Consider the following 521493-nt stretch of genomic DNA (forward strand, 5'->3'; position numbering starts at 1 on the left):
CTACTTAGTAACTGTCGCACACTGGGAGTAATGCATTTTACATTACCTGGAGCAGCAGCTATAGCTTTTTTTTAACCTTTAATACCTCACAGAACTCATAAGTGCAAGAATCCAGAAGATGACACCACGTGCAACTATTCAATGAAAAACTAAACCACTGTGTAATTCCCCCTCCCCACAAAACAATAATAGAACAAACTCCTTAACCGTCGCCCTGAGAATGTAATAGGATTGTAAAAATATCCAGATTACAACTTTTACGTATTGATCTGTTTACAGAACTGCAATTGCACCGTTGCTGCATGTTTGTAACATGGAACTGGGTCCCCTGTCTTCGCCTTTTAGTCTCAAGGAGGAGAGGAAATAAAAGGAAATTTGATTTCAGGCAGGTGTTTTACCCAGGAACCTCAGAGGGGCCCCTCCTGACAGTGCTACTTCAAAACAGTTTGCAGAGAGTGAGATGGGCTGTCACCAGGAAGTCCCTGCTGATGTTTCATAGAACTTCAGCTTCTCGAGGATTTATTTATTTCACCATATTTGTTTGTTTGCATATTTCTTATAGCTTTTTGTCTTTTTTTTTTTTTTTTTTTTTTTTTTAGCTTTTTAGTAATAAATAGCCACCCTCAATCAGTATCCGTACATCAGTCCTACAAATCTTTTCAGGAGTCATTGTATATCTTAAAAGTATTTATTTGTTGAATTACTTAGAATTTTGATCATCACTCAAAATGATTTCACTTCCGCCAAATATTAAAATAAAAACTATCAGGGTGTAATAATCCGGAATTATGTTCTGTAGGTCTGGTCAGATGGTTCCTCAGAGACCGAAAGGTTTTTGGTTCGGATTTAGTCTTGGTGATTCTTGACTTAGGAATTGAAAGTCGGTGATGTGAAGAAAAGAAAACACACCCAGACTGGTTCCCAGGAAAGACAACATGTACAATCTTGCTGAAAATTAGATAAGATAGGTGTTTGTTGTGGCTGAATCTCAACAAGTTGATCAAGCTTCTTGTTGGCTTGGTTGGACAAAACTTTCCACTGGTTTTCTTCTTCCGCTGCTGAAAAATAGATTGCAACTTTTCATTACTTCTCTTTATTCTGCCTCTGTAATGTGATTTTTGTTTTGTTAGTAGATTGTGCTGTGATTTTATTAGCATTTTGAATGGTCGTGATGTTGAAGTGTACAAATAAACTTGACTTGAATTTCTAAATGCAAGACTCTGAACTCAGCTGTTTCCTGGAATCAGTTGCCATAAGGTGCTGATCAACCAAGCAAATATTGATTTGGGTAATGTGACAGATAAATCACATTTGCCACCTGATTGAATTTTTTTTTCTACCACATTAATTGTACAAGATTGCGGTCAAGAGTGTCAACAAACTGTCCTAGGAAATAAAAATCTTCCGTTCCTGGAGTAATTTGAAAATTCAAGATTTCAAACATGTATTCTAATATTTTTATTTTATTTTACATATATATTCATTGTTTATTATTAAATAAATAATTATCTAATCATTCAGTGTTTTAAAATTGTTTTAGAATTTCTACTTTAGCTAAAAAAAATTTAATTACGCATACTTTGACAGAATTAGTAGACAGTAAGATGAGACTTTTTGAAGAGGGCATTTGCTGAGGTGAGAAAAATGCTGATATTTTGAAGATACTTAAATCCATCAACAGGGGCATTTTAAGTGTCTATAAGATTAAGATGTATGTCTATGAAAGGTCAGCTGTGTACACGACAAAGACAGAGTTATAACTGGATGTTGTTGATTTCTCCAACTATAAAATTTATTGACACACCATATAACTTAAAGTTTGCCCCCATCCCTCAGATCAGTTGCCCCTTCTCGGGTTTTTCATGATTGCATTTTGATTTGTTAGCTTGATATACTGGCTGCTGGTGCCAGCCAAACTCATTTTAACATTCACAGACTGACTGAGCGCAGTAATTAATCCCCAACACTGTACTTACGAGAATATTAATATCTCTGTAATAGACAGTTAATTCTTACATCAGAGACAGGATATCACACAGATTTCTTCTGTATTGCAGTGGCTCATTTCTCCGGCTGCAATATATTGGCTGTCTTGATATTTCCTCACCTAAAATTACACCTGGTGCTTACAATATTCCCAACACGGATAGATCTTAATTATTTTAGTCATTTCCTCTTGAAACATCGTTATCTCTCCACACACCAGTTTGACTTCAGTCAACAGATTAGTTTCCTCTTCCCAGTTTTTTTCTCTTCTATCATTTCTGGGTTTTTTTTCTAAATCTTTCTCTCTCTTGGTCTTCCTCACCATTTTCACGCATCAAAAGAGCTTGATGGTTTGACAGGATGGGCCCTGGAAACTTGCTTCCTCCCTCCAGACCCTTCCAGTCTCTGCTCCCTCATTGAACTGTTATCTGCCCCATTTCTGGGCTTTTTCCATGGCAACTGCGTGCCAGACTGAGAGTGAGTGAAAAGACTGAAATCTCCAGTGGAAGCAGCATCTTGTCTCCGACAGCTGTCTACTAGAAAGACAAAGGAAGAAGAGAAAAAAAAACAGAGGAAAGGGAAAGTTTCGGAAAGTTGTACCAGGCTTTTGGTAATAAAAACAATTTATGTGGATGCAATTCAGAGCAATTCCTGCAATCTCATTCTTTTAAGCCTTTTGGACAAACTCAGTACTTGACTCATTGGAAAATTGGAGATGTTAAATTTTTGTTGAACTTATGTACATATAGCATCTTCAACTTGATCAATTTCTAAGGAACGTCCTCAAACGACAGAAGCTGCAGCTGATGACTGACAGGTCTCAAAGTTTCATCCATGGGGCCCCCTCTGTGGAAGTAACCCACATTTCACTCTATTTTGAGCTTAATGTCAGATATAAGGTCTCACAAAAAAAAGACACACAGACATATGGGTCTCCTCTCAACATGTATTAGATACAGACTGGTTCCCAGGAAAGACAACATGTACAATTGATTTCTCCCTTCATTCTCCGAGCCTCTCCTCTCCAGGTTCCTCACTTGGATGTAGAGCGACAGGGCGACTTTAAAGTCAGGTTACGCCTGCATCTTCTGTAGGATTACAGAAGAATCCCAGTGGTTTTAAACAGTCACACTCTGCCACTCAAAGCCAGACATTTTCGTTTGGAGCGTTTATTAAAGGAGCTTGGGAGTCTGTGGTGACAAGTCAAGCGTTTTGTAAGAATGGAATAAGGAAAAGGGAGCGGAACTGAACTCGGCAACAAGGGTTTTCCTTTTTAAAACTTTTCACTCTCGAGACATTCATTTCATGTGTCACTCAGTTTAGAGATACAGTCACTAGCATAACTCTGGGACACAGTAGCCATGAAGACAGAGAAAAGAGCGAATTGTTTGCGAGGGGAAATAGCCGTCATTATAATGTTCCCCATCATCTCTTTCCTCATGCAGCATAAACAGAAATCTTAACAGCCCTTCCTAAATTCAGAAACATATCTTTTGATGGTGTTACACTAAAACTCATAAACATGTAGACAGAATTGATCAGGGAACATTGTTTTCACCAGCAGAAAGAACGTGGTTTAAAAGTGTTTATAATCATAACAAAAATGCAATCCATTCGTCATATATATTCACAATTTATTTAAAGTCATAGTAAATATACTTACAAGAAACTCAACATAGGTAGCATTTTAATGAAAATTGTGGAAATAATAATAAAAAATATAATAATTTGATGATTATTCTTACAGAAATTGCTTGCCAGGGGAGAATGAAGGATTTCTTAAAACATGAATGAAAAAAATTAAAGCAACAGTCCAGATATGTTCTTGATGAGAATAATGTAATAACTTGATATAAAACTCAAAAAAGTTGATTTTAAATACCTCCTCCAAACACCTTTTAAATCATAGACTTCTGCTTCTAGTGGTCTGTGAAGAGATAAAGCAAATAAATTGGTTGTGTTAGCTAAGATTTTATTGATTTTAACCTCGAAATCTTAGAATTTTTAATAGTTGTAGGGAGCAAAGTAAAAAAAAAAAATCAAGAACATCCAAAGTGTAGCTTTGTCAGAAACCAGGCACCCTACTGCTGCAGCTGTGTGTGTGTGAAATGTTTCTATAAACCACTTTGTGTTAGCTCAATTTATTTTATATCTGATTAAGTTACGTGTTTCACTGAAGTACTGAAGCATTTTATTATTGTTTCAGACTGTAAAAAATGTCAGCTATATGATTGTAAAATAGAGGATTCAGCAGAGCTCTTCGAAAATCCTGCCACAAATGCAGTAAATGGGAATGTCTGATCTCATTCAATACATTTGAAAATGTATAAAACCCTCATCATTCCCAGTTATCTGGCAGCTGTTGGCACCAAATATGTTATCAGGTTTGAAGTGCAATTACTTGTTAGGATTGTCTGGAAATCTTGAAAATAGGATTTTGAATTTATTAAGTTTGTCTTCATATTAAAACTCCTTTAATAATGTAAAACATTCAAGTGTAACCGAAAATGATGTAAGGGGGAAACACTTTTTCACTGAACTGTAAGGATTCAGGATATGGAAACAGGTTTTCCCAACAAACTGGTCCACTTATGTCACCTTGGTTTGTTTGTATTATGGATTATTTTTGAGCTACTGAATGAATGGAGATGTTGTCTGCCATGAAAGAGCTGTGGCAGCAAAACGAGACCAAAACAAGCAAGTCTTAAGGCAGACAGCTGAACAACAGGCCAGAACTCTCTCTAAAGCTAAAAGAAATGCTGCGAGGAGCAGATTCAGGTTGATCATCATGGGAAAACTGTTTCAGGCTCACAAGTTGTTTTCACACAGAGATTTTATACATTTCTCCTGAGAATAATATTGATCAGAGTCAATATGAAGCAGCAAAGCAAGTACCTGTAGTAGCAGGGTGCAAAATAGTTTTCCATCAGCAGAGCTGTCCTACTTGTTCTGTGCAGCTAAACAACAGCAAGCACTTCACCTTAAAAAATCTGTATCTAAACTTGATGAAACAAATTAAGCAAAATCATTTTAACTTTGGGTGTCATCAGAAGATGTCAGCAGTGTCATCCCAAAGGTATAAACAAGCATTTTTTAAAGGAGCTGTTTTGTGTGCTGAGGCATTGTTAGTTTGATAAATATCTTGTGATTATTTGCTTTCACAAGTTTATTTTTTACAGCTTAACAGGTGGATAATAAAATCCTGGCTGACAGCATTTAGTGCCCTAGAAGAAAAAGCAGCTTCACAACAACATCTTCTTCTGTCCATAATTCTGAAACTCTTGGAAACTGCCTCCTTTGTCAGCTTTATTGTGTTTATCTATTCTCTCTGTCAGTCCCATCAGTGAAATGGCTGGTGTGAGTATAGATCCACTTCATTACAATCCATCACTTATGACAAGTATACACAGTAATCTATTTTAAACAGCAGGGAAGGATGCTGATGATGCATGGCAGAAGAGGCTGCAGAGTGTAATGGGTGTGCGTATTGATAATCAATGTTTTTTTTATTATTAATTTAAGCACAAAAATAATGTTCTTTTGAGATTCTCTTTGTTGGGGTCTTTGGAAAAAAATCCGAAAGTGATGAAATGTCTCGGCATTATTTAGAGTAATGTTAAACAGCATAAATTAAACCCTTATAGCGGAGACATGGTCAATAAAGTATTTCTAGCTGACATTAATCCTGTTAGAGCTTTCCTTTTTTAGTTAAACAAACAAAAATCATCTTGTATATAGATCTGTCAAGTCTAAGTAAAAGCAAGATGGTGAAATAAAATTAAACTGCAACTGCGTAATTATTATTTTGCAATCAATCATAGAAGTGACAATATTTTCCTCCTTGTTGACTTCCTCGGTTTGATGCTTACTTGAATTTTCCTTTAAATATTAATAAGTGGAAAATATGACCATGAAAGTTTGAAGGCAGTCCCACGGCACTGTGTGAAGGTTCTTTCAAAACTCCTTTTGTACAATATGTATATTTTGAAATAATATTGTGAATAAAAATTCATTTGTACTTGTTTAGCATTCATTTGTGTTTCAGTCCCCTCTGCTGCTGCTGCTTTCTAACCGTTTTTTTTTTTTTTTTTTTGCACCTTTCCTCTCTGTAGCCAATCATCTCACTCATCTCTTCTCTCAGGGGCAATAAGCCTCTGAATTCCAGGCCATTCTGTGGAGATATCCATGAGCTTTCTTCCTTCTCCCAGCATAATTTCAAGGTGCCTGCAGGTTTGAAGAGGCTGCCAGGTGCTTCTTGCTCAACCATATGTGCCACTCTGATGAAGGAAGAGGAATGACGGAGGTGGGAGGGGTTAAAGATGAGGCTATCTGGAGCTACCTCTGAGAAAAAGTCTTCTGAAGACAAAGTTGGCTGACGTGTGGCGAGAAATACAGCTCACCAAAAACTAAAACCCCTTTTTACTGATTTCTTTTTCCACGCGCCCTGAGAGGAGTTCAGAAATGGGAATGGCAGAGAGCTCTTCATTTGGTCCCCACGGGCTCAGAAAAACAGAACTTGTCTGAGCGAGCCAGTTGGCTCGGTGTGGCGCAGTGACCACATCGCCATCCTCGCCTCAGAGCCTGTCAGTCAGTCACAGTCTGCTGGGCTGCAGCTCCAGTGGTCAGGCAGGAGTTCACTCCATTCTGGTGACTCTCTCACTGTTTTTCTGACAGCCAAAATGAATCTTTCAAAGTTTGAATCCAGTCTGTCCTTCTTTGTTTCCGATCCTGGAGTGCCAGTCTGCACCAAGCTTGTCACATTTGTAGTTCAGTGTTTTGCCTTCAGGTAAGGCCTGGGAACCTGCTGATAGTTCTTCTTGGAGAAATATTTAGAACTGGAGCCAGCAAGTTCACAATTTAAAGATCCATTTTTGTCTTGGCCTTGCAAAATAAAATTGTGGCGGTTGGAAAGACAGAGAGCTTATCTTCTTTTTTCTACTTCAGTTAAAGTAATCACAATTTTCATTCAGTGAAATAAGTTCTTGATTTCCAAAGTTTGTAGAAAATACAAACGTTGGGGAAAAGCATGTAGTTGCCAACATAAAAAAAAGGACTGAACTCAAAAAATATTTCTTGAGTGAATGTTGTCATCCTGTTGTGGAAATTCCAAAATAAGTCAAAAATATGTTTAATTTTTGTTACTCTGTTATAATTAGCTGCACTTCCATTGACCATATAATTGCACAATTTAACATTTTGAAAATATATTCATTTAATGGACACAGCGAATTTGGAAAAAAACAAAGCTAAAAAAATATTGTTTTGATTGTGCTTCTAATTTAATGGAAAATTTAATTTAATTAGTCCAAAAACATGACTGTCAGGTTAATTGGTCTCTCTAAATTCTCCCTAGGTGTGAATGGTTGTGTGTCCTGTATGTCTCTGTGTTGCCCTGCTACAGACTGGCGACCTGTTCTGGGTGAACCCCGCCTCTCACCCAGAACGTAGCTGGAGATAGACACCAGCAACCCTCCCAACCCCATTAGAGACAAGGGTGAACAGAAAATGGATGGATGGATGGATGGATTTAATGGAAACAATGCAATTGTGACACTATTTTTTGACAATAGTGGACTATTGACATCTTGACCACATTTGTAATGAAAACACAGCTGCTGCTGACCAAAGTTTTGCTGGACATGGCTCCAGAGCTGCAGGTCTAAAACAGGTTGCTTGTAATGTACATCTTGATAGTCCTCAAAACAAAAAACAAAACCTGCACACCCAGTTTTTAGCCTTTTTCCACAGGCCAGTTCAGCCTAGTGGTGCCCTGTAGTCATGAGGGCTGCAGAATATATTGTGACAGACGTTAAATGTGAGGAAGAGCTGCTCTCATCACCCATCACCTCTGTGAGATGAAAGGCCCTGAAAGCAGCCAGCCACCCTGCTGGACACAGCTCAGCTGTTGGAGGAAGTGTTTGACAGGAGTGGCAGGTACTTGACCTTCTCCCTCTCTGTTTCTAACTCTCACTTTCTCTCCTTTTTCTCTCTCTTGTCTCACACTCTCTCGTTCAGTGTCACTGCTTCGCCACTGGCGGACTACTCTCGCCCCTTAACCTCTCGGGTGTTGTCAGAGAGCTAACAGTCCCCCCTCCACCTCACCTTTCTGGCTTCTCTTGAGTGATAATTCCAGCTTGTACAGTTTCCCTCAGCTGCATTTTTGCTGAGGGAAAATTCCAAGTTTTGCAAAAATTTGTTGGTTAGTTGTCAGAAATCATGGGGAAGAGAAATTCGTATTAGCGGATAGGTAAGATAAAATCTAGGGGGGCTTAACTTTTATATGTTTCTGATGTGGAGTTACATGAAGACAATGGGATTACAATATCACCTGTCGACTAAATCCGGGGAGACTTGAATTGGTAAATATGGCAGCTTACCGACTGTATTCCTAGCCTAGATTTGCATGTCTGGCTGGGGAATAGTTGAATTTTTAACAGCCTTGATGCACATTTTCATTTCTCTAAGCAGACAGTGTGCCATGTATTCGTCTCTCCCAACAATGGCAAAATGTCAGCATACTTTCAGGCAGCGCTAAATTAAACATTCATTCCCTCTGAGTATCCAGCTATAGAGCTGTTCTTGCTATCTCCTCCCACTCTATTTTTCTATTTTTCTATTTTCATTTTAAATAGTTTGTTGAAGTATGGAAGAAGAGCATCGCTGTCTTTCTGGAGCAGATGATCAACTTATGCCATTTAAACCATTTTAATATCACAGCAAACAAAAATCGGCTGCCAGTCTTTCTTGGTCTCATCATGGTCACTTTGCAAAGATCCCACGTGAAATGGCCAAGAAAGTTAAAGGCAAGTTTTAAGATGGGGAATGGGATATTTTATTAATAGGACCTATTAATATTCTATCGCAGTGGGACAATGGGGTGTTTCTTTCTGCAGAAGCATAATGAATAACTGAGCGCCTCCGTGGTGCCTGATTCGTCAGCATGAATATTCAGCCTGTGCTGGCGTATGATGGGAGTGCTGAGAGACCTCCTCTCCACTCAGCTGCGGATCACACCCAAGCATTTTGTCTCACTCCTCCTTTTATTTCCTTTTTATTCGTCTTCATTTCTTGCGACTGAGATCAGTTGGAGCACCTTGGGACCGATGTCTATAGATCTGAAGGTTGGCTCTCAATAACACCTCTCCGCTGAGGCTGGATTGATTGATTACGCCACTGCGGTTGTGTGTGGGTTTTTTAATTGATCGATTAATTGCAAGGCTGGAGCTGGGATGTGATTGATTATGAGTAGTCAGTAGCAGGTCAGAGTTGGGCTGACAAAAGCCCCCAGGGTGAGAGGTTAGCTCCTGCGGCTCCAGTAGTATGTTTGTGTACTTATCTGATGAATCCCGCGTTATGCTTTATTTGATGCTTGCAATAGCCGCACTTTGTCCTTGTCTTGCTCACATCTCCAGAGCCATTTCCCCACCTTGCTTCTCCAAACAGGGGCCTGTCACATTAGTCGCATATGCCGTTGCCTCGAGCTCCGTCTGTCCTGTTCTTGCCACAGAAAGTGTTCAATAATGTCTAATCTGTTCCATATAGCAAATGTAATTAAGATTTCCTTGAAAATCTGGATTACGTATCTCTATAAGAGATGAAAAAACCTCACATGTAAAGAGTGAAGAGGAAAAGAAAAAGCATTTGACTGTGGTGAGAAGAAATTAAAATATAACTTCTGATATTAAATTAAAATAGTAATAATATTATATATTATAATATATTATTGAATTATAATATTAGTAACCTTCATGAGTCCTCAAGTGACTAATGAGGATAATAAACAACTGAAAGGTGATAGATGTAAGAATCAAGCTGACAAGCTGATAGCATCATCAAGAAAGGTCAAACTGCTAACATTTAGCAAAAAATATTGATCAAAATATATTTTCAACTGAAAGCCTCATTCAAGACTGAGGGAACATATAATAGTAATAATAAAAACGGATCTTGATATTAGTATAGAAACTATTTTAAAGCCATAATTTTGAACAATATCTTTGTGACATTTCTCTAAAAGTAAAAACATTCATTAGGGAGACAGATGAATCAGCAATAGAAGCAAAATCAGAAAAATAAGTTGTAAGAGTAGCCTGAAGGAACAATTATCAGAAAAATTAATTAAGAAATGCTGAAATCTACCACTATACTCTAGAATAAGAAAGGATAAAACATAATGTTACTATCATCTTGCTGTGAATCTTTTTAAAATTAAATTCAGAGTTTTGTTTGTTCTTAATTGTTTAAAACATGATGAGAGTCTAAATATTTTAAGGCTCTATTAAGTGTGAGAATGCTTTCCTTTTAAATATTTGATAATCAATATGATACTAAATTAAGATAGTATGTTGTTCCTGTAGCATTTTACAATGGCTATTCACTGACTCATAACAATTACTACCAGGAGGAAGGAAAAAACAGAAAGGAAAACAAAAGCCTTCAAAACATAAATAATTAACAAAATTGGGAATGAAGATAAGAGGAATGAATGAAGAAGGGAGCATGTATTGGTAAACACAACTCTTGATATTGAAGATAAATTTTTAGACAAACTGATGGGAGAGAGAGAGGATGCAATTGATAGAAAGCAAATAAATCAGCACACCACATAGGCAGCCCCGCCCATAAAAGATAATCAGTTTATCAAGTTTATCAAGACAATGTTTATCAAATAAATATTTCGCCTTTGCTTTTACCGTTTATTCTGCGGTGTAAAGTCCAACTAAAACGCTGGATTTAACTGTGGAAGAAACAGCAGTAGTAGCGGGTAAATTAGCAGTAGTCCAGTAACTACAATGAGTAGAAAAACAATTAACAGGTGAGTCCAATTGATCAGGCATTAGCTGCAGGGATTGCGTACATAGTAATCCCTACAGAAAGCTCTATTACTACGATATAATGCTACTTCAAAAAACTTCACATAATTTTGGAATTAATTTTCTCTGACATGTTCTAAAGGTCTGCTGTTTCTCCTCTAAGATTTTCCAGTATTACAGATTTCTTCTTTCTGGACAACCCAGGGAGAGATTTATGAGTGGGCTGCATATCACAGCCGTCTGCCTGCCACATAATCCCCAATGTGCTTAGTGATATTGAAGGGGGCACCACCGTATGTCAAATATTTTGCAGCGGAAAAGACAGAAAACAAACAGAGTCAAAGATAATGTAACATAATAAACATGTCCTTTATTTAGTAGGTATCCTTTGAGTCAACCCGTCGTCAAACAGAACAGTAATAAAATGTCTTCCATCTGTGATACGTCCTATGGGTTCCTGCTGGTTCAGCAGATGCACAGACTGATGCTCAAGAACAGCATGGAGTTAAGAATCAGGGCACATGGTTAAATACTCCACTGTTAGAATTGAAGTTAAATTTCCCGAGCATGTCACTTTAAATCCCAAATACTTCTGAGTTGGATTAGATGCACTTTGTTAATGATCAAAAGTGCGAAAATATTAGGTTGTCCTTCTTGCTTTCTAGATAAAAATTGCCAAAACCCATGTAGTATTTTTAACTTCTCAAAATATCACATTCAATAAAATGATACAACCAGTCGTATTCAATGTGGACAGCTATACGATACAATAATTAGCAGTTAAAAGAGATATAACTCACGAGCAAAAACAACCATTAATGGACATTTATTACATTTCTTAGTTTTAGTAGGTGGGTGGAGAGAAAAAGCAGCAGAGAACCATGTGACAATGTGTGGACATTAACTTTCTCATAGTGTGCCAACATTCACAGTCAGTGGCTATGTGAGAAAATAAGCTGTTCTCACCTTTAAACTAACCCATCTCTCACAGCTGGCTGCTCTCCATACATTGGAAGTAAGTGAGGGAACTAATTGCCTGATCACATAGCTGATGACAGATCTGACCCACCCTTCTACCCCTCTGGATGCAATTTGCACTTGTCACAAAGTGAACTGTGGGTTTCATTGACAACTTATGGACTTTTTTCAAATCTGTATGCAGTCAGTCATGAACTGCAACTTAACAAATATTACCAGCATTTAGATTTAGTTTATTTATGTTTACCTATCAATAAATATAGGTATACACCTACATAGATAGATAGATAGATAGATAGATAGATAGATAGATAGATAGATAGATAGATAGATAGATAGATAGATAGATAGATAGATAGATAGATAGACAGACAGACAGACAGACAGACAGACAGACAGACAGACAGACAGACAGACAGACAGACAGACAGACAGACAGACAGACAGACAGACAGACAGACAGACAGACAGACAGACAGACAGGTGCTGGTCATAAAATTAGAATAGCATGGAGAATTACCGTATATTATTTTCATCCACAAATTCAGAAAAAGTAGAATATTACTTAAGATCAATCAAAAAAGGGATTTTTAGAAATGTTGGCCAACTCAAAAGAGCATGAAGAGTATGAGTATGCACAGCACTCAGTACATAGCAGAGGCTCCTTTTGCCTGGATTATTGCAGCAACGTGGTGTGACATGGAGTCGATCAGCCAGTGGCACTGCTCATGTGTTATGACCTGAGAAAACACAGTTGACCTACACCAGCAGAAGACGTGGCATCCCAAACCGTCACTGACTGTGGAAACTTTAGACGGAACCTCAAGCAACGTGGATTATGTGCCTCTCCTCTCTTCCTCCTGACTTTAGGACCTTAATTTCCAAAGGAAATGCAAATACTTTCATCAGAGAGCATAACTTTGGACCTCTCAGCATTTTAAACTCTACAAGAGCTTTAGCTGTATAATATAAATATCATATATTTACATTGTATATGTATATACATATATTATGTATATATATGATATTTTTTAGGCAATATTTTTACACTTTAGTTACTTGTCTGGAAAATGTTTCTGAGAACAAAACTCCCTTATTCAATAATTTAAGGCTATCACTTGTTTGCAAGACACTGTAATATAGATTGTATATTTTCAACTAAACAATTTATTGCACCTTTGGCAGACTTTAATCAAGCTAAAATAGCTAAGTGACCTCTTCCTGTGTGATATTATTATGAACACAAAAATCACCAGTAAAAAGAAATTGATATATGGTATCATTTTCACTTTGGTCAGCAGTAAAATAATCCTTCCTAGATTCTGAACTTAATTTGATTTTATTATGTTCTAAAACTTAAATGTTTTAGAATGTAATAACCTTATAACCCCTTCACATAACTAATGCTAATTCAAGCAATGTCCAGTTCTCATTTGAATTTATTAAGTTACGTAAACTCAAACTTTTAAATCCTCAGCAGGACGTCCTCTTTCTGTAAAGTGTTATTGAGGATCTTCCTTCATTAGCCTGCTCTGATCAGGATTAAAACTTGAAAGATTGTGTGTAATTTTTCCTGTAATTTATTTCTACAGAGTTCAGATGGATTGAGCATGTGAAGCAGATTTGGCCTGCAACCCACTGGTAGACAGTTACTATTTTTTAACCTTCAATTCATTGAGACTTAAAACACTTAAGCAGCACTTTTAAGCAACTTGGTTGTTTTACTAGCTTTTTTAGTCATGTTATTATCTAAATAATATTGCATTGTTTTTAACTCGTTTGCTCTTCCTCGTCCAATTCCTCTTCAAACAAACCTAAGTTACATTTTCACTTTTTCATGCTTGATTATTACATAAGTTATTTTATGATTGTAGCAATAGAAGGAGTTGTGCTTGAGTGCTGCATAGTTATTCATTAAAAATCTTTATTTTGTTTTAAACAATTACTTTATCTATATCTCTTCAATTTCAAGCCTTTACTAAGATAATAAAGTCAAATGAGAGTAAAATCTTCTGTTTTTCATGTACTCCTTTGCACTAGAAAACAGCAAGGTGCGCAACACTTGGTTGTGAACAGCCTGCAGGTTTGCTGTGAGACCAAGCTAATGTAGAAACGAGTGAATTTTACCTCCTACTTCCATTAGAGACAGAAAGTAGCGGATTACCGCCAGGGGCAAGGCTAATGACTGTCATGGCCACAGAAAGCCGATTTACAGAAACCGTGGCAGGGAGGCGTGACGCCAAAATCTCCCTCTAAGTCCCAGTTGTGGGAGGCCTTAATAAAGGAAACACTCTGCCCTGTCTACCGTCTTCTGTGAAAAGTTGTAGAAATCAAAGTTAGGATATGTAATATATGCTTCCCTCATGGTTTCAAAGCAGAGAGCAAGGAAATAAAAGCACACAAGAGATAATTCTGAATAGAAAGAAATCCACTGATTGTATTTCCCAACAGATCAATAAACTTGATTCACAACTTTCCTCTGTATTCACAAATGTACAATTTCTTCCCATGTTTAAAGTGGGAACAAGCAGAGAGATAAATACTCTCAGCATCATTACTCACCCTTATGCCATAAATCACTAAATATTTTTGGATAACAGTTTGGTGAGATGAAAAAAATTATGCTTTATTACCACAGTCAGAACACAGCAGTGGGGCAGATGTGATGCATTACCCAAAAAAATTAATAATAATAATTAAAAATCAACATGTAATTCCTGCACTCAAAATTAAGGCATATTCACATGTAATAAAGATGCATCATGCTTTTGTTTTTAGATGAGAAAAATAAAGAGAAATGCAACATTTACCACTGTTATAGCTTACAAAACCGGTGACATTTAGGATATCTGATGTGGAGAATTTCTTATCGTTTACTTCCATCCATCTTTTCACCTTCCTCCATCTCGGTTCTGCGTTGTCGTCCTCCTGCTCTCCTGCTCTGTCAAAATAACACGGAGGTGCACAAAGACACACATGCCTGGGAATTGATTTGACTGGTTCAGAACTTACAGGGGGCAAAGGAGAGCACTCATGGAGAAGTTTGTACAATTGATTTCTGGAGGGCTTGAGTTTCAGGACCCACTGTTTTCGCTCACTCTGGCTCACCAACTCACAGCCCCACATATACACTCTTTTAGTCTCTTTCCTTCTGCCTGTGTGTTTCCTGGGGCTTTAGATATGTACTTTCAGGATAACAGTGGAGATAAGGTTATACTGAGTCTGTGGTGTCTCAGCTGTGAAGTTTTAAAGGGGTAAAAGGCAACAAAACCCCATCAAACTCCTATGGAAGATGTTATAGTTGAGTTAACTAAAAGACTTAACACAATGTTAAGTCTTGCGTTAACATTGTGCAAGACTTGTGGACAAGACTGTTTATATGAAGATCAGAGATTTTGCCTGAAAAACTCAGCAGTCCAAGAGTTTCTAAATTAATGTTCCTGTTTACCCCAGCTTAATGTGTACCAGTTAATCACAATTTAAAGTTTCACCTTCCTTGCATCAAAAGTAGATTAAAACAATGTTTGTCAGTAATTAATCAGCATGTATTGAGCTCATAGACAATTCATAAGGCTGTTACTTTAAGGCCATCTCATTTACTGTTTTGATACTTTATCATAATGTCACTTTTCCATCAGACAGTAAAGTGGAAAATGGACTGTGCTGTAAAATGACTGTAAATAATTACCCCAACCTCCAAAGACCCTTGGATCTTCTCTCCAACAATGGCCCAATTCCAAAAATGATAATAATAATAATAATAAAAAGAAAAAAAAAAGTTTTGTTCTCAGAACTCAGAATTTACAGATATATGAAGGGTTTGAAAAGCACTTTAAAGAGCTTTTTTCATGTAATGGGAGGAAATTGTCCCATCTTATTTGTATGAGTTGAACTATAACTGATGAACAACAGGCCATGTTATGGTTTCTGTGCACCATTTTACCAATAGTTGCCAGTTTTATCCGGCGAGAGTAAATTTGGCAGTATGCCAACCAGCGCTGGGAAAGTCTGCGAGGGAATGTGATTAGAAGGCCGTTATATCTCATTAACTCCGGGTTTTAGGAGTTTTATTTTGCTTTTGTTGGAATGATATTCAGTTTAAGTTGCTTGTTGACTTAACTATTCTTTGTTCACAAAGTGTGGGAATTGAGGTTAAAGTTGAAACAATGCTAAGCTAAATTCTGTATTTGTTTTGTAAGTCTTGTAATTTTATTTTTGATCGGTATTCAGTTAAAATCAGTGTACATTTTAATGATTATACCAGTTAACATAGAGCTAAGTGCAGTAGAGTTCTAAAACGGTTGATTTATTCTGTTTGACACACTATACCTTGGTTGTCTTCATTGTGAAGGATGAAAATGTGAAAAGGGTAATGTGTGAAGTTAATTATTACCTGTGACAAAAGTAAACCAAGTTTATAAGACAGTGGTTATGTAAAACTTTAATACTGTACACTGTAAAAGGTTTGTTTGTAAACAAATAAAGAAAAACGCAATCTGGATGCTAACCGCAGCGCTTTGATCGTCATTGCTGACTTCTCTTTTATTATTCTTCAGATTGTGCTCATCACTGTTATAGCAGTCCTGGCACTCGGGAACTGTAACACATGTGCAAAATGTGGATTCATGGCAGGGCTTACTTTTTCAATTGAACCCATAGTTAGTGTGTTTCCTTGGTGATCATTCCAGGCAGTTGTGGCAGATAATAGATCAATTTTAAAGGTTGCAGAATATATAGTTTGGATATTTCAATCTGTCCTGGTTCTCCTAACTCACCATACTCATGTTTTTTCCCCAAATAACTGGGAAACCTCAGCAGATTTCTTCCAAATCAGCCGGAATAAGAACTAGTCAGCCAGGTGAAAATGAATTAAGCCATGTTCCATGTGAACTTTCTGAACTAAGTTTCCAGCTTCAATTAGCATGATTTGTGTGAAATATTCTTTAAAAATATATAGGTGAGTCAAAATGTTCCTGCTTTTTTCTGCTGCATCCTTTGCTCATTGCAAAGTGGGGTGCAAAACAAATCAGTTGAATCTGTTTTCAAATAAAGGGGTTTATGCACCACACAGAGTGTCCTCTCTTCTTACATGAAGTACAGAACACAAGCAACTCCTTTAAAGAGTAAACATAATTGAAAACCCAGAAAATATATTGCAAATAGTTCTCCTTTCTACACATTACCCTTACTTAGCTTGCAACATACTACCTTCTATGAGAAATTTACAGAAATTATTTTATTGGTAGGTTTATTTTATCAAGTTAAATAATGATTAGAAATAAACTGACATTGTTATTTTGTACTATAGCAAGAGTATGTTTTCCCCCCATTCTGGTTAATGTTAAATACAAGACAAGCACAGATATGGTTTGAATCAGAACTTCCATTTAACTGAAGAGCTCACTTTTATTTTAATCACTTATGAACAGTATATAAGAAGCTGGAATCTGTTTCTGGCCATCTGATGTCTGACTGCACTTCCTCTAAAATCCTTGTATATTTGTGAAGGAGGAAAGTCTGGCAAAGGATTAGGGGAGAACAGCTAACTGCCAAATTCTGCACAGCCTGTCAAGAGTTTGGAAAAGAAAGAGACAGGAGAGGGAAAAAATGTCAAGAAGGAGACTGCAAATGAGGCTTCTTTCAATAAGGGGAATCGATGAGATGCAAGAAAAGATGTTGTATGCATTGATGAAAAGTGTCCATGGGCAAACACGGTATGTAGGAGAGATGTTAGGCTGTGAAGAAAGTGAAAATGAGAATAGAGTGTGGCATTGAGGATGCTGAAGAACACTGTTTGTTTTTCCACCATATTTCCAATGCAGTAGCTTTTTTTTTTGTTTGTTTTGTTTTTATTTTTTAACATTGTTGCAAATTGTGGCTAGAACAGACTGCATTGAACCAGCTCAAAAAATAGAATGGTGGATCATAAAAAACAAAGATTTGCAACCTTTAGAAGTCAGTGTAATCGTCTTCCTATTGAAGCCATGATGATTCTCTTAAATAGCCAAAAAGGCATCTACAGGTTTTGTAATTATTTTCTAGCCTGCTGCCATTTGTTGTATTTAGTTCCCTGGTCTGGGCCTTAAAAAGATGTAATTGTTAAGGAGAAGCTTTCCGCAGTTGTCCATGTCACCAGGCCTTGAGGGGTGTGCACTTTTTTACCATCAGCCCCATCATGGCAGATGAGCGCCAACAAATGCATGCGCTGTAGACAAAATAACCTTCCTCTTAGATGTATATTAATATTTAATTTGCATTCGCATCCAGTGTGTTTAAAGTGGAACCTTGTGTTAAAGAACAAAATCTTTGTACTCATTCAGCCTTGATGTCAGTGCTCTACTAATCTCCTTTCTCAGTTTTGGCAGGACATATGTTAAGAACACAATGACCCTGAGGTTGTACATGATCTAGTGAGAGGTTTGTCCTCATGTAGTCATGATGTCATTAGTCACTGATGGCCTTTGAAGCTGATTTAACAATGGCTGTGTGCAGAAGGAGAAAGCTTAGAGACTAAGGCATTCATTGTGTCTTTTCTCCACCTTTTGTTTTGATAATGTAATAAATACAGCCAGACAAATCCCCCAAAGTGATGCAGTATTGACTGATTGGATGCTATCTTTTGTAATCTGAACATCCATAAATGCAGAGTTCGCTCTTTGAGGATTTTAGTTGAATGGACGTTTCATTGAGATGTTGGCAGTCAAAGTAAAGCTGAGAGTACAGCAGTGGCTTGCAATATCATACTTTAATGGGTATTCACAGTATTCTGACAAACTCAGTCAAAATCTGCAAAGAAGTAAGTTTTTTCCATACGTTTTTCTTTCAATACTCACAGGTACTAATGTAGTGTATTTTTAGCCATTTCTTGCAGAAGGACATCAGCTTAAAGTTCCCTTCAGCTTGCCAGTTTTTCATTCAAACAGTGACAATGAGCCAGTGTGACACCTTATTTTTGGTACCAGCTGTGTGCAAAGAACAACGCGAACCTTTCTGTCTCACCATCAGTCAGAGGAGGTAAAAAGTTACGGTTCACCTCATTAAGGTTTGACCTGGGATAATTTTATGAAAACAATAATAATAATAATCTAAAGAGCACATCTGAGGTTTGTAACTGTAATTTTAATTATCTTTACATGCCATATGTTTCCAGATTGAACAGAACTATACAGCTCTACACAGCTCAGGTGGGCGGCCAGGTCTCGGTAGTTTTGCGGCTATGCCATATTCTTTCCATTCTCAGATGATGCATTGAACAATGCTGTGTGAGATGTTTTAAAGATTGGTTTGATTATTGCCTTAAACTTTAATACATGTTGACCGTGTACAAGTCTTGTGTATTTCTTGACCTTTGTGATGCTGTTTGTTCATTAATGTAATGGCTATGGCGTTGGATGCTTTGTAATTTGTTTCTAGGGTGTCAGAGTAAAGTGAGCTGAACACAAACGAATGGCAACATTTTCCGATTATTATTTGTAAATCATTTTAAAAACCATGTGGTCTATTCCTTCCATTTAGGTTTGTGCTCTGCTTTCCATTGGTCCATTGCAAGAAATCCCTAGAATACGTAGTGGTTTGTGGCTGTAATATGACAAAATGTATGAATTCATCATGTCCATGTTAAAACCTTAAAATAGTTTCCCTATGCCACCTTGTATTTTTGGCTGTTTCTCATTATCTAGAAAGAGAAGAGGCAAATGATTTGTGACCAAGTATAACATTGTCTGTGCAGGTAACACCACCATCCTTTAAGGTAAAGTGTATAGAATGAAAATGGGAAAAAAAGCACAAAGAAGTCCCAAACCCAAAGGTCCTCTACTCTCCATCTACTGTCTGCTGTAGGGGCTCTTGAGCATGTTGTTCACACAGAGGCACATCCATCTTCTTTTTATCCCAAATTACTTGCCGTCTGTGATTCTCACTCCCCGTATAAATGAAGTGGGTGTAAGAGGGGGGGAAAGTGGAGGGCTGATGGATGTTATTAAAGGTGTTGCATGGCTAATCAGTGGAAAGGAGACAAGACTGTGAGAGAAAGAGAGAAAGAGGGTATAATCAGAGGTGGCTGTGTTAGTGAAGGCGCAGTGTCTTTGAGGGAGCAGAGAAAGAAAAGGCAAAACGAGGCAGAGATAGGAAAAGGGAAAGAGGATGTTGATCCGGCTCAGATGTTATGATGTCAGTTTGGTTTATCTCCATCAGTGGCTCTGACTGACCAGAGAGCACATGCCACCCCTGCTAGCTGAGTGAAACTCCATGTTTATGAAAAGGTAAATGCTGGTAGCTCCCCTCTTGCCCTCTTCTTTTCTCCATTTTTGTCCTTGGCTGGCTTCTCACTCTCCATTTAGGGAGTGAGAAAGTGCAGATCTTTATTTATAAATCATTGTACTCCCAAATATTCCACTTGGCCTATTTGGTTTCAGGGACCACACCATGCATTTGCTTTACTCCCTATATGCAATCCTTTCATATCTTTCCCAAAATATGTTTATCTTCATAATTATACATCTTTTTAGTGATGTAAAGCTTCATAGTACAGTAAACATTTACCAACATGTTCAGTCTTTTTCAAATATATTCCCTTTTAAGTCAATGAAGTGTTGATGTCTTAAATTCCTGAGTTCTTTTCTAATACTGTTAAATAAGGATACTTAAATGTGCAAACTGTAAACTGTTAACTGTTATTTATCACCAAAATCTTAAATACCATGTGAGAAATAATAGACATGGAAAATCAGAGTAAATAATGATGCAAAAATCCATGAAGGTTTAATCTGTGATATTTTTGTGCTCCTCATGGTCACTGTTTTTATTATTTCTTAACAAAAACAAACTCTGGATTGGTAGCTTTTGAAATCCTGGAGTTGCATTTGAAGTAAAGTGGATCAGGCAGAAATGAGAAGCAGTGCCGCTTGTAAGTGTAGCTTTATACACATCCTGCTACTCAGCATTGTAGAGGAAGCAAACTCAGTCTAAGAGGAGGCATGCACAAAGTGATGTCACTCCCAGATGGTGTTAAGACCTCAGGTAGTAAGACAGTTAGACAGCTATAATTAGACCCTAAAAAAAAAAATATACTACCCCTGTCATGTTTTATAATAATTACCATCTTACCTTTACTTATTAACATGTTAGGTTAATATAATTACGGTACATTTACAGAATGCACAAAAATGTAGCCATTCATGTGCATTCTACCACTTACTGCCCATTAGTGTTAATTGTTCTCCTTCACAAACAACATTTCAAATTGGAGAACCGGAACGATCAAGGTTAATCAATTTAATTATATATTTATGTTATTTCTAGATTCTTAATTGTAAGCAGGCTCAAATGTTGACAAAACCCCAAGTGTATGGTTTCAACTAGACATGATTGTCCCTTGGATTTTTTAATTGCTAAACTTTTTTCTCCTTTGCAAATCATTCTCTAAATTCAAGCCCAATATATATATACCCCATCAGAGGTTGTGTAAAATGTTCTCTCTTCTCCAGAGCTGGAAGAAAGGAATGAAGTCATTCTTTTGTTGCAGTCCTGGTTTGAGAGTTCTTGCAGCTTGTTCTTGACACACATTCTGGCTAGACCATTTTTTTGTGTGTTTTGTGGTGTTAATAAACTGCTGTGTGACTGGACTTCCCAGGAGCTCTGCCCTTGAGGTCTTGTTAGGTAGGAACCTTCCCGAAACAGCCAGAAAAAAAAACTTTGTTTCTGTTTTTGTGGAGTACATAAAGTCCTAATTTTCTCTCCATTTGTTTGTAGTTTATTGAAATAAGGGCTGTGAAAGAAAACACAAAGGCCTGTTTTTCACCGATCAAATGTTGCTTTTAAGAGGTGAAGATTACCACAAGGCAGAAAATGGCTTGAAATGCTCTTTTCTCACAATGTGTGCTTTTAATTATATCCCATGAGAACCAACATAATTTAGAGAAAGAGACTTTTCTGGCACTAAATAAATGTTGAAATATGGGGTCATGATATAATTGCTGACTACACCTGAACAAAGAAATTAGTCTATCTGTTGTTTTCTGGCTGAGCTTCTATACTAGCTTCCTGCATCTCTTTTTCTTTATTTTTTCTTTCTTTTCATTTATTTCCTACAAAGGATTAAATAACAGCAGCAGTCATAAGGGAGCTGTTAGACAGATTTAACTCTGCCATGTGGCTTGGTGATTATTTCTTTCAGAATAATTCACAGGTTAATCATGATGCCTTTGAGATAAAAAACAAAAGATAACAAACTGGCTCCCGTTTGTTTCAAAAATATAAATATGAAGCCTCAAAGGTCAGTCGTAGTGTCAAATTATTATAGTACAGCAGTTACTCAGTTGAGCTCTAATTTATTGGCAGCATAGATTTACATTAATTTGTCTTAAAATTCTAAATTTAAAAGCCACTACTCCATTTAAAGTTAAAAACCTTGCCATTCTTGACTTGAGTGAAATTTATATCATTTTCAAATATTTACATCTGCTGACAATACATTTTCTGTATAATTGAAGCATTGATTTACAACAGTTATTAAAAGCTTACTATTTTATTTAATTTTTTATTTTACTTTGATTACAGTACCAAATTTAATAGCCTGAAGAAAGTTATTAATAAAAATCTGTGTATATTTAAAAGCCAAGTCAGTAATCCTTTAATATTGCCACTATTATAGTTTACAATTGAAAACTTGTGTCAGGTATCCATTATAGTATATTCAATGACAAATTAATTGTATTAATCTGCCTTTAAATTGAGTTTTAAATTTTCATGATCACAGGGTTTTCTTTAAAAATGTAGCAAGCCTGACTTTTGCAACAATTCTAATGTTCTTCATAGCTCTGCTTTAGGACCACTTGCAAATGTACATATACTTTGGTCCAGCTATAATTAATAACTTTGAATGATTCGAGTTACATGATTTAAACTTTTACCTGAACTACTGCATCATAAAAAAATTAGTAGCAATCTATAAACAAACATTGGTTTTCAGTACTATCAGTAAATAATTAATTTTTATTTATTGTCAAAGTAAATGTTTTGATGTGTCTTTTTGTTTTGTCGTACAAAACAAAAAGCAAGGTAAGCCTTGCATGTGATCTATTGGATGTATTAGAATAAAAGAGAGGTAGACTTATGGTATACTTTTAGCCCTTTTTTACACATTTGTTGCAAAGAATCTAATTATAGGATGATAAAGCAGATACATTTACCACTTTAATATCTATAAAGTTGATTAATGAACATTGTGACCTTTCTATGTGGTTGATAATGAAGAGCATCCTTAGATGCTGGTGAGTGAAGATGTTGCCCGATTGAACATGCTTATTTAATCTTCCTGTCACCTCAATGCCTAAGAGTTGCCCATTAAGTTAAGCACGAGAGCAGGCGTTCTCAACTCTATGGACTGTGACTGTGAGTTTTGTTTTCGGAGCAGACTAACAGCGCCTCATGAATCAGCGGAGCGTGATGTTTCAGTATGGCAGCCAGACGGACACAAATCCTGCAACACCCTTCTCTTCAAATGTCAGTCCCATCCAATTACATATTTGAGTGATGTCATTGCCCACAAGGGGATGCCACCAATAAAGTTCTATGTTTGTCACTGGGCTTTTGTTTTTCCTTCCTGCGTTTCTGTTTTTTCAAATATAAAAGCTTCATGGAGAGCTTATTGTGGGCGCCGGAACAATGCATTTGATGACAGAGAAGACCTGTGAGCTGTTCCGGTGTCATGTTCCATGCTGCAGAATCCTCATTGTGTTTCTTTGATCTTCTTGGGTCATGTCTGTAATTGGTATTCATTTGCCAGCAGTTTTGACCACCTGCACACTGGCTATATTTACAATAACGTCTGCACGCTGTAATGGACTTTGTTTTGAATATTGGTTGCTCTACTCACTGTCAAGCACTCACAAAATCTGCTTTTGTTGCAATATTAAAGTGAGTGCATACTCTTCAATAGCATGCTGTGATCTTCAAAAACTGATAATTGGTCAATAAACAATGAGCTCACAGTGGTGTTTCTTGCTAATGCAGTGTATTTTGCAATCTATTTTAACTCAGACTGTAGGCAGTAAAAACATAAATCCTTTGTTGCCTTGGAAATGGATCTAAAAATGAACTTAACATTTGCCAGTTGAGTTATGGTGTATAAATATGCATGAGTTAATTCAAGTTTTGCCTTTTAGAAATATCTAATACGGGAAAGTTGTATGTCATAGTGTTACCCATTATGATTTTATGGGACACATAGCTTGGGGTTGTATATTTTGATTGTAATTTACAACTAAATTAGCATCTTGTCAAAACAGATTAAGCAAAACTAACAGATTGATTAAGTTTGTCATGTCACAGTTACTTACTACATTATAAAGTCACTAATAATTAAACAAAAAAATTATTTAAAATCAACATTTTGGTAAGTTGCGAAGTGTAACTTAAAACTAGCTCATCCTTTAGGTTATATGAGTTAATGATTTCTTTGGTAGTATAATGTGGCAAACAAAAAGTTTCCTAAACAAATTCTGGACTGAAGGCAAGCCAAGAGTGAAGAACAGTTTAGTGCATCCCTCCCCCCCACATTTACCAAGGGAAATAAAAAACAGCAAGAACTTGGACTGTCTTTGTGGGGTCTTGGAGAAGCATCAAGAACACATTGTGCTCCCCATTATTCATGATGAGGCTTGAGGATTTCCTCTTCAGCTTTTCCATGCGGAGGTTCCGGTTGTCTATTGTCATTATAGCAGCAAATCCTCCTTGCGCATTGTTGTACAATCTGTGGGTATGTATGTTTTACATAACGACCCCTCTTTAACTCAATGCCAGAGTTAAGAAAGCCTGCAAAATCCTATATGATGTCCTGACATTATCTAATAGTTTCAGTTAAGACACCCATGCTGACGTATTTTAAGGTGACATCTCAATCTTCCTATCGTGACATCATGCCAACATCTTTAGAAATCAGCCAAGATATCAGAAAAAAATGTGAAGTGGGTCTTATACTGGGAATGGGAAAGGCTGAAAGACCAATGACAAAGAAACCATTGCTTCAAAGGCAACATAAAAAGACGACTACTCTGAACAGCTTGTGGACCCACATCCCAACTGATTTTACCCATAAAATATAAAGAACAATTTAATGAAAAAAGACAATGTAAATGAACTTCTAACTCTTAAAAAAATGTGCATGTTTCTGTTTAGTTCAATAATTGCATAAAAATATAAACCAGGCAATCTGTACAATCTTAGCCAATGTTACTAAGACAATTAGTCTGCACATTTTAGCTGATTCATGCCATTATCTTTGGTTTCCCCAGACTAATTTGTTATATTTGTGTAATACACAGTTTTTATGCCTTGATGCATTAAACAAAGCAAGTTAAAATAGTCAACAGACATCTGAAGAACAACTCCAAAGTCATGTTCTATACAAAAAATAAACATGAGGATTATTGGTTTGTCTTAACAGCCTATATTATTATATGTATTATTATTGTACACATAATCTACTTAAAATGTCAACATTTTTGAACATCCAAGAATGCGGACGTCTTCTCCTCTAATTTTTACTAGGAAAGCTAGACCCACAAAGCTTGTGAACTGCGGTCTATTTCTTCTTGGCTGGCTGTCAGAGCAGAGAGGGGTTATTGCCCAGGAAGGAACGTGTGCTCATGCAAATCCATACTTATCTGCCACAACATTTCCATGCTTTAATTAAGCACACTTACAAACCTGCTTCTAGCATTAATAGTGCCAATCTGCCTCCCCAAGAACAAGGAGATAAGGCATGGGAGAAATATGCAGACTTTTGCTGCCTTTTAACAGAAAAGTTTTTAATTGGTGAATCTCATAAATAGCAGAAGGTACTAGTTGGTAGTCGAGACAGGTTGTACAGATGTTAGACTGAGTCCTGACCTTTTCTGCTGGATGCATGTTTTGCACCATTTTAAAACTTATTTCTCCAAACTCTTAATTCCCAACCAAGAAGGAAAATGTACAGCAAAAGGGTTTGACCTCTGGGCTGTACAGTTTCCTTCACTGGGCATGGGTTACATTTATTCCCAGTGAAACCTTTACTCAGAAAGATAGTGATTAAAAAAGGGCACAGGACTGCTGGAGGTTTTTTGCTCCTTAAAAGGAATTCTATGTTCATTCCACCATGTTAACAGACCCACTCTGCAAAGGCAGAGAAATGTTTTGTGAGTGGGGCTTTTCTGTGGGTCAGTGCTTGAAAACAGGAACAAGAAAATTGAGAGTTTCTATTCAAGCATTGTAGCTTTTGGGATCACACTTAAACACATTAGACTGATTTGGCAAACGGTCAACAACATCTTGAATTGCTCCATGTAAATGAAGCCATACAATAATAGTTTAAACGGTTTATATATATATAATCCCCATATCTCAATATATATATATAGTGAGAAAATAGTGGATTATTTAAAACATTTAAAGCTGAAAAGCAAAACCCAATTATATTACACTATCTTTTGTGCATCTTTACCAAAAATTCCAAGCACTTGAACATTGAAGCAGAAGTTTCATGAACCATTTTTTTTACTTAATTTTTCACATTCTCACAAACCTCTTAAAAAAACTTTAGGAGATGTCACGACAAGCACACCATTTCAATACACACCAAAAGAAGCTTATGTACGAATCACTCGCAGAAAAGAAACTATATTAGCCCTGACTTTGGGACTAAAAAGCAGTGACTTGTACAACAAGCTGAAGTAGACAAATGCAAAGAGTTCCTGAGGGGTTACAATGTGTCCATCATCTGTCTGTCTGCGCCTCCACCCCCAAGCCCTTCCCATCCTCTATCAACTCGCCTCCCTTCAAAGTGTCAAGTCAGTAAAAAGTTTCTTTAGACAGTGGAGAGTCTACCAAGTGCAGTTGTAGCCCGAGGAAGATATATTAAACTGTAGTCTTCATTTCTCAAAAGATTAAATGAGACGTAGCAGTGAAAACACAACTGAACTTGTTAGTCTAAAGTTAGACAACTAGATGTCTGTAAGCTTGTGATGTCATTCGCATGCATAAATATAAACACGGGATATTTTTTCCCCCTTAAAACCAATTCTTGGATTCAGCGCTGACTCCAGCACCGAAAAACTAGCATAAAATCTGCAGCAAATTTTTGCAGGAGCAGAGCAAAAAACACTCAATCAGGAGCTATCGTACTTGATGATCACTTTGAGTCGGTCAGAACAGGTAGTCGGCATTGGAAAGAGTGTCAACAAATAGAAACGAATATTATGTGTATATTTTCCCACATAATATACACATATAAACACATAATAGGTGTTTACAGTATATATTATGCATTTACACATAATATGTGAAACATACATAATACACATAATTATGTGTTTCACATAATAAGTGTTTACAGTAACACATAAACATAACATATATACATAATTTATCATGTATATATTACACATTATAAATAATGTGTATATATTATCTTGTAATATATACACATTATAATATACACATATAATGTGTATTTTATGTGGGAACTTTTTTTTTCTAAAAATGGGTCTTTTTTGAAAGACCCTTTTGTTCACAACTTTTAACTTCTTGGTTTCTGTCTTCAGATATTTATTTTATATTTCCACATAACCTATCAGTCCCTGACTTATTGCCAGGATGTTCACAATCATTTTGCTTTTGTACTGGGGTTGATGCAGTCAATTTGCAGAAAGAATAAACACGTTCATTTATGAGTCAAAGAACCTTCCTCCTTACAGTGACTGGATACCTACGACTAATTACTTGAATGAATGAACGTGACATCTTCTAATATGTGGACATTATACCCAAGGAATAATGTGCTTAGGCAACAACCTGGCAAGGTTGAGTTAGCAATAAAATTTAACTCTGACATCGTTCTGGCTTTCAGAAAGAATAAATATGTTTTGTAGTTCTAACTGACTTACAGCAAGGAATGTTTAGCCTGATTCAATAAGGCTGGTTTAAATACTAACCCTAATCACATTTTATCCATCTTAATTTTGTCATCTGAGAAACTTTTTTGTTCAAATAAACAGCAGTCATTTTCTGCTGTTATGAATACAACTAGAAAAAGCTTAAGCATATTAAAAACATAAATTCCTGTTCCAATATACCTTGTGCAAACCTTACTTGTGCTGAATTCAACAGGCAGTTAACAGTAACAGAAAATTACCTATTAATTTAATAAGTTTATTTCCCAAGGTCTTCAAAAAATTGTTTGGCACCCTCCGCAACATCAGTGGAGGTCAGATTTGATTATTTCTTTCTTTCATGGATGAGAACTGTGGCCTCTGCCTTGAGTGCTTAATATTAAACCTTTTTAGTCCTAAAATTTTTGAGAGTGAAACCTTGAAATTGGAGGCAGCACTTTGGGATCTTTTTGAGTGGCATTGTTATTCTACTATACTTTATACAAAGGCTACTCTCTAGAAATGTGACTATTTTGGAGACTGTTTACATGCATCGTTTGTTGTTTTTTTAGATTTATATTGTTGATATATATACATACTTTTCTGCAATTTGCGCCATGAAAAGTTTTTGAAAAGTTGGGGAGTGTAAATAGGGACTGACACCGCTTGTAACAACATAGAAACAGTCCTATCTAATCAGCTGTGAGGAATCTGTGGGTTTTTGCTACAAATTCATCTCGATCTACACAGATTTCATGGAGCTGTCCCAGCAATTTGCTTGTCTGCGTTTTACACCCTGTTACATAAATGGCTGCCCGACTTCAGAGGCTGTGCCGTGCCGCTTATTAAGGAGTTCAAAGTCTAAAAGTGTTATCGTAGTGGTGCATCACTTCTCACAGAAGCACAATGTGGTTGCAGAGCGAGATCAGATGTTTGATAGAGAATATTGTAAATAAATAAACCCTTGGCGAAAACAGTGGCAGCAAATTGTTTTGACATACCTGCTATTTTTATTTTTTTATAATTATTATTTATTTTTTTATTTTTTGCAAAACCAGTAATGTGTAGCAATTAAATGATATAACAGTTTGAAGTTTTCCATTCATTTGTGAGATCTGAAAATGAATTGAACAGTTTAAAACATCAGTGGCTGTTAACTATTTACACCAGTGGAGTAAGTTTTGGCAGCGTTGTTTTCATCCTTTTTACTGAATTATATTTCTTGAATGTGTGTTTGTGAATATTTTCTTTCAGTTTTTCATAAACATACCTGGTGTTGCTCATTAACCCTTAGTACTGACCCCTCACTTCTATGTAGTACAGGGCTTTGCAGAAGCTTTCAAACTCTTGGATGTTTACAGCATTTTGTCTTATTACACAAACTTCATTGTAAAAACAAAGTCCTGCAGAAACCCCTGTCAAACGTGGCAAAAGACTTGAGTCAGGAGCATGGTTGTCCCCTTCCACAGGACGATGCTTTAAGGTCCAGTTCAGGGTGGCCCAAGTCCAGTTCTTGAGCGCTACCAGCTTTCAACTTCTAGATTTGGTTTTGGTCCAACACACCTGCGTACAAAGGCTGGATTTTCTGGCATGGTAGTGAGCCACTCATTTGATCCAGATGTGTTCAAGAAGGGATGGATCTAAAAGTCGAAGGGTAGTAGCTCTCAAGAACTGGTCTTGGGAAACCGCTGGTCTAGTTTATACCACCAAGTTTGCTCCATTATGACGACTGTGTGATACAAATATAATCTTTGTTTTTGCTCTCTGCAGACAATAATGTGCAGCGTTGGTATTTGGGACTGCATTGACTGTGTGCAACATTAGCGTCAATACAACTCTAATTCAGAGGGAGGTGAGGGCAGAGACAAACACACAGCAGATAAGGACACTGCTCGTTATCAGAGGAAAACTGATAACAATGATGCTTGTTTTTCAGAAATACTGCCTTAGACTCTCTGAAACCGTAAGCACACAAAACTAATTTGTTTTTTCTGATTTAAAAAAAAATCAGTTCACTAATTTTTTCAGTTATTTTTTCAGTTATTACTACCGTTAGTAAAACAGAGCAATGTCATGGATCAGCTGATGACGGTCAAAGTGTCTACAATAACATGTACAAGGTTTGTAACTTAAATTGCAACAGAAGGTTATATATTTCAAAATACAGATTCAGTGAAGAATGACTTTTTGCTTCACAGTTAGTATAAACTACTTTATATAAATCTATTACTGTAAGAAATACATAGAGGTTGACTTCACCTCTTGAGTTACATGGCACATTTAACATAAAGTTAAGCCAACCTTGTTCTCTGTTTGACTTAGGATCTGACCAGTCACCTGGCCAGCTTCCTCTGCCTGCCAAGGACTGGTCTGTAAAGGATTCCTGTTCAGTATTCAGCCCAGTTTATCTCTATAGAAGCAGTGTTGTGTTAGCAGTAAATGACAAGTATTTTATCATCTTCCTGCCACTGAATTCAAATAAGCCTTTTGGCAAACATTGGTAACTTAGCAGGTCCACTTGTAGACTGGTCATTCAAAACAGCTTTGCTCTCTCTCTTTCTCTCCCTCTCTCTTCCCACTTTGTATTTTATTTCTCTGAAAGGAACAAAGATGCATTCAAAAATCACTTGACTGTTTCATACTGTTACAACTGAGCTCAAAGGTCAAAGAACATGTAGAGTGCTGAAGTCGCTGGGAAAAGCATTTAGGTATTTAACAGGATTATAAGAATGAGGCATGAAAAATGGGTGCAAAACATGGCATCAGATAGGAAGATGTTTGTCTGCTTTACTGTTTGCAATAAATAAGAGACTGTTGTGTTTTCATACAATGTACATTGGGAAAAGTCCAACAAGTTGCTTATTAGACTGGTTAGCTCACATTACCCTGTAATTATTTTTTGTCATGAAGCTATAAATATAGCTATAAAAATAATTTGCTATCTTTATTTTTTTTTCTGGCAAATAGATAGCAGCCTTGTATTTCATGAGTAATCTCACAGCCAAGGAGTGACACAGCAATCCTTAAGCAGAAAAACACGATAGAAAAGCAAGACAACAATGAGAAGAAATTGATAGACATGGCCTAGATAACGAAAACACTTTCGCATGTCACAGTAATCTGTGTAAAATGTCAGTCTGTTTTCTGCTGAGGCGCTCAATGTTTTCCCAATTAAACTTTGGTGTTAAGGCAGCTTTTTTTTTCTTAACTTGTGAACATAAAGTAAATTAGTCAAGGAGAATATCCTGCTGTAGATCACAGCATGGTGATTGATGGGGCCATGTGCTGTTCGGCCTGTGAAATTTCAACAAACTCTGCATCTCCACAAGTGCAAGACTTATGCTGAGAACAGTGGAGAGGGATAATGAAGTTGTCATCAGTAATGAGAGTCACTCAAAGTAGTCTTAAAGGACTGCACATATTCAGAGATCAGATAGTTCCCTTTTTTTGACCACATGGACCGATTCCAGCAGACATCGAGGAAACCGCCTCATCTGAGTTCTTCATGCTCAGTAGGAAAACACTTGGTGTGTGCTTTGAGTTTTTAACTGAACCATTGTCGGGGATGCTGCAGAGTTCACAGAGCCCAGCCCTTTAGCAGTGCTGCTGTGGAGCGGTGGTACAGTAGGTGCTGAGTTCTACCGTGTTTGGCCAGCTTAATGAAACCCTTATTTCCCAGACTCCCTCCCTGTATGTTTCTTTTCTCATCTCTCTGCTCAAAGTCTCAGTGTCTCTGACAGTGCCAGGAACTGCCATTTGGTTTTGTTTGTAGAGTGCTCACAGCCAACTGAATCAACAAGCTGACTGATTAAAATGAAAATGGGCGCTCACTCTTGGTCCTCTATTCCTGGCTCTTGTTTCTCTGCTTGGCTAGAGGAATCTTGCTCCATAGATTTGCTCCTCTTGAATGACCCTAATTTAGACTGTCCTGCCACTTGAAATAAATCTTGATGACAGATAAGTATTGTGTGCCTCTGAAGGAAGTAGCTTCAGCAGCACTTTATCGTGTAGGTGTAAAATTGGGAATTAATGCTGAAGTAAACAAGTAGAAATATGTAAAAATCAATCAACCATTGTTTGTCCAACAAGAGACAAAATACAGCCTCCTGATGCTGCACATCATTCACTATATAACATGAAAAAGCTTAACGTTATTTTAAAATTAAAATTAAGACAAAGTCAAAATTAAGTTAGAAGTGAGAAGAAAAGTTACATCCTCCAGGGACGGAAGCCAGAAGTGACAATGATCAAGGCGAGTAAAGGAGGAAGCTAACCCAGCTAACCGAGAGGAGGAAGCTAACCCAGCTAACCGAGAAAACAACTAGTGGAAAACGACGCGTTGGATTGACAACAGGCAGAGGTAAAACTCTGCCTTGTCCGTAAGTACCGCTATCCACCACAGTCAGCTGAATAGCGAGAGATCGGCTGTGCTTGGACAACACGTCTGGCCCAGGGTGTCTGTGTTCACAGAGCGACAGTGCGGCTAGCTTGCTGCGGCTAGCTTACTAACATCACGGCTGCTAACCGGGACGAGGCCAACGTCCGCAGCTAACCGACCTAACAGAGAAAACAACCAGTGGAAAACGACGCGTTGGATTGACAACAGGCAGAGGTAAAACTCTGCCTTGTCCGTAAGTACCGCTATCCACCACAGTCAGCTGAACAGCGAGAGATCGGCTGTGCTTGGACAACGCGTCTGGCCCAGGGTGTCTGTGTTCACAGAGAGACAGCGCAGTGGCCTCCAACTGCTGAGCAGGAGCCTTAAGGAAGCGACAGGCAAAAAGAAGCGAAATAATGCCTCCAAAAGGATCCAAGACCGACGGGAGACAAGATGAGGACTATGTATCACTCACGCAAGTCAAAGAGTTGCTGAGCCAGCAAAAGCAAATGTATATGGAATTACTCCAACAACAACAGGACAATTTTAAGGGTTTTGTTAAAATCATTGTGGATACTACTAACACCAGAATGGACGCAATGACACGAGAACTACAGGACATTAAAACCAGCCTGCAATTTACACAGAAAGACATTGACGACATTAAAGTAGAAAGTGCTAAGCACAAGGACCGAAATGACACGGTGCAGTCAGACATATTTAAAGTATGTGAGGGTATGATGACTATCACGGATAAAATGGAGTACCTTGAGGGGCAATCAAGGAGAAACAATCTGGTTTTTGATGGAATTACTGAATCACCAAATGAGACTTGGGCTGAGACTGAGGAGAAAGTGAAAACTATTTTAAATGAAAAGCTAAACTTTCAACATAAGGTTGACATTGAGAGAGCTCACCGCGTAAACATAGAGGAGACAGACCCAGGCCTATTGTTGTCAAATTTTTACGATACAAGGACAGATCAACTATTCTGCAGAGCACCAAGGCACTTAAGGGATCTAAGATTTTCATTAACGAAGACTTCACGGATGCAGTAAGGAAAAGGAGGGCGGAACTAATGCCGGACTTAAAAGCAGCACGTCAAAGAGGGGACATTGCTTACCTACGTTATGATAAGTTGATCACCCATCCACGTACTAGTACCCCTAAATTATCCAACAATGTATGACAGACAGCCAGACATAGCTGACGTTCACTTCTGAAAGAGAAACATGCAACAGATCATGGCCTATGAGGATATAGAGTTACCCGTATTCCAACACAGAAACTATCATCAGCAAGATATTGAAACTGACATTGATCCTGATAACAACTTCTATAATGTCAGCAATGATAGTTGTCACTATTACAGCGATGATCAGTTCAACAACAGCATTAAAATGGAACAAAAGCTGTCAATAATTCACAATAGCAGAAGCCTTTATGCAAATTTTGACAGCATCAAACAATACCTCCAACAACTTTCACAGACATTCAATGTTATTGCCTTATCAGAAACTTGGCTCAATAGTGATAAGGGCATAGACTTTGAAATCAATGGTTATGAAATGGTTTGTAAGAACAGAGAAAACAAAAATGGAGGGGGAGTAGCTTTATATGTTGACAAGAAGATTAATTATAAGTTGATCGAAACAATGTCAACTGTGATGGACAACATGTTTGAATGTGTGACTATAGAAATACTCGTGGAAAAAAGGAAAAATGTCTTAGTGAGTTGCATTTATAGAGCCCCTGGATCAAACATTGAAGTATTCAACAACTGGATAGAAGAAAAATTTATAACAATTAATCAAAAAATAATATTTTTCTGTGGGGATTTCAATATTGACCTTCTCAATCCAAATAAACATAGAATGACTGAAGAATTTATTAACACCATGTTCAGTTTAAGCCTGTATCCTAAAATCACCAGGCCCAGTCGCATTACATCGCTACTGCTACCTTAATTGATAATATTTTTACAAATGTGCTGGAAAATAATTTAACTAGTGGAATATTAATGAATGACATAACCGATCACTTACCGGTGTTCATAGTCTACGACTGTAAGTGCAAAACAGACGATCAAAAAATAGAGACGCATTACAGGCCGGGTTACGTCTGAAGAGACACTAAAAGCTCTAGAAGCTGAGTTGTTGGCCTATGATTGGAGATTAATATATAAAATGAATGATGTGAATTTAGCATATGAAGAATTTCTAAAAATATTTAAAATATTATATAACAAGCACTGCCCAATCAAACAATATAACAGGAAAAGCAATCAAAAAAATGAACAGTGGATCACAAAAGGAATACAAAAGGCATGTAAAAAGAAAAACAAACTTTATAGAGAATTTCTAAAACATAGAACGTCTGAATCAGAAAACAAATATAAGAAATATAAAAATAAGTTAACTAATATTATAAAAACATGTAAAAAGGACTATTATCATAAATTACTGGATAGGAATAAAAACAACATTAAGGAAACATGGAATATTTTAAACAGAGTTATTAGAAAAGCTAACAATAACAAATATCCAGACTATTTTATAGATAATGAACAGAATATTACTGATTTGAAAAGTGTCACAATAAATTCAATAGATTTTTGTGTTAATATAGGACCTCAATTAGCAGCAAAAATACCGACTACAAAAACTGCAACTCAGCAATATCTAATTGAGAATAATCCCAGCTCCTTATATCTCAACCCTGTACTAGAAGAAGAAATCATAAACATTGTGAATAACTGTAAAAATAAGACTTCCACTGACTGTGATGATCTGGACATGAAAACTATTAAAATAGTAATTAAAGGAATCTCTAAACCACTAACTTATATTTGCAATTTATCATTTCAAACAGGATCATTTCCCAACAAAATGAAAATAGCGAAGGTCAAACCAATGTATAAAACTGGCAACAAACACCTCTTCACTAACTACAGGCCTGTTTCTCTTCTCCCACAATTTTCTAAAATCCTGGAAAAACTCTTTAAGAAAAGACTGGAACAATTCATAGAAAAACATTCGCTACTTATCAGCAGTCAATATGGATTCAGAGCAAACCGGTCAACATCGCTGGTCAGAACTGACTTAATAGAAGAAATAACCAACGCAACAGATAGTAAGAAACTGGCAGTAGGGATATTTATAGATTTAAAGAAAGCTTTTGATACAATAAATCATGAAATCCTACTTAAAAATTAGAACGCTATGGAATTAGGGGAGTAGTTTCTGACTGGATGAGGAGTTATTTAAAGAGCCGGAAACAATTTGTGAAATTGGGAGATGTGGAATCTGATTGGCAGGAGACTGTCTGTGGAGTACCACAAGGATCAGTATTGGGACCAGTTTTATTTAATCTTTATATAAATGATATCAGTAAAGTGTCCAATGTATTAAAATTTATCTTATTCGCTGATGACACAAATATTCTAGCCTCAGGAGACAATTTAGAGCATCTTCTCTCAACAGTCACTTCAGAGATTAGTAAGTTAAAGATATGGTTTGACCATAACAAATTATCCCTAAATTTGGACAAGACGAAATTCATGGTCTTTGGGAACTGTTATAAAAATACTGAAATCCAAGTTCAAATAGAGGACGAACTCTAGAAAGGGTTTTTGCTAATAAGTTCCTCGGTTTAATAATAGATGACAAAATCAGTTGGAAACCTCATATTCAACATTTACAGAGTAAACTCAGTAGAAGTATATCCATATTGGCTAGAGCTAGACATGTATTGAATGCTAAATCACTTCATATTCTATATAACTCTCTGATTTTACCATATCTATCATATTGCTGTGAAGTGTGGGGAGTTAATTACAAGAGCTCTTTACATCCGTAACCGCCCTACAGAAACGAGCCATTAGAATCATCCATAATGTCGGTTATTATGAGCATACAAACCCGCTTTCATAATATCCAGAATTCTCAAATTTGAAGCTGGTAGAATTTAAAATGGCTCAATTTATGTTCAAGGTATCTAAAATGTTGTTACCTGAGCACATACAGAGCACGTTTTCTGAAAGAGAAGGGGGGTATAACTTAAGGGGTCACTCAAACTTCAAGATCCGCAATTTTAGAACAACAAGAAAAAGCTTCTGTATTTCAATTAAAGGTGTAAAGTTATGGAATAAGTTACATGAAGATTTAAAACAAAGCAATAGTTTAACTCAATTCAAAAGAAAGTACAAAGAGGTAATTTTCAATAGATACACACATGGGGACAGAAAGCAATAAGGTGTGTATTGAAGATAACAACTTGGTGTCAGGGTTTAGAAAGATAAACCAGCATAAAATGGGAAAATGTATAGGTAAATATTAGTAACTGTTACTTCTGACTGCCACTTTGATTTTGATTTTTTTTAATGACAGTAGGACTCTAAAGTCTCAAGTGTTTAGGGGTAGGAGTTTATAAGTTCTCACTTCTTCCTACCCCATTTTGAGCATGATATGTTAACTGAAACTAAAAATCTGTATTTTCTCTTCTTTCTTATGCACTTCTTGTTACTGTGCACTATTTTATTTTTATATTTGTATCATGTTCGAATAAATTTCAAATTTCAAATTTCAAATTTCAAGTTTAATTTTGTGTCAGAAAAACATTTTTTTCCCTCTGCTGGTTCCCTCTGCAGATATAAAAATCAGTGGGATGTAGTATGATGAATTTCACACATGCTCATCATGTTAGGGGGGTTAGTTGTGGGTTGAAAATTGGCAGCATTGCTCTTAAAGTCTTACCAATGAACGAAAATGAAAAAAATGAAACCTTCAATTTCAACTAAGAGACTGGTAAACTAGTGAACAAATATGAAACTTCAGTCCTCGATAGCAGGTGTCTCTAGAGTTTCAGGTCCTTCTGAGCTTCAACACCTGAATCAAATAATTAGCAGGATGCTGTAAAATTTGACTGCATGTTCAAATATGTTCAGGAATTTGATCCAGGTGTATAGGACAAGGAACACATCAAAACAGAGCGTGGAACTGAGTTTGATACCTCTGAACTAGAGTAAAGGGATAAAAAAATTTCACATTAGCTTTTTACTTTAGATGAAAGTTTACTTTATTTCTGTTATTGTTTTGGCAAAATTGAGTTCAGTTGCTACACATTCCTTAAATATAGAGTTCTCTTTTATTTGACAGATTAGGTTTTTGTCCCATATTTCCGAGTTCTCTTGAACTCAACATATCCTTATCCTCTCAGTGTGATAAACTGCAAGGCTTTCATGACTCAAATTGGTTAAAGTGTTATTGGTCTGATCCAGTCTGTGGAGGAGGGCATGTGTTTTAGTAAAGAGTCTGTAAAAAGCGTCAATGACTTTCTCCAAAACATTTGAATGCCCCCCCAATTGTTCATTATTCAGACACAGTAGAAGCACCAATAGGCCTGGCTCTCCTTTATTTTAAGCCTACTTTATTTTCCTGCTTGAAATCTGGCAGCTCCAATTTCATCTGTCGTTGCTTCTGGGGAGTTGGAAGAGTTTTGGAAAGCAGTTGCCCTGGCATGTTTTGTAATAAAGATGACTTGATGAATTACATTGGCCAGAATACACAAAGCGGCATTAACGCCTTTGCCAAGTAGACATTATCTGTCATGTTTAAGGATCATAAATGCGTGGAGCTGAAAGATGAAACACGCAAAAAATATCTAATTTTAACAGATGGTTTAGGGCCACTTAACTAAACAGAGTCTCTTCCTTGCTTCTGAGTGGTACCTTTAGAAAATGAAGGAAGCCATTCCATTTTTTTCTTTGACACTAGACGAGGCAATACAACCTGGTTCCATCAAACTACTGCAGATTTCTGCTGTGTCCTGCACAATTGACTCCAAGGTTCACAGCTGGATGTTTAGTGGTGCTGAGCACGTCTCTGTTCCTGTCGTGCTCGCCTACAGGACTGACTCCTGCGCTAAACTCCCAAATACATACAGCAGGTAGTAAATAAATATGCTTTTTTTCTCCGCTACATCATTGTTAACGAAGATCCATACTTAATGTATTAAATAAGTTGAGCATACTTTAAGTCAGACTAATCATGAGTATACTTCAAGTTCACTTAGGATTAGTTAACTTAAGGTGTGACATTTTGGAAAAACTAATTTTGTGCTTAGTGTACTTTAATAGTATTTAAATTGTATTAAAATACAATTCAAAGTGTACTAACCATACCTCAATGTCCCTTTTTTTGGACAACTGACATTTCTCCTTCCTAAGAACAGTTAGAGTTGGTAACACTAGTTTTTGCTGTAGAAAATGCAGCTAGCTGCTCAGTAAAAAAAAATAAAAAATACTTACACCATGAAGAGGATGTGGAGCTTCATCCTCAGAACTGGCTGGTGATCTGGTGGAGCCAGAGCCTCTTCTGAGACAGGAAAGTCTTTAGGTTTAGTCTGTTACCTTCTATGGCTTCATGGCTTTTCTTCTTTTTATGGTGCTTTTCAAAAAAACTGAAAGTGTACAATACCGCCACCATCTGGTCTGGAGGGTAAACTGGCGCCAATGTCGTCTTACATCATACATCTGAAAATGGATTGGGTAAAGACAGCTTCCTTGTTTTTGTTAAAAAACTGAAAACAACAGATCATATTCGGAGAGATGTAAAACTGAAAATACCTGCTGCATTTATTGTTAAGGGCAAGTATTGTTTTTGTTGTAGTGCCTCTCTCACTAAAGTGACAATTTTTGATATTTTGACATGAGCACATTAGTTACTTTGTTAAACAACATTACATCAAGTTCCACTATAAGGATTATTATTTTTTTATTCTTTGCCATTTTAACAAAAATAGTAAAAGATTGTTAAGGCACCTAAAAAGGCATACTTTATTAGCCTACACTGAGATGTAATTTAAAACATACTGAAATTAATAATTTAAAGTAAGCGTTAAGTGAATTTAAAAAAATTCTATTTTGAGCATATATTTTACAATATACACAAAATATCCTTGACAGACATTTTAAATATATTTTAAATATACACTTGAGCACGTGTATATCTACACATGGGCAAATGCATATTTTGTTAACTTAAAGTATACTTTTATTTAATATATTTCTTAAAAGGGTATTTTGAAACAATTATATTTAAGTGTGTTTAAAGTTTTAATGTCAAGATTGGTACAAGCATACATTCAGTATACTTCATATATATTTATAGGTAGTAGATTTAATACTTAGCATAGTTAAAAATGTACTATCACAAATGTAAGTATGTTTGAAATATACTAAAGTACGGTGTACTTTTTTACTAGGGGAATTATGACTTTTGCACTGTAATGGGACCTAGGCTTTAATGTGTTTAAAGGTGTGAATATTTTATTGTATGCAACAGAAAGCATTTCCCACTAAAAGTCCCATTATCTTAATCCATTATATGTAAAATAACTTCTCTTTGGCTAATCCTGGCTAAGTTGCATTCGGCTTACTCTGAGTTTTCACACTTGTCATGATCTTTGTGGGATACCACAGGCCACAATGGGTGACATCCTTAGTAATCAGCACCTGCTGCCTGTGACAACAGAGGTATATGGGCAGATGACATGTCATGCAGTCTCATACTGAGTCATCATGTGTGGGTTTGATAGAGGACAGGATAAAGGTGTGAGCCTAGACATAGGAGAGAGGAGATCACAGTAGGAGACGAAGAGGCAGTAGCTCACATGCAGAGCTGGTGGCTTGTGTGAACGGCTAATGACGAACAAAGTCATCCTCAATTCTCATATGGGATAGGAAGTCATGGGTGTCAACTCGCACCCTTCCAGATGCACTAAGGCGTGAATGTCTCCTGTTGGCAAACTGTTACAACACCTCCCACAGTTTGAGATGATTTGGCTTTTTATGTTTGTTAGCAGGCTGTGAATGAAGGTTACTTATTTAGGCAAAGCCTAATCACGTTGCCCTCTTAAAGAAATTTTTTTCTTACTATTTGAGCTGTCAAGCTAAAGATTAACCAGGTGTACGTATGGAAAATAAATGCTGTTTTCTTCAATTTGAGGATTTCTCTGTTTGCTTTCTGCTATCTCATACAGTTTCAATTAAATCCCTTCATTACCATCCTCTGCTTACATTTTAAATAAACATCAGCCTGAAAAAAGCCTCCCACAAGGTGAAAACTGATAGTCTTCAATATGTAGAAACTACTTTGTGCTGCATTTCTGCAATGCTCATTTACTGAGAAGAGGCTGGAGTACCAGATAGCTTTAGAAAGCTTTCAACCTTTGATACTCTATATTACTGAGTGGAAATGAAGTAGTTGTTTGAGCTCTGAAGGAGTCCAGACACACACTCAGACACAAATTTTCCCTCAGACATCATCTGTCCTTGAACATTTAAAATTGCATCTCATTGAGCTGAAAAAAGATCTCTTTTTTTGCAACTGTAAGATGTTCACAATAACAGCAAGGATATATATATATTTTTTTATGCCTTAAAATCTCAATTGTTTTTTTTTTTTTTTTGTTGCTTTTAATTACATTTCATTTTCAAGCTTTGAAAAGTGTCTATATATAGCTGATAGCCAAATAATTGAAATCCTTCAAGGTCTGTAATGCAATAAAGGAACTGAAGGTTGGATCGTAAGGTCAAGGCTCCCGTCAAACATGATAAAAGATAGACAACACTTCTGAGAATTTAGCCATCAATTCTGGTATTTGAAATCCCAGTGCACAACTGGACCGCAATCTTTTTCTAACATGGCAACATAATGAACACACACAAAAGCAGGCACCTTTTGAAAATACTGGTGCCACAATTTGAGCTTCCAGAACAGCAGCTATTATTCTGTAGAACAAGAAACGCCTGGAAATCGGGGTTCAGAATGACCCTGGGAAAACACAGCAAAGGCTGGAGGGAGGCAACGATTATCTGGAGCCACAATAAGTCATAAACCTTTGAGGCACAGAGCAATCCCAGCAGTTCGAAATTGTTCCAGCAAAAATTCTTTCAATGAAGCCAAGAAGATAAAACTTCAACATCTTTAAGTCAGATGGGGAAGTATTTTTAAAAGGTTCATAAAACATATCTTAATTTTTAAAGCTATATATTAAACATATCTGCATGTCTGCAATGACAGCTGTTCTTCTGTGATACCAACTGCAGTTGGTATCCCATTGCTTCTATAAGCAATGTTCTATTTAATATTTTAGACAATTATGGCTAAAATATCATAGACTCAATACAACAAACAAACAAAAAAGACCACACTTTAACACATTCAGAATCAAAATTTTTGACTCTCTTATGATTATTTTATGTAGGGTGGCATTTAATGTTCAGCTATGAATGTGATATAGGGAGCATTGTGGACATTTTGTCTAGCATAAACCTCTTTCTTTCCCAACATTATCCTCTATTCTCTATGAAGACAATTTATAGAAATCAGAACCGACCTCCTACTGTTTTAAGAAATATGCAATTCTTTCAAATCCCCTCAGAGCACAGAGAACAGAAACGTAGTTTCACAGTTATTGCCAAAGTAAAGGTGCATTCTGTTCCCAGATGGGAATACAACAATAATGTCCCCTAAGGTCAAAATTCTGACATGTAAAGTTAAACCCAATATGGTGGCAAAGAAACAGAAATGCAAGTTGTAGGTATATACCATTTCAATCTGGAGAGACTCACAAAGAGAAGAAATTTAATGGTACAATTCTTTGGCGCTCGGACCCGGCAGAAGACCACGAGCCGAGGATCGCCGTGAGCAGGCGGTCTGCTCGGCGAGCTCAGATAGTCTTCCCCCAGGGACCGAATCTGGTGGTGGAGCGGAGCCTGGAGACGGGAGAGCACGGAGGATCCTAGAGTATGTCCCTCATGGTGAAGGTGGAGATGGGGAGGAGGTGGGTCGAAGCACGGCTGACGAGCAGGAAGCCCCCAGGGTAGCTTGAACTCTTGAAGGTGTCCTTGGACGACGATTGGCTGGAGCGGCGTGGAGCTCCGTTCCGGACTGGCTGAGGCCAGGCGTGGTGATTAGATGATGTGGTGAAGCTGGTCGAGTCTCCCAGTTTGAATTTTCGCCTAAGCTCCATTTGTAATGTAAAATTTATTTCCAGTATATCCCACAATTTTTTTGCCATAATACTTTTTTTATTCGTTCTAAATGGTGCCAGTTTTGACGGTTAGCTAACCCGCACTTTCAAAAGCCTTTATTGCAAATACTAGACAGTCATACACATGTTACATAAGTGTATGACTGGCGGCAATAATTGTGAAGGATATGATGACAGTTTTTACTCTACAATGATTTATTCGCATTAAAACTGAATGCTGTGCCAACGTCTCTTTTTGGGGAAAGGCTTATTAACAAAGACACATGGTGAATAACCATTATCACCCCCCAAAAAGAGTACGGTAATTAATTTAAACCAATTGCTTGTCCATAAATCCTATATGGAACCTCATTGCACAAAATGAACTTCATTAGATCAATTGTCTGTCATATCTCTAATTGTTAGCAATCATTTTATTTTCAAACTCAAAATTATACTGACTTGTAATTTTTTTTGACAATCTAATCAATGCCTCTTTTTCATTTCAGTCAGTCACACATTTAGTGCTATGTTAGCATTCTGCCGTACTGCTCTGCTCTCAACATTAACATTTTCAATTAAAGTAAATCCTTCTGATACATCCAGCCATAAAGATGTAGAGCATCTTTAAGCAAAGGCGTGCTTTGTTTCAGATGGGTTCTCAGCAGCTTCACTATTACTGTGATACGTGTGGAGAAAGCTACAGCTGTCAAAAGGCCAAGAGGAAGAACTAAGTTCAGTGCAAGGTCAGCCTTGAAACAAGTCATTGGAAAGTGACAGTACCGTCATTACTGGCGGCATTTCGGCAAGGCATTAGATAGGATCATTAGGGAGTCATGGTAAATGTCATATTAGCAATGCTTGTGTTGAAAATGTATTGCTGATGTTGATGATGTTTCTACTACTGTTTTTGTACTTCCATCATGTTGTTGATGGTTGTACTGTTGTTTGTTTTATTTTTTTCAAGACATGTACAATGACTTGTAAAAGTAGAAATACCCTCTGAGCAGTTTCACATTGTGTCACAGTACAACAAAATTCAATGTATATTATAAAAAAAAAGAGGATGGTTTTATTTTTTTCCACCAATTTAGAAATCAGACTTTCAAGTGCTTTTGTTTTATGATCACTTTGCTCTAATACTCCTAAATATAATCAATGCAATAAATTGCCTTCACAAGTTATGTAATTAGTGTGGCGTCCATCTAAAAGGGAATTATATCTCATTATTAATAAATTGATTCCGTGAAGTATTCTTCAAGAAAACTGTGGTTGGAGAATACATATGATTCAGCAGCTTCGTGAAAACTAAGAATCATGTCAGAGTGACCAGGGAAAAAGTTGCAGAAAAATTTGACACAAGTTTGGTTAATAAAGTCATATCCCAAACATTGAACTTAATATAAAATCTGATTAAAATACATTGAACTTTGTAATTGAAACATGCCGAAATGAGTAAAGGCTCAGGCGTTAAGTGGCGTTGTAAGACATGCAAAATTAAATATAATGTAGAATGAGATAGGTGACCATGCCAAACAAAATTTTACTGACAACAAAAGCTGGTTTCAGGGTTTCCTTTTAGACTGCACAATAGATCCCAACTTCTCCTCAATCTTTACAAGAAAACTCCTTTTTTTTCAAACTGCTTATTAACAGTTTAACAGACAAGTATCCATGTTGGTAAGACAATCTGCTTTTGATTACTTATTGGATTTGTGGCACAAAATGTGTTAAAGCTCCCTCCTGTTTTTGCTGGATGGTGTCACCAAGCATTTCGGCTCAAAAACACTTTGACTTATATTTAGACATTTCCGTTCAGCACTCAACATATGTTGCCTCTAACAGAGACAATAAAACAAGGGGTTTAAAGATAACCAAAAAGCAATCAACATTTGGCAGCACTTGTCAACCAGTGAATGATTTATGTCCGATCGAAGCTGCGTTTTACCCCTCTCCCTGCCAGTCAGCGGCTGGTGTGCCGTTGTGAAGCAGAGGTGCTCCTCGCAGTTTGATTGGAATGGCGTGGAGTTGCAGCACATGAAAAAAGAGCCAGTGTCACCTTGTCACTCTCAGGCACGCCGCCAAACTGCTGGCGGGGGGTGGGAGCGGGCGTGTTGCCGAGGAGGGGTGTGTGTTGAGGACTGTGGTGATGAATCATTGTGCTGTTCAACTCTCTTTCCTGATCCCTCCTTCCCCCGGTGCTTCACCCCACCCTCCGCCTCACCCCATCACTAACACTGTAATTATCCGCCTGCAGAGGGTGGGACATCTGCAATAACAATAGAGTTTGGTCATTTGTATGTGTTGAAGACAAGGGTGACTCACTGAAAAATAAAAAAGAGGGTGATGGAGAAGGTAATTTCAGGGCAAATTGTGATTTTGTATTTGTGATTCGATACGTCCAACTTCTTTTTATTCATTCACTGTCATAAGCAATGCTTGCATGTTGGCACCAGGTGCGCTATTCTTACATCCTGTCAACCCGATCCATCAGAGGACCTGCATGGTTCATCTGAAGCCACACTACAACCCAGAGCTCTACCCATTAGAGGCCCTGTCCTGCTGGACTCTCCACATGCTCAACATCTAGCAGCTGATCTGTCGGGGGTTTATGTGTGGCACATCTGATTAGAGACTGAGGGCCGAATGTGAAGTCACCCAAGATCAAGGCCCTGCGCTGAAATAGATGCTCCCATGGCAGCACGGCTGTCACAACAGCCAAAGCTCTGTGGTGGAAACGAGAGGTGGGTGGAGGTGACCCTGAGGGTCTCTGGGTATTGCAGACTCACATGCTCAGTCGCAGCGATGGCTGTTGGGGATGGGGAGTGATAGTGATGGGTTCTGATATTTAATCATCCAGCAGTTAGAGCCATTGGTTTACTAAAAGAGAAAAACAGACACTGATTTTTGTGGATGAGTTAGCCATTAAGTTTTACCAATTTTTTGGGAGAACTTAAACAATTTTCATACGCTGTGGAGAAAGGTATATTTGTTCAATTTGTACAAAGATCAGTTTATACATTGAAAACGAGAACAAGCTCTAACTTGAAATAAATGTGTTAATTGGTTACAGGTGATTGAATGTTTCAAATTCAGTTTATTTAAATGTAGATCTTTTAAATTCGACTTAATTTGTTAGTTGATAAACTAACTTGGATTAACTTAATTTGATTCCTTGTGACAAATTAACACAATATATCTAAGTTAGATCTCTTGTTCTCTTTTTTCAGTGTAACATGAAATTTAACTACACAATGCGCTGTTAATTTTGTATAAATGTGTTTCACAAAATCACCCTGACATAAAATTATAAGTAAAAGAGGAAGTAATTTGACATTTACAGTGCATCAAACAAAGACAAACAAATGCATTTTAATGGGACTCCTATAACACTTGTATCAATTAAGTAAGCATACATAGTGATGGTTGCATATTGATGATTTATTTAATTTTCTCTTATGAATTATGTCTTTACTATTTTACAAATTAATTTATCTGATGCTTTTATTTCCAAATCAGCTAAATCTTACTCGATAAACAAAAAAAATGTTGATTATTGTTCATTCTCCTTCTGAATATTAAATGAAAACAAAAAAAAAAATCTAAAGCTGAAGAATATTTTTTGCTTGCACAGTTAGAGCTGGTTTGGAAAGAATATCATTTCAAAATGTCCATCTTCAAGTATGCTAAGATAGTGGAACCATCCTGACAAAAGCTTTGCAGCTGTACTCGGAATAAAAGGTGTAAGTATTAGGTCAGAAGGGCTAATGACACCTGCATGCCACACTTTTCCAGCTTCTATTTGTAAAATAATATGAAAACTATTTGTCACTTTCCATCCATTTTAACAATTTTCAAAGAACTCAGAAAATAGAGATTGTCAAAGAATACTTTTTTGTTGATGTGCCTCACAAAATCCTACTAAAACCATTAGAAATTCTGGTCATGGAATTATAAAATGTAAATAATTTCTAGGAATATGAATATTTCTGCAAAGTTGTCGAGTGAACAAAAATTACAATCTCTCACTATTAAAGCTTGACTTTTAATGATCAATAACTGCAATTCCTGCCCCAAATTTGACAGTTGAAGCTCATTTCAAAACAGAAAAACTCATTACTTGTTTGTATGTTTTTTTTGTCTGTATTGTTGACTCGGCAGCAACTGTTTCAGTGTCACGCAGCTATTCAGATTTTATGCGGAAAACTGTGTGACTGACATTTTCTGGGCTCTGTCTTCTCCAGGTCAAACCCCGGCAAGGTCACCGATCTGCATCTCTAATTATCACCTGAGGGTGCTAGTTCTCCTCTGAGGAGTGGGAACCCCAAAGTACACATCCACTCCTCTGTTATAAAACCCATACCTGCCCATCTGGCTTGTACATTTTGAACCGGAGGCCACTGTTAGCATCTGTGTGAGTTGCATGCATGCATTTACTTATCTCTTCTTTAATCGTGGCACTTATCAGTGACTTTGCTCTGTGTGTGCGACAGTCTATGGCTGGATGATCCCTCTCAGTTCAACGTGGTGCTGAGGTCTAGTTAAGCACTTCTTAAGACAGCTTTGCTATCTGTCTTGCCCCAGTGGATTTTCCCTGATTTCTGTGAAATGGGACAATATGAGGGACCAGCCGACATCTCATTTAAAGACTAATTGGGTTATTCAGAGGGCGACTGAGAGCGTGCTTTGCATTAATGCCTTAATATGTGCTCTTTGAGCTGGCGAACATTAAGTCACGTCTTCATCTCATGGCTAGGTGAAGACAAATTATGCCGGGTGTTACCGAAGTCCTGCAGAAGCAGCCTGCGCTTCTCAGATGTAAAATTCTCACTGTATAATTAGAGGGATTGACTGTATGTGACTGCACAGTATGTTTGCTTGCACATTGATGATTTCACAGAATGGGAAAGCAGCTGTGAAATGTGTTTAGACGCAAGCGGCAAGAGACATCTGTGATGTCAAGGAGAGTGAAGATATGGGGGGGGAAATAACCTGTTGTCTGTCTCCCTGACTCTTCCTTCCATAGTTTTAAAAAGCTGTTTTTTTGAAACAATCACAAGGTTAGGAGAATGTTAGACATTTAAAGAAGCTGTATAAATTCCCTTTCTCTCTCACACACACAAACAGACACACACACGTTTGCACGGCTATTTTTGTGGGGACTTTCTATTGACTTCCATCCATTTCTACAGCCTAAACCTTACTCCTTACCTTTACCCTACACCAGGGGTCTCAAACTCAATTTCCCTGGGGGCCGATGGAGGTAGAGTCTGGGTGAGGCTGGGCCGCATCGGGTTTTCCACAAGAAAAGCTCTTACAAAAACATTCCAATGTTAGCAAATGACTTTATTTTTATTTTTTAAACACAAAATAAGATGAAAAAATAAATAAATTAACAATTCATAAGAAAAAAATTAATCAGTAATAAATAAATAAAATATAATAATAACACAGCAGCTATAGAAGACTAGATAAATGTAATTATTATAATTCAGATTCAAATGGCTGTATTAACAGTTCTTTAACCTTTAACTTTCTGAACATGAATGGAACATTGAACATAAACTGTTATGAATATAACAGTTTATAAACTGTTTCTTCTGCCTACTTCTTACTGCTAGAGGTCTGGCAGCGCTTCCTCTCGCATAGCCGAGCCACATTTGGCTTAAGGGAGGCAGTTGAGACCCTAAGGAGAGCCTGAAGATGCTCAGTAAGTCTGGACCTGTACTTGGACTTATTGAAGTTCAAGGTAGAGAAGAGCTTTTCACAAGTATGTGCTCCCAAAAGACACATGGTCCGCTTGAACATTTGGGAAAGCTCAGGGAAGCTGGGTGGCAATTCTCTCAAAATTGCCCAAGCTTGTCTTTTTCCACTCACCTCCCTGAACTTGGCTTTGAGTTCAGAGTGGCACTGCGGGTCAATGAGCTCCATTTGAAGCACTGTGATTGGTAAGTTAGTTCAGCTCCGCACACAACACTGAAAAGTGCCAATCATATCAAACTCGCGGGCAGTGTTGGTATAGTTACTTTGAAAAAGTAACTTTAATCGGACTACTGATTACTCCTTGAAAAAGTAACTTAGTTAGATTACTGACTACTTGATTTGGAAAGTAACTAAGTTACACTAAAAGTAACTTTTTAGTTACTTTCAGCAGGTGCTGACAACACTCCGCCTCCTGTGAAAATCACATTGAGCTTTGCCAATACTTTTTTGTAAGCTATTTTATAATGGTAACATCAACAATGTGTCTCCACTGATAAGGTTGAACTGAAGAGGAGATTGTAGAAAAATAAAAAACGTGAGTAGTTTGTGTGGTCCACTGTTGTCTGGAAAACTCTAAGAAGGATTTTAAAGCCACCCCCCCTCCACTCCCCCCGGCCTCCAGGTTCTGCGTTACGGCCCTGCGTTTGGTGTCACTGCGCACAGAGCTCCTCCTGCAGCTCACAGCTCAGATGGCTGCACAGATTTGCGACACTTATCTTAGTATTAATAATTAGAATTAAGTTGCCATTATAATTATTGGAAACTACGGACACGTTCATTCGTGGCTGTTTTCACGTTTATTGCGCTGTTTAAATTAGTCTCGATGTTTGCAGTTTTCTGGAGCGCAACGCGAAGCTCGACGTCATTCAGAGGTAATATATTAACTTGACATTAACAAAGACACAGCGGGACGGATCATCTGAGAAATGATGAACAGGGAGAGATGGAGTAAGACTACCTTAATGACGAACAAATTCTGGGATTTAGCTATTATGAGTCTCTGCTTATTTCTAAACCCAAATGAGTAACTTCACGTTCAAAAACGAGCCCAAAAAGGCGCAACCCGCCGCTCATTAAATCGGCAAGCAACTTTAAAAAATGAAGCCCAAAGCCGCTTATAATAATCGGACTTGTCAGCAGAATCTCAAAATAGTTCCAGTTTTTCCACCAACAAAATGCGCATCTCCCTCCATTGTTTACATTTCTGTCGCATAGAGACGTCGGTCACTCGACAAGACGAGTAGAGGAAATACGATTAAATTACAAAAGAAGATAGTAACGCAAAAATGATTTTGATAAGTAACTGTAGTCTGACTACTGGATTTGAAATAGCATATTACTCGTTACTGAAAAAAGTGGTCCGACGTCAGTAACACGTTACAAATTAACGCGTTACTGACATCACTGCTCGCGGGCCACACTAACATTAAACTTTCATATTAAGGTGGGGGCCACAAACTATCGTCCCGAGGGCCGCAGTTGGCCCGCGGGCCGCGAGTCTGAGACCCCTGCCCTACACCTAATCATTACATACCTAACCCTAACCCTAACCAAAACTCAATTCACACCTTAGTCCTAAATCTGACCCCTGACCCAAAAACAGCATTTCTTCTTGTGGGGACCAGGCTTCAGTCCCAACAAAGAGCAGTGGGTCCCCAAAACTTAGTATGTGTCAGGAAAATGGTCCCCACAAGGTATTAGAAACAAACGCACCCCCGCACACACACTTAGAGATGTTAATTGAGCCAGCATGAAAATGGAAATAACACTTCATGCCATAATTGCAATCTTTATGCAGCTTCACCATTGTCTCTTTTTTTCAAGAAGAAAGTCATTAGTGCACTTGATTTGCATGTCAACACTTACGCAAAAAAAGGGGAAAGAGATTAAAAGAGACATAGATATTGAAAGAAAATCCCCCACAGGGCCAGAAGAGACTGGGAAGACTAAAGAGCCTTCAAGTAACCTCTGTGAGCATCCATGGGTTCTACCTGGAGGCACAATGGCTTTCAGAGGATTTGAAAATTCACCCTTGTCACCTATTATCATTTATGGCAGTTTGTTGATTTTAACTTCCAGTCTGCTGAGATTGTCTGTTTATCCAAGAGCACCGGTGAAAAAGAAGAAAAGGCAATACCAAAACCAAGCCAATGATGAAGAGAGAAAGAGAGAAACTGATAACCTCATCTTTTACCCTTTTCTGTTAGACTATCGCTCTTTGTGACTCATGTAATTAACACACAAAGCACAGGGAGTGAAAGAGCCAGCTTCAATTGGTCCCTGTGAGACTCTGGTCTCAGTCTACAAATAAGATATTGCCACATAGACAGTATTTTACTGAAAGCAGAGGATAGATTTGTCTCCTGGCAGACACAGCAAATATTTCATCCAGCATACGCCTACGGCGTAAAGCCTTACTGGTATTAGTGTGCTTAAAACTTGTTGGGGACTAGAGTCCACATGGGAATATTTTCACGGTGTCTGTTACTTCGAATATGGACTCAGCCGCTTAAAGGGATTTTCATGCTCATTCTCTCCCTGTGTGACAGCAGTGAAAACAGTTCATAAAATGACATGGCAAACCTGCTCCTTGTTTCTCTAATTGGGAAAACCTGTAATTCCATTTTCCTATGGTGTGAAATGGTTGTGATGCTGCAGGGAGCTAGCAAATCCACACAGCAGCAGCTTCAGCAGCTTCAGCAGCTTCAGTGGACGAGTCTGATGACTAAAAGCAGATCACTATTTGGCTCTCTGCAGTTCATTGGCTATATGGGAATGCTTAGGCAGCATTCCTGGGTGTGAGCTTTGCAAACATTGGATTGTCTGCAAGCTTGTTGAAGAAAATCAGAGCTTTGCTGAGAATGACTTGTACTTGTCTTTTCCTCTCATAATGTAACGGTAGGGGATAAAGGAAGAGGTGGTGTAATCTCACAAGAGACTACTTTAACATCCTTTCTCAGTTCCTCTTATCATATTTTGAGCTTAATGACTTTAATAACTTGTAAGAGTATTTTCAAGGGTTTCAAAAGTCTAAAGACTCTTGTAGGGCAGGGAATATATATATATGTATATATATACATATACTTTTTTTTGTTCTTTCTGCAGACTAAATTAGAAGGATGTACCCTCCAGTTTGTGTGTCCAGTCAGGCAACTCTTTATTCTTGTACATGTTCTGAACAGGAAGTGTTTTCAAGTCAGGAGGAACAAGTTTACTTATTCATTGGCTTTTCAAGTTCTATCAGACACAAGGTTTCCCTGAGATGATAAATGGCATTCAAACCAGCCATTGGATGGAAAAAGGGAGGAGGTAAATAATGGAACAACCTGACAAACAAAAGATTCTTTGTGATGCATAGTCTGAACGGAAAACAAAGCCACAGGTGCTTGTGTGTATTTGCGGGAATGTGTCTGCGCGGAGAACTGATGGTTGGAGAAAGTTTCCTTGTCTCTCTGTGGCTGCCAGACCCCTGCAGGAGTCTTTTGGCTGTTTTGAAGCACCACCTCTGTGAAGTGACTGCCTGAATGAAGACAGTGCATTTGAGCAAGGATAAAAAAAAATAGAATAAATAAATATATAAAAGGAACCCCCCCTTTCCCCCCAGAGTGGAAATGTAACTCTAATGCAGCAGGAGAAGGCGGATGGGAAGGCTATTAAGGCTAAGCGAGGGCCTGGGGTCCACTCAAGTTTTTACACTCCTACTCCAACCTGCACCGTGTGGATCCCCGCTACATTTCCTGCCATGCACATACACACGCACCCGCCCACAGACACACACACTGTCAGCTTCCTGTTCCAGCTCTGTTCCATCTGAACTCTTTTTTAGCGCTGAGCTGAGCAGTCGCAAGGAATCGGTTCATTTAAATGTACATAATTTGCTCTCGGAGGCTCACTCTTGGTCTCACGGCTCCCCTGTGGCGCTGCAAAGAAACAGCCTGCAAGAGACAGACATGGAGAAGAGGTTTTATCTGGGAAGAATCCAGTGGCCTGTGCAGAAGAACAGAGGGGAAAAAGCCAAGCAGAGTGAGAAATTCAGGTACACTGGACATTTATTCCCTCAAGATTTTAATGCCAACACGTGTTTTTATCTGCTCCCGCCACCAGATTCGTTTACTGGAAAGACACGATCAAAGACACAATGTTGAACATATTAACTCAGTAAAGTGGAAAAAGTAAATACATTTTGACAGTGTTAATTGTACATGAAATATGGAACAGGTTACCTAAAAATGAAAAATAGAAAGCTTTAAAAATTGTGAAGGAGTATTTGCTGATGTACAAAACAAAACAAATTTACCCTTAATGAGATCAATACAAAGCAGACACAGTTTTAACCATTTTTTACACAAATTCCCAAACCTGCATCATACTTATTTATTTAGTACAACAGAGTTAATACTTTGAATAACTACCTTGAATAAATATGTCAGCTGCAGGTGACATATTTTAATACATATTTAAGGAAGAGTCAGGGAGACAGACAACAGGATTTTTTAATTGAGGAGAAAATCTGCATGATTGTAGACGATAGACAGCTGGGGATGAAAAGACAAAGACAGAAATGATGGAGGATTGAGAGAAAGTGAAAAGCAATTTGCCCTTTGTCAAATTCGACACTTGGCCTTTTGCTGATCAGTTGGTGATTGTGTTGACAGTGTTGTACAAGACGGAGAAGAGTGTGAGATGCACCATGTGTTGGTGGTGCAAGATGTCAGACATTCAGTGGTCTGTTTGCTTGTTTCTCTGTGTGAGGGGTTTCACACTCTGGGGATTTAAAAGGCGTCCGTCTTTACACAAATCTGTATTAGCCAGGTTAGCAGCTGAGCTTCAAACATGTCTGTTTTCCAAGAACAAACAAATAGAGCAAACCTCCATAATTGATTCCGTTTAGGTGGACACAGCTAATTTTTAAGTGCTGAGAGAAATTAAAAATGTGCTTTTTATGAAAATTTCCAAACTGATTCCTCTTTTCTTATAGAGAGGTGAAAAAGAAATCATGCTTGTTCAGTATATCTAGTTTAAATTGCCAAAATTAAGTTTCTTTATTGACCGTTTTGCTTGTTTTATGTTGTTCTTTTAAAATTACTATTTTGTTTTGATCTACTAATACAGACTTAGTCCACAATGGAGGACAACTATGTTTTTATACAGTCTAAGGTCCACAGTAAACACTATAATATGCATACTTCCATTCCTTTGTCCATCAGGGGAAAGTTTTAGGTGGATATCTTGCATTGACAGAATCTGAAAGAAACGATAATCACTAAAATATTATAAAAAGAAACTTTCAATATCAAAACAGTGAAGATTAAACAACGAACAGTCATCTCTTTCTGATTATGAAGCTACATGATCCAGTGTTACTAAATTTGATTTCCAGAACTTAAATACAGACTTACTCTTGTTATATTTTTAGGCTTTATATGGAAAATAAGAAACTCTTAAATGCTCATCGCTAAAGGCTGAAATATGATATGACAGGTTATGCTTTAGGCTACTCTGCTCTGTGTCAATAGATCCACTCTACCTCTGCACTTTTTACATTATTTGCTCTCTAAAATGAACGAGGTGGTCAGACAGCCCAGTACAAGAAATTGTTAAATTTTCACTGCGGAACCATTATTTCTATGAAAAGAGAAATAGTTAAAATTATAATAACGTCTGTAATCCTCTTTAGTTCTTGGCATCAGGCTGAAGATTAGCATAAAGCATATGTTATTGCTTTTGTTTGTATTTTCATTTAGTTTCAGTTTTAATGTTTCATCTTGAGACTGTACCTCAAAAGTACCTGTTGTGTATAATTAATAGTTTTTGTGTTATTACTTTCTCTGCTTTTCATGAAATGTCTCGTGTTAGATACTTTCCGAGACATATTTTTATATATTACTTTGCTGTTTATAGTTTTTATCCTTCACAATGAGCCATGATCTGATCTTCAGACTAAAAAAAGGATAAAGATTTTAAATGTCAAAAAAAATTAATGCAATGGTTTTGTGCTATTGCTGAATGTCAAAACCCAGTGTTCAATAAGTTACTTGGTGCTTATTGAATACGTATTATATAGATAAATTACACACAGATTGATGTTTTCAAGCCTTTATTTCTGATCATTATGGTGAATTTCAACTGGCAGCCAAAGAAAACATAACATTAAGATTAGAACATTATATTAGACCAATTTAAAATCAGTTTTAAAACAGAAATGCAAACTTTATAAAAAATATTTTTAATAACCCTTTAAAGTCTATTTTCAAACAGTAGTTTGATAATGAAGGCCTTTCTGAATGCATCGTCTAATTTATTTAATATGACTATTGTATGGGGTCACATTTTTGAGGTATGAAACCTTTCCAAACATGTTAAACACATAAAACTAAAGATCAGTTTCAAACATGAACCACTAGTGCTGTGTTGTACAGCTCATGCTTTTGTTGACACCAGATGATGGGCTTACTTCTCAAGACGGACACTCAATGTTTGCTACACTAGCTTTCTCCAGCCTCTGTCCGCAAACTCCCAGCTGATTCTCAACAACACTCAGGCTGTGAAAATATGTTCTGCAACAACCTACTTTGATGTCTGACTAATTCTTTCGTAATGATTACGGTCACTGGCAGGATCTAATTAAGACGTGTAGGAGTGTTTTTTAGATTAATACAGAGTGATGCTGAATTTTTCAGCCTCTTTATTTGCCACACTCCTGTGTGCGGTCATGCCAGAAACACACGCTCAATTAGCTGTAGCAAATAATCTGGCCTTTGGCTGAAACAGTCTAGTTCTTGGCAAACTTTGCCTGCTGTCATGGCAACAAGTGACACTTTGACATTTTCAGTTGGGTGTGTTTATCACCTCACTCTCTCTCGATGTATGCCTCTGACATTTTGGAGGGGGTGAATCTGGCACTCAGTGCAGAAGCAGCTCCGCTTCGTGCTCAGGGTCCTCGGTTTGTGTTGGGTAACAAACAGAATCTACTACACGTTTGGATGGTCATGTGTATATGTGTTTTCATTCAGTCAAGAACAGATATTTCAATTGAGCTGCTTAAACCTCATTTGGTGCCAACAGTGAAATTAAAAGCTGAACAATTGGTGATTCCACGTAAATGGTCTTTTATGGGAACATTATAAATAACTGCCTTGTTTGCATGATTCATTTTAGCTCATTTTTATGCATGTGTGAAAGACATAACTGTTCTATTAATGCCTGTTCGCATGTTTAGATGTGGGTGTGAAGTCGTTGTGCTTAAGTCTCAAGTAATTGAAAATTGAACAGAACAGTAAAGTTGTGGGCTCATGGCTCATGGCCTAATTTGGCAGATGGCTCAGTCAATCTCTCTGTGGAGCCATTCCCTAAAGTTTGTGTGTGCATGGTACATGTATTTCTGCTTGTGTAACTCCTCAGAGACAAAGCGTCCTCTTAATGATTCAAGTTTACATTAAGATCCGCACAAGAAATTTGAAGCCAGGAAATGATTGCAAATCATGGTGTTGGTTTAGTTTTTGTCCTCGCTGTTTGGCCTCTGCCCTCCCTTGTGGTCCCCTTCACCTTGCGAGGGCTCATTACCTCCTCCAGCCAGTCACCAGGTTAATGTAGTCAGTTAACAAGGCTATCCCCTGAACATTTGACGCCATACGTTTATTTTATATTAGTGAGTCTCCCCAGTGGAGAACCGGGGATTACTTTATCCCCACTTTGGAGGTAGTTTGACTTTAATGTGATTATGCGCTTTAATATAACCGTAGAGGCATCTTGTAAACTGCCAATACAGACACCTGGAGGTATTGTAACACAGAGGAGCTTCGTTATATCCTCAAATAAAATCTATATGAGCATCTCCTAAACAGAGGAGTGGATTCTTGAACAAGCTGCAAAGTCTTTGTGAAGGAGAATGAGGAAATTAAAGTTTTGCATTCTGGCTTAAACAATGGTAAACCAGATAGGTGATGTCATTGTCGTGCCTTTGGTCATGAAGGACTGGCTACTGGAGGCTGGTGTAAGGACTGTTAATCCCATAATGCATTGCATTAAACTACTTTCAGTTTCAATGGAAAGAGGAGACATTTCACTGTGTGAAATATGATGCCATGTAACAAATAGGAAACACTAAACAAACTTTGTCTTTCTTTTCACTCGTCATTTGTGATAGCAACATCAGGGAAAAAGGTTTTCTATCTTAAGCCCCTTTTCTCTTGCTGGTACAGATAAAGCCCACTTTGTTGTCCAGGAGCTCTGGATCAAAAAATATACAGGTTACAGTTTTGTGCATCAAATACTTCTCAGCCAAAAGAACAAACCTGGACCCTGGTTTTATTCGTAATTCTGCAGAAGGAACATTGGAATTGCAGGTTTCCAAATATTGCCATTGACCACTCAATGCTGGCTGCTAATCCCTCCGTGCTTCCATATATGAGAAGAGAAAGCAGATAGATAATCATCAAATAGATGAGAAATGCACTTTTACAGAGGCTGGCAACTCACTAGCCAAACACTGTCGATGTTGTGCAAATGAGAGCTAAAAAGATGCATCATTTTACAAGCTAACCCTTGCTAGTTTTATTAAATAGCCCTGAAACATCCTAAAATGTTCAGTTCTGTCAAAGGCAATGACAGCTCAAGCTCAGTGCAGCTCTGGGCTCTAGGATTCCCAAAACACATCTTTTTCTGCTCACACTGATGCTGATGAAAAAAAAAAGGATTCACCAAAACATAATCCACAACCAGGAGGTGAAAAATATTTTTAGAAATGGGTGGACAAATGTATTAGTACACAGGCACTTAAATTGACAGCAAAATGATTGTCAATGATTGTTTTGTTTTTTTCCTGAATTCAACAACTAAACTGTACATCTATATTTAGAAAAATCAAACTGAGATTAATTTGCAATTTTTCTGGCCATTTCACAATAGCTTTCATCTGTCTTTACTGAGACAAAGTCGCGCCATTAGCAGCAGGTTGTGTGTGAGCGCTTCCCAGCGCACCTCCCAGCAAATGCTTCACGCTGACACGTGTCTGTACGTGTTAATCACAGATGTCTATTTCTACCCCACTCTGGCCTCCTCCAGACCTCCCATGGCTCTCCCCCTGTCTTCCTGCCCCGAGCAACGGCAGCACAGGTGACACGAGGCGGCATGAGTGGTGCACCGCACATCCATCAGATGGCAAAAAGCAGCAGGAGAGAGCAAACTGAGCTAAATTTGGGGGTTATTATTCCGCAGACTGCTACAAGTTATGCAAGAGTTTCTTATATATTTCCTAGAAATTAGTTAGTTATTTCTTTTATGCTTATCTTTATGAGATATCTGGTATAAGTTTCACGTTTCATCCACATTGTCATTATTTGAAAAGTTAAAATTACTGCTTTTGACTTGTCTGTTTTCGTTTTACCTGTATGTTAATACTGGATACCAAGAAATGTAATGGCCTATCTTGTTCAAGTGGGAGTAATGTGGAGGGTAATATCTTCTTTTTGACTTATGCCCTCTGTATTTCTGTGCTCATCTTTTCCCTGCTGCAAGCCCTGTAGCTCTATCTGATATCCGCTCACGCAAACACTACGACTCTCCATGCACACAAGAGAGCTCACTTGCATACATGTATGCACACATAGACTTGCTGCAATTAGAGTCATATGGTGTGAGCTTACTGCTTCCCACGGCTTCACCCGATAAGGTCATTTTGTTAGATGAAGACGGCAAATACATCCAATACTGTGAGTTGCATATTATGAATTTATTTTGCAGGCATGTCTTTTCCTCCCACCAAGCTGTGAATTCATTCTGTTTCATACTATTGCATTCACAGCATCTCTTCTTTTTCCTTCTGTGAAACTGTTATTTTTCACTGTCTGCGTTTTATTTCCCAATTGTACAACAAATAAAATATGAAGGGCATTAATGCAAACAGCTGCAGATGATGAAATGGGACAATGGCATTGTGAAAATTGCCAAACAGAAATGAATGTGGCACTCTGAGATACATGTTAAAGAACACCATTATTCTTTCACACAATTGGCCTCTGTTTGCCTGCTAATAGGTCTGTTAGTCGTGTCTGTATAACTGAATACCAATAATGTACCAAGTGCTGCCTCATAGCAAAAAAAAATGGTTTGATCCTTGTTTAAAGTGTGTCAGCTTTTTAACCCTATTAGTAGTTGATTTCTCTTTGGGATGTGTGTGAAGCACTGGGGAGGCTACACTTTAAAAGGTCACTAATGCACTCAGCTTGCTGAAGGGGATAAAAGGAATGCTGGATGTTTGTTTTGGGTTTTTTTTTATCTGTCTTTACAGCCAGTTACCTGAAGATTCAGACCATAATATTTGAAGATAGCTTGGTACTTTGACTATGAGGAAAGTGGAAATGGAGAAGGTGTGAAACATTAACAGCACCTGTATCCTGTCTCTGTCTACTGACAGAATAGTCATGCTCTGACCAGGAGTCTATGAATACTTGAATAACACACTAGCAGATGTCATCCTTCCAAACCGGCAAAAGAACAGTCTGAAGTTCTAGGCGGTATACTTTGCTGCAGTTTCACACAAGCGGTGGGCCAGTGAAGCAGGGAGTTGTGGTCACTCTGTAACACTGACTCGGTGTGGGCCTGTAGATAAGAGTCTGGCCAGCTCAGCTCAGCCAACATCCCCAGCTCAGCGAGTGACTGCAGAGTACACCTGGGCTGGCAGCTTCCGACCATCCAGGGACAACTGGTAAAGACTTCTTCCTCAGCTGCAGCCCAAACTGACAAAGAGAATCATGTGCAGTGGTAGGAGCAAACAGAGCAAGAGTGGCAGTGTTTAATGTGTGACTATATTATACAGAGGCTTGTGTGTGTGCAGTTATGCATGTATGCGTGTGCATGTGTTAGGGACTCTAGATCCAAAGGAATCTAGTCTACTAAAAGTTGCCCACCATCCTAACCTTTATATATGTCATACAAAGTTAAAGGTAGTGCACAATAAGAGAAATATGTTTTTAAAAGGTCAACTTATAAGAAATAGTGGTAAATGTGCACAGATCACAATTCTAGGATGTTTACATAAGGAGCAAAGAAAACTGCAAAAACAAAGAACAAAGCAAATATAAAAATGCATAATCAGCATTAGACACACATTGAAACATTAGCATTCTTTGCCCTGGGTACCTTGTATTGAAATATCAAAATATAGTTTTATGTTTGAATACTTTGCAAAAACTACCAAAAGGACAAACCGAAGGTATTTCACATGGTAAACATTTAAATCACATCTCCTTATGTTATAAAAATACAGTGAAAGCTATTTCTATCAGAGTACATTTAGAACTGTGATTTATGGTGTTGTGAAAGTAACACATCACATGAGCTTAGCCAATGACAATGCTGGTCTTCAGCTGTTAAAATTGTCTCCTCAATTAACATCCGGTCGGGTGTATACTCAAAGGGCTGAATAAAGCTGTGAAAATGTTTCTAAGATGGTTCAGAAGCTGTAGTGTTATCTACTGCAAATAAATCGAGGACTAATTTAGAAACAGCGGAAAAGAGAAGCAAGTGAATCATCTGTGAGACAAGTGTGTACCTGATTATGTGCCTGGAATTTTGCTAAATTATGTTTTCAGATTGTTGCAAATCCCAAATTTCTTCGGTTAAACTGTGCAAATCTGATTTCTAGTGCCAAACAAACAATGTTAGAGCATGCAGTTTTCAGTTAGTACAGTACCAGGACATCATTAATTACAAAAAAATCAATAAATCAAATAAAAAAAGCAAAGAAATATGTATGTTTCTGGTGATCTAATAGCTTTCCACAAACCAAATCACTAATAAATACCCAACACATTATCACTAAATTTGAGTTGATTTTATTCCACTATGAATTCTGTTTGTATTTTATATTGGCAGTGACAAAAAATATTTATTATACATCCAGAAAAATTCTTAAGGTCCTGTAATTGGTGATTGGTAATAACTGAAAGCCTACTTTGCTGATGTTGACAAAAGAATAACTGACACACAGATACAAATGTAAAGTGTATCTGTAAGGTATTCACAAGTCTTCACTTCCCTAATAAATCTACACTCACTCTCACTAAAAGGCAAAGTGGAGAAAGGTTGTTTGAAAATTTTAAATATTGTTTAAAAATATAAATAAAAATGAAAAACAGGGCAAAAGCTATAAATGCTTGTTTTTTTATAAATTAGTAAATTTTCTCTCTGTCATTTTTGGGTATTGTGTAGGAAAAATAAAATTATGTTGTGGAAGAAGTGTTCTGAAGGTGTAAAACAAATTGTCTTAAATTTCATGAAACATACTGTTTCAGGACCACAACTCTGAGGAGGAGTAAAATGAAAATATTCACATGGTGCATTGAACTTTTCAGATATGTTAACATGCTTCCTTCTGGGTGATTTAAGTTTAGCAAAAAGCTAAATGGTGATGAATGAATAAATGGTAAGCTACAGAAAATAGTCAGATTTTTGATATTTCTGCAGTGCTCAAAAATCCATGAGGGACGGCAGAGTCCCTGTTCGAAATTCCGTGAAAGAGGTGTACGGAGCCTGGTGCCGGAAGCCCTTTGAAAGGCCGTTTACATCGTTTTAAACTGTGTGATTGTGAGCGTGAGTGGGAATAAAAGTAGCAATAGGTATTTTGTTCCATATAACACAGTGTAACAGGTAAACCTTTTATGGATGCAAACTCGACTAAAAACCAACCTGTTTAGGATTGTATTTGAAACGTAATCAATTACAAATTTATTGACGGAACTTGACTCATTGTTGTGTTTTGATTATTGATTCTATGTTGCATTGTGTTTCTGTGTTTGATATGATGTAAATCACTTTGAAATGCCTTGATGCTGAAATGTGCAGTACAAATAAAATTTGATTGATTGATTGATTGAGTGCTGGTAGCCACCAATTACACTGTGAAAGTACATACAGTTAATTCTCATTGCTGTTTAAGTGATGAACTTGTTGAATGATTCTCTCAGGATCAAGGTAGGGCAAGCAGTGTCACATCCCATTCCTGGCAGGTCTGAGGAATGTCCAGTCCTTGACACTTGTCCAATCTAAAGCTATCGCAACCTCTCCCCTCCAGCTTCACGCTCACTAATCTCTCCTGACACCTTACAAAGTCCCGATAGGGAATCAGTCTACCCTGAAAACAATCCGGCACTCCTCCCTCGTCACCCCAAATCGGCACCAGCATGCCTCGCTCTCTGTCTGTCTTCCTTAGATTTCACTTTGCCCTCCTCCTCCACCATCCCCATTACCTCCCTCTATAGCCCACTCTTTCTCTCACATTTCCATCTGTCTTTGTCAAACTATATTCTGCTCCTCGCCTATCTTTTCTCCCTCCGTATATTCTCCTCCGTCCTCACTTTCTCACTGGGTATATCTTGCCTCTGTCGGTGGGAATCTGTTAAAAGACACTGTGATTGCCAACTGAGGAATAGTCTGCTTTCACTTAGGGACTCATTTCCATTCAAAGACGGGGGATTTTTTGTTGTTTTTTTTTTTTTTAAACTCCACAACTTGCTGTTGCTATAGTTGGAAGGTCATTATCTCCAAGTGCACCTTTATTTCCACAAGTAGGAAAGCTCCAGGAATAATTTTGGGTTGGATAAACAGAAACATCTCTCCCCTGATGCCCCTCACCCTAAATATACTTCCCTCCTTTGAGGCAAGAGATAGACGAGGGATCTGGAGATAGAATCTTTTTTTATTATTATTGTTTGCTCTGTGCGTCCATTATTAAGATGCTGTGCTTTCACAGGACAAGAAAACACAATTTTCCAGTCATAATATTTGCTTTAGCTAGTTAGTCTCGCGGAGTGAATGAGATCCTTTGAAAATCATTTTCACTAATTAGTGTATTTGGGATTCAAGAACTCTCTTGAGACGAGTCACTCAAAAAAAAAAATCCCATTTATTATTTAAATGTATTCAACAGTTCCAAAAGATAAGATAAACAAGTCATAGATTTCAATTACAAGCTGTTTGTTCTTGTCTCCGCATCTATAGAGGCTCCACCCTACAGAGCACAATCTCATTGGCTGCCGAGTTAAATATCTGTCATTGGTTGTTGCACAGAATACTGCAACTCTGAAAAAAAAAAAAGGAAGTAGTTGTGGCGCGGCACATGCTAAAAGGCAAACACACACTGATATGCACGCGCACTCCCTTCATACACATACATAAACACGCACTCAGGCGTGCAGTCATGAGAGGCAAATTCACCCATCCAATCAGTTTCATTCTCACACAAGCTGTCAGGCCACTATGTTGAACAGATCTTACCATAATGCCTTTATGTCAGTGTATATGCTGCAAATGAATGGATGACATCCAGCAAAAAACACTGAAACAGAAAAATTACGCACTCACTGTTTCACTGCTCCAGCGCCTTCTTTACCACCCCATCTGGTGGACTCTTCCTTCTGCCCTGTGCATCAAAAGTCAGATTTTTTCTTCTTCTTTCTTTTATTTTTTGTTGCCGAACAAAGCTCAGAGATCAGCACGGCACAGAAGAGGAAGGGATCAGTGCTGTGCGACCCCTATGAATCTTAAGATTTAACTTCTTCACATGGCTTGTTGTGCCAATTGGAGCATCAACACGGAGCCAGAACAATGAAAGGATTATTTAAAGTCTGCTTTAATCCAAAGAGAAGCAGGACATTGTGTGACAGTGCAAGAAACAGTGTGAGGGGGCATTATTTATACGAGATGTTACCTTTTCCATATATATTGGAAGTGCAGAATGTATAATTATTCTCCACATGAATAAAATATAGAGTAGATACCTTGTAATACCCAATGATGAAGGAAAAACACCCACTGCAATAAAATACTTAAAGTCTTCATTTAAATATTTCTTTTTCCAGCTGTTAGATTTCTTATATGCATCACAAATAACATCTCTCATTCAAACAGGATATCTTCACAAGGGACAAATATATTCTTTTTTTTTCTAAATCTCTTTTGTGCAGAATAGTATGCATATCAACAAAATAAAAACACAATCTAGGTTAATTTGCACGGAACAACACTACAAGTTCCAGTCAGTCCAGTCCTCTGAAGTGACAGCTGACTGATGCCGCTGTGGAGTAAAGAGGTGAAATCGTCCACTTTTGCAGGGTTGTCGTTTCTGTTGATATCTCTGTGCAATGGAGCAGGGCTAAAGAGGAGAGACACTCTAAGTGAGGAGCTTCTGACACATCGGTAATGTGGCAAGGGGTGCAGAAAACCAGCCCATCTAACATCCCACTCCTCCCACGCCACCTGCTAGCTGGTCTCATGTGTCCTCAGGGAGCTTTCCATCCCGGCTTGGCCGCGGGAGCCTGGATGTCTTGGCTGATGGATATGAAGCAGAGGTGACTGCGATGATGGAGAGAATTAGGAAAACTAGAAAGCATTCTGGCTTTTTTTAACACACACAAGCCTTCCCCCTTTACCCCCCTTTTGTCATGAAACTCTCTGAGTATCTTCCGGTTTGACAGCCTCTGTGACTGTTTGTTCTCAGTCTGCGTAGAGGATGAAGCCAGAGAAGGTGCTGTACTTATTGTTGTTGCCGCCGTGGGCTTTGCCTCCGTCTAGTTTGATGTACACCTCATCGCCAGCATCCAGATGGAGGATGACACTGTTTGAGGCGTAGTCATAGTTCTGGTCAGCGTCTTGGGCAATGGCACTGGCACGAACCTGCAGGAATGGGGGGGAATATGAAGAGAAATGGATAGTCTTGTTAGTTACACCATATGTACATATATAGCTCATTTCACACAGCATATGTTCAGAATCAGTTGTCAGTCTATCATCCTTTTCAGACAGCTAGGTACTAAATTTGGAGTTAATTTCAATTTTAAAACTGAACCACAACACTTGGCAGGACATTCTTGCGAAAGATAGTTAAGATACCATTTATAGAAAGATACAGGGATATATAGATGGATGGAAAGATTTAAACTTTTATATCCATATAATTTTTGCCCTCTTGTTTATTGAAAAAAGCAAAAATATGTAATTAGAGTAGAGCCACAGTGATACATCCAAATTAGAGGCTAGTGCAAATACACACACGGTTAAAGGAAGTGGACATGGAGGATTGGAGGATCATGTATAATTGTTATGTTGAGGGTGCAAAAATGATATAAACATCTAACAATATTCTGCAGTTTGAATGACAAAAGATGACCAAATAATATTTTACAACAAAAGCCTGCTGTTATCTGCAGTTTGATTATCCTGAGTCACAATTAACACGCTTTCCTAAAATAAATTCAAAGTTCTACTCTCAAGAAAATGAGCATTGGTTTTATACAAAATAATGTCATATCTTATTTAAAATCTGTTTATTGTAGCTAAATTAACTTGCAAGATACATTGCATAAATAGTCACCCCCTATTCTTACAAATTTTATCACATTACACCTATAAACCTTAGTGTATTTATCAGGATTTTATGTAATAAGCTAAGGCTAAGAAAACTGTGAAATGGAAGATGGATGCAAGTTTTCAAAAACATTTTCACAAATTACAATATAAAAAACATGTTGTAAAACAACCTTTTTTTTGTAATTACAGCTCCAAATCTTTTGTTGTATTGACTGATTTCATTTAGGATGGAGTGTGTGTAAATAAAAATGTACACACTTTTCAGATATGTATTTGTTAAATTTGAAAATAATTGCTCATTTTTCTGCCATTTAACAATTATCCACGACTTTGTTTTGTTCTATGACATGAAGCATCAATAAAATACCAGCATGTTTTTGTCATTGATAAAATGTGAAATAGTTCCTTTGGTGTGAATAATTTTGCAAGGCACTATAACCAGATATAAGCAAGAACTCTTTAAAAGGGATAAATATTGTCTTGAATAATTAACATTTTGTTTTATTTTGTCCTTACTTCCTTAAATTTAAATCACACGTTTTACTGAAATGTTTAGATACCTGTTGCACATTTAAAAACATTCAGCATATTAGCCACAAATTTTAACTTGCACCATGTGGTAAACAAATAAAATTTTGAAAATTTAAATTCATTTATTACAAGGAACCAAAGTTGGCTAAATTTAAAATTTAGGCATTAGACTTATTTTCCTGTTGGTGCTTTATTTGGACATTTGTTGTGGATTTGCAGTTTTTCAATAAAATAAAGAGTAAACTGAATTAGAAACTTAGAAAAATAAATACATTAATGATAGCTTTAAAGTTTTCTCATTTGTTTTACATGAAAGTAATTTCAGAAACAATGTTTAAACAAGTTTTATGCATGGTCATTTACAAATGAAAGGAAACCAGTTTATATCAGGCAGAGACCACATACAACAATATTTTAGTGACTGTTAAAATAAAATTAGAAGACGGAAAATATTCATTTTCTTATGGTACAAAAATAAATGTATTATTCTTTCAGCTAATTACAAAAGCAATCAAATAACTGGGCCTAGAAGTGTAGCAAAAATAAGTAAAGCTCTATATTTGGTGCCTCTTTAAAAGTTTTAAAGTGTGAAGTTAAAAGAATAACTGGACAGAGCTGACATTTCACCCACAGGACCTACAAGAGGGACAGTCAAACCTCAGGCCGTTCTGTCAAGCAGATTTATGGTTTCAATTGAGCCAGTGGTCTTTCATAAAGAAAAGAAAAAAACAAGGAGAGAAAAAATACTAAGGTTTCACCTTGGAACAAAAGGTCCACAGAACAAAAAGTCTCAGAAACTGCACAGCAAGGCACACTCACAAGGTTTTATGATAGAAACCACTTAAAAGTACAAAAAAAAGGCAAGATATCAACAACAGGAGATCTCTTTCAAGATAAGTAGGAGTGTCTGGTAACAACTGACAAGACCCATGGGACTGATCTGCCTAATAAATAAGTAAAAGAGAAGTATTTTTCCATCTGTGTTTGTTCACAGACTGTATTTCTGTGACAATGAATATGTGAGTCTGACTTCAGGGCATTCACTGCAGCTTCCCAGTATCCTGTCCTGGGTAATTAAGAGCTCCACTACAAACACTCAGTGTCTCTCTTGAGAGGAAGTTTCAGTGCCACGCAAGTTCATAAACATCAGCTTATTTTTCACACATGTGGTTCGTGTGTATAAGTGATACAAATGAAAACTACTGGCAGATTTCAGAGATGACAGCTGCTGCATGAGGCTTTTATATTAGGCTGGAGTGTCAGAGGTAGTATACAGGATTATGCCAATATGATTCTCTAACTTATAACTGCTATGGGACAGAAAACACAGGTTATAATACGGTTATGTTACCACTTTCTTTTTCAAATTAGAGAACATAAAATTTTATTTAGCTCATATACAATTGCTTTTGAACAAAGTGTTTGTAATCTTGCAAATAAACTTTAAATTGAGTTGAACTTAAACCAAAAAGATCGTCACAGAATTCAAATTTTCTGTAGTTGTTTGTGCCCATTAGAGGAAAACACTCCGTGTTTTATTTTATTCCTCTTGGACAATGGAGATGTCTACTAAAGGACAGATATAGATAATCAATTACATTCTGCAGGGCAACAGTGCCACTTGATCTCAGTCCAGCTCAATATCAATATATAATGAAAACCAAACTGAAGGCAATAAACTTCTGGAACAAGTAAGATGTGGATGTGCTTACAGTGCAGACCTGGCAGAGTTAATGCCTGTGCTTCACGAACTGTCAAAATAAAGATGTTTAGAGCTTTATTTAACTGCATTTCACACAGATTTTTGTCACTTTGGCTGTTTCTGATGACAGCAGAAGAGAGAGATACATCTGCTTGTTCCTGTGTTGCTGTATATTAATTTACCTATAACTAATTATGCAGTACAGCAGAGTCCACCCTTAAACCAGAGCACTGACGAGAGATTCTGTGTATTACCCATGTTTATGTCTTTATCTTATTGTGTCTGTGGTCACTACATGTCTGCTCCAAATGAACTTTCCTCAGAGGACTATAAAGTATATCTTACCTTGTTTGCAAGATATTTTGGTAATGACATTTACCAAGACCTAGTTAAATTCACTTCAAATAATTTAACTAATTGAGTTCAGTTCAAATTAATTAAAGCAGAATTAATTTATGTTCATCCATTATCACCTAAACCTTTAAAACTTGTATGTGTTAAATAATTATTGCTCCTTCATAAATTTCCTAAAACAAAGTCTGTGATAATTTTCAAATTGTCACCTTAGTATTTTGATTACATCATTGTCTATTCACAAGCTGCTCGTCAGAAAATTTGCATCCATTCAATTTTCTACGGTTTTCTTTGCATAAATGATATTACAATAAGGCCAAACTCACGTAAATGCTGATATATTTTTTGTGTTTTAGATACATAAAGTAGAAGATTAAATAAAATGTGACACTGATCATGGATCTATCAGGTTGCTGCAAGATATTTTCTTTTCTTGTTCCAGTTAAGGTACTCTTTTTATGTTCTTCCCTCTTGTGATCAAGCACCATTTGATTCAGTTTAATTTGTCAGTTTATTACAAAACACAACAAGTGCCATCTCTGAGGACTTTTCAAGAAAGCCAGACTCAATTCATATTCAGTAATACAACTATAAAAATAATTCTGTACAGGATGAGCAATGAACATTAAAAAGATGAAAAATGATAGAAAGAAACTGGCCCTGATAGATAGATAGATAGATAGATAGATAGATAGATAGATAGATAGATAGATAGATAGATAGATAGATGATAGATAGATAGAGATAGATAGATAGATAGATAGATAGATGAGATAGATAGATAGATAGATAGATAGATAGATAGATAGATAGATAGATAGATAGATAGATAGATAGATAGATAGATAGATAGATAGATAGATAGATAGATAGATAGATAGATAGATAGATAGATAGATAGATAGATAGATAGATAGATTTAGATTTTGTTTAGCTAATTTATCTTGTAGTCTGTTTGCTCTTTATTTTATTATTAAAAGTTTTAAAGTTAACCAGAGGGCTGCATGGTCGTGCATTTGGACAAATGTACCTTGTATCAAGAAGGTCTTGGGTTCAATTTTTAGCCAATGGTCTTTTCACAATAAGTTTAATAACATTCTTCCAGGCATGTGGGGGTTCTCTCCTCCCACAGTAAAAAAAAAAGAAAAAGAAAAAGAAAATTAACTATTTGGTAAAATCTGTTAGGTTACTCTAAGTTTCCCTTAGGTGTGTGTGTGTGCGTGTGTGCGTGTGTGTGTGTGTGTTTGCATGCCTGTTTGCCTTGTGTGATTCTGTGTTCCCCTGAGATGAACTGGCAACTTGTCTAGCGATCTCCTCTCTTTCTCATCTCTCTCCTAATGACCAGTGGAGATACGCCATGTAAGGATAAGCTGGTATAAAAAATGGACGGACACGCTAACAGAAGACATTGTTCCCGTTTCCATAAAAAAACAAAAATGTTTCAGATCCTTTTGTTGAGGATGAAAGAGAAAAGGCTCAATGGAGGAAACGGCTTAGCTCCACTGTTACACCAGAGCAGGAGGGAACTTCTTTTATTTCAGAAGTCCCTGCTGAACTTCTGTAACTTAGAAAAAACTTTCTAATAACCACATGACTGGTAAGCTAAGATTTGATCTTCCAGTCATGTGGCCGGCTGTGGCTCCACAGTCTGCAGCAGGACCCCTCACTACGTGTGCAAAATACCGGGCACCATGTCCGTTGTGTCTTCACTTTTTCCTTCAAATGAATTCTTTTAAAAGCTAATGCTGAATGCCCACATCTAATAACTCAATAGTAAAATTAAAAGTTGAGTAGAAGCATACATTAAACCAACAAATCTGTTCACCCAAAGCTCTCAACTTTAGAAATTTTTTGTAAAAAAAACAAAAAAAGTTAATGTTTGTCAAAAATATTTCAAGTTTAGCTCAATGCCAAATAGAGCTGTGTTTAGAGTTGTAAGTCTAAGCTTATGATATGGAAATTTGCATCAGTATTCTCCAAAAGGCCTGAGCTCTACTCATGAATCTGTTCATGCACAACACTGATTTTCACAATCTCCACTTGCTGCCTGCGTTACATCTCAGGGCTGTTATACAGCTACTAACTAAGAGAGCTGCAACATTTGCTGCTAAATGGAGTAGAATTGAATAAAAAGATCATTATTTTCTCCAGAGGGAAAAAAGTAAAGCATTGTGCATCATTCGATGTAGTCAGTGGGTAAACAAGCCTATTAGTCATGTTGTCCAGTAAGGCAAAATTGAGATCAATAGTTTCCATGCATCTGAAAGTTTTTTCTTTGAAGCTCATTACTGGGAATTCTGGTGTCCACTTTGGCTTTTCTGGGGTGGGAGTGCAAAGTTCCTCAAATAGGTTTGGTCGAAAGTAACTGGACCATCTGAAGTCATGGAAGATTCCTAATAATGAGTTGGTCTGCTTAAGAAGTTAAAATAGCAATTGAATTGACAAATAAAAGTGATTTGTGTTAAAATAAGGTTATTCATTTAAAGTAAGAAGTTAATCTTAAAGTAAGAAAATCAACCTGAAATCAATCCCACCTAGTTCCCTTTTTAATTGTATTTTTGCTCAAATTTGTTTCTTTTCTACATATCCCTTCAGAAAGGTTTATCTAGGATAGTAACATATTTCACTTTTGACCTTTCTTTGTCGATGCATAGAGCTTTAAGTTAATCTTCTCCAGTTTTTTTAAGTGCAGCTAGAACATTAATATGTGCAGAGGATGTGCAGAGGCATCAAAATACTTATTAAAATAGCAAACACAAAGATTTGCTTGCATGAACTCAGCAGCCACTAGTTTGTTTAGTTGTCAAATAAGAACACACAGTTACTGCAGCCTTTTAAATTGGCACCAGCATTAAAACAATTGCCTTTAAAATAGAAAAACCATGAGGGAGTCTGTTAGTGCTCTTTTTTCTAAGGAACACAATGCAAAACTCACAGAGTCGGCTGCCGCAGGTTACAAATTCAAACTGGTAATGTCTGCAATCCTACTTGTGTTACAAGTAGGATTTTCAAACGTAACATAGTAGTTTCAAATGTACCACTTGCAGCTGTGCTTTTACACCTCTCTGCGTTTTGGGTTATCATCTTAGTTGCTCATGATAATATTCCTTCTCTTAGGTTTCCGACAAAAGCCTTCTGACAAGTTATCTGACGCTTATTTCTCTGTGAGATTCAGAAAGTCTCAGCTGGTCTTTGCTTTACTTTCTGCTCACTGAGTTGAAAATGCGTCATCGCGAAGCAGGGCTGACACCTTTTCTGCATTTTAAACAGTTTCTCAACGAAGACAAACGCACATGAACAGAACCGCGGCCACATAAAGCCAGGAGATCATTTTAGAGTTGGTAAGCCTTGGCCTCATCCAGAGTGCCCTCCCACACACTTTTAAGCTTGAATAGCCTTTTTTTTCTTTTTCTTGCTCATAAAGGTTCCTAACTGTGTAAAAAGATCCAGAAGGACTTCAAGTCTTACCTTGATAAGAGCCAGCCAAATTCTCGAAGTGTTAGAATAGGGAATGGATTTTATCAGCTTTTTGAATAGAAGCCATTTTAGGCCCTCTTTATAAAAAGAAATTACAAAAAGGATCTTTTGTTACTCTTTGAAAGGAGAAAGACATTTGCCTTTTTTAAAAATCAAATATTTAATGACATTTAAAGGAATGTTTGACATCTGCTCATTTTTGGGTCTTTGTTGAGCAAGTTATGTAATTGCAAGGACATTTTTTTTCTTGACCTTCCTCTTAATGAACTCTGCAAAGTTCACATTTACAAGAAAGCCTTCAGGCTTAGTTGTACATTGAACCTTGACAGTCGCGACAAAACTGTGTTGGAGACACTGCAGGGTTCTCAGACTCCTCCAGAGCGAGTTCTGGACAGCAAGCGGAGGCGTCACTTTAAAAATCCACACTGTGCAAGTCTTGGAAAAGGTTGTGAGATGCCGGAGTCATATATAGAAAATAGTCATTTTATTTTATTGTTTATCCACATGATTAAATCTAGCACAGTTCATATCGATGTGCAAACAACGCCTCGCACTGTGACTCTCAGACACAGGCGTCCGGTGCATATTAATATGATACGTCATGCCACAAGCGTGCAAAGTCAACATCATCTTATTAGAGGGTTAGTGCAGTGGGAGAGGCAGCTGATGATGGCTCTGGAGGATTTGTCAGCTGGGATTTTTAATGAAATTTTTTCAAAATATTTGCTTTGCAGGTAGGCTCACAGGAACCGGCTACCTCTGGCAATGTCACAGCTGTGTCACATATCTGAGAAATCCTCTTCATTAGGCTTTTAAAGAGATACATTTGGGTGTTTTTTTTGGTTGTTTTTTTAGGGTTAATTTATTTTTGTTGTGTGTGGCAAAGAATAATTCAGAACAAGCGAAAAAAGTAAAACCTCAGTAAACGTGAAATCCCATAAAATCTGAGCTCTTCCACGGCAGTATTTCTGTTTTATTTTGGTTGTTTTGCTCTAATGGTTTTCACGCCCATCTGAGGCTAACTGCTGCAGCCCCCTCCCTCCTTTGCTTTTAGTGACACACATGCATGAATAAAGACTCTATTTTTGAAATAATGATGAAGAGAGCCTCTTCTCAGAGCTTTTATTTTCTTTGTGTGTTTTTGTTTTTTTCCACGCCGCGCATAGAACTTGTTAGGGATACGAGCGCTGGGTTCATATGCAGGCAGCGTGGTGATGAGCAGAACAAACAGCCGACTGGCACTGCATGACCTTGACACAGAATATGTAGAGGAACTTTGACAGGACAAACAAAGCGTGAGGCCGCAAGCGCCTGCCTCAGCGATGGCAAATGAGGTGTCAGCAATGTTGTCTTCCTTGTGGCTGCTCGTGCATGTTTGCATCCGTCACATCATCAGCCTGATGGCTTTGATTGAATAATATTCCGTCTGTGGACGGAAAATTCAAGGCTGTGCTTTGGATTATTAGTTAATGCACGCCTGTAGAGGGAAACTGCGGATTCTCTAAACTTCCTCTAACTTGTGCAATCTAAATGTGAACGTCACAGTTGCGAAAATTAAGGCACTCATGCGAGCAATATGTGCCATGCAAGACTTCATGTCACTCAGCCTCAGTCTTAAAAGACTCTATGCTCAGTAAGTGTAGCATTTCACAAAGCATTAATTATATATCTGCTTATGAAAATCATCATAATTTAATGTTTGATTTGTTGTTTGAGAAGTCTAAAACGTCTCAACGGGGTAGTTATCTTACAAAAGGCTTTGTCTCAGTGACAAGGACGTGTCTTGTGGCTTTCCTGATGGGGGATTTGTTGACTTGGTGTTGAGCCTCCATTTTGGATCAACGAGGCTATTCTTAAATCAAAGTGTGCTGCCGTCTAATTGTGTTTGAACATTCCAGCCGTGAACTGCATGCCTAATAGCAGCTTAGATGGCTTCGCCTTCGCTTCTGAGCCCTGATCCAACATTTCCCAGCCACAGACGTATAAAACGTGCATAGTAACAAGGATAAAATCCAGAGACAGGCTAAACATTCATCAGCATTTTTCCCTCTTCCTTTTCTTGTTTTACACAAATACACCAGGGGTGCAATTTCACTAAAATAATGAGACCGGGTAGCTATGATGATGTGCAAGAGAATTGTTGTGTCACAAAGCACCATGTGTTACAGGTTCATTTGCTGGAGGACACGTAAGTGAAAACATGATAAGAAAAATGAGATGGTAACAGGAGATTTGCCATCTGTCAGACGGGAGTACTAAAAAAAATTCCTGAATTAATTCCACCAGCTGTTCGACTCGTACCTGCATACGCAGCCTACTTTAAAACAAATCAGCATTGCTGCGCAAATATCTCTCCCTTCTGATAAACTTGCTTAAAGTGATTCTAATACTACGCCTGGTGCAATATTTCATAAATTTACGGCATACATCTTGAACGTTTGCGCCTAGATTTCGACAAACAGACAGAATATGAGCATCACAAGGCAGTAATGGGAATGGAAAGCTCTGCTGAGAGAAAACAGGGCTGGATAAAAGGGCATCAACTCTGACCTACAATCCAGCCCCTCTTTTCTTTCCCGTGCCTGACTCATCCCACTCAGTTAATTACTAAGGCTTTCTGCCACCAGCACCAACACCAAACCCTTGATCACTCCTCACTGAACTGTCTGAGCTGACTCTTCAACACAGAGCCCATTTTTACAGTTTAGTTCCTTGAAAGCCCCGAGGCACACCGATCATAAAAATAGAACTATTTGAGATGAGGGTTTCTGTATTGGATTGAAGGGGGATCCTGCCAGGTTGCTTATGATGTATGATTTTCATATAGTGGCCAATACTCTGTGGGCAGTTTCAGCTGTTTTAAATTTGAGGAGGGCAATAGGTGTTAAGCACTTTGAGTTATGCCGCAGACAGCGAGGCCATTTTAGGTCATTGACTTGCAGCCTTCCCGTTAAGGGGGAGAGGATAATTGTGGGTATCAGTGAAGCCTGAATTCAGGGGACATCTAAATGTCAGGGGCGTGGGGAGAAACAGAGAGCGATATGTTTGCATAAGAGGTTCAGGGGCACTTGTCGATCTCCCATATGGCCCTCATTATAATGAAGAAGCTTTGTGAGTCAACATCACTGCATCCTTGAGTCAGCCAGTCACAGGAGACGAGCCTATTTTGGTTTGTATGTTTTGGCTCGCTCTGTACACGAGACAATACACATTAGCAATATATCACGAGCTTCTTATTCACATAAATGATTGCATGGGGAGTCTGTGTGCTGTCAAGGTGCGAAGGCTCTTAATTTAAAAAGATGTACAGGTGCGTCTTTTTAAATTAGAACACCTCTGAAAAGTTCAAATTCATAAAGTGAACCTGTGATATTACAGATTGTAGACAGTTTTACTTTAATTTTTTTCTTTCTTGATTTTATTTAAAGCTAAAGAAATTATAGTGTATAAGATGAACTAAAAAGAAAGACTATCAAAACAAAAATATGTTATGTAAAATATGTTTTATAGACTGCAATGGTGCAGTCTATAAAATCATGACTTGACAGCAGACAGTCTTTGAAACCTTGTACGAGGATGATAAGACACAAAAGGACATTAGTAAACAAGCAGGTTGTCTACAGAGTGCTGTATATTACTCAAAAGTTGAGTGAAAGGACCAAGTGTGCTAAAAATGGTTCTGAAATAACAGTGAAATCCATAGCTTTGTTGTGAACCAAATACCAGTCTAAGGTCTGTGAGAGAGTCACAAGTTGTTTGAGGCAGATGGAGGAGTTTTCAAGAGCCACAACACAGACGTATCCAGGACAGGGGCGTTCAGACAGTTTGTGAAGTCATTTTAAGAAGATCACAGTCTCCTTAAAGTAAATTCAAGTTCACAGATTTTGGAGGGAGATTGGATAAGCACATAATCCAAACCGCTTAAGAACCATTGTGAAGTTTCCACAAGTGGTGGGGATTTGGGAATCAGTTTCATCTGCTGGTGTTGGTCCAGTGTGTTTCATCAGCCAGTTCAGCTTTCTACCAGGAAATTATAGAATATTTCATACTTCTTTCTGCTAACGAGCTGTATGGAGATACTGATTTCATTTTCGAGCCCCTGCACATACTGCCAATGGTATCATTAACGACCATAATATTATGGTGCTTGATTGGCCTGCAACCTGTCCTGACATTAACTCCAGAGAGAATCTATGGAATAGTTATTTGGGTAAGATGAGAGACACCAGACCCAACGATGCAGATGAGCTGAAGGCCACTATTATAACAACCTGGACTTCGTTAAGAACTAACCAAAGCCATAGATCAATTATCCATATGCCACACTGAATTGATGGTGTAATTTGTGCAAAATAAGTTCCAACCTAGTAAATTTATTTAGATGCAACTTTGCAGTATGTAAACATTTTAAGAAGAAATTGAAATATAACAGAAAAAATGTTGGGCAGTTCTGAAACATTAAATCTTCTCCAAGAATGATAGATTTTCTTCAGCGTGCTTCCAGATGACAGCTCGATGTCATCTTGACATTTCCAATCTGTGTGGTATTTTCTAACAACGTTGGCCAATCTTCATTTAATAGCTCTCGCACCTAATTAGGCCAGCTCTAATGTTCCACTCGGCAGAGTGTCAAATCCAATGTCCAATTACATAGAAGATCAAGGCCAAAGGTCCGCCTCCGCTACGTCTCAAGCTGATTATAGAAGAAGTGCCATGATATACACACATCGTGGAAAGAAGCAGGTCTCTCAGAGGAAGGAAAGAAAAGCATGTACTCTCACACATACACTTGCACATAAGGGGATCAATACCACAAGCAAAAAGGCTGAGGGACTAAGGGTGGCTTTCTCAAACCCCGCTTGTCTCTTTCAGACAGAGTGCCTCTGTTACACCAAGCAAACACACAAAGGCTCCTCAGTGCACAACGGAGAATCGTAGGTCCAAACAGTACCAGAATGCTAAAATCAATCAAGCCAAATCAAGTGTTGCTGTAGTGTGGATACTTTGAGTTTTAAGGTAAAGACAAACTGTCTTTTGTCATGTTAATAGGTTTACTGACATCTCTTTTTATTATTAACATCCTTCTGACATTCAACACAGCATACCCAATCCAGATGGCTCAGTTCCCGTGTTTAATGTTGGAATTGTGACCAGATGCTAAACACTGTGCGTGGGTTTCACCTGGATATGCAGCAACAGGATAAACAATCTGTGTTCATGTGTATCAGAGCTGAAGACGTCCAGGAGACGCCTTTACGAGTGGAGATGGTCTGCGACGAATGGTTTGACAAGGAAATGACATGTGACTGTACTAAAAGCCAAGCAATGTTTAATGGTTAAAAGGGGGAAAAAAAGTTTTTCTTAAAAGCGAAGTTTGAGGGAAGACAGCATACTTTAACTCATTCTGCTACACAGCAATGCATCACTTGAGAACAATGAACAATACAAAAGGCGCTGCGCTTTTAGTAAATCGATTTTGAGGTGTCACAATCCACTTCTCCCTGGCTCCCATTTTTGGAGCAAAACTTTTTTCTTTTTTTGCTTTTAAGATAAAAACTTCTAAAGAGGAGTGAGCATCTGTGGACCATAGAGGTGAGTTGGAGGGCACTACACCGCTGGGCTGGGTCGAGGCAATGGGCTAGAAGGGGGTGGCAAAGCATGAGGGTGTGTGTTGGGAGATTGTGTGTAGGTATAAGGAGGAGACTGCAGTGGTAATTGCAAGGGAAGAGGCATGTGCACGAAGGACGTTGAAGCTTATTAAAGGAGGAGACAGAGTGATTATTCACTATGGTTCTCTTGAGAGACTGACGCTGAAGTCATTGCTTTTAATTAACTTTGAAACGGTTTTGCGGATTAATAACAATATTAAGAAGGGAACTGAGAGGAGAGGCGCAAACACATCCTGGATCTGGTTCAAGCTTTTTAATTACAATTAAATAGACAAGATGGCACAATAGCACAATAACCATGTCTTTTCTGCCCTCCTTTCTTATCCCCTCCACTTAGAAATTATCTTCATTGTCTCTGCCAAGTCCCAGAGAATGTGGCATTATTACAGCAATGCATTGATTCATTAAGGTGAACTTTAAATTTTAGGCTTAGTCCAGAAGTACAAGCATTGAAGACAACAGCAACAACAACAACAACAACAAAATTAATTAAGTGGGGTGAACTACCATGTTCAAGTTTTCCCAAAAATTACAAAAGTTCAGGGGAAAATGCTTGAATTGTTCTGTTGCACTGTACCAAGAGAACAGAGGCACAAGTAGAAGCTGTGAAGAAAGAAGGCGACCTATAAAAGTGGAAGAAGTACATGCTAAGGTGAAAACATCACTACACAGGCCCTAAAACTCCCAACACTTGGCTGAATCCAAAAGATGATAAAATACTGGTATTGTTTGCAATTCCCCAGCCTCCTTCATCCCCCCACTCACAGTACAGCTTTTTGCAGCTTTAATGAGCTGAGTAAAGCACCAGCGAGGCCATAGGAGCTTGTGCTCGACTTTCAGCACTTCATCAGTGATGAAGCATAAGTTGGACAAATATTTATAACCATTCACAGTCATTTACACAAAGTAATACTCAGGAGGCTCTTCCATTAAACCAGGCTCACCACCTAATAAAAAAGTGAGAGGACTGCTCACTTATGCATTAGCTGTGCTTGCATGGGACAGAGGAGGACAGAGTCAGAGCAGCAGTTGCCACTTTGAAAACGTTACCCGGGTCTCAGGAGATGAACACTGTGCTGCTAACTTAAGTACCTCCACACCTTCCTCTTGAGAGTGGAATGAGGCAGGAACAGAAGGCGTTTTTATGGCCACATATGTTCTCTACCCCCTTCTATATATCAATGCTTTTACACTCACCCATAAACATTACTGTTGAGTAAGGCATTGTACATAGAAGGTGATTGCTGTAACTCCCTTTTCATTTCTAACTGAGCATATAGTTGGGGGTAAAGGAATTACCTCTGGCTCCTTTGGTGAGACTGAAGGTTCACGCTGATTTTATCTCCACGTGTCATGGTCTTGGCTTCTGAAACCACTGTGTAATCTGTTGGAGCATCTTCCTAAAAAGCATAAGCCCTTAAAAGGTTTTGATTTAAAACCTGCTGTCTGGAGCTGTTTTGTTTGTAATACGACTTATCTCAATTATCTTTTTGACACTTTGTTTTTTTTTCCTCCACAGACAGCACTCATTTCTGCAAATTACGGTCATCTAAAATGATTAAGTAATGTGTTTTATTTATCAATTTATTAAATAATTTATGTGTCACAAAAGATTGAATGCTGAGTCTCATCACATCAGTGAATCTCCTTGTGCATAATTCACTGTGATTTTATGTGACAAGAAACTAAGTGCATCTGAGCTTGTTAAGCATCAATTTGTACATTAAAAATGCATTTTGGGAAAGGCAATACAGTAAGACATCTTAATTTGTCATTTCTAATAACTTCATATCATGCTGACCAGAAACTGTTAGAACTAAACATTTATCTCATTTAATATGTCTGTAATGAGGTTTTTATGATTACATAGCTGCAGCAAATTACTGTTTGTCTTTACGCCCGTGTTTTTCTATGGTTTTTAGTACTAATATAGAAATAGACTGATATTTACTTATGCGTGCTTTAAATATACTTACTCAATCGAATGCTACTGTCGAAAACGTGTGCTGGCGCCACTTTGAAGAGAAAAGATCTGACGGATAGCTAGAAGTTGTGAAGTGTAAGAGGCGCGTTAGGAGAGGACCCTTCAGGGCGCACAATAATATTAGAAAACCAAGCATCAAAGAGGACAAGAATAAATCACATAAACGCATTTAACACGACTTTGGAAGTTGATGAGTGCAGGAGCCGTAACGCAGCGCATTCCGCTAAGCTTTCACACTGGATGTGGCGCATTATCTCCCCTTTCTGCTGCGGCGTTTACAAAAGTTCATTTGTCAGGATTAACTGTGACTCCGCAAACTAATAATGGTAATAAAATAATAATAGTTATTATTATTATGGCTGATTAGTGTATCAAATAAAATAAAAGTAAATACAGAACGAGAGAAAATAATATTTGTAAGCTTAAAAATTGTCTCCATTCATTTCATTTCCATCCCCGTTCTGAAGCGATACAAATGGTAACTTGCCACAACTCCCGTTCAATTACACTAATTTTATGAGAACGGACTGTGAAAGAGAGAGAGAGAGGAACAACGCGATTGTCCAAAAGGTTTTCCGAGTCAATGAATCAAGGGTTCACTTGCTCTGCGCGTTCAGCCGGTACCATATTCTGGATCTGGACGCGCGTATATCTCGGGACGCATCACTCCAGGAAAAGACGCTTTGGAACCAGCCGTCACTTTTTTTCATCTCCCGGTCTGGATGTGCGCTACGGCTGTGCGCTTTTAACCGGACTACAGATGCCCCGTTTGTTTTCAGAATGCTTCCCTTTTATTTCGGGTCTTTCTGATATCTTCTGGCAAAACATGGATCTTTAAGCAGGCGCGCTGCAGAGGGAGCGCTAAAGGAAAAGTCAAAAAGTATTTTTAAAGTACTCACCTGACCGTTCTTGCAGAGGTCTGCCCACATGCTTGTGCCATCCCCTCCTCTCATCAGCACATGGTAGATGAAGAAGTATGTACCCGGTATGCTGCAGATGAACTTGCCCGAAATGCCATCATAGTTGTTGCCAAGGTTGGTGACCACATCGTCAAACTTTAGGATCTCATAACCTTCATGGGGGTTTTTAAGCCCGGCATAGAAGGCCACCCGGGGCACTGTGCTGTAGGTAGCTGTGCTGATAGCTCCATTATCCCCCAGACCCAAAATCCCAGTCCTTCCATGATCCCCTCTGTCACCTGGGGGCCCAGCTGGTCCTGGTGGCCCAGGTTCACCAGGCGGTCCGGGCGGTCCAGGTGGTCCAGGCGGTCCGGGCTTTCCTGGCCTGCCAGGCTTTCCCTGTGGGCCCTGCTGCAGAGTGGACGGTGGAAGAACATTGCTGTGGTCAGTCAGTGCCTCTGCCTCACCCTGCAGACCAGTGGAGCTGGTGCTGCTGGCCGGAGTGCCCTTGTTTAAGTAAGGGTCGCACACCATACGACAGGTGCCCAGCATCTCGTAGTGGCTGGCATCTGTACTCACGGAGCTGACAAGCACAGGGATGAGTACCACCAGCACCAAGACCAGCATAACCCCCACAGCAGCCGCCACCAGGGTCTTCCTCCCGATGCTGAGTCGGGGAAGGGGCTGCGCAGCCAGCGTGGGTCTCCCGGGGGCGGAAATGGTGACTGTTTAGTGTGGGGAGCCTGTCACCGAGGAAAGGGACCCGGAGATCCCAGGAAGAGTTGCAAGAGGAGCGGCGAGTGTGTGAGGGTGAGACAGAGACCCACATACACTTAATACAGCTCACTGCTCCACTCAGTCACACTCAAGTAGGCAAGCAGTCACTCAAACATAGAAAAAGACTTAAGGAAACCCAAGCATACACAGGGAGACATTCAGCGCGTACTTACAAACACAATGTGACTTGTGAGAAGAAGCAAGAAGTATGCAGAGCCCAGAGGAATGGAGTGAGAGACAGAGGGAGCGAGACAGAGGGAGGGAGAGGGAGAGAATAATGAGAGTGGGTGAGCATGAGAGATACAGAGCAGCCTGTGTGCGTGTGTATGTGTGTGTATGGTGAGTTTGTGGTGCCGTGTTCTCAGGCTTGGCTTTTTATACGGAAGCAGCTCCAGAGACCCCACACCCACCCTCTTGCTCCCCCGTCGCGTGAAAGGTTGGTGCGGTTACGTCCCCTTTTTCTCTACTGCTCTCTCGGACGAAGGACTCTCCAACATGCAGCCTCCTGAAGCACAGAGGAACCAACACAACGCCCTGGCCACCTTGCTCTCCCTCTTCACTTTTCTTTCTCCCTCCTTCCCCCACTTGTGATGTTATTTCTCACCCTCTTGCGTTGTCTTCTCTCTCATCAACATCCAGGCTCTAAAAATAAAGATGGAGCTGTGGAAAGACAATCCTTTCTCTCTCTTTTTTTTCCCTTTTACTGGAGGTGGGCTCTAAAGATTTATGCATATATGTGCGGAGACACAACACTTAAATGTACTGTGCCAGAAAATGCTAGCAGCTTCTCAGAGGAATAATAGTGCTAATTGCAGAGCTAAATGCCAAGAACAAACTTATAACCCAGAAAACTCTTAGGTTAGACTGCTAAATCTTGAATCACATTAAAAAGCTTAAAAAAAATCCTGTGCACTGCAATGAGAAGTGCCGCTCCTGATTTATTTTTCTCTCTGTCGATAAGGATGTTTCTCCAACTGAATCTACCAAAATGATTTTTTATTGGTGTCTTTTTTGGAGCATCGATTTCATGTTTTTTTTTTATCAAATCAAGGGCTATGTTTTGAAGGGGGGTGAAATCGATACAGAGCAATAATCTAATTTGTTTGACATTTTCATCCTTTAGTGTGATGAATGGTAAAGTACAAAAGCAAATGACAAAGTGTGTAGATGGCAAACATTCATTATGAAGGGTTTGTTAAGTTTACAAGGGCTTAGGTGTTCTATGGTTGAGGTCTAATTGTAGAAGCAATACGGATGAACATAAGATGGATGGACGTAATATGTTATATTGATGGTTGGGGAAAAGAAATATCACGATTGGAATATGAAGCAATTTCATACAGTATGCATTCAAATGTTTGTTTTTTTCAGGTGCAGCTACAGTAGTATGTAAAAGCAGCGTGATTTCCCCTAACAGAGTTTGTCTTTGTTTGCTTTATTTGCACTTACATATTTCAGATTTTCAAATACATTTTTATATCAGGAAAAGATAAAGTAGAAAATGCAGTTTTCAAAATATGCAATCTAATCATGGCCCTGTTGGAAAATGTAAGAACGGAGCTTGTTAAGGCATGAATTAGCTGTGATTGACTACATTCTACATCGAGAGCCATTACTTGAGACTTATCCATGACGTCACAAAAGAAACCAAAAACAACCTCTAAATAACTGCCAGCTCTGCTTTATATATATATTTATATAATTCACAAAAACTTTCCTTGCTTGTGAAGTCAGCTTGCACGGTCATTGGTCTGTGAAAATCTGCCAGCTCTTGGATTTCTCAGATAGTTGCCCATTTCTGGCTTGGGACAGTTTGTCCCTGAGCTGGACAGAGATCTTGTGATGGATTTAGATGGATCAATGAGCAGGATGGCTGATTTAAAAAAAAAATATAATTATTATTTTTGCCACCACTACACATAACATATTGCCAGTTATTTTGCAGCATTTGCAAATCTTCATCATCATTAAACTTCAGCTGCACATTCAAAGAATCATCGGGTGGCTGTCTAATTTATTATCTTGTAGAGTTTGATTCTCAAATAACTGGCACACAGGTGTGACTGGTTGCATATTTGCCTGATTTGTTTTTACTCCTCATAACAGTCATCGAGATTGTCTATATGAGGAAGCACACAGACCTAAATTGGTTTCGGGGGGTTTGTTTAAGGGGGGTTTTATTTGTTCTTCACACCTGCCATCAGTAACTGCTGGTCATATCACTGAGATCCAAATATCTATGAACCACAGAGATCAAAGCACGTTGGAGAGGACAAACAGCGAGCGATTGTGATGAAACTGACATGAGGAATGGAAACGAAAGCAAATGGAAAAATAAAAAAAATGCACAAATGCGACGTTAAATGTTGCAACAGCTGATCTTTAGATCAGATAATGTGGTTTGTTTTGCATGAGAACGTAAGTAGAAAAAATAGAGATTGTGAAAACCTGAGGAAGATATCTGCAATATCTGGCATTTTCTTGCTGTGATATTCAGATCCAAAAGTTACACTTGGATTATGTTTATTCAGTTTTGACAGCAAATAGGTCCGTTGAGACCAAACAGGACAGCGCATTCATAGTATTTACAAACTGTTTGTTTTGACTTTTGTGCTTGAGTCTGTTGGACATTTGTCAAAAAATGTGAATATTGTGAACTAGTTCAATATGTTTTTTCACTCATATCAAAACATCCATCCATCCATCCATTTTCTGTTCACCCTTGTGGGGAGGGTTGCTGGTGCCAATCCCCAGCTACATTCCGGGCAAGAGGCGAGGTACACCATGGACAGGTCGCCAGTCTGTCGCAGGGCAACACAGAGACATACAGGACACACAACCATTCACACACACACACACACCTGGGGAGAATTAAGAGAGACCAATTAACCTGACAGTCGTGTTTTTAGACTGTCGAACGAAGCCGGAGAACCCGGAGAGAACCCACCATATCAAAACATAAAACTCGTATATCATATTATGTACTTATAGTGTGGAAAAAAGTGAAGTGTTTTTTTTCTGTAATTTCAATAATCATGGCTTAGAGGTAATAAAACTCAGTGTTCAATATTCAGTGAATATTACATAGCAGCAATTAATTAAAACTTTTTGATGGATACATGTTAAGTTATAGCCATATCCAACCTGCATAACCAGAGGGAAGACTGTAGACAGATGTCCATAAAACAGTGACTGACACACTCCACAAAAGGTTCATTACTGTATAAGTTGATTGTTCAGACTGCTGTATGCAGGCAGAAAGTTTATTGGAAGGAAAAATTGTGGTTGGAACAGAGATTATCACAGCTATGAGAGGAGTTTAAACTGGAGCAGCCTTTTTGTTTAATCAGCGTATTAAGAGCCTCTGTACACAAATAACAACTTTCTTTCTATTGTTGTCTTTTAATTAGCTCCATCTTTCTCCACATCAAGTCTGACCTGTTTCTTTTTGTCACTGCCACTACCATGCAATCCCGTCACTCTTCTATAAATGTCAGATTTGTAGGGTGCACGTCTGATTAATGTTGTTGTTTGCTAGTCAAATCCCATATCTGGTTAAAATCTTTCTAAGATGAGCTGTTTCTCATTATGTTCTCTTTCTATAGATATACAGAGCCAGAGACGCTAGCTGCCACATTGTCTCTCTTCTGAAATAGCCATTGAAGGTGATGCTGCTGGTAGTCTACTCTGTTTTCCATTCCATGAAATATACAACTACTGCAGAGTTTATCTATTGTGTTATGTTTTTTCACCCAATTAAGTCACAAAAACCAGCTGCTGTTGCTAATAACTCTGTGTATTTTTTCTTTATGATAGAGAGCAACCCCTGAGGGTTCCTTTGTGTTCTTTGTTTCTTTTTCCTCCATATGTTCTGTCCTCTCAAACCCCCAGTAGACAGCAGCAGATGGATGCAGAATGTGAGGCTGGTGCTTCTGGAGATCTCTTCCTGCTAAAAATTTGTTTCTTTCCACTGTCGCCAAATACATGCAGAGTGTCAGCGGTTGTTGACTTGATCCAGTCAACAATCCACTATTCCCACAAGCTTTATTAGGAGATGTAGAAAAATTATTGATTCAATTCAATTGACTGTTTCACGTGAAACAGTCAATTACAATTACAATCTGAAATGTATGTATGGCACTTGAATACATCTAACTTATGATAGAATTTGGGGCATAAATTGGAACTGTTTATCTTCTAAAATGTATTCAGAAGACGTTTATTGTGATTTTCTGCCATAAAACATCTGAGTAAAGGTTTTTGGTTGAGACATTGATTTTTACATGATGGATTGAAAAGTGTTTTGTGAGATGTTCAAAATTGGGGATATTGTTTTATTACCTTACTCTACTTTAAATCCCCCCACAACTTTATAGTACAGCAGTTTTTGTGCTTTCTTTATTTGATCTGGTATGTCACATAAAACTCTAATATAATTAAATTAAGGTTGTAACATTGTAACATGTCAAAGTGGTAGGAATGTTTTTATATATATTTTATCTTTACAAAGAAGTGCACAAATATTGGTACATTTGCAGAATCAAGGCAGCAGCGTAAACCCTGAGGTGCATCTGAAAGATACCACTGGGTAAGAAAATGTCAGGTTTTAAAAAGCTGGGGACAAAAACAGTTTTTTTATGGCACTTAGCATGCTTTTAGTGATGTGCTTAAAATCGGAGACACCTGTGAGCAGGTCGGTCAGTGTAAACACTTTCTTGGTCGATGGTCCTATTAAAATTAGAAAATCTGAACATAAAGATATGTTTAAAATCACACAACCTTTTTTCTGTTTAGCTTTATTTATACAAATGCAAATCACATCAATACTCAAACAGTATATGCAATCAAATGAACACAAAAGTAATTCTGTTCAATTCGGTTCATTCCAAAAGAGTTCCATCTAATTTGTCAGATTCAGATTTCTGTAGCATATATTAAAAGTCCTGCAAGTTATGTAATGACAATTAGTAACAAGCTTTCTAATACAAGCAGCAGATTGCACTGAATACTAACGTTGATGCTGTCACTCATCCCAAGCAACCACAAGGTGAAGGTTCATGTCAGGTGAATTTGCTGGCCAATCAAACACAGTGATAATTAGTAAAGAAGTCTGTGTGTGTGTGTGTTGCAACACAGTGGTACATCACCAGCAGAAGACGCAACTCCATAAGTCCTCACAAAGTTTGGAAATTTCACCTTAGACCTCAAGCAACTTGGATTATATGCCTCTCCATTCTTCCTTTGGGGTGTGGGACCTTGATTCCTAAACGAAATACAAAATACTTACTTATTTCTGCACCCTATTATTTTCTACTCCACTTTATTCTTCCACTTAACTTTCTGCAATTTTTCCAAAGCACTAAGTGAAAAACAATGACCTTGTGTGTCTTAATCTCCTCATGGAGAGTACAGAGACTGTCTGCAGGACAATTCTCAAATCAGAAGTCAGTCTGGGTCATATATGTCATCATTTCAAATATTTCTGTAGTAAAACTATTTTATTAATCTCACCTACCTTATAGAGCGCACCTCACTATAAGCCGCACCCGCAGTTTTAAAAAAAAACTGAAAACGTACATATAAGCCTCACCGGTCTATAAGCGGCTGGTATTTCCGCCGCTCTTGGTTTTTCACAAGGACGCAGCAGAGGACTGCGCCTTTAATAAATCTGCTATTAAGGACGCAGCCCTGCGAACCATGGATTCATTCTTACGTGCAGCTGCTAACCATCTGTACTGCCAGATCGGTAGCCCTCAACTTAAAAGCGGCATCATATGAACTTCTCCGTGTGGTTTCTATGATGAGGAGGTAAGAGTTTGAAAACATTTTTCCGTTGTGCCTATTGCTACAATGTGCTTGTTCTAAATGAAAATCGGCGCTTTCTTCTTTTATTTCCAACTTTGACTTCCAATTATTCACTTCCTGCTAAAGAGCCCCCTGGCGGTTGAAGGAAAATCCACAGGAAAGTCGCATCGGGCCATAAGCCGCATGATTCCAAGTATGAGGAAAAAGTAGCGGCTTATAGTCCAAAAAATACGGGAATTTTCCTGTTTGTAAGAGACACTGATTTTTTATTTTTTATTTTCTCTGCAAGCCACAACAATCAAACTTACAAGAACAAATAGTAAAATTCATGAGTCTGTGAAGCCATATATTTTCAAATTAATTACATAAATAAATAAATTTTCCACTGGTATTTTATTTAATGAAGATTCACCTGTATGAAAATACACTAGGATACAATTTACCTTCAACTGACCAAACACGATGTAGATGGCAAAAAAATAATTGAGGATGAAATCTTATTCTAACTGTGCACTGACAGCCATAAAGTCAATTTCTCCAAAGAACGGGAGCGAACAGGAAACCACAACCTCAGTCATGTTGTGTCCACACATCAGCCACGTCCAAAACCCACCTCAAAAGATTTTAATCACTTTGTTGTTCTCCCCCTTTACAAAGAGCTGGAGAAGCACAACAACTGTGCTTCCAAAGAGTTTCAGAGGCTCACAAGGGAAAACTGCAAAACATGAAAGCGTTAAAAAAAATACAAAAAAAAATTCTTTCAGGTTTTTGATTGTTTTTTTTTTCTCTAAAGGAAAGTTTAACAGGTCAAAGAAACAAAAGAAACAACATCACAAACACACAAGCAAACACAGTAAATGTCTCATCTCCAGTTGAGTTTGTGTCTCTGATTTACTTCCCTTGTGTTGCTCCTAGCCGAGGCTTATCAAAGAGCTTCTTTCATAAGTGCCGAGATCAAGGCACTGCTGTGACTGCTTGGCACCCACTGAGATGGTTTGACGATGGCTGGGCAGAGGTGGGGGTTGGATGGTGGGGGCTTCAAGACATTGAAGCAGGCCAAAGGAACTCAAAATTGAGGGTAGTCATCGAAGGGAGGTGTCTGTTTGTGTGATTGAAGAAAAATGGGTTCAGACGGTAAATATTCCCCCAGCTCTTCAGGAGAAACCTGTTTGTGTGTCGAAAGAAAGAACTGGCAGAATGAAGCACTCCTTTGGTCAAGCGAGGGGTGTTTTACCTTAAATGTGCCGCAGAAATTAATATGTATTTCCTTAAAGCCATCTCTGCCTAAGCAATTTCTTGCTGACGAACACTGTAAGGCAGCAGGTGAATGCAGACAGTGAAGGACACGACTCCGGAGAAAAAGTGCACCACGCTACCACACACAAACATAAAACACCCCGAGGCTGTATATTCCTCGCTACTGCTGAAGCCGTGGTTCCATCAAGCCTGACATCTGGCCTGTTTACTGAAGCCTGGCACTGCATTGCAAATTTACAAAATAATTGTGACTGGGAAGAGCAGAGCACATTGTCACAAAGGAAAGACAGTCTGATGTGCCTGCTTCTATAGTAAGTTATGACAGCAAAGTTGTTACAAAATGTTGTCACCTTCTTTTTTTTATTCCTGTGATGTCACATTTGTTAAATCCCCCATACAGCTTGAACTCTTTACGGCAATCAGCTGATTATGGCGGCATGCTCTCTGTGCAAGATTATGCAATATTTACCAGGTGATTACACAGACAGAAAACACTTAGAAGCAGGATAGAGACTATTAAAAGAAGTTGTTTTGAGGCAGCATGAGAACAAGGCTTCAGTTTCAGTCTCTGTTTACTTGTTGTCTCGTTTCGCTTGTTTTTTGCTCGACTGAGCAGCCTACCTCTAGGGCAAACTCTTATTTAACTCTTCATCCTCCAGCCAGTAAAATAAAGTGCAGCAAGAAACTGCAGACTTGCTCTTTTGACCCCAACTGCTAAAAGACTGAATATTATATCCAAGATTCCTAATGAATGCAGTAATGTGATGTATTATGTGTGTGCGTGATTCATGTGTGCTCTGCCTCGGTCTGCCTCGCCTGCAGTGAGACGGTCGTGCCTTCACTCAGTCTTGACTCTTCTCCCCTCAGGCACCCAAATGATGGGATGACCTTTCCACCTCAGCCGGGGCTGGGTTGTCACACGCAGCATGAAATGAAAACTCATCACCTTGCTAAACTCTTCACATCACTCTTTGCTCTTCTTCCCCTCTTGTTCCTGCATCTGATTTGTATTCTGCTGCTCATGAAAGGTCAGACTTCTATATTCTTAGGATATGTTACATATACAGTATTTATTGGCCATGCTGTTGGCTGTCATAGCTCTATAGAAAGAAATACTTATTTTGGTTAATTTGTGTGTATTAGGTGGGGATTAAATCGCAATATTAAAGATGTATTTAATTAGTACTGTGTACATATAATTATAGGGTTACTCTCTTCTCTACCGCTGATTGTTTTCTGTCCTTGTCTGGTCCACAGGGACGCTCCAAGGTGATTTCTTTCATCCAGGCCAGGAAGCAGAGAGGCTGTCAAAACCACAGTTTGAGTCCACAGAAGAGTCTCTCTGGCCCGATTTTGCTCCCAGCATGGGATGACTGTTGAAATTGAAAAAAATAAAGAGTATTCAGTATGAAGGAAGGTGGATCAAGCATGTACTTAGTTGATAACTTCCCTACAGGTGTGATGACAGAGTTGACAAAAACATTCCTCCTGTTGCAACAATCAGACACTTTAATTGACTTAAATGTCCGTAACTCACCCAGACTTACTGGTTATCAAAATCAAATGCTGACGTGAATGAAGCAAAGAACTAAATCTCCTCTGAATCATGAATTGGATATTTTCACTCAGCTTTAACAACTGCGCTCTTGAACGAAGAAAAGGATTGTTTTAATTTGCAAGAGTGTTATGTGAAAAAGAACAATATAAAAAGTGTAACACAATAATTGATGCTATAGAGAAAGAATAGGTTAAGTGTTACTAATGAACAAACAACAGATTATACACAACCCTGTTACAAATAAAGAGAGATAAGATTCATAGAAAATACACAAAACAGACACAAATACAAAGCATCACCTAAAAAGGAACTAACAGAAAATAAAATCAAGCACTAGTAGTTTTGGTTTTGATCAGAAACTCTTTGTTCTGTTAATGTCTTTATGGTAATAGTAATAAACTTTATTTGGTTGTTTAAATTCAGTTTTGCATCCATAATGGGATCTAAAGTTTGTTTTTTTCTTGCTTTGTGGGTCTTGCTGAATGTTGATTTCGAACTTTACATTTTCAGAACAGACACACTTAAGAACATGGTGTTCAGAATGAAATATTTTCCAGTCTTCTCACTGCTGTAAGATTCACAAATATTTTTGTAGACAAGTAAAGAAGGTTTAGACATAAAGTAAAATCACAATAACTGCAGGAAAGAGACAATTTCAGATATATGCATTGTACTGGACAATAATACATGAAAGAGAAATATACACACATCACTCACTCTTCCTTCAGATATTTCACTGTCTGAATTTCTGTGACTATAAACAATATTCAGTAACAGTTCTTCATTTGTAACTGATATATTGAGTATTTGGTATTAATGGGGATCTGATGAATTTAATCAATATCTCTGGACTTACGGCATTCCATATATATGACTTCACAAATAAAATTTCATGGTGTTCTGCTTTTTTATGAACCGATATTAAATTTGTTATTTGAGAACTGACTTGTAGGCACTTCTCTAAGTCGAGACCTTTCATCAGTACTCTTAACCAGACTTAGGTTTGAAATTGTGTCACTCCAAAATGAAATGAGCTATTTGACACCAAAAAATAAAGAATTTTACTTGAAATTATTCTATTATTTTACTTATTCTGCTTTGTATTGCAGGGACTAGGTTTGCACTGTTTGTACATGTTGATTTTTTATTGATTTGTGTTGTATTTTTTCTCCTTGATAGCCCAGAAGACCAACATTTCAGTACGTGAAACAAATATTATGGTACATTTGTTTAGAGTCTAACTATATTTCTGCAAATATAGCTAGACTCTAAATTACCAGCTGTGTTTATTTTGTTAAATTACATGTTTTCTACTTCATGGCTTCGTTTCATTGTCTTAGTTTAAATTTTATTTTTGCACCCTTACAACGCTACTGTTCTTGAATGACTAAAACTTTATTTTTTCTACACTATGCAAAAAATTATGAATGCATCGGCTTGTTGAGATATTAATAATAAAATCTCTAAGTTATAAGGCAGTAATTGCATCTCTTTTTTTTTGCTCCACTCCAATACTACTGCACAAGAACGCTAAAAGGTCAAGGCTATATGGGTAACAGATGCATAATGAAACCACCCCATATTTCATTGCGAGCGTATTGAGTCTGCAGGAGTAAATCCAGAGTTATGTGCATGTGTGTGTGTTGGCGTGTGTGTGGGCATGGTTGCGGGTGCACACACTGGTGCAATGTGCAGATGTTTTGCAGGTAGCAGCAATAAAGCTGCTGTTTAAGCATTCATCATTAACAAAAAGTACTAATGCAGCAAATCTAAACTGTATTCACATACTTATCTACTCTTAATTATATTAAGAAATATACTCTATGCAACTTAATATTCTAAACTCTTCCTTTGCATAAAATCTAAAAAAATACGTATATATGTTTTATTCATCAGGATGTCACAAGGAATCATTTACCGTACTTGCTTTACACACAAACCTCCCAAACTCCCACCCTCCTGCTATCTGTCCCACCAAACAGACTTTTGTCTCTTGGCGCAAGATGTCCACTCCATTATGCAGTGAAAGTCTATGGATCCATATGAATTTGTCGGTTTAAATTATGTTCAACATTGAGCGTCTTTCTCATAAACTCTAAAGAAGTTTACGTCCTTAAGCTACAATGTCCTCTACCTCAGTTGTGCATCACATAAGCAGCAGGGGGGAAGAGAGCAATACAAAACATAATTAATATTAAAATCATTATTATAGATCTGGGAGCAGGTTGGTACATCTTGAAATTTCCCCTGCAACTAAACTCACACTTTCTCATAAACCTTTCAAAAATAGCTGAACAAACCCTGTGTTCATATTTTGCTATTAGAAGAGCTTTGGTTACAGTCTGTACAGATGTAGGTGTGTCCACCAGCTTTTCTGTCTCCCCTGCAGGAGTAGTTGCTGACCTTGACCTTGAACACTGCTTCATTTCATGAGTTTTTCTTTTTTTTTTTTGATGTGGATGAGCATTTCTTCCAGTGAAATCTCACCAGATCCTAGAGTGAGTCGACCACCTGACATCACACCTGGACACAAAAAAAAAAAAAAAACATCCCTAATTTCTCCCATGAGACTACGGGAGAGCAGGGCAGAGAGAGACTGAGAGGTGGAGTGTAAAGGGGAGCAACCCAAAATGCAGAGGTACCCTCCCTCTGTACGGCATGGCAGTTAATTTAAATTCTGCAAGGAGACAACCCATAAATCACCTCCATTCTGACTAATGGCTTCTGCACTGGGGGAAAACTCTTGCCTTTCCACCTGGAGACTTTGTGCACTGCAAAAAGCAAAACGAAAAAATCCAGGCTGTGTTGAGTTTGTGTGCATGGTGTATGTATGCGGGTGCACATTGCGAGTGTGTGTGTATAAATATATATATATATATATATATATATATATATATATATATATATATATATATATATATATATATATATATATATATATACAGAATATATGAGTGCTTCACTCAGACAGACAGGTTCTGAAAGAGTCAGCACCACAACTAACCTCTCTGCACACGAGCAGCTTTCACTGGAGGCAGAAATCCCCCCGTGTTCGTCCATAATTAGCCTCCATAAATGCAACTGTCTGACGTCAGAGATTGTGACTTAAAACTCACCTTGGACTGGATTCCAAATTTAAAAAAAAATTAAAAGAAAAATAAATCCTATGTTGGTGCAGATAAACACTGCTTACTCACATTTCTCGGTCTGTCATGAGGCATAAAAGCTTCTCTACGTTTGCTTTGTCACATTTTTATTATCACACCACTTGAGTTTTTGCTTTACTAATTGTTTCACAACAAGCACTTTTTAGATTTTCAAGCTCTTCTGATTGAGTTGAAAAGCACTTTGTTAATTTGGACCAGAACTCAAATAGGATAACTACTTGAAATAAAGAACACAATTTTATTTATTTGTATTTTTGTACTATCATCACCAAGTACTTGTATGTGACTAAAGTAAATAAAGCATGATGCACAATTTTGTGACTGAATAGTTTAGTTGATTGCATTTTTCCTTCCTGTAATATTTTACTTTGCTTTCCAGTGAACATTACCACGCTGTAAAAAAAGTCCATAAAATATTGTATTGGCTTGATTTTAACTGCACAGCTCTGATTAAATAGATAAACCACGCATATTGAGACTATAACAAACAGGATGTTGACTGTTTGCAACTTTGACCCTCTATTAAGCTGCTGTCTCATTTCTTATTTTGCAGTGTTAGATGCCATGACTGGTCACTCCTGGGATGGTTGGCCATTACTCCATATTTTCTCTATTTGCTGATAATACTTCCACTTTGGTTTGGTTATTACTTTAAATCACATAATATTTTTAAAACAGTAACAAGAGACAGATTTAACAGCATGGACAAAATGAAGAATTAAGATTCAGAAAAACAAAATTTTTTAACTTTCTTTCATCTTTTAAGAACTTTATGCTTTCAGAAGAGTTTTAGGAAAAGTGTGTGTGCATGTCGTTGCAGACACTCAGGTGGCTCTGCATGTCGCTCTACAATTTCAGTGTTGGGAGTGCTCTGGTCAGGGCTACACCACAGACTGCGACAGTGTGTGACTTTGCGCCCGTAGTCACTAGCTTGAATCAGTAATCTAGCTCATTCCTGACAGCAGCTGACCTTTGCCCTGTGCTGACAGACAGAACCCCAAGGCCCTGTTGCTTCTTTGTTGTCCGCTCATCATTTATCACTGCATGCATTCAGTTATGTATACAGTCAGTTTACATTCAGAAATCCACTGCTTAGATGGAAATTGATTCAACTGTTTGTCTCACCTTGTAGAAATTAAAGTAACACTTTCCAGATGAATTGGGACTAAATGTTGCTGTAAGCTTGTATAACTGACTTGAGTCAGCTCTGTTTCTTCTTAGCTCCCTGCAACAAATATTACCTCTGGCTATCATTTGGTCTTTTTAACGCTTTTGTAGTTCTTATATACGTTTCAATTCTCTCCAATATTCTTTACTTCCCTCACATTTTCCCTCAATCTATCTACCTTGTTTTTCTTTTTAACCCTCTCTCCTGGACTTTGACTCACACAGGCAGACAGGCAGGTTTCCTGCTGAAAAGAGCTTTGAGCGGAGATATAGAACTGTGAGGTTTGACACAGATCACCAAGCTGTGGGGGAGAGTTCCAGTTCTCTGCACCAGAAAAGTCCCAACTTCCCTGATGCTTTGGTGTCCAGCTGTGCAGGGGGGGAAATGTGGTGCAAGTAAAGCCTAAAACGCCATACGCACAAACAACCTCAATTTGCTACATTGAGAAAAAAAAATTAAAAGAAAAACTGAAGATGTCCCAGCAAAAAAGTACCAATGCATTATAAATGAAGTTATGGAGAAGCGTACAGACATTTCCTTTCACACTATAGCAGAAGAAATGTTGTATTCTTGGTGTGCAGACTCTTCTGGTTTTTCAAAAATGTATCATTTTATAGTTCTGCATAACACTATTTCCTTCAATATAAAGGAAGAGACTTCTGGCAATTCAAAGTTGTATGTAATTTATGTTTTTATAGTATGTTTAGCTATTAATTCATTGATTTACAATTTACTAACCATACATTTGCACCAAATCTTCTGCTTGTCCATGGTTAAGGCATGTCAAATTTTACACAACTGTGACTCAAATATTTCAGCAGTTATCAAATAACATTTCAGAATCTTATGCTATGCAAGTGGTCTCTCCAGTGAGGAAGATTCCCTCACCCCAACCTGCTGAATTCTTGAAACTGAAAGAAACTAAGGAACTAGACCTTCTTTTTTTATACTCTGCTAATTATTTTGAGGCAATCTGAGAATTGTCAGAACATAAACTTATAAAATGTTAACATACTGTCACAATCTGTGTTTTTCTGTGTATTTATTTCAAGTTCTCTGTGTCTCTGAGTCTCGGTGTTGTCCTGTCTTCCCTTGATTATTCCCAGGTGTGTCTCATTCGCTGATTACCTCCTGTGTATTTAATGTCACCTCTGTTTCAGCGTCTCTGTCGGGTCGTTGTCGTATGTGTGAGCAAGTGTGTTCATGTCCATTCGTGTAGCCAGTTGCTACCTGTGTTGAGCCCTGGCTTCTGCTCAGCAGTGCTGCCTGGTTTTTGGATGTTTGGATGTTTTGGATTAAAATCATCATTTCATTTCTATTTTTCATTTCTATTGTGTTTCCTTCACCGCCTACCACACCACTTCATGACACATATGGTATATTAAAACAGCATACCTCATCTTTATCCAGCAGAATGCCATGAATTCCACACCCTCCACCCTACGGCCCCATTTACACCGAGCTGTTCTTCATTGAAAACATAACAGTTTTATTGCAATCCAACTGCTCATTTCCACTTCTCCAGTAGTTGGAGTCTCTTTTGAAACCAGTTCTAAAAGTGGATCTTTTTGGGAACACCCTCCACTAAGATGTGAAGTGCTACTCATGCATGGACCAAAACAACAACAATGACAGATAGCTTTGTGCTGTGTGTCCTTATTGGCCTCTTCAGTTTATCTGTAAGACACACTACATAAGTCCTTGGTTCAGTAGACATGGGTTTTGTGGAGCTAAGTGTCAAAACCACATGTGCCTTTCAAAGAACGACTAAAATCATAACACCACATAGTGGCCTGGCATTGCACCTGCAGCGGATTCAATGTATTCTGGCGGTCTCATTTAACATTAGTTTTTCCCCCAATCATCATCTGGAAATGCAGTCAATTTTCAGACAGTGGTCAGATATAGAAAAAGACCTAAGTATTCACACACTATTCAGAAGAGCAGGGCATTAAAGCAACACACATGCTTGTTATTTTATTTTATCCACCTATTTCTGGTCTCTAGTTTGCATTTGGGTCTTTCCCACCATCATCTTAAACAGCTTTGTGAGGATCAGCAAGAGAAGATGCAATTCAAGGTCATTCTTTACTCATTGCCCCCAGATTGTTCTCATCATAAATTCTTTTTTTTTCGTATAGCTTTTTGCCTCTTGTGAGAATTCCCTCTTTTCTCTAAAGCCACAGTCCTTTGGTCCAATATCATTAGCCCCATGAATGGGAGGCTCTCTGTGTGAATCCATTTAGAAGGCTTTTCTGCAGCTCCCTTTCTGTAATCTCTCTAACCCTGTGGGATTAATCACCTATAGAGAACAGAAATCGATCCATTTAATCACTAAAAGATGTGACAAAAACGTTGTAACTCTGGGGTATGGTGGGAAATTATTTGCCAACTCAAATTCATTGGACAGAGAGGTGCAAAAGACTTGGAAAAAACAGTTCTATAAAGCACTTTAATAAGGCAATCATTCCATTTATTTGTGCCATGTATTCACAGATGGAATGGTTTCTTTTTATTTTTTATTTTTTTGGGGAAACTACCCCCTAAAGGAAAGCATTTCACAAAGCAAATTAATGATTGAGGATAAAACGACTCCGACAACGAGTTTGACCGTGACAACCTTGTCAAGCCTAACAAATAAACATGAATCTCCTGTAGGAGTAAATCATGTTTAGTGCCAGTCATATTCAGCTTCTTGTTAAACAGATGTATTTGCAAAAGGAGAACAGGCTCTGCTGAGAAGTACTGTAGCACTTAGGATTTGTTGATGCCTCCATGAGCCCATAATGAGGAGGAATGAGGGTCGCCCAGTGATGTTAACCTGCTAATAAAATCCATCTTCATTCAAAGTATGTTAGAAAACCACAATTAACCCCCTGACATTTTTTTACTGCATGATTTATGAACTGAATATTGCATCCTCCTGCTAACCCTTATCATGGCTGTGGAGTAATAAAGGGATGTTAGGGGCAGTATTGATCGGCAAAAAAGAAGGCTTTGATATACCACAGACCCTTGGAGGTTGAGGGGAGGAGAGAAGAGCTCCACAACTGATGAGCTCTTCTCTTACACAGACCTCCTCCATGAATCCCCTGGTCGTCTGGACACCCACCACGTGTGAACAAGCTTTCAGCTCACATCATCCTCTCAACTTCCACTTATAATTGGCCATATGTGTCACCAGCACCCTGCTGCTGCTGCTGCTCCTGCTGCTAGGGGGAAGGAAAAGGAGATCACAGCTTTGACAAGGTGATTGTTGGATGAGGGTTGCTTTGACATGTCAGGTGAAGCTTAATTCGGTAAACACGTGAACTTTTAATGCCCTACGAGACCAAAATTAGTAAGAATGTTTATATGTTTAACAGTGCTGATTTGGAGCTGTGGCTTAACAATTCTGTCTGGCAGTGGAAGTTTCTTCATTACAGCGAAGCATCACTGAGGGTGTAAACTTTAAGCACTTATCCCTCACATTTGAGCTGTATATAATGAGGTATTTATAATGTCTCCAGGGGACATTTCTAACAATTTACAGTGGATCGTCATAAGTGGAATACAAAATGGCCCAAAGCATCCTGATCCATGTGGCATTCAATAAGCATTCATTAACCTTTTCTTCAGCTGCAGCAGTTGCTTGAATTAAATAAGGCATTTAGATATAGTACTTAGATATATTACCTGGTAAAGATCACTGAAATTAAAGCTATTTAAAGAACACTTAAAACACAACCAATTCTGTTTTTAACCTCTGAAATGTATTGTCACTGATTTGGCTCAAACCATGTTTATGGAAATCAGAATTTGGATAGCCATTCCTTTCCCCAGCTTCTAAATGGTAAATGTCACACAAGCCGGCAAAAGGGCTGCAGAATCGCTTCAGAGAGCAGGAGAGAGGTCAGTGAATGGGCGGGCAAAGTGGCTATGGAGAGCAAGCACAGGTTGAGGAGGCTGAGGAGACACTGGCTGAGAGGGGAGGACATAAAATGCTGCTGAGATGCCTCTGGGCAGATGCTGAAAGGTGAGTGTCGAGTGGTGATAGCGATCGCGCCAAACAGAATCGCAAAGCAGTCTGTGAAAAGCAGCTGGGGCTTTGCCACAAGGGAGACAGGGGGTAAAATGCATATGAAGTAGTGATATGAATATACAGAAGCCTTAATGCTTGTTTCCTGGGGATGGCCATGTCATTTACCTAAAAAGCAGTTAAATAAGTTATAAGCTTTAGCACTTGGGAAATGAGTTTAAAACAGACGCACAAAAAGAAGAAACCTAAACTACATGTGCATCTCGTTCAGTGGCATTTAAATGTAAAACTGTACAATACTGATCGATTACTGCTAATGGTAACCCAAACATTGGTTCCTAAGAAAATTTTAATTTGGATTTCTTACCAACAGAAAAATGTTGTAGCTTAAGCAATGATGAGAAACACTGTTAAACTGGCAGAAGTCTGATCCATTTACCTTTATCTTATGTTGTATCACAAGAAAGGCAAAGAAGAATTTTGTGAAGATAAAACTTTTTTCAATAATAGCAATTTTTTATATAATAGAATAGAATTGGTTCATTCATGTTTGTTATTTGATTTTGTACTAATAATATGCTGCAATAAAAATGGCTTAAAACCATTGCATTGAATCTGTTACACCTCTTTTCCTTCCGTTTCCTTCTCATTTAGCTCACATTACAAACCAAACAGATTATTTGCATAATCTGAGGGGGAAAAAAATTTATTTTTTCCTCACAGACGGAAAACAGACCATCACTATATCCTTGCTTATTGAATACTTTATCAAACCTCTTGCTGCGGCAATCCTAAATTTAAATTCATTTTAATTTAGAGAGCTCAGATGAACAAAAAACATGTGGCCACGATTATATAGTTACCAAAAAAAGAAAAGAGTGAAAAAGTAGGTCAGTTTGACCATTTGAAAGTACATTTGTACCATCAGTTGTCTATAATCAGTATGCACAGGAAAATATGTTTAGAATCATATTATCTTTTATTTCTTTTAGGATAGGCTATATCAAGAAATCTGTTATTATCTGTCAGTGTGAAATGTGGGATTTTAAGCTTGTACTCATGATTCTCTCATGATCCTCCTCTAATAAACGTGTTGTGTCCCAAAATATGAATATCAACTGCATTAACAAAGTTAATGAGCTATTCACTGTGGGATGTTATAATTGTGTTTTCACCCTAAGACTCAATATGTCAACAGAGCAATGTGTGAAGAGCCAAACGAGTCAAATAGCAAGAACGTGCTAAACAGCACAAATTCTCAATCGGCTCTTTCCTGTCCAAAGACAGGACTTTTACTGTTTTCTTAGTGCTAATGGATACCAAAATACAGGAGAGCAGTGCTGGGCTCAAGAAAGGGTAGTTACATCACATTTAATAAATCTGGATCCAGAGCATCGTTGGATGGGTAAACTTTGAAATGCTGATTTGCTTGCTATTTCCTTCACTGTTATTTCTCAGGAAAAGCACATTTATTTATCATTTTAGTTATTTTACTATCAGCTTTATCTTTTGAAAAGAACAAAATTTACCTGTACTTCTTATTCAGATGAAATTCATCAAGTAGTGATGGTATACAGTTGAACACATGAAGTTGTTATTTTAGCCACAACCTCTTATACTAAGCAAGTATGTGGCAGAAGTGGAGAGCATTGAGTCCCTTTCCTTAGGAAGAAACCACCAGCAGAACTCGACTCTATGTTACACTCCTACTGCCACAACTCATTGGGAAGGATGCAGCTCACCAGAAAGCGAACAAGTCCTGGTTGAAGAATACTTTAAGTTCATGGTAGCAGTAGCTCATTTAGTGGCTTCATCTAGTACAAAATCCCCAATTTCCAGTCCATATAGGGGTTGTCTACTGAATGACCATTAAGCCAACATAATCTAATCATCAGCAGTTTAATAAAATATAAAATGTATCACAAATCAAACTATAAGTCCCTATAGTTTGTGAGTAAAATGTATGCCTATTAAAGGTTTAAATATACTTTCTCTTTCATAGTCATAGCATTACAGAGTCTTGTCCTCTTGCCACTGAAAGATAAGAAAGATTTCCTGTCCATATGTTTTTTTGAGTTGTTTATGAGTTGTATACATTTTTTACAGGTTGAAAAATTTGTGTCAGCGACTAATTGTGGAATCTCAGAAGAAATGCTGAATCTATTTGAGGAACAGGTCACTTCTCTGCGCCAGTGTGGCTATGAAATGAAGCCTAGGCGTAAATTCAATCTGGAAGACTCTTTTAGCCCCACCTGCATCATCCAGCCGGAACTTCCGGCTCATCACCGTTGATTGCTCAACGCCGGTCCAAGACTCGTCACGTCCAATCACCGTCCAAGCCCCAGCTGATAAGGACCGCCATCCATGGCGTCGTGCGCTTTCCAGCAGAGCTCAACCCACCTCCACCCCTTCACCTCCACTCGCTCAGCATCAGGCCACATCCTTCATCGCCTCCACCACCAGTGCCGGGTCCCGGGGGGATGACGTTCCTCTCAGCATACGGAATGCTCATCCAAGCCCATCGCAAAGTTTGCGATGATCAATGTCCTTAGCCGGGGCCCAGGCGCCAAAGATTTAAATCATATTGTCATTAAACTTTTCTAATGGTTACCCTTTGTCTGTCTGAGTCTCTACAGATTGAATTATAGTTTGTGCATTGTGCCAACTTGATTTAAGTTTATTTTAAATCAAGTAAGCACAGAGCTTACTTGTGCAGTGTGCTTACTTACACAAGTCTTAAGCACAATGCACAAGTAATAATATGGATATTTAAAGTTTATCTCTTTAAATAAACTTTAAAGGTTTGCAGAAGGTTTTAGCCTCAATCACAAAGCTATCTGTTGTTAAGTTCCTTAAAAAGACAAATCTTTAAGCCATACAATAGTCAGACATAACAATATGATCATCTGCCTAAACATTCCCCCCCATTTTGTTGCCAAAACGGCTGATGTGATGAAGCATGGACTGCACTAGACCCCTAAAGGTGCGCTGTGGTATCTGGAACCAAGTTTAGCATTTAAAACAGACTCAGGGCTTATCTATTAAGAATATGTTTCCCTAAAATAAATCTTCTAAGGGAACAATCGCTGCCATTAGGCACTTACTGCTTAATAGTAATACATAAATACTTCTGGATCAGTGATTCTGTTTCTTTTTAGTGTATCTGATCAGTAGGTGGTGCTGCTGGGGGATTCATCCTGTAAAATGAGTCTTTCCTCTCCACTGTCTCTATATGCATGTTCAGCAAGAGGACCTGCTGCAAAGTCAATGACAATGTGAGTAATTGTCTTCTGTCGCTACATGCTCATGAATGCTGCAAATAAGTGAATTTATGCAATATGCAGGGTTTCCTTAGATGGAAAACTTTTTTTTTTTTTATCAGTGTGAATAATAAACTGAACTTGGTAAGGACCAATTGGAATGTATGTATGATTTGACTGAAGTTGCTTTTGAGATGATATAAATTGGCACTATGTTAATAAAATAAATTTAATTGAATGAAAGTTACAAGCAACAAATCTTTTAGACCTAGTTGCCAGGTCGGGTCTCCTCGAATTTGATTTGTTTGCCAAGCACATTCCACAGATGCTTGAATGGAGTGAGATTTGGAGGATTTTAAGGCTAAATCAACATTGTTCTGATCCTCACACATTTCATGAACTATTTTTGTTTTGTTGCTAGCACCGTTATCTTGCTGAAAGACAATACCAGGGATTGCTGTTTCAATGCATTTAACAAACATTGACATGGATGAATGGTTAAACTATTATAATCAGTATAACATTTTGTTTTTGATACGGTTGTTTTTCACCAATCTTACATGTTGGGCTATGATATTCTACACATTTTTTGCCATGATTTTGTAGAAATTTGTTAATCAACTCAAATCTAACAAACACAATTGCAGCTCAGCTGCTTATATAAACATAATCTACATGAATGCCGGTAAATTAGGATAAAAATTTTTATTCATGGTCAGATTGATCGTTCTACTCATACCGCCAATGTTTTTCAGTGAAAGTTAGTTTTTTTTTTTTTTTTCATGTCACCCAAAGACCAAAATATGTTTGGTTTGGGCCTTTTGCTAATTTTTATTCCTTGTAATTTCTCCTGTGGCAAACAGCAACTGGGAGTCCAGCTTCACAGTGTTACAACCAGGCCAAGGCCTCAGGGAACTTGACTGAGAGGGCTTCACCTTCTAAAGGAATGGCAGAGGAGGGCAGCGGCGCTTGGTCTGGCCTCATGACTTAGTGAGGCCCAAGTTACCTCTTGTGACCGTGTACCATCTGGTCTCTGCCATTGAATTAATTTGATGTCACAATGAGAAATATGAAGGCTTTCTGTCAGTTTGCATCCACGACTTGAAAAGAATAAGGCAGATAACTGCTACCACCCCTACTTCAAACCACCGCCCCCCTTCACTCATTTGTGCTCCTCTTCTTCCTCATCTCTCTCTGTATGTCTCAGTCTGGTCTGGAAGATAGACAAGAATCTGCCGTGGGATTATGTACTGTGGGCTACTAATAATGTTGAAGAGCCTCCTGGGCTCCCACTCCCGAAGCAACAGAGCAATAAAGCCAGGGGCTGGGAAATACATGGCTATTTAATAGAAACCGAAGCTTTAGAGCTGTTGTGCTATATTTACAGGTCGCCTCTCTGCCTCAGTTTTTTTTTTGCATCTCGCACTTGTCTGCCTTGCCTACCCTCCCGTCAGCCACCTAGGAGGAGACCTGGCATCTGCTGCTGCTTGTGACTCCCCTGCAACCACCCACGCCATTGCCACTAAAACACACTCAGCTCGCACAGGCACTAATGCAAGAGATAGAGTGAAATTACTGTATTTGCTACTGAAAGTGAGTCTGGGCTACAAAGCACAAAAAAGGTGACAAACATGGAAAAATGGTGGCAAATTTCACATAGTGTGGTGAAAATATGCAGAGTAAGATCCTCTCTTAATCACAGTTTATTGTTTGTTGTGCTCAGTGCTGCTGCCCAGTTTCCCAACTATTCAAATCTTGCCATTTAGTTTGCACCATCTGTCTCACACCGAAGTCAGAATGGAAATGACACAACAGGGCCACTGTTTTGTTGCCTTGTTCTATTTATTCCTCGATAATGAGAAATCAGCAGAGGTACGGCTTGGTGCTTGCCGGCACACATATACAGCCATGAAAGTCTTCTTGGGCCATATGGCTTGTCTACAGGGGGCAACTCGACTTCTGACTCTGTGACACCAGAAGTACTGATCTTTATCTTTCTTCTTCAAAGATTCCTCACTCTCATGCATGCCATTTGAAACAGAATAACTTTGTTTTTAATGTCCTCCGTTCCCATGTGTGTTACACAGAGACTGACAGGTGATTGGATTTCAAAGTAGAAGCAGTAAAACCACTCAGACAAATGTTGTGACCTAAGATGCACCGTGTGCTTTGAGGACATTCTGAGAGTCAAGCCAACATAATGGTTCCTTCTCTTCATGGAACACATTGTTCTTAGTTGCCATTCCTGGTTTTTGCTTCATTTGTGTTCAGTATATTACTTTTTTTTAAAGAAACGACTGCACTATGCAACTAATTAGTCATTCTTAAACTGTTTGAATGGCTGCTGATTGAGAATGGCATGCATGCAATGTTTAATTCATCGTCCTGACATGATGGCTTTTTAAATCCACAGCCAGCCTGACTCAACAGCAGCAGGCTCTGGCACAGACCAGACATAGTTGTAATCCCCAATGTCATAAATGATGATACTCAACCTTTTTAAATGAGGAATTCCTCGCTTAAAATAAAACACATTTTGAAATTTAATACATTGAAGCTGATCATATTGCTGATATTAGTTTTTTGTAAACCCAAAGGGATGCTCTTCTTATAGCCTGCTTCTGTCTATTGTTGTGCAGTATCTACTTTATTGACTGCCTACTATACTTGCTTTTAACTCAGCTGTGTCCCATTTCAATAAAGCAGTTCATTTTCTCCCTTTACATTGCTTGGTTGCCATAAAATAATGTTCTTTTGATGATGTTTTTTTTTTTTAGTTAACATGTAGTTTGCACTATATCCAAGTTTTGCAAATTCACACATTACTCCCAACATTTAGTCATTTTTTGTTTTGCACTGAATGTGTTAAACATGTACAAGTTAAAATATAGTTGTCTTTGATAATTATTATAATTTCCTCTCACATCTTGAAGCACATTTTTCACTTAGTTGGATTTGTTTTTCACAGATTATGTAGCAACAAAACATTTTGTGTTCATTCTTACACCCTAGGAATACTGTCAAATTGATCAGGCATTAGCACAAATTATGTAACATTACTACTGTAAACTAATGCAACAGTTTAGAAACTGTACAGTGTGTGATAAATTGTCCAACACCTAAGTGTTGCTTTAAGAGGGTAATGTACACTGGAAAAATGTTGTGAATTCTCTTTTACATTTGAATAGGCATGTACTTTAAACTGGGATGCCCTCATCTGATTACAGGTTAATTAGATCGAAACCTGATTAAAACATTTTCTTAATAATTAGTATCTTTATCTGATTAATGATAAAGATATTGTGCTCATTGCTGCTGCTTACAACAATTTTTTAAAGCTGCTGTAATATTTTGCAAGGTCAGATTTTAATGCTTATTTTCATATAGCCAGTTTGCTAATCATAGTTCATATACTTTTTCCAATTCAAATTGTTTTTTAATGAAAGGAAAACACTAGTCATTAATCAGCTTTTTGAGGCATGTAAAATATCTCAATGGATTCAGATGATATTTCTTTAAGTTCTTCATATCACCAGATGATTTGTTGTTTCCCCAAAAGTAAGAAGTACAAGCAGGTATCACTATAAAAAAATGTCCTTTTAAAGTGAAGGCTATCTCGAAGATAAGTTGGAAAGATTAGAATATGACTTAGAGCTAGCATTGAATCTTAGCTGCAACTTAGCTGTACTGTTTCTCAAGCTTTTTATTTTATGAGTTTAGATTTAATGGATTTAGATATTAGCGCTAGCAAAAAGAAGATACATTTTCAGGACATTTTACATCTTAGTGTGCCACAAAAGATAAGGTATTAATTATTTGCTAATATACTCTATCCATTCTACATACATACAAAGATACATACAAAGTAGGCTGAAGAGTCTTTGCATATCTCAATTTTTAAAATTAGGAGTTGGTGTTGTGCAGCTTTCAGAGAAGCCACTGACTCACTGGCAGGGAACCACCCCGGGCTGAGCCATGCTAAGCAGATGCGCCAGTAGGACCAAGATCATAAATAAGATTGCAGTTTGTTACTCCTTGGGATAACAAAACCCACCAATTATTATGATTCATTACACATCTTTGAGCACATTTTTCTCACCTAATAAAAAATGACGTTTTAAGAAATGCAACATTTGCAAACAGTTACAAATTACGTTTTGAATTAATTTCAATCTTAGCATGCATTTGCACACATCAATGCAATAACATCATTGTAGACTAATATAACAGCCTAGATGGCCATGAGCTACAGCAGTAGCTGAAAATCCAAGAGGAAAACAAGAAACACAAAGTTAATTATTTTTAAAAAAATCAAAAAGGGACTCAAACTTTATTTAAAATTATTATCAATAATAATACTGATATTTGTCATATCAACCCGATTGAAGAAGGGTCAAAATGTAGAAGCTACTTCAGAGAGTCATGTAGAAGCTTTAATAAAAGGCCAGAAAATGTAAACATCTTGAGACAATGTTAACAGAACAGAGCACATGAACAGAAAAACAGAAAGAAGAAATGCTGGGGTTGTATCAAACTTTCAGACCTCACAGGTTTTCTAGTTCTGGTCTGCTCTGCATCACCAGAACCAAACATGGAGGAATAGCATTCAGCTTCCACGCACCACAAATCTAGGACACATTTACAGATAACTGCAAAACAGTCAAAACACTGAGTGCCTTTAAACCAGGGGTCTCAAACTCCAGTCCTCGAGGGCCGCAGTCCTGCAACTTTTAGATGTGCCTCTGCTGCAGCACACCTGAATAGAATAATTAAGGCTCTGGAGAACTGATCTACACAAGGTGAAGGTAATTAAGCCATTTCATTCCAACGGTTTGTACCTGTGGCACATCTAAAAACTGCAGGACTGTGGCCCTCGGGGACTGGAGTTTGAGACCCCTGCTTTAAACCTTGACTAAAAACCCAGCTGTTTAGAGTTGCTTTTGAAACATGATCAATGAAACATTAAAATAAATAATTAAAATTAAAAAAACTAGAAAATTAATAAAAACATAGACACAACATGAGACCTTGTGTGTCAATGACATTGTCTGTTGAAAAGGTTAAGCTAAAAAAATAATTAAGAAATTAGAGGAACAAATTTTAAGATTGACAATTATTGTTGAGACTGAGGTAGTAATATTATCACTTGTCAAGTTTTATTTTAGTCTAGCATTAAAGGTGAACTCCAAGTGTATTATTTGCTTTGAATGTCCTATTTCTTTAGGTTTCTCACTTTCTGATTTCTTTTTAATAATGTGAACCAGCTTTAAAGTTCATTGTGTACCAAGACTTACTTATTTTTGACAATCTTTTAAAAAAAAACCCAAAGGATTTATGTTTCAGCTGCTTAAACTTAAAACTGCATCAAAATGTGTTACATAAAATATGTGAATTTAATTATTGAAAAAACTATTTGGAATGGAAAGCTCATATTTCAATAACTGCCTACATTGCATATCTTTTACCAGATCACGAATTGCACTACAATTTCTAAAATAAAATATGGTATTTCTTTATTCACTCTTATTACAATTCCCATGAAACAATTTCTACAAATTCAAACTAATCACACATGGAGAGAACAAAGAAAACAAGAGAGGATGTGGGCTGTTTTTAGCCAACAACAACAATAAACACCATAATCTCTCTCACATCTGGAAGAGTCCAAATCCTAGCAGGGAGGCGCCCCAGGCTGAGCCTTGCTGAGCGGCTTGCCCCAGCAGGACCAATACCACCACAAACAGCAAGCGAGATCCCAGGGAGATCACATGTGGAGAGAAGGTCACAGAACATGCTGAACCAGCCCAAACCAATGGCATCCTTCTCCCTGTCTGAAACCACCACTTGTAGAGCTGACACTGCTTCACATTCTGGGCACCTCCTGGTTGACCATGCCTGTCTTGACTTATCATTGTCATGTTTTCGCTTTGTGAACTCATGTTTATCCAAATAAAATAGGGACCTTTTCAGTCACTTAACATCCAGTACTGTAACCATGTATATTTCTCTGTCCATTCACGACTTGTGTTTTTAGATCTACTGAGTGCATTATTTGTTTAACTGATTATATGTAATGGTCACTAAGGATGAAACAACTGGAATGTTACATTTCATTTCTTAATGAAATTGCTCCCAGCAATGCTGGTAAATCTTATTTCAAAGTCAATGTTTCTTGTCTGGCAGTCCAGTTGTAGTCCAACTACAACACTGTATAAAGGTTTTCCTCCAAGAACTTTTTTGCTGACAATGTGACAGAAGTATTTGCGGTTTTATTACTCCAAATTAAGATTCTTTAGCTAGATTCGTCTTGGTAATCATCTGTTGCAAGACATATTCTGAATCACTGTCCGCAAGGACAAACAGGTCACTAATCAGTTACAGAGAGATTCATTTATTGCAGTCAACTAGAGTCACTCATTCACCTAAAATATGTTTCCAAACCAGAACATTTTATTAATTCTGTTTGTAAAATCCATCCTAAAACTTTTGTCGTCTTTGTTAGAAACTGTAGTTCTGCCCTTCAACCAACTATTGAATTATATTTGCTTTGTAACATGACACATTATCCAGCAGAAATACACCACAAACATCAGGAAATACCACTTCTACTTATATAAAAATATCCCACTCTAGAAAACTAGTTAAAAAAAAGTGTACAGTATATCAATATGAATTTAAATATTTGGATTTCTTCAACAAATGCAAATATCATGTTTTTATACCTCTCAATAAATTGCTTTTTATCACTAAACATAAGCAGCATCAAAGGAGAGGAGAACCTGTTCTACTCTCATTCACACCAGAATTTCTTTTTATGCTCCAACTTGACCAGATTCCAGTTTGTTTTTCATCAAAGAAGGAAGAAATCTTAAGGTCAACTGTGTTCGGCTTTATTAAATGTAAATGTGGAAAAGTTCTCCTTGTTCCAGTGTGCAGTTGTGTAATGAAGTGTCAGGTCGCTGCAGACTGACGGGGACGAGATGTGCATCCACTCAAACATAAGCTATGCTGATGCTTGAATGCTATACACCCAATCAACCATCCCTGCTTTTTTCATAAGCCATTTGAGACAGGTGCTGTTGTGTGCTATGTCATGGGACTGAATGGCATTTTAAACTGAACTCGCCACTCTTACCTGCAACTGCATTGTGTCTCCAGAGCATCCGCTTTCCCATTTAGCGCCTGACAATATCCAAGCTTTCTATTCATTTCCCTTCTTTCAGGGAGGAGGAAATGAATCACAGGGCTGTCAAGGAGAGGCACAGGAGCAATAACATGGGTGTGTGAGAAAAAGAAACTTTGATATGTGAGGTTTACTTACTTTTTATTTCTTGCAGACCCTTGGGGCATGTTGCGGGACATCACACTGCAAAAATCTGGCCACTAAAGCTAACAGACCTGTGTGTGTAATTTCATCTGCCCATCTTTTCCCTTCGTGGTTCCACCTGCCTTCCACTTTCACTCTAACTTTCTGTTTTTATCACCTGCTATTCTTTCTCACCAGCTGCCTGACAGTCTGTCCTATGTCACCTCCTTTTATATCACAGAACACATGCAGCAGATTCTTTGCTGCAACTATAGAAAACAGACATTATCTCAACAATCATTTACTCATGTATGTACACCAAAACAAATAGGGCATATTTTTAACTAATTGCAAAAATCAATGATGTGGACACACTTACAAACACATACCTGTTTTCTGCAGCATATTGCAACAGATTATGCAGTAATATGCTGCAATATGTCATGTGACAGAAACAACGATGCACATCACTGTTCAACAACATTGAATAAAATAAGAATGGATTATTTATTTTTTTAAAGTTGCATTACATCTAAAGATTTAATAAGTGTACAATATTGTAATAAAAAGTTAATGAAACCTTTTCCTTGGTGACCATATAAAGTCAGGACCATCCAGCATACTACATAAAATTTTTCTGGGAAGCATCAATATGTTCATCAGATAAACCACTTCCAAATATTTTACTATTTTTGTCAACTGACAACCTAAAAGATGACTTTTTGACTGTACACCATTCACTCACTTTTTCTGTCCACAGAAGTTATTGTGCATCCCATTTGTTACCACATGAACTATGCCAAGAGTAGTGATAAAACTCCCATTCAGAAGTTACTGAAACATACAATAGATACAAAATACCACAAGATCCACCCAAATAGGAGAAGAAAAAACAAGAAGTATGCTAGTTGTAAAGAAATCTGCTATATTTCTTAAATGTCTTTTGTACTGCTTTATTTCTGCACTGCATTCAAAAAGCAGATAGCACTGAATACATGCAGGCACAAAAACTTCCATCAAATCCTACAGACAAATACATAGTGCAGAAGAGTTGCACAAAAATTTGACCTAAAAGAAAATTTTAGGGACTGACAAAGTACCTAAAGTACTTTAGGTAAAGTATCTTCTCAAGTAGCTTTTGAGAAGGCTACTTGTTTCACACCAAATACAGTTCAGATTTGAGATACCAAAGCTTTTGGTTTGACTCTAAATTACACTGATATTCACAAATATAAGCAAAATTCAGTTTTTCCCTATTATATAGAACCAATAAAGCCAATGGACTCTATAGTATGCATTCAGTACTTAGCTGAATGATTTAGTACACTGTGGGGTGACTTGGAAACAACTACCTTGTCATCGTGTTTCTGGTGTTGTCTGCATTGCTGGCTCTATTGCTACTGATCTTCATAGATTCTCTGTAGGGTTTAGGTAAGATCAGTTCACTGGCTAATCAAGCACAGTGGCACCTGATTTAATACTAGGGTCATTAAACGAGGTAACAAGTCCTGCTGGAAAATAAAATCAACAACTCCATGAAGCATGTCACCAGAGGAAATGTGTGAAACGTCAGTGTGTGTTGTACATGTGTAATCAAACATGTTGGGGATATAAAAGAGACAGCAATGGGTATGCGCCACCTGCCTGCTTTGGGATGTGTGAGGGTAAGGCACAGCTCATCACTGTCTCACATCACCATTTGTCTTATCATCGTTATGTTGACTGTTATGTTGATCTGGGGCATTTTTTAAATCTCCATAAAGACATAAAGAGTCAATATTGGTTTGATAACCTGGCACGCTGTTACATCAGGTCATCAGGTCTACATGCTGCATCAGGTCATCCTGAAGTAGCATGTGATGCAAAGTGGTAGTATTACTTTCATGTAATATCCGTATGCTCCTAACTAAATGTAAACGATCCACAGATAATCATTGAATTAAACCAATCCTTAGAGAAAGCGAGCCAGTGTGAATCGCTTACATCAGTAAATTCTCTAGAAATTTAGATGTCCCCAAAAAGATAGATAAGAAAATCATTTGTACTAGTGGGTAAACATTCTCTTATGCTTTATGGCCTAAACAAATTGCATCTAAAAGTGCCTCTGCTTTGCATTGCACTCAGGCCCTCTGCATTGTTGGTTTTATAATGGAGGCTTTTGCTTCACATTGTCAAGATCTCACCTCTGTGATGAAACGGGTATTTTAAGGTCTGCCATCTGCACATGTGCCAAGACGGTGCGGGAGTCCTACTGGCTGCCTGTGGATCAATCTGAGATTATTCCCCTGGTCCCTTTCCTTAGAAAGATGGTCTGTCAGGCACATTTACTCATGCACGTACACGCCCCCTCTCCCTGTCACTCTTACACATACACATGGGCAAATACTTAATGATTTTTCTGAAGTGAACAAAACAATTAAGTAAAGCCTTCAGCATCAAAGTCTTTTAGTTAAAGCACAGAGGCCTAAAGGGACATGTAGTGGAAGCTGAAGAAAGTCAAAGAAATAAAAGAAAATTATGGAGTAAGGAGGCACTGGGTGTTCTTTTAGTCTCAAGAGTCTGATTATCTATTATGAATAGCTATATATTTCTTGAACCCTTTTATTATCTGACAGGGGGTGAAGTCTAATGCAGTTAATGGAAAGATTATTGGCTTGTTTTTGCTTTGAATTAAAAAATCAACTATCGACTAAAATATGTAGCATCATTTCATTGTTTACATCCCCATTTTAAATAAAAAGTAAAAAATAATATAACAAAGTTGTCAGACCTGGACACCCCAGAGATAATTTCTCAAGACATGTTAGATTTTCTGTGTTTTTGAAAAATATGTTAGATCCCTTTCAGCAGGTCATTTAGGTTTGGTGTGCAAGCAAATCGTATCTTACAAACTATTTAACAAAAATTATGCATTGAAATAAAGAGAAGCAACAATTAAAAACAACATATGGAAAATTACAGCAATACTTTATTCAATTTGACACTGAAGGCAACCTACAATCCCGGATTTAGACAATTGCTCTATTTCATTTAAAAATGCTTAAAAAACTATGCTAAGAGATAGATGCATAGTCTTTACAATGCACAGATGAAGAGCACCTTTTGCTCTTTGAGTCAAGGGGGCTCAGCACTGCCCCCTGTCAGTGGGGCACTGTACTCTTGGCCTCGCCTATTCATTTTCACTGCACAATTTATGGCTGCTCAGAAAGACTAAATATGTCAAGCACACTCTTTAAATATATCAGATGGAGTTAAACATATATGGTGATATGAAGAGAGACAGCAATGGGGGTGCACCTCCTGCCTGCATATATCAGTGTTTCTGACAGTGACCCCTTAGGGCAGGGGTGGGCACTCCTAGTCCTCAAGGGCCGGTGTCCTGCAACTCTTTGATGTCTCCCTGGTCCAACACGCTTGAATCCAACAGCTGAATCACCTCCTAAATGCAGTCAAGTTCTCCAGAGTCCTGCTAATGACCTCATTATTTGACTCAGGTGTGTTGAAGTAGAGACGCATCTAAAAGTTGCAGGAGAACGGCCCTCGAGGCCTGGAGTTCCCCACCCCTGCCCTAGGGTGAGGAACAGCTCATCACTGCCTCACCTGCCTCCCCTGACTGCACGTCACTCAGAAGCAGGGATGCATAAGTTGCCAGTCCATCAGGGAGGAACCTCATAAACTGGTAATGTCAAAAATGTTTATGAGTCACAGTGGAATTTCACACGTTTGTATTATAAAAGTAAATTTAAATCAAAAATTATTCTTTTGGTTTCTGTTGAAGCCAGATAGTTACATACTCTTGTATAACATTAAACTAAGCTTTTTATGTTTTATGTTTTAGGTTTGCATAGATTACCCATATATTTTTGCTTTTCATAAATGGCAGAGAATCGTTTTACTTTCTTCCAATTCAGACATTTTAAAAGCCATGTAAGTTTGCACAATGCATACAATTTGTGAAAGCCTACATAAAGATCTAATTAAATGGGTCTTCTAAATGACTCAAAGCGAACCACTAAGTTAGTTATAAGGCTTAAGGACAGCAAAGTCAAAGCTTTTTGTAGTTACAAAGCACCGAGCCAAAAGATGTGTGTAAGCAAGCAAACCTACAAACCTGACTAATTTTATACACATTCTGTCTAGAAGAAGATGGAAGGATATCTATGTTGTTTGTAGAAGTCATTTCAACCACATACTTAAAGCCTTCTGAATATGAAGAAATTTAATATTATTTTTCTTGTGTTTAGCAAAGGAAAATGTTTTTTAATCCTAAATGATTGAAACAAAAAAAAGTCGAACTGACTTTGTAAGTCTTAGTCTGTAAAATAGTTATAACAAAATGTCCACAACTAAACATCAACTAAACTTCAGGTTTTAGCTCAATGTCAGGCTGGGTTGAGGTAACACTTATATGAAGACGAGGTGTTGATTATAGGCTCTGATGTTATGGAAACCAGTTTCTAAAGATTGTTGGGCATCTGCTGCAGGAAGTGGTGAAGTAGCAAATTTTTTAGAGAGTGGGAAAGCATGAACTGAAGCTCCTTTGGAAAAGTTTACAATACAATTAGTCATTAATTTTGCTTGGAGCATACATTTTACACAAGAAAAGCAGAACTAAGTCAAGTTGTCTAGCTACTTCCTGTTGACCAAGAAAGCAATTAAATTTCCTTAATTTCTAAATGAACTTTTAAAAAGTTGAATACGAAAGAGAACATGACCTAATTTTATCACTTGCTAACTAAAAGTGCAATAGAGACAAAGACAAACATTGCGCGGATAAGCCGAAACCCTGATTCCAGTTTTTCTGGTGGAGTAGCCCTGCAGGATAAAACCCAAAGGATCAGCTGCTAATGTACATCAGGAGGTCATATTTATCCAAAGGGAACATTTTTGTTTTAGAAGTCTCACAAAAGAAAACAAGAAAGGGAAATTACATAATTTAATATTGCTAAGACAACTGCAGAATGTTTCTCAGGTAAAGGAAAACATATTTGGATTGTAAAAAAAACAAAAGTAAGTTTTGCACTTTTGGAGGTGGGGGAGTTTGCTCATGGCAATCTAGTTTTGTATTAGCGGGGGATAAGATTCTAATTTCTGACATATTGCATTTTTTTTCTTTCGCATAAGCTGCATAATTACATATTTATTTTTGTCAGACTCAGCCTCTGACTGGTTCCTACAACTATTGGCTCTACAAGCTGAAAGAAAGGAGAAAAACACTTAGAACAAATCTGATACAACTTAAATTCAAAGATTTAGTCAGAAAGGTTGCAAGAGACATCCATGTGTTTTTTTCTGATGGTATAACAAACAATCTGAAAGGCGGCGCAATAAAACAACAATAAAGCCAGGTTTCAGCTGGCTGAACACCCACAATAACACAATATCTAATCATTTCAGATCAGGAGGAAATGTGTTGATTAATCTCCCAGTATTACGCTTTTTGTGCGATAATCTCCTTCAAACAGTGTAGGTTTTGCAAATCTCGTCTTCTCTCTTGCTCTTGAGAAGTAGAAAAAGCACAGTGTGCATAAATAGGAAATTGCTATTTACCAGCAATGTTTAAAAAAAACATATTGCCAGCAATACGTTTTTTAAAAGTGTGTCTTTTCTAAATGCATTTCCACTATGTCAGAAAACATGTTTATCTCTGATATGCATTCTGGTGAGAACTTAGTGCCAACTGATTACGACACAGTTTCATCAGTGGTGTTGACTTGTCTTCATAAGCAAAAAAATAAAAAAGAAGCTTTCCTCATCTCAATCTGCGTTTAAGAAAACCAACAGGGATTTTTTTTCTACATTTCCGCTTGATTGCAAATCAAAAAGTTACTCCTCACAGGGCAGACAAAATAAAAAAAGTGCTCCTAAGACCGCCACAAAACCCAATTTCAGAGGAGAGCAGACCTTGTACTCACTGTGCATCCTCCATGTTTGCAGATATTGTGACACTTTGAGAAGCAAGCCAAAAGTAAGAAGAGTTGGGTTGAACAGAGGCATCTGTAACTCACAGCAAAGGAATGCTTACAGCAAGAGCACACACTGTACAAGCCGACCCAGCACCGCTCTTCATAAACATGCTCCAGGTAATATATGGTAACTCCAAAAAAATCTTTGTAGGTTCTGTGGAAATACTGAGAAAAAGAACTTCACTTTCAGCTGAGTTTTGAGCAGCTCTCTGCACAACCTGTGGATTTGTTTCACAATGTTCAAGCCCATTGGATCAATTTTAAATTAATGGCATGGAAGTGGAGTTTTTATGGAGGCTCACATACTGTTGGTATTGATGAGACATTTTATCCATACAGTTTATTTTACAAGTCAATAGTGCTTTTGACCCTAAAGTGTCTGTTGGTTCCCTGGAATATTCAGCTCACAACACCAACCGTGTTCATGAATGTAGAAGGAAGGATGAGCAAGACCAGCAGTTTTCTGCATTTTTATAAACGTTTGAGCAACTCTGTTTCAGGAACCACTGAGCAAACTGTAGCTAATACTGTTCATAATATGTTCTTAGAATGATTGTTGGAAAAATAAATGAAGACTTTAAGACTGAAGCATTTAGGGTGTTACTCATTAAGGAGTTGCTACCCACCTACAGAAAACACTTGCAACTGAAATTTTTCAGATAATTGACAACTGTGATGAGAATTGTCACTACAGAATCCTTTTGATACTTTAATTTTCTCCCTTTTTTGTATTTTGAAGCTCATCTTGCAATCTGTTAATATCTAACACTGTGAATCGGAAATATTTGAAATTTCTTTTGTTTTAGAATAATGATCAGATGGGTAAACACCATATAATTTAGCTGCAAGGGTGGATTTGGAGATAGAGAGAGAGAGAGAGAGAGAGCGAGAGAGAGAAAGAGAGACAGAGAGAGAAAAAATGAGAAGAAGACAAAAAGCGAGAGAAACAGCAAGGGAGAAAAAAAGTACAGTTTGTTTACTGTAAAAATTCTGAATATTCATTTAGTAAGGCATTTGAACATCAAAGAAAGAATTTAATTCTTAAACAGTTTATGGTTATTCCTGCATATTTCATTTTTCTTCTGCTCTTTAATTATTTTCCTAGTTCAAAGATCCCTCAAAAGACAGATGAATACACTGACCCAGAATGCACATTAGTGCAAACATTGGTGGCATCTCCCAGCTGTGACTGGAGTTGACCTGGGCTGACCCTAAATTCACATTAACAGAAGAGTTAAATCCTGTTCTTAAATGCAGAGGGATTGAAATAACACTCCAAATTATCTTAACGGGAGCCAGGAACATTTCTGATGTTGCATCTTTCATGTAGTTGAGAATAAAAGCTGTGCTCTCCTGTGTTTCATGTTCCCGTCTGGGACACAGCAGCACCCCAGGGGACTGTACGGTCTCTCTCTGTACACTTCAGACTCTCAGTATAAGTCAAAGTTCTTTCATCTGCAGTAATGCTGAGATGACTCCGCAGTCGTCAGGTATATCGGAGATGGACAAGAAGCTGAGCACAGAGAGCTGGTCGACCATTTTGTGTCATGGTGTGTAAGCAATAATATTTATATTTATATATTTATATTAAATGTGAACAAAACAAAGGAGATGATTGTTGATGTCAAAAGAAAAAAGGTTTGGTCAAACACTATTTCTATCACGAGAGAAGAGGTGGAGGAGGTTGAGGAATATAAGTACCTTGGGGTTCACCTGGAAAACTGACTGAACTGGAGATGCAACTGTAAAACATCTACAAGAAGAGACAGAGCGCACTGTACCTTTTGAGTAGAACAAGGTGCTGCATATATTCTCTAGGTCTGTTGTGAAGAGTGAAAAGAAGGATTGTTCATAAAATCGAGGAAATTGTGGAAAATTATTGCATGAGAATGCTTTACAACAACAGAGTGCCTTCAGTCAGAGGCTTCTTTAGCATCTCTGTAATACTGATAGCTACAGAAGCTTCTTCCTGCTCATAGCTTTCAGCCCCTAAAGCAATTCTTTGAAGAATCTTGGATAATATGCATTGCAAATATATTTGGGATTAATGAAGCATTTTGAAATTAATTATGAGCTCAATATAAAAAATATAATAAAGTTTTTAAAAGATCCTTATTTTAATGAAAAGCTGGCAATGTATTAGAAAAATCCTTGTTCCAGAAGCATTGCCAAATGTTCAAAAGAAAAGAAAATAGGAGAGATGTACATTTATTTGGTTAATGCTAAACTGTCATCAAATGACTTTCAAGGAGTTTGGTTTTGCATGTCTGCTTGAACTCTTAGTCTTGCAATGTTGCCAAAGTAGTCTGCAGACGTAAGATGGGGAGCAAAAAAAAAAAAAAAAGGCTGTGAGGAAATTGTAAAAAGAAAAAAAAGCAAGGGAAAAAAATCCATATCCATGGTTGGCTGCATCTGTCTCTCCTGTCGCTCTAAATTCGCCGTCAGTCAAAACAAAAATGTCACACCTTTCAAATGTTCACTCAGAGCTAAGAACTTTTAATTGCTTGGGTAGAATATAGTCCAGGGCTGCAATAAAGTTAGAATCAGTGGAGCCAGGTGAGGGGGCAATGAAGGAGCTCTGCAATAAATCTGATAAATGATGCTAAGACACACAATAGAAAGACCTCTGCCACCTTCAGTCTCCTCAGTAAACCTCCTCAGTACCTACTGCCCCGGCAACACCACCTACCCACCCTAACACCCAGCCAGCCCTCCGTCTCCTCTCTGGAGGAACGGGCGATTCTTATTGAGCACTTGTCTGTTTACAGATCAGCACTTCCCATCGGGTTTTGGATCAATGGGATTATATTTCCCATAAAGCAGGATGGAGCTGGGGTGGGTGGGGCATCAGGGGCATCACAGGCTGTGTAGCATGAGTGAAAAGCAGATGATTAAGCCTTAGAAACACTGAATGACAGCGGCAGGAGGATGCAATGGTTGGAGGAGGAAGTAGGGATGATGGGAAAATTGGGGAACTGAAAAAGCAAAAAAAGCGAATGGCAGATGGGATGGAGGATGAGGAGCTCATTGATCTCCTGTCTGTCTTCTCTTCAGAGGATCAGTAGCAAACAGAGGCCGTGGTGTTTATCATTTAGTCAATGCGAGGATGAGGACGCTCTGTTTGGGAATATGGAAATGAGAAGCTAACTGTGCAATACAGCATGTTTGCACAATGCAGGTATTTTCCTAAAACGTCTTTGAAGGGCGTCGTGAACACAAAGGACAAAAGTCAAGGTGCTTTTCAGAAATCTGAAGCTTGGAGGAAAAATAGTGTTTACCGTACATAAAATTAAGCCGGACAAAGGAAGGTGAACAATCAGGACAAAAAAATATGTATACAGTATCTGTTTTCATTCCATTCTTTCGACACCTTCTTGAAAATCAAAAAGCTATTTGTCTTTTTTCCCTGAAGAATTTCTTTCTGCACTGAAATCAGAAGGTTTTGAGGTGCTTATAAAGTTTGCATCCATTAGCTGCTTGTGTTTATGCCCATATGTAGAGTTAAATGAGTAAGTGTTGGTTTTCAAATAATTACAAAATCAAGGTAAAGTACGGCTAAAAAAGGCTGCTGAGGGTCGAATGCAGAGATCTGAATACCAAAATTAGGCAGCAAGTGTTTACATGAATAATAAGAAATTAATGTCGTTAATACATTTGTATTATGAGTGATGAAAGGCTTGCAGTTCAATCATGAGCGATTACACAATTGGCATTTTGGAATAATAGAACACATTTTAAAACAGGCTCAGCTTTGGGACATACTGTACAGAGAAATTAACAGAGGAAGAAAATCTTTAATTACCTGCGGCTCCCTGGATTGAACCCCTCACCAGTTTTAGTGGGTTTTAGTCATTTTGATGTGCATTGTCTCAACTTGCCTCCTCAGTGTGTTTTCACTTCCTTGTCACCAAAAGGTGAAATAAATGTATTCCTCTTCCACACAGCGCTATTGATTTTTCTTAGGTGGGGGAATTAATCCGCGCTGAGCTCAAATCATCTTTGAAGCAGGCGTTTATTCCCACTCTCACCTCCAGTGCAACACCCTGGATGAGTTTTTGTCGCTTGGTAATTTGAGCGGGTGGATGCGCTGGCATGCTCTGTCAACTTAAAACCCTCGTCTTCAGCCTCGGCCTCTTAAAAGCGCACACACACAGACACACATACACACACAGATTAATGTCAAGGACTTCCCTATTTGAATGCTAAAACATTATAGATGCAGATTAAAACCACATTTTCCCCTATGTCTACTTTGCAGTCGGAAATTCTGCTGGCTTGCCCCTTTATTCCTCCTCTCTTCTTAAAGTGGCACCAAATGTAATCCTCCTTAATAGATGCGTACTATTTACACTTATACCATAATCACTTAAACATTCATTTAGAGAGCCATGTTTGGTTGTTCGAGGCCCTGACAGCCGATTCATCAAAAAGTAAATGTGCAGAACCTCGCGCCCTTTGTAGCAATCAATCAATATGCTCGTCTCCAGGCTACCATCAGCGCAGATACATCTCAGACCAAAATTAATCACTGCGAAGTTTGCATAATCCCCATATACTTCCTCTCACCCATTACCCTACATTTGAGAACCTTTACCTTTGAAGACCATTTTGATGACTGAAGAGATTAATCAGAATCTCCCATCCTCGAGGCTGATTGAATTATAAGAGTTTAAGAAGTGAATAGTGTGATATAACGTAGGAATGTTTTGATTCCATGATTACATCTGTAGATAAAATGATATTCATGATTTTTATATTTTTTCTTTTGAGACACAGAGTAGGCTTTTAAATCCCAAATCCTTGATTTGATATTTTACTAATTTAATCTGACATTGGCGTTCTCTCTAAAAAGTTTAAGGATTCTAATTTGGTTATAACCATGTTTTAGATTTTTGTGGCTTCTAATAGCAGTTGAAGGAGGTTATTAAAACATGTTAATAACCAAATATTTTACAATTTGCAAGATATGACAAAATTCATTAAAGAGAGCATGATGAGACTCTATCTGCTTTGTATTTCATTTCTATAAAGAGTGTGCGGGAGTTTACCACACGGATTTCATTTTATGTTAATTAATATCTTAGTGATGCTTTATATCTTTTGCATAAAATATTGTACACATGAAAACCTGAAAATGATCTCTGCATGAAGGTCATACCTAACTAATGTTTTAGACTGAAATACATTTTATTCACACAGCTGCTAAGACAAGTGCAGACAAACATTTGTCTGCAGAATTTTTTATGATAGATGGCACTATGTTAAAAGCCATATTAAAGCAAGATCTTAACATATAGGTCAAAAAGTTAAAGTTAAAACTTGGACATAAACTTGTCTCTCAAATGTACAGACGACACGAGGCATACTGCAAATGTATTTAAGCCACAGAAAATTTGGATGGCAGGGTTGAAAAGTTGTGGGAATAAGGCTGTCCACACAAACCTGACTCTAGTACATCAGGTCTGTTAGAGAAAATGGACCAAAATTGTGTAAGAACATCCAAACATTCCAGCTTAGTCAGACAGTGTAAAAAGAAAATCTAGTAAACATAAAATAAATTTTAACTTTTGACTTGAAGAAAGAGATAATCTATTGCACTGACTATACTATGCAATTTACCAAATAACAAATGTGTCTTCTTATCGTTGCTGACCTAAACCAGGCAGTTCTTCTTCAAGCTTTGTGGAGTAGCATTATATTGCTGTCATGCATAAGTCATTTGTGTTGAAATGATAGTCCAAAAATAAAAAAGCTAACATGTTATCGTCCAGCATTTTCTTCTTATATTGTTATTGGAAAAACAACTTCTCAATCAAGAACTGATTATCTTGGCAAGACTATTACAATCAACTGCATCACACAACATTGCAAATTCTTATCAACATTACAAATTCTTATCATGACTGAGTATTATGTCTTTCTCTGACCTGAACAAACAAAGCACAATGATTTGACCTTTTCATGTGGACAGATTCGGAGCTGTTTAAATGGATGTGTAGGACCTGAACTTTCTGTGTTTTATTAGAGGCAGAGTACAGTGACAACCTTTCCTTGACTGAAACATGGATCACAAGTGAGAATAAAGAAAAGACATCTGGTTAGCTGAGATGAGTCAGAAAATAATTAGTTTTAATATTTCATAAGTGAACTATGTAAAATAGAAGGTTTGGGTGAACACTGTTTGATATAATTGATCTTAAATGCTGCAATAAGCTCTGCATTAAACACCCAGTTATCATCAGGTTTATCTGCAGAGATAAAGAGATTAAGACAGAACCAAATTGCTCTCTCTGGAGACAGAAATGTCACTGATGTTATGCATCATTAGTGCTGCAAAGAAGGTGGCTTCATTGCTGAGCAGGAAGAGGGGGGGCGGGGTGGAATATGAATAAGACATTAGTGCTTAACTGAAGCAAAACTGTGTTGTGTTTTGTGTATTTTATTTCTACACCAGAACAAGAATATTTGTGTGTGTGTTCAGTTTTGTGGTAAATCTGACACACCTCCACATTTTTTTTTTTTTTTAATGCCATTAGCTTACATGATGCAGTTTATTGCAATGATTTCATATTAACCTAAGACCAGTCTGGCACATCTGTCAAAGCCCACCACAGTAGGGCTATTTATAATGATTTTTGTTTTCACACTTCCTAAGTGGCCAGTTTTCAATCCCAGAGCTCCACACTGTTGACATCATATTTAGAAATGAAAGAGTGATTCTGGGAAGAGATCATAACAGAATCAGACATTAACCAATGGATGGAAGGCAAATCTGTGAGTCTGATAATGGAAATCCTCTGAAGGCTAAAAGTTATAATCTAAAAGTGTGATATATAAAAATAAAACACCTCATTTACTTTTGAGAGTCATATTTGTTGAGAATTTAAAATAGTTCTGACATTTTTCAGCGAACTGAAAATTATCTGTACAATATGACAGCTACATTTTTGTAGATTTATGCAAAATGGTAGGGATAGAAGATTTGTTTGGGGTATTTTTATACCTATAGATAAAGAACAAAATAAGATCTGAAGCTCCAGAAAAAAGTATTTAACCTTTTCAGAATGCTGTACCTTTTATCGCACTGGAAATGGAATATATGTAATCATGAATAATAAATATACTTCATATTATGTGACAAGATTTCATTTATCACAAAATTAAATGTCATTTTTTAGACTCAAATTAAATCATATATTCAATTGTCTCAACATTTGTGGCAAACTAAGTAACAGTGTGACAGCAGCTTAAAAACATGAAATGACTGCCAAAGAAAAATAAAAAGAGATTGGGAAGTAGTGTTGACTAATTTGTACTTCAACAAAGTAGCTAATTAATTAGTTGCAATTTACTACTAACGTTCCAGTTTATTACTAATCCGTGTGAACAGTGTAAGGCCCCTTGGGGTAAGATCATAATCAACCTTATGGCCATGTTATGAAAGAGTTTCTGTCCAAAATGCAGTTTGCATTTCCAAATCTTGTCCTTTCAACTTAATACAATTTTAACAATGCTACAATAGGTCCCTCCAAAAAATGAAGGGATTCAATGTAACTTTACATTTTATTTATCATAAAATTTATGAGAAGCTATGTATGTTGAAGTCTTGTCTTATTTGAGCATTTTTGCACAATTTTATTTAATGTGTCCTCCATTTTCAGAATATCATCACTGATGGCAATTTGACTGAAACCGAAAAGACAGAAGGGTAATTAAGCACTGACTGTAATGGGATTAACGTTAAATTCATTTGCTTTCATTCCACTTGGATCAGAGATAAATGAATAAAAGATTTTGTTGCATTCTGTGAAAATATTATTTCGAATGATTTACAGTGTCAGTGGAATCAAAATCAACAGAAGTACATAAAACATAATGCTGTCAAAAAAGGTGTCTAATGGCCTAAAAGCTGCGACACAAATGGCATGAGGTTGATTTACTGATACTGCAGCCACTGTGATTAAATATGGTTTTGTACTCAGCATACATTTATCTTTGTCATAACACTGTGAAAGTCTCAGCCTCACGCTGATTGCGAGTGCTCATATTATTTCCTTTTGTCACCCTCTTAATTACCTCTTACTAACTATTCTCACAAAGATAACCTGAGTGTGATTAAATTTAACGCACCTACTTCATAAGGATGTAATTTGCCCTGAGATGAGCTCTTGAAAGGCAGGTCATGCAGAATATTGGATGCCCATTGTTAAATCCTGTGAGTGCAGATGAAGAGATATAGTACTCAGTGCAGGTCATTTTCTGTAGGATCATTTTCATCATTAAAAGAGTGATTTGGCAAATGATGAATCTGAAATCCTTAAAATGTGGCCTGAGGGTGGCAGCAGAAGACAGGTCAAACTGAGGAAGCCATTCATTTGTAAAGGTCCTTTTGCACATTTAAGTCTCAACCAGGTAGATTCCAATTTAAGATAATACCACAGCGATTGCATTTCTTTTACGTTTGGATTGTTCTATTTTAACAACATCTAAAATCCTGGTGAATGTGTAAAAAAGAAACTGTGACATAAAAACCTACTATTGTCAATAGATATCAGGGATTTTCTGTTTGTGATATTTGAAATTTCCTCAATGGAATTACTGAGTGTCTAAAGTTAGAAAAGACTTAACCTGACAAACTCTGTGTAGTACAAATGTGTTTTTGCAGATGCATGTTTGGTGCCATCTGCTGACTTCAAATTTTGAAATTGAAGGGTTCTTAGACAAAAAGAGAACAGCTCCTATGATATTATGTGTGCTGCTTAAAGGACCATACTGCAAAACATCTCTCATTGGGAAGTATACAGATATACTTCTGATACTATCGTTAGTTGTTGCATAAGGTCTTGTTTGTGAAATCAACGGGGAAAACGGGAGTGCCTCTTTCACAACTCCCTAATCCTCTGGGAGAAGAGTATGCATTTAAGACCTGGATGTAGACAGTGTGTTGAAATGTGTGAATGATTTCATTCCCACAGGAATCTGTTGCTAGCCCTTAACTGCAGCAAAATAACCAGTTGAGCAATGCCTGGGAAAATGTAGTTTCACTCTAAACAAGATGGAACATGAAGTGTTTCATTACCTGTTAGTGAAACACTTCATTAGTAGGCAGTGGAGGGATTTGCTTAAAATATGTAAAATACAATCAATTAAACTATAAGAAACTATGAAAGACATGAAAAATATTTTAAAGATTAAAGATAAAAAATGAAAGTTTAATGAGAGAAAAATCTTCTATCAATACATCTCATCTGTGATGCACATGAAAACCTGACAATAATAAAGATATGTTGTCTAATTAATTGATATGTTTTGTGATTTACCTCATTAAAATCCTCCATGATGATTACTATGCAGCATTTACAGAATACCAGGTGCCCAATGCGGCACTTTTTTAGCCAGAATTTTCTAATAACTGATAGCGTGGACACGCCTGTGTTTGAACAAGAAGTGCTGTGGAGGTGTAATCACACAAGAGACATTTTTTCCAGGATTTGAGGAAAAGAACTTGACGCTGTCATCTGGCACAACACCGGTGTGAATCTCTAAAAGGTAACCATAGTAATCACATTCAGCAATAGGAAAATATCACTTGATTTATTGCGTAGAAAAAGTTTTCTAAGTGAATTGTTTTTCTCTTCCACTATTTTGATGTTAGCACAACTACTTTGCCTACATTTGTTCTCTCCGGCTAGTAAGTGTAACTGTAAAAGCTTGCTTTTGACCTTTCTTCTCATCCAGCCATCATCTTAAATACTACTCATGTTTTCTGAGTATCTAAATAGAAAACACATACATTTGTTTTGCTCTATTGGATCTACAATACTGAGCTTTCACTCCTAATTTTCTTGCTGTCAAGATGCCTGAAACAGCAGAGGCTGTGTCCGCCACTCTTACAACCAACAGGCACTGCACCATAGAGATAACCAATATCAGTGGCAGCTACTGTCTCATTAACCCAAAGTAAGTCTTCAACTGCATCACTAAGCTTGCAACTTAGAGTAAAGAATACATTGAAAGTACATTTGAGATCTAACCCCAATCAGGTGGTTAGATCACAGCACATTTCCATTTACTGTGTAGTACAGTGATGTTTGATGTTAAATACATAGCAATGGCATTTCAAAACTCCATGTAATTTTAGATTTAACTGTTTAAAATGTAACCACACTTGTTTTAATTTCCTAGTCACTTTAAGATGCATGTTTTCATTTACAGTCAGAACAGTCAGACACAGTTGACCCAGAAACCTGCATAAGTATTCACACCTCCTTGAACTTGATTTTTTTTAATATTACAATCTGGGGCAACTTGGACAGAACAACGAGGAACAATGTAATGTGAAAGGAAAATAAAACCAGGTTTTCAAAACTATTTTCAAAGTCATATCTGAGAAACGTCAATACTTTGTAGACTCACTGTTGACAGCAATTGCAACTGCAGATCTTTATGAGTGAGTTTCTGCCAGATTTACTTATTGAAAGCCTGAAATCTTTGCCCATTCTTGTTTGCAATGTTGCTCAAGCTTAGTCATAATGAATAGAGAGTATTCAAGAATAACACTATAGATTCTCAGTTGTCTCTATGTCTGGACTTGGTTGGCGCATTCTAGTATGTGAATGTGCTTTGACTGTAAATGTTTAAATTCTATCTTTTATGTAGATAAATGATGTCCTGTTTGCACAGCTTGTATTATATACATACTGTGTAAGCATATTTCTTTTGTTTCTGTTATTCTACATGTGCTGTGACAAAACATAATTTGTTGTGAGGAATTATTCAGATATTGATTCTAAACTTAACCTGAAGAAAAATAAATCTAAACTAGGACATTGTAGCTCTGTTTTTATAGTTGTTCCAGCTTCCAAGACTAAAATGTTTTGGAGTTAACAAAAGTTTTTTCTTTCATCAGGATTGTATTTCAGTTTTTCTCATTAATACTTATCACATACCCGATCCCTTTTGAGAAATGTAATCCCAACTCTTTTCGCCTTGTTCAGCGAAAAGAGTAAAATTTTTTGGTCTCGTCTGATCAGAATAACTTTTTTCATATTGTTCTGTGTTCCATATTACTTGTGGCAAACTGTTAATGGGACATACTAGATCTTTCTTTAAAAGTGGCTTTATTTTTGCTACTGTTCTTGTAACACATGCACACGTAGATTATTAGTCGTAAAAAATTAAAACATATCATACTTTGTGTTTTTTTAATAAAATTGCAAAATTTGAAAAGGTTTCAGGAATGTCAATACTTGTAAAAGACACTGGTAATGTAAAAAAAAAAGAGTGAGTTGCACAAAACAGCACCAGAATGCACATCAAGTCTTTTGCCATGTGTGTCATGTTTCTGCATTTGTCTAGATTTGTCAAGACTGGCCATATTTTGGATGGGTGATTTTCATATGTGACATTATGTTGCTGAGAACATCTACCAATCTATCACGCACTGACACACTCTGCCTCATTGCACATCGCATGCAGGTAGAATCACTTTTACTTAGAAGTCCATAGTAGTACACCTCCAGTCATACTCCATCCATCAGTGTATACTGTTTTTCCACCCCAACACTCAGGAAGAGCATCCCCAAACTTTAGGAAACTTTGCAAAGTTTTTTCTCGTTTTTTTCTTTGCAACATTGCTGAAATGTCTTAAATATTAATTTCTAACTTGTTTTTCTTTAAAGGGTTTACATGACAAGTGGCTTTTCGTACCACCCACCCCAGCCCACAGTTCGCACCCAAAAGACAGAAGTGTGCTCCTTCACTAAGGATGACAACACCGCCACTGGTGCGGTCGGCCTGCTAACCTACGACCTGTTCCACATGCAAAGCCGGGTTTGTTCGGAGCGCATGGCCCTCATGTTCTCCGTGCCTTTCGACCACAACATTTACAAGAACCGGCTGGCTGTAGGTGTGGTCGAGCATTCCCGGGCCTGCGACAAACATCTGTACGACCAGATGTATGATGGGAAAGATCTGAGCAACTTCACCCGCTCTGAGGCAAACGGGTGTGGGCTGGAATATAAAGCAGCACATGTTGATTTAAGAGCCACAATGTCTACAACAGGCAAAGCTATTGTTAAAGTGGAGCTGTATGATAAAATGGGCCGTTAGTGTGCAGGTCGACTGGGTGTCGTTGTTGTTTGTTGTTTTTGTGACCTTAGAGTGAATAGAATTTGTTTGATGTGACCACTGTCGACATCTTGAAATAAATAAAAAAAATGCATTCAGGAGAGGAAGACTGATTTTGCTGTCATCTGTATTTTGCGTCTGCTGAGCGATATCAATATCTGACAGTCAGCTCATTGATTTCCCATTAGCTAATGCCTTGGACTCATGTACGTTGTACTCTCTCTTCTCTTTGATTATGGTAATAAAACATTCAGACCCAATGCTTGTGTTGCTTTGTGTGGAGTATGTTTTCACTCTGTATGCCTGCATTATTACTGATGAACAGTAATTATTATTTAATCTCTTATCTGGATCTATTCAACTCTAATGAGAGGCAACAGATGGAAAGCTGGCATAGATGTTTTTTTAATCTGCGCAATAACAACACGGTTCTTCACTGGCTAGGAGACTTTTCATCTTGCTGTTTGTGTGGAACTTGGAAAACAACAGCTTCAGTAGTAGAAAAAAATAAGAGTAAGGAGGCTCCAGAGATGTGTGCCTAGACTTACCTTGTTTACTTTTTTTCTGTTGTTCAGTAAAAAAGGAATAAGGTTCCCAAACTGGTTCTCTCAGATGGATTTCATAAAAAAAGAAAAAAGGACAGGACAGGATAAATCTGCAGAGTTAGCAACAAAGAGATCCAATGGGAAAGTATCAGAGATGGATCCAAGAAAGGGTGGGGTTGTTTGATGATACAGGGATTAATCACATTCATATTTTTACAGTGCTCTTTTGTGTAGGCCCATACTTACTAATGTATGTATGTGGAAAGAGGGTGTGCTTGGTCTAATGTGTGTTATGTTGCAAGAGGGAGGGGAAAAAAAACAGCACCTCCTATTAAGGTGTCTTTTCCGACTTCTCCCATTTTGCTTTTGGAATACTTGGACTTTGTTCACCGGTAAGTTTCCAAAAATCACTTTTCCTTACAAAATTCCTTACAAATCGCTTTTGCTTGATAGGTATTCTATGTGTTTTAAAGAGCATCATTATAAAAAACTAACAGAAAAACTGATGCATTTATTACATCAGTATTTGTTATCTTGTTAACTCTTAAGTGTGACACAAAGACTTAACAGAGTAGGAGCTATAAAACATCCTCACAATACACCTGAAGCTAAATTTCACCGACTTTCCATTGGTCTCAGGGTTTTTTTGGGGGTTTTTTTGTACTTTATGTTGATAAGATGAAAATTGATCAAAGTATTTTAAAAATCGCCAGTAGCCATGTCTCTCACGTTGTTTGACTCTTTCTGAAATACTTTTGTTTCCCAAATAGATTACATAATTGTTGCAGCATGACGGAGTCGGCTGAAGCTGTGGCAGCTGATATAACCAGCAAGAGAAGTGTGACTATTGAAATCTCAAATGTCACAAATAACTACTGCCTTATCAGTCCCAAGTAAGCAATTTAGTAAGCAATTTGTTGATTTCTCATAATATATTTTTGTTATATCTTTCAGGCCATATTGGTAAAGGAGTTTTTTCATTGGTAATGATGATGATATCTTACTAACTTTAGCCAACATATTTGCATGATCTAAATATTTTTCTTTTTGGGGGTGGGGGAACATAATGCACATTTTGCACCAAACCACACAAAAATCCAAGACAAGATGTCCCTATAACGTTTATCCTTACATGCTATGCAATAAGGACCAGATTTGTTTAGGCCCACAATTCTCTTCTTAATATCTTGCAGAATTTCTTTCGAAAAGCGCAATATATTAAGAAAGAATGTTGGAGACCTTAACATACATCCCTGATATATGTCATTGTTAACATTTAACTCAGGTACTGTGTATTAACCTATTGGAAGCTTTAAAAGTTATCATACTTCATCCGGGCTCCCCTGAACTTTAAAAAAAGGATATCCTTTGTATACAAAATTTTGGAAGTGAACGGTATCATTTAGTAAATAATTCTGGTAATCCTAACTGATCCAATCAGGACATGTTTATTGTGATTCAATGTTGTCCAGTAAGTAAATAGATTTTGAGTTTGCTGTATTGTATGTAAGAATCTGTTTCAACAGTTTGTTCTTATTTTTGTTATTAGAGCTTACCTTGACAATGGAGAGGTGTTCAATCCACCTCAACCGACAGTACGCCCCCTAAAGACAGAGGTGTGCACCTTCACCAAGTCTGGTGGAAAAGCAACCGGTAGCGTTGGCGTCATGACCTACGATCTCTTTGAGAGGTCCCAGAATGACTACATTGAGACCCTGGCCATCATGTTTTCAGTTCCCTGGGACTACAACCTGTACAAGAACTGGTTTGCGGTGGGCATCTATAAAAAGGGTCGCAACTGTGATAAGGATTTATTCAAAGAAATGTACTATGAGAAGAAAGAGCATGAGCGTGGTTTTGTCAGAGGGGAAGCCAATGGCTCAGGAATCAATTACGTGGGTAACTACCTTGACATCAAAGCAACTATGTGTCCGATGGGCAATGCCATCATGAAGGTTGAGGTATGGGACAAGCTTTTCACACACATGGAACAGCAGGCTTACTAGAACCCGTCCCAGTTGCAGAATCCTTCTTCACAGTCTGTTTTTCTGCAGGCTTCTTCCACTACAATGAGCATGCACTCTTTAACAGATGTTGTTGCTGACATGTGTCTCTATGGCTTGGTATTACCCTCTTGCTTATAATCTTATAATCTGTTTAAGATCTGAATTTGTTTGGGTTTTTTTTAGTTGTGCTAGAAATATTTTTCTTTTTATATCAAGAGCCTTTTTGTATTTCTGTGCTATTCAGTTTTAAATGGGCATCTTTAGGAAAGGAAATCAAAGGATGACTCAATGAAGGATGAGGGCACATAGCTTAATAAAATACCCAGAGTGGCTGTCTGAATTCACCTTGACGTTATCCTTTCAGGAATAAAATAAATCTTTTCTCCAAAGCTTATTGTGTGTCTCTGTCTGCTGATTGGGGTTAAAAAGAGTGCATAAAGAGGACATTGAAATATTTTAATGCGAAAAGATTATTATTATTTTCTTTTTTTAGCATGCATTCCATCCAAGGCATTCTTTGTATGTTTACAAGGTCTTGATTACTTTGAGGTGGGACTGAGTTTTTAATAAATTGCCTGGATGCCTTAATCTGCAGTACGTCATGGTCACAGTAAAACCTTAATAAAACTGTTCAAGATTTTCTGTTGAAAGCAGAAAGACTAAAGTTAAGGAGATGTTTTGTAATTATTAACAATTAAACGCACACATTTACTCTGAAATCTACAGCAAAAATCAGAATAATTGTGTTCTTTATTTTCTTTTCGAAGTTATCATCTTAGCAGGTTGAAAGACACTTAGATTGATTTGACCGCCCAATAAATTACCTTATCTCAACACTAAGTATTTGCTGCAACATCACTGCCAGTTCTTTAAGCGACTGCCATTAACCTTTAGATGTATTGAGATTTAATGCAGGCGGTGAAACAGCTGCTCTTCATTTACATCTCATAAGAAGATATCAGGTTTCAGCAGATCTATTTGAAGTCTCCATGCTGCCGTTCTGGTTCTGGTTTCCCATTATGTCACAAGGCTTTTTGCAGCATCAACCCTTGCCTCAACACAGAGGCACAGATCAAAGGTTTCAGTTGTTGCTGTTTCATTTACATAAAAAGCAAATAATATAGAGGAGGAAATTGGGCCTGTGTAGACTTAATCCGTAAAGCTTTTTGAGTGACATATTGAAGATATTGACACACATTTTAGCTTTTAATCTTTTCTTTGTGTTTCCAACAACTGCTCCTAAGACTACTTTCATTTTTTTCTATTATGTATTTTACCTCAGAAGAGCTTGCTTGTTTGCATTCTTTGTTGTGGGCCTCCCAGGTTAGAAAGACACACAACTGCACCTGCAGATATGGATATACTGGATAAATTCTATCATGCATTGTGGGCTTTAAATGTTGGGATGAAGTCAATCGTAAAAGGAGCATAGAATTAGAGATTTTAAATATGAAATAGAAAGAATTAAGAAAGTATCCCATCCTCTTTGAATGAAGGAACTGTTTGTGAATTGAAGCAGGTGCAGTTTACCTCGAAAGAGGAAGGAGGTTAGAAAAAGAATTAGGAGAGCACAGGTGTAGAAATCTTCTACCTGAACATAATGCTGAAAAACAAGCTGATCTGAACAGCAAAGAACCACATGTGAGGTGAAATCTTAGAAATTGTCCACCCAATTACCTGACAAACAAAAAATAACCCCAACTGTTGTTTGTGTGTGCTGTGTTTTGCAACAGACATTTTGACTGAATGTGCACATAGAAGCAAAAACTAACAAACCTCCCTGACCTAATATTTGAGAATAAACTTCAGAACTTAAATCATGCATGCAAAACCACATTTAGCTTCTTTTTTTAAAAATTTCTTTTTAAACCTTTACAATTGAAGTGTGGTTGTCCACTGCACAAAATGCTCTCGAATACTGCCATCTAGAGGCCTGCTACGACAAGAAGCGTGGTTACACCCACAGATAAATCTCCAAATCAAAATGATATCTTTGAAAAGCAAAGGGTAAAACATATTAGATAAAAAAGCAATACATTAAATGTATTCATTTAATCGGTCCAACTAATGATGTCAGACACCTTCCTGATCAAAGCTTCTTTCTTTTTTCTTTGTTGTTTCTGAAACTACTTTGTCACTGTCTTCCTGAGCTGCCACCAGCACCAAACATGTCATGACATCCAGCAGGGTCTGGTTGTCTTTGATAGTTCACCATGTGTCTGACCTGATGGGTGACAGCCTAGAACAGAGGGCTGGCAGCCTTCCTGTCAGTTTCAGGCTTCCACTGTTAGTTTAATCTCTAAAAAATCCAAAAGTTTCAGGGCAGAGCGGGGTTTCACTGACCCGCACGCTTGTTTCCAAACACATGCAGGATCTATTTCATGATTTCTTCAGCTAAAACACAGGGGCCAAAAGTTATGTTTTTTCTGGCTAGGTATAGAAAACAGCTCAGGTTAGCTTGTTGTTTTGAAATCTCTCAGCATGCAGAGAAACACAAATATGTATCATGTAACAGTACAGATAACGTGGGGAGAACCTTTCATTGATTTTCCTTCTCAACTTTTTTATGCATCTTGATAAATAACTTGGATCTTCAGAACCTCTTAAGTTTGAGCTACATTTTTAAATGTATATGAGACCGGACATATTATTCAGTTATTTTCAACCGCTGTGGTGCAAGTTAAATATTTTGTAATATTTTGGTTTTGTTGGTTAATTTTGAATATCCATTTCCCATTTCCCACAAGATATCAAATGGATCTGTTTTTTTTTTTTTATCTGTTATTTTTCTTTATCTGTTCTTATTTGTGTTTTTCAGTCTAACTTTGTGTTTGGGTTTCTGACCTATCCTGGAGATATGAATGCTTTCCTTGACAATTTAGCAGTCATAGCTTAATGTGAGGATGTGTCAGTGTTTTGTTTATCACTTTAACACTTTCTCCTCAGTTCCAGGTTGTTTATGAAATATTATTTTGCACATTTAAGAGCTGCGCTCTGTCGCTTATCATAATGCTGTCTGTCCACTAACACATATTCAGCTGTGAAAAAACCTCCTACAGAAAAACAGAAAAAAGATTTTATTTCCCTTGGTTTTTTAGTCTTTATTTTTTCTCTGAATCAAGAAATGAGACATTGGCTGTAGTTGTTGATTTGAATTGTAATTTACTGGCTGGGGGGAATCTTAGACAAGAAGTACATAAAATACAGTACATCTAGTCCACAGTAATTCAAGTTAAAAAGGTTGGTTATTATGCCATAAACTCTCAGAGCTTCCCAAAGTACCATCTGTACGCTACCAATTATCTGTGTGGCTACCTCTACAAAAGCAGCAATAAAATCAGAGAACTGTAAGTTAAAGTTCCTTGTTCTACATATTGAAAAGTTACTTACATGTGCAAAACATTTGAGATAGCTGCCAAACTTTTCGGAGGGATGGGTGTGAAGTACTGTGCCAACCTCAGAGTAACTGCAAGGAACCAATGAGATACATGTCAGACTTTCTTGGCCTTAGTTAGCAAGGTAAATGTTAAAGTTCATAAAAGTACACCTTAAGTACCAATAATAATACTGAAAAGCAAAATATTACATACATACAGTGATAGTCTTATGTCTCTGTTTACATCCCAATGATCTGGTGAACTAGCCAGGAAGGACTGCAGTTAAATCTGCAGCCGTCCTTGCATTGACTGCAGTTTGATTGGCAAACATAGCAGCATAGAGAGACTTTGGCACTGAGGCTGACAATGTCAGGTTCAAGGCTTTATGGAGCATCAGTAAAAATAAATAAAAAAGAAAGTTATATTGGAGACACTCTGTCAAGTTACTGATGTGTTATGGAATAATGAATGCTACTTTAGATGCTTTTATATAGTTATATAATCAAGTTTCAATCTGCTTTCTTCCAGTACACATTTACGAATCTTTACACATCCTTCACATGCCAGAAATAATAAATTTTAAAAACTGCACTCTTTGGTGTGAGTTATTGAACGTGACATAAGTAATTAATTTTTCTGTTGGTTTGTGAGCCAGGAAGCTGGCTCTGCTGTGTTGGAGCTGACCCCTCAGCTGGCTGACATCCCGCTGGCAGCTGATGATTGGACATTCAAGTGGGTTTGACATCAGAACTGCTGCCCGATCAGTCAGAATAAGCTGAAAGAATTGCAGAGCGGGAGCAGCCTTCTTTCTACACCAGCTGAAAATTTGAGTGAAGTGGAGCAAAAATATTCCCAAGTTCTCCAATGATGATGAAAAAGGAGAAGGTCAAGCTTAAGGTCAGCTTCAATGTTTTGGCAAAGGGATTTAGAAAAGACTGTCACAGACATGCAAAGAGAGAGAGGGGTTATACAAATGAGGAGTTTTAAGAAGTTTGAAAGATCTTAAAACTGCCTTTGATGCTTATAAATCCAAGTACTCATCTGCACCATTGTCATGGAGGAATTACCGTTTTTTAAGTAACATTGATTAATTTGATTGTGGTTTACATGTATTTATGTCTGCAAAGTTCTCTTAAGATCCCTCTTAAGAGGGAAACTGCATTTTAAAAGAAAAAGCCACATTATTTGTTCCATTTTATCTATAAAACTAAGATGTGCAGCTATATTCTTCTTAAAGAAAAGAGGCTTTGGATCACTTCCAAACAACCAGTACACATTGAGTCTTTTTTTAAAGTTCTAATTAAACACTGCTTCATGCAGATTCCCACTGCTCCTCTTTGCAGAACAATTACCTGGTCAAATTATGTTTTCAGTTTTCTGCCAAATACTGTCAGACAGTTGTTAAAAATGTCTAGGTAAACAGTTGTGTGATCTAACATCACCTGCAGTGATTTTTCACATATTCAACCCTTTGTTTTTCACCAGACAAACCAATCAACTTTTGAGGGGAAGGTCTTTTTCCTTGCATGATCTCCAAGTAGCCAGCAGACATAATGTCTAGTGTCTGATGAGGAGACACATTGACCCTCTTTGCACCAGTTCTAACTGTGAGGTTGGTGTGATTGTTTTTTTTAAAACTCACTCTCTTACTGTCCTCCTTTCTGTGCATGACACCCAGACAAACTTAGGCAATCGTTCATCATTGTTTGTCACAGTTTCCTTTTTAACCTTTTAATAGTTGGTCTGTCCATAGATATGTACAATATTTTTCCATTATTGTTATTTCATGACATATAAAGTTCAACACATACCTACCTCACTTTGAATCACATGTTTTCTTGTTCTTACCACTGTAATTGTCTCAGCAAAATGGGCCTATCTCACATTATACATATACCTCAATGAAGCAGGGGCTTAATTATTATTATATAACTTATAACCTACATAAAATAAAATATAAATCACAGAATAATTAATTTATTACATTTATTTGGGGTATTGAGGAGCATGGCACTGAGAATTTTCTTAAACTCTTTTCTTCCAAATGGTTTGTTACTATAGTAAAAGTTACTTTATTTTTTAAGACTTCTACACATTTTTAACAGGGGAGCCAATGAAAATAATCTAAAACAGGACTCATCACTACATATGTACTCAAACTAAACAGCTTGTTACAATTTTGCATAAAGCCACAAGAGGGCAAAGTTTTGCACTGGAGTTTTATAATCCACTTGGGTGTCGTTGGCTAAGCTGTGAAAATCATGCAGATACTGTTCTATAATGACAATAGATGTATATACCCTAAGATATAGATATACTCACATCTTTCAGTATAGTATAAAGCTTGTTTTCCAGTCTGCTATAACAGTAGGGAGGGACACAAAATGGATGAGATCAGAAAGAGGGGGATGGGGTGGTAGAGGTGGTGAGCATGACCCTATATCTAGAGAGGAAGAAAGGTCACAAAACACACTTTCCCACATAGCCCAGCCCAGACACACAAGGACACACTCACAGGCGTTAAACAGAGGCTCTCAGTGCACTGTGTGTGTGTGTGTGTGCCAGATGAGGGTGTGATGCATGGCTGCTGTCATGGCTTCCTTGACTACATCAGGGCTCACACAGCACAGAAACTGTAGAACCATGTACTCCCCACTGAAGATATCATGAAGGGGGGGAGACATGGCCATATGTGGTGGTTCATCAAACTAAAGTATAGTGGAGAGGATACTTTCAACAGAATGATGCAGCAATCCTCTTAGTTGTCTTACGACTGAGTTGGACTAGGGTCTTTCCATTGAAAAAGTTGTATTCCTATTATTATTTTCCAATTATTTTCAATGCAGCACAGCCAAATAAACAAGCAGTATTTTTATGATCAATTTATTTGGATGGTAAAATATCCACTTAGATTTAATGTTTTACAAAACAATAAAAGTATACATATATGTCCGCAGTACATAGTGGGAATGAATATATTCCTTGAGGCTGCGAACTACATCCGTTTGTTCTTGACAACAACAAAGTTAAAGGAAAGTATTTGAATACACATTTTGTTCCAAATCTGAAAGCACTTACTGTGGCTTTACTGTCATCCACAACTGAACACATATCAACACTATCAGGTTACAAGCAAAGAAACTTAGATTGGTCTTCTTGTCATCACTCAGTGTATATAACTAGTCCGCACAGACAGATAAATGTCTTTTGTCTGGGTCAGGTTAAACTACCAATTATTTACTTATGAGTTGCTAATATTTAGACAGAAGGACAGAAAGCAGAATCCTTGCTGCTGAAAGAAAAACAGCATGGGGACCTCTAATGCAGTGGTCACTCTTTTAATTGAGCTCCAGTTGCTTTAACCTTTGAACCTCCTTAAGATAAATACATTCAACAATTCTTAATTGTCATGTCAGATTAACATGGTTCAAACATAGATCAAACTTATCATTGATCCGAGTTCATTTTGAGCACCAAAAAATTATGTTGCTAATTTATAATTAAACATAATTTTCAGAACAGCCAAGGCTAATTCCAAACATCTGGACTGTCACTGAAAATTTTATTTTTCTTTTACAACGGCAAGCTCTGAAGCTTTTGTCATCTAACAACACTAAATATATGTTTTTGGTTTATATTAGAGTTTGATTCCAGAATATTGTACTAATACTGGTTGAGTCAATACTTATGTTGCATCCTATTTGTTTTGGAGGCTGGAGCTCAGAATGAAGTCACATCAGGAGTAATCGTGTTCCAGTTACAATTTGGAAAACCCCTGGGATTTTTCCAATTGTAGTGCTAATGACTAGCAGTAAAATGATTTAATAATGTATTGAAATTCTGTATTGAAACATGACATGTCCACCACAAAATGTTGTACAGCACTATGTCACAACAAAAAAGATTACGGTAATTGTTTTTTGTTTTTTTTGTTTTTAAAAATAGGTTTTCATTGCAAAATTAAATATATGTGCTATAACCATGTCTAATGAACCCAGGACTCCTCAGACTCCTCCAACTTTCCAAGTCAAAATTCCAACTTTATACAGATTTTTGTTGTATTTCTGTATGGAAAATCAGAAAATCCAACTTTCAAATACAAACAGAATGCAGCATTGTAACTAGGTCAGTTTAAAAGCAACACACTTTTTCACAGCCTTTTCCTTAAAGTGAAAGTTTGGGACATTGAGGTGGGATTCTGCAGAGTAACTATCGGCAGTCAGTGTTCCAACAAAGTAAAGCTCAAAGCATCCCTTCAGTTTAAGAAAAGGAAAAGAATTTTTGTAGGCCAAGTGGAACTAGGATAAAAATTGATCTTTTTCATCCTAAAACAATGATCTTATAATGAAAAAGGTAGTTCGCTGGAATTCTTTTTTCTCTCTTGCATTATTTTATTTGACCTTCATGGTTAGTAGTTTGAGAAAATCCAGTCTTATGGCTATTTTACATCCTATTCCATTAGCATCAAATCAGATCTCACTGATCGGTTATATCTTTCTTCTGCTTAGAATGTCACAATGTTACTGTTATGGATCATTAATCAATATAGTTTTCATCATAAACAGCCATAGGCTTTTATGTTAAATAACCACCTAAGTAACTCTTTTGAAAAACTGGAGTGGATTCAGAATGATGGACTCCACTTTTCTGTCTTCCTGGATCTTTAAGAAGTGTTCTAAGCATTGTCCGTTTGAGGTAAGGTACTGACAGCTGATGGCAACTCTAAAGAACCCCACCTTCAAAAAACTGAACCATCCCTATAAAGTGTAAATACAGTAAACAGGAAACTGTTATTCCACAGTACATTGATCATTTCATTGACAAAGAAGACACTTGTCATTCAACAGACATCATTCGAAGCAGCAAAGCGTTTACTCCATTAGGTCCTGAGTCACTGAGACATCTGCAGGATTTTTGGAGATTTGAAGGAATAGGATCAGTCTAAGCATGGTAAAGTAAATGGACAAAAATGAATATAAAAGGTCATATTTAGTGTTAAAATCAGGATGTGCCATCCCCATTTTTGGTCTTGATCACCACCAGGCTGACCATAACTGGTATCAGGCAGATGGGAGTGATGACCAGGGCAAACACGATTCCTGGTGGTGGGTCACTAAACTCCTCTGTGGGGCACGTTTTGAAATACTCAGAGTGGATGTTGACAAAAAGTTTTTCCACCAGTGAGTTCGGCCATGGGATCCCCAGACAGTCAGATAGGTGCTCAGTACAAGTGCTAAAGTCACTGTAGAAGCTGCAGAAAATAAAATAAAACAAAAGAATGTTTTGGGAAAGGACACTTGATGTCAGCATATGTTTTGAAATATCTTTGATGTAAAAGTTAGTGACTTGTAAATGATATTACCTGCTCACTTTATCCCAGACACACCAGTCAGTTGAGTTTAGTGATCTCATTTGCTCACTGAACAAATGCAGATATTCATCAAATAAGAAAGAAAGACACTCCACTGATGGTTGGCCATAACGATGCTCGCATATATCACAAATACTTTGGCAATGGAGACCATTCACACAAGCTGCAAGAAGTGGAATTAAAAGGAGCGTACGTGAGAAAACATCCAAACAGAATAAGAGCAGTTTAAGATGTAACAACAGAGTGACTTGCAATTTTACATTTTTTAAAGACTTATGTTACATTAGTATTGTATGTAAGAAATGCCACCTACGATATTGCAGTTGGTGTCCTGGGATCTCTAAATGAGAGATATGGAAAAACATTCTATGAATAAAACATGAACTTCTGACAAGAAAAGACAGAAAACACAAAACACACAATCTTACTAAATTAACTCGAATCACTGTGACATTTCTTTGTCTGTTTTAGCACACAAATTCTTCTAACAACTGTTGTTGAGGCAACTGCAGCTGTGAAAGGAAGACCACACACTCACCAGAGAGAAAAGAGAGGAATACCCCAATGAAACCAACAGCTCCCTTCATATCAAAAAAAAAAGAATAAAGGTGTCTTTTCCCCAAATGATGAAGCTTCCAAAATGTGTATAGCGAGGCATAACAGGAAACACGACAGGGTTATCTTTGGTTACCAGATGTCCAAACAATGTTACCCGCGGATAGCAGATGTTCTTCGAAGATCTGTCTGATGGCCCTGCGCCTTGGCAGCAGCTCTTTGCCTCTTCAACACACTTTTTTTATTTTTTTTACTTTTTCTTCCTTTTTTTTAAAGGGGTGGAGGCAGCAAAGATTGTCCTCTCTATTCTCCCAAATAAAAAAGAGCACACCCAAGCTGGGGCTGGACTCACATCTGAAAACCCTTTACTCTTTAACTCTTGTTCTGCTTTTTAGTCTCAGTTTCTCACAGTCAAAAAAGCCTGGCCAGCTCACAGCATGTGATTTATTTGCCGTTTGGGCTGCCTCTGCCAAATAGGAAACATAAGTAAACATTTAGGGCTTAGCGTTTTGGGGTGGATTTAATCATGACTCTGCAGGGTGTGCTGTGCAGACAGACACGATTTCATATTTAGGTTAATTTAACAAAAGATGGAGTAAGTTATTATTCTGAAACAATCAAGAGACTCAAAAGACCATTACACATCTATTCTGGCAAGGAATACATAACATTTCCACATCAGATGTAATTTTTAATAATTTTATTTTTTTTTTATCTCATAAAGAGCTCATGATTATTTTAAATCTGCTAGGTAGTTCCTCACTGCCGCATCTTGGAGCCTTTAAAAGCCAAGCGAGGGAGAATCAAACACAAAAAGAAATACATTTATAAATCTACGGTTTACATTTCAGAGCTTAAATTGATTTTACAGAAACTATATGTTCAACCTCATGTAACATCTGTTTGCTGAGGAGCAGCATTTTGATTTAGCAATGACATCAGGAAATGTGTCTTTTCAGCAGAGGAGGAGCCCACATTCGGAAGTGTTGGCAGGGGAAAGGGGTGGGGGGACAGTCAGGGAAAGAAAAAAATAGTAAGGCACGGGATGAGGAACAGCGAAAGGGGCTCTGCTCCAAGTTCCAGTTGTTTCACAATTTTGAGTTCATGCGTTGATCACTGACGTTGCATGGGGCGAATGACGAACAAAGTCAGGAAGTTGATCCAGGTGGGGGGTGTTGTTATGAGGTTTCATTTAACCTCTAACCCTGAAGCTGTTTGGGGCCTCACGTCTACTGCTGGTGACCTCTCTAGTGGAGACCTCCTCAGGAGTTTATCTTGGATCCTTTTGACAAAACACACGGGGAGATGTCCCCTCGGAAAACAGAGTCTGCAAGATCTGTTTTCTGGGTTCTGTTTGTTCCAGGACAAACAAATAATTTCAAAGAAGTGATCCCAAACAAGCCCCCAGGACAAATGATTCCATGTTCACCATCTTTGACTTTACAAAATATAAATTTCAAATCATATTGAGCCATCCCTCCTAAGGTTTCTACAATGTATATGTATATATAAGCAATATGTCATGCAAAAAGTTGAAAAGTCATGTTATCTGAATCCCATTTTATCTGGTGTAAAATTAGTGTAAAACATTTTTTTAAAAGAACATCATATCAACCATTAAACATGGTGGGGTGATAATCTGGGGCTTTAGGTTTCGGAAAACTTGAACCATCAAGTACTGTATGTGCTATGGCAAAAAAAATAAAATTAGATAATAAGGTTGTAATCTGATCCCTCAATAAAAACAACAAAATGAAGGTTTCTGATTGCCTTTGTCAAAGTCTACACTCAAGTTTGATCACAAAACCATGGCATGACTTTAAATTTATGCTCAAAAACTCTCCGGTGTGACTAACTTGCCAACAGCTCCCGTCAACGGTGACAACCAATTACTAGGTTTGGGAGGAAAATACTATTTTACATAGGTTTGTATTTCTTTTTTCCATTAATAAATGAAATGATCTTTTTGAAAATTGCATTTTGTACTTTGAGAAAGTAGCAAATGTTTTTTCACTGCACTTGAATTGATTAGAGTCGCACAGCTACACAATAAACATCTCAAAGAAAACAAGTTCAAACTCACCGTTATCCATTGTTTGTGTTTCATTATACCCTATATAAAGAAATTCATCAGTTAAAAACATCACGCAATATACAAGAGGATTTATTTTTGATTTTTTTTTTAAATCCACACATACTTGTTGTTTTCACTGTTGTTGTGACCAGTTGCACTGTTGCTTTGTCATTATCCAGACAAATTACATTTGTGCATCCTGCAACAAGGAAACTCAAATTTCGGCAGTGCAAAGACATGCAGTCAATTTAAGATATAAAATTCTCTGTTCTTCAACTCATATTTCATCAACAGCTGTTTTCACATGTTCTTCAATGTGTGAGAAAGTGTGGAGGATGAAGGAAATAGCGAGATCCACACTATGGGGAGTCAGTGCATCCTCCCTTTGTCTCCCACTTCTTTAAGGAAGTCTTAATATATTCAACTCAAGGACATTTAAACATATTGACAGCAAATGTTCTGACATTAGGAGGAGCCTTCATATTCATATGACAGAAATCAAATTATTTCTTAAACAGTATTAACAATTTTGCACATGATCAGAAATAATTACTGAATTCTTGTTTTGATATGTATTTGGTCTATACATTTAAGAATAACCTTCAACACACCAGTTGTTTGGTTTCTTTCCAAATGTAATTTCCCTGCATAAAGTGAGAAAGATTTCTTATTGAGAAATTAGATGAAGAGTAAACATTGCTTCACCCTAATACATAAATGAACGATGAAAATAAATGTCACTTACCCCAAATGAGAAGAGTCACTAAGCAGCCAGAGAACACAAGAGAGAATCTGGTGACAGTCATTTTGCTGAACAATGCTCTGTTCATCTTCACTAGTGGGTAGGGATTACATTTCTCAACCTTTGCACAGGAAAGCTTAAAAAAAGAAAAAGAAACAACAGGAAAGCCTCATTTCCTAGTATGGGCGGATTCACCAGATGGGGTAAAGAGTTTCTGCTAATGTTACAACTGCTGTGCTCCACTGGTAAAAAGTCATCACCACTTTCTCTCTGGGTTTTGATTCGGAAATTGTGAAAGCATAAAGCATTTCTGTTCATGTTTATTCTGCCCTCTTTTCTTTGTCTTTTCTGTTCCTCTGATAATAGGAGAACAAACAATGATTTAAGTTTAAGAAAGGTGTTCAATGAACAGCTAATTGACAGAACTGTGATTTACAAAAACAATTTAATTCTTTTTTTTTTCTTCCATTTGTTTTAATTTTCTTCTTGTTTCAATTTTAATCCAAACCTAACTACTGTAAACCTGGACTTAGGGTGTGGGGGGGTGATGATGCATTTTATTTCTACTTCTAATACACAAAAGCCATGGAAGACATTTACCCTGGCCAGACTAATTGAAAAAAAATAATAATAATGAAGGAGGTTCTCCTTTTAAAATTTCAAAGTAGTTTAGTTGGTTGATTTGCATAAGCTATAAATTTGTGGGGTGACATTAGAGGAGCAGAATGCAAGAATGTGAAATTGGCCAATCAATAAAAGGGGAGGAAAGAAATTAAATAGGAGAAAATTAAATGTGGGAGAAAAACTGCTCTCTTATTTGTTTGATAAGAGAGCAGAACAGCAAAACCGAACTTGAACATAATTTGTCGTCACAGCAACAGTTTTCAAGATTAAAGTTGACACATATTATTCAATCATACATCAAATCTTTTCACAAATATATCATCATCAAATTTATTGCCACTAATCTTAAGAGCATCAGAAGCAAAAGTGTTGAGACTGCACAAACTGAGATCCAAAATTAGGTCCCAGAAATAGGAGACAAAGTTTGATTTTGAGACAAACTAACGAATCCTCTCATCAGTTTTACTGTGACAATGTCAATGCTGTTCAAACTGACAGGCCAAAAGTGGCTCACCAAGAGTTAACTTATGCTCATTTTTGTTTATTTCTGTTTTATTTTAGGCATTTATGTAACTAATTACTAAAACATATTAATGTGATCTTCAGTAACTTAATCATGGATTCTACAAGTGATGAGTTTCAAAATAATCATTCAATTTCAACAGAGCTACAAATGTGAAAATAGTATTTATTCTAGTCTAATTTCAATCTTTTCTGTACCATGTAATCTAAAGATAATTGATTACAATTGTTAATTGTTAGAGTTGAGATTGACATCTATTTTATTCTCGAAATAGAAGTTAAACTAAGATAATATTCATGGGCAAAAGGTGTGTGAGAGACATTGATCAAGTGAGCCAACCATAATACAGAGGGCCCAATCAAACAATCAGTCAGTGAAGTTGGTTTGTATGGGACATTTCAGCAACCAAATGCTTTACATCATAAAAACATACAAAAAACAAATCTGTATGTAGTCAACAATTACTAAGTGTCATTGTCACACATAAAAATGTTGATTAACATTTAATTAATAATGTTTCAAAAGCAACTCTACTCTTCCAGGCCACTTTTCTGAACTCGTAAATACAGAAAAGTGGAGTTCCCCTTTAATTTCTCGTTTGGTGGCATATTTGATTACATTTTCAATTTTTTTGTTGCCTTAAATCAAGATTTACTCTGCATGATTTACGTAAGAAATGTTCTTTCTTTATCTGTGGTGTGGTGTATCATCAGTGTTGAAGACAAACAACCCCCCTATTCCCGTCATCGTTAACATCACGTTAAACTTCTGTGGTAAAAGAGAGATAGCAAGGGGACTTAGTCTGAAACTAAAGTGTTTCTCTGTATCGCTGAAGAATAAGTGCTCTTTCTCAGCTGCTGGGCTTGGAGCAAAGCCACATATTGCTCATGCCAAAATTGCTCCCACATTTCATTTCACTTAACATTGAGAGCACAGTTTCATCTAAAGGGTAGAGTGTTCAAAAAAAGAAACATGCACTTAAATATCAAAGCCGTTCTTGTGAGCACCATTACATGAATGAATTGCCTTTTTAAAAAGGAATAACGTTAAATAGGTTTTAAATGTTCCAGAATGCTAAAGCAAATGTAGCTTTGTGTAGCTTTTTTTCTAATTAGATATTTTTCTTGACTACAGAATTATTTGTCTTGGACATCTTTTCATCCTCAAAACCTTTTGTTTCAGACAATTTTTCTTGTAATATTTAGGTCAGTCACAGGCCAACATCAACACATCACGTTTACATAATAAAGAAAGAAAAACTTCCTCCCTACTACAGCCTTTATCTCTAAGCTGTGTGTTCCTGTGAGTGTTTGCTTTTGTTTGACAGTTCAGTATCAATATTGCACTGCCTGCGTCAAACACCACCACATTTGCCATTTTATCTAGAAAAGTTTCTCTATCCTATTTTTCTCTCTAACTGCTCAATAAAAGGTCAAGAATGCTGGATGTAAACATAAGGCAGGAAAAAAACACAGCTTGTTATGTTATAGGGGCATAATTTTAAGTGTACTAATCTAAATAATGTTTTATTATCACAGATTGTGTCATTCTATAAGAACCAGTCATATAGTGCCACCTTGTGTGTTAAACAAGTTTGTTTTTTTTGTTACTTTTTTTAATTACTCAAATGCCTACACTATGTGCAAAACAATTAGGTAAATTGTATTTTTGAGCTTTCATCATTGGACAATTTTTTTTCCAGTTAATTAAAAATGTTAATACTCCTAATGTAGATATTTAGCAACATAAAAGTGAGGTTATGGTTTTCTTAAGAGAATATTGATGTGGGCACAAATGTAGAGGAATTATAAAGAAGTATCACACAAATATATGAAAATTTAGGATTTTCCCTTTTCTAGTGATGAGAATGAAATAATCTAATATTTTACATGTGGGTTAGTAACTATATGATCCTCATTTTCCCAACCTTAAAACAAGATGATTCTGTAAGATTTCCCCACCAAAACTTTAAATTAGTCTTTTGGACTGGTGTTTGTCACCTAAATGTCCTTAATGAATTGCATGGTTGAGCTCTGATTTTCTTTCGCAGTTAAACTACATTATAGTCATATTATTTTGTCTAAATTGCCGTTAGTTGTAAGGAACATTGATGTCAGTTCTGCTATGAACCTACCATTGTTAAACACCTGTAGGCACTAGAGTCCTGGGACTCAAAAGGGATACAGCTGAAATAATATTAGAGGCAATGAAAGGGTAAAAAGAATAAACCTATTTTCACTTAAATTTGATGATTAATTGACAACAGAAGAGTATCAAAAATCATATGTGCATCAACCTGAGAATTAAGTTATAAGTAACTTCAAGGCATCAATTTAATGTAGAATGATGTGTTCATTTCAAGCCGTGTGAAAAAAAAACAATATTTCAGATTTTTTTTTTCTGCTACTTGCAAAAGCTTTTATAGTGAGTTCAGCTATTGCTCTCCATTAGAAATGTATGTAGCCAACCAAGATCTTTCTGGCATCCGTGTTATTTGCACGTAGTCCGCTGTCTATTCCCACAGAGAAGAAAAATGTATCGCGCTCCCTCTGCAGGAGAAAAGCTGAACCGCAGTTATACTGATTTCCCTCTCGACAGAAGTCCGTTGGAATTTTATAAAACTGTAAGCTGGTTTCCAGCTCTTACTTCATCATTATGACCTTAGTCTGTAAACCAGTAATATATATTGTAGGGTTGTTTCTGTTGTAAGATATGCTGGTTTTTTATTTTTCGTTTTATGGGCTATTTGCTGTTTTTAATCATCTTTTTTGTCATAATGTATTTTAATGCTTTTATTTTACACCGACAGACTGCCGAATTTAATGTTTTCTAAAGGGCTGGCCACTAACCGCAGGCCTAAAGAGAATTATGCTTGCGTATGTATATTACCATAACCCTCGGAACAGTTTGTGTGTTCCTGAGTGTGCGAGTAATGGCTGAGCGGCGACTGCTTCGAGCTACTTATGCCCAAAACGCAGAATATGCATAAATCCTGGCTCCTCTTCTTGGAAAGGCTGCATCATAATAAATACGTCACTATCCTGCTTGGGTTGAGCTAAGTGCGTAGCTGTTTGTAAGCTACAACGACAAGCCTCCAGCACCATGTCCGCGGACAACGCTGGGATTTCTCTGACATCCCCACGCATGGAGACCATACCTGCGTCAGATCCAAACCAAAGACAGCCTTAATTTGTCCAGCACGCACACACCAACACACACGCACACGCTCTCTCTTACTCACTCACTCACTCACTCACTCTCTTTCCTACACACACATAGAGAAGGACTTGATCGCATTGCGGGGCTCTTAGTCGCAACAGAGAGGACGCGAGGATTTAAAGGTATTTAATAACCGCGATAGTTGCTGTGTGGATGTAGACGTGCACACGCGTGTGCCAGAATGCCGCGCCGTCATTGTGGAGCTTGGGCGGGCACGTCGCTAAAGTGTTCCCCATTTAAATGGGCACCGTTTAGCTGCCGTGGCTGCACCCAGAGGACGCAGCGCACTTCATCTGCGTTGTACCAGACGTTTGCAAGCTTCTTCCTCCTCGATCAAACCCCGTATCGCTGATTTCGGGGTTAAGTTTAGCCTTAATGCTTATTTCTGATGGGGTTCTGGCGCAAACAGTGATGTAGATGCTCACTCGGGCCATGATGAAGCACAGAAAAACTGTACTACGCACTTTTCTGCTCTGTTGAGGCACGCCCACTTCCTAGCAATGTGTATCCTCCACGCTGTTTAACTCTTAGACCTTATTTACAGGCCACAATAATTGCCCACTGCTTTTGTAATGGCCGCCCTTTAAAAATAATTAGAAAACATGGTGCAGTTTAAATCACCCGGACGGCAGGCTTGTTTTCTCCAGAGGATGGCAGTTTTGTTTTGCCAACAGAAGGGGGCAGTATTTCAAAGAGGGTTACATTTAGGGTAAATGGGGAAGTGCATTCTTCTGGAAAACGAGATTGTGTCATACTGAGGGATTGTTGAAGAATGAATTACTTTAGCAACTTTTTTCACTAATTTGCGATGAACTGACTTTAACTATATTTTATACAATCATTAGGATCATACAGGACTTAATGTTGATGCCCTTATCTTCAAAATGAATGATATGGATGTATTTAAGCCTTTTTAAAGAATAGAATAACTTTATATCATATAAAAAACAAGAATTGTGTGCACAATCTTGTATTTATTGTAGATTTTGTCTAAGGTTTAACATTGAAACTCAAGTGTATGCACATGTTCACACTAATATTTGGTGAAATAATGTCTGTTATGAGTTGCAGATTGATGACATGCATTTTAAGGTTAATTCCAGTCACTTCTATCTTTTCCAGAGAAAGTTTTATCTGCATTTGTGATTGCTGTCCTAATTTAACAACTAGTTCAGATTTCAGCCATCTAGTGTTTGATTTGAGTTGAAATTAAAAAATTTTGGAGTAGTCCTTCTTTTTTATTGTCAACCAACAGTATCTCTGGCAGTTATATACCCTCAGTATGATGCTAGAAAATGTTCAACAAATTTAAACAGAAACACTCAATTCAAGCTGTTTGCTGTAATAATTCCAGACATAAGAAATAATATATTAAAAGCATCACTATGATATTCATGCTGATAGTGAGTGTATGGAAACCTATGGCCGGTGCTGCATAAGATTTGGAATTGAATGGACTGATTTGTTTTGAATTATGATTCTTTTTAAATTGATATTTTATGAATCTGTTTGTCTTGTAAAGTTTATTGACATAATATTTTTTTAATTTTTTCACGCAATGTGAATTGTGTGAAAAAATTTATGAGATGACTTTAAAATTATCTGGGTTATCTCACAAAGCTACTGAAAAAGATAAAATTGTTGATGTGCTTTGGAGGCCAGATAACAGGCTAACAATGCAAAATTTGAATCTACAACGAGGTTCAACTTGCTTGCTGAATACTCTTTTTGACTTTTTAAGGAATGATGGAAGAAACAGCTGCTGCAGCCCCAGCCTCTGGCACCAGTGCTGTCCTATCAACTCCAACTCCTGGCTCCTTTACCCCTTCCCTCAGTCTCCTAGAGTGGAGAAGGAGGGTCAAGTCTGAGTATATGCGCCTTCGCCAATTAAAACGCCTTAAAAAAGTAGACAAGGTCAAGGTGGGTTAAACCAGTCATTGACACATGATTTATAGATTAATGTCTGTGAATGTTGGAAAAAAACTGCTATGTGTATATAGTTTATCCCCTTCATTTCAGTTTTATCTGATTTAGTCTTTTTGTGTTTCCAGAGCTTGTTCATGTCCAACAGGCAAAAGATTGAGCTGCAGACTAATCTCCTGAATACAGAATGGTCCAAGCTTAGGATTCAGACCATCCCTGTCGCAACCTTTAGTGGATCTCTGGCAAATAAGAAGGTATGTTCTTTTAAAAAGAGAGCAGTTAGGATAAAAGGAATCTAAATATGCAGCGACAAAGGGAACTGATGACTTAAGTGAGCTCATAACCCAAGCAGTTTGAAAATAGAGCGGTATCTTTATGTTCCCACATGCTGTTGAGTTTCACTGTAATGTATTTATTTCCCCTGCCTCAGCCAAAACAGCATCTGTGTTAAATTATAATTATCCAGAAGACTCATTCAGAGTATGGTCATGTTCACCTCACCTCTGATCCTCTTCCAGATGTGTGCAGTGGAGTTCGGGTTCCCGGAATTTAATTCTCAAGCCATTCCTATGAAACCTCTGTCTACAGTGGCAGGAATCCCCTTCATGTACTCGTGGTCACCGCTGCAGCACAACTTCATGGTATCGTATGCCATCTTTTGATTTTGTTTTTGGACTCTACGGTTCATGGCTGATGTATAATTGTATTGGTTTTTAAGTATTGGAACACTTAGAAACACTTAATGTTATTTTGTTGAATGAAGCACCAACAGGAGTTTTTTCTTTTAGGTGGAGGATGAAACGTTCCTACACAACATTCCCTACATGGGTGATGAGGTTCTTGAACAGGATGAGGCCTTCTTAGAGGAACTCATTGACAACTATGATGGGGTTCATGGTGACAGAGGTAGGCAGAGCCTTAATCATATATTTATTTCCTATGACATTGTCACAGTTACACCAATACAACCGCAGATTTCTGGAAAGACTGTCTTTACTAGTTTTCCAGATGTAGAGACTGAAAATGTTTCCCATTCTTCTTTTCAAAATAATTTAAACTTAGTCAAATTGGATGGAGAGCATCTGTTAATACCATCTTCAAGTCTTACCACAGGTGGTTTATCCCAAAAACTTACCAAAAATATTTCCAAAGTTTGTGGTTATATCGAGTGTGGAAAATGTATTGATCCTTTTAAGAACACTGTATTTGCTGTGTATGTATTTCATCTGAATTAATAATAGAGGTTTATTGAATTTTTTTTCTATATGAACTCATGACTTAAGATATGAAAAAAGAATTATTTTTGTCCCAGAGGGTGGGTTCATCAGCGACGAGATCTTTAAGGAGCTCGTGGATGCCTTGAGTCAATATTCTGACCATGACGAAGAAGAAGAGGAGGACGCAGGGGTGACGGCAGCAGAGGTTGCAGGGAAGAAAGAGGAAGAGAGGATGATGATGAGGAGGAGCTCAGTGGAAGGCTTGGAAGAGACTAAAGCTGGAACATTAATCAGGAGAAAAAGGAGAGGCACCACAGAGGGTGAGTATCTGTGTTTAGAGTGCTTCAGCGTGAACAAGGCACATACTGTTCTTCTTTTTACACCATGCAGCTGCCACAAGGTCATCCTGCTACAGCAGCTCTTGAACTGACATGGTGGCTTTAAAGCTGCCCTGTTTTTCCTTGTTTAAGGGAACTTGTTTGTTCATGACACTGATATGCCCTGACTCCTATTACAGAGCGGTGTTTGGATTTAGTGGTAACTACACACTTTCCCAACAATTATGAAATGGATCCACTCAGCATGCATGTACAAGGATGCTATAAATTACAGGATATAAGAAAGTACAACCATTAAGAAAAATTATTACTGACTGTTCTTGAGAATAGGAGACAATGTCTTGTTCAGAATTGTGTAAACACCCTTGTTGCATAATCAGCGTTTGTGCATCTGTATAAAAATTGGATGTTTGGTCATATCTGGTTCACTTGTATGACATTCCCTGCTTTGTTTCCCAAAAGTGAAAGATGTGTCCGGCAGCAAGAGGATCCCTAACGATAAGATATTTACAGCCATCGCCTCGATGTTTCCCTACAAGGGCACCACAGAGGAGCTGAAGGAAAAGTAAGAAAAGTGTAGTCAATGGGATCTATTTGCACCGCGGTCATTAGTCTGTTGCTTAGCGTTCACCATGGAGATGTAAGCAGCTAGAGGTGAGTTAAGAATTCTGGGTTCCTCTCTGGCTCTCATACTCAAAGGATAGTTGCGTCAGGAGCTGAAAGACCTTAAAAACATCTATGGTGGTATAAGAAGTATTTGGCCCCTTTCAGATTTGTACTGTTCCTTACAGTCATGTGAAAAAGTTAGTACACCCTGTGGCAGACTGAATGAACAAATGGCTATTTAACAATACTGAATGAATATATCAAAGAAAGAAAGTTAGCCCAAAATGCTGTCTTCAAACAGCTATTTAATTTAAGGAAAACAAAGCTACATAGGCATATGTGAAAAAATAATTGCCTCCTCCAACTGGATGTGCCAACCTTGGCGGCAACAAATCCCATCTAACTTTTGCAATGGAAGACGGTGATTCTTTTACTGCGCTGTGGAGGAATTATGGTCTACTCTGGTTTGCAGAAGAGTTTTTTGAATTATAGCAATCTCCTTTAATATCTAGGTCCAGACTTTGACCTTTTTTGGTTAGTTCTAACCTGATGACCAAGCATTCTCCGTCAGAATTTTTTGATAGAGAGCAAAATTCATGGTCATGTGCTGAAACAGCAATGCAGCTCCAGACCAGGAAACTACTCCACTGTGCTTGTCATATAATGTACATTTTTAGAAAAATGTTGTTTGCTTTACACCAGATGTAATGGGGCATATCTTCCTTCCTTCAAGTTTTCACCATTGAATTTTGCAACTTCAGGGTTCTTTTGGGTCATATATAGAATTTTTTTCAACATCTGGACCAACACAGATATTAATATCAGATCAGTGCATCTTTTATTTCTTTAAAGCTTTGATATATTTTCTATATTCTTCACAGGTACAAGGATCTACAGGAGCCACCAGGCCCAGTAAAACTTCCCCCCCTCTGCACTCCCAACTTAGATGGGCCTTTTGCAAAGTCTGTGCAGAGGGAGCAGTCGTTGCATTCCTTCCACACGCTCTTCTGTAGACGCTGCTTCAAATACGACTGTTTCCTCCACCGTAATAGCCCTTTCTTTGTTTGATTTAAGACTCTGATCAATATATTATGATTGAAATATTTTATTAATGTTTGCATTGAATGTTGCAATTCGTGCAGCAGGTAGTGAGAATGCATTGTCTCTGTTCATGAAGCTTTTCATGCAACACCCAATGTTTACAAGAGGAAGAGTAAGGAGATCCGCATGGAGACTGAACCATGTGGGGAAGACTGCTTCCTGTTACAGGTATACCCAGTCCATGAACTCTGTGCTCAGGATATGTTCTACATTTCAGTGCTCATTGTGTTTTCTCCCATCAATATTTCAATTGTGCAGAAAGGAGCTAAAGAGTTCATAGATCGGAATATGTTGCGGTCGCAGAGATCTCGGAGGCGACGGAGGCAGCAGCGACCCACCGGTTCCAGCGGTTCTGGACCAACTGGGTCTGCTGAGGAAGGCAAGGAGGGTGAAAGTGACCATGAAACCACTTCCTCCTCAGGTATTGCACTCTTCTTACTGAAAAACGGGGTTTTCTTCTGTTTTAAAAAGCGGAAAAACAATCAATAATTGCAGCCACTTGGAAATAAATGCAATAATGTGTTTATAGCTAGGCAATTAAAGTTGTCTACTCTGTGGGTTTGTACACAGGGAGACAATTTGTTTCCAGAAACCTGATGCACTGAGTCACTGAATATATGCATCATTTACCATAAACCTCCACCCATTTTCCTAACTTTTGCATGACTGTGTTGCCTAACTCGCTGCTCTCCGTCTGAAATATGAACATTTGGCTGCAGATTACAGCTTTCAAGTCATAGCCTGCTCTCTCCTCTCACATCTTCTCCCAATATCAGCTGTCTGTTGCCAACCAAAATATACCAACCATTATTTTTGTATGAATCAGTCTCCATACAAAACCAGCCTTCTTCTCATCTCCATGCTTTTCTTTTTTACATTTATTACTTACATCTTAATGTAGAAAGCGGAAAGAACGAAATAAGAGAATCGTCCATTGGCTTTTTTGTCTTAATTTTCCCCCCTGAATCTTTCATCTTCTTTTCAATCAGTTCCTCTTTTGAAGCTGGTGTGGGAAATTGCTGGAGCTTAGCCAGTGACTCAGCACACTTTATCACACGTGTAAGGATAATGTGGAAAAACAGATTGTTCAGCAGACTGATGAAGAGCATGAAGAAGCTGGAGCATGTGGCCACACTAGTGCTCCATTCAGCCAGTTGCCAGGCAACATGCCCCTCTCCAGCTGGTCCTCAGGATGTTCAGAGCATCAGCTTTGAATATCCAAAATCTTCCATCCTATGTGTGTTTGTCAATAGAAATACAGTCATCTTGTCTATAAATGTCAATTGATAGTGTCTAATCTCCACCTCTACATAATTTAATATTCAGAAATTATTCTGCTATGTGAAAAAAAGTGATGAAAAACGAGGTTTTTGGCCAACATGCAAAATTCAACGTGTGAACATGTAATGTAATATAATCTGACTGAATATGAGCTTTTCTGCAAGGAGGAATGAGCAAAAAAAGTCAGTATGTAGTTCTACAAAGCTGAGAATCAGCACAAAAACCTCCTGCTGTTATTGCGGTGAATGTTGGTTCTGGATTCGACAAGCTATTAACCCAACAAAACACAAGACAAATGTACCATTTTCCTTGCAAATAAAATTTAGAAAACTAAAAAAATTTCGTCTTTCACATAAAATCCAAATTTAATACACTTTCCTTTGTTGGTATGACAAGATGCAATATTCAACAATAAAAGAAAGAATGTGTTTTAAAGGCAGGTAAGATCTTCAAACACTTTTCCAAAAAGAATGAAACAATTTTTTTCTTGTCTTTTCACAAAGCCGTGTTTTTGCCGGTGTGTGTGCGTGCGTGTGTGTGTGTGTGTTAAAGAGGGAAATTCTCGCTGCCAGACTCCAACCAAGCTGCGCCCAGGTGAAGATGAAATGGAGCATCAGGAGTGCTGTGTGGTCCAGTGGAGTGGGGCAGAGGAGTCACTCTTCAGGGTGCTGCACGGCACATACTTTAACAACTTCTGCTCCATTGCACGTCTCATTGGTACCAAGAACTGCAAACAGGTAAAAATTTTATTCTCATATTTCATCTAAAAAAAAATTTCTTCATTACAACATGTTCACATGTCAATCGAAAGGGATTTCACTGAACTTGAACAACAAAAAATAACCTTGTTTTAATCATTAAACAAAAAATAAAAACAAAAATGCGTCCAACTCTACTTTAGTTTACTATTTTTTTTTTACAAACTGGCTCCTGTTTTCCCACACATACCGTATGAAGTTGTATTTGGTTTGTGCAACATAAATCTTCTGTTCTAATGGCCAAATAATCCAATTTTAGACTATTTTGTTCAGAGAACTCTAATCGCAGAGTTTTGGTGTTCTCTGATGTGAACTTTAATCTTAATGTTTTTTCATACAGAGCAAAGGTTTCTTTACACTTCCTATTAGAGATAAGCTTGCAGTTTCTTTCTGTATGGCATAGACACACGCTTTCAACAGCTCTAAGAGTTTGCTTTGAGCCCCTTAAAGGCATTTTAGGGTTTTTTATGGTTGGGTACGTTTAGGTTTAGCAATATCATTTTAAGAAAAGCATTGTCAAGCTATCAGTCTGTTTCTCAAGGTTTCTGGAGAGTTTTATGCAATTTGTGATTAAGTGATTTGAACTAAGGAAAACGTTTTACCTAAATTTTATTTTTAAGTGACTCAAGGAACATTGAGTCATCGTTAAGTGGGCTCTGCTTTGATGTATTTAAGCAGCCCACGAATAGAATAGGTAAAATAAATAAAGCCATGAGAAGTATAATAAAGAAACATACTAACATCTAACATCTGTTGCTTCGTAGTAATTGTCCAAGAAACATGTTTTTTTGTCTTATCCTAAAATTGTTTGGACACAAAGTGAGAAACATACTGTAGATGTTTTTTTTTGTTGTTTTTTTGTTACATTTGAGTCAGTTCCTGTGTAATGACAGATGCATAGTGAGCTTGTGGTATTATGGTGCACCTAATTGGACTGACAAGAACATTATGTGGCAACCTGGGGGGTGGATGGATTTTCTTGTTTTTATGAAACCCAAATGTAAGATGTTAAAGTCAATATGGGATACCGACAACGCCACCTGGAATAACTCCAGGAAAATAAAATAGTAAGGACACAGGTAAGCTCTACTGGAAATGAGACAGGATTCAAATAGTTTTACAAAAGTTTATTAAACACTATATGTCTTTTCTTTAAAAAGAATCACAATAATCTACAATTGAATGGTTAAAACAGTGAATGCATCTTTAATTAAATTGATTATAAAATATTTAAATTTCAAAAGGAAACTGAGGCTTACCAGTGGGGGGGGGGAAGTGGTGAGAAAAGGGGCAACATCCAGTGAAGAAAAGGGATCACCCTGGACACTACAAAAACACGGCAAACAAAAAAAAGGTGCTCCAACAAAACACACAAAACAAGACACCGCCACCAGGGGTCACCACCGCCACCACAGAAGCCTCAGTCCCTAAAAGAAAGACAAAAATGAAACAATATGAGTAAAACAGTGGCACAATAGCGCTACAATATTGCACTTTTTCCGGATGGTAGTGTCATCAATGCTCCCGACAGCAGGGGGAAAGTCCAGATAGGTCCTTTTAAGAATTTCTTTAGGCAAAACAGTTCCTTATAGGCAAAACAGCAGCGAGTGTCAAATCCAGTGTTATGGTGGTCAAAGACTCATCAGGAAACTAAAAAAATAGAACAGATCATCAATACAACTGCTGATGAAAACTAGTATTTATGATAGCCGCTTACCTGTTGCATTACCAGGCTGCCAAATAAACGGAGTCACAATTCCGCCTATGCAGCGCAGCTGTAACAAAATGCTGTGTGAAGGCTTTATTTATATGGGGTGGATGTTATCTAGCCACGCTAGCCCTTACCTTCCCAGCACCAAGCAAACACAAACAGATCAGTCCAGGTTTTGGAGGAGCAACGAAAGAAGCTAAACAGAGCAGACCAAACTATGTTAATAACTAAGATTAAAGCTAACAAACAAAGAAACAGCCACGCTTACCCAGCACAGTTCAGCAGACACAGGAACCAAAATGATACGACGTCATGGCGCAAGCAACCGTGGCAGGTGGATACCTGCTTATATGCAGCAGCCGAAATTGCTCTTAAAGTGGCAGCGTACCATTTATGCTGCTACAGTCTACCCCCCCAACTTGCGTCGACGCCCCGACGACGACCCCAAAAACACTAGCACCAAGGTCTAAATAGTGCAGAAACAGCATTGCAGTGTGCATCAGGAGAGTTTGCAGCCCCATGCACTAATCCTGTTGGTCTTGGGAGATGGTGGACATTGGAGTGCTGACCTGCTGTTGAGCGTGCAGTTCTTCTCATTACCCTTGGAGGGCCCTCATCTTTTCTTGAGCTGGCAACACTAGGCGCTTGAGAGGCAGATGTTGAAGGCGCTTCAGGAGGATATATCTCAGCAGCCAGAGGAACCGTGTCATTTCTGGCCATGGGTGGGTTGACTGGCAAAGAAGGCGGTGGTTGGTGGACATTTACCCTCAAAAAAACAAATCGGATCAGTTTCATCCTCAGAGATGAATCCCTTAACAGAGGTTCCCCCAATTGGTGATGCTGGGATGTCACTGCAAACAACTGGCTTCAGTAGAGACCTGTGGACCCTTTTAATTTTGTTCAGCTCATCTGCAGGAGCCACAGTGTAAACTGCTCCGGTGTCACCCAGTACTTTTAGGACCTTATACACCTTGGAGCGCCACAGATCCTGAATTTTGTGTCTTCCCTGTTGATTGGTGTCTCGCAGTAGGACAAGTTGACCTTCATGCAGAGGAGAATCTTGAACATGCTGGTCATTATTCTTTTCTCCTATCTGCAGCAATCTTCAGCTTCTCCCTGGCTTCCTCAAAGCCAGTTGCAAGCGTGTCTGGTGCTCTGCAACCCACTTGTCAATACTGCCAGCACTTGGTTCTGATACATGGCCCAGCAGAAAGTCTAAAGGAAGCCTAGGTTGTTGGCCAAACATCAGAAAGAAGGGACTTTCTCCAGTGCTTTGATGTGGTGTGGTGTTATAACAAAAGACAACTTGTGGCAAATAAGAGGTCCATGCCCTTTTACTGGTGGTGGGAGGTGCAACAGATTATGAAGTGTACGATTAAACCTTTCACATTGTCCATTTCCAGCAGGGTGGTATGGTGGTCCTGGACTTCTTGATGCCATAGAATTGACAAAGTTGCTGAATAAGGAACTTTCAAAATTGCGCCCTGGTCCGAATGAACACGGGCTGGTACCCCAAACTTTGAAAACCACTCGGTCACCAGGACATGAGCCACAGTAGAGGCACGTTGATCTCTGGTTGGTATGGCCAGGGTGTACTTACTAAAACATCAGTTAAGATGAGCACATTCTCCGCCCATCTTGAGAAGGCTCCAGGATTGTGAAGTCCATTGCCAGAATCTCATTGGGTCGTGACGCCAGCAAATGGCCCATGTAGGTCCGTGCACGAGGTTGAGTATCTTTGGCTACTTGGCATCGCTCCCATAACTTACACCAATCAACAACATCAGAGGACATTTTTGGCCAGTAACATCTTGTCCTCAGGAGTGAGAGAGTTCTGTCCACACCTTGATGGCCATGGTCCTGATGAGCCTGCGTCAGGACCTCCTCCTTCAAGGCTGTGGGCAGCAACAGCTGTAGCATCTCCTCAGCACCATCGGGACGGAAGGTCTTGCGGTGGAGGACACCATCCTTCTCCACCAGGCGATCCCACTGCCTCAGGAATGCTAACAAAGACAAAGATAAATTCTTTCGCTCTGTGCGATCAGGTTGTTTCTTGCGGGCCCAGAAGGTCCAAAGTTCCTGCAAAACTGGGTCAGCATGTTGTAATTCTTGCATATCCTTTGTGGTGCGTTCAGGGAGGACTGTAATGGCAGCTTGCGTAGCATCCTGTCTCTCCATCATCAGCTGCAGGGATTCAGGCAGGCTACTCCCTGGAAGAAGAGCACCAACCTGTTCTCCGGTAGATGGATGTTTTCTGGAAAGGGCATCTGCGTTCCTGTTCGTACGCCCTGACCGGTACTGAATCTTGAAGTCAAAGGAGGCAAGTTGTGCAGCCCATCGGTGTTCAGTGGCACCCAGCTTGGCAGTACTAAGATAACTGAGGGGATTGTTATCAGTGAACACAAGACATTTATGGCCCAGCAAGTACTCTCTGAATTTTTCAGTCATGGCCCATTTAAGGGCTAAAAATTCAAGTTTCATGGAGCTGTAGTTATCCATATTGCGTTCAGTTGGCCTTAATCCTCGGCTGGCGTAAGCAATAGGACGCACCACCCCGTCCTGTTGTTGGGAGAGGACAGCCCCCAGACCACCATGGCTCGCATCAACCTCTAGAATAAAAGGCAGAGAAAAGTCAGCGTAGGCTAGCACAGGTGAGGTAGTTAGCCTCCTTTTCAATTCATCAAAGCTCTGTTGGTGTTCTGCAGTCCAGCCCTCTGCGATGTCCTGTCTTAGCCGCTTTTTTGTTTTTGAACTGCTTAACTGTGCCACTAGTTGGTGAAGGGGCGCAGCCAGCTTGGCAAAGCCTGCAACAAACCGCCGATAGTAGCTGGCGAACCCAAGGAAGGACCTCAGCTCTGTGGATGTGCTGGGGCGCTGCCAGTTAGCCACTGCTTCAATTTTAGATGGATCAGTTGCAACACCTTTGCTAGAAATGACATGGCCTAGGTATTTAACTTCTGGCTGAAGAAAAGAGCATTTTGTCAACTTTGCCTTGAGACCCTCTTTCTTCAGGCGTCCAAGCACCATCCCCAGGCGCTCCAAATGCTGTTCCACAGTGGAAGAAAACACAACTATGTCATCAAGATACAGCAATAATGTCTGATTCTGTTTGTCAGAGAAAATACGCTGCATAAGTCTCTGAAATGTACTGGGCGCATTACAGAGGCCAAATGGCATTCTATTCCACTCGAATAGACCAAATGGGGTGCAGAACGCCGTTTTATGACGATCTGCTTCTGCAACAGGTACCTGGTTGTATCCACTTGCCAAGTCCAGGGTAGAGAACCAGCAAGCACCTGTGAGTGCATCCAACGACTCCTCAATGCGTGGTAATGGGAAGGCATCTTTGCGGGTTTTGCTGTTAAGCTGCCGATAGTCCACACACATCCTCAGGCACCCATCCTTCTTTTTGACTAGCACAATGGGAGATGCATAGGGGCTGCAGCTTTCTCTGATCACATTAGTACTAAGTAGCTGATTAATGTGATTCTTTACTGCTTCATAGTCTGACGGTGGTATCGCTTATCGCTGGTTTACAGGGGTCTCATCAATAAGGGGTATGTCATGACTAATTCTGTTCGTACACCCCAAATCACTGTCATTTTCTGCAAAAACTGATGAATGATTCCTAAGAAGGGTCCTCAGCTGCCCCTGGTGTGTACTGGGCAGTTGGGAGAGGTCAATGGCCTCAATTTGGTCCTGCACTGTTGGGGCTACAACCTGAGAGGACACCATAGCTGTATATGAGGGCTCTTCTTTAACACCGGCAGGCAGACTGATAACATTAACATGATGCAGAGTACCTACAACGATCGTGGGTAAAGCAAAATATCTGTAGAGCCTACATTAACAACTGGTATGTAGGCTGTGCCTCGCACCACACGGACCAGGGCAGGAGAAGCAAGCAAACCTCCAGGCAAACCTGCCTCAGGAGGCTCAAATAGTACAGCCTGTGACAGCTGATCAGAGCATGTAGCAGCCACAAGCTTCATAACCCCACCTGGGACCCTGCATGCTGCACGACCTCTGACCTTTACCTTCCCCACACAGTCTGATGGGCCCTGCAGGCTTGCCTGATGGCACTTTTGCAATGCGGGCCAGATTTCATGAGGGGCCTGGGGGACATTGTCCTGACTGAACAACCCTGCGCCATGCTGCACAAAGAGCTCATGATAGCATTTTTGGATTACATTCATGCCCAAAACACCTGGTGTGGGAGCCACTTTGCCAGGTGGATCTTTTACAATTAAAACCCCGCAGTTTGGGATGTCTTTGCCACAAAGTTTAACACTAAGCTCTATGTAGCCAAGGTAGGGGATATTTAACCCATTTGCTGCCTTAAGCTGCAACCAGTGACAAGGGCGTAAACCATCAGGGCCCCCAGACTTGAAATGATCCTTAAAAAAACTTTCTGTCAGGGTTGACACCATAGAACCAGTGTCAATTAGACAGGGCACCTGAACACCTCCCAAACACACATCTAAATGAGGACACGATGCAACAAGCTTTGGCGTATCCATACCATTATATGGTGCTGTAACTGAGCCAATAGTGGCCCCACCCGAACTGCGGCTCAACAATTCAGTGGGCACTAGTTTTCCGAGACCGCAGAGGTATGAGGCAGGGAATTCGAGGGCTGCTGAGGGCCTTGAGTGCGAAAATGGGAAGGGACACGTACACCATCACATTCCCTAGCATAATGGCCTGGCTGTTGGCACCGTCTACAGACTATAGGGACATTACGAGGGGGACGACTCTGTTGGTGAGTTTGACCAAGAGAGGCAATGCTCTGAGTGAGTTGATTTAATTGCTCTTGTTGTTGCGCCAACATATCACGCAGAGACCTCAATTCTGACCCCTGATCCCTTGAACTAATCTGAGAAGTGCCATGGACAGCATACTGAAATCCAAGTGATGGAACTGAAAGACTGCGAGCCCTACTACCACCTGATGAGCCCTCCCGTTCCCACCTAATAGCTTCAGCCCTGACGTCAAGTAAAGTAGCTGCAGGTTTCTCCCGGACAAACTGTTTTAATGCACGCCGCAGTGGACCATCTAAAACATGCTCCACAAACTGATCCCTCAACAATACAGCAGCATTAACCATGCTAGTGGGTGCAGAAACTTTAACCCTCTCCATTAATCCCATTAGTGCAAGGGAAAATTCTTGAAGGGTTTCACCCTCCTGCTGCTTTCTAGAAAAGAAAGCCTCTTGCAACGAGACATAGGAATCGGTACAACCATATACCTCTTTTAGCACTCTAATAATGCAAGCTGGATCAGTCCGTTCAGCACTAGGACGGTATCTAAGTTCCTCTCGTGCCTCACCCTCCAGATGATCATACAAATAAAAGGCCTGATCAACAGGTGATAAGTGGCGTGCCCTCATACAGGCCTCAGCCTCCTCCAACCACTCATTTAACCCTATTCCTGATCTTCCCCGGAACATCGGACATTTCCTGTCACGAGGCACAAACACCAACCTCTCTGACACAGGTGGACCCGGGGCAGGCAACGCACTCTGAGATGTGCTGGGAGTAGAAGGAGCAGTAGAAGTACCTGGGGCAGAGCGTGACTGTTCCTGTCGTAATCGTTCGTTGTCTGCTTTCAATTGGGCAATCAAGTCCCGCATTTCTTGGATCTCCTCCTCCTCCATGACCTGGATCCTTTGTGATTAATGGGCTCGCTGCTGTTTTGCCTGTACACACAACACAATTCTCTTCCAAAGCAAACAAAATACAACACCACTACACAGACAAAAAAAACAAAACAAAAACAACTACAGAATCAAGTCTCACTTTACACAGCAGAATCCTGCCGACAACGCCAATTTGTGGCAACCTGGGGGGTGGATGGATTTTCTTGTTTTTATGAAACCCAAATGTAAGATGTTAAAGTCAATATGGGATACCGACAACGCCACCTGGAATAACTCCAGGAAAATAAAATAGTAAGGACACAGGTAAGCTCTACTGGAAATGAGACAGGATTCAAATAGTTTTACAAAAGTTTATTAAACACTATATGTCTTTTCTTTAAAAAGAATCACAATAATCTACAATTGAATGGTTAAAACAGTGAATGCATCTTTAATTAAATTGATTATAAAATATTTAAATTTCAAAAGGAAACTGAGGCTTACCAGTGGGGGGGGGGGAAGTGGTGAGAAAAGGGGCAACATCCAGTGAAGAAAAGGGATCACCCTGGACACTACAAAAACACGGCAAACAAAAAAAAGGTGCTCCAACAAAACACACAAAACAAGACACCGCCACCAGGGGTCACCACCGCCACCACAGAAGCCTCAGTCCCTAAAAGAAAGACAAAAATGAAACAATATGAGTAAAACAGTGGCACAATAGCGCTACAATATTGCACTTTTTCCGGATGGTAGTGTCATCAATGCTCCCGACAGCAGGGGGAAAGTCCAGATAGGTCCTTTTAAGAATTTCTTTAGGCAAAACAGTTCCTTATAGGCAAAACAGCAGCGAGTGTCAAATCCAGTGTTATGGTGGTCAAAGACTCATCAGGAAACTAAAAAAATAGAACAGATCATCAATACAACTGCTGATGAAAACTAGTATTTATGATAGCCGCTTACCTGTTGCATTACCAGGCTGCCAAATAAACGGAGTCACAATTCCGCCTATGCAGCGCAGCTGTAACAAAATGCTGTGTGAAGGCTTTATTTATATGGGGTGGATGTTATCTAGCCACGCTAGCCCTTACCTTCCCAGCACCAAGCAAACACAAACAGATCAGTCCAGGTTTTGGAGGAGCAACGAAAGAAGCTAAACAGAGCAGACCAAACTATGTTAATAACTAAGATTAAAGCTAACAAACAAAGAAACAGCCACGCTTACCCAGCACAGTTCAGCAGACACAGGAACCAAAATGATACGACGTCATGACGCAAGCAGCTTCGTGGCAGGTGGATACCTGCTTATATGCAGCAGCCGAAATTGCTCTTAAAGTGGCAGCGTACCATTTATGCTGCTACAATTATATTGCATGTGGCCCCATAAACAGGAATTCTTACCAGATGTGACATTTCTCATGTATGCATGTAATGCAAGTCTTAAAAGAAGCAACATCTGCTGTCATTTTAGTTTCTTTGGGGCTGCTATTAATATTTTTGTCTTTGTTTTCTTAGTTGTGTTAGTGGTCAGCGTTTCAGTGTTGATCCATGTCAGAGACATTGATCCAGTCTCTTTATTTTATTTCTACTCCTGGAGGTCTCATTTTTTATCAGAAAGCAACAAAATCTGTATTTGACTGTAATAGCTTTGCTTATGTTGCGGATGTCCCGCCTACTGCGTCACTCTGTGAAAATGCTGAAACCAGCTGCACCGTTATGCATGTCTGTGTCCTGGGGAAGAGGCCAAATCTGGGTTTTGGCAGCCAGAGGTGGTTCGTGTGTGTGTGTGTTTGTGTGTGTGTGTGTGTGTGTGTGTAGATACACTCTTGCATCTGGTTGCTTTGCACTGGTTGTGAAAGCAGAAGATGGAACAAAGCAGGACATTTTGTCACAGATTATTTAGTAGTGTACACAGATTGCACAATATTGCACAATGTCATTCCTATGAGGACAAAGTTGTTGTAATTATGTGTATGTGTGATTGGTTTGTTGGTTAACTTGGCTGTTGTTGACCTTTCTCACAGGTATATGAGTTTGCAGCGAAAGAGGTTCTGATCCACCGGGTTCCTTTGGTAGATGGAGGCATCTCACCCCAAAAGAAGAAAAGGAAACACAGGCAAGTTGCTGTCTGTTATAATTTGGTCACATTTCAAACCCAACTTGAAAAGCAGTTTATTTAAATTTTAGGTAATAAACCAAGACAAAGTAGTGCATAGTCCATCATCAAAGAAAGGTGAAAATAATAATAAAAAAAAAATAGAAAAAAGAGACTGTCGGTAACGGCAAATTTGCAGCATAAAAAAATTCTGTCCAGTTATCAAAAACAACATAATCATTCACCATTAACTCTAGTTTTTCTTTAGTAAGGTTTAGGGGTTTTTTTATGTTACTGATCTGGCCTTTCAAACCCATTCAGTCACAGCCACTGATTCTTACTCTTAAATGGGAGTCTTTATTTTTTACTGGAATGGCATGCATGCTTTTTATGAATGATGACTGCAAAGTTAACAACTCTATGCAATAAACTATCCACTGTCCTTACAAGCCCATTGAGGAAGAGTAAAGTGTCTTTAGATAGAAAGCATTTTACAATTGTTTAATAACTAGAATTAAATTTTAGTATATATACTCTTAATCTGTCTGTTATTTGATGATTGTATTTTTCTATCTATAAATAGAATCTGTTTGTTTTGTTTGTTCTTGTAGGTTATGGGCAAAGATTCAGCTGAAAAAAGGTAAATTTATCTTCACATATGATTTTTTTCTTCTCTTTGACCTGGAACACTTAGCACAGCTTGTAGCGTTGATCTTTCTGCTTTTTCCCCATGTTGCTCCAGATAACTCCTCCAATCAGGTGTACAACTATCAGCCATGTGACCACCCTGACCACCCATGTGACAGCTCCTGCCCCTGTGTGATGACCCAGAATTTTTGTGAGAAGTTCTGTCAGTGTGAACAGGAGTGTGAGTGTCACCGTTTGCTTTTCACCTGTCAAGAGTTTGTCAGAAAATGGGTGTTTTTACTTGTGCTGCTCACAAACAGTAGTTGCATTCAGTCTGCTCTTCTAGGTCACTACCATGGTTATCGCTGAAAGCATTTTTTATTTTTTTTGAGTCCCTCTTGTCACAAAGGAGGAGAAATGTAGAATGTGAAATATAAACTTATCATCTTTTGGTGGGAATAGATGGTTGTGTTTTACCACAAAGCTGCATTTATAATTAGGCTTTCACTACAGCAGGTGTGACCCAGAGAAGCTTTTCCCACAATGTCCGCATGGTGGTGGAATCAGCTTTGCAATTCACCCTCTGGAGGGTTAACAACAGATAAAGAGAAAGGCTTGGAAAATAAACTTTTTTTTCCTTGTTCACTCTCCTCCCTTCTCCATGTTACGCCGCCTTTTCCCGTAGCAGAGGAACACCGCTGCCAAACAGGAAGCAGCCCTCTTTTCCACATGTGTGTGCTCCATAGACTTGGAAAAGAATCAAAGGGATGTCAGAGGCTCTGTGCCTGATATACAGCATCATCAGTATGAGTCAAACTCTTCCAGCCTGAAAAAGCTTGACATATAAAACCCAGAGAGGAAAGGAATGGGGGATTAAAGAGCACCTAAAAGAGATAAAAAATATGTCTGGGCCTTATGTTGTAGATAGTTTTTTCTTATGAATAAAACATTTAGGTTATTATTTCTCAAGGTTTTTCTTTTTCTGCCCAGAGGATGTTGCACTCTTTAAAGTTGTATGTCAGTATTTCTGCCAGTAGAGGGCTCTTATATGGCCTTACCAACCACTTTATTAGGTACACAGGATCAGATACCTTTATCTTTCAGCGCTTCCGTAACACTTTACTTCAACTATTAAACAAGGTATCAAATATTAATAAAATATATTTTGTCTTGCTTCTATAATAGCAGCAGAATATGGGTGCACTGTGGTCACAAAGGAATGGACATGGTCAGCAACAATACCATGCTGTGGTGTTTAAGAGTTGCTCATTTGTTACTAAGTGCCCAAGAATGTGCAAAAAATATCCCCTATATCCTTGTACCCCCGCCCCCACAGGCAAAACAGATGCAGGCTGTTACGTTGTTTATGCCATAGTTTAACGCCCCCATCTGAATGTTGTGGCTAAAGTCAAAACACATTAGTCCAAGCAATATTTTTCCAATCTGTTACAGTTAATTTTTAGTGCTACCTGTTGTGTTGTCTATTGTATTCTATCTGCTTTAAGGTTGACTCATATGTTTAGAGAAAATGTTCTGCAATCATCTTTTTGCCCTTTGTAATCTCAACCTGGTCTGACCTATATTCCCTCATCTCTGGTATCAACAAGGTATCACTGGATGTTTTTTCTATTTTGGACTGTCCTCCATAGACCCCAAAAAATTCATAAAATCCCAGTAGATCAGCAGTTTCTGAAATACTCAGACTAGTTTGTCTTGCATCAATGAAATTGCCACGGACAAAGTCCCTTAAATCCGTTTTATTCCCTTTTCAAAGCTCCTTTGAACTTCACCAAGTCATCCTTACCTTGTTTCTGTGGATGCAATTGACAGTCACTATATGTGTTAACAAGCAATTGCACTAGAACCTGGTCAAGCAGTTTGCTTGTATCTAAATGTTTTGCAGGCCAGAACCGTTTCCCGGGCTGCCGTTGTAAAACCCAGTGCAACACCAAGCAGTGTCCATGCTACCTGGCCGTACGAGAATGTGACCCAGATCTCTGCATGACCTGTGGAGCTGCCGACCACTGGGACAGCAAAGTGGTGTCCTGTAAGAACTGCAGCATCCAAAGAGGCCTTAAAAAGGTTCATGAAAGTTCCAGACAATGGTGCTACACTAATGATCCAATATTCAGATGTTGTGCATCATGAAGGAAAACTCCTACTTATGGCTTCTCTTTCAGCACCTCCTGCTGGCTCCATCAGATGTTGCTGGTTGGGGAACATTCATCAAAGAGCCTGTGCAGAAGAATGAATTTATCTCTGAGTACTGTGGAGAGGCAAGTCCATGCGGTTTAATTAGATTTTTTCACAGTTTCTTATGATTGATTTTAATTCTTTCATTTCTATCTGCAGCTGATCTCTCAAGATGAGGCAGACCGACGAGGAAGGATTTACGACAAATACATGTCAAGCTTTCTTTTCAATTTGAACAACGGCAGGTTTTTTCTATTCTTGCTGCAAGGCTTTACTATTTGTTTAAGTTGGAATCAGAAATTGCTTTGAAAGGTAGTTTGAAGTGATGTTTTGTTTTAAGCTTATAAAGGTAAAACGTAATTGGAGTAGAGAAGACTCAGCGCGCTCACTTAGTATATATATTCAACTTTGTTGCACCTGGACTCTGAAGCTGTTGGCTAGTCAGAAGGAAAACACTTTTTATGTTCCACTTTCAGTTCATGTTTGACCTAAGAAGATCATTTGTGGCATACCTCCACCAACCACCATTTCTAATGTAATTAATAAATAGGTTTCTTCATTAATAATCGTCTCATGCAAATCTCTTTAATTTTACTTAAAAATGGACATAAATTCTTTTGATTTGTTGAGACTTTAAGATCATAGAAGCTCACTTTTGTTTTCCTGTTAACTTTAGCTTTACGGATAAGTACTCTGGCTTTATCTTCTGCTGCAAACATATGAAAACTACTTCTACAATTCTAACTCTACAAGTCTTGAAAAATCCTGAACTAACCTTTTAATTCTGTCTCTACAGATTTTGTAGTGGATGCCACACGAAAGGGGAACAAAATTCGATTTGCAAATCATTCAGTTAACCCCAACTGCTATGCTAAAGGTGAGTGTTTCATTGGCAGAATGAATTCAAGGTTTTCTAAAGACTTCCTTCACTGATGTTGCTCTTATTGCCAATGCAGTTGTGATGGTTAACGGAGACCACCGTATTGGAATCTTCGCCAAGCGAGCTATCTTGCAGGGGGAAGAGCTCTTCTTTGACTACAGGTTGGGTTTTCAGGCCTTTTTGTGACTCTACATTGTCTATGCAGTTTATGCATTTTTACCTGCTCAATTACCTGCTTCTTGACTTAATGTTTCCACCCACAGATACAGCCAAGCTGATGCTCTGAAGTACGTGGGAATAGAGCGGGAAGTGGACATGACTTAGCTTTGTCACTATATCTGTAGACTGGCCTTCATTCAACATCTCTGTACATTATGCAAGCTTTTTCAGCTTACAAAATGTAGATCAGTGAAGTGCATGTGCTGTCTTTTGACACATCACCAACTAAACGTGTTAGCCAAGTGCTTTAGCTTCAGTCAGATGCTTTTCCTGTTCAGTCACATAGTATTGTGGATAATAACGTTATACCCTGACTGTTCCACTGAAAAGCTTGCATCATTAACACATTTCTGCCATGAAATAAGCTTATTTATATCAATGTTCTGCAAAAATAGGCAACTAGATGACAAACCGACTGACTGAATGTAACTTTAGATGGCAAAGAAGAGGTCTTACCTCACAAAATTTCAGAATTGGTACTCAGATCGTTGTATATACAGAAAACATATAAACATCATCATACCATGATAATAAAGTTAAATATTAAGAGTAAATGTCTTCCTTTAACATTTAAAAAATGTGCCAAAAGATTATTCACTAAAAAGCTGATATAATTTGCATGTGATAAGTTGTATAATAAAACAGAGAAAGGTTATTAAGAAAGAAAAAGCTAAATTACCCATTGTGTAACATTTAATTTACCATTCTTTTTATGAGGTCCACATTATTATACAGTGTCTTGCAAAGGTTTTCACTCTGCTTTCATTTGTTCTCCTTTCATTGTTTTGTCACATTAACTACCGACTTTGGGTTTTATGTAATAGATCAATACAAAATAGTCCACAATGAAATGAATAGTGGCCACTTTTGTGGTATTTCTCCAACAGCTTTGGACATAAACAGATTGATATTTTCATCAGTTCCACCCTGGAAAATAGCTTAAGCTGAGATGAAATGAGGAAAATGTTGAACATAAACATTTAAGCATTGTATCTACTTTACAACTGACCTAATGTCTGCTGAAAAGTGAACTTCCACTTGTCACAAGTCAGTATTTTAGATGTTTTAATTTTTCATATTTATTCTGACAGGCTTTCCTGTCAGAATAAACAGGAAAGCCTGTTAAACTTTTATTTCATGTTGAATAAAATAAAGGTTTAACTTTATATTTTATGAATGTTGGATGAATGTTGGTTTTCCTCCACACATAATGGACATCAGATTATCAAAGACACCACTTTTTTTATTATTTGTAAAATTAATGTGTATGTTTTTTCCTTATGCTTTTTGTGTTGGTCTATCACATAAAATCACTACAAACTGATTTGTTTCTGTAAAATTTTAAATTCTTAAAATAAAGTACATGGAGCGTGGATACATTTGCAAAGCACTGTAAATGTACCGTATTTCATTGAAAGCTTGCTAATTTCAAACGAGGTCTCCCTGAGTAGTATTGAACAACATGAAGGTCAATGCCTTGTATAGTGTATGCCTATAAAAATAAAAGTTTAACTTTATATTTTATGAATGTTGGATGCATTATTGCTTCCTGCCTGTTTATTACATCCAGTCAGCTCTTCACTTAACACACTACAATTTTCATTTTTAGGCTTTTTTTTATTGAGATGACAGTTTGCCTTAATTTACACAGTAATGGTCATTTACAGTGAAATCATTACAAAACAAAGCTGGGGAACAACAGAAAGAATCCAAACTATTAATACTTGTTTCAGAAAGCTTTTGTTTGGTGGTGCAGAGAAATCTGAGCTGGTCTTATCATGCCTCCTGCTTGCTTTGGTGTCTTATCATCCGTCTCATGCAAATCATGGCTGACAGGGTGTCTGAAAATGCACTTCTCCCTTTGAAGGTATTAAAATCTGCTTCTGGGAGCCAAATCATACCCATATTACAATTCCTCTACTTTAGAATACTTTAAATGTGTTTTTTTTTTATTGTTATTTAAAGTTTAACTCCAGGATACATTAAATAGTGCTCAGTTAGTTTCATATTTCCAGCATAAAGCAAACACCCTGTCAGTGCTGACATCGGCTGAATAGCTCCCTCTACTGACCATTTTACTGAAATCCTCCTGACATCATCTGTAGACCAAACCCTGCAATCCTGGAGTTGCTGTATTACATTTAGTGGATTGGATTGTTGGCATTTGTGCAGATTTACTCCGTCTTGGTGGCCAAACTGCAAATACACAAACATCAAAAGGTTGGGTCTCACACACATACACTCCAGGGACCACGTATGATTTTTATTATGAGGTGAAAATAATGTGACACTGCTAAGGTGGATGTCCATTTAACGATGGATTCAGTGAAGTGTTTACATTTAGGTAAAACTTTTTAAAAAAACTTATTTTTCATAATAAGCAGCAAAGCACATGTGATCTAAGTTTATCTCACATTTAAACTTTCAGTGGGGATTGTCCATGTAACAAAAACAGAAACCATTCTTTGCATCACCAACAAACCAACAGTTTCATTCCATTTGCTCAGCTTTTGCTTTCAGTCAACGCATTACAACACGTTTTCAAAAATATAGCTTTGCAAATGCAAGCTTTCAGATCTGTACAGCTTCATACATTATTGGCAAATCGTGTCTTTGCTGTACAGTATTTTTTATTTTTTTTTTACATCTACTGTACATTCTTTCCCTGTATAATTTTGCACAGCTCCGCTCTTCTGTAATGGAAGAAACCCATCGATGTTGTGTTCTGTACAGACAGCAGAGCACCGTGCATTCCTTTAACCTGAGCGATCTATGTGATACTTTCAGTACTAAGCAGTCAGTGCAGGTCTTCACTGTAGTGTCTGCTCATACATTGCAGAGTCAAAGGATTTACATTCAGAGCACTCCAAAGCTTAAAGTGTATAAACTCTAGAAATAAAAAAATTTATTTAGTACAGCATTAAAGGTTCACATATACACTTTTACATGACATCCTATCTGCTATTTAACATTTGTAAATCCAAAAAAACTGTTAGTGACTGGAAGAAGCTTATATTATTGCATTTTACTGCAAAGTGCGCTCATGCTCTACATATGCATAGCTACTATGTTTACTTCTTTGACTGCTTATTTCACATACACAATAGTGTTTTAGTGTTAAGGACAGCAGTAGTGATTGATGATAGCTCTAATTTTTGGTTGCACCACACATCAAATAAAATTATTCTTAACATCCATTTGAACTAAAGTTAGGATTTTCTTTTAGTTTAACAAAAGCAGCTAACCAAGCAGTAGCAGCAATGACAGTGTTTTTCTAGAATGTGAAGCAAACATTTCCTTGCAGTGTCAGATAAAATTATAGTTCTGTAATGTGCTGTTGTGGTCCTCTGTAAAAATATTTTTTTGTGTGTGTATGTGCTTCTTGTATGGGCATAGAGAGCAAAGTGTCCCTGAAATTAGTCTATTACTAAACATCAAAGGATTATGGAAGGACTGATTTTTAATATGTATAATTCTGTCAGTAGAGATAGCTGTCAAACACTGTAGCACCAAGCTGCTGACAGATTGACCATAAAAAGGGACCAGAAGACAGAAGGAATGGAAACTTCAGGGCACTTTGTACCCAGAAAGCTTATTTTACACTTTGACTCTGGCGTTATACCAACAATCCACAAGCTTCCACGGTCTGAGGTACTATTTCTTTAAATTCTCACTCCACATCACCATGTGTTGTGAATCTGAGCAGGCTACCCGACAGAACAGCAAACTACCAATGCTATGGCAAATCGGAACCACTTACAAGTGCTATTCTGTATAGGAAATGCACTATTACAGGCTGTAATACAACAAATATAAGCAAAGGTCTCTTTTAAAATCTTTGTATGGATCAAGTCCATAATCATCAGCTTTTTTACTTGGATTTGAATGCTTGCAGCTCACCAGCTCTTATATATGTGCATTGTCAAACTCTAGGAGTACTAGCTGTTGTTTCAGAATTGGCTCATCTGAGATTGTCCATGAAAGGTAGAATTAATATGGCAATCAGTCTATATAGAAAGCAATTGATGAAGTTCATCAGGCTCCAAAATGGCTCAGAAAGGAAATCAATCAATAAAAGTTGGAATATGTTCCTTGAAATTCCTTTTATTTTTTACCCACAGTGTCTTATCTGAACGCTCTCTGGTTTAACTAGTATGCGTTCAGATTAAGCTTGCTCAGATGAGGCACTTCAGTATTTCACCCTGCAATACAGTGTGAGACTTGTTGGCTACTCATGCAACATGGGGCTTGACTTCAGCTTTAAACTTACTAAAACAAGGATTGTGTAAAACAGAGCACCGGGCGTGTTTTATGACGCTCATTCGTCAAACAAAACACAAAACTAAGCACAAAAAATAAAACTAAACAATTAGAAAACTTACTACAGGTATCTGTGGTTTTTTTAAGTGCTAGTTCCCTCGATCCAAACTCATACCAACCCCCACCCATTGTCCAAAACATCCTATGATGCTAGCCACTTCTGAATTCCTCTTCAATTTCTGGTAGGTACTTCTTTTCCCTCCTCAGGGTCTCTGTCAGTGGCCTGGAGCTGCTTGGAGACTCCAGATTTTTGGGTTCATTGGTGTGATAACTGCCTTTTTGCTGGTAAGCATAGACGTAGATGGCATACAAACCTCCCAAGAGCAGCAGCAAAGCCAGAATGACAATAACTGAAGGACAAAAATAGCACAGTTAGGACAGGGGGACAAGGAGAAACCATCAGCTAAATTTTTGACATTATTGAAAATGGGGAGTGTAAATTTAACTCCCGTAATGAGTAAAATTTGCACATCAGCAGAGACCATTGGAATCTTGCTTAAGAATAGAATAGAATAGTAAATATCTATGGTGCTTTCTGAAAGGCTTTAGGCATATTTACAACAATAAGGTATTACTAAAAGCTTATCATTTGATATAAGATTTTACAGGTAACAGCAACAAACAGTCATAGGGTAAATTATATTTGAAACAAGTGTAATTTCCCATTCAGATGTTATCTTCAGCAGAATATAGGGCAAAGAGAGATGTCTGCTATTCTATTGTTTGGATGCCTGAATGGTGCGCCAATCCTTAATACCATGCTGATGTTCTGCATTTGCATAATATCCTAGAGGCTAAGTGATCTATTAAGCTGAAACATCCAATGATGAACAGCAAGCTGTGCCCTTGCTGGACTAAATATAGTCTGATCCGGTGAAGGTCTTAGATAGAGGTGGAGCAGAGGGGGTGTTTCTGCTGTACCGGTAGTTTAATCCAGATACTTCATCTTGGCCTGCTGAGCAGGGAGAGATTTTTGCCCTTTGTCTGTTATTCATTTAAGTCACACATTGTTTGTTTTTGATATTTAACTTGATGACTAGTAGATTATGAATCCCAAGTCAGGCACATGTGTAACAGTGATTCATTAGGAACATCAACATCAAATACATTCTTAGGTTGTCAAAGTATAGGTCTTAGACATATTCAGTGGCAAGAAAATATTTATATTTAAGACAATGTCTGATTAGAAATATGCCAAGATGTTTATAAGTACTTACAAGTTATCCAGAACAGGCCAAGATCATCATGGATATAAAAATATTCTGTAACAAAAAGAAACAGTAAGTTGTAAAAAACATATTCCTTCAATTTACAGAAATGTAAATTGAAAACTCACCTATGCCAGTGAACCAGGGGTCCACCTCCCAAGGCACATAACCCAGAACAGGAGGAAAGGCCCCACAATTGGACTCAGAGACAAAACCTTGCGTTGTTACAGGCGGATCTGTTTCATTTGGACGGAACAGTGCCTTCAGAGGGGCGTAGACGTTATACCTCACTCCAGAAATGCATCCAATAAAGCCTGGAGCATTGTGCCTTTGGATTTCATAGTCTATGTCACCGACCTCTGCAAAACAAGACACAAGCTAAGAAACACATTTATTTGATCAAATATGTTCTTTTTTTATAAGCAGCAAGCAAAATGTTTACCCATAACTCTGCCTAGGAACATGGACTTTGGAGAGTCAAACCTAGCATCTTCCACAAGGGTTATCTTCTCCACAATGGGTTCCATGTAATCCACCTATGGTTGTATAGAACTTTTATTAAAGTCTTCTTACTCATAAGAAGTAAACTCATCTAAGCACATATAATATTTCCTAATAAATCAATTTTCAAAACTGTTAAACAGCACCTAATGAAACCACAACTTGGAAATGCACCCTGGGACAAAGCCCTTAGAATCTGGAGTCATTACATGTGGTTTGATGGAACTAAAATTGAAGTGGTTGGCCATAATGCCTGTTGATATCAGAGTGGTTTTGATGCAGGACGAAATTATGCACATCATGAAATTAATGGCATAAGGAGGATAAATTATTTGGAAATTTTGATAGACCATCTTAAGACATCAGCAAGGAAGTGAAAATGTGAGCATGAATGATTCTTTGGACAATGACCCTCAGCATAATGCCAAATCAGTAATAGAGGAGACTAAGGAAAATAATGCTCTCTCTCTCTCTCTCTCTCTCTCTCTCTCTCTCTATATATATATATATATATATATATATATATATATATATATATATATATATATATATATATATGTATATGTATATTTCATGTCTTAAAGCATCTTTAGGAAATGAAAGTTGTGAACACTATGTCAAATTTTATACAGAGTAAACTGTACAGAGATTAAGAACCTGTGTTTTGACGGTTCTGTTGTGTCTGGTTATGTTCACATAGTGAGGGTATCCATCTGCCAGATTTCGATGAGTCAGCTGGTACGTGTGTGTTATGAGCCCGAGCTTATACCGCAGATCTACACTACCTGTAAGAAAAAACAGGGATAGCACAAAGGTTTTGTGGAATAACCATAGAGTTAAATGATAAAAGTACACTTTTATTTTGCTTTGGTTCACCTACCATCAACCTTGAGGATAACAGCAATGTAGTCTTGAACAAAGGAACTGATGTACAGCAATACAGCTGGCTTGTGAACAGTGCTGAAACTGAACTCTATGTCATCTGACGTGTCGTTGTACCCGAGACTGAAATTGTCGTAGTGTGGGTCGATCCAGTTTGCCCACACTGCCTCATCTGAAATGGGTTTCTTTCGTATGTTGTACCTTAGCCACGACCCAACCTCAAAGTGAGCTCCAATGTCTTAGGAAAAGACAAGCAAGGAGTTAAACACCTGCTATGTTCACAATATAAACAAACTAAACATGGAATTACCTTTGTGGCAGTAGAAACCATCAAAGGCTGTGTTATTACAATCACAAGTGTAGGCTGCATATCCCTCAATGCACTGCCCGCTGTTTCGACATGGTATGGTGGCATTAAGACACTGTCCAGTGCAGTTCCTCCTTATACCTTGCTCCTCGTTTACTTTTCCTTCCAAATCAAGAGGAACACCATTCATGCGTAATCCTCGAAGGCACCCCAAAAAAGGTCTGAGGGTGCGGTTGGCTGCACCTATAGTGGAAATAATGCACATGCCATTGTTTAGAGAACTAGCTTAGAAACGAAAACAGATGTTTTTAGTTTCAAATTAGAATTTTAATAAGTTCTATTTGAGGAACCTACCTACAAGGACGGGGTGTGTGAACTTCATGGTGACAAAGGTCTGACCTGGAAACCGTCTGACAGCCCAAGGTTGGTAATCAACTTTGATTCGTGCCAGTTTTGCATTAATCTCAGCCTGAACAAAATGCCACTCATTGTCATTGAGTGGCACAGGCGAGCGAAGAGTCACATTAAGGATGCCATCTCCCACCATAAACACAAACACAAGATTGTGGGTGGCTGCAAGTAAAAAAGAGAAAGATGAAAAACTTTAAATACGATTAGAAAAGGCAAAGACGGTAGGTGAAGTTAACTTACTGTTCAGTTCTATTCTTATAAAGTTTCTAAGCTGGTCATCAGAGTTCTCCAAGAAGACGCCAGGTGCACGGTAGGTTTTAAAGTGGAAGGAGATGTCAGCTGTTGACCCAGGCCTGAAAGTGGGGAAGGTGATGTAGGTGGGCTTGGTGAAGGCTATCGTGTTCCAAATATTTCCTGTGAAAATGACAAAAACTGTGTCATTGTTTTGCAAAAAATATGCAAAAGAGTGTGACCTGCCTACAGAGCACTGAAGACCAGATAGTTTTTTTGTTACTGTTATTTAACAATGTGATGGCATGTGATGTTTAGTGAGTTTACTGATTGGTGAATGTTTAGCGGATGTATTGATTAAATCTGAATTCTAAGATTTTGTTACAAGGGCTGAGGGTTATTTTATGGTCACTAGCTATTTTCTGACTAAAAATGTTTGTGGTTTTTTTACTGAAATTAAAAAAGATGTGTTTTTATCCCCCAAAATGAAAGAAGTAGAAATGAAAAGCCAGTAATCAAATTGTAGCTGAACTCACTGTCACCATGGCAACGGAGTGGACCAACTGTGAAATGAGCTTCTGAACCAGTTCTGTTTGTGTCCCCAATCACCAATCTCCTCACAGGCAGGTGGTCTCTGAAGTCCAAATAGCCTTTATCCGAGTACCTGGAAAGCCACAGAAAGGTTAAAATGAATGTCAATATAAAAAGCACAAGTCAAATAATTTGGTTTTTGGTGGTGTCTTTTACCATTGCCTGTAGTCAGCATCACAGTTGCACTGAAACTTGGGGTCAACACAGGTTTGGTTGATAGCACAGCCACATTTTTGGACTTCCCTGAACGTCCCGCCCCAGTAATAGTGACTCTCATTATTCCGACCGATCCAGTAGCTAAAAGGCCTTCCATCTAATTTCAAATAGATATGCATGTGAGTCACTAAAGTCTTTAATATTGACTTCAGGAATATAGATTGATCCCACTCACCAGGAGTGTTGAGGAGACGAGACTTATAGCATGAATAGTCAATCCACTGCTCACAGTACATGGAGGTGTTGGCAAGAGCACTGACTTCATCCCATGAAGCATTCCAGTAGTTCACATCTGCAATATATGGCTTATCTATCGAGCTTCCACTCACTCTGGTTCCTTCAACTCGGTCATGCATAATCACTGTCCAAGCTTTATATGCTGCAAAGATTTTTTTTAAGCAGAAAGATTAGAGTGGGAAAGTAAAGCAATTACTTTTCAGCACAGAGACATCGCAGCATCTATCTCCTCTTACTTTACTGTGAAATTTTCCACCCCCTTTCTCATAACAGATAGCATGCCCATCTGTTTTCATGAAGGCTGAACACAATGCTGATAAAGCTGCATTTTAGCAACAACAGTGATTACTCACACTTCATTTTGCAATACACCTCAAATGGTTTTAACGGCCCACTGAGATCAGGATCGATAGTGTAGTTTCCAGACCAGTACTTGCCGCTGAGTCTGTAGGCCTCACATGACTCTTTGTAAACCGCTGTTGTTGGAAATGTATAATCAATTTGTTAAAATAAACAAGAAATTGTGCCTACGTTAAGTGTAAATCAATAAAGAAGGTTACTAAACACTACTTACACATGTGACACACTTCTCCTTTGTAGCCTGTATTTTCACAAATGCAGATGAAGTCATCCCAAGACTGGATGCATCTGCCCTCATGTTCACATGGGTTTGGAGTACATCTGTAGATAAAAGACTTGTTTTTTTTTAATTAAAAAAAAAAGGTTTCCCACACTTCCAAAGAATATAGTACACAAAAACCATACCTTAACTACTTTTCTCTAGGTTGCTTTAATTAACTTCTAGCTAGCCAAAATAATTTCTTCCAAACAGATATTACTGAATTTCCATGTTTGAAAATATAGTTCAGTTCAAATGCCTGAAAATATATTTCTAAATTTTTCTTGTACATGTTATATTTTTTTCCAAGAATGTAATGTAAGTCCAGGATCAGTTGAAAATTAAAAAATTCTTACAATCTCCATAAACTGAGCTGGGAGATGCAACCGTGATCAGAAAACTGATTAATGATTTGCACATTTCCTTTTGCTGTGGCATTTCTGGTCCTGAAACTAAGGAGTCCAGGTCATTCCTCCTTTTTACCCCTCTCAGTTCAGATTCAAGCTTTGTGGCCTACTGAAAAATAGGGCAAAAAAACACTGACTTTATTGTTGGAGGGAGGTCAACAAACTGACAAAGACCAAACTTGATAAAGGTTCAAGTTTTTGTCACTTTCGAAAATATTTCAGATATTTGATTCCCTTGGTATCACTTTGTTGATAAGAATCAGGGTTAGGATCTTTGTTATGTTGTGCTTCATTGCATCATTAGTAAGTAGGTTTTGATGACAAATAATGAAATCAAAATCAGAATCATCAACTGAAATGTTGGTTTATGAGACTAAATATAGCTTAAGAAGTTTAATCATGCTCCAAGATGATCAGAGAAAATCAGAATTAAATGTCTCCAACACACTATTGAAGTTTGCTTTGAGTCATTTCATACCTGTCAGCAATCCCACATGTCCCTATCAACAGCTCCTCGTATCGAGCCCACTTTCGCTGCAGTGTAATGTCAATATCAAGCTGCTCGTTGTCTATAAATATGTGCTGCATGCAGCCGTGAAAGCGATTCAGTTTGGTCTCACACTTGAACAATGTGTTATTGGTTTTCGGACAACCTGAAAGCATGAAAAGAAATGTTGTGTGATTATAAAATCAAACAATCAGCATAACAGAGCTCTTCGCTGGAGTTAAAATTATCAGCTCACCTCCAAAAAAGTAGCGATCCCCTGTCCGTATGCTGAAGGGGTTGGTGATCTTTAGTGGTGAACCTTCTTCTTCATCAATGGTTAGAGTCAGTAGGTTGTCTCTGGCTGCCAAATCCACAGTATGCCAGTAACCGTCATTGAGCCGGTATCCTGAGGAACAAGAACAGGGATTTCAAGAACGGCAGTGCCTAAACAATAAGTTTAAATCTTGTAAGAAATGCCTAAGGCCCACCTGCACCAAACTGAATTTTCTTCTTTCCCGTCTGGAAAATGGTGACGTTGATCTGACCCTCACTGAGACCTAACTCAAGGGCACCCAAGTTATCAGCAAAGCGTGTGAACATCAGCAGCCCAGTGTAGTCCCAGGAGCGAAACTTAAACTTGACAAACATCTTTGGCTTACTGAAGAACCCCGGCACTTGCAAGAAGTTGTTGGGTCCGGCAAAGGTCATTGGTCTAAGCAGAATGTCTCGGCAGGCAAAATGCATCTTTTTCTGTTACAATGAAGAAATTAGATCGTTTAAGTTGGGATAAAACATTTTCAACAAATTCTTTACTATTAATACAAAGCTTTACCTTTCGAGGAATACGAACATCAGGGTCTTCTCTCTTGGCTTTGTCAATAACATTGATTCCATTAATAAAGACATTTTCCAGACACCCACGGAAATTCGGTATGGTAGGAAGGTGAGGCAAGTTTGGCTCTATTACTCCTCCAACGTACATCTAAATGACATTCAGTTCAAGTTTTAGCTTGAAACCTTATCAGACTTTCTGGACATCCATGTAACAATTTTATATTTTGCATTACCTGATTATCCAGATCCAGGTGAGTAAATTCTCCCTTACAAACAGCTGTCACTGTCTGACTGTCCACGGTAAAGTTCACCTGTCGACCATAGCGCTTGATAGTGACATAGTGCCAGTGCAGATTATCCAAAAGGCTACCTGCTGTCAGAGTGATTCGGCCATCGACTTTATGTATAACGCTGCTTCCTAAAGGAAAAATTTAAAACATAAGGAGATGCTTTTTACTGTCACTGAAAGAAGTAAATCCACTGATGCTTAAGCTCAGTGAGCCTGTTTTCTTTGTTCATTATGATAAAAAATTCATTCACAAAATCTTAAATTCCCTCTCATTCCTCACCGAGGCTGATGTGCAGATAAAGACGGCCTTTTTTTAGCTCCAGGGTCAATAGGTCTCCCTGAATCCCCTCACTATGTAACAGTAGACCATCCTGCTCCAGAGTCTTAAAGTTTATGGCAATGTGGTCATGCAAAGTACGCAACCGTTTTCCTGGATAGGTGTAGACCACTGCATCATCTCCGTTGTATTGCAGCACATAGGAATCTGGAAGCAAGGCAATTTTAAGAACTAGATCATAAGAATTTCAAACAGTAACATCTTGTTTCTTATCTCTGTTTTAACATACTAATTGAATGATAGAAATTATTAATATTTTTTTTGTAAATCCTTTCCACTCATCACTGATTTTTACCATAAGAGCAGCCATAGAGCTCCAGTCTGACGCCAATCTTTCCTCCATTCTCTGTGTTCCACTCCAGAGGCAACAGACGAATGTGTTTAGCAGTGAAGGCATAATGGAAGACATTCCTCCTCACCTGATAGTAATTCCAGTTAGCAGGCAGGGTCTGCGCACAGATGAGATAGGGAGAGTTATTGTGTTAATGTCGTTGGTGTTAATGCCTTATTTGGAGACTGGAGATGAACTGATGATGAGATTAGATTTGGCACTATTAAGATAGATATTATACAGTGCTGACTTTGTTTCAGCCCCACTGGCAATAAATATAACAAAGCCACCACAAAATATCCTAAATCGGCTATAAAGATTACATTTATGTTATTATGACATTTTAATCCTCGGCTCAGCTGTTTTTTGTCCCTCATTCTACCCCTCCCGCTTTAGCTCATGACAGCTACCGAATTTCCTCCTTTCATGATGTACGGTGTCCAGGAGTCTGGTCTGTCTCCATAGAGAAGTGTGTACTTGGAGACCCAGTCATAAGAATTAAAAGTCCCCTGGGTTGCGATTGCCACCAATCTGTACTTTCTGCCCAGATCAACCTGCAGCCACGGCTGTTTGTCTCTGGGGGATGGGGACCAGCCGCTGCTGCCTGTAGGGCAGAGAAGAAAGTGACAGCTTAAGATCTCATGAAATAGTGGCTGGAATGTTAAACAGTTGACATTTAAGCCACATTATAACCCTATTTAAAAAAGAGAGGTGAGTAAAAACCTTTTGTTGCAGTGTCTGGGTTTGGATGAAGTTGATTTGATTGCATCAATTCCTTTTTTGCTAATCACATTAAGTTTATCATAAATTATTAGATTTCTAGTAATTGTTAGATCTCAGTATAAAAGCACCAATAAGCATGTCCATGCAGGTATGTAACCCTGTAACGAAGATATTTTATATGTAATGTATGTGCAGAACCGCTTTGGCTGAAATTTAGTGAAGATATTTTAAATTAAATTAAATTAAATTAAATTAAATTAAATTAAATTAAATTAAATTAAATTAAATTAAATTAAATTAAATTAAATTAAATTAAATTAGCCTATCGTTCTCAATACAGTTATCAAATTCTAAGGTTTCATCCCTTTAAGGATTATCCCTTCCTTTAGGTGAATTTAGTAACATGTTAAAAATAGGAAACCACAACATGGTGGGTAAATCCTGTTTCGATGTAATAATTCCAGAGCAGTGCTGCTTTACATCCATACACACTAGCATAAAATCAGTTACAAATAAGTAGAACGAAGCCCTCCTTGATGTTATGAGTCACACTTTAGCTTTCATGCTTGTAAGACGTTAAATGCTACCAAGGATTGAGCTGAATAGCAAGTGTATGTAGAAAATTGAGATAATGAATGGGAACTTACCATAAAGTTTTGCAAAGTTGGCAGAATACAGAAAATTATATCTTGAAGAAGCCAGGAATGAGGAGGCATAGAGCCCAGAGGTGAGTGGATCAACACATTCTCCTGCAGAAACCAAATGAATGACATCAAAGTCAGGAAGTACCAAAATTACTTCTCATTATGCTGCAATGAAAGTCTGCTGCTGTACAAAGCCCCAGTCTGGCTTTAATAAGTGGTCAATTCAGGCTGTGTGAAACATTAATTCATATTTCACAATAAGCACAGACCCATAAGCAGGTGGAGCAGAGCTCATAAATCTAACAGACTGCCCATAGATCTCCTAAGAGAGCATGTCTGGCTCACATCTTTGTTCCTTCTCTATTTTGGGACAAACTATAAACAACTAAAGGCTAAATTTAACTCTGAAATACATCTTCAGACAAGTCACACAGTTCCAGACCTTTTTTTCAAAAAAGAGAAACGTGTATCTAGTTTAATTTTGGTAAATGGTAAAAACATTGGAGTGTCACATAAAGCTCTTTGTGTTTACTCCACTTTACGATAAGAACAGACGCTTTTTCTGAGTCAGAAAGTCACAGTAAAACTGAGAGCACATCGCTAACATGTTGGGTTGCTCTGCAAGTCATTGTGAGGCTGACAGTAACATCCCCAATCTGCTCTCTAGCCCAGGTCTAAAAAAGGTGACCGTAATTCTGTCACAAACAACAATAAATGTCTGATGCCCTCAACTTCAGCTGCAGAAGAAAAACTGCCCCTTTTTAAGTGCCAGAATATTTCTTTTTATACTCTCAAAAGATTTAATATAGGTAGACTTTATATCTAAAAGAAGAGGATTGTACTTAGTAGAAAAATTCACTTTTTTATTAAGAATTTCTTTGTCCTTAGACGGTGCATTTACTGGAAAAGAAGGAAGTTTCATTTTGTATGTGTGTTCTTATGCTAGCAGAGGTCATAAAGAAAGGTTAGAGACTAAGGATAACAGCAGAACTGTGGAGTCTGCAAATAGGCAAGTATAAAGTAGAATGTGGTGTCAAATCACAAAATGACATTGCACTGAAGTGGAGGACTTTAATGAGAGCAGATCCTATGTCGAAGGGACATGAGAAAGCAAAATGTTTTCATTGGGAACTAGAGCAGCCATGAAGCTAATAAACTATGCCTCGAACACACCCTTCTGCATGCTGCACTGAGATATACTAGGACTTTAATATGTTATTCACACAAGCTGAACTTCTGTTCCCTTCTATGACCAAACATGCTGCACATTCAGGTGAAAGAAACGTGCTGAGCGAGTGAAAAGTGACCTCTGTCTCAAATGACCTTCACTTATTTTAGCACACAGAGATCCCTTCTAGGCTGCAAGTTATCAATAAGAGATTCATTTTCCATCACAGCATCATCACTTTTCTGCAACTTGGTCTTTTCCACAGAAATATTAAGAAGCCCTGTGGACTCCCACTTTCACAATTGTTTTTTCTTTTCTTTTTTTTATATTGCAAATGGTTTTGATTTAATTCTTTGTGATGCTGTGAAGGGGGAATAAATTTCACTTTAAAAGAGAAAATTAGCTCTATTTTGGACTGCAGTAGGTTAACTCAGATTATTTAGCTCCTCCTTACTGCAAGCTTGACACATACTCTGCACCTCCACCCAGTTGGTGTGTCATTTCCTTTTTCCTTGCTCTCACTCCTCTGTCTTTATCTTCATCCAAACTCTAAAAATAACCTTGCATCCCAATCATTTTCTTGTGTTGCATCTGAATCCTCTGCTTTGCTGCCTCTTTCATCCCAAGTGGATGTTGCTATGACGCAGCAATTAAAATGGATCATACCTGATGCCTGGGTGGAGAGCCCAGTCTACAAATTTCCCTCTATTTCTAATATATTTACATATTAGAAATTTATACATTCTGCATGTATTACAGTTCTGTGATGATCAGTGCAACTCCTAGAGACCACAGCACCATTACTGCTGAATCATCAGTCTGCTTTTAAGACATTGGCTGCTCCGTCTGGGCTGAGGCATAATTTCTGAGTGTTGCATCCATTATGTACTGAGGCAAATCTTAAAGTTGGCACTATGCGGGAGGCAACTGAGGAGCAACACTAACTACAACACATTGCTGCAATGCCAATGATATACCAGAAACAAGAAGAGGAAATAGAAAAGGCTAATCGAAACCTTTCTTTTAAAGCAGGTTGACTAAATAATTTATGCTGAATCAGGCTTCACAGCAGGGTGTGCCAGAATACGACCTGCGACACAAAACTGCAACACATGGATACATATTCAGAATTTGACTCTGATAAAATATAGAATAAAATAGCTTATTTGTTTATCATTCTTTTGTGTTTTCTTTTCACCATCAATATTAACAGTATATAAAAACACTTCAGTTTTTTGGCAAAACATCTGATAGGAACCTCGCAGCCCCACCCTAAAAGTAGATCATGAGCTTTAGGATCTGATGATCCATTTGAATCTGACACACCTACACCATGCATATACAACCCATATACAATAATATCCAGCATTATTTCCATAAACCTTTGTCAGGCAGATAAAGAGGCCTGCAGTGATTAATCTCTCTAACCAAACATCTTCAGCTAGCTCAATGCAGCAAGACTCTTGTAATCAGCAGCTTGCCATAGATTGCATGTTAACCTTTTTCTTAATTCCAAAAATTTGTTTGAAATATGTTTAGCAGTTATGTCACAAAAATATTGTGTTATAAGTCATTCTAAAACTAAAGTGCAAGAAAACTATGTAAAGTTTATCCATGTTACTATAATAAACTTGTTAAATCACGTTTCCATACTCAATATTTCATATTTTGTAGCCCTTGGTTGACACCCCGACAGGGTTTCCTAAACTGATGAGTCAGTAAAAACCCTATGAGGTCATAGCCGGTAATCAAAAAGGCAGCTTGTCAGTAAGGACTGAACCTCTGATGGATCGCAACCCCTGTCTCTGTCGCCAAATCCACCCTATGAATGTAATGATTCCCCATGCAGGTCCACGCAGGCTACCCCCCAAAAAAACGTACTGCAGTGGGCTGGTCCTGGTGAGGACAGAGCCCTGCTGTCTCTCAACCACCCTCATTCAAATGCGCTTAAGAGATTTTCATCAGCAAGGTTCTAAAACATATCTGAATAAATATAGATATTATCTTGTTTTAAGAGCACAAGTGACGCGGCGCCTTACGAAAGTAAAGATGTGCAGCACGCTGGGAAAAAAACTTGCGTACTGCCTGAGAGAAAGCACTGCAATGCAGACAGTCCTGTGCTGGAGAGGGACCACCATGCGCACCCTCTGCAGGACAGACGCGGTCTGCCAGCGCACTTTTTTATGTGTTATTCCGCAAACCGACGCCTTTAAAACTGCAGCAGCCAAAAGAAGCGGTAAAATAAAATTAAAAATAAAAAATAAAAAAAACCCGCAATCATCCGGCTTTTATCACAATGTCTGATTTGACTGCAATGTGTGTTGCCCTTCAAACATCCCAGCATTTCTGGCTTTGCCCTCCATTAGTAGACTATTTGATAACTGCTGTGCCTCTGGATGCAATCCTTAACTTTTCCAGCTACATCAGCCCAACATAAAGCAGATTCTAGGTAAGACATCGTTATGCACTCTGAAATACGCATAATTCACCTATGCACGAGCAAGCGGTTACACATGAATAATTTCTGTTTGACAAGACTTACGTGATGAGCAATGTTGAAAACCCAAAAACAAGAGGCATATGCTCAATATTTTGCAAGTCATTCTTCACTTAGAAAGACGTTTCTCCACATAGGCTATGTTAATTAGATCGAAGATTCCTCTGCAGCATCCTCTCACCCCCTTTTTAGCCCAACTTTAACTCGCACAGCTCCAACTCCTCTTCCCGGGATCTCGGGCAGCCTCTACCGGGGCGGGGACGCGCTTCGGATGTTGGTGCTGATGCTGAGCTTCACCGAGAGCGCGCCCTTTGGTTTTTCTATCTCTTTTATATTGCTCAGTTTATAGGAAAATCTCGTAAGGTCGGTGATCCGGCGTCTGACATTTCGGTAAAAGTGCTTAAAAGGCGCTGGGAATCTTGTTGACCAAGGTGGGAGTGGGGTTCCTTTACGTCTCTTCCAAGAGAGTCTGGGTTCTCAGATGCTGAGGGAGGCAGTGGGGGAGGAATGTCAAAACTTTTTAGGTCCACTGCAGTCTGGCAGCATTTTTCTAGATGACTTAGGTATTTTACTAGCTTTCTTAAATCTTAATAGTAGAGATGTAGACAGAAATAGTCATACAGAAAAATATATTTTTTCTGTCACTGCTCTTTTCTGTTCATTTCCTCCACTCAGTTTCATTTTAGTAGGCTGCACAAGCATGCACTGCTGATGTGAAGGATGATCAAGATGTCTTTCTTTCCAGAACTGCGGCTCAGATCATATCCCCAAAATAGAAAATTTCCATCCTCTGGGGTAGGGACAGCCAAAGACGAAGGCAGTCACATCCTTCAAGCAGTTTCCAAGGTCCTCCGGTCTGTCCGTCCAACCTCGTCCTGATGCCTTTTCAAACCATCACGTTTTGCCCACAGCAGTACAAAGTTGCAGGATGATGATGCCAGCTGTGCCTGACCTCAGACTCATCCTTTCAGACGCACACATAGGTGGGGGCAGGGTGTGTGGGGGAGAGGGATTTGTGCAAACGGGTGGCACACTGACCATAAAATAAAAAAAAGGCTTTGGGATTAAGGAGGGGGTTTATGTAGCGTCTGTGTGCCACTGATGATGTGAGATTGAATGCTTGGGCCAGGGACGGATTTGCAGAGGTTTTCAATCAAATCAGATTGTCAGCTTGTAAGCTCCCTGCCTCTGTTTTTTTCCATGAAATACCATAAGAGTATAGAAATATTGTTAATGCAAGAAGAGAACACAATTGAATACAGAAGAAAGCATAAAGTAGGCCAACAAATCTGCAGGGAATAATGGCACCGCATCGGACTGGCTAGGCAGTACATTAGGATTTATTTAACTGATAAGGTTCACAAACTATTAAGTGAACAAAGACCTCTCAGTCAGGGAAGAAATAATTATTCTCTAATGTCCTGCTCTTAAGCTATGTCACAGGCCTTTTCCGCGTGATTTCTACAGTGAAAGCTCAGTGTGTTTAGAAAAGATTACAAACTTATAAGACACCAACACACACAATAATTTATGTAAAGATGCACATATCATTGTTTTAAACCAGAATGGAAAGCATGATGACATCAATTGGCAAACCGGTGCGACATTCAGTAGTGCCATTTTAGCCAAGGTCACCCTACCTCCTGACTAATGGAAAATCTCTAAATGTCTCTGGTTGTAAATGGCCCTTTGGAAGTGCCTGGTCCCTTCTTCATCATTCTTGATAAATCCTATCACATTTTTCTCACAGAGTTTCATTCACCTTTTTTGTGGGAAAACATAATTCTTCTTCCGACTCAATTTTTCAGAATTGGAACCTGGAATTTCCAACTTTACAACAGTGAAAGAACAAAATTTACTCCAGAGACCAGAGATCAGGTTCAAAAATGGATGGATGCATTAATAGCTCTTTGCATCTGTCCTTGTGGAAATCATATAGACCATTAGAAGAAACCTAATGCAGTTGCAACAACTCACTGTTTAATATAATAAGCTGATTAATAAAAGCTGTCAAAGGCAGATATTACTTTATTTACCTAAAAACCCTTTGGATGTATTATTGTGATCTATTAAATTTATTTGTGTGGTAAAAACTATGCATGTCTGCTAATGTTAAAAATAATAATAATGTTTTTATTAAATTTGTGACTTAATATGTCATTTTATGTCTTACACTATTTGGACACCTATTTAAATAATAATAATAATAATAATAATAATAATAATAATAATAATAATAATAATAATAATAATAATAATAATAATAATAATAATAATAATAATAATAATAATAATAATAATAATAATAATAATAATAATAATAATAATAATAATAATAATAATAAACTGTATCATGTTGTTTACACTTTATCATGTTTAAATTTTCTTTATAGCCCAGGAGAAAAGAAGAAAGATTCAATTCCACAAATAACCACTAGATGGCAGCTAAAGCTCACATTTAAGTTTCTGCGTCTTACGTTTGAGTGAAACCCCTCCCAGGCTTGCCTTGAATTATCGGGGATTTACCTTTAAGACACAGAAGGTATTTGCAAATACACACAGGACTTCATTGTTCTCTTTTAACAATACAATACATTGGTGGGTTTTCTTTTATTGTAACAAAATGTGAAAAAGTATAAGGTGTAAGATCAATTTACCACAGCACTCTGACTCAAAGCTAAAAATATGCAATAAAAATCATTCTTTTAATTAAGCAGATTCAAACAAGGCATTCTGACACATATATTAGCATGTTTTTTCTCACAGGAAATGTTTTGTTTATTTGTCTTTTTTTTTTTTTTTCTGGGATCAGATCTAATTTTGGTTTGTTCCTAGTAAAATGTCAAGTTTTTTTCCATAGGGGTGCCATTGAGCTTTTACCACAAACATGGAAACACAGATATCATTCTACATGGTGCCTATATGCAAACAAAAACACAAGTGCAGAGGAATCATTATGCTGATCTGTCGTCATGGATGAGTTCTACTTGTCATGAAGATGGATGATGGATTGTGTGAAGGTTTGTATGATGAACGTGGGCTCTCTTCATGTTTCTAATGTGTCAAGCACAAAAAATAAGCATATAATGCTGACAGTGACAATCGGAACCGGAAACTGCCGAATTCAGCAAGATATTGTCCCTGCTGGCTTGCTGATGAGACAACTGTTTATTTTGGCCACCATCAATGGGAACCTAATGTTAAGTGTAGTTGTAGAGGAGCTGCAGTAAACAAAACCGGCTCCTGTCAGATGTCCATACACTATTATGATTCCCTGCAGCAGCTGAAAATAAGCCTTAGCAGGAGATGTGCAAATTAGCATCTCACCTCTCTACATTCACTCTCAGTGCGCAGGAAACATGGTTCTCAAACTGTGATGTGTGAGCTGCCTTTAGTGGGACTCAGAAGTAATTTTTGGTTTCCAGTATTTGTTAAATAAATATGGAACAAACTGTGAGTTAAGCATTTTGATCTGTGTTTCATCCGAAGTTTTCAAAAACAGAAGTGCAGAGGTCAACAGAGAACTGAAGCAGATAAAAGTGAGCCATTTGATGGGTTGTTTTCAATGTGGATTTTACAAGCACTTTGGTAATACTAATGATATATTTCAGGAGAGAGAAAAATATTGGTCAAATAATTTGTTTTGCAGTATAGCTCCTTGAGAAAATATCATTTTTGGTATACTCTTTGTTTGAAGAATTTCATTTAATTTAGCCTGATTTAATCCTCTCCCTCTATCAGTATTTATGAAACCTAATGGTTGATTCACTACACATACTTGCACTTCTAATACAAGGTTTACTACAAAGGTATTGTGCTTAGTCTCTGAGCACCTAAATGCTAATTACATTCAGCATTCTTCTTGAAAGAAGAGTTTTATTGTAAAACATCTTTCCACACACTCAGACAAGCTTTAATAAAGACACACTTATATTGCTTCTCAAACTTGATTTATGTGAAGCAGACACACAATGACAGCTCTACAAATACATTCGCTCACACACCTGCATGGAGTCTGAATACTGACAACAGCTGTGGTCTTCTAGACATGCATAGAACCAAGACACTTTTGTTTTCCAATGTTTGAGTACCTATACATGGATGTTCAGACCTATAGCCAGTGGCGCACACACACACATACACGTCACTAGATTGTGCTTTCCTCATCCAGCAAACAAGCCACAGTTTAGTCTGCTTCCTAGTTTGTTTGCCCACTGTTTTTTCTCTTTTGTTGCCCTGCCTTGAGCTTTGTTTGAAGTGAGCTGTTGAGTCCAACCAGCGACAGTTGCAGCTGGGAGGACGATGAGTGAGGATAAAAAGAGTTGTGCCAAGTCGCAAAGTATGACGGTTGGTTAGGTTGAATAAACAGGAGGGTGTTTGTACCAGTTTTCACATTGCAACAGCAAGATGGTTCCCTTGTATTTCAAAAATATTGCAGTATCACAGTGCATGCAAACAACACCATTTTGAAATATCTGACAGGACATGCAAGCTGTATCCCTTCTGGCTCATTAAGTTGAGCTCCAGTAAAGCAGCTTTTGGAAGTGAGGTTTGAGAACAGTGTGTCCCCACAAAGCTGTGCCCCCTCCACTTGCAGACTGCAGGTGGGGAGGGAGTTAGGCCATTTGATGGGCAGCTAAAGGAGTGGAGATCTTATTCTTCTGAGGTTGTTTTCTGTAGAAGGCGTTTAAATCTTAAACTTTTGAAATCGGAAAACAAGAATCACTTGACTCGAAGACCAATTTGATGTCCTCAGTTAAAAGAAGAGAATGGGAGCTCATTAGTTGTGACTAACATGGGTATTGTTCCTGATGATGAACCATTAGTGAGCAAGCCCAGCCACAGGCCAGGCCCAGTGGAAGTTTGTGGTGTACAGTTGGTGCTTGCAGAAAGGGGGAGGTGCGGAAATAAAATACAGCCCGACTCCTCCTCACACAGTTCACCCTCTCTTAATGTTGCTCTTGGAGGTCACAGCACCTAGCAACAGCCTGGATCAAGCCCTGAAGGAAACATGAGACAGCACAGCAGCATACACACACATACACACCCGTACGCACGCACACACAGTTTGCGCTGGCAAATGCATTTCTTAAATATGGAGATAATGAACTTACTCTGTTACTGCATTTATTTTTTTCCCCATTATGAAGCCTTCACAAGAACAAAACCGCAAAAAAAGAAACAGGCAGAGGAATTTTCAAACTATTAGAATGATAATCTTTAAAAACAATGATAAAGCTGTGCCTGCAATATGTTTATTTGAAAATCCAGTTACACCTTTTACTGTATGGGGGCCTTTGACCATTTCTTCTAGGTCTGTAGCTACTCTAAAGTTAGCTTATAGACATTGTCTTTCACACTTATTGGCACCACTGTTAAAATAAAATCATGTGTGCAATCATGTTTTGTTTTGCAGAATTTTACGTTGAAATAACAAACCCTTTAACTATACTACATTCATTTAGTGAGAGAAAAAATTAAAATTCTCAGAAATAATTGTTTTAAACAAAATCACTGGTACCATACTTACCATCTAAAAGTTGCTCCTGCTGTAGAACCTCATTTTCCCAGACAGCACTCAGTCTTCTCCGATTACATCTCACAAGTTTAGTGCAGTCAAAGAGGGGGATATTTGATCATTTGTCTTTTTGTAATCTCCTTAAATCATCCTGAGTCCTGGGTCCTCCTAAATCCATACTTCTTGTGTGGCTTGAGGTTTGGGGACTGAGACGCAGTGAAGAACTATAGTATATTTAAATTATAATATAATCCATTTTATAATTGAAATAATACCAAGTTTTCATGATGCCAACCTCAGCGCAAGGTTCACAAGGCCTTTGGAAGAGAAACATGCTCAGAGCATACCAAAACCTGTACCATACTTAGCAGAAAGTTTAAGGTGCTTTTTTATGTATTCATCCTTTGCTGCACATAAGACCCACTTGGACGGTTTATTGCTGAAAAGCTCATTTTAAACTTAAAAATACAAAGCTCCAGTTAAAGCATGAGTTTAATTTAGTGAACTCTGGACAAAAAAGGCTTTTTCCTGGCATGCCTCCCAGAAAACTAGAACTAGTCAGGATGTAAATGGTTTAATGGGTGTTGAAAAGGCTTGGTGATCCCACAATGCCACTCTTTGCAGTAGTTCTGTAACAGCGATATAGATTTTGTGACACTCCCTGTGAGTGGTGGCATTATAAGCTAAAAGAAAATAAGCTAAAAATAAGCTTAAAGAAAAAGCCCTCTGTGTCATTTCATGTTTGTATTCCATGAAAACAGGAAGTGACAGCCTATTAGTTAAAGATTTCCATATATTTTAAAAAACAAAAAACCAATAAAGTAAAACAAACAACATGTCACATTTATAGTATTTATTAGAATCTATTTTTTTTTTACTTGGATTTTTGTGAAATCCACGTAAATGGGTGAAGTTTTGATGCTGTAATAAAAAAAACATATTGTAAAACCAATAAAATAGTGTGGCAATACATGTGGAGCCTTATTAATTTTGAAGTTTGGAGAAATATATAAAATTTTCACTTCAAGTCACATCGAGATTAACAGGACATACAAATCGAATCACAGATTTTAGGTATTAATTTGACTTGAATCAGTCTATAAACATTTATGTACAAAATAGATGCTTTGTGTTTTTTTCTAGTGTTCAAATCAACTAGTTACACACAGGAATTTATGTACTCAAGTTTGCTAAGATGCTGCCTGCCCAGATTGAGTTCAAGCAGCAGGTACCTTTTTATTCAGTAACAATACTGTTTGTATTGGTTAGAGCTGCCCTCAAGGCTGATAGCTTAACATAGGAAAAAAGAGCAAGCACACATTTCTAGGTAGGACTTTTCCCAAATGTTCAACATATTATAGCAAATCAGTCCAACATTGCTGCCTCTCTGGAGATCTACTTTTTGACCACCAGTCACTTTCATTGCACTCAGTTTTGCGTTCTCAGCACTTGATGCATATGTATACTTATATGTCTCTGCCAAAGCACACTTTTGCTCATGCATGCATATGTATAAAGAAGTGAAAGCAAACACAGGCACGGCTAATCCACCACAAGTTCAGATTTTGGCAAAATGTCATCAATTTTGCATTCAGTGTACTTTCACACAGTCAGCAGGCTAAAAATAGCTGAAGGACTCTGGCTCGCTGCCTGGCCTCTAACTGTCAATACACTATCTTCCTCCTCGCTCTGACATTCGCTATTTAACCTACAATATCAAAGCCAGAAGCCGCACTGACCTGCAAGTTAATTATTTGGAAAGCCCAGAAGGTGTAAGCTTGTGTAATATCTAAGTAGATTTTTTTTTGGTGCAAAGCAGAAGTAACACAGAAACATCACTTGTTCTTTGAAAGAAAGTCTTATCTGCTTCTTGGCTTTGATGTGACAATAAAAGGGCATATTTCAACTGTTTACTTGAACAGTTGATTGTTGTGTCTATTCCAAGAGCTGTAGTTTGAGCTCCGCTGCCTGTTTATCAGCTCTCACTGACTCTGCCGCTTTATCAGTCTCTATCGAGCTCTTTATCTTTCTGTCTGCCTGATTCTGGTTTGAGAACTCCTCCTCCCTTTGCTTTTGATGACGGTTAGAGATATCAAGTGTTCTGGCAAAGTATTTTCATTTTGTGTAGAAGAATGCTTGTTTCCCTAATTCCTAGAGAGGGCAGACTGAGGTTAAAAGCTTTTAACGAGTTTTCAAATACACCTATTACATTACTGTGCAACTTCAAGATGTCAGACGATGTTTTAAATACTTGTGTTAAGCCGTCCACTTAGAAAAATAACAGTACAGGTGGAGAACATTCATTGAGCATTTACTAGACTCAGCAAAAACTCTGGTCGCTATGCTGTCAATTATGGCTCTCGTGGTGTTACAGTGCTCACAACAGATCCCTCTGGAGTGGAATATCACTCATTTTCTTGAAAATCTGAGAGGCCAGGTTGCAACACATTATTCACTCATTGCACAAGCTCTGCAGGCAGTTTATGTATTGACAGGTTGAGATAGTGCGCTATAGTCTGAAGGGTGAAGGGTCACCCCTAATATAGCTAACCCAGCAGGAGAAACAGGGAATGAAACATGGACAGTAGGGTCACCACTGAAGCTGAAACTGTTCTCCATCACTCTGCCTGTTACTTCTTTTATATTCTGATGATCCCCATGCATAAATGTACCCAAAGGCCAAGACAACCAACACCAACTCATTCCTGGGCTTTAGCTATAATATATTACAATATGAAGAAATGAGATAAAGTTCACATGTCATCATTCTAGAACCACAAACGATAGATAAATAATCTTTTGGATGTGATGTGTGTTTGTATTTGCCCCCCTTTACTCAGTCAACCAACTGCCTTCAGAGAGTCCCCTAGTTGTTAAATAGAGTCCACTTGTTTGCATTGCAGTTCAGCTGTTCTACTGCTCCCAGTCTTTGGACATCTCAACTCATCTTCCGAAAATTACAACATCATAGCAAGGAGAGGATCAGTTGAAAAGCCCATACTAACTGGGAGAGCTGCAAATGTTCACAGGTCAGATGGAAGAAGAAACTGTGGCCTAGTGAGAAAAGTATTAAATGACTGGCCTACATACAAAGCAGAAAATTAACTGGGAACATCATTCTGAATACAACATCCCCATAGTGAAACATGATAATGGCTGCGAAATTCTAACTACAGAGCAATCTGGAAAATATTTCAGAGGCTGGAAGAGCCATTAGATTGGACTGGAGGTTCACCTACAGCAGGACAATGATCCTAAAATGGCAGAGGTACAGTGGAACAGTTGTGATCAAACATATCTGAGTTAAAATGGTCTAGTCAAACCCCAAAGTTAAATCCATTAGAGAAGTCATGCCAAGACAAAAAATGCTGTTTCTAAGACTCTTCTACTCTGTCTGAATTTAAATTATGTTTAAAGAAGACTGAAAAAAGATAGTAGTAACAAATCAATAAATGGTGTACATCTCTAACTGCAGAAAAATGGGATTATTCAAAGTGTTGAGTTGAGGAGTCTGAATTCTAATGCATGCCAAAGTTTTGAAAAACAAATTGGGAAAACCATGTCTTTTTTTTCTTTCTAATTCACAATAACGTACTATGTTATGACTGCAAAACAATCAAAATGTATGAATGGTTTGTGGTTGTAACCTGACAAAATGTAAGGGATTCAGATGAATACCAACATCTTTGCAGTGCACTGAAATTGTAAGAACTTTTTGATAATTTGAATATCTTAGGAAACTGTTATTTTGTTCCAATTTATCCATAAAATCCTCCCTGCCCCACACAGCTGGACAATTTACTATGAAACACTCAAGTAAAGTTGTGTTGTAGTTAAAGAGCTTTACAGCAACCTTATCCCATTACAGGGGCCAATAACGCTCCTCTGTTTCCAGTCTTATAGGCTAAAGTTTGGTTAAACCAAAGCACACTGGACTGGTGGTAGAAGGGATGCAACCACAGCAGGATGAGGTTTAGGTTCAATGCTGAACACAGTGGGGAGGAAATGCTCTTTGAGGCTTGGTTATTCTCCTAAATCCCGAATTTGGGACTGTCAGACAAATTTTCCAGCTTCTACAGGGAAGACAGATTGTCAAAATAGAGGAGCTTTCTATACCTTCTCATTGAATACAATTCATCTGTATTCCTAAGATCTGTCATCACCAAGAGAACTTGCAAGAGCTTAAAAAAGTATGGCAACCACCACAGTAATTCAGTAATCTTCCCTTTTTTTGCTTGCAGTCCAGACTTCACATCCCTTTCTGTTGACAGCAATTTTGACCAACATGGGAGTATGCAACTGGGATGTGGGCTGCAGTGAAACACAATCCTGCAGACAGAAGCACAAACAGGACTCTGTTCTGTCTCTGATCAAAGTGACATGCACCATTTGGTTTTACTATTCATGTCTTCTGAAAACCCCATAAGCCAATGTCAAGACACTTCAGAGGTGGGCACAATGTTAAAGAAATGAAGAGAGGCTTAGGTCAAATAATCACAACACACGCCTCCTTTGGTTTCTAAAACAAACCCCAAACACATTTCCATGTTCTGTTGAATCAATTATTTTTTCTATATTCAAGCACCTTTGTTCACAGCTCACAGACAACCTGTGCTTTGGAGTCCCAATGAGGCTCTACCCTACTCTGGAGCGTCTCACACAGACCAGTAGTGTATCAGGTTGTCTTAAGTGCACGAATGTGAGTGTATACGTCTGTGTCTTAATCAGGAATTACGTGTCACCTCTTGGAAAGAGAAGATGAATGGGAAATTTGAAGATGTGAATGAAGACAATAAAAGAGAGTTCTAGAAAGAAAACTAAACCCAGATGTTTCTCCATTCAGGTTCTTTATTTTTGCCAGAAATAATTTCAAAAAGAAATAAATCCTGTGAAATAAGCTTACTGATATTTGAGGATTATGCTGATGTACTTTTTGCTGTTTGCACTGCCTCCAGTTATTTTAGAGACTATAAATAAAAAAGAAAGGGTTTTTCTTTTTCTTTCTTTTTTACTTTACAAGTGTACACTGAGGGAAAGAGCTCTAAAAATAAAACATATGTTCCTCCAGGTCTGCGGGAACAGGGGCCCCATGCGTATTGTTTTGGGATATGGTGGGAGGACAGGGAGGATCTGGCCTGGAGAGAGATTTTGCAGAGACAGAAAGCATCTGGTGTACTCTTAACACGAGGGCATTGAAAAATATCTCCTGTAAACTGTTCTGTGCAAAACTATTTCCAATATACTATAAACAAATGCAGGCCAGACCATTTTCTATCATTAAATCAATGAAAGAACACATTTGTGTGACTTGTGCCTGGATGAGATGGGGAGTTGGTCTACAAACGTCTTTATCATCTAAACACAAAGTAAATCTAAGAGTAATCATTTAATTGTGGAGCACTTGCCAGCAGCTGAGAAAAACTTCCTGTTGAGGAATATGTAAAAGACAGCTGACTGAGAGGTCTGAAGCTCTCTGCATAAAACCGGGAGGAGAAAGGAATGGATATTGTTGCTGCTGGGTTAAAGAAGCCATGTGTCTGGAGTTTAGGCTAACACACTTTCCTCCTACAGCTGTATCAACTTTAACCATTTAGTTAGCACAATAATGAAACTTGATCTAGATTTCACAAGTAGAATGTAAAATCAAATAGACATTTTTTTTTTTGTGGAGCACTTAATACTTTCTTTCAGACTCCTACTAGTTTTACTGAGAACCATCACAGTGGTGTGGTATCCATTTGTAAGTTGCTTTGGATAAAAGTTATGGCAATACAGTAAACACAGCAAATACTTGCAATACAGTTTCGCAAACTCATGTTTTACTTGAAATATTCTTCAGATCATAAAGTCAGTAAATTTCTTCAGTAAAGAAGACATTATTTTTTTTATGTTATTGTTTTAAGTGCTGACTAGTTTTAGTCATAAATCTGCACTAATCGCTTAAACAAAACTTCAAACAGAAGGTAACAGAAATTAGAAAAAAACCCTTTATAGGCTAATTCTGAAGCAATGTTCCTAAATTCTTACATGATTCTGAATCACTGCTACTATCATACTCTTCCTTGCTGTCTTTATTATCCAAGCCATTTGCCAGTTTTGTTTGGCTCTAAACCTGCAGTGCAATCTTCAGTTCATATTATATCTCTTGGTTTGGTTCATTTACTATAAAAGAAGGAGTGTGGTATTTTCTTTTTTTTTATAGAAGTGTCAAAATCATTTTCTAAATTTTTTAAAATTATATGTTGTAAAAGAGTCTATAGGTGTATTTTTGTTTGTTTGTTTTGGGGAGGTATGGGAGTGGTTGGCCTATCACTCTTTTTCCTGTCTACCTTTGAATAAGGAAACTGGGAAGCTGAAAGGTTCTGAGTTGTTTTGACAAGGGCAGAATCATCCCTTTATCGTCTACAATCATGGATGCACACATTCACACCTAAGGCTAAATAAGAGATCAATTAGGTCTGTGGAGTACCCAGAGAGAATCCATGCATGTACGGAGAGTACACTAAATAATAAGAGAAACAAAAATCTTGTGTTAGCACTGTGTTAACACTGTAGTGATAACGAGGGATTCTTGCTCATTTTTTCCCGGAAACGAAAAGAAAAAAAAATGTTTCTGACGCTGTCATGACTCGTGGAGGTGTGGCTTTGCGGGGAGTGTCTCTGCTCAGCCACTCGTACGCCAGAGCTGAGGTCAGTGGGCGTGGCCTCTGTCTCCACACCATCCTGACCCAGCTGCTGCACGCTTTTGTTCAAACTCTGAAGACAGTCGGTGTGGAGCAGAGGTGCTCCTTCAAGCCTCTTAACTAATGTGCGTAGAAGATGCTGAGGAAGACGTTATAGCTTAAATTTACAGCAGCGCCGGAGGAGGAGTATTAGTGATCTTTTTACTTTTGTTTTGTTTCGAATTTATGAAGTTTAAATAGTGCCTTGGATAAAACAGCTGGAATCGTGAAGGAAACTGATTGGTTTCCCTCGAATCTCTTCCCTGTTGGACTATGACTGCTAAAATACACAGACAAAAGATTTTCCTTTGATTCATCTGTTATTTATTTATTTTTGTTAGCCAGAAGGGGGAGATTAGGCTTATATGCTTCCCCCCAACTTCTTCGCTGGATCTCTATGGAGAACGCACGCCGTCTGCTCTCACGCAACCGCTGGAGTCACTTGCAGCGTGAACGTTGAATCCACCGACCGGGAGAGCAGAAAACGACACATTTAACCGCATTTGAATGCCTGTGCAAGGAGTTTGCTGGTTTTTGTGCTGCAGGCAGGGCTTCAGTTTGCTGGGACGGGACTATGGGGAGAAAGAGGAGGAAGAGTCGTTTGAGTTGCGCAACAAGGAGGACTTGACTCCCAATGGACGGGTAAAAAAAAAATCATCACCCGCTCTTTAATACTAAATGTGCATTAGTGATGAAAAAACTGTTTTTATTGTTTATTTTTAGTATTTTAGGGATATTTGAACTGATTAGCCGGTTTGAAATTCGTTATTCTTAAACGGTTTACTTGGATTTTTAAAGTGTGATAAGAAATTTAGCCTTTTGTCTTTATATTCTCACATATGTTGGCACTTCCAGAGAACCCAGACTAATTATTTTTATCCAACTTAAATTTTAATAAAAATGTCAACGCATTTTAAGAAAAAGGATAGAAAGTTTTGCTTGTTTCTGTGTGAATGTGTCTGATCAGTGAATTTTGGTATGTATTATTTTAAGCATCAAAGTAAAATTAGATAAGCGTTTGCACTACTGTTTTTACAACAGTATAAATAAATACTTTTTGTATTACAAGGACAATATTACAGTGATGAATACACATTTTTGGCACATTTCTTATCACAATGACACAACCAGTGGGGCTTGAGATTTAGTATCTTGAACATAAAGATTTAACATCACACGTGCTCATATAAGACAATAAACGTGAATTCATATAGCCAGTAATATTCTTGGTTAGTGGAGCATATTGTATATTGAAAAATATTAACCTTCCAAACATGCATTAAAATAGTCCTTTGTGACATATTAGCAGACTGCAATTATATATTTTGTGCAGCATAATTTTTAAATAAAGTTTAAGATATCTTTAGAAATGTATTCAAATCACATGTTTGACAAGTACTGTACTAAAAGGAGCATGCCTTTTTTTTGTCCCAAACATTCAACATCACTACTACTAATGTTTCACTCTGATATGAGAATATAGATATTTAACAGCATGCTGGCTCTTCAATCTGGCATACTAGTCTGCTCTCCCTATGTGCTTTCATGTTTTGCTTGAGTTAAAATAAAAAATAGTGTTGCTGCTCAGTTTGACGTTCAGGTTTGCACGGTCTCCAAAGCTTGTGCAACATTGAGCAATCAGACTCGCACATGCTCTGATGCAAGCTATAAAACTCAGAGATTTGAACTGAGCTTGTGTGCTTGGCCTCCATCCGCTCAGTTGCAAGTAAGACTACGGCCTTGTCTCTTCTCTGTAATGCTAGTCATCTGATCAGGCACAGAGAGTTCAGCATTGTCCGTCCACTTGTGAGGGCCATTGTTGCCTTGGAGTGAGGTTGCCTCTTTCTGTATGTATCTGTTTATGTACAGTGCTTTATACTAATCCACCATTAAGTATTTGTTGGGATTTTGTGCTTTGGTACTTATTTTTTCTCACTCTCTCAATATATGTTTCCTACTACTTCTCTGTGTCACCTCAAAGCAAATCAGGTATTTAAATATAGTCAGTTATTTTATGGGCAGACTGCAAGTATTTAGTCCTATGATGACGCCTCAATAAGCGTATCCTACCTTTCTGTTGATTGGCCTCTTTGTGTGCTTGCAACCACTATAACTATTTGCATGAAAACGTTTGAGGAAGATAAGTTTAAAGAGTTATTGGCTCAACAGAAATCTTGACTGCACCAGCAACTCTCAGATAAGAGGAACATTGGTGAGGTGTCGGTGTATAGCCCACCTCATTGTCCTTTTAGACTGCCATCTGGTTGGCTATTGTTGGTTGGAGGAATCTAAACTGTGCCTCATATCTGCAATCAATACAAGATCCTTTCAGGATGTTTAACTGGAGAAGACATCCTCATTTTGACTGTAATTTTCCCAGATCTCATTAAAATGCAACCTCAGCTCCTCACAAAAACATTGGTTTAATGTTTGTTGGATTGTAGACGGGTTGGTTGAGAACAGTGGCTGCTAACAGATTTCTGAACTTAAACAAAGTGATGCTTGACTTAATTTGGTGTACAAGTCACAACCCAGTATTTTTGTTTTTCAAAATGAAACCTAAAAACAGTCATTTGACTTTCAGATTTCAGGAGATAATTTAATGATTAGGTAACAGTCAGCACTATCAAAATATGTTTGAACTTTTGATTTCAGTCTTATGAGAAAATTATTTAATAAATGGTGGTGAAACAAGCATGTCACTCATATACAATGCTATAAGCTCCTGTAAGCAAATTTATTGTAATTGCACTCAGTTGATACCAGTTAAAGAACAAATTTAGGTTCAATTCAGTTATTTTTTATTTTTTTTAGTGGAATGTGAAAGACCCTGTCCAGTTCTCAGCTGGACAAAGTCCAAGATTGCTGACTGTGGTAATACTCTTTTATAGGCACTCATCTCAAATTTATGAGCCTATTCTTTGTATTTTGATTGACCTGTATTACCTACTTGATCAGACCCCCCCAAATCGATTTATGGTTGGAAAGATTCATAAATATAAACTGACTTACCATGAGAGATAAAGTACTTATCTTCATGATGGATCTCTGTCTTCTGTCATGTGGTGTATTCCATTTATCTGATTACTTGTTAATGGAAAGAACCACTTTAGCATAAGGACTGAAGCTGTTTTGTCTTGTAATCAAAAGCACTGAAGTACTTGTTTGAGCTTCAAACCTTATTATAAATAAATCAAATTGCTATGGGAGTTTCTCATTTTTAAATTTTGGATGCTTTTGGTGATTTGAGAAATTTAGAAAAATCCTGTTTTCCCTTGCTTTGTGTAGCTGTACATATTATAATACTTTAAGATCCAATGCTTTCCCAATAATTAGATAGCCTCCCTATGGCAATAGACATGCATGTCGTGAATTGTTGCTCTTCATTTTCTTTTCGTGGTATTGACAGCGTGAAAGCTTGTCACACAAAGTTAATGTTGCTGTAATGTAAATGTCTTCTCTTCCACATGTATGTTCTGTAAACATACATTTGGGCAGTAGGTGAAGTTTTATCTTTCACTTTCAGTCAAAAGCATCCTGAGGTGAGTGAATCATCTGAACATAGTAGAAAGAAATAATGAAATGTTAGCGGTAATTTCCGGGGATATTTGTGTTGCAGTTCTGGAGCAGTGGAGGTCATGGGGGATATATATGAGTTGTGTGACACTAATAGGGTGGCATTTTCTGACATTTCGAAAACATCTGTGGTAATATGGTGACTCTGGTGATCAGATTGTCTATGTATTTTTCTTTTGCGTGATGTCTTCCTATGCCATTGAAATGAAAGGAAGATGAACAGTAGTTTGATGAGGGTAATAGAGCTACATTTTCAGGCAGCGAGTTGGTATCCTTGCTATGGATATCCTTGCCGTGGATACACACACACACACACACACACACCCATACTGTGGGTATGTGTGTTGTTCCTCTGCCTTCACAACACCAGAATAGTCAGTTTTGTAGGCCTTTCCCCAGGATTGACCACACTGACCCACAGAACTGGTGGTGTCTGTCCCCTCCAGACTTTCAATATCCTCACCTCAAGTGGCTATGTTTGCCAATACGCTGCCAGGGGGATGTCATGATCAGTGGCATTTCAAGTACCGAGGCCATATATGCCAGTTTTCTTCCCTCTCTGGGGATGGAACAATGAGTCAAAGTTGATTCATGTGAAATTTTGCTCCTTCAGAGTAGAAGGCCATGTCATAACCTTTTCCTCTTGATGTTTACAGTTCTCATTCAAAGAAGCAGCTCCTCAGCAGCTGCCCAAACAGTCCCACTGAGCTGAATGCTTCCACTGTTTGGGCAGCTTGGCACTTGGTTTTGGACACGACATCTATCATTCACTTTTCTTTCCATGTTTGAAACTCCTTTGCTCAGTTCTATGTAATGTTTAGTCACGTTCACCAGTAAACTACTACCGCTCGGTGTGTTGGCCTTGGCAGTTGTGAGTGCGGATTGGAACACCGCCGCACATCTTGTTTTTGGTACAGTCCAGCTTTGGAGGGAGAGTGGATCCCGTTAACCATCAAAACTGCCCTCTGCCTTCAGAGGTGTCATGGCAGGCTGGTTTATATTTGGTTTCCGTTGCGTCTCTGCCTCACCACCTCTAGGCCACACATCTGGTCTTCAGGCCGACACTAGCAGAGCCCAATCATTTCCTACTGGTTACTCAGCCTCCCAGGAGAACTGAAGGGAAAGAGAAAGAGAGCAAAAGAGTAGACTATGGAAAGCAAGAGCGGAAGTAAGCCACAAAATGAACACATCAGGGCATCTTTCCCTCTTTTCCCTTACGCTCTGCTCTAGTCTGGGGTGATTCATCCTCTGCCTGTCCAAAAGGGAGATCTTTTTTATTTTTTGCAAAGGCTCTACATCGCACGCTATCTTTGTTCCTCATCCCACAGCACATTAAGTCTATTGGACATGTTTTTTTCTGTGAATTGTCACGATTTGTGAGGGCTGACTCAAAAAATTACTGTCTTTATTCACTATATTATTGATGATGTACTCCGTTTATATGCTGAAATTACAGCTTGCCTGTCCCTGATGTTATTCATTTTGAGTTGTTGTTTTTGGTCGCTCTATCGAGTTCTGTTCTCTGTGACTGTGGGCTTGACTAAATCATTTCACTGTATGGCAACAAGCAGGGGCAGAGGATTACAGTCTATCTTCCATTCATAAGTCACTTACTAACGGTGTTCAGTTGTCCTTGCTTGTCTGGTTTGCCATTTACAGTACCACCTTTTAGTTAAACATTAGTGAAATGTCATTATCTATTTTCTAATCATTTCCTCATTTGCCCCAGAAACCATTCATCTTTAAAAGTATATGAAGATTCAATACTAGCCTCTAAAAAATGCAGTATATGTTTACTTTGTTATTTTTGAAGGACCCAAAAAGAAGCAGTAGAAGGTTTTTGTGGTGAAATAGCTAAACTTAGGACAGTTTGCCCAGTAGTAAAGTGTGGTGTGTGAACTGTGAGGGGCCCAGAGCTGACCTGGATAATGTTTCAGGTAGGCCTGGGTTGTGCCGTGGCAGCCGCAGGAGCAGGCTCAAGGCTGTGGTTTGCAGAGACAACAAGTCAGGCCACGGGGACACACAGCGTTGCCTTGCACACCGGGGAATCAGTCCAAACTACACTGGCAGCCTCTGATGTCTGATGGGGTTTTCCAAGGTCAGGTTGAAACTCCAGGAGCTGAATCACTGTGAATGGAAACATCCTCTCCTATCTTCTGCTGAGTGAAGGAGAATGGGAATACAAATGCTCATTGTTCAAACAATAAGATATATATATATATATTTAGGTCTGGCAGTTTAATGCTGTTTAGACAGATGACCTGCCGATTTTAGAGTTCACTTAGCACTGACTTCTCAGAATGAGTTTATGGAGTTTAGAATAAATGGTCTCATTTCTGATATTTGGTCTGTGATGCAGAGCTGGGGGTTTGATTTCACTTGTTAGAGTACCAGTAAGTTTAATAAGTACTATTAATATAGAGCCAATGCAGGGGTCTCTTTTTGAAAAACATTAAGGCATCTGTTTCTGCTATGTTCTTTTGAAGGAGGTTATTTTTAGCTAAATGTTCCGAGAGAAATGGCCAGTTTGAATTAGAGCATTCTGGGGTGTGAAGATTGGGGAGCATGCAGTCATAGCACAAAAGACCCCTCTGTTCTTAGCTCTTACACTAAATTAGCCTGTTTTGCATGCCATATTTCTCTTCACAAGCATACCACTTGCAAGTGTAAGCCAAGCATTACATGAACAGTGCAGCAACGTGCTTAGATTGCCAGGAACAACTGCATGAGCTGCTGCAGCATGGACTCTGAAGGCAAAACACTTAGGGATCACTCCAGCATGTGAATTGTTCCAAGTACAGACTATGACTTCTTTTGCATAATCTATTTACATGGGTTTTTTTCTCTGTCTTCTGTTTACAGACTCCAACTGAGGTGACAGTTTCTCAGCCTACTTGTGCAAAAAATGGAACAAACGGGTAAGAAAAGGGAAACAATTCCTTCCAAAATATTTTCAGAAGTAATGGTTTCCTCTTTTTACTTGTATACTTCCCCTCGATTGCTCGGGGATTTTTACATTTATCCAGAGCTTGGCCCATTTGTCAGTACTTCATTTTTCACTTCCTCAACAGCATTTCATGAGGTATATTTATAATAATCACTTGTATGTAAATGTGAATCTACATGATAGTGATTTAGCTTTCTTTTTCAAACTTCCGTATGCATAAAGTTAATCACCTTAAGAATTGAAAAACTATTGGCCCAAAGTGTAAATGCATCCAGAGGTTGTGCTAGATTTCTTTGTCTGATATTTTGACTTTATGGGGGTCAAAACAATTCTGACAATATATTTTTACCTGTCAATTTTTAAAGTTATAATAATGACATTCAATAACATTCAATATTTAATAACAATATAAAATCTAATTTGTTTTAATTAATATTCTGCCCAAATAAGTTGAACAGATAGTCCACATTGTGCCGTCACTTATCGAATAGATGAATACATGTAAAGCTTTCTCCGTAGTGACAAAAATTACTGACTGTGGCTCAAATAATTACACATAAACAATGGAATTAAACAATTTTAATTACACTTAAAATATGAAAGCTTTGCCTGCTGTGGCCTGAACGCAGTCTCAAAACTTCAACCTGGTCTTCATGGAGCTGAATTGTATGCCTGCTTGTGTGTAATCAAGGGGGATCTTGCTGCAGAGGCTGTTGTCATGAGGTCTTAAACTTTTGCCTTGGATTGATGATTTCTCGTTGGGTGTTTTGGTGTTGTTTTGAAGTTTGAATCTGCACTTTGCTGCCACACTGGAGACTGAATTACAAGCTACACCTCAACCAAAGTTTTAAAATCAGGGAATATGTCTCCAATTGAACTGATTAAAGATAGAAAATATTTGATTTACGTGACCTCTGCATGCATCTAACAAATAACACTGTGCCTTAAAAATAGTTTATTCCTCGTGACTTTTCTTGTATATCGGCTTCTAATGTGAAGTGCATGAAACAAATGTACAATACAACCGATGTAGGAAGACCTATTAAACAGAAAAGTATTATTATTTTCAACAATACAATGCAATTGTTCAAGAAAGCCATAAGGAGTCCCTTTTATCATATGTGGAGGACTAGGCAAACATATGGACCAGGATGCTCTGGTGAGATGAGACACCAGACTTTCTGACCAGCGTGAAAAAGAGCAAAAGTAACACTAAACATCAACATGGTGATGATGGCATCATGCTATGGGGAAGCTTTTCTTCAGTTAAACTGTGAAAGGCTTGATGCTGAGGTTGACCTGCCAGCAGGGCAAAAACAGAGGGTTCAGGGAATATGAAAACATATTCAAATTTTAGAATTGGCCAGTCAAAGTTGAGATCCAAAATACTTGAAAAATGCATTGAATTTTGTCATCGTATCAAGACAAAGCTTGATACAAATTCTTTGAAAACACACCATCAGTGAAAAAGAGCGATTCATAGATGACTTGATCGACATCTGTGATCTCTGACAGTGATGTACTTGACTTTTGTGCTTCTGTATCTCTGGCATCATGCACTCATCTCCCCTCCATTTTCCACATTTAGTCTCTACTGTACATCCGCTGACTTACAGGCAATGAGTCATTGAGCCTGACGTGTAAAACTATCGCACACCACAAATGAACAGACAGGGGTCTGCAACAACTCCCAACAAAAATCGAGCTGCTTCAGGAAGTGGCTTGGTAGAAACATTTAGCTGCAGTCAGACAGGACATGCTGTGTCTCGAGGCTTGAAGAGAAAAAACATGTGAAAAGAAAAAAGTGAAGATGATGTGACTCAGTCCTGTCCCATTAGCACTCCCCATGGAGGCGTGGCTTGGCCGTGTACATGTCATTTCTAAAGTGTAGTGGCAGTGGCCTTGGGTGACAGCATAATTAACTGGTTTTGAAGGGAGTGTGTTAAAAGCCTGGCTGTAATCATCACACCTAGTGGAGAGGAGAGGTCAGAGAACGTATCACTTGGTCATTACCTGACCAAAAGGAGGACACACCCAGACGTTCAGCTGTATGAAGGAAATGAGAAGTAAAGCCATGATAGGTCTGAACTTTGTAATGAAACAAGTGGTGCCACATTCATTTATTTCAGTCCTGTTTGACAGGCAAGGCAGGTTAGGTATAGTTTTACTTTAATAAAACTAATCATGGGTGACACGTAAAAGGTGGGGATATCATATTGAAAATAACTCCATTCTACTTGCAAACTGATGTTGTTCTCTGTTGTAGAATAAAATACGGGTAATTAGAAATCAAAAATTAGTTTGATATACTCAACAAATTATGTTGGTACACAAACAAGTAATGTAAAATGTTCTGGTTTGTTTTTACATCTTCAGAACAAGCAACAAAATCCCAAATATGAGCATGAGCATCTCTACATTAATAATAAAATGTTATCCTTTTAGATTTTTTTAATAGTTTTAATACTCCAGCTAATCCTTGTTTTCATTGCTTAGTGTGCTATTTTTGTCCCACCAGAGCTGCTTGAAATAACAGGCCTTATCAAAGAATGTCTATAGCAACTTCTAATATGTTGACTGTGACAATATTTGCCCTAATCCAAAAGGGTTTCATTTATTTTCAAATCAGTCCTTCTGTATAGAGCCAATCCCCTGCAAAGGTCACCTCAAGGCACAAATCCAATTCATGTTTTGTTATATGTAACATAATTTAGTCTAAATTAATAGGATGTAATAGAAATCCATGTTAAACCAAATGTTTCAAAGTTATCCAGATTGATACTGCCAAAACATTGTGTTCCTGATGACTCCAGACGCAACTAGTCTACAACTAACAACTAACTCCAGGCATAACTACATACAGTTGGATGTAGTCCAACTACATCCAAACCAACAGTTTTGTTCAGTCTATTTCAACTAATTATAGTGATCCACTACAGTCAGTCAGTAGCTCCCAGTTAGCAAAAATTGCCTGAGGAAACCAGCTGACTTTTTTATATATGAATGGAAAGACTGTCTTTCTTCTTGATTTTCATATTTGGTGTGCTATGGTTTGGTAAATGATTTTAATTGGATGCCCCATGGTCTTTGCATAAAAACAATTGTTTGCATATAAATTATAGAGGTGCATTTCCTGTGTTTTTTAACGTACAACTTAATGTTGATGCTACTTATGCTATTTATAATATACAGTATGGAGGTTTTTCCTTCTCTAACGTAAAAGTTATTGCTGACAGCACACACTTCTGGACTCACAAATTCAGACTTCCTGTCACACACCCCTCTGCCTCTGGTCTCAAAACATGACTTTTTTTCTCTCTACCCCTCTCCCTTCCCTGCAGAGTCCAGAATTTCTTGGCAGTGGTCTTAAGTAAACGGTGTATTTTTAGCTGGGAGGTCGTATAGGCCCACTCTTAATCACCACATTCCCATTTTCCCACCAGCACAGTTTCAAGCAGAGGCTTATTTGGCTAGCCTCTGCCCTGCTGGGGGAAAAGAAAGGGAATGGATAGGGAAAGAGATGCATCTCTTCCAAGATAATAATGATTTTAATGCAAAACACACTGTATTAAGATATTTTTTCTGGAGTTAGTCATTTTCTCTTGATAGTGCTTTTTTCTAATACAGCTGATTACAATTTATTAGGATTTTATATGAGAGGCCAGCCCAAAGTAGAGCATAAATGTGAAGTGGAAGAAAAATGATCAATGGTTTTCAGATATGTTTTCAGAAATAAAAATCTCAGGAATAGGATATGTAATGTGTTTTCAGTCTCTTTGATTATGATACCCTTAAGTAAAATTCAGTTATAGAAAATGCTTTCAGAAATCACATAATGGGTACATGTGTGCCAGTTTGCAATGTCAGTATAAACTGACATTAAATATCTTCTGTGAAGCCCTTAAAGGTTTGATGAAGAACATTAGTGAACAAACAGCATCATAAGGTCCAAGGGATACAGCAAACAGATCAGGGATGATTTGAAGTTTTAAGCAGAGACCTGTTAGGAAACAATCTAGCAATCCTTTGGCATCTGTAGGAACACTGTTCCGTCAGTCATTAAAAAACAGAGCATGACCCAGCTGCAGGCTTTCCCAGGTATGGCCATGTACTTGAGCTTATAGGCTCGGTATAGAGAACATGAATCAGAAAGGATGCCAAGGGGCCGATGGAAACTCTGGAGAAGCTACAGAGATCCACAGCTCAGATAAGAGAATTTGTTGACAGGACATGATTAGTATGGGCCCCAAATATCATGTGGAAGAAGCTGCGTTAGTTAGATAAGACCTAAACAAAACATTTGGCCTACTTGCAACATATGTTGTGTATGAAGCTAATGGAGTAAGTCATGAGAAGCACATGATCAGCATGATGTTGCTGGTTGCTCTTCTTCAGCAGGGACAAGGGAGTGACATGGGAGGGAAGATGGAACTAAACGCAAGGCAATCCTGGAATAAAACTTGTTGGAAGCTGCAAATAACTAGAGATTGAGGCAAAGGTTCACTGTCCAACAGGACAACAACCCAAAACTAATCAGACCTACAATCCTAAAAGGAAATGTAAAATTATATCAAAGCATGTCCATGTGTAAAAATTGTATAGTCAAATGACAATGATTGGTAAGAGCTAGAAACTGTCTTTCAAGTATTCTCCACATGCAACCAGAATATAGTTCAAGAGCTTGAAATTTTTATAGTAGTCAAAAACTTTAATTTTCAAATGTATGAGACATACCCCAAAAGACTTATAGAAGATTTGTGCCTTTTACTTTATATAAAAGCCCAATTAAATACATTGCTGTCTGTGGTATCAACATGAAGAAATGTGGGAAAGCTCAACAGGGTATAGGCTAAATACTTTTTCAATGATCTAGATGTAAACATATATATGTGGTTTACAGACATTCCTTTAGTTTATCTGTGCATCATAAATTTTTGCAGCTCCACATGCTGTTGCATTTAAAAGGCTCTGCTCTGCATGCTGGTACATGTTTCAACTGCGGTCACTGTGGCCCAAGAGCAAGGACGGCATTTTCTAACTTTAATTAATGTCACTGCTTCATGATTAAAGCCTGGACTGAAATCAATTACTCATCACTTCTGAAGCTACCGCCAGATTGAGGGTCACAAACTCACTGGCTTATGCATATTGCTAAGTTTAAAGTGTGTCACTACTGCTGATGCTGATGTCACCATTGCAAAGTGTGCTGGCTGTGAAATGTCTGCTGTTAATCTAGTCATTAAGTGTGTTGACCTATTTGGAATATGTAGTTAAAGCCCGTGTGTGGTTGATTTGATCCAATCCATGACCTTTTGGGCAAGTGCATTGATCTGCTAGTCAGCACCAGAAAGAGTTTGTGAAATACAGATAGCGGTTTATCTTTTTCAAATTATACAGCTACAGTAGCTAAAATTAGTTGTTGTTTTTCTTTTTTAAACCAACTATAGACTGTTAATTTGGCCTTTTTTATTTTATTTTTCCTGCTGATTGATTCAATCCAAGATGCTGAGTTTTGAAGAGTTACTGTGCAAAACCTAGCTAAAAAGTGTTGTCACCAACTAAAATTCATGACCCAGTTACTCATCATAATCTGGAACTATTGCTGCTAATTTCATGTTGTCAACCTCATCACCACAGAGGGGGAAGTGAGAATTTGTGAGACTTCTGTTCAGGACAGCTTGACAGTCACAACTTGTTCCCTTATGAGCGAGCACTGATATTTAATACATGAGCTACAGACAAAAAAATTTCCCAAGTTATAAAGTACATTTTAGGATTTACTTCCTGTGCTAATTTCACTTCCAATTGTAATAAAACATTGGTTCTACATGTTCCGAATTTCTGACTTTCTAAAAACCTATTTGCCTTTTATTATCGTCTTGAATTTGTACAGCCAAAGTGTTGTAGTGAAACATTTAATTTAACATGTTCATTTTATTCTAAGCTATACCAAGTTTCAAGTTTTAACCCTTTTCCTGTATGTCACGGGACATTTTTCAATTAACCCCTCTACTTTACAGGATAGGCAAATAGTTACTATTATTAGTTATTTTATTGTAACTTGTTACTGGTAAATCTGCTGTATAATCCAAATTATAGCTTTATAATCTTTTTATCTTTAGCGAGATTGATCTAATTCCAAGTACAGCTTTTGGTACCTTGAAAGGTACAAGCATGTGCTAAGATGTTTGCTGTACCACCCTAGCTATAACCCTCACCCCTAACCCAAACTGTCAACACATTGACACTGTGAGAATGTATTGACTAAATACAAAATAGCTTACTAAGGAGAAGAAGTGAAAAAGCTATCCATTCTGGTTATATGTAAAAATAATTACTTTCCTCATTAAATCACTAAATAACTTTGATTTAACCCATTTTTTTGTTTTTTGGAAAGCTGTGTTCAGTTGAACTGTCCACACCTAGGCCTAATTACTGCCAGGTCTGTAGAATAAGAAATTCTTTAAATAGAACCTGTCTGACAACATGACGTAGCCCAAAAGATCATAAAAAGCAATGCATAGTTTCCTAATCTATAGAAATTACCTAGCAAAATTCACTGACATCAGTCAGTCTGGAAAGGGTTGCAAAGTATCTTCCAAGGCCTTGAGTCTCCAGGGCACCACGGTGGGGTATTATACTCCAATAGTAAAACCATGAAAGTGTTATGTACTTCCCAAAGTTACTCCAAAAGGACATTGATGAGTCATGCAAAAGATACCAAAGAAAATTAAACCAAGAAGTTTAGTTACTCAGCATTCATAATTTTAGCAATAAATAAGAGGCTGGAGAAAAAGTCCATGCATGGGCAAAAAATACTTTTTGAATAAGAACACATCGCTCTCCCACATTTTCCCCAAGGCATTTTAATGATCTCCAAGACTTTCAGTAAAGTATTTTCTAGACTGGTGAGATAAAAGTAGAAATTAGAAAAATGTCTGCCTTGTTAAATCTTGCATAAACCACAGGACTTCAGGAAGAGAGCATCATACTATCACACATAGTGGTTGTCTGATGGTCAGCAATTTTGATCTTTAGCAGAAAGTCCTGTGGAGGATTTTATTTCATCAGTCTGTGACCTTGACCTTTGAAATTCTACATTTAAATATGATTCACATGAATTTGGCATGACTTTAAAAACCCTCTTCTTGCTTGCAAATCCTCCATTGTAGCGGAATCATAACAATTCTGTTGCAAACACGTACATATCATCTGTACTTGCCGGTCTCTGCACACGCCTGCGTGCGACCCAAATGACTATGTTGACATGTTGACAGGAACTGTAATCAATAATGCTTCAAGTCAGAGGGTGCTGTCAAATCCATATCAGAAAAACATGGTTTGATCAGGAGCAAAACACAAAATGGCTCTAAAACTTATTTTAAAGAAATACAGCAAGGATAACTCTGCTGTTTTTTCTATACTCATAGACGGGCAGGATTTTAAAATTACATTGATATTCTGCAACTTTCTTCTTTTTCTTTTCTTTTCTTTTCCTCCTATGAGTATATGGTGTATAAACCAGGACATGTTTGCCCCCTTTGGTTCCCTGTAGTGAAAACTGTACTTTTCAATTGAAATGTGATTATGCAGCAGAGCTAAGAATAGTAACAGGGACACATGTTAATCTGAAAGGTCCAAGTGGCTCATGTCCATGGACACAGTGAAGTATGTCAAGAAGTTTAGTTTTTATTTTCTCATATCTTTGAGTTCTCAATCACAGCCATATACCTAGTTTCAGTAGACCCTCACTTGTATAATGCAGTACACATTTTGTTACGTATAAGAATAGTAGCTTAAACATTATTATAGGTGAAACTGAGAGTGAAAATGCTCATATGTGCCTTTATTACACACTAGCTTGCTTCTCCCCATTTCTGATATGGCTCATTGACTGTTAGTGTACATGGGTATTCTTAAGGATCCACGCAAAACCTACAGAACAGTCATTCTCCCAGTTCATAGAAAAATAAAATTTCCTTCTCTAAATCTGCCACTAAGCTTTGATTTTATTCTTTTTTTGATGGATAGGATGCGTTTTGGTTTTTTTTATTTCAGGAAGCCTCTTTATCATAGCCAACTGTTTTCTGTTTTGCATTTGTGGAAAAGAGAGAGAAGCCAATACGTGTACATCAGAAACTATTATATACTGTAGCTTTCCTCTCTCACTGATGCAAGCAAATTGTATGAGATTCTATGTTTTGCAGTGGATTCCATTTTGTTCTTAACCACATAGTGGAAATCAAACAATCTTAGTTTCTTACCTCTTTTTTTTTTTGGCAAATCTTTTGCATTCTAAACTATAAATATTTCAGACTAGATGGTAGGAAAGGTTTTATTTTCTTCCTGTGATTCCACTTAGTTCCCACCTGCTTGAACTGATCAGTCTTCTTAAAGACTCCGTATGTATGCACACACCATCTTTCGAGTAATATCCACCTGAAACTGTTGAATCAAGAAACATTCAAGTTTCCAGAATGTCCAGTAAATCTCGTTCCAACTGAACCTGATCCACACCTTAAGCACACCTGCAAGTTTCTTTAGGATGCATTTGTTTCACTGATCTTGTTTTATTTTGTGAGTTTAAACAAATATGATTTTGGTAGACCTGTGTTATTAAACTGGTGGAGCTGCCGGGAGTTTATTTACTCATCTGATTTAATCTCAGGGATCTCGTATGCCAACATTTTCCATTTCACTTTCTTAAACTGTCATTTTCATTGTTGCACAGCTTTCTGCTGTAGCATAACAACAAACATGTTAGCGTCTCTCAAAGTACAACCACTAAGAGTGCTGATCTCGAACCACACAGCTATAATTTTCAACACATTTTGAGATTTGACCACCAGGTCTTGTGGTGATGCAATAAAATAACACTTTTCTTGTTACGTTCATTTATACCTGGAGGGAAGAGTTAGCAGGAGGAGATGAGAGCAATGTGCTGTCTGTAGATGTGTGCTCACTCTGTTCTCCATGCTGCCTAATCCCCATATCAAATTGTTTCCTGCACTCCACAGGAAGTTGCCTGCTAAAGGCCTCATCACCACCGCCTCTGCTGGAGCTTCTGGGAATGTGGGGGTGGTAGCAGTAGATGTTGGAGGTTAGACTGGGGTAGTGGGGCTGTTGGACAGCTGCGGAGATGCAAAGCCCACGCATCAATTATGCTCAAATACTCGCTCTAAGCTTTAGGACTGTTTTTTATTACATGCTGTATAGTGCTGTGAAAAGTATTTGCTCCCTTACAGATTTCGTCTGTTTGGCATCTTTCGTACTTGTATTTTTCAGATGCTGAAATAAACTTTAATATGCGAATAAGGTGCGATGGGGACAGAAAGAGGGTTATTTGATTTATTTATATATTACAGTATGTAACTTTTCAAACAAAATTGTTTTTCCAGACAATATAACATGAGGCAGATAATCTGTGAAGAAAGCTAGCTCCTCTGCCTTTTCCCTGTGGTCCTACTGCCATCTGCAGAAATGCATCACACCCAGTCAGAAGCAACCAGCCAGAGCCAGGATCAGGGTCTTAGCTCTGTCAATCAGGCTCATGTATGCGGTGCTCAATATCCCAATGTTATATTAAGTTACTTACAGGAAAACTGTTTATCCCCCATCATCAGTGGCCATGATAACTAGTCTAAGCATTCATAGCTTGCTCTGGTCTGGAGAACCAGCTTTAGGCTTCAGGATATCAAAAAGCTATTCAGACAAACCTGGAGCAATGTGAAATAGTAATTGCCTCATAAACCTCATAGTTGGATCGTCCATCATGACCACATTGTATGCTGTGGAGGAATTTTTGCCCTTCTTTGTTTTAACATTGCGTCTATCACATTGGCGAAGTAGTCCTAAACCATCACATTACCGCCACCATTTTTGACTGTGGGTATTGTATTTTTTTAAATGCTTTTTTAATGTTATCCACAGATGTAATCAGAAGTACCACTTTAGTTATAAAGGCACAGAATATTTTTTCCAAAACAGTCATCAAGTTCCTTTCTGATGACTGTAAAACTGTCCTCTCTGCTCGGCAGTGGTTTCCACCGTGGTTCTCTCCCGTGGATATAGTTTATGTTTGGTTATAATTGAATCTTGAATAGTGGCTTTATTCAATATTCAGTAATCTTAAGTAAAAATTATTGTCTTTACTTCAACAGTCTTGAATAAAGACTATTCAAAAATATTGAATAATAATAACCACTCCATCCATGTGGTTCTCTCCCATGGATGGAGTTTTTGTTTGGTTTGGTTTGTTACAATTGAATCTTTAGTTGTGACCATAACAGACGCGAATGAGGCTTTGCAGAGCTTTAGATATTGTTCTAAGTTCTTTTGTGACCTCCTGGTTGAGTTGTCAGTCTGTTCCTATGGCAATTTTGATAGACCTACCACTTCATGTAGGGTTTACCACTGCTTAATAGTTTCTCCATTTGTGGATATTGGCTCGCTCTTGCTGGTGTCTCAATGCCTTAAAAATGTCTTTGTGACCCTGTAGAGACTGACAGATGTCAATATCTTAGTTTCTCATTTATTTTGCCCTGGTGACAAGTGGGGCAATTATAATTGCTATGCTACAATCCCACATAGGACTAATTTGATGAGAATGGCTTTTATATCCAATTGGTGAAATCATCACATAAAAACTAAATTCTGTCTGTGTTAGTAAAATTTGTTTGAGCTGAAACATGTATGCTCAAAAAAGAAATCTGCAAAATCCTTTTCACTGATGTTGATTACTCTCATAAAATCTATTTACAAACTTTTGTTGTGAGGTTCTGTTAAAACAACACCTAGAAAAGCTACACCTTTAAAGAGTTATCCGATTTTACAACGCAACTTCATTTCCTTTTAAAGTGTTTGAATGTTGTTATTTCTGTCTCATTTTCAGTGTATTTTGTACGGAAACAGTCACAAATGAGTTTATTTTATCTTTATAACATTGAATAGCTCCTGTCTGCTAAGTGATGCTGACAACAAAAACAGCAATTTATGATACTTAGCTGATTTTCCACATTAACAAGCAGTCTCAGTAAAGGTTATTGGACATTAGCCTTGATTTTTTTTTTTTTTTTTTTTTTGGATACAATACTAAAGCAGACTAACAAGCAGCACTCAGTTTAAAGGCCACACATGTTTTCCTGTTAATGGTTGAAACTGGGACTTGATTAAGTTTTTTTCTCTCCTATATCCTTCCCACAACCACTCAAGATTTTTTTATTTATCCCTCATTATTTCCATAAGGGAAAGCAAATTTGACAGAAAGATTAACTTGTTTACATCCAGGTTAAATATTTAGAAAAGTCCTTATTTCCTTGCCATAATCCAGATGTCTTGACCATAAAGAAGGTGAGGGTTGTAAGTTATACACAGGACTAGTAGGCAAAGAGCTTTTCTGTTTTGGCAAGCTTCTTTTTCACCATCACATATTGGTGCAATTTATTTATTTTTTTTTACTTTACGTTACTTATTTCTGCTTGAAACTCTAGCATGAGAGTCATTTAGGTTTTACCTTCTTTGAACTCACCCTTAATTAGTTACTTGATAGTTTAAAAGTTTCTGGCACTCTAGTGATTATGCATCTCCAGAGGCTTCTCCTCAGTAAATTAGTTTATTTGTGTATGCTAAATTGCTATTTTGGCATTGTAACAGTAGCAAACAGCAGTCAAGAGATTCAGCTTCAACCATGGGCACTTTGAATGCCAGACCACAAGCTCCCCTCGGGGAGTGTTTCTATACATACTGTCTGCATCCAGTTTGAGCTGTCTGGCTGTCTCTGCTATGCAACAGGGCTCATAAACAACCCAAAATAAGAGATGTCGTCACATTTATGTGTTTATTTTAATGCATTTAAGCATAGCCAGCAGTTCACCACTTCATCAGAGAAACTGGTGTAGTGATACCATATGACCTGAGATGACCAACCCCCGAGTCTCTCTCGGTTCTGCTTTTGATTCATGATGAATATCAATTTCCTCACGTATAAAGGAACATCTTGTGGCTTGATACATTTTACCATCTGAACATTAGTCTCTGTACTGGAGCAACCATCTGCAAATTAAACATCATAAAGAGATATCTTTGGGAATCATTTGAGAAATGACTTCAGCAGTCTTCAGTAAGATGAGTCTAAGCAGATAAGGGTATATTGGGATTTATTGCTTACTACTGCCTTCCGTGTGGAGGAACCCTCTGCACTTATCTGATCGATAATGGCATAAATCAGCTGATGAAGGCTTGGGTGGCTGGAGGACAATAACTCTGGGAAGCAGGGCCCAATTTATTTGTCTCATCAGTAATCCCAGGAGGCGGTCAGAGGGGGAGGAGGACAGGAAGTCTTGAACCTCTCATTTCAGCCCAGGAAATGGAGAAAATAAACAACTTATTAGATAAATAAACGAGGAGAGATAAAATCTCTCAGCAGTCTAATAGATTAAAAACTGGTCTTATTCTTAAGTAACTACAAGGTTCCTATTCAGTCTTGAAAACTATGGAGTTTATACAGATTTTCTACAAATCCTGATTTAAAATCCATATTTAAATGTGGACCTTTGTCTTTAGTTTACCACATAAAAATTGCTCGTTTCTGTCTAACTTATTGATCATTTTGTTTTTTGTCACCAACAACCAGACATACACTCAATCAGAAACCAGAAAAGAGTCATGCCACTGCATTTTTGACTGTAAGGCCATTCTATGTCTGAGTTTCTAACTGGACCCAAGCTTCTTGAAATGTATTCAGTTAAAATGCCACACAAAGTAAAGAAATTCCAGTTTTGGACTTTTCTAAAATTTAAGGTTAACTCTCATCTGAAGGATTTATATTTTAATCTATGATAATCCAGTTAAAGATTTTCCATGTATTAGAGATTTCAACTTTTTCTAAAAATTTCCAGATGTCATTGAAAAAAAAGCCACAACAAATGTTTTTAATACAGCAGTTCCTTACACAAAAGCTTTTCCTGCTATGTCTCATTTCTTGGTCTATGATAAAACTGATAATGAAACTTAACTTTGCAAAGATTTTGTCCTCAAATTTCCACACAGTCAGCAAAACTGGAAGTAAAAATCTGGAAAATGTGCTTTAGAACTTTTATGAAGGAGGAAAAAAAGCAAGTTTTCACCAGCCAATTTCAGACCAGATGCTAAAGTTAAAATCTATCTGTGGTAGCTGCTTGATGGTTGAAAGAGCAGCCGTTCAGCAGATTTACAGATGTTTTTGATGTTTATTCTTTTAACTATCCAAGATGTGACCTCTTGACCCTTTTGCCTTCCTCTGACCGGAGCAAGCTGGCTGGCTGGGAGTCAGCCCGGCGTCGCCCTGTCACGTTTATTTTCAGTCGCCTGTTTGGCTCGCCAGCCAAAGTGATAAAAGAGACTCTAGCTGTCCACAGTGGCTTGCCGTGCATCAATGTGCGTTCGCAGGATTGCTTGCTGAGAGGGTGGAGGGGCTGAGGGGAGGGTGGGGGTAACAAGAGGATGAGAAGGGAAAAGACGAGACACCGGATATTTGTGGCACTTCTTTCAATCCCCCCTGTCTGACCTTCTCCACTTAAGAGTATGTGACAGGCTTTTGAGTTGGCAGAGAGTGGCATGGTGATTGGAAGTTGGGTCTCATGGCCAGCAGTGTGTCTCTGAGCCAGTTACAGTAGCCGGCCAATTTTAGAGGAAGGCTTGAGTTGAGAGGTAAGCTGGGTTATTTACATTTTCTTTTTGCTCTTCTGCACAGGCACACTGTCTCTCAGTCACCTGTAAAAATGAAGAAACCAACCAATGAGGAAAATGGGATGGGGGTGGATGAAGAACCAGATCTGATAGTAAAAGGTGAGTCTGAAGTTATTACTTTACACTTTAATCATCATCAGTGCATTCAGTTGTTGTTATAAAATACAGAATGTGTTCAAGTGGCATCATAATAAAATCCTTCACATATCTTCTTTGTATTACGTTGATGTTAACTGAATTCCTGATAGACGAAACTACAGAAAAAAAAGCAACTCCTGGATGTTTTGATGAACTCCGATTTTTATATTTTACAAGATAAAAACGTGCAACTCTAAATAGTAGAAACACCTAAATGTGCTAGATTAGCATTTTTCTTGTACTTTATTGTAGAAGGTATTTCATGATCCAAACTGTCTGTTGTCTTTGCCGCTCTTCTTGTGTTCATGTTATGAGAACTACTGGCATCAGTGGTCTTGTCTTCATGTCTACCACTTTTGATTAATGATCTCATGAGATATTTCTGTACAAATATGTTTTCTCTTTCACCTCTGCACCTCTGCTGAGAGGGAGCAGTAAAATGCTGTTGCTTGGATGTGTTGTGTCCTGTTTGGAATAGTGACACAAGCAGATTGCCTAATTCTGACTGCAGTTGCCATGCATCTCTGACTTGCCCTCCTCTCTATGCACCCTTCATTTCTCACTGTTGGATTTTCTTGAAAACATTTCCTTGTAAAAGATTGCACACTCCTTGAACTTTTAGACATTGTGTCACCTTGGAGATGCAAACGTCATTGTGTTTAATTGAACCATTAGCTGTGAAGAGGAAGAAAAATTATGCAACTTTTTTGTATCTAGAAGATTTGTATATGAATCAAGCCCCCTTTATTCTTACACATCCTACATAAAATCACGTGTAGCCATTAGCCTTCAGAAGTTCCCTAATTTGTAAATAGAGAATTAGGGTGCTTGCATTCACACTAGCCCTGTTTAAACCAAACTATCAGGTGTAAAAACACCCTTAAATTTTGACCTACTATATGTTACCCACCATGGTGACTGTGGTGGTGGCAGCATCACACTTTGGGACAAGGGAGATGATAATAAAAATAATTGTTATGCGATGCATAAGGATTTAAATCTTAAAGATGCAGCCAAACAGAGCTACAAGGGAATAGTTTAGATAAAAGCACATTTTGCATTAAATAACCTCCAACCATTGCACTAGCAATCTTGATCAGAAATCACTAGACTGCACTGGTAAACGCATTTTCGTTAAGGGACATCTGAGAGTCTTTGATAATTCTGCTCATTTTTCTCAATAAGACTTTGAAGAATGCCTCCATTAGTGCATTTTTCTTCCTGTATATTTTTGTCTTTTTTCCCCCCCAACTAGACATTCTGAGGCTACGTGGGGCGAATATTGCCCCAGTATCTAAAATAGGGCACTGCCAATGCAGATATAGACTGATGATGTGAGGATAAATTGTAAAACCCATGGAGTGGTGACAGAAAGAGATGTTGACATTGGTTTATTGACATACCTTTGTTGATTTATGGTTAAAATTACTCCTCACATGATGCATGGCTTTGCATGCTCCAGTAAACTGCAGCTTAGCAGTCTGGATGTATCTGATCCAAAAGAAGACAAAGGTTATGCAAGTTTATTTTCCACAAATGTAAAGTTCGTCTTGCCACTTACAAATGTCATAAAAGAACATTATTGTTGGTAAATGGTAGGAATTTATTTTTGCTGTTTGTGGGCAAGTTGGAAGTTTTTCTCTAATTTTATTTTTAAAAAGCAAAATGTTTCCCAAGTTTAATGAAATGCAAACAAACTGGCATAGATGTTTCCCCTTTAAGGTATTCCAATGAATATCTTAGTCAAACAAATTTGAGTGCATGACTGTTTTTTACAGTAACATTATGCGTTGTTAAATTCGTGGAACAAAAATCCAGTATTCTGGAAGCAGTAGGAGGCTTGGAGGGGAAAAAATGGAAATACACAGAGAGAGATTGTTTTCTCAATCTATGTTTGAGGGGGCAGGGCACTGAGAGGTCAGGGGTCACAAATGAAACAAATTAAGGGCGAGCCGTGGCCCTCAGGGGAAACATTAGCAGGCTACAGAGATGGGATCCAGATGGAAGAGCCTGAGAGGGTTATACACAGGGGGTCTGGGGACTCTTCTGCCCTTTTTGTCTTTTCCTTTCTCTGCTTTTTTTATAATCACACTGGTTAAAGTTGCCAAAAAGCACTGCATCTGTGGGACATCCTGTCTCTGTGATGGGAGAGGGGGGTGTCAGCAAGGCAGTTGTACCCTTCTCTCCTTGGCTTTTGCCCAGACAGCTTGTCTGTCTCCATCATTCCACATCCAGCCCGTTGGTAAGCTCAGCCCTGCTGTAGCTCATGATTTTTATTTATTTCTTGCCAGGTTTTGATTTGGAATTCATCTGATGTGGTGTAAAAAATAATTTTTTTGTTTTTTTACCTAAGCTATTTGTGGTGCTTTAACAGATACAAAATACACTTATTTCTTATATGGAGGTATCCTTAAACAGGAATCTTGGTATACCTGTCAATAGATTTTTATTTCTGAGCAGCACCAAAGCAGTGGGATCTTTATATTGCCTGGGAAAACTCTGGATCAAGGTTCAGAGTGGGGAGAGAGGGGAAATGGGAAAGATGAAAGGAAATAGGAAGAGAGCAAGTACAGAAGGAAGATGCCGACGAAATAAACACTGGCTGACAGGTGGCACACAGCTTGCTAACCACAGAGGAAGCTGTGATGCTGATCGTGGCGTCATTAGTTTTCACAGGGTTCAAGGCTGAAAGTCTACTTCCTAATTGTCCCTTTTAAAAGTATTCCCAAGATGGACTGAATGAGCCATGTGCTCTCACATGAAGTCGCCATGTATTTGTTCCTCTGCCATTCCTAAATACCACCTAGAACTGCACCAGGTGGCTTACGACAGCTCTCACTGTCAGCTCTCCAACTTTGATCAACACCATAACCGCTACCAGAACTCTTCAGCTGTCTTCTGCCTGTAAACTCTGTCTACAGGCAGAGTTTGAATTGGGCTCTGCCAAACTTACTTATTTATCTGTTGTCAGATTAAATACTTATTAAGAACGATTTGCACACATAGCCGAAGGGAGGAGAAGTTCACTGTTTGGGAACAGTGGTTCTGTTTTGCTGCAGTCTTAACAAACCCTCAGAGCTTTGGGAGCAAAACAGTATTGCATTGTAGAGACGGGCCTGGCAAATACAGAAGGCATGTCTACAGCATGACTGCTGTAGTCTCTTTGTTTCCCTCTCTGTCACTATGTTCTAGTAACACTCTCTCCTTCTCACTCTGTCTGCCTCAAAAGCGATAGTTATGTTGGTTGCGTGCAACAACTACTGTCTATTCTATTAGCTGCTTGTATTTTGTGCCATTTTGTGCACAATGTTTCAGAACCTCTTGTGCAGTGGTTCTGAAACATTTTATAACAGTAACTACATTTTCCAAGTATCGGCACACCATACAGCAATAGTAAGGATGCTTCTTATTCAGTTGGGATATCATTGAAAAGTTGAACACAATGCACATCAGCATCATCAAATGCGTTAAATGTGGTTGTGTTGTTTCCTGTCAAATCCTCTGCACCTCATCAGGATTTGACCCTCCAAGATATGTCCTCAAACTTGTTGCATTGAGGACAGCTGAAGCTCCTGATGAAATTACTCAAAACTGGAGTCTAATATAGTATCCTGTTTAAGTGCTGTCAGTGTGTTACAGGTGTCAATGTGTCAATTCATGAGACGCACTAAAGCACTCTAGATGTGCATTCTCCTTTAATTTATTTCAGCCATTCATTTCTACAAGTAAAACTCTATAGATCAATTGCAAACTGTGTCATATCTTTGGTTACACCTGTTTTTTGTTGCCCTTTTTTTTCTTTCACTCAATTTTCCATTAAAATGCCTGGATAAAGCACTTTGTGTCAGCAGTCTTTCTCAGGATTGTGTTGTCAATAACATAACATTTCTGACTTGAACTGTTAATTATTTCATCAAATCTTTTGAGAAACTGAGTTTTAAGATCTAAACTGTAAGCTATAATCATCATAAAAAATTTATAAAAATCCCATAAAATTTGACTTCAAAGTGCAAAAATTTTGTTTCTCACCAATACATACTTCAAAATCCAATATGGCTGTCAGAGCCATATGGCCATTTTTTGAGGATTTTTACACACCCTATTGTACAGATACGTACATACATACATACGTATACATAAAAGGCTGGCAAAATGTATTAACTTTATTGTTTATTTTTGCTAATGACAGTTAGCCTAGTTACTAAATAGTGACACATGATAACTTTTCTTGATTTGAAAATGAAACACATATGAGCCAGAAAGTTCCAACGTCAAATGTAAACGTCCCAGCTCCATTTCAGTTTGCATTCGGAGTTCTCAGAAATTTCTTCAGTTCACTTCCTTTTTGAGAAACATCCTATGAAGCAAAAGGCAACATATTTGAACAAACTGTGCTTAGATGTTTCAATAGTTCTTAAGTTATTAACTGTCATTTGTTTGTATTTACCTATCAAATAATCAATTAGAAGTTGATGCGAAGTACTTGTTGAAGTTATACTTTGGTTTGAGAGCCACGGTCCAGTTTTTACCCAAACAAGTTAGAATTTATTAAAATTTAAGAAAGTTAAAGCTGCTTCAGTGAAAATAAAAATAAACTTTGTCAATATTTGTGTGTTGGCTTATTTTTGTAAATGTTCTCTGTTTCTTGAGTGGGAATTAAATATAAACTTGGAACTCAAACCCAAACAAGGACAGTTAATTCTGTAAGCAAATCTTCTAATTGTTTTGCTGATTTTATTTTATTTTTTTTTTATTATTTTTATGTTTTGAATTTGTCATGTAATGCTGGTGTTTATTTTTTGTTGAAAAAGGTTGGCTTTTACGGGAGGTTGGTGGCAGCTGGATAAAGCACCGTCGTTACTGGTTTGTGTTGAGCCAGGATTCCCTCGACTACTACACCGGGCCAGAGAAAGGTGCTCGGAGACTGGGCACGCTGGTCCTCACCAGTCTCTGCTCTGTCATTTGGCCAGACAAGCAAACTTACAAAGAAGCAGGTGAGCTCAGGAAACTTATATTTATGCTCGGAAAGTGCACAGAAATGGGCAGAAGTAGTCTTGCGTGATTTCCAAGAATGTATGTAAAGTTTAGCCATACGTGCTTTAAGTCTCTACCGGGAATCATTAAACGAAGTTTTCCCTTGTATTGTCTTCAAAGATATATCTTTTGAGCCCTTTTCCTTCCCTACTGTGACACATACACATACTTTCGGGAAATCCCAATTGTTTTTTTCTTCCAAAAACATGACTCGGGGCTGAATAGGATGCCTTCATCCACCATTTCCCTTTTTTAGATTACCGAAACAAAAGAATAAAAGATTTCAGAAGACAACTCTATGTTGTGTGACACTAGGATGACCCTGTTCTTGTCACTGCTATAGTCTGTCTGTCTGCCTGGATGTTCTTCAGTGGAGGAGATTATGTCCTGCTGACTTAACCAAAACCACTTGAAACATCCCAAATTGTTCTTTAAATCCAAGCCAAAACACATTTCTTGCTGAATCATTACACCCAGGGACTTTTTTGTACAGAAGTGTGCTTTCAACAGTGCTGTGTCACAAACACAACTGAATACATTTGTGTTTCCTGAATGTCACTGAGAAATTAGTCAATAAGCAGTTGCAAGAAAGCTATAATTAAGGGCAAATAACTGGTTAATTTTTGGTTTATATCTTTATCTAGAAGCTAAGCTTAGTCAAGTAATGGCCATGTAGCTGCTGTTAGAGTGAAAGGCTATATCTAATACTTCCTTTGAGGAACTAGGAAGCAGATTCTTCTTTTTTCAGATTTATTTAGCTGTTTTTTCTCTAAGGCCAGATTTACTGCAGAAAAACTGTTCTTGTTTGGTTTTGGTGTGGCTTGAGGTTTCACTTGGTCTGACCTTTGATCCTCAGTGAATCTGTGAGAGGAAGTTGGAGAGAGTAAGAGAAAGTCTAGATGTTGCCATGTATGACTACTTCCTTTTAACTTAAATTACATTCAAAGATCAGGTTCAGGTTAGACTTGTGTAATTTATTCTCATTTTTTTCAGGTTACTGGAGCATTACTGTTTATGGACGGAAGCACTGCTACAGGCTATACACCAAGCATTTCAATGAAGCAGTGCACTGGGCCTGCGCCATCCAAAAGATCATCGATACCAAATCTCCAGTGGAAACACCGACACAACTTTTGATTCGAGACATCGAGGTGGGTCACAGGAAAGAAAAAATAAACATACATAAGCATGCACACAATTCCTGCCAACTACTTGTGATAAGAGCCACCAAACACAAACAGCCATCGGACTGTTCATTATTCAACCCGCTTTGTTATCATGGAAACCACACGGCCATATCGTTCTTTGAATCCAAAGTTTACTCTAGACCCTTTTCCTGTTCTACGATATCTTTTCATGTAATCAAACTATGACAACATACAAAAACATAACGATAAAGGTATTTCCAGGTATTTAACCATAACTTTCCCAAGCATACACTGTATTTTAAATACAATTTGAGAGGAGTTGAAAGAGAATAGAGTGTGTTGGAATCTCATTTGGCAGAAAGGGAACTTTTATTGCATCAGTCCATCCTTGGGGGTTAGAAAAGGGGCTGGTCTTGGCAAAGGAGGTGGAACAGGGCACGGCAAGAAGCTTTGGGTCCAGATAAGCAGCCCTTTGCTTGGCCTCCTGTCTCCGTAATCTCTCAACGAGAGTCTCTAATCTTCAAGAAAGTGGTTAATCTGTCACTGTGTGTTCAGCTAGAAGGGGCCGAGCTTATGTTTGGAAGAAAAGAAGAGACCTGCTTTTTAAAGGTCTCTTCCTTCGTCTGTTTAGCAGACTGAAACCAGGGCAAGAGTAAAAATCTAGAAAAATGTAATTAGAAAAAGGTTTGAAGCATAACCAATGCAGCAAAGAAATCATGAGCAACTGGATTAAAAGAATTGAGATAATCAACACTATTTTGAAAATTCACTTAAAAAACATTCTCTTTTGATCATGGAAAGTCTGAATTACTTTTCAGACAATGAAAGAATCCAATAAAACTTTGCCAGAGCTTTATTTGTGTATGTTGGACCAATCAGCATTTTCCTTAAAAGTACTGGCAGCTTTGAAGTGACTTAGGTTTGTATTTGTCTGTGATAGATGATGTGCAGCATTTTCCAAACTGGTTTCAAACCATAACCATCACTTATTAACCCCAAATCTCTTTACAATAAACCTACCAGTATGTATGTAACACTTCTTCACACAAAGTTGTCTATAGGTGTGAAGTGGAAAGAAAACAATACATGTGCATTTAAATGTTTTCCAAAAGCCTTTTACCAAGTTCCGATAGACTACTTTGAATTTTGTGGCTGTAATGTGTCAGGATAATCTGGAAAAGTTATTTTTGCTGCATTTAGCCTCACTTTTGCAAGACTCAAGTGTGTTTTCTCACATTCTTAGATAAGAAGCACAAATTATTTCTAGATATAACTCTTTCATTATTATCTGCATTCCCTGTGAAAAACAGCTGAGTTGCTGATTTCACCACAGAGCAGCATCTCATTCCCACAGTATAAACGGAAGACTGTTAAATTTGCCACACTAAGAAGGGTAAAGCTGACTCGCTTCTCAGTGAGGCAGACCTAGAGAGGGAGAGACAGAGGGGAAAAATGGAGGAATTGGAGTAGTTGCAGAGTCAGGAGAGAGCCAGAGCCGTTGCAACATTACTAATGAGCAACAGGTGTTCGGGGGCAGTAGCGTGGAAGCCATCTGTACTGCTGGAAGACATCTATCCACATACACAGTGAAAGACAGAAACACACGCACAGTCAACCCATTGACACCGGTGGATAAAGTATAGCTTGTCAGTCATGCAAGTGTGCTGTGCTGGGTCATCACTTGACCTTCCTGTTGCTTTGAAAGCTGCCAGAGCCGAATTGTGACCCCGGTCAGATCAACCTTGGTCACCTCAGACGGACGAAAGCACGCTCTAAATTACAGATGCTGACAGCCCTCCTTACTGATTTCAGGAACACAGAATGAACATGATATTGTACAGTGATATTTTTTTTTTGTTTACACACAGGAGAATAAGTTCAACCCAGAGGTGGTGGAACACATCTACCAACACAACGCCATTCTTAAATACACCCAGGGCCCCCTCTATGCTCCTCTGCTTCCTTTCCCTTATGGCAATCTGGAGCACACATGTGAGTACCTGAAAATTTATATGTCAAACATGACAATAGCTACAGTCTTGTTTTAGTATTTGTACCATGTGATCGTATCTCTTCAGACCACAATGGGAAGGGCTACGGCTCAGTGCGTGAGGAGGCGGTGAAGCTCTTCAACTGCCTGCAGCAGCTGGAGTCGGCGCGGGAGCCGATTCCAATCATCCAAGGCGTGCTGCAGACCTGCCTGGACCTGCGGCCCCTCCGCGACGAGGTCTACTGTCAGCTCGTGAAGCAGACCAGCCACACGCCTTTCCCGAACACCGCTGCGCATCTCCGTTACTGGCAGCTACTCACTTGCATGAGTTGCACCTTCCTGCCGGGGTCCACCGTGCTCAAATACCTGAGGTTCCACCTCAAAAGGTAAGAGCTATTCAAGCTCTATTAGAATCTTTTAGAAGCCTTTGTATATATACATTTGGAAAAAATAAGGAAACGCATTAGCTGGTATGAGATTCTCATTGACATTTTGAGTGTGATCTGATAACCAATGAGCAGAAGTTGTACCTGATGCAAAGTAATCAAATCTAAAATATTGCAGTAATAATAATGTTATAATTTCAAATAAACACACTAAATTTAATAGTTTTATGTGTTTATTTTGCTCGATTTTTATCCTTTTTGCTGTTCAAGTATTAACACGGTATAACATGTTGATATTAGTAGTTTGTCTGTCAGGCTATCTGCTCTTTTAGCAAGCCTGCTGTCAGATTTGTAGCATCCTCACAGAGGTTTTAAAGCATTGTAGTGTAATGACTTTGGACAATGGTGAGTGATTCTCTTTATGTGCAGATTTGACAAGTTTCTAGTTAGAATTCTTCTTAAGTCCCCTTTTTGACTGGGACAATTGAAGCTCACCAACAATATCAATGTCTTCCGTCCAACATAACTGCTGTAAAAATATAGAATATAGTTACAGCATTTATTGGCACTTGTGTTTTGTGAACATGTTCATTTTGTTTGAATGCACAAAATGTTTTCCTTTGGAAATGTTACGGTCTCAACTCTACTGTAACATCATTCAGAGCTCAGCCATCCAAAACAACCTAAACAGGAGCAACTAGAAAAAACTGAGGCCAAAATGGCACTTTTTCTTTCATTAGAAGGATTTGAAAAAATACTTTTAAGAGTTTTAAATTGAAACACTTTAAACCTTACCAAGGATTGACATCAGTACCTTTTTTTTTTCTAACACATGTTTTTACAGATTTTTCTTTTTTTCACCTTGAGAGATCCTCTGAAGTGGATTGACTCCCGTTAAACACAGATCAAATAAATCCTTATGTATAAAAACTACCTTTCATCTCTTGATTTTTTTTATATTTATTTTTCTACCTCTGACTCATCTTTGAGCAAAGGTTTTTCATGAGGAAAAGGGGAAAACAAAGGAACATTTTGTTTGGCATTGGCATTTTGAAGTAACAGAGTACAATTGTTAGATTTGACATTGGACTGAGCCGAGTTAAACTGAATGTGACATCAGGCATGAAGTTGGTTGCTGGTGACAGGGAGGAGCCTGCGATGCAGAACAGGTTTAGCTGGGAGATGAAGGTGAACCAGTAGTGGCAGGGAGACTGTAAAGTCTAGACGTTGGACAAAAAGCAGGCGCCAGTATCCCTAACCACTAGTTTAGATATAGTAGCATGATATGCTCCACATTGTTAACATGCTCCCGAGGACAGATACAGTGTTCGAGGGCTGGATTTGCAGGTCTGAATTAGCCCCTCTGTCAAGCCTGCTTATCCGAGTTGTTAGCAGTGCTGAGTCTCCTGCTCTAGACTTTCCAACACCGTGCCATCAAACCGCCAAAGTTTTTTTATCTATGTTTCTGCACTGGGAATTGCCCTCTAGCTAATGGAACAGTTGCATGCGATGGCAATTTATAATAACACTGTGGAACTCGCTGGCTCTGTGTTTTGATACGTCTTGCTGTCGCTCTCACGCACTTTCTCTCTCTGTGGATGAGCGCTGAGGCTGCAGCTGGGCATGAGCTGAGTCTGGAGCTGGGCCCCGGGCCCAAAAACCACTCCTCCTCCTCTCCCCCAGTGCCCTGAGAAACCCCCGGGGAATGTCTGCTGTCAGAGGGAATAGGCCAGGAGAAAGAAAGCAGAGCAGGAGGGGGGCAAGAAAGCAGGAAGCTGCAGAAAGGGCCGAAGAGAGGAGAGTAAAGGAAGGATCGCAGAGGCTCAGCGGAACATTCCTGATTATGTTTCAGCAGGACAAATCCCACCCTGTGGCCATACAGTTATGAGATGGCAGGACATTGGAGTAAATGAGTGTGCTTCTCTGTGTCTGGCAAATGGTTTCTTAGATTTTTCGGTCGTATGCGCGTTTCGATTTTTAGATGAATGTTTGAGCATTATTGTTTTCTTCCTTTCCCATCCTTCTCTGTTTACACAGGGCTGAACTATTAGCTGCATTACACCATATTTCACGCCCTTTATTGCTCACAGTGTCAGACTTCAGGCTCCATTTGATATTTATGCACCTCTTACCCATCGTCTTCTTTTTTTTTTTTTTATAATTAAACGTGCACTGAGCTTCACCTAGCACTCCTGGACAGTCCGCTGGGAGGAAGCAGCAGGTCACTGCCGCTCACGGGAGCGGAAACACCTCTTCCTATTTCCAAAGTCAAATATGTTTTCTTTTCCATTATGCTTTTATTTGAAGGACTGGGTGATATTGACTCTTTTAAGCCTTTAACAGGTCGAGTGAGAACATTTCTCATTTCTCGCCTCATTTACTTTTAACATTTCCGGACCGAGAAAAGGTAAAGAATGAAGTGCAATCTAAGGGATGATGTGAAGGGATACAAAGTTCAAAGATTGGGCCTAACATCAACAGGATTAACAAATCCTCTCTTTCTAAATTATGAATTGTAGTTTATATTGCATGTCCACAAATGCAACATATTTTCATTCTCTCATCCTTTTTCTGCTTCCTGCAGAATTCAGAGCCAAAGTCCTGAATCCGAGATGGATAACTATGCATCGTTCATCAGCGAGGCTTTGGAAAAAACAAAATGCCGCGAGTGTGTGCCATCGTGGGAGGAGATCCAGATGCTGATGAACCGACAGGAGATGCTGTGCACCGTGCACTACCCTGGCCCCGGCTCCTGCCAGCTCTACATCAGCTCTCACACCACTGCCAATGAGGTTTGGGAGCATTTATCAATGTTCAGCTTATATGGCTTGTGCCATTCTCAGGCTCTTCAGATTCTTGCACGTGTTTTTGTTCAAATTATGAAAGACTCCTTGGATTCAGAGCCTCAACAACCCCAAACTTTTTTCCAAACGGTCTTCTCCTCTGCCTTTCATCAGGTGGTCCGAAGGATGCAAGAGAAGCTGGGCCTTCAAGACAGCAAAAATACATTTGCACTGTATGAGCAGAATGCACTGTGGGAGCAGCCGGTCGCAGGAAACTGTCTGATCGCAGATGTCCTAACAAGGTATGAAAGGGATTTGTGGTTTTCACGTTTTGAAAAGCAGGCAGTGCCAAGAATCTGTCACAAATCAATGCTATTTGTGACACCAAGAAATACAATACAAGATCTGTAGAGTATTATTTACTGGCACCACTTCTGTTTCTGAAACTCCATTTTACTGGTAGGACAGCACTTGATCTATAATATTTTACAATCTTGGAGCATACAGAGAGATGTTTGACCAATCTCAATTTAGGTCTTAAATTGAAATGGCAAAAAAAACTGACTTTGGTTCTGGCGATCCAGTTCTTTACATTGGATTCTTATTCAGACTTTTATTTTTACTGTTATCATATTTTAAACTAGTCATAATGTGGTGCACTTAAGATTGTCTTGTTTTTTGAAGTAGAAATGACCCACAGCATCACAGATCTTCCACCATGCTTAACAGTGAATGTAAAATACTTTTCCACATATGCGTCTTTTCACCTGGTGTATTTGTTGTGTTGTTGGGTTTTAGTCTGATCTGACAAAAGTACACAGCTTCAGTGTACATTTTTGATGTTAGGAAAGAAAATGCTTTTAATTCGCACATCTTTCTTGCCTAACTGGTTGGCCTGCAGAGAGTGTCTAATGGTTGTTAGGGAAAGTTGGTGACTTCAAGATGACTCTTCGTGGCAGTTCAGTGAGCTGCCAAGATGTTCTAACAGTCCTTCTCCTTCTGCGTAGGTGATGCAGTTCAAGTTGCTTTAAACTTGAATAGTCTGACTGTAAATATCTAGACGCTTAGGTGAGGAGTTATTTTTGTGTCTGTTTGCTGATTCATGAAGGTCAACACTCCCTTATCTTATTTTACTGGCATGGACTCTTGTCTTTCTCATTCTGAAGGTTGGCTGAGAGAAATAGGCTCAGTAATTTAAGGTGAATTTACCTTTTGGCTTTTTTTCCCTTTTGATATATATAAATATTTTTTTCTTTTAATTAGATGCTACATCCTTGCTTGTATCTTTAAGTCCATGTGACCTTTTCTGTTCTTTCTGGGCAAACCTGGCAGCCTACTTGGAAAAAGGACTGGTGTAATTAGTTGCAGAAACTAGGAAAGATTAATTTGATTATTGTTTCTACAACAAATACTCTCAAATTATGTGGGCATAGGCTAAACACAAGCTGTCTTTACAACTGTATTACATTAACTGCTCCTTTTCCTCTGTCCTCTGTGCAGCTTCACCACCAAGGAGTCAGAGTCTCAATCCCAGTGGAAACTGTGTTTTAAGCTCTACTGCCTGTTGGATGCTGACAGCATATCTGTGGACAGCATCGAGTATTTATTCCTCTTTGAGCAGGTAATGTTGCAATAAACCAAAACAGTATTTTCTCTTTCCGCTATCCCTTTAATAAATGACCAGTGGGGAGATGTGATTTATGGCCGTGCAGCAAGTCATTCTTCCTACTCTGTTGGATAAGTTATGGTTTTACAGGACAATATTGAGTCACGGTCAGTGATTGCAGGAGAGAACATAGAAAGCATAAAAAGTATGACTAAGAGTGCTGGTTGCAGTGCAGTAGGGTCGAAAGGTAGCTTCATTACAGCATTTTTTTCCTGAGGACTTCTATAAAAGATTTATAAGGTGCAATAAAACAGGGTGGGCCAAAAAATGATTGGATACAGGTTATTAGTAACAGCCGTGTCCTTCCGTCTCTCCTGGTCTTTCCGCTGCAGTGCCATGAGATGGTGGTGCGTGGTCAGCTTCCAGCATGCGAGGAGGACCTGCTTGCCTTGGCAGCCCTCAGGCTTCAGAGCCTCATGGGCGACTTCAGCACGCACGCCCCCTTCCCACCTCTGGATGAGCTTTTCCCCGGTCACATGCTTGAAACGCGGGTCCTCATGTCGCTTTCGGCCCCGCAGGCGGCGCCCCCCTGCCAGGTGGGGGGTCAGGACTGTCCCGCCACGCAGCGCTTCCCTACAGGCCTCCTGGCCGGGACGCTGTGGAGCCACTCGGCCACGGTCGCTCACAAGCAAAAGATGGAGAACGACAAGCGCCTGCGCAGCCGTCTGAAGGAGGAAGCGGCAGTGGTGACTACGGCCATCTTGGAGCGTTGGAAGGGTCTGGCTGGGTACAGTAGCAGGGACAGTATGGCTGCCTACCTCACAATTGCACGCCAGTGGTCAGGCTTTGGATGCACTCTTTATGAAGTGGACTTTTACATTGTGAGTATTTTTAATGGGAGTCGCTTGAGGTTTGCCCATCTGGAATTGCTCTAGTCTCTCATTTTTTAATATATTTTTGTGTGTGTGTTTGTAGAGCTCAAAAGGGAATTTCTCTCAGAAACTGTGGCTGGGTGTCGCTGCTACATCTGTGTCCATCTACAAGCAGGGAGAATCAGAGGCCTTGGAATCCTTCCCTTATGGCCAGATTTGCTCTTACGGCGTATCTGACAGCAACACCTTCAAGATCACAGCTGGCGATCGGGATCTAATATTTGAAACCAGCAAGGTAAGGTGGCACACACACCCAAGTCTGCAAACGCAGGGTAATAAACCCTACTCGTCTTCTTTGCAGTCTTTGCGGAGACAAGGAGTCTTATCAGCAAGTTGCGTCCTGCAGTATAAGAGAAGAGGCACACTGTCTTCTCACCATACCCCCCCTCTTCCTTCCAGCTCTTTGACCGACTTAAAAAACCCTCGTTATTTCAGTCTGAATCGAGGGCACACAACCTGCCTCCTCTGTCTAACCAGTCGCGACCACCACAAGTTAAACTTCCTGGTATTAAATGCCGTCGGGGCTGAGCTTTATTGCTGTGGTTAGATTAAAATATTAGGCTAAACATTTCTCAGAACTGTGGATGCTCTTCCAGAGAGACACCCCTCCCCCTGTTGAGAACAAATCTTGCCTTTCACTACACTGACTTCCTTGCATCTTCCCACACGGAACAAAAAATCCCTCTGTGATCTCTCATGAGGCACAAGAGTGGCTTTTATTTATTTATTGGGCTCACAGGCAAATTGGAGTGCAGCTCAGTAAGACTTATTTTATGAACCTAAGTTCTTATAGTGGTGTGACATCAGTAGGAAGGGGTTTGCACAGAAAATAAAGGTGATTTGATTATCTGTGCAATTTTAGCGGCTGAATGAAAGGATTATTGTTGGCCGTTTTAGTCAGAGCTGTTCTGTTGAGGGGAAACGTTAACAGAAAAAGTGTCATAGCAGTTTTTATTGGTCATGTTTATTTAGGCCAGGTAAAAATTGGCATAATGGTCTCTCAAACTAATATATGCAGATTTCAGTGTCTTACCAAAGTACCCTTTGATATTTTTTTTCCATAAACACAAACTCAAAGCCATATGTTTTAAAAGTGTAGAATTTTACACTTAATTTTACACCAAATATTTTTAAAATTACGAATCTGAAAACTGTGACGTGCATTTGTATTCAGGTCCTCTAGGTTAATATGTTTGAGAATCACCTTTCACTTGGTAAATCAGCAGTGCTATGTGGGATGCGAAAAGCCTCAGGTGTTGTTTAATTACCTAATCGTGCTTCAAACCTCTTCGTAATTTTCTTTCTGATCTGTCTGTTGTGTTCCTTGTTGTTCAAAGTGCTTTTTGTTCAATAATGTCTCAAAAAAAGCATCTAACAGCCTTCACATCTGGATTCTGTAAATAATTAGGTGAGTTCTGATTGAACTCATTTTTTTAGGGTTATTAGATTTAGAGGGATCTGCCACACTTCAGATTTTTATTTGAAAAAATAAAACTCAAAATAGCTACTTTTACTTTACTTCATAACTATGCACGACTTTGTGGTTATCTAACATAAACGTCTTAATAAAACACATTGAGGGTTGTGATTGTAAATTGGCAAGACGCAGACAAATTCAAGGGTTTTGAGTACTTTTGCAAAGCTCCTGGTCAAACTAATAATATATTTGCACAATGTTTCTATGAAGGGGTGTGTACTGCTTGTCCTCAATAATTGCTAAATATCTGCATCATCTGCTTCTGGTCATTTTTCAATCAGTTGGATGACATAATCTGTCTCCACCCTCCTGTGATAGTGCCAGACACTGAGACTGCCACCAGTTTGACCTCTCTCTCTCTCTCTCTCTCTCTCTCTCTGTTTCTCTCTTCTCTTTTCACCACAGCTGACTGAGATCATGCAGCTCATGAACGCCTATTTCAGTGCCATCCATCGCCAGCGAGGTAAAGGAGAGGATGCAGACACCATAACCTTCACTGAAAGCACAGACGTGGGCTTCCGTCACCTGGCCCCGACACCGACCCCCACACTTCTGGAGCTGCCCTCTCATCCCGTTTAAGAGGAACTCTTACCCACACCCCCTCGCACCATCCTCCTTCCCATGGGGAGGTTCAGGCCCAGTCCTGAAGACCCTCGACCTCCTCCACTGGGAACGGTGCTGCAGCCAATACAAAGAGAGGGATGTTTTCCATCCCCATCTATGAAAACAAACTTTCCTTGAGACTTCCAGCTAAAGAAGCTGCTCTTAGAATGAAAAGGGTGAGATATGGTGCAAGAAAGGCTTGGAAATGCACAAAAACCAGTGCCGTTACTGATGAGGTGTTGCACCTCCCACCCCCTCTTTCCACCATGCATCCATCTTTACTACTCTAAACAGCAATAAACCCAACCCCAACTGCACCGCACCCTCCTCGGCGAGCTGTTGGCGTGAGTCTTACTACCACCGCAAACATTAAGACTTGCAGCGATCATAAGCCGTAGAGCTACCCTCATAAAGCCCCAGCTCAGAGCGAAAACACTACCCTCTCCCCTCGCTCTCTTGCTCTTTGGGTGCCATGTTGGATTTGCCTTTCCTAGAAGGCAGATGTCTCTCGTGCACTGCTGGAAAAGTATTGAGAACGTTCAGTGACACACACACACACACAGACGCCCTGACTCCCCCCTGCTCTTCATCAGTCAGTTTTCATAAGATCCCGGCTGGGCTTCCATTACCTAGAACTGTTGATGTAGAGAGGCCATGTGAACTTGGAACTGGAAGCAGATGTTGGAGCTCTGCAGCTGAGTCACTCTGGCTGCAGTAACTGCACAGCCTCCTGCCAGGGTGTCAATCCGATCACAAAAAAAAAACAAAAAACATTTCATTCACAATGCATTCAGGTTTATTAAGAAATCAAAGGATTTTTTTAGCTGTTTTTAACAAATTGCCACCAAATGCACTGATTTCCTCCCTTCTTCTTGAGCTGCTTGTCTTGGGTGTGGTCCTGGACATGAAACTTGGAGAACATCTAACACCCAGTGCAAGACTTTTCTGCTGAAGATAACAGGTGCTTCTTTGTTTATTTAAAAAAAGGAACACCACAAAGCTTTTACCATGCCAACCGTTACTATGTAGTGCCCCACATGTCGCCAGGCATTCAAGAAAAGACTTTTCTCAAGTGGATGCTTTTGTATTATTTATGCAAAAATTTTTTTTACTTGTCTTAAATGTAGATCCAGACTTATCTTTACGTTAAGTTTTCCGTAAGTGACCAGGACCATAGGTCTGTTTGGTTCTGCTGTTAATTCTTTCTAGCTCCTGTTTTTCTTCTAGTTTTCCTTGAAAAGCCAAACTTGGACCAAAGACTAATACTTTTTATAAGCTTTTAGAAGAAAAATCCAACAAGCACAGTCAGAATCTCTAATCATATTTAGATATGTTTGTCTACCAAGATGAATATCCAAGAGCCCGTTGTATTTTTTATTTTTTGTAAGGATAATCCTAAATTCATGTCTGCTACTCTAGAAATATAACCAGTTAGGAACACTTTTGTGTCTACACCACGAAAGGCCTTGACAAGTCATTGCCCTACCCCTGGTTCAGAAGCAGGTCTTTAGCTTTTTTCCACTGCAGCTGCAGGCAGCTCCTAGCTAGATATTTGTAAAGGAAAAAAAAAAACAAAAAAAAAAAACTGCGGATGTCCTTGCTTAGTATTAAGCTTGTCTGTAAGCTGCATGGTACCTTTTTTATGTAATGTGTATATTTAATTGCACTATTTTTAACTAACTTGGGAGTGCAATAAAAACTATAAATACTGTAATTAATAAAAATAAATACCCATTTTACCTTATTGTCAGTGGTGCATAATTTCTTGAAAGGAGATTGGGGAGGAATATGTGTAAAATGTTTTGAAATGGTATGTAAAATCAACTTTGAGCCTTATATATGGTTAGAATGTCATTCCCTCCTCAAAGACATACTAATAATGTTTCTTTGATTTCTTGAATGTTTGAGGAAATATTGACACTCCTGTGGTAGCTATTGGAGGCTGCCTTAGCAATTATTCTTACAAAGGGCTGCCTATTTCCACAAAGCTCTTCCTTGGAGCTGCAGTCTTCCAACTTCCCCCATGTCTTCCCCACTCAGCTCCTTCAGACTAGTGGCGGCAGCAATTGGCAAACACCTGGTGGAACAGTGAGTTTGCTGAGCTTATCATACAAACTATGTACCTTTCTGTCAACAATGGTTGTCAACAAAACGGAGCTAGACTAGGAGCTTCTTAAAGAGACAAAGGCCAATTTCTTCAAATTGCTAAGTCAAATTTCTATTAAGTTATGTTTGACATATGCAGCAATTTCATAATTGACAGTGATAAGTTACTTGATTGTGCCACAGCCATAACAGTTTGTAATCTATTGAATTTTGCATTTTAAAATGAATTACGGAAAGGAGCATTTCAAATTTAAGTTTTGCTTGAAATATGCAGAATTTAATAACTGAACGTAACAGTTTCTTGATGGTACTATAAAAAGGCACTATGTGCCTGGAAAGTACACAATATATCCCTTTAACACTTTTCTAATAAGCTATGTTTTTGTAGATAAATGCTCCCGTCTGGCCCCAGCAGTACATCTTAAAGTTTCTTCCTAAAAAGTTCAGAGTGAAAACAATACCAGCTAAAGCAAGCATTGCTAAGTGCCATTGCGTTCCCCGCAGTTAATGATCCTTGGCTGAATTACATGAGCAGGCGCTGGTACACTGTGCTCCAGGTGAGAGGAGAAATAATGTTACATCACTATGCAGATGACAACAGGAAGAGTAATGTTTCCATACAGCCAATAGTGCCTTTAGAAGGTACAAAAGTACAGCAATAGAAAGTTTATTAATCTTACAGGTCCAACAAAAAGCAATAAGGAACAATACATTTAATACTCAGAGAACCAGCTATTCTTTGAAGCATATTTACAGACAAGTTAGAGGCTTTATGCTTGTTAAGCTGTTACTTTAAAAGACAAAAGCTGTTTAAATTGTAGTTGTTATAGTCAGAACAGCTCCACATTCTTGTTTGTCATGAACAGTGATAGCTTGAGCATTGTGAATCAGCAGCAGACGGATGGTACAATTCACTGTGGAAGTAAGAAAGGTGAGGTATGGCGAAACCAACATTAATCATCACTCTTAGGCAGCCTATAGGTAGTAGGCGCTTCTAGAAATAATAATAAAGAAAAATCTACTGAACTGTATAAAAATAGAGAGAAACAAGGCAACAGGTTGTTTAACATTGGCAAAATACAGGTGCAGTACAGGAAGCGAATGTTTTAGAGACAACAGTAACTGATGCTTTCTGTAATTACTTGCAATATAACTTGAAATTAACTATTCATTAGGAGAAAAACTTTTATATCAACTAAGATTAGAAATCTCCAAAATATAACAATCCAGAAAACACTTTGGTTAATAAGTTCTTAAAATTGATCACTGCCTCTTTACCTATAATTACATGCTATAACCTGCTAATAAATAATTGTCAGAACAGCAGCTATAGCCAGTTATGGTGCAGAAATTCAGAACAATGGTCACTGCTCTTGTGTGCCCCAGGAGATATAGTCGGGTCGTGTTGCTGCTGTGTACTCATCCACCAGCTGCTGGACAACCTCACGAGAGTTGTCCAGCTCATCAAAGTTTTCCTTGAAAATGTCCTCTTTGCGGAACTGTTCCAGGAAGGCCTCCCGCTTTCGCAGTTTGTCATACTGCTTGCACGTTCGCTCGAAGAGCTAGAACAGCAACAGAATGAGGGCAAAACTATAATCAAAACCAGGAAGGATTCAAGTTCCTTATCAGATTTCTTTAAAATCTACTTTCTGTTTTGATTCTCTTCTTTAAAGTGAAAGAAAATCTGATGCAGACTTCCTTGGCTTATTAATGAAGCAAAAAGTAGTGGTTGTTGCAACTTAGATTAAATAAATCAGATGGTTACAGAAAGGCAAATTCTTTTGCCTTTCTATTTACTTTTCTTTTTTTAGCTTAACAGTTTTAAAACCAGTGCGATGAAAAAAAACTGTCAAACATTTAAAACAGACAGATGCTTATGAGAGAATTTCCAAATATCTTTACATAATTACACACTGGGGAACAGTAAGACTGTGCTGAGTGCTTACAGAAGAGATGCTGGTGTGGTTGGCCATCATCAGGCCGCTCACTCTGTGAGCCGAGGCCAGGTATGGGGACCTCCTGGACAAGGCCACCTGGATGCTGGCCGGACCCCAGGGAATGAAGTTGGCAAGTTTGCGCTCCCGGATCCTTTGGAGGCTTTTATGCACCTAAAGAAACAATGTTTGTTTCTTGTTTTTGTTAATGCCACAAATGATAACATTTTTTGTTTTCAGCTCTCATACCTGTGTGGGGTCAACTTCTCCCTGGATGATGTTGAGGATAGCAATGTAGCAGTGACTGGGCTGTCTCTCTCTTCCAGTGGACACCATCACATTCTTGGGTTGCAACAGTCTCCTCATCACATCCAGCACTGTCGTCTTCCTCACACTAGCAACCTGAGACGTTGCTTCATTAGTGTTTTTGATCCTAACGACTCGTGTAGTATTATTTCATCTAGTGAAATATCAGCTACTTACAGACTGGTCAGTGGTCAGTGGTGTGTAACCCGTCATGAGGAAGTGGAGACGTGGAGTGGGAATGAGTGAAGCGATCAGACCAATCAGGTCATTGTTCATGTAGCCAGGGTAGCGAAGCGTAGTTGTGCTCGCAGACATGATTGTAGAAACCTAAAATGTTGAGACATCTCAATGCAAAGCTTTGACAAGAAATGAATTATGAATCCTAAGAAAAATAAAACAAAAACGTTTTCCAGTCAGGCAACATACCCTGCCAGGGACAGTTCCAAGAAAGCAGCAATTAGATTTAGTGTCCAACTAACCAACCAAACAAGTTTGTGAATTCTTAGTGAGTGTCAAGTGTCTTTTCAAGCACACCGTGTTTCTGTAGGTTTCTTGATGATCAAAAACACCCTAGGAGAAAATTAGCTGAACCTCAAGTGAAACTGATATCTTACTCACCAGCTGATTAATCTGGGAGAAGGAGGGGTTCTGGATGTGCAGCCTGTCTGTGGCAATGCGATTCAGAGCAGTGTTATCCAGAACAACCTGATGGACAAGACGGAGCAATTAGAAAACAAATAGAGACAGAGCAAGTCAAGACACAAGTCAATATATTGCTATACTTTTAGGAGTGACAAGGTACTGCAGTAATGAGAGAAGAAGCAGCCACACAGTGTGTCATTGTTAGGAAAGTAGAAGATATGCAATAAATTGTACGGTTGCAACAGGGAGACCAAATCTAGGGCTAGATTCTATTAACTCAGGCTAATTCCATCAACATTAGGTTCTTATGCAAGACCATGGAGGAAGTAGGCATTAAAGAGGAAATGCCATTAGACTGCCAGTGCGTCTGTGTCTTAATATGATCAGATATTTAGAAGACAAATTTAATAAGTTGCATTTGCAAGACCTGAATACTTCTAATGCATTCTGTTTATTAGTTTGCTGCACAAGAACTTAGAAAAGTCCCAGATTATTTTACATAAAGGAACTGCAAATATTAAAAGAGACAGCTGTAGTGCTTATGAAAAAATGACAGAATGTTTGTTTTATACAAAAGTCAAGTTGGCCAATAATTAACAATTGGTTATGAAGGTTAAAGGTGTGTAACTCGTATGAACACCTTTTAATTTCTGTCATTTTTTAACATTATTTTTCAATATGCAACTCTTTTGTAAATTTGCAGTTCAACATTTTGCAGATTCTAAAAAACATAGCATAAAATTAACTAAGAGCAGTTTCATCTTTAACTTATTAAAAAGACTTTCTACATTGTGGATTCCAACCAACAGGAGAAACTACTCAAGAGTGCAACAGAGAAATAATCAAAACAAGAGACAACTTTCCACGAAAGAAGTGCCTTGTGTGCACATTTTATCTTGAAAGAAAGGGATAATAATCGGCATTCCCACTCAAGCGCTGCTCACCACACAGTCTGCATTCTGGGTAAGCCTCTTCAGTGTGAGCAGCGAGTTGTACGGCTGAACAACCACGTCACTCATCTCATCCTGGTTTGGGAAAACAGAGTAGGTCTGTACCAGCTTCTTTGGGTACCTGTGGAGCAGGAAATATTTTATTTACACACACCAGATCCCAAGCCAAATCTAAAGTAAGTAGCAGCAAGTAAGGTGGAGGAGTGTTTGTGGACCTGTCGTTGAGTCTTTCCAGCAGGTACGAACCCAGTCCCGACCCGGTTCCCCCGGCAATCGAGTGACAGAGGACAAATCCCTGCAGAGACAAAGTGTTACTCATTACCAGCACCCTCGAGCTGCAGCATGCACCACATGTGTGTGTAAAAACCTACAGTTGACTCCAGTGGTGCAGAACAGAAAAGTGTGTGGGTGAGTAAACGCCTCGCTTCCTAGGCAGTTATATAAATGGTAGCAGAGCCCCACCTCACAAATGGGCTTCCTCCTTGCCCCCCTCCTACAGCCCCCTCAAGTCAGGCCTGTAATACCTGCCTTCAACATTCGCCCCAACTATTATCACCAAACACACTGCACACCACACCCTGCTAACACACACATGCCAACAGCAACTCAGCCCACCTTCCTACCCAGTGCACACATGAGTGCGCACACTAAATAATAATGTGGGCTCATAATGGGAAAGGAGTTACAGAAATTGCAGACCTCTGAGGGGAAATGCGAGTGTTATTTTACGAGAGGCTGGAAGCTGAATTGGGTTCACAAAAAAATAAAGAGGCTAAGAATAATAGAGCGGGATGGCTGGGATTTAGCTAGTTTTAAAAGGACAGGCTCTGGCACTATTTTTTTTGCTGTTTCCATCAAGTCATTTACATCAGGCAGACAGCTGAGGCACAGCAATCTGCCTGAGTAATGTCAGGTAGACCATGTCGCTATTCCCAACAGAAAGGCTGAGTCAATGACAATAATTTAGACAGGAAACGCTCTTAAAATTATCAAAATTATAATGAAAAGAGTCAGGGGCTGTGTATAACACTGCAAAAAAAAGTTTGTAAAGCTACGAAACAACAACAAAAGAGAAAAATGGGTCAAAAGTGGATAAACAAGGGCAGAGACAAAAAATGGCCACAAATAAACTCAAAGTGATTACAGAGACAACGAAATGACCACATAAAAACATCCCACAAATCACAACAACTTACTTAGTCTAAACTGTTGCTATTCTTACATCTATCCATCCATTACATGTTGCTATTCTTATATGTTAAGACTAAATTAATCCATCACATTAACTGTAAAGCATGTAACCGACAGTTTTCTTAATGTCTGAGCTCAGCCTCACCACTCTTGAATGGTCTGAATGAGTCAGCAGACTATACAGTTGTGGCACCGCCACACAAAGATATGCCTTTATGTTTAAAATCAGCGCTTAAGTTTCCATGCAACCACAGTCAGAGTGACTCCAACCTCAAAGACACTAAGTTACAAGCGTTGGACTTGCCTCCAGACTGTCACTACCGTCTGCCTCTCGGTCAATAATATCAAAGATGTCTTCTTGGATTTTTTTGCCCTGGGGGAAAAAAAAAAAAGATTTCAAGCGAAAAAATTTAATTTTAACTAGATTAATGAAATTAGTTTAAATAGATGTGATTTCTAAACAAAATTGACCTGTGAGTATCCACTGGCCCAGTTATTCCCAGCACCTCCACCATGCTCAGACAGGTAGATGTTCTCTGGATTATACAGGTTTGCATACGGGGAGTTGAGAATTGAATGGATCACGCGAGGCTCCAGATCCAGGAGGACAGCACGGGGGATGTAGTGCTCGTCATCAGCCTGAGGAGTTTGATTAACAACCAGGATTAGTTTAGAGACTCAACACAGTCATTGTCCTTGACAGCGCTGCTGGGTTCTACTTTTTTATATGACACGTATGTCACCTACTGGAAAATAGTGGTGGTGCAATTGAGGGCCACAAATATAGCCAGGTTGAACAGGGCACACATATTCTCAACACACAATTAAAGCATCAAGGGAACTTGTCATGTTCAACTTGCATAGCAACAAAACAATAAACGTGTGAATGAATGGAGTGAAAGAGATGACTAGAACAATAGGAAAAATGTCATTACTAGTTAACGTGTCACAGCAACATTGTTTTACTTCATGACATTTCTAATATCGACAAATTAAATTACTTTTACTTGTGAACAGGAGCAATGTAAATCTTAGCCATGGTCCCAATATTCTAACCAAGCCCAAATATAGCAGTGAAAAAAAGGAAAGTCTACACTATCATCTATAGCTACCTTCGACGGAAAAAACATATCTTATATCAATGAGAATACATACTAACATTTCTCTGCAGAAACATACCAGAAATATACACGATATAATATGTTTTAAATGAGTTTCACATTTAAAACAGTCACCAAAATAAGTTTTATTAATGGTGTAGTTACCTGGTAGAAGAACACATCCTTCCTGTCTGTCCCTTCAGTTGCAAACTCCTCCACGATACCCTCTGGACTGATGCCATGCTCTGCACACAGCTGCTTCCAAAACTCGAAACCGACTATAAAATACAAGAGAAAACATGGATAAATGTCTTGCATGGAACTGTGTTAAATACATTTAATAGATCATTACAAGTAGAAAAAATCATAACCTGATATCTATTTAGCATGTGCAGCTAATGTTAACTCATCTCAGTTGAGTATCCGTTAGCCGTTAAGCTAGGATGCAATAACGTTAAATACACCGAAATTTTCACTAAATTAAGTATCTTCACACTTAGCTTCAGTTTCCTTTACCATTTAGAATACTGCACAAACATTTTTTGGTTTTTACGAGCAAACGAAAAAGGTAGAAAATTTGCCTGGGATAGACTACAATACAGTTTGCGTTGATGAAGCAAGTTAGCTATTATTTTCCGTTACATACTTTGATTTCCACACTGTCCGAGCTGAAGGGTTATAATTTCCCGGGGCATGTTCAATGTTCAGTTGCTCCTTCTTTAGCTAGCCAGCAGACAGGCTAGCTAAATTTACAATAACGACTCTGCAATTCTCTCTCAGCTTCGACACTGAATCGCCATCAACAGCCCGCTCCTTCCCGCTTGGCAGTGTGTCCGCTCCTTTTCCGTTCAAGGGGGAAGAAGGCGTGACCTCAAAACGAGTGTTGACGATTGAGATTATTCGAAATTTTTTAATCATTATTGTTGACAGTGAAATTTCAAGCAAAAATAGAAAATATAAATAGTCATTTGATGATTACTTCTTGGTAAATAATGCACCTAATAAAACCGAGATGGAAAAATTCTTTTCATTTTTTTATTTTTATTACATTTTTTGCCACCAACTTTTCGGTGCGCCAACATTTAAATGATGCGGACCTTTGAGAATGACGTTGTGCTCCCCCCTTTTTTTGCTGGCAAATAAATCTCCAGAAAAAAACAATGGAGGATTTCAGACTGTAAATTATGCATTTATTAAGTAAAGTGACAGGTGCCGCAGATACCAAAAGCTCAGCAGAAAAGTTGATTTTCTTAAAAGGTGCCCACCGGAAGTAGTGTTAGTTTATTTTTTGACACTTGTTTAATCGTTCCTTCTTTTAAATATCACTCCCACTCACATTTTTCCGAAAATAAAGAAATAAATTATTTTTTTTAAGGACAATTCTTACTTTTTGTTGCCCTCTGTCCATATACATGATATTTACCATTAGTGATGCTGAACATGGAGAACGTAAGCATTTGGTAAATGTATGGAAAATTGAACAATGATAATATTTTAATGTACTTAAACATTTTAACCATCTAACAATTGAGGCTTATTTTCCAAAAAGGAGCCCTTTGAAAATCGACATCTTATCCAAATATACAAGCAAAAAAAGATCAAGGCTGATTTCTTTAATTAATTAAATTCACTTCAAGAATGAATTGAATTAATTTAAAAAAGATAATTAAATTCAGTTTTGAATTGAACTAGTAATTATTATTATTTTGAAAGCGAACATTAAAGTTTGATTTAATTGTGAGTCAACGTGTAAACAATGTAAAAAAAAATTTAATGCTTCATATAACTTGTGTTCCTTTTCAACAGTATTTTTGAAACGTGCAATACTTCGACTTCAGTTGTTTGTTTACGATACGAAAGGCATCGACACGATATAATCCAATTTTACCTGAACGCACCATGACGCACTTGTTTCTGTGGATTCTGATTGGCCCACTATGCAGTCGGAAAACAAGACACGCCATATTGACAATTTTTGAAGAGAAGTGCTACATTTCTGGGGCAAAAATGACTAAATAGTAAGTGTCAGCGTCTTATAAAATGTTTCAAATTTGTCTCTTTATATAATGATTATTTTTAATATAAGAAGATGTCTAATTCTAAACAGTGAGTACGATATTTCAGGTGGCCTCTCTTGCTGTTAGCCCTAACCGTTAGCGTCAGTGTTGTATGCGAACTAGGCTCCGTACCGCTGTAGTGTCTCATCAAGCAGTTTACCTTTTTCCACTTCCTTTTATTTAGTCTTTATTTTTCAGGCTGGTTTTTGTCAACGGCAGACTCTAAGATGGCGCACACTGGGGCTATAGAAGAGTCCCCCATGGGGGATTGTTCCTCCGAGCAAGGGTCTAGTGTCTGCCTGCGGAGTCGGTTGTGCTCCAATGAGAGAGACGCTCATGTGCGGGCTGTCAGAGTGGCTCTTCTGTCCAAGCTGGGACCCTACGAACCCGTTTTGACCTACCTTCAATCTGTTCTAGTGTGGGAAAGACCCTTTCACAGTGTCCTCCTTTACATTGTTGTCAACATTGTATTCTGGTAGGTTTCCATCTCATATGAAAATATGCACGAGTGTATCCTTGGTGTGTGTGTGTGATAGTTTTACACAGAGACTCATTTCCTGACATGAGAACCTGCCTGCAAACAGGCGGTGAAAGTGTTTCACCTGTCATTTCGAGCATGTGGCAGTGTAAATACCACAACTTTGGTCATAAAGATGATCTTAACATTTTTAGGTGCACTATTTATAACTTAAAATCAGAAACCTACTAATTTCTGGCTTTAATTTGAAGAGCATATAACTACGGTATTTTCCTGTGAATAACTCAGTTAGAAGATGTGATGACCTTGATAATACTTGAATTATAAAACTCGCTGCAGTGTTACATGCAAAGAAAGCATGACTGGCCACAGTGCTGTTCAAGCTCAGCCATTCAGACTTTATTTGATTAGGTCATTCACCGTTTCAAGGCCTTTCTGTTCTGTTTTATTATTGATTCAGCACAAACCCCAGGAGTGCATTGCAGCTTCAGTCTATCTCAATAACTCTTACTTACTGTTAATTTGTTGATCATGCTTGTATTTCCACTTAAATCCCAGTAGTCAGCACATTCTTCAAGGTAATCTTCAGGTTGGCAAAACCCTGCAGCACTGTTTGGGTCAACACATTTTTGAGGTCTTAAATTAAACCATCATGGAGAGGCTTTGATTAATTACTGTGAGCCCAGGCAGTGTAAATAAGTTCTGGGGGGAGAAAGCTGTGTGTTCTTGTTGGAATTGCAATTTAAATCCACAGTCTGCAGCTTTTTATTGATTGAATATGTTCAAGTTAAAAATAAGAACTGAACTTGATGCACTGCAAATACAGAATTAACATTTTACTCAGATCAACAAGTCTACTGCTTTCCCTTAGTTTAAAGCTAAAACAGTCAGAGAAATAACATCAGAATGGCAATTTCAGATACAGGGTTCTCAGATTCTGATAATAAATACATTTGGAGGAAAACTGATTCAAAAGACACCAATCTTCATTCACTGATAACTGCAAATTGTTATAATAATCAGAGTCATTTCACCCTTATGCAAATAATCATTAGATTGTATCCAATTTTCTTAAAATATATAGCACTCAAATTTCTATGACTACTAGGGATGTTTTATTACACTGCCGAAGGGTAAATACTAAAAGCTGTTTAATCAAGAGGAATGTTGCTGTGGAACATTTTAGCATCACAGATATTTACAAATGTGCTCAATTTAAGGCAACACCAAAACCTTAAAACCTTAAAAACTGTATATGATCTAGAGGTTGGGCTTTATAGCTAGGACATGGAGGATTGTTATTAAGAACAAAAAGGTGCCCAGTCCTTCTCTGGTCAGGTGAGCTCTTACGACTCTTAAAACATAGTATTCTGGTTATACAGTGTTTTTCCATTTTGTTTGGAGAAAATATATATATTTTTATTCTTGCATTCTTCTAAATCAAAGTCTCAGAAGGGGGCTCCATAAGGGATTTATGGTCCAGTGAATTGTGCACAAAGTGAGGCAATCTTCTCCATTCAGGCTTCTCTGATGATGAATTGTCTGTTCAGGATTTTGTGTCTGCTTTTCCCTCCAGGTTCTTTGCTCTGACGTCACTGCGACTGCTGTTCCTGCTGGCTATCGGCCTGGCTGTGCTTGTGTTTGCCGATACCTGGAGGAATAAGATCTGGCCGAAAATTAGAGGTGCTGGGTTTTGCTTTAGTGTGGAAGATACTTTTGTACAATTCCAACAGACTATGAAATAGACTTATACCAGATATGTGTGGAATTAGTTATTTGCAGTAATCATTTTAACTTTATTTGTATACACAAAACTTTCATTCACAATATATTTTATCTATTGTATTCTCAGATTATATTGATATTAACTGTGTAAGACTGTTGTTTGTTGTGTAAGAATTGTTTCTCTTTCTCTCTCCACAGTCAGAAAATTGGAAGAATCAGAAAATGAGAGGTTTGTTTTAATCCTTTTTTACATAAGTTATTACTACAGAATTGATCATTTCAAAGCATTGTCTGTTTCTCCAGTTGGGGTCTGGTGCAGCCCGGTGTCCTCAGTGTGCCTGAACTGTGCCACCACTTAGCAGAGGCCTGGGTCAGCGCATCGGTTTTCACATCCACTATGGCAAAATATAAACAACAAAACCCTGGCAATGTGAGAATAACACCTAAAATAAGTTGATAAATACACACTTTACCTTCTGAATACGCCCCTTTTAAAAGCCTTCTGAAATACCTATATTTGGATTAATTATCTTATCATGAGTCTGCAAAATATTAATTTCCCCCATTCTCTTTAAGCTGTTGATAAATGCTCAATAGGTCAGTGTTTGGCAGGACCTCTGACCTTTACCCATATGTGTTTATGTTTTTTCTGTGACAGTTCTGCATCCTGATCTGTGGAGTTTTCTTCTGTTTGGCTATGATTGGATACTACATTCCTGGATTAGTGCTCTCCTACTCTGCATGTAAGTCTCAGCAATTTACTTAGTTCTGACTATAACATGGCTTGCTATTATAAGGTCGTGTTGGCAGGGAATTGTAGCCTGACCAGTGTGATTAAAAATGCATGGGTAATGAAATCAGATCTGTGGGGCCATGGTTCCAGGGTCCACTCAGTGAGGTGATTAAAACTGGGACGAGACATGCAAGACAGGAGCTAAGGAGGTCAGACAAAGAGTGGGCTAATCTACTAACCTTCAAGTACTGAAGGCTGCTCAGCTCAGCAGGGAGGAGCAATCTACGGCAGCTTGTTTGGTGGATCTTCACACCCTTCATCTACAGCAGTTTGTTGCTTTACGCAGACTAATGGGCATGTGATTGTCAGCAAAGCAGATCTGTTCCAATCTAAATTTAAATCTTGAGGAGAACATTTTTCCCCTGTCACGCGGACCTAACAGAAATATTCCCTCCTGTAATGACTGGTGATCCTTTCCCTCCCGCTGTAGTGTTGGCAACTCTCCTGACCCCATTGGCTGCCTATCACCGGGTTTTTCAGTGTGTGTATGTCAAGCTGGAGCCATTTCTGCAGCGACTGGACTTCAGTGTTCGTGGATATATGATGTCAAAGCCCATTGATAATCAGTGTAAGTAAGATCGAAATTTTCCAGCCATTTCTTTTATTTTTTGCCTACATTTCAACCAACAAAGTTAACCCTAAATACATAAAAATGAATTAAAAGCTTCTCACATATGATAGTTCAACAATAAGCACGCTAAACTAAACCCACCTGCACTTATTCTAGATCAAGCACAAATCAGTTCACTGAGATCAGAGTCTGTGTGCCTTCAGAGAATGCAGCTTGGATTGTGGAATAAAAGGGCCATGTCTTATAAATCACAGCATTCACCTGAATAATTGAATAACATCAAAGCAACCAAGTTCTTCTTATAACTTGAGACATGCATGTTTGATGAGCTCCAAGTCTTTGAGATAGGAAGGCCTCGTTGCCATCACCCTCATCTGTAGCTTCCTCTTAAGGTTCTCAATCAGATTCAAGTCGGGACTGTGGCTGGACTGCTTCAAAATGTAAAATGATGTCCTGTCTAAAGGTACATGTTACTTAAGTGTCAATATATAAATTTTAACTTAAATGCCAGGTGTATGAATAATAATAATAATAATAATAGTTTTAGGTGTAACTGCCAGGAGAACAAAACTTGCCCAACTGCTTTGCATAGCCATGCAAGTTTGGTGCAGAGAAGACAAAGCATGGATTGTATAGAGCGGTTTCAAAAGTTGGGCTCGGCATCTTTGCTCCTTTGAAAGGAACTCTTAATGCTTCGGTAAACCAAGAAAAGTTAGACAATTTTATGACTCTGTCAATTCTTGAAACAGTGTTCATGAGGACTTAAGCAAGCTTGGTATAGAGCAATTTCACTGCAAAGAACCCTGGCCAATAGGATAGTTTTCAGAGGATACACAGAGGAGACTCTGAGCCAAAGCCTTTCTACCAACATTAGTGTCTGGTCTTAAAAATACCCAAGAACAATGTTAAAGCTGCAAAGGGTGAGCCAGTGACATCTTAAAACTTTTTTAAGGAAAATGTGGTGCCATGAATGTTTATGTAAAGGCAAGTAACACACAAAACTTTTGGCAAAATATAGGGAATCTCCACTACATTTGGCTGTGCCACAATAAAATATGTTGATATTTGTGATTATAACTTGACAAAATAGGGAAAAGCTTCCAGTGGTATGGCAATATTTATAAGCCACTGAGATGGTCTGTTTCTTTCAGATGTTACTTCATTGAATTCACAAAATCAAAATGATGTTACTGTTTTTAAGACTTTTTTACAAACTGTGGTGACCAGAGGATTAATTTAGTGGAAACAGTTAATTACTATCTGTTTGTTGTCCTTTGCAGTCCTGCGAAGGTCGATACGTGGTGCAGCCTCCGACGAAGCGAGTGACAGTGAGGAAGAGTTGGCTGCGTTTTGCCCAAAAGTATGCCTGTTAACCCTTCAACCTCTTCAGTAATACTGTTAAACTAGAATGACTTACCTGTGAGTTGTAACAAATGCTTTGCATCCCCTCAAGTTACTTTGTTTACATCAAAGCTAGTGAGAAAGTATACAGAAAAACATTTGTTTTTGTACCTGCTACTTCATCTATTTCAATTGTGATGAATACAGTAGCATACCAAAGCCACTTCCTGTTGAGGTCAGGAGCATCAAAGAAAAAAACTTGCAAATAGTTTCATGAGTTTGCTTTTTGATATTCTAAAAGGTTTGAGATCTACAGCAAGCAGAGACGGAAAGTGAATTAGTTTATTTAAAATGTTTTGCTTGATTGCATTAAAACATCTTCTTTGCCTCTCTCCTCCAGTTTGATGATGAGTTTGCAGCTAAAGAACTTGCACTGACTGATTCGGAGCACTCTGACGCTGAGGTGTCCTACACTGACAATGGAACCTTTAATCTGTCACGGGGTCAGACTCCACTCACAGAGGGCTCTGAAGGTACGCTTAGCTATCTTCATTATATCTTCCCTGTCTTCTGCCTTCTCTCCTCTAAATTTCTGTTTTTGAGTTAGATCTGGACAGACACAGCGATGCAGAGGAGTCTTTTGCTCAAGACCTCCCAGACTTCCCGTCCATAAACCCTGACGCCACCTTGATGGACGACGACGACGACACAAGCATTGGGCTACCTAGCCTAGGCCTGTCTGGCTTGGCGAGTCACCGCGCCTCGGTGCTAGACGTGGACGCACATCTGGACTCTGACCAGGAGGATGCAGAACTTTCCCTCAGTGGCCTCCCACCCGCCTCAGATTTCAGCGGAGAGATAGCTGGAGTCATTGCCAGCAACATGATCCAGGCGGCGCTAGCTGGGGCGTTACAGCCTCGGCCTTCTGTTGCCCAGCGTAGACAAGGCCACCCTAGGCCCGTTCAGCACAAAAGCTACCGCAAACAGTCTAGCTCTGAATTTGACACAGACTTGGACGCAGAAGACTTTGAAATGCTGGATCAGTCTGAACTGAATCAGATGGATCCATTTGGAGGAGGAGAAAGTTCAAAACGAAGCGAGAGTCAGGGGTCTAATTTCTTATCAAGCCTGCTTGGTAAACCACAGTGAAGAGCTTTTGCTGCTGTATGTTCATCCTGCTAGGCAGAATCTAAAATGTTGACCAGCGTGTGAGATAAATGTAGGTTCCAGCAGTCCTGCTTCTGGTAGGAAACAATTTCTCACTGTGAACTATTTCATATTTTTTCCCTTTTCCTAATTTTATTTTCTTTCCTGTTCGACCCCGATCAGTGATAACTTTTTATTTGTAGGCTGAGCAATAGGAAATACAACAACAAAAATACAAGGAGACATTTGATACAACAGCATTGTCAAAGTGAAAAATTACACTCTCAAAACTTACAGGAGTGCCCATTAAAACTTTTCTACTTTTGAATCAATAAAAACAGGGCTTTTTAACATAGGACCAAATATGACATTCCTGTTGCTTAAGCTGAGCCATGTTTAATACAGACATTTTGGACAGCATTTAATGTTAGTTTATTAGGTCATTACAGTAATTATCCATCTTTCAAGAGACAGCATTTCATTGTTGTTTTTTAACATGATATAATTATAGGAACTGTGGCATATTTTCAGAACTTCATTTAAGTATTTTAAACACTTTCTTTTTGTTGATTCATATGAAGACATCTTCAGTATTTCTGTTCTTGTGGAGGCTTATTTTACCCCATATTACTGTCTTAACTGAGCCAGTAAAGTGCTGTTATATTTTATTTTAGTTATGAGATTTTGTTCTAATGCAAAAGTTATTCACTGTTTATGTGAATAAGTTCACAGCTGTTTTCATTTTCTTGTCCTTTTCCTGCTCTGGTTTAATACCTCACAACCCATTTGATCTTATTTAAGGCAAAAAAATATTTTACATTGTGTCCTTTTTTTAATTTGGAACCATGTTTACATCAAAATTGTATAAATGTTGATCTCTTTTTTAAAGATTATTATAAAAGTCTAAAGTGATTTCGTATAGGTCTGTCTGATTGTTCTTTATGTTGGTGAAAATATGGCACTTTATACCAGAAAATTTCAGATTTACTGAATCTTCTATGCTGTCTTAACAGAAAAAACTGATATTTTATTCAGAAAAATTTATCCTGTTTAGAAAAGTTTTCAGTACTATTAAAAAACAACAACAGAAAAACAGCTAGATCTTCTTTCATGGAGCTGAAGTTGGAAAAACAATATACTGATTGATAGCTGAGATGGATTTATTTGGCGTGTTAGATTTGGGTGTTAATGTTCAGTCAAGCTGCTCCATAAAAAGTTAAGTCCTCAATATTCTATAGTCAATATTAAGTTAATGTGCATAGTATTGTATTTTCTTCTCTGTATCTGGTTTTGATATATTTTGAGGTGGTAAATACATTGAATAAATTGTTTGGAATTAAGTTTGGCATTTGGATTGTTCTTTGACACAATGAAATACCAAAAAAGACAGAAAAGGTCAAAATGCCGACATGTTATAATTCCTATGGATGTTTTGTTAATTTAAAATGAAAAAAAAAAAAAACAATGTAGAAATGGAATCTACTAAGACTTGAATATTGAAATTTAAAGTAAAAATTCTTGATTCTTTTTAACATTCCTTCTATGTTGTGACTCCAGAGGGCGTTCTTGGTACTGTTCCTTTGAGAGCAACTAAAGCTACAGACGTCTTACAACGCTTATTTTTTCGAGGTTGGTAGCTACAACAGATTTAAGCCAACCCTTCTCGGTTACAACTTTGAGACAAATACTGGCGAAAACATTTTTCGTCCCTCTGTCAAAATAATATCACTTTATATCAGCTAAAAAATCAACAGAAGATCTCAAATTGATTGATTGAGTTGGAATTATATACTGGTGTGATGCCTCTTATAAAATAGTCGATCTTTTCCGTGACGCACAGTTTCCGCGAAACTCAATCTGGATAGCTAATGTGAACACGAAAATGAGCAAAAAAGATAATGGTAAGGAAAATAAACTACTTCAGTCTATTTTCGATTGATTTTAATCCCAGACAAGGTTTTATTTCGCGTGTAAGACGTTGGTGTTTCACAGAAACTTCGAAAATAAGTGTAGCTAGGTTAGCATAAAGCTAACGTTGGCTAACCCGAACCACAGCTTGTTGCGGGAGAATATCTGAAAGAGCCACTAATGATTATGAGTAATAAGATGTGATAAAATCGAGCAAACTCAAACAAAAAATACATTAGTCTATCATAGCATAATGTTACTATCTGCACAACCTTCATATTTTGTTCATTACAGGAGCGTCTATCATCCTCGCCTATCTAAATGAAAAGAATCGTCCCTACAGTGCTCAGGATGTCTTCTGTAATTTGCAGAAGCAGCATGGGTTGGGCAAAACTGTAAGATCAATTCTTTCTTTATCATTTTTTTGTATTTTTCTGAATATGTGATTATTATGGGTTAAATTACCCTACATCCAGTCATCTATAGTCAATTCCTTTAAATGTCAGTTCATGTATTTGAATTACTGATTTTTTACAAAAAACGCATATTCTGGTTACACTAAAATATAAGTATTTTAGTGTAAAATACTTATTTAAAAATATTTAGTTGTTCTCACCTTAGTTGTGAGATTACAAATATGGTTTTAGGGAAAGGTAATGAAGCATTTTTGGCCACAAAGATGTTCAGTTGTAAATCTACCAAGGGCACAAGGGAGAAATCTTTAAAGCTGTATTGTTTGCAACCTGATGATAGATTGATTAACTTGCTCCACCAGGCAGTGGTCAAAGCCATGGAACAGCTGGCTCAAGAAGGCAAGATAAAGGAGAAAACGTATGGCAAGCAAAAGATTTATTTTGCCGATCAGGTTAGTATGTTAATCTAGAATGTTTCATTGCTGTAGGGAGGGAGATGTCATCTGAATTATTTGTAATCTCACCCAGTCTCAGTTCAAAGATGTGAATGATGCAGATCTGAAGGCCATGAATAAACAGATTTCAGAGCTCACTGCAGAGGTGCAGACCCTAACACAGAGCTGCAGGCAGCTAGATACAGGTAGACCGCTCTGCTGATTCAGATAATTTCAAAAAACACTACTGCGGACACCATAATTATGGTGTTTAGTCCAGTGCAGAAAATACAGCTGAAATGAATTTCTTTGTGCTATGCTAGAATTGAAAGAGCTGAACAGCTCCCTCACAACAGAGGAAATGATGGCAGAAATCCAGGAGCTGAAAGCTGAATGTTCTGGTTACAGAGAACGTCTGGAGAAGATAAAGTCAGCTACAAATCACGTAACACCAGAAGAAAAAGAGAAGGTGTTCACCACTTTAAAACATCAATTAATCTCTTACTTTGGTTCTGCATTTCTTGTACAATGTGGTGTTTGTTGTAATTTGCAGGTCTACAAAGAGCGTGATGTTTATGTGAAAGAGTGGAAAAAGAGGAAGAGATTGGTAGTGTATTTTTGTCAACAAATCAATTAAAATTTGCACGTCATGGTGAAGGAGAATTGCTTTGGAAGTGCTAAAATAGTTCTGTTTTTCTTAGGCTTCAGACATGATGAATACCATCCTGGAGGGATATCCAAAGAGCAAAAAGGAGTTCCTGGTAAAATGAGAGGGAAGTAATTATATCCATTTTCCTCAAATGTTAAATGACTGGCAATGCTTTTATTTTCCTACAGGAAGAGGTGGGAGTGGAGACGGATGAGGACTGTAAGGTGGTGCTTCCCACCACCTGAAGAAAACAGCTATACAGCTACTGAATCAGATCAAGCCTGGGTAGACTGTAGCTAAGAACACTGATCACAGCGATCTAATCCCAAGAGGAAACTTTATTTATAACACGTTCTTTGAATAAATACAAGTTTAACAGATTCTGAAATGGAAAACATAGCTGAAAGCATTTATGTACATCAGTATTAGCTAAGCAAATCACAAATGTTGAGGCGTTATAGAGGGATGTTCATCACCTGAGGCAACACCAGTTTGTTTTCCAATTTTCTAACCACAAAAACATACCTGAGTTCACAGTAATGTCAACAAATTAATGTTAAGAGTTCTACATATTCAGGTTGAGTTGTGAACAGTTTGTGTACCAACTGAAATGTTTTTTTGTTTAAGATAGTAATATATCAAACTAATGCTTGACCACATTTTAAGAGTACAAGTATATATGTTTATTGTAATTAAAGTGTTTTATGTTGACTCAGTTTCTTGTCTTCTGATTAGGAAAATAAAATCAACACATTAACGACGTCCACTGCATGTTTAGACATGTGTCGTCATATACAAGCCTTATAAAACCTCCAATTCTGTGTTTACAAAAATAAGACCAGACTTTGAATGGGCCAACTACTTCTATACAATCTTAATTAGTAGTGTAAGCTCAAGGAGAGCATTGAGATCACTGCAAGTGGATTTATGGCACTTGCATTAAACTACATTAGCGTTTAAAAGTTACTAGTGATTTACCTTTGAAATTGAGTTCCTGAAAATAACAGAAAAAATTGTTTAAAGTCAATGACTGAAATTTATCATATAAAAGTCTTTTTTTTTTCATCGAGTACAGAAGTGTTATGACAGATGAATGATTTTTAGGGTCTAATGTTTATGGTAGCAGTGATGCATGGAAAAAATAAAAACCTGTAGTGGTAATCAACATACTGATCATAAAAGCTCACACAGCAGATCTATACATTTACCATAATAGCATTACAACAACTTATTCTAGTGATGTTTCAAATTATTAAGTTAAAAAAGGCTCATCAAAGTCAACACTGTGTGTTTAACATCATCCTGTAAATAAACAACTTAAATTCCTTCACCGAGCTGTGGCACAGTGGGTTAACATTTACAACATGTGTTTTTCTGCTTTGCCTCCATTATAAAGCTGCACTTATTAAAATATGGAGCTCCGTCACAGTAAAGAGTTCATTCAAAGCAAACATCAGTGATAGAAGTTCTGAGGCACCATATGGCATGCTCCTGAAAACAGAAGAGCTTGAAATACTCATAATACAACAAATTTCAGGAGTGACTTGTTTGTGTGCAGCAGCACAAAACGCTCTCGTTCAGAATCCAGCTACATGGTCACTATTCATGAGACAGACGAAAAGCTGTGACCATTCTTCTTTCTTACTCAATTATTAAGATGCAGCAGAAACATCACCATTACTTAATTCACGTCAAATAAATGATTTCTCCTCATGGTGTCTCAGGTAAGCCAAGTAGATGTGCTCTGAACTGAATAACTGACTTGATATGATCGTCTATTTGTAGGCACACATGTATATATGTATATGGTTACCATTTAGATTATGAAACTAGGCAAATTTGGGAGGAGGACCTGACAAGACATTGCTTCCTGCGTTGTTTTGTAGGAAGCTTTTTATTCATACGTTCTGTTTTCTGTGCTTTGTTGAAATTATAACTAGATGTTCTCAGCACGCCACATTTCACTTAAAATCGCGTTTCCTCTGCATTCCATAGAAGTTTGAGATGGAGCAAAAAATTTACTATAAAGATGTTAATTCCCAACAGTAAAGAGGTACAAGGCAACCCTATTTAACTGCTCAAGCCAAGGCAACCTTTCATCTCTCCCCATAGCGTTTGATGAGGTAATCTAATAACAATCCAGGAATCTCTGATGAGCTGAAGTCAATGTGAGAACTGTGGCAGATTGAAGTTTTAATTCCATCCTGGGAGACAAGAGCAAGTTAAAAGTCAATTTCTGGAAGTTAGCCAGAGGTCTCTCCTCAACTAATAAAGCTGGCCATTGAGCTGCCGGAGCACTCCAACAACAAACTCCCGCAGCGTCTGAGAAAGAAGAGAAACATGGTCACTCCGTCTGCAGATTGATGTTTTGCTTTGTCCATAAGAGTCCTTACCTGTGGCTTGCAGTGTTCCTCAATCCAGCTAAAAACACAGGCGGACAGTTCTTGGAAGTTGCTCATTGAAACAGAATTACTGAAAGACACGAAGAGCGAGTCCATGATGTTCTGAAAGATGTTGAACTTGACCTGGTCAGAGACCTGGTCCTCTCCCTGCTGTGGGTTGTTCTGGTGGGCCTTCACTATGTGCTCATAGTTCCTGGAAGGAAACAAACATCTTATTTCCAATTTAGTAAACAGCTGCAGCTTCTGTGTGGGGATAACAAAGATTTTCACAGTTTTTTGTTTTTTTTTAAATCCTATTAGGATTTATACTTTTCAATGAGGAGACTAATTGCAATCAAAGCTAAAAAGATGTCCCCCTTTTCCCCATGATCAACATTTATTTTGAAATCCAAAGTCTTATGGCAGTCAGGACTTTATGTCCCCATTTTTCTAGATGAAGGGAGATTTTATGTTGCAAAAAATAAAAAAAGATATAAACCACTTCCTAACGTTTTCATGATCTTCAAAGCCATCACTTCTTTCCTTAGGACAGAAACTTCCTCCTCTTGCTTCTTCTTTTCTTTATGAAGAAAGTGGATGTAGTCAATTGCTGAAATAATAAAACAAACATGCATTAGTCACAGATCTTGCCACAGCACTGGCAAGTCAATTATGAGTTGTTGGCAATGCAAAAAACTCAGTCATTTTGGGTGGAAAGGTATCGCTGCATACAATCAGAGCTTAAAAAACAACAACAATGCAAGTACAAATATTGTAAAAGATTACAAAAGGCAGAACAAAGCACCAGTTTTTGTTTTATTTCTTTAGCAATAACATTGTTGAGTTAAGGGTGAAACTACATTTAACACAAACAGAAACTGTTTCTGAATACTTTAAGGCACATTTCATAAAATATTTCTTGGTATAGCTTACTTTTCTGAAGAATAGTAGCCTTGCTGATCTTTTGTGCTCCGACAGCAAACTCAGACTGCTGTTGGCAGGTTGGAACAATTCCCTGCAGGTCATCATAACCTTTCTGGTGTTAGAATGAGAGAATAAAATTAGAAATTTTATAATATGTGGAATATTTGATAATGGGGTGAGAGGGGAAGAAGGATCCTGATGTGACGTTACTTTGATTGCATCTCTGCGCTTCTGCTCAGCTTGTGTGTGTGCTTGTCTCCTTCGGTCTTTGTATGAGTCTTTATATGACGTCTCATGCCTGTAGTCACTGTCTTCATCATCTGTTAGGGAACAAATTCATTTTTATTATAGAAACATGTCTGTAGTATAGATCATCAGCAAAATGAATCACCAAGACAGAAAGCCCTACGTACCCTTTAAGTCAATTTTGAATTTTGTCTTTCATACTTTTCCAAATTCAATCAAACCTCTAAATTTTTTGCTGTGTCTTTTGGTTTTGGACATTTGACTATGAGCTATCAACCTAACATTTAAATATGTTTAAATGCTCTGTTAGCTAAGGTCAGGGATTTTTTTCTGAGCATATTTATTAATAAAGGATTGCGTTTTTTGTACAGATTTTGCATATTTACGTTTTAATTGGATTACTGACAAGAATAAAGAGTGGATATAATAAGCAAAACCTTCAACCTTTGTAGTCCGAGTTTGCTATAATACATTTTCACTTTACTGTGTGTTTATTTTGAATCCTATGAAAAAATTAAACTAACCTTGTAGTTGTTCTAGACTTATTACCTGTACATTACACAAATAAAGAACAACACAATGCTAAAATTGGCTTCCTAGTTCCAGACTATTTAAGGCAGCACCATTGTGGAATCTGAACTGACTTTAGATCTGCTCTGTTTCCAGAGTTGTCAGATGCCAATCAAACCATCTGATTTATGATGGTTTGCTAAATTACTTACTGATTTATCAAAGAGCATTCAAGTAAAAAAACTAAATTCTGATGGGTAAAATTTTAAAAGCAAAATCTCATTTGGTAAATCAAAGTTAAGCATGCCAATTTTATATTAATTCATGTAAACCCACTGCGTGTATTGAGCATTAGTAGATATTAGTCTTAAAAATATTCAAATTATGCAAGTCTGGAAAATCAGACTTTATATTTTTATCACAGGTATCCAGACCTGAAATTAATCCTATGCATTTTCTGATTTTTCAAGACTGAGCAGGAACCCTGATTATTTGATATGCTTTGCAACTCTAAATATATACATATATATTTTGTATTTTCTTACAATAAATAACTGTAAGAAAAAAATGTTATCGGTTAAAAAGACAATACCTGTATTTGGAACTGAAGAGGCACTTGTAGAGCCGATACTGTTTGCCCTGGACACAATGCTACCTTTTCTGGCAGTATCAGTGAAGAAACCTGAGTAACAAAACAATAGTTATGAGAAAATTAAAAACAAGAGAGACAAGAGATGACAGAGAAAAGATGACATATGTCCTGTAAGAATCACTCACTGGTGTCAAAGCCATTGTCGCTGAAAGCCCCGTCTGTCTGCCCAGCCATCACCAAGTAGCAAAGAAGAAATAAAGTATAGAGTGTGAGGTTGAAATGACAAGAGGAAAATATGTGCCGTCCTAAATATGTTGACAAAAGAGCAACAACAAGCCAGTCTAAACCCCCCTACTGAGCAACGGCCTGATTAGTCCATTTCAAGTACAACAGAAGTTAAACGATGTGTCAAATAGGTTTTACTGCTGGATGTAGGGCAACGCAACACAAAGGGTTTATTTCCTGGTTATGTTAGCCCAGATTTTCCACTGCGTATGGTGGAAAAAACTTTGAGAAACACAGTCTACTGTTAAGAGTTCACTTAAAAATGAATGTTGTTTGACAAAATGGTTTAAAACTCGATTCAAGGCTCAAATTTCTCAAATTTCATTAATATAAGATCTACAACATTCTTTCGTCAGCAATAGAATTTGCACACTAAAATTAATGCTCAGTTGAATGCAAATAAAATATAAATATTAGATAAAGGATACAAAAATATTCACAAAGAAACGGCTTAGTGTGAGACGTATAAAGCAAGACGAAGTGGCCATTTAATAAGTCAGACTCTTCAAAAGCCTTTCAGCTTCACTCAAAATCAATATTTTACATATAGTTTAACACACTAGTTGTTTTCTTCTTTATGGAAGACAGGCCAATTCACAAGAAAAAGAATAATAGTTATGAAACACAAATCTTTTTAGTCGGCTTTGTTTACTTTGCTAGCATGTTAGCCATCTGTTCAAGTGTTACTGAACGTGATAAGCTAATGCTACATTAGCAGCGCCGTTCAAACTTCAGCATTTCCAAACAGTTTATTGAACATTACAGATGTCACAGTAAAAAACAATGAGCGGGAAGTTGAAAAGTGGTCTTTAACAGTCACTTACTTTCCAGTGGTCCTCTGGAGACGTAGTCGGATCCGTCATTTTGGAACGCTAAATAAACTAATAGCGTGGCTGCCTTCAGGTGGTGCTCGGAAAATTAAAATAAAATACCAAAATAATTCAAAAATTAAACGTTCACCAGTAGATTGAAGTCACATTTCAAAAATTTGAACATTGATGTCAACCTGTTGCAGATACAACCCTACTTTACTCAAGCTATGACTTCTTCCGTTCATTTGTAGAACACATAAGTGTACTAGGTATAATTTATCTAGATGGAACAGTTGGGTGGGAAAAAAGACTTGAATGCAACAACTAAAATATCTCACAAATATTTATTCCACTATTCATTTTATCATACTTTAAATGTTGTCTTTTAAACATTAGCCCAAAATATTTGACGTTGATGTTGATAATGATAAATTCCTATCACTGAGAGGACTCTAAATGTAAAACCACTACATTCCTTTGCTGATTTTTGCCACATAGAGGCACTGTTTCATTGCACTTGCCATTTACCTTCCCTTGCCTGAAGTAAATACAGTAAGGTATATTAAATTACGCAGTAAATATATAGTAAAACACAGCTTCGTCAATTTGGAAGGATGAATAAGTACCAAGACTGCTTTCAAGTGCGCCTCTGGAAACAGCAACAAAAAATCCAGATCTAAAGGCTGTTCAAGAAATTTTAGCAGTCTTACATAAATAAACAGTGAGTGCTGTTGTAAATATTGTAATAAGTTGCTTTGACTCGACGCTAGGTTTTAAGATTTCAGTTCATGTGCAGCACACACAATAAAACACTTACAAGTAATAGCAGATAGTTGAAATAAATGTTTACATAGCATTAATTAATCTATTTACTCAATAAGTACTTAAACATTAAACTTATCAGGAGATAGGAAATTGACTAACATACAATGACCCTAAATGCACCACAGTTGATTGAACAATTGATTTTGCCACACCGAGGCGCTGTTTATTCATTCTTTCCATAGTTATCTTTATTTACCTTACTAGCAATCGTTTAAGGAATGACTCTGGTAATTTAATCATATAAAAACATAAGTTTTGGGAAACAAACTGCTCCAGTGCAAATATTTTCACCACTAACTAGGGGCAGTTTTCAAGTTAAAGTGTTAAAGTTTTCAAGTGCAACTGCTAATGCAATAACTTCATTAAACTGACTTCATAGCTTATCTTCGAACCACCACCACACTGTACTTTTCTTTTTCTAATCATCCACCTATTTCATGCATGTTACTAACGGTTGCCACATTTATCTTCCACCCTGTCCTCTACACCAGATTCTGTTGCTGTCACACAGGAAGTTGCTCTTCTGCTTTTGTGCTTCTGTGGTTTCTGACTTAGTTACAGAGTGTATCACACTCCCTCTCCTTCCTCTCACACACAGGCCTCTGAGTTTTACTTTGCAGAGAAGTTTTCAAACAGTGCAGATAGTCGGTGAGACACAGGCTAGGTTTTATTTCTCAGTTCTGTCAGGACCTGACTGGGTTTTTTATCTTGTATCTAGAGATGTTAATCAGGGAGCAAACCCAAACATGAGGATAACTCAACTTTTTTCTTCACTTCTGGTGTCATCTGGACAAGGAAGATTTTAGTGAGCCAGAGACTTAATGTTCATCACCTTGAAGGCCCAGGACTCTCTTACTTGTCATTCGGAGTAATCACCTTCCGCTACTCTGCTGTGGAATAGTCTGATTTTTTAAGTGAATTGGTTTGTGTACAGCTTTCCTCCTGGATTACTTGTGGAGATTAGTGATGGGGAATGCGGCCGCAGGGGGCTTGGAGCTAGAGGCGGCTGAGGGCAGAGAGGCCAGGAACTCAGTTTCGGCGATGAGCGACCCCACACTGTCTTTGCAGAAGAAGCAATCTCCTTCACCAAAACTTCCAATGCCCCCAGAAGAGGAGCTGGAGGAGCGCTTCAATGTGGTGCTGGTGAGTAGCTGAGGAATACACCCTTGCTGCACATAAAAACAAACTAGATTATAGAGATCTGCACAGACTCAAGGAATTATGTAAGATTTGGTAGCAGACCAGCTGATCAGGAAACACAGAACTAGGAAACTATATAAAACAAATCAATTGAGACTTTAAATCAGGTGAAGGTAGTCATGTTTACTAATATTTCTATTACCTTTTCCACTACTTATCTCAGTTTCTTCTGCAAATTTTATAATTACTTATCAGCATTTTTGAAAGTGATCGATAATCTGTCATTTTGCTCAAATGTTAACAAATAATTCAAGGTTCTTTTGAAGTGCCTCTCTACAAGGCGGGTGATTAGTGCCTGCCTGGGTAGCTGGCCTCAAGGGGAAGTTAAGCAACACATTTTATATGAAAGCACACAGGACCGGAAAGCAAGAGTTTCACCATTCTTTCAACAGTCCCAAAAGGCTGGGGACAAAAATCCCCCATCTTCAGAAGTAATACATACAGTATTTGTTTAAATCACAAAGCCGCCAGCAGAAATTCAAATTCTTAAAATACATTTTAAAAAATCCTGTTGAGTTGGAAAAGGAGATCTGTGAAACTAAAGATCAGTTTCACTTGGTCTAGGTTATGTTGGTGTTAGCAAAGTAAAGCACTAATGAAATCCAAAGAACAGAGATTATAAATTGAGACGTGATTATGATGAGCTGAATTCAGAAACAACGGTATCAAAATGAAGATTATTTAATCCTGCAATTTACAGTGTGAGGATGCCTTCTCATGTAAACATTACAACAGGAAGAAGTGGTTTGCTTTATTCTTTATCGTTCTCTAGATTCACTTAAGAATAGTAACGAGTAAACAACATTCCAAATGAAAAAATGAAAAATTAATGTAATGGTATTAATCTCAAAGTGAAAAGATTTTCTATGTAACAAATTATAAACTAGTTGTGAACCTAAATTGAAAGATGTTAGATTAAGTCCTCCAACATCCAGATCTGCAATGGTGCCAAAACATTTGACACACTGAATCAGAAAAAAGAAACCCTAACAATATCCTGTTGTGTGAATGCAATTCTAGATCAGACATGAAAGGGAAAATATCAAATTGCTAAAAAGCATTACTAAACTACTATAATGACTGGTCTCCCAGATTTCCAGATGACTAAAGTTGTGCAGATGGTAAAAGTCATGCAATGCATTTATTTTATAAAGCAGACTCAATAAGAGATGCCTACTTTTGATGTCAACATTTAAAGTATTCACATCATTTTGCTTCATGTATAGAGGATTTTGAGCCTTGCAGCAAGAATGTTCTGGTTTCATATTGATGCCAAAGGTCTTCTTGCATGGAGTTTGCATGTTCTCCATAAGCATTTGTGTGTTCTGACTCGGAACCCCGGCATCCACTGTCCAAAAAGCAATACTGTTTGGTTAATAGGTTACTAAGCTGCTCATAGGAGAGAGTTTCCATTGTAACTGGCAAACTGTCCAGCATATGTCCCAACTCTCAAGCAATGATTGCTGGAGATAGGCACTAGCATCCTGGAATGGAGAATAGCTTGGTGAATGGATTTAGATCATCTTCACATTTTAACATAGCTGTTTATCTATATTTTAGAGACATATGTCATAGATTAATTCAATATACAGTATTATTTACCCCAGGGGCTGCTGTTTATGGTTTGTGTAATTGTAATTGTAGAGATTATGAATATGTGGGTCTCACACAATTTTCTCAGCCTGAATGGGTTGAGAAGACAGTATTTTTCCTCTTACAGATTTCTTCTGCTTTCTTGTCACATTTAAATGTTTCATATCATCAGACAAACATCAGTGTTCCACAAAAACACCTTGTGTAAATAAACATCCATATCTGAACTACTTGTAAATGGCTAAGCATTAAGAAGAAAGAAAACCTGTCCAAACCAATCTGGTGCTGTGCATGTGCCTCGTGAAACCAAGAATTAACTGTAAATAACCAAATTTTTGGAAAGCTGAGTTCAGTTTCACTAGTCACACCCAGGCTTGATTGCTGCCTAACCTGTAGAATCACTTAAATAGAGCCTGTCTGATGAAACGAAGTAGTGTAAAAGTTCTTAAACTGAAAGGAAAATGCTCCAAAGCCATTTCTAAGAGTTTGGTCTCTGGTGAATCACAGTGAGTGCCATTATTTACAAAAGCAGCAAACATTGAAACAGTGGTGAACCTTCATAGAGTAAGCTGGCCTTCTAAAATTACTCTGAGTGAATTAACAACTCATACATGAGTCCAGAAGAACATCTAAAGTACTGCAGGCTTTAGCTAAGGCAAATGTTCAGTAAGAAAGAAACTGGGCAAAAAAAAGGCTTTATAGAAGAGTTTCAAGACAAAATAATAAAAAAAAAACATCTCACATTTACCAAAAACGAAATCTTAATGATCTCGGATTTCTTTTTAGGAAATAATTAAGAGTCAAAAGAAAAATGTTCTGGAGAGTGGACTTCTTCTTACAACCTTGTTACATCTGGTGTAAAACTAACAGAGCCTTTTTCAAAAAGAAAAAAAAAAAAATCAATATGCTGACAGGGAAACATGCTGATTGCAACGTGATGATCTGGGACTGCTTTGCTTTCAAAGTGCAGAGAATCCTGAAGGAGAATGTCCAGCCAGGACAATGATCCAAAACACACCATGAAATCCACCTTTGAATGACTAAAAAAAAAACAACCTTGTAGAGTGGCCTAGTCAAATTCTGTACTTAAATCTGCTTCAGATGCAGTGGCTGTTGATAACTCGCCTGACTTAAAACAGTTCTGGTGTAGATCATTTTTGCTTTACTTAATAAATGAGATGTGCTCTTCAAAATTGTATTTTGATAAATATAAACTAATCCGTGTGATATACTTTGTTATCTCACATAGTGAACCAACATGACCTGCTTCCTGCCTGTTGCACCCTCCCAGCGCTCATATGAATGTATGACCTCACTTCTTCTTTTAGCAGAACACTTCCATTGTAAGCTTAAGATTGAATCTTTAAACAAGAAAGACATTTTGCCCCAAGTAGACATTCTCTTTCTTCATTAACACCAGTTTTTTCCAAACATTGACAACATAAGTCAATGTGCGTGACTTATCTACCCTTTTTCCTTACCATAAAACCCACGAAGGGGCTCCACCCTTGCGCCGCCAAGGATGAAGCACAGTTCTCTGTTCGCCAAGACAACGGGCCATTTCCGTTTTGAACCTCTTCTTTTTTTTAAATGTGAAAAAGAAACACCCAGTTGCTGGTTGGGTGTGCCTGGGGTAACTCAAAACCACACTCAGTGCTGAGTTAACTTATTTGTCTTGACAGTAAAAGTGTGCTTTTGGGGTTTTAGGTTAGATCAAAGTGCATAATCTGACTTGAAGTATTTTAAATTAAGTTAGTAAGAAACACAAAATTTGTACAGGAATATATCGTTTTAATTACAAGCTCCCTACTTTGATGCTGAATTATTCCCATTTATTTTTATTTCTTCATCTTTTTAAAGAGAATGACCAGTTTTATATTAGAATTCAGTCATTATATAAATTCTGTTGTGCCCTTTCTTAACACTAAGAACTAAACTTATGGTCTTATTACAACAGCCTACACTAAAAATCTATGAAGGTGGTGTTTTTCAGTCGTAATAAAAGATTATGGAGAAGAGAAGTAGAAAAACAAGATTTAAAAGTTTAGTTAATCTTTTATTTCCTCCAGGCAGTCAAACAGTATGGATGTAGATGTTTTTTTTTTTATTTCTAACTCTATATGTCTGCTGATGCACTGCATATCAAATCATAAATTAAAAGTCTATAATACACAGCAGTGTATTATCTTAGAGTTAACTTTGACTTGGGAAAAACCAAGACAAAAATGCAGTCAGATGTTACTGGAAACATGGGCAAAAGCCAGTCTCTGCTGACTTGTATCAGTATCACCAGCTACACTTGTATGCTCTCCTGCGATGCAGAAAGCTGCCCTGAAATATTGCAACATAAACCAAACTAAGGCCAACTTTTCCAGGGTTATTTGTCCATCTTATTACAGGACAATGCAACACCAAAGTCTCACCAGACTTTCCAAAAATATGGAAAGAAAAGAGAAAGAGGGCAAAGGGAGTACATTTTAATGTTGATTTGACCTCAAGCTGATTCGCTGTAACATTGCCAATAAGCAATAAGGAAGATGTAGCAAAACAAAAAGTCATGAGAGGTGCACAAACAGAAAAAGGCAACCTAACGGTGACACCCAAAAACATGTGTGAAAATATTTTAAAAATATTTAAATTAGAAGTTTTATTCCTGGATCTCATATAGATAAAGTATATTTTAAGCGTTGTGATAAAGCATCATCATAAAAATCTAAAACCTTCATTCTTTTGCTGTTTTGTTTCATCAAGCTAAAGTGGTAGTCAGTAAAAAAGACTTCTGAAATAAATATCTGTTTATTGCAAATATGTTTTGGGAGATGAAGTAGCTCTTGACAACTACCCGTAACTCATGCAAACAGTGAGTCATCTTTCCTCTGAACAGGTGCATCCTCCTACTTCTTACTGACATTTAATATACATTTGTTTAGACTGACATACAATTGAAGAAGCAGAGAAGAAGGAAATAATGTGTAAAGAATATTGTTGTGCCATGACAAAAATATTTTCCTCCCTTATAGATGGATTCTGTTTTTGCTTATTTGTCACCCTTTATTGTTTTAGATCAGCAAACAAATTTTAATATCAGGCAAACTGAGTAAATACAGAATGTAGTTTCTCAATTTAATTTTAATTATTAAAAGAAAAAAGCTATCCAAAACAACTTGTTGTTATGTTAAATATGATTGATCCCCTTTTAAACACACAAATTAACTCCAATTTTAAAAAAATATTTCTGCTTCTTTAACAACGCCCTGCCAGATCCAGAGAATCCAGAAATCACTTGAATAAAACGTGTCTGGCATGAAGAAGACTGAAAGACATGAAAAGGCAACACACGATGTCCCCAATCTAAGAAAATTCAAGAACAAATGAGAAACTAAGTCATTGAAAAGGGCTACAAAGCCTTTTGTAGTCCTTTGGGATTTCAGTGAACTACAGCGAGTCCCACTGTCCACAAATAGAGAAAAATAAAACACGTGTGAGGCTTCAGGAGTGGCCAGCCTGTCAAAATTACTTCTGCATTGACAACTCATTCAGAGTATCACAAAGGAACCCAGAACAAACATTGAAAGCACTGCTGGCCCTTTTTTCCTCAAGTTAAGGTCAGTGTTCGTGATTCAACAATAAAAAACAGAGTGGGCAAAAATTGTGTCTAAGGAGAAGTTTCAATCTAAAATATTTGCTAAAAAAATATCTCAATGATCACCAAGATATTATGGAAAGTATTCTAAAAACATACATTAAAAAAGTTTTACATTTTGGAAGATGTATATTCTATAATATCTGTAAAACCTGCACAGCATTTGACAAAATAGTCAAACATGAAAGTTTGATAATCTGGGTCTGCTTTGATTCAATAGGTCCTGCTCCTGAGAGAATGTCAACAAATCTGGGTGTTTAAATTCAAAGCACACTAAGTAGAGGTTCTAATAAAGGTTAAAATAAAAGAAAATTAAGTATCTGGAGTGTTCTAGCTAAAGTTTAGGATTATATATCCATTTGATATTCTGTGGCAAGACTCCAAACAGGCCATTCAAACATTACAGTTTGGTTGAATTCAAACCCTCCTGCAAAGAAAAGTGGGCCAAAATTCCACCACAGAAATCTAAAGACTCACTGCCAGTTATTTAAAACATCTGATAGCAGTTGTTTCCTGCCAGGGTAGCAAAATTAGTTATTAGGTTTATTGGGAAATTACTTCTTTACATTTAGTCAAATTAGTTTAGATAGCTGTTCCCTCCTTAATTAACTGAACTTTTACTCAGGCATTCTTTGTCTGATTTTAATTTCTTGATAATGTGAAACTATTAGTTGTAACAAAAGAGCAAAAGCAGAAGAGGTCCAAAAGGGACCAAATATACATTTCTCTATCAATTTAAAAAAAAAATAATTTCTCTTACTCTTTCCTTCAGAGCTACATGAATTTGCCTCCTGACAAACTTAAGCTGTTGAGTCAATACGACAACGACAAGAAATGGGAATTAGTCTGCGATCAGGTGAGCGTTTTTGCTGGTGTTTCATCATTTCAAACCACAAAAGACGTCATGACACTGAACAGGATTGTTGCACCAGGACAGAGTTGACTGAAAGTGCATAAACATTTAGTGAAAAAAAAATTGGTGTGATGTGTGCAGTGTAAAAACCCTGCAGCTCAGTTTCAGTTGTGGCAACTGATAGAGGCATCACTATGGTAACCAAGGGTGGTTAGTGTCTTTTTTTGTATTTAGTGGTGCATGCAGGGATAGCTTCAAATGGTGCACAAATATGATGATTGCGCATTTGTGCTCGTCACCGGTTTTCCAATAAAATGTGAAGCGCCATATGCATATGTTAAATCTTCTGTCTGTTTCCCACCAGGAGCGCTTCCAAGTGAAGAGCCCCCCCTCCACTTACTTGTCCAAGATAAAGAGCTTCTACCAAGATCAAGGAGGGGTGTCCCGCAGGGTCAGTGGGATGCATAACCCCCTGAATAATAGAATTAATATCAAATTTAATCTTCAAACATGTGTAGTGACACCACAAAATGATCTCTTTTTTTCCTTCCTTAGTCGAAGAAAAAAATTCAAGATGCCACCCAGGTCCTTAAAGCCTTGGAGATATCCCTTCGTACTAATCACATTGGGTAAGTATGTGTGATTTTTATTTTATTATTTGAAATGAAAAAACATTTTATGCAGATTTAGAATCCCAGGTTAATTTTCAATTCCTCTGCATTTTTAAGGCTGATTCAGTTTTTATTGACTTTCTTGGGGATGTATGGATGTATGTCATACAAAGGCACAATAGTGAAGACATTAACAAAACTGGATTTGCATTCAATACGATCATGCTATCAATGAAGAGACAAATTGGCAAAAATATTTAAGTAAAGTGGAGTAAAGTGGAGAGGCCTCTAGTACCTCTGAGTTCAAAGTAACACAAGTTATAACTTTGGAGTGTTTGAATGACTAATTAATTCCCACAATGTTTGTGCTCCAAAGCATATCAGTGGCTCCTTTTGGATTATTTTGTTTTTTTAAAGTGATAGTCTTATCTCTGCTTCTTAAATTGTCAAGTGGCACAATGTAATTTTATGAATGGTGCCATGAAAAATAAACTTGCCTTGGATGAGTAACAGTCTATATCTAAAATAGATCATATTAAGGAATGAACAAGGAAAACGAGTGTTGTCATTCATGATTCATAATCTGTATTTGAATGACCCATCACACATCCACATCCATAAATAACGCAGAAACATAAATAGTTCAGCAATCTGGATGGCAGGCATAGAACCCTAATGTTTAGATACCAAAACTGAATGTAACACAAAACATAGCTCTGTAGTGAGGTGAGCAAAATAATTTATTTACAAGGGCTACATTTTTTAAATTCCTGTAGCTACTAGCTTAAATGCTAATGCTAGTTTTTATGCAAATAAAACAATTAAGTTAACATATTAATTTTTACTTCTGACCTCCATGTCAGTGCCTAAACTCAATACATTTTGTTTGTCGTTAAAGAACCCTGGATTCTGTGCTGCAACTGGTTGAAAACTTGACAAACCCTTGCTATGCTACATTAACTACATGCTACATGTTTATATACTTTATTTGGCAATGTAATTTATATTTTTTTTCTTCAGGTGGGCTCAGGAATTTCTTAATGAGCAGAACAAAGGTTTGGATGTCCTGGTGGAATACCTGTCCCATGCTCAAAGTGATACTTCGTGAGTACTTACAGAATATTTGCTGCGTTCTGTGACGATGGCAACATTTGTCACTAAGAGTGAATTTTGACATTTTGCAGATTTGATTTGGAGACCGTGGAAAACGGTGGCACCCTGTCAGACAGACAAAAACCAGCAGAGCGGTCAATGGAAGATTTGACCAAGAACTCTAGCGGGGGTCACTCGCATGGCATGAGCAGAGCTGCACGGGCCCTAACTGTAAGGTAAGAAGCTGCACCCACAAAAGATCAGTGGTGGTATAACTGTGGTTAGAAAGAGGCCGGGTCATCTACATAGTTCTCACCACCATGAGATGTTCATAAAAAGGAACTCACAGCAAATTTAGTCAAATAGATACAACTAAATTTAATCTGCAAAGCAGAAGCCATGTGCTCTTGGGTTACAATGTTGAGACACTCAGCCATTTTCTCAGAAAATGATGGGGCAGATTTTTATCTTTCCACAAATGTCTGTTTCACATTTTATTCTAATATAAGTCCAAATGATGCAAAATGTCAGACACAAAAAAAAAAAATTATCTGAAGTCAAAGTAATATGACTGACAGCTTTAGCAGCTACAGGACTCCATTTATATAAACACAAACCATTTGCAAGCCATTAAGTCTTGTCTCAGAGCTTTTATTTATTTAACGCTTAAACTTTATCTTCGTTTACAGAATAAGCTCTACTCTGGCAAACAGGATGCATAAGAAGTCACATTTATCCCAGCGGAGAGATGATATACATGTGTGCATTATGTGCTTAAGGGCCATCATGAACTACCAGGTAGAGTAATATCAAATAGTCTGAACATGCAGACATGAATTGTCATCAAAATGTGTTGCAAACAGAAAACTAAGTTTTATATCTCTGGATCTACAAAAATCTTAAGCTTCCTCTGAAAAAGATGAAAGATTACCATTTTGTAAAGTTATCGGTTGTTTTAAAACTTTCTTCTGTTTTCAGTCTGGTTTTAACCTTGTGATGACTCACCCACGCTGTGTGAATGAGATCACGCTCAGCCTCAACAGCAAAAATCCCAGGTGAGTTTCTTTGTGTTTGAGTTAAACTGTGCCTTGCTGACCCGTCTGCATGGATATCTGACATGTCCCAATGTGCTGTGACAGGACCAAAGCTCTAGTCTTGGAGTTGCTGGCTGCCGTTTGTCTTGTCAGAGGAGGGCACGACATCATTCTCTCCGCTTTTGACAATTTTAAGGAGGTAAAATTTGTGGGAGAGGGAGGAGATTCTAAACGCAACCAGTATCATGTGATATTTGCTCTTTGTTAATCCTGTGATTTGCATGCTGTTGTCACTGACAAGATGCGTCATCTTGTCAGTGACACAGTCCACTTCTCATGTTGTCATATTTCTAACTTTGTGAACTTGTCATTTGTGTGTTCATAAGTCCAAACTCTGATGCAGTGCAGGGTTTTGGCATATTTTTATAGTGTTCAGATAAGAACATTTTTTCAATACATTTAGCTGATCAAAAATTCTGAAAAGATACGCTTATGCCCCCAGGTGGGCAACAGTCTAACTGCATTTCTAAATCTTTTATTGTCTTCAGGTGAGCAAAGAGAGGAACCGCTTTGAGAAGCTGATGGAGTATTTCATCAATGATGACAACAACATTGACTTTATGGTAGGACCATGGATTTACCACCTCTACTGTATGATGCTATCTAATTTTAGGCTATGAAACTTTCAGATAGTATTTCTTAATATTTGATATGTCAAAAAATTAGAACAACAAGTAACATACTTTTCATTTTGAGACTAATTTAGCTTTTTTTTAACTGAACCAAGTAAAACTAACATTGGTTTAACTTCCACATTTGTCCGCAGGTGGCCTGCATGCAGTTCATAAACATTGTGGTCCATTCAGTGGAGAACATGAACTTCCGAGTTCATCTACAGTACGAGTTCACACATCTTGGATTAGACAAATATCTGGAGGTCAGTGTTTGGAAAAACTCAGGTTAGACCTTCATATTCATCAGTAGTGCAGAAAAATGCATCATTTCTAATAATGTGTAAGTTGACAGTGTTTTATGAGTTTAAAAATGAATGAGGAGTTGCCAGAAGAGCTATAAAATGAACCTGAGACTATTTATTTGTCTTTAATCCTAACATGTAACGTTCCTGACCATACAAGATTGTTTTAAGTAAAGTAATTTCCCCTTTACTTTTCAACTGATCTGTAAATAGTAATACAGTGATGTCAAATGTTTCTCAGATCGACAAACATGACAGTGATTGCAAGCATTAAACATATTAAACATACAATAATATTCATATGTATATATAGAACATATTATTGTATGGTATATGACCTCTTTTAATTTGTAATCTTCATGCATTTCTGTGAAACAGAGTCTGAAACAGACTGAAAGCGAGAAGCTGAAAGTCCAGATTCAGGCCTACTTGGACAACGTGTTAGATGTTGGCGCTCTGCTGGAGGATGCCGAGAACAGAGGAGGGGTACTGGAGCATGTGGATGAACTGCAGAATCACAACATTCAGGTAAAATATTACATCTTACATAACTCTTAGCTCAGTAATGGAGACCCTTGTGTTGCATAGGTTGTGGTTTAAACTAGGACTTAACAGCAGGGTTATTTTTGTTTTGTGTTGCAGCTGAACTCCCAGCTTGAGGAGCTGGAGACTCAGACCACAGACAGGATATCTGAACTGGAGACTCAGCTTATCCAGGCCACAAAGGAAGCTGAGCTGCTTAAAGTAAGAATTAACAATGCACACTACCAGAGAGGCAAAGAGTGCAATCGTGACCTTGATTAGCATTGATAACCCTCATATTAAATTTGAAAAATTGTCTGATTAAGCTTTGAGAACACACAAATGTTATATCTTATTTTTACTAAAATGTTGTGCATTTCCTGCTATTCTGCCACTGTAGCAACATAATCTTATCATATTAATGTAAGTCAAGATAGCATTTTTTTTTTTTACCCAGTTTAATACATAGTAAAAGGGAAATTGACAAAACAACAGAAAGAGCAAGTTCCTATCAATATCAAGTGACAAATAATTATGGTTTTCACTACTAGATGTTGTGAATTTGTGAATTTACTCAAGGAATATCTCCCTTGACAAAAATTAATTGATGGTAAAAGAAAAATATATTAGATATTCGGCATTGAAGGTATAAATTAATTTCCTGAGTCATTTTAATGAGATTAAAGTAGTAAAAATTATGTTTAGTTGAAAGCATTAATAAAGTGGGACTTAAAACCTCAAATGGAAAACTATCTGAAGACAGATGAGTTAAGACGATCTATGTCTGCCTCCTTCAGGAAAGCCTCCGTGAGTCGTGTTCCCAGGTCAGCTCTTTGCAGCAGAGAGAGCGAGAGCGGGAGCTGGACAGGGAGCGGGAGCGGGACAGGGAGCGTCGGGGCTCCTCTGTCGGTCAGTCACACTCTGAGCTGGAGCAGAAGATCCAGGAGCTGCAGCACAAGGGGGTGATCAAACTCGGACGCACTCCGTCAGGAGGCCTCGACATCCAGGTTGTGCCTGTGAAAGTTGTTGAGTATGTCCAAAGCCCGGCTTCATCCACCGAACCAAGCATCCAAACCTCAGCACCCACCACAGCTGGTGGTCCAGGGGAGACTGCGACTCCTCCTCCCCCACCTCCTCCTCCATCAGATGGAAGTTCTGTTGCTCCGCCTCCTCCTCCTCCGCCCCCTCCCCCGCCCGGAGCAGGTCCACCGCCACCTCCTCCACCTCCACCTGGTGTGGGAGCCCCACCACCTCCTCCTCCCCCACCTGGTGCTGGACCCCCTCCTCCTCCTCCCCCACCTGGTGCTGGACCCCCTCCTCCGCCTCCCCCACCCGGTGCTGGACCCCCACCTCCTCCTCCTCCACCTGGTGGTGGACCCCCACCTCCTTCTGGAGCTCCAAATGCCCAATCTGGTGAGGACATCGAGACAAATGGGAAAAGTCTCACTAAAGCTCATGACCTGATTTGTGTTTGACCACTTCCTATTTATGTTTGGTCAGGGTTCAAGACTAAGAAGCCGATTCAGACTAAGTACAGGATGCCTTTGTTGAACTGGCAGGCTTTAAAACCAAACCAAGTAACTGGCACAGTGTTTAATGAGCTAGATGACGAACAGATCCTAGGGGTGAGATTACACGACTTGCAATATTTGCACTTTAAATTGGTCCTGGAATAAAATAATTAATTTTCTCCACCTAACATTCTGTCCCTACAAGGAGCTGAACATGGAAATATTTGAGGAACAGTTCAAGACAAGGTCACAGGGAAGTTCTGCAGATCTATCCAAGGTTAAGAAAAAGATGGCACAAAAGGCTCCTACCAAGACATCACTTATTGATGCAAACAAGGCTAAGAATCTAGCCATCACTCTCCGCAAGGGCGGAATGGACCCATCGGCTATCTGCACAGCCATAGAGACGTATTGATTACTGTTTATCATTCCTAGAATAAGTCTCTTCTTGTCCCTTTCATTGCTCTCTTTGATGCTAGTTCATCTATCATACAGGTACGACCAGCAATCTCTGTCCATAGACTTCCTGGAATTACTTGAACACTTCATCCCATCAGACTTTGAGATGAAACTTCTTGTAAACTATGAGAAAGAAGGCCGTCCACTGGAGGAGCTGACTAAGGAAGACCAATTCATTCTACGTTTCGGGAAGATCGCCCGTCTAAACCAGCGAATAAACACGCTTACCTTCATGGGCAACTTCCCAGAGAGTGTCAAACGCCTGCAACCGGTCAGTTTGTGGTTAAAGTGCTAAAACTTCAGCTGATATAGGCTCAAACCAAATGGACTTATGGTGTTTTCACTTCGTCCACAGCAACTGAACTCCATCATTGCTGCGTCCATGTCCATCAAGTCTTCAGATAAACTGAAAAAGATCTTAGAAGTAAGTCAAACTGGACTGACTGACTTCGAAGTGTGAGATTTTGCTATTCAACTCATGCATTCTCTTTCAGATTGTTCTTGCCTTTGGTAACTATATGAACAGCAGTAAGAGAGGTGCGGCCTACGGTTTCAGACTGCAGAGTCTTGACCTCGTAAGTAGCTTTCCTTGTAGATTTACTCATGTGTTTGCACTAAACATTAAACCAGTTCTGTCATCTTTCAGCTGTTGGAGACTAAGTCCACCGACCGCTCCCAGACGCTACTTCAGTTCATCACTAATATCGTCCTTGAAAAATACCCAGACCTAGTCAACTTCCACACCGATCTACACTTTATAGACAAAGCTGCTCTTGGTACATAGATACACCTCAATTAGCCAACATATTTTAGTGTCTGAATGTGTTTTTAAAAAATATCCTTTTTCCTTGCTAGTATCCCTGGACAGTATTCTCCAAAATATCCGGTCATTAGAACGAGGAATGGAGATGACCAAGAAGGAGTTCCTGGTGCAGGATGACAGCCCGGTGTTAAAGGAATTCATCAAAACAAACAGTGAGCACCTGGAGTCTCTGATCAAAGACAGCAAGACGGCACAGGTTGGAATTTTGTCATTTTCAACCCATAAAACAGCTTCTATTATGTTTATTATATTTCCAAACATTTTTGCTTATCCCTCCAGGAGGCTTATGCCTCTGTTGTGGAGTATTTTGGAGAGAATCCCAAAACCATGCAGCCTTCCATGTTTTTCCCGCTGTTTGGGCGTTTCATAAAGGCTTATAAGGTGAGGTCTTTGTTGCATCCATTTCTACAATAGCTCATTTCATGCTAATAACCTTATCCATATTTTTAATGCAGATAGCACAGCAAGACATTGAGCTGAAAAAGAAAATAGAAAAGGAGAGTTCTGAGGAAAAAGAAGCACCATCTCCAAACAAGCCTGCAGCACAAAAGGTAAGAAGATCCCTTCTTATGTTGTTGACTGGAAGATTTCAATTTTTCTCAGATTTGCTGATTTATAGCATAGATTGTCTTAAACTAAACATTTCCAGACAGAGACAGCATTACAACAGCAGGGGGCTGCCAAGAGCACTGCAGATATCACAGAAGTTTGGCATAAAAGTAGCACATCAGTCATTCATACACAAGAAAAGTTCTGTATGAAACTAATAATCCTCTGGTTAATCTGAATTTATTTCAGCTCCGAGTCAGTTCACTTCATCCCCAGTGTGTACCCACTTTCACAAAAATGTGAGACTAGTGTTAGTTAGTTAGTCACGGTAGTTAAGCATTTGTAACATGTAACAGTCGTAATAATGAAAGATGTTGCAATCTCTATCAGATCTTTGATTTTATTGATTATTTTATGAAGACTTTATATTATTTTTCAACCCATTGAAGACAACATGAAATTATAAAAACATCAAAAGTATAAAATGATTAATTTTATACTTTAAAATTAAAGTATAATTTAATTTTATAAATTAAATTCATAAAATTTAATTTTATAAATTAAATTTATAAAATTTAATTTATAAAAGGGGTTTTTATATTACAACACGACAATACCCATTCAGTATAAAGCTCAAGGAAAGTAACTCCTGCGATTTTGAATGATTCACATTTGTGAATCACATCTGTGTATGATTGTATTATTTTGTTTGCTAATATGTATTTATTGCCTATTGTAAAGTATTCTTGTAGCATTAATTACACAATGCATCCCCATAAAGTCTGAAATCTCTGAAGTAAATTTGTCAGCAAATCAAGAAAATCTTACATTTAGATTTACTGGACACTGAAATTGTTCAATCTTCTGTTTATGTCATTTATGTGATTATGACCTAATATGAAAGAAACCCTAATATTCAATTTCTTGGGAAATTAGATTATCATATAATAACAATAAAAATAGGTTTTAAATACAGGTTTTATGCTATGAACATACATGCCTACACAATCATGGGCAAGACTGCTGACTTGACAGTTTTACAGCAGACAGACTGTGACATCCTGTATATCTGCCTACTCTACAAGTAGAGTAGGCAACTAAATGTCATTGCTAGAGAAGCTTGCTGTTCACAAAGTGATGCATTTAAGTATAGTAGTGAAAGGTTCAGTGGAAGGAAAAGGTGTGGTAGCAAAAGCTGCTATTGAAACAGCCACCAGAAGACTGTGCAGCAAAGGTGGAAGATTGTCAAGCATGGGTTGTGCCTAGAGTCACAGCTTAACAACTCAGCAACATAACAGGCTGACAAATCTATGCAACAAATGATTAATGCAGTAATTTATGCAGATGAGACCCAATTAAGAGTCTTTTCTAGATTATAATTGTCTGAGAAACTGAGTTTTTATTAACTGTATTCTGTAAATATGAGAATGAACACAAATGTTTCAAATATATTACTCTGAATGAGTGATATTGTAATTTTGTGTGAAAAAACAAACAAACCCCAAAACACGTTCAATTATAATTTAAAAATATCTTCGTCTTCTTTCAAGGGCCCCACGATGCCGAAGATGGATCTGATAGCAGAGTTAAAGAAGAGGCAGGTGAAATCTCCGGTACGAGAGGGAAAAGATGGTGCACTGGAGGATATTATTACAGGTACAGTAACAAGAAACACTGTAGAGTTTTACACCAAAGTATATAGATAATGTTCTACCTTCACAACTTGCTTGTTGTCACTTTCCATCAGATCTGAGGACAGCACCTTACAGACGCTCAGACGGTCGTCGACCAGCTCAGCGCCAAGAAACTTGAGTCAATTTGGCTTATTTTAAGTGATTTTGATGAATATGAAATATACACTCAAATATACAAGCAACTATATCAAGCTTTTAGAATATGATGTATGTACAATATAACATGAACCGCATCAGTCATTTGGCATTGTGTATTAACTATATTTTGTAGCATGACTTAGCTATGTAAATACAGAAAATGCAAGAATTTTACCAATACGTTCACCAACGTCGATTCATCAAGACAATCTATCTTTTCTATGCTCCATCAATGTACTTGTATGCTCTAAAATTGTAAGACTGTTTAAAAAATTCATGATTTATTTTTAAAGTAAACATTTTTGTAACCACTGTATTTTGTATTTGTTTTCTTTATGACCTGAGAAGTGACTCGGGTGTCTTAAAGCAGAAGGAATAAAGCAAGATCAGACTGTACAAGAGGGCTGCACTTTATTGGACACACAATCACAGCAAATTATGTACAAAAGAAGGCAGGTTGAGGCGCCTGCTGTCTTCTCACAAAAAGAAAAAAAAACACACATTTCTCACAAAATATCATGGCATCCACACTGATAAAATTATCTCCAGTATCAGTAGGCATTTAAATTTTATATATCTCATATAATTGATCTATTTTTTGCAGTTATTTTTGTTCTTATGTCACACTACTCTACAAATGGGAGAACAGTAGATGATTTCTCATGTTGGGGTGCGTTCAAGCCTTCTGATCCCTGGATGTTCAACACTCCCAGTCACTATCGTCATCACGTAACTTCACAGTAAGACTGAACATGCCCGTGTCACACATACTAAAATAACGTATCGTTTCTGTTTGTAAACCTCAAACATATATACCCACTTCTTTGACTGTTTCTTATAACTTTGAAAAAACATGTACTGTACGTAACTTTTTTTTTTTTTCTAAACTGCACCGTGCGTTTGCTTGAGACTATACATGCATTGTTTTTGTATATACCTTTGTATCCATCATCATAGTTTATAATAAAACATCTTTTGGACATAATTCGGTGAACTCTCTATGACTCAACCTATTTACAAGTCAATTTTATTTTATTTTTTTATTTATTTTTGATGCCAAGATTTTTGAACATCCACACATTCAAGTAAAAATCTCAGATACATACTACAGAATGTAGATTAAGTATCAGAAAAGAAATACAAATGCAAAATCAAAGACTTCATAGTTCTCCACATGATTCCTTAATAAATCTGTCTTTTACCATTTTAAAAGTTTAGCTTAAACGCTACTTAAAGCCACAAACTAGAGCAGTATAAGCAACATAATGTACACTTATAGTCTCTGAACCTTTTAATCCACATTCCTGCCATCTCAGTTAACATGCAAACAAAGAAAAAAAGAGAAAAAAATGAATTAAAGCCAAGTAACTTGCTTTAGTCAAAGCAGCAAGAGCTCTTTTGAAGCCTTTGAACTTGTGTCACAGTAAGTACTAAATGTTCTGTTTCCGACCATCTCCAGTGTCACTAATACCATTTAGATCACAAATACAGAATGGCAGAATAAAATGAGAAAAAAACAAAACACATACAAAATAACCCAGACCTAATAGGAAAATAAGCCCCTACTAACAGGCACTGGTCCAGCCTTTTACACTTTAACAGTAGGAGGCAAAGGTGCAGACAAGCTGGATGAGCATTTTCAGGGAAAAGCTTTTTAAATCCTCATAATTACATAAAATTCAACTCATTATTTGTAAAGAAAACCCTAGAATTTCTAAATTAACTTTAAAGTATATTACAGCGCCTAACAGTTATCTACACAGATATTTTAAACAATATAAAAATGTTCTGCATATGAATAAATAATCTTAGTGTGAAATGTAATATCTCTCTGAATGAATTAAAAAAGAAAAATCTGTACAAAAATGGTCACTAATATATAAATCAGAAGATATGAGGACATTTTACAGTATAGAACTTAATCTAGGGCTAAATATTTATGTATATATTCACATTTTTTCACAATTATATCATACACAAACATCTCACTTAGATATACTTATATATGTATAGTTCTCCTATGTTTAGTTTCAAGTTTGCATGGGTTTTTTTCTGATTTCCAGAGTGTGCTCAACATGCCCCCAAGCTTGTTGAAATCACAGCTCACTAACACTTGTTTTGAGCACAAAAAAACAGTCCAGGAGGCATTTTAACATGGTTCTCTGGTTTCACTTAGGCTAAAATACCACATACTTCCTCCTTGCTGCAAGCAGCAAATTCACCTAGGAAAGTTACTGCTTTAAGGATTTCCTTTATTCTATTCAGTTTTTAACTTAGCTTGAATCTTCCTTGTAGATCCAGAATGCACTAAGAATGAGGCTGTGACCTCGCACATTTGTGCTTTCAAGCAATTCTCTTTTTTCCTTTAAAACAAAACAAAACAAAACAAAACATAAAAACAGGAACCAAGCCAGGTTTCTGAAGCTCTTATTTGGGTAAAAGTGTTATTCTGTCAGTGCTGCTTGCAAGGTCATTCAGGCACCAGGAAAAAATATTACAGGTCCTTAGAGAAAAACAGGCATAAATGACAAAGGCAAAGAGGAATACATATTGCACATCTTGCTTAGAACTGAACCCCATCAGAAATCATACCATCTTAATCTGAAGCTAAACTATTTCAACAGACCGCACACAAAAAAGAACGCAAACTGAGAGCAAGGGGGAACAAGCAGCCGAATACTGTCTCCGACTGACACTCATTCTTTCACTCCAGCGCTCTCCATGGAGACGGGGCGAGTCAAAGCTGGCCTTATTAAAGTAGCCTTCAAACTCATGTCCTCAAACTAATCCTCGCTCCTCACGCAGCCTACTCTCTGACACGAGCCGCCTTTGCACATGTGTTAATCTCGATGCCCAAGTGGATCAGTTTCTTTGAGCCATTCTGGAAAACAGCAACTGTCCGTTTAACCTTGACAACAAACAGCAAGGCAGCTTCCAGGCAAACACAGAGATTCTGTGGCCATGGATTGTTCATTATGATGGATCTACGTTAGAAAAACTCCCCCACTGTGATTTGATGTAAATAAACAGCAGCCAGAAAAACACCAGCCACCCAAAATAGTGAAAGTCAAATCTAGACTGATGAAATGTGCAATTTATAGATTTGTGCTCATTACAGTTAATGCAGTTCTTAAAGTGAAACTTAAACCCTGGTTCCCAAAAAAATTTGAGATAAAAAAAAGGAAATTACCATAATTATTGTATTTACAAATAATTTTGTCATCGTGATTTGAGCTTTAAAAGTAAAAAAAGACATTAGCTATATTGAAGTAAGTAGAGATTTTTGCAACTAATTCAGGTTATTCGAGAAATACCTGTCTTACCTGCCTTAGTAAGGATAAAAGGCAATAATAATTTATTATTACTGCAACAACTAAACAAAAATTTCTGTCTGATGGCAACAAACCAATTTAGCACCAAGTCTTCCTTCATAAGCATGATTCTAAAATTTAGCATCAACTTGCAGACATCCAAAAACATTTTAATACAGGCACATCTCTGTGATAACAATATTGTGTAAATGTAAATAAATTTCAGTAATTCAGTTTAAAAAGTGAAACTCATAAAGATTTATTTAAAAACGGGGTATTGAAGTGGGTAGTTCTGTTAATCTTAGTATGGTTTGCAACTAATAATAAACCCAAAATTCAATTCACTCTTTCAATGCTGTGATACAGACGATGGCTGTGCTGCCTTTGCCTTGATAACTACACAATGGACCAATACCAGCAGACTTTCATGTGAAGCGGGACATTGGCCAGCCGAACAACAGCAAGGTTATTTTTTTCCTAAGAAGAAGATCATGTCTGCAGTTCCGGATTAACTTGACTAAAGACTCCAGTGAAGTCCACTCCACCAAGTGAATTTCCATAAAACACTTAAAAGGGATTTGCTTCAAAGTTCTCTTAAAACTAACTCTGACTGACTCTGTTCTTTGTCTTGTGTTTTATTCCTATTGTCTAAAATTGAGAATTTTGGGATTTTTATTGCTATAAGCCACAATTAAAAAAATTAACAGAAATAATCGCCAGATACATTTTACTTTCTGTAATGTTCCTATATGAGTTTTACTTATTGTGATGCATCTGTATATTGTTTAACATCAATAATACCTTCACACCAGTTTACAACAACATGTACACTAGATCGATGTTCTTCGCTGAAGGTTCTCCAGTCCGTTTTTGCGACTAAATGCTAGTTTGAAAGACTCTGGCATTCATATTTTATGAAAGAAAATAATTGTAAAGTTATATTGTTCCTATTTCACTCAGTTTTAGTAAATTAACATTTTAAAGCCTCCTAACATATTTGATTACTAAGCTGACAAAGAGGGATCTTGTGTTTTGAGAATAAACTGTGCTTTCTTTACATTTTCATAATCTTCTCTGACTTCCTCACAAGCCCCAAGAAATACATAATTTCTAAACATGTGCTGATTAAAAGTATTTTTTAAAATACATTTCAAACAGTAATGAAGTGCTATCACTTCTTCGTAGTCAAAGATAAAGTACAAACTAATGTATGATAAAATCTGGGTGCTATTTAGCAGATAATCCTGAAGCAACTATATCAATGGGAAACTAATTTATATGGGTGAAAAGTTCTGATCACTGTGATCAATTTCATCCAAGGGGCAGCATAGAATATATTATTGTATAAGATTAACAAAATGAAATAAAACTATTACACACACTGTGTCTGTGCTGTACAGCTTTGCTTTACAAGTGCGTGCTTGAGTCTTTGGAATGGGCAACCTGTGAGATGCTACAGTGGAAACATCCTGATTGTCAATTAACTAGTTACATCACACACAGTTAATCCACACTGGTTATGTAGACCCTCCTTTGCATTTCCCCTTCTTTCAGTGTAACTTTGTTTCCATGCTTTATATCAAACAGAAATGTGAAGATTCATGGCTGCTCATTACAGTGTGCTTTTGTGAATAATGCTGCAATATTCTTGTTCCCAACAGATTAAAAAGGCTAGAAATGTTAACAACGATAGATGCATGAGTTTCATTTGCAGAGATACGTACAAAATTTCTACTGCAACAAGAAATTAGAAACCCAAAGGAATGTGCAGAGGAGGGAGAACAATTATGTAAACTCAGTGAGTACTAACAGAGGGGAAAATATAGCACCGATTTAAAATCTAAAACTTGGTTGATGCAAGAAAAGAAAAGAATGCCCTTTTTGCACCAAACAGTTCAAAACCACATTCATCACATCTGTCTTTTTTCTTATTTTCTCAGCAGATTTATTCTGCAAGGTTATGCAGGTAAGAAAGAGCAACATTATCCTAAACATATATAACTACTGGACTCACTTGGTGATTATTGCGACTCTATTTTCATACACACAGTCTAGTTATGGGAAATATACCACGAACAGCCCACTAAATGAGAACACGTCCAACCACACCAACCTTGTAGCAGACAGCTGGTGGAAAAGCGAGGCCTGGCCTGTTTGTGTGCACTCTGTTTGGGAATCTGGCAAAAGGACTGTGTGGGAGACCATGCAGCCAGACAAGAGAAGGAAACTTGTCCAAAAAAGAAAAAGGAGTGAGATCATGAAGCATCCAGAGTCTGGTGTATTCAACATTAGTAAGAAAAAAAATGAAGAAAATATGCATCTACAGAATCCTGAAAGGAAATATGTGTAAAAAAATGCATCTATTCTTGCTCAGTGACAAGATAATTTTAGAATTATATTCTTCCATGTCCTCCTCCTACTATTACTCATTACTAAGAGTTGTCACCATCCTTGCTGTTGCTGAGTTGTTGGGAGCTATCAAGTCTCCGTCTGGTGGGTTTGACAACCCCAGAGGAGAAGGTAAAGGAACCAAGAGGTGTGGGAGAGGAAGGAGACAGGGATGGAGTAGGGGTTGTGGGAGAACAGGAGGATGTAGGGGTGGAGGACAGGCTGCTGGGAAGAGAAGATGATGCTCTCTGGTCCCGAAGAAGGCGGCGTTGACGTAGAGCGGAGGACAGGAGCAGGGCCTCGGTGCAGAGGCCAGAGGCTGACAGACTTGCTAGGAGGGCCTTTGCTTGGCTGGAGGAGACTGTCAGGGAGGGCATAGTCCCCTCATGGGGGGGCATTCTCAAACCAGGTGCAAAAGCTGCTGCAGGAGTAGGCATTCGGCCTAAAAACATGCTTGCTTTCAGTCCAGACAGGTATGGTTCAGTGGTTCCAGCGCGGTTGATCCCCAAGGCCTTGGAGTAGAGCAGGGACACAGAAGACAGGAGAGGGCGGAGGAGGAGCGCAGAGAGATGAGGTTTTCAGGGGGTTGAAGTGGGAAATTATGAAAAATTTAAAAAGTCCTAAAATTGGTTGTGGCTGGGCAGTGTTCCCCGAAGAAACTTCCTTCACCAGGGCATTCAAACACACCTGTGCCCGCCAGCATGCGTGCACACGCAAACACACACTCACACCCGTCTAGAAGCACAACTTGGACTGAATACTTGTGATGTAAAAGGAGCTGGTTAAGTAAAGTGGGCAGATAAGTGTGCATCTCTGTAGTCACGTGAAAAGGAGGAGGAGACTGAAGAGGCTGTACGAGGGGACAGGTCGCTCACTGCTGCAGGGTAATGGTTGCAGCAGACGGGCAGGCCGGGAGGTGAAGGGCAGCACAGGGTCACACAAGGGGGCGGGATTGATGAAGTATCAGAAGAAAACATGTAGTGGACGGGAGAGGAGGGGGAGTGAGAACAGGAGACAAACACAGGAGATTGTTATTCAGGTTGATATCAGCATGTGTGATGAAAGCCAAGACACAGGCTACCATCTATACATGATGACAGAACCACTGATCCCACTAATAAGGCGCAACAGTGTAAAAAACACATATTACACTGTTGACTACCTTTATTTCACTTATTTCTATGATGTTCATTCTTTGAAAACGCAACACACTCAGATGAACACGCAGAGCCACACCTTTATTTTATTTCAAATAATGAATGATTCGGCCAGTAGATGGCACTGTTTCAACAGAATGAAACGTGTGGGAAATACATTTTTAAAGATGGATTTTGTGTCTCGGGCGCTGATGTAAATGCATGTGACAGAAACCTTTTACATGCTGTAAGTGCAAGGCACAGGCTGTACAAAATACACCGAATGGATGGGGTACAAAAAAAAGTTTAGCCAGGAAAATTTTGTCACTTTTTCAAAAGAGCAAGGATGGGGAAAAACATATCAAAGACCTTTGTTGTGGAAAATATAGCCAGCTGAGAGAGTTGCATTTGCTCTGCTTGAGATATTCTTCTCATACCTGACTCAAACTGCTATTCCGGTCTGTGAAGGAGAATTGCCTCCTTGTTTCACACTCTCATAGCTTCCTGCCAAATGGGATGGTATGTCACCACTAGCCCCGCTTCGTGCTCATCACCTACAGCTAGCCTGTTTTACTGTCGGGAGTTATGTAAGGCCAAATGGAGAATTGGATGGTTTGAGGCATGAAACTTATGGCATTGTCATGCCCTCCTTGATCTGTGGCAAAGCAAACGAGGAGAAACAGGAGCTTTGAACTCTAGCACTTGGGCATATTGATTTGATTGGTCCTCGTGCTTGAAATGTGTTACTCCCACAGACAGGGGGTTCAAGGGGAAGAGAAATTTGGTACCTCCACATTTCTCAATACTCCTGGAGAAGATGGAGAAGATTTAAAATTCCACCAGAATAATCACATGCTGAACATTTTTGGAAAATCCATTGTGTTAATTTAATCATGTTTATTTAGTTGGGGAAAAGAAATTAAGAGAAATTTGTTTTTAACAAAATCAGTGGTGCCACAACTACTGGCACTTTTATAAAACGTCAGAAAGCATAAAGGGAGACTAGTCCTTTATAAAAGATCTTCCTAGATCTGTCAGAGTCCTGACTGGACTCTGGCTGATCTAATTTCCTCTCCAGCTTGCCCTATAAGCCTTCTGAAAAGATTTAAGTCATGAGCATGAGATGGCCACTGCAGAAGGTTGAATTTGGGTCTATGTTGAATCAGCTATATTTTTTGGATCATCACCAAATGATCTACCCACCACCCATTTTCAATTTTCTGAGACCTCCAAGTTTTTTTAAAGTTTTTTTTTAAATGTTTTGTTTTTGCAAATAGTTATGATGCCTTGTACTTTAATAAAGTTTAGAGTTTTTAAATGAGAAAAAGGCCAACATCAACCCAGATCCTCCAACCTGCTTAATACAGGGCAAAAGGGGCTTCAATAAATATTCATCCTGGGTTTTATACCAAACACACATGGGGTGTTTGTAACAAAATATTACAGCTCAATCTGGCAATAGCACATGGTTCACTTAAAATTTCCAGTAACATTTAGCAAACCTCAAACATTTGTGATGATAGGAGAAAAAGCTTTTATACTGGCATGCTTCCCCAAACAACAAATCACTAACAAGAAGCCCTAGATATGTTTTTACTCCTCTCACCATCCTCCTCATTGGGCTTGAAGGCAGAAAAACAAACTTGCATCCAATTTCAGAGGAATTCTGAAATTCCTCTTTGTGTCTTGTCATAAATATATTCCAAGGCACTCAGGAAATTATACAAGGTACAATATGAAACAAAAAAGTCCAATAAGTGTGATATTGCTACTTTTGTCAATTGTTCTTCATCTAGAATTTTTCTATACTTCTGAATGTTGTCAAAACAAATGTTAGATTATTTCCAAATGTTTTATTGTCAATTTATGCAGCAAAAGATGAGGTTAGTGGAGAGCTTTTTATACATCAATGCTGGAAATCAATGAAGAAGTTGCTTAGTTCAATCTGGCAGATAAAACTAGCAAGTGGTACAGGAACATGCTGTCCTAATTGGAACTGATGCATAGTTTGAACTATAAACCCATATTCAAAATGCAAATGTTCAGGCAGAGGATGCAGAAGTTTATCCCTCAAATGATTTTTGGTTGTTAAAAGAATTTTTAATGTATTTTGGCTTTTAGTTGTATTAATAAGATGCGGAAAGAGAATGTTGCTCTTGTCAATTTGGAAAAACAAATTTAAGAAAAGTTCAATAAAACTGTTACAGAAAACTGGTTGGAAGATTGCAAGCTAGTGTATTATTTTATGAATTGATGACAATCAACTTGTCCATCCTCCAAAATATATTTGACTGACAGATTTATCTTTGAAATTGGGTTGACAGATATGTGGAGAATAAAAATCATTCAGGTTTGAAGAAGGATAAGGGAGTTCCTATCTAGATCCCTAAAACTCTGCCAGTTCACTGGATACAACGCTTTATTTTCCCAAAAAAAGATTTCTGATACCTTTTGCTCAACGATCCTTACTTTACCTTCACAATGCCTACTGTTCTCCACCTATAAAATAAAAAGCTACAAATTAATTTTGCCATTGTTGCCTCTTTTTTTCCTTCTCTAAGTTTAAATCAATTGTCTCATTTTTTTATTAACCATAAAATTGTATTAAACTGGTATGTAAACTGCTTTGGCATCGGTTTTTGTCCTCTGACAATTAGCTTTGAGGGTCCGAAGCCCCTCTAAGGACACTGCTTTCACACATCCAGAGTCTTTCACAATAGCTGTTTTGAACAGTTTATGCACAAAAGAGACTGTGCAGTGTCAGTGTCATTCTGAAATAATAGGATTAATTTCCCTTTCAGTTGACAAGAGTAGGCATCTACTCAGTCTTCAAATCTCAGGGAATGAACAAAACCGACAGAGGGTGATGGAAAAGGAAAAAAATGGGACGCTTGTATAAATTGCAGAGTACAGGAAGCCGAAAAAGGGGGAGAAGAGACATAAAGGGGGAGAAATGTAAAAGATTTAATGACGGAAAGAGAGATGCCCTCTTCATATTAAATCATCTGTGATTGCCAGTGACTCGAGTGACGGTTATTACTCAGCACTGCAAAGATTCTTCCCAATCTTCTCAGTTTGAGGAGACCAAAGCCTCATTACTTCTCCATCTCCCAAATCTCTCTCTCTGCCAAACACATTAATTTCTCTGCAATCTACAAAACTTACTTTTGAGTCTGAAAGCGCTCTGGGTTATGAAGGTTTAGGTGCACTTCACTGCTTCTGTTATTTTTCAAATTACATCAACATTAAGCTTTTCTTGCCCCCATGCACTGGCAAGAATCTTCTCCCAGCTTTGCTCGACCGACATGCTTCAACGGTTTAATTTCCTAGCCTCTGGAGGCCATCTAGCATCCTTATGTCCAGGTCTTTACTTTACATCACCTCTTTAAATGCTAACAAGTTGAAATATAAAAAAAGAGAAAAAAACCTTGTATGGCCAACTATTGAGCAAAAGTATAAGAACATTATTCTAAAATAGCTTTAAAAGGGTATAAAGAAAATAAACGTGCACTCATGTTTTTTCACCTCTTAAAAGCAGTCCATTAATGGTGCTTTGGGAAAATAATAATTTGAACCAACTGATATGTTTGTAAGTTTGTTCATGCACCAAAAAATGTCAAGTCTAGGTTTTGGAAGGGCCTTTTAGCATTACAATTACAAAAACCTACAACCGAAGCATCAAATGAGGATCTACAGACAGTCTAACAAAGAAGCAGAACTTCTCCAGGCTTCTCCATTAAGTGCTAAGTTATGTTTTACTAGAAGATTTACTACGGAACAATGGAAAGGTCGTTTTTGGCCACAAATATTTTTAGATCAAACACTACTTTAAAATCAGACCAAAAAGTGTTCTTAAGAAATTTAAAATCCAGAATTCAAAAAGTTTCTATTAGTAGAAAAACACTTTTCAAACCAAACTGGCCTTCTGTGTAATATAATTGCTTCTCTTATTAAATCATAAAATTATTTGTTGTTAATGACAATTCATTTATTTGATTTCACCAGCCACATTTAGGCTTAATTACTGCCTGGCCTTTAGAATAAAAATACTCAACCTGTTCATTCCCTACAGAATATCAAAAAGGAACACAAACTGATTGAAAACAAATTAAGAGCAGATGGAAGACAAAGTCTATAACATTTATCAGTCTGAGAAGAGTCACAAGGACATTTCTAAGGCTTTAAAACTCCAGTAATCCAAGAAAAAAAACACTGAGTGATGAACCTTTGCAGGAAAAGTTGGCTTACCAAAATTACTCTCAGAGTGCATGATGTGTCAGCTGCATCTAGTGTAACATTAATGGAGGATTTCATGAAAAGAACATCATAACTACATTGAAACAGGGTGGTGGTGGTGATGATCTGGGGTCCTTTGTCACTTCAGTACCTGGATGACTTGACATAATTGATAAAACCATAAATTCACCTCTCTTTTAGAAAATCCTACAATTAAAATAATTCTAGCTGTTCAACTCAGAGAATAGCTAAGAAATGTAATCCCCAAAATATAGTCTTAACAGTCTGTTTCCATTAATTAAAATATAAATCCATACAAAGAGAGACTTCATAATAATTATGTACCCACCCCAATTATTTGATGGTCTACGATCTAAAAGACAACAAGCTAAAAGTTTAATCATTTTGCTCCCAATCCTTTGTCCAGCATCCTGTCTGATGCATCAGTCTATGGTATCAAACAACTTATGTGTATTCTCCAAAAAATGGTTTTAAATTTATGCACTCCCTGCTGAAACCAGTCATATGAAGTCATATTCTCTTGCTGAGGGGTGAAGCATGCCGAGGACATGCAACACTTGTGTGGAGATGATGTAATGGTCATGGAAACGATTTATTCTTGAGTGGTAAATGAAAAAAAAAAGAAAACAATGGGTTCCAGAAATAGATGCCCACAATCTTAGTACTTAAACAACTTTCAAGGCTTACTTAAGACATATAGAAATCACATAGCATTAAATTTGCCTTTAAGAAGGGTTTATTTTACTAATCTTCTATAAAAATAAATTAATAAAATGTCTGTGGGCAATACTAAGATGATGAATCCATTAGATCGTGGATTCAACATGATTCATCAAAATCAGAACTAATAGTCAGATAATACCTGTTGCAGGCTCTGCATCTTCTGTAAGTCCTCTTTCTTGCCACTTTTAGTCTTCTCTGTGCTATTTTGCTGCAGGTGCTTCAGCTTTGAGGCAGCTGAGGAATGAATTTTCCCAATGCTGGTATTATTCCCACCCTGAGACAAAAACAAGAGAGAGAAAAGCAGAACAGAAAGTCGATTAAATATGGAACACCTGGTTATACATTTCACTTCCTCTCTACAATACCTTCTGTTCCTACCATTGACAAGAATTTACTTAAAAAGAATTTGACTACATCAAGCAAACCAGTCTCCTGAGACAAGTAGGATTTTTTCTTTAACGATTTGAGAAGATAGTGGGTATAGAGTTGAGAAAATGCACTTCACTGAAAAATACCCTCTATCAAGAGAGAATGGCACAGAACAGAATATAGAAAAGCAGCATTGAAAGTGACACTACATGATCTAGCTTCACAGCAAGATCTGCAAAGCTCTGTGCTTAATGATCTTCCCCGCTGAGCTACTCAATTCACTGCCTCTAACAAACACAAAAACAAATACACATTTCCATCCAGCTGTGCCTCTTCTGCACACAAAGACACAAGATAAAAGACTATAGTACCTTGCAAATACCTTGAACTTTCTCATTGTCAGTTCACAACTACAAACTTGTACACTGCGGATGTCCAAAGTACAGCTCCATCCATCTTCCCATCAACTCTGACCACCATGACATTCCTAGTTGAAGCAGCTCCACATTATGTTGCTGCCATCACTGTGTTTTACTCCAGTACTGTATGTCCAAAGTGATGCACAGTGTTTGTTTTCACTCACACTATTTTGAATTTAAGTGACAATGTTTAGTTTAGTCACGTCTAACAGAAGTTAGTAATCTTCCTCCCCTGCTGTAGTCCAAACTTCTCCACAGTTTTTTCGCTGACCTGTCTATTGAGTTCTTTGGCATTCATAATCGTGTCTTTTCACTAATGTTTCCTAGCAGACCTGTGTGTCCTTCACAACTCAGTTGTGACCTCAAATCGTAATGGATTAATGGATTTTATTGAAGCTCATCAGCTTTAAAGGTGAGCTGAATACAAATGCCTGACAGACCTTTCAGATAATTATTTGTAAAAATGTTGACAATCCTGTATAATTTTCCTTCAACTTCGCTGTGTTAATTGTTTTTTTTACCTTACAAATCTTAGGCCTTGTCCACACACAGCCAGGTATTTATAAAAACAATTATCATCATTTAAAAAAAAATGCACTCAATCATTTTTAGAAAAGTTTTCATCCACATGAACCTACACAAATAGACCCCTGTATGTTATTTTAAACAAGCCAATTGCAAGAAGGGCAGTGTAGCGCAAAGCAACCAATCAGAAACCTTCAAAGCAACCATAACGTCCTGTTGCAAATTAAACATGGCGCCAGAATATGTGGACAGATATTTAGGTTAAAGCACTTTTAAATAATATATTAGAATATACAGTTAATAAGATACAAGAAAATGTCAATTGGGAATCAGTGTAAAGTGTGTGAATATATTGGTGCATTATTGGTCGCTGACTAATGCGACTAATGCGCGGGACCCTGAAACTCCATTTCTCAACAAATACAAATACAGAGTTTTCTCAAATCTCCACTTTGGTCACAGTTTTTATAAATAATAATTTTCAGTGATATAAAGTTGAGTTTTTGTGTGGATTAAAAGCAAAGCAAATAATGTATTTGTTTTCCCAGATATTCAGCTATGTATGGACTAGACCAAATTATTAACACTCAGTAAATTGGTTGTCTTTTGGGTTAAGTTCAACTTCTATTTCTTTTTGTAAATGTGAACCATAATTGAGTAAGAAGGGAGACTTCTTCTCTGAATTTAGTTAGCAACACATGTTGGACCAGGATAGGGAGAAGGGTTCTGTTGGAATGATCAACATGATTGAAGCTGGAGTGATGAAATAATGTGTGAAGACTCTGTAATCCTCAGCCATTCCCGTAGGAACGCTCCATGGCTCCACATCAGAGGGCTGAAACTCGCTATGACAGCGACTGTCAAGTATTTCAGTGGGAGGATGCTTTCCAGGCAAGAGTCAATACTACGCAAACTGTCAAGTCATCTCGGCACGAAGACAGCTGTACTAGGAATGCTCTAAGCCTTTTGATAATTGCTAAGCTTTTGTCGCTTTGTGGTCAGCTGGAGGTGAGATGAAAAGAGGCGGCTCATTACATCCGAGGACAAGAAGTTCATTACATGGTCATAAGCAATATTAGGCTATGGAATAGGAAACAGACTTGGGTTTTTCTGCATAATCACCCCTCAAAACAATTTTATCTTCAATAATCTTATGTAAAAGAGGCAGCCCAAATGTATTTCATTGCCTTGTGAAAACAGTACAAAAAATCTCATTGCACATGCAAGTGGCAATACCCTTTAATGCACGATTTAGGAAAATGTAAAATATGCCCTGAAGGTTGGTTAAAAATTCAAATGATGGTATTGTTAACTGCTTTGCTGGAGGGAAAGGAAGTTGACTTCAAGGCAAGGCTCATAAGCAAAAAATAGAAATAATAAAGTTAAGGCATTATCTATGCATATATTTAACAGGAGAAGAGAAATGAGCAAGTGTCAGAGTAGATTGGAAGGGAAATAATTACTGTTGCACGGCTCAGCAGGAGAGCAGCTCCAGTTTGAAGTACAGAACAGAGAAGAAGACAGGGAGTCTGTTGTCTGTCCTCTATACATATTTTTGATCTTAAATAAAATTACATGCTGAATGAGTCAGGGAGCAGACATCAGAGGCTTGAAAGAGAAGTTCCTGTTTTCCTTCTTCTGCTGAGAAGAAGGAAAACAGAGCATGCTGCTTCAGAGTGACAAACGTACACAGCAGCAGCAACAAACAATGAACCTGAAATGATGCTGGTTTGGGTGGAACTGGTGGCCTCCTGGTCTCTGACATCAGACTCCCAGTGCGCTGTGCTGGAATACTTCTGGTGGCTGACTCAGTGTAGAGTGTCTCTCTCGTAGGATGGCTACCGATCTCTATTAAGGTGTTCTCCAGCTCTCTAATTGTCTCCTCCAAACTGTCCATCCTCTGGTAGGTGCTAAGTCGGACCTCCTGTGTCATCCTCCTCTGACTTGATGAGCTACTTTTAGAATCACAATTACTTTGCTGTATTCTAACGTCATCAGCATGCTGAAACGTTAGCACGTCGTCCCCTGTTTCAATCCCTCTTCTTAGAGCCTCCATTAGGGATTGTTGCTGGGTGAGTTGGAAGGATCGTAATCTTGGTTTAGGAATTGGATTGGATGACTCTAGAAGGGAATACAGCAGTCTGTATGTGTCTTTCAGTGTATTTCCCTCCCTGAAAATTATAAGAATAGGCCGTTCATTCAGCTGTGCTTCAGAAATGTCTTTATTCTGCGCTGAAATAGTTAGAGTTTTAAGGTCTATACTCTTCAGTTCTTGAACTTCGTGAGGAGACACCCATCTCATCTCCATGTCTGTCAGAAGCAGGGAGATTTCTTGGTCTTGTTTGAGAACACATTTCCTTCCTTCTGAAGGTATTTCCCTTGAAAACACATTCTTGTGGACCATATGTTGATTGCACAAATTGTGTGCTGGATTGTCTTGTACAGGGTAATTTGCTAAATCTCTGACAGAATTTTCTGCAGCAGTAATTGAGTCTGGCAAACATTCTGTCAACACGATGTGGGGGACTGGAGATAAGTTCCTTCCCTATAAATAAAGACAGAACTTAATATATGAATAGAAACACATGAACTAATTAAACCTCTGCAATAAATGTAAAAGAAACTTGAAAGATATGACAAAAACTATACATATGTATGCATTTATGGATAATTAGCATACAAGCACAAGTAGGTTTGGGACCTAATTATAAAAATCACACATGCAAGGGAAAAAGGTGGGAAACAAGACAGATTCGTTTGCTCTCAATCCAATAATACTAAATGTAGCAAGTTGATGCTCCCATAAGGAAAAATATGTCTGCATTCCTCTGGATTTCTCAATATGAAGTGACTGTTTTCAATACGATTGCTGGTGCCAATCTTATTGGAACCACTTTTGTCAATACATGGTACGACCCGCTTTATTGGTATAAAATTTCACAACCTGAACACACAAAGAGCTAAATAGAGCCAATTATGATGACTCATAAATCTCAAAACAAAATTAATCAGAATATTAATTATTTATTTGTCCATCAATCAGGAAATTCTGTGTTTTAGAGAACACAGTGGATCTGAGAAACACTGAACTTAAAAATTGACCAAAATTTGGATCATTGCTTAAAGGTTTTCCAGGTATTTAATCTGATTTGACCAAAAGTTTTTGCAAGTTTTAGGTAACAATTATGTTCTTGTTTTCATCGCAACTCATTCACTTTAGACTTGAGTATGGAATAATAATGTTTTGTCACACATTTATTCGCGGTATCTTGCAATAAATTATGACACAGTCTGGTAGATACAATTAGTGCACAGTCGCACGTAATAATTATCAGTTTAACCCTCTAATGAGCATCAAGCTTATGCAAAATCTCTTCGGGTTTTCTTGTCAGCATATGAATGTCAAAAATAAATCAGTAGCTGTTATGTGGCCATGAGGCTTAAACCAAGAAGGTTAAAAGTGCATGAGGTCAAGAACTGAGCAGTAGTTTCAGTGAAGGTAGTTAAGAAGTAAAAGAGACATAAGGGAACAATCCAGACTGCTCATGGCCAGCCAGAGTGTTACCTCAAAGGCCTCAAGAGGAGACACATCTAGCCTGGAGGGTGAAGTGTTTTTCCTGATGTGTGTACTAACGGGGAGGAAAAGTGAAGTAGGGCGAGTGAGCCTAACTGGGGCTCTCTCAAACAGCTGGGGAGGCAAAATGGAGGTTAAAAGAACATCATGGTAACAAAAACAACAACCACTAACAAATCCAAATAAAGTATTATTAAGTCTTCGTTGCATCAAGTTTCCAGGCAGCCCATCTTAAACACAGAACACACAGCTCTCGGGGTCCATCTGTCTATCTGTGAGTCCTGGGTGATGATGTGTGCGACTGAGCATTATGCGATCTTTGGGCTTTCTCGGTGCCAGGGGCAGGAGGGACATATGGTACCTGCTGCTTGAACATGTGGTAATGATGATGAGCGTATCTGCAAATGCCCTTAGAGTGTGTGTGTACTCTTGCAACCCCTTGGCACTTTGTGGATGTCACGTTCAGCGTTATAAAGTGCAGTTTGGCCATTGATTGAGCAACATTATTACGATTAAAGTATAATCAAATTGAGGTACAATCCATATTTCATTTACCTCAAGTTCGGCAGCAATCTTTTCTTCCTCTCCTTGTTCCTTCTCTCCAGAGGCAAGCGTTGGGGGAGTCGATGCAGGGCGAGGGTTTTCTGACATGGTCCTCCTCAGTTTTATGTGAGGCTTTTGAGTGTCATTCTCTTCAGATTCTGATTTCTAATTAAACAAAAATGATTAAAACATGATATAAAACAGCAAAGTGCAAAGTCCCAATGAATAGAAAATATTCAGCAAATGAACAAATTAGTTGTCATAAGACTGTATTGATTTGATGGTTTCTTTCTCTTGTACCTTTATGCTTTTTCCAGGAATTAATGGCTCTCCACTACGAGATGTCACTCCTGGAGATGAGGGAAAACTACGTCTAGGTGGAGGAGGAGGAGGAGACTTGGACGGTTTTTCTGTGCGATATCGTGGTACTGTCAGCTCATCTGGAAAAGTGAAAACAAAAAGTGAAAAATGAAAAGTGAAAAAAAAACATGATAGTGAAGCTTATAAATTAACAAAACTGGTTGCAGTAAATATTGTAATTCATACTTTTGAAAGTCATAACCTTACCAGAGCCACGCCTGGAACCCCCCTCTTTTGCTGAAAGCTTGTTTTGTGGCTTGCTACTGCGGTGCTCTGTTGTTGACGCTGCACTCTGAGGGTTCTGGACTGATGGTGTGTTGGAAGAGGGCTTGATCTGCTTGGCAGCAAAGTCCAGGTCTGGAATAGCCTTCATCAGCTCAGCCTGGGTCTCCTCCAGCAGGCGGTTGATGTCCTGAGCACTGTACTGTGTAAGACTGGCCCGCTTCTCCTCCCAGTCCCGCTCTGCCGCCTGTAAAGTGAATGATGGCAACCAGGATAGTATTGTCTCAGGCCTGTTTCACATCAGATTAAGACTGCCAGATGGCTATCAAAATCTCCAAGACCAGTCAAATGTTACGGGATTCCCGCAAATTGGAAAAATTGAATTTCAGCGTGAAAGCAAATCTATAGATACTGAAATTTCAGTACTGAACAAATTGGTTTTTAGCTTGAGCTTCCTTGGCTGTCTAGTCATAATGGACATGGGTATCACATCTGCACACTGCATGCAGCAACTTTTAATGATTTGACACTTTTCTTGCTCAGCCAAAAAGTATATTTTCATAGGAAGTGAGAAAGTTCTCTCTCAAAATAGGTAAAATAGAAATCCACTTTAAAAAGTAATGTTTTTTTTAAACTCATTTGATAAAACAAAAATCATGTAAAGAATTATTTATACCATTCAAATTAATCAGTGGAGAAATATTTATTGGCATTACAGTGAATAAAGTAATCTTATAATTGATGACTGTATTTTTGCACACATATACAACTATCAGTATTTTTATTAACCCATCAGCAGCACATGAGGATGTTTTTGTGCAGCCCTCAGTGTGCCATGTTGTGCAATAATTTTAAATTGGCACAGTGCATATCCTGGCAGGGGCAGTCAAAAAGAATCAAATTCCAAAAGGTTTATGTTTTTCCACTGATCACCATGAGATGATCCTCCCCAAGTCACAGTAAGATGAGCTGCACTTAACACAACAAAAATAACATACTGAGGCCTATGGGCCACTGCTTGTGCTTTTTCCTACTTATCCTCCCTGACACCAGTGCTTCTCTTTAACAGCATGTCAAATGCATTTTGCATTAGCATTGAAGCCTTAAGCTTTTGCTCTTTCCCTTATCAACTGATATATGTGCAATTTTGAGGTGTGTGTGAGTTTTATCCTTCTGGGAGCCTTAATTCGTGGAGGTATCCGGTGTAGGTATTTATTTATTCATTAGAGAGTGTGGATTATTTGTTTCAGCTATTTAGTAAAAACGTTTTTTACTGCCAGAGTACTGACAAGATCCCATGTGGATACCAGTGTCAGCGCACATATTCTTGAGCTGTAAACAAACTCCCCATAGCTGCTCATTTTTTAAATTCTCTAAAGACCAAGTAACACAGGTATATAAAGGATACATAGATAAGCAGACACTGCTGGAACAACTTTCACCAACTGTTTTGGGGGTGAAATAAGTTTTAGAGAAATAAGGAAAAATTTAATAAAGAAATTGCCCTACCAGTCGGACTTCCATTGATAAAGCTTTGTCAGCGGCAGCCCGCCGTTCCAACTCCTCTAGGGCTTTGCCTTTGTGAGGAATAGGAGGATGATTATCCTTATGAGGACCGGACGGGTTTCCGAGACCACGGCTGAGGCTTGAGTGAGGGCTCCAGTTAGACAAGCTGTTACCTCCTCCGATGTCATTGATAGTTAGTGGTGGACTGGTAGGAATGTCAAAACTAGAAAATTTTTGCAAGTCATCATTGTGCTTTGATGAGGAGCTAGAAAAGTTGTCCTGCTTTTTCCAAACCCCTTCATTTGCTTGCCTGGCAAGAGAAGGAAGAAAGAAAATCTTTAATCAAGTCTGTGAAATGTTCCCTTTAAACTTGAGTGTGACAAGATTATTTTCTGAGAATAATTAAAATTATTAAGAAGCTCTTCAGGACTAAACCTGATAAGGAAATCTTCACTCTACATAAAAATCACAACGCATATTTATGAGAATAAAAATAGCTTTGAAAGTACTTTCAGCTGGAATTTATGATTACTGAATGCTTCTTTCCCTTAAAAGTTCAGTGTGTTATTTTTTCATAACAAATTATTTTCAATGAAACCTAATAAAATACATTAAATCTGCATTTAGTGCCATGAAGAAAGCATTACTCAATGCTTCTTTCCCTTAAAAGTTTGGAGTCTTCTGGCATGCTATTTGACATGCTTAAATATTTCAAATCAAAGAGAATTTTTTTAATATAGTCTGTATCAAATTTAAGGGCGATGTCAAAATTTACTCCAAACTGTTTAACAATGGATTGATTGAAAGATATTAGACGGGTAAGTGCACTATCAAGGTCTACAGAGCCCGTAGTCCCAAACAAAAAGACTTCTGCTTTAATTTTGTTCACTGTACATGGAGGAAAATTGAGTGCATCCAGGTCTTGAAGGTATTTAGCCAGTGCATTACAGTTTTCAGTAAATCATTCTTTATCTTATGGTAAAATTATACATTCTGAGGATGAATCCTAGGGGTAAAATGTAAAATAAGAAGAAAAATAAACTATCCAATCCAACCTTGCCCTATGTGTAAATATAACTGCCCTCTAGTTAACTCATCCTTGTCATTAACCATATTTATTTGGTTTTGTTTCCATAGTCAGATTACTTATAGAAGAAAGCTAAAAGACCTCAAGAAGCAACACATTATGTTCTAATCTAAGGAAATCCAAGAAGAGATGAGAAACATAGTCATCAACATCTATCAGTCTGAAAAGGGTTACAAACCCATTATAAGCCTTTGGGACACCAACAAACCACAGTGAGAGCTATTATCCACAAATGGAGAAAGAATGAGACAGTGGTGAACCTTTACTAAGCTGGCTTAACCAATCCTACCACAGAAATGTGCAAGAGGGAAACACTTCTTTACATCACTATATCGGCTTGCTCGACACTTCAGTCTGAGCCTAAAGCTGCCAAATGTGCTGCTTTCCACCTTCAGAGCAGTTTCATACTTGCGCATTGTGGCGAGGGTGTCAGTTATAGTCTTGCAGCGTTTTAACAGGGCATCTAGTCTGTGCGGTTCTTCTTTGAGGAATTTCACAGCTTCTACCTCCACCCGCAGCACCACCCGCATCTTGCTCTGCAGGCTCGGGAATTGATCTGTAGAAGAAAAGCAGAGGAGCGACACAAAACAGGAATGCTTTTACAAAACACCTCCCAAGGATACTGAAAGCTTTTCATGTTAATTAAATGTTCTTTTTTTTAGCTACTGCAAATGGTCAGCAAGTTCATTCATACAATGAGCAATGCGAGAGTGATTAAACATTGCAGACTGGCTGCGGGTGACTAAAAGATAATCAGCGCCTCGGTGAGTAATTAGTGGGAAATAAACTGACTACTAAGAAGTAACGACTGTTTTCTGTGTTGTGCAGTGCACAGTGTGAGGGATGTGCCAACATGACTCACTTTTCAACTCTGTAAGTGTTTCTCCCAGCTTTCTCAGAACTGTAGCTTTCTCCTCCAGCTCCTGCACTGTCACCAGCTTGTGGTTGACAGACGACTCCTTCTGGATCTCCTCCACTGATTTCTCCAGGTCACTGAGACAGAACAAACAGAAGATTGAGCATCAGGGATTTTTTGTTTATGATCAAGTTTTATTCAAATTAAAACTTGATCGCAACAGAAATATGTTAATAAAGTGTCGATTAATCTGCTGCCAATAAACAGCTTGTTGATCAACTAGTTATGGACAGCTGAACTGAAGGAGTATGCAGTGGTATCTGAAAAGCTATTTGCATAAACTATGACTGGAAAAAAAAGTCCAATTATGTACCTATCATATCTTCAAGAGCACAGACTTTATGCAAATATGAAATTATACTGCTGTTATGTTAACTGCAAGGCCAAATAGCATTCTTTTATTAAAAGCAGAGTAGGTAATGAATAAAAGCAGGTGGCTACATTTGGTGTGGAAGAAAAACAAATACTGATTAGCAAAGATCTCTAAGAGTCCAACCAATTATTCAGAAATGTGTAGTAATTTAGGGGCTTAGAAATTCCACATATAAGAGCGAAGCAACTTACAATATCTGATGATTAAATCTCAAGGTAGCTCTCACTCTCATCTTTGCAGTCACTCTAATTAGTTACTGGACAGCTATGTATTTCAGATCTTAATAAGCATCTTGTCCATTGTCAGGTTTAATTACAGTTAAATTTATTCATATCACTGAGTCATTCTATAATTCATTAAGCTGCAAAAGCTGAACATTTCTCATGTCTGATGTACCAACTCAATGTGGAATGTATAACTTTTGCTATATTTCAAATAGAATAGAGGACAAAATCACATCTTGTTGCCACATAGACATTCAAATAAAACTTTCCATTACAGAACAAAATATTGATAGAAAATTTTTAGATTTAGACAGTAGGTTGTTTTACTTTATGGTTTTAATAATATTATGTGACTGACTGGAGCTGCTGGATGATGAGTTCTTCTTCATTGAGGTACTTGAGTCTTTCCTCCTCCACAAGGAGGCGTTGTCTCTGCAAAGGATCTTCCTGCTTCCGCAGGGCATCTGCTACGCGAACGTTCAGCTCAGCCTCTGTCCGTTTCAGCAGAGTTCGCACTGAATCTTGGTTCTCCATCTACACACAAAAAAAAACATTTAAAATCAACATAATGGGAAGACAAGAATGCTCACAAACCTTGTATTGGACTGTGCCATGTAGAAGTATTCACAGCCCTTGCATTAATTTTTTACTTAGAATACATTTTACACCAGTAGACCCTGTTTATTTACAAGGTATTCAGATGCACTATGTAGGAGTGTCAGAATCCGGGAGATTAATAAAAGTTTTAAATTTAAAATTTTAAATAAAAAAACAAATTTGTTTTTCATTCACTTAGTTATTTCTGTGGTGGTCCATAACTCCACAGACCCCTCCTCCCTCCATCAAAGTTTGTTGTTGTAGCATAACAAAGGTTGACCAAGTTAAAGATGTTGGAATTATTAACAGATTATGTCATTATTTATGTTGCTGATCTTAAAACACAAGACATTATTAAAGATATCAATTATGCAGCTGTAGAGAATATAATCAGAGAGGTGAGAAAAAAATAATTTACAAACTTTAGAATTTTGAGACTTCCACACTTGTTTTGCTTAAATTTTAATTTGCACAAAATATTTTTCCTAACACTAACTTCAGAACTTCTGAGAAAAACAAAGAATGCCCAGGGCAGAATCACTTGAGCATGAACTGAGCTCCCTGTCTGTGTTATAAATGCAACGTTCTGCAGGTCTGCTCCACGTAACACAACACCCCGGTTTGAAATCACCTGCTAAGCCAGAAAAAATTAATAATTTATCAGCCTTCTGTTTGAGCAAGACAACAGTATCACTAACATGCAGAATAACATTGTATTACCAACTGCTCTGTACTGCTAGAAGCTGCACTCCTGTAGACTCAGGAGTGCAGCAAAAATTTAAGCAAAAATATTTAATGCATTTACATGTTTTTAATCTTGCGGTGCTCTGCCTCGTCTCTAAATTTTAACTGCTCATCCTTTTCCTTGACTTTATGTATAATTCATATGACTCATGCAAAATTGAAGCAGAAGGCCAGTGCTTCGGGCAACAACAGTAACCCAGGTGTAGAGGTCATACTCGGACAAATACACATGCAAACAATAAACTTTCTTGTCTGTGTACATCACACTTGTAGCTGTTTTGCTGATTAACAACTTCCTTGTGACCATTGCCGTGAAACAAATAACAGCTCTGAAACACTCACTGTCTCTTATTGCCTCTTCTCTTTATTCCCTCTGCAAAGACACCAATCAAACCAATCTGTCCGAATCGTTTCAGAACACTACAAACTACAAACTTAGCTTCGATATTGTACCACTGCAGCTCTCACCAAATGGAATACCAACAATATAAACAGCAGCAAAGTTTCTTGCAGGTGGTATTTACAATAGGCAGTATAGAAGTGAACATAAAAACCTGAAAGCCACCTGCATACTACAGTACCTCCAAATCTGTTGGTAATATGGGAAACATGAGTACAAAGTCTTAAAATGTATTCGTTTTATTGTAGCAACACAATCTCACACTGAAAAATTTAGAAAATGAATCCTATGATAATGTCAAGTATTTAAAAAATGTTGCAGTTCATCAAAGAAATTTTAATAGCAGAAATAATTTTGGTCGTATCATCTTTGTAGGCTTGTTTTAAAAAGCTCTCGTAAGAGGATTTTTGAGCCTGAACAGCCTGCTTAAATGATGCTGGGAAAAATCAAGCATTCTTTTTCTTTTACTGAATCTTGCATTAGTTTTATGACAGTTGAAACAAGATGGACTGCTTTTAAAAATTCCACTTTTTGACTCGCACTTTCAGTCTTGGAATTCCCATTTGGACGCCATTTTTGCTACTCCAAAATAAATTGGAGTAGCAAATCAAAGAACTATTGAGAAACATTTATTGATCACTCTATGAGATCTAACACTCACAAAAGTGAGAAAACACAGAACAACAAGGAGTGGCTGAAAATTGCCCCAAAATTTCTTAGACAACTAATATACAAATAGTAATCCATGACTTCTTGTTTTTCAGCTGAATAAAAGTAAATAACTTAGGGATTTATTTAGTGATTATGTGATTTCACTTTATAACTCTTCAAAATGAGAAAAACAAGACAAAATGCCATTTAAATAAGTCAGTGGTGTGTTGATCTTTTTAAGTCAGGAAATTGTGAACAAATTTCTTCTGTTTGACATTATTTGTGCTAGATTATACAAAAACAATATTTTTTGAATGTTTGTCAAAGATATTAAGAAGTGCAGAAGGAGGTCTATGTAGACATAGTAAAATACATCATGTTTAATAACAGTCACCACAAATACATATTTACACACTTAAAAACAAAGGGACCTGTGCAAAATATATGCAAACTGTACAATTCGATATTTTGTAGCAATTTACAACCTTCTGGTTTCTAAACACTAAAATTGGACTGAACACTCCAAAAAAAATTAGGACTCTGTTGAGCATTTATTGTGTATTTGCTATAAAATGATCAAGTTCAAACTAAAACAGCTTTGCTGATTCCTCTGCAAAATTTACAAAGCCTGCTTTTCCTCAGTGGAAAGTTGTTAGCAAGAGGTGTTCACAAGACTGTGAATTATGCACAGTCATCAGAACGCTGTCTCGGGAAAGACATGTTGCTGATGAAACTTTTATGTGTACACTTGTATTGCTTTGAGCTGCACATAAAATTTTATATTCCTCCCTGTCACTTTGAAAGCTTATTAGTTATAATGCTCTATCTCTCTCTGCAAAGCTTGATTCATTAAAGTTCAGCTAATACAACTCCAATAACCACTCAAAACACTGTTAGGTCATATTCTAAGATTGTGTGAAACTAAGCTGTAAGTTTTTAGACTGTATTCATTTGAGTGTCAGGGAAGGTGACGATTTACTTCCCACAATCCCGAAGGATTTCAGGAAGTGCAAGAACAAGATGTGCTTATGGTAATGAAATGCAATTCATAAAAAGATCTGCGAGGTAGACATAGATATCTAAACAGTCAGCAGAGAACACAGCTGTCGGCTCCAATAATCTTAATATATCCTCAGCCAGCAGAGGCTTAGAGTTGTGTTTATGAATGCCAACTGTAATTTCCTGCAACTGCAAACTAACAAGGATTCCAAATGGTAAAAAAACAAGCATAAAGAGATGAACTAAAGCCAATCGAAGCAGCTTGCCTCACCCTTAACATCTATTTTCCACCTTTGCTACAGATCCTCAATTCTAGACTTTAACCAGACCTTTACATGGATGTGCTATTCTCCAAACCATTCCATTGTAATTCCTGTTTTGTGTTTACTGTAGGGTTGCTGTCCTCTAAACATTTGCCGTAAACTCAAATCTTTTGCAGATCTTTTAACAGATTATCTTCCAGGATTGTTTTGTTTTTAACTACATCTTCTTATAAACTTTCATCAGCTCCGCAATGCCTGATGCAGAAAAGCATCCAGACAGCATGGCGCTGTTACAACCATGTTTCAATCAACAAAACCTCACAGTGTTTGTAAATGACAGTTGGAAATGAGATTTTGTTATGCATTAAAGAGAATGAGAATTTTAACATAACTTTTCCAAATTACATGCCGATATCTTTAAGGTACAATCTTCAGGAGGAAACAAAAAATGTATTTCTGAAATAGATAAATTGTTTAAACTGTAGATACCTGCATCTTGCGAAGCTGACCGAGCTGTTTGCGGAGGTCGGTGGCATTTTGCTGCAGACCGTGCAGATGGAGTTTCATCTGCAGGCGACCCACACCGTTCACCAGGGTTGTGTTAGATGGTGGTGGTGGCATCAAGGCTAAAGGTGCTGATGGTGTATTGGCTGCTAATCACAAAGCAGGATATTGGGGGATCATTGGGAAACAATTCTGTTAAGTAGTACTCCAGTTACATTTCAGGTACAATATGAGCAACACGCACACTCTCAGCATAAATACTCAAATAAATACATCTATATATAGAGTAGGTCTGGGCACACGCACATTTTATCCAGTGTGAAAAAGCAACAAAAACCACCATATTCACAAAACTCTAGTTGTATATTGGGTAAAAAGTGAGCTCATGCTATTAGTAACTGGGGGATAAGTTCACTATCTGTTTAGTTGGGACACACAGGAATGTGAAAGCTCTTATCGCAACACAGGGCTTTGTGAGTATGGCCATCAATCTGCCATTTATTTGACCACGCATACACACTCGCAAATGAGTGTCTAGTGTGTGACAAAATAAACTTCTGAAAATTCCCAAACAACCAAGCAAAGAATTCAAGAATTAGAGACATAAGGAGAGGAGTCCGCTTTCAGGGGGAAAAAACAGCCAGGAAGAAAACATGAGAACAGAGACTGCTGGTTTTTCAGCAACACCAACACCCATACAGAGGGCATAGAGTCATGATGAATGTCTGACAAAGAAAGAAAAAAGGATGACAGGAGGAGGAGATGCCAACTACCTTTCTTCTTCTGACGTCCAGCTGGAATATAGAAAGAGTGAGCCAGTTACCAAGAAATTAATGAGGAGGGACAGAGAGACAAAAGAAAAAGGAGAGTCTTCAGATTTTATATTTGAAGAGGGATGAACAGGGAAGATTTCTACTGATTACAGCGGAGGAAGGGACTGTGGAGGTGCCTTAGTGTTTTGGCATTGCACCAATTTATGAGGAAGATTCAGACGCATTTAAATCTTTGAACTGAGTCCATGAAGATCTGGGCAAAGATTATCTATGTTTGAATAAGTCAAACAAATTGTAGGAAAGAGAAAAAAATAACTTAAAAAGGACAATAATTGATCTAATCCATGCTACAGACACTGACAAGTTATGAAAATGTCATTTTTAAGTTCAACAACCATCTAAAATAAATAATTCTACAAAGAGTTAAAGTAACTATTTCATAGCTGTGTCTATTTTCAAACCTTGCCCAGAGGGTTATGTTTACACTTTTGAAGATTTGTTTGTTTATTTAACACATTTAAAACAGCTCCAAAGGTGTGCAAGAGTATTTTTTAGATTTATAACAGCCTTTTTTTTTACTTTCCTTGTGCATAAAATGCCATTCGTATTTCATCTGATAGGATATTTCAATATTCAATGGTGAATAGGTCATGACTGAAAGAAAAATAAAAGGAGTTAATAGCAAAGAAAAAGTCTTAGTCAGAAATCTTATGGGTTTTTTCCAATTATCTTGGAGTTGGTACTGATTACAGATTTGATTTTGATCCAAGTGAAGATTTAGGAATGTCTAAATCCTTTTCTTTTTTTTTTAAAGCCCTCGTTTGTTGTCTTTGTGATAAAGTCAGTTTTAAACCACAAAATGATAATATAAATAAGTACAATTTTAAATGTAAGCAAGTAAAATGATCAAATGTTTTTTATATTGCTTAGCCAAACATTAAACATCCTTTAATTTAGCACAGAATGGTTCTACTTAAAGTTAAAGTTGCTGTTTACAGCCATATTTTCTCAGATATCTTACGCTTTGCACCATAAGAGCCAAACCACTATTCACTGACCGCCCATTAAATTTAGCAGTGGAAAACTTTCTTGGCCCTCATAAAATAGAATTATTTTCACCTTTACTAGCTTCATGAGGCTCATTGATATTGATATTTGAAAAATCCTGCACCAGAAAAACAGGAAAGGCACAATTTTTAATTTTCTCGGACTGAGAACAAAAAACAAGAAAATTAACAACAGTAGGTAGCTCAGCATTGTTGAGCTACCTGACAAATCTTGCCCATCTTCCCACATTGAGAGCATGGACAAACAGGCCTGGAGATCAGCATCACTGCAGAGTATGTATACAGTATTTGGAGCAGAGTTAGCAAGAATATGAGTACAGACATGGCAACGGGGAAATAGGAGTGTTAGTAACACTTCAATTCACAGATCTTGATTACTATGCTGTACTCACTTCCAGTGGCGGAGCCGTCACTGTTAGTTTCGGTCTTCTCGCTGGAAGAGAAAGGTAATGGCCGTGAAAACTCCGTGCCTTGGTCCGGAGGGCAGCCCGCCATCATGCAGAGACGCAGTAGGCCGCATCTGAGGATGAACGGCCACAGGGCAAGGCAATTACAGAGCTAATGCTCAAAGCACCACTACCAGATATGATGAAACTTCTCACATTAGCTCAGTTATCTTCTAGTAAATAAACTCCTGGTATGTACATGAACAGAGATAGCCAGGCGTAGTGAAAGTAAAACGCTGAAAACTCTGTGAATCCGACAGCAGATCAATAGCACAGCTGCCTGCAGCAGATGGTTTAGTGGTCTGTACTAGAGCTGTGCTCGCACAAGGCAGTGCAATACCTCACTACTGTGGAGCTGGTAATGGCTCTGATAATAGCCTGCCGCTGTTCCTGTCAATACTCCTGCTTATGTGTCAAATCTGAGGCTGTATTTGTGACTTTTAGAGGGTTAATGGGGTCTAATAGAGGGTCTTACGTGCTGTCGCTGTCTGGTGCCCTGGTCAGTACACTCTGCACGAGGCCAGTCAGGCTGGCTATTTGCTTCTCCATGGCCTCCATACGCTCCAGGCGGTGGTCCCTGAAAAAAATACATAATGCTTGTGAAATTATAAGCATAGGCAAATTGTAGTGGAGTAGTCAATGCTTCTGTGAAGGAGTAATTTAGAGAGTGGCTTATAGTTGAAGGCATCCAGCGAGCTGTCCCAAATTAGGCTGACCTGCTTGAGTCTGGGTCTTGTCCAGATAAAGAAGGACCAAAACCAGGCTCTGAACTGGAGCTGGGCCTCGACTTTGGGCTCTCCACAAACACAGAGGAGGCAGAGTCTTTCCGGAAAGTCTGCCTGACAGGCGAGGGTCGTGGTGAAGTGGAATACGAGTCCCTGTCCCTCAGCTGCATGTCAGGAATTTTTTGTGGGGACGAGGGCGGCATGCGGAAACCCATTCCCAGGGTTGCAGAGGAGTACGCATCCGAGTATAGTGAACCTCCAGGCTTATAGAATGAGTCCTCCAGGTCTCCCTGAAGAGCAGCAGCAGAGTAGGTGCTAAGAGAGCGCACAGACCCTCGCCGGTAGAGGCCAGTGGTAACAGGGTAGCTGAAAGGGTCTCCAATGGCAGCCAAAGACTGGGTGGAGGCAATGCTGAGGCGACCCTCGTTCATCAAACTGTAGGGATCAGCATAAAGCGCTTCATTTTTCATGAGAGCCAGCTTTTTTGCAGAAACTTCTTCATCTGGCTTGACATCACGGCGCTCCAAGATGGCACTTGGTGATGGAGACAGACCCATGTTGGCACCATGGCCACCTGGAGGATGGTGGGGATGTCTGGGCTGCTCATGTTGAGGATGGTTTCCAGAGAAGGAGGGAGTACGACCCCCGCTGTACGAGAGGCGAGAGCGGGACGGAGAGCCAGAGGGTGCTGAGGTCGAAGAGGAAGGAAGAGTGTTGAGGCGGCGCGTTGGGGAAGATTCCCGAGATGAGTAAACCATTTCTCTCTGAAAGAAACAAAATGGTTGTTAGGGTGGCAGCCATTAGACAATAGGGATGTGTAGTAGTAGGGATGTGAAAATTCAAAAAGTGTATATATATATATATATATATATATATATATATATATATATATATATATAAAAATCTAATTTTCAGCATATTTCTATGGAATAAGCAAATATAAGGACATAAGCCCATAGAAAAAGAATGTTTATGGACATCCAGTCTTTTGAAAGGGACTGCTTTGAAAGGAAAAACGACCAGCTTCAGCCAGCATCTTTACAAGGCCTTTTACTCTTTTGCCATGGAGTTGATCTGCAATTTTTACAACAAAACACCTTCATCTACGTGACAGAGAACCTGCTTTCTTCCTGAATGGTAATAATAATTACAGGCACTATTGTCTTACAGTAAGAGAAAATCTACTGTCCTTAACTCATATTTTCCTTTCTACTTTCATTCATTTCTATCACACTGGTCACCAATGCTTTCAATCAATGCTTGGATGGAAAATGAAAGTCCATCCAAGGGCCTGAATATATGACTTACAATATCTTAGCCTACCAAATATTGCGTGTAAGCAGTCCCGTGTGACTGCAGTATTACACATATTGATATTGCAATGAGGATTGTGATTCAACATATTGTCCAGCTTTAGAAGGAACATAATACAATTTTCTCCAAGGAACCCACTACTATGGTATTTAGCAAATAGAAATATTTCGTAACCCAACTTTCTAAAAACAGGAGAGGTTTTGTCTGGTTTAATATCAGACAGTGAGACAAAACAATGTGTCTTTTTAAGCACTGCATGTAAATATCTTTTCAACTGTATTTACTGCATCAATTGCACAAAAAGCTGCTGATGTAATCACCTTTGAAAAAGGGACTTTAGTTATACATCAGCTATCGGTTAAAGGTTTGTGTTTTCTCATCTTTTAATATCCCCCTTATACTGCTTTTTATGTGCACCTCTCATTTTTGATTTTCCAGTTGACATATTACAATATTGGAAGGATAACTATATTAGAAGCTTAACTCTCTCGTTCACAGCTTTGTTTCTCTGAATCTGAGCTCACAATATCACACCCAGAAAACATCAACTTTCCACTACAAGAGAGACAATAATTTGTAATCAGATTAAGTTGGAGTATCTATCCAAATGTTTTCATAGTTCTTCCCTTTATGTCAGCCAGTTCTTTGCCCCATATCTGCTCCAAATAGATGGAAGAACAAGTGTGAGCATTACCACAGCACAGTGTAAGTAAACAGAAACACTCTTCAGTGTTTTTTTAATAGCATTTGTATTCCCAGTTCAGTGTGAATAATGCAGATGGTAAGCAGAGTTTTGCATCAATAATAGTTAGAAAAATGTTCTCCCTCAGGCTGTTTTATCTTTACTAAAGCAGAAATCATTTCAAATGTTAAAATATGCTCATTTTACAGGGGAGCATGTTCTCTCCTGCCTGCACAGCAACAGATGGCCTATTTAAAGATGAAAAAATACATTTCCAACAGGAAAACATGCTCCATTGCTAACCCCCGATGCACTGCGAAAGTCTGCAAAGATACTGTTCTCAAAAACAGTAATATTTATCTTCCAAAGAACTCTGCTGCAGTTCCAACTTCACAGTATATTCAACACAAATTGCCCTTCCCACCTCTCAGGTCTCCTCTGCTTACCCGCAGGTCTCCATTAGCCAGGTGTGCAGCTGCAGGGTAAGAAGCATAGATGGGTTCTTTGCGGTAAATCTTGATGATGCTACGGTCCTGAATATCCCGGACATCCTCCAGCTCATAGAAGACGTTTCGGGCCTCGTCTTTGATTAGGATCGCCGTGTTGGGTGACTTCAGCATTCCAGCCGTCAACTTCTGAGGGAACATGTGCACGATGAGAGCGTGCAGCGTGTCCATGCTGCTCAGCTCGTGGGTGATGTGAACCCGGCGTGTCTCATCTCCATACTGCAGGAAGAGCACGCCTAGGAGAAAGTTGAGGGGGAGAGATGGTTGAGTCAGAAGTGTTTGGCTTTATTAGATGGGAGAATAACCAGTGGAGACACATTTTGCGAGCTGTGGTGTTGGTTGTGATCCACAAATTCTGCTTGCTGGTACTAAAAAACTTATGGCGACTTTCTGGGCCTCAGTTAAAACTTCTGAATATTTTCTCATGTCATGATACAGCCATAATTTTATTTGATTTTTGGGGGATTTTATGTAATAAACCAACACAAAGTTGCTAATTTTTGTCGTAAATTAATAAGAAAGAAAAAATAAGTGCAATTAATCATGCTTAAAAGTGACCCAATTGCTAAATAGACATCACATGTGTGTAATTAAATCCTGTTCTGTAGTTTTGAAGAAGCTGCAAAGATCCATTGCTCAGATATGAAAATCTGTCCACAGGTCAACTATTAATTACGCACTCCATAAATCTGGCATTTACAGAGAAGTTGCAAAAAAGAAATATAAGAAATTTAATTTGCAGTTCTGGTCACAGCATGTCACAAGTAATGCAGGACACACAGCAAACATGTAAAAGAAGGAGCTCTTATCAGATGAACTCTACTCATCTCTACTTTTTGGTAAGACTACACATCCTTCCAGAAACACCCTTTTGTAACCAAACGCCTCACACTGTGGACATGCTCCTCCCCAGTAAGGAACTGAAGAAAGACTGACTCACAATTATGCACCACGTTGAATTGGTCCATTTTATAAAATCCCAGTAACATGTAACATGAGAAAATGGTTCTATAAAAGCAAATGGAATCTATTTGAGAACTTTTGCACTGATTGGTGAACATTTACATATCTACAAAAAATTAAAATAATTAGTTTTATTTTAACAATATTTTAAAATGCAGAGTGTTTTTTTTTTTACATAAACAGCAGTAGGTAAAGTTTGTGAAAAAAAAATAGAAAGAATGTTTTGTTGAAAGATGTGTATGATGCCTGACTAACCTGAAAATTCATCTTCATACACGAAGGGACAAACAAAAACAACAACAAAGGAAAAAAAAAAAAGGAATTACAAATGGGGCAAAAAATAATATAAACAAGTCATAGAGAAAAAAAAGACAGGTATTAGTAAAGACAGAGGAAAGAGATTAGCGTTTCCATTTCTGCTAAACACCTTAGTCTTTCTGATTCGTTCACTGTCACAAATAATGACCATAGACCAGAAAGAACTCTGTAGACTTAATATCCATATGACAAATAATATTTGGATTTTTCTTGTTACCAATTATCTTAAGCACAACATTTGACTCATTGATTGTATTACAAACATTAGATCGCAGTCTGTAAAAGTAAGAATATTAGTATTAGTAATTTACAATGTCTAATCAGGAAAACTTACACTTTTATATATTTAGAAACATTCATTTGATTGTTTTATGGCTATGCAGAAGGGCAATTAAACTAGGGAAGCACTTTATGGTAAAAGCATTGAGAATATAACACCTCCTGCCTCTATCTGGCAGGAAAGAGTTTCACAGCAGGAGCAGCAACATAAAGTAAAGAGAAAGCTGTAAAATTTGCCTTGAGTTCTACCAGCCTGTTGAGACAGGTCATGCCAGGATCACCTCGAAATCATTACCTGGAGATCTTAGCTTATTCTGGCTGGCAGAACGAGACAGCGGCAGGCTCTGGCGGAATCGGTTCATTCGGTTGAACCCGAGGGGCATGTCTGCTTCTGACATTGTCTCCAGGGATTCGGCGGAGGCAAAGGAAAGCTTAGCAGCCTGGTCCGCAAGCCCAGACTGGGTAGACTGGGAATGGCGTGGACTGCGACTCTGCAGGACACACAGAGGCATGTGTGAATTCACTGAGAGATGAAACTGTGGCAGAAAAAATGGATTTGACAAGGCTGATGTCATAAGACCAACTGGAAGAGACAGAGAGCACACAATGAGGGATAACACAATAAGCCAAATAATGAGATTATTCAGACCTTGACAATGGTTATAGCTACCAGCCATTCCCTGACAATTGCTTGCATCACAGTTTATAAGATCAGAAGAATGACATAAAAAATACATTAGAGTCCAGAAAAACCCTTTCCTCATGAATTTATCAGTATCTAACTGTGTGTGCAACCTGACAAAATGTATTTTTTGTCAGATGTGTATTTTTCACTTCACATCCACATTCATTCATGGACCCCCTCATTGGTACTTGTCCCTGTGCACCTATGAACTTTTAAATGAGTTCTTGTGGGATGGGAGGAGAAGCTCATGTAAATCCCAGACTCTGACTGTGGGTTTATCCTGCTGGCTTACGCCCAGGCGTCTCTCTCTCTTTCTTTCTCTCTCTTACACTTTCTCTCCCAAAGACTGTTAGCTCGGATGAGGCTGAGCTCACTGAACTGAACTCTCTGATTCCCCACCGCTGTAGCATTTCCTCCAGCTCAGAAGTTGCTGTAATGAGCTCCCTGAATGCTGTCTGCTGATTGTTTTCACGGAAGAAGCAGACACGTCCTCAGCCCACAGTTTAGTAGCAGTGCCTGTCTCCTTCTCTTTGAAGCATGAACACAACGGTTGTCACCTCATCCTTTCTCTGTTCAAGTCCAGCTGCTGCATGAACCTTCTGTGGCTTTCATTGGTCCAACTTTTAATTAATGGGAGAGTAACTGCAGAGACATGAAGGGTCATCTTCATGTCTCTGCAGTAAATGCATGCTCAGACTCAGAAGAAAAAGTTTTTTATGAAAAACCACCAAACCACAATAATCAAAGAAAAAAGATTAAACTCAACTTTCCTTTCACTTTCAAACATCAGGGCAGACAGTTTGATGTCGTTACTTATTATGATATAAAAATCATCTCAATCTCTTAAAAACAGCAAAGGTAAACATTATTTAGTTAAGTGTTAGTCGAGTCTTCCTAACATAATGATTCTATATGCAATGGATGATTGTTGAGGTAAGATCAAGATAAGAAATTTGATTGAGGCTCTATGGCAACTGCTCTAAAGACATATTTCTCATTTAGTATTTAGATATATGGGTTGTCAGTTTTGTCCTAAATCAGTTACAATTTCCATACTCAGAGGCGGCTCGTCACTTTAAGCTGATTAGACAGTGATTATTCAAAAGAATTCAGTCTAGTTTAAAGGAACTATACACATTTTGACTTCCTTTTTTCCTTTTTGTAACTTCCTTTTACTATATTTCTCCAGGACAAGTGTAAGAATAGCATATTTTAATCTCTGTGGCGCTTGTTAAAAACTGAGAGATATTTATTTAATATCTGATTATGCTAGGTATTGTATTGACCTGGCAGTTATTAAACTCTGTCAGAAGTTTTAAAATCCATATCAAAGGAAGAAAAGTAACAGGAAAAAATTATGTTTCATTTTATGTAATGTACCATTATAAGATAATTAGGCTTTTCTTATGTCAAATGCTCTCATCTGCCCTGCTGCCATATTATGGGGAACCAAAGCTACTCTGTGCTCTGCTGTGGAAATACAAGATGGTCGCTTTTTAAAATCCTGTATGTTAATTTTTGCATTGCTTTATTGTCGACTGCTTTAGACTGAAACTAACCGTTTGCTGTGGAACCTAAAACAAAAATGACAAGAAAATGGTTTGTGCATTCTCTATTGAGTAACAGCAATAATCACTTTTGACTGATATATTCTTTTTCTGAATGCAGGTTGACTTCCTCTACGTCATTGTTACCAGCCATTCTCACATTGTTGGAAATAATGTCACAATGATAAATTTTCTGCTTTGGTACTTAACTAAAAGCAATGAAAGGATTTTTTTTTCCTGAATTGGAGAATTGGTTGCATGTGACAAACTTTTTCTGACAACATGTAAAGATTTGTACAGTGTACCCCATAGAAAAACTGACACAGTCTACTAATAAATATAATCTACATCAAGATTAATAAAATTCAGGTAGGTTGTTATTGCATAAAGTAGCAAAATAGGAGATCAAGTTAAATAGTTTTATGCAACTGCTTTGGATAATGCTTTGCTTGAAAAGCATAGCTGAATTTATATTAATAGCAAAAAATAAAATCCTATTCTTCTACCGTGACATTAGTCTGCTTCTGCCTAACTTCTAAAAATCTGCTGAAGTCTTTGTGTTTTTGTCAAAAAGAATCCTTCGAATAGACTTCAAAATAGATATTACAACCGTCTACCTGAGAGCAAATTATTGCCTTACACTTACTACTATTGTTTGCAAAAACATCCACAATAAGTTTACAAGGTAAACTGCCTGTGAGCTTTCATCATGCAATGTCAAAGTTCTTTTGACACTATCATACATAATGCAGTCCCACACCCACACATGAAGAATCCAGAGATAGTGTTGGCAGACAACGTTAGAGCGCTAACGGAAAGTGTGTGATGCAGACAGATAACCCCCAACATGTTTTCTAATAGGGTAATTTATCTAAACAGTGACCACACTGTAAAAAAACAACAGCCAGCAGCATCCCAGGGGCCCACCAGATACTGCAGAGTACAACATTCTAGCCTTACTATCATCCCACTGCATAATAATGGGGAAATATAATGTTGATGAAATTTCTTTTAGAATAGAAAACTTTATCTGATACCAACAGTGACATAAATTTCTCCTTGACAGGACTCTATACACACATAAAACTTTCAAAAAAGACATAAACAAGATAAAAATTGTAAACAGGATGTTCAAATACCTCTGCTGTTGAGAGCTGTAATAGGTATGAAAGATTTTAGTTTGTTGTTTTCCTGTCTAATGGGAGGAGACTGAATGATATTTTTTTAATAAAAAACTAAAGAAGAAACGTCCTATAGTTTGACATATGAAGACAGTTGCACCCCTTTAGAAAATACACTTGATGTCATTCAGTATTTGCCAAGGGGAAGATTAATAACAACTTAGACTTACACTTGTTGCAGTGAACTGAAATAAAAATTGGTAAAAGTAGCAACTTCTGGAAGTAATTAGTGAATTTTGTGCAATGTGTGCCAACTCATGTTGAAGATTTTTACAGAGTATTAACTCCTAGTAAGAAGCTGTATGAGCACACTGTTTGACAATTTTTTTTACATTTAAATTCAGTAATATTGTTGGCCGACCATGTTTGGAATGATAAGTTCTAATAAATGCAGCAGAGGAATTAGAAATTATTAACAATCTGATTGCAACTCTATTACTCTGTAAATGTTGATTTGGCAAAAATAAAAATGAAGCACAACAGGCTTGAATATAAGAGTAACTGTGTATTTTTTTTTTCTGCAAATACAAAAACAAAAAGGATGTGTTGCATCCGAGTACTTGCTTTCCACTAAGCCTGAAAACCGCAAACTTTACATTCCAATCCTGCTGGAAAGAAAAATGATACTGTGGGAACAGCAAAAAGTGGAGTTGTATTCTCTTAGAAACATGTTGCTGAATTACAAATGTATCATATTTTTCAGCTTGACTTTTTACATCACGCTACCTATATTGACTTCCTTATTTCTGCTTCCACTTTAAGGAGGTTTGATAATATCTTTCTGCAGTAATTTTGTATTCTAAACATTACATGCAAAAATACCATCTGGTTTTTGCATCTGCTCCTATTAGACAAGCCAGGAACCGGTTATGTTGCCTTACTCTCAGAAAACCCTTTATTTTCTACTGATTAAGACAGTTTCAGCCCAAACCAACTGCTACTGAGTTTTCTACTGTCTTTATTCACTGTGGATGAGAGAAAAAAAGAGTACGGAAGAGGATGAGGTTAGAAGACAAGAAATGGAGTGGAAAGTAGGACAAGGTGGCCCAACAACAGACCTCAGGCTACAAACTGCATTAAACAGTTTGTAGCCTATGCAGCCTCCCACCTGTTCTTCTGATTTCTTGTGCTAATACACAGTAGCAACATGTTCTCTCTGTTAAAAATAAACACTCACCGAAGAAGGTTATAAGGTCAAAAACTAGAAGACATTGTGTACCACCTAAAACGTTATATCTTGTTAACCTTTATGAGAAATAAAATCCAGAAAAGATTTGTTCTGTTCCCTTATATTTACACTTGAATGTTTAAAATTAGACTAGCTTTCAAAATAACCCGTAGAGAAACAAAAAACATTTTTAAGTGAAGATTTAATTTATTACTGTAAAAGGTTGTTCAAACCAACCCAGCCCTGTGTAAACATATTTATTCCACCTGATATGTGGTATATTAACTGCGACTAGCCACATTTTTTCAAAAGCCACACACTGGCCTCATTACCACCTGACCTGTAAAAAACATAAATCCCTTAAATCTAACCTGTATGACAGAAGATCATCTAAAACACTCAAAACCTAACTTGCCTTAAGGTCAGCATTCATTATTATCTATTGTAGGCAGACTGTACAAAAATTTTATCTGTGGAATTTTCTAAGGTTGAAGAACACACAAAGGCAAGTCTCACATTTCCCAAAAACGCCTACACTGTAAAATGTAAAAGTAAAGTGTACTCAAAAAGAAAAGTGACCTGAACTCATTCCAGCTTACTCTGTTGACTATACTAATTTAAACTTAGCAAAGACAACTTTCTACTGAGGCAAGTAATCAAACTCACCAGCAGCAAGTAACCCGAACTTGGAGTTATGAGTGAGCAAAACGCATCTGCATAACCAGCAGAAAACTCGACATCATTCGGCAGCTCTCGTTGAACGCACATGCGCATTGGACACTGACGAGTGACGACGTGTTTGAAAGAAGCGCCAAACTGTCAACAATACGGCGGTTGCTGCAGCTAAGTTTTGTCACGGTAAGTCCCACTGTTTTTTAGCAAACTTATATTCGTTATCTCGGCCGTATAATTCATCTGTAAGTCCAGGTTTTGAGGTTAACTTTATGTGTAATGATTTAGCGATGCCTGGGACTAACGTTAGTCGAAAATATCATGTTTATTTAGTGGCAACAAGATGGAGCGGCAGTGCAAAAAAGCTGTCCGGGGCGCAAAACAAAAAAAGGAAAAGGGATAAGGATAAAGACGGGTTAAAAAAGCCGCTGTACTGTTATAGAAGGCTTATGATGAGTAGACTGCCATAGGACAGCTGTAAACTGTAGGAGAAGCAGCCGTGATGAAGAAGTGTAGGGTCACCAGATTTGGGTTTCTGAAAAGGAGGACACTTCTTTTTTTGTTGGCGGGGGGGTAGAATCGGCAGACACACATGCGCCAACGGGGGGGTGGAGATGGGGGAGACGGGGGGTGGGGGGTAGAACCAGCGGTAGCACAAGAAATCGGTAGCACATGTACACACATGTGCTACCGATTTCTTTGCCATACAAAAAAACCTGGAATGGAGTAGTGGAACGGAGTGGCAATGTAATCACAATGCACTGTAAGCTATGTAATGTGTTTTGAGGCAGTTGACCAAAATCCCTAACGATTTTTTAATTCCCCCCGGACATTTTTTTAGGTCTGAAAAGTAGGACATGTCCGGGAAAAAGAGGACGTCTGGTCACCCTAAAGAAGTGTTACGTTGATATGTAATTGTGGTGTTTATTGTTGTTAGGACTGCGAAGACCCAGACGTGTCTCACACCCCCATTGGGATCCTGACCATCATTCCTGAGGACAGGCAGGCCTCCACTGACTCACTGCACCTCCAGTCTTCAATTACTGCCATCATTTTGGAAGGAAGTCTTGTCATGAATGATCTTGGGAATCTTCCACATGCCATGTGCTTGCTCTTTGGACTTATTTATACTCTGAATTTGGAGTACCCTCAACAACTGAAGTACACCTTTGACTTCATCCAAAGGGTGCTTCTCTCACTTGGACATAAATCCCTAAAACCAAAAATACAATCACTCAAAAATCTTCTGATGCAATGAGTGAATGTGATGTGACATTATGGATCAACGTTGATACCTTTACCCTTATTGGAAAAGTGATTTTTATTTCTTGTTTGATTCTTTTTTGTTGGAGAGAGCATCATTGCATTTGCAGACTACTAAATGGTTTTATGTTAATGAGGAGAAACATTACTTCACTTCACTACTTCACTATTTACTTTATCAATGTTATGATAAATGTTAGGCTCTAGTATTGAGAATTGAGTTTTTGTTTCACACCAGTCAACAAAGACATTTAAGCAGGGATTCTCAAAGTTTTAAAGACTGAGGGCCATTTGAAGGATTCAATATTAGATTGAAGGCTACCCTAGAAAAAAAGTCATGTCATTTTTCCCTAAAAAGTATATGGAAAACTTTGTTTCCAGGTTAGTGTGTATGTAACCACACTTGAGAACCTTGTATTTAAGGTAAACTTGTTTAATTATTAAACATTTTTTCCATTCAAACTGTTGTCTGTTGGCTCTTCGTTCCAATAACTTAACACTTTTGGTTCATCTTACTTGAACATATCAAGGCAATTGGTTTCCTGATATTTTGCAAGTAATGTGAACTCTTAAACGTGTAAGTATAACTTATTTTTATGAGTACTGCTTAATTGACATAACTCACAATTTGAAGTAGTCATAATTGACATTTTATAGTCAACTTTACTAATGATTTTGAGTTAACGGCACTCAAGTTTACTGCCTTTATCTGAGTGGTCTAAACATAGTTATTTTTAGCAATAACACCTTAAAATGAATTAGCTACTTTACTTGAAGATTTTGAGGCAATCGGTTTCCTAACTTTTTCTAAGTAAAGTGAACTTATTACATTTTACAGTGTAGATTACTTTCGGAAAAATACTTTGCTGACTGATTAGACAAAAGCAAATGTAAAAGTTTTTGTCCCATGACATCTGATATAAAACTAACCCAACAGTTAGGGTTAGTACCACAGTAGTGGTAGTGTGATGCCCTGGGCCTACTTTGCTATAAGTAAGGGGGTTATCAATTCTAGTAATTTTAACTTAAGGTCAGGTTGTTTTGGATAGTTATTTTTTTCCTTTTATAAATGAACTAAATTAAAAATTGCTTGTTCATTTTGACTCAGGTTGTCTTTGACCGATCATAAATGTGCTTATCTGAAACCTGCGTCCTACAAATAAGGATAATTGGACAACAATTGTAATAATTTTCACAGTGCTGTAGATGAAAGTAAAACACTGAGATTGGTTTGGGAGTCAATTAAATCTTCATTTATCTCTCTTTCACTCACTTTCACTGCACAGATTAAGCAAAAATTTTAACCACATTGCTCCTTGGAAATCTAATTTTCCTGTCGGAGCAGCTGTCATCAGATGAGCGGTTTCGCTGAGGGTCACAATGCCCCCATAATTGCCTGAAAAATTTGACATCCAGCCGCTAAAAACTTTAATCGGCTTGTTTAAATATTTCTGGACCATAATTTGACATGTTGTGAGGTAAATCCTTCAACCCAAGATGTACTGGTGAATGTACATACAATATGTCTGCTTTATTTTATATCCAGAACACGCAAACTGCAGCTGATAGTGCTGGGGAGGCAATCACGTTTGATACAACCTGATTGCGGAAAGCCAAAAGGGTTATTACTGTGTGCTGTGTCAGACAATGGAGATCCAGTAGTGTCTTTTTTAGGATGCGACTTATTTGAGGTGAAGCGCTCAACAAGCAGGTGAGACAGGGTGGTTAAACTGCACAGCAGTATGGGCCCCGAGGCTGGTTCATGACATGATGGATGCAAGTAGCCTCCACTTCTAATCTCACCCCCTTGAGTAAAACTGAAAAGAGAAATGTCGCACAGCTTGATGTGCATTAACTTGTTAGTTGCAGGGTATTAGGTTAAATGTTTAAAATGACAAATCTTTGAACTTCTCCACTTTTCCTTGAGTCCTTTGATATCTAGCTTGTTCAGTTTTTTCCGATAACTTATATATTGGTGTTCTTCAAAAGCTTCTGTTTATCTTCACCCCTAGTTATGTCCTCCTCCCACACCTTTTACACGTCACTCACTGATTCTCTCCCATCCCTCCATAAGCTTCTCACCGAGACAACTGATGTCAGATTATCTGCCTCCATCTCAGTCTCCGCTGACAGAAGCTCTTGTCTCATCAATATGCTTTGCATGCAGTGCATCTGTGTGCGGTTAATTGCAATGAGTCAGCACTTCCTCAATTTTAAATGAAATTTGAAGAAAAGAACTCCTTAATATACCCATACCATGCATCCATTTTACTCTTAACTGTCCAATTAATTCACCTCAACTTCTCAAGCTTTGCAGCCAATCGTCTGGACACAAAATTTCCTCATAATAATGGAGTCATTTCTCTTCAGACGACCTGAAGTCATCAATGCATGGAAATGATGGCTCTGCCAGATTCCAGTAAATTGTAAGTTGATGGAGCATGTGAAAGGAAAGGAAATAAAATAGCCTTTTCAAGAAGAGGTGAAATGATGATTGAGATTTCCAGACAGAATTAGTTTACAGGCCTGGAAGACTCAAATTGAAAATTTTATGTCCTCCTGTCTTTTTTAAATTTTTTACCAGTAAGGTTTAAAAAAGGTTTAGATTAAAACTATAAATATGACATGGCAAAAAGGTGCACTTTTTTCTTAAATTTGTCTCTTAACAGTTAGCTGTGCAACCCTGCTAACTGTGTAACACATGATCAAAGGAGCCAACTTTGATTGGCTAGAAGCTGCTTGGCATAATTTAGAGCTGATTAATTTGGCCTGGGTCACCATAAGGTCACCACATTTGTGGGTGATTTTTGCAGATGAATTTTTTCTGGCAAAATTAAAGTAAAACAAAAAAAAACATATATGTAATTGCACAGAATAAATAATCAATGTCTGTAATTTTAATTTTTTTCCATATAAACAGGCCACAGAGCCATGCTTATTTATATCTACATTCATAGCAATTATTAAAATGTTAAAACAATTTGAACTGTGCTATAAACAGCCAGATGCAGAGATTTTACTTTGTTGGCACAGAAATTGAGGATAATAATTCAAAGTACAGTAGATAAAATAAAATCTCTACAACTTAATGTAAGAGAACTGCTCAAAGAGAGCTCTCTTTATCATTTTCCAATCTATTGTTTGACAAAATCAATAACAATGACCTAGTACCCTTATAGTTTAACTGTGCCTTGGTCAGATGACTATAAGAGGTGGGTTTTCACAACTATCTTTCTCTCTTCCAAGGATCCTGGCAAATTTGTAAATATTACTCAAAGTCTGATGAGCTGAAGAGATGAAATCAAAAGAAAAGGCCCATGACCCTGGATGATATAGACAGGTTGTCAAGAGAGTAAAGAGGTTAAAGATACATTTATTTGTTTGTTCTAGCCTTGAGAAATACTTTAGTAAAAAGCTAGTAATTACTCACAATTTTAAAAAAGAAGTTATTCAAAGTACAGGAATGTCAAGTGTGTACAAAACAAAATGACACAGCTATTAATTTCTCATGTGGGAGATAAATGTACTCAAGTTAAAAATATATCTTTTCAATATTTTTTCGTTTGAGATTATGTTACTGGACAAAAATAGAAAGATTTTCTACCAGGAACCTCACAGAGGCTGAGTTTAGCCTTTGTTTAATCTCCCTGGACTCAGCTAAGCACAAGAGTGGAAAGCTGAGCTTAGATTAGAGCTGGTGGGATGCTGAAGTAGGGCATGGATTTCTGGAGCTTCACTGATTAGAAAGAAAACTTTGCAGAAAGCCCTGCAAATATAAAAGGTGTCAAAGCAAATTGTGTATGATAAGAAATTATCTTCAAATCTTCTCCCCACTAAATATTTTTGATGTTTTCATGGTAAAAATTATCTCTGCGGAAGCACATTTGATATCAGCATATAGATCGTACTGTTTTCTGATTAATCACACAATTTAAGAAAACAGCCAAACAAATACACAAACTTAAAGTAATGTTGTGGGGTAAAGGAAACAGCAATTTATGTCAGAGAAAGTAGGCTGCTAAAACTACGTTTTATGGTTGAGTAGCATTGAAATAATTAAACCAAATACCAGAAAACAATCAGATTTTATTGAAATCTGAGGCTTTCATTTCATTCTTTCAGCTTTTTCCTCTGATTAATTTCTACTTATCAAAAACCACTCCATAAAGACACATTTCTTAACTCTACATCACTGCCAGTATAATACAACCAGCCAGTCAAACATTTCCAGCCAGTAATGCTAACTAACGGAGGTGTCACGAGTTCATAAAGGTCTACAAATTAAATTGACATGAAGAAGTTTAAGTTGTTTTCACCCTTGTCATTTTTGTCACCACATACACCAGAGTCACACACAAGCTCTGTCCAAAAAAGTGAAAAGATATTGCAGGAGTAAGAAGGGTGTGAAAAAAGAGCAGCAGGAGGGACATTAAGTGGGTTGGGGGTGGACAAGATGCCACAGACGTAAACACACACAAAACAGACAGAAGAGTGACAAACACACTTAGACAAGGAGCACTAACCTTAAAGCTCCAGTAGTTGGGTTGTTGCTGTGGAGTTTCATGAAGAACAAAAGAAAGAAAGATGAGAAAGATAAAGAAATTACTCTTTCACGAATCATACATAATAAATGCAAGAAAATGAAACTTTAAAAAGATTAGTTGAAATGTAACAACAATCATGTAACTTGCTGATTTGTTTTTTTTTTATCCTGCCTTCAGTAAGGATTTACTGTATATTGCTGACAGGTAAATTTAAAGCATATATGGAAAACACAAGCACTGACTGGTCAATAATGGAGGTAATGGCATCAGGTTACTGAAAACCTGACTTGAGATTGTGCTATTATAAATGAAATGAAAAGAGCAATACTAAATGAAATCAGCAGTCCATTCTCTCCTTGCAACGTTGGCTTTTCTCCCAGATTTTACCACTGGCAAACAACCATTTTGTCCCCTTCTTGCTCTCTGGTTTCTCCTTCCACCTGCTGCTCACTTTTCATCACAACCTCCAAAGCTGACCTGCTAATTTGCAACACTGAATGAGGTAGCAAACATCTGCACATTTGCCATTCCTGCTGTTTGGACATTGCAGAAAAAATGCTAACATATTTGTGAAGGCTTAAGGAAACAAGACTTAAAATAAGCCATAATTACATAGTTAAAACCAGACATAGTCACTGCTGGCCAAGAAATATCTCAAGTTGATGCGATATTAAAGATGGAGCAGAGTTCACAAATCTCAATTGTAATTCCAATTACACTTTTGTTCTTCTCTGCAGGCAATATTCACCCAATTCAGCTTTTCTTCCACAAGCCATAAAACTTGACAGATGTTTTTTTTATTTGGGGTGGGGGGAGGTTTATGAAAAAGGGAGGTGCATATCATTAGGTCTTGTTGTTTTATGCTAACACCTCACAGCAGGAGATCCTCTTTATTAAATGTATTCTCACAGTGCTGCTTTAGAAAAAAAACTGATGTCTGGCACTTTTCTGGCTGAGCTGTATTTGTGAAAACAGCAATACCTGCTATGTAATTCAGAGGTGTACCTGACTTATTAATACTCAGGATTAGTTGATGTTTTCTTTCTGTTTTGCAGAAAACAGTTGGACAGTATTAAGCTGAATATTCCAACATTTTAGACACAGTAATGCAAAAAAATAAATAAATATCAACTTCAATGTACTTTTCTAATATAAATGTTGTTTTACTCTAATTAATGTGTTAATTTTATAATGAAAATGCAAACAACAGCACTAAACACTGACAAAAGTATTTTAACATTAAGTAGCCCCTCCATATATATGTTTTTGTAATTAAGCTTACTTTGACATCGAGGTTTATCTGTCAGGTTTATCTGCTTTTTTTGTGAGTTTGCTCAGTCAGTTGCTACAGTTATATATTCTGTTTAAAAAAAAAAAGGAGTCTTCTGGAAAGGACCAGAGCTTTGGTAATTATGTTACAGCAATAGTAAGAAATTCAACAACCTAGAAACAAAGACGTAGCAGATAATGGCTGATTAACTGAGAAATCCAGCTGTTCCTTTTATAGTACTTTAATATTAGAGATATGTGAACATGTAGGCTTAGACATATGCCAAAAATAAAAACAACACATAAAAATTTCAACCCACGCTTCTTTCTCCTTTAGCATATTAATGACTCCTGACAAACGTCATAGCAGCTTAAAGACAACGCTTAAAAGTCTATATTCCTGCCAGCTGTGCTGTTTGTGTTTTTCAAATGTTTTTGGTTGCTGTTGTTGAATAAACAAGTGTAAATAAGCTATTTTAAAACCCACTGGATGGATGAATTTGTTAATAATATCATGTTCTCTGAGGAGAGGTTGTGTTAAGGGTTAACGAGTCACTGATAATGGGTCTGTGTCAGGGATCAGCTAATCATGAGGTCTCTCCAGAGTAAAAGTAAACTGGCCTTGACTATTCGGTTATATTGGACATAACCAGAAAGTTTCGTCATCTGCGGGGAGCCCAAGGGCATCATGTCAATGTTGTAAATAAATGCAATTAATTTGTTATGACACTAAGAAGAATGATTTTGTTCTTAAACGTGAGACAAAATATGTCATAGAGACCAGCTTTAATGGTGGAGAAGAAATTTGTGGTTTTGTGCATCTGTCTTTGGCAGCGTCTGTTGCATTAATAATGTGCACTTGTGATGCTAAGGTAAACATATCTAATCCTTTCTACCCGCTTTGCCGACAGAGGCAGATAAACACAGCTTGGACTTTGAGTTGTAAATACTACAAAAGCAAACTGGAGAGGGTTTATTTGATTATGTTAGCCCTGACAACCATGCAATTAAATAACATTTTCTGTCGTAAGAGTACATTTAACAACTTATTCTATGCTTTGCTGCAAATCTACAAGCAGCTTCTTATGTCACTTTATGCCTTAAGCAGATAATTACTGCGGTCTATTTAAGATGTCAGATTAAACTTAGAACTGAGAGGTCAAATGCATTTCTAACTTCAAAAATTTGAGAATCATCTGCACAGTTAAACACTCACACAGACACGTGCAAGTGGAGTCCAGCGGAGAAACGTAGCCTCAAAGAGTGGCGCGCTGCGTTACCTGACCTGCATGTAAAGCAGACTCTTTACTCCCTCCCTTCCCACCTCCACTCTTTCTCATGTCGTCATCTTCTCTGCACCCCCCCTCCCCTCCATCTCACTCATTCTTACTCATGCACCCTAAATCTTCCTCTGGTCCAGTTTAGTGGCAACACAACAGCAGCTTTTGCTACCTATTCTAAAAACAAAGATAATATCTGCACAGAAAATCAACCCCACACTTGAAGGGAGACACGGAAAGCTTTGTGCACAGCTTTTACTATTGTCCCCTCAGCTTTCGTCTGCTGTGGGTTTCCGCCTGCTGAGGCATATGCACTCTGTCACTACAACAACCACAACAAACATAACAGGCGTGGAATCTAATCCCAGCTGGCACATCCTTATCCCACACACACGCTCGCATACACACTTCTCTGCAACAGCTTCCAGCTCCCAGTTAAATCTCACCTGCAGAGCACCTGTGCCCGTCCAAGACTCCAGTCACCCCAGACTGTCCATCAGGTGCAGAAAATCCTCAGCGCATTTTTTTTTTCTGTTTGCCTGTCTCTCCCTCCCTCTGCTTCTCTTACAAATCTCCCTCTTCCTCATTCAGTCTCTCTCTTTCCCCGTCTAGCTCTACAATGGCACATGCGGCGGAAACTCTTTTTATTTAATTCATTACAACACCAGCCGATTAACTCCTTCACAGATGGGCGGTCGGGTCCTGCTGGTGCTGGTTAATTGGTCAGTGGACTGCTTGACTGCGACCACCAACCCCCACCCCCTTCTGGCTTCCCTCTACGAGAGAGATGACAAGAAACCCTGGAGTCTGCTGCTCCCTCCCTGGTGCAGTGAAAATGCCCTGTCACTTCAGGATCCGTCTCCTCACCATGCTGTCCTTCCACTCGTCATTCATTTCTGTCTTCTTTATTGTTCCATTCTTTCTTCTCCACACAACCTGACCTTTGCAATGCGATATCCCTTCGTGCCTTATATGGGAGTGGTTCCCAAGGCAACCGGGACTCCACCTGTCGTTCACCCAACCAACTCTCTCTCTCAATCCCTTTCATTCTCTCTCCTCTTCCCTCATGTGCTTTTCTGTCACGTCATTATGCCTGAATTTTCCCAAATTTACATACAGCAGCAGCGCTTACATGCCCTTTGCATGTTTGCTGCAGGGACGGAAACTGTGGAACTGGTTCTTACTTAAACTACACTTCAAAGGGACAAAAATCATTTAAATGCTTAAATATGTCTTCCTTCACTTCACGAGATCCAGTTTTGTCCCCCAAGGTAACACTTTGCAGGCTCTGCAAACCAGAACCTAGCCAATGCTTGAGCTCCAGACAGATACAACATAAAAACCCTTGCAATGTATTATAAAAACTAAGGGTGCATTCACAACAGCACTGTAAAGTTTGCTTTAACCAAAATCTAGTTTGTTTGCCTAGGAAGTCCAGTTCATTTGGGGAGGTGTGAATGTGCAATCAAACTCTAATGCAGACCAAAAATATGAACTCTGGTGTGCATAAAACCGAAGTCTAGCTTCAGTTGAAGTGAACTCTGGTGTGGTTTGGAAGCATATATGAATGCCAAGCTGACCAGAGGTTGCTCCAAAAGAATGAAGGCTATAGTGCAGGACAACCTGCACTATACCCAACCAAAACAAACTTGCTAATCTAGTGCTAGCAGGAGAAATGGCTTGTGTTCCTTTGCCAAAGACAAACAAAAAGTCCTACAATCGCTAAATTGTGGTCATGTTTTCTTTAGAGGTAATCATATTTTCTTTAGTGATTCTTGGTCCAGCGCCGCCACAGGCGATGGGGTAAGTGTTTGACACAGTGCGGTGTGAAAACGAACCACTCCAGCTAAAAATGTTACAAATTTTCCCAAGTCTACCAAACTATCAAGTGTGAAAACCATCTAAGTGTCTTTGATGCACAGAAAAATAAACACAACATTTCAACAGCATAAAAATAGCCAAAAATAATTATAGAGCTGAAGCATTTACACTAGCCAAAAAATTTACCTTTTATGTAAATTCATTAAACAGAATAATAACAGCGGTGATATAACAAAAGCACTTCCTTCACAGCCATAATCTTTTTTGTACTGATCATACTTCACAATTTTGTGCAACTTTAAGTCAATCTGTGGTGAGATCAACGGACTGAACTTCAGTTAGAAAACACCAAGTAATAAAGATAAAGAAACTGTCCTTAAACCCCTGAGACTTGATTATTTCAAAACACAAATCTGGTAAAGGACATAAAACATTTTGGGAGGATGGAATTTGATCTCCATTAATTGGAAATGGAAAATATTTAAAGCCACTTGGCCCTTCATAAATATGGCTGCCTGATATATCGGAGAGTCAAGAGAGGTATAAAAAACCTCATTGGCAGAGTCTCTTCTTCCAGATAGGAATATCACCAGAAGGTTATGGACTGCACTTTGCTTATGAACTCCCCTAACCAGTACTTACCATTAAAGTGGTCATATGGAGATGGAACCTTGCATGAAGTTGGCAGAAGCACAACTTAAAGATTGCCGGACCCAGAGACACAAAATTTTTTGATATGATGAAACCAAAATAAGGCTTTTTAGTCTGACCATCACAATTGGAGAGAAGAAGGAGGAACTACTAATGACAAAATGTCTTTCTGTGTCTTATTTATAAAATATTTGTGTATTACAAATTTCCTTTGACGTGATAATAGTCCGGTTCTAATCCCGACGAGAGTTTTCTCATCTTGAGCCTCTGCAGAGAACGTGATAAATTTGCTTTGACAAAATTCCTTTAAACTTTGTTACGGTTAACTTATTCTCTCGAGTTTGTAGTGAATCTAAATAAGCCATAAAATGTAGTCACTGTAATAGAATCATCTGTCTTTTCCTACTTGCAGCATCTTAGTAAGACCTTACTCGTCACTGCTGTCGAGCCAGGAGTTTCCTGCTCCATATCTGCCGAATAATAGTCCTGTGTTGGACTTCAGAGTGAAAATTCTTGCAAAAAATTGTCAGGGTAAATAAAATTGCTGTTCTTGGTCATGTTCAAAATGCCCCTATAGGGCTAAACTTCAAATATCCAAAAATATTTTTTTCAGTGTCACGGTTACATTCTGTGCAGCTTGCTCTATACTGGTAGTAAATAAAATGTGGCAAAGAGAGCCAGAAAGATGCAGCACCAAACACAGTCTAATATTTCGGCAGTAAGAATCATTGCAAAGGTGGTTAGAAAAAGATCATGAACAGGAAAAGGGCTGCAGTTCCTAAACACTGACTAGGGTGTGGCTGGCAAAGTCAAATTTAGAACAATAATATCATGGTATGTTTGTTGAAGGTGACCTATTAGGCTTCATTGGTCTGGTTAGGTAGGTCTATGAACTATACAAAGCATGTTCATTAAATTTTTTGCACAAAATCATTCTTAGATATTCCGCTCAGTTCTGCCTATGTTTACACTTGACTGTGAAAATGGCTGAAGGCAAATGCACAATTACACAACCGTCTACATTTTAAAAGCAGAAGTAGAGCCTCCGACACAACCAACAAGAATGCAGCAAGTGGTTTCTGAATAGTAAATCAACAACAAAACACTTAGAGCGCACTGTAGAGCGCACACAGCAGTAAAACCAGCTAACCAAATGACCTGGAGCTCAGCTTGGGTTGCTCCAGGCTGGGTTTTGCTGGGGTTGCTAGGTGAAAGGAAGTGCTTACTGATTTGTGATGTTACATTCGGAAGGTTTTTGAAACTTGTAATTTCAAAAACCTGGTTTTTAACTTGTTGTCACAAACCAGCAGGGTTTTATTAAGCACTTGGGTTGTTTTTAGAAGCAGTAGAAACCCAAATAAAAGTATAATATATTCCCTTTAATTTAGGAACTTTGATACCACCAACCTTGTACTCCCTAGATTAGAACCATTATCTGGCACTTGAATTTGGACACATCAACTAAAAACAGCTGGTTTAATTTTCCAGTTAAGTCTGTTTTGTGTGCTTTAGAATGGACTATTGAGAGACTAACAGTGATATAATTCACAAACAGCTGAAAAGCTGACAATAGTGCATCAGGAAATAATTGGAATTGTAGACACTTTTGCATCAGCCTTAAGTCACAAGTTAACACAATTATCAAAACATATTCAGGGCAGTAAAAATATATAACAAATATTATTACCTGTTCTCTAGCAGATCGATCTGAAGAGCCCCTCATGCTGGCGTGGGATGGTGAGGGTGATGGTGGGTTGTGGTGGGGGCTGTGGTGCGGATGCTGCAGCTGCTGCTGCTGCTGCTGCTGCTGCTGCTGTTGCTGTTGGTATTTACTCTTCAGGTGATCCATGAAGGCGTCCCTCTTCCGTTCCATGTCAGCCTTATGCAGGTTGGTCAGGGCCTCCAGACTTTGTGCGGCACTGACAGTGTGGCGGTGCTCAGATGTGTGCACCAAGCCGACATTGGAGAAACGCCGCCCGCTGTTCCCCAGCGTCCTGTACTCTCGTGGATACTCCAGGTCATCTGTGGAGATCATGTGACTGCCACCACGCTCGGGATCTAAAGAATGACGATGGAGGAGGAGAAGGAGAAGGAGGGATGAGAAAAGGGAAAAAAGAGGTAAGAGGAAGAAGGCGGAACATGCACGGATGAGAGGCAAATTGCCACCCAAATCCGCATCCAGGAACATTTCAGGGTGGAGACATACAGACAAGCAGCAGACACACACAGGTGGAAACAAGTGAAGCAGAGGGGAGCAGAGAGGAAAAACGGGGACAGGAGAGAGAAAGAGAGAGAAATGGGGTGGTATGTTAGACTATTTGCCACCAGGACAGAGCAGTTTCTTGCAGAATTATTGATTTCAAGTTCTAAGGGGGAAGAAAAATGAGAAAAGTAAAGAGCTTTTGCAATAGATCAAAGGCAGGGGCTCTAGCTGAATTTGTTTTCAGGTAGGTTATTCCGTTCCGATATGCCTGTTTGTCTTTAAGTGGTGTTTCATTTTTGAAGATGTGTTTCATTTTTCTATTTAGAAAACAGGCACAAAGAAATTTTTTGACATTAAAGTGACTGAAAGTCAGGTGGGAACATGTAGGGACAGGTACATCATTTCTATCATTACTCTGTCTTACTTTTCTCAGCAACTTCTCCCCATCATTCCCTCAGTCACCCGTCACCCGCTGACACTTTCTTTACATGTTCTCACTATCTCTCTGTTCCTTCTGTCCATTTTAAGGACTCCCATCACTCTGACAGCACGTGACCTTTTTATCAGTGCTCAATCTGACAGGCAATGCAGCCCAAGGTGGAAATCAGACAGGAAGAGAACAAAGACAGGCGGAAGAAGATGGTTACACATAAAATATGTGACTGGAATAGCAATGAACTTAGGAGGGGACAAAAAAGCAGGGAGCCATTCACCCGGTGAGTTACCTTGCTTAGGATAACAGGCCCCAGCGTTGGCTAAAAGAGAAACATGTGAAGGGTTAATTTGTGTGTTTGTGCACAGATGTGCAAGCAAACACATCAGGTCTAGTTCATATGGCGATGGAAAAAGCTATCAAAGCATGATAGCACTTTCTATGGGTTACCAGAAGGTAATGCATTATATATGCATCATAATGGATTCAAACAAGTTAACATATGGGATGGTTGGCTATGAATGCTGTTTGTCTTCCAATAACCTGCTGGAATGAACGATGATGATTATGCATTTTCACAGCAAAATTAAATTGTTAAATACAGTCAGTGATTAGGGAGAAAAATCAATTTTGCAATTCTGGTTAAATTAAAGGTGTAAAATAAGGCTAAATAAAGCTGACCTCCTACACATGAAATGCTCATCAGCAGCAATAGGAATAGCTGAGCGGGTGAGCAGCAGAGAAAAATTTCTCCAGGCAAAAGTTACAATTAGACTGGTAATGTACAGAGGAGAAAGAGTCATTTTTCACATAAAGGATAAACCGACATATAGAGTAAGTCTGCTAGTCGGAGCAGGTCTGTTATAACTCCAGAAAAGTAGAACTCAGACATCGTACTCATTCTCAACCCACTTCTCACTTTATTCACGCTCGAAGAGTTCTCGCACTTAAGGGTGATCTTCACTTTTAACACTCTGCCCTAACATCCTTCACATTATGAAGTGCTGATAAACTGAGCAAGGGTGAGAGAGAAAGGAATGACCTCCTGGCTAACAACATTAGGATTGAGTTCTGCCTTGCTCTCCAAGGCTGCCGGTCATATTCATCTAAACTCCCGCTTAGAGCTCCCTCCTATCTGGTTTACACTTCATTAGACTGGAGCTTATTGTGCATCAGCTAACAAGGACCTTACTCAAGGGTCTGATTACAATAGTGAGAAAAGCCGTAGCTGTGTGTTATAGCTCGTTAATGTGCCGGAGTGTCCGCAGCATGACAGTAAAAAGCTGAGAAAGCAAAATGATGCATATACTATCAACTGATTGGATCCTTCGCTCAGATTCTGCCTTGGTTAGGCAGCCACACTGGGTAAAACCGGTTTGAACATCGCTGGCTAGTGGAGAGGGAAAATTTAAAAACCTAATTGAAATGTGAAAACAATGGTGACTGTTCTTATCTGGTTATTTATACTAGGCGTTTCCGCACCTACACTATCAGTTTCGGTCTTACAGCGGAGAAGGAAACGACATTAGGACTTTCAGATTAGGACTTAACAGTTACATGATAAAATTGAGGGTTTCTGCATAAGGTACAACTGTTTGAGAGGAGTTCTGCTTAAATATTCAACAGTACAGACAGAAGAAATAATTTGCAAAAGAATTCTGAATTTGTTTTTCAAAAACTGATTGCTGTTGAGAAAACTCTTGTTTTTAATTCGTCCTCTTTCTGCTCTTCAACGTCCTCATATCCTTAATCCAAACACGTTACCAGGGCTTCTTTTTGAAAGCATAGAAGATGCATTTTGAATTTGAACTGCAGCCTGAAACACTCATACATACTTTGGAGGTATATGTCGTTCTCCCAAGTTGGGACACTGATCTCTATGCTTAACGGGCCAAGTCATGGGCGTATAAGTGTACCTATTGGCATGGTGAATGTCAACTGTTTCAGTTGCTTGGTGAGATTTTTCTTGCTGAGGCCACAGTATTTAGCAGTCTACCGCTTTCTATAACTGTTGTGAGAATTTGTCTCCATTAAAGGAGACAAAGGAAGTACTGGAGAAGACACTAATACTATGATTTTGTTTTGTCCCCTATAGATTCTGCAAATGTTCAATCAAGAAATAATAATAATAATAATAATCAATATACGTTTGACTCTTTCTTCATACTTTGTTGAGCACTGTCTGCTTGTAATGTTGCATACTTTTCAAGCGTACCAAAAAAATTAACAATAACCAAATTATTTCTCATATAAATTTTAACATACATTCTTATTGAACTGGTGTGTGTGTATCATAAGAAAAATAAGGTTTGAAATGGAAAAAACTAAATACATAAGACCTGGTTCAAAGGACCCGAGTGATGAGTTTTAAAAATATGTTTGTTTTTGAAGTTGCCAGGTCTGCCAATAATTTAAATGCAATAATGGAGAAATCCCACTAGTCAGCCCATTATGTATTTTGTTGTTCCATTTCACTCTTCAGGAATTTATCTAACCCAGTGTGCCTCTGGGGGAATAACAACAATAGCAGCGCTGAGGTGTTTCACATCTAGAATGTCTGTTTTCTACAAAACAAAAGCCTGAAAGAACTGTAATCACGTTTGTGTTTTTGCACAGCAATTATTACAGAGCTGTGCGAAAAAAGAAGCTCTTGTGCCAAAATATACGTTGGGATAACAACTTTGTAAACACTCAGCACACTCATCTCTATTGTGCTAAAAAGGAATATTTCTTTATAAAACTTGTTGTGATTTCTACCCTAAAAACTTTTCAAACTGTACTCTATAGAAACGGGCTGCAACACTGTATGACAAAGCCCTATCTTAAAAGCAGCAGAAGTAGAAGAAGTTGTGTGGGTAGGGATATAAGAAAAAAAATGGGAACAGGTTATTCTTTTTGTATTCTCAACATTCACAATAACTACATTTCTACATAAGCTGGAAGACAACAATGGTGACAGGCAAAACAATGTGGGAGGGTCAACGCAACAGTAGCGTAATTTAAAACATAAATGTGAAAAAGGTTGGTGAAAAAAATTAATGCTTTAATGCAATACAGAAACATCTGCATTTCACTCTGGATCTAATGTGGACACTCAGAGACGAAGAACATGTTGCACCACTTTTTTGATCCACTGAATAATTAAGTGCCTGAATGAAAAGAAAGCCTGCTATCTGAATTGATAAGAATAGTGACCCCAGTTAGCGAGATCCCAGCTCCACTTAAAGATCAAGGAATGATCGAGGGTCTGATCAAAAGCTTTTACCTGGCTAAAACAGAGCAAGCGGAGTTGGGCACGGAAAGATAATCGAAGACAAATGGGCTGAGGGAAATTATGATCTGAAAAAGAGGGATTCCGCAAAGTAAGAAAAAATAACTTAGCATTTCAACTGTAATTGCTGCTTCTGGCTTATAGAAAACAAACTGTATGAAACCTTCTCTCAGCAGTGAATAGGTTTAAATGTTTGATCTTTTTTACAGAACTTGCAGAGACTTTTCTTCACAAAGCTACCCTTTTCACGAATTAAGTCACCAGTTTGCACCGCCTTCAGTTGGTTATTTATGCATGCAGCTTGTGACACGAACCAATCGCCAACACACCCACAGAAATGATTGAAACACATATTTGAATATTCAGTCTTTCTAAATCCAAACCTTAAACCAACTAACTCAGGAAGACAGCATTTTTTCCTACCTCAATGTCAGGCTACATGGGGAACAGGACTTTAAAGTCAGGATTCAAGGATTCTCCCTCATTATATGCAGATTTACACAGTATGGGGAATCAGAGAAAGTGGTTCAGGTGCTTTGATGGATTTGGAAGCAGCAGGAACCGCAGTTTTATATTTTGAGGGTGTAGTACGACTGGGTCAGAATGAGCAGGGGAATGTACAAGAGACTTTATGTCTCAGAGCATGATAAGAGAACCGCAGGCTGCAGCTCTGGATACAGTAGTTCAGTAGTTAAATCTAATTTCACAGGTATTTTAAACATCCAGATCCCTCCTGAGGCTAATGACTAAACATTGTTTTAAAGGGGCCACATATCCCTTACATCTATTAGCAACACAGGTGTCTGAAGAAATTACAGCTTCCTCTGGCAACCTAACTAGTCTACAGCTTATGAAGCCATTGATGTCTATTTAACTTTTCTGTTTCTTTTTATTACAAACACAATCGTCAAAGTTTTTAGAAGGAAAATATGTCACAGGCCAACAATAATCTCAGTATAAATACAACTACGCTGTGAAGCCCTCAGTAGTGTATTAGCTAGGTTTGAAATTACATTAAAGTTAAACAGAATCATGAGGACCAAGAGACACACCAAACAGCTCAGAGATAACGTTACAAATAATCTTATAGCTGGTTTTAGCTATAAAAAAATGTATATTGAAGCCCAAAATTTTATTTACATGGCAGATTTTGTTGTAAAATAATTTTATGTCAACCAAGGAGTGTGTGATGGAAATAGAGAGATTGGAATTGGAATGAAATCATAATAAAGTATTTTAAAAGGGCCAGTAAAAGATATTTATGTTTTTATTTACATTTCAATAAAAAGTGATATGTCAGAACTTGTTTATACCCTTCTCAATAATCCATAGTAGAATTGTTCTGGGCATTACAGCAATCAAACCTCTTTGATGATTTATCTTTGGTGATGAGCTCCAACTTTTTGAGATTGGAAAACCTTCTTGCTGTCACCTTAATCTATAGCTCTCCCTATAGATTCTGGATCAGATTCAAGTCTGGACCCTTGATGGGGAGCTCTACAATATTACTTTTACTTACAGTTATTAGAAACATGTTGGTAAGTATTTAGTGTTATTCTACACCTGAATATTCCAGATATTTGAATAATTTTCAGCTTGAATCACAATTTGAACATCACACAGAACACCGATCAATCCATCATCCAAAAATGAAAGAGTACAGCACAAAAGCAAACCCACTAAGACATGGCTTTCCTAAATAAAACAGCAAGACAAGGAGACCATTAGTCCGGCAAGCAGCAATGTGTGGTGGAAAAATAACAGTGCACAACATCCTGAACACAACAACCCTAATATGACAAACATGGTGTTAGCAGACTCATACTGCGGGGATGTTTTTCTTTAGCATGGAGAGAGGATCTGGATAAATTTGATGGGGCAATCCTAGACAAGACATTTTATATTTTGCAGTAAGGCTACAGTGGAATGGTTTTAACCCAGGGATAGCTTTAATGGAAGAAAATTATAATCTATATTTAACCTGGACAAATGTATTTCAACAAATAAAAAAAAAAGGAACAAATGTTTTGGTCAGTTTTTAATAAGGAAAAACCCATTTAGAATAACAACACTGTTGAAGTATTTAATACACAGCAAGACAAACAATATGAATGCTTATGTGACACAATAAGACCAATAAGACAACTACAGTTCTAATTTTAAACATTAAATTGAAAAAACCTTCTTGAATATTAGATCTTTCATCACCATTTATTAACAAAAAAAGCTGTAAAACCATTGCAGAGAACAGCATCAAAATTATCTATTAAGTTAAGAAACATTTAGAAAAGGCCCACTAAAGAGAGCATAAGAGCACAAAAAACATAAATAGTCTTTTAAAATTCAAATTTTAAAATACTTTATTAATCCCAAACGGAAATTAAATTTTGTTGTCGGTTGTCTCTTTGTTGTTTTGTGTTTTATGCAAAATTAAAGCCAAAACCACTTAAAAGAAATTTGTTGAAATTATTTTAATGGGTGAAAATCATCACTGATTGTTTCTCCATGAGCAATATTTTATATTTTGTAAAGCTTGTGGTATAGCTATTAAGTCTGTTGTTTTGCAGACAGCTACAGAGGAAAAGCGACTCCTCCTCTCTGACACAGAAACTGATTTGCTGCAAGGCATAAACCAGCTCCTTGTGGACTCCTGGCTGAGAGAGCATGCAGGACACAGAGACTGGATCAGGAATACTGAATCAGAAGAATGGCAGTGGAAGTAAAGTCAGCAAAGTGCTACTCAGGCTCTTCTGTTAATGCTATAAAGAAAAGGAAATTAGCTAAACTGGAAGTGGTTGGCACTCGTAGCGCCATGCTCTATAGGGGACAGTTAAAACAAATTACTAGAAGAACACAAGAAAGGCTGAACAAAGCACTTTAGCAACAGAAGAGGTCGGAGTAGCTGCTACTTTGAATCATACAATCCACAAAAAGACAGTTCTACAATATAAAAAATGAACTTCGGCATGCATTAAATGTCAGCCATTAACTAAGATTTGACCAAATATGTTTGTTAATGTGATGTAAATTCCAAAACAATCAGCTACTTTTTAGATAAATAGATGGTATGCACAAAAGATGTAACTGTAGAAAGTGTTTATTCTCCTCAACTAAATTTCAGTGACCCTCTGAAACAAGGACAGATGTTGCTTACTATAGGATGTTTCCAAATCCCTTCATAGGGTGCCAGTTTGTTAGGTCTATTTGTTTTACTTATAATTTCATGTGACATTGCTACCCTTCACTGTCAATTTTACCTGCTAGATTTGTTAGATTTACACTAAAAGTAGAAAGTTTATGGATAGAAGTTAATTAAAAATTAAACATAAATTAGTATGCAAACTACCTTCCACCCTAGATCACCTCAAAAAGCTTAGAAGCACTCACCTCTCCTGCCACAATAGGAGAAGCTAGTTAAGAGGGGAAAAGTAAAGCTTGCCAGTCAGAGTGAGCCATCAAAGGAAGGTCAACAAGCATGTGTGAGCAGTTGGATGTAATTTCAAACCAAGGCAATCAAAAGGCTTCGGGTACCTTAACATAAAACTAACACAAACAGCTAAATAGAAGGTGATGCCAGTACTTTCCCTTGATCTTTAAAACAATAAAAATGCCAGATCCAACTTGCTCCTGCTCTCCTCTATTTACAGTGTTTTCCTACCAGCAAGCCCTGCCTGCTTATGGTTTTTCTTTGCCCAGTCAACACTTGTGAACAGTGTAGACAGGCAGTAGTAAATGTGGATCTTTCCACTAACCTGTTGATAAATAAAAGTTACAGTTACCTAGAGGTTCAACTGAAACACCTCTGGGGCGATCTGTAGCACAAATCTACTGATGTGCATTTATTCAGCTGAAAGAGACATGACAGACAGGAAGAAAGGAAACAAAATGAAGAGCGATGGACACACTTATTTGTTTCTGTTTCAATTGTGATAAAAGCTGGGCAGTCACAGGTGAGAACACCTTTCAATTACAACCTGTTGTTAAATCAGAGCAGAAGACACATGGGAGCCTCTATTAAACAGTACAGATACGATTCTTTCACAGAGAAAACCCTATAGTCCCCGAGCTACCTTCAGTAACTTCCCATATGGAGACAAGCAGATGTAACAGAGTTGCTAGTGGATAAATGTTTGTAAAATATAGGGGCGGTGAGTTTTTCCAGCTTGCCAAGATACATTAAAGAGTTACACCTCAATGTTAGATGGTCACAAACTGAATTTAAACTGTAAAAATGTTTTTATGTTATATTATGTTGATTAGTTTTTGGAAATCTCTGTGCTATTAAAAGACATATGAAATAAGAGCTGATGCCTCGGAATGCAGATTATATCATTTAAAGAAACTAAACATTTCTAGTATTTACAGCAGTCCAGCTGAAGAAGAACCCTTATGTTCACAGTGACAGCATAACTGGGGAAACAAAAATAACAGGCTGCAGATCTCAATGCTTCTGATAGTTTTACACTCAATTATTTTAATTCAACAAGTGCCGCTTTCAACCAAAACTAGAATTGTTGACTTGTCACATCCCTCCAGAGTATTCTTATCAAATAGTAACCCAGACAGATATCTAGACAAAAAGGGGGGAAAAAAGCTGCACGATTCATTGCACTGCTTAGCTGGTGATGAGAGAAGCAAAAAAATAAAACATAAAAGGAAGACTTTACAGTCGGGGAAATGTCATCACCTATTGCACCATCCATCTCGTGTTGCTTGTTTAGAAAACAACAGGGGAGTAAACAACAGTATAAGCATTTGTTAAAATACTACATAAAGGTTTAATTTCTATTCATTCTTAATCAAGAAGCTTGTTTTCTGTAGAAATTGTCCAATAAGGACGGAATTCAAACTGATAACAGATAATACCACAAAATCACTATAGTAAATAAGCAAACATTTCTGTATTTTTCCATACAGTATTCTGGTTAATGCAATGGAAACAAAAACTGTTCAAACACACACACACACACACACTTCCCCCCCCGACCCCCCCCCCCACACACACACGCACACGCACACCCACCCACACGCACACCCACACACACACACACACACAATAAAAAAACACAGGACATCTTCTGCTATGGCAGTAGTCTAGTGAAATCCCCTGGACAGGAATGCTGCTTTTGACCTCCACAGACTTTTTTCCTTCCTCTAAACTTTCTAATAACATGTTTAGATATTGCACTCTGTGAACAGTCGGCACATAGCAAGGACAATTTGTAGCTTATTCTTGATATCATCTGCTGAATGATTGTCCAGTATGCCATGTTACCACATCAGCATGTAGCTTTTGCCTTTCAGAAAAACTGAAAAATGTTGGACTATGTCACATAAATAAATAAATAAATGTATTAGGTTATAATGAAAGATACCCACAATCACTGCTGTTTTTCATTTCATACACAGGCTAAAGATATGGTGGAAGAAGACTGAAAAAGTGCAGAGATAACGGGATAATTTCAATGAACTGAAAATTATTGTGGCAACTGTACTACTTTGGAATCTTTGTCTTGTATTGTATATTGAATACTAATCTATAATGTTTGTTTTCTAGATTAGAACATCTTCCCATTTTTTTCCTCAGATCACGATGTCTGTAAGAGACTGTAGGAGATTCTTGTACATTTAACCATCAATTTCTTAAAAGAAAAATCAAAGGCTATGGCTAATGGTCTCTTAAACACAATCTGGAATTCCAAGGAGAAAAAGAAGAAAATTATTTCTTTGAATGTTTAGAGGAGAACAAATTTTGTAAGTTGATTGAATTTAATAGGTTGCACATTGGAGAAGCAAGGTAATCTTTTTTTGTTTGTTTTAGAACATAAGAAGACATGTCAGAACCAAAGTAATGCTCTTAACAAGATTATCATTATTAAAATATCTTTTTAGAGGGCTGTAAACCTGATTTGTGCTGCTGCTATGTGATGTGAGCCTGAGGTTTAATGATGACAGGCAAATTTGCACTAAATCTTGTCAGACTCGCTGCTAATAGAGCTGCTTCCCTGTTAAGGTTACCTGTTTAATAGGGCAGGATTACTAAGCTGGCTCAGGCATTGAAATTAATTGCTGCTTCTCTCAAAGCAGACCTGCTTTGAGCATCTTCTTGCTGCAAAACAAAGTCAACAAAATAACCTAACCAGTAATCTCAGATACCCACACATTTATTGTCAGATTAGTGAGGCTTTTGCCAATGGTTTTCAATCAAATTGGTGAATTGCATGCTGAGATTTATTAAATGCTTGCATGAGCTGATTAGATGAGAAAAGATGCAAGCAGCAGTGATGGAGAAGTGCCCAAACACACGGGTAATGTTAGAGAGGGGATACATTCAGCAGCACGAGTGAAACAGAAGCGAATGTTCAAGCAGTGACAGTGATACTAGCAATTAGCTGGATTTCGCTCCATGGCAGTATGATTTGAAAATGCCACTGTGTAGGATTTGATATTAAACTCAAATGCTTGGCTTTATGTCTGCCATTTAAAAACCAGTTAATGGACTGTAGATTCTGACGACTTGCCATTCAGCTTTATTTTAAGTTGCTCTTAGTGCTTCAGCTGGTGACAGGAGCACCAGCATGTGACAGGATGGAGGTTCAATAGAAACTAAATGTTGTATTTTACAGAAATGATCGATCAGAAATCTCCTTGACATTTTTCACTGTGCTCTAAAATAGACAATATTTCTTGTTCTCTACCTGCAAGGCTCACCATCTACTGTCACAAAAGTGCAATTTTTTCTGGAATTGTAAGAAGAATGGAAGCCATATTGATAGGAATTATCTTGACAGGATAATTGGAGCACTCTACTATGCTTTTCTTTTAATTGGAACAGCAAGAAGCAAGAAAAAAAACGACCTTAAAAAAAGAATCAATTAAAACAACTGGCAATTATCTCTGCAAAGACTGGCATCACTTCCTGCTGCAGATTCGTTGCCTTAGCAACAAGTCAGCTGCTAAACAAAGCCGTTTGCAGCCAACACACATACACACAAACATACTGAAATAGCAAGAGTATAGATAAAGGATGCACAAACGTCACATGGCGAAGGCATAGTTGGTGACAGATGTGAAACAAGCAGGGCATCTTAGATTACAAGTTGTCCCGTCAATACGGCACCCATAGATCTGTGTTTTGATGCAGACCGTCATTTGTCAAAGTGCACGCTGCATGCTGTGCTGTCGACCGGCTTTGGAAGAGACAAATTGGAAAATCAAAGGAGAGGGATGTGCATTTTCCTTCAGCTGTCGTTCAGAACATTTTATGTAATATTAAACTAAGCTCTTTCATCACAAAATAAGACTTTTATCTTCTGTATTAAAAATGGCATCTGAGGACAGTGAGATCAGAAACTACATGTTGATATAAAATAAGTTGGAAGTGAAGCAAAAACTTTAATATTTGATAAGGAAAGCAGCCTTTTTGCCATGCTTAGTGTGATCTGTATAGTAATATGAAGTTAAGCAGCACACAGCAGTCCCTTGTGGGGAGTTAGTGTAATTACTCGTTGAACAATGTAAAAGTAATTCCCCTCAAAACAGCCACTCTAACTTCAAATGTAACTTTTTCCTGTGCACCCCGGCTGTTAATAATTTGATACAACCTAATACTTAAAACTTCACTTTTTTTCTCTGTGGGTGACCATCTATATGCCACAAAAATTGGAGAAAATCACTTACAGCAAATGCATCATAAATAGATTTTTTCATTTGCTTCAGTTTACTTTAGGGCTATTATCTGACAGAGATTTCCTAAAAAAAACAACAACAAAAAACGTACATTTTCTTTAGTTTGACTGTTCTTGCTATGTACCTAAAAGGTTTTCCAAGGTGAGTATAGCTAAGTTCCCTTGATAATATCTAACTCAAATGAGTATATTCCATATGTGTGTACCATTTACAATCTAACAGGAAGTAATGCAAGCCATATGTGAGCTCCTGTTTTTCCATTTATTCATCACTTATTCATTGATCTTTGTGTACACTAACATAAGCTGATTCTCTACTTTCTTCTGCTCTCTGTTTGCTTCTCTGTCTCTGGTCCCAATGGTGCTGTGTGTGTTTCAAGCGCCTCATTCGAGTGTGCAAAGAGAGGAAGAAGGGGTGTGGCAGGCTTGCAGATGGCGTGGGGTTCTCCTGTGATGTGTGGGGGGGCCCAGTTGGCACGAATAAAGAGGAGGAGATGACGAGCTCGATGTTAACAAGCTGTCACTCAGAGCGCAACGCAGCGCCCACAACAAAAACAACAGAGACAAACCCCTGACAACACTTGTGTGATAAACAACAACCGAGTAGGCATGCAGTGCTGTTGTACCTACTGAGTAGAGGTAATAATACCAGCATGTTAGGCCAAATAAAAAACAATTAATACCATAAAAGTGGCAGGGGAAAAAATCCACATGAATCTAAAGCAAAATTATTTGCACACTTAACAAATATGTGTTAAAAAATATTTTTAATACAGTGGAATAATAAATAAAAGAAGTTTTGGAGTGCTTTTGAGTCCAAACGTTTGGACACATGAGATGTGTCCAAACCTTTGGTCTGTACTGTACATGTTGCCTGTAAAGTTTGAATAATCTTTTTTTTACCTACTTTAATAAAATGTTTGTGACAGTGTGTACATAGTCACTTTAAAACATATCATTGTGAAAATGTGACCATTAAAAGAGAAATGTGTTTTTCATAAAGTTAATCTATCTTAATAGCATTTGGTCAAAGTGATTGATTTGGTGCATAAGAAATGTGTTCTCATCAACATAACCCTGTTCAGGTACCTCAATTTTCTCTGATTTTTAACATATATTGTATTAAAGTATAATCTAGGGGAAAGTCTGTACAAATGTCAGCTATTGACAGCATGCAGCTGTGAAGACTAAAGATACAGCAGTCATGCACTTGTACAGTTGGCTTTCACATAAAACTAAATGAGGCATCAGCTTCCCATGGGGTTGCGTGGAGCTGTGGAGGTGTTTGTGTGTGTTTTAGATCATAAACACAGACAAACAATGAGTAAATTCTGCTTAATTGCTTTTATTTCCTGCTTTGTTGCACCTTTGCACTCTTTATACTGCATTAAGGAGCAACTCAGAACACAGAGATTTTCATCTCTGACTAAGGAAGAAAAGAATTTGAGTTTATCACATTACGTGGTCTATTCAATGTTATTTTTCATTTATTCTTAATTTTAAGGATTTTAGTGCAATATTTTACCAAAACAAATTCTTTAACACTAGCATTACCAGGGATTTCGACCTCCTCTGGGCTCCAATGGTAGAAATGTCAAATGACCCTTCTCTGGTAATTCTAGTCCTATTAAATTCACACAGACTGAATATGTAAGCTTTTGAGGCTCAAGCAGAATGCCTTTAAAGAGGCTTAGATACTTAGAGAGAACACACAACCATTTAATACGAACAGAGACATCAGGAAATGTCTTTTTTGTGATTGTTCCTCCTTTCTTCACGCCACCTGTTGGGTGAATGACACTCGAATTTGACAGTTGTTAAATGTTCTGCTCCAGAGCCCCAGAGCACTTGGCAGAGCAGCCCATCACTAATCCAGCCAGCACAAGCACTGACTTACAACTAGCTGAAACACAGACAGAGAGAAAGAAGAGGTGAAAATCTGAAAGACAGACAAACAAAACAGCCACAGACAGAGATATGAGATGACTATATAGGTGGTCAAACTCAAAGAGTCTCAAAAAATTACAGAGACATCTGGGGATGGCATAAAGAGGTTAGCAGGGATTGATACATTTTGGTGAGAAAGTGGGCCAGGATGAGGTGTGAACACAGAAAAAAAAACATTCCTAAAAAAAAAATGGAAGAAAAGGCATTGAGACCGTGGGGCTACAAGAGTGTTTGGGGGGAACAAAATAAGCAGTAGAGGGTTTACAAGGTGTCCTCTGAATCCATTTGTCTCCCAGAGACTCATTAGTGTTTGTGAGAGGGCGTCCGGTTATAAATAGGCTCGGCAGCGTGTGTTTGACAGGAGGGAGTCTAGAACTTGACGGCGAGAAATTAATCTCACAAGAGAACTCCCAGAGGATGTATGAAGAGACCAAACAGACGGATATCCCAAAAATAAGCGCGCTCCTTTTTTAAACGGTCGGCAGCTCCCATCAAAAGTTGCTTTGATTCCTGCCACTGCATTTATCTCATCTACAGTAAAATCCCAAAACAGCCCTTATAAAGAACTATTAGGTTGTTTGCGAATGATCTGAACAATGAATTGCAGAAAGGATTTTTATTTCACTATATCTTCTAGATATTACATATTTAAGTAAAACGTTCTTAGTCCATAAAAATAACCTTCATTCTGGGATACTGGATAGTTTTGAAAAGAGTGCAGCATTCTACCATTGTGCATGTTTGCCTCTGCTGCTGCTTTGTCGTTTTTCTCTGTCTTTTTTTTTTTTTTTTGCTCTTCGTGCTTTGGGAATATTTACATTTTCAACAGAAAAACATGTCTGTCAATTCAAGTCCTGAGACTTTGGATCTCTGTGGTAACAAAAATGCAACTACAGGGCCATTAACAAAAAACTAAATACCACAGAGCAGTTAAATTATTTTAATGATTAATTTTAAGTAAAATACACAGATGAATTTATTGCAAATTTTGTGACATATTTCACACTTATTCTGCAAATTTTTATGATTATGGCTCGCAGGATAATGAGAACAACATTTCTCCCAAGTTCAAAAGACCGATACATTTTTAGGCATTACAAATGCTACTATCATAGGGAAAACTATTAAGTTGGTAACTATCTGATAGACACTCAATGACAAAAGGAGGGTAAGTTAAGTTATTGCTAAAGAGGTTAACTATTCAAGTCCTGTATCAAAACATATATTTTTTAAAAGTGTCAATGGAAGAAAAAAACTGGTATAAAAAAGTTGTTTCCTTTTTTATTTCCAGCAGGACTTAGCACCTGCCCACACTGCTAATGTGATCAATAGCTAGCTTAATGACCATCACTGCTCTTGATTGGCTGACAAACCAGCCTGACCTAAACTCCAAAGAGAATCTATGAAGCAATAGAGGGATGATGAGAGACACCAGGCCTCCTTAAAATTTCAGCAGAGCCACAAGCTGATCATGCTATGCAGCAACAATACAATAATTCATATAAAAGAAGTCCCAACAAAGGATTATGTGCATATGGTAAGTTTTATTTTGTTAAAAATCTTAATTGTTTGCATGGAATATTTTAAACTACAAGAAAACTGAATGTTGTGTATGCATTAGATTTAAGTCTTGAACTATGTCAATCTGTATAACAATATGAGTAATTCATGCATTTTAAAAAAAATTATTGAAATAAACTGAACTCAATTATTGAAATAAATGTGCCCACTGTCATTAAAGTTGTGGCACTTCCTGACAAACACTCTATTGTCTACTTCTGTAAATGGCCCCTAAAGTGGACACATCACTGCCCTGCTATAACCACTCACCCAGCAGCTGTGTCTGAAATACTCAGACCATTTAAAGCTGAAGAAATTCAGTCTCCTTGATCCTCACTAGAGATCCTTTAAAGAAAAAAACCCTACATCTGACCCCAGTCTAACCCAAATGTCTCTGGCTCTGCTAGACGGTGGGTGATCATCCAGACATAAAGCTGTAGCTCAGCCCAGGGAATGACTAAAGGAGGCTTAGAGTTATGGCTCAATCAGAGGCTGAATACACCTGCAAGCTGCAAACCCACAGCTGCTTTCAAAGGACTGTGATGAAATATTTATGGTAACTGTGACCATTGTAGACACAGGAGAACTTGACTGCTATAGTTGTAGTTGAGGCTACTGTACTATACTTTCACATAGTAAAAGTATCAATCTGAAAGTATTGATATTTCTGGTGTTGATATAACCTGAAAAAGGTATCCTTACCCTTTCCTTTTGCTACTTAGTCATTTAGTGTAGAGTGGATTTTTATGGGATCCAAACAAACAAAATTTTTCTTGCGTATATCCAGAACAATCAAGAGTCTCAAAGTTTCGTTTACCATTTGCAACAGAACCAGTTTATGAACCACAGGCCCAGTTTAAAACACTGAATCGTGAGGGTCTGGATGCCAAAAAGTTTGTGAAATGGTTCCTGAGTTATTTTTAAGTATGCATTTATCTGTATCTATGTTCCTCTACCAGCACTTTCTGCATTTTCCTGTTTTACGTCAGTCTGTTTCTGCACTTAGAGCTTTTACCAACCAAAACAAGACAAACATTAAAGAATTTAGCAACGATTTAACAGATATTTTGTGTAGAAATATGTCAAAGACCGAAAAGGGTAAAGATATGGAACTTGATTTTAGTAGGTGACCACTAACAGACATCCAAATGACTGATGACAGTAACTTCAACTGTGGGAGGTGCAAACATTGGCAGCTGTTTGTAACTTAAAAGGTCAATACCCTTTTTTTTTAACCATTTTGTTTTTGCTGTCATATGCATAAATATGCTGCTGGTTATGGCAGAGCTTTATGCTGTAATTCTAGAAATAATATACATCTGGTTTTATAATTTATGATCAGATCAAGACAGAAAAACAGAGAAAAGAAAATGTGTTACCACTATTCCCAAACTAACCTCCAAGAATAAACGTGAACTTAGTATGAACTGATAAGTAATTTATTCATTAGAAAAGCTTGGAGACTTTTATCCCCAGTGTAGCCTCACTTGTTAAAACAGCAAGTAATTCCTAAAATATCGTGGGGTTTTTCTGTTTGTAATGGTCACAGATATAAAATTATGAATATTAATTATAAAGATCAAAGTTAAAATAATTGAGAAGTTACAGTTTAACTGTTAACTTTTTATCAAATGCATTTCCTAAAGCTTAAGAGAAGATTACATTGACGTATATTTTAAGCCCTTAATGATTTGGGTAATTTCCGTTCATCTTTGAAATTTAAAGATAGTATGTATTTTCATTAGTGATGCAATCATATAGGATTATTTTCAAATTCAGAGGTTTATCCAAAACAAATTATCTAAATCCTCCTGGTGAAAAAAGGTCTCACTTTGGACTGCCACAGATGAAGTAAACATTTGATCCTTAGCATATAGCAGAAATTCATGAACCTACAGGTTAACTAACAGGAAATGTCCTTCAGCAGAAAAACTAAGACATTATACTTTCTCTGTAAACAGCATTATCTTGTGATCACATTGAGAAGTAACTGTAAAAGCTTCCCTGGTGGGGATAAGTGAAGAATTGCATGTTTTATTTGACACCAACATTGCTTTGTCATGTTAAATTATCATTCAGCCCTAAAAATGTTCTTCATGTAATATTATGTTTAGTGCATCCATTTCTAAGAACATCATCCATACACACAGCTCGAAGCTCAGCAGTGCAGGTAAAACAATTTCTCTAGAAAATTGCAGCTGCTGATAGATTCTAAAAATAACGGATCCCCACAGAGAGAGAACTACTGTAAAGTCAGAGGTCGAGCGTTTGTGTCGTGTCAACGTGACTGCCAAGGAAAAAGGAAACTACGGTATATCAAAGAGAAACCACACTTTGAGGGGAAGATGGAACTCTCAGAAATACTGCCAAAAGCCCTTCATCATCTCTTCTCCTATTCCTCTTCTCAACCAGTGTCACTCTTACATTTTCTATTTTCTTCTCTGTGCTTTTGACACACAAGGTTCCTGAAATTCAAGCAGCATTTCAACCATTCCTGGAGAAAAACTGCACACAAAAGCTGCAAATGTTAGTGAATTGCTGGTAATGTAATCTTTGGATGAATGCATACTTATTCAGCCTCTGAACTACAGAATTGACAATTAGCTGGTAGTAATAATATAGAGTTGAAATCAGCAATGTGATCAACCACCAGGATTCATTTGAGTATATTCACACCTGCACAAAGTCTTACATATGTAAATAACACATTTATAATATTGTGCAAATGTTGTAAATGCTTACCAGTTTTCATGTAATGTTTTTGTTCCTATTCATTTTTCTCAGTTTGGCAGCTTTTTAGCCATTTTCTGTCAAGTCCTTTCATGTGACCGTGACATAATTTTGCACAGTGGTTGCTAAAAAAAAACTTGAGCAGAGTTTAGAATAAAAGAAGTGTCAGGGCTATGACAAGAACAACAATAGCTGAACCAGATCTGTTCAATCACGCAGCTGTGCCAAAATGGTTAGAAATTTTTTATCATTAAATATACAAAAAGCAGAAATAGAGCAAGAAACAGACTTTTATTACATTCATTTGAATTTTGTTTATTTTTGTTAGTTAACTATATATTATACCAAAGAATTTTACTGGAAAAACAACTGCACAAAATCACTTCTGGTTTAATAAAATCCAACTGAGTCTGTTTAGATCAATTCAATTAATTTCAATTTAATCTGTTAGATGGAATCACTGAGTTCAGAAGGTAATCCATAATGCATGTATATACACTGATGGGAACTACAAACTACATCTATCTTGTTTTGGTGAATTTGTGTTCTTGATTACACTATTTCAGGCACAATGAGGAACCTTTTGTCATTTTACATTTTTTGCCAACAATGCATCCATTAATATTTATCAGAGTGATGCTTTGTATCTGTTTTGACAGATAACAATTTAGAGTAATTTTCTAATCTCTACTGAAGGAAATTAAATTTTCTACTTCAGTTGTTACTATCTACCAGCATGAAAATAGTCATAATTTGTTATAGTTGTTAAGTTTTAAAAGGCTCACCACAAAAAATTAAATGGTATTCAAAAGTGTTTGTTAAAGGGTACAAAATGAAACTGAAGAAAAGAAATGGCAACTCGTGTGTATGAAATAGTTTTAAGAATTAGTGATGAAGTGATATGACTGGAAAGCAAAGAGGTGGATAAAAAAAAATCTTTCATGAGCAAAAGATATACAAGTAAAACCTCCAAATAACCAATGTAGAGCATGTTTGTGAAAAATATCAGGAAAAATAGTGAAAATGAGAGAATAATCAATCAGTATTCAAAGAAAAGAACCTTGAAACACCTTTTAAAATCCCAGAGAACCATAAATCAATAGCCTTTTCAAATATTAGACAAAAGATTACCCCTTAAAAGCAAAACAAATGCAGTGGCTCAAGATTTTTGCACAGCTCTGACCTGTGCATTTTTACAATTACAAAAAGAATTGTAACTTCCGAGATGGTGAGTACTGAAAGAGACAGTACTGTAGTTAAGGATAAGCACACTACCCTTTTCAATACTCACTTGACTTTGATGCATTACGCCCAACACTTATTTGCTCTACAGTCATAAGAAATCTCAGCACACAAGAAAATGTCAGCTGCCCACTTTTGATCTTCCACTACCTGTTCTTTAGCTGTCTAGAATCCTTTAAACTCCTTCAAAAGAGACAACCGTGTGTAGGTGTATTAAGAGGCAATAGAGGGGGGAAAAAAAGATAATTTATTCAAGGGGAGTTTGCTTTGTTTTAATCTCTGAAGCTGCTGATTTGCTAAAAGTCAACTCCTTCAAGTCTGTGTGTGTGTGTATATTAAATACTTTGACTCTTTGAACTCTACATCCTCTTGGCGTTGATCCTAAATGCACACACGCCGACACACGCAAACTCACTGTTCAGTGATGAGATCGAACTGAGGACTCGATGAATAAATAATGTTTGAACTCTTGGGATACACCTGACTAATTAAAAGGGTGGGCAAAGTGTCTTTGCAAAAAGCAACAATGCAAGAGAGCATGAAAGTAATCCTTGTTTCAGCTATTGGCTTTTTCAGCAGACTGACACTCACACCCATATGCATGTCTAATTTGTGACATTGTGTGCTGTAAATGAAACAATGGAAAGAAGGGAGATGAGGTGTTGATCTCCATTGTGGGTTACTGAGCCAACTGACCCAATATTGACAGATTGCATTGTCTAATTGAGAAGGTCCCATTTTTGCTTGCCAACATAGTAAACTTTAAACTGTTTATGTGAGATCTAGCAAAAATGTAGCAATCACTTGTCATTTTCAGTGACACTTTGGGCTTCTGGGCTTTGTAACCCTGCGACACACTAACACACGCCGTCATCGAGGCCATTAGAGTGGATGTAATTATGAGGAATAACCAGTGTAACAGGCCCAGCTGTCCTGCTAACATCATCTTGCTAGAATCCCCAGACCCCATTATTGTCACTGAATGTGAGCAGATACCAGAGGGACTGAGAAAAGAACACAAGGCTTAGTTGGAAAAGGAAGCATTGAAGGCTTGGATTTTGGCATGCTGACATCTTCACTAAGAGGAATTTAAAACAGCAAGATGCAAAAAGTTCTTATTAAAAACCAGGGAAGTGATTCAATGTGGCAGCGAACGAAGCAACAGCTGGAACAAGAGGAACTAAACCTGACTGGCTACAAATGACTTAAACCTCCCCATAGGGCATGCATGGAGCTATAGCAGAGTTTGTGAAGACGCTTGACACGAATGAGCCAGCAGCAGCAACAGCAGCAACAGCAGCAACAGCTTGACTCCTGGAGGAGCCACCGAGCTCCACAGCCTTTGAACATCCAGGAGGCAAGCAGAGGCAGACAGCAGAGGTACGTGACTATCATGACAACAACCAACAATCAAACACAAACACATTGTGGCGCATGTTCCGTGAGTCTCATGAGTTATCAAGATTGAACACCTCCAGCATCTGAGCTATTTCATTAACCAGGAGAGGATTCCCTAAAATAAGTGAACACAGGAAAAATACAAAAGAGACAAAAAAATATTTAAAGAAGTGAGGGGAGATTTCCAAGTTCCCACCTGAGAGTTTTCCATCATTTTCCATCCTTGCTCCTGTTAGCCCTCTTGTCCCTCAGTTTATTTTCTTGCCTAAGTCATCCCATCCATCCACACATTTCCTCACCCATCCAGTGTTGTCACCACCTCACTTAGCCACTGTCTTAAACAGAATATGGAGTATAAAAAAGGAAAAAGAAATATCAAAGGCAGGGAGGGACAAAAGGATTCAGAAAGAGGAGGGAGTGAGGAAGTGTACTGGAAAACACAAAGACGAGAGGCAAGTAAGGCTGCCAATTCTGAACTTGCCTCTCTCCTTTCTGTCTGATTTCATCTCCCTGGCTGTCTGTCTTATTTTTTGCTCCCTCCATCCCTCTTATTATGTCCATCTGAGTGGTCGTGCCAAGCTAGCAGGGCAGGCGGAGAAAACATGGCTCACTCGTGCCCTAAAACACCTTTTAAACAGGTCATCTCCAACTAGCCACTAAATGTAGACCTGGATGCACTGATTCTGTGCTGGAGGCCATTCCCCAATCAGGAATGTGTGTTTGTGTGTGTGTTTATGACAGCACTTGTCAGCGAGCCAGAGTCCTGGATTACAAATTCCTCTGGCCTGTCCTGCCTCATCCTTTGCTTCAGTCACCTCCGCTCCCTACCTGTCTTCCCTGTCCTCCAGTTTTTGTAATTCTTTCCATCCTTGTTTACCTCCATCTGTCTCTACTTTTGCATCCCCACATTCTTCCTCTCCTCCACCTGCAGATCCTGAGAAAGAAAATTTCACATTTGATTTCATCAGTCTACAAAATTACAACGCAAGCTTGTTGAAGCCCACAGGAGCAGAAAAGCTCATCAATCTCTGTATCTTGATCTGCTCTTATTAAAAGAGCCTGCAATCAAAGCAGCACACAATCTACACACAGTACACAGCCCCAAGGGCACTTCTTTGCTCAAATAAAGATAGCCAATCACAGTCTGGGGAGGCAAGAGAAGTGCTGTGGTAATTAACACCAGTGGGTCTGAACTTAGATACATGAGAAAAGTCTGCAAAGAAATCACACTGACCAGAGGCAGTGGGTAAAACCAAAAGTAGATTAAGGCAGAGCCTTCGTTGGCCTGCTCCTCTGAGACAGCTCTAATGTTTGATTAATATGTAAGACTCAGTCCTGATCTGCACTTCAGAGGCCATCATACACAGAAGAAAAAAGGTCAGTCGGAGACCAAATATTGAAAGTTTTGAAGGGGATTATGGTTGCCCGGAGAAATTGACTGGTGACCACAACCAGAGTATTTGCACCTTGATAAGCTCTGATCAATCACCAGGCCATTACAAGGTAAAGAAAGCTGTGGAAAAGATGCAAAGCCACATAACTTCAGGATCACTGAACTCTCTAAAACTGAAATTAGAGGAAGTACAAGATGGAAAAAATCTAAATTTTCTATGACAAGTTGAGATATGTCGGAGTTTTCTTCAGCCTTCGAGAGAGCAATAAGGCACAGCTTCAGCAGATAAGAGGAAAGCTAACAGAGTTACTATAAAGTTGCTAAGGTGTATTTTTATTTTTTTTCTCTGTCTGTCATGGCACATACTGCATTAGGAAATGTTGACAGCCTTTTGAAAAATCTCAGTAAGAAAGCAATGTTTATTTTGACATGCTAGCCGTCCTACACCCTAACACAAAATGTTGAAAATAGTCTAAAATGTCAATGCAATAATAATAATAATAATAATAATAATAATAATAATAATAATAATAATAATAATAATAATAATAATAATAATAATAATAATAATAATAATAATAATAATAATAATAATAATAATAATAATAATAATAATAATAATAATATGTGGTATGTCAACACCTCTGGTTTTCATATGAATAATTTATGATCACTTTTCCTATGTGTTCTATATAATTAGGAATTGGCTAAAATTGGAATGGACACCATTGTATTAAAAATAGGAATCAGAAATTGGCTACAAAATTCATTGATTGATTGACTGACATTTCAGTCGGCACCAACAGAACAAATGTTAACAGAGATTTTGTTCAGTTCCAACAAAACAAACTCAGAATTGTAACAATGAACATATAAAAAGTCATAATACTGCTGTATTATTTAGATAATTCATCTGATTGCACTCGTAGATTCTACGGCAATCCCTCATCCTATGCAAACATGTGGAAAAAGTGGAAGGGAATCACTATCTTTCACCAGAACCAATTGCAGCATAGACACGTACACAGGGATAAGTTTTAGTGGCCAATTAACTTGACGTGAATGTTTTTGACCGTGGGATGAAGGTGGAGCACCTGAAAATAACCCACACATGCATAGCTGAAACATAAAAACACAGTCTGATTCATTCCAAATTATTATAAAATATATCTGATTGCATAGAAATCTTGACTTTGGAGCATTTCCCTTATCTGAGCAAGAATGATGCAACAGTGGCAGAGAGGTGCCCTATTAAAAAAAAAACTAAAAAAAAACTGAGACATACACAATCTCTGACTGGTTGGGGATCTTGAGGGCTGAAAACAGACATAAAAATACAAACTCACTTGTCCAGTATGACTTTTTATGTGATGATATAGAATGAATCTGCAAATGGCTTCACTCAGAACTGAGATATAGAATCACTAAGTCTAGAATACTTATCAAAGGAAGAAAAAAAGATATTTTGCAGCATGCACTTGTATTAAATATCCATTTGTTAACATCACTCTACAAGACCCATGAGTTCACAACATCTTTTGTCCATTTAAAAAAAAAAAAAACAAGGATTGATAGACAAAGACCAAGGACACACCCACCAGTCTCCTTCTAAAGAGCTGAGGATGAAACTTGCAGATGTCTCATTCTGTTCAGGGTTATACCTGCTGAGCAGTGCGAGCTTGACAATGGCCACATAGGGCTAGACAACTGCTGAATACACAGCTTCCTTCCCCAAGGAATCTCCATGCAAAGGCACAAGGTGACTTGACATATATTAAATTATTTCTGGCATATCAGCAGTGTCGAACATTAATTGTGTGGCATGTGAGTGCAGGGTTTTTCATAACGTATCTGTGGCTGTTTGAACATGTGACAAAGAAAACGAAACATGTTGTTAAGCTTATGATATGAGTTAATACCTCACAAGGACAAGTAAATAAGCAACAAACACCATGTCCTCTTCCTTTTAGCAGTCTCCCTCTACTCACCAAGCCATTTAGTGGTGACAAATACATACAGATGAGATATTAATGGCTTACCGCGTCCTCTTTGACCTTTTAATTATTCTGAATTGTGTACAGTGGTGACGTGCAGTAATTACATTAGCATCTCGCCAGGTTTACTTAATGTTGCAGCAGAAAGGATGTTGTGATCCAGTGCACAGATAAGCCGTCACTTGCTTCTTTTGAGTAAACTCTTCATGGTGTGTGTAGTTGTCTCTGTATGTGCTTGTGTGGCTGCAATAAGTCATCTGAGATTTATTAGCTCAGTTACTACCGGTAAACCCTATGAGCAAATAAGTGATTTGGTCATTACAGGCTATAATTGGTTACGGAAGAAAGACCACAACACATTGTCCCTTTACTTCCTGCTGTTAACATCCTGTCCTGCACTTTGCTGCTTATTTTACCGCAAAACTCAACTTCCGCCCTACTTGCCCCCTCCCTCCATCTTCCACTTCCTTCTCTAAGCATTTCCCCAGAGATAACCAACACTCTTTCCTTCCCTTTATCTTTTGAGTGAGGCATCTGGAAAACAGACTCTTTCTCCACCTCTCCCCATCACATTCAATCATCCTGATGTTTATTCAGTTCTCCACCCTACCCACCTTCCTTCTTAACTCTCACCTCTCGTCCCACTGGCCCTCGTCTTTCTGCTCACAAAGGCTTCACTCGCTTCTGTTACGTCATTTATCAAGGTCCTCCATCTTTCCATCCTCATCCAGCTCTCTCTACTTGTTTTATTCCACACCACTTCTTTGCTGTTGCTTTGAGCATGTTCCCTAATGCCTCCTTTATCAAACTGTTTGTGTTTGCTGCCACTGCTTGAAGAAAATGTGTTATTTAAGCTTATACTTGCAGGCTGAACCACATAACGGCCTCAATGTCACAGTGCAATAAATTTTGAAAATCTTTCTCTGAAATAAGATGCAACAATAGCAAATAGAGGCTTTTGACTGCAAACTTAAAACATAGACAGTTTCTGTTCAATTTGCCATGGGAGGCTACACCTGACTCAACTCAGTTCAAAGTTAGGCATTCATTTTTATTTAACATTTGGTTCTAGGGTTCTAGAAAAAAAAAACTATTTCAATATGACATACTTTTCCAGGTTCAATTTCCAGAATTCTTAGTCCCTATCTTGCCAGTTTGTAAAGAATAAATGCAATTGTTCATTATGAATTTATGACACACCTCCTATGGGTGCAAAAGATTATGGTGGTACCTTTCAAAGAGTAAACAGATCACCAACAATAAATCATTAAAGTAGCAGCAGAAACAAGAAAAGGCTAGTCAGTAATTATGAGTAGGGTTTAATTTTTGTACTACCAACAAAGATTTTTTTCACTAATTATTGACAGGTTTACATGTAATTTTGAAATACCATTGCTCATGTAAATAAAAACAGATAAAATAGCTTTCAATGATTTCTTGAAACCTTCAAAAAGTCTGAATAAATGTTGCTCAGGATCGTCTTAACAAAAACTGAAAGAACTTGGAAGAAAATGAGAAGAAATGAGAAATGACTTCAAAGTCTCACACAGTGCTGTCTGTGCCACTGGAGGTTTACAATTGCCCTCCGCCTGCAGCTCCTAATGCTTCCTTCAACACGAGTGCAGTATCTTGACAAGAAACAGAAAAGGCTGCTTCAAAAGTCAAGTAAATGCAAGTTTGACCTTTTAGGGTAGATTTGATTGTGACGCTGCGTCTACACTGTCCCACACAGTGAAAGAGAGAGCTGTAGAGTGAGCAATGATTCTACTATCTCTATGCGATAGGTGAGCAGAAAGGCAAAAGTGCTCGTCTCATTACAGCTCATCTTGGCCACACAGGACAGTTCCAGCCTCATGGGGCAGAGATAAGAGGAAGTCCAAGGGAAAGGAAAAAAATAGCTGATAAGAGATGCTCCTAGAAAATGCAGATATTGATGAAATAGAAGAGGGCCTCGACAGAAGTGCAAGAGGAAAGTGGGTGAAGCCAAACGAGAGGATGGACGGATGGATGGATGGATTTGCTAAGTAAATGGCTGCAAGCTAATCATGATGCTAACAGTAATGGATATGCAGTGCAGGAGATTGCTTCATTTACAGCCACTTGAGTGTCGTTTAGGTAATCTCTGCGACGCATTCACAATGAATGTGAGTCACTGAGCCTGAGTGGTCTGCACAGGACCAAAAAAGATTTCATTTTCTGACTTCTTATATAAAAAATAGGCTGCCACTAAGGAAATTAACATTCCTGTAACTATGGTTATAATAATTTTAGGCCTGAGCTTTAGTGATGTATGCAAAACAATCGTGTAAAGAAGCTTAAGATTCAATGAATATTTTCTGAGACTTTATGAGGATCAGACCAAACATATATGTAAACACAAAAAAGTGCTCCTCTTTGTCCAGTTTTCTATATTTGAAAATCAAAATTCAGCTTCTTCACCACACCGTCACCACGCTATTTCTAACATCCATCCTTTAACACCTCTCCGAGGATTTCTCAGAGTTGTCAGTAACTGTACCATGGCTCACACAGGTGTAATATATTGTATTTTGGGTCCTATAACTCAATTTTATGTGATCAGGATCCCTAAAGCCTGTGCTGTGGTGCTTGGTGACAAATGACCCAAGTCAGACATCAGTGAGTCAGGCGAAGTGAAAGGCACTGATGAAATCAGCTTTTGAAACCTTTTGTTGTTTCAGCTTTAGTCCTCACTGGATGTTGAATGTGTGTCAGACAACGTTCGTCACTGTGTGGGTGAGTTTTTCCATCATTAATGTTTGCCTCAAGAGGAATTTAAATTAGATATCAGACCCACGTTGGGATGTCAGCTTCTGTAAATGTTAGAACAAAGGGGAATCACAGTGATGTGTCAATAAATACCACTCCAAGGGAAAATTGAACAATATTCCACTGCAAAACAGACAGTCAAGTGTTGCACATCAATACAGGTACATCTGAAAAAGTTACTGTATTATGAAAAAAATTCAACATTCGTTGAAACTTGTTTTAGAAAATGAAACTATATATTATATAGATTTCATATACAGACTGAAAGATTTCAAGCCTTTGTTTCATGTACTAAATAACTAATATTCAGTGTCTCAGATAATAAGTGGCAGCTTACCATGCAGAAATCATGGTGTTTATGTCCAATTTTCCTTTTTCTCTTCATAAGTGGGACAGTATGGGTCAGTTGTTTTTAAAGTGATCCTAAGCACACGTCTTACCTCTACTGAGAATCTGTGAGATGAGTTTAATATTCAAGTGTCTGCCAGGAAAACAAGTAATTTACAGTAAACTTACAGATTCTGACAGGAAGAATGGTGAAATATCCAGCTTGCGTTATGCCAAAAAGATTGTTTAAGGCAAATTTAACTTAATAAATTAAGTTAATAAATTTATTAACTTAATAAATGTAAGTTTTTTTAAACTTAATAAATTTTAAGTTTATTAAGTTAAATTGTAACTTAATACAATTTATTAAGCTAAATTGCATATGTATACTTGTGGTGCTGCTGTTAAACTTTCACCTAATGTGGTTCAGATAAAATTTGCTTGTGCACCAAATTATTGGTTTTAAATTCGTTGAATTTGCATGTTTCGTTTATTCCCCTCTGGTGTAAAATGGTTTGAATAAATTATTTAACAGCCTAAATAAAGTTGAAATTCATGCTGTGATAATTTAATGTAAACAGCTGACCAGAGCAAATGTTTCTCATCCGATTTGCTGGTAAAAATTAAATGCTAAATATGAGTTAAACATATTTTAAGAATAAAGCAAAGTCTTAGATTGACTTTCTTCAGCGCGGAGCTGTTTTATAAGAGATTTTCCACAAGATTCATTTTTACTAAAATAGGCTCTATAGGATGTAATTACAGCCTCTACCTCCACATGCAGGAAATCTAAACTTGTCCCACAGCCTTCCAAATATAGAGAGGGCTTTACATTAATCATGCTGCTGCACTTGCTCAGCACTTCTGTGAAGTTGTCCCCTGAAGGTCTATCCATCAATCCTCCTTCCCCGATGACCACCACATTCTGACAAGAGTAGTTTTCTTTCCTTTAAAAATTTGTCAGGGTGTTTTCCACACCCTGCATTTGAGATTGCTTCTCCAACAAGTTTACAGGCTCAAATGTAATCATCTGTGCTGGTCACAAATATTGATGGTTAGAATTTTTAAAATGCCCCAATGTTTAGTGATTAAGGAGGTTTGCCTTACAAGGAACTGAAACGCTTATGTCGAAACCTGCATCAATAAAAAAAAAAAAAATTGAGTGCAATGTTCTGTGACATTTTAAGGAGCTTTTTAATGACTGTTTAAGAGACTGACTCGGCCTCTAGCAGTGTGGATGAATTAGGATTCAGCACTGGAGGAAACAAAGAGTCAGTGAGGTCTGAAGGAGACTGGTCCTTTCCCCAGCAAGCTGGACGGGACTGTGTGACATATCGATTGGGTATCGGCTACGCAGCACTGCACTTGGGCTCCATCATGGCTGCACTCTGTCACTCCCTCTTTTCAGATGTTAATTTGTGAAGCTCTCGCTTTTAACATTCAGCCCTGTGTTGGCAGCCTTCACATTCAGGACCACACCACTATATCAAACTGCCGCTATGACGACAGGAGTTTTGACTTCACAGAAGAGCGAGGACAGGAAAGCCTCAAGTCCACACTAGTGCTATGCATCGCCGTGTGAGCTCCTTAACTTTAAAACATTCTCCATATTGTGCAGCTCAGGTCTGGCCTTGAGGCTTTCTTACCATCCATCTTTCCTGCTGACAAAAAACTACACATAAACACATTCATCACTCCTTTAACCCTGAATTATAGAATTAACGTTTCAAGGGTGGCAAATTATAAGAAGTTTTTTTATTATGGGAGGGGCATAATGGCTTGTTTGAGCTTCTGTGAGTGTTAAAATGTATAGTCCTTGGAAGAAAAATTAAAGGATTAAAGCTAAAAGACAGGAAAATAGAAGCTTAGCCAGTCTTGCCTGTATTAATGATTTTAACACATCAAAAGGGATACTTCTGATTAAATTTGATTAACACATGTTAATATAAATAACACAAAAAACAATTCTGTTACCTGTGGCTAAATTAATTGCCTGCAGTTAAACATCTGTGTGAAAAAGTGAGTTAAAGAACCAGCAATAATGAACTGCATGGAGAAGGGGAAAATAGTAAATGCAAAATGTCTACTGATGGTGAGAGTTAATCATTTGTGTGATGTTATATGAAAAATCACTCCATTTTGGCTGTGAGAATACAGTAGATGTGTCTCTCAAGGAGGTACTTAAAAGAGCTTTTTTCTCTGTTCTTTCTCTGCTCAACAGGGCAAGCAAGAGTCTTCTGGAGGTGATTGATTAAATTTAATTTGGGCTTTGAGTCACCTGCACCTACAAATATCCAAATTAATTTCTGTTAAGATGGCAAAAATAATGAAAACATCCACAAAGCACTTCAAGATACCAAAGTAAAATTATGTTTTGTCATGTTACAACAATAAACCTAATATGATTTTAATGTGTAGAGTTTTTACCTTGAAATCCTTAAATAGAATCCAGTACAACCAAATATATGGAAAAGTGATCTTATTGTACCGGTAAATGAAGTCTATTTCTGTATAGTTTATTATCAGTGAAAGGACAGTTGTCCTGTGAAGGTCTCAGAGTTATCAAACATCCATAAACAAACATCATAAAGACCAATGACCACACCAATAGGTCAGCAGTCAAAAGTAAAGTTGTGGAGTGGATTAGCTTTTAAATCAACATGAGCTCTGAACATCCCATGTAGCACTTCTCAATCCATCCTCTTCAAACAGAAAAAAGAATGATACAACAACAAACCTGCTCACCAAAACAGACAAGATGGGGAACAAGAACATAAACTGAAAAGCAGCAAAGAGGTCCATGGTAATAATAGAGGAACTACAGAAATTTACAGCTCAGGTGGAAGAATTTGTTGGCATCCAATGCTCAGCTGAGTACTCCACAAATACTGCCTTTATAGAGGAGCGGCAAGAAGAAAGTCACATTTGGAAGAAAGCCAAAGAAAGTCTAGTGTGAAGTTTGCCACAAGTCATGCCAGAGGCACCTAAAACTCTGTTTAGTTGAGACACTTAAACTTCTTAGCCAACATACTGGATGTGGGTAAAAGCTAAATCTGTAAGTCACCATGAAGACCCCATCCCCATGATAACAAATTACAATGCTGTGAGGATGCTTTTCTTCAGCAGGGAATGTGAAAACTTGGCAGAATTGATAAGAATATGGAGAAGGGAAATCCAGGAGGAAAATTTGTTGGAGCCTGCAAAGGGCCCAAGACTATAGCAGAACAATAACAATAAAGACACAACAAGATTAGCAATGAAATAAATAAGATTAATGTACAGTACATTTGTGTATCTGAAAACCTCAGAGTAAAGTCCAAGCATGAATAATACTGGGAATATGTGCCAGGAATTGAGAAATGATTAATGTTGACGGATTCTCCTTACCCAATCTGAATAAGATTGAGTTTACTTGAAAAGACGACAAAGATTTAAATCTCTAAGTGTGTAAAGTTGATGGAGACAACCTGCTTAAGACTTGCAGCTATAAATGCAGCAGAAGGTGGTTAAAGAAAGTATTATCTAAAATTATGCATGCCATATTTTAAATATAAAAACAATGCTTAGTGATGGTCTATAATATAAAATCCCAATAAAATTAACTTGAGTTTGATGTAATACTGAAGGGAATTTTTGCAAGGCCTTTGAACACTCCCACATAAGGTACAGTAACATTTTATTAAACGTCAGTTTTACCTGCAATGATTCATATAAAATTTGAATAGACTGGTATGCTGTTTTTTAATCCAAAAAAGGATGTTACTGAGATTGCATCGGGAATGTATAAATAAAAATTATGTGATAAGCTACTTCAATCAGTAAAAAATGAGCGATTCCTCCATGAATATTCCACACCTATGATGAAGAAAGCAGCTGAAATACTCTTTCAGTGAGCCACTACATTTCCACGGAAGGAAAGTAGCTCCTTGATGTAATATTTTTTCAAAAACACACAGAAAAAAACACTCAAATGAATGCCAATCCAAACACAAAAAACACAAAAGGTTTACAAAAAACATTATGGCAGTTCTTTTGTTCTTAAAAAAAAAAACTATTACATTCACCGTTATATTTGGTACTTCAAATCCTAACAACTCATTTCTAAGCTAAAAAAAAACAAGTTCATCTGTCAACTTTCAAGGTTTTTTTCCATCTTTTATCCATTCAATATTCATGACACTTCTAATTACTTTGTAAGAGACACAAAAATGAAGCTTGCAAAGCAGCCAAAGGAAATTCCCCTGTTAACAGGCAGGTAATCCGGGGCTCCCTCAAGGGAGATGTGAGAATTTACTACTTAGAGCCAGACAGATTCAAGAGGAACTCCCAGCCTTTGCTTGAAATCCCACTTCCAGCCCAGGCCTTTCCTCTGAATTTAGATGATCATGTAAAAATTGTAGCCCTAAACTGCAGCCTACAATCTGTTCACTTTAAAAGCAGAGCAGCGTAACTCAATGTGATATTTCTGGTTGCTTGACTGTCAAACAAATCACTGGATTAAAAAGCAACAATATAAGCTGTCATTCAGTCCAGGGTGATTTCTCTCTGGCTATAGCAGACAGAGTCTAAAACTATGTACATAAGATTGAAGGTAATATACAGTGCCTTGTAAAAAGTATTCAGCATTAGGTATATTAGAAATGTTCATATGTGATGAACCAATAAGAAGTGATTTAAATATTTTATGGTGTTCAGTTTTTGAACAAATCAAAATCTGAAAAGTGTGGCATACATTTTGTATTCGGATCCCTTTACTTTGATGCCACCAAGTAAATAATAATTGCTAGTAAATGGAAATAATATGTGATATGCTTCTCAGATCAAATTAGACCAAAATTGAACTTTTAGCCGAAAAGGTTAAATTTTGCACATTACTCAGAAACGTCATTCCTGTTGTGGAATAAGGAAGAGGCAGCATCATTCAGTGGGGATATTTTTCTTTAAATAAAAAGAAATATTCCTTGAAAGGAGTGACTTTTATCATGTTCTTTTAGCCTAGAATACAACTAAAATGATTTACATATTAGAAATCACATTAGAAGCTTTCATTAAAACACAGTGTGTTTAATTTGTTTTCATAATAGAATTGTTTTTTGCATTTTTCATAACAGATATTTTTTTCTTGCTCATAGCTACTTTTAACTTGATACCTGAGTTAGAGCTACAATGGGAATATTTAGGCTCTTGTCTTAGACTGGTCCAGTCAGTTTACAGACCCAAACACATAAGAATCTATGGCAACATTTTGTAATTGCTGTTAAAATAAAAATCTCCATCCAACTTGGTTTATCCTGTGCTTTTTTGCCAAGAAAAGACTCAGTCACTATGTAAAAAAGCTGGAGAAGACATTCCCCAGCAAAAGGTAGTCCTACAAGATGGAACTCTCTTTCAGGAGAAAATTAATATACTTGCGACCACAAGCCACAATTCACATGTTAAGCCATCAATCATTTCCCTTCCACTTTCACAATAATGCTATAATTCGGGTTTGCTTATCATATAAAATCGTAGTGAAAATTCATAATTGTTATGATGAAAAATTGTGGAAAAGCTTAGGGGTTGTGAATAATTTTGAATGGCACTGTATGTTTCTAATCCTTATTATCACAGTGGCAATCCAATTTCAACAAATCTGTCAGCTTTCAAGGTGCATCTTCCTTTTACCATCTAGGATGCCATCGAGTAAAATTTAATGGGACGCTCTCTATTCTGCCATCAATCCTCGATGGCAGCATCTGTCATCTGTCTTCATAAACGCTCCAAGTCTCAGCAGGATTCGGTTGACCTCGAGACTCCTTCACATGGCTAAATATAAAAAGAAGATGAAATTCCCAGGTTGCTGCAGACAAGCCAAAGCACTATAACGTGAGTATTGGGTCCACGTTAGACCTACCCACAATGACATGATTTATGCAGTTTTTCTTTTGTTTTTGTTTTTATTATTTATTTGTTCAGACCAGGTCATCTCTAACTTCTGTAAGTCAGATGAAAGACCAGGCCTTTGTTTTGTTTGTTTGTTCTCTACCTGATTACACATCAGTGTCACTGGCAGAACAAATTAGGTTGCCAGTGGATAGGGGCGTCTGTCAACAGAGAGAGAAAATGAGGCGAAAAATTGCACAATGTTAATATGGTTGAAGGGAGAAGAAAAAGAAAAGAAACAATTTGAAATATGAGCTGTATCCAAATTAAAATCAAAGTGATGAGAGAAAGCGGGAGTGAAGCCAGGGTTTGAGTGTGACCCCTGTCATCTAGTGACAGGATAGAAAAAGACCATAAGACCTTGCAATTTTAACATCCTGATGACAACTTTAGGGGTCAACAACAACATATGTATACATCAAGGCTATTGTAACAAGACAAATAAAAGCCTTGACACAAAAAAAAACATAAAAACAACCCACACTTTCTTCATTTATCTGCAAATAAAACATCCAAACTATTTAAATCCTGAGATTTTAGTATGAGTAAGCATCAACCACTATACTTCCAAAGAATACATATGGTCAAAGGATCTTAGGCTGGAAACCCATGGGATTGATGTTCAGTCTCTTCTCCCTGTCAGAAAGAGACCAGCAGAAACTCACCCCTCCGTTTCCCCTCCCAGCACTTTTACGCTCTTGGTCTTTTGTGTATTTGGGTGGTGATAATGGCAGCCTGTCGGTCACGCAAAGCTTGACCCACATATAACCTCCAATATTGCTCCACCCATAGAAATGATCTTTCCCATCAGTGTCTACCAGCTTAAGATAAATGGGAAAAATATCAAGCTGAAATATTACCAAGAAAACCACTGAAAAGACTTCAATGTAAACGAGCAGAAACAAGCTCAGCGGTTGGTTTCCGACTTATTCATGAACACCTCTTCAGAATGAAAGCCATCGAGTATTAGCTTGCTGCTGTGTGCCAAGTAGAAACCAAAGGATTCTGTGGACTGCGGGCAAACGCTATTCATGATCAAAAATGCCAATCAGAGAATCCCCAATAGCCCTGCTCACACCTTGCTGCATAGATACGGTTACCAAGGAAAGGAAGGAGCAAAGAGAGCGGCACAGTAGGGAAAGGAGGCTAGGGGAAACACAGAAAAAGAATGAGGAGAATACAAGATACCACATTACCTAAAATGGCAAAGCTTTTATTCAGCTTAACCACAAAGACTACTTTAACAATTTACTCTATTAATATTACTTCTGTTTTTCTTCAGTTTGATTTAATGTCTCAAACCAAGATCTGAAAAGGTAAAACATGAAGATATTCCTTTCCCTTCAAACCTATACAATTAACTCTGCAGTTATTAAATACTATTTGAATTGTGAATTTGGTGCAACTTGAATTATATATTTTTTTGCATTTTTAGCATTTATATGGCTGAAGATGTAGATTTTATTGGACTGCAAGAAAAATATTTGAGATTGGTTATCAAAATCTGCTGTGCGTATTTCTATGTATTTGCCTCTGTAGTAACCATGGCCATTTCAAGAAAAGGGTTCATATTCTTTTGCAAATTATGCGATTTTTTTGCCATTTTCAAGCTATGACCTCCAGAGTGTACTGTACTTTGAGGATCGTTTACATTATCACCGAACATAAATGGTGACACACAAATATGATAACCATAAGTTTGCACATGTGTTTTTCCTGGTTTTGTACTTATTAGTCTCGTAAAATAAAATTATAGCAAAGGATTCCCCCCTTTTACCATGAATGCTGAAATAACTATCTAAACCACATGTAGACGATTACCTTAGTATATTTCAGATTATAAATTGAACACTAGTGAACACTGTAAATGGTCTACACTTTCACATATGAATCCAGCTGATAAAACCATATTAACTTCCAGTAACATAAAAAGGACAAACCCAGTGTTCTTATAGTGGTGCATAAAATTACATCATTACCAGCTACAGTACCCATTCACTGCATTAAGTGGAAGCATTTAAAAGCTTTTGTAAGTAGTAGTACCTAATTCTTTTTAATAAAGAACGGTATTACTTTTTAATTTGCTCCTTTAAATGGCCAGTAAAAGTTCTTATTATATATATATATTTTTTTTTTTTACAAAGGCGAGCCAGAGCCACCGCACTATCATTCAATAAATAGAAAGGTCTATCTTTTCTCCTTCCTCTAAGTGTGAACGGTCTCTGCCAGGTACAGCCATCCTCTTTGTCTCCCTCTGCCTGTGTCCTTCATATGTCCTTGCGTGACAGTGCAACTGCAGCGTGCTTCACAGTTTCTGTGGGAGGCATTTCTGGGATTCCAGCATGTGGGAGAGGACTTCTGCCTGGCTTCCCATCTATCTGTCGCTTATCTCAAACACGCACACCCCTGCCAATCCTCCTACTGTCTCCAAATCTCTTTCTCTGCTAGGACACTTCCATTTAGCGCCACCCTTCTTCACTTTGTTTTCCAAACAAAAGGACGTTTCTCAGGCTGTCACCAAGATAATAAATGATTTGTCTTAATTCTTCCAAAATCTTCTTACAACCCAGTGTAAAAGCTGTGCTGTCAAAGTGACAAGCAATCCAATGTTGAGCTGTATCCTCTAACACTAATCTAAGTTACAATAACTGTATAATTCAATTCAAAAACATCCCAGGTTGCTCATACAAGCTGTCAAAGGAGTAGAGCAATATTCTGCTGCTAAAAATTCATTAAGATTCATAATCGTTATTAATAATTGATGGCATGATCATAATCTATTAAAAACGCAAGGTTGTTGAGCACACAAACATATGCATGTATGCACACTGAGATTGTCTTTATCACAGCTCATAGCTGTAGAGAATTTATCCTGATTGGGTGGGTTCAGTGCCAGCACTAATTAACATCATTTGATTGTCTTGTCACTGAGGTGGAAGTCATAACCATCATATTTCCTTGTGAATTCTGAAAATTATCCCAAACAATTTTTACAAATGCTCAATATATGTGGATGCACAACTGCTGAGCTTAACTTGCATCAATATCCCATCATCATAAAAACTCATGAGTGCTGAATTACTGCCTTCACCAGCCAGTCAATTAGAAGTATCCATCCATCCCCACAGACGATGGAAAATTGTGTTGAATGAAAGCCAGAAAAAGTGTTTTTCCACAGTTCAGTGTGATTTTTACAACAACGCTGACCTTTTGGATATAAAATCTTATCACTTTGACATTTCATCCCAATTGAAAATGAGTGTGATATCTTGTAACCATTATTATATAAATGGTTCAAAAAATGTGTTTTGTGAGGTCAAAGTCATATTCATGGGTCAGTTGTTACTATTTGCAGATGAATGACATGGGCAGAAAAATAAATGGAGTTTCTCCAGATCCATTTCCAGACACATTTTTCCAGAATTCTCTATCCATTCTAGTAAATAAATACCTACTTTCAAGAGACATGCAAGACAAACAGGAAGCTGTAAATACATTTATATTTTTTCTGTAATGATCAATAAAAATATGATTTTACTGCATTGACTGCATTTACCACAACTCAGAAGTATTTGTTTCTTTTTGACATTAAATTGGACCCATACCTCACACAGAAAACTGTATGGGTTTTAAAGGCCATACATAAAAAATAAATCTACTCCTGCAAACACACACAGATCCAAGAATCTACGGGGCAGAAGCAAGAATTGTTTCACATATTTGTGATGAATGTTTTCTCAGGCTTTTCTTGGCATACAAAGCAGATTTACAGTACAGACCAAAAGTTTGGAGATATCTCCAAACTTTTGGTCTGTACTGTAAATCATTTATGACAGACAACAAAACCTGTACCTTATTTCACTTATATAAATATTACACATAGCAAAAAAGAAACAGTGAAACATCATATAAAATAAAAAGGAAGCGTGTTTTTATCTAAAACAAATATAACTTATTTTCTAGCAAAATTACATTTCAAACCAGCAATGTGCAAGAATCCTGTCACATTTAGAGCTATTAAAGAAAACTTTAAAGTGTAACTCCTACTGTTGGCTTTAATTTTGTGTATAATGGATTCCAGAAGCTGAACAGGCTTACCTGCTACAGCACCATCACTGCATCCCAACACCCACACCGGGCCGACTGGCCGCCCATCAGGTAGGAACACCTGGTAGTCACCCCCAAACATTTCTTCCCCTTGGACCTCCAGCAAACCTCCAGTCTCCATCCACTCAACCTACTCCACTCAGCTATGCACAGCAAATATCCTATGACCAACTGAGTGATGCATCTTTGCTCTACACTTAAATGTAATCTACTGTATTGAAACAGCAAAAGACCATTTCCCTCCCACAGCAACTTTACGCCTCAGTGAGTATGTTTTTAAGAGATGCTGAAGTTAGAATACAGCAAGGGTTTAAATAGTCTGCCTCACTGATAACATGGGGAGCACACTAAATAACAGCATCTCTCACTCTTGTTCGCTTTTTCTGCTATGCATTCTTTCAGCATCTGTGCTCCTCATCACAAGCAGGCTTATTCACGAAGACGACTGGAGACGGGCGCTCGCGGCTGTAGAAGCACTTTCCTCCTTTCCTCTCTTCCTGGCGCTTTCTCTCCCTCCTGATCGACGTCTTACCATCTCTCTATTTTTGAGTCTGAAAGGGTACTCTGAAAGGCCCGAGATGAAAGGCCGTTCTCAATGGGAGCATGATTGCACAGACAGTGCTGGCGGCCCAAGGTACAGACTGAGTTGCTGGCTCAGAGTCACCCCACCCTACACGAACACACAATTAAACAAAGTTTGTGTATGTGCAAGATGCTGCACTTTACCAGTCTTTCACCAACAGAAATCTATACCAGTAGGTGTTCTCTCCACGCAGCTATAGATTTTTTACTTAGATTGCAAGGGCAATAAATTTAAATAGAAGTATATTAAAGAGAAAATATCTTATCATATCTTTCAGAAATACATTGCTGTACAAATTTCATCTTGATATGACTTGGTTACAATATTAGCACATCCTAGCCTGTTCTAAAATAAGTTTGGTTGCAGATCAATAAAGCTGAGAGATGCCGCTGTAATGCAACCACAACCCTACTTTTTTTCCAGCTTGAGGATATTTGAAATTATTTTAAATTCTTTAAAGTTGCCTCCGCAGAAGTGATTGAAAATCAATGAGATGTGACCAAAGTGAATTGGCCAACATGTCAGATTTACAACAAACATGTTTCTGTTGTGAGTTGTAGCCTGTGGTAAATTAGGTTTCTACAAGCCAGTCAGTCAATTTGAGAGAGGAACAAGTGCTGAAACATCCCTGGATCTGGTCATTTTAGACAACACATGAACAAAATCTTCAATAAGACAGACAATTAGCCTCTTAACCCCAAGGATCACTTGTAAATGCATACACACAAAGACTTAGCTCCTAAGCCTGACTTTGAGCCCAGCTCTGCCAGACTGAATGTTCATCACCTCTTCTAGACAAAATAGCATCTTTTGTGCCTTCAATACAATTATTATGGTAATGCCAATAGCAATATGTTGATCATGATTATAACAGTTAATGACAGATTAATGAGTGTGAATGAGGTAAACCACGATATCACGATATCCCACTCCAAACAGAAGATTTAATGGCACCAGAAACAACCAAATGTGCAGGGAAAAAGTAAGACGATATCTATTTACAATCCCAGACACCGACACTATTCACCTCTCACAACCCTTTCACCTTTAACAACATACACAGATTATACATTACATCATGAGCACCTGCCTAATAATATGTTGGTCCCCATTTAGCTGCCCAAACAGCCGTAACCTGTTCAAGCATGCACTCCAAGGCGAACCGAGGTATCTAGCACTAAAATGCATCATTGCATTGGACTTGTTTCATTCAGTACATCCCATATATGGTCAATTAAATTGTATCTGGGGACTTTGGAGACCTGGTCAAAACCAGGTCCTCAAACCATTCTTGAACAAGGTGCATAATTATGCTGAAAGAGTTAATAGCCATTCATACATACTGCAACAATATTCAGGCAAGATGTTTGTGACAGAGTGGCATCCAAGCTTTGCCATCAGAACATTGCCCAAACCACTGTAGTGCCTCCACTGGTCATTCTAACCAAAGGCTAATGTTGCTGCGCTGCAGACAGGCCAGGCTAGCCCAAATAAGTACAATATTTTGTTCTGCAATTTGAATAGTGAGAACAAGATCAAAAGTAATAGTAATTCACATTATCAATAATGAAGATTGGAAAGATAGTGACAACAACATTTCAGAGTGTAGACATACATGTATAAGCCACCTACTGAACTGCTGCTTAAATCCAGAGGGAAAACTCCAGATGTTCAGGGAAGACCTGTATGTTTCATGTTGTTTGTTATATTTTATTAGTCTGAGGATTAGGGAAGATCACATTCATACCAGTAAATCTTACTCCCAAAAAAGGTTAATGTTGCTTTGTTTTCTAATAAAACAGGTGTTTGAGTTCTTAAGGGGCAACATAATAAACACCCTAAAGTGTAATTAAAATTATAAAACGAGCATCATGGCCAGCTTCTGAAGAGACACCTAGCTGACAAGGTAAGGATGAATATAATGTAACATGTTTGGAGGCCGATTGCTGAGCAACACAACCACTTGCTAGGCTTGGAGCATAAAACAACCATGCCATTGAGGCATTTTTCTGCTATTATTTGTCCCTTGAATAACAGTAACTACTGCTACTATTACACAGATCATTTACATCCACAGATAAGAAAAGGCTGTGCTTTGTTTTTGACTGGCTCAAAAACAAATACTCTTCATAATGTAATCCATCTAAACATGTCGGTAGCTGTGTTGGTAGCTAGTATACTTTCATACTAATGGAAAAAAAAACAATGGTTCTGCTTAATATCAGTCTTGGCAGTAATTCAGAGACAAACCTCTAAAACAATCAGCACAAAATATGCCACTAGCAAACACTGGTCTTGCATAACTTTCTATATGCTTATGGTGAATGTTTTCAAAATTCCAACTAAGGGAAACTCATGATGAAGGAAACAATTGCGTTAAAAATAATTTCTTTCCTTTAACATACTGAAACTCTGGATATATAGTCACTCTTCATGGTGTTTTCCATTTCCTTTTCCTTAATGTCTTAAAAGCTGCATGTGTATTACTTTAAACATCAGAAAAAAGAAAAAGCAAACCCTTCATGCATGGAGTGATGTGTGAATACCAAAATGTCTCCAGATTATATCTCGGATGCTTTTCAATATTTGCTCAGGAAACTCAAAACGCAGCCACTGACTCAAAAAGAATTACATTTGGTTTCAATGATTTTAATTTAAGGATAACAGAAAAACTATCAGGATGTTAAGTAATGCAGACCTTTTCAGTGAGCAAGAAATCAACCTGCCTATAAGAGTCTGCAAACACCAATCACACTTTCTCTGTTGGATAAAGGGTGCCATGGCAACACTACCACCAAATTACCTCAAAGAATGCCTTTAGCTTGCCAGCGCTGTGATTATTTCCAGCTTATCAGCATAAACAGACAATACAAGCAATCAAACTTGGCTGATTCAGAAGTCAGGCTGCAGTTTTTGAACATAAAGATGTCTCATTTGTACTGATACAAAAAGGAAACAGGAATCCCTTATAAAAATTATTAGTGCCAGAGAATATGCAAAGTGCTTCATTAGCAAAACAGATGATTCGTCAATCTACAGATGTGTGGTGCACCTTCCAAAAGAGAAACAATAATAGTACAATCAAGAAACAATAAGGCAGTCATTCCTTATGTTTTATTTGAAAAGGCTTCCTTTTTATTTTGAATCATATTCAAAAGCAAGAGTTTGATATGACTTATTCTGGATATAATATTGGTATCTAGCTATTTCTAATTACTCTGTTCTGCCTGAGAGAAAAGTCTAGCAGGAATTGTGGGTTTTAGACTCATATAGGTGAGGCAAGGACAGAACATTTTTGAGATATGATAGGCTGGACCAGACTGGGGATGGTGAAAAGGAATAAAGGGCAACAACAAAGCTCCGTGTGTCACTGAACCCCTGCGTCAAACACCCACCAAGAGAGCAAAGGGAAGAGAAATCGATACTGACTCATACAAGGCCCAGGGAGCATCAGGTATATCCAACCGTGAAGATGAAACAAGAAAAAAGAAAGAGAGCACGAGAGCAAGTGAGGAAATGAGGAAAAGAAGAGACAAATGAGATATGTTTTGAAGGCCAGCGCCACTCTTTGTTATTAGATAGTTTCTAGCCTTTTCGTTTGCACCAGTCTGATGTTTCTTCGACTTTCATTCTCATATATTTCTGGGGTTTTTTCCCTCATCTAATCTGCAGCATGTGCTGACAAAATTTTGCATTTTGGCATGAATTTAGTGACAATGACAACCCATAATGTTGTGAAGGTTAAATTAACCCTGGCATAAATAGGATCTTTTTAATGAAGAAATTGGTTCCTTTAAATACAGGTGACCAGCATGCCTCAGCATTAAGTGACACCTTAAGGGCTCAGCTTGGTTCCTCAAAGACATCTGCAGCTTGTCTCATTAGTATTCAGCTATGAATCATTCAAAACACAGCCGGCTGCCATTATCACAAACAGCAGAAGAGGGAGGGGGACACATGACTGCTAACTACACCAAACACTTTGGGGTGTACAAACAAATGTATACCCCCAAGTGTATATTTGTTGATACGAGAAAAAAACTTAAAAGAACAGTTTCCTGTGTGTCCTGATTCAAAGTGTCTATCCCGAATGTACTTGCCAATTGACAAACAGGCTGATCAATAAAATTGATTTGCGATTAAGGAAGTGTCTCAAGTACAAAGTGGCAGTCACTGGTAGCTGACTGCCACTTTGCTCTATTTATGTAATTCAAATACAAAACAAAACCTTTCGACTCCAAATTAGTAAAGTGAACAAAGTCTAATTGATTACTAACAAATCAAATCTATCTACTTTTGAAGAGGTCAGACTTTTAGCTTAGATTCATAGGAGAAGAAGAAAAAACTGCATGAAATATCTCTTTTATAGTCAGGATATGATACTTGATACTGTGCTACATAAAATAATATTTAAATGACACCTGTTTAGAGACTACTTTAGTTTCAATCTTGAACTGCAGAATGGACCATAGAAAGAAGAAATGCAGTTGAAATATAGCTGAATACTGAAATTACAATATTAGTTGCAGTAAACCCATATATTCTTTGATTTTGTTCTTTAATTTCTATTTTTACAATGTCCATACCACTCCCCTTGGGCTTTACCATCATGCTTACTATAATTTATATCAGGTGGATCCTTTAAAGGTCTTAAAAGTCTATGCAACGAGACAAATATACAAAAATACAAAAGGGAAGAAAATGTTTCTATTGCATTATATTAACAATGTATTTTGGCAATAAATCATATACTCTTGGATGACTTGTTTATTTCCCGTAAATTCTCCCACATTTGTAAGAAAAATGCATTTTTGTGTTGGACACCAAACCTGAGTATGTGGGTTGTGGGTTGCACCCAAGAAAAAGACAAATTGCTAAAAAGCTTCATCTGTTTATTCAGCCTGAATAGTGCATGGGAGAATTATACACAACTATAACAGTCATCAGCTTGGTCAGACACCGCTGCGGGTTGTCATCCCATTCAGTGTGGATGAGCACTGGCATCTTGGATGTTACAAGTTCAGTTCTTAAGAGTGGAGGTGAGGGATTGCCACCTTGATTATATATCTGCACTGAGATTGCCTCCAGTGATGACAAATCTTGTTTTTCTGCTGAGGAAGATGCCACCCCACATAATCAAACTGCCTCCACTCAAAACTGTGTGGCATTGACAGGGAGGACTTGGCAAGTTTATCCAAGCAGGTAACCTATATGCTTAACTCCACAGCTCAATCCACAAATGCATACTCCTTACAGAAGTCCAGAATTTAAGGGGGAATAAACATTCTTTCCAGCAGTTGAAAATGTGCTACCCATAAGTATTGTCACAAAACGTTGAAAGAAAACACTAACTGAATGGCATAATATATCCATGAAAATTACAAACTATGCATTATTTAGATCAGTATGTAAAAAAAAAATCATATCAATGTTTTTGCATATATGTATATCAGTTTCACATTTTCAATTATCTGTCACAAGGCTAAATTCAAATTTTCAGGAAACCTAAATTGCATTACAGAAATGATAGCACAATATTCTGAGAGAAACATCTAATCTCAGAATCACAAAATTAACACTTCAATTAGAAATAAAATAATTATACAGCATGTAGCCATAAAAATGCTAAATAATAAGCCTATTATTCACACTAATATGATAAGTTAATATTCATCACGAGAACAACAAACATGGAACCTGACAGGAAATTTAAATTAAACATTCAGATTATTTTCACCTGATACAGATTTAACTTTTTCAAAGGTCTCTCTCTCTAAACGGGTAAACAGAGTTTATGTGCAGAATTTTAATTTTCTAAATGCTTGAAAACACATTAGGAAAAAGAAAAATACATTAATGAACTCTGAGTGAGCCATTTTTGGTCCAAGAGCTCTGTCCAATTTGAACCACTGCTAATAAAGGCTTGTTTGGTCCAGTATCAAACGTTGCTGGCAGCTCTCTTTGGGGAGACAGTTTGGACTTTAGCAGGTGCCTTTCCAGCACTTTCCTCTCTGTGTTGTTGCCTATGAGCCGTGAGTCCACCTCATATTGACTGTATGTCTTTCTCCTTGCCTTGGAATGTCCCTGTGGACCCCTCACTGCAACCTCTCAAATTAACTGCAAGCAATTTGAAAGACCATCTTGCTGAATGATCAAAGAATGAATAAAGACAATGGAACCAAATGTTAACAAAACAGATAGTCCTGGCTAGTCCAATTGGGCACAATGTCTTGTTTCTGTGTGTGTAGGTGTGTCAACATATTAACATGTTCGTCCCTCGGGCCACTTCATTGTCTCTTCCTCATCACTGACTCTCCACTCCATAGTGATGAAAACAGACATAGAGGGGGTTGGCATCAATACTAAAAACAGTTATTATCCTCACAGACTTGTTTCTTTTCTCTTTCGGAGAGACATATATTTTTAAACTACCGGTATTTAGATACGGATAGCACTGTCTAATAAGAGTCTGCTCAAGGTCTGAGATTGGCAATGCAAAGCAAGAAGGACACGGATCCACTTTGTTGACTGTGTTGTAACACTAGAGATTTTTATTTTTTTTCCTGAAAATGAACGTCTCATAAAATGCTTGACATTTTCCTATAACTTCAGAAACAGAAACCTTGAGCTCTGGACAATCTCTAAAGAAAGTTCTGTAAAATTAAACATTAATGAGAACAACCTAATTTCACCTGAAGGATTTTTTACTATTGTAGGTAACAATATATTGTGTGCTAAGTACTGCTTCAAAGAAGTCTTTTGTAATTGTGACATTGCACACACACTACGAAAACATGAACAGTGGAAACTCCAGGTGATCATTCAGAAAAGACAGATCTTTTAAAGGTATTAAAAAGATGGAAGGTAAATTTAAGCCAATAGCAAGTTATAAATAAATAAGATACATCAAAACAAAAAAATATATTTTAAGAAGACCTCCTAAATAAAATTAGCACTTAAGTGAGCATGAAGTAATTTCGTAAAACACAAGCTAAGGATTTGTTAATACATTTAATCTCTAGCTGAATTAACCAAATACTACACTAATTATAAAAAATTAAAGAATACCATAAGATAGATGCAATAGTGGGAAAAAAATATAATTCTCAAACACAAACTCTTTGTTTGCATGCTTAATGTGAGACCTTTCTAATACAAAACCCCATTTGCATGCTCTGTAACAACAGTTTGTGGTTAACAGGCTTACATGCCAAGCCAGAACAGAATACCAATGCAGAAGGGATCAAGTTCAATAAAGATACTTCTCTCCATCTTTCTCCACCTCTCAGTTTGCTTGTCAATGCACATAAAGGAAGATGCAAAACTGAAAAATCATGTTTTATCACCATAGGTTTGTATTATAACAGCAACCGTAAGGCTGCCACAAAGCAGAACATTTGTTGAAGCACTACTAAGCTAAGGCAGAATGTCAATCTTTAATAAAATGGAGGGTTCTGTTCAATCTGCTTAGTCAAATGCATTTCCATTAAAGTGAGGCATAGTCTAATTGTTGTTTTCTTGTGTTTGGTGAAGTGCATTAACATTTACATGTAAATTTGTCTTCTTTCAAAGGAATGACTAAAACTGTATCCAAGAATAGTTTTTCTTTGTTTTTTTTAGTTAAGGTATAGTTTCTCTTCTCTCTAGCCACACCTAACACTTAACAGAAGGTGAGAAGATGAAAGTAAGTGGTTGTACAAGTGACACGACGGAATATATAAAGCAATAACAGAGTCCACTGTGACTCTAATTATGTTGTATTCTGCACAACCGAGAAGCAAGATAGCTTTTAATGAAACCTCAGAAATACAGAATTCCCCCCAGAGGGAACTATACATTATTAATTATTTGATGTTATGAATATCTGAATTTTGTTTTAGGGTAGGAATCAATGATACCAAAACAGCAAGGAAATAGTGATTCATGTTGCTAAGTTTAACTAATCCCAAGACAATGTGTGCAAGAAATCTTATAGAGGACAAATGACTGATAAACAACTTATACAATAACCCTCATAAACCTTGTGGCTTATCTCTAATAACAGCCATCCAACAAAATCGTCCAGGGAATTGTAGAAATAACGTTTCTGAAAATACTCAACAAATAAATATCATTCAGAAAGGTCTGAATGACAAGCAGAACCCCATCTGTCTACACTCCTCCATCTCCAGAGCATCTGTTTGGCGATAGGAGGAGGTGGGCTGAATTGGAACAGCCCCAATGCCAAACCCTGGAGGTTCTCTCTCTGTAGCTCTAACAGCCATTCTTGCACAATTCTCACAGCCAACTAGAAGGTGGGGTTGATATTTTACCACGATGGCCTCTTGGCATTTTAATCAGAAGAAAAAGTTGGATTTCTAGACACACGTCCAGCTCCAAGTTCTTGGCAACCCAAGCGCTCATCTGCTAGACCAAAAGGATCTTGGAAAAAGAGCTACAATGTTGGAGACCTTGTTTGAGGCAGATGAAGTAAAAGAACACCACACAGATTCTGCACAAAATAAATAAAACTAAATTCAAAAACACATATGCAATGTAAAAATAAAGCACACACCTTGAATTACAGTAACACAGTGACAAATTATACAGCCTGGACTGTTGCAACACTTCTCCACAGATCGGTTGTTTGATGTAATGCTGTGTGAATTAGCATGCATGCACAATGAGGGTAGATCATCAGAAATGGTGAGTGAGGTTATTAGGGGTGTGGATGCATCACATTTATCACAACAAAGAGACGACTATTACACCATTATGAGGATTTGTGAGGTAAATTGAAGCAAATATAAAGGACTTTTCATCTCTACGGCTGGAGTGAGCAAATGCACATGTACAATGAAATATTTCTACAATTAAGGAAACTCAAGAAAAAAAAGTGCAGAATGATCACAGGTGTCAATTGAAGAAATGAGAACAAAAGGTGCAATAAATTTTTTAATGCCACATCACGCAATAATGCAACCGTAAACTCCAGTGCTTCGCTCCTTATATTCCCGTTGCCTCCCACTTTCGACCTGATGCTTCACTGCACCTCAACAGCCGACTCAGTGAGCCTCTGGTTTCCTAGTAACTGTGGGAGGAATGCAGGGCTTGGAGAACAGAGGAGCTTCTCATCAGGTGCCTGACAGTTGGGGGCATGCACACATCAATTTGTAAATATATTCATAAGTAGGAGTGGATGCATATAATATTCTTTTTTACTTATCAAGTTAGCAGCATAGAGATAAAAATTGTGCAGAGTGTAAGAATTTAGTGGAACAACCTTGACTATCTAATGGGCTGTAATAAAATAAAAGTATTTACAGTCCTCTAACTGTTGAAATAGAATCAAAAGGTTAGAGTTACAGTTTAAATATCTCAAAATTAACTAAATCTCCTTATTTGGGTTTCTAATTCGAGTTGTGGTAAGGACAAATTCTAATCATTTTGATGATTAAAGCAGACTTGGTTATCAGATCAAATGGTGGCAGCTATTTCATATTTATTAGTTACAATATCACCTGAGTCTGTAACAGCCCTAAAATGCACCCGTAGTAAGGCATTTCTGCAAACAAAAGACCAACACATTGCATCAGACATTTGAAGAAGTGAAAGGTTGAAGGATGGTAGGAAAACTTAAGATCACCAGATTAATATAAGTTCTGTGAAAACTGGTGATCAATAATGAAAGCTCCTCAAGCACCAACTCACTCACCTCAATATTTTCAAAGTATATCCTTCTTTTGGTTTTCTTGGTATTACCAAATGTCAGCTGTGTGTGCTATCCAACAGACTCCCACTGATTTCTCTCAGGAGGATGTGGACAGGGACAAAACAAGCTTCCATGATCAGTAAAGCCAGAAGGCCCTTCCCAATTTGGGAGATAATTTGTATCTGTGAGATACTGAGTGTGGTTTGATAAAGCCTTAAGTTAATTTTTTCCAACTTCTTTTATTGAGAAACATGATAAACAATACAGCTGATATAATTAAAGTTACATTTTTACAAAACAACATACAACCATTAGCACAATGGTCCTGCCACCCTACCCCACCCACAAAAACCCCAGGTGGTACACCATCTGTAAAGTAGGCTGCATGTACCTTTAATTGAAATCAGCAACAACAAGAGGCAGAGAAAAAAACAGGTCTTTGCAAAACCCACTGACAAAGCCCAGAGTGTAATTCAGCCTTTTAATTCAGGTCTGTTGGAAAAGGAATAAATCAAAAAGTTGCAGGACACCAGCCCTCAAAGGACTGGAGTTGCTCACCCTGGCACTAAATGGATTTTTGAAATGTTTTTAGACTAAGATGCATTATGATGTGTTATAGCCATTTGGAAGTGCTAGGTAATTTGGTAATCTAAAGTGTAACAAAATCTCCCATTGTGCAAGTACGGTACAGAATGCTATTATATCATTAATCAGCTTTGCATTACAGAACAGTTGATACAGAGCTGAGAGTAGTTGAACAAGCATTAGGTCGTAAGTTGAGGCCTATAAAACTAAGCAAGATTTTGAACTCCATTTCCAAAAGCTTGTGATTAACTGAGTCACCATTGCTAGGCGACAAGACATACACCGAGGTAAGGGCGAGAATAAATCAGAACGCGGTAAAAGCTGGTCTTCATAGTTGAAGGCTGGGTTTTGTGAAGAATAGAGTCCCTTAATTTGGACACACCCCATATGTATATTTTTAGTGGCTGAGATGCTGAGTAAATCCAAAGTATATTATCACCATTGCTTGTTTTCCTGATCTTTTGCAGCCCAGTAAGTAAATCAGGATGCTGTCTACTTTACTTTAACTAGTTCAAAACCATTACCAAACCATAAGAAATAAACGGAGTACAAATTTGAATATTCCTGTTGATAGCTTGATCATAATTACTAATTAACATCCATCCATTTTCTTCAGTTTATCCAGGGTCAGGTCATGGGAGCAGCAGCCTTAGTAAGGAGACTCAGACTTTCTTGTTAATTAACAGCGTTCTGTAATTATGTTGTTGCCAAGACAGCATTCACGTCATTATTACATTTCCCCAAAACCTGTTTGTAATTGTGACTTGGTTGCATTTCTAATAAACAGGGTTGAAAGAGAAAAACTCTGCCAACCTTCAGTCACCCTTCTTACAGGTTCCAGAATGAGCTCTGGCTTCGGCAGGGTTTACATCTGTGTGCATCCATCAATAGACTGTCTGTTATTGAACAAGGTCAAAAGATTCAGAAGCATATCTCTGCAACTGAAATCATAACTGGGAAGTGACTTACTATAATCAGTAACAATAATGAAGCTGCTCTAATACCTATAAATTTTAAAGTATTTTCCTCCACCCGTCCTTCAAAAAGTAACTTTTTCTGTTGCTGATCTATGAAGAAATATGTGTGTTCTCAGGCCAAGCATGCAACTCTAAGGCAGCACCAGGTGAAGCAGAATATAACAGGTTTGTTTTGGCGTAACAGGTCTGACCTTTTCAGACTCACTGCTCTAATACTTTATGGCAGCGAGGTTTGGCTTCATATATGAATCTCACATGCAAGCTTTGAACAACTGCAGCTACAGAAAGTTAAATACACACATTTTTAAAAGCTTGGCTAGACTCCTGGATAATTTAAATCCTTATCTGTCTCTCTGCCGGTTTAAATTCATTATTACATGTATATTAGAGAGCGATAACATGCGAATTGGTTTTCTTGTGAGAAAGGTAGCTCCTGGTGGGAAAATGAGGAAGGAAATGAAAAGTGATCCAGAGAATTGCAGCAGAGCTTGGCCTCAATGCAGATAATGTACAATCACTTAGACAAGAGAAATTGCAAAAAAAATGATACAGACAAACTGACCTGCACGACTGATTTGGGAGATTGATATGCTGACAGTCCACATAATGAAAGTTGAAATTTTGACTGGGGCAAGGCAAAGATGGAAATCCAAAATGGAGCCAACCCCAATGGATTTAGAGTCATATTATATGCTTCAGTGAACAAAGGGATACCAGTAATAAATTAAATTTTAGTCTAGAAGTAGAGAAGAAGAGCAAAGAGGGAGATGGTTAAGAGGTCTACTGAGACCAGGACCAGAATGAGTTGAGAGATTTTTGGATTCGGTTAGAGGCAGACGGAGAATAATCTGCCCAGAATCATCAGAGCACTCCTTGCTTTGTATTCCTGCCTGAGTATCTTTAAAATTGAACATCTGAAGCAAAGGAAGAGAAATGTAGGAGGAAACAACCTGGGAGGAAAGAAGACTTTTACCACTTCTGCTCATACTTTGCTTTATTTCCTCTCCGTCTTCCAAGTTCAACTTTCCCCCTTTCTTCTGGGGAAATTTCTGGTTCAAGCTGTTTTCCCCTTTCAAGTTTTTTAGTGCTTCACAGTTCACCAGCACTCTAGCTCTGTGAAATAACAGATGCCAGAAATGAGTGCTTTGCATGGAGGTAGAGAAATTTAAGCTCAGTTAAATTCTACCCTCTTTCAGAATCCAGAATATTCTAAAAGGAATCCGCTCAACTTCCCTTAAACGCTTTAAACTTGTCAACTGATCTTAAATGTTTAATAATAACCACAGATTTGCTGGTGTAATAAAACACAACCTTGTGGGAAATAAAAAAGTGCAACACAATCTCCTTTGTTTAACTCACTGCCATCCCATGCACAGAAGAAACAGATGCATCTGATACTACGTGCCCCATTTCCACTGAATGTTACAAACAGAGAGCATGAGCAGAGCTATTTCAGGTGCAACAAAACACCAGGTGAGGCTCACATGAAACCTCTGAAGAAAAGCTTGGCATAACAAGGTACAAATGCATACATATACAATAATGCCTACCACAGATAGCTTCAGAGGTCGTAGGGAAAACTGATACATTGTGCAGAACCAAGGAGCACACCAGATGTGGCAGGAGCAGTTTCGTTTAAGAGTTAAATAATAAAATAACATAAGTGTGGAGGAAAGTTACTAAGACATCACAGACATCTTAACTAATACAAAAAGGAGAACATTAATCAGAGAAGCAGAAAAGTAGCCCGTTGTAACTCTAGATGAGCTGCAGAAATCCCCAGCTCTGGTGGGAGAATTTGTTGACATGACAACGAGTAGCAGTGAACTTCACTGATCTGGTCTTTGTTGGGGAAAGGAATTAAGGAACACACTTTTGGATGAAAGTGCGTTCATCCAAAACACACATTTGTATTAAATTGAGGTTATTTAGCAGTGAGAATAGCCTCGATTCTCACTGCTAAATAAGGGGGTGGCAGCATCATAAAGTAGGGATGCTTTTTCTCATCAGGAATAGTGAAGCCAGTCAGAGTTAATGAGAAGTTGGAGGAGCTAAATGCAGAGCAGTTATGTGGAAAAAAAAGCTGCTGAGACTTTAGAATGGGGCAGAGGTCCACTTTCCAGCAGGCAACAACCTTGCAAATACAGTATTTGTGTGTTAGAATGGTCCAATCAAATCCCACACCCCAATTCAATTAGGTAATCTATTGCAAGAATTGGAAGAAATGTTCACAGATGCTGTCCATCAATCTATCTGACTAAGCTTGGGGGAAATTTAGATGTTCCAGCAGGTGGAAACATACTTCAAAAGTGGTGGTTGTAGAATTATTCTGGAGGGGCTGAGCACAGACTTATTTCCATAAATCTGTGTTCATTTGGTGAATCCAATCTGTGTTTTTCCATTTTTAGCCAAGGAGCAATTAAAAACAATCAAAACAACAACTTTTGTTTGCTTTAATCTGGCAAATATGCACTAGATTGAAATGGCCTATGATGTAAAATCGTGATTAGATACAATTCAGCTTTAAATTGTCTTGTGAAAAATTATTCAAGGGATCTGAACACTTCCACAAGGCACTGTAGCTTACTTCTATCCTGAAATTGCTTCATATTTTTCTCTTTGCAGTCTCACTGAAAAACGAATTATAGAAAAAAGCTAAAGTTTAAATCAATCAGTAAAAGCCAAAAATCAATAACACATACAGTATATAAGCAAAGACTACTCCTGCAAACCCAGAAACTGTAATGCAAATCCAACTGAATCACAATGTAAAACAATCTAAATATAGCAGCTGCTCTTCCACTAAATTGCAAGAAATTGCAAGTGTGTGTCTGATAACATGGCATGGGAGTGGCTTCATGTTGTACTGGGAATTGTGTCTAATTTTCTAGTCTTACATGGGGTTTGCATGAGTAAGAAAAAGCAATTAGGAAGCCAAACTGATGCCAAAAATATGTAAAAGACTATATTGCTCTGACAGAAGATGTGCGTTAAATCTCCAGGCGCAACCCAAAGACAACTGTTGCAACAACCCATGATTAGTTAAAAAGGTTAAAAGCATCCCTGCAGAACTGCTTTAACTATACAGCGTGCCTGTTACAATCTTAAAAAATGAGCACTGGATGTGCTTACTTAAAGACATATCAAAGTTAGATGCCCTCTATTGTAGAAACAAAGGGCAATTACATTTTACAGTGCAATTTGGTATCAAATGTAGACATTGTGGTTAGATGTCTTCAATTTTTTAAAGATAAAATTCTCAGACACCTTCAAAAACATCTTCATGTAAACACCCTTTAAAGATTTACTTCGCTACAGGGCGGCACTGAAAGTTGACATCTTCATTCAGTTACAGCAATATAGCGGAAAATAAATGAGTAAGAAGTCACTGGCGGCCTTAAAATACTGGCAACATGATTGTTGTGCTTGCTGTCAATCAGCACGCTGATTGCCACGGGCTGGGTGGATGATGGAAGGAGAGGAGACAATATGCAGTCTCAAATGTGTGGTGAATTCTGAATTTCACCATTATGTTTGATTTCAATCATTGGTTGGCTTGGTTTTTTCTTCCAACCTCTGCAGAGCCAAAGTTATTCAAAGACCTCAAATAGGCAGAAGCTGTTTATTAATTGATGCAAAAATGCTTTAGTTTTGAGATAAAATGACCACTTTTTTGCCAGCTAAATCTGGATATTCTGCTCGTTATCGTCTCTGTTTTCACTGATTGATCTGAATTGTGCCAAATATCCTCACAGAAGAACTGAGAAACTGCTGAGATGTATTCTAATTACTTCCAGGCGGAATTATCACAATATATGTTTTTTAAAAAAGACAAATGGAAAAGTAGAATCTGCTGTAATAAGCCTGGATTTGGCGCTCTCATTATCTTGTCATAAAAAAACAACATCTCTACTTGCAAACATGTTTATTTCCTCTCTCTGCAGCACAAAGTATTGCTGTAACAACTTAGTTTCACAACAGAAAATGTTCACATATCAGAAATGTATTTTAAGGATTTTAGCTGGACGTTTTATGAGCAACTAGACGTTTCCATCAGGCTACTGGAGCAAAAATATAACTGTGTGAGCAGGGAGGTAAATATTGTTCTCATCAACAGCACTGAAATGTCAGAACCTTCCATAATTGTTCATGGAGTAAATATCTTCTTCTTTCAAAATATAAAAACTCAGTTCCAACCAAATTAGCAGCTATAGAGGAAAAGACCATCTAACCTGATTAGTTTACAAACATCACCATCTGACAGGAGGTGATTATACCCCTGCAGAGGACAACAGCTGGAGGACAATTATGCACTTTTATTTATGTCAATACACCAATACTGATCCAAAAGTTTTCATCAAATCTGTTATATGAAGTCTTCCAACATTTTTCTTTCTTCTTGGTGTTGGCAAGAAATTAATTCAGCATCAGCTGTTTCTGCAAATGTCCCCAGAATCACATTTGGATTAGCCAAATGAATAGGTCTGGTGGGTGGCTAAATATTGAGGAAGTAGTCATGATTTTACTGGGTGACAAAGTCCTGGAATCTTAAAACAAAAGATGTGACACCACAAAACACAAAGCAGGCAATGTCAACAAATAGGAGTGTCGTTTTCCCAGAGCTCATGAAATGATGCACATAATGCTGTATGTTGTTTAGTAATGACATATATGTTCACCATCTAGCTGTGGTTTGATTAAGATATGGGGATACATAATATCCGTGTCCATCGTACCCATATGACAAAAGATGGGGGTTCCAACTTTAACCTGGCATTTGTAAAACTTGAAAGACCAGTTTGAGATCCATGTTTCCATTATAGCTTAACAGAAATAATACACAAAGTAACATATCATTTTTATATTTTATATTTTGCTCTTGCTTGTTATGCCATACTTTTCTACTTAACTCTCCTGTCTTTCATTTAGAAGAATAATCCACAGGAGCCACCTTTCAGTGTAGATGTTACAAAATACTACAGAGCTGAATACAGGCATACTTTCATCATCAACATTAAGTCAGACCAAACTTTTTCTGTTTTAGGTCAGTCAAGATTGTATCATTTTATAATAACAAGAGAGAGCGATTCAGTCAGAAAGTTGCATATTCTAAGATTTACATGTCTCAAAGCAATTTGGAGAAGCCCAGACGAAGTCATGGCTTCATAAGCTTTCTAATCAAAATGATATTATATTAGCAGCAGTGGGCAAATCTGATTTAAGCAAAATAACTTATGTCAAGTTATACATGTTTGTATTAATACTCAGATACAATTAAATCATATTTTTACTCAATATTATAATACTGTTAGATACAATACCTACCCACTCCTGACATATAGTATAAAACGCAAATGGCAACCTTTACATGCATTCCTACAATATCTCATAGGTTCTATCTATAGATGGTAATAAGTTTTCAACTTTTGATTAGCCTTGACTTCCTATAGAGCAACAACTTTTTCCATCTGAAGCCATTGGCCATCATTTCTATACTAAAAGAAAGTTTTTTTCATAAATTCTCATCTGGAAAACTGCAACAGTGTCTGTTTGGGTTACCTAATGACGCTCTGGAAATGCTCCAGCAGATCCAAACCTCAGCTGCCAGGTTTCTCACCCACACCAAACCTTGGCAACACATCACTCCAGGTCTGATTCAGCAACACTGCCTTCCAGTTGGGTCTCAGATCAGTCACTAAATTCTACTTCTCACCTACAAATCCTGTCACTGCCTCACACCTCGGTGCCCCTTTGACCTCCTTTATCCCTACATTTAATTTGAGATTCTCAGATAAACTGGAACTGGACTACGGTACTCTCTATCTGCTACACAGGAATGGATACTTTGGATGGCAGAGCTGTTAGTCACTAAACCTCAAACTTCTATAATCCTCTTCCTGACAACCTTCGTAAAACTTAATCTCTGGATATACAAAAAAACACTCCCAATATCCTCTTAAACTTGACCCTTGACTGCCTGTTTTATGTGTTTTTATTCTGGTCTTAAAGCTTACTTTGGTTGCTTTAAAAGTAGAATATAATTTCTTATTTTAATGTTTATTAATATTTAAGTATGTTTGATGTGTTCATAGATTAAAAAGTCAAAAAGTTTTTACACAAACGTAAAAAAAAAAAAGTTTCCACATTCAAAATTAGTGCCTCTCCATATACTTATATACCATTTATTTATATCTCCCAATGCATACGACAAATGGAAATGTGTGTAAGTCAGAGGATTTTATTTCATGAAAAGCAACATAAAAGGTGCTTGGTGCTCATCTTAACAGAATAAATTTGGGTACTGACAGATAATTAAATCCTTCTGAGATTCAGACAACTACCATACAGTTTAAATGGCAACCTCATCTACTCCTCTGGTGGTGCTAAAATGCGACATGCCATAAAAAAAACCTATCCATTTCTCTTATTTTCTGCACTTAAAAATAAAAAAAGACTGAGATAGCCTTTTTTGCCAAAGTAATGCTTGCTACATCTCCAAATATTTTATCCCTGCTACATTAAAAAAGGGTGAAAATAAACTGACATTTAACTGCTCCCAGTTTTATAAACAATAAAATATCAATCTGTGCCCTGAAAATGTTAAAATAATATGTAAAGTAACATTCCCTTCCTGAAAATCTGTGAGAATTAAAATTACTTCATAGATTTACATGTATACCAATTTGAACACACTGTATATTAATTATACAGTCATTGTAGTTTGTGCGTAGCAATCAAACTACAATGAACATAGCTGTGACATGGAGAGAAGTTGTAATATTAAAACCATTAAATCAATAATGACCTTGAGAGCTTGCTGGTACTGCTTACTACTGCAGCCCAGTGAGTCTAGTCATAAATGCCCCAGACCCCAGGAGTAAAAGTACAAATCGTTGATAAAGATTTAAATCTTTGATTTTTGCATCATTTGTTTCAATTAGAGGGGATCCCTGCTGAGTACAAGACAAGTACACTGACTTTAAAAAAATATGTAGTAATACATTTTGTATTAAAAAATTCTAACCTGTGGAAGTATCCCTCCATCAGTACACAAGCAAAAATGCCCTAGAGCAAAGACAATCAATGAGGTGAGCCTAAAAAAAAGCTGGTTTGGCTTAGAGATTTTCTCATCGAGCCATCATTAAGAACTTGGCTCTTTTTTTAAAGAAAGGGCTCAGAACAAAAATTGTTCAATGTGTGTATCATCTTCAACATTTCTTTCTCTCATTTACTTTAACACCAATACAAATATGCATTCGCTTTTTCCCAGGAGGGTCAATTACTTCAAAAATGCCCTTAAAACATGCAGCTCCTCAGCCATAAAACATTGCATCATCATTAGCCAATCGCAGGCGGGCAGGATTCATGGGGCTTTGTGTGGCACGGTCCTGGGGAATAAGCAGGTGGATGTGTACAAAGCTGTGACTCCACCATCATAGTGAGATCTGATGTGTGCTGCGGTCAATAAAGAGCTGCATTAATAGCTTAAACCAACAGTTTGGTAGTGAACAAACATTTGAACCTGGAACTCATATTGTGTGCAGTGTGATCCAGCATAAATAGACTTCAACAAAGACAAGAATAGGATATGAATCAATAAAGGTCATGTCCCTGCATCTCAAATAAATATCGGATGGTAGATGGATATATGACCCAGTGCAGATCACCTGTATTTGCTTTATTACCTGAAAAGATGAGATTACAAGCAGGCCAGTTCTGTAACTAGTTACAAAACATCACATGCCAACTATACACCATTATCTCCCACTTTTCTTCGAACATAAAATTTCTAAATGGGTATCCATTTTCATTCATACTAGATAATACAGACCTTTACAGTATTCAAGACCAACCTTGAACTTATATTAAATAACTTTAAATAGTTTTCTTTCACAGTCAGCTGAATGAATGTGTTGTACATGTTGTGGCAGCAAAATCAAGACATAACAGCTCAAACAAATCTCATTTTAGCCGAGAGATCTCGGTCACTCTATGTGCAGTCTCATCTATGCTTCCTGTCTCAAACAGATTTCCACTTTCAGATGTTATGAAGTCTTGCTATGAAGCATGCAGGCTTAAAAGACATCTATCTCAACCTTTGTAAGCCCTATAATAAGTATCAATTTGGCATAGCCATGATATGGGATCAGAATATAAATACACAAGCATGTTGGAATAAACCTCAGCTGAACATGCTTGGTGGAACATGGATACATAAACATAAAAGGATTTTAAGTCTCTGCACAATGGCAGCATTATGATGAGGAATAGCTCTCCAGTGGGCCAGTTCTGAGATTACAGCTCGACTTCTGCTTAATCAAATCTTCTATGGTTCAGCCTTGAGTCGCCAACTGCTCTACAAAGATGCTCCTTTCTGCAGTTACAGGAACTGGAGAAAACCTGGCTTTGCAAATGCAAACAGCACATTTCTTCCCTCACCATCTTGGGAAAGCTGAGACTGGTTTGACAAATTACTGCCTTGTTGGTGGCTTGAATGCAATTAGATTGGTCCTTGGTGGCATTATGTTCAATTAGTACTTTGAATTGCCAGTAACAGTAATGATAGCAGGTCAAAGCGATTTAAAAAGCTCCTTCTTTTTCATCCTGGCAAATTATTCCAAACAGCTGTGGTTCTCTAGGAAGAGAACATGCAGCCAAATTGTTCATGTTTAGGAATAAAAGGCTCCCATGGGTTCATATTCAGGCAAATCCATCTCAATCCTCCTGAGATAGATAATGACAACAGACACAATTCAGATAAAAACCCACAATTAAATCACACACAGACACACACAACTCTGGATATTGCAAGAGGCTTCATGTCTGCAACTAATGTGAAGCTCAAACAGATTTTCCTGTGTTTACACATACAAATGAGACAGCCAGAAAAAAATAACTCAAATAACTGGATAGCAATAAAAGGTAATTTACAAAATAGCTTCTCTGCTGCAGTCAAATAAGATCGAGAAAGCTAATTTAACACCAAAGAGAAAAATCCCACAAGAAGACAAGTTTTTACTCTTCTACTGTTGATCTCAAAATCACACCATGCTGATCACATCCGTTAGACTAGCAGCAAGTTGCGGCTGCCTGAATCTGAACCTCCGCATCAGAACTTACCCGTCCATTTACGAGTAAACCATTTTTTAATCTTCTGTTCTTTTGAACCTCCTTTCATTCTCTCCCCGTCTTTCATGACTTCTCTCTTTTGTCTTGCTTCCCTTCTAAACACCGGCTACGAGACTGTCCCTTGGTGAGCAGCAAGCAAGGGATGAAAGAGGAGGGGAGGAAGGAAAAAGGTGAGGGGAGGGAAAGAAGTAAGAGAGTGAAATTAATGTGGATGAATTCCCTGAGCCATGTGATGCTGCCTCTTCCTCTGAAAAGTCTTCACTCTTCACTTCACCTCTAATTATGTCTTAGGTGAAGGTGTTTTCCAATGAATTAAGCATACTGTCTCACATTCTTGCTTAAGTTTAACTCTAACATGTTTACACCTCCTTTATAATATAATTTTACTCATTTTGGTGAGATTTTTCTTGGCTCTGTCCAGGAAGTAATTTTCAACAAGGTTTTAAATATTGCAAAACCTCCTTTGAGATTAAAAGAGAAAAAAGGGGATTGAAGATAAGAGGTTGGATTGAGTTCTCAGGGGAAAAGCCAGAACATCGCTTTAAAAATAGACCCACCCATTCATCCATTTATAATACACTTTTATTAAATGGCAAAAAGCCTTACTTTCTTTTGAAATTCACAACATTATTTTGTCTTTTCTGTATTTTTGTACACCTACACATGCCCATTGGAGCACTTTAATCCCAAAGGTTTTCCATCTGGTTGACAGCAGCAGCTGCAACCACAACACGAATCCTCACACTTTGTTCTTATCTACACATAAAAAAACAAAAATCTGTCACTAGTCCCTCTCTCTTCCTTACACACAATCACACCCACTGACACCACCTGCTTCTCTAGTGCTACTTCTGCCCTCCACCATTTGTTGCTGCTCTCCCACATGGTGCCTACACCCAGTGTTTTTCTTCCTTTTTTTCATACCACCTGGTCTTCATTAAGCAACCTCACTCCTTACACCTTATTGCTAACCTATTACCTGATACCATCTACCAGCATCACTCTCCTCAGGCGATGCTGCTCTCTACGAGCCTCTAGCCCAGCCCCCCTGCCTCCTGCCTCCATACAGTGTAGCAGGAGGACAGCCAGCTGGTTAGATGGCATGGCACTCGGAACCAAAGGAAATACCTGCTACATAAACATGCATAGAGAGAGGGTTTAACATGCCTTGGGATGGTGCATTGCCCATGCTGCGACACGGACGGCTGCAGCTGAAAGTGATTGCGTTTCCTGTTCCCCCTCCTCTTTTTGTTCCTCCTTTCCACTCCTCCCTCCTCCCGTTCCTCGCTTTCTCTTCTTCACAAAGCGCTGTGTCTCTCCTTCCTCAAGCCGGTCCTCTTCTCTCCTATTCGTTCCTCGCCTTCTACCGTCCTCCTCTCCTTTGTCTCACTCTGGCTCTCTCTTGCCTCTGCCGGAACCTCCTTCGCGAGATGGCTAAGGTCCAGCAGCGGCGCTTTTGACAACACTGTGCGTGTGTGACTCTGAGCACGTGCGTGTGTGTGTGTGTGTGAAAGTGGGAGAGCTGGCGTGCGTTGGGGTGTGTGTGTATGTATGTGTGAGAGTGAGAGATGGAGAGAGAGTGAGGAAAGCGATGGGCGTACTCTTTGAGCTTTTGGAAGACTGAGCATGCCGGTTCAGAGATGCTCTGCACACACACACCGTAGAATGAGACAAAAAATTATTCCCAATGATAAACTTACACTCCCTCACCCACTCTATCTCACTTGCATTTCCCTTTCTTCATTCCTCCTTGCTAGACATTATACTCTCTCTCCTCTTAAAGACACAGGCGTTGCACTGCATTGCTACACGCCTGAGGCACATCTCATGATATGGTGACAGAGGGTAGTTCAGGAACATGGTCCTTCATGGGGTTCTACGGCAGAGCTTGCAGGAGGGAAGGGGAAAAACGTTTGAACCATTAATAGTGGGTGAGGATCAGAGAGGGTTTCCGCTGGTGATTTGAGAAAAGAAGGATTGGAAAGGAAAATTAGAACTATCCCGTTGTGATAACAGCGGCTAATGATGAAGCCGCGCTGGCCCAAAGGTGAGGTTGGAGCTGATTGTCATGGCAACCACAGATCCAGAAAGGATGGCAGCACGGGAGAGTAACCTCAGCATCACTGTGGCAGTGACTCTATCCTGCTGAAGCAAAACTATCAACAGACACCAACTATCAGAATCCTTAATTAAAGGATGTTACCCGCTATTCAAACGGGCCTTTGATTAGAAAAAGCAGCAACTCTCACATGAATTTATGATAAAATTTAAAATATTAAAGGCAATAAAACACTACAGGTTGCTTGAAGAACCAGAAGGAGCCAGGATAATTCACTGAAACAAGGGATGAAAGGTTTAGAAAACCCTGCGACATCAGCTCCCCCACATCAAGCAAGTTATTTTGGTTCCTGAACACGCCCACAGAAACTACTATGGTCTAAGATCATGCATCTTAAAAATATGGCAGATATTTTCTCAAGATACTGGGTTTTCACAGTATCTTGAGAATTTTATTCAGAATAAAATTACGCACATTTCCAGAGCCAAATTTGTTCTCACTCCTATAAAAGAATAAAGAACCAGCGAAGCAACAAAATCCTTGTCATGTCATGGCAGATGTTTCTACAGTGGTCAGGATTTAAAACTGGTTCCTACTACAACATTTGGTTGGCTGGCTGGATGAACAGATGAACTGACAGACAGAGAGAAAGATGGACAGATTAACAGATAGATGATTGAAGTGTCTAGAGGTCTGAAAAAATACATATTTTTTAATGCACTGTTTTCTTTTTCATAAGTATCCAAATCTGGAGAACATTTAAGCCAAACTCTGTGCTTAAATGGTTGTGTTGGAACCCAGAAGATAACATGAGCTTTGTTTTCTTGAAAGATAAAAATACTTATTATACTGTCATAGGACTCTTGGATAATCTTCCAGCAAATTCTGAGAAGAAAATCCTTCAACTTCTAAATAACTAGAAATAATAATCTGTATCTAAAAAACTACCTTTGATATTGCAAAACCATGGCGTAGTTTAAAGCTTTTTTATGACAAAACCAGCTTTATTATTATGCAAACTAAATGAAATGCCTTGTTTTCTCAAGAGAATATTAAAGGAAATTTCAAAACATAACCTATAAAGGAAACTGGCCTGACAGAAGCAAATGGTTTTAAAGATCAAGACAAAACAAAGTGAAAAAAATAGTCCACTATGTTATACATGTCATTCTCCAAACCCTGGTAACAAACAGTCTCTATATATTAGAAATATTATAAAAATATTGGACACAAGCTCAATACATAACACCAACGTATTCTGACTGCAGGATGTAATTTGGACTTTGTCAGGTATCATCAAGCCATTGCCTACTTTTGATTGTCAGATTTTACTTTAACCAGTGCAGACATGGTGTCAACACTAAGGACACTAAAAACTAAGGCCTGTGACAAATTACTATTTGATGGTGTGGGAATGAGGAGCAATTGTCCATTCCAATGACAGTTGAAAGCAGCAAAATAATTAAAAAGTTCAAATGTCTGAGATACAGAGACAAGAAGACGGATAGTCTCTACAGTGATGAGAATCATGAATAATTTATAATCATGCTGCTTGTCACTTACATAGCACCATGTCCAGCTGGTTCAAAGGCTCGAAGAAAGAATGCATCCACCTGTCAGCTGAAGACTGTCCCAAAAATCCCAAAACTGGACAACAAAACCTGCAACAGAAAAGTCTGCAAGTTAAAGTTGACAAAAGTATATGTGTTCTCCCAGAATTTTGCCTGTGGATATTTACCCCACATCCACTGTCTATATTTTAAATTTGGTATCCCGGTCTGTGTGTCCCACAGACTACAAAAGTAATGATGATTTACATATAATTTTAAAATAAATGTTTTCTAATTTCCATTTCAGATTAAAAACAACATACTGACATGGATTACATATTAAACCTCAGTTCACAGTCAGACAACTGTCCTCATTACTCAGGGAAATAACAGCAGGGCCTGTGTAGGGCTGGTGCTTTGCGGGGTTCTGCATTTTACTCAGTTGGAAGCGCCTCATTGCTAAGAAGCATCTTGCTGAGTAAGTAATTTTAGGGAGTTGATGAGCCCACTTTGCAACAGTTTTCTCATGAAATGAAATCTGCAGTTTTATTTTTGGCTCCATATTGCAGAGAGAATTATTAGGATGCGGAGTTGAAAATTGAATTTATTTTTCATTATACCATTTTTTGTTCCTGGAAGAAATTCTTGGGTCGTCCCTATAGACAAGTAGGAACCTAGTTTGCCCTGCTTGTCCTCCTTCCGCTTCTCCATCTCAGTAGTGCGAGCTCATTGACCTAGAAATCTTTCAGCACTTTCTCTGGCACAATAGATCTGCACTCGCTTCAGTGGAGTTTGGCTCTCGAAGGTTATGAAAAGGGGTTAGTGCATTTGGCAATGACAGTGTGCCTTGGATATATACAATATAAAGTATGGTGTGCAGGGCAAAAAAAATTGCTTTTTGTGTACCCTGTATGAAAAACAGCAAAGGTGACTCTCATAGCAAATCAATCATGTAAATGTTGCATGTGAAATGACAGGCAAAAATGCATGTCAGGGTAACCTTCAACTCAGAGACCACTCAAAATACCACTTCTGTTTATGTCGCATTGCAACCTTTTGACATATTTTATTTAAACCTCAATACAGACAGACCACCACAACAATGTGTATAATTGCAAAACATAAGGAAAGGGATCCATAATTTGGTTTTCCAGACTTTTGCTTGTAGAATGAAAATTTCCACAATTCTTCTTATACTTTACAGTGTTTTGACACTTTGTGTTGGTCCATCATATTAAATCACTATGAAATACTTTTAAGTTTGTAATTGTACTGTGAGAAAATGGGGAAAAGTTGAAAGGACTATTTTATAAGGCATTATTTTAAGTCCTCTAAATCCAGGTCTTTGGTACAGTAAAACATCTTTCTCACTCCTCTTTATCTGACATTTAAACCGTAGCTGAACGTTTTCCAATTATTAAGAAAACAACTTTCAAGCACCTAACTATTTTAATACCTTCTGTGGCATGGCTTCTGTTGTTTTCACTTACGCCAGCTGTCCCTGTGGAAATAATAAATAAATACATTTAGGGTCAGTAAGCCAAATTCAGACTACTGCCAGAAACTGCTTTAGATGCAGAGCTTAAAAGCAGCTATATTGTGTGTAGTCTAGCTGGTTTTAATCATGTAATTTAAAAATATTAAAAAAAAAAAATAAAAAATAAAGAAAAGAAAAAAAAAGTGTAAAAGTACATTTTAAAAGGCAAAACTAAGTCAATAAATTTCTAAATAAAACCACATGATGTGCCAACTTTTAGGGGAAGGGGAAAACGTTGAATCTATAGAGTTAAAATGTTTTGCTTTTTACTTTTTAAGGTATTGAACAGGTTGGAAGTGGAACATTTACATGGTTTCTTTTGTTTTATTTCCTAATGTAACTTTTAGCAACTTGTATGGTTCACACTAAACAACTTAAGTTGAAATGTACGTGGGTTTAAAAAAAAACTACTATAGTGTATTGATAAACTAACTGTACACTATTGAGCAACTTCCATAATAAATATCAACCACGCTGCAACAAACAAGACGATACGCACCTGTTTAACTTTACAACACATTAGTCTGTTATAGTTTCTATTTTCCTTTGTCGTAAAACACAAGTGTCCTACTTTAAATGACCACCTCTCCTGGTGCTCCATCCCCGCACACAGGTGCTTGCTAATTAGCACACAGTTAGCTTAGCACAAAAAACAATAAGTACCCCGAATATGTAAAAGTGCCGAAACATTTGATTTGAAATCCCGTTTAAACCTGGCGTTTGACAGATCTGAAATATATATTCTGGCGAGCAACAGTTTGGTTAAAAGGTGTCTGCTTTGTAATTAAAAGTTATAGAAATCATTTCCCAGCGTGTACTGAACCTTAGCCTGGTCCGGTTGTCCAATGCTCCATTAATTAACCTTTCTCAATCACATTCCAAAACAGTTTTACTTCCCATGGTGAGGGAAGTAAAACTGTTAGGGACTTTAATTGTTTGTTTCTACCCAGAGAAAATAGTCTTTTAAATATTTTGTGTTACAAACATTTTACAAAACTTGCTTAATAATAACGAATAGTCAATAGTTTATTCTCATTCTTAAATCTAAAATGGGACTTGTACATTTCGCAACAAATCTTTGCCTAAAAAGTAAAAAAGAAAATCATTATTAAATTTTATTATTTCTCCATTGTCTCATATTTTTCCTACAAATGTGAGGAAAAAGGCTGTGAATCCATTCACTTCATCTTTTTATTCCACCTTTATTTAGTGTGTGTGGTGGGGAGCAGGACACTGTTACAAATATATTTAATTCAGCAGTGCCAAAAATAGTAGCTTTAACTGCACCTCCTACAATTCATGTAATCAGCTGTCACTGATCTAATATGTATCTCAGAGGTGAAAAAACCTTTCCTTTGAGAAACCTTTCTTTCTTTATTTCATTCTTTCTTTTTTGTAATCTATGGCTTCTTGCGTTTCTTATATTATAAATATGGTAGGACACACAGGCTCTTATCCATTAGGTCCTCTTCAAATTGACAACAAAGGAAAAAGAAAATTATGAGTTTATTAAGGCAGATGAGTGTTCATCTTCATATCTCAGGAAATTGCACCAAAAACACAGCAGTTCACTTAATCTTGTCAAATGATTAAAATGTTTAAAATAACTGTAACTGTTCTGTTTATTTTTTCAATGTGTACAGCAAAAGGGGTGATTAGGAAAGCTAAAAAGTGAAAAATAAAAAAGGTTAACTGCTAGAGTTATTGCAATTTTTAATGCGAAATAATATTTTTTTTCAAAACATTTTGCACATTATTACTAGGAGTGCCAATAAATGTAGAGTGTCCTTTATAAATCCATGGAGATATGCTAATCAGTAAAGGGATGGTTATTCTCAAGGACATAATTTTTGAAGAAGCAGAATGATTTAAAAAAAAACGCCAAAGTACTTTGTATTGATATGTCTGATGAGAAGCAATAACAATCCCACTAAACTCTTTGGAGGAAGAAAAAAATAAATAAATAAAATGGGAGTTTTAAAAGCAGCTGGGTCAGAAGAGTTGAATCATTCTCTATTCAACGTAAATAAAGTTAATCAATTTGATTTAGATTTTCATCTGGACCCATTTACATAAAACTGAGGCTTTCTTGGCCTCAGTCTTAATCCAAAGCTGATGAAGCTGGCAGATCGTGTGTTTCCATGGCAATGTGGAAGTCCAGAAATGACCAGTCTGTTAACATCGTGCAGTTTAATCACTGGTGAACTATGTTTACTTTGACGTGTATGTGTGGGTTGTACGGTCAGGATTTCAACACCAGCTGAGCTGAAAGCTCACTGCTGTGCACCTTCTGTGACTTCATTGTGCCAGAGAATAAGAGTGACCAATAATATTATGAATGTAGCCAGAGCAGAATAGATTTAGATGTTATATCAAAACATAGGTTGGCCAGATACATGTAGAGCAGCCTTCTGTAGCTTAAAACAAATAAATTTTTTCCTGTCCTTTACAATTGATTTTCAGTGTGCTTTTATTGAACCAGATCAATGAAAAATAATGCTGCAGCACAGGTTTCCCCTGGGAGGAGGTCACTGGTGGTGGAGGAGGTTTATAGATTTTTCCTGTCAGTAAAAAGGCTATTACAATGATGCAAACACAAGTTATCACATGTAAAAGTCATCCATTTAGAGGCAAAATGTGTTGATTGATTATGTCTCCAGAAAAATAAATTGACTGATTAGTTTGTTGCATGTAATAACTGTTGTTTGAACAATACCTTAATTTTAATAATAGTGAATGTATTGCTTTAAAGGTTGTTTTATCTGACAGGTCCATATATAAAACCCCCACCTAGAGACAGAACATCAATCTGACAGATGATAAATGTCACTGAAAAGGCGGAAAAAATATTAATTCATTGTTTTTTGAAAGATTACAAAATGAAACCCATTTGAGTCTTTAAAATTAAAACACTGACGAAGTTAAAAGGAAAAACAACAATTAAATTTTTTCCACAAACGGCAGTTTCATTAGATTGATATATCAAGTTGTTTATTTATTTTAGTTATTCCTTTCAAAAAGCAAAAGTTGTATACTATGTAGATTTATTACACATAATGTGACATTCTCCAAACATCTATGTTCATTTTTACGATCCATTACACCAACCTCAAAATTCAGTTCACAGAGATTTTAAATAAAGACTTATTAAAAAAGATTTTAATGCAGGAATGTGATGTCATGGCCACTTTCTGGCCTACACAACAATGAAGAGATCACCAACACTTGCCAAAAGGAGGGCAAGCCTCAAGAGGTCACTGTTTAAAAAATGGCTTTTCACAGAGTGCTACATTCAAACATATTGATGGAAAGTCAATCGGAATAAAAAAATGTGGTCAAAAAAAAGAACATGCACAAACAAACCTGAGAAGTCTTCCTTAAAGTGGCACACATTACTTCCAATTGAAGGGCTCAGTTATTGGTCTACTTACTTTAATGTGTCCATACATAATTTTCCATTCATCCTGGTGGATTTTTTATATGTATGCTAATGACACTGTTTCACATGTAGCTGGCAATGACATTGCATCTGTTTCAACATAACCTTTCTCTATTTTTAATATGTCAGCATGGTTTGATAATGTACTGTCTTACATTACACATAGACAAAACTGTGTCCGTTTGTTTCTTTTCCAGAGCTTGAACTTTATTAACAATGATTTAATTCAAAAAATTTTGTGGCAAGTTATCAAACAGCAAAAATATAGCACAATATATTAAATATATATTATGTTATCATAGCTAAGCAATGGATATACATCAAAAATTCCATAACCTGTATATGTCATTCAAACCCGTTGATAACAAACTCTCCTCCTTCTAAATGACAAATGACCCAAGTATCAGTGTGATGGACTGACCGGTCTGATATAATACCTCTTTGAGAATTGATGGGATGTGGCCAACAGGAAGATGAGACACACCACAACCAACAATGCAGAAAAGCTGAAGGCCGTTATTAAAGCAACCTCTGCTTCTTTAAAACCCCAGGAGAGCCACAGGCTGACCACCGTCATGCTGCATTAGTATAGAAACACCTGCTAAAAAAAGCTTCAACTGAGTATTGAGTTAAATTACTGTACAGTACATGGACATAGATTTGAATGCGTAAACATTTCTGTTAAATATGTTTCTTATGATGACCTCAGCTAAAACTGAAATTGTCAGAGAAACTGAACTTTGGGTTTTCACTAGCTGTACAGCAACAATAACTTACCAAAGACAGAAATAAATGGTTGAAATACATCATGCTCTGTGTAATTAACTTTTATGAGTTTCATATTTAAAGTTAAATATTGAAGTATTTTAAAAACAAGAATTAAGATTCACTCTTCAATACCTGAGTACATTATTCATCCAACTCAGAGGTCACAGTGATGCAGACATCTGTAACAGAGATGAAAATTACATTTATACACAAGTTTAGAGCTAACATTCTGTGAAAGTAAAGAGCATGATGTCATTCTTTTGAATGAGATTTAGTGGAAGCAGGGCACTAAATCTCATTCAAGGTCAAGTGCAATGCTGTGTATTACTGTACATCTTATTCTAATAATTTTAGTTCATTTCAGCAACATTTGATAAGAACACAACAGAGAGCAAGAGAAAGAAAGGGTCAGGGGAAAAAACGGGATAATGGCAAATGTAACAGAGAAATGAAATAGACTCTGATCCATTGGGGAGACAGAAGAACATTATCTCAGCTCCACTTCAATTACCAAGCAAGTTTTAAAGAAAAAAAGATACCTCGATTAGGTCATTAAGCACCTTGCAATTCCAGGAGTGAGGGCACCAGCTGCTAATGCAAGGTGAGAAATTATTGCTGTTAGGATCTGATCATGCTAGTCTTCTTAATTAAGAAGCCGTGTCAAATTAAATGTGTGTGATCTCATTCAGCTTCTACTCTTGCTTGTGCTCTTAAAGCTATATAAAAAGACACATCCTGGTCCATGTCTGGTCCCTTGCACTCCTTTTTAACATCTGCTTACTTACTCCCTACAAATACATAGGGTGCTGTTGCCAAGGTAACAACTCTTTGGAGAGTTGGCCACCTGAATTTCAGATGGTGCAGAAATGGAGGGTGAAGTGAGATGTGCCGACAGTGGGAGAATTAGAAATCCCCCTTTAAACCACTGATTTCTGTCAATAAACAAAGGATTTATTGCCCTAACGCAGACAACGGCATAGACTGGTTTAGAGCTGAGAATTCAAAAAATATTTTCTCTTCTGAGTCGATTTCTCATCTCAAACTGTACATAATGTTCAAACCATTGATGGGATTATAGTTGAAACGGATCTGACGAGTGAATGTTGTAAGGATGTAATTCCAAACTACCGGTACTCTGACGTGTGAACGAGTTCACTCTTCAACATGAGCTGTTTTACAGGACATTCAGAACATATTCTACGTGTTGTAAAGATATTTAGCACAATGTATCAAGGTTTTTAGTAACACACTGCCCTCTAGCGGTAATAGCAAGGAATGTCAGCATGTTTTGACATTTAAAATTAACAGAACGATGAATGCCAGTAGGGTTGACAGGTGTGAAGATAATTTTATTTGAAAATACCAATTTGTAAAGCATTCCAAAAATACAATCTTTCAAATATATAAATGAGGAGACCATAAAAAGTGTACAATAGAGATTCTCTTTATTATAGTGCATTTATTCGGTGTTACAGGACAAGTTTGTTTTTTATTTTAAAAAAGCATAAAAATGAGAGAAAGAAATATGAACACAAATCTTTCGTACAGAAATGATACTGCAAATTAAAGCTTCACATCTGACCAAAATAGATGATAAAAGACATCAAGTTAACAATTTAATAATAGTTTGTTATAATTTCAAATTCTTTCCATTTACGTTTTCAACTTGACTAAACAGTTGCAAGATATACTGCGACCCAAGTACAAAGATATTACAACGTAAAAAAAATAATAATAATAATCTCAAAACATTGAAATATCCAGTTGTAGAAAAAAAAGAAACCTGAAGCTCCCTTCTGAGGTCAGTGTAACATAACTGTGCAGTCATCTTCACTCAGTGTGTAGATTGATCAATAAAGATTGATTTTATTTCTCATAGCAGAGGACTTTGGGGCAAATTGGAGTGGCTACTCTGGTTAAACTAACTGGCACATTCAACAATCTGCTGGTGTAGAGCAATGGAGAGTGTTACTGCATGCGAGTTCACTGCCATGGCTGAGAGATAAAACAGCTGTCATCACACAAGTCCATATTAAGCAAGCTGATGTGGCTGTAAAACACTGCAAAATCATTTCTTGTAAATGAACAGAGGAAGTAACTCTGCCCTGAAGCAAGAAGCTTGAAGCACTAAATATGTATTTGTAAGGCTGATTTATACACTTCCTATTCAACATGTACCATCTAATACAGTAATAACGAAAACTAAAAAAAAGGAACTTGCAAACCTCCTAATGCAGACACATCCAAAACAGAATATAATGAGACTTTTCTGCAACTAACTTGGTCCCGGGAGGGTTATGCTCAAAAGGACAGCACGCCCAGCAGCTCAGACTAAGATAAACCAGGAAATACATGAAAAAAACAAACAAAAAAAAAACAGTAACAATAAAATAGCTAAAATCATCAGACCCTAACCAATGAACTACTGTACTTACAAGAGCAAATGAAGTCTACTTCTAAATAAAGAGCCAGAGTGGGAGCAAGTTGTCATAGCAGTTGGCTCTGTGGAGCTGAAACCCACACAAGCCTTAAGGTTACAAACCATGCAATAGTTAACACTCCTCCAGATATGTAAACATGCGCTGCAACATTTATTGCCGTCACCAGATCCAGTCGCAATGGATCTTTTACACGGAACAAATACGATTTAATCAAAAGACAAACAAGGCCAAAAAGAAATACTTAATATCAGACGCGTCTGAACTGAATGGAAAAAGTTTCCGCCATTGGAACATTCTCACATAAATTGGCACTGAATACATTTACATTCTGATCACTAGAAACCTGAAAACTATGGAGTTAAAAGATAAAACTAAACGGTTGTTTCGTGCTTTGTCTTTGATCTTAAATATATAGCAACATTTAAAATTTGTTTTCATCCTCAACTGTTCTAGGTTGTTAGATGATAGCATCTTTTTCTAGGTAAATTAACTCATGTTGAAAAAGCTCCCAGCAAATAAAAAACAGAATTATTACCTTTTGGTTTTTTCTTAGACATTCGTTGTAAGAACAGAGCACTCAGCATCGTGCATTGCTTTTTGCTTTATGGATACCAGCAGCCTTTGGGTGTGCTGGCACTGGAGGAATGAAAAGTAACAGAGCTGTGTTCAAGGCACAGCAGTACTGCTGCCACTTCTGCACATTCATTCATTCACTCAAAAATACTTATACAAACACACACATACAGTACACTGATGTCTTGGCGCACTGGCCAAAGCTAAAAAAAAAAATATATATATTTTTTTTAAAATTAAAGGAAACTGAGGAAAGAGAGTAAAGAAGTACATCTAGGCCATGTGCAGCCTCCCAGAAACACTGCAGGCAGAGCTGGCAGATGGAGACACGGCACAATGGATCACTTTGCGTTCCGTAGCTGGCTCGAAAGCCAGTCCAGACCCTCGTACAGCCCATCTCCACTGGTAGCGCATGTGGCCTGGATGTACCAGTTACGGTGACGGAGAGAGTGAAGGCTCAGCTTGTCAGTGATCTCAGCTGCGTTCATGGCGTTCGGCAAATCCTGCCAGATAAAAATCAATAAGATAACATTGAAAACAAACAAAGGATCAGATTTTCGCATGCAAATTTAAAGCAAGTTTTACATTGCCCGATTTGAACAGAGAGAATTGGATGCATGTGACCAGCCGAATGTTAAACCTGATTAGACTAGGACAACTGAATTCAATGGTATTCCTTAAGAAGCCATTTAACATAAAACCATGCAAACATAACAGAACAATAAAGTCTGCATAATTAGTCTAATTGTTTTAGACATTTTAATCAAATGTGACCAACAAAATACCACCTAATGAACAATGTTTAACCTAAACTTAAATATTTGCTAAGTACATTAAGTTCCTTTATGAGATGTCGTCAGAACAGAAACCTCTATGGAGGTCCATGTTGGAAACAAACCTGTTTATTAGCAAACACAAGCAGCACGGCATCCCTCAGTTCATCTTCTGCCAGCATTCGCATCAGCTCCTCCTTTGCTTCACCCACTCGTTCCCTGTCATTACTGTCCACTACAAAGATAAGGCCTGAAAACAAAAGGATTTATATAAAGGAAAACAAAGAACTTCAAATGTAAAGGGAGTTTTAGCAGAAAAGTGCTAGTGCCGAGATGATAGAGTAGAAACATCACATCTCTCACCTTGTGTGTTCTGGAAGTAATGCCTCCAGAGGGGCCGGATCTTGTCCTGACCACCAACATCCCAAACCGTAAAACTGATATTCTTGAATTCTACAGTCTCAACATTAAAACCTTAGAACAAGAAAAATATATACATATATTTTCAGAGCCAATGTAAAGTGTAGGTGTCAAGCTATAAAGTAATAATGAGACAGAAGACGACTCACCGATGGTAGGAATGGTGGTAACAATTTCTCCCAGTTTGAGCTTGTACAGGATGGTGGTCTTACCGGCAGCATCTAGTCCAACCATCAGAATTCGCATCTCTTTCTTTCCAAACAGTCCCTTAAAGAGGCTGGAAAAGTTCCCCATCTTGGCGTACCTGCAGGGACGCACAAAACTGAAGTGTGACCTCTCTAAAAGGCTGTTGCTAAACAGAACGCAGCAGCTCAACTAAAGCTTACAGATCGTGTCTGTAAGGCATGACCTATAAATGTACATGATCTTAAATGTTACAACCTCTGGCCCAAATTCATCTTTCGTTTATTTAAAGACACTTTGAGACAGTTGCTGGTTGTTGTCTTTTTCTGTATTTTCTTTCTTGCACATTAATGAAACTGCAAAACACACTACTGTCGTTTGCTTGATTTCATTTAAGCTGTTTTTGACAAAACAGCAAAAGAATTGGACTTAAAAGCATTTACTTGAAAAGTATGCAGAAAAAAAATGAAGGTCATTACCAACTTAGTTACGCAAAGGTACTTTTTAAACCCAGCAAAACAAACAACAACAAAAAAACATTTTACATTACTGATAATGACACACTGCAACACTGATGTATAATATGTTTCTATGACATCAATAATGGCTAGTATAAATGTTAATGCCAATATACTGTCCGTCTCTAGACTCAACTGTTATGTACAAAAGATTTGAGTACAGAAATGTATTTACTAACCTCAGCTGGAAGACAAAACTAAATTGGGTTAATTACAACTTCATTAAAGTCAAATCTGATATTGCTACCTTATCTTTACAAACAGCTCTCAGATAACCTCCTCACATTTTTTACTACACATTTTAACATTTGATTTAACCAGTGAAGTATTGCAAAATGACATAAACCACAGCAAAATAACGCATTTACATTCCCATTTCTCTTCCACAGTTTTGTTGCCATGTCTTGAAGGTTACATACACAAAGTTTGTGGATAAATAGGGGAAAGCATGTCTAAGCTTGTTTTGCGCTGCTTCATGCTGCAGGTGAAGACTGTAACATAGATAAGGACCGCAAAGTTGAAGGAAGCAAAATTCTTGAAAATATGCCACAGAGTTCCACACAGACTGCCTGGAGTGAGCGCCAAGCTTCTAGTTTTGTTAAAGAGAAACACACTCCATGTTCAAGATACCATAAAATATTTGATGGGACATTCTGCAACTAGTTGTATTATACAATGGTCAGAATTATCAGACTATTTTCTTATTTATGTTTATGACATTTATGACAGAAAAATTTGGATTTTTTTAAAACACAATAAAACTGTTTAGGTGCAAAACTGATCTTGCAGTAAAGCACATGTTGAAGAAGCATAAAGCTACCACTTTATTAATTTTGCAAGACAAAAACAAAAAGAATATATAACACAATATGAATGATTTTAAGTTATTTTGTCAGATGTGCAAATAAATCAGTATAAACTTGTATTCAGTTGACAAATATTTATTGAAATTCAAATACGTTTTTTATTGGACCAAAAAAAAAAGTCTCACAGTCTTATTGAATAGCAAAAAACAAACAAAAAACCCCCAAAACATTAGAATGTATAAACTGCTACATGTTCAACTATTATTTAGAGTATCAGTCAAAGTTAGTAATTTTTTTAACATATCCGCATCAGACCCTACATAAAACTTAGTTTTATTCCCATCTTGTTTCTGTATGTCATTTGGAGGGAAATAAACATCACATATGTTTGTTTCAACATGTGGAATGTCTAAATAAAGCAGATAAGCACTGTCAGCGTTTATATCAGTAAATATCACATACCAGCTATGGCAACAATTTTAATATCAGACACCGATATTGGCCTACATTTTCATATCAGTCCACTCCTAACAAATATTGAGGTTACATGCCAACGGCAACCAAGGACTTCCGATTAGCTAATGACATAAGGCAAATGAACGAGTAAAACAAGTTACACATCAAGCAAGCTCAAATAAGCAATAGGCCCACCACAAAGTTCCTGATTCATTGAGGTTAAAAATATCACTGTAATTAATGAGGGAGTGCCACCAGATATAGTAATTCTTAGCCTTGAAGCAACACAGTCATATTAATAGCTGAATTAACCAGTAGGACACACAGACAACTACTAATTCACCTTTAGCTGAAAACGTAAAAACACTATGTATTCGAAATAGTTCTTCAAATATGTTTTGAAAATAGTTTTCTTTTTGTAAAACTAGTTAGTAAATGTGAATAAAGTAATGTATTAGCTTAACTAATGAAAAATTTAAATCATTTTTTTAAATATTTTTTTTGTTTTGCAAACGTGTGTCCGTTCAAAAATGCATCACCCAGAAATCCTTAAAATGAGTAAGAATTGCTTTTACCGTTCAATAGAAATTTAACATCTTTCAATTTCAACAAAGGAATCTGTCTTTCAATCAGAAATAGGTAAAGTTGCATTTTATAAACTTGCCACTTCTGTCTGTACTTATAAACAGTTATCTTTTAGCGGAACTGATATCGTCTACTTCTTAGATAGTTTCACTTTTGTTTGAGTGGTGATCATTTAGGTAAAATTGAGAGAAGGCTGACGATTTAAACTGAAACGTAGGAAAAACTGCACTTGTAGCTTTATCATAATATCAGTAACTGAAAATAAACATCTGCATTTTTCTCTGCATATTCATAAACTAAACCTCGTCAGCTGATTACAACCCCCATCGAACAAAATGCTTAGGTAACAAATATTTTTGCTCCGGTTTGTACATGTGCCAGTACACATATCTAGAATTGTAACTTTAGGATAGACGCAATCTGCCTAGTAAACCGTTTCGAAAACTTATATTTTGAGGGCACACAGATCAAAAAGAGAACCAATTGACTGTTAAAATGACAGCTAACGAGTGTTAGCTTATTAGCCGAGAAGGATCCACAACTGGCAATAAATTACTTGTAACTGTGCAAAGCTTTATCTGGAAAAATATAACAGAAGATGCTAGATGAACAAAAACTGTTAAACATTAAGTATATATTTAAGGATTAAATGTATGAATGAAAACACAACAAATCACTCCCGTTGAAGTTGAAAAAGCAGCTAACGAACTCCAAATGTCTGGTTTCGACGCCTAAAAACGAGCCGTAATCAAAAAACGTGTAAAGCGGCACATTTTTAACAATATGTTGATAAAGGATTGTTTGATAATCGCGACTGTTTAAATATTTGAATAACAAATTTACCTTTGTAGCTGTTTCTCGATCTTTCTTCCGTTACTGCTCAACTGGAAAATGGCGATTTCCGGTTGTCGTCATCCTCCTCCGCTTCTTCTTCTTTTTTATTTTTATTGGTGGTTGTTAAGAAACGTTAAGGTTGCATTACCGCCACCTACTGATATCATCTACTTTTTCTTTATATTTAAGGGGAGACCCAAGCATTAAATATTACTGTAGCGCCATCAAGAGGTGTGGAGAGAGACAAATGATAATTTCTACCTGTACTCCCCAACTCACAACTCAGCTTTAGTCGCGCTCTTTACAGATTTGCAAAATGTGGACAGGTACATTTCCTTCAACTGGATGTTGAAATATTTATGTAAAAAAGCACATAGTTTCTAATCTAATAACAAAAGAAATAGACCCAAAGAAATGTTCCTGATTCGTCTAGAGTCATTCTACTATGGGAATACATTTTAAAAATCTGCTAAATATGGCGTTTTATATTTAGAAAAATTTGGTACCTCTTTATTATTTTTTTGCTAAAGCTTTTGAGAGCCACTGAAGAAAGTCTTCATGGGACTCTGCGGTCACAGATTACAGACCCCAGCCTTGCCTTGATGTGGTTTTGTGACCTAATCTTTAAACTTGACACTTCATTGATATTGAATTATATTTCTAAAAAGTGAGAACTGAATAATTTTCCTTTGAAATTACAATAATGCAATGCTTTGTGCTTTTTAATCACATAAACTCCCAATGAATTATATACACATTAAAGTATATGGTTGAAACATGACATTGCATGAAAGAAGTTTAAGAGGAATAAATATTTTTGAAATGTATTGCATAAAGAAATTTGCAGCTAATTAACTTAGTCTGATTTCTGCAACTATAGTTAATGTTGATTTATACCTAACCTAAGCTGAGTCTTTAATGTCTTCCATTATGACCAGAGGAGCCATCTGTGCTGATAGCTACAAATACATAACTGCAAATTAATGGTTGCCTTCATGTGTTTACACGGAATAAAACAGGACTTTCAGCATATATTTAAGGACTTATATGCTGCATTATCAGAAGTAGTTTGGTATGTCTCTATAAAAAGTCTCAGAGTTACATTCCCAAGTCAGGCAAAAACCCATGCGCAGTGCTCAAACAAAATACACTCTTCTCCCAGTGTAAGAGCTACGTTTGGTTCTTTGTTATGTCTACTGAAAACCAAAATAATCCCCTTTGTCTTGTTCATATCCAAGATAAAGTGATTTTCTTCCAGTGTGGCACAACAATTCCTGCCAGTTCCTCCTATTCAATTAGAATGTGTCTCCTCCTTGTTTTGACGTGGTAATTGTTACACTTTACATTTCAATTTTAAAAGAACATACATTTCAAAAACAGCGGAATTTAAATACATTTTTAAATGATCATTTGCTTTGAAGGACATGGCAATATTTAAAACACCAACATCAATCCTTCTTGAACACTGAGTCCTCTGCAGTTTCCGAGAAAAGGTAAATTATTTTTCTGTTTGGATGCTTCTGAAGAAAACTCTCTCTTCCTCTTAGATTCCGCACACTAGATGGGGCTACATCCATAACTGGAAAGTGGAGTTAAATTGGAGAAATAAACCTTAGGCAATTACATTCAATTACATTTTATGGATCCTTTCACGACCTGCGTTTGGTTAATTTAAGCTTGAGAATCATTACGCTGGCATTTCCTTTCAATTTAAGCATACATTACATCATTGTTCTAAATAGATAATATATTTAAACAGCAATCTTGTCGTTTATTCCAGTGTTGCTGCCATTATTAAGGATATTGAATCTGTGGAGATAATCCAGGAAAAGCTTTGCAATGTTCACACAGTTTATACCGAATAACAGACCAAAAGATGCAAATCACAGAAAAAGGGGACATAGATATTCCAAAAACTGTCTTGGCTCAAAAATGTGCGCATCTGGGTGGCGTCGCAGTGGGAGGAACATTCAGCAACAATGCCGAGACTTCATGGAGGGTGCGGCAGGATGATGCTTCCTCCTCCGAACAGCCCTGCCTCCCAGCGGACCCACTGTGCCATGCGCATCGCTCCGACACTCAGTGTTGAGCATGTGGGGCCCCTTAAAGAGAAGCGCCGAGTAGACGGCGCAGAGTTTCTCCATTGAAGAGTCACCGCAATGAGGAACAGCGCCGAACCGGCACAATGCGCTCCAGGCTCCCAGGGACCGCCTGCCTATTGCGAACCATTGGACTTTGCATCCTCCTCTCGAACACTGCAGCTTACTTTGGGTCAGATGGTTAACTTTTTATTCAGGCATTTTGCAAATGGTGATTCACTGTCATTTTCTAGTCACTGTATGGGAGTACCCTAATTTATTAAAGCTTCAATAATTAATTAAGCACGCGTAAATGTCTAACGTCTTCATATTCAGTTTGTTATTTCATTTGTTATTTAATTTTTAATTGTGTTTACTAGTCATTTTGCAATTTTTTAAAACGGAATTTGATAGGAAAAATTTAAATAGCTTTAAAACAACAGTCACCAGTGTGGGAAATATTAAAACTTTGTCAGCTAATTACCGTAAGAAATTATTTACTGAAAAGTTTCTATTTCTTTTTTAATTATACAGTTGGATGTTTTTTTTAACATAGAACAAGATTTACATTTACTATTGTTTTTTTCTTAATTACAGGCTGACAGGCCGAGAGCCATTGGTGCTTTTACCAGGTCCATTTTCCAATGAAGCTCCATCGGGGAAGGCCCACCTGAAGCAGTGCGAGCAGATGAGTCTGACCAGGCGGCAGAAGAGGATGTGCCGCAGAGAGCCCGGTTTAGCCGAGACGCTCCGGGAGTCGGTGCGCCTCGGCCAGTTGGAGTGTCGCTATCAATTCAGAAACGAGCGCTGGAACTGCACCTTGGATGGCCGAGGAAGCCTCTTAAAAAGAGGTGAGCGCGCATTCTGGTTCTGATTTCTGCTACTTCAACTTCAACTGACTTTATCACAGAGATATGAAATGGGCTGTTGCTGGTTCAGAACAAAATTTGTCTGAGTGTGTCTGTGTGTGGGCGGGTGCGTGTGACTGTGTGTAAAATCTGGTTGATGACTTTTTTCTAAACAGAAGGTAATCTATAAGAATAAGCAAAAACACTGAGTAAACCTCCCATCGGCTGCAGCATTGCAAAAGCATATAATCAAACTTGCATGTCTGCTTACTCTAATAAAATCTAAATTGGTGGTTTTTATCAGTGCATGTAGTCACAAGCCTCACATGATGTTTCCTTTACTAGAATTTTACATAAAATCTTGTGAAATACAATGTTAAGTATCATTTTTTTTCTCTGCTATTAAGTTTTTTAATTGTTTGATATGCAAAGTTAAGATTTTCTTTTCCCTTGTCTGAACTTTAAACTTTTGGCCACAGGTAAGAAATAATTCTCCCTTGCAATTAAATTGAATTTTCCTTCTTAAAATTTGTTCTGCATGACTTTTGAAACATTTAATAAGCTACACATTCAACTGCATTGGATAACATTTTAAAACAAGTTGCAGATCTGCTGTGCACACAAAAATCCTGTAGGACAGTCCAGACTTTATGCATATGGATATCATTGTGTGGGAGAACATGAACAGGTCAGCACAGAGGTAATGAGGGAGTAGAGCGCCAAGAAATGTGGCAAACGATGTGGAGAGTGCTTGAGCCCTGCGGTTATTTTTATCTCAGGGAAAATGCCCATTCCCAGAGGAAAAGGGTGGTGTGATTACCCACTTTCATCTGGGAAAATCCTTCCTAGTCAAAATAACAATTAATTAGATGAAAATATACACTGGTGACGACTTTGGGGGAAACAAAATAACAGTGCAGAGCCACAAGAAGAGGTCAGAGGAGAGGTTTTGACACAAGTAAGCGTACAGGATTCCTGAGGTTGTTGTAAACCATGACAACGTAGTGAGATTTTTGTAAACAAGTTGGGTTAATTGCTTAATTATTGGAAAGAAAACACATTTTTTTGGATTAGATCCACTGACAATTACTGCCACAGACATAAAACGGCTGTTGAAGATGTTTTTTATGTATCACTGGCAGCAGAGTTATTTAACCATTTGGTGCCTACTTTCTTTTAATCCAGCATTTAAGGAGACTGCCTTCCTTCTGGCTGTGTCCTCCGCTGCACTAACCCATGCACTCGCCAAAGCTTGCAGCTCAGGCCGGATGGAGAGGTGCACATGTGATGACTCCCCCGGGATCCAGCACAGAGAAGCGTGGCAATGGGGGGTCTGTGGAGACAACCTGAAATACAGCACCAAGTTCCTCAAAAAGTTCCTCGGCCAAAAGAGGGTCAGCAAAGACCTTAGGGCGCAGGTCGATGCTCACAACATCAACGTTGGTATCCGGGTGAGTGCTTAAACAAAATGTGTTTATGCAGCATGTCAGACCTCTCATTCCTTTATTTATTGTTTCCTTTAAGTTGGGCTGCAATTTCACCTGCCAATTAAACATGATGCTGACAACTTTAGGCTTTACCCATTTGGTTTTGAAGCTTCCAGTCAAAAATCACCCCCTCCACCAATTCCCCTTTGTATTTGCTTCCATGTTTTGACCTGGGTGGGTTAGGCAGTGCAGCAAGGAGACAACATGGCTGTGGGATCATTGGAGCCAGGTGTTCTCAGGCATGATAAAGCTTGCTGTGCGGGCCAACAGAAAATTAAAGGTCTCATGTCGGAGAGAGCGATTATAACCGTGGCCTCTTTTTAATATACGAGCAAGCATTTTTTTCCTCTTACTGGATCACTGTGCTCTTCATAAATCCACCTAATGTTCATAACCACCACTCTGAAAATAGGGAGCCTCAGGGCGCATCTCCTGTGGCTCGCACCTAAAAAGACAAGTCTGTTGGAGGAACCAAAAGACAAAACAGGAAGAACTCTATCTTATCTCATCTCAAGTGAGCTAAAAGTTTTACACTATTGTCACCAAAAAGTCCAGCAGCCGAGTTTACAAAAAAAACACAAGAGGTTGTAGACTCCTGAGCTCACAGTAATGGTGTTTAGAAGCCCCTCAGGGGCATTCATACCTGTGCAGGGAGGGAGGACCTGAGTAGAACTTTTCAACCCAGCAGAGCCCTCTGGCTTTTTTAGTTTGACCTATCTCTGGCCCCTCTCTACAGCGGCAGCTCTCAGCCTGACTGATCATGCTCCAATCACTGACCATCAAGCTCAGTGAAGAAATCCCATACAGAGCCTTGCAAAAGTATGAGTAAACCTCCCCTTTTGTTACATCAGAACAACAAACTTTAGAACATTTTTTATTCAGTTTTGATGTGAGTGATCACTACAAAGTGGTGCATGAAGGTGAAATGAAAAATAGATGTCAAATCTACAAATGAACATCTAAGATATGTGGCATTTATTTACCCCATTACTCTGATATTCCTAAAATACAGAGCACCTAGTCATCTGCAGAAATCTATTAATGTGAATAGATTCACAAGTATGTGAATGTTTATCAAAGTATTATGGAACAATATTTAAAGCTTTACTATAAATAGCTAACTGAGTACAAATGCTAAATTACCAAGAAGTGGCCATTTACCCAAGGAAACTCTGGAGGAGTTGCAGCTGTAAACATATTTTACCACAGCTCAGGTGGTAAAATATGTTAAAAAGACTGTCACTGATTGTGTTCACTACACAAATCTAGCATTTAGAAAGAAGTAAGCTATTGTTAGAAAAAGGTGGCAAGCTTATTTAAAGCCTGCTACCTCCAATGTAAGGTACAGCACACAAGTTGAAGAAGAATTTCTGCTCTGATTGGATTGATATTGCACTTTTTGGGCTTCATGCGAAACACTATGTGTCATGAAAAATTAACGCTGCACTTCTATTTCAGCACAGCAACCCAAACTACAATGCAATGGCTTTGATCAGAGCTTATTAATGTGTTAAAGTAGAACAACATTCAATTGGGACTTTTTGGCAAGACTTAAAACTTGAGGTTTACCAGTGTTTTCTGACTGAGTTTGCGTTATTTTACAAAATGAGATGAGCAAAAAATGAGATGTGCTAAGTTGTTCGGATGTATTACACAAACAGAGATAAATCCCAAATGACTTGCAACTGTAACTGCAAAGTTTTACAAAGTATTGTCTACAAATCCTGGCAAAACTTTTCAAGTTTTTTTTAATTTTTTTTTTTTAGAAAACAGTATTATTTTCCTTCCTATTCATAATATATTAAAATCTGTGTTTACAAGGTGTACTGTCTACAAGCTGTTGATCTTTATTGGTTTTTTTCCTGTATAGAAATTTCTCATATATTTTTTCCATGAGCATGCATGTACTAGAAACTGGGCGGAGAGATTCCCCAGTCTGTTCTTCTTGTCACCTCTGCCTCAGGCGAACGAGACAGAAGGGAGACAGGCAGAGCTAGTTTCAACACATTGAGAAAAAAAAATTCAAGAGCTGTCCGAATGAGAAATGCAGAGCGAATGAAATACGACAAGCTAAACAGCTCCCCTCAATCCATTATGTCGAAATTTTTAAACCAAGGAAAGCGACTGGCTCATCTCCGTTAAACCTTAACCCACCCTGAAGGAAACTGTCTCTCCAGCCAGATAGATCCCTCAGATAAGAAAGCAGGTAATGAATCAAACTGAAAGAGTTGACATTTCTCTCTTTTTGTCCCTCCTATCTCAGGCAGTGAAGAGTGGGCTGAAAACAACCTGCAAATGTCATGGAGTCTCCGGCTCCTGTGCCGTACGGACTTGCTGGAAGCAGCTGTCCCCTTTCCATGACACTGGGCGGCTGCTGAAGTATAGATACGACAACGCCGTGAGAGTGTTGAGCGTCACCAATGCGGCCACAGGAGAGACTGAGCTCGCGGGGCCCAAACGCCATGGCCAGAGCCCCAGGAACACTGACCTGGTCTACCTGGAGGACTCCCCCAGCTTCTGCAGGCCCTCCCGCTACTCGCCGGGCACGGGGGGCCGGTCGTGCACCAAAGACACAAGCTGTCAGAGTCTGTGCTGTGGACGCGGCTACAACACGGCCATGCGGCTCACCAGCCTGTCCTGCCACTGCCAGGTGCGCTGGTGCTGCCATGTGGAATGCCAGACGTGCGTGAGGGAAGAGGAGGTGTACACCTGCAAGAATGCATAAACAAACATTTGGAGAAAGGAGATGATCCGATGAAGCAGTGGGGAGAAAAAAAAAGGACAAAACTCTGACCTTCATGGGTACTCCACTGCAGAATGTCACGTCAACGCATGTGTTTGCAAATATCACTTAAGACTTGCATGATATTTTGGGAGAAAAACACTAATGTGCCACTACAATACTGTTGGTTCTTTGCTAATTATCAGATTACAGTAGATGATGATGTTTCCAGACTACTCTACTTCTCCTTAGCTGGATGCACTGAAATCTCACTTTTTCTACAAAAGAGGGAATCAAGATCCTCAAAATGGGAACCAGACTGGATCTTACCAGCAGTATGAACTCGACACTGACTGATTGATGTGGTATTCAGCCTCCCATATTTTACTATTTATTGTGCCACTTTCTGTGCCTCGCATACTGCTGCTTTATGCATTAAATCTTGTAATCTAGTATTGCCAAAAAGGCTGTAAAGGAGTTAAGATGACTCCGCCTGCCTGTCTCTGACTGCTGTGGAGAACTTTTAAAGTTCTGTTCTGAGTAAAAGCACTTAAGTTGCTCTTGCTACATATTATACCAAATGAATTATTGATGCTGGGGTCTAACATGCCTAGATAGAATCACTGGAAGCTTTATGGTGGCTTGCACCACTGACATACCTTATTATGTGCATTAACAGGGTTATCGTGTACAGAAAGAAGCTTTGTGTTTTCAGTTGCTCTTATGGAAATGTCTATGGAAATGTGCTGTTGAGAACAAAGGGAGATTAGCACACTGCTGGAAACGCTGACCACTCTCTTTGAAATCCAACTTAATTTTGGGGGATGCCAGTTCTGCTTTTTTCTAATTGTAGGTATTTTCAGAAGTATAAATTTTTCTATACTTTCAAGTATAAAATTAAATCGCCAGAATATTTGCTCTTTAGAGTCCAAATTAGCCGCATCTTTGTTCTGCATGCCTTTGAAGTGAATCAGTCACGCTCCCCATTTTCCCTAATTGCTAATCAAAGAAAATGACCACGTTTACTCCACCACCACCCCCCTTGCATCCAGCTCAGCGTCCATGTGTGCAGGTCAAAAGTGCAAGCTGGACCCCAGAGTGTCTGTTTTTATTGGGCCGTTTCATGCTTCATTGGACTGCCTCTGAACTGCAGATGAGCTATGAATATAACTCACATCGGGGCTCCAGGCGTCTGACAATGTGGAGTTGTAATTTTTCTACCTCACTTCAACTTTTGGCAAATATCAGTAAGATTTATGAGCTATGCAGAGTTTTCTTCTCTGTAGATACATGTCTTTCCCTCTGCATTTGGTTGAAATATATTTTAGATGTCTGTGCAGGTTCTTTGAATGTGGAATTATGTGTAATTGTTTTTTTTCTGTTTTGAAACTTTGTTGCTTTACACTTTTTTATTTAAAACAAATAAGATTAATAAAAAGAGATACATTTGTAAGGATTGTGTGTTTTGTTGTGTGTTGCTCGGTTGCATTCAGCCACGCACAAGAGTCCCCACACAGGAAAGAAGTGAGCTGAATCCACCTGCCTGCTACTTGGTGCTCTGCGTCTATTGAGCAAAACCATTTCCTGTTAATGATGCCCTGCCCTCCTTTTCATCTGAAAACACTGTGGTCTTTCTGCATCGCCATCAACCACAAAGTAAAAGGCAAAGGGGTTAGTGGGTGAATGGGTTGGGGGGAGTGGAAGACATGCATACAGGTGTTCTGCCTCTGGCCAACACACCAACTACGATGACAATCTTAATGACGATGATGACAAGGATGATGACTCAGTGGATTGCTTGACCCCCAGATTGCACACAATGGGCCGCCCCACAAATGCGACATGAACAGTTTACATCCTATTACCCGTGAATCATAACTTTCCAACCGTTTGCATGAGTGCATCTGCACACAGAGGCCCATTGTGTGGAGTATTTAAAGCATACTCTTGCGCTTTTGATGTTGCTCTCTAATTATGGTGATTATGCACATTATTCCTGATTAAAACATCAGTTTGAGACCTCTTATACCGCAGTGCAATAAGTTCAAATATTCCTTATGGATATACATAAAAGCAGAGGTAATAGTTGCACTACTTCAACATTATTTTTGCTCAAGTAAAAGTATGCGAGAAATTACACAAGTAGGAGTAAAACAACAAGATAAAGTACTTGGTAACTGAACACAACAACTGAATTAATATTTAAAATTGATGTCATCAGACAAACAAAGTTTTACAATTCTTTGCAAAAAACCTTTATTTTTATGACTAAGATGTAAAAAAGAACAAAATATCAAATTCAGGCAGAAAAAAACACTTTTCCAAATCAAAGTTTTTCATTATAAAGCTTATAATCCAATACTTCCATAAGGTCATGTGCTGGGCCAGGGTAAAGTACTGCCAATAACAATGTAAGGTGTTTACTGTAGCATGATGATCTTGAAATTGAACAGCAAAATAGAATTAGAACAACAAAGCTTTTGTACAAAGAACAAGTCATCTTAGACTATAATTGTAATTCATTCAGTGTAGTTTTTCACAGTAGGTAGAGTATTTAGAATATTTTTTTAAGAATAGTATCATAAAAGCTGTAGTCAAATATAATATAAGCACAATGTAGGGAAACTACTAAAAGTGAAGTGTTTCTCCAACATGTTACTCAAGTAAACATAAATACTTATTGCCCACCTTTGCATACAAATTATCTCCTTATTTTCAAACTATACCTTTTATTGTTACTCTTGGTACTTTTAATTCTTTGATTTCATTGCAAAAAATTAAAGAATTGGATGTTGTTAAATTTGTTTGTGCAACAAAAGGATTATGTTTTTTTTCTTCAAAGCTATACATTTATCTTTAGAGACACTTTCAAATCAAATCAAATCAAATTTTATTTGTATAGCACATTTCAGCAGCAAGGCATTTCAAAGTGCTTTACATCAAATCAAACACAAAAACACAATGCAACATAGAATCAACAATAAAAACACAACATCAAGTCAGATTCTGTCAATAAACTTGCAATTGATTACGTTTCAAATACAACTCTAAACAAGTGGGTTTTTAGTTGAGATTTAAAGGAAATCAGTGTTTCAGCTGTTTTACAGTTTTCTGGAAGTTTGTTCCAGATTTTAGGTGCATAGATGCTAAATGCCGCCAAAAAAACAAACTTGTCATTTTATTTGCAAATCTTTGTTTCATCAAGATCGAATCTAGTCTGCTAAAAACAGGCTTTCACAAGCACTTGTGGTAATATCACAAGATGCATAATAACACTGATTATTAAAGCTATTTTGGTTCTAACCAATTTTGTCCTTTCTCTTTTCATTAATGACTTTTTCAATATTTCCTTCAAGGATGTTCTCTTGTATTGTGCACTGTATACCTACAGCAACATATTTTAACCAGGTGTAAGAATGCTACATAAATTTTAGAAAAATGGTGCAAAAATAAAACCCAGGGAAGAAGTTTGTGAAGAGGGCCAAGGCATACTAAAGTTGACATATTTCTCTATGAAGTATTTATTAAGATTTATTCTACAGTGGGAGGAAAAAAATAATTCATAGACCTTTGATGTCCTAATGTACTTTATTTGAACTTAAGTCTTTACGGTCCACAATAGTTTTCCCCATATGTTTATCAGCTTTTGTTTTATTGTCAGTATATGTTTATGAAATATACAGCACTGGGTAATATTATTATTTGCACATTAAAGTCAAGGGTTGAGCAGTTGATTAGCACTGATGCCTCACAACAAAAACAACCAGATTTGAATCTTGATCTGCCTCTTTCTGTCTGTTTTCTTGCCACCAAATACATGTGAATGCACCAGTTGTGAATCCCACTTTTTGCAGTTTGCATCTTTGAAAGCTTTGTTAATAATAACCTCAGAAAAGAAACAATAGCCCCAAAGAGTCTGAGGCTTTTCTGTCACAGCATTACTTTCATAAGGCTGCTGCAATTCTTTTATTGCTCTGCATTGCAATAGACCTGGGTTTTGCAACCTGCGGCTGTTGAGCCATAAGTGGCTCATTGGACATTCAATAATTTCTCTACATAACTTCAGAGAAAGTTAGCTTTATATAGCTGGAGTGAAGGCAGAAATGTCTCTTTGGATTGTGAAGGTTGCAGATCCCCACAATAGACAATACTAAGCTAGATTCTTGCAAAACATTCTTTGCAAGGGTAGATTGCATTCAACATATAAAACTTCATGAATGACTTGGGTTATGCAGCAACTCAGTGTAGCATATTTCTGCATGGCCCTTTGGACTTTTTGTTCAAAGATTTATTTAATACCTCAGGTAAGTTATGAATTCACTGTTGGTCTGAGGTCAAACAAGTTCATATTGCCACACAATTGACTCAACATATTAACTTTTCATACAAAAAAATTGCAGATCAATATTTAACTTTATTCAACGAGAATGCATTGCAATAAAAAAGCTGCATTTCTCTAAGCAGAGCTGCAGGTAAGAAAGCGAAATGAGACAGAGAAGCGTGTCACAGACAGTACACTGGACTAAGGTTTGATATATTGAAGGCCTTGAAAGAAGACAAGGATGGAGGGATGAGGAGGGATGTTTTGCAGCCCCAGGAGGCCTATCCCCTGCCGCTGCTCTTGTGATTTTATAATAAACTACTAAAGCCTTCATTTCCCTCACTGCCCCAAGTGGAGGGGGTGCTGCAACGAGTTTGACCGAATCCAGAGCTGAATTCGCACGCACACAATCTCCAAGGTGGGGTTGGGCAGAGCAGGGATGCAGTCTGGATGTGGAGACAGATGAGGGCAGAGAGGCTTTTTGCATATGTGTACGAGTATACCTGCCCGCGCACACCTGTTGTCACTTCAGCAGGAGTGAGATGAGAGAGTGTGTTTGTAGTGAGGTTTTCCTCTGCGGGTGTGGGCTACAGGCAGCCTGCCAGAGCCTCAGAAGCCACCCTGAGACATTGTAATTTTTAAAACATAGGACAACTCTGAGGGTTTGGTTCAAGTAAAGGTTACGAAGTTGACCAGCACAATCTGATGAAGAGTTAGGATAAATTTTTAAACAAGGGTTTGGATGTTTATTCAGATATGCACAAAATTATGCATTGTTAAGCTGAAGCATTTTTTCCATTGCAACTCACATAGCCTTCAGGTTTATACATCACTCATTTGTGAAAGAACAGTAGATGTTAAATGAGGCGTAGGAGGCTTGGACGACATTTTGCTCAAGGACACAGAGAGCAGCCCCGTCTTGTAATCAGAACCAGATAGCCTCAGGTCCATCCACACCCTCCTAGCACTTGAAACCCCATGCCCTTACTCCATATGAACAAATTAATGATGAAATAATTACAAAGAGAAGAAATAGAAAAAGAAAAGGAAAAGAGCACAGGACGGAGACTTGTGAATACAGCATGGGGTAGGAATTTGGAATGTGAAATGAGTAATGCATTTGCTCAACCCACAACAAGAACATGCACTGCCTAGAGCTACAACGAGGCTGAGTGCATACCTGTATGGGAGGAGGCGAAATTGGAGGTATCTCTGAGGTTGGGGTGATTGAACCTCGTTTAATCCAAAATTTTTTCCTGCAAAATAAGTGCATGCATTTCAATCCTTGGACTTCCCTAACACATGATATTTATGAATTATTACATTTTATGTTGAATGGTTTCAAGAGTGTTCAGAAATATTTTAGATACATAAAGATTCAATGCTACATCCTGCAGATGTCATTGTCTCAATGTGCTGAATGACCTTTGACCTCATTTGGTCATTTCATCAATGAGGCAAAGTCAGGTGAAAATGTTACTATGAACAAATCTGCACCTGAGAGGAAATTCTCCCGGTTCCATCAGACCAAGAACTACACCTTTGCGCTGTCCTAAAGTAGTTTCAGGCAGGAAGTAGAGGTCTGGTCACATGACCTTTCACACTAGATACATGAAATCGATATTGCTTAGAGTAGACACATTATTGTTTTATTTTAAAACTTCAATTAGCTGCCAAAAGTCAAAACAATTGTTCTAGAGCTCCCAGAAATGAGAAAAAATGTCTGGCATTAATTAATAATTAAGTAAAGTCCTGGCTGTGGCAGACGACATGAAAGACTTAACTGATTGGACAACGCAGCTTTAAAGATGGATGTTTACAAAAGCAAGATTTTTTAAACAAGCCTCAAGCTTACTGGATCAATAGATACTGAGTTTAACATGAAACAATATCCTTGGGGTGTGATGTGTTTTTATGTTTGTTTTGTTTTTTTATAGTTTACAGAATAACTTAATAATAATATTTGATATTTTTAGAATGGATTTATAAGTACCTAAAATTTATAGGTTCTGTTTTTTTTTTTAATTTAGGTCCATAAAAGACTGGATAACACTTCCTGATAAACAGAAAACGTAAACGTTTCATGTTTTTCCACTCGGTTAAGAAATGGTTTCTCAGTACCCAATGCTGTTAACTTTAATGATCATTAACATGCTTGCTCTCAAATAAATAGTTTTTAAACATTCTGAATATGGTAAAATTTCCATAATTTAAATCAGATTTCTCCAACTTGTACATGTTCACCAATTAACAGCTGGAGATAGGTACCAACTCTAATCAGATCAAAACAAAATTAAAGATTTTGGTCTATTTGCAAACAACAATTTGAGGAAGAAAATTAACACTAGACATGTTCTCAAACTGTGGTGGCTTCAGGGTTTTCTTCAGCAGAAAGAAGAGTTTATCTTACCATCAACTCTGAGCAGGGAAGCTGATCAAAGTAAGATGGATGAAGCTAAGTACAGGATAATCCTGGAGGAGGCTACAAAACACTTTTGATTAGTTCAGCTTCCAGCAGGGAAATAAGCCTAAAAATACAGCCAGAGCTACAAGGGAATGGTTTCAGGGGTCTCAAACTCCAATCCTCAAGGGCCGCTGTCTTGCAACTTTTAGATGTGCCTCTGCTGCACCACACCTGAATAGAATAATTAGGTCATTAGCAAGGCTTTGGAGAACTGATCTACACAAAGAGGAGGTAATTAAGCCATTTCATTCCAGTGTTTTGTACCTGTGGCACATCTAAAAACTGCAGGACAGCGGCCCTCGAGGACTGGAGTTTGAGACCCCTGGTTTAGATCAAGGAATTATAATATCACAGCTTGGCCTAGTCAAAGTCCAGACGTAAATATAATCAAGAATTTTGAGAGAGACGTCCAAATTTCTGTCCTTGTATGCTTTCCATCCAGTCTCCAGTCAGTATGTGCAAAGCTGGCAAAGACATAATCCAAAATATCTGCAGCTAAATTGTGTTTTTCTTATAGATTCATAGACATACAGAAAACCTCATGCACACATAAAAAAAGAAAAATGTTAGTGTATGCATTGTTTTTCATGTACCTGTCCCAAAGTTGGTAAACACAAAAATATGAGTGCATGAGAGGTAAAAGGGGAAAAAAAGAACTTAGAGAAGTGAATGTTATCTTGGGTTGAATTCTTCACAAATCTTCCACTAGGGTGAAGATAAATTGCTAAAAGGACTGTAAGTAAAGTTAAAAACCTGCATAAAAAATAATATTTAATGCTTGACTGCAGAGAATAAACTGTTTTAAGCATCGTTCTAGAACAGAAATAAATCAAAAGAAGAATCTGGTTAATATTTTCTGGGATAATATTCCTGTAAATGTTTGTTTCATCCCTACTGAAATGACCAGCGAGCGCCCCTCACTTCCTTTCCTACTGAGAATCTCCTGGAGGAGTCTGTTCCCATGCCTTTCCACAGGAACACCTGCGGCCTTAACAGTATGGTTTACCAGACCTCCACTGTGATAGGATATGTAAGACCTTGTGCACCTTCATAACTTACTCCCCTTGCTCAATGTATGGCACTCCACTTGATTTTTCTCACACATGGCCACAAAAACTTTGACCTCCATCACAGGCAAAATAAAACTTTCCCACATCAACAATGTAGGAGGAAAAACAATGATAAAGGCCAGAGCAATGTGTTCTCCTCAACCAGCAACATCTTGGAAAAATAAGTCTGGGATAATACATAATCTCTACAGCTACACAAGAGTGCCATCTTGGCGCTGTGCTGATGAGAGCTCGCAATTAAGCCATCACTGTCACAAAAGGAAGCAACCATACAGTAATGTATAGTCGAAGTGTTAAGTCTTTTGAGCTTTGTGAGCCACAGGCTAAGCAAACTAACTCACAGGACTTAATGATGGTGACTAGGAAGCTGTCAGGCAGGGGAGGCCCAGTGATGCACTGTTTATGTTCCCAGCCTTGCTAGCTGTCAGCAAGCTTTGGAGGTGGAGAGCATTTCTTATCGTAGGAAATCTGCATGTCGCAGATGGGATAGCAACATTATTCTTTGTCATATTGGAGCTCAAAACAAGACAAAAGGAAAGACACCACTGGTTATCAGCTTAGAAAGTTATAAAGAATCTTATTATTTCATCCAGAGACAAGCAGAAGAAGTTTAAGAACCTCATTAGGAGCAGGTTTAGGCGTTTTCCTTTAGACAGTAGGTCCCCCATATAAGGAAGTGGTAGTGGTATTTTTGAGTACTTTTGTAGTTTCTCTGGCATACAGAAGGCTCAATCAAACAATAAAAAATAACAAATGAAGAAAAATTTTGTATAAAATGGTATTTATCCATCAGGATGATTCCAGGAAGGCATTACATAGAAAATATAACATAAAGTAGAGTGGGAGAAAGGTAAATTAAATCAGAGGTCACAAAATCCAGTCTAGTTCAGTAGGACAAGCCCCTGCTCCTATACTCATCTGAATTAAGTGGCTAAATTACCTCATCAGACTCCAATTAATTTCAATAGAGAAGTGCTAATGATCCAGATATTTGAATCAGGTGTGTTAAAGCAGAGATACAGTACATCCAAAAGTTGAAAGACACTGGATTGTGATCCCTGGATTAAATGCTAATGCTGCTATATAGCAGTGTTCCTAGCAGTATGAATCCACCTATCTTTGAACATCTGACCTGGTAGGGAAACAACAGGGGTGGTCAGTCAGATTTCTGGGTGGGCGATTGGGGGGTGGTGGCATCCATTCTGACCCTGTTCCCAGCACAACAAACTAAGACGTTGGGAGCTTATGAGTTTCTCCTGTCAAATCTGACAGGCTCTCATTTGCTTTCATTCAGCGTCTCATCACGGCTTCAAAGACGGGTGGCTCATCTCCCTCAGGGGTGGAGTGAGAAGATCAACGCTCCCTCAAAAAATGACTGGTATCCAAAATTTTTGACCCAAGGCAATCTCGCTCCTCATAATTGGCTTCTTCATTCTGTCAATCACTGCAGAGTTATGACGCATTACTCTGCCTGGAAAACATCATTAAGTATATTGTGCAGGAGTGATTCAATAACCTATCATTTTCTCTTAGTGAACAAAACAGCGTTATTGAAGGACGTACTCTTTGTAGTCTCCAGTCCACTGAGGGTTTTCTTCTAGCTCCTGTTGTATAACCAGGATTGGTGGGAGAGGGGGCCTGATCCAGCCCTAAATTGTATTTGTTTGAAAGTTGCCCAAAGGCCAAAAGTCTGGCACTGAGAAACAACATTCTTTGATGATCCAGATACATTCGAGAGGTAGGGTTAGTTCATGGACAACCTTATTTTAAGATAAACAATATACTCAAGGTTTCATGGTAATATTTGTATATCAGATCTGGGGAAAAAACGGGTCTTGATCAGTCAGAAGGGTCGGATACAGCTCCACACCTGGTGTCTGGAATCCAGTTTGTGCCTGTGGTGCTCAGGTGTGGAACAACACCAGTAAGCTCATCTCATCCTTTCCTCGGGGCTGAAGTATGAAGGACAGACAGAGAGAACCCTACGACCCAAATGCAACTGCATATATCTCAGGAAAAACTTTGACAGAGGGGGCTTCTTCCTCCCTCTTTTTTGCTACTCTGAGCAGCCGGTTAAAGCTCTACACGTCCAACCACTGCCCCGGGGAAATGTTATGACAATCAAAAACGGTGAACAGCAGGAGCAAGAAGTGGCATGAACAGATTTCAGGGTTTCAGACATGAGAGGTAGGCTGAGAGGGACCTCTTTCGGGACGTGTGTCGCCCGAAGATAAAACTCGTGTACGGTCAGGTCGCCACGGAAAAGCTGTCTGGGCCCATTTCTGACTGCTGCGCTGAATGAAGAAAACAAATACAGCTACCAGTAGTAAACAGGAACTCATGTGACAACTCATGAATATAATTATGTCAAAAGATGCTTGAATTTATTTTACTTACTGCCAGTGCAGTCACTTCCTCCCAGACACCACAGTGACAGAGGTCTGGGGTAAAATGATTGAGATGTGGTTTTGTTTAGGTGCCAGGCAGTGCCCCAGGACAATATTTCTCCTACTCAGTCACCAAGGAGATATTGTGAAAATGTTACTGCTTATTCTGGAAAATCTAATCATGGTTCTTTTCCCACAGTCAGTGGCTAAGAACTTCATAAACACCTTGTTTCTTTCCTCTGAATTCCTCTATGGAGATTATTTTAGAGAAAAGAAAAGGTGATATTAGCAACCTGGTCTTCATTATTTGCTTGCAAAAAAGTTGGATGAACAAGCAGAAATATTCTGACAACTGTCTGTGGGGAAAAAAATAGGATAGCCTAAGTAGACCCAATAAAGGAGAGCTGACAAAAACTAGCCTCAGGACATGCTTTCTCAGTCTTTCCTGTCGCATGTCTACATGTCAACAGATTATGCCGTAACTCTTGAAACTTGTGGGTCAAAAAGATTGCTGTCAGCTTCTACCTTTAAGAGAATATGCAGTATAATGGGAACTGTAGCCTAAAGCCTGATATTTAAAGTGGTGAAAAGATAGTAAAGGACTGATAGACAGTAAAAGAGAAACTTGGTTTCACTGTTTACATTGCTCGTCCCCTAAGCTATTTCTTTAGTTATAGGATTTCTGAAAGACTTTTTAGTCATCAAGCTAATTTTTATTTCTGATTAACCTGAGTAAATACAAAAAAATAATGATTTTGGTTATCAAGAGGAATCAAATCAACTTGGCTATTAAAGGCCATAAATCATTTGCAATAACCTGTAGCAAGTCTTTTACATTAACTCCCAAAGTTTTAAAATGATTTTAGAAACCCTGCCCTGTCTATTAGATATATGGCTCCTTCTCATCTATTGAATTTTGGTGCTGAATGATGGTAAATTTTTCATTTGTCGTCAGACAGGTTCTACTTATAGAACATTTTTATTCTACAGCTCTGGCAGTCACCAAGCCAGATTAAACTTTTCAAATATTTGGTTGATCATTATTAAAATATGGTTTAATAATGAATGAAGTGTAATTACCTTTTCACATAAGCAAAGGTTGTTTTAGTTGCTTTTAATTATATTTGGTTTCATTTCTTTTTTCTCAAAATTTAAGTTTGGAAAAAGCAGAAAAACTTGTGAAGAGGGCAAATACATATTTTATGCAGCTCTGGAACTGAAATTTTGAAGTAAGTTATCTTATTTTTAGCTGACCATTGCTCGAAGACCACGCACTTCACTGAGCTTCCTCGTCATGATCTCCACAGAAGAAAAAAATTATTAAGATGTCAACATAAAGATACATTTTATCTAAGGTTATTCATGTGAAACTGAAAAGTAAATGAAATGCACAAAATATAGTCAAGTAAGAAAAGCAGTGTGCATGTGGATGGTTCGGAAATAACTCTGTTTCTAAACAACAGTGTGAAAAACTTAATAGGTTCCCATAATTTTGTCATAGATAATTACTAACAAGACGTGATGCCGAAGGTAAGTAAAAAGTGTAAAACGACTGTTTTTCTCTAGCTCGAGTGAGACATCTTCGTTTTTGTTTAGATCTCTGTCAGTTTCCGCTTTCTCATTTCCGTACACAAAAGCTCTGCTGATGACGTGTACACACTGCTTCGTCGTTAGCTGGCTAGCTTAGCCACCTGTTAGAGTACAAGGGGATAAAATTAAAAGGATTGAAAGAAAACTAAGGACACAAGGCGTTTCAGCGAATCCATAAAAATGGAGACGCTTTACCACCAGACCAACAAGTGAGTGCAGTGACAGCTTCTGTGAAAACTGTGCCGACTCTGTTAGCTGACTTAGCTGTGTAATGTAACTAACCTAGCAACCGAATTAACGGTCCAGTTTCAAAGAAAACTCATTGACAAAATACTTAGAATAACTGTGAAATGTGTTTGGCATGTGTTGGTGTGGTAATGAAAAATACATCACTTACGTTTGTATTTAAATGTCTCAGTTTCTGTTCAATTAAACGCTGTATTTGTATTGGATTAGACAAATCCAGGAGGTGCAGTCTCAAATGGGAAACCTGGAAAGGACAGACCGCGAATCAGTTCACTGTGAGTATGATCATGGCGATGGTTAAATTCAGTTTCACCTATAAATTTCGTTCTGATTCAGACAACAGAGAAGTTGTTGCCACTTCCTTATCTAAAAGTTCTCCATACAAGTTCCTTGTGGTAGCTTCTCGTTAATGTTTTGGATAGGCTGGTAGAGGCAAGTGCCTCTCTGACGGGTTGTTTTCTGTGGATGGTGCCCGTCACATCAGCTCTGGGTCGGGACAGGAAGCACTAGGGTGGGAGCCAGTCTGTCCACCTCCTCAGTCCCTTCACGAACTATGACATCAGCTTACATTTTTTCCTAAACGAGGATGTAAGCAAAAAAAAAAAATAAAAGCAAAAGCATACACACAAAACAAAAACATTAACTACAAAAATGTACCTGATTTCAAGAATATATTTTAAAAGGGTTTTTTTTGTTGACATATATCACAAATTCAGTTTTAAAACATCTTTAAGTAGAATAAGTTTATCCAGGTTTGACCTGTCTATTTGCTTGCCTGCTATAGTATAAAGACAAGGAAGCACTGAAAATGCTCTGATCTATTTGTTATAAATGGAAAAGAAGATTATGAATCTCAATTTGCATTTAAAAATATCTTATTACAGTTTAGATTGATGCAATTGAGTTCTGAACAGTGTAAATATGAAAGATTTAAAACTTGAGATGGTCAAACACAATCCACTTACAGTGTACAGCAATATTTAGCTTTTACATAATGCAGAACACAGATGGCACACACTTCTTTCACTGGGAATAAAAATAGCCTTCTTGTTTTGTTTTTTTTTTTTAGGTTATTTTTATTTTTTTTACCTGTCCCTGTTTTCCTCCTGACTGGGTCAGAAAGCTATATCTGCTATTTTAAAAACTGACACTGAATGTAAGTTAAAACAATAAATAAAGAGTATAAATCCACTAATACCCATTACAATGTAAAAATTGACTGAAATATGTGTATAGTGATCGTTAATATGTGTATCTATTTTCCTTCCTCTAAGATCTTTTTTTTTTCTCCATTTCAAGTGTTGGAGAATGAACTACAGGCTAGAATCGACCAGATCTTCACTCATCTGGAACGCCTCGAGATTCTGGCCAGTAAAGAACCACCAAACCGCCGCCAGAATGCCAAACTGTGAGTGTTGAGTGATTCAACTGCTGGTGGCCGTAAAAGGCCCAAATCTGACAGCGTAAGCTGTATCTCATAAAGGCACAGGGTGGATGCCGAAGACAAAAACAGCTCTGTGCTGCCCTGTGGCGATGTGGCTCTATGAAAACATTTCCTCTGAAGCCCCGTCATCGTCGGCGTTCCAGCTACATTAGGCAGAGATTCATCTCTGGCTTGGGTAAACAGGCCCTAGGGCACAGTGTTCGCCATAAGCTTTCCTCTGATCCCAGCAGGTCTCTAGGAATACCTAAGTGAAGAATAAGAATGGGCCTGGGAGAGACTCTTAACAGATTCGAGCTCCAAATGAATTAACTATGAATTTCAGGATGATGTGAGGGAATAAACAGCACAATATTTTATTCTAATGGACAGGCATGAATTTAATGTTTATTGTTTTGCCAAAACTACCATGAATTTTAGTGTCTTAAAATAGTTATTGAAATAGTTACTGATGCAAAAGATGGTTAAAAAAGGTAACGGGTGATAGAAACTGAATTGAGTTCTTTGTATAATCTAGTGTGTTGTTTCTAAAAAAGGATTTCTTCTGTTGCTTTTCCATCAGACGAGTGGATCAGCTGAAGTATGATGTTCAGCACCTGCGGACTGCTCTCCAAAACTTCCAGCACAGACGTTACACCAGAGAAGCCCAGGAGAGAGAGAGGGAGGAACTCCTGAGCCGCACCTTCACCACAAATGTAAGCTGCATGTGCCTGAATACGACATCACATTCAAACTTAAAATTGTAATATTTGAAGTTTAGTGAAGACTAGGAGTTCAGTTTGATTATCAATAACATTCTGTTTTTCCATTGAGGACATGTAGGGTTAAACCTTTTCGCATTTTGTCACAGTACAACCACAAACCTTCATTTAAGTTTCATTTTGTAATTGTGATGTGGGAAATAAAATATACGTGAAGCGTCAGCTTTCATCAGTCTACACTGCTTCACATGTACAGCAAAAAATATGTTGGTGTTTTCTGGTTAGAGCAGGGGCCTCAAACTCCAGTCCTCGAGGGCTGCTGTCCTGCAACTTTTAGATGTGCCTCTGCTAATAGAATAAGTAAGTCATTAAGGCTCTGGAGAACTGATCTACACAAGGAGGAGGTAATTAAGCCATTTCATTCCAGTGCTTTGTACCTGTGGCACATCTAAAAACTCAGGACTGGAGTTTGAGGCCTTTGGGTTAGAGCATAAAAATCAGTTCTGCACTTTTCTGATTTTTATTTCTAAAAAAACTTTCAATTCCATACTTAATCTTTTCATTTCACAGTTATGTGCCATGTTGTGCTACTCTGTCAGACAAAATACCAATGAAGTATGAAAATTGCAGTTGCAACTACAGAAGTATAAATACTGCAGGTGACAGTATTTTAATAGAGTGATATGATTTCTCTAGTTAAATATAGTGTAGTTAAAACAATGTTGTATTTTAACAGGATGCGGATACCTCCATCCACATAGATGAGACCTTACAGTTAAACACGAGCCTGCACAATGCACACCGAGGCATGGACGATCTCCTGGGCAGCGGCAGTAGCATCCTCAATGGCCTCAGAGATCAAAGGTCAACTCTCAAGGTGTGTGCTAATCAATAAAATAAATTCTCTGAGCTAGCTTAAACGTTTTCATGTTTAACACCAGAAATCATATCTAAAGAGGAAGATAATTACATCCTTGGCCCAGTTTCCATAATAATTATGTCATTGTTACCAGGGGCATTCTAAGTGGGTGGGTGAGTCCTCGTTTCAAGAGAGGAGATGGGCTTCCTGGCTTTGGCTTTAGACTCTTCTTATCAGGGTGTGACTGCTGATCAGCACTCTCAGCCAGGCAGTCCAGACATGAGAAACTCCTGACAGAGTAGTGGAGTCAGGGAGGCGCTTGGCCCTCTCCCAAACTCAGACAAATTAGTGCTCATAATGAACAATGTGCTGTGGCCATACAGCTGTTGAAGTCATTGCTTGTTTTTGTTTTTGGCTGCACAGGGGACGCACAAGAAGATGCTGGATGTAGCTAACATGTTGGGTCTTTCTAACACAGTTATGAGACTAATAGAAAGGCGAGCCACGCAGGATAAGTTCATCATGATTGGAGGCATGTTGTTGACCTGCGTCTTCCTGTTCCTCGTCATCAGATACCTGGGCTGACCACGCCTAGGTACTCAATCAGATGTGGACATTTCAGGAAAACATCATCCCACAGGATATGAAATTTAAAGTGATTTTAATAAAAGGTGCCATTGTTTTTTTGTTGTTTACTTCCAATAAACTCACCACTTTACTTTGAATATATGTTAAAGAGTTAGGCTGAAGAAGTTCCTATCCAGACAGTATTTTATAGTGTGGAACTTTTCTGTTGATCAGTTTTCCATAGACTTGCAACCAAATGTGGACTCTTCTTCAAACTTCTCCTGTTTTTTCTTTCATATTACAAAAATGTCCTCAATGTATGATTGAAAACAAGTCTGAATGTGTGAAAACATTTATTTCATTCTGTGAATGTTTAATTACCCAAAGTAATCGGACATCCACAGATTCTAGATGTCCAGAGTTAGTTTAATTTTCCCACCCAGCACAACTGTACTATTAAAAAGTGCTGAAAATTATACCTGAGGGCAACTCTAATGCTAAACAGTTTGCTTAAACCATGAGTTACAATACCTGACAATAGGAAATTGTGACCATCTTAATGTGCATTCATCTTAAGTTAGAAATATTAATCATGTATTATTGATGTACTATTTAAGCATTGTAAAATGTCAATTTTTGTTAGATCAAGTACAGGAACATTTCTTCCATCTCTGAAGTTAAATTTGATTCAATATAAAATTATTAAAATACCAAAACTTTAACTTTGTCCACTTTTACATTACCTGTAGAGATACTCATTGCCAACTTTCATAGCTGCCTGCAAGATAGCATGTCTTCTTTATCTATTTGATAGAACCATCACAAATTATATGCTGTAACCTATACTTGGTGAAAAGATTGCTGATTTACCATTGTTTATACTCAATTCTCCACTTGGACTCAATTTTAGTCGTTGAAGGATTCAGTTTTATGTAATTTTTAACGGATCTTAATGTGACTAGGGCGCCATCTACTGTTTGCTGCTAGTACCTGGAGAATGATTTGGTAATCTTGTCCAGATGAGACTACAAAAAGAACTGGAATAATGCAATCAGAACCAAACCACAAAAGAGAGAGAGAGAAAAAAACAAACACATGGACTCAAAGTTTTATTTGTTGAAACAGTTATGTTTTTAAAAATACAAGAGTCACAACTTTTGTTTTTTGACAGATAACTTGTCTGGGATCCCGGCCATCCTCAGCGGAAACATTTTAAGAACCAACCTTGATAAAACACATATCCATGTTGTAACTAACTTGTAATTCGTCTGCTTTACCAACAGCAGTGTCAACCTTTTCAGAATGTTAATAGGTTAATCTACAGCATTTTTATTTACAAAATTACAGAAAAAAGCCAAACAAAGCTCTCCTTCTGAAGAGCATTTGGAAAATAATTTAAAAATAAAAATACAATTATTGCAGTATACTACAATCTTATTGTTACATGATGCCCAAGCACCAGCCCAATCTACAGAATTCAGTGCAATTCATTCACACGTACCCTCCAATGGGAAAACAGGAGCTTTGCCTCAGAGTATTAGAGATGTTTAAACCTTTGCCACATTTCTGCAAATTTAGAGGACTTCTTTTGTGACAGTGTCATACCAGTTTAGACACCATAGTTATTTCATAGTCATCAAGAGCTGGCTTCTTCACATTACACACTGATATATGTACAAACTACAGCAATACAAATTATTTTGAGACCAAGAATTCAATAAAGAGCAGGTAGTTATATGGGGAAAAGTGTCACATCATTGAGTCCATCACAAAAACAGAGGTGAAGTTAGTTTCTGTAACAAAATCTATGTCCCGTCTCATCATGATCCTCTATAATCTCAACCATTATGGATCTCCGTGGATGCCAAACTTAGCAAAGATTATGACTGCATAAATGAGAAAAACTAACAAAACAAAAAAACTCCAGTGGTTAGTGAGGTTGGGAATGCAGACCCAATTGGTTTATAAGACAATCTCAACAGAATGTCTCATTACACCTATGAACCTGCCTTTAAAACAGGAAACATGAGTGAAAAAGAAAAAAAATCCAAACAAACCAATATAAAAACTCTAGTGTCACCTTTTTTAACCAACACAGGCTGCAACACGTAATGACCACTTTAGTCTGAGTGTAAAACTGATTTTACAACGCGTCTTGACTTCCTATACACTGATGCAAAGACTTCATCCCCATCACTAAATCAAGATCGTCACAGATCTCTGTCAGTGTTCTGTTTACATCCCGTTTTGTATCCATCGTCACTCAAGAGCCATGGTTAGGCGGGTGTTGGAGGTCCTGTCCTGAGAATATTGGGTGCAGAAGTGGGTGTAGCTGGAGAGCCGCCGCTGCAGCAGCCTGGGACGGCCGAGGTGCGAATAGTGTTGGGTAAAGGGCTGCGTGAGGGACATGGTGGAGCGCCAAGGGTGTGTGGTGAAGTGCAGAAGCAGGGATAATATGAATAGGCTGACCAGAGAGGAAGGCAGTTGGGTGGGCAGGAATAAGCCCCGCATGTCCCAAGGAGTGTCCCAAAGAATGACCAAGAGAGTGGCCTAAAGGGGACAGGGAGATGGGAGTAAGGTGGTGCTGGGGAATGTGATGCACCTGCGCCAGCTGGGCATGTGCAGGGTGATGATGGTGGGCATGCGCTGGGTGGAGGCCCATTGCAGCAGCAGTGGCAGCGTGGTGCTGTAGGATGGCATGTTGGACAGTGGTGATGGATGTGCCGGAGGCGACGGAAACGGTTGGCTGCTGAATGTGGATCTGCTGCAGGGCTGGTGGAGGGGGAGCAGGGGCTAAGTTAGCAGCTGCTGCAGCTGCGGCAGCGGCAGCAGCAGCCGAGGGGAAGGCCTTGACCTGCTTGGCCAGAAGCTGCTGCTGAATGTGTTGCTGCGCCGCCTGTTGCAGCTTGCTGTACTTCTCCATCTCCTCTGGCGTGAATGTGATTGGCTGACTCTCCAATGGCGCCAGGCCATCCTCCTCCGCTTCAATGCCGTCTTCCTCCAAACTGGACGGGTGGTAAGCGGGATAACCATGCAAAGGCTGCTGTTGCTGCATTTCAGGCATGATAGACTCCATCATGGGATTCTGGGAGGGGTCTTGACCTGGCTCTGCTTGATACTGGGGCATAATCATGGAAGGATCTTGTTCAAACAGTGGCTGTGGTTCTTGGTGTACTTGCTCTTCTGTAGCCGACTGCTGCTGTGTCTCTTCCTGTGTCGCTGTGTTCTGCTGCACCTCCACGACCTTCTGCACTGGTGGCGCTGGAGGTGGTGGAGGAGGGGGGAACTCCCTTATAGGTTCTACTAGGATAACCTCTCCATCCGTTTCAGAACCCTTCCCCGTTCCTGATTTCTCTCCCTCATCGGGTCTCGTTAGGGGAATCAACGGTTTCTTTCCTGCTTGCAGCTTACCAAAGAGGGGCAACATGGCTTTGCTTCCCAGGGCTGGTGGTAATTTAGGACCAAAGTAACCCTGTGGTGGATCCTTAATCTTAATCCCAGATTTCATTCCAGAGGCAGAATCCTCTGAACTTTTCTTGGACTGAACCCTCTCGAGCAGCTGCCGCGCTGTGAGCATGTTCTTGTGTTCCCCTGCATCACGAGACCCAACCGGCCTCAAAGTCTGGGAAGTGGATGTGTGGGTGCTCCGGTTGAGGCTTCGTGATGACGTGCGGGGAGACTGCGAGCGATAAATCCGAGAGCGGTTGAAGTCTCTGCGATGTGTGTCGCTGTCTGCACGACCCCTGGCGCTCCGTCGGTGAGGTGAGCCCTTGTTGGAACTGGAGGAGCGACTTGCTGAGCTTCGGCTCCGGCTATAGCTCCGCCTCCAGGATCTTGTGCTGGTGCTGCGGCTCCAGCTGCTGGAGCTTCTCGAGCTGCTGTGGTGGTGCCGCCGGTGCCGCTTCCTCCTGCTGTAGCTGCGAGAACGAGAGCGGGAATCATCTGAGGATGAAGAGGAGTATTGATGTCTTCTGGATCGCCTGCGACCTCGACTGCCCCGCCGCTCATACTCTGAGTCAGATGAACGTTTAGAGCGCCTCCGTCTGCGGCCTTCAGTGCTGTAGTCACTGTAGCTGTCGGAGTAACTGCGGCTGCGGTGACTGTAGGCGCTACTTCTTGCTGAGGAGCGCCCAGAACTGCTGGAGTAGGAGCGGCTGCGGGAGGTTTGGCCACGATGGCGCCGCCCGCTGCTGCCGCGTCGTTCTCCCCGCCTTGATGAGCGGCTGTGGGACCGTCTGGACTCTTCGCTGTGATGGCGCCGCTGCTCTCGTGGGCTGGACCTGTGATGACGTGAATGCTGGGTGTTGGAGCCGCCTTCCTCCTCGCTCTCGCTGCTGGGTGGTCTACCGTGACCTGGACTTTTCTGAGCAGAGGTAGAACATGACGCGTTTTGCGATCCACTCGAGTCCGTTTTTTGTCTTTTAGAGCTACCGTGATCTTCTGAGGAGTTGCTCTTGTCGTTATTTTTTCCACTTCCTCCTTGTTCTGCTCCAGATTTAGAAGGCACTTCCTTTGCAGCGCGTTTTCTTTTACCTGGCTCCGCTCCTGTTGATCTTCCAGCTGTGGACTGAACAGAGGAACCAGCAGCTTTAGTTTCTGACTTTGGCTTAACTTTTTCTTTGTCATCACCTGCCACCTCTTCTTGATCTTGAGCTTTGTTTTTGCTCTTTTTCCGTTTGTGTTTCTTCTTCTTTTTAGGCTTTTCTTGCGTTGCCTCCGTATTCTCTTCTGCATCACCCGCTGCATCTTTTTCTTTTCCTTTGCGTTTAGAATGTTTTCCCGATTTCTTATGCTTCTTTTTCTTCTTTTTCTTTTTTGTGCTACTACTGGCAGTCGTGGATTTTTGCTCATCAGGTCCTGGCTGGCTGGGATCTTCCTTCATCTCAGGCGTCTCTTTATCAGTGCATGCTTCAGGTACGGGTTCAGTGGCTTCAGCTGTTGAAGCAGCTTCAACTTGTCCTTTGTCATCAGCCTCTTCTCCAGATTTGAGGGACTTTGCTGATTTCCCACCACGTAGTCCTTTATTTCTTGAAAGCTTAAAGTCAAAGTAGAGAGGATTACAGCTGTAAGATAGTGAAGGCTGAGCTTTTGTAAATTCAAGAAGCTCCGTAGGCCACTGCAAAGTGGTACTTTCATCTTTGCTCAGGACAGGGAAGAAGGGACCCATTGGGACTTTTGGACCAGTGTTTGTATCAAGTGTGCTCTGTGTGTTCTCTGCTTTCTGAGTAGGAGAAGTGGGAGCAGTTGAAACCGTCTCTTGCTCACAAGACGAGATATTGCCCTCAGTCTTCATGTTAGGTGATAAAGGAGGTGGTTCTGGTTCAGTTGCTGATACATCCTCACCTTGTTCTTGTTCAGTTTTACACTCAGTTTCTTTGGACTCTGTCTGATCAGAGCTTTCTTCAGCCTTTTGAACTTCCTCTACTTCTTCTTCATCCTCATCATCTTTGCTCTGGCACTGCTCAGAAGCCTTCATGAACAACAAAAACTGAAAGTTGGGCTTTACACGACAATGAGCTGGCGGGATGTAATGGTAGTACTGTGGTTCTTGTCCAGAAAATCCTTCATCCTTTTTCATCATCATCTTAAGTTTGTTTAAAGTCGAGGCCAAGGAGCCTCCATCATCAGGCTGCTGGATATCTTCTGCCCCAGCTGCTCCACCTTTCTCCCCTCCTTCATCTTCTTCAGGTGCTCTTCTGGGACTCTCTGTGCTGCAGCCAGATGTCTCCTCTTGTCCTCCAGCCTTTTCCCCTTCCTGATTCTCCTCTTCCTCCACAGCCTCCTCACCAGGATCAGCAAACACAGCCGCTGCCGTCTCCAGCTTTACTGGGGCTTTCTTTGCAAAAGAGAATGATACACTGACTTTTGATGCGCCAGTAGGGGTTGGGGATGAGGATGTGTTCTTCCCCAGAGAAATATTTAAAGTTGGGCTGGGCTTTGGGGAAGATTGGCCAGTTTTCTCTGATGGTGAACTCTCAAGGATGGAATCTGTAAAAGTGGGGTTCTCAAGTGGCATGCTGTCCCCATCTCCTTCTTTCTCACCATCAACAGCAACTGTGGTTGGTTTGAACATGGGGCCACTTCCAGGAGTACTAAAAAGCAAGATAAAAATAATCTTAAACATAGATTCAATGACTCAAGGCCAGCAGAGGGTATTGTAGTGATATGATCATACCGGTTCTGTTTGTCCTGTTTCCTCTGCTCAGCCAACTCGTGCAGTCGACGCAGCATCTTCTCTTGCTTTTTTCCATCTTTCCGAGAGCGGGAGGACACGTTGCGAGCAAACTCTCTCTGCTTCAGCTCTTTTAACCTCTGCATCATATTAAAAAGGACATGTATTTGGTGTTTGAGTTATTCCTTTTCACATGTGTGGCAACTGAATGTGATCAGATTTTTTTATTTCTTCACGTTGTCTTTTCATGTTTGTGTCATGATCAGATGGTAATAAAAGTTGAGCAAACTGTTACGTATACCCATTTTCATCACATTTAAAGAGATGTCTTGAGTAAACTGCTACTTTATCTTACTGATGAACCGTTTTGCTTCAGAGACTAAAATAAATTACCTGTTTGTGGGCATGGTCGTACGAGTTAATGTGGTTGTCAAATTCCTGGTGTTTAGTGTACTGCTTGTCACAAAGTTCGCAGTAGAAATTCGCCCTCAGGTCTTCCAAAGCTTTTGCGATAGCTTTCTCTTTTTCCACCTGGTCCTAAATTTGGTAAGAAACGTGTCACTTTCAAGAAGATCAGAAAACACATAAGCAATCATCTTGTTTGATGAATGTTAAATCCTAAAAAAAAAAAAAGGACTTTACCTTGTATTTTTGCCGCAGCTCTTCTGTATCCTCTTTCTCCACTTCAAGCACTCTCCGTTTCTCTGTGGCATCCTCTGCATAGTCCAGCTGAAAGGACAAACAGAAATTCCAGCACCTCCAGAAAACAGTCAGAGTAAACATAACAGTCTGCCATTTTATAGGTTTGACAAAGTTATGCAAGTGACTAATGGTAAGGAGCCAATTGTTGTTGCTGTGTAGCCTCCAAAACACGCTGACTTCTCTGTATTTCTAATGTAGGGAAGACATAATAAATTTTAAGTTTGTCTTTAATTGTGTAAAGGCAGATGAAATAAAGGCCAAGCATAACCCAAAGTTGGAAGTGACATTTAAAAAACGCCAGTGATGCAGACAGAAGGATGTTCCTATTTACATATCTACTGAAGGAGCCAGAGAAAGGGCTAAAATCACCATCAGTAGGTCAAAACTGAGCAAAATTAAAGATCGGAAAAAGGCTACTATAATGTGATAAGTTATTTTGCATAACCATGGTGTTTAAAGATAAAGTTGTTGACTTGTTTTTTTTTTTTTGTCTCCCAACGGAATCTCTGAGGACAAATAACACGAGGCATGCAATACAGTAATTCATTAACACTGACAGATCTGGAATAATAATTTACAAAGTGTTCCTCTTGCATCTGCTGGACTTTGTAAGACAATGCTGAGCTTTAGTCAACTTTAGCTCATATGTGCATGGTGCTCCTTGGGATTTGTAGATTTTTAGTTATATAAAAAGGATTTGATGCTTTAGATTTAGGTGTCAGAATGAGATTTGCAACTGAGGACAGAACAAAATAACAAGCAACCTAGTTTATTCAAATGGCTCACAGTAAAGCAGCTGATGTTGTTTCTCAGTTTTTCCAACACAGATTGGAATGAGAATCAACACCACCATGTTGGTTTGGGATCAGCTACAGCAGGACATGAGATTCTAATTAATTTTACACCAATAACCACTAATGTCAAAGTCAGTATTATTAATAGCTTTCTCACAGCTATTATCCAAGTAAATTTGTCTGATTTTGCCTCAACAACTTCAAAATATAAACATGAACATTAAATGGGGTCAAATGGATAACTTCAGCATCTTACCTCCATCTCCATTCGGCCCATCCCCATGACATCATATTTAAGAACAATGGGCACAGGGTCGGTGCGTCCTGAGGCAAAAGAGACAGAGAAGACTAGTTGAGTTTTTGAGATGGAGACCAAACACCAACTCGAAGACAGCCTGCTTTTAGAGCACAGGGTGCTGGGGTTAGAGAATTGTTGCCTTGAAAGTGCAAAGAGACCAGAAAGCTACAGTGAACCAAACACCAGCCATTCTCACAGCTTACTACAGCCAACTCCTGAACAAACGTGACTTATAAAGTTTCAATGTGGCTGTTGGTTTGTACAGTAGGCACTGTAGGTGGATTAGAGTCTATGTAGCTTTGTTACATTTCTGGTGGATTAAATAAAGACAAGGCCTTCTTCTACACAGAAATGGCACCTCCCCCCCTTCCTTGTTAAAGTCCTGTTAAACCAGAAAGCCAAGTTTATAAGGGAGTGATGTACCCAAATATGGTATTGGGCAAGATTGCAACAGATGCCTTCGTCACTAAATCCTACATGGGAGAGGAACTCCTAACAAGTATATTAAGCCAATTGCTTCATCTATAACAGGACTGTCAGTAGCAAACACATTTTACTGTCATGAGGTACAAAGCAGTTTGATTTTCCCGGGCCCCCTTTTTGTTCTCCATCGTCAAAACATTAATTTCCTATCCACTTAAGTTATACTACGTAAGCTGTGAAAAGAGCTAGAACAGAAGGAAATTAACTTTAGAAAAATAAAACCAAAAGACAACCAAAACAGAATGAAACATTATAGATATGAAATATTTAAAAATCAAAACTACTTTAGAGATTGACACAAATTGCTTAATCCACTTATAATCAGCCAAACAAAGCAGAGAGAATGTAAAAAAGTAAATAAATAAATAAATAAAGACACAAGCACTGAACTACAGCAGAGTGACGTCACAGGCCAGGTGTCGCCATGTTGACAGTGCAAGGGAAGGGGATACTTACCTGGTAAAACATGAGGGGATGAGTATAGGAGGAGGAAAGGGGAGGACAGACAGATAGATAGGTAGAAAGAAAGAAAGACAGGGGAATCTCAAAAGAAAAAGCAGAAGAAGAATTTGGACTAGTCTGCTGCTCCTGATGCCAGCCAGATACAAAAACCAATCTTACTGATGGCGACTTTAATTCAGTTTGGTTTCAGTTTTTTTTTCCCTCCAATATATTCACAATTGTTTCTTTCTCCTCCAGATCTGTAGGCATGCCATTGGGATTATTAAAAATATGACCCTGGATGGGTTTGTTCCAAATTGAAATGCATGCCTCTAAAATGAAAGGGAAGTAGATTCCTTCTTAAACTGAGGAAGCTAAGACAGACGTTTGATGTAATTATGCATCATTCCTGTGCTCACCTTAGGCAATTAAGTCAGGACAGCCCAATGACTTATTCGTTCTGAAATCGCTGATGCATGGACATTGTAACATGTCTCTGCCTGCCTGGACTTTCAGTCCCACTGCAGTGTCTCTTAGTTAGACGGTTTTGTGCCAGTATCTTCCTCTTACCTCATGGTTCTCTGTGCCTTATTCAAATGGAGAAATTAAGAGGGAACAGCTGTTTGTGTGACATTGAGAACACAAGTCTATTGTAAGATGTGTGGTTTCACAGTCTTTCACAAACAGCATCAGAGCAGTTAAGAAAAATAAAAATAAAAAGTCTGGTCTGTCATCTAGCCACTGCAGTGGTCTGTCCGAACTGAGTCACAAGCAAGGCCCAGAACTGAAGATTCATGACCGATTACAATCATCCCAAACTATCACCAGTCCTTCTACACAGTGACAATACCTCCAGCATTACCCCATTCCAGTGGAAAACAAAAAGGACCAGACAAAAAACAATGTGCAGCTAAAATCACAAGGTGTGAATCACAAGGTTAAAAAAAACTGAAAACAAAATGACAATGTTCTAAGAGTAATACAGATGCATGGTAATATACAAGCAGCAGAATGAGGACTAGGACAGAGAGAATTGAAAGCCTATGTAGCATTTGTGCTCTGATGAGAGGAAAATGAAAATAATGGGAGGAATTAAAACAAAAAAACAAAACAATTCAATTGGGGGATAAAATAACATTTACCACTAAGTTTACCATCAGCACAACATGGGCAGGATCAAATCGCTGTAAAAAAGAAACACCAATTGGTTAAGCAGGAAGATTGAGGCACACAGAGAAGGGCAGATGAGGTTGGGTGTGTGGTAATGGGGCTTCAGGGCATTTATTACCAGAGGGCCTTCCGTGAGTCACCGCCCATCCCCACCCACCTTGTCCCTTTACACAGGGCTAGGTACTTACAGGAATCTCCTCTCACCACTAATTCAAACCGCTTGTCCAAGTCCCCAGGTCCCTAAAGTGATGTTGTTGTGCATTTTGACTGAAAATGTAACCCAAGAAGCCAGACTACCATCCCCTAAACCTAAGCTTTTCCACTACTGAATGTTGTGACCAGTAACATTCATTTATTCATTTTACAGATCAACAAGTTACCTTTAAAATAAAATGGTACCAAGACATTTTGAATTTTATTTTTTCCCAACATGGAGAGGTGTAATGCATATCAAAAACCAGGCAACATAAAACACAGAAAAACACTAAAAATGGCTACTGAGAATTGATCATAAATGGTTCAGGTTATAGGAAGTTCTACATTACTGATCATCAACAACCTGTAGGGAAAAAGCAGCTACAGTATGTCAAACAACCTATCCTATGTATGCCTATTAAGACATATTTACCCTTTTTAAAGAGATTACCGGATGACTCTCCCCCAACTTAAAATCAGTATTGAATACATTTAGGCACGGGCCAGTAGGACATCCTTACAAGATGATAAGCTTGGGAAAAAATACAATTGTTCCACTGCAAAACTGTACTGACTTAAATATATAAAACAAGTATGACCTGTTAAAAAAAAAATCTGAAATAAACAAAATAAAACTGGCAATGTGGCATTTGTTTGCTCATATGACGGTGACAGCGATGCAGTGCAAGACTGTGGGGTGTTTAACTGAAGCAAAGAAGCAATGTCAGAGTGACCACACCAGGTGCCATAACAGCAATTTTTAGATAAGATATTGACTCCAATTTTTATATCACTGCATCCCTAAGTGAAACAGATTACATCAAGCATGTACGACCTAATAAATTGGGATACCAGCTCAGGTAGCCAGTCTGCAGACATCTCAGCAGAGATGCTACTTCTAACTTGCTGTTGTGGGAAAAAAAAATTTTTCCAAGCACTGTCAGGTGAAATCACTCAGTCAGGTTTATTTTTATTAGAATTATTATTAAAACATAAGCAGGACAGTTTCACATCATAACTGACTTTAGTCGATTAAAAATATGTTCATACATCTTCATTTTTCTTTCTTGTAAGCAAGAGGAAAAAGTGCAAAAGCCAGCTGCTCAGCAGTGTGAGGCAGAATGTGGGAGATGGAAGACAGCACTGGTTAGTCTCAATCAAGCATGTGCCAGTTCTGACAACATGAACAATGTTTTCTATATTAAGGATCCTTTTGAACAATAAGTGTCTCTGAAGGAAACATCAGCCTGTTGTGAGCCAACTCTTTGCAGATGTAGTAGGTTTACTATATACAACTAACAACAGAATTAATAGAAAAGTGTTGCAGAAGTATTAACTAAAGAATAAATACTCTTTATATTAATTATGCAGGTGCTTAATCTTAAAGCTCTCAGAGTTGAAGTTGCTCCTCTGTTATAACCCTGACTCGCCATGTGAGGTAGCCACAGCCCCGCTGGCTATTTTAGCTTAAGGGAACAATTCAGTGATAAAATATAGTTTGTGTGACAAGCTAGTAGTTTAATTTAAAAGCTTAAATTCCAAGCATCTCCTCGGCTCGGATTAATAAACCATGTTCCTCTGCCATCATTGTTATAAAAAGTACTGTTTGGAGAGATTTTCAACAGATTTTATGCACAGTGCTGTTGTCAATGTCTCAGCACACCTGTTGTGTTGCACGATTGGCTTCATTCCTCCAAGCTCAGCGAAGCAGGACATTGCTGTCTCCACTTGTAATTTATAAATGACCAGATGCAGCTTATTTTGTGGTGTTTTGGCCATTTAGATCAGTTTTTCAGAGGCTTTCTCTGACATGCCATAATAAGGACTTTAAACAACAAAAACTCTATGAAGGAAAAGTAATTCTAACTTGCTTTTAAGAACATTGACCTTAACAACAACAACTGACCCGTGCCTAAATCAACCGAACTGTCTTAAAATATGCCGAATGCTTCTAGGGAAGACCACAATTTTCCCCCTCTAATCTTTTTGCCTTGCCTATGCTTGTCAGCCCGGAAAGGACCTCTCCTCAAGATCCTTCGTCCTAGCTGGTCTACAACCAGCCAGGTCAGTCTGGGATGTGCGTAACCCCACAACAAATAAAAACATGAAACATAGGAACATACCTGAAAGAATAGCCAGCAAGGCTTTGAGCAGTGTTTAGAGTCTTTTCTGCAATGCTATAGGTGTAATGAAGGATTTAAACAACATCTATGGATCAGTTTCTTTTAGTTTTACATTGTTTTTATTTATTGAACATTGTGATTCTGCATCCTACCTCCAACACTGCTTAAAGCCTCTGGTAAGTAAGAGATTGAGGCAAGCAGGAGTGCACCTCTGGACAAACATGCTGTGCAGGAGGGGCAAAGAAACGGGGGGAGGATGGAAGTCTGTACCATGGGGACAGAGACACCCGGAGTGTAAAAAGGTGGAGAGGTTTTCCCTGTAAGTCGACTATTGCCCGATAAGTAGCAGACACACACACACATCTCAGTCCCACATAATGACCACGCACATACAAACACAACTTTCACTGTTTTAGAGGTAGAAACAGGTAAACAAGCAGAGAAGGGAAACTTTTCTACACGGCAAGCCATTCAGAGTCTGAGCCGTGGTTACAGCCAATCAGATTACTTCAACAGCAGCCATGGAAACTCAAAGGGGGAGGGGGGGTCTAAAATATGTGGAGATGATGATTCTAGGGGTTGTGAATCATGAATCATGGGTTCCTAAATCTACCTTGATTTCACATGGATCTTGATTGTTGTACAAACCGAAGCATTTTCTCTTAAGCAGATTGAAATAAAGGTTTAGTGATTATGAAGCAAAGAGGAAGAAGCTGACCGAGGCCATTAGCCTATGATACACTGTAAAAGGAGTGTTACACTTAGGTCAACTGCAGAGTGGGAGAAAGAAAACACACCCACACATGCATACTGACATAGAGAAGGGATCCAACAAACCTTACCTAAAAGGGGCAAAAAAGGGACAAAAGAAGAACAAGAACAAAGTCAATACAGTGAAAAAACGTAAAGAGGGGACAATGCTTTAACTTCAAATGTCAACAACTGTCTCTTCTGGCAAGGAGGACAGGAAAGAAGAGGAAGATTACCATGATTATCCAGCATACTTCAATGAGATGTGATGCTGTGATTAGTATGGGAGCTTACTCAAGTTGGAGAGGACAGCGGTCTCTAAGCAGGGTCACTAATTCCTACACAACAACTGGACACAATTTGCTGCAGTCTCATCTGCCCACAATGTAGGATGCTTACATAACCACGTGAGTTCTGCCAGAGGCACAAACAAGAGCACAGTCATCCCCTGCGATGTGTTCTCTCCTCCAAACAAAGCTCATCTTATCACTTCAAATATATTGCTACTCGGCTCTTCAAGGCCGGATGGAAATAAACATGGATGGAATTTTTTTTTCTCTCTGCTGTGCTGTTGGCCTCAATGCACTTGTCAGCTTGCCCAGAAAGCTTCCAGGTCTAATTCGTTCACTTGCCCCAGTCGTGTTGAAAATACCTTTGAGACAACACAAGAAACTAAGGCTATATATGTACATCAACAAAACGCAGTTGGGCAGCAACAAGACAACCCCACTCAACCAGACAATAGGCTTCTCTGTAGTGTCTCAAGAAGATCCCAGTTACGATGTCAATCTTCATTCAATTTAAACACACTCCTGCTTGTAAAAAAAAATAAAATAAAAAGAAAAAAACAAAAAAAAAACACTTTTAAGGACTAATACCAACTTTTTCTGAGCAAACCTTAAGCAGTTTTATCTATCTGACAACAGAATGTAGAACCAGCAAATGATGTCGCAATAACAAACAATTAGTTCATTTCAGCAGTAAGCTTCTCTGTGGAGGATATTCATCTGAACTGTCTTAATGTGGTAATATTTTGAGCTCATGTGGGATTTCTTTCTGACTGTGTGAGTTGCATTTGCAATTGAAATGTTAACATTTAGAACAAATGTTGCTGGTGGACATTTTAAGGAGAATAAAAGCTAAAATTCTGCAGCAAAATATGATGGATGGCTGAGAAAAGACTAAAATGATTTGGAATAAAACCAGATGTAGTGGAGAGGGTGGATAAGAGAAAAAAAATAATAGAGGCCCAATTAGCTATTAAGACGAAAGATTGGCATTTGGGTATGATGCCAAGCTGCATCCTTTTGAGGTAAATTTCTAAGATCAGTGATTATTTCTTAAGAAAAAAAAAACTGTTGCACTGTGGGAAAAAAATGGAAGATACCGAGAAATGGAAGTTAAACAACAAAACAAGGAACGGTTTTGTGAAACATGCCAGGGTTTTGGATCACTGCTACTTATCCTTTAAACCTTTGAACACAGCAGGTTTGAGCTAATAATGTAGTAACAAATAGCCGAAACCAACCCACACACTCAAACATCCTAATATTCAGCCCTTACTCTCAGAATGAGCATCAACTGGCTGCTTAGAATTACCCGGGGAAAATTCTCTCTTTTTTGAACAATTTTATGAAAACTTTGAATTTCAGAATTTTTAAAGCATACAAATCTCAAAATTTATCCTGTGTCAGAAGCACTGCTAATGCAATATGTTGGTTTAATATATACGACTGAAATGCTGTTTCCATCTTTCATCAGTGTATGATTGTCTTGTGCAGTGTCTCACAAAGACAACATTAGACTGCTTTAGACAACGTTAGAATAAACGTGACAAACTGCTTTGCATGTTGTGTTAAAATGGTTAACTGCATGCATATAATAAAGCAAGAATAGTTTTACTTAGATTAAAACCACCACCAATGGTACAAAAACAAGTTATGAGAAACATACAAAATGTCCAATACTACAGAGATATAGGTTCTGAATATGTTTTAGAAAAAAGGAAGTTCTTACTTTTTTGGTCTTATTTTTTTAAATTAAGGGATTCTGATAGTTTCACCTGCATGCAGATTTACTTTTGATTGTATCAAAATAGAAGGTATTACAGAACTTGAAGTTGTTTGATAGTGAAGGTGTACATGCAGCTCAGTGCAGATGAAAACAACCTAAAAAGGTCCTAATGTGTTGTGTCATATTAATACTAGCAACATAAATTATTATTGGTTTTAGTTTTGTGCATGTCAGCAAAAGGTTACCACTACAACCAGTTGGATTGCACACATTTGAGAGTCAGCATGATCCAGCCTTACTTTTGAGTATTTTAAATCTAATCTTCACTTAAATCGCATTTAAGGTTTATATTGGACAAAGTAAATTTATTCTTCAAATACATTTGTATGTGCTCTGTATTATGCAATCCAAAATGATACTAAAGCTACATGGCAGCAACATTATATGTCTGTTAAAAATACCAACTCTAACATCTAAGATGATGTCTTATTTGGGGTTTCAGCAAAATATGTGAAAAAGATTTATTTTTTTTAAAAGAAAAATATCAGAAAATATGAGAGAACTTTTATTTTTGTTAAACTAGATGTCAACAAAAGTAAATAAATAATAAATAAAAATCAACAAGGATTACTCTCTAACACCTGATCCCCTACAAAACTCCATGAATCTTTTCTTCCATCCCCAAGTTTAAGGGAACGGCAACTTGAGAGCGACAAAAACAACTGGAATCATGTTTGCTTTAGCCACAATTTTTCCAATCCGGAATCGGGCGAAAGGAAGAGGTCAAAGAAAGGATGTGAAGAGAAAAATAAATCAGGGAGGGTGTCGTTTAAAACAAAAAAATAAAAATGAGTAGAAAGAAAACAAAAGTAGATAGTGGCTCAGTGCCACCAGCAAACTGAGAACATGAGTGTGCTTCAGAGTAAATCCTTACCCTGCATGGCCTTGCCAAGTCCTTGCCCCAACTTCCATCCATGTTTCTGAAGCAGCCGGTGGCCGATGTTATCCTGGCAGAGAGAAGAGAGGGGAAAAAAACCAAAAATATTCCAATAATAAGAGGAGCTATACCCTGTGGGCATGAATGAAAACATCAAGACAAACAAAACACTCAAATCACACTATCATCATAAGCACAACCACCACCACCACCACCATTATCATTATTGTCATCACCTACAGCGTGTAACAATCAGTGTCTTCCAGCATAAGGAGTGTTAAGGCAATTGGGGAGAGGGATAAAAGGCTGGGAGACTTGAGTTGAAGGGTAAGATTGCCTCTATGTTAAGTAAATGCATGAGTCTCTGTGTGGTCTGCAACCTACAGGATTTACTCATACGTCATGAGTGTATTTTGAAAAAAAAAAAGAAGATGTTTTTCAGGCAAAAAGAAAAACAACTATCATTTATTATCAAGATAAACATCAAATAACATCCACTATGTAAGAAGTTAGAAGGAGGAGGAGGAAGGAGAGGGCAATATATGTATCGCACGCATACATATATGACACACTACAGCGCAGGATCTTTGTACACAAAGAAAAGCGACACGGAACAGGTATGGAAATCTAGCAATAACAAAATGAAGACCAGAAACTCCAAGCTTGCTGTGATTCCGTAACCATGACAAGGGGAGCACCATGAGACATTCAGCTGTCACAAAAATAGAGCAAAAGAAACACAGAGAAGTGGAGCTTTTGGGCCTTGGATTACCATTACAAGGCCCAGAGTGGACTGATTATGCATGTGTGAAGGGCTCTGTGGGTGTGCAGATGAAAAGGACGACAGTGTACTTCGAAACCCATTAGATATACCAAAATGACTGTTGAGCACGTTTTTGGACGCTTCCTGCATTTACATCATGAATTGTCAGATTCCAACCATTTTCACACCAACAATGAGCAACAATTTGGAAATCTGCTGTAACCTACACATTTTCACATTTCTGCTCAAGATTCCTATAATCAACATTCTTGGTTGGATCTGACAACTGATAATGACCAAAAGGAGATCGAGAGACATTCAAAAACATGCACAAGAGCATTTTTATTGCACTGTGGGGCCATTGAGCAAGTCATGTTATTTCACTAGCATTGGTAAGCAAGGTAACAAAAACATTAAAGTGAAATGCAAGACCATCCCACCACTACAGTACATCCTCAAGCACATATAAACAAAAAAATTGACATTTCTTTATAAGCAGTGTTTTCTGTTGTGATTATAACTATTCCAAGCTTGTCTAGCATTCACCAGAGTGTTGCATTCTATCAAAAAAAACAACAAAAAAAAAAAAACATACAAACCAAACAGAAAGGATATTTATAATCACAAAGAGACTGACGTCAACTTTCACAAACAGAAAGTGAGGGGGAAGAATAAAACTAAAACAAAAAAAACAAAAAAAGCATGCAGCTTTTTGTTAAATTGTTTTAACAAAAAGGGTCGTCGGTGTTAGTAAGCGCACTGTGAGTGGTACACATACAGTCAGGTGGTTGGGGAGGGGGAGTAGAGGACAGGTGAACAAAACTCCAGCTGAGTTAGTATCGGATGAAGCAGGCACAGTGAGGGAGGATGGCTCAACAATGCTTGATTAAGTCTCTTTGACAAGAGGTCAGGAAAATTGGCAGAACAGAGCAGGCTGAGCCATGATGAAGGTGGGTTTTCAGATGATGGAAGTGAGGTGGGTTTGTAAGAGGTTAGGGCATGTGAAGGGAGTGGTGGCCTCAAACACACGGCACACATCGCATCTCTGTCCACAATGGTGCAAGTGGAGGAAATTCGACTTAATCCTTTGTTTTAAATCACATATAATCACCAGCTTTTGCTCTCCTTAGTGTATTTCAAGGAGAAAACTAAAGTTAGCTGTATTATTATACTATAAAATACCATATCATGATGACTAGCATTAACAAATCCATGTGACTGATTTGTGCCTCCTGCTATCTAAAGAAATGAGGGTGTAACTTCCTGTTGTCCTGTTATTTTCCTGTTATCCAATTCATGCTTTTCCAAACCCTGCGTACTTTGTTTGACTTAGATCTTTTCCTCCACAGGAAGAGGTAAAAAAAAAAAAATTGTGCTGGACATTACATGGCAGAGAGGAAACAACACATCTAAATTATTAAAGTTTAGCAGTTTTCTATTCTTTCCCGGTATTGAAAAGCTTAGTTAAGTTTCTGGGAAATATTATTCCCGTCATTCGCTCTGTCTCCTAATTAATTGCTACAGTGTCGAGGTGCAGCAACATTATGGATGCCAATATTTAATTGTTTGCAGAGTTGCATATGTTGCTTGCAAGGAAAAGAAAATTAAAATCCACTCAGATCTATGAACTGGGAAACACCAGACAAAAACAGTCAAGCTAAATAATCTGAAATCTTGTGAATATCAAATCTTAAGCCATATTTCAAATCATTTTTGGAGAATTTAGAAACAAACCAGGTAGAGCAGGCTGGGGGCAGCAACAGTGTGCACCTATTGACTGTAATTAAATTAGGTCAAAATGAACTCTATGGAGGTTGGTGGCCAGAGATGACGTGTACGCTGGGTGTTGGAACAGCAGATGAGTGCACCAAAAGAATAGACAGACGGATGAAAGCAACGACGGCGAGTCCAACAGCAGTGCAAGTGGAGTGAAGGCATTTCCATACGAACCTGGCTTTAAAATACTGGGCTGTCAAAAAAACAGTCACACGTGACACAACGTAAGAAACCGACCAAACGCTTTCAACTGCAATTCTGCTAGCTTCTCTAGGTCTTAAAAATACAAATCTCTCTCTGCCTTGAAACAAACATTATACTATATATAAACAGAAAAGGCAGACATTTCAATAAATCCACCAACTGACTGTTAAAACAGGAGAAAAGGAAAATATAACAAAAGTTAAAACAAAAAAAAAATCTACAAGGGGTGTTTTTTTTAATATATATAAAAAAGTGTGCAATGTGCTGTCATTGGCACAGTGCATGGCAAAAGAAATGGATAAGGGAAGTGATATGCAGGGGACCCCACCTAGAGACCTCAGAGAATGTAGTTATCTAGTGGTTGCTGTTTTTTAATGGGAAAATATGTACAATGATCCACCTTCAGGATCAAGAATCCTGGTTACATGTATTCATGCCTAAATCTATGTAAATGTTTTACTTTAAAAACAGATCACACATTTATCATTTCTTAAAGGCCCAGACCAAAGAGCAGCTGTTTTTGGACAAGCTCTGCTCATCTTAACTCCTTGCAGTCTTAGTTCAGACATCTAAACATACCAGTCAGTGTCAGATGTGACAGGTGAGACAAAGCAAAAACAACTGCTTTGGAGTAACAAGCTAAGCGAGTAAAACCGAAGGCCTGGGTGCCTTCTATTTTACAAAGAAAAATAAAGTTTAAGATTATACTATCAAATATGTTGGGAAAATAAAAATAAAAAATGTTGTATTAAAATAACTAATTTACATATAACAATTCAAAAACATACTTACCTTATAATTCTGAAGCCCCAATTTCAAAGATGGGACATACTTCAGACTATCGCAAATACAGTGATTGATCATCTGTTTTGTACATTTCTTAATCCCCCCCCCCCAGTTATTTTATTTAATATTTAAGCATTTGAGGTAAGAATTGGGTTTTTAGTCAACACCATTCAACAATCATAACTTCTCTTCACATGATTAAAGCCTGTGTAAAAAGTAAATCAAGTGGTGCTAAAATTAATGACTGAATATTAAAATGATGCCTTTTCCTGTGCGTGGTTTCATATTTAAGAAGACAAGTCTTTTTAAAAAGAGAAAGTATTTGGTTCAATACTTTAAATGACTCATACAACTATGGTTTAAATAGCATATCGAGCCACAGTAACTACATGTATGAATTTCAAACATGTACAGTAACTTCTTGACTTGAATTTAGCTTCTCTGTGGGATTCACAGATGTTTCCTTCTGTGAGTGCTCATGTTCTGTGGCTCTGAGGCTGTCCACTGCATATCGCTGTGGTACCGGGTCAAATAGGAGGGAGGAAGGTGGATGGTGGATTAAGGGACTGGGGGAGATAAGAGACAATAAGGAATGAGTCCGAGTAAAAAAAAAAACAAACAAAAAAACAACAACACAGAGTGTTGAGAGCACATAGTGCTTAATGCTACCAAGTTAACACATGCAATGCAAAACAGTGTTAGGAGAAAAATAGCAAAGACCAAAAGGGGTAAGACAGGAATTAAAAAAGATCCCAATAAAATACCACAAACCTCTAGCTGCCTATAATTCACACACAAATAATGGCAAAGGAGGGGTTCTGAAAAGCTGGGTTGAAGCACTTATGAACAGCTCTAAAGTTATGCATTAGTGGACTAAGAGCTTAAAAGTAAAGAACTAAGCATTTCTTTTCCTCTCTATTTTTTTAAGCTAACTTTAAAAAGTTAGATTTATTGTTTACTGTACCAATTCAAGCATCTCAGATTTTTTTTAGAATCCATTTTAATTCTGATACTAAAGAGAGTCTTGTTTAAGAGCACTACAAAATTATAACAGGAAATTTGATAGTGGTGATAAGGTGACACTTCACAGCTTCTGTTTTCTCCACAGATGTGTGAGGAGCTGTGTGGTGCTGCAGCATGCTCCTCAGCCCCCCTCCACAAATAATAGCGCAGGAGCAAAACAGCTAGGTAAAGCCAGGTGAGCAGGCCACCACTCTCTCTTACTTGTCCTCTTACTTCTCCACCACCCACACGGACAAAATACTGGTTTTGTTTGGTTGGGAGAGTGTTTCATTCTGAAGTTCAGAGTTATGACAAACATGTTAAACTAAAAACAGATACCAGATAAAATGTAAATGAAATGGAAGAAGAATTTCATATTTGTACTACAGTTTCTACTGATTATTAAATAAAAACTCAAGACAAAAGTTTGCAGAAATACCTGCTCACCTTGGCTAGCTTTATTTAGCTATTCAAAGTTAACGTTTTAATTCGTCTTCAACAATAACGGTATTATAATCCAAAAAAAAAATATGGAATCTTGACATCCAGGATTTCTGACCCTATCTGACTGGTTCACAAAGTGCATTAATAGTCTTGAGAAAAAGTTTCCTATTACTTTTGAGGACTTCTGAGTTTGGCCTGCTCACCAAAATGCTTAAGACAGAAAGAAGGGTGGAGAAAGTGAGGAAGACAGAAAAAGAGAGCTGCCTGCGCTATTATCAATATGCCTCTTCAGCGTAAAATGCAGTCCCAGTTGCACAAGCACCATGCCAGCACAGAATGACAGAGGGTACTGTACACCGAATCACTGTGTAGAAGGGAGGGAGCAAGAAAGAGAGAGAGGGAGATGGAGAGAGAGAGAGAGAGAATAAGATGTCAGGTGTGACAGTCGTGAAACAGAAAGAAAAGTAGAGAAAGAAAGATAAAGAAGCGTTACAAAGGACCCTAAAGATAAGGAGTAAGGAAGCAGAGCGTGCAAATACAAACCGGGTCATTGCTGCTTAGCTAATAGGGGGCCAATTCGCTGCAGGAGAGAAATGTCGAACACCCCAAGTTGTGTACAATAAGATAACTGTCCTATAAATACAAATGCTATACACCAACACGTACATTCTAAAAGCTACATAAACACTCAGTCAAACACAAATGTATCCATTCACACCATCTAATGTGCACCCTCTTTTAAACAAAGAACATGGAATAAGCACTGCCTTGTTTTGCTAAATAATCACTTCTACTTAATGCAAAAAATATTAAATATACAACTTTTCTTAAACTGAAATCCAATGTGGCTTCATTTCTGATAGCAGAATTTCCACATAAAAGTGCTGTGAAATATTCAAATGTTTTTTCCCCCCAAAATTACTTTGTTTTAAATTGATAAGCAGCTACAATGTTGAGATAATAGCCAATATGACAGTGCTTCATCCACTTCATGCTTATAGGTTCATCTCAAGTTTATCTCTGCTAAGATGACTAACAATGACTAATGCAAGACTGTTACAAAGAAAAAAAACTAATGGTTATCTGTGGCTGCACATATAACAGGAAGAGCTAGGATCTAAATCGTTTTTTTATATGTCACAGAAGAAATGAAGTAGGTTGGGGTCATGAGAAGTGGGAGTGAATTAAAGGGTATTAATGGACACTGACAAGTGATTCTACAGGTTAGGTGCCAAGTGTGTTCAAGAAAACACTAGATGCATCTACACAGCATGGAGTAAAGGTGTGGTTCTTATTCCTCCCTGGACCAATCATATCCACTCTCACAGCTGGTCCAATGACGAGGGACGATGGATGCAACCTTACCGATTCGATAGGCTTGTCCAGGGACGCCTGCTCCAGCTCCAACTGGCCTTCTTCATACTGGTCAAAGTGATTCCCACCCTGAGAAATCGAAACACACATTTAACCTTAAAAAAAAAAAATAAAACAGTCATCAGGTTTACCAAAGATAATTTGCTGTTTGATGTACAACAAACTCTATAGTATTTCATAAATATCCGTCTTGTGATGCAATTTTGAAAAATTCAGTTAGTCACTAATTTCTGGTCTGAGGTTTTGGTTCTTGGCTGCTTTGTGTACAATCATACTGTCAAATGTTTTCATGTAATGTGTTTGTGTCTGGGATGTGATTTTGGGGTCTTGTCACTCATCATATATGTGGTCTGCTTAATTACCAGAGGGATGAAAGCAACTGCAGCTTTCTTTTGGAACTGAACTGGTTAAATGTCACATCAACTGTTGGTTTATGGGAAAGGACAGCTACAAAGAGTGTTTCTACTATTTTAAAATCTTAGTGAAATTATTACTTAGTGAAATTATTCATTAAAGTTTTTCTGCAAGGAGAAGACTGTCAAGTGGCAGAACTTCAGTGACTACTTGCCAATACATTCTCTAGCTAATCTGAAGTATCAGAAATCTATATTGACATAATTTGTTACCATTAATTCAGATTAAATCAAACACCACATGTGCACAAGTAAAAATTGGGATTATGAGAAGGTGAGATGCAGAGGAGAAAACATGGATAGATTCATGAATAAATCAATAACTTGCTTCCCTTCTCCCCCATATTTCCTTCTACATTTTACTTAGACTATGTAATGTCATATGCTCTTCACAAAAGCCTCTGTTTCATAATTAATATGACTATGCACAACATCAACCGCAACATTATGAACAGTGTTCGCTTCCCTCTCCTGATCAGTACAAGAATCAGTACTGCTAGAATCTTCTTGGGCTTCCATACCGACTAACAACATAGGTACCTCCACCGCCATGAGAAAAACAAATATCCTCTGACAGTCAACATCTGCAAGAATTATACATAGCTTAGCATTTTCTGCAGTACAAGCTAAAACTGCAACACCCAATGGAAAAGCATAAAGTGGAAAAGCTCTTAGCTGGGCTGTGCAGCAGAGATTAGCTAAACCATCTGTGAGTATTTTCCAGATTGTGTTGCTTGGCACCAAGCATCAATCCATGAAGAAACTTTCTGAATGCTGAGCATATGAATGCATTCACTGCAGATCTCACACACAGAGCTTCTCTGTGCTGGGCCTGAGTGATCCTCAACAGAGTCATTCAGACCACACAGCAATTAAGTTCTTACTGACAAAATAGCTGAAAACACAGTTCTACAGCAAATGTAGATAGGTGGAAAAACATCACCAGAAAGTCATTTAAAAAGCAGGCAAGTAAGAATTATAAATAAGACAAATACACATTTTCTAACACAATTTTAATTACATCAATAAAGCAAGCTCTGAATCTAGCAGTATAAAACATAGATTAAATTATAAATGTTGTTATTTTGTATGGCCTGACTTCATAGCCATAAAAGAAATAAATAAAAACATGCAAAAAAGGACTTCATATTTTGTTTTGTGTATTGCAGACAACAATTAAACAAGTAGCAAATAATTTCTACCTACATACGAATAATTAAAATCTTTGTGAACATTTGATTAGGTAGATATACAATGTGATATAAGTGACTCAAAAGAAAATGCCTAAAATGAATGCAAATGTTCGATGAGAAAGCACCAACTCAGAAGAAACACATGACAGTTTTACTGGCCAGAAATGTGTCTAGCTTTGGCTGGGTGTGGCCACAGATCTCAGATAAGACAGAAAAAGACAAACGGCTGAAACATAAGCCATGGCGAAACTAAGTTATTCAGCTGCTCTTGCATTTTTATTTATTTTTTTGCATTGCAACAAGATGCCCAAGGAATGTTACAAAAACTCGGTTATTGAGTTTTTGAACATATTGGTATACATTAAAATGACATTAATAAAATGAAGCACACCATATCTGGGTTAAGCCTATTTTGTTTTCAGCAAAATTATTATTTCTGCATTTAAAAAAGTGAAGCTGATCAAGTTTACTCTGACATTTAGGTAATTTGCCGATTGGTTGCAGTTTCATTCATATAACCAAAAACAGAAGACAATCCTTTAAATTCATTGTTGTGAATGTATAGAACTTGCTATTTAAAACCTTCAAAGTACAAACTTGTGGCAATTTAAAACAACTCTACCAAAAGATTACAAGTATGAGATTAATGTAACTCTCTAAACATGCACTGTTTACTTTTTGGCTGTCAAAGGGGAACAGCAAGCTCAAGTATAGCTTTACGTTAGCAAAGCTTGCATCGTTAGCATTTTTCGATAAACAACCAGCATACCCAAGGTCACTAATAAGCAGGTACATATTCTATATTTATTTTTGCTGGTGAGTGGTTTAAATGGTTCAAATAGGAAAGTGTCGTGAATAAAACTGGACCTTGGTGACAGGAGTAAAGCTCGGAGACATTTCGAAAACTGATGTCTAAAGAGCCGCAGTGGACCAGCGTTAGCTAAACTAGCTTGCAGTGCTAGCAAGCACCGAATACGCCGAAATGCGTGCAGCTGGTTGTAAAATACTGGATGTTTTTATATCCTTTAAGACCTATCCAATGTTCTAAAATACTACAACGTGCAAAATCCGCTAAAAGTCTCTGGACTTAGGATGTGCATTACCTGGAAATCACGCTCTTCGTTGAACCTAGAAAATCTGTCGGCCATTTTCTGAACGCAGCTGCAGTTTCTCCTGGTGGTGAGCAAACGATTCACACTGCGGAGGATTTATGTCTCACTTCTGCCCACTACAACATTTCCCTGTCACACAGAGGAAACACGGTCACTAATATCTATACTGAATGTTGGATGATGGTCGGTATTAGGTCCTGTAAACAGATGCTGAACAACATAGATGACACATGAATAGACATGATAATATAAAAACAGAAAAGGGATAGGTTTGTCTATCCAGTGAACAAAATCAAAACAATTGGCCCGAAAGACGTCCAACACGGGCTGATCGCATCTACTTTTATTACTTGTATCTGAAATATTGAGTATGATCAGAATGGAAGCGTACCCAAAAATTGTACTCATGTATAGTAACACTACTTCAATATACTTTTAGTCAAGTAAATGTGAAAAGCCATCCAGATATAATCAAATATAAAAATAAAAAAAATAATAAAAAAATAAAATTAAAAATTTAAAAAAAAATTGTTAAGACTACTTGAATACTGAGCAGAACGTCCGATGTAAATTTCAAAATCATGCCATGAATATGCTGAGCACATAAATCTTAACGAGTTCTCAAATCAAATAAATATAAATCATCTGTAATTGGTACTTGACAGATTTCATAACAAAGTAGGAATGTAGGCTCAATTCCCAGTAACCAGCATGAGAGAATTATTGTCAATAGAAAATATCACACTTTACTTATTGCAATAATAATAATAAGACAGTTGTGTAGACTACATTTCAAAAACCAATTGTGGTATGTTTGCCCACATAGCTCACTAATCAGATTGTCAACACTTGACCATCCCTCTGTTTAGCCTTCTGTAAATGAGAAAACCAAGCTAACATGAAACAAAGGCAATTTGAAATCTGCAGATGTGATGGTTTAATCTCAGTCCCAGAGATGTTTGTAAATTTGCTGATTATATAAACACAAATTGTTTTAGCACAATTCTTTCAATCAGATTCCTGAAGCTTAGCAAAATCAATTATAATCATGAGTCCATATGCATCTACATAATGCCTCCATCTTGTGTCAAATCAATGCTATTACATATAATAGTTTTTTTCTTTATTTTCTCTACTTATTTATTTATTACCTACACAGTCATTGATTGCAAAGAGATACTTAAAACAATCAACTCTAAATACAAAAAGTATTATATTGATACTTTGAGATGAGAAGTTTGTTCTGAAAGTTCTGGGAGTAAAAGGTACAGGAATCATTAAGAATGTTTGCAGGTTTCGAAAAACTTCCCAATATGTTAAAATCTTATTAAAGATCATTTGACTGTAGAAATTTCTTTACTGATTCATTAGAACATAAAATTATATAAAATGTTTTGATATATTTTCACAGCAAACAATGTATTTCGCTCCTACAAACCGCATAAACAAAACTCCCCATTTTTAAACACTAACTAACTGCTGAGTCTACATGCAAAAAGCAATTTCCTTGGTAGTTCACTATGCAGTCCATGTCAAAATTTGCTGTTCACACCAAACATGCAGTTTCTGTCCAGATATTTACATTGTTGTCATTATATCTGAAATATTGCGTATAATCAGAATGGTAGAATACTCAAAAATTTAGCAAAAAGTTTGACATAGAAAGGAGATGTGCCAGTGTGTCCATTATTTCTGACACACTTACATCAAGCTGTAGTATTAGTGCTGTTTTACTTCTAACTGAAAACATTATATATTTGCTGGCTTGGACGTTTTATACAGTTTGGCAGTTAATGCATGCTAGTAAAGATAAGAGTAACAAAAGGCAAGGGAAAGCAAGTGCAGTTGTATAATACCATTCATGCACAGGGTAATTTATGGTCCTTTACAGGAAGAACAAATATATATATATATATATATATATATATATATATATATATATATATATATATATATATATATATATATATATATATATATATATATATATATATATATACATACAGTTCATTTTGATGCAATCCACAATCTGAACAAGTAGGATAAAGCAGAAAATGACCAAAGATGAATAGATGTTTAGAAGATGTTCAGCTACTTGAATATAACATTTTTTTAAACCATAAAGGTAGGACTTTAACAAATAGAAACAGCTGAACTTTTTATTCTGATGTCCACAGAGCATAGGTTGCAGGGTTCATGAGCGTAAAAAATTCAAAATCAATCAAACTGCCATGCAAACTATTTCACCTCATACTAAGAAAAAAAAATATAAAAATGTTCGTATTTCCCAGGATGGTTTTCATAGCAATATTGCTACAGATGTATTTCTCAAATTGATGGACTCTGACATATCTACAATATAACTGTAAGTCAAAGATTTAGAAGAGTTTTTCTATTAATGACTCAGTCACTTCTATTTTAATTTTTTTATTCTGACACAAGGAATAATTGGATTTAATGGTGGCATAAAGGTAGCTTTATTAAAGTAAATAAAGTCTAATTTAACGAGGGTATGGACTCATTCTTGCATGCAGTAGAGATAAAAATAAATAGAATGCACTCAAATTCATGCACATTATTTGCAAAATTAATTCAAACTGTGTCGTTCGGTTCCTTCTAAAGAAAACGTTAACATTTATTAAACGAGAAAAATAAATGCAAGTTTGTTTGTTTTTCGGTAAAAGATCAACTCTCAAATGTCGATCTGAAGGACCGTTTTCATCTGAAAGCTTCACAAACCCGATTTATGTTTGAAGCTGCCAAAATGTATATGGTGCCTAAAACAGGTACAGAGGCTTTACTTTCAAATTAAAAGGTAAAATGTCAGCTAGAAAAAACATGAACGCGTATTATCAATCCACAAACCAAAACGAAAAACACTTAACTACCGTATTTCTCCAATATCAATTTGTCGATTAATTTAAAGCTACTAAATATAAATTAGAAAGTATACACACATTTAATTTGAAAATCCAGGAGGAAGCTATTTTTTTTTCAAAGCGAGAGCTCTATGCGGAGGGTTCCATAAGGCCGACGCCTTTAACGTTTGTAACGGTGAGTTGATGAACTATTTTATTCCTCTACAGTTCAGTAACTTATCCATGTTCACATCTCTCCGACTTTTGTTTTTATTTTTGTCCTATGTTGGTACTGTGTTGTTTTTCTAATACATGATTTTATGACAAATAACTAAAATTACAGTGGCTAAAGATGTTTTGTAAAATGGCGGAAAGACGACTAGAAGGAAGTTATGGTTTTCAATATACGTCCACGGCATGCATATAAGCTATTTCCCAAATAAATGTATAATTTTCGTTAAATGGTCAAGCTTTTAAAGTTATATTAGTATGTTGAAAGATATTGCTGTTTAAGCCCCATATCGTTTGAGTGAGCAGTTTTGATAGCCTCACGCCCATTAAGCGGATGTTTCTGATTAAACAGCTGCTGTACTGCTTTCAGAGCTGCGCGAAGTTTGTTGAAGTTTTCAGTTTTGACGACAATAATACAGATAGAAGACGTTAGAAGTGCTATAGAAAATGATTAATTTATAAATGTTGATATTAATATGACTAAACGAAGGTTATTTTGAAATATTTGAAATCCTTTATGTATTGCTTTTTAACTTATGCTGTATTTGTTGTATAGTTCACGTATAACTAAATATACATATACATATTTTCCTTATAATGACATGCCTAACTTCTAATGTCAAGTTTATTTTTTGAGGTATTCTATTTTATTATTTTTGCTGTTTTTTATTATTTAAATATATTTCCAAGTACTTTTACAATAATTATTCTTAAACCTGCATTCTTCCAGAGTTCATGAGTCCCCCCAACTTTACTGTGGTTCTAAATAAAGGCTTATACAGTTGCACATAAATTCTTTTTTATCATGATTTAAAGAACATAACTCAATCTTATTTGTACAACTATGGATTATTGCTGTATCATTTTAGTTTGTTTAGTTAAAATAAAAAAGTAGTCTGCAATTATAAACTTGTAATTACATAGCTTCAGACTATAGGAATCCATCACCCTGTGATTACAAGTGTTGTAATAGAACAAGATAATTGCTTGAAGATTACAGATACAGGTACCTGTAATTAATACATTTTATGAAAAAAATCTATTTTTACATATTTGTTGAAACTGTAATGAAAGTATGGTATGAAAATATTGAGATCCTCTGCTTTCTCCTAGTGCTAATTAGAAAGAACCAATCAGAGCAAGGAGGTGGGTCTGAGTGCTGTCAATCACCTCCTGCCCCTTGTTCTCCATTATGCTCAGGCTAGTTAGTATGGCCACCACTAACGGTGGATAAATGGTTTTTCTGTACTGTAGTTTTTTTTTCTCTGCCATAAGCACATTGAGCAACATGTACATAAGGTTAATTGACAGTGCTAAATCTTTTTAAGAAGCACTGGTGTTATGGTACTTTAGATCCAAATGCATTCGCAAGAAAAGAAAACAGAAAAACCTTCAAATAGAAAAGGAAATAGAAAAGAAAACCCATAGTGAAATAAGGGTTTTCTTTTTTTGTCTCTTTGCTGCTAGCAAAGAGACAAAACAAAGAGAGAAGTGATTTACAGAGTATTAGCTGGTTGGTGGCTCATAGCATGCATTTTGACTCTGATGTTGTCACTTTGCAATCTCTATATAAAACCTTTAAAGATTTGCCAGAATCAGATCACAATTTTATGAAACAGCAATGTCAAGAAACTTTAGAAGTTTTCTGTATTGCTGTATTTCTTATCAGCGCATCATGCAACTCAAAATTATTTTTTTTCTTGGTACGTGGCATGCAACCGAGCCTAGCGGTATTGTGAATTTCCTGTGTGCTGTAGTGGTTTTGAAGTGAGTAAGTTGTTTTGCTGCTTAAAAGGAAAGAAAGTGAGATTGTGTCAGATAGATAAAAGCAAACAGCTCTTATGCTCACTCCAAATTTTAAATGTTGCTGACAGTTTTCTGAAAAGGACAAATAGAATTAAAGTCAAATATCTCAATGTCATGTTTTTTTTTTTTTTCCCCAGAATATAGAGTTTATTTTTATTTACACACAATGCAAAATGTATGGTTGTTAAGCATGACAAGTCACAGATTCAGTAGCTGCAACTTCAGGTTACGTGAAAGGTCAAAAATCTCTTCACATTTCAGGATGTCAACGGTGAGTCAGAAACTCATCCCAACTAATGAGTCAGATGCAGATGTGACATTTATACAGTGCTCTGTATTTACTTAGCAAACAACATGTTTGTCCTAACTCTGCTTTTTGTTAAAACTTAGTATTTTACTTTGTAATTGTAATGTATGCTTATTTTCTGTGTGATTTTAAAATCTTAAATAATGACCACTATGAATAGACGAAAGCTGGCATTCTCCCTGTGCCACAATTAATTCTTCACCAGAGCTCTTATCAAACATGTTGTCCTGTAATCCTTTGTAGTTGGAGGATAGATGGAGCTGTATTGGAGTTACTAGGCGAAGGAGGGGGAATATGGGGAACTGGAGAGCATTTCCCATAAGTCATGTTAGCCAGCTCCTCCCATATTTGGCTGGCTGCCAGCATCAAACAGAGCTGGGCCGGAGACACAGCAAAGACTGGGGTTTGAGAAGACCATGAAGAATAAGAAAGGCAAACAAAGCAGTTAGTTAATGCTGTTGAGGTTATGCTGAGCAGATACCAGAGAAAGGTTGGTACATGTATGTAGCATTCTGCTTCTTGCTTACTGAGTGGAGTTGTTTTTGTACTTGTGTTTATTACTTTTTTTTTTCTTTTCAATTTCCTTTCTGTGTCATCGGGGTGTGGTGGTGCAGCGATGGTATACGGAAGTAGCATTTTAACCGCATTGTTCTAAAAGATCTTGCAGTGCATGAAGTCACAGCAAAGGTAATACTCAAAATTTAGTCACTGAATTGAAGTTGGGCTTTAAAGCTTTATTGGATTGTTGGATAGTTTAGTTGTAGGTATGCGTTTATGCTGTTGAAGGTGTCCTGATGAAATTCTAAAAATAAATATGTGGGTGGTTCTGTTTGTTTGAATCAAGATTTTAGTGTTAATCCTCTTGATCAGGGAATGCTATGATGCAACAAGCTGCAACTGTGCCTGCTCAGCTCATTTTTAGCAGGGCTCTGATGAACATCCTTGGTTCAAATGTATGTTTTACATTCGTACACATTCAGTTGAAGTTTTTGTTGGTAATTTGTCTTTGCTGTGTCTTACCTAACATGCTTCATTTGACTGAAAATGAGTGCTTGGTTTTAATGAAACTGTTGCAACTGTCAAAACAAGGCCTGGGTTTAGTTTCCTGTATCGTCTACCCACTGCCGAGTTTCAGTTTAACTTGATTTTCAAGTCAATCTTTTTTTTTTTCTTTTGAACTTGGACTGCACAGTCCAATATGTTGACCTTTAGATGAGCTATAAAAAAATGTTTGCCCAGTTGCTGACGTGAGACACCTCTGCTCTTTTGTCTCAACAGTTTTATGAGATTTTCTGCTTCATTACAGCTGCTGGCTCATTAAAGAAGTTGTTTTTGTTCTAAAACCAAAAAGTAGGAGCTGATAAAACCAGTTAAATAGTAGAATTAAAAATATATTTATTTGATTGTTCCTTTCTTCCGTTTTTATTAAATTTCCATAAAACTGACCTATAATTAAATGCTCTAAAACATTTTAAATACATTGGTATTTGTATTGAAATTACACATTGATGGTTGCAAATGGTTGCTTTTGTATGAAAAACCATTTCCAGTCCAATTTACAATAATTAAAGCATTACATTTGTCAAACTGGAACCTAAATTTGTTTTTTTTGGAAGAGTGCCCTCCATAAAATAAACCTTATGTTATCAAAAAGGTCTAACAAAATTAATGAGTGTACAGTGTAATAATATATCTTTACATTTTAAGAAGTTTATTTAATTGTCCAAAACTAACTTGACTTATTGCTCTCTTTTTCCAGATCCATCAGATGAAATGGCGGTGAGGCAGAGGCTTTTCAATTCAACCGCTCCATTCTCTGGTTCCCCCAAAACCGAGTTGAAGGGGTCCTATCCACCCAGCTCCTGCAAGGAGCAGGAGGCGGAAGAGGAGGAAGATGATGGGAAGGACAGCAAACTGAGCTACATGCAAGAAACAGGATGGATTCCAAGTCCACAGATGAAAAAAGTCCTGACGCATGGAACTGCAGAGCAAGTGGGAGAAATGCCAATCAAGATCTCTACCATCATTGCTCAAGCTGAATGTAAATATTTTTGGCTTATTTACTTGGAAATAATGTTTCTACTGACTCAGCACTATTTAACACCAACATTTCCTTTAGGTGAAACTCAGGATTCCCAGGAATTCAGTCCCTCCTGTTCTGAAAGATATGTCCCCTTCCCAAATTGTTTGAGCAGGTATCTCATTAAGTTTCACGGCTCTCCTTAAAGTTATCCTCTTGCATTTATGTATTGAAATTAATGAAAATATCCCAAATTTGCTTAGCCTTTCCTCAGAACACAACCATGTAGCATGCCCAACTTCAGCCTTGCTCCAAAAGCCACATATCACACAGCAAAAGAGTCAAAGAAGGCAAAAGGGCAAAGGAAAGAGAAAAAAGCAGGGCAAAGGGAAGGAGAAGCAGCGACGGAGACATCGAACGCTCTCCGGAGTCCCTGAACAAGAGAGTGGCCTGATCCAGGTGGGATGTTTGTTTTTATCCAGACACTTATTTATTAGCATAGCACCTCCTGATATTAACTGGCCTTAGACTGTATCAGAATAAGACGTTCTTGTACCGTCAGTGTTTTCTGATCACTGTAACCTTTAATTAGGTCTTATTTAAAGAAAGCAAGAATTCATTATAATTGCATAATATATATATTTCATAATATAGATATGTAAACACTTTGCACGTTTTATGTTACTAAATAGGTTCAATAGGTTTACATTTCCTGCCTTCAGTAGGATAGTTACCAAGCTTGTACATGTTTTTGAAGACTTGGTTGTTTGTATGGTGTATTTTGTACACTGGAAGGGATTTGAAAGGATGAATTGTCACATTTTCTGGTAGTCATAATTTCAGACTTTTAATATCCTTTTCCATGAAGCTCCCCAAATGAAATCCTGAACATTGCCTTGCATGTCCTTGAATTTTCAGCCTCTAAGCATGTAAACATTATTTGACCAAGTGTTGGTTATCTTCTGTAGGAGGAATTCTCTGGAGGACTAAGCAGCTTTAGCACATCTCGCTGTAGCAGCGTTGAAAGCCTTGTGGAGCAGGAGTGTGGCAATCCTTTCTACAACAGACAGATCTACCTGACTGGCTCAAGCTGCGCTCCTCTGAACTGGCCTCACCCAGACTTTAACCTCTCTAGCTTCCCGGCAGATGAGCAGGACAACAGCTCAGACTCCTTCAGCAGTGTGGAGATCTCCACCTGACTGCAGTCCTCTCACGCTGAAGTTTTTCAAAGATGCTGGACTCAGAAGGATCCAAGGAGAATGAAGATGAGCTTTCAACAGCTGATTCAGAGTGCAATGAAGGACTCATCTTCAACAGCGATGTATGTCAGGTTATTATTATTATTTTTTTTACATTTTTCAGAAGTTCTTCACGTAAAATTAACGTGTGTCTTTTTCTTTAAAGAAAATCCAACCTGTGGACTTTGAATATAAAGAGGGGAGGGAGTACATCCTCTCACATTTTATCAAAGAAGGTTCCTACGGTGAGGTTCACAGTGCTCAGGATGTCAACACAGGACACAGATTTGCAGCCAAGAAGGTGAACTACCTTTTTTTGCCAAAATTTTTGTCCCCATTGTCTGATTTTAAACACTGACATGTAGGATTCAATTCTGTGTCTCCATATTGTTTTGACACAGATTGCCCTGAAGAAATTCAGCAGTGAGGAGGTGGGTGCGTGGAGTACCCTCCGATCTCCTCGTATCACTGAGCTCTTTGGAGTAGTCAGAGAGGGACCAAATGTTGTCCTTTTAATGGAGGAAAAATCAGGTAAACAATCTTTGCTTCTTTCATTTTTCCTTTTTACAAAACACATTTTGTTGAGACTAAAGTAGAGACAGTTGGAGTTCAACTTTACTCAAATAGAATATAATTTGTATCAGGTTGTATAAGGTGAGGATTTTGCAATGCATCAAATGACCATTAATGCCCCTTCAGCTCCTGCTTTTCAAACTTATAAATCTTTATTAGAAAACTTTAAACTTTATAATCTATCTTTAACACAAGGTTTTGTCTGTTATGTCCAGGCTCCCTGGGTCAGCTGATAATGAAGCGTGGCAGACTGCCAGAGGATTTAAGTCTTCACTACCAGTCTCAGGTTTTAGCAGCCTTGGAATACCTCATAAAGAAGAAAGTGGCACATTTGGATATTAAAGGTGTGTATTTGAACAAGTCTGATCTGAATTATGCTAAAGCTAAAATGTTAATAACGCTTATGAACTTAAACACTATCTTTATTTTATGTACTCTTTAAGCTAGATGATTGATATTGGTATGTTAACAATGTAATTTGAACACTCTCTTCATATGTAGTGGAAAATATATAGAGAAAGTTAGAAACATTTTGACTTAGTTTTCCTCTGAAGAATTTGTATCTTTGTTTAGTTGTTGTGTGGAACATGAGTGTCATAGTTACAGTCTAGATTTGATCTTGAGGCACCTGTGTGCTGCTGACGGGCTGGGAATTTCCCACAGCGTGAGTCACAGCCACTCTTCAGTAACAGCGCATGTGCAGACAAGAAAGAAAAGAAGAGGCATGGGGGGATGGGTGGAGGAGCAGGAAGCAGTCAGCGAGACAAGTTGGTTAAAAAAAAAAGTACAAGTATAGAAAGCGAGACAAGTAGAGAAGGAACAGTGTAAGTATAGACAGAAGGTAGAATAAAAGGAGGAAACAGAAAAACAGAAGGAGAACTCTAAAGGAGGAAGTGCAACAAATGAATCACAGCAGAAAAAAAACGTTTTATTTTGAAGCTTAGGCGCCACCTGGTGTTCAGGATACTTTAAAACAGTAATTGCAGTCTCAATATTCCACATTTAAGAATTGATTTCAGATTTTGCTCTGCCGACTGTTTCATGTCCCATCCGAGCCTGTAGTTTGGACTATTTTATCCAAAGATTAATGTCTCTGCTTGGTTCTCACAGCTGACAATGTGTTGCTGTCAGAAGATGGCAGAGACACTTTCCTGTGTGACTTTGGACATGCAGAGAAACTCGACAACCAGGGCCAGAGCCTCAGTACGTCCAGAGGTAAGCATGGCGAAACTTTAGCTAACCAGTTTTGTGATGTGTAACTTATCCAATCATGTGTGTATTTACTGTTTTCCTTCTTTAAATCAGATCTGAAGGGAACAGAGACCCACATGGCCCCTGAGATTGTAAAAGGAGAACACCGTGGAGCCAAAGCAGATGTGTGGAGCAGCTGCTGTATGTTGCTCCACATGCTGAACGGGTGTCAGCCATGGACAAGATACTACACCTGCAGACTCTACCTGAAGGTGCTGCTCACGGTCACACAGTCAGTAACGCTATTTATCTTGTTATTCATATCAAAGTTTAACTAAATTTTCCTTTTCTAATGTACACAGATTGCAAATGAGCCTCCGCCAGTCGGAGAGATCCCACCTGACTGCAGTCCTCTCACGGCTGAAGTTTTAAAGGCTGGACTCCAGAAGGATCCAGTCAAGAGATCATCAGCATCTCAGCTGAAAGAAAAAACTGACAGAGCTCTGAAAGAAGGTAAAGTAATTATTTAGTGTATTTTATTTCCTGCTAGCTGTATTTCAACCGTTTAGGTGACACTAGTTTGCACCTGTGGTCACAAATCCAATAACCTTATAGCTTTTTAGATCCCTTTGATTGCAAATAAACGTAACTCATGTAGTTCTTAAATGCCCAACTGATGTAATTGTTTTTTTCACTGCAGTTGGAGGATTAATCAGTTCAGTCCAGGGACCCTACACAGATCCTCTCTATGTTCCAAACAAACCACCTGATGACCTGCACCCTGTTTATAGTAGTGGTGAGTTTGAGGATGAGGAGGAACACAAGAAGTCTGCAGATAAAATAATAACAGACCTAAGAACAAAAAACAAAATTCCTGAGAAAGACTTGGAGACCAGCCTCAATGAGCCAAAACGGGAGTCGTGGAATACTCCACAGATGCTCATCCTTGAGCCAAACTTCAAGAGAAACAAGATCACCACTGTGCCTGAACTTGAGCTTCGCAAACTGGAGCGAGGTGAGTTTTTAATCAGTGATATGGTTCTTGTCATGTGTCTGATTCCATGTCTAATCTCTGCCCCTGCTCCTCTCCTCTCTTGTTTTCAGACTTCTACCTGAGCAGTCTGTCGCAGCTTCCTTCTGCTGAGATGCAGGAGCAGCTCCTGTCCTGTATTAACAGTGACCATTATTGCAACTGGGAACTATGGGACAAAAAGGTAATTGAAATTAGAGAAACCCACATTGTTCAAATTTAACATCAGAGTTAATAAAATAATAAACACCTTTTCTGCTGACTAAAATAATGTTAGTAATGTCTTGTGTGCACTTTTAAAACCTCTAAGCAGCCATGAAAATGTGATTTACTCTCAGTTCAACTTTAATAAATGGTAACGTCTGACAGAAAAGGCTCAAGGTAGCCATTAAAGACACTTAGAAATGAATAGTGTTACATTTTGTAGGTTTCAACCATCTGTTTAACTGAATGACTTTTATTCCTTATAGGACTCTGGCCGCTGGTCCCTGAACCCCGGAGATGAATGCAGCTCTGGTTTCTTCTCCTACAACAGCCAACCAGATGTACAGGTCTTCAGTTTAGATTTGCTTGGTCAAACACCACCTTGTTGTTTTGAAGGTGAGATAAGGCCCAGAAACATCTCTCCTTCCTCCAAGTCATCCTATAGTACAAAAGGAAACATGTCGGCATTTTGTTTTTGGTGCAGGAGTGGATGTCTGCATCAGAGACTTCAGCCGCAAAAAAATTCAGATCAGAGAGAAACGTCGGGTGAAGGTTGGCCACATTGCCACTGGCATCAGTGATCAGGTTAGACTGGGCAGCTCTCACACACTTCAGTGTGTCAGAAAAGTGAAAGAGTGTGCTAAATATTTGTTTCTGTTTTAGATTTCAGAGCGGGTGTTCACCCTGGAGACGCAGAATGGCCAGCAGATCAGTCACGACGAGGAGGTGCTGGAGTCTGGTCTTGAACTCCGCTGTGTTCCTGCTCCAGACTTCAGCTCTGCTTGGAGGTGGAGGATCAAGGACGGAGTGTTGGAGACGAGCAAGAATCCTCATCTCTGTTCTACCACTGAAATGCAGCTGATTCACTCTGTCTTGAACTGATTTAATTTTCACCATCCGATGCTGTTTTCATCAATGCTTTAAAACTAGTGAATGTTTTAACAATGAATTGCTAAAAATTCATGTTTCAATTGCTTTTATTGGTGCCTTGTGTTGTAGCAATGTGTCTTATGATGTTTACATTTTGCTTTTTGTTACATGTGCTTGGAGGCAACAAACATGCCTAATTATGTACAATGTGTCAACATTTGTTTTTGTTTTTAAAGCCAGCTTCTGGCTCCATCCCTTTGGGTATTAAGTCAGTTCAATTTTATTGTTTACAATGAAAAACGTGTTCAAGATCATGTGAATGTTTAGGCACACTTAATTAGTGTAAAAAGACAAACATGCTTTCAAAACAAATATTTTTTTGGTTTTCCTGAAAGATTGGTACTGTCAGAGCTGTTTTATCTTCTTAATAGTCAATTATGACCTTCACATTTCATCTCAGAAAATGGTGAAAAAGTTCAATGTTTTAGTTGCTCATTCCAGAAAGTGCGACTCATAAATTTCCCACCCTGAAATATTTTAGGCCTTCATTTCTTATTTTGGTAATTATGGTTTACTGATAATAAAAATCCCAAATTTTATGTTGGAATATTTGAGTATTACATAAGATCAATTAAAGGATATCTTAAAAATAAATGTTCCCAGATACTTGAAGCCTCTGATAGACATTTGAAAAGGAGATTGCATAAACCTTTCGGAGGGGATGCTGAAAGGGGTGGCGACAGATTTTCCTAAATTGATTTTATATCCTGATAAAGCACTGAATGTAGCCATAGATTCCAGGACAGCTGGAACTGATTTCTCAGGATCACACATATACAAAAGAACGTCATCTGCGAATAATGAAATTATATGGTTTCTACCGCCTATATTGATTCCAGATACATCCGTGAATAAAATATTAATCAAAATACTGTCAGCTTTCCCAAAAGCGACAAGATTTCATTTTGGGCTCAAAATCAATTTTAATCTGTACCACCAGATGGCAGCCCTCTTCACCATTTATAGAATGTAGCTGAATTCAAACTTGTTTTTCTTGAAGACTGCATCGCTATTGAAGCCCTTTTCCGCCTTTCTGTTAAAAAAAATCTCATTATAATGAGACACTATCTCTATATTGAGATACTATCTTATTTGAGATCTTTTTTTAAATTACAGTGGCGCGTTGCTGATGGTAGAGTACCATTTTTAGTTTTTTGTTTTTTTTCAACTGAAAAAAAGGATTGGCAGCCATACTTGGTTAAATCACACAAAATAGATATTTGATATAAACGTTTCAGGTAGAAGTAGTTGTAACATACTGACATGTTTAAAGATGAAAAATATGTTATTCAGAAAGTTTTTGGAGGTGGACATCGTTTTGTTCTTAGGGATGGCCGTGTTAAATTTAAAAAGGACATCTTAAGGGTGAAAGGTGAACAGTTTGCAGTAGTGAATGTATCCCGAAGAACAGATTCACTCATGCCTTAACTTCTGGTATGAATGAAAAACAATGAGCAGTATTTCCCTCCCACTTACTTGAGAAATACACTTCCTTGTATGTGCATACAGAAAATAGGACCTGCCTCTCAATACAATACTACCTATCAAATATCCTATTGAATGCAAATTTAATAATATTCTGACTATCAACTCAGTGAAAGGCTCTAAAATTACTAAACACAATAGGCAAAAGTTTGTCTGTCAGAAAAAATTGTTTAAATAACATTGAACCCTCTGTAGTGCTAAAGGTTTTGCTGCAAACACTTTTTCACTAAATGTAACAAAGCAATTTCTGAGGATATGTGAGTAAGAATATTTAAAAAATACACCATTATATCACAAAACATCTCTAAAAATGTTAACATTTTACATGACTTAGCTGTTTCATAATAACACTTCATATAAAAAACACACACAAGTAGCCACAGGAAGAGTTTAAAAGATTTATTTTCCTTATCACAACATAACAAGTCACTGCAAAAAAGTTTTCAGGGGACCTTGAGACAATTTCCGCCCATACAAATATGATAGAAAAAGTGAAAACTTATATCAAAGTGATTTCATCGTAAAAAAGCAAACACCAAGGCACCAATGAACGAGGAAAATGTATAAAAAGCCTTGAGCTGCATGACATTGCAGCAGTTTGAATAACTGTTGCAAAAATACAGTACTCTGAACGTATCAAAAGTGAGGTAAGCAGCCCACTGCTTTCTGTGTATGCATCACAACTTCTTTTATAGGTCAAAGGAACTGCTGACTCACGACACATGGCTTTTTTATAAAACAGATTTTTTTTTTGTATTAACAGAGTCACTTTTGCAATGGTATTCCAAACCCCCAAAACAGCAATGATTTAAATTTATCCAAGAATTTTCAATGATCCTAACAGTAATAATTCAGTAAGGTTGCGTTTCTTTTAAACAATAAGATGAATATTTTTTTAAATGTAAACAAACTCTGAACACAACCAACTGATTAGACACCCTTCGTTAGTCCCTGAAATAGTTAAAAACTTTGAATTTCTGGTTTTATGGGGAGACAAATTAACTGGGATTATTTTAATCTAATGCTTAAACTCCACGGCACAGACTTGCAACTTTTAGTTAAACTATTACTTGTTTAAAAAATTTAATTATCTTGTCTCACCGTGACCATCTAATATGTCCATAGCCGCCAGTTTTTTGAAGATTTCCGTCAGGGGACTACTCACAATAATATATGAATGGAGATTGGCTAGCATACAGACATGATGATGATAAAGAAAAAAGAAAGAGAGAAAGAAAGAAAGGAAGAAAAAAAGAGCACTACAACTAAAATAACAGAGAACCCACTCCATCCAGCTGAACTTTAGTTTTAGGGTAAGAAACAGAGTGCAGTGACTTTGTACCAAGTAAAAAATAAATTATTTAAAGTTCCTTCTTTGTTCAAGTCTGAAATCCTCCCTATCCTTCTGATTTTGTGCATCATGCACATCTCTCCTCCTCAGAGGCTTAACGATCATGGGTACAACAGCGCTTCCAGTCCAGCTCTCAGTTTCACAGGAATTGTGGTTCCCCATGTACGAGTTCCTCTAGCACAACTTTTTTTTTTTTTAACTCTGCCTTAACTTGTTTCCGTTGGCCCTTTGATCATCTTGTTTCTGCTCCTGTTCCTTCAGTCGTAGGTCTTCCCGTCTTTCTCCTCTCTGCTCCTAGAGCAGTTTTCACATCTTGCGCATGACTAAAACAGTGGTAAGAACACCGGCCAGGAAAACCCCCAACGTCTGCCAAGTGGGTGTGCCGAAGTAGGAACGAATTCCCTCCTGGAAAAACAAACAAAGTTTTAAACCACAACAATTATTTACACTGTATTTTGTTTATTGGATTTTTTTTTGTTTCAAAAGATTTGGGGAATTATTCAAATTATTCAGACAAATCTGGACCTATATTCGCAAAGATTCTCAGAGAGATTCGATCTTAGCATAAAAATCCGGGGCGTGCTGTGGTGGCGTAGGGGATAGCGTGACCCATGTTTGGGCCTTGAGTAGCGGCCATCGCGGGTTCGATTCCCGGACCCGGCGACATTTGCTGCATGTCTTTCCCCCTCTCCTTCCCCCTTTCCTGTCAGCCTATTTTCATATAAGGGACACTAGAGCCCACAAAAAAAGACCCCCTGGAGGGGAGAAAAAAAAATCTTAAGTCCTAACATAACTGTAATACATTATCAACATTCTGTCACATTAGGAACTCCCTTAAGGCCTACAAACTTTTATCGTATAGAGGTAAATTACTAAGAACAATCTTGGAATTGCACAAATTCTGCAGATTTTCCGAAATGACTTCACGAGAAGCTACTTTTACTCTTAGGATTCCTGGTGAGTTTTACACAGTACTGTTTGTAATCATGATCAGAAGTAATTAATGATTCCTTACCCAGCCACCTTGCTCTCTTATCCAGTTGATTACATGATCCCGGAGGTAGTCTAGTGTCCAGTTAATTATTGTTCTGATGATATCAGGAATTTTGGTTACAAGGGCCTAGAAAATGGATGGGGGAAAAAATCACTTTATTATTCAGTAATGATCCCTTATTGTACAAACAGAGGAACTTCACATACTTTTATGACGAGTCGACAGGCGAAGTAAAAGAGTGCAACCACTCGACCCCAGTTGAATCTACCATCAGAAAAGATCTGAACGGCAACTTTCATAAAGACATCTTTTGATGGGCTCAGGGAGGAGTCATCTATCATCCTAAGAAAAAGAGTATTTTCTGAGTTGATTTGTGAGAGAGGGTATGTACAGACAAAATAAACATTTACAAATTTTGTGTTGGAATTTAGAGAGTTAATCTACTTTTGCAGCTCCATGTTTCCATCCAGCTCGTCTCCGATTTGCTGAAGGCATTGAGCGAGCTTCTTGTGGTTTTCACACAGCTCCTGTGCGCCGAACTGCTCTCTGGTCACTACAGCATCACTGTCTACATGCCGCCGAATCCGTTCGTAAATGAAGCTGCTCGGGCAAAACAGAAAAAGGTTTGATCTGCTGTCCCAGACACTTTGACACGGAATTTATAACACAATAATATATTACAAAGCCACTAAAATAAAAAGCAGTTTGATCAGCAGTGCCTCTAAGGCAACAGGCTATGTACAAGACAGGTAGAATGACTTTAAAATAATCTCCCACCCAAATAAACCACTATAGACCTTGAACAAAATAATGCTTCTGGTCCTGATGTCAAAAGAAGCTCAAATGTTGGTCTAAAACTGAAAGAAGATAATCTATAACAATTTACAAGTGTTTTTTAATTTACCCCGACTCCAATCGTAAATAAAATCCAACATTAAAAAGTAAATCATATTGGGCGTCTGCTAGCATCCAATGTCTGGTGGCACATTTTACAGTATTTTGAAGAATAAAAAGAACTTGTCACATATTGACTTTCTATTAGAAAATAATGTAAATAAAAATATACATCAGAACTCAGTGCAAATTAATCACACTTATGAATATAATTACAGCAGTTTTGCTAAAATATGCTAAAACTGTAATGACAGACTACGGTAATGTTACAAATTTCTGTTATTGTTATAACAAAAATGCTTTTTATTAATTATGCTAAGAGACTAATTAGATTTATCTGTCTGAACACTGTGTACCCAGCATTCACGTTATTGTTTTTTTTTTTTTTTTTTAAAGCTGTAACCGGTTTGATGAGCCTTACGTACGGTTTAGTCAGAGTGTTCAGGCGTGAATTGAAAAGGTTTTTGTATATTCTATCGATGAAACTGATTGTGTCCATATATGATGCTTTCTTAAAAATTCTTTTGTCATTATACACACAGTAACATGAGTTGTGACACCCGTGACGAAGTATGCAGTTGAAATGTATCAGGTATGTCTGGAGAGACATAGAAAATAGCTAAGTGTCTAACAAAATAATCTTTAAGACTTCTGCGTACGTTTTTCTGCTGTATTCTACCAAAATAGAAAGTTTCAGGCAAAAAGCCTCATTATGTTGGGTGTTCACTGTTCATAGTAAAAAAAAAAACCCTGAGAAGTTAGTAGCACACAGATTTATCAAACAAACTGACCAAAAAAATATTTGAGTTGCTTCATGAACATTGAATAATACCATCAAGTCAGGAGGGTTCAGTTGAGGACCGTAGCATCTCTACATGGTGGACCTGCTCTATTAACTGAGCCATCCAGGGCCCGGATTAATGGTGATATCAACTTGAAGACAGTAATACAAGCCACCATAATTTGCAACAGGACAAATTATTAAACTGAAACAAAATACAATTCGTAGTAATCATATGTATTTCCAGTGTTATATGAGAAAACAAAAAGTCAAATGCAACGTTAACTTACTCTTTCAACAACACAGCTCCGACTTCCACAATTTGCTCAGATGAATTTCCTGAGAAACAAAGGTCAGGATGAGTCACATCATTCAAATGATGATACACCAGCGCGAAAAGCGAAACTCACACTAAATCAATCCCAAATTAAACACCCACGTAAACTCCCTCAACAACTTGTTCACTCCTACTATTAATTATTTTTCTTTAATCTACGCTTCGAAATAAATATTTTAGATGAGACTTCCAGAGTACCATAGCATCACGATCAACCCCAGGAGTCAGGTTTAGCTAAGTAATTTCAACATTTTCTTTTTATATTCAAAATATTCTAGCTTCCTGGTGAATATTATGGGTTTTTAGGCGTGAAGAGAAGAATACAAAGAAATATCCATATACCAATGTTTTAACGTTAGTCTATAAAAAGCACAAAAAACCCTACAGCATCAGTGCTAAGACTTAGCGGTTTTGCTAAGCTAACATCAGTTCAGGCAACGATGTTTTTTGTTTTGTTTTTTTGCGACAGTCCGATATACTTGGAACTAAAAACTCCTAAGCAAACCGCTAATCTGGAAGGTCTTCTACCCCTACAAAACATTTAGGAAAACTGTCACAGCTTACACCAATAAAAAAACATAGTAGATGCCAGCCAATACCTTGATCACCTCCACCTCCTTCTGCCATTTTGCTTGTCTGTCTCCCCGGCTCCTACTTCCGTACAGTCATGTGACCACATCTTTTTTTTCTCCTCCGCTTCTCCATGATGCTGATGTGACTATGGTGCACAGAACTGAATGTTTATGAGGTTAGTCACGTTGTCATGATCGTCTAAACAATAGTTGCTATAAACATAAACACAATGTTTTCATGCGAAATGACTCATCTGTATCACAACTGACAGTATTGATGGCCAAACAAGTATAACTTTCATTTTAAAGCGTATTTACCACAGTTTTTAACCATATGAAATACAATATAAAATCTACAACAATACAAAAACAGTTGCAGCGTCCACGCCCTTGCCGTCGAAGCACAATTTAACTCGACATTTAATTTTCTTTAATTACATTTCCTGCTGTCAGCCATAGAAAACCTGATTAACCAGACATAAACTATACTGGTATGATTTATTTTGTCGTCATGTTCTTCTCTGTTTTTTTTTTTCTTTATATCATTCAGTTGCAGACAAAGATTGCAAAGATTGGTGAGAAAGATTTGACATGAACACCTGTTTTCTGTGTTTTACTTATCATTATGCCATGAATTATTGCATAGGAGATTAGTCAGATGTTATACTTAGGGGAACATGCAGCATTATGAGCATTGTACAGACAATTATCTAAATGTGACAGTCCGATTGGATCTTATTAGAAATTGAACTGAATTTGTACAGAACTGAATGCTAATATGATCAATTCAGAAAGTGTCACAATTCAGCTCTGTTTAAAGAAAACTGAGTGGAACTGAAGTCCAATTGCATGTGTTGAATATAATGATTGAAGGAATATTTAATAAAGTCTTGTATGTTTTTAAATTTAGGTAAAAGGTAATTTTTAAGCCATCTGGTCATTTTTACCAAATCATTCAATGTGTAAATTAATTTAAATGAGCAAGGATATGATACTTTAATTGTCCATAATAAATATTTGCATAAATAAAGCCCTCTGTTTTTCACATTTATGTTAAAGTATTGTGCTTCTTTTTCTAGTAGAAGGTTGTCCACATTTATTTTCCTTTATTTGACATTATTTGCAATATTGTGAGACCACCTTTAAAAGTAGATGTTATCTTATGGAGTAAAAATAATTCCGGAGGCTGGTGTCAAAACAGGAATTTGAGATGGTTATTTGTGTTTTCATTTCTACCCGTCCGTGTCTAACAACTTGATAAGATCGCTCTTTCCAGTCTGTCGCACCTGAAGTGAGCTTCTTTTCTTCTTAGGTCGTATTGAAATTCTGGATTAAGTTGAGAAACTAAAGATATTCTTATTAAAACATTTTCCCTTATATTCCAGCAGAATTAAGAATACTAAAATTCCTTCAATTTAAGCCCTAAGTAAAATCAGATGACTTTTCCATATGGAAAAGGTAAAATTTACCATAAAATGCTGGCTTGCATTTTGCAAAAACAGCACATTGGAGTCAAGAGTAAACCTTAGCTGAAACATTTGATTAAGGTTTGAAATCTTGAAAAAGATAAGGAGTTCGGGGATAGATTCAATGTAATAATAATAATAATAATAATAATAATAATAATTTAATTAAGAGTCTTTACAGAAGCTTTCACATTCTTTTGCCCAATTTAAAGAATCTTTTTTTTTCCCTTAAAATTTAGTATTTGAAATAATCAAATAAGCACTTGAATAATCTGGAATTAATGTTGAATCAATGCAAAAACTTAAAGCAAACTTAAAAAGGTTCAAGAATTAGAGAGTTCAAAGTGATGGATGTATGACAAAAGGAGAATTTAAAAAGGAGGCATTTATTTCTTGCATTTCAACTTATGTGAATTCGAGGCATTTTTCAGTCTTACAAACAGAAAATGTCGAAATCTTGGAATATAACTGTACACTTAAAAAAACCCAGAAGGCACTGGCTATCTAATATTACAGCAGTTCTATTAGTCAGATATAAAGTGCTCAGAACTTGTCGAAAAATAGGTTGAAGATATGTCAGAAGTTTAACACAACTTCTTTCAATGGTCACATTAAATATTAGTCCATGACACTCAAAAACATGATGAACAAACCCTAATGTCCCAAAACACACAAAAATGCACAAAAACTCAAGGTGATGATTGCATGGCATTCAATTAAAGCAGATGCTTTAAAATACCTTTTACATTTTGAAATACAGTTCACCAAAGTTCAGACTGAGAGCATTTTAACAGAGCACATGATGTGCAATAAGGCACATTCTAACATTAATGTAGGTTCTACAAATTGCTTTTCAGACATGTTTTTTTTTCCATCAAACAGTGCTTCCCATGGTACTCACTAAATTTTAAAATTGTAGATGTGTTGTCAGAAACTGCTGAAATAGACAAATAAATAAGGGTGTTAGAAGACAACGTCTTTCAAAAGTAATATATCTATGTAATTAGAACTTGTTTAGAACAAATGCTTAACTCCCAGACTCAGAAGGTGTAATTGACAGCATATTTCAAATAAAATGTCCACAAACTTTGAAGTGGATAGCAGTGCCTGTTCCACAAAATATGAACTGACAGTATGTTAGGTAGGGATAGTTTCTGAAACAACTTGGAACTAAATATTCAGTTCTAGACACTTGGAAAATGTAGTAAGTACCAAAAGTGCAAAAAAAATGTAAATACATTTTCAACATGTTATGACATCTACTGAAACTCTGCTTTTTCAACAAAAAATTGTTCAGTTCACTTTTTTTCCTTCCCAGTCCCTCTGATTTTGTGCATGTAAACAGGAGCACTTCTAGTCCAACTCACAATCGAATGGGAGATAAAGAATCCTTCCCTGTATACGAGTTCCATTTGTTTGACTTGTCTTCCAGATGCCCATTTTCTTCTCATTCAACTGTTGCATAGTTCTTCCATTTGCACCTCATGCGCGCTTCACATTGTGGGTGATGAAAAGGGTTGTGAGAACACCAGCCAGAAAAATTGACACCATTTGCCATGTGGGAGTGCCAACGCGGGAGTAAATCCCCTCCTGAAAATATACATATGAATATTACTAACCTTCTTTTTATAACCTGAGCTCAACAACCAGTTAGCAATGTCCTCAAACACGATTTGTTGATGAGTTTCTTACCCAACCACCTTGATCTTTGATCCAGTTGACAACCTTATTCCGGAAATAATCTATGGTCCAGTTGATTATGTTTTTTATCATGTCATAAATGTTGTCTTCATATGCCTAACAAGATGTGTGGAAAGTGTTCAATTGAATGTATTTATTTCAGTTTAATTAAATAAACCTGTTACCTACTTGAACACAAGTTAAACTTGGTTTCTAAAATAAGAATGATCAAATACCTCTAAAATTAAAAAACTCAAAATTGATCAAATACAAATACTTTTAACACAAATGTGTATGACTGGAATAATTCCCTAAAAAGAAACTAAGTGGTTCACTTACTTTCAAAACAAATAGGCAGGTAAAGGAAAATACTGTAACCACCCTGCCCCAGTTGATTTCACCGTCTGAAAAGATTCCGCAGACAATTTTTATGTAGTCGTCTATTGAGGGACGTATTGTTCGATCTTTCACTGCTCTATGGAGGAGAAAAATACATATTTGGTTAAGGGAAAGGCAATTAATTCTACAACTTGTGGTTTTCAAAATCCACTTTTGTGCTTAAATTAGAGCTACAATCCTACCAGAAAGGCAAGCTCACCTTTTCACATCTCCATCCACTTGATCTCCAACAGCCTGGAGACAGTCAGAGATTTTTTGCATCTGTGGAGTACAGAGCTGTGGTGCATCCAGTGCTTTCCGAATCATTTCAGCATCACCCAGTGAACGTCTTTCGATCTGCTTCCAGATGAAACTAAAAGGAGGACGAGGTGGGTGTAGATCAGGAAAACAGAATGAGACATATTGCCTAAAAAGCAGCTACTTTGGGAACTTGTTAAAAATAATTAGAGTAGCTGTGTACAATCGTTTAATATATTTAAATCACCAGGATAAAAATATTGTTGATATGGGCTTATGGCATATTAGAATCTGTTCAATAATCACTTAAAGTTGCTTTCCATCCATCCATCCATCCATCCATTTTCTGAACACCCTTCGTCCCGGGAGGGTTGCTGGTGCCCATCTCCAGCTGCGTCCCGGGCGAGAGGCGGGGTACACCCTCGACAGATCGCCAGTCTGTCGCGGGGCAACACAGAGACATACAAGACAAACAACCATGCACACGCACTCACACCTAGGGAGAATTTAGAGAGCCCAATTAACCTGACAGTCATGTTTTTTTTTTTTTGGACTGTGGGAGGAAGCCGGAGAACCCGGAGAAAACCCACACATGCACAGGGAGAACATGCAAACTCCATGCAGAAAAACCCCGGGCCGGGAATCGAACCCAGGACCTTCTTGCTGCAAGGCAACAGCTCTACCAACTGCGCCACTGTGCAGCCCAAGTTGCTTTCCTCCTTTTTAAAAAAATATTGTAAACAGCCTCTAGCCCACTACCTGGCTCATGACAAATTCTAATGCAATTTTTCTTTGCTTGGATCTTCATACATTTGTCTCTATTTGCTCCCCTAAACGTGTCACACTATTCACTTGGATCTGTGCTAACTAAACTTTCAAGAGTACTGATACAAAGAGTGGTTTAAAGAAAAAAAAAAGCTAATTAGATTTTTGTACCACTTCTTGATGTCAAACAGAACAAAAAATGATATCTAATAATTTTTATTTATTGAGGCTCTGGGCCCACAGCAACACCTACATTACAGTATAAAGAAAAGTCCCAGCTTAATGAGGACAGAAAAATGTCCTCCTACCAGTCTCCTTCATCAGTGGAAGATGCCAATCTGTCTGCAATAACAGACATTTCTGGAATGGTAAACTGAAAGTCTGAACTGATCTGAAGAGAGAGAATGTACCATCTGACTGTAAATGACACTAAATGAAAAACAATAACATCAATCTTAAGTGAACACAACCTACAGAGAAATAATGATTTAATAACTGTAATATTTTGGTAAGACGTAACTTGAAACACTAGCACTTCGATTCTGCATATCTATTTCTTTTTTTATGTAATCATGCAAAGTTTTGTAGTGATACTTACTCCTTTAACAACACAATTAGCTGTTTCACTATGGTATCTGTAAAAGACCCTAAAAGACAAGAATCAGACAAGAGTTACATAATCGAAATGACTATATGGGTAAATCAAAGTAAAACTCATAACTAAGTTGAAAATGAAACGTTTACAGTTTACATGTTTTTAAAAAGTTATAAAAAACCATTTCATACATTTGTCTTTATTTGTTTAAACCCCTTTAGAATGTGTTCCGCTGCCGTTTGTCCATTGTATTTTCCGGGTGTGAGGGTTAAGGGGTTTTAATTTTAGTATCATACTTATTTCTAAAGTTGCCCGCAACTCCCGTAGGCTACACAAAGCACTAAACATAATAAAGTTATCTCAAATATATCACACCGCTAGAAATGTTGTTACAAGTTGTATTTTCGAATAACCTGTACCTTCAGCGTTTCCTTCTCCTCCCGATGCCATATTGTTTTCTGACATTTCCGCATACAAGTTTCACCTTTTCATTTCTCAGTCAAATATAGGTCATTTATGACATCGTTTATGTCGTGAAAACTCGCGAGATCTAAAACCGGGAAAAGGTGTGGCTCCTAATGTAGTCATGGTGTAAAGCTGTCCGACAAATACTGTGAAATCATGTTTACTAGTATTGTAAATTTCATCAACAAGGTAGTTCAGAAATGCTTATGTGATAAAAATACAAAGCAATTAACAAATAAAACAAACAAAAAAAACAAAAACAAATAAAAAATACCTTACAGAATAAAGATAAATAATTAAAATGTTGTAATCCAGACCAGAATTAAGCTGTTTCCAGTAAAAGCATCTCTTAAAAAAATTAAAAGACTGACAATATTCAGTCAGAATTAGAAGACTGAATATTGATTCTCCATGTTTTGTTTGTTTCTGATTCTGGGGATGCAGAGAAAACATGAACCAGAAGACCTAAGTAATGGCTAAAATTCAAAAGAAATTCTCTGCAACAGCCTGTCCTGCAAAGAGTTTTTATTGCAAAAAAATCTATAAAACTGTTATGTTATTACCTTAGCGCTATAATTATTTTACCATTTTACTATTACTATTTTATTGTGATAAGTTATTCTTCAAACCAAGGAAATGTGTTAATACCTTTTTATGTTAACCTGTTTGATTAAATATTTTTCACAAATTAAATCAGACTTCATTATCAACATTTACTCAGGACTACAGTAGTCTTCTTACCAAATACTTTTATATTCTTATACTTGAATAAGATATTAGAGCAGAAAATATTGCTTGTATTTATTAAAATTATTACAGTTGTATTTTGTGTAATCAGACTTAGGAAGAGAGTCACAATCAATATAAGATTTATGCAGATAACAGGCTTCAGGCAAGTGCCTCATATTGTAAAGACAATGTCTCTAAATAGCCTACTTCCAACATGACATATTAAACAAATCCTGTGAGTAATCAGTTTAAGATTACACATATTAATATATATGTCTAATTGTGTATTTTATGCATTACAGACATTCACTGAATACATTTCCATTTATTATAGGATTTTTTTAAAAACGTCTAATAAAGGTATCCCTTTAATAATTATTTATTTATCCTCATGTAATCTCATATAAGGCCACATTACGCTTCTTTGCTTGTACTACATTGTACACAATTGTAACTCTTACTTTGTTATTCTTTGCAACACTTTGTACCACTGACATTTTCCAAATTCAATGTAATGTACATATTTCCAACAAAGTAAAACAAAACAAGACAAAACAAAAACTCAAAAAGAACAACCCAAAAGTAAATGATATTGTATTGATTGCAATGACTTGCTTCTGCACACTGTTTAAGTGCAAGGAGATAAGTCAGTATGGAGAAATCTTGTGGTATGGACAGTCTTTTAAGGTTAATTACAACTACATCTTTAATTTAAATGAGTGGAATAAGAAATAATTAAATAAATTAGCCTTAAAATTACACATCAAACTATTTACATTGTTAAAACAGGTCTGGAAACTAGAAACAATATGCTAAACCATGGGCTGTAGGGTATGACATATAATCCGGTTTGAAAATAATTATTTACAACCAGTATAATCACAACTTCAAATCTCATATAAGGCCGCATTATGTTTCTTTGCTAAATTAAACCTGTTTTTTTCTTCTTTTCTTTCTGGAGAACTGTTTTCATTTGAGTGACTATTGTAAATGTTACACTTCTGGTTTGTGAAGTTTTTAATGAAAAAAAGAAAATAGATTCACTCACAAATACAATCATAGGAGTTTTAAATACAGGCTTTTCACAACTTTAATGGTTTTATGTACTTAATTTAATTCAATTCACAAACACCAATTTCTATTTTACGTAATTTCACTTGAACGTAACTTCCTGCGTTCCGTCGTCTTCCATCCATTACGCGCATGCTCAGGCCTCTTCGCGACTCGGCTGGCAAAGATGGCGGATGCTCAAGTATGTAGTTGAAGACGGCGTGGTGAATTTAAATCGATTTATAGTCATTTTATTAAAGTTATTTGTCACCTAAAAAGACATGAACATTACAATATTAACCTAAGTTATGGAATAAGGCAATTTAAAGTCAAATATAATCGTTTAGAGTCGGTATTTGTTGTCGGTCTGCACACCCTCGTGTAATTCTGAACTAGCCGGAATGCTAGCGTTGTTAGCCTAATGATGAGGTTACAGTTAAGAATGTAAAACTATCTTAAATGTTCTTATGATATCTTGCCAGTTGCATTGCTACCGCTGCTAAATGTCATCTATTTGTCACTAAAGCTGTTAGCTGCGGTAATATTTGCTGAAACAGGAAGTCGATGTGAGCTAATTTAGCTACCATTTGTGGCGGTGTAAAAGAAATGTGGATGGTGATCGTCACTCAAATTTAAATCTTTTAAATGTGTATTTTTTTTTGCAGACCGAGAGGGCTTATCAGAAACAGCCCACAATCTTCCAGAACAAGAAGCGTGTTCTGGCTGTTGAGGGTGGTAAAGAGGCTAAAGAAAAGATCCCCCGCTATCACAAGAGTGTCGGGCTTGGCTTCAAAACCCCAAGAGAGGTAATAAACCTCTGAAGCTGGTAAAATCGAACGTATTTATTAATAATTTTGCAAGTGATGCTTTTTCTCACGATGGTCTTCCAAACCTTTAGGGTTCTGACGACAATGCCTTTTGGCAGCACTGATGCAATATCTGTTACATTTTTTTCTTGTTGTGAGGTTATTGAGTGATTACTTCAGTAACAATTTATTTGTTTCGTCTTTCCAGGCTATTGACGGCACTTACATTGACAAGAAATGCCCCTTCACTGGGAATGTCTCTATCCGTGGCCGTATCCTCTCTGGTAAAAATACTATTTCCAGCAAACCTGCACACTTGCCTTTTATGTTCGCTGCTGTAACTTATCCCACTGTTTTTTTTCAGTATGATAGCCATATTTATTTACAACTGAAGAGAAAATACTTCTGGAAAGAGTGGTAGAGCAATTTTGGATTTCATAATGTATGTAGATTCAAAATCAATCAGTTACTGTGTTTGGAAAGAGTTCTGAGATATTCTTCTTCCTTCAGTTTAATATGAAAGCTGTGAAATGTTGTGAATCAAATTAACACAAGTTATAAAAATCTTAAAAATTCTTACTATCTAGGAATATTCAAACTTTTTATGAAAGGTCGCTTACGGCGGTAGAAAATGTTGAGTATTTAAAAATGGTGCCAGAATATTCTGGCATTTGCTTCCATTCTTTTTCAAATAAACACTGAAACATTATAGCTTCACTCTGAAACTGAGACAAAAAGCTTTGCAAAAACTTGACTAAGCATTTGCTCATCTATCAGATCTGTCATATTTGAAATTTAATATATACCTGCACATCTTAAAAATGTTTTGGTTAAAAATGCATTACTCATTCTCTGGTAAATCAAGCATAATTATTTCAGACAACAATTTAAACAAAACAAATATCAAATAAAGTTAGTGTTGCTTAACTCCAGGATCATAATTTTCTGGGATTCATTCTACCTTTAAAGCTACAGTTGTAGGATGGAGTTTTTACCTGACGTCACCTTTGTCATTATTCTACAAATGATGCTTTTCTCACGATGGTCTTCCAAGCCCCTATGGGTTCTGACGACAATGCCTAATGGCAAAACTGATGTAGATTATTGACAAAAGTGAAAACGGTATTGTCCTCTGAAGTGGGGTCTTAACTTAGCTCTACAGCGTTGACACAAAGCTAAAGCTCTGTCTTTGTTCCAAAGGCGTGGTGACCAAAATGAAGATGCAGAGAACCATTGTTATCAGACGTGACTACCTGCATTACATCCGCAAGTACAACCGCTTTGAGAAAAGGCACAAGAACCTCTCTGTCCATCTGTCACCGTGCTTCAGGTAATGCAAGTTTTAGTCTAACTTGAACACGAGTGATTACGTAACTATATTAGTTTTCAACCTTGTAATGTTTCCTACTCAATTTGAACTGTTATTGGTTTTAATATTGTTGCTTATTATAAAACTGATGTCTTGGGTATTTCTACAGGCAACATTAACAATAAGTCTGCCATGTTTGGTGAAATGCTTGTTTAAATACTAACCCTGTGAAAAGAATCCATATTAACTGCAAATGATGCTTTTTCTCACGATGGTCTTCCAAGCTCAGGAAGCTTTGACGACATTGCCTTTGGCAAATGCTGATGCACTTTTACTTTATACCCTTTAAGTTGGAACAGTTGATTGCTTGTGTTTCAAACCATGTTTAAATTAATCATATTTTTAACTTTTTGCATACAGAGATGTCACAGTTGGAGACATTGTGACTGTTGGAGAGTGCCGACCCCTCAGTAAGACGGTGAGATTCAATGTTCTCAAGGTGACCAAGGCTGCTGGAGCCAAGAAACAGTTCCAGAAGTTTTAGGCAAGACTATGAACACGGACCAGCTTGTCTCACTGTCTAATAAAGAAAATCTTGTTTAAAAGCTTTCTTTGTTGCTTTATTTTAGTCCTAAACTTTCTGCTAATATATTATGGTTTTTGTGTCACTGCCAAAAGGATTAAAATAAATGCATTATCATGTTTTGTCATTAACATATTCATTTTAATGATTTGTGTTCAAAATCTAAAACATGCTGGATGGTGGTAGACATTAAATGCAAGATGGCTTATACCTACTCAGACTACTGGGACCCACTCAGCCCAGTAGTCTGTGTAGGTCCATCACTTAATGATTAGCAGAGTGAACAGCTGTTCTCTGATACGTACAGCAAATATTTCTTCTCACTAATCTAGATTTAGCTAAGGAATTCAAACTAAACCTGCTAATTGAAGTGCTGTCAACAGTCAAGGATCTAAGGTGGCAATGGGGCCTCATACAATATTTAACATTTGCTTGGATTGACATTTTGTGGAGGTTTTATGTATTTCACAAGATTTGCTTGAAACTGCTACCGAATCTGTTTTCGATTGGAGGTCTGTACTCTAGTTTAATCTTTGGTTACTGGTAAAAAGTATAGTCAACACATTAGACACCTAACGGATTTATATTAGAGGCCTAGTTAAAGTGTAGAAAAATATTTAGTTTTTGTTGCAGTCTAATCATTCATGTTCATTTTGGTATGTAAGACCAGTTCTGTCATTTATCTTACTGTAACTTTAGGAAACCACAAAACAATTTTGGTTTAAAAGGGATTTTTATGTGAGTACATATGAAAAATACATAATATAATTTCCTCATAAAATTATATGCTCAAAATAATGAAGAAAAAAATGCAATTATTAGATTTAGTGCAGCCTAAAACAAAATGTTTGACACAGTGAAAACAGGGTAAAATAATTAGTGGAACACTCCAGGACTTAAAGTGGATAAAAATCCTAACCTCAAAATGAACATTAGGCACTGTTCACTGCAGCGCCTCTTAGTGGTTGAAAATTTTTTATTGCTATATGCAAACATTACCAGCAGAGGGCGTCATTGTTAAAGCAAAGTTTCAATATTTTCCTGTTGTGCTCAAGGGTTTTCTTTATGTCAAACATGATTTATTGTTTTAAGCTAAACAAAATTTTCTTTTTAACTTTGAGTATTACCAATATATATATTTTGGTTGTAAATAATTTTTATTTTATCTCAGATACAGTAAGGACAGCTCACTTTCTATGAGATCCACTACTCAAGACTTTCTATAAGGCAAGTTGACTTGCTTGTTCTAGTGTATTTCGACCTTTTATGGACGCAGCAAAAATGTAATGTAGATGATAATGGGAGTTAAGATTTTGTAATCCGTTATATTTATTTACCTGAACCTATTTAATGACCATCTTATGAATCTGACAATGCCATGACTATGATATGTTGCTTCCTTTATGGAGTTTTATGCTTGTAACGTTTGGTAGCATCTGAGATCCAGCTAAACATGCAAATGAATAGCAAGCATAGATCAGAGTTTATTCACAGCTGTCTGCGTCAACTGATTCATTTGCATTTGTCCTTATTTTTTGCTTAAGAAGAGATCTTTTTTTCTGTGTGGGAATCAGTCAGACCCCCACCTCCACCCACCACCGTCTGTCTGTAGCGTACCATAACATCTATTAATATATTGATGCAGTGCATGTTTTATCCTAATCTTCCAGTGAATGTAGACCATATGGAGATTATGTGAGCAGGAGAAAGTGACTAATGTGAGCCCAGTAGTCTGAGTAGGTCCATCACTTAATGATTAGCAGAGTGAACAGCTGTTCTCTGATACGTACAGCAAATATTTCTTCTCAACTACAACTTTTACTTGTTTTTGTTTAGCTTATGTGACCCTCCACACATGGTGCAGTGTTTACCCAAACAGCGAAGTCTTGGTGTTAAACCACAAATGTCTTGTCTTATACTGGGGGCTTTCCCAGCTCCGTCTCCTTACATTGAAGACACTGCAGGAGGGTGGGAGGGCTTCTTCACTGTTTTCTGAATAACAGCACTTCTCAGAATCAGACACCCCACGGGGCATGACGACCCAGTAGGCCCACCGCATGAGTCTAGCTATGCTCCAATTTACTGTTTGTTAAATGCCAGAGCTTTGATCCTTTGAAAAAGCATGAACAACAAAAATAAACCCCAACTAGCTGTCAAATTTTGATGGATAATTGCTTTTAGTAATGCAGATTGTATCGCTGGTTACATCAGCAGATTCATGTGTGCCTTCATGATAATTAGAAACCCAATAAGTTCTACCTTGCTTCTAATGGACCAAATTGAGAGACCATTTTTCAAGTTATGAATGATGCATTCTTCTTTGAGTATTCCAATGTGGTGAAGATTTAAATGTCATGGGTTTTCCATGGATTGAACTGGACTGTGGACAGATTGTGTATTGAACAAGTTGTCCTTAAGCCACTTTTGTAACCTATTTGGTGGTATAATTAGGGTCATTGTCCATTTGGAAGACCCATTTGCGAGCTTTAACCTCCTGGCTAATGCTTTTAGATGTTGCCTCTAAAAAGAACATTACCATGATGTTCTTTCCTTGTGATCTGTTTTAAGACAAATACTAGTCCTTCCTTAATGCTTATGCCACCTCTATCTTTTACAGCTTTCCCAAGATGGATAGGATATGTAGACAAGTGAAGAAAGTAATAAAATGTTTCTCATTATTCTGGAATTTCTCATGTATAAATAATCTTGGCAAAATCAGCTGGCCTAAAAAATTAAATAATAAATTTTATTTAATGTAAGAGTGCATAGAAATATCTGATGTCAATTGTATTTTTGCTATTTTGGAAAAAAAGATAACTGAATCTAACTCAATCAGACAAAATTTTTCAAAATATTACATTAGCCATGCTATTGACTGTTCAGGATGTTCCGTACTATGCCTCTCACCCAGTGCCTGCTGAATGGAATATTATTTTATCATCATGTCCCCATGGTTGTGGAATGTTGTGTATTCAACTACTGATTTGTCGTTATGTAGGAATAGCTCTCAATGTATTAATGTTTCATTATACAACTTATTTTCTAAACTAAGCTAAACTAAACTAAAGTGTGTTGTCCCAAGTAGATGTTTTTCTCAGTTGTCCATTTGGAAGCATCAACAAAAGGTCAGCGTCAACATTAGAGATCCAGATTTATTGCACTGTCCATCTGACACCTGAATCAGATTGTCTTTAAAGAAAAGAAAAGATGAAAAAAAAAAACAACAATCCCTGGATTTTTCATGCACTGCTGTGGATGAAACCATTCCCAAAAGATGTTCAAATTGAATACTGTTGCTTTGATCAGTAATAAAAAGGATTTATTTTATTTTGACTTCTTCAATGAACATCATTGCAGCATCCCTATATAACTTCTCAACCCTTTTTGAGCTGAACATCTCATCCATCTGCCTCTCTTTGCTATTCTAAAAAGTTTCTCTTAACAGTTTGCCAACATGTTTATCCAATGTCACAGAGAACACTTTAAGTCGTATTTACTTGTGTTTCCAGTGGCACTAGTGTTAGGTCAGAGGCTCAAGCCAGTGAAACCAATTCACTATCAAAACAGGAACCTTCTGGTTTTCCAGCTGGAGGTTTGGGCTGGAGGGATGTTGTTTGGCCCCCACTGATGAACCCTTGTTTTTGGTAATTTGAAAGCTGTCAGCAGTATTCAGACTGATTTTTCCAACAGAAGACCTGATAGACTGAACAAATGGAGCATGGGTTTGTTAGCATGAGTCTGGGTTGTATCTGATACAGCTCTTCACCCCATGCTCTTGTCTTCAAACAGAAAATCAGCCCTCAGACACCTCTGCAGGAGAATACACAGACAAATATGTCGGTCATTACATTAACAAGATTTACCCCAAAACTTCAGAAATATCAATATTAATTTGATTATATTTATTTAGTGAAAAAAATACATCAAAAAATAGGAGCCTACCAAAAATACTAATGCATTTAAAATATATAACTGCAGTGTTTTTTAAATGTATATTTTATTCTTCTAGGCTGATCAGACATTTTAGTAACTTAATATTGATTTTCATGAAATCATCTTATTATACTCTTAGCCACATGATAATAAACCATATTTTACTTTCTTCCACTATGCAGGATACTATTAGATACTATTTACATGGTTGCTAGATGTTTGGGTGTGCTACCATCGCAAATTTGAAAATGTAAACTTGACTAAACTGGAATCATGTGCTTTGGTACTGAGATAAAATTTTTCTGCAACATTCCAGGCTTTATGGAGAAGCACTTCAATCTCATTCAAAAATATGATGAAGGCCTGTTTCTTTCAGGTCTTGGGAACCTTGTTAGGTGAGTATCTGATAATTTGATAAACCAGAAGGATTTAAATAATAACTCTGCAAGAGAACTGAAAATGGCTCATTATCAAATTTTTCAGGATGCTTCTCTGTATAATTGTGACATCTTTATCATGTGTGCCAAAGAATTTAGGTGTATTAAAGCCAGGACACATGAAATTAGTCTGATAATTAGTTTCCCTCACTCACTCGTCATCTGGGACTAGTGCTGAAGGATGAAGGATTTTTCTTCTTCATTGATGATTTGGTCCCAAAAGTGGAATTTGACCAGACTAATACTAAAATTGTGTAGCACTTGTTTTTGCATTTGTAAATAATTAGCATTTCTTTGCAACTTGAAATTAGATGATTTTCTCAATTGTTGCGGAATGTCATACTTTTTTGGCTTTACGAACTTTTCTCTCCTCCAATATCCTCTTCTCTATCTTTACTATTTTCCATAACTGAATCCCACTTTTTAGCCTATTGTGTAAATTACTTGTCATTAAAGTATTTCTTCTGATGTTCTGTGACATGTTAAAAACATGACTTCCATGTTTTTTCCCCTGTTGCCTCAGGAATGCAAGTTCAATCCCGCTGCTGTCACACTCATACAGTTACAGTTCTTTTCCTCTACAGTATAATGTGAAACTATTAACCTCTTCACAATCCGGCAGCTTATTGCTGGGGCGCACAACAGAAACACTGTTGGCTCTACCAAAGGTCAGCCCAGAGTTACCATGCACATCTGCACATGTCATCATCCTTTCAGTTCTGCACAAAGACCAGCAATGTTCTTGAGCCAGACATAGACAAGTGTCCAGCAGCATCATCCATAAAAAAAAACTTGGGGCGGCACAATGTTATGTTGCACAAATGTGATCCTAATTATGTGTAGCAAACTATCATTAGCCTAATAAAGTATGGCTCAGGAATGGCTCCTAGTCATTTGAAGTGAGTGAAAGTAGAAAAAATGAATAATGAGCATGTCAAGATCTATTACTTTAAGGTTAGAGGTTATGGTCACAGTCATTAGTGTCTCATGTGTTCAACAAAACCATGAGCTTCTTAACTGATTTGAAGTGTTTGAACAGATGTGGTGATTTGGTTATCTCACTTATCGAGACTGCAAACATGCCTTTGTCTCTCTAAATTCATCTACAATTGAACAACTGTGATAACGAAACTGCTGTTTGTTTATGTACATTCACGTGAACATTTCTCAAAGAGTCAAACATTATCACTCCATGTTCAAGTCTGTTCATTACAAAACCTTGATTGATAGATGTTCACCTGGTCTGCATGGTAAGATGAGAGCCATGCAACCACGTCCCAAGTTTGCACCATAATTCTTAATTCAATATGCTCATGTTCAGCCTCGTTCATGCCTGTCTGTCAGGCAGACCGCATGTCTGGCATGTGTGAGTGCAGCAGGCATCTCCAATTTTACAGCACTCTGTCAGATCAAAGCGGAGGCCAGTGCTGGCGGATCACAGGACATGGCGTTGTGCACAGCAGCGCTCTTGGGTCATGTGTGAACGATCCACAACGGCTGTCATTAAGGCATCCCTGCAGTGTGCTCCTGCTGAGTGATGGACCACATGAGAGTGTTTAACTGTAGACAAAAGGAGAATCTGGACTACAGATCTAATCAGTGTTATTTTCAGATGATGCCTGGTGACTTGCAGTGCTGGGCAGAATTTAACATGCACACAGCATGGCAATTTTAATTTAAATCTGTTGGGTTTTAATGATGCATTTTAATTAACTTTACAACAACAACAAATGTGCCTATGTTTAAATTTAATGCATTTTTTTCCTAATGCACACAGGCTCAGTATTATATATACCACTTCCTAATATTTGTATTAGTGTCTGTTTGCACATGGCAATAGAATCACACACTTTCTGTTGCTATCGATGAGGTGCTCACATAAACCTGGTTCTTATCATAAACCTTAGGTCTATTTTAAACTGGTTGGATTCCTGGATTGAACCCAACTTTTAAGCATAGTGAATACATTTTAAAATGTTTCTAGAAAATTGTTTGCCAACATTTTACTTGCAAGCAAGTAGAATGTCTGACCATAAAACCTCTTCTCTGGAGATATTTTATTGGTATACATTTGAGATTTAAGAAGCCAATTTTCTCAGGTTGTCACCCTCTTATTTAACTTTGATGGTAAACCGACTTCACTGACGGCAGTGAACTTTGTGCTCCAGAATCTTCCAGTTAAAAGACTTGAGTCTTGGCCATTCCGTGGCTGTTCCCAATCACCCTGACCATCTTCCTCTTATTTGAGGTGAACTTTGTCACAGTTAGGCTTTTGAACTGGACATTTTCAAAACAAATCAAAACTAGTTCTGGAATAGATTGGGCAAGCTAACTCTGAGCTGCATGCCCAAAGATGAAATGTTTGTTTGTTCACACTAGAATTTGGGTTTAACAAAAACAGCTAAGGTATTGTAAATGAAATAATTCCCCTAACAGTAAATGCATTTTTTAAAATTTCTCCTATTCCTTGAATCCGTGTTGCAGAGTGTAGAAAAAGAGCTATAAAGTGTAACACTTGTCTGCATAAAAGGTAACAGGAGCAACTCAAAGCTACACCCCACAGCAATAGTTTGTGCTGCTGGTCTTTTCTCTGCAGCAAGTGGAATTCACCCTGGCAGATGGTGAGGCCTGGGCCCCAGAGGTCCTCAGGCAACGCTACACCCTGGGATCCGGACACCTAATCGTGCCCCGTCAAGCCTCTCACCTGCTGCTTCACTGCTCACAATGTTATCTCATCTCCCTGACCTATTGTGGCTCCCATCGGTGATAATGACGGTTGAGAGACCCACGCAGCGTCATAGCAGTGGTTTCGTCTCCCTGGAGAGAATTGGAATCATGGGAAACCTCGGAGTAATTGATCTCTCCATCCTGCCTCCTCTGGTGGATCTTGTTTCTTATCTCGATCCAGCAGTGAGACATCTGACTTTAAAGCACAGATTGAAGTGATTTTTCTGTCACAAATTAAACAGATTCTCACTTTGCTTTGTTCATGTGGCTGTTTATAGCAACTTTATGAGATTTTTTTTTTCAAGCGCCAAATCTGTTTAGACATTTGAATTACTTGTTTGAGTTGCTCCTATTTTATTACAATTTTCCCACTGTGGAAAATTGTGATAGTTTTCCACAATGGAAAATGCATACATTGTTCATGGATCATAAATCTGCTAGCTTGGAGAACCACAGTAAGTAGTATTCTGACAAGCAACTACTTAACTGCACCACATTGTTGTTTAGATCCTTCTTGTTGTTGTTCCTTTGTCTGCTGTTTTAATTTTCTCTCAGTCTTTTTTCCATGAGAATACAGCATCCAGTTTGACCTTGGTTCCCACTATAGTCAGATATTGTGATAGTGGCCCAGTTTTCACACAGCTCATCTCAGATTAATTAAAACTTTATAGCTTTATCTTCAATGTGTGACTAAGACAATGTGGATGAGAAAGGTCAGAGGCAGCAATTAGGATTTTGGTAACTTGATGCTACTCTGATTTTTGGCAAAAGCTGTTCCACTTTCAAACAAAATATTTCAACAATTTTTCTTTTTTGGGGAGGCAGGGGGGGGTTCAGTCTGTAGTGTTTATAGACAATTCAGAAGATATATATTAAACAGTAATTGGCAAATTTATGAACTCAGCTTTCAAACATAATGTCAAAAGAAACATTGTGTTTCTTTAGACAGAAGCATAATGTTTTGCCCCCCACTGGGTCTTGCAAAAAAAAAAAAAAAAAGAGAAGAAAAGGAAACTGATTAGGAATTGCTAAAAACATGTGACAAAGAGTCTGAAGTGCTCACCCAGTTTCCATCTCCCCAGATACCAATATAATAGGATCTAGTGTCATTGTGGGAAGCAAACCCCGTCCACAATGACCCCACCCCACAAACCACAAGGTATTTCAGCAACACTGTGCTGTCATGAATAGCAAAGCATTGAAAGTTTTCCACCCTGAACAAAACCCAGAGCCCACCAGTATCTCCTGAGAAGGAACATTTCTAAAAACATTGCCTGAAATAATAATTTTATTTTTTTTTACAAAACATCAGCTGCAGTTTTGTGCAAAATGGGTGAAATACTGACTGGCAAAAATATGTCGGTTCAGAATTATAAAATAAAATAGTAATGATTATTGTGTTTCTGTGAGAGGAACATGTAAAAATCATGCCTGCAAAACTGAAAAGCAAAGTGCAAGTGTTACAGTGCTGCACATTAAAACCTTTCTATTAAATATAGTAAATACTGATCAAATAAAGCAATCAAAAGAGCAATAAATTATAAGAATGCATAGATTACATTTCATAGTCATGTAGCTTTGTTACACGAGGATGTCTTCAAGTGCCGGATTTTGATTTTTTAAAGGACAAAGAGAATGAAGTGCATGGAGTTTTACAATCATTTGTATCAATGGCTCTTTTCTGTATAAATAAAGATAAATAAAGAAGTACAGCAACAGGCATCCTACACAGTATTACTCAGTTTTCATTCTTTTCTCTATGTTTAACCTTGTTTTTATGGTCAAATACAATAGGAGTAATATTGTTCTAATGGACTGTAATTAAAACTGTAATTGTCGAGGGTAAGATACACTTCAGTTACATTTTTTAATCAGAATAGTGAAATTAGCCTTTAAGGTTGGCTACTGCATTTATATTATTTCCTTTTGTGGTTTCTCACTACAATATAAAATTATAGGTTGACTGTTTCTAGAATTTTTTTAGTGTGAAATTTCTGTGTATGAAATATAAAAGATATGTTTAAAATATAATAACATCTCTACTCAAAACCATGTGAGAGCACTTCTGTATTATCACAGCTCTGACCCTGATATATGTCTTTAAAGTTAACAACAGGACCCCCTCCCAGTGAATCTGAAGGGAAAGGGTGATACAAATGATAACCCTGTGCCATTGTGTGCAGGCATTCCTGCCAGAGTATCTCTGTTTCACTTTGTAAAACATTTTCAAGATAACAACCAATTCCAAGGGATCCACAAAGAAAAGTCACATTTTTTTCCACTTAAGCAAACAGCAAACATCCTTATCCTAAGACAGAATGTGGCTTTAAGACCACCAAAACTCAAAGAAAGGAAGCTGTTGTTTTGTTAAGTCCCTAGGGACAAAATTACATTTTGTAACTTGTAAAAATATTTTGGAAAGTGTGCTGATGAATGTATGAATGTGTTTTCAGATGTAATGGACAAAATTACAAATGATTAGCACATTTCTGTTGCTGTTTTTTATTGATAGATTACGGCTCTGTTTGTGAAATTGAGCCCTCTACTTTATAGCTGCATCTAAAACAAAACTGTTTTAAGGGGAAATTTTTGTGCAACACCAAACCAACAGATTATTTACGGAAAATATGCATATAATTTTTTAAAAAGGGAAATCATTCTCATTTCCGCAAATAGGCCCACCATTTCAATCTTTTATAATTTATATTAAAACCTCTTACTTTCCATATCTAAACCTCTCACAAAGCTAACCATGCTCATTGTATTCCCCTTAAGTCAGTCACTGAAACACAGGATGTTTCAGTATCTGACTATTAGCTATGCTAATATAAACTAACCGATTAGCATCACTTGCTAACGATAGAGTTTTGTTGATATAACATTCAGGACTAAAGAAGTATGTTATATCCACTAGAACAGGTGTGTCAAACTCCAATTCCTCAAGGGCTACTGTCCTGCAACTTTTAGATGTTCCACTGGTCCAAAACGCCTATCATATATGAATTAGCTTTTCAGAGCAGTCATGTTCTCCAAAGTCCTGCTAATGACCTCCTTATTTGATTCAGCTGTGTAGAATCAGAGACACATCTAAAAGTGACAGGACAATGGTCAAATTTTACTGCTCTTGTACAATATGTGTTGGCTTAATAGTGGCCTTTGCAGTGTCTAAGAGAGTCTTATCAGTTTGCCACAGTAATTATTACAAAATTAGCAAATTTTGCCTTTTAATTTATAAAAGAAGAATGAAGAATGATCAATTCTTGTCATATTATGCATCAAAACCATAGAGATTTTCACTTCCAAGTTTAAGTTCCAGCTTAATAAACAGGAATGAGATTGTTTTTCTCTACTCACTTTGAAGTCATTATATCAGGTCTATAAGGATTTTCTTTATTATCAAATGTGTCTTTGTATATTATTGATTGAGAAAATATCTTATAGTCATAGTGCTATGCAGATGTTTTTGATTTGTGCTCCTGTAAATGTAATGGGAATGTATACAATGCTTGCTGAAGTAACCAGTCATGGTCAAGTTGAACAGTCCAGACAATGATTACATTGCTGCAATGGCCCCAACAAAAACAGTGATCTTTTGAGCAGAAGAGTAAACTTCCTCTGCTTGCACTGATGCACATACTTCCTAAGGGGATTGAGTGATCCAACAGGCTCAACCCAATTTTTCCATTCAAGATGGAAGTATTTGACTTGGTACAGACAAATGCACTAGCACAGAAAATTTATTCCACATGTTAAAAAGGATGAAGATTGCACTCAAATTCATGAAAGATCTTGGTTAGTTTTGGACTTTACAATTAACGTTGTGCATTCATTTTTTCCAATAATGTGATTTCTAAAAGCTTCCATGCCTTCTCTGGTTTCAGATCAGTCAAATACACTCTCAAAGCAAGCTCAATGTTATGAGTATCTTTTAATCTGTCTGTTTAACTTAAACTGAAATAGCCCATTGAACCAGACTCCCAGAACATCCTGCCTTAAAATGATTTTCCTTCCTTGAGATGATCACAGATGTTTTCTGAGAACCAAGACACTTCCTTTCATGCTACGCAGAAGTGGATAAAACAAGCTGTTTTCTCTAATTTAGCGTAGTCCACGGTTTATTTTTGATTTCCTGCTCAGCAACTGGAGATTAAAATCTCTGCTGGCAGCAGCCCAACTGCAACAGAGACTTGACCACAATAGTCACTAACCTTAGCACTAAACGTGAAGGCTATATTTGAGAGGTCATTGCTCTGTATAGTTGGAGACATAACTGGGGAACAGTGGATATGTGCGATTTTTAGCGACCTGGAGGGAGTCCCACCCAGGGAGAGTGGAGAGAGAGGAAGCAGTACAGATGGGCTCACATCCTTTGCAGGATTCATCTTGTTATTCTAATCTTTGGCTTTGCAAACTCCCAATCAGGGGCAATGTCTGAATTATACAAAAAACTTGTTTTTTAAAACAAGTTTTTGCTATGAATATACACTTTTACTATGAACTAATCCATGACCATAAAAGTATGATAGTGGAAGCCACAGAATTGTCATGAAGTCTATTAACAGTCACATAAAACAGTATAATTAGAGAGATAATTTTCTTCTCACTCATCTGTCTTCAATAAAGACCACCACAAGCAACATTACAGCATAGTTTGGCATGCTTTGTTATAAAAACCCTTTGATGATCATCCAACTGATGTTTGCTTTTTCCGTATATGCTATGCCTCTGATTTTCTTTTTTGGCTTGGCTTGTATTTTATCATTTCCATGCTGTTGCTGATTTTCAAGACCAGAGTTTAAACATGGATGATGTCATTTTTTATTAAACAGTCCGAAAAAAATCTTGAAGTGTTTAAGAGAGCAATGACTAAGGGCATGTATATAATAAAGATTAAGAAAAAATTACTTTCTGCTACTGCATGAAGTAAAAAGAGACAGGACGGTTAGCAGACTACAAGGGGAAAATCTCTGCATGAATTCTTCCTGAATTTGTGACCACGTCCACGTTTCCTCAGCCAGGTCAGCCAAACTTTGGCCAAGACCGAGAAAGACACACTGACGGTCCGGGAAATCAGACTCCTTTTCCGTCAATACTGTGGAGACAAAGAGATGTCAGAGGGATGGTGACCCTTTCCTGCTAATCAGAGGAGGATTCGCAAAGAGGAAAGTACTCCTCCCTCCACCTCTGCTCAAGCTGTGATGAGGTTTCCATGTTTGTGCTGGCTCCTGGAAGTCTGATGGTACCTGTATCCTTTCTGGCATGACACAGTGATAACAGACACTTATCTTGCCACATCATATTGAGGAAGTTCAGAAGTTTGTCAGTTAGCTTTAGTTTGTCTGTCTCTAAATCTGAATGAATTCCCAATCAGTTGAGCTATTTTTTTATTAGGTGTATGGTTAAATTAGTTTTGGGTACACAAACTAGGATATCTTAGTTTGTGGGAACATTTATTAACATGCCTTTTTAAATGAATTAAGTTATGGAAATTTACAGCATATACACAACCGTTCAAGGAACAAATTGGGACATTCCTTTATGATTTCCTCTTCCAGACTTTTATTATCATTTTTAGCCCTAACAGCTCACTGCTTTGCTGACAACTTTGTGTTTTAAGTGTTACTGCAATAATTCAAGAGCCATAAAGTTTTAAAGAGTTAGGTTTTTCTTCCCCTTATGTGGATCATAATGTCTGTTTGGATTAGCACTTTGAAAGTTACAACTTTGGTGCACAATATACCACTTTTGGAACAATTGTTCAATAATTCTAAAAATTTCCTCATTTCTCTTTCATTTGGCAAAAAAACCCCAACATGTTTTTGGAGCTTCTCAAATAGTCTTCCAGCACTGTTTTTTTTTTTACAAGCACAGCTTACAAAGGATGACCCATTTCAACAGCAATATGGCAACAGATAAATATGGACAGGCAACATTAATCTTTATGGTAAAAGCAATAAAAAATATTATTTATCTTTCTATATTTCAATCTGAACCAGCTTTAGATGAAATATATTTGGTTTTGTGTTGGAGGAGAGCAACTATCACTTTAATATAGCAAATATTGCCATATTTATTCATGTGAAGAAGGAACTAAGAAGATTTCACCAAATGTTATATAAGGAACTGTAAGTTTAAGCTGTTAAAATGTCAAGATTTTAACAACTATGATGGATGAAGATAATCCATGAGCTATTAGTGAAATAAATCTCTCCAATGATCCTTCATCACGCTACAGGAATGTAATTTCTTAGAATCTGTGTATTTAACAAGAGAAAAATATGCAGCTAGCCTGCTAATCACCTACAGGCGTTTCAGCTACAAACTTCTCAGAGGCTTGGATATGTGCACTCTTATGACTGACCACATGTTTTTGTTGTTTCCCAGCAGATAGCTAAACTAAAATAGGAATTATGGCATCTAGTACTCTCAGCACTATCACGTTTGAATTATTTGAATGTTTTCATACTACCAGCAGCATGAAAAGTAAAACACTTCTTTTTGAACACAATGAATTTTGAATTCTCAGAGGCATGTACTGATATGATAAGAAACTTTTTTTGTTCTTTCCGTTCCTCCAACAATAGCTGTTCAGAACGATGAAGGGTGACATTGTGGGGTTTTTTCAAATGTTTTGGCCAGGCATCGACTGAAGATGCATATCTGAGGACTCTCTGACCTGAGCTTTCTTCATGCCGACTGAAGGTCAGGAGTTGTCCGTAGGTTTGAGTCACTTTCTTTCATCCATTTGACTGTGGGCTGCGACCCCAGTAATGTTATACAAATGTCATGCGTCATGGGACTGACAGGTCTTGCATGAGGGCAAGGCAGTTTGCCAACAGGGATTGTAGCAGAAAAGGACCCTTTGTGGAACCACAGAGACCTCTGGCACTACTGCATATTACTGCCCAGATCATGCATAAAAGTAGATTTTGTTTTCAAGAAGAAATAAGACCTCCAAATAAGCTTCTATTTATAGATCTTTGTGAAGACTCCACTAAATCTGAAGCCAGTTACCCAGACTCACAGCACACTTTTTTGAGTAATTTCAAGCATGTGGTTTATTGTCTGCTTTGTGGAGAGTCTGATAAGTTTGATAATCAACAGAAAGTCACATTCTCCTCTAGCCTGCAGCTCAAAGAAAATGACTCACAGTAAACAAAAAGCAAGCTGTGCCTTTTATTTGGAGGTTTTATTTCTCTTGCATCCCGTGGCTTTGAAGCTTAGCAGGTGACACATTTTCAGACAATAAGGTTTCTCATTGTAGTTAATGTTTATTGGGCAGAATTTGGCATCATGTCTGCAGACGATTTTAAATGTAGACGGGGGCACTGTCTCAGATAACTGTTTCAGGCCATCAAACTAATGTTAAGGTCAGACAAATAATACCTTGGAAAAGAAAATGTAATTTAGATTTTTTTTTTATTACAGGAAAAAACCTAATCATGCCAACTTGGTAGTATGTGGAATAAAAATTGCTCCTTAAATTCAACAGCAGGTTGTTTTCCCCTTGGCAGCAACAATTGACATTGTCTGTTTTCAATAACTGATTATGAGTCTCTTTACATCACTTAGGAGGATTCTGGCTCACTTTTCTATGTATAATTGCATTAATTTATCCTTTAAGAGCACAATAGATGTATTTAAGTTCACATCACAGCATCTCACTTGGACTTAAGTTTGGACTTTGACTAGTCCTCTTCAAGACCCCTTCAATGGTTTTGTTTTTACATTAAGAGGATGGCCATCACCATGCTTGCTCATCTGTTGATATTCTTTTTCTAAGATGCTGTTAGTTTTATGCCATTAAAGTATGCACACTTTCCTATTATAAGTCCTTAGAATATTTTTTGCAATGTATTCTGGATCATTAATAACATGTAATAACATATAATAACTTTTATTATATTTTGCTTTTAGTCAGCAGTGGTTCTTACCTGTAAATTTTCCCAAGGATGAATTTTGAGATCTCTTACACTGATTTTACTTAAGTGACTTTTTTATTTTTAATCTGGCGGTAGTCAGGTTTGGGTATAGTATGAGGGAACTACTTTTCACATTATGGCAGGTTGGCTTGGATCTATATTTTTTACTATAATGAATGAAATTATCATTTGAAAGCTACTTTTAGTATTTGTTATGCAAATGTTCAAAAATATAATACAAATAGTATTGATTAGTTAAATGTTTGTGTTTTAAGTTAGTTAATCCTAACCCTGCTATTGATTATTCAAAGAGCAGGGTTAGGATTATTCTTTGTTTTGTCAATGAAAAGTCAGATACAAAAGCAAAAATCCTAAAATCCTATTTGGAGTAAAATTTGAGAATTCTTGCTGATTTAAAAGCTAAGTAAAATGTGGTTTTGTTCTTAATGAATGATCTTTCAGTCAAGAAGAATGCTGCCATAGCAACCACATAGTTATATGTTTTCTTGGATGACATGGCCTTTTGCCCTGAACCCTTCTCTCAGTGGTGACACACTTTCCCCTGGAGGATTTCTCGTACAACATCTGCCTTGCGCCCCCCTCCCCTTCAAGTGACAGCCCCTTTTCTGCACTAACTCCAAAATCCAGAACACTTCTGCTCTGACTTTTCTCAATAAGACCCTTCCATACCCACCTGCTGAGAAGGTTAGAGGTCATCACCTCTACCCTTGGGACAAACTCCCTCTAGTCGGCATCCTTTTAGAAACTTGGCAAGGAAGAAAACAATTATTCATGAATTCTTCTGTTAATTTGCAAAAAGATCTCATTAAAATGAATAAAACTCATTTTTGATTGCATAAGATTGGCTTTGGAGAACTCAAGGGACATTTAATTTTCTGAAATTCTCTTGTGACCGCTAAATGTGAAGAGAGAAGGAGAGGGATTTTCCTGCAGTTTCTTTTGGAGCTTGGTGCCCCGTCGTGGCCTGAAGGAATCACCCAGCTCTCATCAATCTGCTTCCACATTCCACAATAGCTGACAAAGAGACTCCACTCTCTCTGCGGCAGATGGCTACGCCTCGGGCCGTCCAAGCCAAGCTTCTATTGTTCAGGCTCAGGGATCTGATGCAGGGTCCTTAACTCCTCCTCCCTCAGTGTCACAAGGGGATACCAGGGTGCAGAAGTGGATTTTAACCACTCCGGATGCAGTAATATCCAGAAAATGTTCGATATTTTTAGTGTTTTCAAAAAAAATAACATGCACTGTTGCTAAAAAGTAAGCTTACCAGGTTTAAAATACAGCAGATAAATAAACTGACAGACTGAAAACATAATCTCCCAGGATTATCTTGATTCCCACATGAATACAGGAGGGAAGCATGGCCCAGTGGGAAAACAAGCAGGCTCTCAGAGCAGGCTATCATGCTAGAAGTCATGTTTTCTCCTGTTATCTCTGACGCAGAGGTCCTGTGAGAAACTTTAAAACCACAAAACATCAACACAAAAAACAAACCGACAGAAAATGTGTAACTAGTTTTATATTGTTTGTCCTGTGAGATGAGATTATCTTAACCTCTCTTAATTGAATTGTTTGCAAAGTGAAAACAGCTTATACAGCAAAAAGAACCAATGATTCACTTCATTCACATAGAAATTGAAACAGATTTCAAAAGGGTAAAAAATGTGTTTGAATTATTGTTTCTGTATTACCATTGTGTAATAAATGTTTTCTGCTCTTTTTAAGTGTGTCAACTACAAACTAGCTAATCAGATTTATTCTGTCAAAATAGCAAAAAGATCAATACCATTGCCATAACATAGACTTTATTTATGCCAATATATTTCTAAATATATTAGGAAGAGTACAATACACTTTGATTGAACAGCATCAATGTGTCCTCCTACATGTAAGTTAAACATTTGGGAAAAAAACTTATTTTTGTTACGTTACAATCAGGTGTCAAGTTTTCCTGCAGAACCAATTTAGTACCAGCCCTCAGTCAGTGCTGGAGCCACTTTGGTACCACCCTTATATTGTATATATATATATTTTTTAAATTAGATCTAACATTATGGTTTACTTGTGTACCTGACAACAGTTTTACAATCTTGTATTTGCTCCCTTTTCCAAACTAATAAGGATATGAGGAGCTTTAATTACCATAGATGTCTTGAACATGCTTTCTGAAGCCTCTCACCAGGTTGACTTACTCCATTCAGTAATTAACATAAAGCTGCATCTCCATCAGGGAGCATGCAGCTCAGTCTCCTCAGGCTTTTGTGGAGAGAGCCTGTATGTTTAACACATCTGTCGTCTCCAATGTTAGAGCCCACAAACAGGTTCTGCCAGGCAGATCTTTTATTGGGCAATGAAAGAAACCTTTGAGGCTCCTGATAGATGCCCATCGTTCCAATGAATACAAAAAGCACCGTAATGGGGGTGATAGTAGTGCTAACCCCCTGAACAAAAATCTTCCCTTTCTGATGCTGATGTAGTCGGGTTAGGAGACAGGACATGTCTGGGCAAATTTTCTTAAGATTATATGTTTTAAAAAATGTCTAATAGAAGGGTTTTATTAAATATATAATAATAAAACAATCATCTTAATATAAGTAAACTTTGCTAAACATGAGGTTTGAATTCAATTAAGTTAAAAATGTAACAACATGTCAGATAACATTCAAATAGGGCTTGTAGAAATGTGGATACTGAAAAGCCAAACGTAGTTAGAAAGACCTTTTATAAGGTTTTGGCCAAACACTTTTATCTGAGTCTCACTATCTGACTATCTGTGGTTTTGTTTGTGGTCTCTAAGGACTTGTGATGTCTTACATCCGGATCCTTTACTTTGTTCTTAGCTCTGTTGCTGAAAACACTGACACAAAGCCATGAAACATCGTTATTAGCATTTTGTTTCAGTGAGAAAATATTGTATTTGTTCTGTTTCTGTCTTGACAGAACCAACGGAAAGCATTGAGAACAAGTTTAGTTGGATGCTTTGGTGGCTTTGTACAGAGGATGTTTGCCTCAGTGACACAACAGAAATAGATAAACAATGGACAGCACAATGCCCTATTTAAAGATGGTTCACTGCTATTTATAAGCCACAGATGAGACCTAATGAGGTGGAGCAAAGTTAAAAGCACTCTCCTTGTGTCTTGGCTCAATACTTTTTCTTCAATGTCAACTAAAACAAAACAAAAATGAAAAAGGTCTCTTATTTATATTATTGTAACATAAGTTCAAAACAAAGCTGGGCTTAACCTGGCAAGAGACTATTTCTCATCAGATAAAATCTTTTGTGAGAGCAAATGTGTTTTAGTGCAGTTGTATTTTTTTAAATTGCAGTGAAAGAAGTATTAATTTTCTGGTGGCGTACAGTCCTGAAAGAATCCTGACCGTTGTCCCTGCTGGTCCTTCATCATTATTTATCTGCTGGTGAGACCCCTTTTTAAATCAGAATAGACACTTGTGGCTCGACACAATGGGCAGCATTGTTTCGCTGTGAAAGGGGTGCATGTGCTTTGCTAATGCCGCTCTTGCAGCAGCCAACGTCCAGGACAACTTCTACATTCAGCCTTTGATTAAGGAGCACCGTTCTGCATGGATGGCTTCCTCCAAGGTGCCTGGAGGTTGTGGGAAAGGGCCAGGGAGAAAGTGTGGCCTCAATCCGCGGCCGATCCGGCCTCAGTGAATGGGCCACAAAGACTTCAATAATTCTGGGTCCTGCTTTGTCCAGTGGAGGTGGGGGTGTTTGTAGCTGTGGAGTGTCTGACCAGTTCTGACAGTTATATAGCGAGGCAGATGTGTGTCTGTATAACTTCTTCTGTTGCTAAAACTTTCATGAAGGTGTTCAAGGGACACCGTCTCAACAGGTCCCTGAGTCTGGAATTAGATTTCTTTCAGGAGTGATAATTTTAAGCATGTTTTCATACTGACCCAAATATTTTGGAGAGGGTAACAAATCTGTCCTCAAGGTGGGCCAGGTTTAGCACACTCTTTTTAACAATAGAGCCACATGCTGCAACAAGTGTTGTTTAGATGGGATGAAGGTTGAAAGAAGAGTGAAGGAAGTGAGGGTCATGTTGAGACCCTCTCTTGTTCTTCGTTGTTACTAGCTGTGTCAATTATTTTTTACAAATTAATAAAATTATGCTGCAAGTTCACGGACCAAGCAGTTTTTCAAACAGTTGAAGTCTCTTCTGATCCTTGCCTTTTTAAGACTCTGCTTTTGGGTAATTCTCTTTTACAGACTTAAATACTTTACTTACCTGCTGGGTAATTATTCTAATGTGTTGCATATGTTTTTTTATTTTTTCTAAACTGGAACCAGGTTTTGTTTACAGTGTGAAACGAGTACACACACACACACACACACACTGAGCAAAATGCTTGCTTAGCAAAATGCTCTCACAATCCTTAGAGTGGGAATCTTGATCAGGTTTTGATCACAATAAAATTTCAGTGATATTTATTATTAAAGTAGCAAACTGGTAAAGTTGAGTGTAGGGAGTGGGGTAAATTCTGTAACTGAAATGATAATTAAACCAAGTGAATCATATTGAGGGTGTTTCTGCCTTTCCACACATGTCAACACTGCTGTACTGGACTAATTTCTGATCCCTTTGACATCTCCATATCTATGACATGATCCGGTCGATCTCCATAATGCTACAAGGGATTCAGTTTAAAACTACCTGCAGCTGTTGCGGAGATGTCCCGTGGGAAAACTGAAAAGGCTTGTAAGCTTTACTATACTTTCCCATGGATATGACAAGATGTAAACAAACAGGATACAGAGCTTCAGCAGATCAGGATCATGTTTCTGACTCATGCAGTGCAAAGAGAAACATATTTTCAAAAAAGGAGGATACACAACTGTAAGAAAAAAAAAAAAGACAGCACATTTCGGTTTGTAAATAAGGCATAAAAATGTCTGCCTGCTACATCCCGATTCTATGTAATGAGCTTTTGACATATGAACAATGCCTCTGCTAATCCATTTAATATGAGAGGATCAGCTCAGCTGGATTGACAACAGGAGGTAAAACTCTGGTCTGTGAGATTGATGCTGCTCTGATTCCCTGGCTGGAGCTGAACCAGGTCTGGTGCTGGATGTTAATCCCAGCAGCAAACTGGTTATATTTCTCCTAAACTAACCAGGATTTGATGGTTTCGGTGAGGGAATGAATACATTTGTGGAGTCAGTTACATTGTAGGAATTTCTGACAGGTGGCATGTTCAGTATATCCAGTGTGAGTGCGACGCTATTCTGTCTCATTTCCCTCAATCTAAAATCCTCCTGCTGTCATGACAGACAAAGCTGCAGTATTAACTGCAGTGATCAGATCATGTAAATAAATGAGCTTAGAAAACTGTTGAAAATATATGAGATCAGACAAATGTCATTTCTGGAATTTATTGAAAAAGCCAATTAGGATGGAAATTTTTTTTTCTGAACTTCAATTTAATAAAGTTAGGTTTGTGATGGATTCTGAAATAAATACAACAACACACTTGGATTGTTTTAAATCTTTCCACTATGTTTGACTCTTTGGCTGCTGGCAGCTCTTACAAACTGTTTTGTGCAACTTTTCAAGATGGTGGGCATTTTTATTACTCAACCTTTGGAGGTGGAGGGGGAATAAATAGTTTTGATACAATTAAGTAAAATGCAGGAAAGCTACGGCAACTATCCATACCAAATCCATGTTTATAGGCAAAATTTTCCTCATTGTCTTTAATTGGTCTTCCATTGTTGAAGCACTGCAAATATTGTTTTTCAATTAATTGTTTACAGTGCCAAACAGATGCTGGTGGTTTTAGCACCAGTTCTTTGTGCTTTTACTACTGCCAGCACTTTCTGTGGTACCAACAAACTGATGTTATCTCAGCTTTCCTATTGTCTTCATGGAGGGGACAATGGGATCAGATTTGCTTTGTTTGTTCAGAGTATTCTCACCACCAATGGGACCAGTAGCTTGAAATTTTCTTAAAGTCATAAAACACTCACCATCATCCATAACTGAATCCAGTGAAGCAGTCATTGTTTGTGATGGTGCTTACGGGTATTTGAAGGGAACAATTCCCTTCAAAAAGCCATCTCCAGGAGCAGTTGAAAATAAAATTATTTCTTAGAACAAGCCATTTCATCTCAATCTCACATAGTAATTTTTTCAAACATTTTAATACTAATGCACATGTCCTCTGATTCTAATGTTCTCTGCACCGCTTTTGACCCATAATGATCATCAAATTGACCAACATATTTGATGTGTATTGATGAATTTGATGACGGCACTTGACAAAAAGTGTCATGTTCTGTGTTTTCCTGTGTGTTTCTTTCTAGTTTTCTGTGTGTCTGAGTCTCCGTGTTGTCCTCATATTGATTAGTCCCCAGGTGTGTCTCGTTCCCTGATTACCCTCCATGTATTTAGTGTCACCTGTGTGTCTGTGTCTTGGTCGGGTCCTACGTCTAGGTAACGTCTCTTCACGTTTGTTGTCAGTCCACTCATATAACCTGTTGCTACCGGCGTTTGAGCCTGGAGCCAGCTCAGCCGTGCTGCCCGTGTTCGTGGACATTTTGGACTATTTTTGTCACCATTAAACCATCATTTAACCGTACCTGGGTCTCTAGCGTCTACCTCACCACCTCTGTTACTGGTTTCATAATTGGTGCCTGTATGATGTTTTAAAAATGTTTTTATATTTTTATAATGTAAAGCACTTTGAACTGCCTTGTTGCTGATTTGTGCTATTCAAATAAACTTGACTGATTTGTAATATAGAAACAAAAGAAAGAGGAAAATGTAACAGTGGAGGAAAACAGTGGACTTGAATCCATTACTTTGGAAAAAACAAAAATAAAACAATTAAGGCAACATGCTAATGGTAACTCTCAACTATGAATCATGGAGTAACAAGCAGATAAAACCAAGCATTTAATGAATGGGATCTTTATTGTATTGTAATAATGAGTTGACTATTTGCTTGTGCAAAATCAAAGTGTTTTTTTGTAGATCAACTTAAAAAATCTCCTTCAGTCCCAGCTCTAATGTCACTATAGTGGAAAAGCCCTAAGGGGCTCCATCCACCTTGCTTTGTTTTTAACTTCAGAGTACTTTTTAAGGAAGCACATAAGAATGATGTTTACTCTAATATGGAAACACTAATATGAGTTGTATGAAAGGAAATAACAAAATCCCTAAGGGGTAGTTTGATTTTGTGATTTATATTACCTCCTGCTACACTGAAGAGGTGCTAATTCAGACGACATCCTGGTGGGTGTGAAGAGCATGAGAAAAAAGGCTACAATGTCGTACAATTGCCAAACTTTTAATCTTTGTCAAAACAGTCTCAGAGACCTCAGAATGCAAATGGTGCCACGTTACTAAAAAGCTTTTTAAAACACATAATGACACAAACTGTCTAATATTGTTTATTGAATGCATTTATTACAACTAATTATTTTAGTGCCTCTCGCCCAGAACGTTCACTGGAGATAGGCACCAGCAGCCTTCCTGACCCCACTGAGGACAAGGGTGTAAGAAAATGGATGGATAGATAATTATTTTGGTTTTTACACATAAAAATTTTTGAATGCAACCTAATATCTGAAATGCTATCCAAACCCCATACTTGGTATCTCCTGATTCAGAATGTGGTCATGACTCCAACATTGGGTGGCATTAGAACTTAATTACCTAATTCCCAAAATATTTTCAGCTATTTCTGTTTTTTCCGGTTTTCACATACCAGTAAAGTAATTTAACTACTCTGTGGTCACATCTGCTTTTCATTGTCATGGCTTCTTACTTTGCACAGCCTCCCATGTTGCTGTATATCATCCTCCACTCCCCGCAGCCTTGACTGAACTTTGCCGCCCTGCATTACAAAAAAACAAACAAATAAAACATCAGCTGACTTGTAAAAACAACAAGTTGGAAGATGAAATCTTTTTGAATGAGGAGTTGAAAGTGAGGTAATTGGTTGCTAATAAAGTTCTGAATGCAAACCAAACATTCATTAAAATCCTAAACGGCTACAGATGTGGAATTTTGCAGTTAACTAAATGCCTCTGCATGGGGCATGACAACAATCAAGGGGATCCAAGCATTTCACAGATTAAAATTGGTTTTAATTTTGGAAATACTAGTCAAAGACATCTTAGATAATACTAATACTAATACTAATAATAATAATAATAATAATAATAATAATAATAATAATAATAATAATAATAATAATTAATTGTTGCTCCTATCGAGTTTAATCAAGGCTTAACGCGGTTCTTGGTTCCAAGAGCCACTTATTGAGGACACGTCTTACAAAGTCCCCTCAAAAATGCCGTCAGAACTAAAAACAAAAGGTAACACAAACCCAAATCAGTTCACAATAAATGGAGTATTTACATAAATAAAAGATACAAATAAACAAAACCGTACCTCATTAGCCGCATTGACACCAGAGGAATAGAGCTTAATTTCTAACTAACTATTGTAGCTGCTGTTAGTTGTCTTGACAGCAGCTACAATAATAATAATAATAAACCTGAGATGGAGATGAGTATTAAAGGTTGATTTAAAAGAGGAAATCTTCTGTTGTGAGGCAACAATCAATATTTAACAAATTATTTTGTAATTTTTTGGCACAATTAATAGGTCACCAAAGTCTGATTAAAGTATCTAGTCAGACTTTTTATGTAAATCATCACTTTAGTTTGTTTATCTTCCATTCTTATCTGGTCTGTTATCAATTACTTTGTTTTTTTTGTTTTAAATAAATACCATATATTAGTTTTAAATCATATAAAGTTACTTTACTTGTCTAATAAAATAGAACTCACATCATGTTCTTTGAGGCCATGATCACTATCTCTGCCAGACTGTTGCTTTTCTGACCTCCCTGTGGAAAAGAAAGGTGGATTACACACTTTGAAACACACATAACACTACCATAGTGAAACTTCAGCAGTTTCCCACTGGAGTCTTCCTCCGCTCTGCCTTTCATCCCGTGAGAGTCTGACACATCCGACCGCCCTGTCTTCTCCACAGTCTCAGATCCCACAGTTCCATTCTTTCCTCACAATGCAAACACAGATCATGTCACTGCACCTCTTCATGTTACACCCTCCTTTAACACTGATGAGACAACAAATAGGAAAGCGAGCCAAGTCTTACTCGTCTGTTCTATTTTGGGCCGTTCCACCACATGCATGCCTGTTAGGCTTTAGAAGACCAGACTAGGCCGGACTCCCAATTTGTTGGTCATTTGATGTTCCCACAACAACAGAAGCCAGGGGAAAAAGAGAATGCTGGGAGAAAATTGGGGTGACAGAGTGGAAATAGGGCAGCGGCAGGGGTCACTATGCAAATAGATCATTTTCGCTTGGTTATGAAGGCAGTAAAGTGGGTGTGAAGTGAACAAGTACAACCTCAGCATGGGGAACTTTGAAACGGGACATCAGCCACCAGGCATGAGTTTCCTGTTTTTGTTGGATCCATAGAGTTATCTTTCTCCTCCACACAAAAATCTCCCTGAGCTCAAAGTGGAAAGCTTGTTTATCCATTCGAGAAACAAGTTTTCTAAGACACATCTAGGAAAAGTCAAAGGTTTACTCATTTCACATGGTGGCAAATGTGGTAATAAATGCAAATACGGTAGAGTTGAAAGATACAAAATAAAGGTTAATCTTAACATTTATGGTCATTTTTCTATTTGTCTTGGTATTTTTGTTGTAAAGTGTTATTTCATAAAAACTAAATACCTTCTCAAAAGGAAGCTTGAGCACATGCAAACCTCTTGTGACATAATAAAAGTTATGGCAACCAATCATTATAGTCAGTGTTTTTTATTCTTATAATATTTTTATTTTTCCTTTTTATTTAATGTATTTAACAAATGTCCTCCCATAAAGCTTTTGCCAGTATTTTGCATATCTTCAGCATAAAGTTTATATGAACAGTGTGTGTTTTTGGAAAATTTGGCAACAATAACTCATACTGAAGTAGTTTGTGAAAAGAACTGGGGCAGACCGGAAAAGACAAATTTCAAAGATCAAAGATCATTTGAACAGAAGTAATCATTTCAAGGGAAGTTAACATAAAAACCATACAGTCTGCAATACACACTTAACATGACAGAAATAAAATATCTATCTTGATTAAAGAGAGGAAACCAGTCAAGTTATAGATGTTTAAATTGTGAAGATGATTACTGTTTTCATCAACTTGTCTACCAAACATCATTTTCACTGTTGCTTGCGTTGAGCAAGATTTTCAGAATCTGTTTACATCTTTGAAAACTTGTTAGCCTATCATTGTGTTTACTAATGCCAGCTGCTTAGTTTGATTCTTCTGCCTCTTGTGATAAATTTGCCCCAAATACTCACAAAGCTGCATTACTAGTTTTTTTTTCTATTTTCAGAATATTGTATCTTTTGAAATTCTGTACTGGGAGGTCAAACTTCATTATCCAGAAGAGTTTTTTAAGTTATTAATTTACATTTGGAAGTGGAATGGAAATTGTCTTTAAGGCTGGGATTGGGCATGGAAATATCTCAGTCAACAAAAGCTTTTAAAGGTCCCCAGGGTTTGTTGACATATGAACTTGAAGGGTCTCCAATAGCTATCTGATTTCAAGGAACTACTTGAGGTTCTTTTCTAAGTGAAGAAGTTTGTGTTGTTTTGAGAGGAACATCAGTTTTGTCTCATATCATGATTTGATTTTAAAAAGTGAGCAGCTTTGTGTGAATGCATTCTTGACTTTTCTTAATATTCTATGCTTAACTTCATACAAAAAGTTGCAAAAAAAATTTACGTCTGTAAAAAGTAATATTTCTTTTGCCAAAAAAAGTTAAACGCTCAATGTTGTTTTATTCAGTTTAAAGATAGTGTCTCACTAAGTGTTTTGTTTTGTTTGCATTGAAAACCTCTCTTTAGCTTAATGGAGTCTCTGTTGTTCTGTACAAATTGTCCATGTTTACTCATCTCAAGAGAAGCTGAAGAGCACTCAGTGCCAGCCCTTTGAGAGATCCATCTAAAGATGAATGAGAGCAAAAAAAAAAAAAAAAAGCCGAGTTCTGAGAATGAAGCCGGCTCTCAGGTCTGCTGTGACCTTTAAACCCATCAGAGATACCGTTTCTGTGATGGGAAAGTAAACAGAAGTGAAGACAGGATCTTCACGCTAATCACTGGTCCTCTGAGAATTGCGCCTGATGTTTTTCTCTGAACTCACATGTTCACCCAGAGGTGTTCAGTACTTTATTGTGGTTAGCAACAATTCTGACTTAATTATATAAACAGCAGAAGAACAGAAGAATTCAAAAATCAGCCTTTCATTTGAGTAAACGTATCCAAGGCATTTAGCCAAATAAAGTGAGACACTCTTATAAGATCTCACACAATTTCCACAAAATAAATGTAACTAAAAAATTTTTTTATTTACACTTCAATTAAACTTTTAATTTAGATTCCCGGATGGGATTTAGCACAAAGGATTTTGAAGTGTGAAAAACAAGGTCTTTCTCACCACAATTAATTTTGATGAGGATAGTAAAGGAGATATAAAAAATCTTAAAGCATTGCAAGTTTACTATTGATTAGAGAATCGGTGATGTTGTGGGTCTTTTCCATGAACCCTGAAAAGCTTGTTAGAGTGTAGGGCTTCATAAACTCTTTAAAATGTCTTGGAAAATGTTTATAGGAACGATAACTTTTATACTATTAGCAGAATGGGGATGTGTGTTTTTGACACCTCTTCAAATTGATGGGTCTTTTTTCATAGCAATTATGATCTTGGTCTTTTTAATGTTTAATCTTGCTTTGTAAAATTACCTTTAATCAAACTTATGTAAAATTTTGCAAACTACTTTTAAATAATAAGCAGAGATAGTGAATAAAATATTTGATCTAAAAATATTCCCCTTTTGTCAGTTTTTGTATTTGTAGCTGGAACATTTATGAAAGCTAGAGTTTATCTCAAGCTGCTGTAAATAAAAGATAGTTGTACTTTTCCATGCTTGGTTTATCGAAGATCCAAGACTTAAAGCTTAAATCAAAGCATTATGTATCATCTTCAAACAGACCTTTGAAGTATTTGTAAGTAGAGAAAATAATTCAAAAGAAAAGACATTCAGAGATACATCCAAAGGAATGTTAAATGCACCAAAACGTAGGATAAATGGAAACAGTATGAAGCTGTGGCTTTCGGCTAATATCTTCCAGGTTTTTTCTCAACATCCTGGATCTTTTAGGAGTCAAGCTAACAGTGTTGGAGATCTATGTGATTTTGTGTTTTGTGGAATCCAAAAAGAAAAAGAGAAAGTAGCCTTACAAAAATGTCTGTTTAGTCATTTGTTGTGTTTTTGTCACGCTGTTTACACAACTCAGTAAGGAATTTTTTGCAGCATGCAGAGAAATACACAGTGAGTCAAAATTTCAAAATACAACCTCAGATTACCAAATAATCTAGAAAGAAAATTGTAAATGTTTACAAAATATTTGTGAGTTTTTGGTCATTTGTATGAAGGCTCTGAAGATTAAACGTGCCAGAAGAGATACAAAAAGCACTAAAATAAACTGAAATGCCAAGAAAACTTAGGGTGGAGCCCTCCCACTTGTCAAGCAAAGATCTGAATTTGGAATTGCAAAGCTAAAAGATCTGAAAACAGGAATGGATAGTCTGCTTGCACATCAAAAAACAAGCGGTTGACTGAAGATTAATGAAGGTCAGAGAAACAACCGCCTGTTCTTGGCTTCTGGTTTTGTTTAGATGCAAATGAACAACAGAACATGTAGGCAATTTATTTTCTGAAGGTCACAGAAATAAGAAAAGGGACACATCTGCTATGGCAATTTAGCTCAAATGGAAAGACAATTTTCCGACAATGATGCCTCTCACAAGGTGGGGCTTTTCTTCAATATGCCCAAGAAGAACATATAGCAACTTTGGGTATTGTTAATTTTTTTAAAACACAAATGTTACAATGGGAAAATGTTGGAAAGTAAGAAGAAAATAAATTACTAAAGATTTGAGATTGAGCAGCAGGTTTGGTGGTGGTTGGTGGTTGCTGGGAGCAGGGGTTTTATTGAGGCTTCTGCAGCTGCGTGCCCCTCTGAATGGAGCTCATGTCGTTTGGTCTGCATCCCAGAACCAGACGGCACTCACTGGTGAGAGCCAAAATTTGAATAACAAGTGTTCAAGAGAGGCCAACTGTTCAGATTCCTTACAAGGTCAAAGAAGAACAATGGAGTCTGTTTGTCTGGTGAACACACGGCTCTCATTTGGGTGAGTTCAAATAGTTTCTCCTTGGAAAACAGGAACCTCAAGAAAGTTTTCTAAGTGGTGCCCATATGGGGATTACTAATAGGCCTAGCATGGCAAAACTGGCTTAACAAAACAATGCAAAGCAATAACCATAAATTTTTATTAAAAGAAATACATATTTTATTATTAATTTACGTATTTTGAAGTTGGATTCAGGCTCGGAGTTTGCAATGGTTCTATGGTTGTCTAAAATGAAGAAATATGGAACCAAAAACAAGTATAGCTAAAATGCAGCCAGATGTTGTTTAATATTGTCAAGACAGCCATCAATGCAGTGCCCAGTATCCACCAAAAAGTAAGTACTAACAAAAAAAGCTCAAGTTTGAGTGATTCATTCACTGAGGAGGAAAACATCTGAAATGTTCTTTGAAACCAGTATCCTGGAGACCTAACAAACTCAGCAAAACACAAACTATCTCTCACACTCAGGAGAGATATAAAAAATATTCTTCCTGGTGCCCAGTTTGACCCTGAATGACAAGAGTGGCAATTAATTTAATTTATGACTAAATTAACTATCCATACAATAGGTATGTTTTACTCTAGAGTAAATTATATAACTGTGAAGTAAATGTTAAAAGTTTATTTTGATATATGCACCTTATGTACAACAATTGCATCTGTCTCTGTGATTTGTTTGATCTCTACTTGAACTCTCTGGGCCAAGTTCATGCCACTTGAAATCTCTGTGGCATGAACTGTGTTGTTTCATCTTAACTAAGGAAAGATTATTCAATTACCTTAAATCCAAGAATCTAATTGTTTCTTAATCCTGGGACAAACAGTGTTTCAAACACGAATACTACTTTTGGTGGTACAGATGAAAAATGTCATTTTCACCACTTATTTTTTGCTTAAATGAAGTTCATCCATGACGGTGTCTACAGTGTTTTCTGCATCCTTTTTTCTGTGTTGTGAAAAACACACATTTTTATATATATACAAAAATTGTCCATCAGATGCAGAAGACCCACATCATGTAAGAGGGTAGCGGCTACAGGAGCTTTTTTTGTTGATAAAAAATATTTACGTGCCTTGAATAACAATGGAAAGACCATTATGATTATTTATTTAGGTTTTCTGACTTAATTATGGTCATTTTTTCCCTGTGTGGTTTGTTGGTAAACAAAACTTTACATTTAGGTCAAATAATAAAACAGAGATATTGTTCTTGTTTTCAGACACACATACCCAAATTAATCTGATTTTATAAAGCAAGTCTGTAGCCCTTCATTAATTGAGTGGACATCATTTTTTTAATTTTGTGCCTTTCCTAAATTTTGATCGACATGAATAGCTCCTCCTATACATGTTGCTCTTTGATTACATAAATTCAGGATTTTCTTGGGTCAAACTTTTCCTTGTGAGATCTTGAAAACCCATATAAGCCGCAGACCCAGACACCAAACCAAACCCCGCCCAACGAACCATCACTGGCTTGTATGTCAGATTCACAGACCTCCCACGAGGCGTGGCCACTGTGAGAGATTTTAAATACCCCTACTTTACATGGAGGCACTCATTTGCTATGATCACTAAAGAGTTTCTGTATTTTAGTTTGTGTTTTGCTGAGGAGCAACACCATATGGACTTGGCATCAGTTGCACGTTGCGCCTCTTCATAGTTTTTGTTTTTTTGAAGTTGCTTTTAAGTTTTAATCATGCTGAAAAATAATGGGAAAAAGACAGTGATCTCCGTAGCCTGCACGGGATGCCTCTGCCTGCTGCTGCTGCTGCTGGTGGTCGCTGTGAAGCATCACCGAGTCCAGGTGGCCGAGGAGACAGACGGAGAGGGCGCAGTTGCGCGCTCTGCGCCGGAGGACAGCTCACGGCCGGCCCAGGATAAGAAAGGATTCTCGACCTACTTCACCAAGCTGGCCCGGGACCGCAGGGAGGTGGAGAAGCCCGTACGGACCCCAGCCGCCTCGGACCCCCCACCGGCTGAGGACATCAGCGAGTCTGATATCTTCGTCGCCGTGAAGACAACCAAGAAGTTCCACCAGTCCAGGCTGAACCTGCTGCTGGAGACGTGGATCTCTAGGAACATGCAACAGGTGAAAAATCCTTCCTGATTTTTTTAATATACAGTACAGACCAAAAGTTTGGACACACTTTCTAATTGAATTCAGTGAGAAGGTGTGTCCAAACCTTTGGTTTGTACTGTATATTTTTTTCTTTTCATATTAATTAGTTTGTTACAGCAATGAGCAAACTGCCAGTTAAGGTAATTCAACTTAATGACTAAATATTAAAACTTAGGTGATTAATGTTTTTAGGTGCTGCTTTATTCCTCTTGTCATCTTTCGACACTCTTAAATATCTTCACAGTTCCTGTAAACGGTGCTAAGTTTCTGCAACTCTGTCACTTTTGATTCTCCTCTGAATGATGTTCCTGAGAACGGAGGGAGCAGTTTCAGGACCCCCTGTCCTCCCTCTTCTTCCTCCCACCTCCTCCTCTCTGCCTCCCCACTGCCTATTATCCCTCCTATTCTTCGGTGTTCCTGTGAATGCCTCTGCTGCAATGGATGCTTCACAGAACCGACTCTAGCTCTGTTCCCCTTTTCCAGGACTAACAAAGCATCTTACTGAACAAGAAGAGGAGTGGGGGAGGCTTTCCCAGCTCCCTCTCCCCCCCTCTCACTCTCTCTGTTTCTCTCTCTCTCTATCTTTCTCCATGGGAACATGGGAACTGAGTCTGGTTCAGGCACACTGGGAAGGGATGGGAAAATGGGGGCTTTGATGAGAGGGGATGCCTGGGACAAAAGTGGTGCATCTGCAGGCAGGTTTGCACACTGGTGCACAAAGAGAGCCCTATTATTTCTTGAAGAAAGCAAATCAAAAGTGATTTTATCCTGCACGTTGATGCACTCCACATACAGAACAAGCTTGAATCACTTTTTGTAATGATATTGACCCATCAGTCACTATTGGCTCCAACATCTTAGAGCCGGAGAAATCATTAGTCGGATCTGTTTGAACATCTCCCATTAAAGACTTGAACACACCCTCGGCACCTCACAACATGTGCTAATTGGCTTGCAGCTACTGTCGTGGATCACATTAGTGACCTGCATCGTCCAGAGATAACAGCAGGACTGATAGGCAGACAGCTGGGGGGGATGAGGGGGGAAACAGGTGGGAGCGGTGGGGGTCCTGCAAGGACAAAAAGGATAGACTGAGCAGCACAATGCAAGAGGGAGTTTCTGGAGGAAGGGTGCCAGGTGGTCAGAGGGAGATGGAACAAAAGACGGCTTTAATGCCAGCCATATGATGCTCAGAGTTCCCACCGTGTGCATATGGCCGTCCTCATCAGCAGAGGTTTGATTCTCACGGTCAGCTGACAAGCATCCGTGAAGTTTGGATTATTTTTATGCTAATCTTTTGGTAGACGTTTTCACTTCCCTGCATTGCTGTCTGTGCAAAGGGACATTTTTTAAAATTTATATTCAAATGAAGTTGCAGTCTCTATGTAGAGTTGAAACCAAAAGTCTCCCTGTATGAGCCTTGAACATTTACAATAAATATTTCTGTAACTGAGTTAATAAATTGGCTTCAGTATGAGGCTGTAAAGTACAAATGGTCAGCCTTGGCACAGAGACAAAGCGTAGACGCATCATGCCTCTAACATATCCCTGAATTGTTTTTCAGCTCATTTGACTTGACAAAAAGTGCTGAAAGGCTGCAGAACAGAGAGGGGAAGGAGTCAGGGTGGAGGTGGCTGGTGGAACGAAGGGAGCCTGGTGGCCTTCCTTCCTGTGGAGCTGGAGGCAGCCAGCCAGGCACCACGTTCAGCTCAGACAGGGCCGTTCGTGCAACCCCTTCCTGTGCTCTGGATTGCAATGTACCTACTCCCTCTTTTTCATTTTCTCTTTTGTTTCTTATCTCTACTTTAACAACCAAACATTTTATAATTTTTTCCCTCTTGTTTTTGTTTTGGTTGGATTTCATACTCTATGAAAGCAGCTGTACCTTTAAGTTCCAGGAATCCAACAATGGCAGCAAAAACTTTTCCCTAAGTGCATTCTCTTCACTTAACTCCTGCAGCTGTATGCAAATGCGAGCAAACATTCTCAGAATTTATCCAGCGGAGACTTTACCCAGCATGAAAACTCTCTGCATTGTTCTTTTCAAGAGCCTCTGGCCACGTTTGGGGCTCAGAGCAGGAGGGGGAGTGAGGGGGAAGAGAGGCAGGATGAGGAGGAACAGGGGGTGAATGGCCACACACGGTTTTCGATTTACTAATCAGTGGTGAGACCCCCCAACCCCTTCCTCCCCCCATCTTTCTTTCTGTCAGTGCCCTGGCAGCTCTGGCAGCTGCCTCAGTGATTAGGCCATCTATTCATCGAGCTTTTAAAGCAAACAGCGCCAGCCTGTGATCCCTTCACCACTGAAACCACCACCTTGTCCTAAACAAATACAGACTCTCTGCTTCTAGCATAAAGGGGAGGAAGAAAAAAAAAACCATCTGCTCAGAATTTGCTCCGAACACTCCTGCGGTAGCCTCTGTTTGCATCCTTTATTGCGTAGAGACATAGATGTTTAACTGCGGATGCAAGAATGAGGCCTTAACTGACACAAAGCGCCCTGTCATGAGGCACCGTGACCTGGCATGTCCAGACGCGTGCCCTTGATAAGGTGGCGTGATGTTCGGCAGGTGCTGCATCATCTGAGGTGAAGAGTAAACATACCCCTGGCGGTTATAAAGCCTGTGGCCTCAGGCCCTTTCATCATACTCATTGAGCAGCTTGCACCTGCTCTGTGGGAGTTATCGGTGGCCTTTGTTGCTCACCCTTTTTTATGACTAATTGCTACATTCAACAAGTGCCCGCAGTCTCGAGGTTAAACTCCTCAGACGTTATGAGTCTGTCAGTCACACACCTTCCAGGACAAAGACGATGGAGTGTTGGCTGTAACTTTTTTCCGCCACTGTTTCAGGAGAGTAAACACTGCGAGGCTCCGTAGCCGGGCGAGCTGGCTGGTCCAAGGGCGACGTGATGTGGGGTGTGTGTGTGGGAGGCGGACAGTCTGCCTCCTGCTTTGTCGGTTGTCTGGGATGCTTCAGGGCGGCTGTATGGTTGCCATGGAGAGAGTAAAATGCAGGACAAAAGGCCTTTATTGAAGCAAGGGGTTGTTTAACGCAGTGTGTTTTCCACTGCATAAAAGACACATTGATTGATGCTAATCACAGTGGCTTGATGCGAGGAAGCAGGATTTTGTTTTGCATTTGATTGTGTGAAAGCTCCACATAATCAGCCAAAGTGTTTTTTTCTGTTTTCTATTTGGACCAAGTCATCTTATCCATGACTTCTCTTTGTTCACAGACTTACATCTTTACAGACGGCGAAGACGATGAGCTAAAGAAGAAAATCGGTAAGTTGCATGTGGAAATTCATCAAAAGAGAAGTTCTTTGTTTGAAAGGACCTTTCATTAACTACTAAATAGATTTTATGAAAGCTATTAAAATGTTCATTCTTTTCCTCAGCTTCCTTTGATTGTGCAGTCTCATAATAAAACTATTTCTGTTTCGGTCATTTTGCTCCTGCAGGAAGTCATGCAATCAACACCAACTGCTCTGCTGCTCATAGTCGCCAAGCTTTGTCCTGCAAGATGGCGGTAGAATACGACAAGTTTATTGAGTCAGGAAAAAAGTAAGCCTTGCTGCCTGAGGATGAGCTCATGCATTAATAGTCTGAAGATGATTGCATCTAATCTCTTGTTTGCTTTTCCTGCTTCATAGATGGTTCTGTCACGTAGACGACGATAACTACGTGAATGTTCGGACTCTTGTGAAGCACTTGTCTCAGTACCCCCACACCCAGGATTTGTACATCGGTAAACCAAGTCTGGATCGGCCGATAGAGGCCACAGAGAGGCTGGGCGACAACAAAATGGTACGATAAAGCATTGTTGTCCTTTATGATGTTGCTGTTTTAAAGAAACAGCAATGTAGTAATTGTCAGTTTTATCCTAAACTAGAAACCAGTCAACTTTTGGTTTGCCACGGGAGGAGCTGGCTTCTGTGTGAGCCGGGGTTTGGCACTGAAGATGAGCCCATGGGCCAGGTGAGAATATATTTACTGTTAAAACCAATGAATATTATTTTTCTGTGAAACCAGACTAAACTTCTGTTTTATTAAGATCACCAACATTATTTTTATTTGCAATATTACTCTATTCAAATTCCGATGTCTCCATGTAGTATTCACTAGATTTGCCTTTTAAACTTTGATTTCAGCCAAACGTTTGACTATCTGATCACCTCCCAGAATTTTAGTCCCATCAAAATTGAACTGGTGTAATGTTAGCATGTATGTTGCTTTTTGAAAAAATACTTTCTTCTTCTTCTCTGAGTGGCATTTCAGCCCATGTTAGGACAGCCAACACATACACAAGCTGTTTTTTTGCCTTACTTCTGGGATTGATGTGCACATTTGGTGCCAAGAAAAAATGTATATTTGGATTAAAAAAACAAAGAAGAGGTTATGTGTTTTTATGCATGATATGTAAATATCTGGTTTCAAATGCACCTCAGTAGAGAGACTGAATATTGTGAAAGTATCTCATAATGGGAAATGAGTTAAAAGAAAAAAGCATGAGTTGTGTTTAGTCTTAACCTTTGCTTTTTCTCTTCTCAGTGGTGGTCACTTTATGAACACAGCAGAGAAGATCCGTCTGCCTGATGACTGCACCATTGGCTACATCATTGAGTCTGTTCTGGGAGTCCCTCTGACCCGAAGCAGCTTGTTTCACTCCCACCTGGAAAACCTGCAACAAGTGTCCCGATCTGAGGTTCACAAACAGGTGAGACCCTGATAGGATTTTTGTTTTTTTCTGTTTTTAAAACTTGGATCTGCAGGTCCATGTTTTAATCTTTTAAAACATAGACCTGCATGTCCATGTTTTATGCTTATAGTCATTTTTCCCCTTCTGCTTCTAGATCACTCTCAGTTATGGGATGTTTGAAAATAAAAGCAATATCATCAGCTTGAAAGGAGCTTTTCCTGTGGAGGAGGATCCATCAAGGTGGGGACATTTTTCCACTTTTTCCACATTTCAGCAGAAATTTGACACATTTCCACATTTCCACTGATTCAGTTCTCTGTTCTCCATTTCCCAGGTTCAAATCTGTGCACTGTCTGCTGTACCCAGACACTCCATGGTGTCCCCCTCAGGTTGCCTTCTAGGGTGACTGCTCCTTTCTCATCCTCGTCCCCGTTGCGCCTCGGTATCTGAAACGCTCACGGGGACCAGTGTTTTTTTCGTATGAGACCATGTTGCTGCTGCATTGATGCCGCAGCCATGCATGGTCTGGAATGGTTTTACTAGGCTGCTGTGCGGCTCGTCTTTGGACTCTTTTCTTCCTCTCTTGGGCCACAACTCCACCCCAGGAGTTTGTCTGTCAGAAGGAAGTAGCTTTTGCCATTTAGCTTTGCAGGCAATCACTTGTGCTTTTTGTGATGTAAATGTTGCTTGTAAATGCATCAGAAATTCTCATAGAATGTATTCTCATATATTCAAGCCTTTTTGCCAGCACTCTATTGTTTTCTGTTAAAAACTGCAATGCCACTCAGGTCTGTTTTTGGCTTAGAGATATTTTATAACGTGAATATTTTTCTTCCTGACATTTGCATTCAGTTCTAGTCTGAACGACTCCGGAAAAATGCTCTGAGATGAAGATTTTGCTGTAATTTTACGTGAACAGTGTTACTTTTCCCACAACCTGAGCTGGCAGTTGGCAGATTTCCAAATGCATTCTTTTCTTTGAGGGACCTAATCTGAAGTATGTCAGAACAAAGCACTTTCCACCCCTTATTTTAGAAAAAAACAACTTTTTTATGATTAACTGACTGAGTTTATGTCCTTTTAAGACATACTTTAGATTTGATTCCAAAGAGAACTAAAATAACCCCCTGAGAGTCTAACTTCCCTATTCATGTCTACGTATTTAATAACACTCCTTGCATTAGTTACAATCAGGGAAAAGCAGTGAGTGGAAGAGATTGTGTTTCGGGGGAGGGGGTTACAATCTGCTTTGAAAAGGTTTTATGTTGTTTAAGAATTGCACAGCTGTGTTTCAAATGACCTGATGTCTGCACCTCACCTCTACAGACCCACTCACAGCAGAGAAGTACTGGCTAAAACAAGCAAGAAACAGCAACATCTGCTCGCATAATCCATGCTGCAGTCTGCTCTGGCTTGCACAAAAAGCATTAGGAGTTTATCTGTTATTGTCAGCACAATTGGTCCTTATTTACACATAAATCCAGCTGGTTATTGTTGAGGTGAGAGCAGCGTCAGTGTTTCCACATGGAGGTGTTTTGATCCCTCTGTGTCCTCTCTCACCCATATTGGGTTTCATCTTTATGGCGGTATTGTATACTGCACCTTTGTTTAAAAGAGTAGTGATTGTGTATGCTTAGAATGTAACGTTCTCATTGTGGTTTACACCAATTTTAAATGACTTGGCCAGGGTTTGTGTTATTTTTTTGGTATTGCCTTGAACTGTACTACATGACTGGTGTTTATTCTCCAGTATCTGGAGGGTTTTAGCAGTTCATTCCCACATCTTACTTCTCAGGGATTATGAGCTGATCCTGGTATTAACCACCAAGGGACCCACGGTGGGACCCGGAAAGTTGAATAAAAGTGCATAACCACTGGGAACATTTTACACAGTTGTCATGTTGTTACTTTAGTTTCGTCAGAGTTTATATAGAATTGCATTTTTTTTTCAACTAGTTGCAGGGAAGTTTTATGTAAACATGGGAGCAAGTTGATGCAAAACCAGAAGCGGTATCTCACACCCAATGGGGAAGCTGTTAAGTATAATATTAAACAATCTATTCTAATTTTATTTTTCTTCTCGCTTGACATGTATTTACATCTCTGTATGCATTTACAGTTGGACTGTTGTTTCTGCCAAATTTGCATAAAAAACACTTTAACTTAAAGGAACAGCAAGTAATAATTACTGACATCTAGTGATCAAGTTGAAGAATGCAGGCATGCTAACCATTGCAAAACTCTTAAAATAAGTTTCCTCTAAATTTAGTAACAGTTAAAACATATATTTTAAAACATATATAATATTTCTGTGTTTGAATATCTGCACAGTTTGTGTATAATTTTCCAACCAGTATAATTAGATTTATTAACACTATTAGATCCTCTAAATGTACAGGCATATCTTTAACAGGCAATGTTATGGCATAACACTAGAATGACAAGTTAATTAGTATAAAATAAAATATCATCTACTAATGGATAGACTTTGAATAAAGCCACCTGAATGATTCAAAAACCTGAGAACATAATAATGTTAAGCTGGACATGGTTTCATGATCCTTCAAATATCATTCAAGATGAACCATAAATGTGCAAATATGGAAGACACTTGTTTCATTAATGATAAAATAATCACAATAACACACATGTGCATGCATCTGATATAATAAGAAGCATTAAAATGTTCCAAGAATGGATCCTTGTGGCACTCCTAAAGATAAAAAGAAATAACCCAAACCTAAATGTTGCTGGCAGTGTTTGATAGACATGATTTTGTCTATTGAATTGCTTGTTTTAGAAAAAAAAGTATATCAATATGGATGAGGGAACATTATGATTGTTTACTTTGCTTCTTTAAAGGTCACAGACTCTGTCCAATATAATAGAAAAAGAACTGAAAAAAAAATACAATTTACTGCACATCAACAAGAGAAACATGTTATATTAAAAACATTTTGTATAAATTTCTACTAAAATGCTGCATTGGCAATATACTGTAACTGTAAGAAAAAGTCTCTCTAAGTTTTCTCACTTAAACTTCAGGGATAGATTTACATAAACAATAATTATGATCCAGTGTTCCACAAAAATGATTAGAGATAAACTCCTAAAACAAATAACTGCTGCAGGAAGCTGGGGGGGTGGCAGGGTCTTTGCCAGAACGGTAACAGTCCATAAACCTAAACATCATTAAACATGTATGAAGAACCGTGCAAATCCCGGAACTAGATGGCTTTTACTGGAGAAATCGGTCAAAAACCCAAACAACAGCAAAAAGACTCTGAGCTGGCTGCAAAGACTTTGTTTTGGGAAATTGTGACACTACAGAGAGCATTTGTTCACTGGTTTACCGGGTAAGCACATAGAAGACTTTAAGACTAATATTTTAAAGCAATAATACAAAAAAAAGAAAAAATGATAAGGTGCTTCACAGGAAATGGGAGTAGCTGGCTGATGCACAGCTGAAGATTCATCATCAAAGCAATGCATGGGAGACAAATTACTTGCAGCAAACAGCCTAACCACAAACCATAATCACAGCTTTGTCCTTCAGAGATGTACAGTGGGAAAGAAGCTAAAGCCTTTCAAGTGTCTGCAGCTCATGTTCAAACGGTTTTTGAACAGTGTTTCTTTGAGTGTTGACTCACAGAAAGTTTTGTATAAATGCAAACAAAAACATTTGCCTCATCAGTGTATCAAATTTGCAAAAGAAAAAAGAAATCAAGGCATCTTTTACAATTTGTTTCAGAGACAAATGTGTTTTACAAAGAGAGAGATTTGTCCTCTGGCACAGAAACCCTGGGAAACGCAGCATGTGGCTTAGATACAACAGTCTTTGAATGTAAAAACAGTAATCAGATAAAAAAAACAGTGTAATATTTGCTTACAAAAGAGAAGAGTTTTTATATAAACAACAAAACATATATGTCTTGGTCTAATCTACCTCTAATCTTTATAATCTCCCATTCTAAACAACATTTTATATAGCTGCTATAAAACCGAAGTAGGATTAAAACAAAGAAATTTGATATGTGATAGCTTTGGACTGATTGGTGATCCCTTGACATCAATAATCTGTCAAGCACACAAACATCTGCATTTGAATGCATAACAGCCGTTACATGATTATTGTCCTTTGGTGGGTTTCCACTGTTTATCTTCCCTGCAGTGTTGTTTGCTATTGCAATTAAGGCTGTTTCCATACCAGCTGCGAAGTAATCCAGCCTGACTGAGATTTTAAGCACAAGCTATTAGCATTTTCAGTTTGTACACCGAGCTCAGGCCACATTTTTTTTCTCATGACAGGTTGGACAGAGGACTGAGAGAGAGGAGCCACTCACTGGAAATGATTTATGATTGGCTAATTTGTGCCCCTTATGCAGTGGATCTCAAAGATATACATACACGCATGTGAAATTGCTGTTTATGTTGCGGAAAAGGGGATAATTTTGAAATGCTTTGTTTATTTTGTAAAAACGTTTACTGATTTTGACCTGTGAAAGTTATACTTACTTACCTTTATTGTGAATCTGCACCTAATAAACTGATTAGAATTTAATTGTGAACTAACTAATGAAATATTTGTCCTTTATGATATTGTAAAAAAAAGTGCTAAGGTGCAATAAGCAGCTTAAATAAGAGTGTGCATCCTCAAACAAATACTTTGTTTTATGCACCTTTTAATCTGCTTTCAAATATTTAGTCTTCAGCTAAACATCAGCTACAGTGAATCTGTTTACACTGAACTTAACTTCAGCGATAGAAGTGAGGTTTTCTTCAAATTTGCTTATTTGTGTTCATTGTCTACAGCTGCATTCTTGAGACAGCTCCGAAAAGATCAAAAGGATCTAATTGTACAAAGGTATCAGTCAGGAGGAGAGTACAATAAGATAGAAAGGTTTACACGCAGAGGAATTTCCATTTGAATAACTGCAGAATACCTTCAAGAAAAAGAAATGAAAGTTTTGGAGCAGCTCATCCAGAGTCCACAATTAAATAGAGCAGAGCTGAGGGCAAGAAGTTTTCTCTCGATCTGATGGATTTGGATAATATTTACCAGGCAGAGTGGGCAAATGATGAAGGAAGCTTTTAAAGTGTAATGATAAAATAGGATGAAAAGGTGATTCAACAAGCTGTTAGTTTAGTATACCCTTATGCTAACAAATTACTACATCTTTATATATACACAATTAGGATATTATTGAAAAATGCATTTATTTCAACTCAATTCACCAAGAAACACATTTCATAGCTCAATTACACAGACTGACGCTTTCAAGCCTTTATTTCTGTTAATTGTCATGGATTTTTTGCTTTCAGGTAATGAAAATACAAAATGTATAACTTTGATTATATGAAACCGCCACAGAAATATGAGGTTAGTGAAATTATGCTATGTGTTTTCATTTTAAAAAGTTTATTTTATTTTGACAATTGAGCCTCAGAACACATATTATAATTTATTGAATATAACTTAGGAGGAACCATATTCTCACCCTAATTCTTTGTTTTCCGAGTAAATTGCATGAGATACGTGAAGATAAATATGAAAAATGTTTCAAAATGGTTTTAAAATGTTCCCTTTTTATTTACTTTACAAAAACATGTGACCCTTTAGTGTGCAAACACTTAAGGTCTACTGAAACTGATGTTATCTGTCATGTCAGTTGAAACATGTTCAACTGACATGACAGTTGGACAGTTGAACATGTTTTGAGCAGTTACCAAAAATCCAACCATCAAAATGCCTCGGATTTGAATAAAAATTAACATAAGGAGATTTTACTCATTAAAACTGTAACTGTTTGACTGAAACCAAATAATGACAGATTCAAAGCAGTGGAGGGATCTTCTGGAATGCTGTTTTGCATATCCTGGATGTGGCGACAGATGTGCGGCTCATAAAAATCCAACTGCAGACGGCTGCCACTGGTCCGACCACCTGCCTGCCTGTGAGCTGAGGTGAAATGGGAAGTGGAAGGACTACGGTGTTATGGCTAATTTCTTTTTGCAGATAAAGGAGCCTGTACCATGAATGTCATGTTTACAACACACACAAAGCCTGCATGACCTACCTCTCTTACTTTTCGACTCATGCTTTGGGAGACACGCCGACTCTGAGGACATGGGGCAGATACTAAACACAAAACACGAGTCGTTCATGTTGCAACTGACAGGCTGAGAGCAGTTAGGTTTTATGACTGATTTTAGATGCTCACATCAAACACTTTAATCAGTAAACCAAAGGAATGCAGGTTTGAACTCAGGAGGTGATGGGCATAATATATTCTTTACAGCTCTGCTGCATCAGCCCTTGTGTCCATTAAATGTGAGAGTAAAACAACATGTTGTGAACAACATATGCATTTGAATGTACATGGGCAAACTGACTTCTCAAGTACATTTAAACATATATCACAAATGAAGCTCAAATACAACCACAAAGGTGTGAAATTCAATAAGAATTGACTCAGATTAAGACAGCTGAAAGTTTCAAAACCAGTGTTAGTGTATATTTTAAATAAAAAAATTCAGTTTTACATCTCTGCATTCATTCAGTTGCAACAGCAGGAAACCCAAGCAAGCCTGTTAGCACTCTGCATTGTGACCTGTTTAAAACACAAACACTTCTGTGTGCTTTTTTACACTTCCTATCAGATCTCTGAGCGGGAAATGTGAAATTTCACATCTCTGTAAAGCCACACGCCTTGCAACTGTTTGACTCACAACAGAAGAGCAGCTCTAACTGAGAGGAAAATGAAAAGCCCCATTTGTGGGGGGAGGTGGTGGAGGGGTTGTGGGGAAGCATACATGTGGATGGATGCTTCTGAGGGACAGGGTGCAAGGGATTACAGAGACGCTGGCCAGTTGCACATTGTCATCATGACTCTCTCTGGCTATATCAGTCAGTCTCCAATTAACAGCCTGCATTGTCTGCAGGATTAGAGCTGGCGGGACAAGCCCCGCTGGACTGATCTCACAACAACTGGCAGAGGCCTTAATCCCTCTCAGCATGTGCTACAAAGACCCACCAAGTAGGAGTTTACCATAATCCAGGGTATCACATATCTCCGCAAGAAGAGAGACTTGAACTTCATAAGCAGCACTTGAGCTGAGGACCTAAAAAATGTGGAAGACCGCTTGTCTTGAATATTTAGGGTTTCAGTTTATGCTGAGTATAGGATAAACTGAAACTCAGGACAAGCAGCTATTTTTGACAAATCAGTTAACTAAATCATCCTCACTGATTTCTTTTTCACAAGAATGCTTATGCTCTTGTTTTATGTAAAACATAATAAATAAGAATGAATTTAACTAAATTAGAAAAACACCCAATAAACCTATCTAAAGCAGCATATCCTATAAATTCAAGGGAAAAGAAAAGAGAAGTGTCTCTGAGGGACACTGCAGTTATGATGATGGTCTGAGCAGCATGGATATTCACAATTTTGGTGCAACCAAAAGCCAATTCTCAATGGGCCCAACATTTCAGTTTGGATTATGGAGTTGATTGAGGAGAAAGCCCTCAACAGTGTAAATGGTACAGATACAGATTGTTTAAAATCCATAGTGGGATTTAAGAACCAGATAGATTATTTAAAATAGTCCGCATGATAGGTTAGAAAAGCAAAATTCTCAAGAAAGAAGGGGAGATTTTTGTTTCACAATAATTAGCTGGAAGGAAATGGATTTTATAATAATCTGTTTAACCAAATGGGTGGATTAGATTTCCCACACCACATTTGTTTTATTGAAGATTTAACTTCATCCAGGTTATAATTTTGTAAAGAAAGCTTTGTTGTGGTGTCAGGAGGTCATGGCTGTACAGATTACCTGGCAATTAGACCTGAGTGTTGGCAAAGTGATGATATGGACATTTAAATTTCTCAAAGATTGACCCCAGGAACAACATGTACAAGATATAATGGGCCGAATACAAGACCTTGGGGTTGTTGACGAATCTCATAGAGTTGTAGAGAATAGGACGGTGAAAAATATGGAGGAACATAGACCCACTTTCTATGTTCAACCAGTTCTTCACTGTCTGCACTAGTGTTGATTTTTACTACAATGATCAGACTATCAAATTAAAACACCCTTACTCCATTCATTCATTCATTCATGAGGACTATAAACCTAATCATGAGAGTGTATTGTGTAATAATGTTATATGTAGTGTATGTGCTTTCTTCATTGTTGTACAGTAAGTACATCCTTCCCAAGTATGGCAGCTGTTTACAATTTGATACAATAGGCCCCAGGCAGTTTGTTTCTTTTTTTTTTTTTTCCATCTGAAGAAGAAATAAAGAGGTGCCTTTGTAGTCTGCTGCTTTATCTTCACTGTGATGACAGTAAGTTGAGGTATGAGAGGAAAATAAGAACAATATGACCAACACTCATGTTTTACTTGATGTTTTGACATAAGCTGAAACTACATACAGTCAGAAAGTCAGGGGCACTAAATATTTATGGAACCTTTTGCAAGAAAAAATCAACAACGTAGACATTTTCAGTTTTTTCCAAACACGTGGAAAACCCGCACATTTAAACAGTTGGTACTCTGATACATTGTCACAACGTTATTGTTTGACAGAAGAATGGCTTCTAGACACAAGGTCCATCAGAGAGGTCTCAGGCGGAGGTGACGTCCGTCTCCCTTGTGTTTGGGTCTGATAAAAGCGAAGCCTTTTTTTTTTTTTTAAATGGAAGTGTTGAATTGCCTTGATGTGAACGGGGAATGAGTGGGGGGTGGGGGGGTTATCTCACTTGTGTTACTTGCTTTGCTGCCTTGCAGCTGCTCAACCCTGAGAAGAAGGAGAGCCATGGTCCGACAGCTTGGCAGAGAGCCCAGTCCAACTCAGGAAGTGTCCATGTGTGTATGGGGGGGGGAGGAGGGGGCTCTCTCCCCTTCTTCTTTCTCCTCCTCCTCTTCTCCATTCAGCTCTTCACCTCAAAGCATTAGTAATGCATTCCTCCACTTTCAGCAACAAGCAGGGTAATTCAATTTCCTCAACAGTGGGGCTGTGTGAAATTTCATTTGCATGTTCAGTTCTCTGAACAGGCAGTAAAAACTTCCCTGCCTCCATTATGCTTTGTTTGATCTGCAGTTATTCCACAACAAGCAGCCGGCGATCAGGAGATGCTCTCATCTTTGTCAGTCTATCAGTGTTTGATGCTTTAAATACCCGAGGAACCTCTACAGGGTTTTTTTTTTTTAATTCAAAATATGAGTAATAACTACTTTTAACTGAGCACAAGTGAGGTTGAAAGCTATTTTCTGTTCCAACCCTCAAACTTGGAAAGTATGTTTTTGGAGGACAGCAGCTGGCTGGGGCCACAAAGGAAGTGACAAAATCAGACTGGTGGCCTGGCGCTGACACTGACCTCCCCGCCTGCTGTCAATGAGGCGAGGTCAGACACACAAGTCTGGCTTTTTCATCTGCACCACTGCATAAGAAATGCCGACACTCATTTAGATCCAACATGAACAAACAGATGTATATATAACTTTAGAAGCCTTGTTATAATCTTTGTGAGTAGTATACACTCTCCATTTTTACAACACACTTATGGCTATTAAATTTCAGTTGGAAACCTTTTGTTCAAAAATGTCAACATTTTTTGGCTTTTTAGATTATATTCATCACAGCCTGATATGTTAAAACCTCTAAAGTAATAGTA

At 38.0% G+C, this 521493-nt stretch overlaps 22 protein-coding genes, 2 long non-coding RNA genes and 3 other non-coding genes across 51 annotated transcripts; 15 read left to right on the forward strand and 12 right to left on the reverse strand.

Moving 5' to 3' along the window:
* Positions 1-61744: 61744 nt before the first annotated feature.
* On the reverse strand, positions 61745-80181 carry LOC122821876 (C1q-related factor). The gene is made up of 2 exons (XM_044100167.1): positions 78840-80181; positions 61745-63530 (listed from the first exon to the last, which is right to left on the reverse strand). Exons 1-2 carry the CDS (start codon positions 79464-79466, stop codon positions 63351-63353), a joined length of 807 nt encoding a protein of 268 aa, XP_043956102.1. The 5' UTR covers positions 79467-80181; the 3' UTR covers positions 61745-63350.
* Positions 80182-122559: 42378 nt separating this feature from the next.
* LOC122821235 (bryoporin) lies at positions 122560-125510 on the forward strand. Of its 3 annotated transcripts, XM_044098972.1 has the most exons (4): positions 122610-122670; positions 122777-122812; positions 122973-123081; positions 124803-125510. In XM_044098972.1, the coding sequence occupies exons 3-4, from the start codon at positions 122978-122980 to the stop codon at positions 125230-125232; spliced, it is 534 nt and encodes a 177-aa protein (XP_043954907.1). In that variant the 5' UTR covers positions 122610-122670; positions 122777-122812; positions 122973-122977; the 3' UTR covers positions 125233-125510. The 3 variants fall into 3 exon arrangements, with proteins under 3 accessions (XP_043954905.1, XP_043954908.1, XP_043954907.1); XM_044098970.1 differs by lacking the exon at positions 122777-122812 and having other exon boundaries at positions 122560-122670; XM_044098973.1 differs by lacking the exon at positions 122777-122812 and having other exon boundaries at positions 122596-122670; positions 122978-123081.
* Positions 125511-126059: 549 nt separating this feature from the next.
* Positions 126060-128185, forward strand: apnl (actinoporin-like protein). The gene is made up of 3 exons (XM_044098974.1): positions 126060-126187; positions 126566-126688; positions 127345-128185. Exons 2-3 carry the CDS (start codon positions 126585-126587, stop codon positions 127799-127801), a joined length of 561 nt encoding a protein of 186 aa, XP_043954909.1. The 5' UTR covers positions 126060-126187; positions 126566-126584; the 3' UTR covers positions 127802-128185.
* Positions 128186-134047: 5862 nt separating this feature from the next.
* Positions 134048-148096, reverse strand: ramp2 (receptor (G protein-coupled) activity modifying protein 2). Its single transcript, XM_044098977.1, has 7 exons — positions 148080-148096; positions 139924-140056; positions 139303-139377; positions 139188-139217; positions 136863-136889; positions 136541-136712; positions 134048-136429 (listed from the first exon to the last, which is right to left on the reverse strand). Exons 2-7 carry the CDS (start codon positions 140006-140008, stop codon positions 136180-136182), a joined length of 639 nt encoding a protein of 212 aa, XP_043954912.1. The 5' UTR covers positions 140009-140056; positions 148080-148096; the 3' UTR covers positions 134048-136179.
* Positions 143627-166397, forward strand: ezh1 (enhancer of zeste 1 polycomb repressive complex 2 subunit). Of its 2 annotated transcripts, none has more exons than XM_044098975.1 (20): positions 143627-143690; positions 146028-146206; positions 146338-146463; positions 146728-146850; positions 146998-147115; positions 147522-147746; positions 148227-148329; positions 149252-149415; positions 149548-149639; positions 149730-149892; positions 151305-151489; positions 160884-160975; positions 161566-161594; positions 161697-161822; positions 163485-163663; positions 163762-163857; positions 163934-164015; positions 164571-164651; positions 164731-164815; positions 164918-166397. In XM_044098975.1, the coding sequence occupies exons 2-20, from the start codon at positions 146030-146032 to the stop codon at positions 164976-164978; spliced, it is 2307 nt and encodes a 768-aa protein (XP_043954910.1). In that variant the 5' UTR covers positions 143627-143690; positions 146028-146029; the 3' UTR covers positions 164979-166397. The 2 variants fall into 2 exon arrangements, with proteins under 2 accessions (XP_043954910.1, XP_043954911.1); XM_044098976.1 differs by lacking the exon at positions 143627-143690 and adding an exon at positions 143907-144408.
* LOC122821239 lies at positions 151056-160874 on the reverse strand. Of its 8 annotated transcripts, none has more exons than XR_006368977.1 (6): positions 160085-160874; positions 159951-160012; positions 159364-159880; positions 158781-158919; positions 152770-153417; positions 151056-151479 (listed from the first exon to the last, which is right to left on the reverse strand). It is a non-coding gene; the product is annotated as an uncharacterized LOC122821239 (long non-coding RNA). The 8 variants fall into 8 exon arrangements; XR_006368978.1 differs by having other exon boundaries at positions 152770-153160; positions 153228-153285; positions 153356-153417; positions 159364-160874; XR_006368975.1 differs by having other exon boundaries at positions 159364-160012.
* Positions 166398-166469: 72 nt separating the features above from the next.
* On the reverse strand, positions 166470-182985 carry cntnap1 (contactin associated protein 1). Its single transcript, XM_044098978.1, has 24 exons — positions 182159-182985; positions 178452-178553; positions 177492-177685; positions 177046-177199; positions 176694-176897; positions 176358-176542; positions 176123-176272; positions 175779-176040; positions 175547-175696; positions 175282-175456; positions 174352-174458; positions 174131-174253; positions 173716-173919; positions 173481-173637; positions 173270-173397; positions 172743-172916; positions 172446-172664; positions 172095-172334; positions 171783-172022; positions 171560-171687; positions 170844-170937; positions 170530-170760; positions 170411-170455; positions 166470-169543 (listed from the first exon to the last, which is right to left on the reverse strand). The coding sequence occupies exons 1-24, from the start codon at positions 182217-182219 to the stop codon at positions 169344-169346; spliced, it is 3927 nt and encodes a 1308-aa protein (XP_043954913.1). The 5' UTR covers positions 182220-182985; the 3' UTR covers positions 166470-169343.
* An 11342-nt stretch (positions 182986-194327) lies between these two features.
* Positions 194328-232442, forward strand: plekhh3 (pleckstrin homology, MyTH4 and FERM domain containing H3). The gene is made up of 13 exons (XM_044100086.1): positions 194328-194995; positions 200792-200847; positions 214606-214700; positions 219551-219733; positions 220767-220924; positions 222790-222913; positions 223000-223297; positions 225882-226089; positions 226255-226382; positions 227581-227701; positions 228079-228567; positions 228662-228853; positions 230501-232442. Exons 1-13 carry the CDS (start codon positions 194861-194863, stop codon positions 230672-230674), a joined length of 2361 nt encoding a protein of 786 aa, XP_043956021.1. The 5' UTR covers positions 194328-194860; the 3' UTR covers positions 230675-232442.
* A 1013-nt stretch (positions 232443-233455) lies between these two features.
* On the reverse strand, positions 233456-239795 carry tubg1 (tubulin, gamma 1). The gene is made up of 11 exons (XM_044100020.1): positions 239574-239795; positions 239093-239205; positions 238299-238466; positions 238132-238200; positions 236852-236931; positions 236631-236757; positions 235663-235749; positions 235222-235371; positions 234988-235140; positions 234751-234912; positions 233456-234366 (listed from the first exon to the last, which is right to left on the reverse strand). Exons 1-11 carry the CDS (start codon positions 239620-239622, stop codon positions 234169-234171), a joined length of 1356 nt encoding a protein of 451 aa, XP_043955955.1. The 5' UTR covers positions 239623-239795; the 3' UTR covers positions 233456-234168.
* A 1054-nt stretch (positions 239796-240849) lies between these two features.
* On the forward strand, positions 240850-248378 carry retreg3 (reticulophagy regulator family member 3). 2 transcript variants are annotated; one of them, XM_044100068.1, is made up of 10 exons: positions 240850-240945; positions 241183-241459; positions 243039-243145; positions 243386-243416; positions 243491-243617; positions 243846-243930; positions 244411-244548; positions 245832-245911; positions 246293-246425; positions 246500-248378. In XM_044100068.1, the coding sequence occupies exons 2-10, from the start codon at positions 241212-241214 to the stop codon at positions 247039-247041; spliced, it is 1491 nt and encodes a 496-aa protein (XP_043956003.1). In that variant the 5' UTR covers positions 240850-240945; positions 241183-241211; the 3' UTR covers positions 247042-248378. The 2 variants fall into 2 exon arrangements, with proteins under 2 accessions (XP_043956003.1, XP_043956002.1); XM_044100067.1 differs by having other exon boundaries at positions 240872-240945; positions 241169-241459.
* Positions 248379-248694: 316 nt separating this feature from the next.
* On the forward strand, positions 248695-251153 carry LOC122821875 (PSMC3 interacting protein). Its single transcript, XM_044100165.1, has 8 exons — positions 248695-248939; positions 249241-249341; positions 249722-249811; positions 249888-249999; positions 250117-250262; positions 250347-250400; positions 250495-250554; positions 250631-251153. The coding sequence occupies exons 1-8, from the start codon at positions 248921-248923 to the stop codon at positions 250685-250687; spliced, it is 639 nt and encodes a 212-aa protein (XP_043956100.1). The 5' UTR covers positions 248695-248920; the 3' UTR covers positions 250688-251153.
* Positions 250761-256309, reverse strand: mlx (MAX dimerization protein MLX). 2 transcript variants are annotated; one of them, XM_044100164.1, is made up of 8 exons: positions 256205-256309; positions 255281-255317; positions 255096-255185; positions 253958-254067; positions 253757-253859; positions 253334-253433; positions 252836-253037; positions 250761-252764 (listed from the first exon to the last, which is right to left on the reverse strand). In XM_044100164.1, exons 1-8 carry the CDS (start codon positions 256241-256243, stop codon positions 252708-252710), a joined length of 738 nt encoding a protein of 245 aa, XP_043956099.1. In that variant the 5' UTR covers positions 256244-256309; the 3' UTR covers positions 250761-252707. The 2 variants fall into 2 exon arrangements, with proteins under 2 accessions (XP_043956099.1, XP_043956098.1); XM_044100163.1 differs by having other exon boundaries at positions 255281-255332; positions 256205-256258.
* Positions 256310-257591: 1282 nt separating this feature from the next.
* Positions 257592-274700, forward strand: fmnl1a (formin-like 1a). The gene is made up of 25 exons (XM_044099412.1): positions 257592-258160; positions 264226-264309; positions 264671-264757; positions 264862-264935; positions 265938-266021; positions 266102-266245; positions 266699-266807; positions 266988-267064; positions 267149-267242; positions 267592-267666; positions 267870-267980; positions 268398-268547; positions 268662-268763; positions 269339-269954; positions 270042-270166; positions 270258-270460; positions 270548-270782; positions 270867-270935; positions 271006-271086; positions 271158-271287; positions 271367-271530; positions 271614-271715; positions 271790-271885; positions 273434-273539; positions 273631-274700. Exons 1-25 carry the CDS (start codon positions 257984-257986, stop codon positions 273693-273695), a joined length of 3360 nt encoding a protein of 1119 aa, XP_043955347.1. The 5' UTR covers positions 257592-257983; the 3' UTR covers positions 273696-274700.
* A 1392-nt stretch (positions 274701-276092) lies between these two features.
* On the reverse strand, positions 276093-388039 carry si:ch211-278a6.1 (SRC kinase signaling inhibitor 1). Of its 3 annotated transcripts, XM_044099409.1 has the most exons (25): positions 387993-388039; positions 386550-386647; positions 384095-384572; positions 325889-325918; positions 324648-325018; positions 317919-317945; positions 307175-307370; positions 306538-306549; positions 305260-305555; positions 302809-303581; positions 302568-302669; positions 302039-302166; positions 300580-300600; positions 299792-299955; positions 296007-296182; positions 294998-295128; positions 294544-294691; positions 293052-293358; positions 291528-291789; positions 291261-291400; positions 290973-291125; positions 290409-290531; positions 288558-289388; positions 285670-285804; positions 276093-280291 (listed from the first exon to the last, which is right to left on the reverse strand). In XM_044099409.1, exons 3-25 carry the CDS (start codon positions 384114-384116, stop codon positions 280286-280288), a joined length of 4554 nt encoding a protein of 1517 aa, XP_043955344.1. In that variant the 5' UTR covers positions 384117-384572; positions 386550-386647; positions 387993-388039; the 3' UTR covers positions 276093-280285. The 3 variants fall into 3 exon arrangements, with proteins under 3 accessions (XP_043955344.1, XP_043955345.1, XP_043955346.1); XM_044099410.1 differs by lacking the exons at positions 290409-290531; positions 384095-384572; positions 386550-386647; positions 387993-388039 and adding an exon at positions 382919-383027; XM_044099411.1 differs by lacking the exons at positions 288558-289388; positions 290409-290531; positions 384095-384572; positions 386550-386647; positions 387993-388039 and adding an exon at positions 382919-383027.
* Positions 388040-393703: 5664 nt separating this feature from the next.
* On the reverse strand, positions 393704-399998 carry arf2a (ADP-ribosylation factor 2a). The gene is made up of 5 exons (XM_044099413.1): positions 399879-399998; positions 396637-396791; positions 396431-396541; positions 396193-396317; positions 393704-395797 (listed from the first exon to the last, which is right to left on the reverse strand). Exons 2-5 carry the CDS (start codon positions 396779-396781, stop codon positions 395636-395638), a joined length of 543 nt encoding a protein of 180 aa, XP_043955348.1. The 5' UTR covers positions 396782-396791; positions 399879-399998; the 3' UTR covers positions 393704-395635.
* A 1886-nt stretch (positions 399999-401884) lies between these two features.
* On the forward strand, positions 401885-408457 carry wnt9b (wingless-type MMTV integration site family, member 9B). The gene is made up of 4 exons (XM_044099426.1): positions 401885-402140; positions 402545-402798; positions 403981-404246; positions 406546-408457. Exons 1-4 carry the CDS (start codon positions 402055-402057, stop codon positions 407005-407007), a joined length of 1068 nt encoding a protein of 355 aa, XP_043955361.1. The 5' UTR covers positions 401885-402054; the 3' UTR covers positions 407008-408457.
* Positions 406908-413884, reverse strand: LOC122821470. The gene is made up of 4 exons (XR_006369023.1): positions 413736-413884; positions 412823-412928; positions 412506-412581; positions 406908-406991 (listed from the first exon to the last, which is right to left on the reverse strand). It is a non-coding gene; the product is annotated as an uncharacterized LOC122821470 (long non-coding RNA).
* Positions 413885-418819: 4935 nt separating this feature from the next.
* gosr2 (golgi SNAP receptor complex member 2) lies at positions 418820-422765 on the forward strand. Its single transcript, XM_044099427.1, has 6 exons — positions 418820-419045; positions 419293-419357; positions 420382-420490; positions 421086-421218; positions 421961-422101; positions 422507-422765. Exons 1-6 carry the CDS (start codon positions 419017-419019, stop codon positions 422666-422668), a joined length of 639 nt encoding a protein of 212 aa, XP_043955362.1. The 5' UTR covers positions 418820-419016; the 3' UTR covers positions 422669-422765.
* A 981-nt stretch (positions 422766-423746) lies between these two features.
* Positions 423747-447939, reverse strand: gpatch8 (G patch domain containing 8). Of its 10 annotated transcripts, XM_044099425.1 has the most exons (11): positions 447787-447832; positions 445069-445146; positions 444247-444283; positions 441442-441460; positions 438726-438798; positions 432683-432724; positions 430575-430642; positions 429465-429551; positions 429216-429359; positions 428826-428962; positions 423747-428742 (listed from the first exon to the last, which is right to left on the reverse strand). In XM_044099425.1, exons 7-11 carry the CDS (start codon positions 430599-430601, stop codon positions 424914-424916), a joined length of 4224 nt encoding a protein of 1407 aa, XP_043955360.1. In that variant the 5' UTR covers positions 430602-430642; positions 432683-432724; positions 438726-438798; positions 441442-441460; positions 444247-444283; positions 445069-445146; positions 447787-447832; the 3' UTR covers positions 423747-424913. The 10 variants fall into 10 exon arrangements, with proteins under 10 accessions (XP_043955360.1, XP_043955354.1, XP_043955351.1 ...); XM_044099419.1 differs by lacking the exon at positions 432683-432724; XM_044099416.1 differs by lacking the exon at positions 432683-432724 and having other exon boundaries at positions 441442-444067.
* A 5328-nt stretch (positions 447940-453267) lies between these two features.
* map3k14a (mitogen-activated protein kinase kinase kinase 14a) lies at positions 453268-460777 on the forward strand. The gene is made up of 17 exons (XM_044100318.1): positions 453268-453487; positions 454757-455038; positions 455117-455192; positions 455281-455476; positions 455986-456207; positions 456249-456338; positions 456422-456556; positions 456657-456786; positions 457044-457172; positions 457939-458043; positions 458134-458291; positions 458382-458532; positions 458720-459034; positions 459124-459233; positions 459520-459649; positions 459738-459838; positions 459917-460777. Exons 2-17 carry the CDS (start codon positions 454771-454773, stop codon positions 460133-460135), a joined length of 2535 nt encoding a protein of 844 aa, XP_043956253.1. The 5' UTR covers positions 453268-453487; positions 454757-454770; the 3' UTR covers positions 460136-460777.
* Positions 460778-462052: 1275 nt separating this feature from the next.
* On the reverse strand, positions 462053-466741 carry LOC122821472 (apoptosis regulator BAX-like). 2 transcript variants are annotated; one of them, XM_044099429.1, is made up of 7 exons: positions 466625-466641; positions 465979-466027; positions 465740-465840; positions 464458-464613; positions 464220-464355; positions 464035-464139; positions 462053-463424 (listed from the first exon to the last, which is right to left on the reverse strand). In XM_044099429.1, exons 4-7 carry the CDS (start codon positions 464469-464471, stop codon positions 463326-463328), a joined length of 354 nt encoding a protein of 117 aa, XP_043955364.1. In that variant the 5' UTR covers positions 464472-464613; positions 465740-465840; positions 465979-466027; positions 466625-466641; the 3' UTR covers positions 462053-463325. The 2 variants fall into 2 exon arrangements, with proteins under 2 accessions (XP_043955364.1, XP_043955363.1); XM_044099428.1 differs by lacking the exon at positions 465740-465840 and having other exon boundaries at positions 466625-466741.
* A 1689-nt stretch (positions 466742-468430) lies between these two features.
* LOC122821473 (apoptosis regulator BAX-like) lies at positions 468431-472264 on the reverse strand. Its single transcript, XM_044099430.1, has 6 exons — positions 472159-472264; positions 471743-471791; positions 470342-470494; positions 470083-470218; positions 469756-469860; positions 468431-469653 (listed from the first exon to the last, which is right to left on the reverse strand). Exons 1-6 carry the CDS (start codon positions 472202-472204, stop codon positions 469546-469548), a joined length of 597 nt encoding a protein of 198 aa, XP_043955365.1. The 5' UTR covers positions 472205-472264; the 3' UTR covers positions 468431-469545.
* Positions 472265-474102: 1838 nt separating this feature from the next.
* Positions 474103-476703, forward strand: rps11 (ribosomal protein S11). Its single transcript, XM_044099431.1, has 5 exons — positions 474103-474185; positions 474649-474789; positions 474998-475073; positions 475990-476119; positions 476519-476703. The coding sequence occupies exons 1-5, from the start codon at positions 474171-474173 to the stop codon at positions 476640-476642; spliced, it is 486 nt and encodes a 161-aa protein (XP_043955366.1). The 5' UTR covers positions 474103-474170; the 3' UTR covers positions 476643-476703.
* Positions 474839-474923, forward strand: LOC122822648. Its single transcript, XR_006369180.1, has one exon. It is a non-coding gene; the product is annotated as a small nucleolar RNA SNORD35 (small nucleolar RNA).
* LOC122822649 lies at positions 475809-475893 on the forward strand. The gene has a single exon (XR_006369181.1). It is a non-coding gene; the product is annotated as a small nucleolar RNA SNORD35 (small nucleolar RNA).
* Positions 476347-476431, forward strand: LOC122822650. Its single transcript, XR_006369182.1, has one exon. It is a non-coding gene; the product is annotated as a small nucleolar RNA SNORD35 (small nucleolar RNA).
* A 29829-nt stretch (positions 476704-506532) lies between the features above and the next one.
* On the forward strand, positions 506533-513697 carry lfng (LFNG O-fucosylpeptide 3-beta-N-acetylglucosaminyltransferase). The gene is made up of 8 exons (XM_044099432.1): positions 506533-507079; positions 510347-510395; positions 510572-510674; positions 510764-510917; positions 511003-511088; positions 511662-511827; positions 511964-512049; positions 512144-513697. The coding sequence occupies exons 1-8, from the start codon at positions 506687-506689 to the stop codon at positions 512208-512210; spliced, it is 1104 nt and encodes a 367-aa protein (XP_043955367.1). The 5' UTR covers positions 506533-506686; the 3' UTR covers positions 512211-513697.
* Positions 513698-521493: the final 7796 nt, after the last annotated feature.

This window comes from Gambusia affinis, linkage group LG19 (assembly GCF_019740435.1).
Source record: "Gambusia affinis linkage group LG19, SWU_Gaff_1.0, whole genome shotgun sequence".
NCBI lineage: Eukaryota > Metazoa > Chordata > Actinopteri > Cyprinodontiformes > Poeciliidae > Gambusia > Gambusia affinis.

What these genes read in the sequence shown, in the direction of transcription:
- map3k14a (XM_044100318.1), top strand. Translation starts at nt 454,771, where the DNA reads ATGGCGGTGAGGCAGAGGCTTTTCAATTCAACCGCTCCATTCTCTGGT. An exon ending in CATCATTGCTCAAGCTGAAT is followed by an intron (nt 455,039 to 455,116) that starts GTAAATATTTTT and finishes CATTTCCTTTAG; the next exon opens with GTGAAACTCAGGATTCCCAG. An exon ending in ACCACCTTGTTGTTTTGAAG is followed by an intron (nt 459,650 to 459,737) that starts GTGAGATAAGGC and finishes TTTTTGGTGCAG; the next exon opens with GAGTGGATGTCTGCATCAGA.
- ezh1 (XM_044098975.1), top strand. Translation starts at nt 146,030, where the DNA reads ATGATGGAAGAAACAGCTGCTGCAGCCCCAGCCTCTGGCACCAGTGCT. An exon ending in ACAGAGGAGCTGAAGGAAAA is followed by an intron (nt 148,330 to 149,251) that starts GTAAGAAAAGTG and finishes TATTCTTCACAG; the next exon opens with GTACAAGGATCTACAGGAGC. An exon ending in ATACGACTGTTTCCTCCACC is followed by an intron (nt 149,416 to 149,547) that starts GTAATAGCCCTT and finishes CTGTTCATGAAG; the next exon opens with CTTTTCATGCAACACCCAAT.
- mlx (XM_044100163.1), bottom strand. Translation starts at nt 256,243, where the DNA reads ATGACGGATCCGACTACGTCTCCAGAGGACCACTGGAAA. An exon ending in GGCTACTATTCTTCAGAAAA is followed by an intron (nt 253,434 to 253,756) that starts GTAAGCTATACC and finishes TTATTATTTCAG; the next exon opens with CAATTGACTACATCCACTTT. An exon ending in AGGAACACTGCAAGCCACAG is followed by an intron (nt 252,765 to 252,835) that starts GTAAGGACTCTT and finishes CTTCTTTCTCAG; the next exon opens with ACGCTGCGGGAGTTTGTTGT.
- arf2a (XM_044099413.1), bottom strand. Translation starts at nt 396,781, where the DNA reads ATGGGGAACTTTTCCAGCCTCTTTAAGGGACTGTTTGGAAAGAAAGAG. An exon ending in TACCACCATTCCTACCATCG is followed by an intron (nt 396,542 to 396,636) that starts GTGAGTCGTCTT and finishes TCTTGTTCTAAG; the next exon opens with GTTTTAATGTTGAGACTGTA. An exon ending in TTGTGTTTGCTAATAAACAG is followed by an intron (nt 395,798 to 396,192) that starts GTTTGTTTCCAA and finishes TTTATCTGGCAG; the next exon opens with GATTTGCCGAACGCCATGAA.
- LOC122821875 (XM_044100165.1), top strand. An exon ending in AGCATGGGTTGGGCAAAACT is followed by an intron (nt 249,342 to 249,721) that starts GTAAGATCAATT and finishes TTGCTCCACCAG; the next exon opens with GCAGTGGTCAAAGCCATGGA. An exon ending in AGATTTATTTTGCCGATCAG is followed by an intron (nt 249,812 to 249,887) that starts GTTAGTATGTTA and finishes AATCTCACCCAG; the next exon opens with TCTCAGTTCAAAGATGTGAA.
- plekhh3 (XM_044100086.1), top strand. Translation starts at nt 194,861, where the DNA reads ATGCCTGTGCAAGGAGTTTGCTGGTTTTTGTGCTGCAGGCAGGGCTTC. An exon ending in GCAAACTTACAAAGAAGCAG is followed by an intron (nt 219,734 to 220,766) that starts GTGAGCTCAGGA and finishes CATTTTTTTCAG; the next exon opens with GTTACTGGAGCATTACTGTT. An exon ending in TGGCAATCTGGAGCACACAT is followed by an intron (nt 222,914 to 222,999) that starts GTGAGTACCTGA and finishes GTATCTCTTCAG; the next exon opens with ACCACAATGGGAAGGGCTAC.
- LOC122821473 (XM_044099430.1), bottom strand. Translation starts at nt 472,204, where the DNA reads ATGTCAGAAAACAATATGGCATCGGGAGGAGAAGGAAACGCTGAAG. An exon ending in CTAATTGTGTTGTTAAAGGA is followed by an intron (nt 470,495 to 471,742) that starts GTAAGTATCACT and finishes TCCTCCTTTTAG; the next exon opens with TTTCATCTGGAAGCAGATCG. An exon ending in CCTGCCTATTTGTTTTGAAA is followed by an intron (nt 469,861 to 470,082) that starts GTAAGTGAACCA and finishes ACATCTTGTTAG; the next exon opens with GCATATGAAGACAACATTTA.
- si:ch211-278a6.1 (XM_044099409.1), bottom strand. Translation starts at nt 384,116, where the DNA reads ATGGGCAATGCACCATCCCAAG. An exon ending in TGGACGTCAGAAGAAGAAAG is followed by an intron (nt 299,956 to 300,579) that starts GTAGTTGGCATC and finishes CTTTGTGATTAG; the next exon opens with CAGCCAATACACCATCAGCA. An exon ending in CTCCTCTTGAGGCCTTTGAG is followed by an intron (nt 289,389 to 290,408) that starts GTAACACTCTGG and finishes CTTTATTTATAG; the next exon opens with GGAAGGAACTTATCTCCAGT.
- gosr2 (XM_044099427.1), top strand. Translation starts at nt 419,017, where the DNA reads ATGGAGACGCTTTACCACCAGACCAACAA. An exon ending in GCCGCACCTTCACCACAAAT is followed by an intron (nt 421,219 to 421,960) that starts GTAAGCTGCATG and finishes GTATTTTAACAG; the next exon opens with GATGCGGATACCTCCATCCA. An exon ending in ATCAAAGGTCAACTCTCAAG is followed by an intron (nt 422,102 to 422,506) that starts GTGTGTGCTAAT and finishes TTGGCTGCACAG; the next exon opens with GGGACGCACAAGAAGATGCT.
- LOC122821876 (XM_044100167.1), bottom strand. Translation starts at nt 79,466, where the DNA reads ATGCTGGTCTTGGTGCTGGTGGTACTCATCCCTGTGCTTGTCAGCTCC. An exon ending in ACCTCTGCAAGAACGGTCAG is followed by an intron (nt 63,531 to 78,839) that starts GTGAGTACTTTA and finishes CCATTCCTGCAG; the next exon opens with GTTCGTGCCAGTGCCATTGC.
- apnl (XM_044098974.1), top strand. Translation starts at nt 126,585, where the DNA reads ATGACGGAGTCGGCTGAAGCTGTGGCAGCTGATATAACCAGCAAGAGA. An exon ending in TACTGCCTTATCAGTCCCAA is followed by an intron (nt 126,689 to 127,344) that starts GTAAGCAATTTA and finishes TTTTGTTATTAG; the next exon opens with AGCTTACCTTGACAATGGAG.
- ramp2 (XM_044098977.1), bottom strand. Translation starts at nt 140,008, where the DNA reads ATGAACAGAGCATTGTTCAGCAAAATGACTGTCACCAGATTCTCTCTT. An exon ending in AGTGACTCTTCTCATTTGGG is followed by an intron (nt 139,378 to 139,923) that starts GTAAGTGACATT and finishes TCCTTGTTGCAG; the next exon opens with GATGCACAAATGTAATTTGT. An exon ending in GTCTGGGATAAAGTGAGCAG is followed by an intron (nt 136,430 to 136,540) that starts GTAATATCATTT and finishes TATTTTCTGCAG; the next exon opens with CTTCTACAGTGACTTTAGCA.
- retreg3 (XM_044100067.1), top strand. An exon ending in GAAGAATCAGAAAATGAGAG is followed by an intron (nt 243,417 to 243,490) that starts GTTTGTTTTAAT and finishes CTGTTTCTCCAG; the next exon opens with TTGGGGTCTGGTGCAGCCCG. An exon ending in AAAGCCCATTGATAATCAGT is followed by an intron (nt 244,549 to 245,831) that starts GTAAGTAAGATC and finishes TGTCCTTTGCAG; the next exon opens with TCCTGCGAAGGTCGATACGT.
- gpatch8 (XM_044099414.1), bottom strand. Translation starts at nt 447,831, where the DNA reads ATGGCCGACAGATTTTCTAGGTTCAACGAAGAGCGTGATTTCCAG. An exon ending in TGGACAAGCCTATCGAATCG is followed by an intron (nt 438,799 to 445,068) that starts GTAAGGTTGCAT and finishes TCTCTCTGCCAG; the next exon opens with GATAACATCGGCCACCGGCT. An exon ending in ACTTGGCAAGGCCATGCAGG is followed by an intron (nt 430,643 to 438,725) that starts GTAAGGATTTAC and finishes CTTTTGCCTCAG; the next exon opens with GACGCACCGACCCTGTGCCC.
- cntnap1 (XM_044098978.1), bottom strand. Translation starts at nt 182,219, where the DNA reads ATGACTTGCAAAATATTGAGCATATGCCTCTTGTTTTTGGGTTTTCAA. An exon ending in GTTCCTAGGCAGAGTTATGG is followed by an intron (nt 170,761 to 170,843) that starts GTAAACATTTTG and finishes CTTGTTTTGCAG; the next exon opens with AGGTCGGTGACATAGACTAT. An exon ending in CCCCTGGTTCACTGGCATAG is followed by an intron (nt 170,456 to 170,529) that starts GTGAGTTTTCAA and finishes TTTTTGTTACAG; the next exon opens with AATATTTTTATATCCATGAT.
- fmnl1a (XM_044099412.1), top strand. Translation starts at nt 257,984, where the DNA reads ATGGGGAATGCGGCCGCAGGGGGCTTGGAGCTAGAGGCGGCTGAGGGC. An exon ending in ATGACGAACAGATCCTAGGG is followed by an intron (nt 270,167 to 270,257) that starts GTGAGATTACAC and finishes TGTCCCTACAAG; the next exon opens with GAGCTGAACATGGAAATATT. An exon ending in GTTTCATAAAGGCTTATAAG is followed by an intron (nt 271,716 to 271,789) that starts GTGAGGTCTTTG and finishes TTTTTAATGCAG; the next exon opens with ATAGCACAGCAAGACATTGA.
- LOC122821235 (XM_044098970.1), top strand. Translation starts at nt 122,978, where the DNA reads ATGCCTGAAACAGCAGAGGCTGTGTCCGCCACTCTTACAACCAACAGG. An exon ending in TACTGTCTCATTAACCCAAA is followed by an intron (nt 123,082 to 124,802) that starts GTAAGTCTTCAA and finishes TTTTCTTTAAAG; the next exon opens with GGTTTACATGACAAGTGGCT.
- wnt9b (XM_044099426.1), top strand. Translation starts at nt 402,055, where the DNA reads ATGCGCTCCAGGCTCCCAGGGACCGCCTGCCTATTGCGAACCATTGGA. An exon ending in AACACTGCAGCTTACTTTGG is followed by an intron (nt 402,141 to 402,544) that starts GTCAGATGGTTA and finishes TCTTAATTACAG; the next exon opens with GCTGACAGGCCGAGAGCCAT. An exon ending in ACATCAACGTTGGTATCCGG is followed by an intron (nt 404,247 to 406,545) that starts GTGAGTGCTTAA and finishes CTCCTATCTCAG; the next exon opens with GCAGTGAAGAGTGGGCTGAA.
- lfng (XM_044099432.1), top strand. Translation starts at nt 506,687, where the DNA reads ATGCTGAAAAATAATGGGAAAAAGACAGTGATCTCCGTAGCCTGCACG. An exon ending in TGAGCTAAAGAAGAAAATCG is followed by an intron (nt 510,396 to 510,571) that starts GTAAGTTGCATG and finishes TTGCTCCTGCAG; the next exon opens with GAAGTCATGCAATCAACACC. An exon ending in AAGATGAGCCCATGGGCCAG is followed by an intron (nt 511,089 to 511,661) that starts GTGAGAATATAT and finishes TTCTCTTCTCAG; the next exon opens with TGGTGGTCACTTTATGAACA.
- LOC122821472 (XM_044099428.1), bottom strand. Translation starts at nt 466,652, where the DNA reads ATGGCAGAAGGAGGTGGAGGTGATCAAG. An exon ending in GGAGCTGTGTTGTTGAAAGA is followed by an intron (nt 464,614 to 465,978) that starts GTAAGTTAACGT and finishes TTGCCCGAGCAG; the next exon opens with CTTCATTTACGAACGGATTC. An exon ending in CCTGTCGACTCGTCATAAAA is followed by an intron (nt 464,140 to 464,219) that starts GTATGTGAAGTT and finishes TCCATTTTCTAG; the next exon opens with GCCCTTGTAACCAAAATTCC.
- tubg1 (XM_044100020.1), bottom strand. Translation starts at nt 239,622, where the DNA reads ATGCCCCGGGAAATTATAACCCTTCAGCTCGGACAGTGTGGAAATCAA. An exon ending in CCCAGAATGCAGACTGTGTG is followed by an intron (nt 235,750 to 236,630) that starts GTGAGCAGCGCT and finishes CTTGTCCATCAG; the next exon opens with GTTGTTCTGGATAACACTGC. An exon ending in TCTCCCAGATTAATCAGCTG is followed by an intron (nt 235,372 to 235,662) that starts GTGAGTAAGATA and finishes TCAACATTTTAG; the next exon opens with GTTTCTACAATCATGTCTGC.
- rps11 (XM_044099431.1), top strand. An exon ending in GCTTCAAAACCCCAAGAGAG is followed by an intron (nt 474,790 to 474,997) that starts GTAATAAACCTC and finishes TCGTCTTTCCAG; the next exon opens with GCTATTGACGGCACTTACAT. An exon ending in CATCTGTCACCGTGCTTCAG is followed by an intron (nt 476,120 to 476,518) that starts GTAATGCAAGTT and finishes TTTTGCATACAG; the next exon opens with AGATGTCACAGTTGGAGACA.